At 40.4% G+C, this 576,716-nt stretch overlaps 1 protein-coding gene across 1 annotated transcript; it reads right to left on the minus strand.

The window, feature by feature from the left end:
• Positions 1-7,977: 7,977 nt before the first annotated feature.
• On the minus strand, positions 7,978-290,789 carry GRIA3 (glutamate ionotropic receptor AMPA type subunit 3). Its single transcript, XM_060087942.1, has 15 exons — positions 290,501-290,789; positions 289,165-289,323; positions 214,081-214,320; positions 149,791-149,978; positions 117,146-117,199; positions 96,920-97,081; positions 92,049-92,216; positions 87,145-87,249; positions 85,979-86,086; positions 84,602-84,808; positions 70,639-71,015; positions 60,520-60,718; positions 25,614-25,861; positions 24,938-25,052; positions 7,978-8,225 (listed from the first exon to the last, which is right to left on the minus strand). The coding sequence occupies exons 1-15, from the start codon at positions 290,589-290,591 to the stop codon at positions 7,980-7,982; spliced, it is 2,667 nt and encodes an 888-aa protein (XP_059943925.1). The 5' UTR covers positions 290,592-290,789; the 3' UTR covers positions 7,978-7,979.
• Between the last annotated feature and the right edge of the window lie 285,927 nt (positions 290,790-576,716).

Here is a 576,716-nt window from a genome sequence, read left to right on the forward strand (position 1 = left end):
TCAGGATTTCCTTCTCTACTCTAGATCAGTGGCCCTGGGTAGAATAAAGATTTTCCAGTGGGACATTAGGTTATCATCAGTAATGAAGGCAGCAGCACAAAACAGAGCCAATTAACTAGGAGGACTAGGACACATACTTGTAATGACATGGGAAAGCAATTGGAAGTGTTTTTGAAGATCATCAATCCTGAGTTTGGGCACTTCCTCAGGAGGCAATGGGAGGATGGGAGATCAGGGTCAGGGTCAAGGCAAATGTCTGAGGAGAGGGTCCCAAGGGGTGGAGGAGATGATCACTGGTGGTGATCCTGCAGTTGGGGTGGGGAGAGGCATAATCCTTTGTGAAGACCACCTGTAACATGACTGTACACCATTGGTAAGGCTTCTGGTGGAAAGTAAATTGGTGACTAATAACTTCTTGGCACCTGCATCCAAGTAAAGTTTAAACAGTCAAAGCCCAGAAACAGAATTCTTTCTTTACAATTTTATTTACAAAATGTATTAAAACTTTGTACAATACCTCATGGCAATGAGGCTCCGTAATTTATGCCCACACATGCAATTTACGCTTTTACGGCCATTAGTTTGCTTGGCAATGTTTCTGTTCACTGAAGTACAGCTTTAACAACAAAAAGAAAATAATTGGAAAAAAAAATCTTCAAGTGACTACCGCCAAACTCCCGTAGCTTGAAGTTAGTAGCAGAAATTTGAAGCAATCAATGTTTCTTTAACATGCAAGTTTTTAAAAAATAACAAACCAATTTACCCGCCTCTTCATTCCCAGTGAAGTTTCCTCTCTGAAAAATTGATTTGAGTCAACTAACATCCACTTCTCTTTAAACAGTGCCTATGAGAAGTTTGTGTGTAGGTTGGTTAGCTTCCCGCGCTGGGACATCATAGCATTCAGAAGTTGAAAAATCACAGTTTCGTGAAAACAAAACAAAAACACAACAGCTTTCCTTTTTTGTTCAATACCATTTAAAATTTGACAGGTGAGTCGTTTGCTTATGACACAATTTTTGGAATGAAAGTTTATATTACACTTTTCCAGAAACTTTTCGTTGGAAATGAGACTTGTACCTTTCTTTTCTGAAGACGAGCAAATGTGCAGCAAGTCAACTAAAGCATCTAAGGGTCACACTTGGGAAATGAATTTGAGCTCCCAGTTTTTACTGTCTGGAAACTTCCCAATGCACGTCACTGATGAGAGCAAACTACTGAACTACAGAAAGCATACGTCGTTATATCGGAGGTAATTAGTGAGCGGAGACTATTTCCTCTGACTGTTCTGATGATGCCAATGGCAGGTATGCAGTTAGTTACTTGATAGCCCGTGGAGCAGTGGAGCGATCTTCGGAGTCAGTAGAGAGGCTGCTCCAAGCATGGACCTGGGAATGACGCTGAGGCCCTCGGTTTAGCAGTAGGTTTGGGAATGCATTTTAGTCTTTGCAAACTAGAGAAGGACACATGCAGTCTGACGGAGAGCCATGGGCAATCACAGGCAACAGCTGGTAAGACAGACCTAGCAAGAGTAAAAGTCAGATGAGAACTGTGGTCTGAACCCACTGGCCCGCCTTGCAATGCGGTCCTGTCCCCGTGGTGTACGCTTGAAAGGCATACTTAGCAGAGAAAGCACAGCTAAACACAGTGTTGTTTCTGAGAAAGAGATTCCAAACACATTTGGGAGTGTCGGCAGCATTTCCCTCACCTCAATGCTAAATACTCAGCTGTCTTGACTTAAAATGCACACTGAAGCAAGAAAAACAGATCTGTGAGCTGAAATTCCAGGCTTCTCAGAAAGCCCCGGGATCCGTTTTTAGGAAAGCACCGAGAGGTATGCTTAATAGTGCCCGTCCCTTGCTACACACAAGTCAATTTCGAAAGCTATGTGAATCCCTTCACCGAGTGGGAAGTTAGCAAAGCATTTTCACAAAACCATTTCAAAACACAGAAGTCACTGTTCAGTCCCTTTTCCAAAGTGTTTCAATTTTCTTAAGTGTTGCATTTACATTCTAAAGGTATATACATTTCAGCAAAGTTGAAAGGAAATAGGGTGCACAGAACATCACCACCAACAGGAAATACCAAAAACATCTGGTCAGCAGATCCTAGAAGAAATGCCAGTCTGTCCTCCCAGACAGGGAGTCAGATTTTTTTTTTAAATCAGGAGGAATTAATTATTTTAGCTAAGATGGGCCTATTTGCTGAATTAGAATTTTAAATTTGTGTGTGTGTGTTAAAGAACATGGTGTTTGTATACTGTGCAGTGGTATCAAAGGATGGCTTTTGTTGAATTGACTTTTTTTAAAATAAGATTAGTTTTCGCATACTGGAATCTTGCATGTCCATTTTTTTGTTGATTTTATTTTAATTTTTCAAGCAAAGCAAAAAGATTTCAATGATGATTTGCATTGTCGCGAGTCTCAGAGTATTCCATAAGGCACTGAAGGAAAAAAAAATCAGTTTTTCCTATTGAAAGGTCATTGCACCATCAGCAATATTCGTGTCATGCCCGACACCAAGGAGAGTGAAATCTGGCTCAGGATCCTTGAAGCAGCCACGTTTTCGGTGATTCCTCTTGTCACTTGCCTCCAGTGGGAAGGGATCTACAAAGGCAAGGGGGAAATTTAAATTTGAATGGGCTTTCTATTGGGAATCGAAGTTTACTATGGCTCAGTCTATCCTGGACAAAAACCACGGCTGTTTTCTCACACTGGCATCTCTGAGGCTGCACCCTGCTTGACTGGCTTTAGCCAACAGGTCTGTTTAAATTCTTTCACTTGAAGCAAATGCTTTGCAATAGGTTAAATTAGGTTCATTTTTTTTTTTTTTACTATGCATTGTACCAAGGAATACATGGACATTGCATGAAATCTAACTCAAAAAGCGTTAATCACTTAGGGTGTAGGTATACTAGAAAGCCTTCATGGCATTTCAATATAGATACTCAGGACAGTGACACTGTAGAATGTATTCTGATTGCAGAACCTGTGACAGAGGACTGTTTACCTAGGACAGAGTGGAAGCAGTGTTCTACAGCTTGCTCATTTGAAATCCATTTGACTGCTCATTGCCAGAAAGGTCACAGCTTGTTTCTCTTCATATCTACAACCTTAGTTATTAAAGTCAGAAAATAGCACATGGACTATAAAGAGACAGCACATTCCAGGAAGAGGCCAGAACAGTGATACCCACGAAGGGGACTGGCTTCCATGGGGGTGTTTGCCCTGATATTATGGGCCTGATTGAGATCTTGATGCTGCCCTCCTTTTGGAGGCATTTGCCCCCAACTCTGAAAACTTAAGGCCACTTTCATGCCTCCTTTTCAAGCTCACATCCATCCTCTCCATCCTTTCCCTCTACACTAATGGGACCCTTCTTTTTCTCATGAGCTAACACTGAATTTTATCCCAAAGGAATGACATGATCATTATCTACCACTGGCCCTGGAATAAAAGTATCTGTAAGAAGAATGTCAGAGATGCATCTGAAGGCCAAAAGCCCCAAAGAAGCAGAATAAGACTAACATGGAAGTGGGTAAACCTCTTCCTTGGAATCCCTACAGTCCAGAGTCATACTATCTCAGAAGTTTGGGGAAAGCTTATGTCTGTGACAGAAAGATCAACCCTTTTCTCTCTCTATTGGCCATGGGACGTCATTTCTCACCTGTGTAACTTTGGGAAAGCCGCCTAATCTCTCAATGCCTCTGTTTCCTGTTTTTAAATGGGGGTAGATGAAATATTACCACTGAAGGAAAGGTCCTTTGGGGACAAAGAACATCACCACCACAGTTATCTAGAATACATTTTCCACTTAACATAAGATGAACTCTTTAAAGCAGGAACACTTCCCCAGCAAGAATGTCTATGGCTGCAGAAGGAAAATTGATTCTTTTGAAATGGGCAGCATGAACAAAGTTAATATTTTCTAGGAAGACTAAACAGAACTGTATTAGGGGAAAAATGGAAATCTTTTTCCTTAACCTCAGGCATTTTGAGGTCTTGAAAATAAGAAGGATTTCAAAAATATTGAAGAAACCGAAGAAGCCAGAAGTAGTTCTGAATAGCAATGAGGAAATGGGAAAGAATTTCTTAAAACAATGAGCAGAGTCAGCCCTAGGGCGCAGTGAATCTGGAACGCTTGATGGTTGGTCACCTGCCCAGGCATCCTGGGGGCCCCACTTCCAGTGGGTGGTCAGTAACCCAAACAGGCGGCAGGTCATCAAGAGGCCATCTGCTCCCCAGTGGGTGCTGGATCTGAGGCATGTGTTCCCACAATGAGTCCAATAACCCGGACTCTACTCTCAGCCATGGCAAATGAGAGATGACCCCCTTCTCTTTCAAGGATGTCTTTTTGTTAACCAGATTCCACCTAGATCATATTTTTGCAGCTGATATGCACTTGAGTCATTCTTCCTGAAGAATTACTGGTACCATAAACTGCTAAGGCTGGCTCTGATAATAGCAATAAAAGTAAAATCTCAGGGTGCTTCTCCATCTCTGCACCCCTCAATAGACCCTGACAGATCTAGGCCAACTAAGAGAACTGGAAGCCTAATGACTAGGTAACAAGTCAGAAGTCCCTAGGAGATATTCCAGAACTTCTTGGGAAATAAAAGATGAGTGAACAAAGACCAACATTCCCCTAACATTACATCACCACACTGGCTGAGGACAGCAGAGAGGTTTCTATTTCCTGCTCAGCCTGCTTTGTGCCTCGACTGACACATGTCAGGTTTTTTCTGGCATCCTCTGAGGCTTTTCCTCCTTGTCTTTCCCTCCATGGCCTACATATTTACACATATATCCAGCCCTCCTAAGGGCACCATTGATAATCTCTTGGCATCATTTATTAAACAGACATTTGCTCTTTAGGTGTCCCTGCTCAGAAAGGAGAAGTGAAGCCATGTAGAGCAGAGTATATCCCACATTCTCTCAGATCAATCGTACTACACCATGGATTCGTATATTTTTCAGGCCCAGAACAACATCCATGGTACAAATCCTTATCTCAACCCTTCTAGGATCACCATATGGAGGAATCAACTTGGTCATGAATTCACGAGGCCATTTTTTTTTTCTTTTCCACTATGGGAAAACTCAGCACCCTCAAGCCACTCTGTCCACATTTCTCTCTTCATAAGAAAGAATCCAGCATGGCTCCAAACTACCTATTTTAGGTATTTCCTGAAATCAAATTGAAAACTAAATTGGACAGTTCTTTTTGAAATATATCAACATTTTTAGTTTTAGTTTTTTTTTAATAAGCAGTTTCTACTTTTACAGGGGAAAAAAATGGTCTTCTTATCCTAAAACTGTCTTCATATGTAACACTGGCCATCACTAAGATGACATTGAACTTTGCAATGGCTTGTTTGCAGAGGCTTTCCCCAGGTTTTCATCCTAGGGATGACTGCCAAGCTGCTAGCTAACTGGGCTGTAACCACGTTGGCATCGATGTCTATTTGAGTGTGATTTTTGCCTCAGTTAGCCCGAATTTTGCTTCACAAAATGGATCAGCCAAGATGATGAAAGGAAAGCTAGATTACCAGAAGTTGTGGCAAGTTAATTTCTTATGCTCTTCCCCCAGGTTTAATGTTCTGGGCCTCCACTTCAGGACTGTAGCATTCTGCCCAAATTGCTGATCCCAGTTTGGTCTCCCTCTCTCCCTCTCACCCCTCCTCTATATCTGTCTGTCTTTTTGTCACTCTCCTTCCCTTTCTCCCTCCCCCCTTCCTTCAGTTCCTTAAGTTACATCCTATGAGACAACTTTCTCTAGAATCTTACTACTCCCTGGACCAGCAGCATCAACACGACCTGTGAGCTTGTGAGAACTGTAGAACCTCAGGCCCCATCCCAGAGCAGCTGCCTCAGGACCTGCGTTTTTATAAGATCCCCAGGTGATTCACATGCATATTGCCAGTTGGGAAGCACTGCTCTGGGCCTTTAATGAGAGACTGAGGCTATAGGAGTTGGAGAGCAGGGACATAGATTCTCAGATGGAATGGCTGATAATAAAGAGGGTCTGGAGGGTCTGTGTGACCCTAAGCCCTGTTACAGAAAGCTTCCTTTTGGGGAACGTAGGAGCGATTGCATATACACCCTCATGTCAAGTGCATAAGAAGGAGGGCAAATGGAGGCTTGGTGAAGTCTCTCAAGACATTTTTTTGTAAAGAAGTGAGACATAGACTTAGGATCTGCTCTCCATTTGACAGGATCCCACTGGCGTTTCAAGGTTTCTGGAGAACACCGGGCCATGCGTAGAGAGCAGTGGCATAGTTTAGTGAAGAATACAGCTATAGGAGGAAGAAGAGCTGGGTTCTAGTCCCAGAACTGCCACTGTCTAGCTGTGTTGCCTTAAGCAAGTCATTTGATGTGGCTGGCACTTAGTTACCTGAAAGGTGAAATATTTTCTGCCCCATTACCTCAACTGAGGCAATAGATGTAAGACACTGGGAAACTGATATGCAGATTTCAGGTGTATTATTTCTTTGGATGCCAATATCTCAGAATTTGGGATAAGTAAGCTAGGATGAAACCACCCATGTACTCTCTTATGAGAAAGCAAATAACATGCCCCCAATTGTAATGGGCCTATATAACCTACTCAAGAGTAAAATATTTTAAGCACACTGGAACATGAAATGCTTGCATGCAAACAATGCTAATTGCAGATGAATCCATGTATTGTCCATTCAACAATGCAATGGGAACACTTTGTTAGTGGGTTAGTCGGTGGCAAAAGGCTGCAGCCTGCAGCAGGAAAGAACAACCAGCAACTTCATCAAACAAGATAATGCCTTCCATGGTGAGGACAAATGATTTATGTGGATGAAATATTATTTAAAAATTGGCTGAATTTAGATCCACACCATGAAATATAAGGAGGTCAAAACACAAATGCATTTGCAGAAATTCAAACACATGGACATTGACTCAAGAGGTCAAAAATCTACCTAAAATAAGGTCTATGAAGTTTCTAATTGTTCTGTTCCACTTGGGATAGGTGTGTTACTGATGACAGATGCACTTGAAGGTAACAAAACTATTTTCTCTTAAACACTTCCAGAATGGAGATGTTATCCTAACTCAAGCTTGCCTTTGAACATGTCTGAGTTACTGGTGAGTTTTGGCTATAGCTGCCAGAATCAAGGTGGCATCAGTCAGGTTCATTTAAGTATGAATTGGGGAACAGCCAGCAGCAGGGAACCTAGACTGTCCTTTAGGAGACACTTACCTCAGTGAACATCAGTTCCAAGAAAGGGACAACAAAGGAACTCAAAGATTAAAGAAATTGTCTCAGGCTTATACTTAAGAGATCTACCACACCCCTATAGAAGCACTACCTTTCTCAAGGTAGCAGCTCCCCATTTCCATTCCTCATTTTAACATCAGTTCCAGAGAGCTGCTTTCTCTAGAGCTTCACTGTCCAATATGGTAGTCACCAGCCACATGTGACCATTGAACACTTGATATGTGACTAGTGTGAATTGAGATGTGCCATAAGTATAAAAGACACCCCTGATTTCTAAGACTTCATATGAAGAAAATAATGTAAAACACCTCATTCACTTTTTACATTGATAACAAGTTGAAATGATAATACTTCGAATATACTGGGATAAGTGAAATATATCGTTACATTAATTTTGCTTGTGTTACTTTAGAAAATGGCTAGAAGAGCACTTAAAATTACACATGTGGTTCACATGTGGCTTTCAAATATTCCCACTGAACAGTGCTGCTCTAGAGAATTTTTTTTTTCCTTTTGGGTCGCAGACCACGATTTAATTACAACTATGCTATTAGGAAAGCACCACTGTCTGACAAGAAAGCACAACCATTATTTTCAAAGAATGAAATGGTTGCAAAGAATAGACAATTCTTGAAACAATAAACCAAACTGAAAGACAACAAGAAAAGAAAAAGAGATTGACATACAGTAACATAAGCTGATTAGTTTACTAGACCTTAACCGTACCCCTAGATCTTAACACTCTCTGTTCCATACACGTTGTAGCCTTCTCTGTATGTAGCATAATTTTGAGTGTTGGTGGCAGGAGCAGGCTTAAAGTTTTGGGTGTTCTTTGTGAGTTTCATGCGTTTGGACTCTGCCCGTGATTTGTAACAGAATTCTATCAAAGCCACCATCATGGCCAGCCCCAGACCTCCGACAAGTATATAGAAAACGCCTGCCACATTGCTCAGGCTCAGAGCGCTGGTCTTGTCCTAAGAGAAATGAACAAGGCGATTAGTTCTTGGGGAAAACAAAGACAATGGGACATTATAATGCATTGCAACAGTATACGATAGTTCTAAGTTGTAAAATAGCTAAACATTGATGTAAATGCTATGACTGAACTCTGGCAACTGGCTGATGTTTCACAGTGGCCAGCAAGATGGTAGATTGTGCTTCTGTTGACAGTTGTGATCCTCCCCTAAATGTTCTTTTAGTTTGACTCCTTAAATCTATTAGTACCTCAAGATGGTGTCAACAACTAAATAAACAGCACTCGGCCATGGGAGCAAAAGTGGAAACACAAGCACAATTTATTCCTCTGCCAGCTTCGATAAACACCATTTGCCAGAGTTGAGCTGTGACATCATCTCTGTCAATGTAACACTCTTTTCATTTGGGAACTTGAAGCACTCTTTCCCCTCTCTGCCCCGCAACACCTCTTTCTCCCTTGTTCTTGTCAACAACTGGTCTTTAAGATGACAGGTGAGAATGTTAGAGGTTCCTGATATTCATATCTGGGGAGTTATTTCACAAGGGTTTGTTTTAAAAGGATTAACTCTCCCCTTTCACCCAGCGGCTGAGAAATTGCTCCTTTGGGGACTGGTTGCTAAGGCCTCATCCTCAGCACAGCAAGCCTTTGTGCTGCAGGAACAAGGGCACAGCACAAAGAATTGGCTCTGTTCCCTCTTCCTGAGAGTTTAAGGACCCGCTGGGTCCTGAATTGGCTCCATACAAATCAGAAAACTTTTCCAGGAGGCTGATGATTTAAAAAAAAATCCAGCTCATTTTTAGCTTTTACTCCAGGGAATGTAGAGAATAATTAGGAAAAAAAACAAAACAAAACACCCCTATACTCATCTGCTCTCTATTTTAAATGGGGGGAAAATTGAGGAAGCCAGTCAGTGACTTTCAGGTCAAACTGCAAATCTGACCAAGCTATCTGCCTGTATGAAAAAGCAGAAACTGAACTGCTGAACAATGGAAAGAAAAAAGTTGGTGCCTTGAGCCCTACCTTGAGGTAGGATACAGCAAGGGCCAGGAGCCTTTCTTTGAAAAAAATAAAATAAAGTAGCATTTTGTAGTCTTTTTAGAGGGAATGTAACCATTTTGCTGCTGAATACAACGGAATGGAATACCCAAATTGTCAAGCCCGTGAATTATCTTATTCAAATGATTGCACAGTGACCAGATGACGGCCATGGCTGACATTCAACACTCTGCGGCTCAGCCAGTCCTGGTATCATGTAAAGAATTAAATGTAAAGACAATATGGCCATGTCCTGATTCTGTTTTCATAGGAGCCAGTCCTGCACTTGTTTACCTTAATAAAAAGGCCAATTGGAATCAAGTCGCATCGTCGGGAAGGGGGGTAGGGACATGCCTCATGTCTACAACAACCTTGCAAGTAGTCACTCTTCTAGGATGAGTGACAGTTAGCTAGACAAGTGGTAAGAATTTCTATAACTTAGGAAACAATGGATCATCTCCTTAAGGAGGCAGGTGAAGCTATCTGCAAGGATGTTCCACAGTCCATTAGGAAAAGGACCAATTTCTGGTAACCTGCCCTCTCCCATTAGATTTTTATATGTATGTGGTTTTCGATGGGGGAAGAAGTGTCCTTTACATCAGCCATGTAAGCTGTAGCAACAAAGTTTCAAGTTCCATGTATTTAAGTTTCAAAGAATTCCCTGCTGTGGGATGTAGAAAACCAGTAGCAAAATGGTTCACTGCACAAGGAAAATGAGTGACATTTCATGAAATGAATTAACTGATACCACAATATTAGTTCAAAAAAAGGAAAGGCAAAAATTGAAACAAAAAGAACTTTCTTAGGGGAGCAAAGGGGGCAGGAAGGAGGCGGGGAAGAGTGTTTCATGCTTATCAATGTGATGTTATCCTGAGAAGGTATACCCTTAAGGAGCATGCGACTGAATTTTAAAAGTATTACGTACAGAGATTCAAATGACACCTTTGGAAGAGAGAAGTGTGACAGACTTAATGAGATTCGAGATCCAAATAGATGCTGAACTCAATACGACAGCAGCTGAGAGGAGGCTGGCTAATCATTCTGCTTACAGAGACCAGTCTTTGTTATTGATTTCTTTGACTGTTTTCAGGTGGGATTGACATAATATATTCATAACCAAAGGCATTTACAACTACAAAGTCTCTGACACTGTAAGAGGTTAAGAAAAAGTACTGTCACAACTGGGTCATTTTTTTGTTTTTTGGGTTGTCGTTGTTGTTCTGTTTTCTCTTTGAACTCTCGAAATGTGAAATACAGTAAAACCCCCTTATAACACAGCTCGTGATTTTACTGCTTTGGGAACATGGTGGGTCAGATTGAGTTCCCTAATCGTAAGGATAGCTCGCCGGAGTCGATGACTGATGTCACATGGCAGGCCTCTGAGACTGGTGTTTGCCTCATTCCCTCAGCGCTGGTGTTATAAAGGGGTCCCACTGTGTCAGGGAGTGTCTGTTGGGAAGGAAAGCCGTTTTAGGGTAGAAAATAAACAGTGGTTCAAAATGTGATTGCTAATCAGTACAAAAAGACCTTCAGCGACTGACCTTACTCCCGGAGTCCTTCGCTCCGCATTCCCCCTTATCGTACCACCATTTGTTTTTCAGCTTGTCTAAGATGCCTTGTTCACTGAGTTTCAATACTGCAAGGTTTACAGGCGTTCTTCACGTGGGAAATAACATAAATAACATTATATTATGTTATTTTATGTTATTCAAGCTTCAAACTACTTTAAAACTATAGAAAGCGATAAAGCAGGGGGCCCTGGCCACAGAGTAATTTTAGACACTGCAGGCAACCTGAGCATTACCTTATAAAAATTAACACTACAGCAACGCTATATTTACCAGGGCCTGCCCATATCGCTTTGAGTAATCGGCACACACTGTTAAATAATGAGGATAGAAAAAAGGCACTCCTCAGATAGGCTGTGTGGGGTGAGGAGGGTCTTCCCTCAAGTGACAATTGTCGGCGGCAGCTTGCAGTAGCTTTGTGACGGAGGTGTGTTAGGTTTGATCTAACTGGGTGTCTTGTTGTACTTCCAGACAGAAAGCACGTTTTATGGAGGAGTGGGGAAGGGAACGGGACCAGAAGGGGAGGCGTTTCCACATGTGGAGACAAAAGGATGAATCCGAACAGAATAGAAGATAGATTCTACGTGAGTAACATGCCTTCTGATGAGTTGTCCTTTATTATACATATCTGTTGCGCAGCTGAAAATGATCTCAGAAAGAACTCTACTACATACATGTCTGCACAAACTGAATTCTTATGCACATACTTGTCTTAGTATTAAAGGTATAACGTGGACCTCTGAGTTTTGGATAAGAGTACTTTCAGCAATGGGAGAACTGGTCTATGGATTGTTTTTGAGTTACTGATCAGCTGTCTCTCTGATATGGTCATATGTCTGTGAGTGACTCAGATCACCAAAAGGTGAACTAGATTGTTTAAAAATGGATTATTAATATGGCATGACCTAAAATGGCAAGCTGACTGCCCCTATGGGTAGCGCTGTGGAGGAAGTTTAGATACGCTGTTCTAGTGAGATGAGACTTCCTCAACTAAGAGGCTAATAAGTCCCCAGGAGGCCAGCCCACTGCTCCCTCATCCTCCACCTCTTAAAGTGTGAGGACTTCATTCAGAGCCACTGGGCAAATGCAGGATACCCTACTGGTTCTAGGATAACGATTTTCTCTCTTAGAAATTTCTTCAGCTGTAAAATGGGAATAATGACCTTTACTCTGTCTTCTTTCTAGAGCTAATGAATCTTAAATAAAGTATCTCTAATAACTTTAGATTAAAAATGCATTATTTACAGAGGGTGGCATATTTCTATTATGAGGCAATAAACTACTGTGTGTTCAGATTCACATGAACAATATTGCCAATACTAGTGCATGTTTTTCTGAATGCCACCAATTTACCAGGAGGAAAACAGATATATTTATGTAACTATGAACATTCCATAGAATTTCTGAGCTTATTTTGGGTAACTTGGACCCACTAACATATCCAGTCATTGACAAGACTTCTATTGTCACAGAGATCTGGCCTCTATCAGACCAAGTCCCCAAAGCCTATTTCTTTTCTTCTCCCCTTTGCTGTTGAGAGCAGAAGGACCATCTCATCTTGAGAATTCTGAGAAACATATCATCATTTAAAAATAATAGGCAATTTCAGAGTACTTGGGATTTGAAAAACTGTAAACCTTTAGTGTCACAGAGGTGACACTTCCTTGGTTAGTGCAGAGCTTGGCAGCCAGGATGTCTGCATTTTGTTTCTCACCAGGGAACTGAGGTCCTTTTATACTTTAAACAAGTCCTTCAATCAGTGCTCAGAAGCTGAGGCTTCTCAAATGCTAGCCAGACTTGCTTGGAATGCAAAGCAACAAAAGATACTCAGATAAAAATTTGAGCCTCTTTAGGATATTACTGGCAGTGAAAGTTAAGTCTTAGACTTTTGAAGGACAGACAGGCCATCTATGGCCCTGAGATCAGTGTTGGAACTGCCTTCTCCCCTAATCCCCACTATCTGGCCTCCTTCTCTCTCCTTTCCCCCTATTATTTTTTACTTTATCACCACCACCTTTCTTCCAGTGCCGTGCCTTAAGCTAGGCACTGGGACCCAGGCTCAGGATTAGGACAGTTGGCTTAAGTTGCAGGGGAGATGCTTTCCAATGGCATATGGGTGACTGATTCCATCAGGACCTCAGGAAAAATTACAAAGCATTTTTTCTTCCTTTCTGTGCTTCCTCTTTTCTTATTGTAAAGGGCCCAGTGTCTTCACACTGCCCTCTAAGCCCTTACCAGGCCCTGACCTCCCTCAAGCTACTATACTCTTCAGATTACTTCATTCAATTTCTTTAGTACAGCTGCTCTTACTAGAGCCCAGGAACAGAGCAGTCTGATTAAAGGCACTCACACTAAGGTCCAAATAGAGACCTCTCCCTAGAGATCCTGGGTTTTAAAAAATTTGTCAACCCTTAAGTGAACTAGATTGATAAAAGTGTGACATGTTAGTTTAGAACAATGGTTCTCAAAGTGTGGTCTAAGGACCCCTGGAGGATCCCTGAAAACTTTTCATCATAGGGTCTGTGAGGTCAAAACTCTTTTTGTAATAACACTAAGGCATTCTTTGTCTTTCTTACTCTTATTCCCTCATGATGTACAGTGGAGTTTCCTGGAGGCTACATGACCTGTAATATCACAACACATTGAATGAAGAAGCAGAAATGAGAATCCTATTCTCTTATATTAAGCCAGATATTAAAGCTATTTGCAAAACTAGGACAATGCCGCTCCTCACTAATTTTTTTTAAAAGTTATTTTTCATAAAAAGTATGTTATTTGTGTTAATATACATTGGGTTTATTATTTTTAAGTGAGTTAATACATTATTTTAAAATTCTTCAGTTTTAATTTCTGATATGTTAAGTGTTAATAGACTTAATACATATGAACAAAATCTTTTGGGGGTACCCTATAACTTTTAAGTGTGTAAAGGGGTCCTGGGATAAAAAGGGTTGAGAAGCACTGGTTTTAGAGGAGGGTAGACTTCTCCCCTGCTGGGGCCTAGTCTGGGCTGCCACCCTCCACTCTTGCCAAAACCCAGGCTGAGCATTTAAGCATCCAGGTCAGCAATTTAGCATCCTACTTTTCTGACAAATGGCCTACCCCTGCCTTAGGCCATCAGGTGCCCCCCACAGAACGGTTGGTAGCTGCTCTCTGCTCCCATGGCCTCCACAGTTACAGTAGAGGTTACCTTAGAGCAATGGTTCTCAATCGGGGGTCATTTTGTCCTCCAGGGGACATTGGACAATGTCTAGAGTCATTTTTCACTGTCACAACTGGGAGGGCAGGGAATGCTACAGGCATCTAGTGGGTAGAGGCCAGGGATGCTGTTAAACACCCACTAGGCACAGGGAGGCCCTCCACAACAAAGCCCCAGATGTCAACAGTGCTGAGGCTGAGAAACCCTGCCTTAGAGCGTCCAGACCTCATCTGTTGCCCCAGGGCTTTAGAGAAATCTGACAAATGACATACCCTTAGAAGTTTAGTCTTTGATTGGAAAAAAAAAATCACAGGGCTTAAGGAACCTGGCAGGGAACCAATGTGCGTTTGGGAACTTCTAAATAAAAATGAAGGAGAAAAACAAACATTTTAAGATGTAGCACAGCCAAGGAGCATAAAAGCTGTAATCAGAAATCACAGATAATGCCACTTAACAAGGTTAGGATAGCTGCCAAGAAAAGAAAATACTTTAAAGGCCAAATCTCCTAGAATTGTATGTTGCTGCGGGGTAGAATAAATTCCCAAGATGGCAGAGAAAAACTGCTTTTACCCACATAATTTTCTCTCTTACTGTACCTTACTGGGTGTATTGCCAAACTCAATTCAAATCAACCAAATGTATTGACACCCTCCTCCCAACACACACACACACACACACACACACACACACACACACACACAATTTGGTATTTTAACGGAAGTGGAATTAGGTGGACATCCGGTCATTTTAAATGTCACTTTCCTCATGATGCCATTTTTCTCTTCACCCAGTATTTTCTCTCCCTCCTCCTTCCTTTTCTACCTTGTCTTATTATTTGGGCCCAGGTCTTATGTCTCCCTCTAGGCTGTGTTTCTCAAGGGGAGGGACCATGACTTATTTGTATTCCCCACTCAGAATAGTTCTCTCAATAAATACTTGATTAGAAAACTCTCTTTTAGCTTTTGTTTTTCAGCCTAGTACTTCACACATAATAAAATTATTATTATTATTGGTCAAGTTTAATAATCACTTTAAGAAGGTAGATTTATGGTCTCTATAAGTAAAGAAATCGAGGCACAGATAGGTTAAGTAATCGGCTCAGAACTGCACAGCAAATTGTGGGGCAGGCCAGAAGGCAAATTAACATGCATCCAACTCTGTACTGTACATTCTCCAATGGAACACACAAAAAAGGGGTAGCAGTCCTCATTGTTTTCATTCTTAGGGCTTGGATGCTCATAATGAATTTTTTCTTTAGGGATCACCATACTCCAACTAACTATCAGCCTTGCAAGGGCATATCTAGCAGCTGGGGCCTTTCACTGTGATGCAGCAATACGTCTCCAGGGGAATGTTTCAGAGCAATTACTGTAGGCCCTTAACTGGTACCTGAGAGAATTATAAGTCAGAAATATTTACTGTACTCACTTCAGTAGAGAAAAGAAAGAATTAAACAAAGTAGGTCAGATTCCTATCATGGAAATTAGGCAGGCATTCTCCCCTCTGAAGGGCTTGCTATGGACGTTTTGCTGAGTAGAGCCCTCATAAGACAAAAACACAGGTTGACAAGCTTAGGGAGAGAACAGGAGGGCTTTGTGATGTAATTTCAGGGGGTCTGGGAACATCCCCCTGTCCACAAATATTTTCCTCACTGGTACCTGAATTTCCATCACGAGAATTTCACACCTTTAAGTTTGAGCCACATTCCTTGTTAAAACACAAAGCTTCCTGAGAAATGGGAAAGGAAGCAAAGAGTAACTATTTCTAAACTTCAACTCTTTGTTCCATTTCATTTAAAAAATGTTCGGGGGGAAAGGGTGTAAACTTCTCCTATGTAAAGGGTGTAAATTGCACCCATGTCATAAAAATGTATATGGATTGTTGATCAGATGGAGAGGATGAGAGCGAATGTGAACTAGATAGTCAGTTAGCAGTATGTGAAAGTAGCACAGACCTGTGGCAGGATGACTATTCCTGAGTGCTGGCAACAGTCACGGAGTAGCATCTATTTTTTTTTTAATTGGGATAGTAATGTAATTCATAATGCCTTGAAAATGAGTTCTATTTTTGAAGAAAACATAACTGGCTGCTACAAATTTCTGCTTATCATCTCTGCCATCCACACCTGGCAACAACTCAGCGACAAAGCACTGTGCTCATTAATCCAGGGCATCCAGCCCCGGGTGGCTGTTGTCTAGGTTCCCAGCTCATTCCTGGGAGCTATGAACCAGCCATTGCAAAGTTCAGTGTCATCTTAGTGATGGCCAGTGCTACATATGAAGACAGTTTTGGGTTAAGAAGACCATTTATTTTTTTCCCCTGTGAAAGTAGAAACTGCTTATTAAAAAAAAAACCTAAAACTAAAAATGTTGATATGTTTCAAAAGAACGGTCCAATTTAGTTTTCAATTTGATTTCAGGAAATACCTAAAATAGGGAGTTTGGAGCCACGTTGGATTCTTTCTTATGAAGAGAGAAATGTGGACAGAGTGGCTTGAGGGTGCTGAGTTTTCCCATAGTGGAAAAGAAAAAAAAATGGCCTTGTGAATTAATGACCAAGTTGATTCCTCCATATGGTGATCCTAGAAGGGTTGAGATAAGGATTTGTACCATGGATATTGTTCTGGGCCTGAAAAATATAGGATATGGTGTATGTGTATGGTGTAGTATGGTGTAGTATGGTGTAAATATGGTGTAGTATGATTGATCTGAGAGAATGTGGGATATACTCTGCTCTACATGGCTTCACTTCTCCTTTCTGAGCACGGACACCTAAAGAGCAAATGTCTGTTTAATAAATGATGCCAAGAGATCATCACTGGTGCCCTTAGGAGGGATGGATATATGTGTAAATATGTAGGTCATGGAGGGAAAGACAAGGAGATCACAGAGAAGTAAAAGAAATATGCGAGCAAGGATGGTGTATTTGCATAATTAGAAACTTGCTCTAAGAACACAATATCTGAATGATGATAACAGAAACTTATCACAAGCTAAGCTGGAAGCCCATCCCTCATGCTATGCTTCATCCGAAGCTCACTCTAAGTTACTGCTTTGTTTCTTGGTACCTAGTGATTTTTTTTGAACAGCTTCTAAAAATTATCTTCGGCCCAGTGGAGGGAGAAAAGCCATCTTTCACTGGCTTTTCTACTGAAGATATTTCAGGTTTTCATGGTGACAAGTCACCTTTCCGAATTGCTCACTTGCTTCCCTAGCTTTTTCAGGCAGGAAGGCAGTTACAGACATCTCTGCCCAGGCAGGGCTTGATTTATTAAGTTGAAGCCAATTGATAACCAAGCAAGAGGAGATTCTTTGTTGGATAAAAGGATTTATTCTACAGTCCTTTATATTCTTTTCCATAGGTTACCTTGGGATATGTGTAGTAAAGGGATTTACCTCTCTACAGTAGCTGTTGGAGGCTGTGGAAGTTCAAAATATGCCCTAGACTACATTAGTATCTGGACCCCTTTAAAGAAGCTGTATCGATTTCTTTTCACAGGGGTTTCTGGATGCAGCAATTCTAGGAGAATGAAGGTTTAAGTTATTTTAATCTTTCTATCCTTGGATCAGCCTGAACTTTCTCCACAACCTGGGAGCAGGCACATATGACTGCTGGCAATACTGGACTCTGGCCGCCCAAGTGACCCTCATTCCACAGGGGCAGCTACAATGATTTGCAGAGTTGTGCAGTGCTTAGCTGCTAGACACTTCCTCTGAGACAGTATTTATATCATGTAGTTCACAAATGTAGCTCAAACCTACTTAACTCCTTGCTAAAGAGATCATAATTTAATATAAGTGCAAAGAGCAAATTCAGTAATGCATGCATATAACATTAGGAGTTGAAAGCTGTGAGTTATTTTACTGAGGGCCCAACAATGGTAATGATTGAAACCTATTGATGAGCATCTGTGCTAGAGAAGCAGCCCTCAAAGTCACTTGGAGATATGTGGATAAAACCAGGGCATTTCCAAATGATAACCTCTCAAATTCAAAGCGATAGATCCCTTGATTACACAAGTTGTGAGTTTCACTGATGGATTTCTGCCAAACTGGGCCTTTGTCCAATCTCTCCCTCTAGAACAGGAAACCTAAACCATTATGGGTTGTGGACTGTCTCACATAACCTGATTTGTCTGGGAAGACTTCTTACTCAATTTGTCCCTGACAGGGAGAAGGGGCTCAGGGAAGATGCTAAACCTCTGGAGAAGCCAGTTTTGTTTAAGATGTGGCCACAGATAATTTCCCATGTACATAATTCATATGATTTACTTGAAAACTCTGTTTGGAGATCCATTAAAAATTCAGACTATCACACTTCGTTGGGTTTTATCACATACAAGTGTATTTTCTTTAGTTCATCCCAATGGTACTGAGAAAGAGAGGCATAGATTGAGAAGGACAGAAACCGATCTTTACCAGAAACTCACATGACAAATGTTTCTGAAGACATCTAGTTCATTCTCCTGATTCTAGGCAAAATATTCATTGAGAGTTTAATCTGATGGGTGCCAGCATCCTGTCTTTCCCCCCAATAACCCTCCGTTGACCATGACCCATAGAAAAATAATCAGTCTTAGCTTACACTCCAATAGATTGCAACAAATGGGGGTCTGTATATCAGATCTGAAAGCTGACTTCTGGTTGCTGCTCCAGGGTACATGCCACCCTCTTCCAGCTCGCATGCTAGCATCCACTTCTCTGCATTTCCAGCAGTGATGCTAGGCAAGACACACTAGCAGAGTCAGTCTCTCCGTCTCTCTCTCTTTTTTTTAATGTAACATATGCTATTGTCTTAGGTCTATATTTTGAGAAATATTTGCTTCAAAGCCAGATGAAAGTAAGTTTTATGGTGAATCTAGCACTTGGACCACACTTTTGCCACCTTTGACAAATGGAGATTTGCCTCATGTGCCAAGGGCCAGATGCTATACCGCTCTCTAGGAAGTCAAAAGAGAATGGATTTCAGTTGTTCTCCCTAAAAGAAATCTGCCCCCACCCTGTTCCACCAACCTCAATTCCCACCCTCATCGAATGTATTTCAATCATTTCAAATCTTTTGTGTTTCTTTTCCATGGCTGTCCTACCTTTCAGAGAGTGTAGTTCTATAATCTTCTTTCCAAATGAAAGGAAACCAAATGATTTGGCCTTAGAGGGGCAGAAAGGGCATAGACATGTACCATTTAACTGTGCACTGCAGTGGTGTCTTTCTTCTTGGCAATTGTTCAACAGCATTCTTACCTTCAGGCTTTTCAGTCCTGCTGCTCTTTCTGTAGCTCTGGTGTTGGACATTTGCTCATTATTTGTCAATAAGAAACACATTCAAGTTATCAGGATAATACCAAAGGCAAATAATCACATCCTAATCATAGAAACCATGTTAAGGCCACGCAGTCAATTTCAAAAAAAAAAATTCACTAGAATGGATTAATTTTTAAAAATGTTTTCTTTCTGGATTACAATTTTTTTCCGGTGGTAGAATTTATTCTTTAACACCATCTGGTAAAATCAATGGTTTTGGTAGTCCCTGGACTGGTTCAGTTCTTAAGGCAAAAAGGTCCCTTGTTTGAAGCAGCCACTTGAAAGAAAGTGAGGGTTTGCTCTTGGGAAGAAAACCTGAGGAAGTTCAAGGAGCAAATTTAGTCACTATCAGGAAAGATAACTGTCAGTTTCTTCATACTTCCAGGAGGCGGCACCAGCATAGAGACATGCAAACCAACGAAGAGCGTAATATACTCACCCTACTCCTTGATCCCAAACCAGTCTCGGTGATTCACAGGAACTTCTTCTAAGACCCAGGGAGTGCCATCAATCTGTAATGATTCTTGACTACACACATAACAGTGTCAATAGAGAGTCACTGGGATCCATCTTAACCCTGGGTATCCAAAATGTCTACCTTTAGGGATGGCTCCTGCCAATAAAAGGTCCATCTTGTTGCAGGTAAAAGACAGATGCAGATTCACATCAATTACCCAAGGCCCAAGAATGTCAAAGAATTCTGGGTGTGGAAGAGAAGTGGTTAAGAGATGGTGGCATAGGAGAGGAGAATTGTAGACATACATGGAAGAAGAAGAAATACACACAAAACTGAGGATCTCATTTATATATATAGGAAACACAGTACCACATCATTCATCTCTGTACCACCAAACAGAAGCCGAGGACATTTGGAAATGTGCTGTCCTAAAGTATAAATTTTTTTCTATCTCTTAATAGGACACTTGCTAAGCAAATGTATGGGATTAAAAAAAAAGATTGTTAGTTATAGGGAGGAGGAACATGTTTGAATTTCTTAAGAGAACAACTCTTTTTAGGTACTTTAAAAGCACCCATGTGAAAGGAAGCACAACTAATTTTAATTGCAAGCCATTTTTGAAATTTACTAAAACAAGTTCCCTAAGTTCTTTCCTAGCATCACATTGGTTAGTTTATTCTAGTTCCTATATATTTGTGAAGATAATAAAACTGCATTTCTCTATCAATACTCTATAAATCATAATGGTCATCCAACCATTTACTTAATTAATGGAAGTTTAAGTTCATATCCTATCCTTATCCCTTACTTGCCTATATGCCTTACAAGTTAAGGCGCCTCTCATTGCAGTCAAGTCGTTCAGAATGGTCTCCTTTAAACATTCTGTTCCAATGTCCCCCAAAGCACGCAAAGTGTGCTGATTTTCTGCTTGGAAAATATGCACACTGGAAGTCGATTTAAATCCCGGGATAGAACTAAAACCAGGACAGTTCTAGGGTGAGGTGGGGTAGAGTTTATAATGCCTTATCACCCATCACAAATAGATTGTTTCATTGACCAGCCCCCTTCAGGTAAGGTAAGGTTAGGTTACATGGGGAAGCTAAGCTGGTGCCCTTTATCCAAGATTAAGGGAATGAAGCGGGGTGGGTGGAGGGATCAGAAGAATTTGAAAGTTTGAGGGGACAAGCAGCTGGGGAGGGAGGCTGATGTGGTAATTCAGCAGCTGAATCTCTATTCTGTGATTTACAGCGACAGACTTTCACTGGCTGTGTCACAAACCCCTGGTGATTGGGGTTTATAGCTCTTTATTGGCTCTTAATTACTGCATTTGCACACACAGTGTAATAAAGCACTAACACAAAAGGGTGGTTTGCAGGTTAAAAATTCCCAAACCACAGCTCTAATTTCCATGATCCTTGCCTGTGCATTTATAGTCCATCATGGAAGGATCAAGTCTGATTTGTTTAGGCCCAATTAACCCAGGTTTAGGAAATTGGTGAAACCAAGCAGTGTTTTAGTTCTAACCTGTAGGTCTGCTGCAGGGGCTACCTTGGTGACTGACCTTGTCTTTATTCATTGTATCAGAAAAATAAAAAACTCTATTTCATTAGCTTAAGCGAGTGCACATTTAAAACAGCCTGATCATTGCTTGTTTCTTCCATAGAATAGTAACATTTTGAGAAAAGGCTTAGAATGTGTAATGTCTCATGTCAGGGGGGAAAAGTCAACAATTTAACATAATTGCCCGTTTATCATTATTTAAGGGTTGCAGGGGAGAAAGAGGTGGGGGGGGAGAGGGGGAGAGAGAGGGGGTGAGGAGAAGGGGGAGAGAGAGGGGGTGGGGAGGGGGGAGAGAGAGAGAGATAAGTAATACATGCTTTTCTCCGTCTCCTGGTCTCAGAGATAATAGGTGTAGAAGCGTTTTTGAAAAAGTAAAAGCACTCATAAATGTCAGGCTTTGTGATTATTGTCATTTTTAGTCATCAGTACTGAGGGCTGGAATGGCTTAAATATGCTATTTGCCTTGTAACCAAGGTAGTTGAGAATAAACCTGATTTTTATGGAAATCTATCACATGCAATCAGATTCACATTGCTCATTGGATGGGTAGATGTGATAAATTGCTGTCTACAATATTATCACCAGAGGTGACCCTGAAAGTCAGCAGAGATTTGTGACAGCATTAGCTGTGTGACCTTCTCAAAGTCACCACCATCTCTGGGTCTCACTTTCTCTATGAAATGATGGTCTATTTGTCAATTGTCATGTTAACTGGGGATGGAATACAATAAAGAAATGTAATTCTCAAGCCATTTTACTAATACAGTTAAAACTCACTGATTTGGACTAACAGAGGGGAAGGATTATCTGAAGAAGAAAGTCCTGAGTTACAAAATAGGTTCGAAGAATGACAGTTTCATTACTTTAAGTCTGTTTTGTAATTCAAACTCACTATAAAACATTGCCTTAGTGGAGGTCCTCGTGAGAACTGCTTTAGCAGATAAATTTGTAATGAATATGATTATATCTAAAATAATGCTTCCGACATTTGAAAAAGGTTTGTTCTCTTAAGGAAAAATTCAACAGGCAGTCTAGTCTAAACTCTTCATTTGTTTAACAAACCTCTCGACCTCTCTTAGACTGTAGACTGGTGCCTGTCCAGTTTATCTCAAATTATAAATTAGAGGGCTCCAAAGTAATGAGGTTCCACTGCCTTTTCTACCTTCTTCTCCATTGATTTGTTTTTGGCATCACCACTAAATAGTGGTAACACAGATTCAAGTTCATCTCTTGCCCCTTCTCTTGCTCACTCTCAGAAAACTGCAGGTAGCAAGAAGGAAGGAGATAAAGGCAAGCTCCTTGGTAATCCAGAAATGGAATAAACAATTGTTGGATATGCAGCACTGATCATACTATTATCCATAGTTGAGAAAGGGCTCGACTTACTTCAAAAGGTTGTCTGGAGGAATGACCAAAAAAAAGTGATTTGAAAGATGCCTGGCAAGTAGCACTATGGCCAAAGACATTGGAAATATCTAGGATCTACTGAAATATTTTTCTATTTGCATATCAAAAATCAGATAATCTGGAAATCGTGGGGCTGGCAACAAAGTTACTTGATAATTTTGCAGCAGTATTAGCTGAGGAAATATCTGGGTGAAAAGTAAAAATTCAGCCAGATGTGTGCAGATTTTTTTGTTTGTTTATGTAACATCAAACATCTGGTTATTTGAAAACTTCTGGGCAGTTGGCATCCTGTGGATGTTTTAGAATCATCTTGATACAGTCCATGGCTCCTTTTTAACCATGCTGGGTATGAATGATGAATTTGTGACAGACATGTATCCAATCCAGCTCAGTTTTTCACTCTGCAACTCACTTGAATGATATAATTAGGTTCTCCGTGGCCTGATAATAAAATGAGAAAAAAGACCAGGAAGAAGGTTCTAAATACTCTAGGCATCAGGTGAGCCACTACAAAACTCAAATGAGCCAAGTCAATGGCATCAGTTCACACTGGTGGGAGAGGAAGTTACTGCTTTTTGACACATAGTAAAACCTTGATTAATTGGAATCCATTAAGGGATGGATGGAATTTTCAATAAGAATACTCATTTTGTCTCATTCTTGGCTAATCACACTTTTTTTTTCTCAAAATGCTTGTATCCACTTTCTTGCCTCAGGCAAGCGGCCTCTAATGTTTGAGGGTCAATCCAGATGGAGAGCAGATAGAGCTGAGTGTGACCCAACCATAGGTCATCTCTTGGCAAGTGACTGAAAAAAAATCAATTCCTTGCAGTCTTCTTTTTTGGTACTACTGCTGCTTTCTCATCAATGTGGAGTACTGAGGGGGGGCAATTCAGTTAGTTGGGGTACTGGTTAGGTGAGCTCTGGTTAATCAAGGTTTTACAATAAAAGACCTCGCCAATGCTTGGTAAGATTATGTCCTGAAGAAAGTCATTTTTAAATTTATTTCTTGGAAAGTGCTCTGTGTTTCCAAACCCATATTATACTGCAGACTGGCAAACTAACTTTTCCGTCAGAGTCCTGAGGAGTGGAGAGAGAAAGAGAGGAGCAGAGGTGTAACCATTGTCTCTGAAGGAGAAAAGTTTTGGCTTGCCTGTCTGTTGGTCTCTGATTGGGAAACACTATTCTTCACCTTAAGACGCCCATGGTATCTTGGTCGTACAAGAGCCGATCTTACATGCTTCAATATAATTCTCATGCCCTTTGGGCCATGGAGGATTCTGTTTTCAGGTCCTCTCCTGTACTTACCCGACGTGTCTTTCCATCATTTGGTATTGTGGCTTCTGAGCTTGCCCCTATTTCTTGTTGCTTGGTTGAAGGCTATTCATCCTTTCTAGCCCCAAAGAGCATTAAGGAGCCAAAGGAATGCCAAGTAAGATGGTTTTTCTCACAACGGTAGCCTGGATAACCATTAGACCTACCTGAACTAAGAACACAGCTAAGGAGAAGCCACATCAGGGATTCACACACATAGAGTATCAGTTAGGTGACGCGCTTGTTTAAATATACAAAATATCTTTGTAAAGTCTCTATATGTGGTGACTTATTGAAGAAAGACCCCATTTAACTTGAAACTGAGCTTGCTCTTTGGCTTTCAAGTTGAGTGGGGCCAGCTTAAATAGGCCATCACATATAGAGAGCAACATCTCACCACTCAAACACATGATGGAAGAAGCCAACCAGCCACTGTAAGCAACCATCATACCATCATGCCTTAGGGGAAAAAAGGCTGTAACCTGACTTTTCAGTAGATGGATTTGATTTCTCACACCACTCATCTGAGGCAGGTGGGGACAGTCTTAAGGAAAGCCTCGGGCTCTTGAAAGCCTAGGGCGTTGAAACCTACACCACAGCCTTCATAAGGCAAGCGGTCTGGTGTGTGAGGGGAGGGAAGGGGTGTGGATGGGGAGCCTCTGTCTGGGAGTTTAAGAAGGGACCCAAGTTAGATCAAAACTGCGGGCAGTGCCCTGGAGCCTTTCTAGGTCCCAAAGCTGCCAGGCAGGGGAATAACCTGGTCATTCCACTTTATGTGTGAGTCTTGTGCTCTCTCCTCAATAATAAGATAACAGTCTTGCCGATTACTCGTCACTAAGGGTACCCGGTTGTGGTGACATTGAGGCTGACCTTGGAGTCACCGCCCCCGCTGCCGCACTCTCCTTTGTCGTACCACCATTTGTTTTTCAATTTGTCCAAGAGGCCTTGCTCATTCAGTTTTAATACTGCCAGGTTAACAGCATTTCTTGAAACGATAAAACATAACTTGTAAGAAAATGCACAAATGCTTAGGAAATCGTTAACGTATAAAAAGGAGCACAAGAGGACAAATTGGCTAAATTTCACAGAACGTGGAGCTATAAAAATGTCTGTACAGCAAATACAGGGTTAAATATTGGAAGGTGGCATGGAGGATAACATTTGCTCAAAACTGAAGTGTGCGGGATGGGGAGATTGTCTTTGATAAAGAAAGTAACAAGAACACCACATCCATGCAATTAACATTCGTCACATATGGCACCATAGCTTGGCTTTTACCATTTAAATTGAAAAAGCCGTTGAACTGTAAAATTAAAACAGCAACAAACAGTCAGAGAGGACAACACAGAGAGAGAACATTAAAAAAAATGGATGCATTAAATAGATGAAACCATAATTTACCGTCTTATTTAACTCCATGGAATATTGTAGATTTTAAACTTTTAAAAGTTACCTCAAAATCCACAAGAAAGAAAATGACAACAAAATGCATCAGGGTAGGTGGAATACTATAACAACACGGATATTGTTATATTATTCCACCCACCTTAATGCTGAGCCTTTAGGGGTTGCCACACCATAGCCTTTGGAATCCAGATTTCCACCAACTTTCATTGTATCACACGGTTTTCTCTGCTCAATGTACTCATTCATGGTTGACTCCAGCAGGAAGGCGAACTTTCCCTTGGACTTCCGCACTCGGGCCACTCCGTCTGCTGTTGTTTTGGTAAACACAGATGGCTCTGCTGATTTCATGTAAGACCACATTTTCTCATAGACAGCAATCTTGGATCTCTGCAACAGAGATGAGAATTCTTAGAGCTACCTTCAGATATTAAAACTGGAAGAGGCCTCAGTGCAGTGGTTTTCAAATAGTTTTGATTGCCATCCACAGTAAGAAAAGCACGTTACACTGCAACCCAGTAAGTACATTCATACATGTGTAAACATGGTTCCAAAATAGGTTTCTCAAAACCACACTCATCTTTGCTATGTGTGGTACTCTCTGATAGCTTCTATTCTATTTGAATTCACTTAGAAAAATGCCAGTCAGGACCCACTAACTTGATTTTATGGCTCCAATAATGGGTCGCAACACTTTGAAAAACACTTTCTTAGTTCAATATTTCTCTCAATTCAGAAATCACTCCTACACTATCCTGCTATGTGATTACCCTATACTGCCTGCAAGAAAAACAAAACAAAACAAAAACGGCTATTGGAAGGGAGTGTACAACCATTTTAGTTAGCCTACTCCAGTATGGGGCATTAATTATTGTAAGAAAGTACTTCCTTATTCTGACCTGAAATTTGTTTCTCTATGACTCCTACCCTTTACTACTATCCACTAGAGCTATGCAAAGTAATTCTGTTCCTTCTTCTACATGGTGGTCCTTCAGATATTGCAAGGTTGTTGTTATGCCCCCTCTTCATCTCTTCATCAGGTTAAACTCCACTGATGTCTAATACTATTCCCGGAAGCCTCATAGAACCCCATGGGTCTTTTCCCCATGGGGTTCTAGCTAGCAGTGTCTCTCTTAAATTGGAGTGTCTAGAAATAAGCATGGCATCTCTGTTATACGAGAAGGACAGAATGAAAAAAACTGCTTCCTGTCATTGGAGCATTATTTTCTATCACTACTGCTTGAGCTTTCGTTAACATATTTAGTCTTTCAACCATCCTTTCAACAAATACCTATTGAGCACCTGCTATATACAAACCACTCTGCTCAGTGGTGTGAAGAATATGAGAGTCCTTCCCTCAATTCAGATTGAGGTCAAACCCTCCAAACTGTTAGCTTTTTGTACCATGCCGAGTCTCCCTCATCGTTAGCTTTTTGAATTTAATTCCATTAAATTTCAATTCAATTCAGGTGGTCCTTAGAACGTGTACTAAATACTTACAGGTCTATGTTAGGCATTTTGGAGAATATAAAGGAAGCATGGTCTCAGTGACCCCATGACTTACAATTGAGTTGGGAGCTAGATCCTTAGGAATGAAAACCCTAGAGAAAAATTAAAAAGAATCTTTGACCAGAAGTGAGATAGCCTGGTAGAAACTATAAACACATGCCATGTTTTCAAGCATCCTTTTATTGCGTTTTCTGGCCTCTACCTCAGCTTTTTGGATTGTTTATTTAGCTGCTCTTCTCTGGACTTTGGCCAGCTGCATTGTGTCTTTCTTGAGGCTTGCTTGGACCTGCTCAAAAAATTCCAGAATTATTTGCACTCCCAGAACTATCACCATGGAAATTAAGCATTGTGTTTATGGCAAGCAGATCCTTACTGAGTCACTGAAATTATTCACTGAGATGAAATATGCTTGATTTTGCATAAAGAACAGGACAAAAAGCCAATATGGCTGAAGCCGAATGAACAAAAGGGAGAAAGGTAGGCAAAGAGCTGAGAAGAATAATCAAAGGTCAGATCTTGTAGGGCCCTACAAGATAGGTCATGGTAAAAAGTTTGGATTTGTTTTACATGTGATAGGAAACCATTGGAGGATTTGAGGAGGAGTGTGAGAAGATCAGATTTAAAAATTTAAAGCATTACTCTAGCTGCTGTATGGAGACTAGACTATGAGGTGGGCCAGAGTGGAAGCAAGGAGATTGGTTAGGAGGCTATCCTAATGAACCAGGGAAGAGATGGTTGTGACTTGGACTAGGCCGGGAGCAATGGAGGTAGAGGGAAGAGGTTGGATTCAGGATATGGTTTGGGGAGATAGCAAACAAGCCTTGCTGATGGACATCTTCACCTGTTGGACCTAGAGACACTTTCAGATTGAACATTTCCAAACCAAACTTACTGTCTTCCTTGTACAGCCTGGTTCTCCTTCTAAATTCATCAGCAAACTACCTAACATCCAAGCCAGAAAGTTTGGTTTTTCTTCTTTCTTCAGCCTCTCATTATGCCATGTTTATTCTAACATAGAAATGCCTGTAGGGTCTATCCTTTTGTTTTCTTTTCGTTCTCATTACCGTTGTCCTGGGGCAGGCTCTCCTCAGATTTTGGTCTAGACTGCATTGCCTCCTAACTGGTCTCCCAGCCTCACCTCTCTCTTCAAGTTATCCTCCAGTGATCCTTCCAAATGTAAATCTCATCAAGTTACTTCATTCTTTAAAATTCTCCGATAGTTCCCTAATAGCTACAGGCCAAAATCCAAACTCTTACGTATGATGATATTCAAGAGTCTTTATGATCTTGACTACTCTCCTAGGAGCCAGTCACAATGGACTACTCACTGTTCACTGAAATATACCACACATTTGCATGTCTTCTACCTCTGGTTATGCTTTTGCTTCTGCCTGAATTATCCCTATTCACCCTACAAGATCCAGAGTGAATATCATGTCTTCTGTGAAATCTTTCTTGACTCACCTCTGTCCCCACAGAAGTGCTTCCTCAGCTATTCCCCCAAAGTACTTTGTTCGTACGTTTGCTATAGAGCTTTTACTAAATAGCATTAAGGTGAGTTGGCTATGGGTCTGTCTTCTCCATGTTTCTGGGTGATTTTGAGGACAAGTTCATGCCTGATTCATTTTGGTAGCCCTCTTGGAATCCAGCATAATGCCTGATGCATGGTAGGTACTCAAGATATATTTAATAACTGACCTTAGGCCTGATCAGGGTGACAACAAGATTCTTGGTCAAAGATATCAGAAGGTTGGTGAAAATGGCTACCAGCACTAATTTTATAGCACTGTAGAATTCTAGAGCTGAAGTTACTCTAAAGATCATTGGATCTTTCTTTTTTGTAAATAGGTTCATTAGAAAACAAACTTATGGTTACCAACAGGGAAAGCGGGGGAGTGATAAATTGGGAGATTGGGATTGACATATACACACTACTGTATATAAAATAGATAGCTAATAGGAACCTGCTGTGTAGCACAGGGAACTCTACTCAATACTCTGTAATGGCCTATATGAGAAAATAATCTTTAAAAAAAGAATGTATGTATGTATATGTATAATTTTTTAACATCTTTATTGGAGTATAATTGCTTTACAATTATATGTATAATTGGATCATCTGGCTCTACACCTGAAACTAACACAACATTGTAAATCAACTATATTCCAATAAAAGTTAATTAAAAAAAAGATCATTGGATCTTTCTCAGCTAAACCACTCAGGATATATGTTTTATAATCCGTGGTTTGTTTGGTTTTTTGCCACTAAGCCTGCCTTTGATGTCCACCCTAATAACTTTCCTCCTAGTAATCAAGACCTCCTAAGATTGAAATGAAATCTCATCCATTGGCATTTATGCTCATTTCACATCACATTATCCTCATCTGACACATGAAACAATTTCTAAGCATCATAATGAAATATTCTCAATGACTTTATTTTATTTCAGTAGGAATTTCCTAGACAATTGCTCAAAGAATTTTTCAAAGTAGTAAATAATTCGGATGCACAGAAAGATATAAAAAATTATGTTAAGAACACCTGTGTACCTGTCACGAAACTTAAGAAATAAAATATTATGAAGTTAGTTGAAGTGTGCCTATGTATCCTCCCTAATTGCATACCCCTCCTCTGGGCCAAAAGTAATCTCTATACTGAATTTGGTCTTTATCATTCCCTTGCATCTCTTTATACTTTTTCTCCTTTGTAATGGCTGCAGAGCATTTTAATCTATGAATATATCATACCTTATTTACCCAATCTCCTACTGAAGGACTCTTAGGCCAGTTCCAATTTTTTGCTATCATAGACAACACTGTGGTGGGTATGTACCTTTGTTCACTTACAAAGAGGCATGTTGTGTTCTTCATCTTGGCCCAATCAAATCTGAGTGAAAGGGAAAGGGGGTTAGAACAATTTGTCTCTTACACAATTTGCAAATAGGCCATTGCTTCCAAAGATAAATTTATAAGGCAAGGGCATAGGGGCCCATGAATTTTGATCTGAGTGTAGTATAATTTGGACTCATTTACTTCATCATTTACTTGAGCGCTTTGATTGCTGATACAGGTTAAAAGGTTTATTCCTTTAGGTAATGATGCATTTCTAGGAGAATAAATGGCAATACTTGAAGTGGGTACTTTAAATGTGTGTGGTGTACATGCAACAGATATTAATGAGTGCAGTAAATGAAAAGTTAGTTAGTGGCAGAAATGATTGGGTCCTGGTTGATGACTGATTTCTGAAGGACGTTAGAAAGGGGAAAAAGAAATGGCTCATTAGTGAGAAAAATTAAGCTGAAATGTTTATCTTCCTAACTAGTATTTAAGTGACAGTATAACATTGAGAAAAAAAGAAAAAAATATCGCTAGCATATATATTTTTTGCAGTCTGTCTTATTTTGGCTGAAATATTGAAGGCAATAAAAGGTATTGGATTTTAGCTCAATCATCTGGAAGAAATTTTAAAAATTATGGGCAGGATGTGTAACAGCAAATTCATTTTTCTCTAACCCACCGTGATTCATTTATTTCATCCCACAGAGCACCATTTTGTACCTAAGAAGGAGTAAACAATGGTTATATAGAGAGGCCATAAGAAATTCTCTTAGAACTGCAAGATAATTAGCAAATGAAATCCAGAAAGAGAAATGCATGAATGGGGGAGGAACAGATTAACCCAAAACAGTAGATAAAGTAGCACACTAGCATTCATGGATTCCACAGTCACTGTTCTGACTATTTGTGATAGACCATGAAGGTCAATGATACGGAGAAGTTTGCTTTTTTGTTGAGGTGAGAATTTGAATCTTGGGCTCTGTGAGGCTGGTGTGTGGAAGCAAGTGATTAGTGAGGGCGCTCAGCCCACCACTCAGCCCTTGGCTTTCTTTGCAATGGTGTTGGTTGCTCCTTGTCACTGTGCATAAAAGTGTTCCTCTGTAGACCCAGGTCAGTACAAGGTAACTGTATGGTGCAGTGGTTGAGAGTATGGAGTCACACTGCTTGTGTTATAATCCCACTTGCCTAGTGTATAAATTACCTGGCCCCTATGTGTCTCAATTTCCTCATGTATAAAATGGGATGATTTTTTTAAAAAGTGTCCACTTCAAAGGTTTATTGAGAGAAATTACATGAGTTAACACAAGCATCTCACTTAGAACAGTGCCTGACACACAGGAAGTGCTGAAAAACAATACATATTTTTTATAGTACAGAAAGCGTAATTTGTTTTAGTGGCAGAATTTAATAGCACTATAAATTACTTCAGTACCATATTTACAGAAACATTACTTCATTTTATAGAGGAAATTATATGTGCAAGTATTATTCACGTATCTGGATCTTCAGACATATTCCTGGTGAATGTCCATGGTCTGCCATCAGCAAAGATCATTGTCATGTAATCTGGATTTAAAAATTTTTGTTGGTGGAGGAAAAATGAGTAGAATGGCAAATTTCCTTTTTTTTAACATCTTTATTGGAGTGTAATTGCTTTACAATGGTGTGTTAGTTTCTGCTGTATAACAAAGTGAATCAGCTATATGTATACATATATCCCGATATCCCCTCCGTCGTGCGTCTCCCTCCCACCCTCCCTATCCCACCCCTCTAGGTGGTCACAAAGCACCGAGCTGATCTCCCTGTGCTATGTGGCTGCTTCCCATTAGCTAGCTAGCAAATTTCCTTTTAAATTTATGTTTTGTGGTTTAGTTGAGGTTCATACATTAAAATCCTCATTAGTGGGCTTCCCTGGTGGTGCAGTGGTTGAGAGTCCGCCTGCCGATGCAGGGGACACGGGTTTGTGCCCCGATCCGGGAAGATCCCACATGCCGCAGAGCGGCTGGGCCCGTGAGCCATGGCCACTGAGCCTGCGCGTCCGGAGCCTGTGCTCCGCAACGGGAGAGGCCACAACAGTGAGAGGCCCGCGTACCGCAAAAAAAAAAAAAAAAAAAAATCCTCATTAGCCAGAACACCGCTACTGGGAGACCTGGTGAATGAAATTTTCTGCTTCCCTCAGAGTTAAATTAGAATATTCACTTGGTCAATAGAACATCCAGTTGGAGTCAGTAGAGTAACAGACTTTTAGGGAGAGAAGGGACCTTAAAAACCATCTGGTTCAGCCTTTCACGCAGTGTTGCAATGGCTTCTCTGGTCAGATGCCTCTAGCGGTCAGGCACTCCCTAGATCACAAGAGGCTCAGGAAGTAGCTTACTCCATGGTGGGACAGTTCAAGTTGATAGAAAGTTCTTTTTGTTGGGCTGACATCTCTCATGAGAGCCTCTCTCCCCTCCAATCCTACTTCTGCCTTTTGCTTGAATTGGGCAATCTCTCGGCTTCCCTTTCTCCACTGTATGTAGCACTGATTTTACTGCCTTGTAATGGTCATCCCCAGTGGACTCTGAGCTTCTTCAGAGTAAGGACTACATCTTTTTTTTGTCTCTGTATTCCCATTGTCGAGCATAATGCCTGGCATGCAGGAAACTCTCACTACGTATCTGTGGAATGAATGAATGTTAAAATTGTAGTTCCACCCACTGGTCCTAATTCTGCCCTCTGAAGTGATACTGAATAACTATGCTCTCTTTTCCACATGATGTACAGCCTGAAGACTATCACCACCATGTCACCTTTTAATTGTCTCTTATATAAGCTAAATATTTTAACGGGCTTCACTTGTTACTTGTATGACGTGAATTCCAGTCATCCCCTTCCCCTTCTGGTTACCATCTCCCAGCTATATATATATATATTTTTAATTTTTCAAAGTCCCTCCTAAAATGTGACCCCCAGAATTGACCACAATATGCTTGATATAGTGGCACTAGCACAAATGACAGTGAGACCATTTCTTCCCACGATCTGAACATGAGCACAATTTTTCACTTTGACAGGATGCAACAGGCATATTTAGATATGTTCATAGTTGAGAATTAACTGCATTCACAAAACAGACCAATAAATTGAAAGCATAATTGTCCACAGAGGCATAATCTGCTAATTCACTTTATGGTATCAATTTACTGTCAGCTTGCAGGCAAAGTATTACACAATTTGTGAAGATAGTATTGGTGCTTGTGACATCTGTATGCCTCAAAGTGTAAAATGTGTTCTGAGTGAATAATTTGGGAGGGCAGAATGAAAGGAAGGTAAGGGGAAGATGGTTTTAGTTACTTCGTACTCCATTGTTCCTCAAAGGGGAATGGTCTAGCTTTATGTATTTATTAATTTTTCTTGGCCACTGTTGCCATCATGCCTATATTGTCCATTTGCATCACTGTATGTATAAGACTAGACTTGTACAGACATGTCAAAAAGAGGCTAGATTTAGCTTTGGATTCTCAGCCTCTGTCTCCCCTGATTTCACTGTCTTTCTTCCTTATCCATCCTGTACCCCTTTTTTGGTATCGGTAGTCTTGGTCCTCATGGAGGTGTTCACTGATGTTATAAGGGCTTCTGTTACCCTTGAGCAAGGGATAATTTTTGTTTGAATACGGGATTCATGTCCCGAAAAGGAGAGTGAGTTTCCTGGTATCATATAAGGTGCCTTCTAGAGGCTGGAGAAGACCAGCCCTATGAACAGGACACTAAGAAAGGGGAAAATGGTGAGCGTTTCCAACAAAAATGCCTTCCCCTCACTCATTTTTGCCTTCTCTAACTTTATTGTGGACTGTTTATTGCTTAACAATTTGGTCAATTTCTCCTCTAGATCATACCTTTAATTAAGAGAACATCATTAAAAACTATAATCTGCTTTCTCTTCTGAATTACTTAGCCCCCTCTGAAATTTCTGCTTTTAATAAAGGTTCAGGTGGCATTACTAGGTGGTACAAATGAAAAAAAAGGCAGCTTTGGGTCTCTGTCTTCAGATTCTAGTTTGTATTGTGCATACCGGTGATGTCAAGAGGGGCCACAGAGGGCTTTTAACCTACCTGCTCTTTTCCACCAATCCACCCCAAAGTCACCAAACAAACAAGTCTGGAAAAACTGTGTGCTTGCTATGCAAACAGTTTCCAGATAGATCCCAACCAGAATGCCACCCTGAAGGGCCTCCTATATAGAAATTCAGAGATTGTCACTGGCTCAATAACTTGCCCCAGGTCACACAGTTAATGAGGAACAAAGCTGAGACCCCATCCAAGTCTGCTGAATTCAAGGCTACAGACACACTTTTTCCACTACAAGCCCAGCCTCTTCAGCTCTAACACTGACCATATCCTTTCTGGTGAAAGAGAGCAACTCACCTTCAAAAACGTTTATTTCTTCAAGTTTTGTTTTGTTTAAAGTCGGGGCAAATTGTAAATTAACTGCAATCTCTTCCCACTGAGGCACTGGAATAAGTGAACATTCTTGTCACACACTGTAACACTGCTACAGGCCCCTGGTGTCCACACTTCACCACATGAAGGGATCAGAGCAATTTGGGGCAGAAGAGGAAGAGCACATCTGGCTTGCCAAATGCATCTGACACACGTTTTAAAGAAATCAGTAGCGCTGATGAGGTGCATTTGGGAAAAGGAATCATTGAATTTTACACATTTTTTTCCCTGAAGCAAAGGAAATGGTTTCCATGTTGACTTGGAGCAAGGCACACAGGAAATGATTTCATTTCTAAAGCATGACTGAAGCCCCAATTTCATTGTCCTTATTTCCTTCACTTCAGTTCACACCTTTCTAAACATTCAGACTGCTTGTCAGTTTCCTTTTGCCTCGGACAATCAGTGGCTGCGCTGTGACTGTTTTAGTGAAAGTATGGGGAGGAAGGGAATGGAATACTGGTTTCTGTTCTTTGTTTTTCTCTTGGTGTGCTATGATTCTGGCTGAGTTATTTTGGGGGCTGGGCTTTTAGATAACTTCAGTGCAGGCGAGGTCACCTTTTGCCTAGACATTTGAGTTTTGCTCGCAAACGTCAAGTACACATCCCAAGTGCCTTTGCCTGACGTTTTCACGCTGTGCTCTGAAGTCCAGGGACAGGTTTCCTTCTACCTCAAGGAACACTATTTCAGATGTCTCCTTTCCAAAGGTGCAGGTGAAAACCCAGATCAGTTTCCGGTCACCTTCCTAGTGTCCCTCCCTGGCATACAAAGTCAGATTATTATTCTGATTTGTCTTCTGCTTCTCTGGTCAGGTCAGGCTAAGAATAGTCCAATGGGTTGAAAGTAGCATCAGTGGCTCTATGACTTTGAAACCCAGAGTCAACAAACTCTTGGGGAAAGTGGTTCTAAGGTCCTATTGCTCTATTCTGAGGGAATAGAGGAAGGGACGCAGTATCCTCTACCCCTGTGGCTCTCAATCAGCAATGATTTTGCCTCCCAGGAGGCATTTGGCAATATCTGGAGACATTTTTTTTTTATTGTCACGACTTGAGAAGAGGAGGCATTACTGGAATCTAGCGGATAGATGCTACTGATGCTGTTAAACATCCTGCAATGCACAAGACGCCCCTACAACCAACGATGATCAACGATCAGCCAACGATGCTCCAAATATCAGTAGTGCTACCCAGTTGAGAAACCCTGCTTTATGGGTTTTGATAAAGCCACCATTAAGTGGGCAAAACAATAATAGTTAACATTTAATTGAGCTCATACTTTGTTCTAGGCTCTGTTTTAGGGGGTTTTACATGTGTTAATTCATGTAATAATCATGACAACTCCATGAAATAGATATTATTATCCCATTTTCAAAATGCAGAAACAGAGAAATTAAGTAACTTGCCCAAGGCCATACAGCTAGTAGGTGAAGGAGCTGGGAACTCACTCACACAGACTCCAGAGTCTGTGCTCGCAAACAGTACACTGTTCCCAGGTGGGTTAGGTAGTGGTTGTAAATCGTATGCTAGAGCTGGACCATATCCACATAAATTCTGTTTGAAATGGTGCCTATACTTTAGCATAACTTCAAGGGTCATGATATTTCTATTAATACCTCCCTGAAATGTGAGATTGGAGACCAGGATGTCTTGCTCTTAACCCACATGAAAGCCCCACTTTTTAAAAGAAGTCAACAAATTATTTTTTTCTCTTTATTTTGAGAATGAAAATCTATAAAAATGTACTACTAGGGCTGTTATCAGGCAAGACTGAATTAACTTTTACTGTTTCTGATACACTTCATTTGTCATTTCCCCACCTAGGCAGTACCTAGTTCCCCATTTACCTTACCAGGTACAAGATGCCCTCCCGCTACCCTCCCCTGCTCATAGAAAAGGATTGGAAACATTTGCACTGAGGAATAAATGATGGAAAACAATCAAAATTGTGATCCCCTTGCAGGAGAACTTGCATTTCAGCAAAAAGCAAAACATAGCTAAAGGAATGATAGCCTAAGTGGTGGACATATCAATGGTTAAGGGAGAGGTGTGTGCATGTGTGTTGAAAAGCTGACTTTGCTAACTACATACCCTCACCTTTAGATTGCAGAATCTGTGGCTACAGAGAATGTGTGCCTGCTACACCCTTTCACTACTAATTAGAGCAAAGTCTCAAACTCCATGACTCCCAAGCAGTGGATTGGCTCTAGGGCTTCCATCACTATCAAACACTGCAGGGCCATTTCCCTCAGCTTGGCTGGAGTTCTATCTGTCAATGAAATTTCATCTTCAGCAATCCGGAGCCTATTATCCTTGACCAATTGGACTTCACTTTCCAACTGTGTTTTTATTTTCTATCAGTAAGATATTAAAAAGAGAAGTTCAATACTCTTATTATTCTTGAATCAATTAATTGTAATGCAGAGGGCAAACCTGACAATGCAGAGCCTAGAAAATGAGAGGAACAAATTCTCTTCTATTAAGAAGAAAAATCTATCCTGGAATTACAATCTTTTGAGTTTCTGCAGTGGCTGTTTCTTCCAGGTCCTTAGAACAAGAATTATTTTCATACTAAGGGAAAAAAAGCAACAGAAAAGGGCTTCCCTGATGGTGCGGTGGTTGGGAGTCCACCTGCCAATGCAGGGGACACGGGTTTGAGCCCTGGTCTGGGAGGATCCCACATGCTGCGGAGCAACTAAGCCCGTGCACCACAACTCCTGAGCCTGTGCTCTAGCGCCCGCGAGCCACAACTACTGAGCCCACGTGCCACAACGACTGAAGCCCATGCACCTAGAGCCTGTGCTCTGCAACAAGAGAAGCCACCCCAATGAGAAGCCCGCTCACCGCAATGAAGAGTAGCCCACACTCACCGCTAGAGAAAGCCTGCATGCAACAAAGACCCAACACAGCCAAAAATAAATAAATTAAATAAATAATTTTTTTAAAAAAAAAAGCAACAGATAAAAAGAAGCAATTTTGCTCAGGGATATCAAGAAGAGCCCAAATTTTCCACTTAGTATTTTTTTGGAAGAGTTAGTTTCCCAAAAGGTAAGCTGGAACTAATCTGAAGAGTTCTCTTAAAGCCAGCTCATCTGTTCTCTATCTGTAGGTAATACATACCTGGGAAGCTACTGATCACTGCTCTTGTGATTCTGATTTAATTGCATGATGTGGGGCCTACATTGAAAAAAAACTTCCTAGGTGATTCTAACATTCAACTTGGGTTTAGAACAATCAACAAAGTTTCTACAACAGCAACAACTAACTGCCAGTTATTTGCAATGAATACTGACAGTGAGAAGGCTACCATTTATTAAGCACTTACATGTACAGGAACAGTGCTTCACACTTTACATACATTATTGAGAATCCTTAAAATGACCTTGTAAAACAAATATTATCCCCATTTTATTGATGAGGTAACTGATGCTTATAGAAGTTAATTTGCTGGTTCCAGATGATACAGCTGGTAAAATTTCTAGCCCTGACCGCTTTAAACTCCAGGCTCATTTATCCAACTGTCTACCTGACATCCCCACTTGGATATCTCATAGGCATCTCCAACTTAGCGTGGCCAAAATGCAGCTCTTGATTCTTCCCCACCCCTGCTTGCTACTCCTCCAGGGTTCTCCATCAGAGAAAATGGCGCTACTCTCCAATTATTCCAGTTGTGCAGGGCAAAATCTTTGCAGTCATCCTTGACTTTTCTCTTTGGTCACACATTCCACAGCCTGTCAGTGCAATCTTCAAAATACATTCAAAATCCAACCTCTTCTTACCACCTTCATCTTAGTCCAAGCCAGTCACTTTTCACTTGAAGTCGTGCACTCATTTCTTAAGTGGTCTCCCTGCTCCTCAACTTTCACCCTCACCTAGCAGTCTGCAGCATCCTTTTGCACATAAATCGGATCATGTCATTCCTCTGCTCAAAGCCCTCAGAATGACTTCCTATCAAACACAGAATAAAATCCAAAGTCCTTACCAGGGTTTAGAAACCCATCACAACGGGCTCTGGGTTGTCTTTGCTGCTGTCATCTCTTTCCACTGTTTCCCTCTCTCACTTCACTCCTGCCACATGGGCCTTTAGCGTCAAACCTACCAAGCACATTCCCATGTCAGGACCTTTGCTCATGCTGTAACATCTTGAATGCATTTCTTCCCACCCCTACTCCACCTCATATTTGTGTAGCTGGCTCCCCTCACTTCATTCAGGTGTCTGGTCAAATGTCACTTCAGCAAAGAGGTCTTCCTCCATCAGCTGAGATGAAGTAGCACTCCCAACAATTTGTCTTCTTACCTACTTTTTTTTTTCATTTTACTTAACACCAGCTGAAACATGTTATTTACATATTTATTGTTTTTGGTCTCATCCACTGCAGTGAGTGCAAGGACTTTGTTTCGTTTGAGCACTTTGAGCGAGGGCTGTCACATAGAATCTACTCAATAAATATTAACTGGATGAATAAATTATCTGAAAAGATTAACTGGAGTAGCTGAGATTTAAACCCAGATCATTTGACACCAAAGTTTATATTCTTAATTACATTGTCATCATTGGTCTCCCTCCCACCCCGTTTCACACCTCAGAGAAGTGAAGTGGCAATTCCAAGGTTGCAAAGATGCGAAGTGGCAGAATTAGTACTCAAATCTAGGTATGTTGGCTTCCAAAGCCTATGCTTTTTCTACTACTCCATACTGCCTTCCAGTGGAGAAATTGCTAGGACGACATGAACCAATATGCCCGTGAATTGATTGAGGTTTACTTCTTTGACCTGTCATTTTGACATGATTTTATATAGCCTTAATCTTCTTTGGCTCAACTTTGAAGCCTGTGCAATATGCTATGAGGTAAAAGGCAACTATATAGTACTCCACTAGCCTGTCACAAGGCCCTAAATCCTACCACTAGAGATCATGCCTTATTTGACTTAGACAAATTACTTAAATTTCTCTAAGACTCTAATAATTATCTCTGAAATGGGGATAGAATATTAAATGAGATGATTTATCTGAAGCACTTATCACAGTTCCTGGCATGTAGTAAATCCTCAATAAATTAGATTATGCTATCATGGCGAATGGAAGGGTCACACAACCCATTACCACCACATTTATATGACTTGGTTTGTTAGAGAATTTGTGCCAAAGGACTACTGGAGGGAAGGAGAATCAAGATAGTTCTTGGGGAGGGAAGGCAAGATGAGGTGTTACCCTGATAAGTCAGGGGGCAGATGAGGGCATGGGCACATGTAGATGGGCAGAAGGATGGTGCCAGGTTATGTGATGTCAGTGGGACTGAGGCACAGACTAGAATCAAAGCTAATTCACTAGGTATTTAGCAGAAAATGCCTTTTAAGGCCAAATGGGGCTACTAAAATGCTCAATTTCAATATAATCACATTTCACCCTCCCCTGTGGCTCTCAATTTTTGAACAGTTGAGTTTAAGATTTAAGTCTTTTCCTTCTTGATATGCAAGGAGTCTTCCGGTAAGTATTATTTCTAAAGGCGCTATGCTGAATAAAAAACGTGGCTGGCTGGGGTTTTGTCTGGCAAACACACTGACTGTGAAAGCTGCAGGAAAATTTATTTTCTGGCATTTGCGTGTCCTGGCACAAGCTCCGTGGTATAGAAACTCAAGTATTAGAACCTTCTGGTAAGTTTGGCATGTGGAGGTGACTTCACAAAATGATTAGGTTTCACTAACCTTCACCACTGGGGACCAAGGCAATGGTTCCCATATGCAAAATGGCAGATAAAACTACTAATTTACTGTTACCTAATTTAGAGAAGTAGTCAGATAGCCACTTAATTTGATACGTACACTCAAACACAAATCAATATACTTTACACCTGTATTTTTCATGCTCAGGCCTTGATCCCAACCTGTCTTTATTCTACTTTGGTCAGCATGAGGGCTGTGGAGAAGCCACCCAGGCACCACTTGTTCTGCAAGAGGCTTGCTTGTCTATAGTGAAATTTCAGTGACTTGTTTTCTTTAGGTGCACAGAGCAGTGGTTAAGAACATAGGTTCTGAAGTTATAAAGACCTGGCTTTGGTTCTTATTACCTGTGCGACTTTGGGCAAATAATTTAACCTCATTGAGTCTTAGTTTCCTCATCTGGAAAATGAGGATGGTAATAGGACCCACCTCATAGTGTTCTTGCAATGATGAAATGAGAGATTGCTTATAATGAATTGAGCATAGCTCTTGATAACATAGTAAGCACTGAGTTACTTAGTTAAGAAAGTTAAGTTAGAAACTTAGTAAAGTTTCTCCTGCATTCAATAGTTGTATCAGGCACTGTGGAAGACTGCTGTAGGGGATGAAGATATTGGAAGGCATGGTCCTTATGCTCAAGAAGCAAAGGGAACTAACAGTCAGAAACCCTGTCCAATAGCACGTTCTGAAATATTCTAAGTTTCATCCAATATGGTAGCTTCTAGCCACACATGTCTGTTAAACACTTGGAATATGGCTAGTGTCACCAAGCAACAGAATTCTAAATTTAATTTTAATTACTTTAAATAGTCACATGTGGGTGGTAGGCACCATATTGTATAGTGCAGGTCTACAGCTTAAGTAAAGGAGAAGGCAGAAAGGTACCAAAAGGCAGCACAGGGGCACCAAGAACTATTTTGCCTGCTTCACAATATTTTTTCTTATTTTCCCTGATGATTGAAGTGATGGGTGCATGAAATGGAAGTCCTGCCTGCACCAGTTGGAGGGGTTGGCTATAGCCTAGGTCAAGGGGCAGGGGAGGAGGGGGAATAACTCCTGCCTTATTCAGGGCTAATCTGTAACTCTGGGATAGCTTACCCAGCCTGTGTTTATGGAAGACCTCTCTAGAAAAAAGGTAAGCTGTATTATTTGCGTGGGCAAAAATCCCTTGGGTGTATGTAGGAACTGTTTCCTTTAAATTTATCCTATTTGTGCAAAATTGAAAATAAATGAACTCCTGGGTCTAGGTACACCATGAAAGAATATTCTTTTTATTGCTGTCTGAGAACCATACTTTTCTTTAAAAGAGAAGATCATTATCCAAGGAAATATTTGTGCAAAAAAAATAGAGTATGCTCCCTAAATTTCCACCCAGCCTGATTTTTCTCTTTCTGGCTCTGTGAGTTGCTACATTAAGTTGTTTGGACTCCGACTCTCTGATTCCCCTTTCCAAGGGAAGAATTACAACAGCAGTGGGCAGGCAAGTGACAACATTCACAATTTCCCCTGGTTTTTGAAAAATAGTACTTCCCTGTGGCAACTCTGATAGATAGGTAGAAAGATGGAATATAATCAAAATTGAAAGAGCTAGAATCTCCAGAGATGCTTTCCTCTAAAAATTCCAAATAACTTTGTCAAATACTCACTCCAAATGCCTCTGCCTAGCATTTTCAAACTGTGTTATAGTAACATTAAGGTCACAGATATAAATTTGCCTTTTCTGAGTCACCAAAGGAAGGATGGGACCAGCATTCGGTACAGAGTTAAGACTGGGGGAATTAGGTTGAAAGTTACAGTCATTCAGCTTGGTTACTGTCATACAGTGACCAGGGGCTTGAACCAAGGTATGCCAAAAGCCCTACACTGAAACCAGTGCTGCCAAACTGCTTATTTGTAAATCAAACTCCATTAGAAATTTTTAAAAAAAGGAAACAGAATCATGAGCTGCAGCAAAGTTGTTGTTTTTTAAAAAATCATCTGTAAAACTAGGTTGTTTTATTTTTAGGCCTGTGTATTTACTGCAACTATTGAACAGAAACAAAACCAAAATAAGAAAACTCTCTAAAGTAAACTTAATCTGACAATTATTTCAATTGACTTGAATTTCTTTTTTTTTTTTTTTTTTTTTTTTTTTTTTTGCGTTATGCGGGCCTCTCACTGTTGTGGCCTCTCCCGTTGCGGAGCACAGGCTCCGGACGCGCAGGCTCAGCGGCCATGGCTCACGGGCCCAGCCGCTCTGTGGCATGTGGGATCCTCCCGGACCGGGGCACGAACCCGTGTCCCCTGCATTGGCAGGTGAGCTCTCAACCACTGCGCCACCAGGGAAGCCCTTTTGACTTGAATTTCTGATAGTCTTCTTTCTCACTTGAATTTCTGATAGACTTGAACTTCTATTCAGTAAAGGTCAATAGTCAAATTGCAGAAGGAAGCCATGTTGAATCCTAAAGGACTTAGAAGAGTAAAGGGAAATGGAAAGCCTAGTTTGCATTTCCAAATTTCATATATTTTCTAGAACCCATGAAATCTGTGGCCTGTGGGATAATTTATTAGCAATTGTTAGTTTGAAATTCATTTCTCTTAAGTTCCCGGGACCTTATTACCAAAGAAATACAGTAACTTAAAAACAGGCTTCTATATCTCAAGCAAGACTGTTATTATTTGTTGCTATTTCAGAGAAGTCAATAGGCCAATAATACTTTTAAAAAATTATGTATTTCCTTAAAAATGAAAACACTAATTCAAAAAGATACACGCACCCCAAATCTTCATAGCAGCACTATTTACAATAGCCATGACCTGGAAGCAACCCAACTGTCCATCAACAGATGAATGGATAAAGAAGATGTAGTATATATTATATATACAATGGAGTACTACTCAGCCATAAAAAAGAATGGAGTAATGCCATATGCAGCAACACAAGTGAACCTAGAGATTGTCATACTAAATGAAGTAAGTCAGAACGAGAAAGACAAATACCATATGCTATCACTTATATGTGGAATCTAAAAACTAATACAAATGAATGTATATATAAAACAGAAACACACTCACAGATATAGAGAACAAACTAGTGTTTACCAGTGGGGAGAGGGAAGGGGGGATGGGCAAGATGGGGGCATGGAATTAAGAGGAATAAACTACTATGTATAAAGTAGATAAGCAACAAGGATATATTGTACGGCACAGGGAAACATAGCCACTATCTTGTAATAACTTTTAATGGAATATAATCTGTAAAAATACTGAATCACTATGTTGTACACCTGGGACTAACATAATATTCTAAATCAACTATACTTCAATTTATAAAAGAAGAAAAAATATTTTCAGTTAGAAGGAAGTTATGTATATTCCTTTAAGACTCTCCAGCTTGCCTTCTATTCCAACTCTGATCAGCCAATGGCAGACCTTTGTCAGCTGGACTGCTTACTACCCAGTACCTCCCGGACCTCCATCCTCACCAGGGTGCTACAAACAGCAGTTAACGCAACAAATTAAGAATGCTTATGAAGATCCATGTGTTTTTTCAGAGCTCTTAAGGATAATCTGTGGCTAAGAGTTATCTGGTTTTCTGCTTCATAATTAAATGGCTTGTTTCTATTAACCCAAGATTTTAAAAGTCATTTGCAAATTTTAATTTCCATCAGAAGGACTTTTCTGTCACAGTCCTACATGTAAAGACAAGGCAATATTTAATTAAGAACCCTCCTAGACAGTCATCTCTTTTTAAGGCCTGCTTTCTTTACCTTCTGCCTTGAAATTGCTTGTCGGTGTGGTAGACAAAGTAGATTTCCTCCCCCTTCTCCACCTAATGGCAATCTGCATTTCTACTGATTTCTATCCAGGTCATTCATTATTCACTCACTGAAAAGTATGTTATTAATGAGAAACAGGTAGGAGTCATGCTGTCCTCCCCAGGTTTAAATGAATCTTTAAGATGGTACAATCAAGTGGATATGCAAAATAGGCCATTAATGCAACATTAAGATTACAAATTTAAACACAAAATCAGGGACTGCAGAACTTTTAAAGTTTCTCATCATTTCTGTGCTGGCAACCTGGGACATGCTGAATATATAGTACAGTGTTAGGAAGACACGGACTCACATTATTGAAAAATGACTGATGTTTGTAAGGGAGACTCCAAGATTAGCTACCAGACTTCTGGAATGCTATAACCATACCTACGTAGATTGCCTCAACCTCAATAAGTAAGTTTTCCAATGCCTTTGAACTTTCCTTCCCCTGGTTTGTGCCGCTTTGCCTACGTTAAGAGCATGCCTTCCATCATGTAGCAGATAAATTCCTAGAAAAAGCTGTGCCATGAATAGATTCATTTTTGAAAATCAACTTTTATTTCTCTATCGATGCATGGGCTGTTTTATGTTTATTTCTGAAAGCCTTCCTCTTAGGTTTCTCTGACAAGCAGTTAATGATCTGTAAACACCAAAAGGCACTAGGGGGATCTCTGTTTTCCAGGAAAGAATATGTTTCTGATGTGAGGAATTACTATTTATTGCTTTTATCAGTTGTGAATTTTCTGGTATATGGATTACTTAAGGTAGGGTCTAGCTGTGTTTTGTATCCAGAGGTTTTGGAATAAAAGGGAAGCCTTAAAGATAACAAATGGTTTTAACTAGTCCTTGTTAATCTCTGGACTGGCAGAAAGGCAAGCCAAGTAATTGCCTGGGAAGGCAAAAAAAGCCAGTCCAAAGTGGTTCAAGGTGGGAGGTCCTGATATAATACATAATATGCTGCATCCCATCAGTGCCACTGGAAGAGGTATCCATGGTAACAGCAAGGGTCCTAGCGGAACAGAGTGGAAAAAGATCAGACACTAGCCTTACCAAAGCTGATCTGGTCTTCATAAAAGAGAGAAATTACTCTTCAGCAAGTGGGGGAGGCTAGGGTTCTCTTTTCTGTAGCAATCGGGATCCACATTTCTGTTTGGGAGATGATGGCACCCCAGAGGAGGTTAGAAAGAAGGAATGGTTCCTCTTAAGTATTTGTTAGCATTGCAAATATCTGTGCTGGGAAAACTCTACCTACCTTGTTAACAGTTCCCCACACCAGCTTAACCCTGTATGAGTCTTATCAATGCCCACAGCTTGCACTTGATCAACTACCTCTATAACCGATGCTGTGGATGAAGGCTGGGCAATCTGGCCTCGGGGCTGGAAAGCATTTCTCTCCTGCTTGGGAATTGGAACATTCCCACTACCACCCTGGTACATCACACTTCTGTTTATCTAATACCCATAGCATGTAAAAATAAATGGCAATGGCATTGTAGAATTAACAAAAGGAGGGAGGGAGGAAAGATCACAGCCATCTTACTTCTTTCTTTAAGGACTAAGGAGCCAGCGTTTCAGTCTGGTTATAAATGTTTACTATACCACTCTTTTCTAGAAAGATAAGCTCTCACTAACCCTCCTTGGTAGATATACTAAAAGGATGGGTCCAGCTCAAATTCCCCTCACGAATCACCTCCACTTACTCTCAGGAGGCGGCACCCTGCCATCCGGGTACTTGGGGCTGGCCACTCAACGAGTTTCCTACGTGGGGAAGGTTGAACCCCCGGTCTCCCTAATGCCTCCGTAAGAAATGAATGCAATTACATTGGTTGCCCAATGCCCAGTCCCAGCAGGTAAAATAGGGAAAGGGAACAGGGTAAGGAATAGGGAGTGGTACATGAGAAAAGTTCTTCTAGCTGAAGGGCGGGATTTTCCTGACCCATGGTTTGTCTTTTCCCTCTGTACCAATTTTAGAATACATTCCTCTTCCTGATAGCATTTATGTCCTCCTCATTTTGAGCCGTTCCTGGTGGCCGGGTTCATGTCTACCCAGCTAAGTTGGGACCTTTGAGCCATGAGGCTCCCTGAAGCCTCTGAAGAGCAGTAACACAGTACAGCTGCCTCATAATAAAAGGCATGGAAAAGGACCAAGAGGGAGGGAAGCGAGGGGTAATGTTATAGTAGGAGAGAGCTTTGGCTAATGTCCAAGAGCTCAAAGCTCTTGTTGTAATTTCTCATTCTGCCCCTTCTCATTTTAAAAGGACATTTCTCTTGCCCATAGCTTCCAACTATATGTATATGTATATAAATATATATGTATATACACACTTGAAATATAGTTGATTTACAGTGTTATGTTAGTTTCAGGTGTACAGCACAGTGATTCAGTTACATATATATATGTATATAATATTCTTTACATATATAATAGTCTTTTTCAGATTCTTTTCCCTTATAGGTTATTACAAAATACTGAGTATAGTTCCCTGTGCTATACAGTAGGACCTTGTTGGTTATATATTTTAAATATGGTAGTGTGTATATGTTAATCCCAAACTCCTAATTTATCCCTCCCCCCCTTTCCCTTTTGGTAACCATATGTTTTTCTATGTCTTTGGGTCTCTTTCTGTTTTGTAAATAAGTTCTTTTGTATTATTTCTTTAGATTCCACATATAAGTGATATAATATTTGTCTTTCTCTGTCTGGCTGACTTCACTTAGTATGGTATCTCTAGGTCCATCTATGTTGTTGCAAATGGCATTATTTCATTCTTTTTTATTGGCTAAGTAGTATTGCATTGTATGTCTGTACCACATCTTCCTTATTCATTCATCTGTAGATGGACATGTAGGTTGTTTCCATGTCTTGGCTATTGTAAATACCAGCCATATTTTAATACTTGAACTTCCCCATGTGAAGCCCACCTCTTCTGTATGTCTACCTAACTGTCCTCTAGACTGGGGAATTTTGAAGCTTGGGATTCCTGGAAGCCTCTGTAAAAACACTGAAAGCGCAGTCCTGGCCACCTGAGACCCTGCAGGTCAAATGGGGGAAAGTTAGAAGAAGGTCTATTAGGACAGCTTCTGTCACGTTGGCAGATTTCAAGCTCCTGAGCAATCTCTGCCTTCCGTCCTATTGTTTTCTTTCTCCTTATGAAAATTTTTGTGCCCCTTTCCAGGTTCTATTGCCTTTGTTCTTCCATGCTGACTAGCACCTAGGGATGTTCACCTAAATTCTTCCAGGTAGGGACATTTGAGGCAAGAGGTTCTCTGAAGCCTCTGTAAAAGCATTAATGCAGCAGCCCTGACCACCCAAGACCCAGCAAGTAAAAGAAGGAAAGAGAAAGGGAGGCAAGGGCAGTTAAAGGAAATTAGGAGAGAGCTTCTCTCTAAAGGGTAGGAGTTTCCAGCTCCTAGTCTAGTACTTCTGTCCCATTTTTCTCCTAAGAAATTCTTCTTAACAACAACCTAGGACATCCTGATTGGAAATCTCCACTGATAACCAACACTTGGACCTGGCCGCCTCCAGTCCTATAGGATGGGAAGTTTGAATCGTGCGGCTTGCTGAAGGGTCCCTAAAGACATTAACCCAACAGTCCTGGTCACCCAGGCCCCATCCTGTAGATGAGCAATGGAAAAGGAATGGTGTCATATGGATCATAGGGAAAAAAAACTAGGTCAAAATTGTAAACACTTCAAGGCTTCTGGGTATTATCCCCCTGCAGTCTCATTTCACTCTCACTTTTAATTTTCTTCTTTTTTTTTCATGGAAAGGCATTTTATTTTAAACATAGCAGTGTGTACCGCTTTTAGTTTTCTTGGACTTTTATTGACCCTAGTCTCCAGCCCGATACCATTACTTGAGCTTCCCTGCACTTGGGGCACCCTCAGTTCTCAGTGCCAGCTCAACCTCAGATTCCAGCCCCCGAAACAGTCATCTCCCATTGGTCCCTGTTGATCAGAGGAAGGTTTTTGCTTTCTCTCCCACCCCAACAGGAACACTCAGAGGAGGAGGCTACAACACAGCCATCAGCTGTGACCATCCTCAAGATACTTCTGCTCAGACTTCCCTCTGTCCCACAGGCCCAGCCTCTAGCCTCTTCCCTGCATCTTTCACATAGGATTAATTGAAAAAAAAAAGCAAATCCAAATCGTCAAAGCAGAAATCCTCTGATACATTGTATTGTCAAACGTTCTTCAAAGAGTGGTTCTTAGTCATTTGTGTTGCAATCACTTGGGGGTGCTCGTTTAAAAATGCATGTTAATGGAACCTATGGAATAAGCATCTTGGAGGGGGAGGTGTGAGAACCAATAATCTGTGTTTTAAAATAGCTCCCCAAATGATTTTCTCTGCAACCAGTGGTGGAAGACACTGGTCTAGTGTAATCATTCATCAGATTATTGAGTCCCCTACTGAACATCTCTGACAAGTGGCCATTTGCCTATTCCTGGCCTATAGCCCTTCAAAGATGAACAGCTCACTATCTATGGAGACAGCCCAATCTATTTTTGTATTCCTTTATTAGAATGTTCTTTTTACAATGAGCTAAAATCTCTATCCCTGTAATAGCCACTCTTTGATTTTGGTTCTATCCCTTAGGGCCCCACAGAAGAAGTACAATTCATCTTCAAAGTTTCTACCCTTCAAATATTTGAAGATAATCCTAATATATTCTACTCCTGCATATTTTCTTCAGGCTAAATAGTCTCAATTCTTGTGATGGGGGAAACAATCTTGTAAAAAATTGCAGACCAGTCCCCATAGGTCAGCTCTTTGGGCAATTCCAGATAGAAATGTTTTAAGACAAGACCAGTAGAGAACTATGAGAAGCCATGTTTTTCCTCTTGATGTCAACTCGAAAAATCTGGAGGTGTCCCTTACCTTTAACAACTTTCTATGGATCCATTTTGCATGAATTTATCCAAGCCTCCTTGAATTTATTTATATTTCTCCTCAATCATTGACCATGCTATTCTCAACCTTCTTGTTTGTACAATTGGCTGAAACCCCAGGCCAAGAAAATAAAGCAAAAGTGTTCTTCAGGATCTGACCAGTTTACTCCCTGGTACTTTCATATATAATAAACTTTAATTATTTGCTAATCACAATTACCCAAGTTGTGGGGCGTGTGCATGTGTGCACCTGCACGTGTGTGTGTGTGTGTGTGTGTGTGTGTGTGTGTGTGTGACTGGAGGAAAGGGACAAGATACAAATATTTTGAAATTAAACTTCAAAATTTTGTGTAAAGGGGCTTTAATATGATTATGTTCATGATTACTCTATTAATACTACCACATCAGGAAAGGGGCTGTTTATTTTAGATGAAATAATGTCTAATATCATGGGGTTGTTTTTAAAGATGAAAGGTTCTTACAGTTCAATTTGATATTATTTGCCAAAGCATAGATGGATTTTGCTTTTCAACACTGGTTCCTCAAACTCATTTAAAAGAAGTAAAGTATTCTTCAGAGAAAGCAAGGTGTTCTTTGGTATTCTTTTTAATGAACTCCATCTTCATGTGTGAGATGTGAATTATGAAACTAGAAATAAGACACTGCTCAGAGCACCCTGGCCTTAAGCGGTGATTTCCAATTTACCCTTGGCAGTCTGTTGATTTCTACTATGATACTATTGTTTCAAGGCAATAATTTTTTCTTGGAAACTGTTTTTTTTCCATCCTAAACTCCCACCCCACCCCAAACACATATACATACACTATTTTGTGCAAAGAAATCTTAGTGTGAACACTAGAGAGAACTAACAGTTCTTCAGTAAATAGTGGCCACAGTTTAACATGATATAAAGTCATGGTCTGTCTTGTTGTTTTGGCCACAAGTACATTCTTACATATCCTTTGAACTATTTTTGAATTCTATTTTCCCTCCAGATATTTTTTTTTTTTTTTTTTTTTTTTGCGGTACGTGGGCCTCCCACTGCTGTGGCCTCTCCCGCTGCGGAGCACAGGCTCCAGACATGCAGGCCCAGCGGCCATGGCCCATGGGCCCAGCCGCTTCGCGGCATGCGGGATCCTCCCGGACTGGGGCACGAACCCGCATCCCCTGCATTGGCAGGTGGACTCTCAACCACTGCGCCACCAGGGAAGCCCCCTCCAGATATTTTTAAGATACTCCCTTTTCCAGAAACCTTTCCTGGCTAAGTCACCTGACTCCTTTATTATCTGCATACTGAACTCAGGGGTTTGGATGGCATCTCCTATTCATTCCCAGAGTGTCTAGGACAGAGTTCTTTACCCAGTGAGTTGGGAAAATGAATGTTACTATATGATACCAGAAATCATCTGTAATCCAGACCACAGACTCATGGAAATCAAACTGAGAGTGAAATAAATCAGGCTGTGATCACATAAGAATTTTGATAAAAGTAGGAAGTAAGAATCAGTTCTGGGATGCAGGTTCCTCTAAGCATAGCACCTAATTACTCTCAGGAACATCTTCATTTAGGGCACCAGAGAGTGTACAGATAGGAGATCAGTTTTGGGGATAACACACAAACAAATACCTACAATCCGAACTGGAAAGAAATGCCATAGATCATCTCTATCCAAATCCCTCCCTTCAGACAGGTAACATTCTAAACCATTTACAACAGGAGGGGCGATGGGTTTCATTCTACCATCCATCACCTGCATTCTGGTGCAGTCTTGCTGGGGCATCAGAATTGTAGCCCAAGCACGGAAAGAGGAAGCATGCTCCTCCAAGATTTTGCTACAAGCTGAAATCACTAGCTAAAATATCCAGGGCCCTCTGTACATGTGTGTGGTGTGCGGTATAGACAGGAATTTAGGTCTTTTTCAACACATACATACACAGCATACCTCCCTCTCGACTTCAGTCATGTATCAAGATAAAACTTTGTGATATTAACTAAAGTTCTGTCCCCAATACCAGGTACCCAGTGATCTTCTTCCTATTGGGATGGGGGCATCAATGGCCTAAGAGAAGATTAGGAAGAAAATATCAATGGAACAGAAAATGCCCTCACCTTTTCTTTCAAAACAGACTTTCAAAAACTTACAGAAGAAAATAATAGAGCTGGCATATGATCCAGCAATTCCATTCCTAGGTATACACCAAAAAGAATTAAAAGCAGGGATTTGAACAGATGTTTGTACATCAGTGTTCATTGCAGCATTATTTACAATAGCCAAAAGGTGTAAACAACCCAAGTGTCCGTTAAAAGATGAATGGATGAGCAGCTGCATAGCACAGGGAGATCAGCTCAGTGCTTTATGACCACCTAGAGGGGTGGGATAGGGAGTGTGGGAGGGAGGCTCAAGAGGGAGGGAACATGGAGATATATGTATACGTATAGCTGATTCACTTTGTTATACAGCAGAAACTAACACAACATAGTAAAGCAATTATACTCCAATAAAGATGTTAAAAAAAAGATGAATGGATAAGCAAAATGTGGTATAGATAGAGAAATTCAGCCATAAAAATGAATGAAGTTCTGACACATGCTATAACATGGATGAACCCTGAAGACATTGTGCTAAGTGAAGACATTGTGCCAGATACAAAAAGACAAATATTGTATGATTCCATACAGACTCATAGAAATGGAAAGTAGAATAGTGGTTACTAGGGGCCGAGGGAGTGGAGGAATGGCAAATTGTAGGGGAATGGGAAGTTATTGACTAAAGGTTACAGAGTTTCTGTTTGAGGTGATGGAAATGTTTTGGAAATAGACAGTGGGGTTGGTTGCACAACATTGTAAATGTAATCAGTGCCACTGAATTGCATACTTAAAAATGGTTAAAATGGCAAATTTTATGTTATATATATTTTATTATAATTTTTAAACATTAATAATGTAATATACCAAAACTCATTGAACGGTACATTTTAAATGGGTGAATTGAATCTTAATTAAACTGTTTTAAAAAGTCATAGCAGATACAACACTACCTTGAAAGCCAAGTTTTAAATTAATAAGAACCAAGCTTTCTGATAAAAAAAGAAAGGTTTTTGAGTTTCCAAATTCTAATTCCCTTTAGAGGGAAATATGAAGTTTATGCCATACTCAATAAATTGGAAAGCAGATGGATAAAGAGCCAGACTAACTACCCTAGGAGGCCAGATAAGAGCTGAGGCAGAGAGGAGTACAAGAGAAGTCAGACTGGGCTATACAGCTCTGAGAAAGGTCTCTGTGCCCTGCCCCCCATCTCCCACCCCCCACCCCAGCTCTCCAGAAGGGGGAGGGAGGATGGGACTCCCAGGGCAGAAGTAACGAGGCCTTACTTCCCAGGGTGTAGCATAGGGATGATAAATTGAAGAGAGCAGCCCATGTCTAGCTTGGTGCTGGCGTCGTAGAATAGCAATGGTTACGTGAGATCTATGAGATCTCTAGGAGGAAGGCGCTGTCCTAGACTGGTGGAAGGAGAGAAGGAGACTATTCCAATAGCCCTATAACAGTGCAAGGGGGGAGAGAGACAGAGAGAGAGAGAGAGAGATGGCGAGCTGAAATAAGTGCAGGGTTAGTTGGTCTGCAGAGGTCTTGTGGCCTGGATGAGGGGATGATGCAGCAAATGTCAGTGTGGAGGGGAAAGACTACTTGACATCCAAACTGGGTGGTACAGCTCAATGGATGCCTGGAAATGATCCTGATGATCTGGGGTTAGATGGCTGCCCCTGATGCCATGATACATTTTCACATGGCTAACTCTTATCATGTAAAGTCCCTGGAACTTGGATATTATCCCAGGAAAGAGGGAGTGAAAAACCCTGAAATGACTAGGAAATCACTAAATTTGCCTGAATTTATCTGGGTGTATCTTTTCTGCCATGTGGCAAAAATGAGGTACCAGTAACAGGAATATAAAGAAAGTTATGTTTTTGCGAAATGGAGTTAGCCATCTGTGAAAATATACCTCTACCATAAAACCATCTTCTAAGAAGAGTGCAATAAGACACAGTAAAGGCATGAATCATTAGGGGCTTCTGGACTTCTAAAATTTTTTGATGATTAACCTTAAGACTTCTTATTTTCTTACTTGGAAAAATTCCCTAACCAGCCCTAGTGTACCTTTTCAGCCCTTGTTATTACAGTTTCCTTTGTTACTATAGTTTGCAGTTCACAGTTACTACAAGTATCCTTGAATCATTTAACAAATGTAGGACTTACAGATTTCATTAGTGGCCACTGAAAAGGAAGGCCAAAAATCTGAGTCCTTCCACTTTGCTCACAAATGTTATCTAATTCATCAGCAAATTCTGTGACTCTCTCCAAAATATATCCTAAACTTGACCACTTTACGCAATCTCCATCACTATAACCCTAGCATGTAATTCCAATCTTTAGTCACCCAGGTTGTCTTCCTGTCCCTTAAACATGCCAGGGTTGTTCCTGCCCCAGGACCTTTGCACTTCTTATTCCTTCTGTTTAGAATACTCTTCCACCATATTTTCACATGGCTAACTCGTTATTCAGGTCTTTAATTAAATATTACCTCCTTAAAGAGACTTTCCCTGAACCCCTCCTTCCCAAGCTCCCAGTTAAAACAGTCCTAAGTCATTCTCTATCATAATACATAGAGCACTTATTGGTGCCTGAAATTATTTTATGCATCTATTTGTTTACATGCTTACTGTTTCTCTCCTTCAAACAGAATGTGAGTTCCTTGAAGGTAGGGATTCGGTCATGTTTCCCCTACTGTATCCCAGTTGCCTAAATTGGTACTGTAGACACTGAATATTTCTTTATTCACTGGTTAAAAATGTAGAAGATTTTGAAGACTGGAATGAACCTGACCACAGGCATCTGCTACTGCCTTTTTGAAAAAAAAATTCACATCAAGATTTTGTTTTTGTGAGTTTCCTTCTCCTTTCAAAAGCAGAGTGCAAGCATTCTAGTGAATTGAATGCTGTTGTGAATTGAGTTTCAGTAAGTTGAAATTTTAGTTGATCCTTATGGTCAACAATTTAGGCTTCTCATAGTGATGAAAAGGAATTGTAAATAATCAACCTGCTCAGGCTTGCCAGGTGAACTCAAGGAAAGTCTAATTGAACAGATGAGTCCCTGTCCTCTAATTGCAAGGCTATTAGGTGATTTGACTTTGTCAGACAAAAAAAGAAAGTGAGGTCCTGAGATGAGTTCCTCTAGGGAAGAGAGTTTCAGAGTTCTCACAAAAATCTGGGAGTTCTGTGTGATGTTAATTATTCTGGTGTGGTCTGAGAAAGTTGGCAGCATCAAAAATAACAAAGACTTAACCCCCTTAGGCTTTCTGAGCTGTGAAATGCTCTCATAAGCAAGTAGGTTACCTGGGAAGACTAACGGAGACAGACTAATGAAATCCATATGGTTGGTTACTTTGGGCAGATGGTCTGCATGCCACCTTGGAAGCACCTGAAGTTTCTAGGTGGTCTTTAAGGGCAGCTTTAAATTGTGCATGGTGAAGTTGTCGAATCTGCAGACCACAAAGGAATGGCTAAAGATGGACTAAGAGATGAAGTCAGTAGTCATATATATATATATTTATTTATTTTTTGCAGTACACGGGCCTCTCACTGTTGTGGCCTCTCCCGTTGTGGAGCACAGGCTCCGGACGCGCAGGCTCAGCGGCCATGGCTCACGGGCCCAGCCGCTCCGCAGCATGTGGGATCTTCCCGGGCCAGGGCACGAACTTGTGTCCTCTGCATTGGCAGGCAGACTCTCAACCACTGCACCACCAGGGAAGCCCTAGTAGTCATATTTTATAATAGGGGTAGGAATGGGATCAGGAGGATGGGGGAAGGATATAAATGAGCTTTCTCTCTCCTCCCAAAGCCAGAAAAAATCCTCACCTCTCTTCCGTTGAGCAAGCAGAGATTATTTTCTTTTATTTTTGAGAAATAGCCCTCCCTTATGTCTTCACAGAGCCTTATTTGGACAGTCTCCATGCTTCAATGGCTCTATTGCTGGGCCCTTTTCTTAAAAGTCTCCTGGGATTTGTAGAACCCTTCATAGCGTTAAAGAGATTTTTCTGATAGTCTAACTAAACCCGTAAGGAAGGTAGAGCAGGGACTATTTCCCTTGATAGATGAGGAAACTGAGACCAAATGACCCTTACCCAAAGAAAAACAAGAAAGGCATCAGTGGATGTGGATTGCTGCATTTGTGGCATTCACTCTAGTTTTATGGACGCCTTCCTTTTCTTTGCCTTCTTATCTTGGGTCCTTTTGAGATTGTCAGGGCCTGGAAAAATGTCATTTAACAATGTGTATAGGTTTCCTTTTCTAATTGATCCATCAAGGGGAATAAAAACAAAGATCAACCAGGAGATGATACAGATGACTTAACATGCGCTGTCCTAGAGGCTTGATTCATGCATAGGACCCCATGTTTCTATGAACACTCACACCAGAAAGGCACTGAAATGAAATGGGAAGAGGACCCAATCTGGACTCAGAATTCTAGCTTGTCCCCACTGAGCTGAGCGACTTTCGACTTTCGGCAAGTCACAAGGTCATCTTGCCTCAGGTGTTTCCTCTCTGAAGGAGGTGTAATAATACCTGTTCTGGTTGCGTGGCAGGATTGTTGTGTGAATAGAGTATGGTAATGTATGTGAATATGTGTTGAAAATCTAGCCCACTAGACTGTGAGCTCCTAGGGGGTAGAGGCCATTTCTGTTTTATTCATCACTTAGCTGACCTTCCTGCTGGGGTTACAGAGGATCATTAACCCTACTCTTGTTCACCGAGAAGCATACCCAGAGACTGGCACATGCTGGGAAGTCGCTTCATAGAAATAAACACCGTCAGCTACCCCGGAGGGATGATCATCTAGTTCTCTGAGATGCCTATATTTTAAGTCAATCTGTTCCCCCAGATAACCTCCAAATATGGCGAAAAAACCTATCTAAGTATTTTCATATGATTTGGCAAAAGGCAGAAATTTAATTTCGTTTATGGAGATGGCTCTGCAGCGCTTAGCCTGGAGTTTGGCATATAGTAGGCGCCTAAAAAAAAGTTATTGAAAGAGTGATGAATAAGTAATAGAACCTAGGGCATTGTTATTAGCCTGTCTTTGTTGCCACATTTCCTCCATTCTCTCGGAGACAGATATTAGGTGTGTTGTGTGTATAGTTGTCAGGTCAACCTCTACTCCCTTGGTGAGTGTCCTTTCCACCCAGCTTGAGACTTGCCTGCAAGGAAGACCCAGGAAACCACAGATCCCTGACAGCTGAGGGATGGGAAAGGCTGACAGCTGTCTGAATGTACCATGTGGCCAGGCCTCAGCATCCTCACATTGTACCTGCTGCTCTACCTCCAGTCTTAACCTGGAGGTCTATGAGCCTTGCTGTGTTATATATTATATGACATAGGAAAATAAGTTTTGGGGGGGGATAAGGTGGCATCAAAAGGGCTATGTAAATAATTAAAAAACAATTTCTTTTTTAAAATTGTTAAGTAATACATACAATAAATGTCTCTGACCTACCATTCCTTGGTATCAACTCATCTCCTGTTGCTGCTGTTATGTGTTCCCTAGTGTGTAGTTGACTGTGTCCGCAAGCATTCGGTCACATCCTGTATGTCTTCAAACTAATTAAATGTGGTTGCAGTTGTCCGGGTACAGTGTCAAGCTCTCAAATTCTTCATGGTACTTGCTGAGAAAATTTTAAACAAAAGAATGTTTACATTTTGATGTGTTTCCTAAGGTGAGGAGATGGGTAGGGGTAAGGGAGGTCTGTTGTAGTAAAGCTTAAAGATTAATGGTTAGTTTTCTTAATCATGTCCAAATGTCACCATACCTAGCATAGGGGAATTTGTGGAGAGATTGTTCTTCTTTCCCCATAAAGTTCAAAAGCCCTATAATAAATAACCAATAAATGTTGAAATGTGGACTCTGATTGTAAATGTGTGTGTGTGTGTGTGTGTGTGTGTGAGAGAGAGAGAGAGAGAGAGAGAGAGAGATTCAGAATGTATAAGGAGAATCTACATACTCTTGGAGGGACTACTTCCCAAAAAAATAAATTTTTTTGAAATACAGGGCTCTTCTTTTTGATGCCTGCTTTTCAAAAACATTTAAAAGTTAAAGTGAGTGATGACAATGTAACAGTGTTGAGATAAAACATTCTTCATGAGTAATTCAACTGCGCTTCATGCGGCTTAGAATGTCTGCAACTCAGAAGACAGGGCAGTTCCCTTGGTGGTCTCCAGATAAAGTTCAGTTTTTCTGTCCTGCCTGGGGTGCTGGAGTAAGGCACGTCTCTCCCCATTCCATTCCATTTATATTTATTTTCTTAAAAGGGTTTAAATTAGCATTAACATTTCAGTTTAAAAAGCAACATCCTTTTATACCCTGACCTATCTTCAGTGGGGATATGGCCAAGTATCTGGAAAAGAATTCACTTCATTATAAAGCAGAAACTTAACACACCATTGTAAAGCAATTATACTCCAATAAAAACATTAAAAAAAGAGTCAAGCATCGTAGTGGTCTTCTAATATTTCTAGGGGTCTGAAGGCAGAGAGAATTTTGGAATTGCTTTTTCTCCCAGATCAACTTTTTAACCTGAATCTGCATCAGGTTAAAATTTCCAAACCTAGTGGAGAATGATCATTTCGGTGTAGCTTTCCAAATCATAGTGGCATTTCTCTGAGCAATGACAGTGAAGCTGTCGACTTGTTTTTTAGCATGGGTGCCTCCACCTTTGGTTGGGACATTTAGTTTTGGAGCTACTGTCTAAGGAAATCAGTTTTCAAGTCAAGAGGGTTGATGGTAATATTTCAGATGTCTCTTCCAGCTGCATGCATTTTGTTTGGTCCCTCCCTGCCTTTCCTGATGGAACAGGTCCCTCTGTGCCAGTGACTTTATGTGATTGTAAGGTAGCAGCCGAGGATAGTTCAGAAAATGAGAGAAAAGAATCATTTAAAGATGTCATCATTTTAATGGCAGCCTTACCCAGGACAAGTAAAAAACGTCTGCAGGGCAATTAGAAAGGAATTTTCTTTTACTTATTTTTCTCTAGAGGGCTGGCCCTGGGGCTGTTTTATGGTGTTACTGCTTGGTCCCTGTGGTTTTAAAATGGAGTGAGAATGGGAAGAAATGAGCTCATGTTATGTTTGTAAATGTTGCATGTGATCTTGTTTTATCCTCTAAAGTTCGGAAGGCATGCCATCAGGGGTCCTTGATTTTTTTTTTTTTTTTGGCATGTGGAGGAGTTACTGCTCTTAAAATAGCCTTGAGATCTTGGAGGACTGAGAGGAAAGTGACATGCTGTGGCAGTTAAGTCCCTGAATAGGAGATGATGTGTTCTTGCTGGCTGCCTTCTCTGATTTATGGGGTTCAAGGAGGGGTAAAGTAGAGGATTTTGAGAGGACAGATGGCTTGGAAACCAATTGGTTGGGCCTTTCTGTGTTATATGAATACCAAGCATTCCCTTTGTTGGGTTTACAGAACATTTTTCAGTACAAGCAGGCTAGGAGCTGCTTGTCCTATACTGCTCAGTTCCACTCTTAGATCATCAACTTTTTTGTGCTGTCCTAAAGAACTTCTCCACAGTCCTTACTGCTGTCACTAGCAACCAATTGAGGAAAAAGAAAACTGGCGTGCGGGAATTAGAAAATGATTTGCACTTCTTTATACCTAGAAATATCTGGCTCCTTTTCTAATCAGATTTTCAGAACAGTTCCATTTCCATACGAATTACTCATTGGCTGTAAAGGTCACTAGGAATTGCTGAGCATGGGAAACCACAAACCAATTAGAATGTGGCAATAGCTTTGCTCAGAATTGAATGTTGATTCAAATTGGCTCTGGTAATAAGATGCTCTTTAATGAAACCATCATTGAATGGATTAATAGATGCTTTCTTAGTTTTTGAGAATGATACAATATGTGTCGGGGATGTGGTCTGGGCATGGGGACCATGACTACTTGGTCACAATTTCAAGCCTTTGTGTTAGTAAATCTTCCCAGAGAGCCTCCTTTGCCTGCAATATGGATGAATGGCCTTTGAAAGCTTAATGGGAATTGATGCCACCTATCGATGACCATTTAAAGCACACCTTCCTAATTTCTTATCATCGCTGAAGGAAATATGCTTTCCAGTGGAACAAGTATCCCTAATTGGAGGGTCCAAGTCTGGTGTCTTGATAGCTTAAGTAGTCAATTACTTCTTCTAGCAACTTGATGCCTATTGGGTTGGTGAACATAAGCTCTGCTGAAGGTTGATACTAAACCAGATTTCCGTGGAGCTGATTATGTGCTGAATACTCAGCAGATGGAAATCCCTGGCTTGCTGCCCTGAAATGTGTGAGTGATTTCATGAGGGCGGGGGATTATTCCCAGATAAGCTTCTGGAACTGCCAACGTAGTGAGGGTCAAGGTCAGGTTAGTTCCAGAGGATCTTCATATCATTTTGATGCTTCTAGTACTAGGCCCCTGTCCCTGGTTGGAGATTATGAACTGCTCGATAAATAGTGGTAGAGGTGAGATAGGGATATCCTGAGCCAATGAGATTTCTGGAAAGGGTCTCAGAATTAACCCTTTCTCCTTCAGGGAATGAAAACAGTTTTTAGTGAATTGCTATAATTTCAAGAAACACACTCCTCCTGCTTTCCCATGAAACAACTGGACAAATCCCATGATGATACATGTAGAAATATATTTCTTACTGATTTCTTAAAGCAAGCTGGTTTAGAACCAACATTTGTTTACTGTGGATCTTTGAGGAAAAGTCAGTAATTATACCTGCCATCCGATAATTTGATTATTGGTTGGAGAGAATGACTAAACTTTTCTTCTCTACCTACTACACAAGTGGCTTCTGGATCACTGCTACAACCAGTTACATGGTTTACAGTAGCAGGCAGTGGTATGGATAGAATGGGTCCATTTTCTCACTGAAACCACCATATTTTCCTGGTTGGGGCAACTGAAAAATCATGTGAGTTCTTAAACACTCCATTGGTAGCCTTTCTTATAGACCAGTTGCTACAGAACAAAAATATTGGTATTTTATATAAAAGTGGTTTTGTTCATCATATTATCCTTCTATAATATTCTCCTTTGATCTCCTTTCTTCTTTCTCCTTGACAGTACTTACACTCTACTAACTTTTGCTAGTGAACAACTTGCTGTTTCCTCACCAAGATTTGGCCTTTGTGCGGGTAGTGAGGGGGAAATAAATCTACTCAAGAAGTTAAAACAATTATCAGCTTCCCAGAAAATTGAATTATCAGCATGTACATGGATACTTGAAACAACTGTAATACATTTCAATAGAAAACCAATGTCTAAAATAGAATATGTAATTTTATAGTTCATCACTCCTCAGATTCTCAGAGTCAATTACCTAACTTCTGTGAACTGCTGAGACATAAAATCACTGCTTTTGTAAAAGCTAAAAAGGAGAATAGATATTACTTAGTTCAATCCCCTCATTATTCAAGTAAGGGAACCAAGGCCGACAGAAGTTAAATGACTTGCCCAAGGACAAACGATCACTTTGTGGTAGGCTTGGGATTCAAACCTGTGAGTTCAAACTCAGTGCTCTTGACATGCCCCCTGTGATGTCGCACACGAGTCTTAGTTCTAAAGGACAATGAATTAGGTCACCAAGCAAGTAGCTCTGTATTTAAGATGCTCTGCTTTGATAACATTCCCACCGTTTCCCGATCCTCCCTTAAAACACTGTGAATCTGCCTTTGTGAGCAGATGATAAAATAAAATCCATCAGGCCCAATTAACTGTAAAGCACTTACTCTGAAAAATTCTTTTGTTGAGCCGGAGTCCAGGGTCCCATATGCAATTTCAGTCTGCTTAGCTAAGTCTTCAGCACTCTCTATGGGAGAAACCATCCTCTCCACAGTCAGGAAAGCAGCGAGATTGGCCGTATAGGAAGAAATTATGATCAGGGTGAAGAACCACCAAACCCCTCCAACAATGCGCCCGGAGAGTGATCTACAAAACAAAGACCAATCCAGACCCAGAGGGGCCGGATTTCAGTTTAAGAAATGCTTATCTTTACTCTTGGAAAGAGGAATGGTTTCAGTGTAGCTGATGAAAGAGGGAAGTAAATGATGTCAGGGAATTAACACATCAAACAAAAGTGACACGTTGACAGTATCACCACATGTCATGATGGCATGTGATGATGGTACATGCATAATGCTCTTCAGGCCTATATGGGTTTCAAAGCAGTATTATTTATTTAATCATGGGAAAAAATACCTTCTTTTTGCCAGTTCCTGCTTAGGTGTAATAATTGTACTTACCTGATTCTCCTCCTGTGAGCTTTTCTGGGCACACCTGTGGAAGACTGCTCTATTTCCTTTAAGGCAAGTGGTTCCCAGCCTTGCCTGTACCTTAGAATCGCCTGGGATCTTTAAAAAAACTCATGCTCAGACCCAGCCAAGACCAAAGAAATCAGAACCTGAGAGGTGGGACCCAGACGTATGTATTTTTAAAATCTCTCCAGGCAATTACAATGTGCAGTCAAGGTTGAATAACACTGATGTAACGTGATGTCATGGGAGAAACACAGAGTCGAAAACCTTTACATATTTGAAGAGAAATGATTAGGTGCTAGCTAGTAAACAAGCACTATGCGCTATGAGTTTAACAAATTTAATATAGACATTGCCATTCTGTGGAGCTGATTACCCATAAGGCAAGGGGCCATAAGATAATATTTATTATTGTCTTCATATAAATGGCTAGTGGGGCTCAGGAGTTTAGATCCAGAGATTGAAACTCTTCCCTTTTACAAATTGAGATGTAGCACATAGGACAGGCCTCAAGTGAAGTAGGAAACTACCTGATTAATAGGATTTGAGAAGCACTAAAAGGTTTGTCTGTACCCTCCCCCACCAAAATAATCAAAACAAAGAAAACCATCCTCACTGGCCTGCCCTAGAAATTCTTACTATTGGAATTATCCTCTGAGCTTTCTTCAGGAGGCTTGGTTAAAATGTAACATTTTACTTCAACAGCATCTATTATCATATTATCCTGGATTAGTCTATGCAATTAGTGGAGAATGGGACAGAAGATGGGTAAGTTTTAATCAGGGAAAATTTTGTTCTTAAATGTAACTGTGCATGGGCATTACTTGGGGTGTTTGTTAAAATACTGCTTCAGAATATGAGTGCTCAAAAATCTGGACTTCTCAAGCATCACTGGTGATTGCAGTTGTCTGCGGCCCAAACTGAGAAATATTGTTCTTCTTCTACATCAGTGATTCTCAACTCTGCCTGCACATCAGTATCATTGGGGGAGCTCAAGACAAGACAAAACAAAACACAATGACCAAAAAACTGCCTAGGCTCCACCCCAGGCCAATTAAATCAGAATCTCTGAGGGTTGGGCCTAGGCAGCAGCATTTTTATAAAACTCCGGGGCAGCCAAGATTGGGAGTCATGGTCCTACATCATGCATGCTACTCAGGGAGAGGGTCTGTGCGCAGTTAGGGGGCAGTGTGAGGGCACTGAATGCTCAATGGGTAAGGGCTTGTAGTGAGGAAACTTCATGTCCTTCACAATGCTGCTGAAGGCTGGCTCTGTTTGCAGAAATGAAATCTGGTCACTAGGTTTTATAAAACATTGCCACATTATCCCGAGGATAGTTCTGCTCTGTGGTGGAGCTCCATCCTGGTTAGGCTGTGTTCTCTCATGCCCAGAAAAGCTCACAGGAAAAGAACCCACTCTGTCATAGAGTCAAGAATAGGCATAGGAGCCTGGCACATCTCAGGCTCTGTGGGAAGAGGGCAGCTCTGGGCTGAAAGCTGGCAAGTCAAGCTCTTCTCTGTCTGTACTCGCATTTTACCACTCTGAAGCAAATTTAAATTCCTGTGTCCCAAGATAACCTTTTTTTTAGCCTCTGGAAAATTCAGTTGTTTTAGATTTTACACCCTGATCAAATAATTTTGGCAGGTGTTTTGATAAATAGTATTCTTTATTGATTAACTGTAACAAAACTATTTGGTTTTTTAAAGCCTGTAATTCCTATTGGTCCCTGGATGCTTCACATAACCCTTATTTATTTATTTCTGAACATAATCACTTTTAGCTTTTGGGATGTGCAGATCTGCTTTGCAACAGATTTTCTAACTGATAGTTATACTCTCTCAGGATTTCACCTGGGAACATTTCCCTTTTAATCAGAAGATGTAAAAACATCTGGAGTCAGAAAGAATGTCACATCTGAATGCTAAAAGTGTACAGAATATTTCAAATATGAATTTGAAACTTTCATAGTCTTTCTTCATTGTTAACATATACATTTTATTTATTCTGGGTTGATCTGACTCTGGAAATAATTTTACTGTATAAAAGATGAATGCTCAAAGTAGCATTCATAGTAATAGGGTAATAAAAATGATAATAATAGCTAACATTTAAGGAGCACTTACTATGTGCCAGACTCTGTTATAATTGTTTACGTGTGTCAACTCCTTTAATCCTCCATCCCTTTACAGATAAGAAAATGGAGCATTCTACAGGTAAAGAAATTGAGGCACAGAGAGGAGAAATAGGAAATAAATCATCTAGACTTATGCAATCGGAAAGACATGCCCACATTTCTGTAGTATAAAATACTCATATTTTGTATAAGAAAACCCAAAATGGTGTGTAAATTATAGAAGGAGCAATTTTCCTACAAACACTGAGAAATATAGCTGCAGGAAAACCAAACATGTTTGGATAATTATTGTTTATTATCTGTTGTTCATTTGGAATGGAACTGTGAATGTCATCCTTATTTGGGATGATGGGGTTTTACTGAGACCAAGGGGAAAACTGATTTTGGAGTATTTCCAGAATCATGGTTTGGTATGGAAAAGGGTGTATTCTGCTGCTGTGAATACTAATGGTAGTTTATGTATTATCTGCTTGAAATGTGGAGAACAACACAGTAATTTATGGAAATTACATTTGTGCCATTCTATTGCAGCTAATGGACTGTGGCTGTGTCTGTGTGATCTAAAATCAAGCCTGCACATCATAATCTGGTTATTTTGGCCACCTTAATGGCTGACTCAGATAATCATGTGGTTGATCTGTATGACTCAGCTCAAATTGGCTGTTGACATGACTGAAAATAAACCTAAAAGCAAAATGGTCTTTTTTGTGGCCTCTTGTCTACATGGCTGTTGATTTTGGCAATTATGTGGTTAATACTGTGATAGACCTATGATCGTGGAGAATTTTGGTGAATATCCACATAGAAATGGTAAAATAGTATCCACGAGCATCAGCATAGATGGAAAAAGGAGCTTCCTTGGAATCAGCGTTGAATGCACAAGCTTGCATTCAGCATTCTCCCTTCAAGACAGTAGTAGCTTTTGTGCCAGTTCAAGTAAGAATTTAACCTCTGTAAAATCTAAAAAAGCCAGACTTGGGCTTCCCTGGTGGCTCAGTGGTTGAGAGTCCGCCTGCCGATGCAGGGGACACGGGTTCGTGCCCCGGTCTGGGAAAATCCCACATGCCGCAGAGCGGCTGGGCCCATGAGCCATGGCCGCTGAGCCTGCGCGTCCGGAGCCTGTGCTCCGCAACGGGAGAGGCCACAGCAGTGAGGGGCCCGTGTACCGCAAAAAAAAAAAAAAAAGCCAGACTTATAGAAAAACAGAAGAGAATATAGGTTTTCAGGGGATGGGAGGTGAGCAAAATAGGGGATGTTGGTCAAAGTGTACAAACTTCTAGTTATTAAGTGAGTAAGTTTTGGGGATCTGATGTTTTTTAAAGGAACGGATTTTTAAAAAATATAAATAAAATTTTCTGTTCATCCAAAAAAAAAAAAAAAAAGAGAGACAGTGGTAGCTTTGACAAGAGTCTTGGTGGAATTTCTACCACTTTCTTCCCTTGTATGTCATGGGTGCCTAAATCCTTTCACTGAGAAAATGTGCAGTGGAACTCACAGGGAAGAAGCTCTATAAGAATTTTCACATTTCCCTTTTCTCATTAGTGAAACTATAGCCTTTTAAATCCACATTTCACATGGAGGCTATATAAAAAGTGACTGATGGGTCAGCCCCATCACATTTTTAAAAGGATCTATTAAAACAAGACAAGACTTTATAGTTGAGTTAGAAAGACCTGTCATTTCCCAGTATCTTTTCTTCCATTAATGCAGCTTCAAAATGTTTAACATTCATTTCAAGTAGTTTTGTTGCACAAGACAGATTTTGAAGTTAGCATAATGAAATGACCATAAAATGCTGCCATTTAGTATTTATAAAAAATGCATTAAAGGAACATATCATACCTTTTGAAGAAATGTAAGAGGAGGCATGAAGTTAATGAAAGTAAATTAGCAACAAGAGAAAAACAGACATAACATTGCAAAACAATACACAATGCTCATGTTATCTGTGATCATACGAAACTAGAGTTTCCAAGTTAATAATAAAATGTATTTTATGGCCTATGAAATGATAATAAAAGTGAGCTATGTGCTGTAACCTTCATCCTGTAAGTAAATTTTGAAATCGGCACTTTACTAGCTTCACAAGATGAAGACCTGGAACTGCAAACTGCCTCTCTCCTTTGCACAAACTCTTTATCATTCCTTTTCTCCCTCTTCTTTCTTCCACAGTAGGCATCATTTCTACACTGCATTCAATGCTGTGTCTATGACAGATTTTTTTAAAATGTGCAGGGTCAATCTTTGGTTCTTATAGTCTTCTCTGATGGGAATAACTAACCATTTCCCAAAGACTGAAAACTACAGCTTTCAGCCAGAAAAGTCATGAAATAGTTGTAATAAAAATCCTGCTACTACAATTAATTTATTACCACACCACTACTGCTTTGAAGTGAATTTGCAGTTGCAGTAGGATGAAGACACTGGTCATACATCAGTAAAGGAAAGGCTATTGTTGCTTTAAACGGAGCCCCAAACTCTCCTATTGTCTTTGATCCCATTCATTTTTTATCCTTCGTATATTTTATTATTCTGCACATACTTTCCATTTAAAAAAGGAGGATCTATGTGTCAGCTAACCTGGACAGATCCCCTGCCTGCTTCTCCAAAGTGATTGCTATCTGGAAAACTTAACAGGAGACTAATGCCCATGGAATAATCTATACACAGTAACCAGGTTCAGGTTAGTGTGTTCTTTCCATTTTCTCTGCTGCAATTCCCTGGAACCTTGTCTCTTCAACTTGGCTAGCCCTCAGATGTCCCTGCAGCTTTAGAGAAAGTCAGCAGGGGGAGCATTTGTCTGGAAGGACTTGGACTCTGGCCTGCTTAGCAGTTCTGTCAACGTTTTACAAACGAAATAAATTTCAGATTAAAAAAAAATTCCAACCACCTGTCAATATCAGCAAGACATTGTGGAATAATACAATCAAAATGTTTGCAAGTGGTGTAATCCTTAAGGAAAGCACTTTATGGGTTCAGGAAGGAATGTTGTTGGTTATTTCTCATCAGAAATCGGCTATTTGGCACTGACAAAAATTTTAACTATATTCCTAAGGAGTATTAGGAACTAAAATGCAAGTGCAATGTGAACGATTAGTATTTGTGAAGCCACGATGGTTAGCAGCAGCCAGTTTAAAAATGATAATAGGTAACGTGTATTGAGAACTTACTATATGTCAGGCACTGTGCTTTACATTTTAGAGATGAGGAACTGAGCCTTAGCAAGATTTAGTACCTCGCCCCACGTTACACAACAGCTAAGCGGATTGTGAATCTAGTGAGATGAACTTCAGGACCCGCATACCTAATCACTATGTTCCCTCCATCTGGCTACACCCACTGGCTATCTCCCCATCCCCCAATCAGGGGGAAGAGGGTTGAATGCAATCTCCTCATACTTTCTTCTCCTGACTCCCCGCAACAAATTAGTTCGTGTATGAATATAACCTCAGCTTATTACATTGATTACTCAGTCTCCACCTGAATTGGTCACCCTGAACAATTGGGGTAGTTGAAAATATCAAACCTAATATTGACATAGACTCTTTAGGCTTCTAGGTTACTGTTCATAGCTTTATTTGATGACAATGGAATCATGCTCAGTTTTCCTCATGATGTCTTGTTGCTGATTTCCCAGTCTTTAACTTTGAGTGAACACATGTTCAGCAGCATTCTTAAATGCTCACTGCCTATTTTCTTAAACAGCCAGGGCAAAGGTACTGTTTCATCAGAGGTTGGGAGACTGGAAAACATCTCTTGGGCATGAGCATGAGGAAAAGAATGGAACAAACAGTGCACCTTTAGGTTGGTAGTGGGTGGCTGTGTGTGGTAGTGGAAATAATTGTACTGTTGGCTCTTAGAGCCTCCATGCCCTCGGGTTCCATGACATTATCTCTCCAGGTACTATTCCTTTCTCTATGATATGAGAAAAGCAGTATGAAGTGAAAAGAGCACAGGTTCTGGAATTGGAGTTGGGTATGAATACTGGCTTTGTCATTAGCTGTGTGACTGGGCAAATTACTTCACCTGAGCATCACCTTCACCTAGAAAATAAGTACGATGCCCACCTTGTGATAGTGTTTTGAGGATTAGAATTCATATGATAATACAGGTAAAGTGCCCAGATGCAGTGGGAACTCAGAGAAAATTGTTGTTCCTGGGCCCTCAGTAAATGGATGCAGCTGTATTAATTTATCTCTGACATCTCCTCCTGCTATGATATTTGATAATGCTACTTTAAAGTGTGGTCTCTTATAATGCCTTGAATTGCTCCAATTTTGAGAAAAGTCAGAGTGTACAATGCACGCTCACATTCTGGGCTTTCTGGAGAGTTTGCATTCCAAGGGTGGCCATTGAAAAGAAATGGGGCTGTGTGCCCCATTGCTGGGTTGAGTTGTGACTAGCATTTAGAAAAAAAAAAAGAAACAGAATAGATAATATCAGAGTGCACGGCACACTGTAAGGGTAATTTCTGGTGAAACTTTTGTTACGTACATATATGTGTACTGAGCTGTGATGGAAAATTTATCTCTGACCGAGGGTTGTGCTCAAAACATTTGAAAGCCATCACTCTCTAGGACAGTGTCTAGTGCAGAATAATAAAATCTGTACCTTGAAAAAAGCACTTGATATATTTCAGCACCACAGAAGAGCCACAGCTTAAATTCTGCTACAAAAATTGAAAATAAAGAATCTTTTCAGCTTGTCATTTTCAGGCCATCATTTTTAAATTATTACTTAATGAGGTAATATGCATAGATACTTCTAAAAACAAATGGCCTTTTAAGAGTTCTGTTTGAGTATGCACAGTAGTATGTAGCACTCCAGTGGGGATATCACAAATTTAGTTTTGAAAATGCATTTACAGAAACCAATAAAATCTCCAGCCTTAATAAGTCTTTAGCATTGTCTCAACACAGATTACCAGCCATGTTAAAATCATTCAATTATAGGATCATTCAGAAACCCTCATCTCTTGAAGTGAACATTTAAAAAAATCAGAAAAGAAAGAAACTAGCACAATTAACTCCTAGATGATATCACAAAACGACACACATTGCAAGCACAAAAGGAATAGGGAGTGAAATAATTTGGAGAATCTGACCAAGCAGATTGAGGGTGGCAAAAAAGAATGACAGATAAATGAGGCTTACCCCACACGTGTTATGGGGTAAAAGCTGCTGAAGATGGTTACCAGGGATTTATACTGCAAAACTTCATTTTAAATGTTTTGTGCTCCAAGTGGATAACCTCAAATGAAGTATGCTATAAAAACATGGTAGGTGACCTTCTGAGTCCTTCTAGTCTAAATGAAAATCCCTATATATTTGTATAATTGACTCTGGTCAGTATTTGGATTAATGTTCAATTTTACCAAAGCTACAACTTTTTATTTCATTTTTTTCTGATTATAAAGATGTTACATTTGCTTACAGTATTTTATAATTATGAATTTGCCACCATTTTTGTTTAGGTGAGCCGACACTTTAAGTGGGTAAGGTCTAGGATATTCACATTCAATATCTTCAATAGCTTCACTGAGGTAAAATATGCATACCATACAATTCACCAATGCAAGTGTACAATTAATGATTTTAGTAAATTTAGAGTTGTGTAACCATTGCCACAACCCAGGTTTGGAAAATTTCCAACACTCTGAAAAGTTGCCTTGTGCCCTTTTGTGGTTAATCCTGATAGGAATGGGACTAGGGTGAGGCAAGTGAGGCATTTGCCCCCACACAAAATTTAAGGGGGTGCCAAAATCTCATTAATCAAAATAAAGAGAATTTTAGTATAATTTTAAAAAAAAATCAAAATTAATTCAAAACAATCCATGATTAACAAAATAGCAAATTTTAAAATAAAGACTGGATCTGACCCCTGTACTTGCTCTACTCAGCTTCACTTGCCTCACCCTAATCCTGATCCTGATCAGCCCCTCTCTGCTCCCTCCAAGGCCCCAGAGACCAACAACGTGCTTTCTGTCTCTATTGATTTGCCTATTCTGGACAAATGGAATAATACAATATGGGATAGTCAATAAATGGAATTCAAGTAATGGAATCATATGGTAAGTGGCCTTTTGCATCTGGCTTCTTTCATTTAGCATCATGTTTTCAAAGTTAATTTAGTGGCGTGTATCAGTTGTCCTTTTTTTAGTTGCTCAATAGTTTTCTGTTCCAAATGTGGTACGGATATGCCACATTTTGTTTATCCATTCATCTGTTGATGGACATTTGGGTTGTTTCCACTTTTGGCTATAATAAATAAAGCTCCTATGAACATTTGTGTATAAGTCTTTGTGTGGATATATGTTTTCTTTTCTTGTAGGTAAGTAAGAGTGGAATTACTGTGTCATATTTTAAGTGTATGTCTAATTATAAGAGACTGCCAAACCATTTTCCAATTTGGGTGTAGTATTTTGCATTCATGCTACTAATGGATGAGAGCTATAGTCATTCCACATCCTTGTCACCACTTGGCATTATCTGTCTTTTTGATTATAGCCATTCTAGAGGATGTGTAGAGCTGTCTCACTATGATTTTAATGTGCATTTCCCTAATGACTAATGATGTTGAGCATCTTTTCATGTGATTATTAACCATTTGTCTACCTTCTTTGGGGAAATATCTATTCAAATCTTTCATCCATTTTTAGAATTGGGTTGTTTATCTTCTTTTTATTAAGTTGCAAGAGATCTTTATATATTCTGCAGACAAGTCCTTTATCACATGTATGATTTCCTAATATTTTCTCCCACTGTGGCTTGTCTTTTCATTTTCTTAATGATGTCTTTTGAAATGCAAAATTTTTGAATTTTGGTTAAGTCCAGTTTATCAATTTTTACAGTGGATTGTGCTTTTTGCGTTCTGGAAACTCTTTGTCCAATCCAAGGTCACACAGACTTCCTCCCATATTTTCTTCTAGAAGTTTTATTGTTTTAGTGATAAAACTTGGGCAAGGTACTACAGTGAAATAGTTCTAGGCAGTCAGAGAGCAAAATGAAAAATGGAGGGGAAAGGGGAAGGTAGGAGGGTTTTAAAGAAAAGTTCTGTCTTTTAAATATTTTCTAGATCCAGTCTCTGGACAAATGAGAGAATGTTCTAGCTCAGTTAATGAGGAAACCATGCCTGTTTGTTCTGATCAAGATTTAGTGTTAGCTTTATCTGAATAATATCAATATTAGCTGCAATGTTGCCTTTATCCAGAGTTCAAATGTTTGCTATAATGTGTATAAATTGATGATACCATAGAAATGCATGAAAGACATTCAAAGCAACACCAATAACACACTCACTTCATGGATGCAAGCAAACAAAAATGGCTTGATGATAATTTGTCACTGGATGGAATGTTAAATGAAAGAAATCTGGACTTGAGATGGGTGAATATCAGATGTGCATGAATGGATCATGGCCATAACATGCAAGTAGGCATTGGGTATGACATGGAAACAAACCTTGGAGAAATATCACATCCTTGCTGCATAAAGGCACCCAAGGAAAACCAAAGACTGTTAAATATTCCAAATTCATTTGGAGGATCGGGAGGGCTTTGCGGGTCACGAGGTTCTTCATTGTTGTCTTCCAAGTGCCATTCGTAAGGGCTGAATCTGCTGACTAGGAAAAGAACTACACTGACTCCAATGTAAGCGAAGACGATGCACATCCAGATTTCATAAGCCAAGGGATCCAGAAATGAGAATACTCCTGGTTTTGATTTCTGAGGCTTCTTTATCATGATGGAGATGCCCAGGCTCATAAACGGCTTTGAGAAATCTATGACTTCTTCACGGACCAGCGTTATAGTGAGTGGAGCAACAGCTATATCAGCCCTCTGGAAAAAAAACATTTTTTGACTTTTAGAGACAGTATTTCCATTAGTCATTTGCCACTTAATATACCTCTTTGGTAGAAATATAAAGTCTTAAGTCACTATAACCAACTGATTTGTCAATGCTTTGGTTAGATAAGTAGTAGCATTCAGTGGGTCCTAAAATACTCTAACTTGATGGTAAGTTAAGGAAAAGACACTTCGTCCTCTGAGGCTTGGCTTAGGGCAACTGCTTCAATTATTTTTCCTAAAATTGTTTTGCTACCTTGCAACTCAACTTCTACTCTCCTGTGACATACCACTGTTTAATTCTTATATTCTTATTTTAATTTTCATTCACTTATGTCATATCTCCCTTACCTGACCGGAAATTCTTGTGGGAAAAGCATAATAGTCTATACTTTTGATATGTGCCTCCCTCCTCACCATGAGGTGCAGCACAGGACTACAGTACTCAGTTTAACACTTGAGTGTTTGCCATTATTCTTGACTTATTTCTTTGAGAGTATGTCTATAAAAACATAAGTTCTTTGAAGGCAGGGGTTCAGTTTCCTATTTTTGTATCTATCACTGCAAAAGATCCTAAACTAAAGAAACTGTAGATGCCTAAACAATAAGCTCTTGACTATTGAATACGAAATATGCAAACATGAAAGAATTCTGCATGGGCAATAAGGGCAAAGCAGTTATTACAATACATATTAATTTATATAGTAAGCCATCATTTCTAGTGATAAATATCAGTGTAGCACACATGTATTGGATCAATAAAATAAATGTGTCAGTAGTGCACTGCATTAGTTCAGGCAAAGGCAGACAATGTTTTTATAGTAGTCCCATGGAAATAGGCACTAGGAACTTCTACCCTTATTTCTTTTGTCTTCCACAATAGTTCCCTTATGTCAGTAGTAGGTTTTAGTCTGAAGCCAGACCTTAAAATGCATACTTAGAAAAATGCTCATGAGGAAAGGCTTTGGATGGTATATCAGGTATACAGTGAAAACACCAATTTTGATGATCATTTTTTCTTTGTTAAATAGTTATGCCTCAATATCCCTATCAGTAGGGGAAGAATGATGAAATCTGAGACAGGGTTTTTTTTTTAATGTTCTAGTACTTTGATTTACACATGGTGACTCAAACTGGTTAAGAAACACCCCTTAGTTAATTGAAGGGGAAATGCAGTAATAAACAGCCAGCTAACATTGATTCACTGCTTACTCTGTGTGAGGTGTTGTGCTAAGTCCCTTATATATATTTAATTCTCACAGCAACCTTGAGGTTGGTCCATGATCATTCTCATGTTAGAGAAGGAGGAAGTGAGGTACTGAGAGGCTGGGATTAGAACCCTGGTCTTCAGATTCCAGAACTCACTCTCTTAACCACCATAATATACTAACTCCAGAGATACTTGCACGTGTCTACTATATATTACTTTATGTACAATAATCAACCTCAGCAATGCCTCTCGGGTTCATTCCAGTGTATATCTGAGTGCCTATTCTGTGCCAAGCACTATTCTTGGTACTAGGGGTGAAGCAGTGAGCAAGACAAACAAAACAGACAAAAATCTGCTGCAGAATGTATACATTTATTGAAGCCAACAGCCTGCTGACCAAATCTACCTTGAAGGCTGACTACCATCTCAAACTCACCATTTCTAAAATTAAATCCATCATCTATCACCGTGAGGTTGATTCTTCTTTAAGTCTGTGAATGATGCTTATTCCAAACGTTTCCCAGTCCCTAATCCTTACCTACCCTCTCTGCAGATGATCTTGCCTCTTCCTTTACTGAGAAGATGGAAGCCATCTGGTATGAGCTCTATCACCTCAGTGCCTTTCTTCTCTTCCTCAGTATATTGCTGTATCTTTATCCCTGCTGTCATTCCCATCGCTTAGAAAATGAACTCTTTCTAAGATTTAATCTACGTATTCCTTGCATCTCATACTCTTCTGTCTCCTTAAAATTCAGCTGTTTATTCTCTTTTACTATTTTCTCCTTCTCAATCTATTCCAGTGGTTCTCAGTGTGTGATTCCCCAGACTTAGCAGCAACAGAGTCACCTGGGAACTTGTTAGAAATGCCAATTCTCAGGCCCCACCCCATGTTTATTAAATAAGAAACTTGGGGGGGGGGTGGGCCCAGGTGGCCCTCCAGGTGATTCTAATTCTTGCTGTAATTTGAAACCACTGAGAGATCTTATTCACTTAATAATTACCACATACTCAGGTAATTCCGTTTACTGACAAAGAAAAATGAAACAAAAAAGCACTTCTTCCTCCTTTTTTTGGATCCTACTACCCTCTTAACCATAGAGCATCACTACCTATCACCACCAATCTTCTTGAAAAATTCGTCTTTACTATCTCTTGATTTTAACACAATGTTTCCCTTATACACCTGTGCTCTAACTTCCATTCCCCTCCAATTTAGTGAAATTGCTTCTTGAACTATATGCTTGGTTACCAAATTCAAAGACCTTTCCACAGACCACTCATATGATACCACTGGCCCTTAGCACTATATATACCCTCTTTCCTTAGCTCTCTGATCCTGAAGACTATGGGTTCTTCTCCTACCTTTCTGAATGTTCATTTTCTGTCTTTGCTTCCTAGTTCTCTCAGTCAAGATGTACGTTTGTACCTCCACAGTCTATTCACGGGCCCTGGTTTGGTAGGTAATTTATGAAGGTTTGTGGAATAAGCAAGTCTCTTTAAGGTTCTGTTCTTCCTTTCTCCCCTCAGTATTATTACCTATGGCTTCAACTCTTCCCTCATTGTGCTAACTCCTGAATCACCAGTTCCACATTTCTAACTGGAGGGGAGACAAACACAGATTTTATCTATTTTACTCTTTTGCCTGGGGCCAGACCAGGTCATAGAAACAAAAGCAACTGAGGAGAATGGAATTGGCCCAAAAGCTAGTGGGGTTTTTTGGCACAGAGAGTCTGAATCAGCTAGAAAGAACCTTGTCATGCCAAGAGAATTCACAGATAAAGCCACCTTCTATCCCTGCCAACATATTTCTACCTCCTGCTTAGAACGTGCAAATGCCCTGCTAGCAGCATTTCCCATTTGATCTCATTTGATTTAATTACTTCATTTAACTAGTTTTTTTTTTATCTTTAAAGTCAAAATACTAGATAGTTCTAAAAGAAATTGCCACTTCTTTGTTTTGGAAGGAAGAACTAAGGGACACTTGTGTGAGAAAATCACTTCAGATTGAGTTTAGGGGAATTAGGTTCTTTTTCAAGCACATCAAGAAAGGATTTTGAGAATCTTGACACCCTTTAAGAGAAAAAAACCTAACTCAGTGACTGAAACACTCACCAGATGATAAGCACAGCTAAATGCTAACAAGATGTGGCTAGATAGACAAAGTGGGGCTTCTTGTCTGGTTCCCAGGAACATGCAGCAAAAGAACAGATTCCCAAAGAAAGGCATTTTTATTTTTATTTTTTAAAATTTTATTTATTTATTTTTTGCCTGCCTGAGCATTTTTTTTTTTTACTGAGGTATAACTACTGAAGCCTGCGCACCTAGAGCCCATGCTCTGCAAGAAAAGGCACCGCAATGAGAAGCCTGCGCACTGCAATGAAGAGTAGCCTCCGTACGCAGCAACGAAGATGCAGCCAAAAAGAAAGCCATTTTTAGTTTGAAGTACTTTTGAAGTCACACAAGACAAAAGGAAGAAGCTGCTCCCCTCAGGCACTTGCTCTTCAGACAGTCTTTTCTACCTTTACTGAACTGTTTCTTTCTAAGGAGCTTTTTCAGAGATGGCAGTTTGTTTTTCTGGAGGGTGCTTCTTCAGTGAAGAACAGTGTTAAATCTGTGCTCAATTAAGCCTCATTGATGTGGACCTGCCTCCAACATGAGAATTACCACACTGAACCTGAAAAAAGACCTATACAGACAGAAATAGACAAAGGGATAGCAAAGAGCAGGTAGAAGGCTCAACTGGTAGAGGAGAAGGGAGCAACCCCTCCCATCTCTTGCATGCTTTGTGAGACCAATGCAGCAGAACGGTCATATCAGCTCATAGCCAGCCTTGGAGAAACCCTTGCCCTCTGCCACCACTATCCCTTCCTCCATATGAAAAGGCTCTTGTCATGGTCTCTTATTTCAGAGCTCAAGGCCTGCTTGGTATAATGTCTGTGACGCAATCAACATACTTATTAGAGGAAATGGGGAGTAGCAGGTAACTAACTAGTGTCAGAAAAGACCCATTTAGCTCTCCTGGGACAGCTGTAGCATGCAGATGAGCGGAAAGGTCATTTTCAGGTCAAGTTAAAGATTTCAGAGGCCAACACTGACGAAAAAGTGAAAAAGGCAACACCCCAAATGGCATTCTTTTCCTGGTCTCGGCTCCTTATGAAAGCCAGCTGTGTCTGGGAGAGAGTGTTAAGAATTCTCCATAGGGCTAGGGAGCAGCTGAAATTCGGACGCAGTAGTGAAGTATCTCACTTGTGGCATCCTGAGTCAGTCCAGTGGCCTTTTGTCCTCAAGCCTCTGCCTGTGCTAGTGACAGCAGTCAGCAGGCCATTTTCAGAAACCTTGGTGGGGAAGTAGGTGGTGTGACGGTGCTCTGGGTGATGGACAAAACCCAGCAAATGGAAAGAGCTCAGGGTGAGTTTGCTAGCGCTTTTGCTTGCATCTTGACTACTTAAAGGATTTTCATCAAGCAGCTTAAGAGTGGCTGTGTGGGCTCAGTAAACACACAGAATTAGGCTTGATTTTTCCACTCACCAGTGGCAAACCCGGAGTAACTGCACTATTGCAGGGGATTTAGCTTGAGGGGATATATAATCCTTTTCATAGGTGGGTTGCCAAAGTTGTAAATTTCATAAAACTTAAAACCCAACAAACTCATATGTATAGGGACAATGCGCTTAAGAGTCTGACAGGTTGAAGACAGAAATTACGCTTATTTTATTTTTTTAACATCGTTACTGGGGTATAATTGCTCTACAATGGTGTGTTAGTTTCTTCTGTATAGCAAAGTGAATCAGCTATACGTCTACATATATCCCCATATCCCTTCCCTCTTGCGTCTCCCTCCCACCCTCCCTATCCCACCCCTCTAGGTGGTCACAAAGCACCGAGCTGATCTCCCTGTGCTCTGCGGCTGCTTCCCACTAGCTATCGATTTTACGTTTGGTAGTGTATATTTGTCCATGCCACTCTCTCACTTCCTCCCAGCTTACCCTTCCCCCTCCCCGTGGCCTCAAGTCCATTCTCTACCTCTGTGTCTTTATTCCTGTCCTGCCCCTAGGTTCTTCAGAACCATTTTTTCCCCCCGCCTATAGCATTTGTTGTAAAGCTGGTTTGGTGGTGCTGAATTCTCTTAGCTTTGCTTGTCTGTAAAGGTTTTAATTTCTCTGTCGAATCTGAACGAGATCCTTGCCGGGTAATCTTGGTTGTACGTTTTTCCCTTTCATCACTTTAAATATGTCCTGCCACTCCCCTCTGGCTTGCAGAGTTTCTGCTGAAAGATCAGCTGTTAACCTTATGGGGATTCCCTTGTGTGTTATTTTTCCCTTGCTGCTTTTAATATGTTTTCTTTTTATTTAATTTTTGATAGTTTCATTAATATGTGTCTTGGCGTGTTTCTCCTTGGATTTACCCTGTATGGGACTCTCTGTGCTTCCTGGACTTGATTAACTATTTCCTTTCCCATATTAGGGAAGTTTTCAACTATAATCTCTTCAAATATTTTCTCAGTCCCTTTCTTTTTCTTTTCTTCTTCTGGGACCCCTATAATTCAAATGTTGGTTGAGTTTAATGTTGTCCCAGAGGTCTCTGAGACCATCCTCAATTCTTTTCATTCTTTATTCTTTGTTCTGCTCTGCAGTAGTTATTTCCACTATTTTATCTTCCAGGTCACTTATCCGCTCTTCTGCCTCAGTTATTCTCCTATTGATCCCTTCTAGAGAATGTTTAATTTCATTTAGTGTGTTGTTCATCATTGTTTATTTGCTCTCTAGTTCTTCTAGGTCCTTGTTAAACGTTTCTTGTATTTTCTCCATTTTATTTCCAAGGTTTTGAATCATCTTTAATATCATTACTCTGAATTCTTTTTTAGGTAGACTGCCTATTTCCTCTACATTTGTTAGGTCTGGTGGGTTTTTATCTTGCTCCTTCATCTGCTGTGTGTTTCTCTGTCTTCTCATTTTGCTTAACTTACTGTGTTTGGAGTCTCCTTTTCACAGGCTGCAGGTTCGTTGTTCCCGTTGTTTTCGGTGTCTGTTCCCAGTGGCTAAAGTTGGTTCAGGGGGTTGTGTAGGCTTCCTGGTGGAGGGGACTAGTGCCTGTGTTCTGGTGGATGAGGCTGGATCTTGTCTTTCTGGTGGGCAGGACCACGTCTGGTGATGTGTTTTGGGGTGTCTGTGGCCTTAGTATGATTTTAGGCAGCCTCTCTTCTAATGGGTGGGGTTGTGTTCCTGTCTTGCTAGTTGTTCGGCATAGGGTGTCCAGCACTGCAGCTTGCTGGTCATTGAGGGAGCTGGGTCTTAGTGTTGAGATGGAGATCTCTGGGAGATTTTTGCCATTTGATATTACATGGAACTCGGAGGTCTCTGGTGGACCAGTGTCCTGAACTCAGCTCTCCCACCTCAGAGGCTCAGGCCTGATTCCCGGCTGGAGCACCAAGACCCTGTCAGCCACACAGCTCAGAAGAAATGGTAGAAAAAAAAGAAAGAAAGAAAAATAAAATAAAATAAAATAAAGTTATTAAAATAAAGAGTTAAAAAATATTAAAATAAAAAAATTTAAATGTAATTATAAAAGAAAGAAGAGAACAACCAAACCAATAAACAAATACACCAATGATAACAAGTGCTAAAAACTGAACTATGATAAACATATAAATCAGAAACTATTCAGTCGCATACTGCAAATCCCAAGACTACAGTTGCTCCCAAAGTCCACCTCCTCAATTTGGGATGATTCGTTGTCTATTCAGGTATTCCACAGATGCAGGGTACATCAAGTTGATTGTGGAGATTTAATCTGCTGCTCCTGAGGCTGCTGGGAGAGATTTCCCTTTCTCTTCTTTGTTCGCACAGCTCCCGGGGTTCAGCTTTGGATTTGGCCCCGCCTCTGCGTGTAGGTCGCCAGAGGGCGTCTGTTCTTTGCTCAGACAGGACGGGGTTAAAGGAGCAGCTGCTTCGGGGGCTCTGGCTCATTCAGGCCGGGGGGAGGGAGGGGTACGGAGTGCGGGGCGAGCCTGCGTGGCAGAGGCCGGCGTGACGTTGCACCAGCCTGAGGAGTGCTGTGCGTTCTCCCGGGGAAGTTGTCCCTGGATCACGGGACCCTGGCAGTGGCGGGCTGCACAGGCTCCCGGGAGGGAGGTGTGGAGAGTGACCTGTGCTTGCACACAGGCTTCTTGGTGGCGCAGCAGCAGCCTTAGCATTTCATGCTCGTCTGTGGTGTCCACGCTGATAGCTGCGGCTTGCGCCCGTCTCTGGAGCTCGTTTAGGCGGTGTTCTGAATCTCCTCTCCTCCGGCACCGTGAAACAATGGTCTCTTGACTCTTAGGCAGGTTCAGACTTTTTTCCCGGACTCCCTCCCGGCTAGCCGTGGCGCAATAGCGCCCTTCAGGCCATGCTCACACAGCCGACCCCAGTCCTCTCCCTGGGATCTGACCTCTGATGCCCGAGCCTCAGCCATGACGCTTAGTTTAAATGTCATTTAAAACTTTTTTTTGAGCTGAAAGGCGTATGTTATAGCTGAATCATCTGATGATCTGATGCAAAACGTAACCCACCTGGAGACTGTGCGTGAGCAGGAGCTTGTCAGCTACAATTTTAAAGCACTTGTTGAAAGCAAGGGGGAGGATGAGAGAGAGTGGGTAGGCAATGCATTGGCGTGTAGTGCATAAGATATTATATGTCATCTGAGAGAAGAGGCAGACGTGACCTGACCCCTCATCCCTGTATCAACCATAAGGTTCTAGTAGCCTTTGGCAGACATGTTGTTTGGAAAGTTTAAATGTGTTGGAGAAAGGAGTGGGACAAAATCAAGCTAGACAATAGGAACATAATTGCTACCTGTTGGGGGCCTGGACTTAAACTGCTTTATTGGCTGTACTCTATGGGATATTTAACGTCTGCAGTTGTTTGGATCTGGAGAAAGGGATGAGGTCTATTTAAATCTCTGCAACAACAAGCAGTGTCACAACAGGATCTCCTCGTTTCTTTATACAGAACAGATGTCGCAGTCTGGATCTCTTGGTTAGGGCTCCCTGTCCTTGGGGAGCTGAGAGAGTTAAAGACAAAGTGAAGATAAAGGAGTGTCCCTGGAGCTGGGTAAAGGCCTTGTGAGACTAAATTTGGTTGGAAATATTTCCCCACCGTGTCTGCTCAGAATGGCAGACTTCCATGCATCATTAATGCTCCTTCCTGGAATTCATATGCCTCATTTGAAAGAGAGGGGTGCTTTTATCAAACCATCAGCCCTCCTGCCAAAGCCCAGTGTAATCACCTGAAGAACAGAAGAGAATATTTGGCATCTGTTATTTCACCCTTGCTTCTCTGCCTTTTAGCTGGAAGGACAGATCGACTTTCTGTCTTTCTTAATGGGAAATGAATCTATCTTAGGATAGTGACAACTTAAGAGACAATTTCTTCTAGGTAGAGAAATGTCAGTGTGAATAGCATCTGTAAAATTGCCATTTGTCCCAGGAGTGTGAAGGAGTCTGAGGATGCCCAGGGGATGTGACCTGGAATCAATTGTCCTCCAGCCTCATCTCTACCCCCAAGCTCTCTGCTCTCTTGTAAGCCAGAGGTACCAATCTGGGTAGTATTTTGTCTGTCCTTTCTTATCCTTAGTTCTAAGTACTAGGAACATAAGGAACATGGCAGCTGCCCACTGGGAGGTGTCCTTTTGTCAATTAGGACCTCAATTTCCTTCCAGCCCTTGTCCTGACTCTCTTTTTCTGTTAGATCATATCTCCTCTCAAAGGGCAGAAACCCTCAGCTGCCTACCTGGGTTTTCAGATATTTCAAGTGATAACTAGAGATGTGTATTACATTATCCTGGAGGCCACAGATAAACAGGATGGGTATCTCAGATGGAAAAGCTCATAATCCAACTAGATTGTAAGCCCCTTGAAGACAGGTAGGATTATCTTCCCATAATTGGACACGCTTAGTAAACTGAACCAATGACTCGGTGGACAGAGTACTGGACCAGGAATCATGAAACCTGAGTTATAGTCTAAGCTCTGCCAAGCTGTGTGATTTTGTGACTTTGTCACAATACCTGCCACTATTCCTGTCATCCCTGTCCTATAGCAGGACTTGGTTTCCTGGTTTACCCAATGGGCAGTTCTAATGTTCAGTCCTGGCCAGTCTCCACATTTATGTGTAAAATGAATGAAAAGGTAGGCTAAAGAATATCTAAGAGCCCTGCTAGCAACAAAATGTTTTTAAATGTCCTCTTAAAACACATGCTATTTGGGAACCGTAAAAACTTGTGGTTGAGGACAACTGCCATGTGGCGATGTTACAGACATTAAGCTCAAAATCGAAACTTCTAAAAGCAGGTGGACAGTTTCAAGTCCATAATGTTCTGAAGCGCTTATATAACGGGGGCACATTGTGTCCTACTGACATTTGTTTCAAAAATAGCCTTCTTAGCGATACAAGGTGGCCCAAACATCAACCTTGATTTGATTTTCTTTAGAGGAAAAAAAAACCATTTAGGACTCATCTGAAAAGAGGCTGATTGGCTTCTTTCTTCTTTACCAAGTTTAATTTATTTTGACTCTTTCTTGAGACTTTATGGCAGATACTGAAATCTCCTTTGCAAAGCTTTTTTCATCTCTGCCTTTCTTCATTTTTTTCCTACTCTGATCTGTTGTACATACTAAAAGTGTAAGAGAAAATGCCCTAAAGATAAAGCTGTGTCTATCTGTGTAGTTTTCGTGTTATTGCAAGAAATACTTCCATGTTCTCCATCCTTTTGCTTATTAAGCACTTAGGGAAGTCACTGGGTGGGGAGGGGTTTGCCCTTCTTTTTCTTAAGCAACTTGCAAACCATAGGAGACCAGGCCTGCCAGAAATGAATGCCTGTTTTCACTTTTCTCCATTTCTATCAATGACAGAGAAGTTGCAAACTTCCCAATGCTGAAAGATGAAAACTTCTAAATGAAGAGGAAGACTCACTTAGCTTAGATCATCCTCCCTTACAGACAGCTCTCACTCTAAGCATGAGAAGAACGTCCATTTTCCATAGCCACACATCTTAGAGGAAAGTGGAACTTGGCAGTCCACTCAGATAGGTTGGTTTGTTCTCGGTTCCCGGGAATCACCTTGTGTTACAATCTCAGAAAGCACCAGACACTTGTTCTAGGTCAGGGGAGGGAGGAGGACATTTCTGTAAGAGCCTTCCCTGGCTATTGCTTTTATCTTTAGTAGAAAGAACTGGGTGAAAAAGATGGATAGGCTCCTCCAGGAGAATTTTTACCTCTTCAGTAGTAGAGAGTTGGTTTCTAAATTACTAAACAAATATGGGACTTGCTAATTCTCAAGCTCCCTCACTCACACATACACAAACTGGAAAGAGGAAGAGAATGTGCAGATTAAGTGGGTGCAGTACAGAGGACATGCCAGAGGAGAAACCAAAATCCACTGAGAAAGCTGGTCTTTGTCTGAACAATGTCAAGAAATTTGCCTTGCTCTTCAGCACTGTGTTTAATGTCCTGTGCAGTGACAGGAGGGCACTGAGCTATTTACACAGCGTGACAGGCTTTCTCTTGAGACAGTAAAGCGCTCTGGCAATTGAGACATAATGGGCTGGTAGAGCCCATGCCAGTTACTCTGCCCTAGTGGAAACAGCCCCTAAATTCCTTGTCAGGTTTATGTGGCCAAATACTGTTCCCCACAGAGTGGCTAAGGCACCAAGGGCCTTTGCAATATGTTTCAACTATCTTTTAGGATGGGATGGGTCTGCAACACTTGGCTGTTAGGCAGTATAGGGCAAAGGTTAAAGAACACACACTTCATAGTCAGAGACCTGGGTTCAAATCACTGTGTCAGTACAAGCTGTTTGACCTTGATATGAGACTTCACCTCTCTAGGCTTCAATTTTTCTCATCTGTAGAATGACATTAATAGCGTTTTGAGAATTAAGTTACATAATGCTTGTAAAGCACTTGGCACAATGCCTGGCGACCAGTTAAATATGCAACAAATGGTAGCTAATAATAATAAAAATATTATAGGATTACCTCTCACCATGAACTCAACTTAATGGATATTGGCTGGGCATTATTATGTTCCAGGCGTTCATTCATTAAAGCAAAAAGTGAGTATCTCTTATGTACCAGGTAATGTGCTAAGAGCAGGGGAGAGCTGTGAGCGAGACAGGACCTCTTAGAGCCTGAGTGTTGGGCAGATTAGGGACAGGAAACAGAAGAAGACTTGATCACCAACTTGTAAAGTAAGAGGTTACAGCTGTGTCAAGATGGTTCCGAGCTTCTCAGAAAGCATGATGGATGCTCTGTCCCTCCTTCAGTCCCTCTCTCTGGCCTTAGAAGTTCTTCTTTCTCATAACTGGGTTCACTTGCATCTTATCTGCAATTCAGCCCTGCCCCAGTTCCCAGGACCAGCCTTGACCCGAGACAGGGTCCAGCCCCACAGCTGGGGGCTAAGGTTCAAATCGCCTTGCAGCTTGTGTGACTGGAAGATGGTGCCTTGGTTTTGATACTTGAGGTCCAGTCTCATTTTAAGCCTTAATTCCCTTTCTGTGCCCTTATTTTTAGAAATGAGCTTCTGCCTTTGTGCGTGTTCCTTAGGACCTGTTCCAAAAACTTATTTAGTGACCCCAGTACTATCTTACGATTGGAGAGCTATACCTTATTCTTGTTAATTCCTGTCTCAAGCGCTAGAGACCTCATCCTAAACCTCAGTCCAATAGCTAACTTGTGGACATTTGCTTCTTGCCAGACTCTTCTCAATATATCCACCCCCTAAATTCCTCTCCTTCCCCTAACCTGTTGTTTAGACAGGGACTGGTGGTTGCAAGTAACCTTTGTCTGTTAGAACTAAACCTCTGCCACTGCCACCTGCACTTGGGTTAGTTTTCTTGGGACTGGTTCACCCAATGGGTGGTTCTTATGTCCAGTTTTGTTTATTTCCATATGCCTCATTGGGTGGCCCAAGATCTGACCTTCCCAATCAGAGGCCCAAACCTTTTACAGCTAAACCCCTGAGGAGCTCTGAAGATACTACTGTACCCCTTTTTAAAAGCCCTAACTATTAGTATAATTCTTTTGTACTTTGCCCATGGGCAAGCCCTTGGCAGAGCCATTCTGTTCATTCATTAATTCATTCAAGATATATTTATTGGACTCCATTATGTGTCAGGCCATGGCATATTGAAATGAATCAGATATGGCTTCTGTTTTCAAGGAGTTCATAGACTAGTTGGGACAGCTAAACTTGAAAACAGATCGTTATAATAGAGGTTCAAAAGTACTATGAGAGGGCTTCCCTGGTGGCGCAGTGGTTGAGAGCCCGCCTGCCGATGCAGGGGACACGGGTTCGTGCCCCGGTCTGGGAAGATTCCACATGCCGCAGAGCGGCTGGGCCCGTGAGCCATGGCCGCTGAGCCTGCGCGTCTGGAGCCTGTGCTCCACAAAGGGAGAGGCCACAGCACTGAGAGGCCTGCGTACCACACACACACACACACACACACACACACACACACACAAGTACTATGAGAAAGCAAAAAAAATACTATAAGGAAGCAAAAAGCAGGGGCAGCTAACCAGATTGCAGGTGGGTGCATAAGATTAGGGAAGGCTTCCTGAAAGAGGTGACACCTCTGAGTTCTGAAGGACCGGTAGGTGGTGTTAGCCAGCTGAAGAGAGGTGAAGGTCCTTCCAGGCCTGCCTTCAGGGAACAATGTATACTTTGCTATAGCTGGAACATTGAGTGTGAAGGAGGAAGAGGACCAGATGAAACTAGAGAGGTAGGTGGGGGCCAGGTGACAAAGTGCCTTCTTTGCCATGCTAAGGAATTTGAATTTTATCCTGATTTCTAAAGTGAGAAACTACAATAATGTGGATTTGATTTGCCAGGGTAAGAGCAGAGGCAGGGAAACCAAGTAAAGACTGTCAAATGGTAAGAACCCTAACTAAGATGATGATGGTGGGAATGAAGTGTGTATCTGGATTTGAGAGACAGAAAAGTGGAATTGATAGGATATGGTGACTGACTGGATATGAGGGGATCGATGAGGAAAGATGACCTGGTTGCTTAGGCAACCAGGTGGGTGGTGATTCTGCTGCCTGAGACAGGGAACACAGAAGGAACAGATTTTCAATAGAGGGCAGGCTGTACTTAATGTTGCTAGATAAAGTTCTCCAATTCTACTTTCCTTTTAGTAAAATAATCCTGTTGCCCAAAGGATGCTATTGACAAGCTACCTTTTCAGAATTCAACCATAGAATAAAACGTTTTTTTGTACAGATCATATGAAAACTATACAATTGGATAAATACTGCACTTGAAAATTAAATTCCTCTATCTTTATTAGTTGGAAGGCATAGAAATAAATGAAAACAGAGTTGAAAAAAACTTACCCCATAGACAAGTTCCCCAACCATGCCGTTCCATATTTTAGTCTCTGGATCCCTTGCACCGTATTTCCCATCACCGACAATGGACAATTTGTATTTGATCCTTACATGTTTGGCTATTTCATAGGCTAAGTCTACACAGTAGCCTTCATATCGCTCATTTCCTTCCAGTTGCTCATGATTCTTCTTATACATTACATATGGTGATTCCTTTGGGATCAGAAGCAAGATCAAAGGATTACTCCTATACATTTTTCTAAGAGATAATAAATGTAGTAATGAAGTTTTGTTCCCCTGTGGCTATTGAGGTTTGGTGTGTTAAGAGAGCCTTTAAAAATGTTTGCTTAATAAGCAGAAGAGCCTCAATCGACTATTCATGGGGGCACATATTCCTTGGAGTCCTTAATTGATGATTTAAGGAAATAGAGAAGAATTTAAGTTCTTTCTGAGAGCTTGAAAGAACCAGTTTCCACCTGTAAAGTCTTTGATTTAGTCAGATTGGGCAGAGGTATTTCTCTTAGTTACACAAAGGTGAACTGCCTTTGATTTCTTGGGATTTACTATGTAAGATCCACAGCCAGCCCTGGCAAGCCCTAGGGAAGCACTGTGATCTTTGTGAGGTCAGGGTCTGTGGCTTATTCATTTTTATATCCTCAGGGCCTACTACAGTACCTAGGACAAAGTGAGTATTTGATAGGCATGTCTAAATGAAAGATAAACTTCAGCTGAATCTCCATTTAATTAATCACAATTTCAGACCTACTCATTTTCAGGCATACTCATTTTTAACCCGGGTTTGCACTTCATTCAGTAATGAAACATACCAGGTTTTAGAAAAGCATTTGAAAATAAGTGAAAATACTATTTCACATCCCAATAGTGCTTTTAGTTTTTCAGAAAAGCTTTACATGGTGAATATTGCCTTGAAACGTCTTATGACATGGATAGGAGATTATTATTATGACCATTCCATAAGTTAAAAAGTAACACAACTTGAGGCTCAGAGAAGTTGTGATTTGCACCGTTAAACTCAGGTTAGTGGTAGACCTAATATTAGACCCCTGACCTACTCTTTCCTCCATATAACGCTATCTCCCGGACAATGAAGAATTACATTTCCAGTCCAGATGAAGCATCAGTCCATGAGGGTAACAAAGAGGATAACAACATCTAAAACTATTGCGAATTCCTATTCTTTTTCTTTACTTAAATGACATTCTGTTCCTCATCATGGCAAGACGTTTCAAAAGGTTCCTAAGCTGACCTGTTGGAAGTTTCCACTGTTTGAACTTGAGGTCTTTCCTACTGGCTGAATAATGCTTTTCAGAAGACAGAAGTCTTGCTGTACAGAAAGCCCACCTACCTTCCATCCATACTTACCAGAATGGTGGTTACTACTATGGTCCGGTTCTCTGCAGATGCACTGTCATTGCTGATTTGCTGATCCGAGAAAGGCACAAACCTTTCATACTCATTCCAGTAGCCAGCCTAGAAAGAGCAGACATTTGACCTGGTTGCCTATTTTTCAGTCAAAAAGTGCTGCACGAAATTCAAGTGCTGTAGTAGAATGAAACTTTTTTGTAGTTGCTTGAGCAACAGAAGTGCTGTTCCTTCATCCTGGGGGTTCCCATCCCCACCTTGCTTTTACTGATATTTGGTAAAAATAAGTTAGCCCACTGTAGAATGATCAGCCTTTTTGATTCTTTAAACTCAGATAGCAGAAAAATTCTTTCCTTAAAACTGTAGGAAAGCTGGGTGGGCAATCAGTTGAGTATCCTGTAGAAATGGTACAAGATATTTTATGTTCTAAGGTTTTATTAAGTAACTACTAAATTCCCACTTCCTGACTAACTCACTATTAGTATGATAGACGCAAAGTGGTCATTATGAAATTTAGCTGTAGGGAAAGGTACTTTGTCCAGAGTCATTTTGGTGGGTGAGTTGGCAAAATGGAGAGATTACCTACTTTCCAATTATTTTGCTAAAATCATGTGTATCCTGGCAGCTTCTGTTTAAATAACATGCTATAAAATTTGTAATTCCTTCCCTGTATTGTAGGAAGCTGTTAATTAATCTTGAGTCTACCACTTTTTTTTTTTTTTTTTTTTTTTTTTTGCGGTACGCGGGCCCCTCACTGTTGTGGCCTCTCCCGTTGCGGAGCGCAGGCTCCGGACACGCAGGCTCAGCGGCCATGGCTCACGGGCACAGCCGCTCCGCGGCATGTGGGATCTTCCCGGACCGGGGCATGAACCCGCATCCCCTGCATCGGCAGGTGGACTCTCAACCACTGTGCCACCAGGGAAGCCCTTGAGTCTACCACTTTTAAAGGACCAGCCTCAGAGGGAAATAAATTTTAAAATGTGTAGATGGAATACTTTGATTACAAAACAGCTCTGCATCGTATCTACACTATTCACCAAATGGAAAGGCAAACATGATGTGTGGGAATTTGCTTTGGGTGTGTTTCCTAACACCTATTTCCTTGCATCTGAGGGCTGTTACTTTCTGAGAGATTTTTTATTTGGATATCTGTTTGGGTTACTTACTTTACGAGAGCCAGTGGCTTTCATTTCATACACATCGATGGTATAATTTGTCCTACGTCCGTAAGTGTCAAATTGGATGTTTCCAGTCATTCCTTGTACTTGTACCTGGTAGAAAGGGAAAAATGTAAAATTTAAAAATAGCACCACATTATTGCCTTTTTGGTTTTTGCGATGAGGTCCGCTGACAGATCTTGGAATCTTGGAGACTGTTTATCTTGAACCATTGAGCTATAGCCACCAGATCAGTCTATACAGATCTTCATTTCCTCTGCAGTGTTTTCTAAGTATGCCTTTTAGTTAATGAAGCTTTGAGTGGGTGTGACAGGCAGTTTCTTATATGATACAGTGAGGGCCCTACCACTACTTTTTCAAGGACCTGAAATTTCTTTTTTTTAAAAATACTTAACTTTCTCTTTATTTACCAGTTTTCAGAATAAAAATCTTTCATAGAATTGTCTAAAGGTAACCCATGTTTTTAGTATTATTATCAACTCATAGATTTAAATGTATTTTGTGTATTTCAATCCCTTTTTTTTGAAACTGATTTTTTAAATTAATTTTTATTGCAGTATGGTTGCTATAGAATGTTGTTAGTCTCTACTGCACAACAAAATGAATCAGCCATACACATACAGATATCCCCTCCCTTTTGGATTTCCCTCCCATTTAGGACACCACAGTGCATTAAGTAGAGTTCCCTGTGCTATACAGTATGTTCTCATTAGTTGTCTATTTTATACATAGTATCAATAATGTATATGTGTCAATCCCAGTCTCCCAGTTTCTCCCACCCCACTCCTTTCTCCCTTGGTATCCATACATTTGTTCTCTACATCTGTGTCTCTATTTCTGCTTTGCAAATAAGATCACCTATACCATTTTTCTAGATTCCAAGGAACCTGAAATTTCTACCATTCATCTTTTCTGAAGGGAGTAGCCTGAAGAGTATTCTTAACTAAGATAATGCATTCTTCTGAACTGTGAGTTCCACTGTTCCCAACATCCAAACATAAACCAGCTTCAGTAACGTGGGCTCTGGGGCTCCTGGATTCATACTGTAACTTTATCACTTACTAACTGTATGACCTTGGGGATGTTCCTTAGTGCTTTTGTACCTCAGTGTCTTAATTTGTAAAATGGGAAATCCTAGTAGTACCTATCCCATGGAGTAGTTAGGAGGATTAAATGAGTTATACATATGTAGTGTTTAGATCAGTGTCTGGCATGTAGTGAGCATTGCAATACATGCTAGCTCTATTAATAATTATTATTATTAATCAAAATGAATTTAGTTCTGTTTCTTGAGGGGTTTACACATTTATCAGCTACCATAGTAACAGGGATGAGTTTTTCCTCTTTTTTTTTTAATCTTCCCGGACTGGGGCACGAATCCATGTCCCCTGCATCGGCAGGTGGACTCTCAACCACTGCGCCACCAGGGAAGCCCGAGTTTTTCCTCTTATTTAACCTATGCCCGGTTCCAGACAGGTAGTGGAGAGCTAGGCCATGGAGGGATAATCCATAGACTGATGAAATTTGTTAAGTCTAGGGAATCAGGAGTATTGAATACTATATAAAACAGATAGAGGTACTAAAATAGGCCAGACACCTAGTTGGGAGGCCAAATGCAGATGCATGTATGCCACAATTTTTACTGGGTCTGGGCCCCGTATTATGAATTAATAAGAGGCCATCTCTACTGGGTGGAGAGATTTCCTTACCTATTTTACAGTTCAAGGACACTGGATGAAAGCCCCTCTATAAATATGTCATTATTGTTACCCACTTGAATTACTTATCTGGTGAGTATGGGTCAAGGAATTTGCTTCAAAGAAAAAGAATCTGTCATTCTCCCAAGATGAAAGAATGGAATACTTTTTCATCTCTTATAGAAAAGTGACAAGCTGTTTGTTAAGCAAGTGAGAAGCGGTAATGGGCTTGTGCTGCAGAAGAGAAAATTGATGGCAAATAGTAGGGAGCATCTTTTTAAAGGGAACGGGGCTTGTTTGCCACCAGTAGGAGACCATGGAATATCTGTTGAAGGAGAAATGCTCCAATGTGACTCCCTGAAGACAAGTTGATTGTCCTACTAAATGAACAAACCTAAGCACTACTGTCAGCTTAGGCTTGCAGAGAAGGTGATGTCATGCTTCTGGCTAAAGAAAAGGTCCTTTGTTGAGATAGAAATTGCTTATCCAGTAGGATGGGTCTGATGCATACTGTGATGCATGAAGGGTTCTTTACACTCTATTTTGAGCACTGAATTCTAGGAGAGGAGATAGGCAGGGTAGAGACACTGGCAGAGGAAATTATTAAGGAAATCCTTCGTTACTGAAAATAGCAAAGTCTTCATTCTCATTAAGAATTGTATATTTCTAAAGATTCAGCCTATCTGAGCATGATCTGCAAACTGGACAATAGCCTAAGCTGATTAGAACTTTTGGTGAGCAGAAGTCGAATTGGACTACCACTCAGAGAGAAGTCTATTTTTAAGGATGTGAATGTCAGTGACAGTTTCCCACCATCCCATCTGGGATCCCTTCTTTAATCCTCTCCACCCTGCACCTCAGTCTATATTAGGTGCTTCTCCTCTGGGTTCCCATAGCATTCCGTGTGGAGCTTCACCATAACATTTTAATCATCTATGTATTTCCAGCTCCCCTGCTAGATTGGGAGCACCTCAAGATGAAAGACATTCTTTTTCTGTGTTCTCAGCAACTAATCCAGAGCCTGGGATAGAGCAGGTGTTCAATAAATGTTTACTGAGCAAGTTGACAAGTTTCGATGACTTAGAATTGTGACATATTTCAGTAGACCAGGTTGAGGCTAATCTTTGCACCATCGATAGATTGTAAGGATGATGATTACCCAATCTGCAAGTCGCTTTAAGGTTTTTAAAAGCATTTGTTTACATATTAACAATTTAAATATGAGCTCCCCTCATCTTATTTCATGTTTGCATTTTAACTTGGAGCCTGATACATAGTCGTTGGTGCTCAATAAATATTTGTTTAATGAATGGTGTGATTATTTATTCATTAAAACAGGCCCCTTAGGAGACTTTCAGGCAATGATTTTGTTTGCCAGATTTCTTTGAAGGAAGAGAATGATTGACTGAGCAGCAACTATGTGCTAGTCACAATGAGGGATGCTTTTACATCATGCATCCTCACTTTTAGTTAACTTAAATAAAATGGGATTTCTTTTAATATGGTAAAAACCTTTAGTACTTCAGACCACCCTCTCTTGCAGTCCTCTGAAAAGTGGAGTTTCACTGATCATTTGTCACAAGGCAACATGGACTTTTGGAAGAGGCTGATACTTTCCAGCCTCTCCGAAGCCTTAGAAAGAGGCTGGCCTATGGAAAGAGGGAAAGCATCCTTTCTGTTGAGTGTTTTATCGTGAGGGCCTGGGGAGGAAGGTTACTTACCTGGCTTACAGCTTGAGCTTTATCAGTGAGTTAGACATGTGGAAACTTTGTGCAATAATATGATCAATCTAATGTTTTTCTTGCCAAATTCATTTCTTGTCCTTCAGTCTGGTAGCCAGTTTTGTATTTGGGGAAGAGAGTCATTTGTGTCATGAATGGGAAGTCAATCGAAGATGCTGGCACTTGCCCCTTGAGGTTTTGTTGAAAACTCCTTTTGGTTCACTCTGAGGGAGTTTTATATTTCACTCATCATTATGTTTCACCTGACAATACAAATCTTGTAACAGCTATGAAGGTTGAATTTAATTAACTGTTCTTCAAAAATTGTGCAGTGCTACCTCAATAAAACTACACTTAGGGCATTTGTTAGGGAACTGACATAATGACATAAAAATCTGCATGATGGGAGAATGAGTCATATCTCTTTCTTGGAGAGAGACACAGTGGCTACTAACCCCTTTCTATTGAATGCTTCCAACTTGGCAAATTTAAGGCAGCAGTAAGAGAGCCAGCTACACAAAATGATGTACATTATGAGGCCATTACAGATTCCTAGTTGCTGGGTTGTGCACAGAATTATCTTATCATTGCCTATCTCTTTGTTGATTTGGATGTTCTAAACGTCAGGATAATTAAAGAAGTAGAAATAAGAGAGTCTTTTACTCTCGAAGGCTTATTTTAATGCATGCAGGCGTATGTAGCTTAAAGCAAAATATTCAGGAAAGAGCTCTTGCTTAAAAAGCTACACTGAATGGGTGATGCTGCTCCTAGTGTAAATAATGGAATCTGTTCAAAGGATACTGCTCAAAGCCTTAAATGCTCTCCCACCCAGTAAATACTAAAAACAAGTGACCTATTTGACTCTCTGCCCATTGATTCCTTGTTCTTTCCTTCAGGCTTTTTCTCTAGGGCATTGGGGAAAAAACTCTTAAGTAGGCCTAGAATGGACTGTGTTCCTGCATTTCACCATGTAGAATAGTATAAAGGTTCTTTTTGACAAATAGAAATACTATCACACTGGCTCAGTTCCACAGTCCATCCAGGCTAATAATTTGTCTGTTGAGCCAGAGGATGCTGGTAATGTCTACCCTGAAGTTAGGAGTTTCCTACAGAATATCCCAGTCCCCCTAAGCAACATCATTTTCTGGAAAGTCTGAATTTTTTGAAGCCATTTACATGTTCAATCCATAACTTTCAAGGGTAGTGAGTTTGATTTACTATCCCCACTTTAATACAGAGCTAAATATTCATTTGCCCTAAATTTACCATTTCTCAAGCTTCAAGGAAGAATCTTCTAGTTTTAGATTTCTAGATTTTGATGAATAAATATCGATGCTTATCTTGCTGTACACTTTGAACATTCTACAGACTCTGATCCTATTCCCTTTAGGTTGTCTTTTCTTAAGATTGAGGTCTTACTCTTTTTGTGTCTTTATAAGGTGCCCCCAACCCAATAACCCACTGTGGTCATTACCATTTTCAGAGCTCTCTCGATATCAATTCCTTGACTCCAGGGCACAGCAGGGTTTGCTAAGCAGTCTCCAGCACTGCCTCTCCGGGACACATCCACTCGCTGCCTCCTCAGATAGCGGAAAGCTTCTGCTATGACCAGTATTGCATCGTGCGTCAATGCAGATGTGTACTGAAATGGACGTATGGAAAACAAAATATCATGACAAATGATGCCCCCAAAACTTGCCTCGTTTCTTATAATTTTCATTCATCTCCAACTCTTGTTCTATGAAGTCACCCTCTTAATTACTTGAATCAAGAGATCTCTCTGGGCAAGCCTGACTTTGATCCATTCTAGAATGATGCATCTTACCTCATGTGTGCACATGTTAAGATTATTAAGATCAAATGGCTCAAGGGAATCTCTCTTTCTTACAATACTGTGTTTCGTATTGAGTGAGTGACTGCTAAAAGGCCAGCTCCTTTATAGAGATTAAAATATGTGGGAAGTTAAAGGATGGCATATGTAGATTGGAGAGGAAACGGCATATCCTAAAGCAAGACTGGGTTATTGCTGTTTGTAATAGAAAATTCAGATCTGGTGTTTACTTAGGGGAAAATGGAAATAACTAAGTTAGACAGCTTGAAATTAATTTGGAGGGAAACATTAATCATTTCTGTCTGGACCACGTTTCTGGTGAACTAGGACCTCTGGCCAGCAATAAATCAATTTTTGTTTCCTTGGGAGAGCAAAATCCAAAGCTGGTTTTTGACTGTAGAAAATTACAATTGTTATTGAGTTTTAAATCTGATAACATGGACAATTCATAGGCAATACTTCATGATGCTACCTTTTTCAGGCAAGAACACTTACTTTCTATTTCTTGGATATACTGTACTGATACACTGTACTAAGGATGAGGCCAGTCATTTAATACAAGGGATTTGATTATCTGCAATTTGACATGGTGGATGCCTTTTCATTAATGAATCAACAAAGTGTGATTAAAATTAGCTGGCCTCTGTTTTGCAGGGGTGACAAATACTGGTAGAATATAGAATTCTGTTGATTTCTAAAAAATGAAGCAAAATGCCCTGGGGGGAATTTTCTGTCTATATAGTATGTCCCAATACAATTGTGAGTGAATGCATTGTCATCTTTACAACTATCAATTTACTTTTCTGACTTTTTTCATGTTACTTTTCTTTCAGGGCCAAGTCATCAAGTATGACTGTAACAGGGGACATATGTTCTTTCATGAAAAAAAAAAATCTGTGTCTGCCCGTGCTAGCACTACATAAAGCCAACATGGTGGTGATTCATTTTTCTAGCTGACTGCATAAATTGTCAGCAATCTTAATGTAGTCCTTTCCAAGCCATGCCAAAATAGCTATTTAATTTTCTACTTTTTCAGCTTCTACGGACCAATGTGTGACCATCTATAAACAAAAAGACCCCAGAGGAAATGTTCATAAAATACAGAATAAATTAAGCATCAAGATTTTAATCTCTAGACAATTTTATTTCCTAATCAAAAATATTGTACATAATTTTTTAACATGGGCTTTTTGTCTGTTTGATATAGAGACAGGTTCCATAATGACTAGTACAAGTCAAAGTAATCCGAAAGTTGTAACCACCTATTTAAGTATTTCATTTTCTTAAGGTATTTGAAGGGTTTTGCTTATAAGTTTGAACAATTCTTCTCAGTAAGTTCTAAGAACTTTACATTACACATATCATGAGTTATCAGTGAATAATCCAGAGCTGAGATTGTCTTCCTTCTCTTCTGTACACCTCTACAACTTCTGAACAGGCATAAATGACTCTGTAGCACCCTTTTCATACTTTTACTCTTGTCCATTTTTTGTGCCTATCATAGTGCCTGACATTTTGTAGGTAACCCATAACATATTGAATAAATGAGTTTTTTTCCTCTACCTATTGCCTGCTAAATCTAAGGATGGCAAAACAGTGGATAGGCAGTTGTATGAAAATATAAATTAATATAAGCTCACCTAAATGTAGTGGGCAGATTTAGTCCATAAAAAAAAAAGAGTTGAGGGCCTCCCTGGTGGCGCAGTGGTTGAGAGTCCGCCTGCCGATGCAGGGGATGCGGGTTCGTGCCCCGGTCTGGGAGGATCCCATATGCCGCGGAGCGGCTGGCCCCGTGAGCCATGGCCGCTGGGCCTGCGCATCCGGAGCCTGTGCTCCGCAACGGGAGAGGCCACAACAGTGAGAGGCCCGCATACCGCAAAAAGAAAAAAAAAAAAAAAAAAGAGTTGAATCATCAAAGAAATGCAAATCAAAACCACAGTGAGGGACTTCCCAGGTGGCACAGTGGTTAAGAATCCACCTGCCAATGCAGGGGACACGGGTTCGAGCCCTGGTCTGGGAAGATCCCACATGCCGCGGAGCAGCTAAGCCTGTGTGCCACAACCACTGAGCCTGCGCTCTAGAGCCTGCGAGCCACAACTACTGAGCCTGGGAGCCGCAGCTACTGAAGCCCACACACCTAGAGCCCTTGCTCTGCAACAAGAGAAGCCACTGCAATGAGAAGCCTGTGCACTGCAATGAAGAGTAGCCCTTGCTCGCCGCAACTAGAGAAAGCCCGCGTGCAGCAACAAAGACCCAACACAGCCAAAAATAAATAAATAAGATGAATAAATTTAAAAAACCCAAAAAAACCCCACAATGAGATAGTACCTCACACCTGTCAAAATGGCTATTATCAAAAAGACAAGAAACAACAAGTGTTGATGAAGATGTGGAGAAAAGGGAACCCTCGTGCACTGTTGATAGGAATGTAAATTGGCGCAGTCACTGTGGAAAACAATAGGCAGGTTCCTGAAAAAATTAGAAATAGAACTACCATATGATCCAGCAGTTCCACTCCTGGGTATCTATCTGAAGGAAATAAAATCACTGTCTCAAAGAGATCTGCACCCCCACGTTCACTGCAGCATTATTTACAATAGCGAACACATGGAACAAACCTGTGTTCATCAAATCATCAAATGATGAATGGATAAAGAAAGTGATATACACCCACATATATATACATATATAAAGTCATGTCAATTATATTTCAATAAAAATATATATACACACAGACACACATACAATGGAATATTATTCAGCCATAAAAAGAAATCCTGCCATTTGTGACACACAGATGGACCTTGAGGGCATTATGCTAAGTGAAATAAGTCAGACAGAGAAAGACAAATACTGTATGATCTCGCTTATACATGGAATCCAAAAAAAAAAAGAACTCATAGAAACAGAAAACAGAATGGTGGCTGTCAGAGGTCAAGGCTGGGGAATAGGGAAAATGAATGAAGGTGGTCAAAAGGTATAATCTTCCAGTTATAAGTTCTGGGAATGTAATGTATATCATCGTGATTATAGTTAACAATCCTGCACTGTAGTTTTTGAAAGCTGCGAAGAGAGTAGTTCTTAAAAGTTCTCATCATAAGAAAAAATTTGTAGCTGTGGTGGTGATAGATGTTAACTGAACTTATTGTGGTGATCATTTTGCAATACATACATACATCAAATCAGCATGTAGTATACTTAGGAGTAATACAATGTCATATGTCAATCATATCTCAATCAAAAAAATCATCATCATCTTAAAAAAAAGATTTGACTACAAAGGATTCCTCATAGGAATTGTGACCATATTTACTGAAACATATGAGGACACCTGGAAAAATCTGGCATGTGTAATGTAATCACTACAACTACAGAGGACCACTTAGCTAGTGAGTGGCTTAAATTAATACAAAAAGATGTAAAAAAGATGTTTAACTTATGACTTTTCTAGAACATACCAATTGCATAAAGTAAGGTCCCACTTGTGTTGATGTGACCCATTCAGGGTGGACCTGCATAGGTGATTCAGAATGTGTCTCTTTTCTGTCTATGTCCCATTGTTCCTCCTTCTTCTATTCTTGCCAGGCAGGAAGGATATGAGGATGGGTATCTTGAAACCATGAGAAAGGAAATGTCCCCTCCCCTTTCCTTTTTTAGGGAGGGGCCTTGAGCCTTGACTCTGCTTTGATCCCTCATCTTGATCACAAGGATCCCACAGCCATGGTACATACATACTTTCACATACATATCAGGAAGGAAGAATTTAAAGTCTGTTTCATACTTGAATCAATGCACTGAGGGAATGGGTTACTTAAAAAAATACATTGGAAGGATCCTTTGTGTAACATGAATAACTTTCCCCCCATTTATCTGTTTTAATTCCTGATTTTTAAATAATAGGATTTCTAGCCATAGGGAAACGCATGAAAATGTGCACTTCAAGCATGACTTTCTGCTTTCAGTGTTCTTATCTTGATTTCATGAAAATGAGCAACTTAGGTAATCTAATTATTTAAAGATACTTGTGCAGGCAGGAAAACATTTCCATTCAATATATGTATAGGCAACGTGCACTCTGTATTAGAGCCTAATTCACTTGGGTGTACTGAGATTCATGAAACTTATTAACACAAAGCAATCACATAAATAATGTAAAATCTAATTTTCTGTTTCAAACTATCAATTTTCCTTACCTATTCCCACTGCCCCCACTCTTTGCCTGATTCAGGTTCTTGTAATATTGTAAATTATGAGCATATTAAAAATGAAATTCATTAAAAAATTAAGTTAACCTTCCCAAACGCTGAGTTTTAAAAGACCTCCTTCTCAATAGCTTCTTTATTTGGGAATTTAGTTTTCAAGTGCAGCAGCACTATCTGCAGTTGTGTTTTAGCATCCTTGAAACACTTCTGAGGGACGACCACTTGACCACTGGATGGCCGTAAATATATAAAGGCCATACTGAGATGCTCTGAAAAGCTGGCCTACGGTTTCTACATGTCGTGGAACATTACCTTTAGAGGTGCATTCTTGGCTTCAGGGAATTCCCTTTCATCCAGCCTCACCCAGCGCTGTATGAACTGCTGAACCATAGGGTTTTCGTTGTTGACAATCTGGAATCCTGTAATGTTGGCTCCCCCATGCATGACTCTTTCTAGCAAAATATCAGTAAAACCCTAGAAAGAGATTGAAAGAGAATAATGATTGTGGGAGGTTATGCATTCGTACTCATCGTATCTGTTGGTTAGAGTGCTAAGGAGGAAATGAAAGTTCCTTCCCCAGGATCCTTCTTTACCAATCAAGGAAAACCTGGACAGATTGTTATATGTCAATTATATCTCAATAAAAACCAAAACCACAACAAACAAACAACCGTGATATGGACTAATTCTTAGGGCACTCTGGCTCTGAAACTACAGGCACGATGGAGAAAATATACATCCTTCCATTTTAGTGCCTGTGTCTTTAGTGCAGCTGCTGCAACGACAAACATAGGTGTCAACTTCAGATGTCTTTATTTCTTTCATTTACGTGTATTTTTAGTTTTTCTTCATTGAGTACAAATACAATGAATCATATAACTGGAAAATGTTGAAAAAGTTGACCCTAGCTAGAGGTATCAAAAACTCTTCTTCAGCTTAACATGCCGAATGCAGCAGATTGCTTCAGACTCTAATAATGAGTACTTTCAACATTTGTAATTTACAGAAATGCCAAAAAGCGAAACTGACAGCTTGGTTGTATATGATGGTACAAACCCCGGGGTATGTCTCACATGTGTCCATGAATGTGTTTTGACATCTACTTCATAGCATCCACCATTTTCTTCTTCTTTTGTCTCTTGCCAATTGCTGCTGATGCGCTTGGGTCTTCAATGGGCTGGAGCCAATATTTATATTCATAAAGAAATGGGAAGAATTCTTCCTCTTTCCTTTAGATTCTCCTCCCCAACATTTACATGTAAAAATTTTCAAATATACAGAAAAGTTGAAAGAATTGTACAGTGAAAAACCAAATAGTCACTTCAGATTTTACAATTAATATTTTTCTATCCATTCATCAATCCATTTCATTTTTTGGATACCTTTCAAAGTAAGTTGCAGATATTAGTATACTTCATACCAAAAGACTTCAGCATGCAGGCCATTAACTGGAGTTCAGTGTTTGCAGTTTCCATCCATCCTTCCTTCCTTTCTTTCCTTCTATCTTTTGGTAAAATTTACATCCAATAAAATGCACAAATCTTAAATGTACCACTCGATGAGTTGATAAATGCATAACTGTATTACTCAAATCCCTACTATTTCTCTAAAGTTTTCTTTTTTTACATTCTAAGTTTTCATTGAAGTATAATAATCATATAGAAAAGGGTATGCATCTTTTTTTTCTTTTTTTGGAATGATAAGGTTTTTCTTTCTTTTTTTCTTTTTGGCTGTGTTGGGTCTTCGTTGCTGCACATGGGCTTTCTCTAGTTGCAGCGAGCAGGGGCTACTCTTCGTTGCGGTGCACAGGCTTCTCATTGCGGTGGCTTCTCTTGTTGCAGAGCATGGGCTCTATGCTTGCAGGCTCAGTAGTTGTGGCTTGCAGGCTCTAGAGCGCAGGCTCAGTAGTTGTAGCGCACGGGCTTAGTTGCTCTGCGGCATGTGGGATCTTCCCGGACCAGGGCTCGAACCCGTGTCCCCAGCACTGACAGGTGGATTCTTAACCACTGCACCACCAGGGAAGTCCCAGTGCACACATCTTTAAATATAGCCTGATGAATTTTCACAACCTGAACACATGAATGTAACCAATATCCTGTACACCTCTCTCTGTAGTCACCATCCCTACAACTGCTTCTTTTAATTCTGCATTTCTTTAACATGGTCAACAAGGCAGTCGTAGAAAATATTTTAGTGAAGCAGCATTTTCAGTTATTACTCTCAGCCCCATTCCTCTTCCTTTCATAAGTAGGATATGCGCCAATGGAGACTGGATAAAGGGCCAGATAGTTTGCATCACTGAGAACCATTCCTCCTTTCCAATGACCCCAAAGTACTTTTTTTTTTTTTTTTTTTTTTTTTTTGCTGTACGCGGGCCTCTCACTGTTGTGGTCTCTCCCGTTGCAGAGCACAGGCTCCGGACGCTCAGGCTCAGTGGCCATGGCTCACTGGCCCAGCCGCTCCGCTGCATGTGGGATCTTCCTGGACCGGGGCACGAACCCGTGACCCCTGCATCGGCAGGTGGACTCTCAACCACTGCGCCACCAGGGAAGCCCCAAAGTACTTTTTAAAATTAAGATTAACTTGTTAGGATGAGTTTTCTCCTAAAGGCCTCCTTCCTGAAAGAAACTAAGACTCAGTGTTTTCTCCCATTCGCTCCCCTCTGCACTACAATCAGCAGAGAGGCTTGCCTGTGTGTAAAGCCTAGCAGAAGCTCCAGATGGGGCTTAAGCCTAACTGTTATCCAACTCCCAACTCTCACCCCCTAAACAAATATACAAATAAAGAGCTGAGGGCAAAACTTTCACAAATGGCTTTAAGTCGTTTTCTGTGCCAAACCATACTTGCCAGTTAACAAGTATTACACAAGACCATTGAGCAACTACCCATCTGTCTGCTGGTGGGGGTGAAGAGTGGGCTCTCTGGGGCTCTGCTGTGTCCTAAAAGCCTGGCCTGGCAGGTGGAGCCCCCTTCCTTGAAAGAAAGGGGTTGAGAACGCTTCTGCCACCATGTTGGTCCCCAGAGTCAATGGCCACAGTCTGCACTAGGAAGTAGTATTTCTTGTGTCTTTTATACTTTGATAAGCATCACACCCCTGTTTACCTCATACCTTAGCATGTTAAAATGGCAACACAGGATTAACAAAAAGGAAGGCAAGAGAAAGGATCCCAGAAATCTCACGTCTGCCTTAAGGCATAAGAGCCAGCACTTCAGTCTGGTTACTCACCATACCACTCCTTTCCAGAAACATTTTACCTCGCTACCTTTTTCTTACAAGAGATACTAGAGGGGTCCAACTCAAATTTACCTCACCAGTCACCTCTGCTTATGTGCAGGAGGCTTCACTCTGCCACACAGGCCCCATGTATTCCCATTTGGCTGTCTTCCTCTCCAGTAGCATACCATAGCACTGAAGGCCTAGGAATTTCTCAGTCAACCCATGTTTTATGACAGCCATATCTGGGATTAAGTTCTGGCACCCCTCAGACTGGAACCAGCCTGGCTGTCCTCGTGAGATTAAATGCGTCCACAGCAGCACAAATCAAGCCAGGGGAAGGTCACCTCAAATGGCTTTTCTGTCTAGCAAGACCTCCGCGACACTAGCTCCTATCAACTGCCCTGAAGATTTACCCGTCCACATGTGCAGAATGCCTAACACAGCCCCATGGACAAAATCGAGAGAGCATAAGTGTGGGAGAAAAAGAAAGGAGATACTGTAATAGGCTTTTTTTGTTTTCCTTTCATTCTTACATATTTATTTTCATGACAAAGGTTTCACAGTGCTTACAATAACTGTAACAACAATAATTGTAAAATGGGAATAATGTTGATGAGGAACCCCTTCTATTTTAGTAAGAAGTCTGATGAAATGTAGTTTTTCCAATAAAATTGTACTTTTAATATTTATTTATTTATTTATTTATTTAACATCTTTATTGGAGTATAATTGCTTTACAATGGTGTGTTAGTTTCTGCTTTATAATAAAGTGAATCAGCTATACATATACATACATCCCCATATCTCCTCCTTCTTGTGTCTCCCTCCCACCCTCCCTATTCCACCCCTCTAGGTGGTCACAAAGCACCGAGCTGATCTCCCTGTGCTATGCAGCTGCTTCCCACTAGCTATCTATTTGACATTTGGTAGTGTATATATGTCCATGCCACTCTCTCACTTCGTCCCAGCTTACCCTTCCCCCTCCCCACGTCCTCAAGTCCATTCTCTACCTCTGTGTCTTTATTCCTGTCCTGCCCCTAGGTTCTTTAGAACCTTTTTTTTTAGATTCCATATATATGTGTTAGCATATGGTATTTGTTCTTCTCTTTCTGACTTCACTCTATATGACAGACTCTAGGTCCATCCACCTCACTACAAATAACTCAATTTTGTTTCTTTTTATGGCTGAGTAATATTCCATTGTATATATGTGCCACATCTTCTTTATCCATTCATCTGTCAATGCACACTTAGGTTGCTTCCATGTCCTGGCTACTGTAAATAGAGCTGCAATGAACATTATGGTACATGACTCTTTTTGAATTATGGTTTTCTCAGGGTATATGCCCAGTAGTGGGATTGCTGGGTCATAGGGTAGTTCTATTTGTAGTTTTTTAAGGAACCTCCATACTGTTCTCCATAGTGGCTGTATCAATTTACATTCCCACCAACAGTGCAAGAGGGTTCCCTTTTCTCCACACCCTCTCCAGCATTTATTGTTTCTAGATTTTTTGATGATGGCCATTCTGAGCAGTGTGAGATGATATCTCATTGTAGTTTTGACTTGCATTTCTCTAATGATTAATGATGTTGAGCATTCTTTCATGTGTTTGTTGGCAGTCTGTATATCTTCTTTGGAGAAATGTCTATTTAGGTCTTCTGCCCATTTTTGGATTGGGTTGTTTGTTTTTTTGTTATTGAGCTGCATGAGCTGCTTGTAAATTTTGGAGATTAATCCTTTGTCAGTTGCTTCATTGGCAAATATTTTCTCCCATTCTGAGGGTTGTCTTTTCATCTTGTTTATGGTTTCCTTTGCTCTGCAAAAGCTTTTAAGTTTCATTAGGTGCCATTTGTTTATTTTTATTTCCATTTCTCTAGGAGGTGGGTCAAAAAGGATCTTGCTGTGATTTATGTTGTAGAGTGTTCTGCCTGTGTTTTGTAATAGGCTTTTATGGAGATGAAAGGAGAGATCTTGTTGCTAAAGGGCAAGAGTTACCTGGCTCTTGGTCCTGTTTCTCCCTCTGGCCTATTTGTGTACGTTTTGCTTGTTTGTAATCTCTAATCAGATTCTATGGCTTTAATGTTGCCCTGGTGCCCAGCATTTAGATGCAGCAAGTCACAGTTCTCAAGGTTGAGATAAGCAAGGCTGGATTTTCCCTAATCCCTCTGAAAAAACACTAATGTGACAGAGCTAACCAACAATTATCAAGGACATGGAAGGGAAAAGGAGAAAAGAGGTGAATGGTAGAGAAGGGGATATAAGGCAAACTGTCTGACTGAAAGGCAGGAGTTGGTTGACTCTTGATTGTCCTTCTATTTCTGATACCTTTTCTTCAAAAATAATTATCTTTTTGTATCAAATATTGCTAAATTCCATGGTTCAAGTGGCACTGACAGTCTACAAGATTGTAAAATTTAAAGCTTGATTCTTTCTACAGCCTCTTCAGAGACACTAATGTGGCAGAGCTGACATCCAACAGGTAGGAGGGGAAAGGAGGAAAGAGAGAGAGAGAAGGACGATGACAATTCAGAGAAACATTCTGCCTACGGGCAGGTTTGGTTGGATTCTAGTCTTCCTCCTCCTATCCCACCATTTTAAGGCATTACACCATCCCATAATAATCTTTGATGGATTTTTATCGTTATGACATCTATAACCCTAAAAGCAGGCCAAAGACCCCCCAAAACTTATGTAAAGACACTAACACAACACAGGAGATGACACAACATCCAGAAAGCAAAATGGAGTAAATGACAGAACACGAGGTAAGTGGTAGGAAGATGGAAGTTAAGAGAGAAGTATGGGCTACTCCTCCTCCTATCCCATTATTATTATTATTTTTAAAACAAATGGTACTAAATTTATTAAAAACAAATTTTTTTTGGCCATCCCATGCAGCATTCTGGGTTCCTAGTTCCCTGACCAGGGATTGAACCCGGGCCCTTGGCAGTGGAAGCCTGGCGTCCTAACCACTGCACCACCAGGGAATTCCCAGTACTAAATTTATTTTTTCTTCTTTTTTTTGTGGTATGTGGGCCTCTCACTGTTGTGGCCTCTCCCGTTGTGGAGCACAGGCTCTGGACACGCAGGCTCAATGGCCATGGCTCACGGGCCCAGCTGCTCTGCGGCACGTGGGATCCTCCCGGACCAGGGCACGAACCCATGTCCCCTGCATCGGCAGGCAGACTCTCAACCACTGCGCCACCAGGGAAGAAGCCCCCTAAATTTATTTTTTTAAATCAAAATGGAGAGACTTCCCTGGTGGTCCAGTGGATAAGACTTTGTGCTTCCACTGCAGGGTCTCAGGTTCAATTCCTGGTCAGGGAACTAGGATTCCACATGCTGCACTGCGTGACCAAAAGATATTAAAAAAAAATCAAAATGGAGATTTAACATACCTTTCTCAGTTATTGGCAAAGCAAATAGAAAACAAAGGCACAGAAATGGGAAGACTATAGTAATACATTTTGATTTAACAGATTATCCCATAATTTTAAAGTATTTCATCCATTTATAGCCTCTGGTTAGATCTCCTCCTTAGGCTGGTGAACCATAGTCTTCAAGGTGGTAAAATTGAGGCTGAGTCTCTTAAAACCTCTCAAAAGACATTGACACAAAAGAGATGATCACCAAACATATGGATGGTATAAGGGGAGAATAAAAGGGGAGAGGTCAGTGGTAGAAAGATGGAGGTTAGGAGAGGAGATGGTTAAGAAGGGAGATTTTGCTGGTTCCTGGTCCACCTCCTATATCTATCCCATTGTTTTTTATTTCCAGAAGAAGTTGCTAGAGTCTATGATCATGTACAACCATAATTGGGAAAGTTGTAAACTGGGGCCTAAGTCTACCCATAGCTTCATTGAAATAACCAACACAACAAAGCTGACCAGCAAACACACAACAGGTAGGCAGGAAAAAAGGAAGGGGAGTGAGATGGATTCTGGCCCAAAAGTAAGAGGTGCCAGGGTACTGGTTCTCCTTCTCTGATATCTAAATTTAAGACACTGCACTTTTCTAGAATATGTTGCTAGATTTTAGTTGTGCTGGTCACACCCCCTCATGTATCCCTGAAACCCATGTAAAGACACTGAAGCAGAACAAGAAAACAAACCATGCAGAGTGTATAGAAAAGGAAACAAAATGATGGTGGCAGGGAGTATTCTGGTAGGATGATGGAAGTTAGGAGAAATGTCTTGATTCAGGGGAGAAGTTGGCTGGCTCCTGGTTCACTTTCTCTACCTGTGTGATTATTTTAAGACTTCCCAGTTGTCCAGACCTCTTGCCAGAATTCACGGCTTGAGTTGGCTACATAGAGACCCTGAGATGGGAAGATGTCTGTCTAGAAACTCTGAGCAGGAACTAATGCAACAGAAATGACCTTCAACCATCTGGATGATAAAGGGGAAAACAGAAGATGAAAGACAGTTACAGAAATTTGAAGTTGGGATACAAGTTCTAGCTACGGAGCAGGGGTTGGCTGGCCCTTGATCCATGGTCACCTCTTATCTCATTATTTTAAGGCATTGCATTTGTTCACAACTCTTGCTAGTCTTCTCTTTATGACTTGGTCACAGAAGGGCCTCAAGTTGAGAACACTGGCACTGAGTCTCTCCAAAATCTCTGTAAGACACTAGCACAACCAGAATGAATGCTAAACATGTGGGTGATAAAGGGGAAAATAAAGGGAGGAAGGTCGGTGAACAGAAGTAGTGCAGTGACCAGACAGTAATACATGTGAATACAGATGGATTTTTTTATTATTATCACAAAATCCTTGTCTTTAGAAAATGTGTAAGTTTGACTACCAATCTAAATATGTGATAAGTAAGTTTACAAGTTTTTACTTTTTAACTCATTCCCTTGGCTCAGAACAAAGGTAATATTTAAAGTTCTTTAAGTCTTTTTAGTTTGTTCTCATTTTTGTTTCAGGGTTTAAGTGCCTGACACAAGCACTTCTTCCAATAGTAACTGCTTAAAAAAGGACAGAAAACCCATATCCTTTTATTTAATACATGCATTTAAACATGTCTGACTTCAAAGGAAATTTCTGTATCATGAATTCTGTTTCCTCACTGAGCTTCATCTACTATTAAAAATTATATACTTTAAAATAATATAGTTTGACTGAAGACAAAATGCATTCTAGTAGATTTCTTTGATATTTTTGTGGGAAAGGATGGCTCATTTTGTTTCAGCAGGTTGCTGTTTTATAGCAACTGCTCTATTGCTTCACTGAATCATAGCAGTTCATTTGTTGCTTAAAAATCAGTTTCTTCTTCTGGCATCTCCCATCTAACCAAAGATATTAGAATTTCTTCATTTTCTTTTTCTTTGCCTTTTTCCATTTAAAATTTTGAGTGTGTGTGTATGTGGGGGGGCAGTAGATAGTCATGATTCTCACATAGCTGGGCTCTGAGAATCAACTTTTTTAAACATAAATGTTACTCTGTTACGATAAATAACATTTATGATACATAAAATACCTCAGCCAACGAATTTGTTACATTTTAAGGCTTAGAGTCTATAAAACAAATTAATTTCTTGTTTTCTTTTGGAATTTTCAACTCGAATTCACTTTGAATGAGACACCAATGAGTTTCCAATTAGAACCTCTCTTATACTCTAGAACCCCCTTTTCTAACTGTCTACCAACTAAATTGACTTCCTTATTCCATGTGTGTCTTAAAAAGAATGTGCCCCAAAGCAAAGTTGTTATATTCCCTTAAAATCTCTTCCTCTTCCCGTATCCCTTCTTTCAATTAATGGCACTTTTAAGCCTATTGGGTCACTGGGTATGGGGCCCAAACACCTGTCTTATTTTTTTTTAATAAATTCTACAGGTGACTTTGAAGCACCTGGCTGGTTTGGGGACCACCAGCCTAGTTTATCGGCCTGGCTTCCTAGGTGGTGCTCCAACTTCCAGTTCTTTACCTTTCCCATTTATTTTCTGCATAATAAATTTATCTTCCTAAAATATCTGTTAGAGCATAATACTCCTTTCCTCAAATCACTGCAATGATTCCCTACTTTCTACAGACATACTGTCAGCTGAATATCTTGACTTGACCTTCAAGGATTTCCATTATCTGTTATCTTTTGTTCTCTTGGCCTTTATCCACACCTTTTCCTTCAAGAGACCTCATGCTCTAGCCACATCGCTCCCTTTTAAACCTTGGTACCTTTGTTCTGTTTCCTTTGTCTAGAAAGGGCCCTCACTTCATCACTTATAGCTCTGGGTGTCTACTGAAATTTCATTCTTCAAGAGCCATTTCAATTAGTAAAATAATGACTAAGAAACGTCTATATTAAATTTGTCTCTATATTCTCTACCAGATAGTAATAAGGCCAATTGTGTCCCCCTTTTGCCAATTATTACATAGGCTCTTGCACATTGTTGACTGCTTATGGGCTCTTGTCCTCCTTCATTGTCGCATGCCTTCCCATGCTTTCCATGTAATACATTTATGTGTAAACTCCACAATATTATTGCTAAGTGACTCCGAGGTTCCAAATCCCCTGCTGTACTGAGTGGAATTTCTGTTGAGCCCACTTTATTATTTCATAGGGATTTTAATAACTAGAAGTCATGATCAGATACGCAATGATTTTTGTGTGTTTAGATTAGATATCAAATTCTAGTGCTCCTTGCATTTCACCAATTTGGTTTGCTTGAAATTGTGTTTTGTTTTTTGCTCACTGCCATGATGGTCTCCTTTCCTTTGGTTGGTCCAGTAAACTGTATGCAGAGGGAGAGATTAAAGGAGATGAGAGAAGGCAGAGAAAGGTTGGAGGCAATCCTAGTGCTCACAGATAGGGTGAGTTGAAACTCTACTTCCTCACTTTCTATGTTCTAAGTATCTGTACACTTGACTATTTGCCTCTGTGCAACAATGGCAACATTTGTTGGAAATATGAATATAATCTCCAGAAGTTATTCCTTTGAGAAGGAAACTACTCATTTAGATTTGTAAGCTCTGCCATATTTCATCAATTGCATTGCTTCTCAGTCACATCACATCTGTTTGAGCCAGTGACTGTTGCCCACATCTGAACCCAACAGTATAAAACCAACCATGACCTCTGTGCCTAATGCAAGGCCTTGTAAGCTACCTTTGATTAATTCTCCAAGGCTATCTTTTACACAGGCACTAGTTACACAACTGGCATCCAAAGAGAGATTGTCCTTGATTTGAGAATAGCCAGATAACTCAGTCTTCCAAAGATCCAGATGACTTTGGTATCATCCTGTCTCCCTTGATTCATACATATAGTATGGCAATTCAGTTTCCTTCTGGTAAGATAATTGAGATTTGGAAATAGATATATTCAAGGCTTACTTTTAGAGCACTTATTTTTAAGATATTATGTGGCAATTTCCTTCATATAATATTATTGTTAGGGTACATTTTGTACAGAGAGGAAAACAAAGACAAGATAAGTTGGGTGACTTTCATTGAGTTGATGGTAGACTATGGGTGAGAAATGAGAAAGGTGGCTTGCCTATATGGAAGATAAAAGCAGTAGAATGAGGGGTGGAAGGCTGCCAAGGAGGAGTATCTGTCTCAATTTGGATGAAGGCTGGCTCTGCCTTTAGTGCCATCTGAATTGTTCATCTGGGTGATGCTTTGATGGGGAAATGCACGGTAATTGTGGTGACTCAAGTTATCAGATTGCTAACGAGAGACACAAGTCTTTTTCCAGAAGCAGATCCATCCTCCTGGGAGGATGTAATGCATAGAGTTAAAGATTACACCATATAAATTAGCACTCGATTACAGGTTGCTTGTATTGTTCACTCACTGTTTTATTCTCTAATCCAATTAACAAACATACTTTGAAACCTTCTAAGTGCTATCTGTTGGTACAATGGCGAGCCATATCCAGCTTGGTCCCTAACCTCACAACACTTTAGTCCAGTGGGAGTTATCTGTATGAATATACAAATAATTACAAGTTGACATAAATGCTATTAGTGGGAAAAATAGGCACTGATCTCTTTTTTATTAACAGTTATATTGAGGTATAATTTAAATATCATAAGATCCATCCATTTGACACTGATTTTTTTTTAAAGCAAAAATCAGGTCATGTCTCTCCCCTGCTTGAAATTCTCCAGTGGCTTTCTGATGCTGTTGAAAAGAGCTAAAACTTAACCAGGCAGTAGGCCTTAGATAATCCAGATCTTGTTGCTCACTCTGCTGTAGCGAAAATTGCCTTCTAACAGTTCAGAGAGGTATCAGACTCTTTTCTGCCTCAGGACCTTGGCACATGTTGTTCCCTATGCATTACATGAACTTTCCCTGATTCTTCATATAATTGGACCTTTCTCACCATTCAGATCATTGTTTCAAAGTCACCTTCTCTGAAAGCCCTTCTCTGGCCATACTATGCAGAGTTTTGACTCCCCACCCTCTGCCTTCTCTTCATTCCCAGCACAGGTCCCAGTACCTGTTCTACCTCCATGCCAGTGATTCTAAGTTGTGCCAGTTTGGTCTGTTCAATATGTTTATACAGTTCTGCCTTCCTTGTAGTAGAGTGAACAAGGTATTGGGCATATACGTGGTATATAGAAAAACGAACTTGTTATAAAAATCTTTAGAGTAATATTAACTGAATTATATGTGGACTGGTGCTGGTCTGCTGTTTGTTACCAGTCAGAGATGATATAAGGAGAGAAACTGAATATAAGCCTTTAGTTTATAAGCAAGTTGACAGAGTAATATGGCTGTTGAATCTAATACTAAAAAAACTTGGGCTTGTATTTTATATGTCTTGTTTTGTTTATTTCATGTTTTTTAGTAATTTATTGTTGTTGTGCTTTTATTGTGTGAATATTTGGGGGAAAATCTGGCCCTTCTTCACAGATAATTTGAGAAGCACTGTTTTAGCAGATATGATGTGGGAGGGGCCCGGGGGAGAAAACAGAATTTTTTCAATGCATCTTGATAGAACATTGAGTAGGAAGTGATCTTTCCTTGTTAATTTCAGGTGGGGGGTGTGTGTGGGGGAGGCAGGGATGGTTGACTATAATGGAGGCATTTTTGGAGAAGGAGAATGAGAGTCTCAAAGTTGGCTACTTTAAGCTGACAATTGCCTGTGCCTTTCTAAATGCACGGCAGGATGTTGGACCCCTGCCCAGTCCCCACTCCTCATTCCCTTGATACTGTGCTGTATCCTATCTTCATTTGGAGAAGAAAGTGAATCCTGAGCCACCAGAGAAGCTGTGTACTCAGGGTAGGTGACCGGGCTCCTGGCATTGGGGACCAGGGGGGATTTTTCCCTTCAAGCTCACCTCCTTTGCCTGTAAGGCTGGGCTCCAGCCCAGTGAGCTCTGTGTTTACATGCCATCTGCTGAGGTGTCAGTGATCACAACACATGACTTTGAGCATTTGAATTTTTTATTTAGCACATTAAAAATGGAAGTACAAAGGAAGGGAAAGAGTAGAGAACAGAACAAGAAGACCTGGGAGGGGAAGGGAGCAGAAGGGAACAGTTGTTATTGACAAGCAAAACAGCATGACTCAATCTCATTCAAACTTGTTTTCTCTTTATTTTTTATTTATTTATTTTTTGGGGGGGGCAAAACGGGATAAAGGGGACATTGTTTTCACATCCTACAATTTCTATACCCTATTCTCTCAAGGAAGAGGGTCAGATGTTTATCTGTTTGCTTTGTTTTTTTAATAAAAAAAATAGCTGTAGAACCTGAGCTATGGGCCTTCAAATCACTATTAAGCAGAGGTCATTTTTTTCAATTGAAACATCAATACATTTGGCACATAACGTGGTGTAAGTTTAAGGTGCACAATATGGTGATTTGATACATTTATATATTGCAATATGATTGCCATTGGAGCTCTGGCTAACACTTCTGTCCCATCACATAATGATTCAACGTATGAATCTGGGTGGAACACAGTTTCATCCAAAACAGTCTCTCTCCAAGAGATGATGAAACTAAGACTGAGAGAGGGCATACCCCTTGCCCAAGTTCACAGTGAAGACATAAAAGAACAAGGATTTGAAGCCACATGTGTTTGTCCTCAAAACCTACACTCTTAGCCAGCACACCACACTGCCTCAGGTGTTGGGACAGAGAGGGAAGGACTGGCACACACTGCCTGCTGCCCTGGTCTTGTGGAAAAGTGGGGTGCTGTCCTACCTAGTAGCTTGTGCAGGGAGGATTCTCTCTCTGTATGTTCTTAATGATGCCGATGTTAAGCGTGGATTACTGTTCACCTGTGGACACGTGTCAAGAAGAGAAGGCAGCAGGGCCATTTCAGGGCAAGCCTGGCCAAGCTGGGCACAGAGCCCAAGCTTTCCAGTGTTTATTAATCCACCAGGCGCTTATCAGCAAGTCTCTTGGTTTATCAGAAGGGTGGAACGTTTGTCTAAGTTAATATTTCTATCCAATCTTTCTAGACCCAAAGTTTCTGTGGGGACATCCCCAGCTACTGGGGTTCCCCCTGCAGCCGTCTGTCCAGGCCCGCCCCTTTGGGTGCTACTTACCCAACCCCCTCTACTTTGTTCGTTCACCTGGGTTGTATTGGAGACACTTCCTAAGGAGGGGCTCTGGACTCACACTGTGCTCTTGTGAAAAGAGCAAATGAGTGAATGAATAAAGGAATGAATGATTTTAGAAATCAGACAAACATGTCTCCCTTCAGCTTTTGAAGGACTCCGGAAAGTAATTCAAAGAGACCACAGGACATGAGCTCTGATTTCCTAAGCTAATGATTTCCAACGTGATGCTTAGTACAGAAGAGCAGTAAGGAGAGTGGACACCGTCTTCGATCCGCCTGGGTTTGAATTGCATCCCCACTGCTGCCACCACCATGTGACCTCAGCAAGTCACTTAACATCTCTGTGAGTCAGTTTCCTCTTCCTTTGGCTCTCCTGAAATGCCTCTGACATGGGCTTTAGCACAGGAGTAGTAGGTGCCCAATAATGCCATGACAATAATGTCAATAATCACAACCATAGTGACAGCTGTGTGGCAGGCACTGTGTACCATGCGTTCCACATGCATTCTCTGAAACCTCCAGCAGCCTTGCAGGATAGTCATTTAATCCCTGTTTCCCAGAAGAAAGGATGGAAGCTCAGAGGGGAAAGAATGTCTTGCCTAAGGCTACATCATCAGAAGGTAGAGTTGGAATTCTCATCAGAATTGTCTGAAAGATCATACAGTTTTACTGCTTTAGGCTAACTTCTCATTTAAAATCATTTAAATTAGAGATGAAGATAATAATTGTATTCATCTCTCTCCCAGCATCCAGTATGTGCAGGACACGGTAGAGGCTTTCCATTGCAATTATTCAATGCTTACAAGGACCCTCTGAAGGAGTAAAGATTATTGTTCACACTTTACAGAGTGTTGTTTTCTCTTTAAACAGAGTGGGCCCCTCTCTGTTTCAGGTACATCCCTAGATCTGGGAAGCTGCAGAGTTCACTTCTCCAAGCTCCGGTTACTCCTGGATGCTTCTTTGGAGTTCTATTTTTTGACTAATGCTTTTGTTTTAGTAAAATTTTAGAAAAATTAGATATAATCTAGTACTCCCCATCGTTATTTTCTGGCATGCTAATCATATGAATGGGGCAGATGTCGAGGGAAAGAGAGAAGAGGGAGCAAGAGAAAGAAGGGGGATGAGAGAGCAGGGGAGAGGAATATGTGTGTGTGTGTGTGTGTGTGTGTGTGTGTGTGTGTGTGTGTGAGGGAGAGAGAGAGAGAGAGGATGAATATGAATGTAGCAGGGGAGAAGGCAGTGATGGAGATGTAACTGGTGCCTGCTAAGATACATTTCATATTGGCCCATTGGACGCGTTTGAAACCCAGATTCACAAAGCTGTCCTTGTTTTTTTAAGCCTTTTTCTCTCTGATTACTTCACCCTCATAAATTTATAGTTTATACGTCATTCATATACATTTATGTCTTTGCAAATGTTCTTATGTGACCTTTGTGGGGCTGGCCTTCTGTCTCACTGAGATGCTTGAGTGGGTAAAATGAGAAGAGCGAGATGCTCTTGGTAAAGTGTCTGACCAACCTGGACTGGAAGCCTAGCTTGGCAATGGATTAGCTGTGAGACTTCAGACAAGTCATGTATTTTTTCTGAGCCTCTTTTCATTGGAGACATTAAAGGAAAAGCCTAAAGAAAACAGCTAGCACAGCAGGGAGGAGTCTCAGATAGTCAGCTCTCTGCCCCCTTTGTCTCCTGGCACAATGGCTAACTTGATCACCGGTCCTACGCCCTCTCCTGCCGGCAGCTGACATTACCTAACTTCCACTTGTAGGGTCCACAACTGTCCCCAACCCTGGGACCAGTCTCAGCCTAGGCAAGGAAACCGTCGGGTCTTCTAAGGCAGAGGTTAACTGGCGCAGCACTGAATGAGTCCTACTGTGGCTTACAGTTTCCCCTGGGCGCCTCAAATGCTTGGAGATTTTTGGTTTATTTGGGGGTCTGGGTACTGAACATCTGTTGTTGGATCATCTCAACCCGGATCCAGTTTGTTCTGTGTCAACTATTAAATGGCTTTGATTGATCTTTTAGAGCTGCAGCTCTGTTTAGAATGTAGCTAAGGGCACTCAACACCTTGCTTGGCTTTTGCCCCCCTGGACTGATTTGAAGTCTGCTCTCTGACAATATCCCAAGGCTAACAGGGCTCTGGTTGTGCTCCCCCACTTATGTCCTCCATATTCACCCAGTTGCTTTGCCTACACTCTCACTCCTGGCCTTCCCTGGTCCAAACTGACCCTCCACGAGGGAAGAAATGTAGAGCTGGAAGTCACCTTGGAGTGTTTTTCAAATTTTAGCCTCTAATATACCACCTTTACAGTTTTTTTTGCCGCATGGGTGGATCATCTGAACTAGTCTTTACCTCATATATTTTCTTTACATCGACTAAATTTTTAAATCTAAATATCTAATTTAGCTTCATAGAATTGATGGGAGAGTTATCTTTTTTGAATACACATTTAATATAAATTCAAAACTAATCAGTCTAAGAAGTTTTGCCATATACTACCTAAAATCATCTTATGTACAAATAGCACACTTTGGGAAACCCTGATCTGGTCTGTCTCTTCATTTTACAGATTAAGAAACAGGTTCAGAGAGGTTTGGTTTGTCACAGGCTAGTTAGATCAATTCTTGGGATTCGAACCTATCTCCTAGCTCCTGGTCTAGTGCTTTTTTTCTTCATTATGTCTAGGGTTAGTCTAGGGTTCTGCACACTATTATTATTATTATTTTGCGGTACGTGGGCCTCTCACTGTTGTGGCCTCTCACGTTGCGGAGCACAGGCTCCGGACGTGCAGGCTCAGTGGCCATGGCTCACAGGCCCAGCCACTCCGCGGCATGTGGGATCTTCCCAGACCAGGGCACGAACCCGTGTCCCCTGCATCGGCAGGAGGACTCTCAACCACTGCGCCACCAGGGAAGCCCAATGCGCACTATTATTGACATATATGAAACAATTAAATCACAGTACACAACATGCCTGGAAATGCAGTGGAAAGGATCCTGATCCAGGACCTTACCATGAAAGAAAGAGAGGTTGCTTGACTGACAAATTGTATACCTGCTGGTTACCTCTGCTACTAAAGTAGAGACACATTACCACCTTAGGGAGAGTTCTGGAAGAGGAAATAACAATCAATTGTGGAACAACCCCTAAAAAGAAATGACACCACCGACTGATACAGAATTTGTAAGAGACTTACTTACTCTTTCATTATTGGCATGTCCACTTCTGGCCTGACCAGATCACATCTCTGGCCTGTGCTCCCGATGAAATCTTTTGTTTCTTCCAGGGATTTCAACAAGTTAGAACTTTCTGCAGCTTGTCGTCCATTCTGAAATGTACACCTTGACCTATGAAAGGTCTTTGTTGAAGCATTTACAGAATATCCAGGTCTTGTCACTTTAGCATTGCTACCAGGGAAGGTCCATGTAAAAGCACATAGAAGTCATTGCCAGATGGATGGGACTTAGTAGCAAAGGGGACACTTGGGGCTCTGGTGCAGGTGGTTCCAGAAAGCTTAGGTAGGCAGTGTGAGTGTTTTTGATTTTGCATCTGTTGAAGAAGACAGTGGTTCTGTGCTGTTGTTACACCAAGATTCAGATGAGAACTTCTTCCCTTGTGTATGTGTCCTCAGCTTTCATCCAGCTGGCTCATCTTGAAAGGAAACTTCTTCTTAGCCCCACTTACCCATTTTTGATCATCTAAATGACTTCTAAATAGTTTTGGTTTGCTGTGTGTATATATGTATATGGGTCTTTGGGGTATTTTTAGCTGCTTAAAAAAATCTGGTAACCACAGAAGGAATAATGTGGCTCATTATTTTACCAGAGGTTAGTAATGGTTCCTATCTGTATTGCCCATATGCAATTTGATACAGAGACTTTGATATAGGGACTTATGGAGACACATGGCTGTGTTCCAATGGAAAGAAGGTCACTAGAGGAAGAGAAGGGGTGGCAGCTCAAAGCACGGTAAATGAATTCATGTTTTCATTATCCAGACTGACATGACACTATATATTACATTCTTTCTGAAGGAACAGACTTTGCTTATTCTTGTAGTAGGCATCTTTCCAAGGTTTCATAATTCTGAGTTCTGTGTTAGGCATCCAGTTTACCATTCTTTTCCCCAACCTTGTCCTAGTGATTTTCTCTTGCAGTTCTGTCACTCTACATGCTTTCACTTCTGTCAGGTCTGGGTCTCAAAATTGAAACCAGAGTTCAGAAGGATTGTCAGTAGGATTAGAGAGGCCCAGTTAGAAATCCAGAATGGGAAAGGTCTTTACACATCATCTGGTCACCTTATGCCAACTGAGACAGCCATTGATGTGCACGGCTCAGGCTTAGATCTTTTAACATTGAACCTGCCTCCAGGACGTGAGTTAGCCGACAGTCTCCAGCTTCAGGTGCCTTCAGGATTTACCCCAGCTCTCAAGTGGGAGGTGGGTGCTTCCCAGGCAGCTGCCAGCCAATGGCTGAGCAAGGTCGGGGTACAGTGGCTCACCATTTTGGGGCAGGGTGGGGCTCCTCCAGATGGAGTTGTTGCACTGTAGCTCCCAGGTGTGCTATCCCATGGTCTGAAGATCTTTTTTTTTTTAACTTTTAATTTTATATCGGAGCGTAGTTGATTAACAACGTTGTGTTAGTTTCAGGTGTACAGCAAAGTGATTCAGTTATATACATACATGTATCTATTCTTTTTCAGATTCTTTTCCCATTTAGGTTGTTACATAAATATTGAGCAGAGTTCCCTGTGCTATACAGTAGGTCCTTGTTGGTTATCCATTTTAAATATAGCAGTGTGTACATGTCAATCCCAAACTCCCTAACTATCCCTCAAACTTCCTTCCTTTTCCCCTCCTTCGCTGATATCAGACCTGTATTGTGGTCTGAAGGGCTCCCTTTCTACTTGTGTCCCTCTCCCTTTTATTTTTCACAGGCATTACTCCCAATAAATGTCTTGCACTTCTATTTATATCTCAGCATCTGCTTCTAAAGGATCCAACCAATACATCAAGAACTCCCCACTCCCATCTGAGTTTTACAGTATGGAAACTGAGGTCCTCAAAGGTGAGGTGACTTATCCAGCATCCCATAGCTAGTGAGTAGCAAAGTCAGTAGGACAATCCAAAGTCTCTGACCCCTAGTTCAGTGCTCTTTCCCAAACTTCAGTCATGCATGTACCACAACAACTGCATATACCCCAAACAGATTTTGCTGTATCTGTTTATAGCAACATGCTATTGTTTACTTGACACATTTGACATAATGATTTCATTTGTTGTTAAATCTCTAGCCCTGTATGAAGTAATAGCATCCACAAAATTTGGGTTTTGATGTGCTAGTTTTTCTAATACATAGTAAATAAATACATTTACCATTGTAATAAAAAAAAGTTCGTGTGTGCACTACCTAAAGTTGTCTCATGTACCATAAGTGCTGAGTGAACCCTAGGCAGAGGAGAAGAGGAAGGGAGAGGGAAGAAGGAAGGAAGAGAGGAAGGAGGGAAGGAGAGCAAAAATACTTATGGGTGAGAAAGAAATGGTAAAAATCCATCAATAACTGCCTCAGATACCTTGCTATAACCTCCATGTTTCCTGCCAAAGCCTGGTCTAACCCCCAGTGAGTCAACAAACATCCTTAGCCTATCAGTTGTCTAAAAACAAATTGGATGTACTCAGATGTAAATTATGAATCAAGATTTCTTCTCCTAAAAGAGCTGATTCATTTATCCCTACAATGGACTGAAGCGCTCCACTTTGAGCAATTTATTGGAGAAGATGCACACATTGCAAAGCAGTAGCTCTAATCTTCATCTTATAAAGTGTTTGAGTGCACACACTTCTTAAGGAAGTTTAAGTAACATTTCCTTTCTCATTTAAAAATATTCATTATTAAAACAAGATTTTTTTCTTTGATTTAAGAAATCTAAGAATATAATTATGATAATCTTTCACCTTTGTTGCTATTCTTTTGGTTTAAGAGCTCTATAATGATTATGATTCTCTTGTGCTAATGAAATAAAATTGGGGCTAGGACTCATGTTATGTAATAATTTAATAGATTCTTAGTATCATAGTGATAATTTACCATTCCTCTTTCATTACAGGGAGATAGTATTATTCAGAACCTCTGCCAAACATATATTACGGATTTAGAAGCCACTTTGTTAATTCCTAAACCAATTGTCCTTTTAGAGAAAGAAGACCTATAAACCAACCTTAGTAAAAAGTAATTTCTAGAATGTCACAAATTTTAAAGGCATGGGGAGTTTGAAGGTAAAGATTCAAGTTGTGTTTTGGTATATGTAGAAAGGTGGCTATACACTTTGACAGGATTACTTAATATTCTATGTTCAAACCTACTGCTCACATCTGGTTTGAAAAGATTTGGTAGTGGCCTGTTTCTAGAAAGACAAATCCAATACTAATGTGCACATAGCCTTGGATTAATTGGGGAAAGAGTCAGTTTCTTGTGTCCCCTGTCCCTTGTTTTACATTTTAAACTTGATTAAAATGGTTGACATTTCAACTCCAAATTAAATCTATGAATAATCAGTGAAGAATCATATCAAATTATTAGTTTTTCAATGAGAAGAGGATATAAGCTTCACAGCTAAAACAGACACAGCATAATTGAAAACAAGGCTATTGCATTCAGGTTTTAGTATTTACTGACTCATTTCTCCAAGTGTCTAGAGAACATATTAGGTTCTTCTTGTATTTCTTTTTGGGATAATTACAGGCGACACAAACTAAATAGAATATAATGCCCTGGAAACTTAAACTCTGCTTGTTCTTACCAGGTTAGCAAGCATGTAGTGGTAACCTCTTGAATGCTTTCCCAGGATCACAACCTGCAGAAATAAAAAATAAGAAATATTGCTTATTCAAGGACATTTTCAATTGCACAGTCATTGGGATGGCTAGAGCAAATTACTTTTAAATAATCAACAAAGTGTTAGGTCGTTTATATATAGTAAATCATAGTTAGTTGGGCCAGATTTCTTTTTGTTGCATTTTACTTTCAGGCATAGGATACAGGAAGAATTGCTAATATGAAAGTTAAAAATGTCAACAGCAAGGGAAAAAAGCTCTTTAAACTTCCAGGTCAGTGGCATCATTATCACTTAAAATAGATGGCAAAAGTGATGAAACTGATGATCCTTCACCCATGAACTGGATTTCTGTACTTAGCTGTTGAGCTGGAAAATGGGCTGAACTTTGCATACAAATTAGAAAATAGAATGTATGGTACATTTTTCTTTCTTTATCTGGAATGCTTAGGGAATAGAACACTCAAGGAATGGGGTTAATGTGATTTTCAGGTTAATCGAGGTTGCTTTTGCTTATTGAAAACTTTTCTAGCAGAAGCAGTTGAGAAAAAAAAACTTTTCTAAAATGCTTGCCTTTCTTTTCTTACCTTAATATGAAAGACTTGTGAACATCTGTACATCTTTTGGTGCTGAATGTGCCTTAAGGTATTGAGGGAAGGGATTTTTCCCCTAAGGGATATTTGGCCATGCCTGGAGAAATCTTGATTGTCACATCTAGGAGGGGTGACTGGCATCTAGTGAGTAGAGGCCAGAGATGCTGCTAAATATCCTATAATGCACGGGGCAGTCCCCACAACAAAGAATTATCAGCCAAAAGTGTCAATAGTGCCGAGATTGAGAAACCCTGCCTTAGGGTCATCACTCTTATCATAATTTTCATGAGTAGCACTGTATTAATGCTAAGCTTTACAGTTTACAAAGCGCATTTTTATTATCTCAAAATATGTAAGTGGATTGAATATTTTCCAACTAAATGTATTGGTTGGCAGTTGAAAGGTTTTCACAAAATACCTGACATAAGCTTATTTCCTTATAGTTAAGTACAGCAAAAATTCTGGTTAATTGAAGATTTTATAAAATGTCATTGTTTTGAGTACTGACTGTATGCAGGAGTGGGAGTGAGGAGGGGGATATGATAGAGGTTAAAGACACAACCAGAGGCACAACCGCCTGAAGCTAATATCACTTTAAGAGCCCTCTTTAAGAAAAATAATACAAAATTATGAATACAGTATTTGGAATAAGGCCTCAGAAAGAACCTGTGCAAGTAAGGGGTCATTAAACTTCATCATATATTCCTCTATGGACACAGCTGTCAAGGGTCTAAAAACAGTTTGAGAAAACAATGTACACATATCAAACCAGAACTATATATAAAAGGTCATAATGATAATATTAAAAACAGTTGCCTTTAATTGAGTTCCTAGTATATGCCAGGCACTGCGCTAGGTGCTGTATTTAATCCCTAGAACAATTAAACAGATTCAGTATCATAAGTTTTATTTTACAGATGAGGAATCTCAACCAAAGAGAATTTAAGTAATTTAGCCAAGGCCACACAGCTAAGAAATGCTAAAGCTGGAATTAGAACCTAGGTCTGTGTACCTCTAGAACCCACTCTCTTGGCAGTACATTACATGGTTTCTTAATATGTGCTAAATGTCAAATAACAAGAATTACTGTAGGTTCTTGGAGAAGAGGAAGAAGAGATGTCTAAGGCCTGCTGGGATGGATAGGGAAGGCTCCCTGGAGGAGATGAGGTTTAAGCTGGCCCAGAGGTGTGGAACCACATATTTAAATATCATGCTTATTTCAATTCATTTTAAGTACTGAGAGAGAGCACTATTTTTGATTAATTTAAAATGTGAGCCACATATCTGACTGATTATTTACGGAGGAAATGAAAGGTTAATGAATGTCTTGAGGAGGTGATTTCTCACACCACTGTGACACAAAATGAGCTGTTAGGTATCTGCTGGGATGTATTCTTCAGTGTCCGCTTGTGAGAAACATCCTTCCTGGTGACGTTTGTTAACTTTGATGGCAAGTTGGGACGATACATTTGTTGAATTTTTAATTCCCTGAGAACCTTCAACATAATAAAATCAGAGGGTTTTGAGTTCTGTTAGAAAAATGAGCAAGATTTCTAAGGACATCTGGCAGAGCTTGGAGAGAAATAAAGAAGCAAGCCCAAAGGAAACAGAGTAAGTCTGTCTCACCAGAGGCAGCGTTTAGTGTTCTTCTGAGCATAAGAAAGGCAACAGAGAGCCACAGAAAACATAAGTGTTAGACGACCCCCGAAAGAGAACCCAGGAGCCCAGGCTTGTCACGTACTCAGTTCGATTGTGGGCAAATCACTCAACTTTCTCCAGCCTCCATTTCCTTACCTGTAATCTGGGACCATGAGCCTGGCCTTTCCTATCTCAGCACTGTTGTCAGAATCAAACTGAATAATATCTACAAAAGTGTTTGGGATGTGCCTTATGTAATTATGTGGGGTTAAATAACTGTGGAGAGAGGTCATTCACTAAGATAGTGTTTTTCAGGTTCAGAAAAACTTGAAGCTATTAGAATATCTGCTTTAATCCATGCCCAGATGGTCTGTGCAAAACAAACTCACTTATTTGAAGGTAGTTCTCTCACAGCACTACCCTTTCAAAATTTAGTTTAAACTGGAAGAGGTGGGAAAGTTATCTAAAGATAGGAACCTTTAGGTGTCACAAAGCTGTTGCGTTAAAAGCCGTAATTATTTCCTCATCCTTACTTTCAGTGCCTTCTTAACTCTTACTTAACATACAGTTCTTACCAATTTTGGTTTTCTAGTTCACAGTAAGTGAAAAGCTACAAATTAGAAGGGGTGTGTATGGAGGGGGGTGGTGGTATTAGAAAGAGGTGCATTAGCAGCAGAGGAAGTGACAAACTGACTTAAAGGGGAAGGATGAGTCCCCCCAAAAAGCAGACAACATTGTACTATGGCACAGTATAATCATGGATGTTCATCCTGAGTGCCTGACTCATCAGGGTATGGCTTATTGCATTCAGTAATTTCTGCTGAAAAACCTAGGGAAATTATAATACATCTGAGGGAAGGTTTCCATCAGAAATGCTCAAATTCCCGATACTTAAGAGAGTACATTTCAATGATCTTGAAATGTTACTCACGTAGGGCAGCAATGATCCTACTGATGTGAGGTAAGTGAGGCCTCACTGCCAAAAGTGTCATGTTTTGCTCCTGATCTTTCCTTTCTTTGAATTTTTGGTGCAGGGCTTATGGGAGTAGGGGTGGGATGGGAGGCTTGTGCGTAATATGGTGCACAAAGGAACTAGTCAATGGGAGCAGTTCTTGTTCAGTTAGTCTTAAATCTTTTTTCTTTCCATCTGTTACAGATGAACAAGGCATAAATTGTGCCCTCAGTTCTTTAATGACTTTGGTAACCAAGAGAATATTCAACTTTGCTTTTACAGTAATTATAATCGCTCTTTCTGAACTAGTTTCAGAACTTCAAGTATAAAAGCCGTTTTACCGTCTACTGTGAAATTTAAGGAGGAAATATCAAGTTCCCGGATCCATGTTGTGTGTTCACTGTGCCTTTGTAAGATTTGTTGGAGAAGATGGATAGCTTGATACAATGGTAGATATGATAAATGCAATGAGAGAATATGTGTGAAATGTAGATAAAATTCATTGTTTTAAGGAGATTTATTTTTATGCCCACAAATAGGACCTGAAAGAAATAATGCCACAATCCTCATTCACTGAAACTTAAGCAGTAGTTTCATTCACTGAACCATGCAGGTGGCAGAGCATTAAATTATTTGTTGAAGAAGTCAGTGAATCCTAGTCTACCCATTTGGGGGAGACCTCCCTTTATTGACTCCCCCATCCACTTCTCTGTGAAACTGGGGGCTGGGTATCACTGAGAATTAAAACTGCTGGTGGGAATGTGAGTTGGTACAGCCACTATGGAGAACAGTATGGAGGTTCCTTAAAAAACTACAAATAGAACTACGATACGACCCAGCAATCCCACTACTGGGCATATACCCTGAGAAAACCATAATTCAAAAAGAGTCATGTACCACAGTGTTCATTGCAGCTCTATTTACAATAGCCAGGACATGGAAGCAACCTAAGTGTCCATCATCGGATGAATGGATAAAGTAGATGTGGCACATATATACAAGGGAATATTAGCCATAAAAAGAAACCAAATTGAGTTATTTGTAATGAGGTGGATGGACCTAGAGTCTGTCATACAGAGTGAAGTAAGTCAGAAAGAGAAAGGCAAATACCATATGCTAACACATATATATGGAATATAAGAAAAAAAATGTCATGAAGTACCTAAGGGTAAGATGGGAATAAAGATGCAGACCTACTAGAGAATGGACTTGAGGATATGGGGACGGGGAAGGGTAATCTGTGACAAAGTGAGAGAGTGGCATGGACATATATACACTACCAAACGTAAAATAGATAGCTAGTGGGAAATAGCCACATAGCACAGGGAGATCAGCTCAGTGCTTTGTGACCACCTAGAGGGGTGGGATAGGGAGGGTGGGAGGGAGACGCAAGAGGGAGGAGATATGGGGACATATGTATATGTATAACTGATTCACTTTGTTATAAAGCAGAAACTAACACACCATTGTAAAGCAGTTATACTCCAGTAAAGATGTAAAAAAATAATAATAATTCAGAAGATGTTCAGCTGGTTTTCTAGAGGCCCTTTCTCTTCCAATTTAATGCTTAATCTAGACATTTTCATAATTTTAGAAATCTGAAGTTAAATTGCTCCATAAGACTACTCGAGAGAGGCCCACAGACCCTTTGGGAGCAAAAGCATCTGTTTTTCTATGCTCATATTTAAAAAAAATATGTGTGTGGAAAAGTGTCTATGTTTTTTCCCTTGGATCCATCTGGTATGCAGATTAGGTTATTTGCAGACCTAAGTATCTCCATGTTTGGATTTTCTACATCGGTGCCAAAAAAGGATCTATGTATAAAGATTGATCTTGCTTTGAGTACAGAACATTCCTTGCCATTCACCTTAATCTGTTTCTCTTTGATTTAGGTACCCTGAGAACATGTGGAGGGCTGGGGGGGGGGCAGAAATGAGGGAGGTTTCTGGTTTTAATTCACCAGATTTACCTGTTATATAGGTATTTTCTCTTTAAGAAAAAGCTATTAGACCACATTTTTTGGTGTGTGTTCAAAGAGAAGACATTTCTTCAGCGCCCCCTTCCCTTTTCTACTTCCTCAGTTACAAAAAGATACTGCTGTCCTATGGCAACCTATCTGATTTCAGCTGTGTTGGGGGTTAAATGGTGGTAAGCTACAGAAATCAGCCTCAGAATATGCCAGACTTCCCCAAAGAAGTCTTCCATCAGATATGATAAAAGCCGTTCATTTTCTTGAATGAAAAACCCGAGCTACTAAATTGCTTTAGTCTTAGTAAACATATATCAGAAGTCCATTCCTTTAGAATTATTTTTCTGATCATCTCAATCTTCACACACACGCTTTCTAACCGAATGACAGTGCTTCATATTGCAGTCATCTGACTTGAATAAATGTGCTGGATTAGTGAGGCCGAGAAGAGCCAGTCACCCAAAGTCAGCCCAATAGTGGGGGTGGTACAGATGGAAAACAAAAGGCTGGAGCTTTTCATAAAGAAGGAAAATGGGAGTATAACCGAGAAATCTCATCACTGTGTATACTCTCTTCAGGGGAAGCTTATGCAGAGAGAAGGCAACTGAATAGAAAATAAAATCTATTTTATCAAATGTAAAATCATCAAATAAAATGCTACGATGTGAAGATTAGAGGACAAGGATTTCACCAAAGAAACATGTCTTTGGGAAGTCTCACTTCCCAGACTTCAATATTGCATTCACTAAGGCAAATGGAATATGCTGAAGATGTAAACAGTGGGAGAGGCAAAGAGAATATACAAATAAGAGGCAGTAAATGGCCACAAGTAAGTTAAAGGAGCAACAGATTATTCCTGCTCGTAGAAATAAGGGACCATTTCAATGCATGTTAATCTTGGTGGGAACACCTCATTGTATTAGCCCTTAAACATCATTTCTCGAATTTCATTTCCTTACAAACTTCCTTAACAATTTGTGATCTATCCACATACCACAATACTATTATTTTCTTAATATTTATCTTTATAGCTACTCATTTACTTAAAGTTAGCAGTGTCCAAAGCAATAATATCCATGAAACTACATACAAGAAAATAAATACAACTGTGTGAAAATAGAATCTATTCATCCAGATGTCACTGAAAATCCTCTGGTGTACCATCAGGAGTGGTGGGTAATATTGCCTGAACGCAGTCGTGTCTTTAGGGAAGAGAATAAAGATCATGTCTTCCTGTCCAGATAAAATACGGTTAATTTGCCTTATGGTTCAAATCTTAAGAGTATCCCTGTCTACTTTCAAAGGTTCACGAGTCTTGTAAGGGAGCAAAATGATGGGCAGTTTGGGAGGTAGCAGATAATGCCTGGGACTGCGTACAAATGACAGATGTGGAAACTTACAAAGCCTTTCCTAAGGCAATTTCCATGTACTGCCCCACCTAGGAAGCCCAGCAGCTTTGATCAGCTGGAGTCCTTGGTCATAGGGCCAATAATAAATACTTAAAACATCTGGAACTTTCCATCAGCTAACTTCCTGTAATGTGATGCATTTCCAAACACTGTGTCTTTTCTTGGAGTATCTCATCTAGAAGATCTTTCACAGCACCCTATTTTTATTTGGAAATAACTCTAGATGTTTTTTCTGGGAGGCGAGGTAGGGGTGATTTTAACTAGTATTCAACCTAGAATAATACAGCAAAAAGAACATTAGTTTCTCTTCAACATAGCCATATGTATGACTTTTGTAGTCTCTGCATTTTGCGTTGGCTATCCCCCCAAATCAGCAATAATTTATTTTAAACAATACATTTTAAATAACAGTGTTCTTTATGCATACTTTTATGAAATTTACTGTCACCTATTTTATGTTCACACTTATAGCAACTTTTGTTTTAATATTTACAACTTTATTCTAAATATTAAGTTGTATCTTTTTTCTTCTCTCTGTAGATCTTACAAAATTGTTTGGGCCCAAAGCACTATAATCCTGAATTTCAAGATCTACTTGAAGGACTGTATGGGTGGTAAGTAGAAGGCTTGGCAGTGCCACTAGACTCATTATTTGTATTTAAAAAAAAAGAAAAAGGAAAGGCAACATCTGGCATAAGGCTGAATAGTCACTCCAACATGTGTCTTTTCCAGCCACAACCACTAGGGGATGGGTGGGATAACGCGGGACTTCTTCATTGGCCCAAGAGTCACACTTTCCCATCTTTAGATATTTATCAGGATCAACAACTCTAGTATCTCACCTGAAATGACACCTTATAGAATTGAAACTTGTAAGAGTCTAAAACTCTTTATAGATGTGATCTGAATCACCCTTAAAGCTTAGAACAAATAGGTATTTATTAAAGGTGATGTACTAGAAAGAGCCGTGAACATTGAAGTCAGATGGTTCTGGATTCAAATCCTGCCATTTACTTACTAGCTCCGTTGCTGTGTGCAAAACTGAACCATGGACGGTTGGGTAGAGTTTTAGCGACCCAGGTTCAGCCCAGGATGTTGAGGCCTTCAAGTCAGGAGGGGAGAGGAAGAAACATGGTGTGGGGATGTGTCGAATGAGATGTTCTCCTTAGAACTCCCTGATTTTGCCTCTGTGAATGTACTTTCTGTCTGTGCGATGCTTCCAACATTTGACACCCTAATCTGTGAAATTTTCTGTTGGCTGAAGGAAGCAAGTGAATGTGTTTTTATTTTCAAGTAAAAGTAAATATCTCTCAGAAACCCAGTGTGTTTCTCAGGCCTTTGGTTTTCAGGATAGTTGCTTACTTGGCAGGTTTCTCTCTCTTCTGGGAGCCATGTCATTTAAGTTTATCTCAATTTGAAAATGGACGACAAATGATAGAGGCTTAGTTTCTGGGAGGTAAAACACAGAATTCTCCTAATTCACAAATGTTTGGTTTGGTCTTTCACTCTGGCTATTTGAACTTCCATTCTCTTCTTCATCTGATAGCTCATCCACCTTTGTGATCACACTGACATGATAAACCACTGGTAGCTTGAAGTCAGCCATGGTGGAAGTATATACACCACAGAAATCAGCCAACACTACAAATCAGGGCTTTCTCCCCTCACCTTGAGAGCCAGTTTACCTGCATACCACTGGATTCAGAAGGAATATAGACTGAAGTCCCTAGTGGATGGAAGTGTTGTTTTTCTTAACCACATTCCATTCATTTCTTCTTTCAGTGAACATTTGTTGAATGCCTGCTCTGTACCAATCCTGGGGCCAGACACAGGGGAGACAGAGGTCACCAAAACCTGGTCCCTAGCCTGGAGGATCTCACCATTAGGGTAGGAAAGACTGCCAAGTTAACAGACAACTATAACCCAGCAGGAGAAGTGTGAGAACAGAAATATGTACAGCAGACTGAGGAGAGAATGATTAACTCATAACCTGTTAGAGATAGAAAGTACTTTGTCTCCAACTAAAGACCTAAAGAATTTTTTTCCTGTGGTTTTTATAAGTGGGAGCCTGACAAACAGGTGACTTAAAGAGAATGCTATTTTGAAAACAAAGAGAGATGTATTTCAGAGGGCTATTTCTCTTGATTTCAGGAGAGCCTTGTTGTTCCACAGTGCTTACACACTAGAGGGAAGATTTTTATTTGGACCAACTATAGGCATTTGTTGTGATGGTAAGCCAGGGCTGGCTCTATAAGAAATTGTGACTGAAATGATTCACTGGAAAAACTAAGTTAGAAGGGATATAAATGGTTATACAGTAAATAAAAGGCGATCTGCTAAGGCCAATGCATCCCAGCTTTGCCGATTACAAGCTACGTAAACTTAGGCAAGTTACTTAAACTCTCAGTGTCAGTTTTCCATCTGTAAAACAGGGAACATAGTAGTTGAGAGGCAGCGAAGTAAGGTGGTCAAGAGTATAGGCTAGACTACCTGGGTTTGGGTCCCTACTTTGCCCTTTTATAGCTGTGTGACTTTGGACAGTTAACTTAAACTCTCTCTTTCAATGTCCTCATTTGTAAAATAGGTCTATCATTAGCACCTACTTTACAGACTTGCAGTGAGGAATAAATGAAATAATGTATCTAAAGCTCTTAACACAGTGCCTGATGCTTATCCTACCTATATTAGTTAGGTTTTCCCTGCCTTATTCCTATTGCAGTGCTCCCTCCCTCTATCCTCCCCTGCGGCAATCACATCTATCCTTCAAGGCCCAGCTTATATGCAGCCTCTTCGATGAAGCCTTCCCTGATTTTATGTCTTCACTTCTAAAATGTAGAGAAGTAGTTTCCTGCCGCTATGGGGTGAGGGATTTGGAGAGGTATCAGAGCTTGCTGCAGAGGGGTATTGAGGCCACTGGTTAGGATAGCACTGGGTTGGAGGTACAGGAAAGGAGCTGAGGTTTGCACTTGGAGTTCAGGGGGATAAGCTGAACTGGGGGTTAACCAACAACAAAGTAACTCACATTGCTACCCTCCACCGCCCCTTCCTCTCCTGCCTGCATCATTGATCAAAACCATGAATTCAAACCACACAGGAACTGTGGCTCTGAAGAAGATGTGTGTGGGGAGGTAGGGGATTGTTCTGCCCAGAGACAAAGGAGCACAGGCCATAACCTAACTTTTCACGTGTAGTCATCACAGTGTTTCTACCACAGGAGAGAACAGGGGCTGGGGCTGGGTGGTGAGAGGCGTGAGAGCAGAAGTTTGGCAGGGTCAGGAGGATGGATCTCTCCTCTGCATTATACACCATTGCTCAGGAGTCTCGGGCCGCCCCACTCTGACAGTAACAACTGGACTTGGCTCATCTACGCTTCATTTCAGGAGCAAGGAGGCATAGCTATTCCAGGCTTTCTCACTTGAATCCACAGAGGCCTTGGCTGTAGAGAGAACACTGAGGAACACGATTCAAATTCCTTGGTAGCTCAACCTCGGGAATGTCTTAGGACAGTATTTCTCAAAGTGGATCAGCTGGAGAATCTGTGAAGATGCAAGCACCTGGGTACCCCTCTCTAGAGATTCTGATTCACAAAGTCTGGGTTAGGGCCACGGAGTCTGCATTTTAACACTCAGGTGATTCTGATGCACACTGAACTCAAAGAACTGCCTTTCCATATGATAATAAATGCACTTTGAAAAGCTAACAGCAAGACTGTCAATGATGGATTCTCATGAAAGGGGGTAGGAAGGGAGATATTGAGCTTATGGGGGTGCTCCCTTGGGGACCTCCCATGGGAAGCCATGGGCAGGGAGGGGGCAGCCTGAGAACACCCACCCAGACTCCTGGGAAAGGTGCCAAAGGAGGAATTTCTTGGTAAACCCTGAGACAGAGATTTGAGGGCCAGTGGTTTAATTGGGAGTTGATTCCAGGATGCGCTGGTAGGGGAATGAGGACATGGGACAGCAAAGGGAAAGAAGCCAGCGCAGGTGCATGAATGAGCAGGGTGGCTCTGAGCACCTCTGGGAGTGGTGTGCCGCACACCCACCTGAAAGGCCAGGAAGCTGAAGTCTGAGTCTTTCAATTCCTGTTCACCACTGGCTGGTAGCTTCTGTCAGGAGGATTAATTCCTCCCCAACACTTCTGACTTGTCTGACTCTCAGGCTGAGAGAAAGTCTTCAAGTGGAGAATCGCATGTGCTTACAATAGGATGCCATTGGCACGCATGAAAAAGGCTAGTGCCAAACATGGGTAGGGCACCAACAGCATCTGCTATAACTGCAGTGACTTTATGTCACATATATTGTACTTTATCATTTACATATTGCTTTGATATGCGTCACTGCAATTGATAAAAAAAAATGAGGTAGGTAGTAAAACATGATGGTGGTGGGAGTGGCCTCTAGAGTCAGACCGACCTAGAACCGACCTAGTTCTTCCTCTTTGTAGCTGAGTGACCTTGGACAAGTCATTTTCCCTCGCTGATGCTCACTTTCCACATCTATAAAGTAGGGATCATAATGGCAGCTATTTCTTGAGGTTATTTTAAGGCCTAAATGCAGAATTCCCAGCAGAATGCCCATGATATTAGGGGATTCAACCAATATTCCTTCCCTTTCTTCCACCCCTCTCTCTCTTTACTCATCTTTTTCCCCACAGCACACAGCCCCAGTGTATGGCACCAAGGTGGTGCTTAATAAATGTTTCTAACACGGAAGGCTTCAGTACACCCTGAAGAAAAGTCCACATTGCTTATGAGGCAGTAGACTGAAGGTGCCATTTAAAATAATATAAAATCTAGAAAAATGTACTGTGGGGATGGGCATTGAACAAACTCAGATGCAAGGAAGGCTTCCGCCCTGGAGAGGAAGATGTCTTTTAGACTAGATTTTGAATGATGCAGGGGAACTGTTTTTGGCAGAGAGAAGGGAAGGAGGATCCCAGGTGGGAAGATGCCCTGGACAAAGGCCTGGTGGTGGGACAGAAGACAAACATAAGCTAACATTTATTGAGCACTTACTGTGTACAAGGCACTGTGTAAAGTGATTTTTGTACATGCTTTATTTCATCGAATCCTTACACAACCCTGCAAGTTAGGCACTACAATTAATTTCATCTTTCATGTTAGGAAATTGAAGCACAGAGAAGTTGGGTAACTTGCCTGAGGCCTTACAGGCAGAACGTGATGGAGCCTGGAGTCAAAATCATATGTCTGCCTCCAAGCCCAGTCGCTAAGTGTTAGCGGCTATAATGATAATTACGAATCATAAGAACTATCATTGTTTCTGTGGAATGATCAGCTCCCACCATGGATTCAATAAAGACTGAGTACCTACTTTTGTTATGTATTATTACCTAAGTACGGAGCAGTTATAGCCTCAATCTTTGGAAATTCTCCTTTATTGTGGAGCATCCTGGGAAATTCCCCTTCGGTTTCCCCTAAGTATTTCTCAAAGCCTTGGGCTTGGTTCATATGATTATGACTCCCATTTTCGATTCCCTATCAGCATACGACATGAGTTGTCATTGTTTAGTCACAAGCTGCACTTGTGATAAATGTTGGATAATCAGAACAAAAGCACAGGAAAAATAATTAGAGGGAACCAAAGGGAAGAGGCTCACAGCCTTGAACAAGAGACTGTGTGAAGGTTTCTAAGACTCAGTCCCTGAAGCTCTGACAATGCATTTTGATCCTTGTCTTAATGCAAATGAATGACTCCATCAAATCATAGGCAGTTTGTCACAGTGCAGGTTATTTAGCTAGTTAATTAAAAGTCTGAGTGAGCTGGTGCCTCCCTGCACTGGGCTCTGAAGATAACCAAACTGTGTTCTGACCAGGCAAGTTAATTTAAAATAAGTGACCTCAATTGGGTAATGGCTGCAAGTTCAAATTCAAGAATCGCTATAATTAGTCCCAGACGGATCTTAATTGTTCTTTCAGGAAACAGAGTGAGGAAGGGGGAAAGAGAAATGCCCAAGCACCAAGTAAATGTTATTTGCCATATCTTTCAAAAGCAGGGGAGCTGACTGGGTTAGGGCATAGTTACTATGGTATAGCAAGACTTCCATTGCTGCTTTCCAAATGCGTCCTTCTAGACGTAAAATGGGTGTAACTGTTTTGGGAACAAGAACTAGAATTCAGCTCTCTTAACGATGTGATCTCAGGCAAGTTATTTAACCTTCATATGTGTCTGTTTCTCATCTATGTAATGGAGAAAACACTATTAACCCTACCAACCTCAGAGGATGGAAGGAGATACTTTGCAAAACTGCTTTGAAAAAAAAATATAAAGCTCTACAAGGCTGTATTTATTCTTTTTTTTCTTTCTTTCTTTTTTTTGCGGTACACGGGCCTCTCACTGTTGTGGCCTCTCCCGTTGCGGAGCACAGGCTCCGGACGTGCAGGCCCAGAGGCCATGGCTCACGGGCCCAGCCGCTCCGCGGCATGTGGGATCTTCCCGGGCCGGGACACGAACCCGTGTCCCCTGCATCTGCAGGTGGACTCTCAACCACTGTGCCACCAGGGAAGCCCTGTATTGCTTTAATCCAGGAAAGTTTCATAGTCAGAGACTTTTGATTTTAGAGTATAATACTACTCTAGGTGTGTTTCTCTTTTTATTTTTTCCTTCTACTCTGCCATAAACCCAGTACCTTCTGAACCGCACCCCTTGAGAGGTGAAAGGATCACAGCGGGCAGTACGTTCAGCACCGTATCTGTGTGGTGGTACGTGATGTTCTAATTTCTTAGGAGGTGTGCCCACAGAGCTGAAAATGATTTCAGCTTTGTGTGCTTTTGGAAAAAGTCAGAGGGCACACACATTTAGCATTTCTTTTTTATTACAAAATCGGATCCTTCTCCATTCATGTTAATATACATCTTTGACTTGAAATTACATGCTGGCACAGCACTGTGGTACCACGAGGTTAGTGTAAGTCACGGTGAGAGCAGGATGGCTTTATCTTCTCTTATTTTTTTATGTGAATGCTTGGTTTCCCTTCACTGTTCTGATACATCTGATACATACACATATCTTCCCAAGCTCTGGAAGCCAAAGGTAATAAGAATTTGTACAATGATAAAGATAAATAAGTGACAAAATCATAACCCAATACAAAGCCTTGGAAGACCAAGAACTTGACCATTTGGGGATGCACAAATGACTGCTTTTGAAGCTGCTTTTCTTTCTGGATTCCACGTTTTAAAGGGAATTGTATTGTGATGCCCGCTTGAGTCCCCCTTAATGGAATGTAAGCATCTAAGACAGAGATTTACAACCTATACCTACTGACAGTAATCGCAACTGTTTATCAATTTAAGCCTAACCAAAACTCGTTAAAGGAGCTTGCTTTGGAATCAGAATCTGTGTTCTGCCTAGTTAGATGAGCCAAGCAAATAATGGAGTCATGTCTCCCAGAATTGCATTGCTATCAAAGGGCTGTGCCTTTTGCTGAAAAGAGCTTGAGGTCATAATGAACAAATAAACAAACAAAAAACCCTGGTTCCACATTACCTACCCTTCATCGCTGGGGAACACCCATCCATGGTAGGGAGCTGCAGAGGGCACAGCTTTGCAAGGCTTTTGCAAAGGTTTAAGCCATAGGCTGAGCAGTCGTTTCTACAAGTCTCCCTCGGGAGTTTGTGTGGTGCACCATGAGTAAAAGCTGCAATATGCAGTGCACACAGGACTGGGAATTATTCTCCAAGTGATAAATGTCCGGACTTTTCTCCCCCTGGAAAATGTCAAGAAGCTATTTATTTAATTCTACAAATATTTATTGAGCACTTACTAGGTTCCAAACTGTTTTAGGTGCTGGGGATATGGCAGTGAACAAAACACAAAGCACCCTGCCCTCATGAAGCCTATATTCTAGTTTGGTTCTCTGGTGATCACTCCCTCCTGTGAATTCCTGTATTGTTTCTACCTCTCATCCTTCCCTCAGACTACTAAGTATTTACCCAAACTAGGCATGTGTCCGGCCATCCCAGTAAGTCCTTGAGGGCGGGGCCCCAGTTTAAACTCATTAGTATGTACATCATTCAGCACGGTGCCCTGTAGGCAGGTGTTCAGTCAATGTTTGTGGATGATGAGAAAGAAGAAGACTCCAAATACAAGGAAAAAGGATGAGAATTTATATTAACTTCAAATGTTATCTTTCTGGTTTAGTATGTTTTCTTACCAGACTCATAAGCTAAACACTAATTCCAGGCAGTTGGGTGGGAAGTGGGATGGGGGTGAGAAGGCAGGTGCCCTTTTCAGGGGAACCCATATGTAGATATCTATTTGGTCCCTGTATTGGCATAGTCTTGGGTGGTGTGGCACAAGGAAGATGGACATTGGAATCAGATCTGGGTTTAAATCTGTGTTTTTTCACTCACTACTTGTATGGCCACTATGTATTAGTCCCTCTCTCAGCACCTCAGTTTCTTCATTGTAAAATGATGGGATAGTTTAATCCCTAAGCAGAACCTACTCGTATCAGATATCAAGTTACTGTATTTCCTAGTGGAAAAAATTCTGTTTCTCGAGGATCAAAAGTCATGATGAAAGGTAGAGTCGTGTTCTGGTCAATATAGCCTATCTTCTTATTGGTATCAAGTTTCAATGATTCTGCTTTATGACGTCTGAGTTATTCTCAGTTTCCTAATTGGCACTGCTTATTAGCATTCACTCTGACAAGTGAGCTTGTCATACCTACGCAAATATAAATTTCCACCAAACCAGGTGAACTATTGGCCCTTGAAGACTCAGTTCAACAAATCATCAGGAGAAAGCCTCCCTGATCTCCGAGTCAGGCATGTTTCTTGTGCATTCCCATTAGGATCTCTGTTCCTCTCTGTCATTGCACTTAGACCTGATCATCTGTTTACTTGCCTGCTTCCCTACTAACCCACGAGCTCCTTGAGGGCTGCAACAATGTCTTATTTGTTTTTCACTTTTTCTTTAAACTTATTACTAGCTCTTACCCAGGAAAACAGACACAGACAGCATGGATAGGAATGTCTTACTTTCAAGGACAGCTTAAAACAGTCTCTTTACATTTCAGCAGTTCTACTGGAAAGGATTGTGCATAAGAGCCTTCTGTTTCCTTTTTTCATGCAGTTGAGAAGATAAAACTATTCACTTGTTTCTGCCACTTCAAATATTATTCTTATTTATGTAGATTCTATGAAGAGGACATTTGAGTAACGGGTCCTTTCCAGTTTCCACAAAGAATCGAGTCTGTACTAGTCCCCTTTATGCAAAAAAGTCTTTGTTAGATGTGTTGGGTTCTGCTGCAATGAGATTGCAAATGAAACCGTCCCCATCTTCCTCTGGGGTATGGTAAAGGGAAATTCATCTCCATCTGACAACTTTTCAGCTAAGCTCTCTGAGCAAAGCCAGTAATATGGAACTCATGAAAACTGTTTGAAGACTGAGCAGCTTTCTCTACATGTGGAGAAACCGTACCATTTTCTCTTGGCTCCTAAATCCTCCAGTACCTGGACCATTACTAACATTGCTCTTTCTCTTTAAAAATACAGTTTGATGGTGAGATTATCATGCATGCATTCTTGACATGAGTTAAGAAAGTGAAGAGAATGAGTTGTAGGTCACTGAGTGGTAGGGACCATAAAAGGAAGTGGCTAGGATTTCACATGTATTGTTTTTTGGGGTGTTGAGGTCACTGCCTGTAATTCAGCAAGCAAGATGTTGTGGTGGAGGCTGCAGTGTACCGAGTCACTGGGGAAGAATACTACTGGGAAGTTGTCTCGGGCAAAATGTGCCCTCCTACTTGGTTTCAACATTTCATAATTGGTGCTTTAGCTTCAACAGGTTGGGTGTGAGAAACAGCCCCTAACTCTTCTGGGGAGGAACATGAACAACATTACCCCTCCCTAATGAAAGCAAATGCCTGAGGATTCAGGGATGGGTCTTCTGCTACCTGTTACCAAGGGAGCTAATGTAGAAGAGTTAATGGCTCTGTTGGGAGATGCACTTTCCCGCCACTCCTTGCAACTCTCTCTGAGCAGCTGGTGGTGGTTGCCATGGACACCAAGTAGCAAATGGGCCAGGGTCAGAGTTTGAAGGATTGTCCCTGTGCTTGAGTGGGTGAGACTGAAATTAAGTTAATGTATGTACAAATAAGATGTGTTTCTTTCCTTTGTGCCTTTGAGATAATGGCAACAAAGCAGTCTGTCAAGCAACAATTGATTTTATATTGGCCAGGGAAGAGGAAGGAGAAGCAATTTATTGAATAGGAGGTTCTCAAGTTAAGCACAAGCAGTAGTTTGAAATAGGTCAAGAGAAGTGAAAAGGGCTCTCAGAGCTGCTGAAGAGATAGTAATGATGGAAAGGCACTTAAGAATCGCCATTAAGAAGCTTTCTATAGTACCTTCTTAGACTGCCTAGTCCATTGCTTCAGGGTCCCTGGATCCTCATTTCTTAATCTAAGACCGAGTATTACTGAGATTTCACTCCATTCGGTTCTGCCCTCTTATTTACCTCTGCAAGTATGTGTGTGTGTGTGTGTGTGTGTGTGTGTGTGTGTGTGTTTTAGATAACATTGTTTCAAATCAGTTCACCCAGTTTTCCCTTTTCTATGTCCCCATTCTTAAGATGGGTGGGCACACTTTCTGCCAATGCTGAGCTCTGAAAGAGACTGCACCCTTCCTGCCCCTGTCCTCAATAATGATCCAGTTATAACTAGAGCCAAAATTTCCACTGTTGAGGGGCTTCCCTGGTGGCGCAGTGGTTGGGAGTCAGCCTGCTGATGCAGGGGACACGGGTTCATGCCCCGGTCTGGGAAGATCCCGCATGCCGCAGAGCGGCTGGGCCCGTGAGCCATGGCTACTGAGCCTGCGCGTCCGGAGCCTGTGCTCCGCAACTGGAGAAGCCGCAACAGTGGGAGGCCCGTGTACTGCAAAAAAAAAAAAAAATTCCACTGTTGGGACAATGAAAAGCATGGAAACAATTTAAGTTAAAGCACAGAAGTTTGAATACAGTACCCTTGTTTATGACCAGTTAACCCCACTATGGTAGGACAGTCCTGTTTGGCCCACAAAACCATAATCAAAGCACTTGCCACCCTCTTGGTAGCACTCACAAATCCAAACCTTTAGAAGATCATAGAAAAGTAACAGCACACCGTCAAAGACAATATGAAGACTCCAAATATCTGGGGAGCATGTCCTAACCACCAAACTCTTCTCTTACTCCACCACGTCAGTCTCCCTCTCTTGAGACCTGCCTCAGATGATAGAAGGAGCTTAAGTGCTCTTTGAGTTTTCAGACTCAGTGACCACACGTTCCTTTCTTTGTTCATTTTCTCCTCCTTAAGAAATGAGGTGCAGTGACTCTAATTATAATGCTTGATATTTGTGGACTTGCCAGGGATTCTCTCCAGGGAATCTTCAAATACCTTAGAGAAATTGTCTGATTCATCTTAATGTCATTCTGGTAAGGCAGGGAAGGCTTTTTCTGTTTTATGGCTAGGATGACGAAAGGTGACTTGGCGGTTGCAAGGTCACCCAGGGATCTTGAGATAGAACTCAGCCGCCTTTCTGGTCTTTGGCCTATAGTGCTAGATGACTTCAGAAGATATTTGTCAATTACTATTCTTTTTCAGAGTAGGGTGTTGGCTGTATGTGTACATCTGGAAGGCTGCTTGGTAGTTATATATATTTTTCAAAAGGTTGGAGAGAGAATAGTGGTGTCTGACTACTAATCCCTTCCACTTTAGCTCTACCTCTAGTGACATGACATTAATTGCCACCAGTCTCCCCAAGCCCTGACCCTGGCCCATTGAATTGTGCCCCTCACTTGTCAATTTGTTATAACCTTTGGGCAGAGACAAGTTTGACCCTGTCAAATCTGGACAGAAAGAAAGCTGCCCCAACAAGGGTGGGATTGATTTGACTAAAAGATCCAGGTGAGTGGTTGGTAACAATGGCATCAAACTGATCAAGGGCTCTTTCCCACCCTCAGTCTCATCAAAGTTCAGACCTTGGCATGGATCAGTCAATGGCCTTTGCCCTTCAGTGTTAGTGCAGTAAAGAACTTGAGTCTGCACATTTTGTTTTATTTTTTGTTACCGCACTTATTTTGCATCGGCTTGGTGTCTCTCTGTAAGGGAGTCTAGAGGTCTAAATTATTTAAAATATAAGGGTCCTGTGGCACAGTAGCTTTTGTGTTTCTGTTGTAAACTGTGGTTCTCGCAGCCCTTATGAAACTGTTTGTTACAGCATCTGTTAGAATCTAGGACAAGAGTCCTGTAATCAGGCAGCTGTGTGATGAACCTTCTAATTGCTATATTTTTGTTGCTCTTAATCTGGGAAAGTTTCCTAATAAAGCTGGATGATGATTCTAAAAAATTCATTAATGTTTACAAGCCAGTAACTCTAACCCACAGGACCTTGTCAACCTCTCGGTGCCTGCAAAGGCTTAACTGGGACACTCACAGTGTCAGCCATACAGAGGAACAGGTGTCAGGGTGTTTTCCTCCCATGCCAATTGAAAACATATTCATTGCCTGTGGAGGGATAAAATAGTTATCTATGGTTAATGTTTCCTTTCTTTCTATTTTTTTAAAGAATGGATCTGAGGTCTCACTTGATCTAAGTGATGGGATTAACTCAAAACAAAGGAGGGTATTTATATATTTTTTTCCATTTGAATTGGTTCATATTTTTATAATTTTAGAATAAGGTACCAGCCTTGGTCTTAAAATATTGGTGTTAATGGGTGGGAGAGAAGGTCTTTTGATTTAATAAATCTTTGCTGCAATCTACTATACTTTTCTGTGTGCACAGGGCATCCGAGCAAGATTCTCAGTCAGCAAAGAAACATTCAGTGATGGTCACTAGCCTGGAAATCTGAGGAAGCAGGAAAGTTGATTCACACATTTTTAGATACTTATCATACTCTGCCTTCCAGAATTATTACGTTGCCTTATCACCCCTACTACTGTAGCATGGAAGACCTGTCCTTTCCCCCTCCCACCATATCTAGCACTGGGTATGGTAAAATGGGTCAGGACTCAATCAGTAGTTCGTGAATTGAATTTCTTACCTTGTTTTTCACAGTGCTGGGAATCATAGCTTGTTGGAATGGGAAGGGACCATCATATTCAACACATTCATTTTTGCAGTTTAGGAAATGGAGGCACAGAGCGATAGGGTGACTTTTTGAAGTCATACAGCTTGGGGCTAGCACCTAGGTCTCCTGCCTCAAGACTTCCGTACTCTGCTTTATAAAACTCCAGGATGTTTTCAGTCATCCCAAGGACTCTTGTGAGGTTCCCTAATGAACATTTATTTGAATTTGCATTTATTTTTTAAATTAAAACCTCCAAACCACATAGGAAATAAGCAAATAATGAGGTATCACAATTTTTAAAAATGGGAGAAGGGGAGGGAACTGTTGGTTGAACAGGAGCATTTCCTTTTTGAGACCAAAGTGTCTAGCATCTGAAATAAACAAGAGTCTTGCTGTTTCAAAGTAACCATCTTGAATGATTTTTTTCTCTTTATTTTCCCAGAGGGGATTTGCTTCTAAATATTCAGGAAGCCAGTCTAGTGTGAAGTATGACCAGAGAATCAGACCGTCCTTTTTAATAAGCCAGAGATTAAAATCTCTAAATATAGAATACTGACGTCTGCTACTAACTCTTAGGATAAATATCTTTGCATTTTAGGGAACAAGTTTATTTAAGGCTGCCAGTGAGTGTTAAAATCACCTAACATGTTGAAGGTTTTTACTGCAAGTACAGGGTCCTACTCACTTAGGGTCTGGAGAATGGTAGGCTGGACTTCAGAGAAACCACATCTGCAGTGAGCATCTTTAAGAAATCCAACCATAGGCTTTGCTTTTTTTGGGACACTGTTCTGCAATTGTGGGGTGCATTTTTGCTTCAAAATGTTTATTAGGGTAGTCTGAGATATGTTAAGTAATAGGATTAAATCACCACGTCATTAGGGTGAGAAATAGAGACCACTGGACACCGTGATTGGTGAGGTAAGAAAAAGGGTCCCTGAAAGGGATGAATGAGGCAACAAATTTATAGAGAGAAACCTGTAATGGCTGGAGGTGCGGAAGGAAATGGTACATCTAGTAACATACAGTAAGAGATGAAGGAAGGCCAGTGGGTATGATTGGCTATGTATTCAACTATGTCTGGAAGCATGCCCATTAGGAGACTGGGGAGCAGGGAAAGCAAAGAGGAATGGGATCTCTTTTTTTATATATGGGCCTTAACATGTGCCTGGGAGAAGAAGATGGAGAGGCATAGGTCTTAGAAAGCCTTTGACCTCACATTTTATGATTTTATGATTAGTTTACTCATATACAAAAATAAGCTGCAGGCTTTTCTAATTCCTTTTATTCTACAGCATATATGTACCTAGACTTTATTATATTATTTTACATTTGGTGAGGTGTTGTTCTCTAACTTGATTCACCTTGCTAGGGGCTATTACAAATTTTAAGAAGGAAAGAAAGAACGAGATATTTTGTTTCTCCTAATAGCGCCCAGTATAGTAATCTGAATATAAGCCCTTGTGTGATGTTAATCTCAGAACAGTTGACTGGCCCTTGTCTGGGAAATTTTCCTTGTAAATTATAATACCTGTTCTAGAGATCTGATACCTTTGCCTTCCTTCTTTTTCGTGAGTTGCCTCTTTCATGATTATTCAGTGATTTCTTAGGTAGCTAGGCAATTTTATCCACTCCAAGAGGTCCTATTCTGTATGGCATCTTGTTTCTCTATCATGTGGGTATGGCCTCAGATTGCCCTTTGAAATCCAGGTAAGTAACACCCGTCAAATCCCTTACCTATGTTTGTCTTTTGAAGATTCTGAAAGACATCTCCTTCAGTCCACCTGTAGGCACAGGCTGGTAAATAAATGGCATCCTGCCTTGGTTCAGGGGGTCTCCAGTGTAGCTGTACTGTCTCCTATCTAGTATGCAGCCCACCATATAATGTGAATATCATGGAGGACATAGACCTAAGTGTGAGTTATAGAACCACTACTACGTGGTGGTGGAAAAGTGTTTAAGTCTCAGCTTCTAACCATGCCTCTGAAAGCAGGTCTCTAGAAGAACTTTGGAATGCTAAGTATAGAGAATCTTTCTTAGACAACCTCTAGTGTTGAAAAGGATCTGAGCAGACATATGGTGGGTTGTGGCACTGGGCACAGAAAGGAGGAGGAGAAATGTGAGTAACTTCTCTGTCGCTGCCCCTTCAGACCTCTAATTTATCCTAACCATGTCCCCTAACCATGTCCATCTTCTTTTTTTGACTTTGGATAGGGTGAAAGGGAATATCTATGGAATAAAGCAAAAAATGCAAGAGCATCAGGAAGATTCTCTGGAGTAGCTTGTACCCACCCCCGAGAGAGAGAAGTAGGGTAAAAATCTCCCGGTTCACTCTCTATCCCGGTTCTACCAGATACTTGATTAACTTTCCCTAGCATTTAAGCTAGTCAGAGATTCCATTACTGCGCAGAAGCACCCTCCTCAACCCTGCCTCACCAGGCAAATATCACGATAGGTGATTGGAAGAGCTACATTCACACTGAATGAGACTATTCAGAAAAACCTACTCTCCAGGAACAAATGGGACATTTTGACGGGGGCATTTATGTTTTTAGGCCATGAGAGAGACAGGAGCAGGCTCACCCCTAACATTTTTGGGGCCCACAGCAAGAGTACAAATGGAGGACTGCATACCATATGCCTAAATGTTACAAAGTCCAAAAGCAAGATATGCCTTGGCCTGGTCTGTGTATCCACCTGTCAGCCTAACTAAAGAGATAAACTGAGTTAAGCTCAAACTACCAGAAATTGAGTTTCTTTGGAAATAGTAGAGAAACTGCAGTTCAGGAAGTACAAACTGTAGCAAGCTACAGAGGACTCCTTTGAGGGTTTGGGGTGGGCTGCATTTATGGGCAAGGGGCACAAAGAGGGGACACAAGAGGGGAACTTGTCCAACCAGAGCACAGGCAGTAAGTTCACTGGCTTGAGGATGGTAGGAGATCCTTGTCGGATGTTCTCTGTCGGGAGATAAGGCTTGGAGGTCTGTAATTTAGGCACTTACGGGAAATCAGTCTCTCAGTTCTTGAGGTTCATTTTCTTGAGGACACACACATGAGATTCTCTATCTCATACACCCTGTTGGGGCAGGGTAGGGCAGGGTGGGGTGGAAGCTGGGCCCACGGCTCAGAACTCCTGGGTGGACACTGGTTCTACCTGAAACCAGGATGGGGTGGACCTGTCAAGTTCTCCAAGAAGCCAAGGACAGTAAGTTCCCCAATCCCAACGTCTCACTTTTCTGACTTGGAGTTGCCGAGCAATTCTACATGTCTGCCAAAACTGTATCATTCAAGTAGTATACAGGGAGGGAGTGCAGTTATCTGGAAAAACTTGTCTGCCAAAACTGTATCATTCAAGTAGTATACAGGGAGGGAGTGCAGTTATCTGGAAAAACTTATCTGCCAAACCCCTTCACTTAGCGTGATTTGGGGAGGCCAATTTTAAACAAAATTAGCCATTTTTTCTCTGGTTTCCTATGACATGAGTTGTCATTTTCTCCTTCACTGCCCCTGCCCTTGACCCCATGTGCCTTTTTGCTCTGATCTGGGAGCCCAGTTTGGCTTATGTGTCCTTTTCCTTTCTCCCCATGATGTTCAGCCAGCTACTAACCTTTCAAAAACTCTGAAGACCAAAAAGAAAAAAATGTCTTTGCGTTCCAGTGTTTATGATATCAGGGGTCCTCTAAAGCATGGAACTCAAGGCAGCTGTCCTTATCACCTGGGTTTAAGGGTGATACTGGGTGCTCAAGTCTGGTGGCCCAGAAAAGCTGAGCACCCACCCCAAATATTTATCCTATGGGCATTTATGCTTTTCCAGAACCGGTCTTATTTTATGCTTGCTTTTCCAGGAGTTAATGGAGGGAAGGGGAGTTGTACCTTCTGGACTTTGCCAGTTACGTTCAAGTTATTCCCTAGTAAGGGAAGGAGGAAATGCGCAACCCCTAGGGCAGTTTTTGGTAAAATAATGAAGATTGTGGTTCTTTATCTGAGAATGAATGCCCGCAGATGGAAATTCTAGTTGTACTTACATATCACTCTGAGAAAGCACCCCTCACAATTTACTCCTACTCTTGTGGAGCCCATTGCATAGTGAGATTGTTTTGGAGCCACAAGTAAATGAACCTGGGTATGTTTAAGGGGCACATTTTCAATTCCGTGTGTTAATGGAATATGGATCCTTGTCAAGTGGAGAAAACATCTGTGAAATTCTTGTTGTTTAACAATGCTTGTTGTAAACAAAGCTGCTGCTCCAGGCTTCATCAGGATGCTTATCTCTTATAACCTGTGGTTGAATCTATTCCGATTGAAAACCTCTGTCAGATGCAGGGCTGATTAGTGTAGTGATTAACAGCATTTGGAGCCAGATTCCCTGGGTTCAAACTCTAGCTCCACCAATTATTAGCCGTTTGACCTCTAAGTCTCAATTCCTCCATCTGTTAAATGGAGATAATATTCCCATCTGCCATTTAGGGCTAATATGAGGATTAACTCACATGAGATACAGAAATGGGCACATATTCGCCCACATTGATTAAAATAGTATCTGGAACATTGTAAGCACTTAATATATACTTGTTATTAAAAATGCCCAGTTGTCATATGTAGCTCAAGGCTGTAGTGTCTTTAATTATTTTAAGTGATGCTGAAAAATCTAGTTAATTCTCAGATAGTCCTTGGGCTTATCAATCAATGTGTCTTACGCAATATTACACTGGAGAAAAACCAGGTTGTCTAGCATGCTAAACATATTAGTGAGAACTCAGCATAGCTCAAGTCTTAGACTCTGTTCTCATGATAAGACCTTAGACTGAGCTGATATCTTGGAAGATCCATGAGGACACTGTTCTTGAACAACAGTCCCTAAATAACTCATCTTCATAAGCACAAACACCTACCACTCATGAGCAAATAGCTATGGTTACCAGTTATTAAGTGCCTACTGGGTGCCAAGCACCGTGCTAGGTGCTCTCCCCATGTTACCTTGTTTGATCCTCCCAATTCATGAGGATCCCATGAAGGGAAGGTAGTGGAATAGTCTTTTAAGATGAGAAAATTGAGCCTCAAAAAAATTGTCACTTTCCTCAATGTCATGCAACAGGGAGGTGAGGGAGCTAGGATTTGAAGTCACGTCTGTTTGATTCCCAAGTTTGTGTTTATTCAACCATACCACACAGTGTTCCAAGAAGAGAAGATGATACCCTCAAACCCTCAAACAAGGATCATTGAGAGTAAGGGCTGAGACAGAGTGGGAGCAAACAGGGGAGAGGAACTGGACAGTACCAGTATGTGCTGAGTGGAGGGTGAAGCAAGGAGAGGACATAAGCCTCTAACGTTTTTATTTCACTTGACTGAGGTCTAGCCATTGGCAACAGTGCTGTAAGTGACCAAAAGTGCTAGACGTATTTTGGAGTGAGCAGTATGTCCTTTGTGTTATAGCCTCATACTTTACAAGGACCCCTAATACTGTTCATCTTGTTTAAACTGTTATCTTTAGAAACTTGACTTACTAACGTGGATGTTTCATTTCTTAAAATGACTGTTTTTGAAGTGACAGTCAAGGTCAAATGAAAGGAACCTAAGAGATTGACCTGCTTCAGGATTCTGTCCTTAAGAAGCACTACTTTCCATGAGGAGGTGATTTTAGCTTGAAATATTTATAGGGGAAATCAGACTTTCTATATTTTTTCTGCACAGCACATTGAAACATATTGGTTTGGACTCCATTAAGTTTGCATATGCTATAATTCAAGCAGGGGCTATGCTGAGATTTACCTTTGAATTATCTATGGAAAAAATAAAAACATGGTAAAGACCGAAGGGGGGGACTTCCCTGGTGGTCCAGCGGTTAAGACACTGTGCTTCCACTGCAGGTGTGGGGGTGAGGGTGGGGTTCACGGGTTCAATCCCTGGCCCTGGCGGGGAAACTAAGATCCCACATGCTGCATGGTGAGGCCAAAAAAAAAACAGGGAAAAGATATCCAATGAATAGGCAATTAGGAAATATTGTTATCTATTTGATAAAATAAGTCTTCTATAAGGATATTTATTTAACAACACAGAGGATTAATTTGGAATACTTGTATATTCCTGAAAACAGTCTTAAAACTATTCTAGATCTGACTATTCTAATTCAGAATGGCCTCACATTCATATAGCCCTAGCTGGTGGAATTTTTTTTTCACATCTTTATTGGAGTATAATTGCTTTACAGTGTTGTGTTAGTTTCTGCTGTATAACAAAGTGAATCGGCTATATGTATACATTTATCCCCATATCTCCTCCCTCTTGCATCTCCCTACCCCCTCCCTATGCCACCCCTCTAGGTGGTCGCAAACCACCGAGTTGATCTCCCTGTGCTATGCGGCTGCTTCCCACTAGCTATCTATTTTACATTCGGTAGAGTATATATGTCCATGCCACTCTCTCATTTCGTCCCTAGCTGGTGAGATTTTACTTTCCTCCAGTTTCCTCTCTCCTGTAATGAGTACTTTCTGATGCTGACTCTCTCCCTAGTCTAGTTAAGCTCATTTGCTCTGGTACTGTCCTTAGGCCTGCAGAATGGTTGGTCAGTGCTCTCTTTATGATAACTCTTTATACTTGAGGATAGTGATTAAACTGCCTCTTGGCTCTCTTTCGCCAGGCTAAACAACCCCAGCTCATTTAGCCTTTCCTCATAGGCCCTATTTTCTAATGCTTTTATCATTTTTTACTGAGCTTCTCAGGATCTTGTCCAATCGCTTTTCAATTGTCCTAAGATGTAACCTGGTGAACGGGCCTAATCTAGGGTTTGGTATTGGCTAAATATTTAATAAATGACTTAAAATTAAGGAAAATGGTTTAGTACAGGCGTAAGAGCACTGGACTAGGAGTCAGAAGACTTGAGTTTCGTCTTTGCTCTGCCACTTACTAGGATTGGGCAGAGAGCCACATTTGGACAAATCATGTAAATGTCTCTAAGCATCAATTTATCATATGTAAATTTAGGATAAACACATCTGCCCTGCCTGCCTCCCATAGTGAGGCTCAAATGAAATAATCTATGTGAAAACCCTTTGTTTAGCATCAAAGCACGATGTAAACACTATGTGTCAGGAACTTTTCTGAATGCTTTGCATATATTAACTCATTGAGGTACAGTTATCATTTCCATTTTACAACCAGGAAATGGAGGCTCAGAGAGTTAAGTAACTGGCTCTAGGTCACACAGCTAGTAAGTGACAGAATCCATGCAGATAAATATTAAACATCCAACAGAGACATTCATTTTATGGGGCCAGACCTTCAAAAGCAGTCCACAGGTGGACACACCACTGGGATGGAGGATCTTTTCAGTCATGGGTAGATAACTCTATAAGAGGCAACTTTTTCAAAAGTGAATGTTTAGGTTGGTCACTGAAGTAGGGCAGCTGTCCACCAGTGGGGAGGGCCTCATGAGTACAACACAGTAATAGGAATGCTGTATCAGGTCAGGTCAATGGTTCATTCTTCCCAGGACACCCAAATCATCCTATGGAAAGGGCTCTTAATTCTTGGATTCAAGATCTGCAGTTTCTAAATATTCTCTATGAGTTCTGACAACCCTTCATGGTTTCAAATGTCTCTAGCTCTGCCCTTTTGTGTGTTAATTCTTACAGCTATAAGTTTGGAATACTTTCCTCATAGATTAACTGTTAAGGAGAAATATTAAAGACAGAATAGCACCTAATTGAATCTTTTTTTTTTCCTGCTGTGGTCTGAAGAGTTGAAAGAGATTTTAAAAAAAGCTTTGGAAAGAAACATTGGAATAATTTGATTTACCCCATAAGTGTTTGAACATTCATAGGGAAAATTAGAACTTAAATCATGAAATGGGGAGGTTATGCTATATAGTAATATATTGAAAACTGCTTATATTTGAAAAATTGTACCATATTGAGGTATTTGCATTAACACCATTAGATATAGAATACAATATGAATTTACTTTATGCCAAAATCTCATCTATAGGGAATAGGGTTGTAGTGGTGTAATAGGTTCTTCTACCTCAAATAGTGGCATGAAGTATCATTTTATGGGAGACTATAGAATTTTCCTTCCATGAAAATAAACTCAAAGTTGAAAATACCTTTGGAGGATGGGAGCATTTCTGGGGAGGACTTGATACTATTTGAGTTGTAAATGTTATCTTTCTAACTAGAATCTGTATAGTGAATCATGATGTTTGTCAAGAATGGTTGGGAACCAATAAGAAAAAGTGGGCATCTCTGTACCTTAGTAGTCAATTTATTTAAAAAAAGTTTACTCTAAAGAAATATTATGTTGAATTTGTTGCTTTTAATAATTCATTTAGTGAGAAATCTATTTTTATATAAAGAAATAAATTTTGGCAAATTCATGATATCAGAACAAGCTTGAGCACAGAGCTACCATCTTAAACCTTTGAGAAAATGTGTACTTTAATAATCACATCATGTGGCGGTAGGCACCATTTTGCCTCTTGATGGAAGCACAGCAAAATCACAGTAGAACTTACTGAAATGTGCTTGTTCAATAATCATCCATCTATCCATTCATCCACCCATCCATCTTTCCATCCAACACGGTGTGCCAGGTACTCTACTGAACACTGAATATACAATACTGAACAAGACAAACATGATTCCTACCTCACAGTACTTAATGGCCTAGTAGAAATTCCTTAAATGGTGAAGAAAGTAATCATGACTAGATAGTTTTATGACAATTTTTTGAAAGAGGGGAAAGAATAAGTGAAAGTAACTCTCTAGCCTTACTTGAATGTTGTTAAAAGTTTTCTTTGAACAATGTTCCCTGAAAAATTGTATAGAAAGTATTATGAGAGATGCTGTGAATGTGCATACGGAAGAAAGGAAGATAGTGAGACATTAAAAGAGAGGACAGGGAGTTAGCTTCAAGATGGCGGAAGAGTAAGACGTGGAGATCACCTTCCTCCCCACAGATACACCAGAAATACATCTACACGTGGAACAACTCCTATAGAACACCTACTGAACGCTGGCAGAAGACCTCAGACCTCCCAAAAGGCAAGAAACTCCCCATGTACCTGGGTAGGGCAAAAGAAAAAAGAATAAACAGAGACAAAAGAATAGGGACGGGACCTGCACCAGTGGGAGGGAGCTGTGAAGGAGGAACGGTTTCCACATACTAGGAAGCTCCTTCACGGGTGGAGACTGTGGGTGGCGGAGGGGGTAAGATTCAGGGTGGCGGAAGGGGTAAGATTCGGGGCTGTGGAGGAAAGCACAGCAACAGGGGTGCGGAGGGCAGAATGGAGAGATTTCCACACAGAGGATCAGTGCTGACCAGCACTCACCAGGCCAAGAGGCTTGTCTGCTCACCCGCCGGGGCGGGCGGGCCTGGGAGCTGAGGCTTGGGCTTCCTTAGGATTGCAGGGAGAGGACTGGGGTTGGCGGCGTGAACACAGCCTGCAGGGGGTTAGTGCACCACGGTTAGCCAGGAGGGAGTCGGGGGAAAAGTCTGGACCAGCTGAAGAGGCAAGAGACTTCTTCTTCCCACTTTGTTTCCTGGTGTGCGATGGGAGGGGATTAAGAGAGCTGCTTAAAGCTTAAAGCAATCTTAAGAAAGAAAAACAGAGCTGGAGGAATCAGGCTCCCTGACTTCACTGAATACTACAAAGCTACAGTAATCAAGACAGTATGGTACTGGCACAAAAACAGAAATAGAGATCAATGGAACAGGATAGAAAGCCCAGAGATAAACCCATGCACATATGGTCACCTTATCTTTGATAAAGGAGGCAGGAATATACAGTGGACAAAAGACAGCCTCTTCAATAAGTGGTGCTGGGAAAACTGGACAGCTACATGTAAAAGAATGAAATTAGACACTCCCTAACATGGTACACAAACTCAAAATTGATTAAAGACCTAAATGTAAGGCCAGACACTATAAAACTCTTAGAAGAAAACATAGGCAGAACACCCTATGATATAAATCACAGTCAGATCCTTTTTGACTCACCTTCTATAGAAATGGAAATAAAAGCAAAAATGAACAAATAGGACCTAATGAAAATTAAAAGCTTTTGCACAGCAAAGGAAACCATAAACAAGATGAAAAGACAACCCTCAGAATGGCAGAAAATATTTTCAAGCAAAACAACTGACAAAGGATTAATCTCCAAAATATACAAGCAGCTCTAAAAAAACAAACAACCCAATCCAAAAATGGGCAGAAGACCTCAATAGACATTTCTCCAAAGAAGATATACAGGTTGCCAACAAACACATGAAAGGACGCTCAACATCACTAATCATTAGAGAAATGCAAATCAAAACTACAATGAGGTATCATCTCACACGAGTCAGAATGGCCATCATCAAAATATCTACAAACAATAAATGCTGGAGAGGGTGTGGAGAGAAGGGAACTCTCTTGCACTGTTGGTGGGAGTGTAAACTGATACAGCCACTATGGAGAACAGCCTGGAGGTTCCTTAGAAAACTAAAAATAGAACTACCGTATGACCCAGCAATCCCATTACTGGGCATATACCCTGAGGAAACCATAATTCAAAACGAGTCTTATACCAAAATATTCATTGCAGCTCTATTTACAATAGCCAGGACATGGAAGCAACCTAAGTGTTCATCAACAGATGAATGGATAAAGAAGATGTGGGACATATATACAATGGAATATTATTCGGCCATAAAAAGAAAAGAAATTGAGTTATTTGTAGTGAGGTGGATGGACCTAGAGTCTGTCATACAGAGTGAAGTAAGTCAGAAAGAGAAAAACAAATACCGTATGCCAACACATATATATGGAATCAAAAAAAAAAAGGTCATGAAGAACATAGGGGCAAGATGGGAATAAAGACACAGACCTACTAGAGAATAGACTTGAGGATATGGGGAGGGGGAAGGGTAAGCTGGGACAAAGCAAGAGAGTGGAAAGGACATATATATACTATCAAACGTAAAATAGTTAGCTAGTGGGAAGCAGCTGCATAGCACAGGGAGATCAGCTAGGTGGTTTGTGACCACCTAGAGGGGTGGGATAGGGAGGGTTGGAGGGAGGGACACAGAAGAGGGAAGAGATATGGGAACATATGTATATGTATAACTGATTCACTTTGTTATAAAGCAGAAACTAACACACCATTGTAAAGCAATTATACTCCAATAAAAATGTTTTTTTTTTTTTAAAAAAGGACGGAGTTTTCGAATAATGTTAGTTTAGTTTTCCTGAAAATGTTTAGTAATAATAATTTTTTTCTATAGCATTTTATGCTTTTTAAAGCAATTATACCAATCATGTGAGGAAGAGCAAATTTTATTGCCCATTATGTAGATGACACAACTGAGGCATAGATATTTTAAGTGCCCAAGATCCCACAGCTATATCGAATTCACAGCTCTACCCACTGCTTTTTCTACTACGTTATGCTGAAAAATCCCAGACTCCAGTAAAAGGGTCCTCTAAAACCCCAAAGACTTATCAGAATGTACACTATTCAAGAAGCCTAAGTCACTAGCACCAAAGAAGGAAAACAAAGTATGACATGGAGGATGTTCCTCTGCTTTAGGCTATTAAGTAGGTCACCCACTAAGAGGCTATTTTGGTATGAAATTTTAGAGGGCATGTAGTACATACACCAACATCACTGACCTAATTCTTCACTTTCAAGATCTAAGAAAATCAAAGGCAGGTTTTTTTTTTCTTTTGGAAGGGAGGGGGTGTATCATTTGGGGAGCTTAAGAGAATGTTAGTTGGGAAATTTGATTTAGCCAGGCTAGTGCTCTAGATTTTTTGTGAGGTTGGTTCACTAGAGATGGGGACAGCTTTGTATCTCTGTGATGCAGAGTCAGTGCTTCCTTCCTTCCTTCCTTCCTTCCTTCTTTCTTTCCTTCCTTCCTTCTTTCCTCCCTCCCTCCCTCCCCCTTCCTTCCTTCCTTCCTTGTTCTTCTTCTCTCCCATCCCCTCCCTTCCCTTTTCTTACTGCTGGATTTTTTTTTTTTTGCATTCTCTTCTTATGGGAGCATATCTGACAAATTGTTAATATTTAATTTGCTATAAAACAGCTCTCCCAAGCAATGGCTGCTCACTATAATTTCAATCTCTGAAGCTGTTTTGGCCCCTAGGTACACTGGGATCGAATTAGAATGGAAATGTTTCCCTTACAGTTTTGTTTATGGCAGCATAGGCACTTTGTTATGAACTGGCGAACTGAGACTTCTAAGGAAAATAATAAACTTTCACCACATTTCTATTTGACTCTTTACTCCAAACAGAATATCCATCTGGCTTAGGGTAAAACAACTCTTCTAATATGTTTCAGTCTTAAATGTAAATATCCAAGATTAATAATGAATATATTTTGTTCCATTGAATTGTATTTTTCCCCAGTCTGATGCTTTTTCACTTTTTTCACATTTTGAAAACCATAAATTTTTTTTCTCATATGCCATCTTACTTTATAAAAATGATCTGCAATTATATATATACATATTCTCATTCATTCTCTCTTGCTCTCTGTTTCAAACCAGAGGGGTATTCTTCAATAATATCCACAAATTCAAACCTAGTGAATACTGCTCTGATACTTTGCAACTAGGCCCCTGAAACAAAACCCCTACCCTTCTGCCCTGCCTAATCCCTTGTCTGTTCCTTGCTGGGAGGAAGGTGTTGAAAGGAAGGAGATTACTTTGAAATAGTCAGCTATCTATGAAACAGAGGTGTGAAAGCGTGTGTTTATCTGATAAGTAGCATTAAATTGCAGAGACTACCAGATTAATCATGGTATGCAATTTTCAACAGCTTAGATTTTCTTTTATTTCTCTCTCTCCTTTTCTGCAGCCATTGGGGAGGAAAAGAGGATTAGAGAGACCATCAAAACTGTTGGCAAGTTTAGTCTGTTGGCTACTTAATATTTATTAGCAGATATGGGAACTGCCTCAGGTTGATGATTTAACAGGTTGGCTGGGCGTGGAATAAATCTTAAACGTACCTGTTCCAAAATTGTGTTAATCCTTTCAACTTCGCAGTCAATCAAGTATCGCTTTTCCTGCCTCCTGTCCATTTCTTCAATGATGCGCCTGAATTCTTGGACGTCCTTTATGTTTCCCACAGACCTTGCTGTCACTTGCCAGTTGTTTTGCACTGCTGCTTCCATAATCGCTTGGAGGATGGAAAATCCTGAACGAAGGGAAAACAGCTACATTGATTATTTTTTCTTTTAAAAATGTTTCCATAGTTACTAAATGTTCTACTGAGTTTTTATGCGCAGTCTATTGGGTCCCCTTGGACCTTATCCACTGTGGACAGCAGGCTTACTCATAACCTCAGCCTTAACCTTCCAGACAGTTGGCATCTCTATCCTGATTGAAAGGAAAGACGATTCATCAACTTGTGGGCACCGGGCTAGGTGTTTATCAAGCCTGTACTTAAGCAATCACAACTGAATTATAGTACCTAATTGTTTTTATTGACGGGCATTATCAAAATATTTATGGAATGAATGCCAGTAGCTTCTTTCTTATTTCTGGCCACAATCTGTCCTATTGCGGTTGAAGCTCATTTCTTTCATCTTCCACAACAACAATCTTCAGAATTAGAAATAGCTTTAGTAGAGATAGAACCTGATTATAATATGACTTAACCTTACATGGATATGACTCTCCAACAAGGTAAATTATGTCTCCCAAGCAACATAACTCTCAGAAAACCTGACAAAAACAGTCTATAACAAAGGTATCATACTGTTTCTTTGTTCACAGTATTATGAAAAAGTTCAATCATATTAAGTCTTCCTAAGTTCTTCCCCTTTCTCAATTCATTTGATTAGAGATTCTTGGTTCCTTTTTAGTTAATTTATATCAGACAGCTATTAATTACTAACACTCTGGATCTGTGCTGCATAGGAAAGAGAAAAGATCTGATGCTTGAGTTTTGGGTAACCTTTTTGGAGTCAGGGTTTGAGAAGTTGGAAAGAACAGTATATCTGTATGAACCACAGAAGAGCACAAGGATTTTGTATGTACTGGTCTTTTAGGGTATTCATGTCTCTAATATTATATCATGTCTGTATTTTTGCTTCTGGTATGAATTCATAATCCAAGTATAATTTCATCAGGTATAGACATCATTTTATTGGGATAAAAGCAGCTCCTTTTGCCCCATTAAATTTAAATTGTTTTCCATTTGTATTTAGGTAATGACTAATGGGAGTGGGTAATGTGGATGCTTTCCAAGACCAAAATGATCTGTGGCCTAATAATTTGCCTACTGGAGGAGTAGAGAATGGAGGATGATTGTGCTGCCCTCTGAACACTTTCCAGGTTCTATGCCACCTCAGGCTCACCCTGTACTTTAAGCAGGTTATGGTTGGGAATCTTCTTCACTGCACCATAGAAAATGGTATTGACATTTGGAGAACACGCTTTGGGGAGATGGCAGCAGTGACTCAGCCAGTCATTATGACTCCTCTGTGTCCTGGGTGTATGCAGGAAGAAGATCACAAATGAGACCCAAGCACTTGGTAATTTCCAAATGAGCAATTTCAGCATAGGAGCTCAAAATTACAGCCCACAGTAAATTACCATTGCTTTAAATGTTAATTCTTACTCTTTTTAAACCAACCACACATATTTATTTCTCAGATTTACATTTTTGTGTGGGTTTTCAAGGTGCTCTCTGCTTCAGTGGGAGTTGAGGGCACATGGTGTGCCAAAGCATGAGATTAAGAAATAAACATAGGAAGGAAAAATTAAAGTATTTGAAAATCTTTCTTCAGAAATGTGCAATGAGGCCTCATTATTTTGAATCCCAGTAAATAAGAATTTATGAAAATTCAGCAAGGACTAGGTTGAATTTTACTTCTGTTTATGAAGAAGGCATTGGCTGAATAATACTGGTAATGAAATCACACAGGGCATCTTTGCTATATTTAAACTAAACTTTAAAAAATACCCTTTAGGAGGACCTTCAAGATGGCGGAGGAGTAAGACTTGGAGATCACCTTCCTCCTCACACATTCATCAAAAATACATCTACACGTGGAACAACTCCTACAGAAAATCTACAGAATGCTGGCAAAAGACCTCAGACTTCCCAAAAGCCATGTGGCTGACAGGGTCTTGATGCTCTGGCCAGGTGTCAGGCCTGAGCGTCTGAGTTGGGAGAGCTGATTTCAGGATATAGGAACACCACAGGCATCGTGGCCCCATGTAATATCAATTGGTGAGAGCCCTCCCAGAGATCTCTGTCTCAACACTAAGACCCAGATCCACTCAACGACCAGCAAGCTCCAGTGCTGGGCACCCTATGCCAAACAAGTAGCAAGACAGGAAAACAACCCCACCTTTTAGCAGAGAGGCTGCTTTAAATCATAATAAGTTCACAGACACCCCAAAACACACCACAGGAAACAGTCCTGCATACCAGAAAGACAAGATCCAGCCTCATCCGCCAGAACACAGGCACCAGTCCCCTCTGCCAGGAAACCTATACAACCCACTAAACCAACCTTAGCCACTGGGGACAGACACCAAAAACAACGGGAACTAAGAACCTGCAGCCTGCAAAAAGGAAACCCCAAACACAGTAAGTTAAGCAAAATGAGAAGACAGAGAAATACACAGCAGATAAAGGAGCAAGGTAAAAACCCACCAGACCAAACAAATGAAGAGGAAATAGGCAGTCTACTTGTAAAAGAATTCAGAGTAACGATAGTAAAAATGATCCAAAATCTTGGAAATAGGATGGAGAAAATGCAAGAAATGTTTAACAAGGACCTAGAAGAACTAAAGTGCAAACAAACAATGATGAACAACACAATACATGAAATTAAAAATATTCTAGAAGGAATCAATAGAAGAATAACAGAGGCAGAAGAATGGATAAGTGGCCTGGAATGTAAGATAGTGGAAATAACTGCTGCAGAGCAGAATAAAGAAAAAAAAAATGAAAAGAATTGAGGACAGTCTCAGAGACCTCTGGAACAACATTAAACGCACAAACATTCAAATTAAAGGGGTCCCAGAAGAAGAAGAGAAAAAGAAAGGGTCTGAGAAAATATTTGAAGAGATTATAGTTGAAAACTTCCCTAATGTGGGAAAGGAAATAGTCAATCAAGTCCAGGAAGCACAGAGAGTCCCATACAGGATAAATTGAAGGAGAAACATGCCAAGACACATATTAATCAAACTATCAAAAATTAAATACAAAGAAAAATATTAAAAGCAGCAAGGGAAAAACAACAAATAACACACAAGGGAATCCCCATAAGGTTAACAGCTGATCTTTCAGCAGAAACTTTGCAAGCCAGAAGGGAGTGGCAGGACATATTTAAAGTGATGAAAGGGAAAAACCTACAACCAAGATTACTCTACTCAGCAAGGATCTCATTCAGATTCAATGGAGAAATTAAAAACTTTACAGACAAGCAAAAGCTGAGAGAATTCAGCAACACCAAACCAGCTTTACAACAAATGCTAAAGGGACTTCTCTGGGCAGGAAACACAAGAGAAGGAAAAGACCTACGATAAGAAACCCAAAACAATTAAGAAAACGGTCATAGGAACATACGTATCGATAATTACCTTAAATGTAAATGGATTAAATGTAAATGGATTAAATGCTCCAATCAAAAGACAGAGACCGGCTGAATGGATACAAAAACAAGACCCATATACATCCTATATACAAGAGAACCACTTTCAGACCTAGGGACACATACAGACTGAAAGTGAGGGGGATGGAAAAAGATATTCCATGCAAATGGACATCAAAAGGAAACTGGAGTAGCAATTCTCATATCAGACAAAATAGACTTTAAAATAAAGACTATTACAAGAGACAAAGAAGGACATACATAATGATCAAGGGATCAATCCAAGAAGAAGATATAACAACTGTACATATTTATGCACCCAATATAGGAGCACCTCAATACATAAGGCAAATGCTAACAGCCATAAGAGGGGAAATTGACAGTAACAGAATAATAGTAGGACATCTTAACACCACACTTTCACCAATAGACAGATCAACCAAAATGAAAATAAATAAGGAAACACGAGCTTTAAATGATACATTAAAAAATGATGGCCTTAATTGATATTTATAGGAAATTCCATCCAAAAACAACAGAACACACTTTCTTCTCATGTGCTCATGGAATATTCTCCAGGATAGATCATATCTTGGGTCACAAATGAAGCCTTGGTAAATTTAAGAAAATTGAAATCATATCAAGTATCTTTTCCGACCACAACGCTATGAGACTAGATACCAATTACAGGAAAAAAAACTGTAAAAAAATACAAACACATGGAGGCTAAACAATACACTACTAAATAACCAAGAGATCACTGAAGAAATCAAAGAGAAAATGAAAAAATACCTCAAAACAAATGACAATGAAAACATGACAGCCCAAAACCTATGGGACAGAGCAAAAGCAGTTCTAAGACGGAAGTTTATAGCAACACAATCCTACCTCAAGAAACAAGAAACATCTCAAATAAACAACTAACCTTACACCTAAAGCAATTCGAGATAGAAGAACGAAAAAACCCCAAAAGTGAGCAGAAGGGAAGAAATCATAAAGATCAGATCAGAAATAAATGAAAAAGAAATGAAGGAAACGATAGTAAAGATCAATAAAACTAAAAGCTGGTTCTTTGAGAAGATAAACAAAACTGAGAAACCATTAGCCAGACTCTTCAAGAAAAAAAGGGAGAAGACTCAAATCGAAAGAATTAGACATGAAAAAGGAGAAGTAACAACTGACAGTGCAGAAATACAAAGGATCATGAGAGATTACTACAAGCAACTATATGCCAATAAAATGGACAACCTGGAAGAAATGGACAAATTCTTAGAAAAGCACAACCTTCTAAGACTGAACCAGGAAGAAATAGAAACTATAAACAGACCAATCACAAGCACTGAAATTGAGACTGTGATTAAACATCTTCCAACAAACAAAAGCCCAGGACCAGATGGCTTCACAGGCGAATTCTACCAAACATTTAGAGAAGAGCTAACCCCTATCCTTCTCAAACTCTTCCAAAATATAGTAGAGGGAAGAACACTCCCAAACTCATTCTATGAGGCCACCATCACCCTGATACCAAAACCAGACAAAGATGTCACAAAGAAAGAAAACTACAGGCCAAGATCTCTGATGAACATTGATGCAAAAATCCTCAACAAAATACTAGCAAAGAGAATCCAACAGCACATTAAAAGGATCATAAAACATGATCAAGTGAGGTTTCTCCCAGGAATTCAAGGATTCTTCAATATATGCAAATCAATCAATGTGATAAACCAAATTAACAAACCGAAGGGTAGAAACCATATAATTATCTCAATAGATGCAGAAAAACCTTTTGACAAACTTCAACACCCATTTATGATAAAAACCCTCCAGAATGTAAGCATAGAGGGAAATTACCTCAACATAATAATGGCCATATATGATAAACCCACAGCCGACATCGTTCTCAATGGTGAAAAACTGAAATCATTTCCTCTAAGATCAGGAAGAAGACAAGGTTGCTCATTCTCACCACTATTATTCAACATAGTTTTGGAAGTTTTAGCCATGGCAATCAGAGAAGACAAAGAAATAAAAGGAATCCAAATCGGAAAAGAAGTAAAGCTTTCACTGTTTGCAGAAGACATGATACTATACATAGAGAATCCTAAAGATGCTACCAGAAAACTACTAGAGCTAATCAATGAATTTGGTAAAGTAGCAGGATACAAAATTAATGCACAAAAATCTCTTTCATTCCTGTACACTAATGATGAAAAATCTGAAAGTGAAATTAAGAAAACACTCCCATTTACCATTGCAACAAAAAGAATAAGATATCTAGGAGTAAACCTACCTAAGGAGACAAAAGACCTGCATGCAGAAAACAGTAAGACACTGATGAAAGAAATTAAAGATGACACAAACAGATGGAGAGATATACCATGTTCTTGGATTGGAAGAATCAACATTGTGAAAATGACTATACTCCCCAAAGCAATCTACAGATTCAGTTCAATCCCTATCAAACTACCAATGGCATTTTTTACAGAACTAGAACAAAAAATTTCACCATTTGCATGGAAATACAAAAGACCCCGAATTGCCAAAGCAATCCTGAGAAAGAAAAAAGGAGCTGGAGGAATCAGGCTCCCTGACTTCAGACTATACTACAAAGCTACAGTAATCAAGACAGTATGGTACTGGCACCAAAACAGAAATATAGAGCAATGGAACAAGATCGAAAGTCCAGAGATAAACCCACACACATATGGTCACCTTATCTTTGATAAAGGAGGCAAGATTACACAATGGAGAAAAGACAGTCTCTTCAATAAGTGGTGCTGGGAAAACTGGACAGCTACATGTAAAAGAATGAAATTAGAACCCTCCCTAATACCATACACAAAAATAAACTCAGAATGGATTAAAGACCTAAATGTAAGGCCAGACACTATAAAACTCTTAGAGGGGGCTTCCCTGGTGGCGCAGTGGTTGAGAGTCCGCCTGCCGATGCAGGGGACACGGGTTCGTGCCCCGATCCCGGAAGATCCCACATGCCGCGGAGCGGCTGGGCCCGCGAGCCATGGCCGCGGAGCCTGTGTGTCCGGAGCCTGTGCTCCGCAACAGGAGAGGCCACAGCAGTGAGAGGCCCGCGTACAGCAAAAAAAAAAAAAAAAAAAAAAGATAAAAAAAAAAAAAAAAACTCTTAGAGGAAAACATAGGCAGAACACACTATGATATAAGTCACAGCCAGATCCTTTTTGACCCACCTCCTAGAGAAATGGAAATAAAACCAAAAATGAACACATGGGACCTAATGAAACTTAAAAGCTTTTGCACAGCAAAGGAAACCATAAACAAGATGAAAAGACAACCCTCAGAATGGGAGAAAATATTTCCATACAAAACAACTGACAAAGGATTAATCTCCAAAATATACAAGCAGCTCATGGAGCTCAAAATCAAAAAAACAAACAACCCAATCCAAAAATGGGCAGAAGACCTCAATAGACATTTCTCCAAAGAAGATATACAGGTTGCCAACAAACACATGAAAGGGTGCTCAATGTCACTAATCATTAGAGAAGTGCAAATCAAAACTACAATGAGGTGTCACCTCACATCAGTCAGAATGGCCAACTTCAAAATATCTACAAACAATAAATGCTGGAGAGGTGTGGAGAGAAGGGAACCCTTTTGCACTGTTGGTGGGAATGTAAATTGATACAGCCACTATGGAGAACTGTAAGGAGTTTCCTTAGAAAACTAAAAATAGAGCTGCCATGTGACCCAGCAATCCCACTACTGGGCATATACCCTGAGAAAACCATAGTTCAAAAAGAGTCATGTACCACAATGTTCATTTAAGCTCTATTTACAGTAGCCAGGACATGGAAGCAACCTAAGTGTCCATCAACAGATGAATGGATAAAGAAGATGTGGCACATATATACAATGGAATATTACTCAGCCATAAAAAGAAACGAAATTGAGTTATTTGTAGTGAGGTGGATGGACCTAGAGACTGTCATACAGAGTGAAGTAAGTCAGAAAGAGAAAATCAAATACTGTATGCTAACACATATATATGGAATCAAGAAAAAAATAAAAACGTTCTGAAGAACCTAGGGACAGGACAGGAATAAAGACTCAGACATAGAGAATGGACTTGAGGACACGGGGAGGGGTAAGTGTAAGCTGTGACAGAGTGAGAGAGTGGCGTGGACATATATACACTACCAAACGTAAAATAGATAGCTAGTGGGAAGCAACCGCGTAGCACAGGGAGATCAGCTCAGGGCTTTGTGACCACCTAGAGGGGTGGGATAGGGAGGATGGGAAGGAGATGCAAGAGGGAGGAGATATGGGGATATATGTATACGTATAGCTGATTCACTTTGTTATACAGCAGCAACTAACACAACAATGTAAAGCAATTTTACTCCAATAAAGTTGTTAAATAAAAAAAACTTCCTTTAGCAAAATGCAAGTTTTTGTCTGTTGAGTCAAAACCTACGTTCTTGTAATCTCTGCTTGTTAGTCCTAGTCTACCATTTTGGAACCAAAGAGACAAATTTAACCCCTTTTCCATGTGACAGTCCTTCACATTTTTAAAAACAGCATATGCCTATCTCCCATTATCTTTCTTTTCTTCAGGCTAAAAATGTCCCAGTCCTTCAACAATCAGTTCATGACATGATAATAGGTTCCCTCACTGTTGTCTCTCTCCTATGGACATCTGTCAATATTTTATTGATCCTGATAATTCACATGTGATTTAACCAATGTTGATTATTGCTTGCTTTGGATATGGGCTGTTATTTTAGCAGCCTAGGATTGCTAATACTTCTAAATAGCCACATTATATTGTTAATTAATTTCAAGCTTGGATTCAACTAAAGCATGTTAATTCTCTTCATAAAACCTTTGCTCTATAACAACTCACCATCCATGTATCAAGACTCATTCCATTCCAACCTGCTTTTATCTCCCTTGTTTTTAAAATCCTTCACCCCAGCCCCGTCTCCATTTCTCCCCTATTTTCACATTTGCTCAAATCTGGAAGACGGTCTTGCCCACTTATGCACTGCTCTCATTGTTACCTACTCAAGGCAATTGCACCTGTCTGTCCCTTTTTCTGGCATCTCCTACTACCTATAGACCTTTGTGGATGCCTCTTCTTCCATGAAGCTTCCATTACTGACTAGTCATAAATTCTCCAGAGATGAGTAAGGTCAAGGTAAATCAGTTACAAGCAGTGGAGAAACCAGTTTGAAGAACTGTACAACAGACATTTAAAAATTCAAAATAGAACTGGATAAATAAATTATAGCATATATACATGGAATACTATGCTACTGTTAAAAAGATAGCTCAATCTCTATATAACAAAAGAAAACATTTCTTCAATATACTGTTACATAGAAAAAAGCTGCAAAATAGCATTTATAGTGTAGTTCCATTTTTGTGAAAAAAATACACACTTGTATGTGTATAGAAAAAAATTTGAAGGAATTGGCAGTAGTTACCTTGGAGGTGTAGAATTACCAAGAACTTCTACTTGCACTGTCATTTATTTATGTAATGTTTGATTTTTTTTCATTTTTTACAAGAAGCAGGTATTATTTTCTGTAAGTACAAAAGCAGTAAAGATTAAAAAATACAACTCATGCTGTCCTCAGCGTGTAAGCTCCTGGAAGACATGGATGACAAATGAGTGTTGCCTCTTTATGCTTCCTGCTGCCACAAATGCGAGGCCTCTTAATAAACCCTGATTTTATAGATCTTTTTATACTTTTGTTCTTTGAACCATGTAGATGTATTACCTATTCAAAAATTAAATAGAAAAAGCATACTGATTTCTTAATGAGCTTGGGTCTGGGGCCTTCTGGGCTATGAGCCTTGCTCACATTTCTGAGCAAGTCAGAACTGTAGCTTAACACTGCAGTATCTTCTTACCATGAAGAGTTTCTCTGTGTCTGCTAGGGCACGTGGCTGTGTACTCAAGAACCCTGGGGAGAAATGGTCACCTCAGTTCAGTACATGTCAGTGAGCAATCCACAAAGAAAAGTGCTTTCATTTGTTTTCATACCTAATTTATTATAGTTTGACTGTTTCCTGCTAACAGCTGACCAAAGAGAGTAATATGAGTTGAGGGAGGAAAAAATAGAAAAAAGAAAAGTTTGACTCTGGAGGCAGAGCAGAAGCAGGCATTGGTGCCTGTACAAGGTGAGGTGTGTAACAAAGCCTTGGCTTTGTAAAAAATAAGCCTGCTGCTTTAGCAGCTTCAGAATTGTCCTTTGCTCTCTGTGAGCTTTAATGCGCCCAGCTTTGCAATACTGAAAGCTACTTTTATTTGAGCAGCAAATTCTCTCAGCCTGACTCCAAACCACTGCTGCTGTCCAACTTCTGTTTCTTTTTCAGTTTAAAGAATGGGAGTTACCACATAGGTAGCTGGGTGAACACTAGATTGTCATCTGCATTCAACCAAGATAACAGAGGAACATGACAATAGAGGAGTGGCAAGGTGATTATGGATGAAGAGTTGGGCCACAGCTATGACCAATCCAATCATGCTGGACTGGTTGTTGGGCTACTCTTGCTAAACAAGGAGGCCATATTGGTAAAGGCTACTGTCGGGATGCTGTGTTGTACCACCCAGATTCCCCTTCAGCACCAAAGGACTTATTCCTTCAGCTTCTGGGAAAGTTGTTGGCTGAGGAGAGCTGCCTAGCTTAGAGTAATACTCCCTTCCCAGGGAAGCCTGCATCCAGTGACTGGTTGTTACGGGGAATCAAGGCATAACCTCTTCACTCCAAATGGGGTAACTCTAATGGGCCATCCCAACTTCAGGGCTCCCTGAAGGGTTGGCTGAGGTCTTGTTAGGACTGCACCATCTTCTCCTTCTGCCCAAATTTGCTTCCTTCTTTTCCTCCCACAAGTGTTTTATTTTTTTAATTTTGATTTTATTGGAGTATAGTTTACTTACAATGTTGTGTTAGTTAAAGGTGTATGGCAAAGTGACTCAGTTATACATATTCATGTATTCATTCTTTTTCAGATTCTTTCCCCATATAGGTTATTACAGAATATTGAGTAGAGTTCCCTGTGTTGCACAGTAGGTCCTTGTTGGTTCCCACAGGTGTTTTTAATGAGAGTACTCCCCAGTAAAATTTGCATGCAAATTTCCATCTCAGAATCTACTCCTAAGGAATTCAATCTGTGACTGTTAGGTTGACCTCATGACAGGAATGACAGCGGATACCAAAAAAACCCAAAATCTCAAATCTACAATTGTCAACATCATTTTCACAGGGGGAGCAAAGGCCAGGATTTTGTTCAGTGTACAAACAAAATGAAAAGCTGCTCTATGCTGACGAAATTTAGTATTTGATCTGAAAACACAGAAGAATAAGAAATAGGATATTGACATATGGATGTTGGTAATGAAGACACCCAAGGAAATATAGCTGAGGATAATTTTCTCCTTTCTGCTTTATGTCTTCCAGCAAGGGCTAGCAACAGCTGTTGTTCCTCATGAACCTGTACCAGGTCTCTCTGAGCCACACCATCTGTACTTCTGACAGGGTCTCTAGCAGTCCCCACATGATGGGGGTCTCTGATATTGACAAATGGGCTCCACACGAGTGCTGGCATTTATAGCATTCTGTACCACTAGAATTCTTGGAATCTTCCATAAAGCCCCCAAAGGGATTGGTGACCCTCTAGAAATGTTCTAGAGAGGAAAATTGACCTTTCCCAGAGGGTAATTCAATATTTGTCCCATTGGCCTGTGATAGAAACTGCCTTTTCAGTATTTGCAGGTTGAAAAAGAGAGGCTCAAAATGACCCATATAAATTCTTGTGGTTTGCATTTTTTAGTCATAGAATCACAGCATTATGGGCTAGATGGACTCTTACAGATGACTCAGAGAAGTCATACAGAATTTTTAAAGCTCTGGAACTCCTTTTTCAAACGAAATTTTCATGGAAGCACAACGTGTGAGACAGATAAAAATGGAGCTACTTTGGTTTGGGGGGGGTGGTTAGAGAGAAGAAGTGACTTTCCCAAGATCACACAGCTAGTGTAGAGTCAGAAGCAAGACTAGAACCTAAGTCTAAGCAGGGCCAGGACTAGAATAAAGCAAGAGAAGCAGCTAGGGTACAAAGATTTTTTTTTTTAGTTTGTCTTTTTTTCTCAACTGTATTGAGCTATAATTGACACATAGAAATTATATATATTTAAGGTGTACAACTTGATGTTTTGATATACGTCTACAATGTGAAATGATCACCACAGTCAAGCTAATGAATATATCCATCATCTGACATAGTTACCATTTTAGTCCTTTTTGTGTATGGTGAGATCACTTAATAGTTACCCTCTTAGCAAATGTCAAGTGTACAATACAGTATTGCTTACTGTAGTCACCAAAAAGTATTGTTAACTGTAGTTGATGTACACCATGCTGTACCTTAGATCTCCAGAACTTTTTCATCTTGCAAAACTGAAACTTTGTACCCTTCGACCAACATATCCTTACTACCCCCACCCCCCAAGAAGGCACTTTCTCAGGGTTGTGCAAATGTATCCTCACTTGCCTCACCATAGTCCTGGCCCTAGAAGCAAGTCTCTTCACTTCCAATTTAGTTCTCTTTCAAGTATGTGATGCTGCTAAGCCTACTTTATAGGTCTCATTTCAGGATGCCCTTGGCAATGTTATGAAGTGGACAGAGCCCTTTTATCTTCTTGATGCCACACAAGATCCTGATGTTCCCTGTCTACCCAATACCCCAATTGGACCTATCACCACCACTTCTGGCTTTTTCTTTCCTCCTTCCCCACATCAAAACTTCCTTGTCCTATGTCCCATTCTCTCAGCATTCTGTCCTCTTCTAGGTGCCAGCATAAGAATGGCTAGTGGCTTATTGTGTTACCCCTCCAGCTAACACAGTTGCCTTTTAGTGGTGGCCTTAACACAAGTGAGTTTGGAAGGAAAGGGAAAGAGGATGTAGAGCATCGTTTTGGGGTCTGCCCATCTCCTGGCGTCATTCAGATAATGAATGTCAAAGTTGGTGATGTGCTTTATGATCTTTAGGCTATGGCATTAACAAATGAACAGCTGATACCTTGTGGGTATTTCAGGCGGCAGTGCTATAAAAGATCCTCCAAGGGTCAGTGTCAATCCTGCCTATCTTGCTCAACTGAATCCAGCTGAAGAAAGCATTACTCTATTTTTCTGTATCTTCACTTACCTCTGTGCTTCTCAACTCCGGTTGTACATTATAATCACCTTGGGAGCTTTAAAATATTGATGTCCAAGCTTCACCCTGGACCAATTAAATCAGTATCACTGAAAGTGATTTCCGGCTTTGTTTTGCTTTGTTTTGAACTCCTTGGGTGATTCCCATGTACAGTAAGAGTTGAGAACCACTGACCTATTGTAATGGCTACCCAATACAAATGAGGTTTATGGAAGCAGGTCTCTTTTCTTAGGTGTCCTTCATGACTGGTAGTAAAGTTCTGAGTAAGAAAAGCATGATCCAAGAAGGGCTATATACCATCCAGAAATAAGCAGACAAAGGCACAGAGTCTAGGGGGAAGGCTCAGGCCAGGGTTACAAATTGCTTTTTACTGTGGTAGATGAGGAACCTGGGAACATTGTGTGGGAAGCAGACTCTAATGGACTCAAAGCACTTTGCAAATTTCTTCTTCTGAGGTAGCATCTGTGTTTTTCTAAGTACAAAATCCACATGTGCTCATTTTGGACATTTGAGAAGACACAAAAATGAAAAAAAAAAGTATGGGTGACTCTTGCTCAGGGATAACCACTGTTAACATTTGATGTATTTCTTTCCATTCTATTTAAAATAAATATACTGCACAGTTTTTATTTTAGTAAAATGGATTGAACAATTTGTGTCCTATTTTAAAAAGATTTAACATTATGTCTTGGACATTTTCTTATGTTATTAAATGTTTTTGAATGTGATTTTAATGGCTACACAATATTCCATCCATTAGACATACTGTAATTTTTTTATAACACGCACATAATATGCAGGAAAGTTCCAAGTGTACTTAACTACATAATTACAGCTTTCAGAATCCTTTGTTGAAGACTGTTATAGGTAATTGTGTTTATTTTATTTTTTGTTTTTTTTGAATTTTTATTTTATTTTTATACAGCAGGTTCTTATTAGTTACCTATTTTATATATGTTAGTGTATATGTGTCAATCACAATCTCCCAATTCATCCCACTACCACCATCCTCTCCCTGGTAGACATACTGTAATTTATTTAACCATTCCCCAACATGAACATTTCAACTGCTTCTAATCTCTACCTATTGAATGATGCTGTGATGACAACACACATACAGCATCTCTAATTACTTCCATAGGGTAAATGTCTAGAGATAGGAATGTCAGGTCAAACATTTGTGAACATTTTCAAGGCTTTTGATATATATTGACAGTTTGTCCTCCAGAAAGGTTGTACCACTTTATGTTCCCATCAGCAGAATATGAGAGTACTTGTCTCTCTGCCCCCTGCCTAGCATTGAATAATATATTTGCCTATTTGATAGGGGAATATAAAAAGATTCTTTTTTGTTAGCATTTCCTTTATTATTTGTAAAGTTCGTGACTTTTTGCATTTCTGTGTCCATATTTATGCTTTATTTTGAGAATTTCCTGTTTATTTCCTTCATTCAGATATCTATTGTGATGTTAGAATAGATGTGTCTTATTGATTTATAAGAGTCTTTATATATTCATGATATTGTCTGTAATATATGTCACATATATTTTAATTCAGTTTATTTGACATTTAATGTTGTTTGTGGTATACTGTAATTAACAGAAGTTTGACATTTTATGAAATTAATATTCTTATTCATCAAAAAATTATGTGAGATGAAAGGAGGCAAATGCAAATGCCTCTCCTGATCTTATTCTAGTGCTCACCTGGGCTTTGAACCCAAACCTTATGCAAACCACTCTCTCCATTTCTTTCAACTGCTTTGGTCTCCATGGAATTTCAGACAAATTTCTCTTGTATATTGTGGCAAGATAAGTGATTGGCAGAAGCTACATATGGAATCTGAAGGTGACTGCTGAGATACAGTGGAGAGCAGAAAAAGAGGCAGAGGAAAGAGAGAGATAATGAGCCCAATTCAGTTATTTCGTGTTATATTTTGCCATATCTAAGAAACCTAATATTTAAAAAACCTAAACTCAAATGCAATACTTCAGGATACGATTATTCATATTACAAAATGTACTTTTCTTTAAAAAGAATTCACAGAAAGATTCCCATAGCACGTTAGAATCCACATTTTGTTTGTTTTATTTTTGTTTTAACTTGTTTTAAACATATTTGTTTTCCACAAAAATCAGTATAGTGATTGTCTAAATTTGAGATGCTAGCGCAGAAGCTCTTCTGTGTGTGAGGATTTTGAGATGGAAGATCAAGAAACCCTCTGTGTTTGCATGTGGATGTCAGTCTGTGGATTTTATGGAACAGGATAAAAAACAAATATTCATCCACACCCAGCCCAGTTTACCCATGGCAAACTAAGATTTCCCTGAGGTCTTCATTCCTCATAATTGTGTTTGTTTAAGTTCCACTTTAATTAAGAGCTGACCCTCTGCAAATCTTCTCTTCCTTGCAGCCGCATTATTAGGATGGGACCTTAGCTAATTTGTAGAGTCAGTGAACAGAAAGTGCCCCCAGTGTCCCAGTTCTGTGTCCTTTTCCTTTCCCCCAATACAAATCCTCCATTATTCCCAATCCAACCTTTTACTCATACTAGACGGTCCATGACTGATTAAAGCTTCCATTGTGATCCCCTCCATGAAGAATTTGTGCTTTAAATTAGGATCAAAGCCTTAAAGCAAAAGGGCAACTGTAGGGCTTCCCTGGTGGCGCAGTGGTTGAGAGTCTGCCTGCCAATGCAGGGGACACAGGTTCGTGCCCCGGTCCGGGACGATCCCACATGCCGTGGGGCAGCTGGGCCCATGAGCCATGGCCGCTGAGCCTGCGCGTCCGGAGTCTGTGCTCCGCAACGGGAGAGACCACAACAGTGAGAGGCCCGTGTACCGCAAAAAAAAAAAAAAAAAAAAAGGGCAACTGTAATGGAAGAAATTGTAGACCACAGTAGGTAGGCGAGTATTGTTTGGCACCTTGAGGTAGTCCTGATTCCAAATATCCCACAGAGGAGGCAACTTCCAACTACTTGTCAAGTTTAAAGTTGGCCCTGAAGCTAGCTGTGCATGTAATCCTGCCTTTTCCATTTTTCTTTTTCATCCAGTTCTTCATTAGGAACTTTGTCTCCCTGCTGGTGAATTATGTGGCCCCATTCTCCACACCATAAGCTGAGAAAGTATACCCAAATAGTTATGTCAGTTTCGTTGAGTGAAAGTAAGCTTGCTTTGTATTGTCAGCTGAAAGGAAATTTAAAAGACCATCTGGAGTAGATTTGCTTAAGGTCTGGGAAAAGCAGAATAGGCAAGCCTTCTGATCCTCAACCACACAGCGTCTGATATAAAAAAGTAAAGAATAAAAACAACTGAGAGCAACTGGAGTTTGGATGAAAGGGGCTACTGCAGTGCTTGGGCACAGTTTCTTCGTGTTTCTGTTTGGTATGTAGATAATTGTCCTGGAATAGACTACCTGCAATGCAAACTCACAGAGGGTACGAGTCATCTCAAAGTTGCTCTGTGGACTGCTGCACACTTAATAGATGTCATGGGATGATTGATCATGACCATTAATGGGGTTTCTTATATAACATTTCCTCACTTGGCTTTTAATCCCCTTGAAATCAGTAATTTTCAGCACAGATCACATGACCAAATCTGCCAGCCAAGCAAGTAGTGAGCAGTCTGGGTGTCAGCAGGCACTTTACGGGCACCTGGAAGAGACAGCTGACTGCAGATCTCAACCAAAGAATGCACTTTCCAGCCCTGGTTGTGTGGTGGGGGGGAGAAGGCTTTATGCATGATTAAAAGGGGGCCCCACTTACAGGTTGGGGGAAGAAGTGCTACCAGTCAGCCACATTTTACCTTCTTCCCAGGTCTGATTTATTCCGAATAGAACCTAGTGGCCATGATTATGAAGATGGTTCTTCACCCTGCTACTCCTCCTTCAGCAGGGGAGAACTGCGAGTCGGTTCCCAGAAGTGGGTGTATTTTGCATTGCGTTTTCACATCCTGGGCTTCCCTTTGTACACAGTATTTACATTGTGGCCTGTGTGTATAGAGTAGTAAAGTGAATTGACCCAGCTGGGACTTGAGTTCAGAAAATATGTGCTTGCTTTCCATTAAGCAAAAGGCTTCATAGGAAAATAACTTATCTGGAAACGTTCTTCAGTATTCTCAATTTTGAGAAAGCAAGGCCAAACTAAACCTCTTAACATTTCTGAGCTTCGGGGAGGGGGAGGTATGGATGATGACTAACAGAAATAAAGAAAGGCGGTGGAAAGTGGGGGTGAGTTTATGTCAAAGATTAAAGGGGTCTGGATCTGACTGCAACGGACTGTGGCTTATTCTGCCTGCTGGAGCGCTGAGGCTTCTTGATCCTGATACTATTGGAAGGCTGTCAAAGGTAATATTAAGGGCAAGCTTTTGCCTGGAGGATACAGAGGGGTGAAATATACAGTCCTGAGGACAATGGAGAACACACTTTTCCCTTGAGGAAAAAAGTTTCCTTTGACTTAATACTGTAGTCTAAAAACTGTTTGGGAAACATCCAAAGTGGGATGTGCAAAACTTACAAGGTAGGTAAGAATTTTCATATGCCTTCCCCCATACTAAAAAAAGGAAGCACACATCTAAAGACATCACCAAGATCAACTCATTTTGATTAGTTGTTTTCTTTCAATTGAGTTTTTCCAGTGGGGATATGAGAGTGGATTCAGAAGTATGGAGGAGGCTTACAGGCTAATGTTTCACGTTGTTCAGGCCTTGGGCTCCGGGAAGAGTGACTGAATCTTGCCTAAGCTGCAAAGAAGTTAGGTTGTCTCAGGTGTCCAGAATTCTCCTAAGTCTCTTAGAATTCTCAAACACAAGAGCCAGAATTTAGTGATGGTCCCAATCTCTGCACTGTAGAAGTGAGAAACTGAAGTCCAGAGAGAGAAAATGGTTTACCCAGTGGTAGATCTCAACTTGAATATAACCACAATGCTTTTCGTGTTTTAACTTTCAATATTAATGTAAAATGATGTTTCAGTTGTGTTTTCTGGATAAAGATTCATTTTGGTATTGAGTAAAAGTAAAAATCCAACAGGAAAATCATTATGAATATCCCTTGTAGATGTGCCTACAAGACTTCTGTGACTTCCTTAAGGGCTCTGCTCATTCCTTCAATACTTTTGCATAGGGGAGCCCAAGATTCCACAAGTAAGTTTGTGTATTAGAGCACATCTTCCTCCTCAAATCTAGCTGGGACTCCCATTTGCTACCAGGGCCCACTCTAATCTATACAGGCTTCAAACGCATGGCCTAGCTCATCCTCGTCAGGGCACAGCCTTCTCCAGCATCTTCAGTCTCCAGTGATTAACTCTGGCTGCCCTTGACACCTAGAAAAGCCTCCCTCCCATACCATAAACCTCTCCTCATTCATTAAGACTCGGCTCAAGTATACACGCTACTATATATAAAATAGATAACTAATAAGAACCTACTGTACAGCACAGGGAGCTCTACTCAATACCCTGTAATGACCTATATGGGAAAAGAATCTAAAAAAGAGTGGATATATGTATGTGTATAACTGATTGACTTTGCTGTACAGCAGAAACTAACACAACATTGTAAATCAACTATACTCCAATAAAAATTAATTTTAAAAATACAGCAATAAAGAGCATTGTTGCAAAGGAAAAAAAAAAAAAGAAGACTCAGCTCACAACATATCTCACCAAACAGATCTCCTGATTGAGATGGAGGGAAATGAAGGTCCCAAGCTCTCACAACCCTCCTCTATTAGCCTGAGAAACTTAGGCAACAGGGGGTGACCATTGTCTCTCAGCGGTTATGGTGTGACACCTTTAAATCATTGTTGGAATAATAGAGTTTTTTGGTACTGTTATGTATAAATTTTTCATTCTCATTACTCAGATTTTATGTTAAACCCCCTTTCCTTACACTGTCAAGTTTGGGACAGAAGTATAAAGTAACATTGATTGAATGCCTACTTTGGGCTGGGCACTGTGCTAAGCATTTATACACATTATTACATTTAATCCTCCCAACAACCCTAAGCATAGGTAGTTATGCCCAATTAACAGATGAGGAAATTGAGTCTCAGAGAGGTACAGGTTTATGAATAAAAGCACATAACTAGTAAATTTCGGAGCTGGGATCTACACCCAGGTTTGGCTTCCAAGCTCATATTCTTCTTTTTCCTCATCAGTGGCTGAAATTACTCTGATATATGTAGTTGCCCAGGAAAGATGAAATCATACATTTTTTCTAAATATTTCTCCATGACAGGGAGGACTCTAGAACACATATAACTACCTGAAGGCACCCCAGGATTTTTCAGGCCCACTAGGATGCATGCCGTGCAATCAACCATAAGTGAATGCTTAACAGAAACACAGAGTTCTCTGGATAACGGCGTATCTCTCATCAGTTAATCACCACCTTGGGAGCGGAGCTGGAGTTACTAGACTGGGTGGGTTTTATCATTGCTTGTGTCCTTATTTCTCACTCTGTCTCAGATGCCCTCTGCCTCCAAAGCAGCTGTTTTTTCCTGACTTCCCTATTTCTGTCAAATTTCCCAGTTATCAAATCTGAGCATTATCTTTGACTCTTCCATTTCCTAGGCAAACATGAAGTCAAATTAGTTCATCCTTTCTGTGTCTTCCCCTTTCTTTACATTCCCATTACTACCAGTTATTTTGAAGTTATTATTGGTATTTTCTTGGACTACTGCAACAGTCCTTCCCCTTATATCCAAGCTGCTCACTAAGACCAGCTTTAACCTTCTCACTCTTGATTATGTAATAGCCATGCTCGTTCTCAAAAATCTTCAAAAGTTCTTCTTTGCTCATAGGATAAAGTTCAGAGGAGGTATTATAAATGTTTCAACTTGCTTGCAATCTAGGATTTATCTTCTAAGAAAGTCTTGAGAGGCTTATTGGATGAGCATGTGGTTGTTTCTTTCCCATTCTGGGACTCAGTTTCTTCAATGTTCTATTTTGAGGAATTCCTTAGGATTGTATAAATAGGTACTGTCAGTTTGGAAGGTGGATCAAGAACATTCTATTCTGATAATAGACAAATGGAGGCTAGGACTGATAGAAGAGGAAAGATAACCTGAAAGAGGGACAGATAGAGAAAACTTCTTTCTAAACATTTCTGCTCACTTACCGTTATGGTTCCTAATTAGTGTTTCACTTGGAAGTTGATCCTTTGGCTACAGCTATGAGCATAAAGCAAAGAGATGTAAACAAAGTCAGCTCCACTATTGGGCCCAGCCTCCTTTGCCACCGATGGTACAGATTACTAAGAGCATTGGCTGGCCAAGATGGAGGAAAAAGTCTGGACCTGTGGACTAGAGGAAAGCTAATTGGCCCAAGAAGACATCAAAGTCATGGCCTTGTGGCTTCATTTAGCCACAAGATCTACCCAACTGAGTTAACTAGTTGCAAAGGACAAACAAGCATATGATTGAATTTAGGAGTGCTTCAGCAAACTAGAATCTGGGAGGTTTACAGAGGGAGAGTCCTGAATCACTTAGAGTTACGATGCCTACCCTAGTCATGAACTCTTGGGGAACTGCACCAGCTAAAAATTTATTTGAATAAAATAAATCTAATTAGGAGCCATGTAGCTAGTCATTAAATGATTGGGTTAGTGGAGGGACTAGTCAACCATGCCCAGAAAGCTTCTGTGTTCATTTAGGCAAAGTGCTCAGTGACAGAACGTATCAAAATGGCTAAGTGAGTTCCTCTTGGCTGGGAATTTGATCCCACTGGCTAGTGTGCTAGGTCTTACATATCATTTGGAAGGAAAAGTGGAGTTTTAGAGTCCTGTGCAGATGAAAGTATTTATTAAACTCTCCAGAAGAGGTAAGTGACCAGCTTAGGAGGGCACTGGCAGTGGACAAGAGGGAAACACTTAATGATAAACATTTCTTTAGCTTGGAGACTCCACCAGAGCCAGCAATGGGCCAGTCCAGCAAGACTCGTGCCCATGCAGCCACCAGGGAGTGTAGGTGTGGGACCGTTCTGGATCCTCAAGTAGGCCTACTTTTAAAACCATCTTAAATTTGCCAGTGTGTTTTAAAATACTGTTTGACAACCCCCTTGGGCTATAAAACATGTTTATATTTTGGATCAAACCGCATGATCATAATGCTCTGGAATCTTCTTAGGGGAACCTTCCCATCTGCAGTGTTTAGCTCTGCAAATATCAATGTAACAGAGCACCCCCTAAACCGAATACAAATATTCTTTAAGGTTTATTTTGAACAAAGAACACAATCAGCAGCAATACTGAAGGGGAAAGGGTTTAGGAATTACTTTGGGAGAGGGAGAAACAAGGCGGTGAATTTCTCCAGCAAATTTTTGTTTTAACAACCCCAGGAGTTATACACCTTGTGCCTCAGAGGAGAAATGGACATGCTCTGTCCAGCATGGCATTGATGCACTAACGACATCTGGTGCCTCCTCAAGGGGTACATTGCTCTCCACTGAGGCTAAATAGTACAAAAGGCATATTTCCTATAACCTTAAAGCTATGGCAACTGCCCAGAACTTAGCTGGCCCCACTTGGATAGAAGATTGTTTTCTTCAGTGTGAAATAAATGGATTGTGCCTTTGATGATGGACCTGTTTCTGTTGTCTTAACCACTGATGCAGATCACAGCATGAGTGATGTGGCAGTAGCAGCCATCCAGAGCCACTGTGAAAGTGGATGCTATGAATGGAGTGGCTGGACCCAAAATAAGTTTGGCCTGCACAATTGGCTGCAGGAAACAGGGCAGGTGCCCGGGAAGGCTTATTCAGGTAACCCGGCTCCCAAGAAAAACAGTCTATGCCAAGGTCCACATTTGCCACACCCTCTGCACAGCTCTGGTTACACTAAAGGATGTTTTTAGCCTCAATATAAAAGGATGCTATCGTTAACTGCTAAGAAGAGAGGTCACAATCTCTTTCTCCAAACAGCACAGTTGGGTGTAGCTCATTCAGAAGATGGTATATGTTCTTGCTACTTAAAGTGTGGCCCCCGGATGAGCATATTGATGATAGAAGATCCTAAAGATGCTGTACTGACACCTTTGCTGCTTAAAGTATGGTCCATGGATAGCAACACTGGTCATCACCAAGACTGCTTGTTAAAAATGCAGACTCTCAGGTCCCACATCAGATTTAAATGAATCAGAATCTGCATTTTAACAAGGTTCCCAGGTGATTTGTAATCACATCACAATTAAGAAGCACTTGTCTGGTCCTTATTATGTATCTGCTGAGAACCACACTTTAGATGGTTAGCACAGATGGGTGATTCAGGAGGGAGAGCCCAGGCTTCAGTAGAGGTAATGGATGGGAAGTGAAGAGTGTAGGGCTAGGAGGGGACAAGGGAATGAACTGACAAAGGTTGGAGATTGACTCTGTTACTCAACCTAGGCCCAGGACAAGCCTCTTGACAACATGTTGAGAAATTTATGTTGATGGTTCTGTGACATACTGAGTAGCAAGTCAGGGTTCTTATCTACTGGGCAGAACCAGGGAAAATCCTAGCATTACTGGGCTGGAAGGAACTCTTTAGTACTCAGTCCAAATGGGCAGCCTAATCTCATCTGTGACTCTGTTGTCTTCCCTTTCCCATCAGCCTTGGTGGCTCACAAGGGCTGTAGCCTAAGAGTTCTTGGAAGGGAGGTTATAGAGCATAGTGGTTTCCCATACAGGTACGAAGGGCTGCATGTAGGGCAGACCTCGGACTGAATCCTGCAGTAAGGAGGAACAAAAGATCCAGAGGACGGTACCCAGCCCTGTTTGCCTGGGCAGCATGGAGGCTGTAGATACCTGATGGGAAACTCAAACGTGCTCAGAGGTGGGGAATGGGGAGTTAAAGCCACCAGCGGAAGTGCTGCAGTATTGTTACCCCTCAGTTGTGTCTCTGTCCTATGTGAAATGCCATGATTCCGTTCCAGTTTTCGAAATACTCCCAAAGTTTTGCCTCCAGTGGTTGTGGTCAAACAGCAAATTCCATAAATCCCATATCAAATCCTACTAACTTGAGCCATTCAGTTTTTGTTTTCCTTGAACCAACCATAAAACCATGATGATACAAAGAGAAATGCTAGATCCTATTAGCATCCCCCACCCTTAGCCCAACCCCAATTTAGTCAGCAAGAGCTATGGAGCTATGCAAAATTTGATAGCTGATGGGATGTTTGATTAAAATCGATTTTAATCAATTGATTAAAATCGATTTTAATCAATTGATTAAAATTCTGAAGGTGGTCCTCAAGGCATCCCAAGTTTGTTTCAAGAGTGAAGATGCTGTGAGGTCTTTGTCCTGACTTTGCCTTGATGGTGGCTGCTGGGAGATGAAAGGCTTGTAAACTGTTTCCTGTCCCTAGAGCCTAACAGTCCCCTGTGCCATTTTAATTTGATCTTTTTGGATTGGAACAGAATGAACAAGCAGGGGAGGTTAATTATCTTAATTAGAAAAGAAGTAAAGTCATGGCCCTTCTAGGTCAGACACTTGGACAAATCTCCCCTGGCTCCAAGCTTGGGGCATTAGCTCGTCGCTTGAATGCCAGAGGATACACAAAGCATCCTCCCCAGTCTTCTGCCAGAGTCCCCAGAGCAAGACAGGAAATCTTTTCAGGAGATCGTGTGTGATAAGCCTGTGCCCGTGGGCCTGAGAGAGGGTTATCTGAAGGTGGTAGATATGTGGGCACAGCTGGATGGGTACATGTATGTTGGTTCAACCCCAGGTTTCCCTTCTCTGTAGGGCCAAGCAAGCTCAATGTAGCTTGCTTGAAATGTGGTCATTTAAAAAGATATGCATCTTTCCCCAAGCCTCTTGATATCCTATGTTTAGCTGGCTCAGGATGTTGGTATCTTTCTGGAAGGTAAACTGCCCTGGTACTCTGGTGGTCCTTCTTAGGTCAATATATTGCTGTTGGATTTACTGATTCCCCGATGCAACACCTTCCTTTTCCTCCACTCTCCAAAAACCTTCTATTCTCGAAATAGATCAGTCCTGCTCCCAATATAGAACTTGCTTTAGATGATGTATGTGAAAGTTCCTACCAGTGTCTGGCACATAGTAGGTCTCAGTTTACTCCCTTTCTTCCTACAGAGAAAAGTGTCTGGGACACAGCCACAATAGTCACTTGTTCTGCTCTCTGAGCCTTGTATTTGATGTATGATATCTGGTCAATTTGTGGTCTGGAGACAAAGGGAAGCATAAAGCCTTAGATAAAGCCAGAGAGTAGTGACTGTATAATATTAAAGATCAAACTGGCCAATTAGCCTGACATGCCTAACAGATATGTCTAGCATTTGCCTTTGAAATATTCACATACCCAAGGGATGAATAAAAAAAGAACTTAAACTCCATCTTTCAAAATAGGCCTCAGATTGTTGAATGATCAATCTGTGGATCTATTACAATTTGCCTTATTCATACAGAATATTCCAAGAACATCAATGACTCCTAACAAAATGATAGCATAAGTGGAGGTCCCAATAGACCGTTTAGTCTACCCAACCCTGCTTCCCCTGGCCTCCCAACTCCAGCCATCCTGTCTACCTGCTCTTTAAATTTACTCTTCTCGATCCAAGGGTGTGAATCCAAGGTGTGAATAGTACCAAATAATGAATACACTTCAATTGACTTGTATTTAATTTTAGAATCCTTTTTATACTTTGTAATTGAATATGTGTCTGCATGATAATGGGAATTAATTTAAATAGAAAGGCCTGGTGCTAGAGGAAATGGGAACCATCCCAGTTTCTTATAGTACCTATCACTTGTGCGTTTTGTACTCGCAACTATTTCCATGCTCCTCTCTCAGACTTTACAAGATACTCACCCACGTAGCATTGCCCTCCCTCAAATCTTCCCTAGGGCAGAGGGGGTGGCTGTCAGGTTTAAAAGATAAATGGACAGTAAATAGAGGACGTTTGAGACTTTGGGGAAAACAGTAATTAAAAATGGATGCTATGGGACATCCCTGGTGGTGCAGTGGTTAAGAATCCACCTGCCAATGCAGGGGACACAGGTTCGACCCCTGGTCTGGGAAGATTCCCACATGCCGTGGAGTAACTAAGTCCATGTGCCACAACTACTGAAGCCTGCGCTCTAGAGCCCGTGAGCCACAACTACTGAGCCTGCGAGCCACAACTACTGAAGCCCGTGCACCTAGAACCCGTGCTCTGCAACAAGAGAAGCCACCGCAATGAGAAGCCCGCGCACCACAATGAAGAGTAGCTCCCTCTCACCACAACTAGAGAAAGCCCGCACACAGCCATAAATAAATAAATAAATAAATAAATAAATAAATAAATAAATAAATAAATAAATAAATAAATATTTTTAAAAATGGATGCTGATGGTCACACTCAAAAGCAGTATTGGTATTGTGGATAACCACTCCCTATAACTGGATGAGGATGATGCAGGAGACAAGTCCTCTGAAGTCTCGGTGTTTATTGTTGGTATGAGAAGTATCTCGGATCTGTGTAGAAAATCTATATGTGGGGGTATAGAACTTATACAGATAATACAGTACTTGCACAGTCATTTTTCTGATGTCTTGGTCTTGTTTATTTTTTGCTCTGTTTTGTTAGTTTCTAAGTCTTGGCATCACACTCTTCAGTAACTGGAACAAGTCACCCTCCAATAGTCAGAATTGGCAGCAGAGTTTTACTTTGTGTTTGGGTGGGCGTGAGTTCAAAATTAGGTCATCGGGTATAAACTTCATTTGAAAGAAACTTTTTCTTAGCCTCCTAGAAGCTTAAGTTCCAAGTTTGATGACTGTGGCACAGGCAAGCCTCCGAGAGCAAGTTTTTCTTGTGGGAGGAAGTATCCAGATGCTAGATTTATTTTGTGGGGGGGAGTTATGTCCTCAGAAATATTTAATATTCTAGAACTTTGAAGTTTCTCTTTTTTGTCATTGAAGCTTTATACTATCACCATTTAGGGAAGAGAGGACCAGAAATGCATTCCAAACCTGCTGAGAGTTGGCAGAGAAAATCTTAAGAAGTTAAAAGGCATTTTTTTAAGACTGCCACCAAATCCCAAGATTGCCTGTAGCATTATTGACAATAAGTAAAATCTTCTCTTTATTTTATCTGATTTATTCCAAGACTCTCTTCTTGCCTTTCAATTAATAATACAAACTTAATTTCAAATTAGCTCCAGGCCAGTATACCCTCTTGGAAACAGTTGCCAAACTTTATTTAATTCTTATTTAATATTTCTATGCTTGTCAGATGGATTTCTGTTCTTACATGGGAGTTGGCCTCATCAGCCATCAAAGGGACTCTGGTAGACTTCCACAGATGGGATCAGCAAAATCTCTGCCCTTAGTCAACTTAGGCTAATAGTCCTCCCTGGCCTTTGGTACTTCAAAGTCACTGAATGAGAGTGGGACCCTCGGAGGAACTATTTTCCTCTGAGGTAGGCCCTGCTAGAATTACACATAATGCCAAAAATATAGAGGCCATGCAAAAGATCATAGAGATGACATAATCATGGAGCATCAGAATGGAAAGGGGTCTTAGATATCATCTAATCTAAGCTTTTTATTTTACAGATGCACACACTAAGGGCCAGAGGGGAGTGTGGCATGCTCAGAGAATTGTAAAGGGAGGGGTAGGGGAGAAGTGCTTTCCACTAACGTGTATGGAATTTTCTGGGTACCTGAGCACTTGACAGAAAGTCCTTGTTGCTGTTATTGAAATGCTATTGAAATGTCTTGAATGCATGTAAGCCCACTCTTCTTCCTTAATAAATATAACCAAGTGAATATTGCAGAATCTTTCTTGGTGCCCAAGGATCTTGCAATATCTCAGGGTCATCATTCTGAACATAGATATTCATTGCCCAGGACTGGGGAAGTCGAACGTAGACGCAGTTGGCCAAATGTGTGCTGACCCTGGAGCAGCCCAAAGAAATAGTCACTTTTACTAAATCTCTGATATCACCTGCTCTTTTTTTTTTAAATCTTTGACAAAGAGAAGCACTTGATAAGCATTAGCTCTTGTTACCAGTTTTCCTCACTGCCTCAAATATTGATTGGTAACCTGTGAATAGTTCCACTTCCAAAAAGCCTTCCCTAAATAATCCAACCCACATGATCTTCCCTATGACTGCATTATTGCAATATAAAGCTCATAATTGAGGACTAGATTGTATATTGTCCTGAGTAAAAGCCATGTCTTTTCCTTCTTCTATATTCTCAATAGAGCCTAATAAACCCAGAGGGGCTCAAGAAGTGTTTGTGCACCAGAATATTCAGTGTGACTATTGGTGTGTGGTGACAGGACCAACAACTGTTCCCATAGTGCAGTGCTGCTCAAGCTTTCATGTACACGTGAATCACATCAGAATCTTGTGAATGTGGATTCTGATTCCATAGGTCTGTAGTGGAGTCTACATTTCTGACAAGCTCCCAGATGATGCTGAGGCTTCTGGTCTATGAACCACACTTTAAAGTAGCAAGGCTATAGGGTATGGCATCTTTAGGGTCTTCTCCATAACTGCTTTGTTTTGGTAGAGACATGCTTGAATCCATCTAATAAACTAAGGCATATAAAGACTTACATATCACAATATAAGGTGAAATCAAGCATTTTATTCTCATGGAATAAACAATAATAGGGAAATTTGAGGCTGGTCATGAGCGGCCATTCATTTAACAAGCCCTCATTAAAAACCCTACTACATGCAAAGTTTTGTGCAAATAGTTACCATAGACCATATAAAGATGAGTTTAAGGCATAGGCTATGTATTGCCATGTGGATTGTCACCTTTGGTAAAGGCTTCTTCTTCTGCTTTCTGCTCCAGTGAACTAAGTAGACTTTGTTTGTCCAAACTGAAATTTGGAAGGGAAGTAGTATAATTATTTATTTGTGTGCAAGAATTAGTAATGCCAATTAAGACTATTTAAATTTCCTGATTGTATTTAACACTGTATTTTCCACTGTTTATTATTGGAGTAATTGTTTGTGTCAAAGTAATTTCTGAGGGAACATAGTGTAATTTTATCTCAAGTCCCAGTTAGATGATCTGGATGTTTCAGCCTCTTGCCTAGTAGCAGGAGACACGGGCTTTTAAATGGTATGTAGAGGTGGGTTAGGAGATGGGGAGGGTGCTAGTAACAGGATTGGGGAGATGAACCAGTTTGATTCATGAGCACAGGGTAAGAAAACAACATCCTAGATATTTATGTACATACTTTTCTGAAAGTAAATTAACCAGGGGCAGCACGGTCTATAGATAGCATAGTTCAGTAGTAAGAACATTGGACCAGAAGTCAGGAGACCTACAATGTAGTCTGTCCTCTATATTGATGTAGTGTGGGACCTTGGGTAAGTTGTCCTACCTCTCCAAGCCAGAAAAGTAGAGTTAATCATACCAGTCTTAGTGGTCACATCTGTTGCCAGGCAGAAGTGGCATAAAAAGTCAAGGTAGCATTAGCAATTATTGTACATACATTTAAATCAAAATTTCTTCTTCAAACTTCCTACGTATATGATGGAAAATCAAAGCCCATTCTCCCTTTATTCCAAGGTGTGAGTGGGAGAAATACTGTTTCACTTACAGAATACCTTTTATGCTAGAGAAGGAAAGGGTCTCTACCCACATATCATTTATCTTAGTGACACATTCCAACACTTTTAAGGATGGAGATAGAAAAGAGGTTTAGGAGATTAGACCCTCTCTCAAGTTTCTACCAGATATGTCCTTGATCAGAAAAAACAAAAGGTAATATGAGCCTTATGTGTGCCTGTGTGTGATTTGCCTCATGTCTAAAAATTGGAATGTGCCAAAAACCCAATCAGCACTAACAAATGTTTGTGATCAATCTACTCCTTAGCCAACTTGGGTTTTACTGGAATAATTATTCATTTCCTTTCCTTTTAAAAATAATTAATTAATTAATTTTTGGCTGTGTTGGGTCTTCGTTGCTGTGTGCGGGCTTTCTCTAGTTGCAGTGAGCGGGGGCTACTCTTTGTTGCAGTGTGCAGGCTTCTCATTGTAGTGGCTTGTCTTTGTTGTGGAGCACAGGCTCTAGGTGTGCGGGCTTCAGTAGTTGTGGCACATGGGCTCAGTAGTGTGCCTTGTGGGCTCTAGAGCGCAGGCTCAGTAGTCGTGGTGCATGGACTTAGTTACTCCACGGCATGTGGGATCTTCCCCGACCAGGGCTCGAATCCATGTCCCCTGCGTTGGCAGGTGTATTCTTAACCACTGCGCCACCAGGGAAGCCCTCGTTTCCTTTCTTAAAGATCCTAATTCTGACTCAGTGGGCGTCTGGCTCCAGCTTAAATCATAATGTACTTTGGAATTGTGCTCCTCTTGTGGGGTGCCTATAACTCAGAACCCTTCCTGGGTATGCTATTTAAATATCCAACGCAGCATCCTGCGTTATAAAGTATCCCTCCATGCCATTTGTTGTGATAGGTGCTGTGAGGCACGACTCTGATTCTGGGGACTCAAGTGTATAATAAATCCGACTACACTCTGCTGGCAGTGCACATAATTATAAAATATGCAGAATGCTTGTTATTAACTAGTCTCATGGAGAAGATCTACCGTGTCATAAAGGATATATTTTGGAATAGAGCTACAAACAGTGATTGATTTTTTAAAATTCACGTCTCTCCTATCCTTTTAATCATTCAACCTCTAAGAACGAGCAAACATTTATAGACATGTAATGAATGGGAAGCAAGGCCCATTCGCAAAGGCTGAAAAAATTATTGTTTGCCTCTTAAGTGAAGATTAAGTTCCAGTTTTGTTTTTAATATGAAATTATTAACATAACATTTCTATGGTGTCTATGCAGAAAGAGACCAAAATATAAATCAGCTGGAAGTTAGCAAGGGAGCCTCCTACTAGTTATAAAAACAATGGAAGCCATTCATAATCTTTAACTGTTTGAATCCCAATTGGATAGGCTATCATTCTTTGGCCAATATTTATTCCCAGGAGACAGGCTTTCATGTACATTAAAAATAAAACAAGAAAATCACCAAAAACATAAACACAATTCCTTCTGCAGTGAAGCTACGGCAATTAATTGTATGTGAGATCCTTGTAGAAGAGGGAATGCTCATAGGGATTGACCGAAAGCCCTAAGGATGATGCCAGACTCCATTGTAGTGAGAGGCTGCAGGCATATAAGAACAGAGATAGGCTTTTCTCAGTGGATGCTGGCTCATGAACCTTGCCATGGTGCTTCCCAGAGTGTGATGCTACTGGTCTCCTGTTCCAGGAAATATTCCAGGCCATAGCTACAGAGATACATGCCTTCATCATGGCTTCTTCCCTCTCCCAAAGGGAGTCTCTTTGGGCACAGGAAACGCTAGAGCTAACTTCTGTTAGTGCTAAGGGACTCCTCACTGGAGACTCAAGGCTGCAAGGCATCAGAAATAACAGTTTCCCAAGATTAAGGAGCCTCCAAACACATGCTCACCTGTGTAGCAGGTGATTTCTTGGAAATAAGAAAGGGTGTCTATAACTTTATCAGGTTACTCATTAAAAGGACACTTGCAATTCAGCTGCCCTCAGTTTCTGCTATTCACTCTTGATTGGTGACATTCTCTTCTTCTATCTATTTGTCCACCAAAGATTGGTATAGTTGTTACGAGCAGAGTCTGGAGTCAGTTTATCTCCCAGCTCTGCTACCTGTTAGCTGCATGACTCTGGGTCAGTTACTTAACTTCTCTGTGCTCCAGCTTCTTCATTTTCAAAACAGGGATAATAATAACAGTACTTAATGTACTGGGTTGTCAGGATTAAATAAAACAATGTCTATAAAGCGCTTAAGCCAGTGTCTTCTCCATGTTAAAAATAGCCAATAGATGTTGGTTTAAAAAATTAATAAAGACTCTTTGGATACAAGGGACAGAAACCTGCCTTAAAACGACTTTTAAAAAAGGGGGCATTATTGGCTTAAGTAACTGAAACGTCTAGAGATCAAATGACATCAGGACTCAGTCTCTTTCTTCGTTGCTTGTCTTTTGCTTTACAGATATCAAATTTGGACTTCAACTCTCTGTGCCTCCATCTCAGTCTGTAAAATGGGGTGATAATAATAATAAATCTACTTCATAAGATCACTGAGAATTAAATGAGTTAATGCATGTGAGGTGCTTCCAACAGCACTTGGTACATAGCAGGCCTTACATAGGTGTTAACTATTATTAGTGTTCCTGTTGTTAGTATTATTTTAATATCCAACGTCCTTTCTTTCTGTCTTCCCTTTACCTCTTGACAGCCCTTCTCCCCTCAACTGCTTCTTTTATTCTCCTCCCTATGTCCCTTCCCTACCTGTTCTATTTATCCTACTCCCCAAGTTATTATCACCCTCTCCGCCCACAAATTTCCAATGCCTCTATCCATAGAGATGCTGTGTTGAGTGGGATTTCATACCAGGTATGGGCAAGCAAAAGCACAGGGGATGCACTGGGTGGCACAGAGTAGGAATGAATGCTTTTATTTATTCCACTGAGGTTCTGCCCTTCCATCAGCCATATCCTCCCCCTCAAACTTCTTCATGCAATCTATTAGATACTTAATGTAAGTAAAGTAAGACACTGCGCTGGCTGCTTTGCTACACTCTGCTTCACTTAAGAAATGGCCTAAAGACCCCAGTATGGATATACTTCCCTGATTTAACAGAAAATTTGCAAGAACAAGTGTCATGACTGTCTACTCATTCCAGGGCCCAGCCACTCTCCTGCTCCCCTCTCAGCACCCTCTCTCCCCAGCAATCCCATGGCCACCCGCTCTTCGTGCCTGTCCTAGACTTCCTCCTAACACCTCACTGAGTTCTGCCTGGGCCCTAACTTACAAACCATCTCTTTCCTATTCCTCAAAAAAAAGTGCCCATTTTATGTGCCTTAACTTTGGAGCCCTGATCTCATCTGGGTGACAATGGGCCAATCAGATAAACTAATCCCAGGTAGCATGTTATCCTTACCTGAAAATGGAATGCACCTGTCACCAGAAGGCCCTTAAGAAGCAACATTAATGGGACTTTCACCTCGATAGACCATGGAAAATGAAATCTGTGGGCAAGAAGTTCCTTTTCAAATCACATCTTGTAAGTAGTTTTGCCAACCTGCAGGAAGGTTGATTTTGTAGAGTTTATGCAATGTGATACTACTGGGCTCTCCCAGACTTCCCCAAAGTCCTTTTCCATTCTGCCTTTACTAAAAACAAATGCTACTGAGCTTGGGTTTCAAACTGCAGGGATTAGCTGGTTGGCTCCATCCTCATCAAAGCAGCAAAGATCCTTTCTTTCCTGAGAGCCATTTATTCATCTTTCCTGGGGGAGAGAATCCCCAGGAACAGACCCTTAGTTGAAATCATTCTAGAGCTCTTAATCACCTTGCCTTTGCTTTTTTTGAGGGGCAGAGGTCTTCAAAGCTCATTTTCAGGTTACAAGAAGTCTTTTGTACTGACCAGTCAACAAGTAGGATGAAATTGGAGGCTGTGTGGGTAAACGTAGGGAGGCGAGCTGGCACCTAAGGCGCCTGTTCCGTTGTACTGCTGTCCATAGCTGGAACCTATTCTGCAGCCCATCTTCAAAAGCAATTTGCAGTATATCCAGGCACAAATCCAATTAAAGAGCAGAAAGAGATTTGCATGCATAAAATAACTCCAATGCACAGCTTTATAAAATGACCCTGATAGCTAAAATTCAAAGGTCTTTCTTTGTGAAGGTCCATTTTTAGAGCGGGTTAGCTGATGTTTGAGTCTCTGCCCCAAAGTATCTGAAAGATTCGATGAAATGACATTCTCAAAGCTCAGTGCAGCTTGGTGGCTAGGAACAAAATAAAACTTGACACATAGCTAGATGTTCATTTTAGTAATTCACCCCTGTGAAGAAGCTTCATTCTTTGAATTCTGGATAGCCTGAGGCAAAAGCCAGAGGTTAAAGCACATGGCACAGTGTCTGGCACCTCATAGGTGCCCAGTGAGTATTGGTTGAACTGAATGAGAGTAGCCAAAGCTCTCCTTTGGTCTTTGGCAGGCACTGTTTGTTGTCTACCCAAGATCAATTTCCCTCTTCTTTGCTAGCATAATCCTGGTTTTGTTTAAGGTGGCAATGTGCCCAGCTAAAGACTCCCATTCCCAGTCTCCCTTGCAACTGGTGTTGGGTAGGTGGGGCACGTAACATAGTTCTAGCCAAGAACATTTAAATGGAAGTCTATTGGGGGTTTCTGGCAAAGATTTTGTTTTCCTGATAAAAGGTAATAGATATGGTGGTCCTGCTCTTCCCTCATCTTCCTGCCTCTTTGGAGCTCTGATGTCACAGCCATCTTGTGACCATGAGGTAACAATCATGAAGGTTAAAGCCAATGTGCTAAGGATGGTGAAGCAGAAGAGAAAGCTTAGGTCTCTGATGGCATTCCTGAGCTATAGAACTGATGCCTGCAACTACCTACTCGGAGGCCTCTGTTATATATTTTTAAAATCCTTATTTGTTTAAACTGCTGATAGTGTTTTGTTCCTTGCAGCCTAATATGATCCTAATAGATATATTTGGGTTGGTCAAAAAGTTCGTTCAGGTTTTTCCATAGGATGTTAAGGAAAAACCTGAATGAGCTTTTTGGCCAAGCCCAACATATCTCCCTACTACTACTTGGCTTCCAGGACCTTAAAGTTAGTTCCTGGCTATGCAGTATGCCTCACTAGGGCATTTCACCCAGGTCAGCCTGCTATCCCAGGGTGCCCAGCTTCAGGCCTTTCCTGACCTCTATCCACTACCACCAGTAAAACTAAAACATGTTCTGTGTCCTATTTCCTCAGGGCCTTGAGAAGTGATAGAATCAAATAAATGCCTATGTGTTAAAGCTTTAACTTAGACTTCTCCAATGTGTTAGCCTCAAAGGGTGGCTCCTTCTCTTCCAACAATTGGGTTTTGATAGTTGTTGCAGGGACATCAAAGGACACATTTTGGGCCAGAGAAAGACTTTGGGTGTCCATGGAGCCCATGTTGGAAATGGTCACATTCAAAAGATCTGGCTCCATATGGAACAATTGTGGGGATGACTTTATTCCTTTCACAGATTTTATTTAGTTGTCAAGAACATTTGCATGATTCTGAAAAGTAATGCAAAAAAGAGCACTGGATATGATTCTCTATAGAATTGTAAAGTTACTATGCTGTATAAATTGAGAACATGATTATGATGTCTAATGCAAATACATTTTCCCAAACATTCACTCTCTTTTACACACACACACACACACACACACACACACACACACACACACACACACACACACACACACACACACCCCTTGAGGGGAGGGAGCAAGGGAAACAGAATTTAGAAACTTGTTAAAGCTGAGCATTGATGAATTGCATGTGGCGGGACGCCCTCCCATACAAAGGACTCAGTTGTTTGGTTCTATGTCTCTGTGTCCTAGCAACCTATGCCCCCAGTGGTGTTATCTGACCTTCATTAGTTAATCCACTGTGTGTGGATCTGTATTGAGAAAACCATAATGAAAAAAACACAAATTATACAGTGACTAGCCCAGGAGACACAAAAGATATACTTGCTCTAACTCGACAATGAACCAAAAGCAAAAACACTGGCAGACTTATAGCTGCCAAAGGAAATGAAAGGATTGCATTTCACCCCCAAACTTCCAAGTCTTCGCTGTTCTAGAATGATAGAAAGAGGAACATGCCAAGTAATGAACTGACGATATTTTAGTGTGATAGAAGGAGAGTTCCAACCCTTGTGTCTGACTGTCTTTCTAATCAACGTTGCTCTCAGTTATTTTCCTCCCCACTTTCCTCCCTCTCTCTCTCTCTCTCTCTCTCTCTCTCTCGCTCGCTCGCTCTCTTTTTCTCTCGTATCTTATTGCATCATTTCAATATAAGCTCTGGCATTTCTCAGAACATTAAAAAGACTAAAGTCACTATGGAATATAAATGGCTTTGAAACATCTCCAGAATGTGTCATAAAGAAGCAGGAGGGAGAAAAATTTAAAGCGAGAGAGGTATAAACATAAAATAAAAGCATCTTTAAAAAATAAAAGAATCTTTTCCTCACTCAGTGGAATTTGTCAGGGACTTAGTTGTGTGTGCTTTAGCTACCTGAGAAATGTCCCAGGCAAATGGATTCATATGGGTTTGGGGGGCGGGTTCTGTGGAAAGGTGAAGGAGGGAGGGGCTGGTGTCTCTCCCCATCTCACGTGGTTTCTTATGGGACATGTAGGTCCAGGAAAGGCGTAGTGGTGGTCAGTTCAGAGAAATGAGACTTCCTTAGGGTCTTTGTACAAGCCTAATATTGGGTAAATCCTTTTTCTAGGGCTTCTCCAACTTTCGTGTGCATCAGAAATGCCAATGACCTGGGGCACATAAGGCCCCACGTCCTCAGGTCTTACCTTGGTCTGCAGTGGGTCCTATAATTTCCATTCTTAATAAATACCCCTGGCAATTCTGCCACTGTTGATTTGGGGATCAGACTTTGAGAAGCACTGCCTTATCCAGTGGGGAGACAGATGATTCTCTCTGCCACCTCCTTCTGGACTCCAAAGCAGAGGGCTTTTGTATTTCTTGATAAAACAGGCCGTGAAGGAAGCAAATGCTTCCATCTGAAATGGTGCCAGCCAATGCATTTGCAGTAAGAAAATGGGATTGTTTTTCAGGGGTCAGGGAGATTTCTTTCTGTGACTGAAGTGTGTGGACGCGTGGCCCTGTGTTGGTAGGTGAAGTAACAGATGAAGAGGGCACCAGGGAGGCAATAATACACCACAGATAATTTTGTTTTCTTGTGTTCTATTTTTCTTTCACAGATATATTCTGAAATATCTCTTTTAAACCCTACGACAACCATAAGATTTAAAAGGATGCCTAGGCTAATGGTTCCCAAAGTGTGATCCTTGGACTAGAAGCATCAGCATCACCTGGGAACTTGTTAAAAATGCAGATTCTTGGGAATTCCCTGGCTGTCCGGTGGTTAGGACTTCACGCTTTCACTGTTGAGGGCCCAGGTTCGACTCCTGGTCGGGAGACTAAGATCCCATAAGCCACGTGGTGCGGCAAAAAAAGTGCAGATTCTTGGTCTCTACTTCTAAACCTATTTAAGCAGAAACTCTAGGGCTAGGGACCAGTAACTGGTGTTTTAACAAGCTGTTCAGATGATTCTGATGCTTGTTAGAGTTTGAGAACCGTTGACTTAGCAACAAACTACCTTGTAAACTCTCCAAGGCCAGTAGAAGTCCTGTGCATGTTATGTGTCCCCATTCCCGATCCACCTCCAACAAGGGATATGGTGCTGATCATAGAGTATGATCATGAAATTGTTGCTCTAAGCAACTGCCATTCTCTAGGGTCTTACTTCCTTCATTGTCAGTAATAAAATTAAAATTATATTAGTTGATCTTGAATAATAATCTTATGAGGTTGATAGGGCAGACAATTTTACAAATTGATCAATCAATCAATTGATATATCCTCTTCATTTCGAGTCTCATCCCTGGAAATTCTGATTCAGTATGTTTGGGATGGAGCTGGGAAAGCTGTATTTGTAACAAGCTCCCAGGGCATTCTGAGGAAAAGTGAGCTTTGGTGAGCACCATAGGGGAAAGGTATGTGCAGCTGGGGTTGGGGTACCATGAAGACCTAGCTGAATCTCAGGACCTACTCTGTAAAATGGGACCATGATACCTGCTCTACCAACTTCATAAGATTGCTATAAAGATCAATGGAGATGATTTATTTTTATTACTTAAAGGACATACAAAGAATCTCAGATCATACATTCTCCTTTCTTTTCAAATATTAGCATTTTTTTTTACCACTCAGAAGTCAAGCACTGTATCTTTGGAGACATCAAAGCCTTTCCAAAGAAAATGTATCCCCACCGACAGTGATACTACAGACAAGTAAAGTGTCCTCCACAGAAGGATGCAAATAGTATTTAGTATGCCAAGATCATATTATGCAAAATAAATAGCTCTCAACTGGGATGCTTAAGGACACTATTATCATGGCAACTGTTATTATCTTAGCTATGACTTTCACCTAAGCTATTCTGAGTGCTGCAAAAGTTGAGCACACGTTCAGATATTTCTCCAACTGTGGTGAGATTAGCTGAGCCCTATGTGGCCTGATTGGGAGGAAGTCAATACAAATATAGTGAAAGTATAATTAAAATAGATATCACAGTGTGATGAGCTGACAGGAGCACTTGAACGAGACTTCAGATGCTTGATATACTAATCTTAGCTTTGGACAAGCCCCAGAGCCTCTCTAAGCCTCAGTTTATAAAATGAGGAATCTGCTTCCTAAGAGTGTAATGGGGATCAAATGTGATCCAGGCGTGAAAGTCTATGGAAAAGGTGAAAGTATTGTTACATTAATTTTGTTTAACCAGAACCTTCAATTAACAGAATTTTCCTCTTCCTATGCCCTTGATTTAAAAGAGGCAATAGATAATAAACCTTTGAAATTGGAGATTTCATCAAAGCTATGTTCTGACCTCAGTCTGTGTTGTCACTGTATCTATCTTCATTTCTCCTCCTGGACATTGAGAACAGATGTACAAAATGATAACCCCAAAGCCCTGCAAGAGCCTCAAATACCAAAAAAAGATTCAATAATATCTTTAAGGCAGGGACATGAAAGCAGACATTTCAGAAAATTTGCCGAAAGTAGACCAAACTAAATGGATTGTTTCAACATACTTTTAATTTCAGCCAAACAGTTTATCAGAAGATTCTGTTCATTAGAACAGTCCATTCCCTGAGAATTTTGATTAACTAATCCTCATCAGCCTTATTTTTAATAAAAATATAAGTGTATTTAATTTGGCTTTCTGCCATAGAAATGGTTTGATAGCCAAACCCCGAAGCACCACAAAAAAAGATTAAATGTTTTTGCACAGTTTAGGGGCAACAGTTGAACAAGAAATAAGGTGAGAATATAGTGGAAAGAAGAAACATCCGCAGGATCTGTTTCGGTTTTCGTGTCCAAAACCTTGGGGTGTCTTTTCGAGACTGACTCAGGAGTATGGCTATGACTGATGATTCAGGCAGTGGTGATTGGTTTGCCCTGGGAGCCCTTTTGGGAGCTATGACATTTGTTTGTGAAGTGAGAGCTACTGATCCCCATTTGATTCTTTTCCTCTGGTTGTAAGATGGAATTACAAACACCCACAGTCCTGCAAATTGTGCCTTATGCAGTTGGGAATGGGGTTCCTTTATTCATCAAATATTCTACTTTAACAGAATGCTTCCCTAGTCATCCTTCAGAAATTTCTGATTTTTAGAGTGTGAATATAAGGCAAAATATCATTAATAATATTGCATCAGGTTGAGTGTAATTTGATCTTTCTTTGGTAATTTAAGTAAGTGTAAGTACTTCAAGGCCTTGAAGGATTCCTGAGCCATGAGGTGGAAGGTCAGGTCTCCATGTGTTGTTGATGTGAAGAAGGGCTGGCTAACACAGAGGTCTTTGGGGGATTACAGTGCTGGGAAATCAGCTTTTGCTGTGCTATTCTACTGGGGCACAACAGGATGCTCTCTGAATTAGTTAGAATATTCCCCTCCATTTCTCTTTCCCTCTGCCAGCTTCTTGCAGCTGTCTTCACCTTGTATACCTCTTACTTCCATCTGCCTGCTGTTTTGAAACTTCCATTTCCTTGAAATTAAGCCATTTTGTGTGACAGGAGAAACCTTGGAACCAACATCCAAAGTCTAAATCCATTGGTGCTGTTCAATGACTTATTTTGAGGACAGTCAAAATGCATGGTGGGGGACTTCCCTGGTAGTGCAGAGGTGAAGAATCTGCCTGCCAATGCAGGGGACATGAGTTTGATCCCTGGTCCTGGAAGATCCCACATGCCGCGGAGTGACTAAGCCCATGAGCCACAACTACTGAGCCTGCGCTCTAGAGCCCACGAGCCACAGCTGCAAAGCCCGTGCCCCATAACTACTGAAGCACACGTGCCACAACTACTGAAGCCCAGGCGCCTAGAGCCTCTGCTCCGCAATAAGAGAACCCACCAAAATGAAAAGCCCGCACACCGCAATGAAGCGTAGCCCCTGCTCACCACAACTAGAGAAAGCCCGCGTGCAGCAATGAAGACCCAGCACAGCCAAAAAAAAAAAAAAAAAAAAAAAAAACATGGTGGTATAGTCCCAGGCTGGAGATTCTGGGTGCATCTGTCACTTGGTGGAGACAGACTCTGCCAAGAAGCCAACACCGACCCTGCACTCTCATCAATGAAGCTGCTTGGAAATCTGGGCTCACTATGATGGATGCAACACTGGCTACTGGTGAAGCCTGCAGCCTGCTGTGAGGACCTAGGTAAGGATTTTGCCCAAATTGACTTCTGACCTTTCTTACTATGGGTCAAGGATTGAAGTTCAAAGCTGGAAGGGACCTCAAAGATCATGTAGTTCAATGACTTTCAACCCTGGCTACTCCTTAAAATCACACGAAGGATTTTAAAGCCTAGGTCCTACCCTAGACCATTATCTCACTTTCCTCATTATCATAATTGATTGTCACACAAATCTGGAGAGTAAGTATTATTGGCTCTGTTTTACAGAGAGGCAAACAGAAGCTCAATGATGTTAAGTGGCCGTGCCACTTAACATGTGAGATCTTTCTCTTTTTTGTAAGCATTGGAACCCTTCCTGTAAGTGCTGGGGAGCACCCAGTCAACAGGGTGACACACTTTTCTGACCTCTCTGGTTATTTAATCAGACTTCCTGAAAGAGACGCGTTTGAGTCAGGTCTAAACATTCACTGGCTCTATCTATTCTTAGGGAGGAAGTCCATTGTGCCCTGCAGGCTGGGGCCTGACTTCCTTCGTGTGGCATAGAAGGCTCCTGCCCCTTCCTCCAGTCTCAGTTTGTACTCCTCATTTACTGCCTTTCTGCTGAAAAGTTGGTAGAGATCAGATTGCGGAACATGTGAAACACCAGGGAGAGGTGTTCAAATTTTAGTCTCTAGAGCAGTGCTGTCCAATAGAACTTTCTGTGATGATGGAAATGTTCTCTATTTGTGCTGGCCAATATGGCAGCCACTTTCTGCATGTGGCTTTTGAGCACCTGAAATGTGGTTAATGGGACTGAGGAACTGTGTTTTAAATTTTATTTCATTTTAATTAATTTAAAGTTATGTTTAAACAGCCACATGTGTCTAGTATCTTCCATAGTGGACAGCAAATATCTAGAGGTGGTAGGCAAGGACATAATAATGACATAGTTTAAGAAACACACTCTGGCAGCAGTGGGTCAGATGTTCCAAGGGGGATCTTGAAAAGACTAAGAGCATGGACACTAAAGTTAGACTCCCTGGATTCAAATTCCATTTGTGTCACTTACTAGCTGTGTAACCTTGGGATCTTCAGTTAAGCTCTGAACTGCAGGATTCTCACCTGTAAAATGGGACCAATAATAGCGCCTACATGATAGAGTTATTGTGAGGATAAAATAAAATTCATGCATTGTTTTAGTAGAGTGCCTGGCACACAGTAGGTGCACCTGAGTAGAATTTTAGAATTTTCATTGGCTCATGGCTGAGTGAAGGAGGAAAGGGGGAGGGGTCCTGTGTTGTTCTTCATTGTACGGGACCCAGCTGCATTTCTGTCAATTAAAAATATAATATTCAGAAAATCCTCATCCAGATATGGGAGTTTATGGAGAGGATGGAAAAGTGATCCCAAGGGAAAAGGAGTAGGTGGTGGGAGAGGAAACAGACTGACTGTTTTCCAAAATAACTTCAAAAGCACGGAACCAGCAGGTTCTGGAAGTAAAAGAAAATGTACTGAAGAGCAAGAACATAGAGGAGAAGTCACTGCCTAGATCAATGTCATGAAGCTTTTCCTCTATATTTTCTGCAAGGAGTTTTACAGTTTCAGATCTTACATATACATCTTTAATCCACTTTGAGTTGATTTTCATGTATGGTGTAAGATAAAGGTCAAATTTTATTCTTTTGCATGTGGATATCCAGTTTTCCCAACACCATTTGTTGAAGAAACTATGGATGGAGAAACTTTCTCCATTGTGTATTCTTGGCACCCTTGTTGAAGATCAGTTGACCATATATGATGCTTGGGTTTATTTCTGGGCTCTTTATTCTGTTCCATTGGTCTATACGTCTGTTTTTATGCCAGATACCATATTGGTTTTAATTACTACAGTTTTATAATTTATATATATATATATATATATATATATATATATATTTTGCGTTATGTGGGCCTCTCACTGTTGTGGCCTCTCCCGTTGCGGAGCACAGGCTCCGGATGCACAGGCCCAGCGGCCATGGCTCACGGGCCCAGCCGCTCCACGGCATGTGGGATCCTCCCAGACCGGGGCACGAACCCGCGTCCCCCGCATCGGCAGGTGGACTCTCAACCACTGCACCACCAGGGAAGCCCTATAATTAATATATTTTAAAATCAGGAAGTATGATTCCTGATTTCAAAATATATTCAGCTTTGTTGATTCAGCTTTGTTCTTCTTTCTCAAGATTGCTTTGGCTATTTGGAGTCTTTTGTAGTTCCGTATGAATTTTAGAATTTTTAAATATTTCTGTAAAAAATAGGGATTGATATGGATTGCACTGAATCTGTAAATCCTAGGCAATGATTTCTTGGATATGACATGAAAAGCACAAACAACAAAAGTAGAAATAGACAAGTGGGACTATATCAAACTAAAAAAAACCAATTCTGTACAGCAAAGGAAACAGCAGAGTGAAAAGACAACCTACAGAATGAGAGAAAATATTTGCAAACCATTTTTCTGATAGGAGGTTAATCTCCAAAATATATAAGGAACTCCTACAGCTCAATAGCAAAAAGCCAATACCTGATTATAAAATGGACAAAGGACTTGAATAGATATACAAATGCCCGACAGGTATATGAAAAGGTGCTCAGTATCACTAACCCTCAGGGAAATGCAAATCCATACCAGAGTGAGATTGTCACTTCACACCTTTTGGATGGCTATTATCAAAGCAAAAACAAAAACAAAAAACAAAAGACAACAAGTGCTGGTAAGGGTGTACAGAAATTGGAACCCTTGTACACTGTTGGTGGGACTTTAAATGGTGCGGGTGTTATGGAAAACAGTATGGAGGTTCCTCAAAAAATAAAAAATAGAACTACCATATGGTATGGCAATCCTACTCGTGGGTGTCTATCCAAAAGAATTGAAAGCAGGATTGTGCAGAGATATCCCATGTTCACTGCAGCATTATTTACAACAGCCAAGATATAGCTAATGTCCATTGACAGATGAATGAGTAAACGAAATATGGTATGCATTTACAACAGAATATTATTCGACCGTAAAAGAGAAGGAAATTCTACCATATGTGACACCATGGGTGAACATGGAGGACATTACACTAAATGAAATAAGCCAGTCTCAGAAGGACAAATAGTGCATGATCCCACTTATAATGAGGTAGCCAAAAGGGTCAAAATCATAGAAACAGAGCAGAATGGTAGTTGCCATGGGCTGGAGAGAGGGGAGTTGTTGTTTAAGAGTATAAAATTTCAGTTATACAAAACAAATAAGTTCTAGAGATCTGCTATACAACACTGTGCCTATAGTTAGCAACATGGTATTGTGCACTTAAAGTATTTTAAGAGGGTAGATGTTAAGTGTTTCTACCTCAATAAAAACAAAGTAAAACAAAACTAAAAGCATCAGAAAAAAAAAGAATATGAAGGAGAAAAACTCAACATCTTTAGAATCTCCAGAAAAGCATCCTTGGACAGTAAATGGAACATAGGATTGGGAGTCAAGATGCAGCCACTGACCTGCTGTGTGACATTAGGTAAATCACTTCCCCTCTCTGGGCCTTTGTTGTCTCATCTGTAAAATGATGGCTTAGACTAGCTTTCTTTGTTTAAAACACTCAGTAATGTGTGTTTGGGGAAATGTATGCTTTAAAGGTTTGCTATTCTTATCATCATCATCATTATTATTCCTACTCAAAGGCTTAATTTCTGTAGTTTGCATTCCTTAGCCTCCTTTACTGTCTTGGAAATGAGTCGGCCCACTGTTCCTGCTCTCATTTGGTCATTTCCTCAATTCGAACGTCTTAGTAGGTGCCTTAGCTACCGGACTTCACCAACTAGCTAGTACCACCCCCTCCCTTGGGTCCAACTCAGCTTCCATGGTGTCAGTCCACAAAGCTGCTTGGCACTAGCAAACATTTTAACTCTGGAGTTGTGCAAATTGTTAATTAGGCTTGTAAACATTCTCCACTTCACTTCGCTAATTTTTTTTTTTTTTTTGGCGGTACGTGGACCTCTCACTGTTGTGGCCTCTCCCATTGCGGAGCACAGGCTCCGGACGCGCAGGCTCAGCGTCCATGGCTCACGGGCCCAGCCGCTCCGCGGCATGTGGGATCTTCCCGAACCGGGGCACGAACCCGTGTCCCCTGCATCGGCAGGCGGACTCTCAACCACTGCGCCACCAGGGAAGCCCTGCTAATATTTTTTGGTCATGGAACTCTTCCCACAGATACTGCTGGGGTCTGCGCCTGGTGCTTAATTACATTTGGGCATCCCTGCTGTCTGTGCAGTGGCCCGGCCACGCCCCTCCAGCCCGCCTTGCTCTTTGCTTGTAATATGCCTTCTGGGGCCCGGATCACTCTCAGAGAACACAAGGCCATAACTTGTTCCTTTTTCATTTATCAAAGAGCAGCATAGAATAGAGCAGAATAGCATAGCAGATGGGTGCAGGGGGAGGAGTTGCTGATGAGAGGCAAATAGGACTAGTTATATTTTCTAAAAAGGCCTAGTAACATTACTTTTATGTCACGTACAAATAACTAAGACCAGTCTCATAATGGGCTGGATGATATGTTTCTCTCTCTCACAGCTGCCTTCTCTCTTTCTCCCTTGCCACCTCCAGCCCTTCCCGTACAGTGTTACATGCTGTGGGCTCAATCACAACCAAGTGTCACAAGCAAGCAGATGCCCAACAGGCACTTTTTGATGGTACTTCTCACGGGGCCCGGTCTTGTAATTAAGCCAGGGTTGCCAGATTTAGCAAATGAAAAATCAGGAAGCCCAGTAAATTTGAATTTCAAATAAACAATGAATAATTGTTAGAGTAAGTAGGTCCCATGCAATATTTGGGACACACTTATTCTAAAAAAATTTTTATTTATCTGAAAATCAAATTTAACTGGACATCCTGTATTTTACCTGATAACCCTAAATTAGGTAGACTAGATGGTCACTTAGGCAGCACAGGTTAGAGACCTAAGAAGTCCATTTGCTCAGTGACATCGCACTCACTGGCCTGACTCATTGCTTTAAATCCTTGTATACACAGTGTCTTCGAGTTAAGGCATTAGAAGCTTCTGTCAAAATGTATATTTGACCCAGGAGATGTTGTACATTGAGCCAGTAACCAGTATTAGTGCCCTAGCCCAGATCAGTTCTACAGGTGAATTCACTGATCATCCAATGAAGCATCCATAAAATGAGACACAAACAGGTGAATTTAATTTGGGAGAGAGGACGATGAGCTAGGCTAGAGCCAGGGTGGTGCCCAAGAATGGCCGCAGAATGGAGAACCCAAAGTTAACCTTATACTATATGATAGTCACCTGTACGATAGGATTGAAGAGGTGATGGGTACAGCCACAGGCAGCCCCAAATACTTCCCCCACCTACAGGCACAATGCCTGGTAGCTCACCATTAGCCTTACCCTTGGGTTACCAATACTTTCTCTCCAGGCATCCTCCCAGGGGAGAGGCAGCCTTGCCTAATGAAAAGATCCCCGATTGAAGAGTCAGACCTGATTTTGAGTCTTAGCTCTGCCACTACTAGCTGTGTGACTTAGGTTGGACAAGCACGGTGTCCTCTCTTTTATTTCTTCATCTCTAAGACTTTAAAAAGTGATTCTTGCCTTTGAAGTCTCGTAGGATTGTTGGAGGAGCCGATGAAACACTGTGGGCATACATGCTTTGAAAAGAAGCACTGACAAAATGCTTTAGCAGTATTGAAATGCATATCCTCCTGGAAGGGGTGGCACAGTCCTGGTTATCTGGTGTATCACCAAACTGTCCTCCCTGAGGGGGAGAGATGGACCATAGGAAGGACAGGGATGGCAGGGGTGTTGGCTGCTGTGGGCTAGTGTCGTGAAGAGGAAGGGCCCAGGCAAAGGAAGCTGTGACTGCCTCCCCTGCCCCCAAATAAACTGCCGGCTCTAGCATTTTGCCAACAAACGATCCTATGGCATGAGCTCAGAGCAGGAAGGCAGGCCTGGAGGGAGGAGGTACGGAAGACTGCCTTGAAATACTGCGGGCGGCATTCACCAGCTCTCAAGGAAGAGCTCCAAGTTAGGGGGGCAGGTGGCCAGCGGAGGTTTTGAATCTACCAGAGGAAATTATCCTCCCTCTGTGTGCCCAGGATAAGATCTCAGAGCCAGGGAATGTTTGTAAATGGACTCTCTCATTTAAATAAATCCCACTTAAATATTTATCAGATCATGAATATGCATGTTTCTCCCTCTCAGCGCTGGAAAGAGAACCGGCATGTAATTTTTAGATGGCACATAAATAATGTAAGGGGGGAAAAAGGGATCTTTGTTCTGTGTTGACTGTGTATTTACAGCATCACAAGAGGTCTTGAAATAATGAACTGATTTTTCGCTTTCCCAGTCTAACTGTGCACATGGAGCTTCACCTTTCCTGTCTTTAGGGTGATTTGCATTCATCTGTATCCTCAGGGGAGAATTTTGGAGGCAAGAAAATGAGATGGTCAAGTTTCAATGATCAGTGAGTGAGTTAGCCGTAGCAACCCATACCCCATGCCCCTCTTCACTGGCTATCCCCACCTCGGATTGCGATGGGAGAGGGCAGTGAGCAGAGCTGGTCGTGCAGCCCCCAATTCAGATGCTCAAAGGGGAAGGTCTACAAGACACTTCCTAAAAAAGCAAATGTCACCGGGCCATGCAACCATTGTCCTCCCTAGCCACAAGAACTTGGACCTGGCTCCAGGCACCTAGCAGAGTTCAAGGGAAAGGGGAACAGGGCAGTTTTGATGAGGATGTGGGATAGACTGAAACATGAGCAAAACAAAACCTAAGCTCCCATGGCAGGAGGAGAGCTACAGACTGACTGTTCCTACTTCACCCTTCTATTTGGTGAGAAGCAGCTGTGACTGGAGCTCAGGGTGTGAGCAGGTGAGAGAAGATGTACTCCTACCCCTGAGTCTTCTCTGCTGGATTCCATGTCCCTAACTGTCCTTCCACAGCTGCACAGTCATGGCTTTGTGGATTAAGCAAGATTTGTCTGCTTTCTATACTTTTCTCCTCTATCAGTCTGAGGAATTGAGAGAGAACTGGCTTATCTTTTTATCCTAAAGCATCTTTAAAGATAGCATCCTTTCCTTGTTAGTAATCGAGCTGAAAGTTCCTGTCTGTGTGGAGTAGTAGAAAGAACACTTTACTGGGAGTTAGGAAACAGGGTGTCTAGGACTAGCTCCACCACTTACTAGGAGTGTGATGTTGAGCAAATCACTTAACCTTGCCTCTACTTCCTCATCTGTAAAATGAGGATCATGACAGTACCTCCTCTGTAAAATTGTTGTGAAGATTAAAGGAGATGATGCATTAAAAGGCTCAGCGCAGAGCCTGGCATTTAGCGGGTGCTCAGTCAAGGGAGGGTATTAGTCTGAGGAACTGATTACTCAATAGTCTGCAAACTTCCCCCAAAGCCTGAGCCCTTCATAGTCAGTAAGGAGATAATCCCTTGACCTAAAATTGTGTGATAGTCTGGTGGAGTGGAAAGATTGTTGGACTCAGTGTTAGGAAACTCAGGCTTTAGTCCTGCTTTCACTACTCATTAGCTATGTGACCCTGGACAAGTCACTTTCCCCTTTTCCTTTGTAAGCCACCAATGATACACATACACTGCCCTCCTCACTGGTTATGAATGATGATAAAAGACAGGGGAAAAGTGTTTGGAAGTATAAAGTGGTAGGTTTTCTTTTGAACAACATTAATTAGAATAATTGACTGCCCTTCCATTTTAGAGGCTTCGAGTTAAGCAATAATTTTGAGATCTCAATGACATATTAAGTAAGATCATGAAGGCAAATAGTTGATGGAAATACTTCTCTACTTTCAAGTTGGAACACTCAGAGAGTAGTAGAAAGGATGAGGGCTAGAAGCAGAAGTCAGATCCCAGAGCTCTAAATAGCTTAGCAGCAGCTATAAGGAATTATGGGGTCAGTGAGAAGGTTGCTTTTGCCTATTTTTGTCTTCTTTCCATCTCTTCTTCTAAGATGCCTTATTAAACTGAAGGGGAAGAAGTGCCTTTAGGTACAGTGATAAGACATCCAGGATTTTCTGGAGCAGTCCAAATTTCATGTATTCTTCCTTCTTTTCTAAAAAGGTGATTCCTGAAGTTAGTAACTAAATGTGGTTTCATGTTGATGCTTTTCTAAAATTTTAATCATTATCATAAGTAATAATAGCTACCATGTATTGAGTACATTTCTTTCTTTTTTTTTCAAGAGAGTAATTAAAATGGTTTACTTTCAAAAATATTGGCTTAACACAGAAAGAAGTGGTATAGGAGGAAAAAATACATGAGACAAGCAGAAAACAAATAGCAAAATGACAGATGTAAATCCAACAATATCAATAATTATATTAAGTATGAATGCACTAAAGACTTCAATTAAACATACAAATGATCAGTCTAGCTAAGAAAAAGCAAGATTTAATGATATTTGCTGTACACCTGAAACTGCCAACATTGTAAATCAACTATACTTCAACAAAAAAAGATTTAATGATATGTACTGAGTACATTTCTGTTTATCAGACATTGTGCTAAGCACTTCTACCATATCTCATTTAGTTTTCATAACAGGCTAGTTACGTAGATACTATAGCCATTTCCATTTTACAGATACTCAGATTTTGGCCCAAGGTCACACAGCAGATTGATATCAGAGTTGGGATTGAAATCTTCAGGTCTGTCTTGGAATAAACCAGAAAGAAAACACATCACCAGACCACATGCCCTGTTTCTATGTTCAGAAGACAGGCCACTGTACCAGAGAATCTTGAACATCTGCTTGGTGGACATAGCCCCTAAGATAAAGTGATGAGGAAGCTGGAGTTTGGGGGATGCTGACTTTGGACTTCTGAAGACTGTCAGTGAGGGTACTTGTTATATCTTATCTGTTCATCTGTAAGAGCACAAAAGGATTCTTCCCATGATTTCCCACAAAAATACCAGCAATCTCCCCATGCCCTCCAATTGTTGTCCTCTGCTTTCTTTTCATAGCCCTCCTAGTGGGTGATCCACTCAAATGATGGTCCACCCAGTCCTATGGCAATGGCTGCAGGGGATGGGCCTGCAGGTGGAAGGGAACTTGCAACTAGAGACACGGTCCTTCGTCCCCTTTTCCAATATTTGCCAACTTAAGCCAAACAAATGTAAGATGATAAACTGAGCTTTGCTTCACAATTCTAGGATTCAGTATGTATACTATGAATCCAAGGGAGCCTAAAATGTGTCAGAAAAGACATATGCTCTGCTTTCTGTCAGCTTATTAAAAAATGAAAATATAGATGTATTTTTGGTGGAGCCACTGGCTTCAAGATTTTCCAAAGAGCTTGTCTGTTCAGCTTAAGTTGGCTTTAGGCATTTGTATTTGCTTGTGAACGAAGAGAATGCCATTTTCTGTTTTATTATTCTCCAGAACATGTGCCCAGTAAAACCACAAAAATGCACTGCTCTAGCTTTTCCAATCATTTCCTTCTCTTCAGCCATGGGTCTAGCCTTAGCAATATATGGGACAGACAGAGGGCTGGCTATGAAGTTAGGATTGTAGGAAACTAATGACCATCCCCCATCACCAGTACTGCAATTCCAAAAGCAAGGCTTCCTTCTTTTGGCCCGAGGCTTTCTGTACTTGACTAAAACACAGAGATGTCTTGAGTGAGGTTGTGCATCAGCCATTTCTACCTCTGTATAATGTAAATATGTTTCCCGGCTCCTTTCCTGGGAACAGATTCTGATTCTGATAGAGGAGGACCAAAATTAGCACATTGGAGAAGTGAGCGGGTTGGCCCCAAGGCACAGACAAGACATGACAGAGCAGCTAAGTATCTTCATTCTATGTCTCAGTGGTCACTCCTGTCCTGTGACCCCCATAAGCGCATAATAATAATGGCTAACACTTACAGAATGCTAAGTAGGTGCCAGGAACTGTTCTAGGTGCCTTTCATGGATGTAGTCTACACAACAATCTTATGAGTTAAGTACAATAATTATCTCACTTTAAGGGTGAAGAAACAGGCAGGGAACCCAGAACCCATTCTTGCTAGCCATGGTATGGCCCAGGGAGTGTACCATAGGAGTCACTGGTCTGATTAGCATTTGTGGACTATTCCCATTTAATGCAGTGACTTGCTAATCAATAGAAGGAATAGACAGAACTGGCTGGATCGTCTGGGCAGGTGAATACCCAAGGAATGTAGAAAGGTACATAAACGCTTTCGGTTCTGTTGGGTAAAGCCTTAAAGAAAGCACTGTGACTCTGTGGGCACAGTAGGATGAGCCTGTCTTCTTACATCTTAACCACTTATCTGCAGAGCAGTTCTTCTAGCCGTAGGCAATTGCTCAGTCATATTCAGCATTTGATTTTAGCTTACGTCATTATGCGATTCCTCTTTATTCCTGTGAGATAGGATGCAAAGTATATTACTACCATTATGTTAATAAAAGAACTGAGACAGAGTAGAAAAAACTTAATACGATAAATCTGTGGCTAGCCTTTAGGGTTTTGGAATCCCACATTTTAAGTAGAATTACAGATTAGAAAACTCACCAACTCAAGAAAATATGGGGCCAATCCATTTTTCTGGAAGCTGAAACCTCAGACTTAAGAACTTTAAAGACCTTTCCAGCTTGACATATCTAAGATTCTTTTTTTATGCTACTATCCAGCACTGTTCTAGGTGGATAAAAGTGGTGGGATAAAAGCATCACTTAGGTAAGCCTTAGTCCCTGCTCTTGAAAGTTACCACCGTATTGATGAAACATAACACATTTATATATGGGAAAAAGTCAAAAGATGGAAGACAGTGGGTAGTTTTGATAAATAATATTGCACTGCTTCCTGCCACACTGTACCAAATAGAAACCAGTTATTCTTTCTTCAGTATTTTCAGAAGGAATACACCTCCACCAAGAGCTTCCCAAGAGAGAAAGAGACCTGACTAATCTTTAGAAACCTTTTCTCAGCCTCTCAGGGGTATAAAATGCTTCTGTGTAATAATTCTATAGTTTGCTTGTTGGATCTTGGAAATTTCATAGCTGATGCAATTCTTTTTAATTTCAAGCAACAAAAATTTTAAGCAATGTAAAGCCTCACGTCAAATCTCTTTTGCAAAAATGACCAGGTTTACGAGGTTTATTGTTGATTATCTTTGTTCCTGATTTGTGTCTGTCAGTCATTATGGTTTCAGGAACAGGGCTGGTCATGGTAAGATCAGCAGAGTTTGTTTTGGGGGCCTTGACACCACCCTTTTTCTCCCTGAATTCAGGGTCCCGCTCTTCTGTGTCCTCCCACGCCCAATTCTATTTCTCCACACAACGATTTTGTACCATATTCCTGCTAGTTCCTCCTGTCTTTCGGGAATTTGTAATTGAGGGAACATCTTTAAAGATCCCTTTCCCTAAAAAAAGAAAAAAATGGCATGAAGAACCTAGGGGTAAGACGGGAATAAAGATGCAGACCTACTAGAGAATGGACTTGAGGATATGGGGAGGGGGAAGGGTAAGCTGTGACAAAGTGAGAGAGTGGCATGGACATATATACTCTACCAAATTTAAAATAGATAGCTAGTGGGAAGCAGCCACATAGCACAGGGAGATCAGCTGGGTGCTTTGTGACCACCTAGAGGGGTGGGATAGGGAGGGTGGGAGGGAGATGCAAGAGGGAGGGGATATGGGGATATATGTATATGTATAACTGATTTACTGTTATAAAGCAGAAACTAACACACCAGTGTAAAGCAATTATACTCCAATAAAGATGTTAAAAAAAAGAAAGATCCCTTTCCCTGGGGGTACCTCCTTTTATGCCCATGCCCAAACCTAAGTAGGATAGAAGGAAGAAGGAAAAATCTGTTTATGGAAAGCCTATGAAAATGCCCTTTGGATTATAGGTGAGTGGCTCGCTTCGTCTGGTACAGATAACTGAGAACTGACTGCACCTGCTCTCGCCTCACTTTTCATCCTTGTCACATTGCTTACACAAACAATTTGAAATAAGTTGCCTTATTTACTTTTTCACTGGGAGCTGTGGAAATTAATATCATGCTGCTCTAGTCTTTAGAGAATGCAGGTGGATCTCTAAATACCATTGGTTGGTATGAAATAGTGCAATATCTACACCCTAGCATTTGAGAGTCCTCAAATGTTAATGACTCTGTATCGGCTGAGATTCAGGGAGCATCTAGTTCACTGCAGATTTGTTCTTTAGCTAGAAACCCATAACTAAGGTTCCCAGCACTAAAATGTTTGTTCTGCTTCCAAGTTGGTTGGATCAGGAAGGTGATATTTTTGGTAAGGAGGCTGGGTCACAGAAGAACTCAAAATCAAGGTTAGCGCAGTACATAGGAGGTAGTTGAACATCTAATATAGGATCTGAGGACATAATCTACCCAAATCTATCTCCTTCAGTTCATCAAGGTCCCTGAAATCTCCCATTTTGTTTTTAGTTAAGGTCTGACATTCACTCATTCACTTATTCAGTTTAAAAATGATAATAATCCAGGTACTGTATTATACTCAGAGTGCTGGCAGAGATGAGTAAGATGACAATCTTGTCTTTAAGAATTTCACAGCCTTGTGAGGAAGAGAAAGACATAAACACATAAAAATACTATAGTATAATCAGTGCTATACTAGAGGCACATACAGAATACTATAAGGACACAGGGCAGGCAGTGGTGGACACCTAGATCTAGGGAAGAGAATATCTGAACAGTTTTGAAGGATATGTCATTTACCAGATAGAGCGGGAGCATGTTTGTGTGTGTGTTGGGGGGTGGGGTGGGAGAGTGGAGTGAGGGGGCTGAGTGCTGGAAAGTTGGAACAGTATGTGCAAAGGCATGGAGGCAACCCCTCCCCCAAAAAACCCAACAAAGGCATAGTACATGTTGCTTATTGAAAGTGGCATACTTCCATATGGCTAGAGCATAGAGAACTAGTGGGTAAGGGCTGGGAGGACATGAGGCTAGGAAAATGGGTCAGAGTTTAATTGGATCGTGAGAGCCCTTCTGTGCCATGCTAAGAAACTAGGACATGGTCTTAGGAGTAACAGGGCACTGCTGAGAGCTTTTAGGCAGGGGAGTGCTGTGATGGGGAGATTGCTCTCTGGCAGTGGTGGAGGGCATAAAATCAGGGATATCAGTTAGGAGGATGGAGCAGGTGATGGTAGACTGAAGTTGAGTCAGTAGTAGTGGGAATGTAGAAGAGGATCTTTGATGATGAGACGTGAGGGATGATGAAGGAAGATTCAAGGATAAGGTTTCTGCTTCAGGCAGCTGGGCAGTGCCGTTCATTGAGCCTGGGAACATAGGTGGAGCAGAGGGTTTTCTGGGAAGATGAAAGTTCAGAGTCCGTCAGGTTGAGTTTGAGGTACTGGCAGAGCATCAAGGAAAAGGTTTTAGGGAAAAAACTAGACATATGGATCTAGACTTGGGGAGAGCCTCTGGAAGGCCCATGTAAAACTGTAACTGTCCTGCCTAGTGAAGCATTTTGAATCTTTAGAGAAACTGGATATATTCAACAAACAAAACTGCATTATCTATTATGCTAGAAATTCATATCATTTTTGGTAGGAAACAATGCACGCATTTTACAGAAGCCTTGAGATTGTCATTTTAAGAAAGTGAAGGGTATTGGCTTAAAGACGTTGAATGGAGGGGAGGCACTGTTGAGAATCCCAGCAAACCTTGTTAGAAGTGAGTCATGGCAGTCCCTAACTTGGAGACCTGCCAGGAAGGGTTTTAAGATCTACTGGGATATCCTAATCTACCAATGAAGCATTGTCTCCTTTTCTCCTCTACCTAGCAGGGTCCTAGAAAGGTTAAGGGCTGAGCACTAAGGGATGAGCAAGAAAAAACAAGAGTGTGCTAATTTCCAAAGCCAATGTGGGTGATTATTTGTGTCTCCATAACCCTCCCTAAGAGTGGCCATTTGAAAAAGAGTTCTGGCTTCATTATACATGGAAGTGCTATAATAGCTCACAAAATTTTAGAACCTAAAAGAATCACTCTAGATTCTACTTACTTATTAACCTGTCTCTATTCCCTTTCTAAACTGTGAGATTAAGAGCAGGCACTCTGTTTCATTCACTTCTATAATCCCAGTAAAGTCTCTGACCCAGAATCCCTGCACTCAGGAGTTGTTAGTTGAAGAACGATTGAGTCCACGCCCTCATTTTACAGATGTGGGATCTGAGGACCAGCAAGGCTATATGACTTGTCCAGGATCACATGGATACTTGGTAGAAGAGCTGGGCATGGAACTGAGGATATGGTTTGATGATGCTTTTCCTCAACATCCTTAACTGAGCCAATCACGTCTCACAACTGGGTGTTCTTGATGTGTGCTTGGAGGCTCTGATCATATGAGAAGAGACAGAATGCTTCTGGAGAGCGTTCTGTTTCTCAGCATTCCTCCCCACTTCTTAGATACATAACAGACTCTTGAAATTACCTTTAAAAACTCTGGACATAGATGCCCGTACTCTGTGTGCCCATGTGCCTATGGGAAGGCAAATGTGGCCCATTAAGTCTACTTTGCAAAGTGTGTCAACGTCAGTTTAGAGAAATCTCCGAACATCTCTTTCCCTTAATAACTCATTATGGGTCTGTCATCCATGAATTCATCTAAGCCTTTATTTAGGGGGAGAGGGAAGCTATTTATATTTTCAGTCTAATCCACCACTTGGTGTAATGAGTTCCATATGTTTCCTCCATTTTCTACCTGCTGTGAGAAGTAAGGCTTCCTTTATCTGTCCTAAACTCACCTCTATGGGCTATATGCTGGTAAGACACACACACACACACACACACACACACACACACATGTGATTTAGGAGGGAAAATGACCCCGCTATTAATTGTTATCTCTGTTTACAAACATATTAAAAATTCAAATGAAAGGAGGCTGAAATAATGCAATTCAAAGTGAACACAGTGGCAGCTAATTACCCCAAGGAGAAGGATGTAAATCCTTGACAAAACGGAGGCCCGTTGATTCAGGAATCGGGGAAATAAATGAGAAGCCTGCTATGGAATCGGTGCCTGGCCAAGCACTGCCTGCCTGCGGTGAAGTTGAAGCACCCTCTAAAAGTTCAGTGTGGCCCAGGAACACAACCTGTCAGCCTCCTCGCCTGACATGATCTTAATTAGCCTCTGTTCTACTGCTGAGAGAGCCCGCTGAGGCAGTTAGCACAGAGAATTAATCAGATCGTTTGTGGAGTCGACAAAGCAGGACAGCAGTTGACACTGGCAACTTATTGATTGGAAAGGATTCAGGGAGACTGGGAGTGCTGTAGTCTTTATTTGTGCCCCTCTTTCCCCCCCTGAATGAGGGTGTTCCACAGAGACTGTGGAGGGAGGAGGGGGGAAGGAGTGAGCTGGGCTCCACCTTAACCGCTGCCCCCCACCGCCCACCCCACCCCACCCCGCCCCACCCCGGCCAATCATATTCTGTCTTCCTAGCTTCTGTAAACTTTACTGCTAAGGCATCCCATGTAGCGGTGCTGATGCCAAACAATGTGTCTGCAAGAGAGAGGGAGAGGGCACTGTTGATTTTGTTGCAAATTGCACTTTTGCTACAGGATTAGTTGGGAAAATGGAATTTTGCCAGTATTTCCCTCCCTCATTTTGTTTACTGCCTATTTTCAACAGCTCTGTAATTGCTTTCCATTTGGTAAAAGGAACATTGTTCCCTTTTAGGTTTTTCTTATAATTGTGTTTCTTGCCCTAAACTCTGACGTTTGGGAACGTTAATGGGAATGCCACATTGTTTTGGTTCTAGATAACCACTTGGCCTTAGCCATCAAAGCAAGGTCACTGCTATGGAAGGCAGTTGGGTGGTGGGCTCAGAAAAATGTTTAACTTCTTCCATGGAGCCTTCCCTGATGGGTCCAGCTTGCTTATTGTGAACTCTTTCTTATTTGGACTCTCACAGTACTTCAAATCTGCACATAAATCTTATCCCGTCTCTCTGACCATAATGTAAGTTCTTCAAGGCTAAAGACTCCACCTTCTACTTAACATAACTCTTAACACCAACCTAGGCACAGTAAGAGACACTCAATAAATGCTACATTGGCTCATTACAACCCCTTGAGGAATTTTTGCAACCATTTGTCCTTTGACCGTGCTGCCACCTTGGCACTGTTGATATTTTGGTCTGGATAATTCTTTGGGGGTGGGGTGCTATCCTGTGCACTGTAGGATATTTAGCAGCATTCCTGTCCTCTATCCACTACGAAAAATGTCTCTAGACATTGCCAAATGTCCCCTGCAGGGGGAAAATCACCCTCCCTCCGTATGGAGGACCACTGTTAAAATAATAAGAGGTAAAATTTATTGAGCACGTTACCGTGTTCAGCTTGGTGCGAAAGACGTTACATGCATTCTTTTGTTTCACTTCCACAGCAAACCTGCCCTGGCTTTAATTGTTGTCTCAGGGGCCTCCAGGAGACGAACCTCAAAGTCACAGTTGTAGATCTACATCACAGTCTGTCTCTTCCCCAGGGAACATTTAGAAGAGCCTTCTCAAAGACCGAGCTCAGGCTCCATGGTGAATTTATGGGGCACATCAGCTACTGCTTGATGGTGTAACAATCACCCATTCATTGAAAACTAGATATTCAGCTTAGTGAGTGAGGGTTAATTCCTCAAGGAGCTTGATGAAAAGCAACGGAAGGTCAGGGCAAAAGCAACCCTGCCAGCTGTCACCTCCTTTTTTCAGAGATGTGAATACCATTACAAACAGCTACTGCATGGTAGGGGGGCTAGAGATCTATTTCTTTCACTCATACAGTGGCATTTTAAGCTCACGAAGCAGAATTACTAGCTAGCCCACTGAAGTGTCATTCCTAGCCTAAATCCTGACCAGCTGCCTTGCAAACAATGCAATCAGTCACAAGGGGGACAGGGCAAAAGAAGGCGGATAAACCAATGCAAATTTGTCCTTCTGTGGAGGAGGGGACTACTCAAAGCAACATCTCTGAATATGAAGGACAACCCAAGAGAAAAAATTTGACATTTTAGCTTAGTGTGTCTCTGGAGAGGGATGTATCTCTGGCTGTAAAGTCAATTCAAGCTCAAATTCACTGCCACCAAGGAGTTAACGATACATTAAAATTAGTCATGTCATTTGATGGAGAAATATTCTACTTATGGAAAATACCTTTATAGGACAGCTGCCTTTCCGAGTCTGAGCTAGAAATACTACAGTAAACAGGATCTAATCACAGCAAAGCCTTTTTTCAGCTTTGCATGACAGCTGTAAAATATGACAGTATTTATTAATAGTCGCTTCAGTCTAATCTGCAGCACTAGAGAGATACAATGGAATATGTTAAGGTGAGAGAACAATTTCCACAGTAACTAATATTCAGCTTTTGAAAGGGTAGTTTAATGTCTAGTGATTTTTTTCCCCAACTGATGGTCCAACCCCAGGAACAAGCTACTAAGCTAATAACCTTTGTGGAGAGGAAGTGTTTAAATGATAATTTATTGCAAGAGCTGACAACAAGTTTCTCGGCAGTTTCTCTTGTTATGCCCCAAAGCAGTCAAGGATGTGCAAATCGAAGTATTAAAAATATGACAGCTTTAGTATTTTCATTTTCAATGAAATTCTCATTATAGACAGATGCACAGTCTTTTATTCATAATCCGGTCCAAATAGTCATTCATTATTATTATAGTGCAGGCTCTCGAGATGCTCTCGTAGTTGAAGCATCATCGCAATAGATTAGACAGGCCGCAGAAATACCAAATGTCTCAGGTACTGTCAACCCTGATTATTGCTGCTCAAACAGGGGAATTGAGTATCTGTCTCTCACCAGAGAATGTACTCTCTGGGTCTTCCTAATTCATTCAGATGTAAAAAGTAGCTTGAATTTCAATAAAAATTCTTTTGGCTTCGTTTTTCCCAAAAGGCAACTAGACATGACTAGAATAGTAGCCATCTGTTACCTTCGCAATCCTTTAATCAGTTTTTAAAGTGGAGGAGAAAAAAAATCCGTGATAATCTGTCTTTTTTTTTTTTTTTTTTTGCGGTACGCAGGCCCCTCACCGCCGTGGCCTCTCCCGCCGCGGAGCACAGGCTCCGGACGCGCAGGCTCAGCAGCCATGGCTCACGGGCCCAGCTGCTCCGCGGCACGTTGGATCTTCCCAGACCGGGGCACGAACCCGCGCCCCCCGCATCGGCAGGCGGACTCCCAACCGCTGCGCCACCAGGGAAGCCCGCCTTTTTTTTTTTTTAACCATTGCCTGCTACTTTCTTTAAACTTCCTGCCAAGTAGCCATGGTAGAACCTATCATCAGTCTCTCCTTGCTTTCTTCTTCTCCAACCAAAAACAGTCCCGTAGTGATGACGACCTGCAGGTTTAGACTTTTCTGGGCGCTGGAAGCGGCTTTGCCCCAGAGAGGAATCTACGAGTTCAGATTCACATCAGAGTCAGGTCCACAACACAGCATTCCACGAGTGCGCACTATGGGCAAACCCACCTGTCTGGCTGCATTTACTCCTTTTGCTCCCCATCTACCCCTTAACCTCGATTTTTTTTACTTGCTGCCTATCTGGATCCCTGGGACTCTGGGACCAAAGGCTCTTGTGTTCTTTTGTGGACACCAGGCTTTCAGAAAGAAATGGACAACTGGAGTGCATCCACAGGAAGGCAAGTAGGACAGGGAGGGTCTAGGTAACAAGTCCTTTGAAGAATGGCTGAAGGGAAGACTAAGGGAAGAGCTAATTGCAGTTTCAATGTTAAAAGTGTGGGAGGCAATATGGCAGCCCAGTGAACAGCACACACAGACTGTGGAGTGTGGCAGGCCTTGGTTGAACTCCTGGCTTTCATTGCTTTGGCACACTAAGCTCTGTGGTCCCTAGGAGCCATCATTGAATCTTTTTGTGCCTTGGTTTCCTTCTGTTGTAAAGATACGGGGATGCCATGAGGATTAAATGTGGTAATTCATAAACTCAGGGTCTAGTACATAATAAATGCTTACAAAATGGCAGCTGCTCTTATCAAACTAAGATAATAAAATGACAATAATACGGGTTTGTTGGTTGGTACCACTGATTGGTACTGGGATGTGTGCCTGTCCATGCATGTGTGCATGCGTGCCTGTGTCTGTGTGTGTGTAGAAAGGGAGAGAGAGGGTGAAGCGTGGAGGAAGGGAGAGAGACAGGCAGAGAGAGAGAGAGATGCAGAGAGCGAATCTGTGCCTTATTTGGGAAAGTAGAACTGGATGGAAGGGATGAAGCCAGGTTATGTAAGTAGGTGGTAAACGACAGCATGCAGGAAGGTGCGAGGGACTGAAGCTCTGCTTGCCTCTCAGTAGAGTTTAAATCCAGCCAATCTGAAAACATTCCCGGTCCTCTGAGGAAAGGCCCTTTCTCCTTGTCTCGGAGAATCTCTTTCCCTCTTAAGCCCTCCAGGATATTTTAACACTTTCCCACCTTCCTGGCTCTCTGGCAACACTTTAATCATTTCACGAGGTGCCTGCTCTAATGAATGCAAGTTTCATTGGTGGATGGGGCAACAGTTGGGTTAAAAATTAATTTTTCCAGGCCCCTGAGATAAATCGCTGCTTCAGCAACAGGACTGTCAACTCCTCAAAGGCAGGACCCAAATTCTGCTTGAACACTGCCAGTGGCCTAGCACAAGCCAGCACTAGGAAACGCCCAATAATTGCTTGTTGACTGACCCACTACTTGTTGTCACTGCCCACGTTCCTGACACAATCTTCTAGAGCAAACAGAAAGGTCTGTTAGAAGGCAGGTGACTTCCTGAGAATTACCTGGGAACTGAGTAGGAGTTTCAGGTTGAGAATAGGAAACAGCAGGAGTTTATTGAACACTGAGAAGAAGGTAGGGACTAGTTGCCTCAAAGGGCACTTAGAGCTATTATCTCATTATCTAAGCTGAGAGCCACAGGCTGGGCCAGGTTCTTTCATCTCTGTGGGCTGTGCCCATTGAAGCCAAGGAGAGTTGTCTGGTGCACGAGAGTCTGGCTGCAGTTCTCAAGCATGCTGCTGTTCTGGGGGAAGTGTTAGCACCACAGAGAGCTAGGTCACTTGCACCCAAAAGATAGGTCTAATAGCAAAGTGGAAGAGTTTTTATGGAGGTGTAGAGGCAGGTTAGGACAGAGATGTCAAGCCAGGGAGGGCAGGCATAGACAAGTAAAAAAAGGGGGTCGTGGGCTTCCCTGGTGGCGCAGTGGTTGAGAGTCCGCCTGCCGATGCAGGGGACACGGGTTCGTGCCCCGGTCCGGGAAGATCCCACATGCCGTGGAGCGGCTGGGCCTGTGAGCCGTGGCCGCTGAGCCTGCGCGTGCGGAGCCTGTGCTCCGCAATGGGAGAGGCCACAACAGTGAGAGGCCCGCATACCGCAAAAAAAAGGGGGGGGTCGATAAAGAGAAGAGGGTACAAAGCGGGCAGATATCACACTTAGTAAACCTCATGACTTTTCCAAGAGCTGACTTTTGATGTACATAGCACCAAGAGCATCAATTTCAGCTTTGTATTAACAAACCAGGGTGGTGATTTTAGTAACTAAGCAAAGTGATGACCTGCAAACACAAAATCAGACCTTACTTAGCAGACAGAAATCAAAGCGTAACTAACAAAGCCTTGAAATCCACTCCATGTTTCATAATTTCAGAGATAAAATTACCCTGATTGTGCTGTAAATCTTTTAAATGACCTCAAATGTTTAACCCATTTCTCAACTCCTCACTCATCCCTGCCCTTATGCAGTGGAGTCACATCATTTGTATATTTAGCTTATTTGAATGTAATTATAGGTACTCCCTTCTGTCTCTCTCCGTCTTTCATTTCTCTCTTATGTAATCTAAAAAATTCTAAAATTACACTTTGCAGTTGTAATTTCTCCCCATAATGTTTATTCCTGAAGCAAGAGATGATCATCGTAGAAAAAGAGAAAATGCAGAACAGATACATTATTGAATATTTTAAAGAACCGTACCTCATAGTTTGAGTTATAAATTGGGTTTTCTCTTTCCTTCCTTCCTCCCTTCCGCCCACTTTCTTTCTTTCTTTCTTCCTTCCTTCCTTCCTTCCTTCCTCCCTCCTTTTTCCCTTTCCCTTCCTTTCCTTTCCTTTCCTTTGTTTCTTTCCTTCCTTCCTTCTTCCCTCCCTCCCTCCCTCCTTCCTTCCTTCCCTCCCTCTTTCCTTCCTTCCTTCCTTCCCTCTAATCCTCCCTCCCTCCCTTCTTGGTTTTTCTGTCTCTTTCTTTCAGTCCAACATTTAAAAAAAAAGACGTGGGCTTATTCTGGATGAATCACTAATGGAATTGGGAAAACACTAAGTATGGACTCAGGCCTGTGCTAGAAACCAGAGGAGGCACAAAGTCTAAACCTAGGGGCTAAGCAATTGTTGACTATCATAATGGAGAGAAGCGCCTGGGAAGGTAAATAGCAGACCCAGTGAGATAACAACAGAAAGCAGGTAAGTACCAAGTGAATGATATGGACAAAAGGGTTCTGTGGGCATTCAGAGGTGGGCAAGGTCTCTGCTCCTTAAGACTGCTTCACTCCTGCCCTCAGTCACTGCAGTAAATAGCGTCGCCACTTTACCCAGTCTCTCAAGCCAAAAGCTTAGTAGTCACCCACGAATCCTTTCTTTCCCTCATGTGCCACAGTCAGTCTGTCACCAAGTTCTGTTGATTCTGTGTCCAAAATACACTTCATCTCTGTCTACTTTTCTCCATCTCCAGTGTAGTCTAAGCTGCCATCATTTCTCATCTGGATGACCACAATGGCCTTTTAATTCATTTCCTTTCCTTCACTCTTACACCACACTCCATTCTCTACAGAAACTTAAATGAGATCATGTGACTCCCCTGCTCAGAATCCTCCAATGACTTCACACTGCAGTAAGAATAAAATTCATATTCCTTATCTTGGCTCCTGTCTGTACTCCATGGCTATGATCTGGCTTCTGTTTACCTTTATAGTCTCATCTTAAGCCACTCTCAACCTCCTCACTACCCTTTAGCCACACTTGTCTTCTTTCATTTCCTCAAACATACCAAGCTCTTCCCTGCCACAGGGCCTTTGCACTTGCTATTTCCACTGCTTGAAAACTCTTTCTCTCTATCCTTCACATGGCTGTCTCCTTCTACTTCTTTAGTTCTCAGCTTAAATGCCCCTTCTCAATGAGGCTGTCACTGAGAATCCTTTTAAAATTAGGTCCTATCCATTAGTATCTGTCTCTTCATTTCTTTCATAGCACCTTACCTAAATATGTAATTATTTTATTTGTTGGCTTACTTATTTTTTTTCTATCTCCCTATTAGAATGTAAGCTTTATAACAGCAGGAGACATGTCTATCTTGTTCATCATTTTAACCCTGCCACCTATTGAATGAATGAATGAATGAATCATTGTGCACTGGCATGGTCAGGGAAAGCTACCTTGGAGAGGTAGAGTTCGAAGTGGGTTTTGAAAAATGGAAGGATAGGCAGGAAGGATTTTCATAATCAAGATGGAAAGAATTCCAGGTAGTAGAAGTGCAGTTGCTGAGGCAAGTATGGTTCTGGCACATTTGGGCAACAGTGGAAAATGGGAGCTGCCTGCAGTGGAAAGTTCTCATTAGTAACATAATGTTAAGACAACAGGTTCATTGGTTGGTTGATGCATAATTATGTCAAGTCTTAAGAAATAGATTGCTGGGCCTCCCTGGTGGCACAGTGGTTGAGAGTCCGCCTGCCGATGCAGGGAACACTGGTTCGTGCCCCGGTCTGGGAGGATCCCACATGCCGCGGAGCGACTGGGCCCGTGAGCCATGGCCACTGAGCCTGTGCATCCAGAGCCTGTGCTCCGCAATGGGAGGGGCCACAACAGTCAGAGGCCCGCGTACCGCAAAAAAAAAAAAAAAAAAAAAATAGACTGCTTTTATTTTTCAATGTGGGCAATAGAAGCCATTGAAACTTTTGGAACAGGGTCATAATATGCAGTGTTTTAAGAAGGCTTTCCAAGGAGGAAATTAGTATAAGACTTTATGGAAAGTACTCCTTAAGCAGAGCAGATTAACCCCACCAGATAAATGGCTATAGAGGAAAAAATATGAACACACACAAGTCAGAAAGGTTTCTTTTGGCTCTAAGACCATAGAATTGAACGAACTATTTAGTGAGATGATTTGAGAAACAAATGCAGATTAAGAAACAGACAGAGATGGACTTTTGCTTCCTTTCCTCTAATAGAGAGCTAATGGGCAAAGGAGGGTCATGGGAGATGAGGAGAGAATACATTAACTTGTGTCTCCTGCTTTTCAATAAATGAGAGGCTACAGCATTAGCAGAACTGATATTTAGTTTTTAAAAAGTTTCAGGAGAGAAGCTGTCTAATTTACAAACTTCAGTTCTGAAAATTAGATTTTTATGCACCAGACTACACTGTATATAGTACATGGAAATAGGCTAATTCATCCTCAGTGTTTGAAAGAAATGAAATGCATTAAAATTTAGCAAACTGTGAATTAGAACATTCAAACTATTTTGGTACTCTAGTCGGGCAAAGATCTGTAGGAACACACAGCACTCCTTCCTGATTCTGCCCTTTGTTCATGTTCTTTTCCTCTTCCCCAAAGTCCATTTCCTTCTTCTCTTCCAATCCACAGCTTATACATCCTTTAAGGCCTGGCTCCTCTAGCCAGCCTTCAAAACTCTATTTCTTGGAGTGCTACCTTTTCACAATTCTCATAGCAATCAGAATCTGTAGTGTAGCACTCAATTTGATACTGAGTTTGATACTTTGATACTTTGCTCTGAAAGTTGTTCATGAATTGTTTCATGAATGTCCTTTTCTGTCTACCCCCACTGGAACAGTATTATATAAGCATGTATCACAAGATTTGAATAAACCATTGAGGATTGATAACAGCTTGTAGATTGGATGACAATTAACTGATAAGATGTAAGTTAGGATTAGTAATAAGATACAAAGTGTCCTATGTCTAGTATAATATTAAAAAAATCATATAATATTACATTAAGAAGGGACATAGCTTTGGCGAGGAGATCAAGGCCAAGAGAGATTGAATGAGTTGGTCAAGGTCAGAGTGCTAGTTAGTGGCAGAGCATGGACTAGAACTCTGCTCTCCTGCTTCAGGTTCATGAAATTTGATAATATTCTGGAGGTAAGTACCATAAGCAAATACAGGCCTTAGTGTTTCCTGACAGGGTTTGATAATGAATCAAAATGAGAGTGAAGTGAAGAGTACTCTGGATTCCTAAAAACAAAATGGCCCTTCAAGTTAAGTTACCTATAAGAATGTCATTTCCAGGGACCCCTCAGGCAGATAGGCCTTCCATTTGCTCCTTCTTTCTCTGAGTCAGAAAGTCCTGAGTCAGAGAGAGCCATTCCCTGTGTATAACCTGGATTATAAGCAAACAAGTGATAAAGTAACGTTATCTTTTGGAATCTCATGGTGATAGGATCCCTTGGTTTTACTGAGGAAGCCCTCAAAGATAACTGGGTTTTAGAGGAGTCTGCATTATGATGTGTATACCTAACTGTATACTATTTAAGATCAGACCCCTAATTTCTGAGACTGTTTCAATATAATTGTCCTCAGTAGATTCAATATAATATGTCTTACTATTAGAAAAACTATCCACCCCCAAAACCTGGTTTAGCCAGTCTCCATTCATTATTTCCATCAGATAATTGTTGAAGCCCCATAATCTGAACACCTAATGTGATCTGGAAACCAGAGACATTGCCACCAGTCCCAGCTCTGTGGTTAAACTACTGTGTGGAAAAGCACTTTTCCTCTTTGGGCTTCAGTTTTCTCATCTATGAAATGAGGATAATTATAGTCTCTGGCAGGGTTAATTCTCCAAAACCTTTCCAGCTTAGGCCTCTCTCTGTTTTAGACTAAGCTGCCTGTAATTTGTGTATGTAAACCAGATAAATTATTTTGGGGAGGGGGAAGGGTTCTTTTTCAACAACAGTGGTTCAACCAGGAGGATAATCCGAAACCCCTTTTCAAAGTTGGGGGTGGGAGGACATGTATCATTTGAAAAACTAGATTCTAAAATTGCTATTGTTTTGATTCTTTTTTGACCTCACTCTTAAATTCATTTTGAATATTAATTACAATTTTAAAAGAATATGAGATTTATTGGAAGAGAAGGGGACAAACATGAGTTGAGGAAGGTTGAACACCACTGTTACATGAATATTCAAAGAGGAGAGCAGATGCCTCTTCTTACCTCTTTCTGTGTCGTAAAGGTACACAAACTTCTCCCACTTGTAGTGACCCAAAAGACTCAGAATAGCGCCCTTCAAGGCTGGGCGCATCTGGATGACAAACTGCACATCTGCATCAGTGGGGAAGCTGGGTGTGACAAAGGATGTGTGCAGAGCTCCACAGAAGGAGGTCAGAGTGTTCATTGACATCTGGTCATAGAATCCAAAGATGGCATACACCCCTCTCGAGAACTGGGAGCAGACTGCAATGAGAAAAAGAGAAAGAAATTTCAATAGCCCCATGGTCCCTTGCTGCCGCTTGTAGGGTTGGAGATGCAATGTATAGTTAGGCTCTAAAGGACAAAAAGAAAACCAATGATCTCTGAAATCTCTAGAAGCCCTTGAAAGTCCAGTTGCCCAGCAGGAAAAGAATAAGAAAGGGAAGAATTTATCTGAGACATCTGCATATTCTCTATGTCTACCATGAGCAGGAAACTAAGAAAAACGTGGGACGGAAAGAGGTGAAAGTTGTCTAACTCTCCTTCAGCAACCCTTCCAGCCCACCCCCCAAATCACCCAAGTGCTCCTGTACTTCCACCATAGCTGCCCAGGGGCTTCTTAGTATACCCAGGCCCTATCAAGGTAGAACTGCCTTATGTCTCACCCCTTCAGTGCTTTTTCTACGAGGTGACAATAGTGACTGATGATTTAGTTAGATGAACTGCTAATGTGTCTTCTAGGAAATGTTACTCCTCTTAGGTTACATGACGCTTTAACTATAGTTATGTCATGAATACCACCCTTTATGTAGGCTATTAATGAAGAGAATTTCAGATTCTGGGAAGGCCATTGGGAAGACTGACTTTTCAGTGCCCACGGGGTAGGTGGGCCTATTCTGCCCATCTGTAATTTGCAAAGTTCTATCTTGATCCTTTTGCACTGATCTTCTCCATCTGTTAGCCCTCACATAGAATGTTCATGTCCCCTTCATGATTGTGGTCAGTCTTCCTTCATCTCAGAGTGGGCCACACCACTACCTCTTCCCTCTTCTGGCCCAGATGAGCTTAAAAAATGTGAACCAGGGGCTTCCCTGGTGGCACAGTGGTTGAGAGTCCGCCTGCCAATGCAGGGGACGCGGGTTCGTGCCCCGGTCCGGGAGGATCCCGCATGCCGCGGAGCGACTGGGCCCGTGAGCCATGGCCACTGAGCCTGTGCGTCCAGAGCCTGTGCTCCGCAACAGGAGAGGCCACAACAGTGAGAGGCCCGCGTACGGCAAAAAAAAAAAAAAAAGTGAACCAATCTCAATATTAGCTTAAGTAGAACAAAATTAGCAAAGCAAATCAGCTACAACAACACCATGTGGTGCATTCTCAAACCAAGTGGAAATGATCTTTAGATTATTTTCACTACTGCTCCCTTCCATTCATGCAAAGCAGGCAGAACAAGCAGCTGATAATTTGGTGTGATTTAAGGGGTCCCATATGGTCACCCTCATCTGCTAGGAAGCCAGCGTTAGGCTTACTTTTTCAGGTTTAGGGTTTTGAAAAAAAGCCTATCTTGGGAGGGGGATTAAATAGAATCTTTTTAAGCCATTAGCATGTCTGATTAGATGCCAGGACAGGTGGGAAAGTGGGTGGGTCAGTTTTGATGGGAACGGGTGGGTCAGAGAAGAGAATGTAAAGGGTCTGCTCCCTTTTATCAGCCAAACTCACTACTCATTGGCTTGAGGTGGCATTTCAAAGCCGATTCTCAATCACTCAAGCACCTCCTTAGGGGAAGACAGTTGCTTCCAACTTGAGGAATTCTAAGTGACCTCCAAACACATGCACAAAAAAGCCTTTATATTAAAAGGAAAAAGCAATTAGAGAATGAATCTGGGGCATTTCATGACATGGGGCCAAAAGAAGTATTCAAAAACAAAAAGGAAGGGGCTAGATGCCACTTTGCATTGGTCATCACTAAAGGAGACACTGAATCCCATTCCCAAATTAATCCTGTAAATGTAGAATTTTACAGTACTAGGTTAAATCTTGGCCAGTGCACATAATGTTCTGTATAAAATTGACAATAATAAGGATAATAGCTATTGAGTGCTTAGTAGGTACACACCCTGTACTAAGTACTATGCAAATATCACCTCTTTTAATATTCCCAACAACCTCATGAGGTATTGCTATCATTTCTATTTAATAGATAAGAATTCTGAGACAAAGAAAAAAAGTTCTATCTCTTGAGTGGAGGAGCCAGGATTTGAACCTGGCTGTCTGTCCAATTCCCAAACTCACACTCCCTGGGACCGAAAACCAACAGTGACATTGGAGAGTACTTATTGGCTCGAATGAGGCAGGGTTTCCAGATTTGGCAAATAAAAATATATTGAATATATATTTACATAAATAGAAAATATATAAATAGAATGTCCAATTAAATTTGAATTTCAGATAAATAACAAAGTATTATTTAGTATAAGTATGCCTCAAATTCATACATATACTAAAAAATTATTTGTTGTTTATTTGAAGTTAAAATTTAACTGAAGATCCTGAATTTTATCTGGCAACCCTAGACAGAACCCAATCTCATTAATGGTCATGGGGTTGGAAGACTGGGACAAGCAATCATGGCCTTTCGCCCAAAACGATTCAGGAGGTAGCCAGTAATTCTTAGATCTATACAAACTAGCATGCAAGGCCCAAGATAAAGATGAGGATCAACGAATCCTATATAAAAATAGCCTGTGGGGAAATGCAACATATTTTTCAACAAGGAAATTCCAACCTGACTAAATTCTGGACAATAATTGAGGGAGAAGTAAACTCAGAGAGAGGCAAACCTATAGCTATGATCCACTTAGAGTTTCAAAAAGCCCTTGATGTATTGGAAAGAAACAGAAAATTAAAGTATATTATAGATTCTGGTTAACTTTAAAAAAAACTCGCATTGCTCTTTTAATCATTGTTTTTGAACTTCAGGGGTGCAGAATTCATCATTACTAGTTTATATATGGACATTTCTTATTTATTTATTTATTGAAAATACAGTGAACACCCATAGAACCATCACCCAACCCAAGAACTATAACATTACTAATAATTTAGTTTTACTTATGTCTTCTTTTTTTAAAATATTCTCCCCAAATTTATTTTTAGATTCAACGCAATTCCAATCAAAATCAAGCAGGCTTTAGAAGAAAATACAGGAGGATATCTTCATGATCTCGGGTTATTCTTAAACAGGATACAAAAATTATTAACCATAAGAAAAACTGATAAGTGACTCTAAAGTTGATATGAAAAGGCATGTGGTATCAGTGCAAGGATAGACAGACAGACAAATAGAATACGATAAACAATCCAGCAAGAAATTCACACTTATATGGTCACCTGATTTATGTTACCTATGTCTTCTTCCTCTGTTCTGTCTCCTTGTTTTGATCTCTCTCTCCCTCTGAGGTAACTACTACCCTGAATTTTTTATTTATCATTACCTTGGTTTTTTAAAAAAATATACAAACACACACACCTAAACAACTTAATGCTATTTTTGCTTGTTTTAAAACTTTATAAGAAGGGAGTCATGTTGTATATGTGAAACCCAGACTCCAGGCAGGAGCACCCAGTGAACTCTTTAAGCCTATGTATGATGACACACAGAATGAGACTAAGGAAGAACTTATAAAAATGCGTGAGTGAGCAGGTGTGAGGGAGCCCAATGAAAATTTAAAAATTCCAAACTGAGCTTACAGCTTCGGTCACAGCTCAGGCAGGGGACTTAGGAGGATTATAGATCAGCAACACCCCTCAGGGAACACTCGGCTCCTGTGGTCTAACAGGCAGACACACAGCGGTGGACGTCAACAAAAAGAGTGTTAGGAGAAAATCAGTAAGTGTTCTATTCCTTTCGAATAAAACAGAGGTGTGGCTGTCCTGCAAGTACTGTTGTGCATAGTTACACTTTCTCCGTCTCAACATAGGCAAGTAACATAAGTAGAAGGCCCAATGGGGAAGATAACTGCCACATGAAGACAGGGATAATAGCATCTGAGGGAAGCTGGGGCAAAAGGGACCTGTGAATGGCCTCTCACAGCAGATCCCTGGGCCTCTTCCTGGCTGCAGAAAGTAGGGCTGAATGGAACACTGACCTGACCCAAAGGACAGTGTCTATGTTTTTAAGTTCTTAGAATGTTTGAGCTAGAAGGAATTTAAATACTATTTCATTCAGTGGATTTTCAAGCATAGTTTTTAGTGTAGAATCCTTTCTCCCAATGAAATTTTATGTGGAAAAGTCCAATATATAAGAGATAAAGTGGAGCTCTTATGATTCAACACAAAGTTCCACTGACGCCTCCCTAACCTAAAGAAACTGACACAAGGAGAGGAAGTGTCTTACACAAGGTCACACAATGAATTATGAACCGGTCTCCCAGAAATGCTTTATCAGCATCTCTACACCATCCCTACTCCAGAGCTACCTAGGGCAGCATGGGTCGGGATTTGCCTGGCCTGAAAGTGACTTACCCTCAATGCCTAGCTCTCAGCATAGACGGATCCACCAGGAGTTTCCCATGACTCATCTGCCATCTGCTGCTCTCAATTCCCTCCAGCCTCAAATCAGGAGACTGGGATGGACATATATACACTCATATGTATAAAAGGGATGGACATGTGTACACTCATATGTATAAAATGGATAACTAATAAGAACCTGCTGTATAAAGAAATAAATAAAATAAAATTCAAAAGCAAAAAAAATATCAATGAGAACAGGTGGCAGATTGTTGGGTGATCTTTTGGGACTCGTGATTCTTTGGGGTGATGTGTGTTATCTTTATCTGAATCCTTAATGAACCACGCCCATTTCTTTATCTCAGGAGACTAGCCCCTGGTAAAATGATGATGGAAGAAATAGTTGTCTTGGCAATCCTATTAAGCCGTGAAGTGTAAAGGAAGGGGCAGGCGGACTTCTGAGACAGGTGGACTTTTCTTCTACTCATGGCTCTGCCAGTCTTAAGCTGAACAACTTAACCTCTCTGAGCCTCAGTATAAAATAGAGATTACGAAAGCAGGTTCTAGAGTTAGACCGTGTAGGTTGAAATCCTGAATCCATCACTTATTAGGCAAGTTACTTAATATCTCTGTGTCTCTGACTCAGTTTCTTCATCTGTAAAATTAGGATAATAGTGCCTGTCTCAGCATTGGTCATGAAAGTTAAAATGAGTTCATTCATGGGAAGCATTTATCTATAACAGTGCCTGGGGCTTCTGTGGTGGCACAGTGGTTGAGAGTCCGCCTGCCGATGCAGGGGACACGGGTTTGTGCCCCAGTCCGGGAGGATCCCACATGCTGTGGAGCGGCTGGGCCCGTGCGCTATGGCCACTGAGCCTGCACATCCGGAGCCTGTGCTCTGCAACGGGAGAGGCCACAACAGTGAGAGGCCCGTGTACAGCAAAAAAAAAAAAAAAAAAAAAAAAAAATGTTATAACAGTGCCTGGCACTTCATGCTAGCTGTTTATTCATGCAACAAATAGTTATTGAGCATCTACCATGTGCTGACACTGTTATAGGTAGTGGGAGAAACAGGAGAGAAAAAGGATCCTGTCCTCCAGGAACCTATGTACTAGGGAGGGCAAAAGACAATAATAAATGAGATAAGTAAAATGTAAAGTATATCTTAGTTATAAATGTGGCTTTTGGTTATTGTCATGGAGTGAGGAGTAAATGAAACGGTACATGGAAAATACATGGCGCCTAACATATAACTTGGCAACTAAATAGTTCTTTCTTTGTTTCTTTCCTCTTGCCAACTCTTTTTACTTTGCCCTCTGTTGACCCCATCAGTTTACCCTCCCCATGGCAACCATTGCCCTTGACTTCACACTGAGTACCCAGGTAGCACAGCTTTTCTTCTCTTTCACCTTCCCTAGACATTTCTTCAGTGCTCTTTCTTATTCTCACTCCTGGGTCACTTCTGGGTAGTAATGGGTTAAGAAAGAACCCCTGCTAATTTGACTTTTTCCTAGGACTCTACCCTCCCTATATAATGCCTTTGTGCTGGTAAAATGCTGTCTCCACTCGGGGCCTCTGTGCCTTCCCAGCATGAAATATCACGGTTGTCTGCTTCCTAAGAGTGCCTGTCTCCATCTCTTCTTACTAGCAAAACACAAAATTCTTCTAGTTGAAGATGTCATTTCTGACCACATTCTGGATTCCTGGGGATTCTAGTGTACCTCCCCGGCTATGTCGCTTTCAGTGGTGAGTGACAAGCAAGCCTGGAGCCAGCTGTCACACTTTTATTTATAGTCCCCAACTCTGTAGGCTCAGGACAGGTATTGTTAATGTACAGTGTGGCAGCTAATTATATCACCCATATTCCAAAAGGCATCATTACAAAAATGTCAAACAACTTGATTACCCTAAAGATCAGAATAACAATATTCCATATCATTTACAGAACACTTTTCATAGCCTTTTGAATTGGGGGAAAAAAGGAAACTGAAGTCTCTTGCTGACATAATGATCACATTTGAAACAAGAAGAAAAACATAGCTATGGAGGAACCAATAGAGATATATCACAGGAAGGTTCTCCAGGTAATAGCATAGTACAGTGAATTCCAGGGGTTCAGGGAAGCTTAGAGATGGAAGATCATGCAGTCCAATGTTTTCTAAAGCTGTGATGTTGGTCCAAGGTGAAGTTTCCAGTCTGGTGAAGTATCCGTGTGTGTGTGTGTGTGTGTGTGTGTGTGTGTGTGTGTGTGTGTGTGTGTGTGTGTTAGGGTAAGGTTGACAACTGTTCTTTTTTAGGAAAAATAGTCCTTTTCTCTGTATCATTTCTACTGTCTGGGTGTTGTATGTAGAGTCCTTTCTCTTCTGAAATGATGATGATGTTGATGATGCAACTCATATATATATATATATATATATATATATATATGACTTCACATATATATATTATATGTATATATATCATGTTTATATATGTTCCCTTTGTGGTAGGCCAAATAATGGCCTCCCAAAAGATGTCCATGTCTTAATCTCCCAAATCTGTGAATTAGGTTACATGGTAAAGGGGAACTAAGATCGCAGGTAGAGTTAAGGTTGCTAATCAGTTGACTTTAGAATAGTGAGATTTGGACTTCCCTGGTGGCGCAGTGGTTAAGAATCCGCCTGCCAATGCAAGGGACAGGAGTTCGAGTCCTGGTCTGGGAAGGTCCCACATGCCGCGGAGAAATGAAGCCCGTGCACCACAACTACTGAGCCTGTGCTCTAGAGCCCACGAGCCACAACTACTGAGCCTGCGTGCCACAACTACTGAAGCCCGTGTGCCTAGAGCCCGTGCTCCACAACAAGAGAAGCCACCGCAATGAGAAGCCCGCGCACTGCAAAGAAGAGTAGCCCCCGCTCTCTGCAACTAGAGAAAGCCCACGTGCAGCAACAAAGACCCAACACAGCCATAAATAAATAAATAAATAAATAAATAAAAATAGTGAGATTATCCTGGATTATCTGGGTGGTCCAATGTAATCACAAGTGTCCTTAAGTGTGGAAGGCAGAAGTTAAAAAAAAAGAGTCAGTATCAGAGTGATGTGATATGAGAAAGACTTGACCAGCCATTGCTATGAATGAAGGTGGAGTGGGCTATGAGTTAAGAAAAGTAGGTGGTCTCTAGACGTTGGGAAAGGCAAGAAAGTGAATTCTCCCTGCGAGCCTCCAGACAGGAATGCAGCCCTGCCAACGCCTTGATTTGAGCCCAGTGAGATGGCTACCAGACTTTTGACCTACAGAACTGGAAGATAATAAACTTGTGCTATTTTAAGCCACTAAATTTGTAGTAATTTGTTACCGTAGTAGATAGAAAACTAAGGTACTTAACATAGCAAAAGTTAAAAGTTGCTAAATCTCTAGATCGATCTATACTTCACTCACTTTTTTTTCCCTGCTTAAAACATTTACTGATCCAAGAAGTCCAAAGGTTTGGAAACTAAAGATCTAATCTAATTTCCCATTCAGTACAGGGACCACCTCCTGTGAGGTCATATTACCTCTCTTTGAATATTTCCAGCGATATGGGAGCTCATTACTCAAAGGCAGCGCTTCCTTTGCAGGGCAGCTCTGATGACAAGGGAGCTCTTCCTTAAATCCAACCTAAGTTTACCTGTTGGGCCTCTTGAAAGCCAGATGATACATCGAATCCCAATTCCACATGCCCTCCACTTACTTTTACAGAAGCTCAAAAAATACAATTGACATACGCAGGAGATACATAATGGCTATTAGCTATTCAAGTGTGTGCCTTTATTCTCACTATGCTGCCTTCTTCCTGTCAGGCTAAAAATCTGCTAAAAGATTCCATCTCCCCCTGAATCCCTGCCACCTCCATAAGCTATCATTCTAACTCCTTCTTTACCATGATCGCTGATGATGGGATGATGAGGACCTTGCAGCAGTCTGCATCTGCACCCTAGTTTCTGCCCCCGTCACTTTACTGAACCTGCTCTCTCAAGTTGGATGATGACCTGCTCCCTGCCAAGTCCAGCTCTATTCACAGCCATCATTCGACTTGACTGCTGAGCAGCGTTTGACATTGTTGGCCACATCCTCCCCCTTGAAACTCCCCTTTCCTGTTTCAAGAGCACTAAACTCTGCTGGCTCTGCCTTCCTTACTGTTTAAAATGTGTCCAAAGATTTTTGTCTTTGTCCTCTTTTCTTCTTACTCTAAATGTTTTTTTAATTCAACAAATATTTATGGAGTTCCTGGTATGTGTCAGGCAGGGGGTCTCATCTCACTACCTCCACGTGGATGAATTCCAAATAGGTGCCTCTAGCTTCAGACACATTGCTGAGCTCCAGATCCACATTTCTGGCCGCTAGTAAAACAGCCTCACCTAGAGGCCTTAATGGCGTCACACAGTCAGCGCATTATTTCTCCATTCCCACCCTCCACCTGCAGATCTGCTTGTCACCCTTCTTCCAGTCACCCAAGCTAGAGTCTTAAGGGTTATCTTTGTCTCATTCCCCTATACCGTTCTCTTGTGGTGCTTCATCAATTCTACCTCTACAGAACGGTGGGAGGGTGGGTATCTATTTCCTGTTCATCTTCAGGTCAGGTTCTAGGCCCTCCCTCTCAGACTGTGACAGTAGGTCACCTGCTTCTGGTCTTTTCCCCAATCTGTCATTGGCACTGCTATCAGATTACTCGCTCTCCTTTCTGTTCCAACTGTATGATCAAAATATACCCATCCCAGCTCCCATTTCTGCAAGAATCTGCTCTGTGTATGAGTTGTTTATGGACTAATAAATGAATCTTTGCAAATGAGTCAGTTCGGGGTTTCTCAGCCTCGGGGCTATTGGCATTTGGGGCTGGATAATTCTTTGTTGTGAGGGACTGTCCTGTGCATTGTAGGATGTTTAGCAGCATCCCTAGCCTCTATGCATTAGATACCAGTAGTACCACCACCACCCGCCAGTTGTGACAACCCCAAATGCCTGAAAACAGTGGCAAATATCCTCCGGGGGCATCGTCACTCCCTGTTCCCATCTCCCTCCTCCACCCGGTTTGATAACCACAGGTTTGGCTTACGACTTCCTCTCCACAGAGAACAAGGCCTTATCCTAGTGAAAAAGCATACATATCTAGGTAATCCCAAAGGAGTTATTTTAGTGATGAAGAGTTAGGAAGAGTGGACTCTTCAAAGCCCACCATATAGGCAGGTACTTCCCTGGTCTTGCTCTTAAATTGGCTATTTGTGTTTAACCTGGGGATGTAGGAGAGGAAAAATCAGATAAAGGATGGAGGTGGTGGGTGGGTGTGGGGTAGAAGCCAGTTCATACCTCCCCTGGGTTCATACAGATCAGCCTCCCCATCTGCTTGAACATCCTTTGGTCTTGGATTCTAGGGGGTGCTTATAGGTTCCAGAGTCAGAACAAGGTGTCAGCCCCATCTCCAGCTGATTCCATGGTTTAATTACCATCTTTGGGTTAATTCCCTTGAACATTTTGTTCTGCTCACAGGAGTATACTGCCTTCCGACAGTCTAACTAGTTATTTTTGCAATTATGTGGCATGTATCTAAACGCTGGCAAAGAAAACACTCATTATTAACATTTGATCCAAGTTGAATACAGCGTCTTGCAAATGCAGGCATTACCATATGAACACACATGTTTTGGAAAATTCGTTTTTGCAACTCTAAGTGCAAACTACCCTTCCATAGCAATGTCAGAAATGGCAGGAGAAGTGCTGAGATGGGTTGGGGTAAGGAGGGGCTTTTTTTTTTTTTTTTTTGCGGTACGCGGGCCTCTCACTGCTGTGGCCTCTCCCGTTGCGGAGCACAGGCTCCAGACGCGCAGGCTCAGCGGCCATGGCTCACGGGCGCAGCCGCTCCGCGGCATGTGGGATCTTCCCGGATTTGGGCACGAACCCATGTGCCCTGCATTGGCAGGCGGACTCTCAACCACTGCACCACCAGGGAAGCCCAGGAGGGGCTTTTTAGGCCCTTTTATATCAAGACATATGGTTAAGGACTGGAGCTCAGGAGTTTAAAATTTTTGCTTATTCATTCCTCAGTTTATTCATTCATCAAATAAAATTTTGAGTTCCTGTTGTGTGACACACACTGCCTAAGTGCTGGGATACAGCAGTGAGCAAAAGAGATACGATCTCTGTCCTCACGGTGCTTACAGTCTAGTATTGGCAGCAAATAGTAATAAAAGAATCACACCAGTGGGTGATTGCCATATTCTAAGTACTAAGAAGGGGAGGTATTAGGGTGTTATGAGGCGATGTGACAAGGTGAATTTAGTTTAGATTAGGTCAGGGGAGAGTTATCTGACCAGGTGACATTTGAGCTGATGCCTGAGAGTAGAGGGGCATCCCATGCAGAGAGAATAGCACTTGCTAAGGCCCAGGTGGAGGACAGCATTTGATGTACTTGAGACACTGAAAGAAGACTAGCCTGGCTGGAGTGTGGACAGTAAGGAAGAGGGTACAAGATGAGTCTGGTAGGAGGCAGGGACCCAATCCTGAAGGACCGTGTAGGATGCTGGTAAGGAATTTAGATTTTATTCTAAGGACCATGGGAGGAAATCATGGAAGGATTTTGATCATGTATATTCCATGAGCTGATTTATATTTTTAAAAGATTTATCTGGCTGGTGTATGGACAGTAGATTTAAGGGGGCATCAGTGAAAGCAGGGACAATATTTGGGATACTTTCCTGCAGTCTAGGTGACAGGCAATAGTAGTTTGGATTTGAGTTGTGGCAGTGGATGTGGAAAAGAATTGGAGTTTATTTTTTTATTTATTTATTTTTTTTATTTTATTTATTTATTTTTTTTTTTCTTTTTGCGGTATGCGGGCCTCTCACTGTTGTGGCCTCTCCCGTTGCGGAGCACAGGCTCCGGATGCGCAGGCCCAGCGGCCATGGCTCACGGGCCCAGCCGCTCCGCGGCATATGGGATCCTCCCAGACCGGGGCACGAACCCGTATCCCCTGCATCGGCAGGCGGACTCTCAACCACTGCGCCACCAGGGAGGCCCTGGAGTTTATTTTTGAGGTCAAATTGCTACCGACCTTGGGCTAGTTACTTAAACTCCTCAAACCTCATTTCCATATTTATAACCGTTAGGTTGATAGTACCTACCCCATAGCATTGTTGTGTGGATTAAATAAATATGTCCAAAGTGTGTGACTCTCATAGAAGTCTGTGCTCAATTGATAAATGTTATCTGCTCTTAATATTATTTTAAAAATTATGTCTCAGTGCTTTTTCACTGCAATGGGTTTTTATATGATTCAGGCCCTGATTTGCTGTGTGGTCTTGGGCCAGTTACCTCACTGGGCTTCAGGTCTGTCATTTGTAAGCCAGCAGAACTAACACCTGTCCTGCCCACTTCACAGGGACGCACTGAGAATAAATGGAAATAATAGCTGAAACTCTCCTTTGAAAATTTACAAGAGCTGCTATCTAAGTGTCAATGAGAAAGTGCTATTGGTTCCTGACTCTCAGTACTCATCATCTTCATAAACAAATAACTCCACAGAATCATCATTCTTCCTTCCCAGCCTCCATCTCTGCTATTCACCCACGTATCTCCATCAATCATCTAAAATTGTCAGGGGCCTGTCTTGACCTGCAACTCATTTTACACAGAATTTTAGCACAACTCTTAATTGAAAAACTAATTGATCCAGTGATCCAGTCACAGTAAATGAAACAGTTTCTAAAGCCGGGCAGGAAAGTGATGAACTCTTATGATGCCTTTGAATCAGCCCTAAGATTTTTCATTGACAGATAAGAGCTGCAAGTTTGATATTGTGTTTTACAGAACTTGAGAGCCATTTTCTTTCATATTGCAGCCCATGCTGGGATGAAGGGAGGGTGAGCTGGGCCCCTAAACAAAAATTATTCTTAAAAGCTAATTAATGGTTATCTGTTATTTTATGTATGCTTGAAATATTTCATAATTCAAACCAAAACACTATAAACATAATAAAATGCTTAGGTTCATTATCAGTCAGGAAGACATGCTTTTATTTCCCATTCTGTTTGAATTCCTCAGCATCACATTCTTTTTTTTGTGTGTGTGGTACGTGGGCATCTCACTGTTGTGGCCTCTCCCGTTGCGGAGCACAGGCTCCGGACGCGCAGGCTCAGCGGCCATGGCTCACGGGCCCAGCCGCTCCGCGGCAGGTGGGATCCTCCCGGACCGGGCCATGAACCTGTGTCCCCTGCATCGGCAGGCGGACTCTCAACCACTGCACCACCAAGGAAGCCCTCAGCATCACATTCTTAATGTTGAGTGTAATGGCCTAGGTCACCCCCACCTAAGCAATGCAAAAATCCTCTCTATAGTTTGATTGACAGGTGGGCATTCCATCTCCTTCTGAACACGTCTGATGATGGTGCACTCACCATTTTCCAAAGTAGTGCATTCTACTTTTAGACAGCTCTAATTATTAGAAATTTCTTTATTATATTGAGCACATATCTGCCTCTGTAACTTTCACCACTTATAGTTCCTCCTTTTTGCCTGAGGCTTACCGACATATCTACTCTGTCATCTAATAGCAGGCCTTCAAATATCTGAAGATATATATCCCAACTGTCTGTGCCTCCTGTTGTTCAGGCTAATCACTCTTAGCACTTCAGATGTATGTCATAGATCCCAGGCCTTCACCACTCTGGCCATCTTCCTCTTGACACGTTTCAGTTTGTTAAATGTCACTCTCAAGAGTCTGGTGTCTGGGACTGAGCACCACACTGCGAGTGAGGTTGAACCCATCCAGAAGACAGTGAAGTGATACTTTCTCACTGCCCATTTGGGACTAGACATCATGTATTTATCAGTTCTGCCTCGGATGGCATTGATTTTTTTTTTAACCAGTCCACTGTAGAATTCTGTGGAACCTACTCTTATATTGTAGTCTTGAATTTATACCCCAGGTATCTTGTTAAGGGACTTCTGCCAAGCCAGGCTTCCCCTAACTTTGGATATGTGCTGTTAATTTTTTTGCACTTTTTTCCCATTTAAAATGTCCTTATGGTTTTGACTCACTCTTTTTTTTTAATCTCTATCCTTTTTTTTAACGTCTTTATTGGAGTGTCATTGCTTTACAATGGTGTGTTAGTTTCTGCTGTATAACAAAGTGAATCAGCTATACTTATACATATATCCCCATATCTCCTCCCTCTTGCGTCTCCCTCCCACCCTCCCTATCCCACCCCTCTAGGTGGTCACAAAGCACCAAGCCACTCTTTTAAATCTTGATTTGGTTAACAAGTTTATTAGCTATCACTTCCAGTTATGTGTCATCTACAAATTTGATCAGCCTGCTTTGGGTAGCATTATCCAAATTATTGACAAAAGTGCTGAAGAAGACAGGGTCAAGGACAGAATCAAATGCCATGCTACTTCATTCTTCACCCCTACGCTTTCCAGGATGATGACAAAAATAAGTAATAAGTACACTGGGCAGAATTCTTCAGTCTGCTCCAAGTGTATTTTTAATATACTTACAGTGTAGGTGATACAAATAACCCTTAAAACTGACCTTTGTTCTTCAGACACCTTCACAGATCTGAGTTTCAGGGAAAAAAATAACTGGAATGATTTTCTTTTCTCTTGGTCTCATCATCTCTGACCATATATCTTTACTATTTATTATTGTGTTTTATGGGGTGGGAGTAACAAAAGAAGAGGACGCTGAGAGGAGACAGAGAAATACCTTCTGGTAAAGAATGAAGCACCAGAATAATTGGGAAACTACTCCTTTTTACCCTCCAAATCAAGCTGTGTGTCATTACCTAAGGTCAAAAAGCTGATTCATTGCCTTTTGTTGTCAGAAAGCAAATGGCTTACCCATTTTACGAGTAGAAAATTGATGTCTGATTAGTTTCTGGGGTCTGTGGTCCTTAGCATCCCTGCCTGCTAGTTGACTTTAAACAAACTGTAAACAGCCTTGTAAAATTTCCCAAATGCAATCCTGATGGGAAGCAACTCTTGAAAAGCCATCTTCACAACACCCAGAATTGGTAGTTATACAAAACAGTTCATCTTATTGCTGCATTAAAAATCTATACAGCCGGGCTTCCCTGGTGGCACAGTGGTTGGGAGTCCACCTGCCGATGCAGGGGACACGGGTTCGTGCCCCGGTCCGGGAGGATCCCACGTGCCACGGAGCGGCTGGGCCCATGAGCCATGGCCGCTGAGCCTGCGCGTCCGGAGCCTGTGCTCCGCAACGGGGGAGGCCACAACAGTGAGAGGCCCGCATACTGCAAAAAAAAAAAAAAAAATCTATACAGCGTTAGTTCCCTCAAATATGTTCACAGCCTGAAGAGCAAAGAACCCATTTTTCCTCTAGGAAAAAAGGGCAAGTTTAAATTAAGGCACTTTTTCTAATTTGAATTCAACTGGTTGGATTTTTGACAGTAATTCTCCACTCTTGGTTTGGGAGGATATTCTGGATCTGTGTGGAACATTGTGCCAAAGAAGTCCAGACAGAGGTGTCTGTCCTTTCAAGCATATGGCTGACATGCAGGCAACTCTTAGTGGCCCTTGCAGGACATTACAGGATCTAGCTACTCTCTATTTTAAGGGCACTTTGATTGGGAACTACAGGTACTGTAGCTAGAATCTGAGAACAAAACCCTCTGATACCCGCACCCATAAGTCCCCCCGATCTCCTTTGTCCTTAAAAAAGAACATCTCTTTGAAGAGAGGAATTTCAGGTCTCGAGGCTAATTTAGAAAAAGACCCAGCATTTTAACCAGGGCTTCACTTGCTCAAAATGTGTTTCCTATGTCTAGTGATTGTCTTCAACCTGAGTTGTCTGATCTGGTAGCCACTAGCCACAGGTGGCTCTTTGAATTAAAATTATTTGAAATTAAGTAAAATGAAAGATTCTGTTTCTCAGTTACACTCTCCACATTTCAAGTGCTCCACAGCTACATGTACTGGCCAGTGAGTGCAACATGGCACGTTTCCATGATCATAGACAGTGCTGGTCTAGTAGGTCCTATTAAAGTTGCCTGCTGTGCCTACCCAACTAAATGTTTTAGATTCTAATATAACCTGCATTTATTCAGTACTTACTCTGTTCTAGGCATCATACTAGCAACTTTCATACTTATTTTGGTGGGGTGGGGTGGGGGGCACTGTCTAACAGTTCATGGAAACTGCCAATGTGTAGGCAGAGCAGGTAGTTGCCTTGTAGTGTGGCTTGAGGGTCCTTGGAAAGTCTTCCTGCCTTCAGTTGTCTTCTCCATTGCCTGCTGCCAGGTTTGAAACACACCCACCTCTCTGGGCTAGGATGGTGAAATTCCCTGTTAAATGACAAATGTGGCCTGGAAGGGGAATGTATATGGAGTGGTTTATCAGATTAGTTCTAACCGAGAACCAGGCACTGAGGCAACACGACACAGGTCAGGCAAATTGTGAGGGCTGGCAGTAGGAGTCAGGAAAGATCTGAGTCTTTCAGTTATCTCCCAAGAGACTGCCTCTCCATGTGGGACCACTACAGGATGGGGGCCTTTTGCCATCTGAAGGTGGTGCTGGATGCTACTAGGGCAGAGACAAAGGGGAGGGGTAAATTTGCTAGCAACAAACCTTGTCAGCACTGCTATTTGCCAAAGGTGGGTTCTGATCTTCACCGTCTTTTGATTAGACATTAATGTTCAAAGAGCCTCTAACTTATGTGTATCAATTCAGCAGGTATTTTGTCATTATATTGAACAGCACCAAGTACTGTGCCAGATGCCAGAGTTGTGAAGTTCTACTCTCAAGTTCCCTTTCATATGATCTCCTTCCCGGGCATTCAGAGCTGGCCCAGTGACAGCTTTCTTTCCCACTTTTGTCTTCTCCCTGTGTATTACCTTCACCACTCTTATCCCAGTCCCCGTTTTTTTCAACCTCACTTCTGACTTGTTCCAGGCCAGAATCTAGGACTGAAAAGGGAGAAAGGAAAGGTAAAGGAAAACTAATCTTCCTTTCCTTTCCCTACAGCAGTGTTTTGCAAATTGCAGGGCACAAACCACTAGTGGGTTATGAAATCAATGTAGTGGGTTACGAAATCAATGTAGTGAGTCATGACCTAGCCTTTAAAAAAATAAATGAAATAAAATAGAAAAATGCCAAAGTGTATCCAGGTAGTCAGGGTAAATATTGTTTCATCAGACTTTTGTTTTGGTTATCAAATATATGCATATATGTTGTGAGTCATTAAATCAAATGTATTTCTTTAACTGCTTACACCATTGTAGCTCTGTGCCCTGTCCCAAGTCTAGAACTGGTTTGATCTACATTTATGTCCTATTTATCGCCTCCTACAGAAGTCCCATCTTATTCCCTCTTCTGTTTTCCCAATCCATCCCTCCTCCCTAGACCCTAGGAGCCTCCATCTGAACTCGCCTCCTCCCCATTCAGCTGGAGTCCCATTGAATTGCCATCTGGGGATGGAGCTGGTGGAATCTCTGTTGCCAGTATCTCAGATGGGAGTGATTAGGGAACATGTGTCACTGAAATTTGGAGCTGGGGCTGTGAGAAGCATGAGCACACCTGAGGGTTAGCAATGTTGGCCAGTCCTTCGGTTCCAGCCTGGAGCTTATGTGCTTTACCGGGCAGCTGTCGTACCCAGGCCACGTGTACGTCGGCCATATTACATGACTTCTTTTGGAACTCAATCCATGTGTCAGCTGAGAAGAGAAACTACTGGTGCAGAGTGTCATTCAAATGGAATCTACTCTAACCTTTTGCAGTAACACAGAACAGCTGAGTCCTCTTCACAGACCCTGCAGTTGCCCCTTCAGTGGTTTGGAAGTAAGACTGTGTCTCCCGAAGTGTCTAACTTGCTCCACGGGGAAGAATATGACTAAAAATAGCTAGAAATAGCTAGAATTAAGTAAACACATGTAACTTGTAGAATGCAGTTTCAGCTGTAGACAGAGTACGTAGCCCCCTCTGGCACTTTGCTGCTCAGTCATGTGTTAAATTTGTGAGTTTTATGTGCTTCCAGTGCGTACATCTGACCATGTCACAGTGGTCCATTTGCTCCAAGAGGAAGAGGAATCAGGCCTCTGTAATTCTCTTTGTGCAATGCCATGCAAAATTAAAGGCTTCATATTTTTGGATGACAATGGCATTGCCCGAGAGAAGCTACATATTTAGTCATAAAAACACTCCAGTAAGTCCTCAGGTGTTGACCAGGGACATGTGAGTGAGGTAACTGAGCCCACTCTGTCTGATTTTAGGTATTGGGACCCAGTAGCTGGGCCCTTGGCTCTCTATTGCCTGTCAGAGATAGTCCAAAACCTTCAGCCTGGAATTCACATTAGAAAAACATGGTACACAGAGCTGTACATAGTAGGTGCTCAGTAAATAGTGCGTATTTGTTTTCTACCCTGTGGTCCTCCATCATTAGGGCTTATGATCTACCCAAAATTGTCTCCCACAATTCTCCAGCAGGAACTTTCTACCCCAGCCTGGTTAGTCTTTCTATTCCTGACATCCTTCTTTTTCATTCCTGCTGCTGAGCATTTTATTTGCTCATGCTGCGTCCCCATCCTGGGATGCCATTTCCCAAATCTCTACCATCCCAATTCTTGCCCACCTTTCAAAACCTGCTGAAGCTCCCTCTTCCATGGAGCTTGCAGTGCCCATTTCATCCCCCAAGAGACCTAGTCCTTCTCTGAGTGGCAGCAACACTTGGGTTGAAGCCCCCATTTTGGCACTTGATCATAGCGTGCCTCAACCAAGCTGTGGCCCGTTTGCCATATATATGTGAATATGAGTTTCTACCAATGGCTGAGAAGGTTTTAGAGAGCCAGGAAACATATAACACACGTTCGCTAGTTTTGCATCAGGATCGGGATATGTGGTTTATACTGTAAGCATTTAATGAGCTGATGACATAAATTGGTAAGAATTTATGAATAATTGCTGAAAAGCAGTATTTTCCAGTTCTGTTTCCTAAGTTGCTGCTGACTGAATCTGTGACCTTCACTTTACCTTTTTCTGAGCTCTCACTCCCCTCCAGCATACTGGCAAGGACAGTATTTATATACCCTAAAGAGATGTTTTGTGGATTAGCTATAATGAGTATACAACATGTAAAAATATGAAGATCTGTAGGAACCCTATTATTATAGGAATAATAATAATTACAGCTGCACTTGTTTAAATGCTCCGGAAATCATATAGAAGATGCCTTCTCTGGGGGGGCAAAGCCGCCAACTGTACCAGCAATTAGTTGATTATGAATATTTAATTTTATTTTATTGCTTGTGATTTTTGTTTCTGTGCACAATTGGGGCCTAGTTGCCTCTTTTGCCTTTTAAATGGAACCTCTGATGAAGTTGGTTAAAGATCAATCTTTATGGGACCTAGGCTCCCCAAACCAATGCTACAGACCCAGTGAGTGACTCTAGGACTATGTTTTGCTATCCTTCACCCCGGAAGCTCCCACTGTGGCCAACATTCCTTCCCATGTTGGTTTTCATCTGTCCTTAAGAAGGAGTCTCAGCTCCAGAGTGGTATGGGGGGTACTAAACATTGGCGTTGGCCAGGCAGCAGTGGCATATGAGGGCATACCAAGTGCAGAGTCTTTTGACAGGTACCTGGGAGAAACATGGAGGGAACAAAACATGTATTCCCTTAGCAGTGAAAGGGTTTTTGCTTTGTAAGAGGCTTAGAAAAATGAGGAGAGGCCCTTAGAAAAACTGAAGAATCTTACTCTCTAGAAAGCAGATGCACTTGATTTATTCAGGAAGGCTTTCATGTATTCTTTTTTTTTCACATCTTTATTGGAGTATAATTGCCTTACAATGGTGTGTTTTTTAGTTTCTGCTGTATAACAAAGTGAATCAGCTATACATATACATATATCCCCATATCCCCTCCCTCTTGCGTCTCCCTCCCACCCTCCCTATCCCACCCCTCTAGGTGGTCACAAAGCACCGAGCTGATCTCCCTGTGCTATGTGGCTGCTTCCCACTAGCTAGCTATTTTACATTTGGTAGTGTATATATGTCCATGCCACTCTCTCACTTTGTCCCAGCTTACCCTTCCCCCTCCCCATGTCCTCAAGTCCATTCTCTACGTCTGTGTCTTTATTCCTGTCCTGCCCCTAGGTTCTACAATGGAATATTACTCAGCCATAAAAAGAAATGAAATTGAGTTATTTGTACTGAGGTGGATGGACCTAGAGTCTGTCATATAGAGTGAAATAAGTCAGATAGAGAAAAATAGATAATGTATGCTAACATATATATATGGAATCTAAAGGAAAAAAATGGTCCTTCCATGTATTCTTGGTTGGAGGCAGAGAGGTACCTCTAGATGGTTCTGCCTTCACTAAGAACCTCCAGTTGTAAGACATTTTAAAGGACGTATTCTTCTTCTGGGCATATACCCTGAGAAAACCATAATTCAAAAAGAGTCATGTACCAAAATGTTCATTGCAGCTCTATTTACAATAGCCAGGACATGGAAGCAATCTAAGTGTTCATCAACAGATGAATGGATAAAGAAGATGTGGCACATATATACAATGGAATATTACTCAGCCATAAAAAGAAACGAAATTGAGTTATTTGTACTGAGGTGGATGGCCCTAGAGTCTGTCATACAGAGTGAAGTAAGTCAGAAAGAGAAAAACAAATACCTTATGCTAACACATATATATGAAATCTAAAAAAAAAAAGGTCATGAAGAACCTAGGGGCAAGATGGGAATAAAGACACAGACCTACTAGAGAATGGACTTGAGGATATGGGGAGGGGGAAGGGTAAGCTGGGACAAAGTGAGAGAGTGGCATGGACATATATACACTACCAAACGTAAAATAGATAGCTAGTGGGAAGCAGCCGCCTAGCACAGGGAGATCAGCTGGGTGCTTTGTGACCACCTAGAGGGGTGGGATAGGGAGGGTGGGAGGGAGGGAGTCGCAAGAGGGAAGAAATATGGGGATATATGTATATGTATAGCTGATTCACTTTGTTATAAAGCAGAAACTAACACATCATTGTAAAGCAATTATACTGCAATAAAGATGTTTTAAAAAAAAAAGACACAGAAAATTGCCAGACACTCAGAGGCTCTCTGGTCCCATTCTGGTGACTCCCCTTAAGGTTTAATATTGTTCTAGTATCTAACAAAAAAATCACTTTACCTGTATTTTGTATTTTATATAAATGTTATGACACAGTAAAAAAAAAAAAAAAAAGGACGTATTCTTTGGGACTCATTCTGTGCGCCTATCTTTTTCCTTATTTATCTGACCACCTGAATCGTTCTACACAGTGCAGTTCTCTAAAGTGTTCTGAGATTTCTCAGTCAAAATTCTCTTGTGCATAATTAATAATTTCTCTGAATAGAGCATACAAATATATTTGATGCAAAAAAATAATTAAATGATAACACAATTTCCCTTCTCTTTCATCTATCCAGCTAATACAGAAAAGTATTATCAATGTGCTGTCACTCATGAACACATATTTATGTGTCTGTCTGGCCATCAAAATTAGAAATCAGGAGGAAGATGGTTTTTGGGGTTTTTTTAATTTACCGTGCTTCATGTTCATCAGTTAGCAGACACTGCCTTTCTTTTCTAAAGGCTGAGTTGCTATATGCTTATGTATGATGAGGTTTTTGTTGTGCTTTTTCTCTGAAGATCTCCACATGAGCAGCTTTGGAAGGATGACAGGGAATATACTTTAAAAGACATTTTGAGTACCATGAAACATTCCTTTTCAGGAGTACTGCTTTTGCTTTTAAAGTTTTGTGAATTCCTCTTTGGTGGAGAGTCACCTACTTTCTGGCCCTGCCATGCCCCATCCCTTCCTTCTCCTCCTCTGGGGCAACCCCAAAGCCAAGCTGCCTCTGCTTTTGAGGAACTGTGGAGCCAGCTGGTCACCCTCAGCTTTCAGGAGCAGAAGTGACTGCTCTGGGATCTGCTACACCATGAGGAGGCATTACTTGGAACTGCATTATTTTCCTAGGCTGTTTTTCTACGCTGTTCAGAATTTTAGATTTGTCTGCTTTTGCTTTTTCCTCCTTTTCTCTTTTTATCGCTTCAAATTTCTGATTATGTATTCAGCACACACCACAGGGTGCCGATTTAATTTTATTGGTCCATTTAAAGGGCAAATAACCCTTTGTTTTTATAAGGAGAAGATAAAGGACCAATTATCCTGGGCCTCAATGCCTATCTGCTATTTGAGCTTACAATCCAGTTAGGCGTCTTTAGAAGAGATTTTGCCATTTGCACCCTCTTGTCTTATTTCCTGGTATATTGTTGCTGTGACATAACACATTTGCCAGTGAATACCTTACCCCTTAATGAACAGAGGTATTATTTTATTAGCTGCCATCGCCTTATGTATGTGCTAAGCTCCCATGAGGAGGAGGCCAAGCATTGAGGGGAATACTCCACTCCCCTGAACTGAAGGGTCTCCTGATCTCAATATGTTGCCACAATGTATGAAATGATCAGATACATTTTGTAATTGGATTGTCACCGAATCCGTTGCAGATAGCCGGGATGGCACTGCTTGCCGCCTGCTTGGAATGTATTATAATTTCCTCTAAGAAGCTCACCCTGAACTGGCCCATCCCAAAGATAGTTATTGCCTCTACATATCACTTTGCCACTCCAGCTATAATACTACCATCAGTATTCCAGAGTCAGAAACATTTGTGGACTGGATTCCAGGAGAGGAAATATAAATCCTTTCAGTGTAGAAGCATTGGGGAGTAGTAGCATGAGGACCAGGAAGGTATTTGTCGTGGGGGTGACTCTGTTGCTGTTTGTGGAATTGATGGACTCAGAGACAGAGAAGGAAATGGCTGGAAACTCCCTGCCCTGCTGAGGCCAAAGTCACAGGCCAGTTTCTAAGGGGACCAGTTAGACTTCTACCACCGGGCAGACCCTTGGCCCCCGGGTGATAGCACCTATGAGGGTGATTGCTCATAAGAAGGAGAGCCTGGGAAAACAGTATTATTTTCATTTACGAGGATAGCACTATTTTTCTAGGACCCCATGGTGTTACTCATGAAAATGAAAGGAAGCAAGAAGAAAATGAGTGGAATATTTCAGGCTGTAAAACAGGGGCTGTTATTTCCCTAATTTTAGTGTAGTCTTTCCTTTCAGAAAGGGAAAAGATGAAAAAAGGTAAGTATGTAGGAATTATTCATAGGAGTGCTTCTAGCTCCTATCAAAAAGCTAACAGCTTTATATAGCTAATACTTCTCCTCTAATACTTACTATTCATGGCTTCAACCCCTGATCATCAGATTCCCTGGCAGAAGACATCCTGCTCATTCTTTCATTTCTAGATCTTAAGCATTAAAAAGACTTAGGTAGGGATAAAGACAGAAATAGTAGGAATGGCTCTTCAGAAGGGGCAAGAAATCATTGAATTCTGCATATTTGGTAAACGCAGGTAGATTCCTTAGTCATCGAAGAAGGTCCAGCAAATTCTCAAGGCACCATACCTATTTTGCAGGACTTCGGCAAGAGAAGGGAAGGCATTAGGGGTGGGACAGCTGGAGATCTGGGGTACCAGTGTGTTAGTCATGAAGGATTGAGAGCTAGAAAAGATCTGGGAGAGAAGCAAGACACTGAGGCTCCGAGTAGGCACGCAATTTACCAAGTGATTCCCCATTTCACAGATAAAGAAATTGAGGCTCAGAGAAGTAACATAATATGACCAACATCACACAGTAGAAAATGTCAAAGCTAGGATGTGAACATGGAACTATCTGAAATGCCATCACAGTGACTAAGCAGAGCCTATGACATTTGGAAGACTATTCATGAGGGCTGTCCCTAAGCTTAAGTGTTATGGCAGGAAGAGTTACAAAACTTGGGAAGCCTGGGAATGGCAGTGAAGACAAGCAGTTAGGAGCATGCTGTGGTTTCCAGATAAGAGATTATAAGGACTTAAGTGGACTCTAAAGGATAGAGTCCTTGGAGGCAGCTCATCCAGTGGGTGAGTAGAATCTAGAAGACTGCTTTGTTTGGACTCCAACCCCACCAAATATTTACTGAGCACTTGCTGTGTGCCCATCACTGCTCTCGATGCTGGGGATATGGCAGTGAGCAAGGCAGACACAAATCCCCGCCCCAGTGGAACTGATATTCTTGTTGGGGGACATTTATTATCTGTGTGACCTTGGCCAAATTGTTCAGCTTCTCAGAGGCTCAGCTTGCTCACCTGCAAAATGGCAAGAATGGAGCCCAGGTCAAAGGGCTGCTGTGAGGATTAAATGATATCATGCTTATAAAACATATAGTGCCTGAAACAGTAGCTTTTATTATTGTGCTGTGTGTGACTGATCATAGTTTAATATTAAGACTTCATCGTAACCTGAGGTGAAATTGTTGGCAGGGGGTGCGTGGGGAGGTGGATTGTAGACACAGTTAAGGTGACAGGGCAGAAACGGGGACCTCTGAGAGCACCACAGTTGTCCTTCCACATCTGGGCTGTAGGACTCTAAACCCCTTGAGGGGTGAGCACCTACTACATGTTTTAGTCGCCTACCCTTATGGACAGGGCACTTCCAGTGAGAGCTGGAAGGGGTTAAGGTCTGGTTTCTGCCTGCTGACATACTGCTGTGTATATCTTTTCCTACGTACATATGTGAAAATGCCACCATTCCTTATTTCTGCTTCAAACTGTGGACTTGTTTTCAGTGAGCATCACTTAAAACCTACTCTTTGAATATAGGCTTGTTTTCTTTTCAGGTGTCATGCAAAAAAGATGAGGATGTGACCTTTTCAGAAAATTGAAACACTGATTATCTGCCTTGGTGCATGGCACTGGTAAGTAAAAATAACTGTTTCCTCAGAGTAGTGATTTAATAATTATTTAATAGGTCCAGATGGCTACAGTGCCTGTCTCTCCACTACTCCCATACTTCTGAAGAAATAAAATATAGTGGAGATCCTGCTGGGTTTTTTTTTTAAAGGGCAGGATGTCTAGACTTTGAGAGGGGCAGCATGGGGGAGCTGGGGGAGCTTTAGGCCAACTATACTTTTCCATATGCTATCTGGAACGTTCTCTTCCCTCACATTTCCACCCCCAACCACATGGATAATTTTGACCTCACTAGTGGACTTACTCTCATCTTCTGTTTCTTAGCCTAAACCATGATTTCCTCAGGGAGACTTCTCTTACTTCCTCAACAAGGCTAGATCACTCTCAGCACATCCTGTACTTCTCCTTCACAGCATGGATCGTACTTATAAATAATGATGAGTCATTTGTTCGATGTCTGTCTCCCCAAGCTTTATAAGGATGGGTATAGAGGCCACTTGTGTAGCCCCCACCCCCTCAAACTTAGCATAATGGCTGGGACATAGTAGGTGTTCAAGAAACTTCGTTGACTGACTAGCCGACTAGATGAAGGAATAAGTAGCATTCAAGAGCTCTCGATTCTGGGCCCAGCCCTGCCATTTTCTGAATGTGCAGCCTTAGGTATGTCACCACTTTGAGCCTTAGTCTCCTCACCTGAAAAGTGAGGATTCATCGATTTCTAAGGTTCTTTCTAGCTTGAATAGTTTGTCATCCCATTGAAGTCAGGATTTTGATTCCTACCAGTGGGGGAAATATTCCAGTTAAACTACCCAGGGTTTGCTGCCTCTTATTTCCAGGGATCTCCAGTATGCTAATGACTTGAATTGGCATGGTAAAAGCAGGTTTAATTAGTGGATTCCTCTTCAAAGGCCTTGTAGTGGAGACAACATTGGTTTGTTTGGGAAAAGACTAGCAATTTGCCCACTGCAGACTTCACTTCACTGCTCAACTGCTCTTTGTTTAGTTTTACTTCTAAGATTAGGTGCTTTCACATGGAGATCTTCATCTTTGTGTTTGAAACAAAAGGAAGTACTTAAACTAGGGAGGGAAGTCTCTGATGGTAAATGGTTATAAGCAAACAGCTGTGTTCTTTCTTCTGTCAATCAAATAAGCAGCTCTAAGTTTTGTTAGGGGCCCCAGCTGGACTATAGAATTAAGAGCTTCAAGATGTGTCATAGCCATCCCTGTATCCACAACAGCCAGCACAGTGCCAGGTTCAGAGTAGGTGTTCAAAATGATTACAGAATTAGATAAGGTGACAGCTGGGAGGCCCTACACATAGGTTGAGTAGGCAATTCCCCATATTTTTGTTATTTTAATAATTTGTACCCAGTCGACTTTCCAGAATGATCTGAAGCAGAGCTGCCTACATGGTAGAGTTTGTGGACTAAAAAAATGGTCCTAGGGTCTTCCCTGGTGGTGCAGTGGTTGAGAGTCCACCTGCCGATGCAGGAGACACGGGTTCGTGCCCCGGTCTGGGAAGATCCCATATGCCGCAGAGTGGCTGGGCCCGTGAGTCATGGCCACTGAGCCTGCGCGTCCGGAGCCTGTGCTCCACAACGGGAGAGGCCACAACAGTGAGAGGCCCGCGTACCGCAAAAAAAAAAAAAAAAAAGGTCCTATATGCCCTTGAATTGCTCCCTTACCAGCTTACATAGGTGCCAGAAATTTCTACCAAGTTGCTTTAGGTTGGCATGGAGGGTTCATTAAAATGAAAGTATTATTACATCTGGATCAGCTGGAATAAGTGAGGTACTAGTGATCACTAATACCTTGGAACGAGTTAGTTTTTTTGTATTAGCTAATGCCAGGGTCCTGGGGGCATAGGTCAAGGATGGGTTAGTTTTGATTAGGACATTAGGGGTGAATTAAGAAAACTGTAGAGCATGGAGTACTCTTCAGGAGGTTAGGAGCATAACAATAAGCGTCCCTGGGGCTTCCCTGGTGGTGCAGTGGTTGAGAGTTCGCCTGCTGATGCAGGGGACACGGGTTCGTGCCCTGGTCCGGGAAGATCCCACATGCCGCGGAGTGGCTGGGCCCGTGAGTCATGGCCGCTGAGCCTGCGCTCCGCAACGGGAGAGGCCACAACAGTGAGAGGCCGCGTACTGCAAAAAATAAATAAATAAATAAAAATAAGCGTCCCTCAAGTAGCTAACGTTCAGCTTGAGGGCACTGGACTCCCCCAGTTGGGAGTGGCACCAAAAGTCCAGTGGGTGCTGAAAACCATCTGAAGCTACACCACAGTGGTGAGAGAGACCTTGCATTTGGTCTTGAGAGAGCTTGAGCACCTCAGGTAAAAATGCTGACAAGTTGTCCTTGAGTATAGGAACTGGGAATTCTTTAGTTTTTCCCTAAACCCCACCGACTTCATGCATTTAGCAAAGTCTCCTACATTTTAGTATCCCCACTTCCCTCTCAGTATTTGATGACTGATTTAGACCCCCTGGGCAGCTTCAGTCCTTAAGGCACACATTTTTGCTTATAATAATAGTAATAATGAATACCATTTGATGAGTACTCACTGTGTGCCAGACACCATGCTAGACTCCTACATATGTTATCTCAACTGTCAGGTCCATTTAAGTACAAAATGTATGATCTTTCTGTTAAGCTGTAATGACTCATCTCACTAATCCCATGGCCCTCTCTTCCACCTTCAGTAGAGCATCACAGACTGGGGACCTCTGTGATCAACCAATCAGCAATTATGGAAATTACTGTGTGCCACATACTGTGCTAAGTGCTACGGAGGAAACGGAGGAGAAAGTTTAGTCCCAGACAAACACCTCACTCTGAAAGCTGGCCTCTGCCCTTTACTCCCAGTTTCCTTTCTCTAGTTTTTGGACAGAGATGTGGATCCCTGAGAAAAGCCAGGAGATGGATGCCAAGGGAATGTGCATATTTCATTTCCTGACACAATATGCAATCTGGCAGGGTTAGGGAATAGGCTATTCAGATTAATTCAAAATTGTGTTTAATAGAGAGTCGTTATAGGTACAAAAGTGCAGAAAAGTAAATGCAATGACATTCATGGCATGCTGGCAGTTGAAGGAACAGATTATGATTTTCTCTAATAATTCAGAAGGTACCTCAGAATCTTTTACAGTTTCAGGGTCATCATTATGAATGTATTATAAAGAGTGAGAGGGAGAGTGGTATGGTGCAAAGTGCATCCATTTGGGTAATCAGAGGACCTGAGTTGTAGTCCTAGCAATGCAACTTTGGGTATGCCCCTGGGCCTCAGTTTTTCCATCTGCAAAGAGGAGAGGTCGGTCTTGAATCTCTAAGGAATCTTTCAGCTTTCAGATTTTTCCACTGCTAATTTTCACTACACAGCATGGAGATGGGCAAGGTCCTAGTGGGTTGACTGCCTGAACATAGAGTTTCCAACATTTTGCCCTCAGTGAGACATTCCTCCTTTTTTTTGTTGTTTTTTACAACTTTATCGGAGTATAATTGCTTCACAATGGTGTGTTAGTTTCTGCTTTATAACAAGTGAATCAGTTATACATATACATGTGTTCCCATATCCCTTCCCTCTTGCATCTCCCTCCCTCCCACCCTCCCTATCCCACCCCTTCAGGCGGTCACAAAGCACCGATCTGATCTCCCTGTGTTATGCAGCTGCTTCCCACTAGCTATCTATTTTACGATTGGTAGTGTATATATGTCCATGCCACTCTCTCGCTTTGTCACAGCTTACCCTTCCCCCTCCCTATATCCTCAGTTCCATTCTCAAGTAGGTCTGTGTCTTTATTCCTGTTTTATCCCTAGGTTCTTCATGACATTTTTTCCTTAAATTCCATATATATGTGTTAGCATACGGTATTTGTCTTTCTCTTTCTGACTTACTTCACTCTGTATGACAGACTCTAGGTCTATCCACCTCATTACAAATAGCTCAATTTTGTTTCTTTTTATTTTGAATTAAGCAAGTATGTTGCCTGTGGTGATCAGGCTTCAATAAAGTGTGTGCCTCATTTCATAACGTGTTATGTAATCAAACCAACTGCTTTGCTGACCTCTGTGTTGAACTGTCCTCCTTCTCTGGCAACCCTAACTCCCCTCCATCAGCAACATCCTGATTTCCCCAGGATGGTCTCTGGCCAGTCAAAGGAGCCTCCCTCCCTCCCCAGCCTTGCTAGAACAATTGTGTGATTTGTGCCCTTGGACTGGATATATTTCACATGTGCTTGCCTAAGTGCTGAGGGGTGGGAGTGAAAGTGAATGATGTTGGACATGGTGAGGCATTGTCATAAAACTTCTGATTCAGACATCTGCTTTTTGAATGGATCCTTAATACCAGAAGGCATCACTGAGGCCAGGCAGTAAACTCAATGGTGTTATTAACTCTCTCCATAAAAATATTCATTTTAGGCTCACCTGCCAAGTGCTTCTACTCTAAAAAATTGCCCGTACTAGCTCCTAACCAAATTCTCAGTCGCCAAAGTCATTGGGCCCATTAGCTAGCCTTGGGCTCAATCCCAGCACAGTGGTGTTTCAAGCCACTGCTTAGAAATGCTCCCTTGGCCCTTTGAGGCCCCCCCAGACACCCTAGAACTCAGTCAATGTACAATAATACAATTTACTATAATGTCCTTTCTCTTTTCAAGTAACCCAGCTGTCTGTGATCTCCAAGTCCCAGCTCACTATATTTGATGGAGGATATGTTTAAAATGAACAGCTGAAATGGCCCCATAAAATGTCTCCTCTATATCCTTTTTATCCCCTCATTGACAAGCACAGGGCTGCTCCATGGGGTTGACTGCTGAAAGGCCGACAATGTTAGGGCAAGAAGCCCATGCTATTATTGTAATTTCTATTTTTGTTTGTTGTGCTTTGTTATTGTTATTAGAGCAAATTTTTCCTAAGAGGTGCCAGAGGGACAGCAGGAGAAGCCAAAAGCCTCCAGTCTCCAAAATGGAAGCAAAGGCTTAACAGGGAAAGTACAAAAGCCTTGAATGTGACTCCTTCTGTAGACCCTACATCTTTACCTATTAGTCATTGGCCAGTTGGCTTCAGTCACTTCATTGGAACCTAGAATGTCTCTCCAACTTATGTTCTCATTGGCTGAAAGGGATGATGACAGAGCAAGGAAGGCATCATAGAAGCAACTACACATCCCAATACTTGAACCATTCAACTCAACTTAAGAGAATCATGCAAAAGGCAGAAATATTCTGCCTCTCAAATTAGTTTACCTGATGTAGCAGAGAAAAAATTTTACCATGCTACACACAGAAAAAAGTGACAAAAAGTGAGGCAATTGTGTTCCACTTTGTGACTTATACACAACTGATTTCCAATTCTAGGCCTTGTTTCTCTTGTTCCCTCAGAATATCTGTGTCTGGCAGATCGTAGGTGCTCAGTAAGTAATTGTTGACTGACTTAACACTTGCAGGCCATCCTTCTTGTTGGCAGGTGCTCTGAGATTCATTTATCAGCTAGGTGACATTTCTTTTGGGTGCTGTCTTCCCATCTCTCCATTCATTAATCCATTCATTTATTTCTTCATTCAATGTTTACTTCATTGAGTATATCCACTATCAGTTATTGTAATAAGTGCTGGGGAGACAAAGGTGAACAAGGCATGCTCCCTGCCTCAGGTAGGTACAATCTACATGACAAGGACCACAGCAGATAGGAAGGAAGTACTAGTATGAACTGTCATATAACTCATGATCTAGTTAAGGAGGTAAGCCTTAAACTTACATTAAATGATTCAAGAACAACATAAGAAATGAAACCCAGCATTAAAACATGTAGCCTAGGTAATTAAATGGGGAAAAGGGTTCAGAAGAGGGGGAAGCTGGGTGGGTTTCAGGAGGTGTGGAAGACTTACCGAAGGAAGATCAATTTCAGAAACAAAGGTAAGAAGGTCCTAAACCTAGGCTTTCATTATTTCCAACATCAGGTTTTCATGAACAAAATGTAATCTAAAACAAATATGTGTGTGTGTTGGGGGGAGGAACAGGCAGTTACAAGTTTCAGATACATATCATTTAACATAACCCAAAGCATCAGCTCTTTTCTGTTTTAATAGATAATCAAGGATTAACTGCATACAAGAATGCCTATTTGTATATTTTATTATTATTTTTGGATTGGAATGGAATTTAAAATTTTTTCTCTGCCTTTTAATTTTTTTTTTTTTTTTTTTTGCGGTACACGGGCCTCTCACTGTTGTGGCCTCTCCCGTTGCAGAGCATAGGCTCCGGATGTGCAGGCTCAGCAGCCATGGCTCACGGGCCCAGCCGCTCCGTGGCACGCGGGATCCTCCCGGACCGGGGCACGAACCCGTGTCCCCTGCATCGGCAGGTGGACTCTCAACCACTGCGCCACCAGGGAAGCCCTTAATATTTTTTTTAATATCATGAAGATTGAAGGCATTATCATTAGGGAATCCCCTTCTTGTCTCATCCCATCTCTCTTTCAGAGTCCGGATTGAAATAAAAAGTGCTAGTCGTAGTCTTTGTCCACGTTAGTAATAGGCATGGTCAGTCATCAGAGACACGAAATATCAGCTCATTAGCTGATCCCCAACACCTTGTCTTGGAATGGATGGTTTGTGTACACAGAGATAATGGGGGGTTTTTTTGGTAGATTTGGGACATTATTTTCTGAAGTTCTTAAAATCTCCTTAGTGTACCTGGGATGCTTGGGAGGCAAGCTTTCAAAAAAATTCAGGAAAATGGAAGAGAATGGAAAAATATATATATATACATATTTTGTGTATATATATATATATATATATATATATACAAAAATAATTCTAGTTGTATGTGGATAGTGGAGTTTTGGATGAACCCTTACCCTCATTTTCTAAAGTCCCTGTACTGTTCTTATATTGTCTTTAAAATAATAATAATAATGGCATCATTCAAATGTCACTCATTTACAATAGACTTGACACAAGTGTTTTCCTCTGGGCCTTTTCTAGGACTAAGTAAAGGGAAAAACTATATATAGTGTTTGTCTTTCCCCCAAACAATAGGGCTTCTATTGAAAGCATGCCAGAATTCGGAATTTTTAAAGGATATTCTTTATCAAGGGATATTAAACAGATTATTCTGGGTTGAAAATGAAAGGTAATCTTTTAGGATTTCATGACTAAAACGGAGGTCAAGAGATTAAGATGGATTATAAGTGAAAGGGGGCAAGAATCAGAAATGCCATTAATTTGAATTTTTACTGGTAGAGGAGTTTGGGATGAATTAAACCTCTAAGGTCCCAACTTCAAGACATGTTGCTGAACCTGACTCAGGGAATGGTATTTTCAAGCATGCTGGGCTCAATTACCATTACATCTTAAAAGTTATTGCTTGCTGTATTAAATAATTATCACATTAATTGAACCGTCTTATTTGTCAAATATTAAAGTAGAAAAAGAAGTCTTTGGATTTATCTGGGAAAAGATATTTGAAAGGCACACTTCAAAACTTGTATTTGTTGGGAATAAAGATGTAATAGGTTCTGGGACTTCCTTGGTGGTGCAGTGGTTAAGAATCTGCCTGCCAATGCAGAGGACACAGGTTTCAGCCCTGGTCCGGGGAGATCTCACATGCCATGGAGCAACTAAGCCCATGCACCACAACTACTGAGCCTGCACTCTAGGGCCCACAAGCCACAACTACTGAGCCGGCACACCACAACTACAGAAGCCTTCATGCCTAGAGCCCATGCTCCGCAACAAGAGAATTCACCGCAATGAGAAGCCCGCGCACCACAACAAAGAAGACCCAACGCAGCCAAAAATAAATAAATGAATAAAAAAAAGATGTAACAGGTTCTGGTTCAAAAGATAAAATGCATACACAGAGCTTTTTGTTTCTCCAATTGCTACTGTACTGATCTAACTACAGAGAAAGAAATTCATTATATAATTCAATTTTTGTGCCTCTGATAGGAATCCCAAGATCCAACAAAGGAAGGAACTATCCATTTAGCAAGTGTTCTTGTGTCTTCCATGATGTGATGAATTTATTCAGTAACCATTTATTGAGTACTTGCTTTTCTGCAAGACCATGTGCCAGGCATAGCAAAAAATAGTAATAGCTAATATTCACTGAGGTTTATTATATGTAAGTGCTTTATATGCATCATCTCATTTATTCTTCCTGAAACACTATTGTTACCTCAGTTTTGCAGATGAGAACACTGAAGCTTAGAGACATTAGTTAGCTTGTCCAAGATTATACAGTAAGTAGCAGAGCTGATACTCAAATCCAGGTCTGTATGATTTCAGAGTCTGAGGTATCAAACATGAAGGCTGAGGTAGAATCCCAGCCCTTGAAGAACCCTCACACACCTAATTGTAAAATAATGTGCATGAGTGCTAGAGTTATGGTCTGTAGAAAGTTCAGAGCTCAGAGAAGACCACAATTAATTCTGCCTGGAGATTTTACATAGGTGACATTACAGTTGGACAAAGTGATATTTTAAAAATATGAGTTGGAAATGGGAAGGAGATTCCTTCAGCTAGAGGAAGTACTATGGACCAAGACATAGATGTGAGTTAGCAAAGCATATTTAAGTAGCAGTAGAGCATAGGATAGCTGGGATTGACATGTTGGAGAGTGGTGGGAATGCCAGGGCAAAACTAGAAAGGTAAAACAGAGCACGATCATTGGATACCTTGAATATGATGGGATATTAGATTTATTCTACAAGTAGAGGGAAGCCTAAAAGTTTTTAAACAGAGTGACAATATCAGATATGTCTGTTTTCAAGAAAAAAGTCTGGAGACAATGAGGAGGATAGATTAGAGGTAAGAAGGAGATTGGAGAAGAGGAAACCAATTAGAAAATTATTGTATTATTAAAACAATACAAGAGAAAGAGCAGACTGGGAATGGGGATGAGCATCGACTGGACTTCCTGGTGACGATGCCCAAAAGAGAGTTAGTTGGCTATATGGGTTTGGAGTTTGGAAGAATGATTTGTACAAGAGATAAAGGTTTGAGAGTCATATAAGTCATATGATAGGAACAGTTATAAAATGAAAAGAGAAAAGGGCCAGGAAAATTGTCCATCATTTAAGGAGTGGAAACAGGAAGAATAGCCCAAGAAGACAAGTAAAAATAAAAGAGAAATAGGAGGAGAATCTGGAGAGAGATTGTGTCACAAAGGTTAAAGAAGGAAAGAATGGTCAACAGTGTCAAATAACATAGAGGTCTCAATCCGAATGAAGCTTGAGAGCTGCCCACAGGATTTGGCTAATAGGAGATCACTGATAACTGAATGAGACTAGCTTTAGCAGAGTGATGAATATAGGAAACAAACTTGACGAATGAATGGAAGCTGAAGAAGCAGACACAAGGTAAATAGATGACTACTCTTCCCAGGCATTTGGCAATGAAGGGAAAATGATCTCATGTACTTTTGGCAATCTGACCAAGGGTCTACAACAAAGCACCTCTGCACTTTCCCACCCTTAAAGGGCACCTAAGCTGTATGTCACTAAAAGGCCTTGCCAGATTCCGTATTTTAGGATCTTAGTAGTTGGGAAATATTTTATTCAGATTCCTGCCCTATGTTTCCTTCCACCCTTATCCTGACACATTTCCAGCCTCCGTCTACACACAGAGCAGGCAAACATTTCTAGTGGAGTGCTTCTAGAATAAAGCTATCTTGTGACCTTGAGGGACCCTCTGTTCCCTGTATAGCATTCACCCTGTTCATCTGAGAGAAAGCCTTCCTTTAGAAGCCCTATGCTCTGAAAAGGCATTGTTGATAGAATGCTAGTGGTTAAAAATGCTCATGTCTTTTTGAAAATAACCCAGAATATTTTAGTTTGACATTTCTGAATCCTTGGCATGTCTGCTCTTTGGCAAGCCCAGAGCTCAGAAATGTTTTGACAGGTTAAGAAAACGCTAGGATTTCACTATATTGGTCTTTCCGGCTGATGAGGCATGGTTCTTGCTGTAGCATTCAAAGGCCATTATGTGGTTTGTATGTTAAATCGATACCTTATAAAACTCCTGCGTAACTGTTGGCTTATTATTTAAAGCAAAGGAAGAACAAATCAATTCCATAAGTGTCAAGGACATTCTTGACAAAGGGCCGAATGGAATGGGTAGGCTCAGTGCCATGAAAAAGTCCAGTGAAATGGAAAGTTGTGCATTGTGCTTTTGGATTCCTTCCAGATGGGCAAGCGTGCTCCAGGCTGCTCATATTTGCTTGTTGGGGCTTTCCCAGCCTGGAAGCAGGGCAGGCGGACTAGTGCTTTAGGGATACATCCTGGGACCAGGGGAGCTCCTTTGATGGCAAAATAACCCTTGTAACATTAAAAAGCAGATCTCAATAGCAGTGCTGAGGAGTCTCAAGAGTACATGCAAAGTTTTAAGTCAATAGGTAAATGGGGTGAAGCAAGACGGTAGGCTGTTGAGCAATTCAGTGGATAGATCTTGTGGTGTGTGGTGTTAGAGAGGAAAGTGGAGAATAGGCAGGGCAGCCCTGATATCAAGAGAGACCCAGCTGTAGTCAGCATATTGATGTTTAGAGGAAGAAGAGACTATGGGTCATCTAGCGCAGTAGGTCTCAACCCTGGAAACATATCAGACTCAGTGGAGGGCTTTTTAAAAATACTGATACTTAGGCCTCACCCCACACCAATTAAATCAGACACCCTGGGGAGAGGATCCAGACTCAGTAATTCTAAAGCTCCCCAGGTAATTCTAGTGTGAAGTCATGGATAAGAACGACTGATCTAGCCCAACATTGTTCATTTATAACTGGGCAGTCTGAGGCTTAAAGAGGGGGGATGGTTTCTTCTAGTTCCTCTGGATAGTGGTGATATATTTAAGACTAGAACAAGTGTTTTTGGTTAGCGATCAAGGAAGAGGAGAGTTTCTAAGTAAGAGCTACTTATTTATTTATTTATTTTTGGCTGCATTGGGTCTTCGTTTCTGCATGCAGGTTTTCTCTAGTTGTGGCGAGCGGAGCTGCTCTTCCTTGCAGTGCGCGGGCTTCTCACTGCGGTGGCTTCTCTTGTTGTGGAGCACGGGCTCTAGGCGCACGGGCTTCAGCAGTCGTGGCACATTGGCTCAGTAGTTGTGGCTCGTGGGCTCTAGAGCACAGGCTCAGTAGTTGTGGCGCACGGGCTTAGCTGCTCCGTGGCATGTGGGATCTTCCTGGAACAGGGATGGAACCCGTGTCTCCTGCATTGGCAGGCGGATTCTTAACCACTGTGCCAGCAGGGAAGTCCCCTATTTTTAGTTTTTTAAGGAAACTCCGTACTGTTCTCCATAGTGGCTGTATCAATTTACATTCCCACCAACAGTGTATGAGGATTCACTTTTCTCAACACCCTTACCATCATTTATTATTTGTAGACTTTTAATTTTATTTTATAATAAATTTATTTATTTTTGGCTGCTTTGGGTCTTTTTTAAAATAAATTTATTTATTTAATTTATTTTTGGTTGCTTTGGGTCTTTTTAAAAATAAATTTATTTGGGTCTTTTTTAAAATAAATTTATTTATTTAATTTATTTTTGGTTGCTTTGGGTCTTTTTAAAAATAAATTTATTTATTTAATTTATTTTTGGCTGCATTGGGTCTTCGTTGCTGCGCACGGGCTTTCTCTATCTGCGGTGAGCGGGGTCTGCTCTTACTTGCGGTGCACGGGCTTCTCATTGCAGTGGCTTCTCTTGTTGTGGAGCACAGGCTCTAGGCGCGCGGGCTTCAGTAGTTGTGGCACACAGGCTCAGGAGTTGTGGCTCGTGGGCTCTAGAGCTCAGGCTCAGTAGTTGTGGTGCATGGTCTTAGTTGCTCCACGGCATGTGGGATCTTCCCGGACCAGGGATCGAACCCGTGTCCCCTGCACTGGCAGGCAGATTCTTAACCACTGGGCCACCAGGGAAGTCCAAGAGCTAATCATTAGTTTCATCTTTTTTGTGTGTATAATCTCTGATAAAATTTCCCAAGGATTCTAAAATAAAATTAAGACATTTAGGACATACTCTTAGCATTGCACATGGTGAGAGTACGGTTTATATTCACCCATCAAGTATGTAGAGTGTCTGCTATGTATCACATCCTGTGCTGGATGCTATGGGGTCTATTTGGATAGAATGCTTCAGATAGGATCTTGGCCTTCAAGCATCTCTGTACTTGAGAGGCTGAGCAAAGAAGAGGGAAACAAGATATAGCCATGGGTGAGTTTGATCCCGTGGGAGAGTCATTGGCTTTGTTAATGGAGAACAACACTGTTTCTTGGTCACACATTCTGTTCCCATTGAACAGGGCAAGAGTGATGTTTAGTACTTGTAGGAATGCTTGCAGAAGTTCGTCATGTATGACCAGTGGGGTGGTCATAGTGAGGTGCGCTTAGGTTAGAAAGGACCAGGAATAGTGTCTCACTGTCACCCAAGAGTTTGGCACCATTTCTGAGAGAGGGTGTGTGGTTTGGGGAAGGGGTGCCTTTTCTTGGAAAAGACATGGGTATGGGAAGGTCATATATACTTTGGTCTGGATCCCAATTTCCCCGATTACTAGCTGCATGCCTGGGAAAACAACTTTCTGAGCCCCATTTTCTTTGTCTAAAATGAGGATAAAAATGTTGACAGTCTCCATCTTTCTGCTCCCTACTCTCGGGCACTCATCCCTCCTTTGTTTGCTGTAAGGAACAAGGTTTAGCTATAGCAGTAGCCTGTCACTGGTCAGGGAAGAAACTACAAGTCTGCAGTGTCCTGGACATTCTCACACATGTGTGCTTTCATTTTCATATTTATATAGATCAACTCTCCTTTCTTTGTCTCTTGCCCCTCTTTATCTCTACCTGGGTTTCCATGGTACCTCCCTCAAGGGAGGGAAGTCTGTATGCTCCCCTGGGAGGCCACGCAGTGGTGCTTCTGTAAACCCAGTATAAATTTGTACAATACTTCTACTTCCACATTCTATGTTATTTTAACATGGGTAGTTGTTTGGACTTATTGGCTACCTTTTGAGCACCTATGCATTCCTCCAGGGTGATAATCCTTACTCTAAATGTGTTCCCAGTTTCTGCAAACCATATTGTACTTCTGTGTTATAAATTATGGAAAGTATCCCATGTTTACTTTCAATTTTATCTTAGAGATGCAAGTTGATACTAAACTGACCTGTTGTATCATTGTCATTTGTACTTTGGATTCTATTTTTGTGTATGTGTGAAAGCTTGTTTTTAAGATCAAAGCTACTTGTTTCTAAAAGAGAATTAGAATTTGAACCTACTGATATATTTTATTGTCATTTTTATCCCTCATCATTTTACACGCAACAACTAATATCTACTTCATAGGACTATTGTCAGAATAAATGAAACTAATGGATGTGAAATTGTTGGGCATATAGTAGGTGTTTGATTAATGCTGGTTTCCACATACCCCTTGAGCATTTCTGAAGACAGTCATATTTCCTGACATGTTTGGCGGATATTGGAAAGTTCAAATGTTTTTCTTATCTATAATGTTTTCTTCCTATGCCAACCCATGAGGCAGGTAGTAGCATCATCCCTATTTTACAAATGAGGAAAACACAATGAGAGAATGCGCCTCCTTCCAAGGGAGTTAGCAGAGTCCACACTAGAACTCAGACCGTACAAATTCAGACATGGGGCTCTTTCTGCTTCCCTTTTTCACAAGTCAGCTCCCTGCAGGGGTAATGACGTACAGCACTAATCTCATTAGTTAGTGCCCAAGAATCAGAATTAATCGGGAGCTGATCATTTATATTAGTGTAAGTTTAACAGTAGCCAAGGTGCATTGGGAGAAACAGTGAGCTTTTATCTCAGGCAGAATGAATGAGATCCTCCTTGAGTTACAAATAAAGACAGCAAGCAGAAGCCCCCTGTATGTTCACCTATATCACAGGGCTACCGCAAGGCTGGGTCTCCAGGCCAGCTGATTAAAGAGAGACCTAGCCCTATCATCTTTCTTCCTCACCTACGTGCATTAACATCTTTCCAAGGCAATTCCTCAAGCTATCTATAAATAAAGGTTATGAAACCTTTGGCCAGGACTTTCTCACAGGTTGAGGCAGCTCAAGTTAACCCTGTTGTGGGTTGTTCGTTCTCCCTTTCTTTTCAGTCCCCACTCCATAGCTGACTCATCATATGACCTTGAACGGAGGCTTTTATTCTAAACTCAGCACTTGAAGCGTGTGAGGCTAAGAATACAGACCCGCTCCCAGGGCGCTCAGGTGGACTAGATGATTTCTGCTTTTCAAATGTAAAGGATTTTCTAGTGAGTCCCATGGGGCTGAGGATCCCCTGAGGTGATATGACAGGGGGCTGGCCCATCATGCCCACAGTCTGTGTCTGCTGTCCCCAGCTGAGTCTAGGCTGCCTGCCAAGTGCTATTTTGGAAATGGCTCAAATTGTCCATCTTTTGAAGGTCGTGGACGTTCTGCTCTATGGGAATGCATGTGGCAGAGTAGACGGAGACAAACCTCAGTGTCACCACTAGAGCTTTAAGCAAAGTGATTGTGGTCTACCTTCAGGGTCAACCCCAGTACATGGTCCACAGTAGCTTCAATATTGTGGATGCTATTCACATGGTAAGGCACAGGAAACAGCCAATCAGAATAGGTTCCAGCTATAGTCCTGCCTGGAGCAAGGATCTGAAGACCCTTTGCTATGCCAGGTATTACCTAGTAGTTGTTGGATCTTGTGGAAGTCTGGGGATCTCAGAGTAGGGTCTGAGCAGTCAAGGCAAGGGGTAGTGGCTATTTACCAACTGGTATGGGGGTATTTACTATTTTAACAACAGGTGTGCCTTGCTGGTCAATCTGGCCAAAGATCAGTCTTGTGCTTTTTTTACTGAATGAATGGATCAGTTCATTTGGAATTCTTTACATTACAGATTGATTTAATGAGGTGTGCCTGTCGGCATTGCCCTTCCTATAGACACCTCTCTTCAGTAGCACAGTTGTTGGATAAAGTGAGATCGACTTCTAGAGCCTTAAAAGAAGGTGAGCAATGGGGATTAGTAAGGAAAACAAGTTTTCAGATGACCCAGGAAGAAATGCAAAACCAATCTGGCATCCTTGCTTTGCCTCAGGAAGACTCAGTTTTTTTTAAAAAGGCAGAAATCCAAAAGACAAAGCAAAAATCATGGGTAAAATACACAGCCTAATAGGGACAGACACCTGCCTGTGAATTGATTCTTGGCATCATTAATAGGTTATTTGTGAATTAAGCTGATTAATTCCATCCCCTAAACCAGCCAAGGCATCTCCTCTGTCCTATGTTTAAGGCAAAGTAGGAAGTCATTTCCATAATGTGGTGGGAAGTGTGGCAAATGGTGTCCCCATCCTCAAGTACCCTCTCCACCATCAGAAATTCATTCCTTGTCAACCAGCCCACTGTAATTAGAAGGGGCAAGCATGCAACTCATTGTCAGCTATGACCACTTTAACACATGATAGTTCATTAGCCCCCAGATGTCTCTTTTGAAAGTGGGCAACTTGGTTCTCATAGGAGGGACTTGGGATAGGACCTCGGGATGGGAGGCAGGAGGGAGAGAAAGTACTGGAGACTGTGGAGGCATCATGAGAAGCCTGGACTGGGTATAGTCATGGGGAGCCCTAAGCTGCCAGGGAGAAGTGGTTTCCAGTGGTAGGGGAAAAGTGACCTATGGAAAAGGAAGAAGGAAACCAAACACAAGCTTGGTCCATTTGCTAGGATGGCTCAGGTAAGTCCACGTGTAATAAGCAATCTGAGATCACAACATTCTTTGTCCAGAGAAGTCTCATTATTCGACAGTAATGCTCATTTGGAATCAGCATCACCTGGTGCTTTGCTAGATACTCTGGAACTCCGAATTCTTCACTAGATGCTTTTATTCTGAAAACTCAGCTGTGACTCAGCACAGTATGCTAGGAAGTCAGACCCACCTATCACAAGTCAAATGGCGTTCTCAATAGTCTATGGCCTCTGATAAGCTGCGTAACCTAAATGACAGGTGTTTATTTCATGCTCAGTCGTCTTAGAAAAGGCCTCTACTGCCAATCATCACCTGCTTCCTTCCAGCAAAGCCCTTGCCCCTCACTTCCAGCGCTGGTACACAAGTGGATGCCATAGGCAGACCTGCCAGGTTCCACACTCTCTTATTTAGACCTTTGGAGAAATGTAAGGTTTCAAAAACTTCTAAGTGGCATTTTTTATCATACTGTGGGTTGCTTTAAATTGTTTTCTTCCTCACGGTTTGATAATAGGGCCAGTTCTAACTCCTTTATTTGCTTTTTTCTCCCAAGCAATGATATCACAAATTAGTAGTTTGCAATCTGTGGGAGATAGTTCAGATGAAGTTCTTGTATCTTGGGGCTCACATAAGGAGGTATCCTGGTGTTCTGGGCCCTAATTTGGTTTAGGTTTTTGACCAGGTAGCTATCTGTTGGGCTGGCTGGCTTATACTTAAATAAGGAGGTAGGTGACGATTCCTTCACATGGAATTGAATGTGGGACCCTCCAGGGTCTCTCTGCCTGAGCCCCCCCCCCACTTCATTGGAAATCCTTTCACTGCATATATTCTTTGGAGTGGAGGTTTCCTGTTGCTAAGAGACAGCTGTTTAACTGCCAGTGTCTGACTCTGGTGGGGACCACATGAACTCATGAATAGTCATTTGTGCATTGGTCTAGATCAGTTATGAAGTGACAAATCAGAAGTGCTGAGGGAACAAGACACTGCTTTGACAAACAGTGGGATATTGGGGAAGGTCTGAGGAAGGTGGGCCTGTTTGGAGAGGGGGAGACCTGAGGGTGGTAGGAAATGCCTGGTCAGCTGGCATCAGCATGGGTGCTTTAGAGAGGGAGAGGATATTGAAAGTGGGATAGGGACATGTCAGGGATAAAGCTGGCCTGCTTCCTTCTTTTCCTGATGCTGAGGACAGGTAGTTTTGTCTTTCTGTTGCTTCTTTCCTCCACCCTTTCCTTCATTATCAGGGTGTTCCAGGTTCTTACAGAGCTTTGTCTTTGGCTGCCTTACGAGAAGCCTGGCTCTGGGGACTGTCTGGGCTTTCTCAATTCTCCTGACTCATCCTGCAGACTCACTGTCCTCTCTAGCGACCTTCTGAACGCCCTGAGCTCCCGGCCTTGACTTTGCTGGCTCAGGGAGGTCTCTGATGTGGGGCAGTTTGCAGCTGACCTATGCTGCAGTTTTGTTGGCTTTGCAAGATCTGAACACTATTCGTTCTGCTGGGGGTGAAAAAGGCATTGCAGAAACATCCATGGTCCCTGTCAGCACCTTTTGCCCTTTAGCAGCATCAGACAGTCACTGCTGAAAGGCTGTTTGAGGAGCTAGATGTTAGGAATGGAGTGCAGCTGTCCAGTGGATTGCAGGCTGAACAGCTGAGACCAGACCAGCTGCGACTTAAACCTCACTTATGCTTTCCTTTGAGATGGTTTACACAGTTTAGTCTAAGTATTTATTCAGATATGGTTCTTCAGTGTAGTCTCTTTCTACACACATTTCTGGAAGAAAATCAAGGGGGAAAATGTTTGCTTAATATAATCCCTTCTCCCATCACTTCTTTTTCCTATTTAGAAACAACACCTGTGCCACTCATAGAGCCTTCTTTAATTACAGTATGCCGGCTCCTCCGTGGTGGGGGAAGGCCTTGGCACAGGGTTAAGTGGAAGGTGCGAGAGACTGCCGGTCCATTCTGCCCTTCCTCCTCGAGTCCTGCCTCTCCATCACTGCCCCCCTCCTCCCATCTCTGAGAGGTGTCAACCTTGTCAGTCCTGAAAGCCCTGCCAGATATCCGAAGAGATGCATGTGGAGAGGGGCCCTGCAGCAGCTGCCTGTCGTTTGTCCCACTGACCAAAGAAGCTTAAGGCCCAGATAGGAGCATTGACAGGAAAGGAGATATTCCGTACAAGCATCGCTGGGAATGTCACCCCTGTCTCTCAGAGACAAAGCACAAAGAATTGCTAAAAGGAGGAAGCCATGTTAGGAAAACCATATTCCAATTAGGCTGACCAGTGATTGTCATGCAATTCTGGTGAAATCAATGTTTTAAAAAATAATAATGGCAGGAATCTCTAACTCTCTTGACGGCTCGCAGAGGTAGGGCTGGCTGGGGACCCGAGGCTGACTTATTCTGGTCTCATCTAGGCTTTTCTATCTTAGAGAAAGATGAACAGGAATCTGGAAGAGAACGATGTGAGTGAATGTGGTTATTTACCTGTTTGCTCGGTGCTCACTTTTCGATTATTTTCATGTGCTCTGGAGGTTTGCCTTCATCAGTGTTTTTCCTCCTAGAGGGCAGGGGTCACCTCTGCATTACTGGCTTTGTCCTATATGTAGTACAGCAGCAGGCACAAAGCACAAAGCAGCCTGTGACTGTGTTTTGTGCTGGCTGTTGGAACCGAGCCCTGGAACTGCAGCCTTGGGTTAGGTCAGCGCTCAGCTTTTCTGGGTAGATAAAGATGACATTGGGTGTCCTTGGACTCTCTGATTTAACTCAGCCATAATGCGTTTTGCATTGGTTTGGCTTGCCTCTGTGACCAGCTGCACTCCTCTCTCTAGACCCCAGTAAAAGAGTTCCCATTTTATGCCACAGTAGCCACAGGAGGTATTTGCACCACTATGCCATGAGCCACTTGAGGGCAGGACTTGTCTTTTCATCTCTGGGTACCCCAGTGCACGCTGACCCCTAGTTAACTGAACTGAGTGGGTACTTCAGTACCTTGCCCTTGACCTTGTCTCACTGGCATAGGGGCTCATTAAAGAAAACTTCCCTCGGAAGAAAGTAGCTACTCCAAAACCAACGGCCAAATTTCCTGTCCCCACTACACTAATTAAGCTGACATCTGAGGAGGAGGGGAGAGAGTAATGGAGAAAGGGACTAACGTTTTTTAAGCTTCCAGTCTGTAACAGAAACTTTATATATACGGCCTGGTTTAGTTCTCACACCAGTTCTCTAAGGTAGGGATAATCACTCTCATTTTACAGATGACGAAACTGAGAGTCAGGGAGGTAAAGTGACTTTCCTCAAACCTGACAGCTTAGCACGTGGTGGAGCAGATCTGCCTACCTATATTCTCTTATTATACCCCAAAGTGGCAGTAGAATTTGTGGGAACATTTAATCGGGCTTGTTCTGTGCATGGTTTCCAGACCCCAGTTACTTAAGGACAAGGATCTCCCCCTGTAAAAATAGCCCAGTTTTTTGGACTGGTCAGTTGGTGAACTATCAAGTGTCAAAGTGTAGTCACCTCAGAGTTTCCATATTTAGAATTTAATTTTCAGTCAAGTTTTCAATGTAGCTATAAAGACGTCCCTCAACTGTCACCTTTGGAGCAACCACTGATTCTTCTGGTATAGTCTAGAGCATTATACCTCAGAGTTACCTAGAATGCAGATTTCTTATGACCCACCCCCTGCCCCAACAGAGATGGGTTCTGTAGGTCTGAGGTAGGGCCTGTGACTTTGCATTTTGACACCAGTGACAACACTTTGAGGAACACTGGTGCATAGCAGCCCATCCTCAAAGTGTACATCGGGAGATTTTCCTCATAAAAGGGGCATATGGCCAAATAGGTTTTGGTAACTCTGAGTTAAGGAAAAGAAATTGATCTTTTCCCTAAAGGCCTTCTTGGACGACTTAATAGGTTCATATGCACTGTGAATGTTCAAGAGGAGTTTACACTAGGCAAAATTATCTCGTGACGGAAGCTTTTTGTTTTTTCTTTTCCATGATGGCTTATCACAGGATATTGAATGTAGTTCCCCGTTCTATATTGTAGGACCTTGTTGTTTATCCATTCTATGTATTAATAGAATAGTTTGTACGTGCTAATTCCAAACTTGCAGTCCCTCCTTCCCCCACCCGCCCTCCCCCTTGGCAACCGCAAGTCCGTTCTCTGTCTGGGAGTCCGTTTCTGTTTCGTAGATAAGTCCATTTGTGTCATGACAGAACCTTTTAATCCAGTACTATTTCATGTCTGTAACAGCACCCGGTACAGAGTATGCACTCGAGTAATTGTTGTTTAGTATTACAGAGGCTTCTCTTCTTTTTTTTTTTTTTTTTTGCGGTACGCGGGCCTCTCACTGTTGTGGCCTCCCCCGTTGTGGAGCACAGGCTCCGGACGCGCAGGCTCAGCGGCCATGGCTCACGGGCCCAGCCGCTCCGCGGCATATGGGATCCTCCCGGACCGGGGCACGAACCCGTATCCCCTGCATCGGCAGGCGGACTCTCAACCACTTGCGCCACCAGGGAGGCCCCGAGGCTTCTCTTCTTGCTTTTTAGACCAGATCTCCATTGTGAGAAGAAAAATATAGTTCAATTTCATTATTTGGGGCTAAACTGAAGTTAAGATCAGTCTTAATTAGGGTAAAGTCTGAGTTACAGAGTATTCTTAGGTGAACATTGAACTTTACACGGGGACCTTCAAAGGCTAAAGGAGGGCTGCTTAAGATATTCTGCATGGATATGCTCTCCATAGGATATCCTATGCTCTCCATAGGATATGGAGATCCTATGTCCTGTTGTAATGAATAGGTGGAAGTGTACTAACCTTAACCCTCTGTTTGCCAATAAGTGCTTCTAAAGTACCTTAAAATCTTACGTTAAGTAGCTGGTTAATATTAATTTAACTCAAAGGAACCTTTCCCTCCTTGTAGAGGGTGAAAATAAATTCAGCTCATCTGTGTCTGAGCATCCTAAATTTGGAACTAGTAAGGCCTGAGACAGAAGAGTTTTGTCACTTTGCCCAGTGATTCTCAAACTTTACTGAATATACAAGTGGTTGGGGCATTTGTTAACATGCACATTCAGGTCCTGCTCTCAGGGGTTGTACTTGGGTATCTGCATTTTTAACAATCTCTCCAAGAGATTCTTTAGAGAGATGCTGGTGGAGTTTTTCTCTTTGGAGAGGATGTTAAAGCTCTCAGGACACTGAGAGTAGAGGGACTGGCTTCTTGTTACTAAGGGGTAGATCTAATGGCATGAAAGAGTAAATTCACCATCTCAGAGGAAGCTGTCCTGTTGCATATGGATAAGTTTAGATAGTTTTACTTTTAGTGCCTATTTTTTTTCTTTATTTGGCCTGAAGTAATTCTGGAGAATGGCTTCAACCTGTTCCCATTCATTGCTCTGAAAGCTGAAAGCGATGGGAATGCTGTAAGCCTGTGTTCCATATAGGATAAAAAGCACTGTGTAAAGGAGAAATGGAATTACTGTTGGCATTGACTTTGGGATTGGCTTTCATGACTAAGGCTTTAGTTCCAAGGAAATAGACTATGAATGCATTACTAAACTAAAGTTATTTTTTCTCTTTTGCTGGTTTGATTTTTACTTCATAGTGGAAACAGCATGGCCTTCAGGATTGAACCTAACTAAATTAACATCCCAGCTCTGCCCTTGCTAGTAGCATGACCTTGGGAAAATTTCATAACTTCTTTGAGACTTCTCCTCCCTTTATCTGTAACATGTTTTTTTTAAAAAATATCCGTCTCATAAGGTTGATAAGAGTACTAAATAGGCAACTTATGTAAGCACTTGGCCCAGTTCCTGGCACATGGTAGATGCTCACTAAATATTAATGCTCCTTCACAGGAAACAACTCATGCAGTTCTAAATGTGTTTCTGCACCCAGGTCATTTGTCTGAGCAAAAGATCCTGTAGATGTCCCCACTTCTCTAGGCTTCAGTTTTCTTATTTGTAAGTTGGAGCTAACAAAAGTACCTATGCCGTAGGTTTGTTGTATGGATTTAAATAACATAATATATGTAAAAGCATTTAGCGAATGCCTGGCACAGAATAAGAGGTCAATGTTAGTGCCTGTCATTAGTAGTAGTATTATTACTCCATCATTCTTTCCTTGACGCTGCAAAAATTTCCCAAACTAATAGAACAAATGGTGTTGTTGCTTTGGATGGAAGAAGGTGGGGATGATTTCTTATTTTTATAAAATGTTATAAGTAATTATGAACTTGTGCCAGAAACCTAAATATAACTTTTGGCACATAACAGAAAACTCTTTGTCACTGGCACCATACCAGCTGGAGCTCTTGAGAGCTAAATTGGCATTCTGTCAAACTTACTTAAGCTTGAAGTTGTGACAATGCAACACAGTACAAATGACCTCTAAGGGTAATATCTTAAAGGCTCCGAAGAGGAAGATGTTGCTAGAGAAGTAAAAATTCTGAGTTTCAAAATGAGATACCACATTTTTCCTTTTAAGAGCCGAACATTGGGATTTCTCATTTGAAAATAAAGGAAAGACAGGGTGGTTTGCAATCTCAAGGCAGGATTTTTTTTTGCATTTTATATAACAATTCTGGCAATGTTTACTTACTTTTAAAATAATCTAGGTTGTTTCTTTCCCCAGAGACCTTAGGATCAGTTGTTTTACTTAGAACAGACTTTCATGGTCCTGTCATTCCAAAGATGGTACCTTTTCCTTAATGACCTGAATTCCTTCCAGGGAAGTCCTGAACCATCAATGAAAGATAACTTTTTTGTGCTGTATATTTGTAGTCATGAGTAAATTTTTTATTTTCTTCTACCTCAAAAATTGGTAAACCTTACATGGTGTATGTAGTAGTTCTCTAGTAACTTGAATACTCAAGTCTATATTTTTTGCTTGTCATTTGCTTTTTAAATTTTATTTATTTTTTAATTTTTATTGGAGTATAGTTGATTTACACTATTGTGTTAGTTTCAGGTGTACAGCAAAGTGATTCAGTTAGTTATACATATACATAGATTATTTTTCAGATTCTTATATCTTATAATAACCTATAACTGAATACCCAAGTCTATTAATTTGAATGTTTTGGTCCCTGATAATGCTTGTACAAAACCATATGATACCATAAAAATCAGCCCATTAAGCAGATTTTTGAGAAGCACTAAGGTGGTCTGTGGTGTATGTGTGTGAGAGAGAGAAGAGGGAGGGATTGGGAAGAGAAGAGGAAGAGAGCGAAGGAAGAGTGGCAGCCAGCGTCGTCATAGTGTGCGTAAATTGACAGTTTTTGAATTTTGGACAGAGATTTGGGGGCCTGTTAACTCAGCCACTGATTCTTACGACTTTGGGCATGTCACTGAATTTCTCCTGTGATAGTATATCATGCCTTGCTGACATGCTGACATGTTTATGTTCCATGGATCAAGAGAAGTGTGCAAGGTCTTTCAAATTCACATATTCTTTGGTGATAAACAAACAAACCAAGACCTCAGGTGCTTTTTAAAATGTGGCTCGCACGGGGAGCGACTTGAGGAGCCTTATCCCCACCCTTGACTGGCTTCCTTAGCTGGGACAGGCATTTTGTACTTTGTACACTCAAAGTTTGCTTTTTTTTTTTTCACCTCTCATTACCAATGCATATTTACTGTGTTTCCTTTGGATTCAGCCATTGCATTACTGCCTTTTAATTGGGACAAGGGAAACTTCTTATTCAGAGGATTTGTGGAGATTGCTTTTAAGGCATGGATTGTCAATCTTTTGCCCTGGGATCTCAGGCAACTCTCTTGAAGGTGTCACGTATAGCACCTAAAGTGTGTGTGAAGGAAAAAATATCAGTATAAATTATACTGTAATATTATATCCCCTTGAATATCTTCAAGTGATGTTACATGGAGACTCACAGGGTTCGTTACACCCCTACAGTCTACACATAAATTCAGTATTAAACTGTCATACATTATTTGTAGTTCTTTGTTGATGACATTGGTGAATTCTGGCTCTTATGGTTGGTCATAATGCCCTCACTTGGCTTAAAGAATTGTTTCATTTTCTAAATATCCAAATTAAATGGAACAAGGTGAATGACTTCTGACATGCATACATTTCTGAAAGACTAATAGTAAGCATAAACAACAGGATATTGTTCTAGGATGTACCTTGTATCTATTTTCAAGAAAGGTATAGTGTAGTATCCAGGTACTTCGAACATACATATCCTTAGATAAAGATGGAAAGCAAACACAGATTAAATATGTATAAGTCAGCAAAGGCCCAGCTTTACGAAGTTTTGTACATCATATCAATGAATGGAACACTAAAGTAGACAGGAGTAGCCACAGAATGTTAGATTTGGAAGGGACTTTAGATATTATCCTGTTTAAACCCCTGTGTAAAGGTGTAATCAAGGACAGACACATCAAAGGCCATTTTACTGATGAAGAAATTCAAGCCCAGAAGGGAGAAGTGACTTCCCTAATGCCACAAAGGGAATAGGTAGAAAATCAGAGGAGGATCCAGAGACTTCAGTGTCAGCAGAAGCTAAAGAAAGAGGGAACTTCAGTGCATCATCGCAAAGAGATTGAGGTTGAACAACGGAAAAACTGCCCTTGGATTTGGCAAGAAGGAGATCACTGGTGAACTCAAAAGGGAAATGTTGGTAGATTAGTGAGAATAGAAGCAGACTGTGGGATAGAAATGGAGGCAGATCATGGGTTAGAAAATGCAGGCAATTCAGATTAGAAGCGAGGAAGCAAAAGGAGGAATATGGTAAAACAAAAACAAAAACAAAGCAGCTTGAAGGAGTGATTCTGTATAGAGAGCTCTGGCCTCTCTATAAAAGGAAGAAAGGGATCCCTGAGCCCCAAACTCATCATGTTTCTATGATAGAAAAGAATAAACTGCGATCAACCCCTCTAAACCAGCACTACCTCCCAAATGAACAAACACAGTAAAACCCAACCCCAAACCTGACAGCATTCAAGCTAATCATGTGGAAGGAAGGGTACAGGCCAGAAGTCAGGCAATGGAGACTTCAAGACTATCCAGCAGTATGACCAGAGGCCAACCCCCAACCTTCCTGCAATTATCTTTGATAAGTATATTGATTCGGTACCTGCCCCTACACCTAAAACTCATACTGAAACCATAACATTTCATTTGTTGACTTTTTCCTTTTATGGTAAAGTTGAAATTTACGTTGGGGACACTTTTCAAGAAATCCACTCCATAGTGGCTGTATCAATTTACATTCCCACCAACAGTGCAAGCGTGTTCCCCTTTCTCCACACCCTCTCCAGCATTTATTGTTTCTAGATTTTTTGATGATGGCCACTATGGACAACAGTATAGAGGTTCCTTAAAAAACTACAAATAGGGCCTCCCTGGTGGCGCAGTGGTTGAGAGTCCGCCTGCCGATGCAGGGGATACGGGTTCGTGCCCCGGTCTGGGAGGATCCCATATGCCGCGGAGCGGCTGGGCCCGTGAGCCATGGCCGCTGGGCCTGCGCATCCGGAGCCTGTGCTCCGCAACGGGAGAGGCCACAACAGTGAGAGGCCCGCATACCACAAAAAAAAAAAAAAAAAAAAAAAAAAAAAAAAAAAAAAAAAAACTACAAATAGAACTACCATATGACCCAGCAATCCCACTACTGGGCATATACCCTGAGAAAAACATAATTCAAAAAGAGTCATGTACTAAAATGTTCATTGCAGCTCTATTTACAATAGCCAGGACATGGAAGCAACCTAAGTGTCCATCGACAGATGAATGGATAAAGAAGATGCGGCACATATATACAATGGAATATTACTCAGCCATAAAAAGAAATGAAATTGAGTTATTTGTAGTGAGATGAATGGACCTAGAGTCTGTCATACAGAGTGAAGTAAGTCAGAAAGAGAAAGACAAATACCGTATGCTAACACATATATATGGAATCTAAAAAAAAATGGTCATGAAGAACCTAGGGGCATGACAGGAATAAAGACCCAGACATAGAGAATGGACTTGAGGACATGGGGAGGGGGAAGGGTAAGCTGGGACAAAGTGAGAGAGAGGCATGGACATATATACACTACCAAACGTAGGGTGGATAGCTAGTGGGAAGCAGCCGCATGGCACAGGGAGATCAGCTAGGTGGTTTATGACCACCTAGAGGGGTGGGATAGGGAGGGTGGGAGGGAGGGAGACGCAAGAGGGAAGAGATATGGGAACATATGTAAATGTATAACTGATTCAGTTTGTTGTAAAACAGAAACTAACACACCATTGTAAAGCAATTATACTCCAATAAAGATGTTAAAAAAAGAAATCCACTGAGTATGGTTACTCCTGGGTGCAGCTAATTCATAAGGAAACCACTTTGAATTTCTACTAACTGGGCTGAGTTGGAAAGCTTGAAAAGTATGGCTCCTCTCAAATTATGAGCACGGAACTGGTCTCTTTGTGGTTGTAAATCTTGACCAAGGTCTAAGTTGGCATTTCAGTTGCTTAACAATGGATATTCTGGCTGATGCTTGAATCAGATATTCAGTCAGCTCCATGGATGGTTAAGACAGTATTACTGGTGGCTGCAGACCAGACCATCAACAACATTCATACCTGTGAGTGCTGCAGAGGCGTAATCAAGGACACACACATCATAGGCCATCAATCTATGACAACACTGTGGATTTAGGGCTGAAAGCATATTTAAATCAAGTATGCTGCAATTATGCCTTTGCATGATTATCTCAATTCTCAACAACAGCTATATGTAGTAGGCATTATTATCCCCATATTACAGTTTGGAAAACTAAGACTCAGGGAGGTTAAGGGACTTGTACATGGTAATACAGCAGTTAAGTGGCAGAGTTGAGATGTAAACCCAAGTCAGACTCCGAGTTGCTACACATTCCATTAGGCTGCCACTTTAGGTTCTCCACCCTTCCCTTCATTCCTGTTTTATATAACTTTTCCCTATCACTGAAGTCTGTTTCACTCTCTTCAAGAATTCTATATCTTTGGGCTCTCTTTCCTATTGAAATCTGCTTTCGTGATAGAATCTATGTGAGTCACATGCACCATGCTATGAATTTAGACAGCATCACCTCTTCCAAAGGGATTGGTATCTTTTATGTATTTTCAGTGTAGAATAAAAGTCTAGGCCCTCTGTTAAAAGGGCTTTTGGCATCAGTGAGCAGAAGGAAGAGCTATTTGGGGGTGAGGGTCAGGGGGCCCATGCCAGCACCTGTGATATCCAGTCAGGTAAGCAGCATCTCTTCTGCTTATGTATAAAGCTGGCATTGGTTCCATGCTTAGACTGGTTGTGTTTGGACAAAGAGGAGCCTAGCCCTGAAGGGAGATGGCAAAAGATGACCTTTAAGGTCCTTTCCATCCTTAGAGATTCAACGAGCCTACGATTTGATGACTCAGAGGGGGTGAGCAATTACCCAGCGATATCAACTGAAAGAGATGAGGCCAAAAAAGGGAATCTACTTTTTGACTCCAGTGGCCTGGGTTGGATGCTCAGAAACACCCCCAAAATAGCTCAGATCTCTGCTTCATTTGGTCAAATCATCCTCTGAGTATCCTTCTGTCTCGAGGGAGAATCATCATTCATTAAAAGGGAGGGGAGCTAAAATCGGACAATATTTAATGTTGGAAAAGCCCCCATAGCCTATTCACTCTAACCCTTTAATTTTATAAAGGGTCTAAGAGCTGGAGAGGTGATGGTTGGTTAGAGATAGAGCTGGAGCTGGAACCCAGGACTCCTGGCTCCCAGTCCAGAGTTTTGTTTAATATACCCTGCTGTTTAGTAATATCCTTTTCCAAACTCATATTTTCATTTAGTCCCTGGTAAGGCCAGGAAAATACAACTACAAAACTGAGGTTTAGCAAGGGAAACAACTGCCTCTCTACTCAGTCCCTTCCCACTAGGGGCTTTTTTCTTTTGAACAACTTGATACCCCAGTAAATCCGTAGGCCCAGAATGCATATATTTAAATAGAACCAACTCTTATTGTTTGTGTTTCCAGCTGAAATGGCTTTTGAGCAACAGGAGAAAGGCCGGACTGTAGTGCGGTGGCTCTCCCTGTAGGTAGCGGGAGGGGCTGAGCCAGAAGCCAGGTGACCCAAGGGTGAATCTCCGCAGAGTCCCTCCCTGGTCAACTGGTGCAGATGGGGGCTTTGTGGGCCGTACCCTCTTTTGGCCTTTTCTTGTCAGGACTGTTGGGTGGATGAGTGCACAGCACTGAGATGATTGACCTAATGATTAGCACCCCACCTCCCTCCTGAAAACCAGGCTTTTCTCCTGCTTGCCTGCTGCCTTTGCTTGACTTGCCTGAATCACCTTAGTCTTAATGGCAGCGACACATGCAAATAGCACGTGCATTTAGCAAGGAGAAAGCCCCACTGGAGTAAAAACCTAATTCTAATTTGCACAGCAGTTGGAGCAAAGAAAACCTCCTACGGATCTGAGAGAAAACAATACTTCCAAGGAGACTGGAATTTGCGGCTCCTCCAGCACAGTATAGCACCATACTGTGGTTGTAAGCAAAGGCTCTGGGGCCAGGCTGACTGTTTATCTCTGGCTGTCATTTACTAGTGGTGTAGGCTTAGGCAAGTTACTTAACTTCTCTATGCCTAAGCTTCCTCAGCTGTGAAATAGACGGAAATCATAGCGTTGTTTTGATGATTGAAAGAGTAAATAAATATAAATCACTTACAAGGATGCCTGGTTTGGAGGAGGCACTGTGTTAGCTCTTATTACTCCCAATCCCCTTCCTAGCAGTATCTACAAAGGACTCATAGGACGAACAAATGAAGGTGTGGTCTTCTGCAGTCCTTTGAAACTGCTGTTCTTTTGGTTTCTAGAATTTGGGGCAAATTAAAATATTGAGGCGATCTCCCCTCAACCACGTGCATCGACATCATTGTGATCCCTTCTTCTCTAAACTGAAGTTGAAATTTGTGTTGCATAGATAATCCTGCAGACGCACACATTTTCCCCAAAGAGGGCAGTGGTCCTTCCTGTTGCTGCAGCAGAAATGAATACTGTGCTGAGCAAGGAGAACGTGAAGGGCCCTTGTAAATAAAGTAGTAAATTAGCAATGATTTTGCCAGCAGTTTTAAACCAAATGGATTCAAAGAGATTTCAATAACCACATGCCTAACTTAGAGCTGTACTCGAAGCATTTAGTAAACGTGTCATTCTGGTCTTGAAAACAGTATCTAATCAAAGTATGTTTATAATTAGACATCACATATAATATCTCTCAAAATTATGTTCTGCCAGGTGAGATGCCGTTCCCTGGAACACCGAAATGGACTATTCGTTAGGCCTTTGTTATTATTAAATAGAACAGGTTGGGGTACCAAGAGAGATTCCGATAAATGAAAGTGCTTAATTTTAATTAAAGAGAGAAAGAAAAAGCCAACATGGGTAGCCTGTATGGAGAACCCTGTGCCAGTAAAATCTGCCTCAAAAGGTATGACTCTATATTAATTTAAATCAGACAGACATTGGCACTGTGTTCTTTTATTTTTCATTAACATTTTGATTTAGAACAACAGATTGCTGCAGTGAGGGGACAAGAACGGCAGCCAGTGAGCCATCTGCCGAGCATCTCGCTGACGACTCCACTAGCGAAAGAAGCCAGTGACTCTGGAATGTATGCAGGAGGGACACACACCATTAGCTAAGTGACAGGATGAAAGATGGGAAACTTTGCCGGGTCAGAGGAGACAGAAGTGGAAAAGGCAAAGCAGAGCCCATTCTGATTGGAACTTGAAAAGATCCAAGTAATTGCAGCAGGCCAATAGGATGGCAATCTGTGGTGGGTTTCCTCATAGGGATTTTTTTTTCTTTGAAATTACAGGTGGGACAAGGAAAGGAAAGTGACAGGCTAAACCGCACAGTAATTTGCCATGCATCTCACATGGGATACATTTTCCAGATCAGTGAAGATTTGCCCTTTAGACACACCAACTCTTGAGCCAATTGAGATGAAGATCTTTCTAAAATGGAAAACCCTCTTCCCTGACTTTTTAAACACAGTAGAGCAGGGGCACACCAAGGTGAGGGTGGCGGGAGTGGTCTGCCCGATGTGCAAACAACAAGAGGGTGCACTGTGTGTAGAGAATTTAAGGAGAGTAATAAATTGTCTGAAAGGACCTTTTATTATCACTATGAACAGGCAGTTCTAAACAGTATTAGTGAAAAAAATTCTCCTCCCAGCTGGGATGTACCTCTCCCATCATCCTTTCCCCATGGTACGCCAGTGCAGTAGAATCAACACAATTCCATTTTCCATTGATAATTCTGGGTCTTTATTGGGAGCTCCAGCTCCGATGCTGGCTGTGTTGTCCGTGAGGCCGTTTGGCCTCTCAGGCCCACTGGTCCCTGCACTAAATAGCCCCAGGCTGCTGTACCTTTATGATGGGTGATTCTGCATCCTGTTCCCTCACTGTCAACTGTCACATTTCAGTATGCCTGCTTCTAGGAGCACCCCATTTCTAATATGTTATCTTCAGTAACCTAAGAAGTATTGAACGTGTCAGCCTCACAGTGAGAGAGGAGATAGAAGGCTATGAAAATAGAAGATTAAAAGCACAGTAATCTGTATCCTCTGCATAATAAGGCGTGGAGGTGTGGGATGCATTATAGAAAGTTTTTCTTTAAAAATGGTTAAAATAAAAATAGCACTTGCACTGCTGAAAGACGTGTGCTTCAATTATCTGGAAAAATAGCTTAGATGGAACCTTTACAATGCTAGTTAAATGGAGACATCATGGTGAATGGGAAGAGCATAAGATTAGGAGACAGATTTGGGTCCTGACCCAGCCACTTACTGGTAACAATGCTTTAAGTTTTCTGAGCCTCAGTTTCTTTAACTGTGAAAGGGGTATAGTCATAATAGCTACCTTGCCTACCTTACTGTGAAGTGGATTTTCCACCAGCCATCATCCTGGTAAAGTGCCACCTGTCAGTACAGGCCACCGTGTCTCTCACCCTCCCGCATGCCTGGTAAACCTGGAGGGATGATCTCTGTCTCTTTACTTCCTTACTCGGTCCATTAAGCTCTTAAGACATAGATATGTTCATACATGTATCCCAATTAATTACTTGGGTCTTTCCCCCGCCAAAGATTGAGGGCTTCTCATTCAGAAGAGCCTAAGAAGAGCAACTACCTTTAGGTAACCTGTGTAAGATGAGCTATGGGGTTTCCAGGTCAAAGTTGACACTATTGACCATGGTCAGGTGGAACTGTATGAAGAGAATCGGATTCTCCATACCATCTGCTCCCACCTCCCTGTCATCCCCCAAATGCACAGCCACACGACAGAAGACAGGGCTTGAGGAATAAAGGAATGGTACTTTATTAACCTTCCTTGTAATTTCATCATCTTTTTTTTAACATTTTTATTGGAGTATAATTGCTTTACAGTGGTGTGTTAGTTTCTGCTTTATAACAAAGTGAATCAGCTATACGTATTTCATCGTCTTTGATGCCACCCCATCTCAACTTCATCTTGTTATTTTATCTCAAAAGGGCAGCTCCTCCTGTCTCTACAGTGAGTTTGGTCTCCACCTGCCATCTTCCAGCTGCCCACACCCAGGCTGAGCGTCTCCCTTTGTCCTCTCTCCGTGGGGCTCGCTCAGTGAGAACCCAAAAAGGGAGGAGATGGTGGCAACCTTAGCGGCCTTGTTCTCACCTCACAGTTTAACTTGACACCCTGAACAGGAAAGGTAACACATAGCTCAGCACTATGAGTGAATGAGCCACATCAAGGAGTGACCTTTTGGATCCTCCCTCTCTGTCAGCCTCCCTGCAGGATCCCCATAGGCCCGGCTGGCTCTGCAGGGAGTTGAAAGTACCATCCATCCTAGTAGTGTGATTTGGAGGGTAACCCAAATGCCACCAGAAATAGCTTTCTTGTTGCCCTGTGAAGTTTCTGGAATGCCCCTGTTTATTTGCAAATATGCTGTTAGAGGGCCCCAAACATGGGGGCTCTGAAAAGCCGAATCATTTGCCACTGCTTAAACGTTATGGCCTTGATTATTAGCTCAACATTGATGGATTGACTGGTTTTGATTTCTACCTCAACATCTATTTAGTGGAGAGTAGAGAAGTATGCCCACTGGTGGCAGCATTTACTACGTGCTGGGCCTTGTGCTGAGCACTTGATGTGAATTCTCTCCTTCAATCCTGACAGGCACTCTGGAAGGGAGGCAGTATTGTAACTGTCAGCCCACAGGTGAAACAGAAGCACAGAGTGTTTAGGTACCTTGCTGAAGGTCACATAGCCGGAAGTGGCAGAACCAGAATTCTAACTCAGGTCAGCTCTAGCTGTAAAGCTCATGCAATGTTGCCTTTAACACTTGGAACCCGAACTTGCCTACTGCACTGAACCAAACCAAAGCCCCATACAGAACCAGTTCTACCTTCTTAGAAGGCAGCTGGAAGCTTGAGGAGTGGGAGAGGCCAGGAGATATAAATCCCATTGCACCGCTCTCTGCTGTGGATGCCAGTCTTGAGTGAGACATCTCGGTGGAGTCTGGGGCATGTCCAGAGCATCCTGAAGGCCCTGAGCTCCTGAGCAAAGGAGGGCAAGGCAAGGTGCTGAGCCGCTCCAAAACCCTCCAAGGGAACATTGTGATATCATCTGAATTAAATGCATTTGAAGCTGGAAGAGACCTTTGGGGGTCACCTCGTCTAATGCCCTTACTTTACAAATGGGAAAAGGTGAGGCCCAGAGAGAGGCAATCACATAGCTAGTTAGTAGTGACAGGGCAAGGGCAAGGTTTTTTCTTCCATAACATATTGCCTCCTTATGTGTGTGGAAGAATTTAACTCTGAACAAACCAGAGATTTTAGCAACTCAGTTTGAGCCAACCAACCCTAAATATCACTTTTTTTTTTTCTGTAGCTTAATTGGAAAACACAATCACAATTCTGAGGCCATATCTTCAGGACTCATTCACTAAGGCTGGCAGAGGATCTGGTTGTCCTGACTGATTTTGAGCTCAGAGATTAAAGATGTACCCAAACAGCGGGAATGTACTGAACCTTCTCTGACTGTATTTGTATTTTCAGCTGCCACCGACTCTGGGCTAAGGGGTTCCATATGTTTACTTCCCATTGTGTAAAGTAGGCCTGCCTTTGACTTGTCTGAAATGTGTTCCTTTCCAGTTTTCAAGGGGAGCCCCTTGTTCTAGCATAAGAGGGCTTGAGAAGCAAGGTCATTTTACCTTTCTGTCCATCTTACTGATTTCAGACTATGGCCACTTACTCCAGACACAGGAGGCCCGATTTTGGCTGGCCTTCACCTGGTGAACATTTTATGCGCAGCAGCCAGCGATCGCTGCCGCAGGATAGAGAGCTTTTAACAGCTTTATTCTCCCTTCCCCCAGTGCTTCCTGGCCAAGGCAGGGAGCCCCTCTGTGCAGGAGCTGTTTGGAGGACAAGCTGAGGGTCAGCTGCCTCTGGCAGTAGGGTCTCCTTCAGCTGACGGGAGGATGGATTGCACTTGAGGATTGGGGTAGGAGTAAACCTTGACGGACTCTGTCCGGGCCACAGTGGCAGCTGGGGAAGGCAGCCAAAATTCTGCAGCTAAGAATAGTGAGACCTCATTTGGGTTTATCATATTAACACATTTCACACTACATTTCTTAACGGGCTGCCTTGTTGGATGGCATTTTTAGTCACCTTTGGAGCCTGCTATTGAAAAACTCCTTTCTTGTTTCTTTTTAAAATAACCTTCTGTGGTGTTGAACTTGAAAAGGTTGTCAGATGGAAGTGTTTATGTGCTCTCATCTCAGCTAAAATAGCGTAAAGATGAAAGTATCCAACACATATATTTACCGAGTACCTGGAGGGATATAATTCAGGGGATGCAGCGATATCTCAGCTGCCATCAGCGCTGAAGCTCCTGCTTGATGTGGGCTGTATGCCTGCCAGCATCAAACAAATAGTCCTCTGGCCATAATCAATTTACTTCATTCAAACAATTGGCAATTGTATTTTCAAGCAACTGGCAATTTCATCTGCCTTACCAAGTTTTTCAAAATCACACAACTGAGGACTGACTGCAAAGATAAATATTAACAGTCAAAGAAAGGCCATCTGCTGTTCCGGTCATTCTGGGGACAACAGAAGTCCCTTGGGAACCTGGCCAACTCTGAGGGCACTCACCCACCTGACTGAGATGCCCCCTCCCATCACCTTCTTGCCCCCTTTCTCTCCCTCACCTGGAATAAGGTTGGCATTTAAAAATATAGTAGAGCTATGCTATTCAGGGTTTGTCCTTGCAATAAACCCCCAATTAATCAGTTGCTACCTACATGACTTCCACAAATAACCAGATTTTTTCCTTATCCATTTTTAGATAAAGGTCAATAAAGAAAGAGCTGCAGTGACTGCTTTAGGACTCTGCACAGGAAATCAGGAGACCTGAGTCCTAGTCCCATTTCTGGGACTAGCTCTGTGACCTCAAGCTCTCTCGTCTCTGAATCATTTTTCTTATAACATTAAGATGTTGGGCTAGATGATCTATAAGGTTCCTTCTCTCTCCAATAGTCACGATTTCTCATACGAGGGGTTCAATTTTAGAAACATCTTTCCAGGCTCCGTATATTCAGCCTGGTCTCCTGTACCTTCTGCATCGCTAATCCTACCTACAACAACCATACATCACATCTTACTTTACATATCTAACAATCATACTTGACTTCATAGTTTTCAAAGCACCTTCACATTCATTCTCTCATTTGGTCCTCATAAAATCCCTGTAAGGTACACAGCTCAGGTATTATTATTCCCATTTTGTAGATGAAGAAACTGAGACCTAGACAAGTAAAAGAACTCATGCAGGGTCATTGGGCCAGAAAACAGCAGAGAGGGAACAAGAAGCCAGGTATTCTGACTACAAGTCTGGTGCTTTATTCCTTTGACAAGGAATGTAATATATATAATATTATATAATATTAATAATGGCAACTAATATTTGTTGAGTGCTCACTATATACCAAGCACTTTCCACATATTTTATCATTTAATTTTTACCACAACCTCATGAGGTGGGCACTACCATTCCCCCCATTTGTCAGACAGAAAAACTGAGGCTTGGAGGGGTTAAGCTCCTCACCCTTGGCTATACAACTAGAAAGTGATGGATCCAAGATTTGAGCCTAGAGAGTCTGACTTCTGAGCATAACCACTATTGCTATACTGCTTGTCTTGAGTTATATAACATGTACCTTAAAGAGGTTGGAATGTCAAGTTCTCACTTTGGTCACCCAATCTGATGGAAGAATAATGGTCATTCCAGAAATGTCAAGGCAACAAATCAGTAAGCAAGTATTTATTAAATATTTACTGTATGTTCAGACATGTGCTAGGATGCAGATATGACAGGAAGTTGGGGCATAATTATAAACCTCAGTGAACTGGAATCCACCTAAATGCATAAAATTGGGTGATGGTTATATAAATCATTGCATATATATATATATGTATATAATAAAATGATGCTGTGATACAATAATTTATAGACATTTAAAAAATCAAATTTTCAAAGCACATTTAAGAGGTCCAGAAAAATGTTCCCTATTATAATATAAAGTAAAAAGGCAGGATACAAATCTGTACATATGGTAAAACCCAATTTGGGGTGACTGTTTTACTCTACTTGGACAATTTTTCTTATTTTTTTGAATTTTGTTTTTACAATGAGCATGAATTAATTTTACATTTTAACTTCTATAATCATAAAAAATGTTCTACATTTAAAAAATCTAGTTGAGGTACTATGACTTATATACATGAAACAATTAGAGAAGAAAAAGATATGAGTAAATGGTAACATAATAAAATTTGTAGTGTTGCTTTAGTACAACACCTGCTGTTACAAAATATGGTGGCAAAGACCCTGCTCTGGGAATCTGGCAGTCTAGATTCTCATCTTGCTTCTACCACTAGGGAGATGCATCACCTTTGGCAAACCTCTTCTCCTTTCTTGGCCTCACTTTCCTCATCCACAAAATGAGGTAGTTGGACTAGAACTACTTGATCTATCTCCAATAGTCTGTGATCTATAACAGGATTTCAAGAGTTTGTTTTGCTCATCCTGACTATAAATCAGAGGATGGGAAAATGACAGGTTAATGTTGGAGGCAGTAAGTGGAAGATACCATTAACTGTGGTCCCTGAAACTCATGCTTTACTGCGTTTCCAATTCACTTGCTGCGAATTTATTCTTCCTCTCTGCCACCTATTTTAAAAAGACAGGACTGACATTATTTTCATATATAACATCATTATGTAGCAGTGAAAGTTAAAAGAAGAAGGATTATGTTGGGAAGACATCTTAGAGAAGTGCCAAGAGTTAGATGGCCTGCATCATAATCTCAGCTGAGCCATTTACTGGCTGTGTGACCTTGGGCAAGTCGTTTAGCCTCTGTGTTCCTTAGTTTCCTCACCTGAGAGAAAAAAAGTCAGTGATCCCATGAGGCAACCTAGCAGTGGGCTTAGATAGGAAATGAGAAGAGAAGGTGATACAGGTGGAGCAAGGGCACCCTGGGATATGAAGGAAAAGAAAATGCTTTTGGTCATCACCCAGGTTTGGGCCCGCTGGAGACAGCATGCTGGTAGATCAGGCCAGCATACAGAGGAGAGGGCAAGAAAAAGACTGCCTTGCCTAGTGGTCCTCAGCAGGATCCTTACTAGTGAGTCTGTGCTTATGGAACAGAGCATTTAACCTCTGCTCTGGAGAGAATAGAGACTGAAATGCTGGAAAATCACATTAGCAAAATTTCTCTTTTAACCTTTTGCATATCTCCTTCCTATGCTATTTTTGGTCTGACTTAGGCAAGCAATATCAAAAGAAGAAAATCCATCCACTCAAATTGATATGCTCTAAACTACCATCCGTATATCATCCTTAATTAAAAGAACTAAGAAAAATCATGGCTGGGAGAGCTCAACTGGCCTCACATGTTTCCTTGTCTAAGTGAAGATTCCAGGACCCACTGTTCCACTCTCCCACTTTCAAACACAGTAAAATAGACTTTACATTTGAAAAAAAGGTTGTTCTTTCCTTCCAGCCACCAAGTGCCAAGGTTATCATATCCATGTTGCTTTATCCCAAGCCTATCTTGTTCAGATAAAAAAATTGAAGAGATCATGTCTTTCTAGACAATTTCACTCAATGACGGCAAGATTAAACATAGTGGTGTGTATTCTCTGGCTTTTTTGGGCATCAAGTCAATTGTTTCTTTCTGCTTTACTTTGCCCCAAAGCGAATCCTTTATGCCTGAGGCAGCACTGTGAGTACTCAAAGATAACCCCATCTGGCCTGGTTCCAGCTACAGATTCAGAGGGTAAAAATTAGTTTGCAGGGCTTTAGGGATGGCCATAGATGGGAAGAATCTATTGTTCAGTTTGGCTTTGATGAATTCTATTCCTTTCTTCCACTTACCAACCACCTCAGTACTCTGTGTTAATAATAGCTACCGTTGATTGAACACTTACTATACGCCAGGCATCATGGTAAATATTTTACATGCATAATCTCACTTAATCTTCACAACAACTTTATAAGGTAGTTACTATTATAATCACCTTCATTTCACAAATGAGGAAACTGAGGCTTAGAGAGGTTAAGTAATTTGCCCAAGGTCACATAGCTAGTAAGGGACAGAGCCAAGATTCAAATGCAGGCAGTCCAGTTTAGAGCCATTCCTTGCCCTCTGATTGCTCCCAAACTAAGTAGGAGAAACAGCCTTCTACTAGGCAAGGGTCAAACAGCAACACCTTGCTCCAGAGAATTAGGTGCCAAGCCCAAGGGCCAGGAGTGAGTGTATAAAGAGCTGGGCGGCTCCGGTTCTCTTTACCCAGGAGAGAGCTCAACTTTCCTCATTGTTCTCAACTTCTCCTTATATTCTACAGATCTACAGGCAGTAGAGGGAAGAACTGAGGACAGTAAGAGTTAGGACTGACAGAAACCAGGAGATCAAAGGACACTCTTAGTAACTCTTGCACAAAGTGGATCGAACTCTTGTAAGAGGCTGTGATATTTAGTCAAAGGGTGGACTAGACTCAGGGATGTGCCAGAAGTGGATTTCCATTGAGTTGTCATCATCTGAATGGCAAGATACTAAAGTGATTGTCAAACGCTAAGTGTCACCAGGAAATGGGAAGGCCCAGGGGAAGATGTATGCCATGTGTATGTGCCAGGGCAGTGCTGGCTCTAGAGGAGAATGGGCAGTGTGAAGTGCCTCAACCCTCAGCTCCCTGGGGGCTCTTGACTCCAGGACCCATGGAGAAATCTCACTAATGCCCAAGGAAATGAAGGCGCTTCCTCTGGGGAGGCCCTGAGCAGTTCCTTGTGTCCCTCCGTGGGCACCTCCATTTCTAAGAGAAGCTCCAGGGTCTTGCTGCAGAGCCAGTCCACTGGGTGCTTGGCCCAAGTGTTTTCTCCTGAATCAACTGTCAGAGGACATGTGGATGCCACCTGAGCCTTTCAGAAGTCAGGGGGACTACTTGTGTAGTGTTGGGATACTGGATTGTCACAAAAGAACAGAAAGGATGATTTATTGTGTGATTGGCAGCAGATGGAACTAGAGATGAAGAGTTTATTTGGGAAAGAAGACTCTGTCTTCCCTTGAACCTGTAGTCCTTCAATTATACAGAAAAATTCATCTCAGAGTTTTTGGTCACAGAATATCTGAGTAGCTGTCACTCACAAGAGGCAAACTGGGTGGGCAAGTTTGGATGCATGGGTGAGAGGTGTAGGGGGTCACGGCGGTGGCCTGCTGATATGAAGGTGTGCCATGATGCCTTTCTTGGCAGAAGAAAATAATCTTGGGTTTGGGGCAGAGCTGAGAACTGTCAAAAGCCTCAGAGGGCAGCTACTCAGGAAGGAAATCTGGCCTGTAGAGTGACAAGAGATTTTACTTTTCAAATGAAACTACGTTTCCGTTTTTAGGACAGAAAGCTCAAAGGATTTTAAACTAATGATTATGTTGATAATAATAATATTCCAATATGTGCCAGGCATTACTCTAAGTACTTTATGTGGATTTGCGAACTATCTCATTTAAAACTCTCAATAACCCTATGAGGTGAGGATTATTATTATCCCCACTTTATAATTGGGAAATCAGGCACAATCAAGCTAAGTAACTTGCCCCAAGGTTCCACATCTAGTAAGTGGAAGAGCTAGGATGCAAGCAAGAATAAGCCACAACTGGGTGGAGGTACTGTCCATTGGTTTCAAGGATTCAATAGTTTCAGCACAGTCTTATAAAGGCAGAGAATAGATGAATATGATGAGAAGGTTCTAGATGTAGTAGAAGAACCTGAGGGGCTTCATTTTGGATGGTCTTTCCTCAGTAAGCAATGAAGTGAGACTGTTACTAGAAACGGAGGTGGTAGGATTTGGACAAGAGTGAATGATGGGATGTAAAAAATGGCAGCCTCCTCAGAGATCATCCAGATGAATCTCCTCATTTTAGAAATGATAAAAACTAGAACCAGAGAACGGAGTGGCTTGTCCAAGGTCATCCAGGCAGTGTGTGGCATAGTTGAGACTGGAACCCAGATCTCCTTATTCTTGCTCCATTGCTCATTCCACTCTACCCCATACCCCCCTGCAATTTTAACTGCTTCCCAAGGCCCTAAGAAACATGGTATCTCAAATGTTATATTTTCTGTAAATGATTTTACAAGAATTCAACATAATTTGTGTGGTATATATGTGGGTTATTTGGTCTGAATCAACACCCTTGGGGTGGTCTCAGTTACCCTTATTGGGAAATACAAAGTGCAGGAGTGGTTATCTGGCATTTAATAATTCTAATCAAGAAGTGGTTCTACAAGCACTTAACATATCTTTATCTTCAATGGACACCAGAGACTTTGTTAATTAACATTAAATTTCTCATTGGTGAAATCAGTAGTGTTTAACATATGTGGGTTGGCTAGACATATGGTAGAGGTGTTCCCAAACTAGCAAAAAGAAGATATAAGGGTCTAACAAGCTCTGTAGTGTTATCCCTTGGAATGGTACCCTAGGCTTCATTTGTAAATAGTCCTGTGGGCAGCCACTAATGAGGATTCTTGGTTAGCTGCATCCTGCCACTAGGGTATTGTTTTGTCTGCCTCAAGTGAACCTTTGTGCAAGGTGTTGTTGGCGCACCTAAAAGGAAAGGGAGGGCTTCCCTGGTGGCGCAGTGGTTGAGAATCTGCCTGCTAATGCAGGGGACACAGGTTCGAGCTCTGGTCTGGGAGGATCCCACATGCCGCGGAGCAACTACGCCCGTGAGCCACAGCTACTGAGCCTGCGCGTCTGGAGCCTGTGCTCCGCAGCAAGAGAGGCCGCGATAGTGAGAGGCCCGCGCACAGTGATGAAGAGTGGCCCCTGCTTGCCACAACTAGAGAAAGCCCTCACACAGAAACGAAGACCCAATACAGCAAAAATAAATAAATTAATTAATAAACTCCTACCTCCAACATCTAAAAAAAAAAAAAAAAGGAAAGGGAGCTGGACTTGACTGAGCCTACAGGACAGGCTGTCCAATTATTTTTATGCCTGCTTGCCATTATTTTAATGAGAAAAAGAATTCTGTATGAGGTTTACTTTTACACCTGGTAGTGAGGTTATGGGGAGAAGACCTATAGCCCTCACTCTAACAATGACTGGCTATTGGTATCCAATGAAATATACCTAATGATTGTGAATGACCAGTTGGCTTAGGTCAGTTTACAACTCCAAGCAACTAACTATACATCTCTATTTTGGACCCCTGTCTAAAGTTGGTGAGCCTCTGTCCCGGGGTGTATAGGGGGCTCCTACCCTGGGTGAATGTTGACAGAGCCTTACTTGACCCAGCGGCCTCCCAGTTGTAGGCCTGGGATTTGCATGTACCAGAATCTAAGCCGTTTCCCCCATAGCACTGTCCAGAAGTACCTCTTTTGGCCTGCCGAGCACTTGCTAATGACTCTGTGCCAGCGTTCTGACCTTGCTGCAGGCCTCAGCATTGCCTGGGAGAAGATTAGAGTTGAGCTGGCACTCAACCGTGAAAGGCCACTGGATATACAGTGTATGCATGTAAGGCCAAAAGGACAAAGGAGGGAAAGTTCTGCCATATTGAGGTACCTTGATGGAACACGAAGAAGAAAAGGTCAAAATAGGATTTTTACTAAGCAGAGATTTTTCTCTTTGTTTCTTTCAGTTAATAGAGCTTCCCTCAGCCAGTAACTTAGCTGCCAGAGGGAGGTGGACAGTGTGGTGAAGAGGTCCGAAACTTGCACCTTCCACCTCCTACCACCCCAAGTCCTGTTGCGGATGTTTTGTTTGTCCCACAGTGGTTTACAACATTGCATTTGAATGTATTCAGGCAGCGACCTGGAGTCTCCAGATTGCCACAGGCCCCACCACTCCATACCTGCCCAATTTCCACATTTATGTGATCCACCTAGCCTCTGTCATCATCTGTGATTTCAGCCCCAGTTGAAATTGAGTCCAGACTCTAGAGACAGGAAGATCTCAGGTAGAACCCTGACTCCACTAATTAGCTAGCTGTGTGACCTTGAGCTAGTTGCTTATATATGTTTTGAACCACGTCTGATTCCTCTTTTATAAAATGGGGATGAGAGTACCTCCTTTCTAGCAATGTTGTGATTATTCCATGAGATAAGGCATGTACCATGCTTAGTGCAGTGTCTTCCATGTGGCATAGGTTCAGTGAATGGTAGTTATTATTTCAGCCCTACTGTAAATTTGTTGATAGCAAGGATGGCACAATGAATGCCATATAAACCGATTGCATTGCATCTATTTTTAACAAATGGGTTGGCATTTGACATGACATCTAGTTTGTAGCATGGCTAAGGACCAATCATTAGCTAACAAGCAAAGAAGGGAAGAAGCATTGTCAGAATGAAAATCCTTTCCTTGTCTCTACTTACCATCTCAAAGAACATTTTTGCTTTGTTTACCTCAGAGACTGTGACTTGAGGTTAATCTCTTAGTTCTTGCAAGTCTTGAATTTCCAATCTGAGAGCCAAACTCACTAATGCTTGCATGGGCTGCTAAGCACCCTCACTTACTTACAGAAGTAACGTGTGTGAAAGTGCCTGGTACAATGCCTGGTGCTTAGTGGGTGCTCAACAAATAATCAGTATGAATCCATCTATCTCTGTTTGCACTGCCAGGGCTAATTAAACTAGTGATTCCCAAATCGTGTGTGCATTAGAATGACCCACAGAGCTTGTCAAAAAGGCCTATCCTTATATTTTCTGATTTAATATATCTGGAGTGTAACCTAGGAATTCAGATGTTTAACAAGCATCTCTGGTGATTCTGCTGCAAGTGGTCTAATTCAAGAAAAACTGTTTTAAAATAACCAAATAGCCTTGGAAATAGCAATAAGGTATAAGAATATTTGAGAATCTATTACAGGTTCTGGCTGAATGTGGATGTTAGTGGCCTTTCTACCTTAAATTTACAAAGGTGTTCATCCATACAGAAACCCATACCCACATCCACGCAGTGATTCCTCTGTGGGCTGGGTCCTGCATCTCTTCCTGTCTCATCCATTACTGGTAGCCAGATCCCTTTCTGGGTAGCAGCAAGGATGAGGGCCCTGACTGCAATGAGTAATTGGCAAGGTAGATCGGTCAATCACAGATAACTGAAAGGGGACTATTTTTTATGGCAACATTTTTTAAAAGGTTAAAAAGAATCCTCACCACCCCCCATCACAAACTGATTATACTTCTGAAAATATTCCACAGTAATTATGGGGAATCCAGAGACTGAGATCATCTGTTGCAACAAAGAACCATGCACGGAAGAGGCAGCAAGCCCACTACCATCGGAAAGTTGTGACTTGGACGGTTAAAAGCAACTAAAATCTTAGCAAATAAACTACCAGATTTTATCTATGGAGAAGATCAAATGTTGCAAACCAGGTGAAGTGTGTTTGAGGGACTCTTCCTCATCTTCAAGAGTCTCCCACTGCCCCCTGAATGCCTACAATCCATCTGGCGCCCCACTCTCTTGGGTTGGTCTATTGTTCTGGGTCACTTACCCGTCTTGCAGAACCTCCTCTGAGGATCCTGCAAGGTAACAGGTGGTAATCTCATCAAAGAATTCTGGTCGGAATAGTAATGGCTGATAAGGATTGAACTCATCCCCTTCCAGAGATAGCATGCTCGCATTTTAGCACAGGTCTTAGGTGCCGTAACACAAACAAATGAATTTGTGGAGTTTCAGACTAATGGCAGGCTGTTGGGGGGCAATATCTGGGGTAATAGGGTGCCATTTGGCAGTCCTCAAATGACACTGGGTAAGCTTTCAATGGCTACCCTGGAGCAGTCCTCAGCTCAAATATGTTAGAAAGTGGCACCACTTCCCCTCCCTTCCCTCTAGCTCTCAATGAGTGCCTGGCACTGGCCTGGAAAATGGAGTCAATTTTTCAGGTTCTTAGGGAACCAGACAGAATTCGAGTTGTGTTGTGCATGTTTCTAACCCTGTTGAAGGGAAGTCAGACAGCTGAGGAGCAGATGCAACATGCCCCCTTCTGGCATGCCTTGACCCAGAGAAGCAAAGTGGAAAGGCAGTTGGAACTGCATGCCAACTGTAGCTCTCTTGGGCAGGTTGTTTCTAAAAGGGGCACTTTGGGGTGTGGCAAGAAGCCAAGATACTGTCAGCCTGGCTTATGAGCTACCTCCTCTCTCAGCCTGCCTTCCAGTCTCCATTCCAATTCCCTACAAAAAGCAGCTCTAAGTAGATGCTCTCATCAGACACCTACAGACATGGCTGAAACGAACACAGGTTGGTTAGGAGTATGACAAGGACATCGTTGAGTCAGAATGAGCCAGATGTGTCTCTTATAGAGCTTTCTTTGAAAGGCATGTGGGTAAGAGCTTGTCTGGAAGAGACTTTTTCTTTGGTAATCAGTCTCCCTGAAAAGAGTGGTTTGAGTACCAGCAGTATTGGCATCACCTGGGAGCTTGCTAGAAATGCAAATTTTTGGACGCTGAAGTCCTATTGAATCAGAATCTTCATTTTAACAAGATCCTCAGGCCACTGGTGTGCACATGAAAGAAGTGCTGTTCTAGGCTGAATTGTGCCCCCGTAGGGTTTAGGGGTCATGACCAGCTGTGTTTCCTTTCCTCGCCCTTATCCTTAACCCCATGCCCCCTTCCAAATAAGGACAAATGATGGTCATGTTGAGGACAAGTGCTAAAGAAGCCAGTGGTAGTTAGGGACTGAGGAGAAGGGAAGTCCAGACAGAGGGCTGTAAACACTTACTTCTCTGACCAGTGCTCAAACAGAAATCCAGAAGACAGTACAGTAAGCCCCCTACATACCAACAAGTTCCATTCCGAGAGCACATTCACAAGTCCAATTTGTTTGTAAGTCCAACAAAGTTAGCCTAGGTACTCAACTAACATAATCGCCTATATAGTACTGTACTATAGAATAGAATACGTTTAGCATACGTTTAGAATAGGTTTAGAATACGTTCGCATCTTTGAAAGTTCGCCACTTGAAGGTTCGTATGTAGGGGACTTAACTGTATTCTGCCTCTTGCCACTGGGAGGGAAGCCAGAGTGTACACTTGAGAAAAGGAGAGGGAGGGATGGAGGGAGTGGGGAGGAGACACTGCTCGGCTAGGCTTCCAAGTCCCTCCAGAGGTAGATACTGCCTCATAATCACTGCATTCTATGTGCCATCCCAGGGAAAGAAAGCTTTCAGTCTGACGCCCAGGTTCGTCACCACCTTTCTCCCCTCTTACGACTTCCTTTCCATGCCAGTGCATCCCCTGCCAATGCCCACATAGGCACCTTCAGACTCTACAGCAGCCTCTTTTTTGGTTTGTTTTTTGGTAGTACATACAAAAAGTTTACACTTTTTAAAGAACCACTTTATTGAGGCATGATTAACATACAAAAAGCTGTATATATTTACTTCTTTAATAAAATGAATCCCTATGACCTTTGGTTGCCTCCCAAATTACCACAAAGACTTTTAAGTTCAACATGGTGAAGCTGTACCTCCCCTATGCCTTGGGTGTACTTACACCAAACCTACCGCATGCAGGGACCTTTTGACTTTGACCTATAGAGGTGTTCCCTGACCAGGAGCAGCTGATCTCTGGTTTGGGTAGAGTGAACAGCTACTCTGCACCTCATGTCCAGAAACACCCGCATTTGAGTATCTTTCCTTGCAATTGAGGCATTACGGTTCCCATAGTCCCTGGTTTTAAAGCGAACACTCCCCAGTCAGGTATATTAACCCCTTATCAGCCACTTTCAGCAAGATTCTTATATTAGATAAAAAACCATCACCCTCAGAGGAGAGTAAAGGTCCTGAAGAGGATGGACTAAGGACAGAGAGATTCTGATAGGGAAGGAGCACTAGGTCTGGAAAAGTCCAGAGCAGGAAACAGTGCCTAGGTCAGTTTATTGTGGGTGGGATACCAGAATCACAGGCCAGTTGGACACCAGCAAAAGGGCCTGGGCTGGGCAGGCAGAGCAGGAGGGGAAAATGATGGTGAGGCGAGAAGAGGACAAATTCTGTCCATGTTAACGTTTTGCCAAGTACCGACCCCTTCCGGGGACCGCTGCCCTGGCTCAAGGCTCACCCCACGCACAGGCTGAGGCTATTTGTCACTCTCTGACTGGAGCCCAGACATTTCCCCAGCAGGGAGGGACTTGCTTCTGTGTCTGCACAACTCCCACACTCCTGCTGAAAAGTGCCCGGAGCCCCCCACCTGGGGTTTGAATTGCACCCTCCTGTGGACATGTCATCTAATTAGACCCAAAGTATCAAAGCCAAAGGAACAAAGTCAAAACTTGATTTTTTTTTAATGGGCCGGGTAAAGTATGCAGATAATTTCCCTGACCTTCGAGAAGGTGAAGAGTTTTCTGAAAGGTCCTTCAAGTATATTTCCTGTCTCAATCTAAGAAGTTAAAAGTTAAATCATATGAATTAGCATGTTTATCCTCCTCCCCTGAAGGTATGAATTCTACCTTCTAAAATTCTGGCCCTCTCTTAAAATCCATGCTGTCTTTTCATCCTTTAGCCAGCTGTATAAAAATGACAAATCTGTCAGCCACAAAGGAAGACTAATAACAATGCCTCAGAAGCTTCGTTTATTTTTCAATCTGTTAAAATGAAACCAGCCAATCACCTCTGACTACCCATAATAATGAAATTTAAAAATATACCAGGAGCCAAAAACATATAATAGAAACCTCAACCAGCGCCCACTATCCTCATTCAGTCTTGGCAAGTAGGGAGGGAAATGCAGAATTAAGAAAACCACCTCGGATAGAGGCAGAAGTGGGGGATGTGAGAAACTAGTCACATTTTAAGGAAAAATGTTAAAATTGCTGAGAGGAAGAAAAACTGTGGCTCATTTTGCAGTAGGCATAGATGGAGAACCAAGTAGTTTTCTTTGTTCCTTCCCCTCAGACGCTTCCTGCTGCCCCCCACCCACCCCTTAGTAGATCACCAGGAAGCCACCTTCTAGGGGAGGTGATACACTTTGCTGGAAGCTCACCTTTACAGCCTGCTGATTGCCATCTATTTTTATGGCCCGAATGAACAGCATCACCTTCCTCCCTCCTCTCCACGTAAAAAATAGATTAAAAAAAACCATAATAAACCTTGTGAGAAGGTGACTTAAATCTTTGGCGACCTCTTCGTGCTTCAGTAGTCTAAGCCAGCTGGCCAGAGGGGCTGAGAAGTGAGCTAAGCCAGTGAGCTTATGGAAGACTGGCCAGGAGAGAGAGGGAGAGCGGCAAAGGCACAAAGATGGGGGAGTTGGCGGTGGAAGCTGGGGCTATTGACATTGGTTAGTGTGTGAAGATCTGTTTGAAGACAGGAGCCGTGATACTGTGGGTCTTCACCTTGCTTCCAAAGATCGCATGAAAAGAACAAACAAAACCCGCCAAAGAGCAGAGAATAGGATCAGGGGAGACATTTCTTTCCCAAATTGACTTAAACAGTTAAATGGATCCTGGCAGTTAGAATAATTAGATAATTTAAATTGTGACTCTGTGAGCAAGAGAGGGAAACCTGTCTCAGCTAGGTACACTTACTTGGTAGCGAAACACGCTCAGTTATAAAAGGAGCGTGTTCTCAGTTAGCAGGTATATTTCAAGTAGCTTGAAAAAAATGAATGGAATAAAAATTTGCAGCTGATGAGTTACATTTAGCCAGCAAAAGGGATTTTGCCTGGGGCTCCATTAGAGCCTGCACTCCTAAGTCCCACTCTCAGTCCCACCGTCACTATTACGCCTCCATCAACAGATTTTTACTTAAGCCAATGCGTTAAGAGCACAATTCCGTGATGAATAACCTTTAAGGTTACATTTGCCTTTTCCTTGCTTCTTGCAAACAGCGCGTAATCCACAAGCACATTTGTTGGCTGTAAAGGTGTACAACAGCAATTTTTGCAATGACAGTGCAGAGAGGGAATATGAGATCTGTGTGCTAATGAGCTGACACTGCAGAGGCTGGGGTGATGTAGTGTGGAGTGCACTACAAGTGCACAGCAGAAAGACACAGGAGGGGACTTCAAGGGAATCGGAGGCATTTCCTGAGGAACCAGGGGAGCAAAGCCACACCAATGGGACTCAGCAGTCCCTTGGTGTTGCCACATTCCCCAAAGCCCTACGATGATCAAACCTGGTTTTTAAAGAACAGACGTGTATACAACTTAAAACATGTGTAACACCTCTTTTCATAAATACGGATTATGGGTGTATGGGTGCCTCTGTGTGTGTGTGTGTGAGTGTGTATGAATGCATGTATCATGAAATCATACTATTCACACCATGCTTCTTTCTGGGGCTACCTAGCCAAATTGAAAAGTAAAGCAGCAAACTCAGTTAATCACTATGAAATAAGAACATGTGCTCCAAATCAGCTGAGTCTCTCCGATAAACTTCAATTCACCTCTGAGCTGAGATCCCAAATGAACCACCTTTCAAAGCCAGAGATGCTTTTATTGGCCTCTTAAGATGCGGATTGAAGCCGGAGTCTGCCTTAAGCAAACCTCTTGGGGGTTGTGCAGAAAAGAATTGGTTGCTGGTGAAGAAGAGTCTTTAAATAACTGATGCCTGGGATTCATTGCAAGGAAACTCTCTGAATACATTGGGGGAGGGGATGCAGAGGGAGAGCAGAGAGCAGGGACACATACAGAAGGCATTACCGTTTGTTTATTTTTGGCATATTTGTTTACCTGCATACCTGTGTCCTCAAAAGTGTGTGCCTGCCGCAAGACTGAGGGTGCAGGAAAGATCATGGAAAGAGACCAATTCTAGTGTTAGGGGAAGCTGAAACTAGGAGTTTTGTATGGGAAGAGGGGAAAGTTTCTTTAATTTTTGCCATTCTATTCCATATTGAAGCAGACAGGAGAGGTGGGCAAGCAGGTTTGGACTCACCTGGGGTTTTCTCAAATTCTCCCTAGGTCTCCAGGGAGGGGCAGGCCAGAGGATCCAGGGTTTTTTTTCTCTGTGCAATAGTGCAATCAATTGTAAGAATGGAACCAGGGGTCACCTGCCAGGCTCCAGCGCTGAACTAGTATTGTGTGCCGACATCTGTGATATGTGATCTTCCCTTCCATGAGAAAAAGAACTCTCAAGGCCAGGGAAAGAAATGAGATACACCTGCAGGGCTTCCCTGGCCCCGTGAAATGATTGTTTTCTGCATTCAGAGACTATCAGACGGTGGTTGGACTAGTCATCTTTCTCATACTAAGATTGTAGGCAGCAGCTGCCAGGAGACAGCTTTCAGATCTGGCCCCCATTCAATGATTGTGACATTCAGAGAGGACTGTTTCGGGGACTGGAGAAGATGACAGCTTTCCTTCTCTGTCTCCTGAGCTGTAAAGTCTGAGTGTGCAACAGGCAGCTGGGTACACATCACTGGTTTCTGGAAATCTCTCCCGTGTGAGCCAGTGTGTGCATATGTGTGTATTTGGCATAACTTAGGGCAAGGTCGCCTTTTTGTTTTGTCTTTCCTGTTGCCCAGTAAGCCACACCCCCTATGCCACACTTTCAAGCCCCCAGCCATAACCCAGCCTTATAAGCTTGTAAGATGAAATGTTGTGGACTTACGGCGGTGGCGGGCGGGGGCGATGATCAATTTCTTTTCCTTTCATGGTTGTCCCTTTATTGCCCTGAGAGGTAGGGCATTCAGGCAACTCAACACCAATACAGATGACTTAGTGCCTGTTCTCAAACCTGAGCTTTTCACGTGGCAAGGATCATTTCCTGATTGCTCCTTGAGTAGCGTTCTGATGGCCCTGGGCTGGCTAGTGTCAATCTGATTTGACCATAAACAGCAAGACCAAAAACCTTGGAAATTAATCATTCCTGAGAAGTCAATTAGCACTCTTATCTCAGTCAACATCAGTGGAAAGACACTAAAGTGAGTTGAAATAAACATTATTCATTATTAATAATAATAAATCTGGGTAGTTTCATGTATTTGGTTTTAAATCTGTTCTAATTGATATTTAGGAAGCTGCCTCTGGAATTCAGCCTCTTGACAAGATCTCAGGGCTGCAGGATTAAGAGTCAGATGTGTGTTGTAAGTGTGCTGAAGAGACAGGCTGGGATTACCAAAATCAGATGCAAAGTATAGACAGACATTTTTGTAACTTTCACACCTAGTTGGAGTTAATAAGCTCCTATTTTTGTCAATGTCGAAAGCCAAAGAATGTCAAATACCTCAGAACATGTTCATATAAGGATCTGTACCTTCAGCTAAAATTTTCTTAAAACTGATAACTGTCACAATTTCTTGCACAGTAATTCACCTCCATCCCCTTGACCCAAGTCTTCAAATCCAAGGAAGCTGTGCCCTTGGAGACCCTTTCAACAGTTTTTGGAAATCACATATCCTTTGAGGCAGAAGAATTTGAAGAAAGTCATATACAAAGTTTCACCCAACCAAATACAAACATCATTTCTCCCCTGAAAGAAAATCAAAAATCAAAAATTCCCAACTACACCAGCCATAAAAGCAAAACATATTTATGCCATCCGCACCCTCATTGTTGTGAAAACATTTCATGAAATAAGCTCAGATGAAGAATTATCAGTCTTTCTCATAAAACATTCAAGAAAAACCTGTGTCCAACAGGCTGTTAGTCATCTAGGTTCCCGTGGCTTTACTTCTCAAAATGAAATGTCCCCTTTCCACAGGAACAATCACAGGGCACAACTAGCTGTTTCAGAAACTGCTTTGGGGGCTGATGAAATTCTTCCCTTTTGGTATTCGGTTTTCCTGCTGCAAGCCTCCGCCTTCCACCTTTTGCTCTAAGTTAAGAACTGTGTTGTCCTTAACAATGGCAGGTGGGGGGGACTTGAACAACACTAGGGGAGACAGAACAGAAGTAGCTTTCCAAAGAGTCACCTGAGCACTTTCTCCCTTCCCCTCAGTTTGCCAGGCGTTCATCACTAGTAATCAGCTTGTAGTCTTATCAGTTCCTATCAGAGCTCTCTCGAAAGCTGAGAAAGGTGATATTCTAGGACAGAAAGAGGCCAGGGAACCGAGCCTGATCTGTCCCTCAAGGTCACTTGTTTGCAGAATTTCTCATATTTGGCTCCTATATATTAAGCGATTGTCAAATGCAGCTCATTCCTACAGCCAGGTGCTAGCTTTAACAGTCAAGTAATGCACATCCTGAATTGACTCAATCAAGAGGCTTCTTTCTTTAATCTCATCTGAAGAAATTTCCCTGAACAACCATGCTATTTTTTCTCTTTTTTTTCCCAGCCAAAGGAAAAAAAAAGGGAGAGGGTTGCGGGGGAGGGAGCGCCAGTTTAGCAGGGAGGAAAATGAAACTTTTGCATGAAACATTATTCACAACAGAGTTTTGTGTACTTGCCTTAAGTCCCTCCCTCAGCAGGATCCTCTGGAGTTGATTTATGTCACATGAAACCTGGATTGACTAGAGCCCCTAAAATGTCTACTAAGGCAATCGCCACCCCAGCACTTACGCAGACCCCAAGTCCCACAAGCAAAATACAAATGAGGTTCCCAGGTCCCAAAAGGAGGAAAAGCAGATCTACTTACAAGCATTAGTCACAGAAAAACTATTGGAAGAATCCAAGTGATCTACGTGGTAATTCAAATGGAAGGGCTTCTCGGTGGTGTTCTGGTTGGTGTTGTATAACTGCACAGCAAAGCGGAAGGCGCTGTGCTCCTGCACCGTGTTTCTCATGAAAAGTCCACCTACAAGCAAAGGGAACCAAGATTTGGCTTGTGTCCCCCCCAGGAGCGGTTAGAAATTGGGGAGCTACAGATAGGCGATAACCTCTCAGTGGTACCCGGGTGCCTGATCATGATTGATTTTCAACCTGTGTGTCTTTGAAGACTCTTGTGCACTCAAATTTTGGCCAAGAGAAACCTAGTTTTCCTCTAAAGAGTCAGAGGAGAGGCTGGAGAGAAGGGGGAAAGGGGAAAGAGGGAAAAGGAGGCTGCTTTGGGGTAGTATGATGGAACCAAGAGTGGGACTTGGTTCTTTCTCAGGCGGTAGCTTCCTCTCCCCTCTTCCTCCGCTACCTCCCATCTCCACAAGCTGGTTCATCTTTTCCTGGCGCAAAGGGAAAGGTTGGGAAGAAAAACAATTTCATTCCCCCTGCTGCCCCATCCTGTTCCCCACAGTCCCCCGCTCCCCCATGACAGTACAGGGGCTTGGTTCTGTAATGGCAATAATTCTAACTTCTTGACTAGTAAATCCAGGGAGAAGCCGAGAGAACTCCCTCCCAGCGCCCGGGAGCCGGGCTCCAGACAGACACAGCGACAATTCATGAATTCGTAGTCTGCGTGACTTCGCCGCTTGCTGGCTCGGCTCCTAGTCTCACCCCCGCCTCCTACCCCATCCGCCACTGACCTCGGTTGCTGCCCGGGTCTGGGGGAATCCAGGGTGGGCTTCCACCTCCCCCAGCGCTAGCCGGTCTCCCGGCACCCGGAGACGCGGGACAGGGCGCCCCGGACCGGGTTACGCGCCCTGGCGCAGCCAGACAGGCGGCATCACCCTGGGACAACTTCCAGCGGCGGCACGCACGCCATGGCAAAGTCCAGAGCAGCGAGCCGAAAAGCCGTGACTCTTCGCCCGGCTGCAGCCTCCCAGCCTCTGGCATGCCTCCCCTGCTCCGCTCAGCTCGGAAAACGCGGCAGCCCACCCCGCCAAGCCTCAGGAGATCACCTCTCTGGTTCCCGATGCTCCCCAGACCAGCCAGCTCTCTGAGGCTCAGATCCCTGAGATTCTTGCCCGATCCCCGTCCCCCGTCCCCCGTCCCTTCCCAGGCCATGCAGGACAGGGACCCGCGGCCGCAGAAGTCACGCCAGGGCAGTGGTCTCGGGTGCAAGAGAGCCCGGCCCGACCGGCGGGCTGGCTCGCGCTTACCTATGCTGATGGTGTTGGGGAATCCTCCGTGAGAATGACCCAAAAGCCCCAGGACTAAAAAGAAGACCGCCCGGAGCACGCTTTGCCCCATTTTCTTCTGCCTGGCCGTGCTACGCCTAGAACGAAGCTGACAAGAGCATAGGCGCAACTCGGGAGTCTTCAAAATAATAATAGAAAAAGAAAAAGAATTCGCCGGCTCTTTCACCCCCTCCCCTCAACTTGCTCTGCTCACTCTTCCTTTCCACCCCACACTAGTCCTCCTCCTCCACCACCTCCTCTCTCTCTCTCTCTCTCTCTCTCTCTCTCTCTCTCTCTCGCTTCCAGGCTCTCTCACACCCCCTCCCCGCCCCCCACCTCACTTCTGTCTTCACACCAATCTGGAAGGCGGGTTCATTGGCTGCAAGCTCGGTTCGCCAAAGCGATCTCCCTCCCTATCTCTAAGACAGAGAGAGACAGAGAGAGAGAGAGAGAATCAAAACCCCAAACCCAAAACAAAACAAAAAAGACAAAACACAGAAAAACAAACAAATCCCCCAAAGAAACAAAAGAGAGAGAGAAAGAAAAAAGGAAAGAAATTAAAAGAAAATCTGAGACTTTTCTCCCCCAGAAGATGGTGGGTCTAAAGAGGGGGAAAAAAGAAGGAAAGAGCGAAAAGGCTCAGCGGCGGTGAATCGGGCTCTTCCGATTGGGCCGGTAGGGGGATATTGATCAAAGTTGATCTGACGTGGAATTAAAGCCGCACACCGCTTAGCTCCACTGCAAACTGCAGCCGCGGACTGCAAAGCCTCAGCGCTGGCGTTTGTCAACACGGGAGATGGAATCTATAGAAATACACTAGTCCTCACGTGGGCCAGCCTTTCAAGCTACAGCCAGCTTTTTAAAGAGAAGAAGAAAGAAAAGCTGCATTGTCTGTGCGTTTGTGCGTCTGGCTTAAAGAAGGAGGGTCTCGGGGGTGGGGGTGGGCAGTGAGTGGTTACTCTGGAGTCTTTGTAGAGACTCAGAGAAGCAGTTCCCATCACAATGCGCCCGGAGATGCTGCGCATGCCCGGGCCATGCCGCTCAGTTTTTACAGCGGAGATCCGAGAGCGAGTAAAGGAGCCCTCACCCCCGCAGCTCTGGGAGGCGAGACCTCCCCGGACCCAAGCGCAGAGCCGGGCTTATGGGGGAAGGGGGAGAGGGCGGTGTCGGGCAGCGAGGGGCTGACAGCTTTGGAGGGCGTAGAGAAGTACGTGCGTGGAGGGGTTAACTAAAAGGTTAATGAAAAGGACAGTCAGTCCCAACAACGAAGGAGGAGAGAGGTGTGGGAATGAGTTGGGTTACTGGAGGGGATTGAAAGTTAAGGTTAGAGGAAACTGTTCCTGGCTGCCTTGCTCCCTTGGTCTTGCCTTTGGACATAGCAGCCTAGGCCCCTGACTGATGACCGCAGAGGCCATTAATTCCCCTCACTTCTCTTTCTTGTCTAAGGGGAGGAAAGAACCTTGGAAGTAGGCAGTGCAGCCTGGATCTCTGTTGGGGGTGATACCCTCCACAAAATCCCATAGATGAACCTCTTGGACTGTAGACACCTCTCCCTAGCTAGCCCCTTTCTCCAGCGGTGAGAAAAAAGAAGACTCTTTATCTCCCAAGTCTTTCACACCTACCCCAGCTACTCTGGAAGAGACGGATTTTGTCCCTCCCCACACCAGCTGTTATTTTTTTTTCATATCTTCTCCTCCTGGTCCACGTGGAAAATGGATCTTCCTGCCAGCCTACAGCAAAATGGCACACATGGGGCAGGGGATATCAAAGCAGGGGCCCAGGGCCCCAACTGGCACACTGATTACCCCAGAACTTTGGATTTGACGTGACATATGTTGGAGCCTGGAACAGATAGTTTCCAAACCCTTGGGCAACCAGAAAAATGATACTAGGCTCTTCCCAAATTTCTATCCATCCTGATAGTGTAAAATCTCTTCCTACCCCACCACCCATGGAAATCTTTTGTCTCCATTTGGATGGCAAAGAGTGAGCGAGAAACCTGGGAGTCACAGAAGCCTAAATTTGCAAGTGCTTGGAGTATTAGGATGGAAAGGGTAGCAGAGAGTAGGCTGGCTACCCCTTGACAAATGTGGAGTGTGAGATAGCGTGGTTCAGGAACATAGGCTTAGGAGACAGGTCCAGGTTCGAATCTATATTCCATCATATACAGGTGTTGTGTGACCTTGAGCGACTTTCTTAATCTGAACCCCTATTCAGATTTTCACCTGCAAAATGGGAATACTAATGTTTCTTTCCTGATAGAATGGTTGCGGATTAAATAAGATAGTGGATGTAAATGCATCTAGGAAAAATTAATAAATGTTCATTTCCAAACTCTCTTCCCTCTTTCTCACCTTTTGAAAGTGCCCTTTTCTCCCCCAAAGTGCCTCATGCTGTCAGCCTCCCCTTTCTCCACCATCCGCCAAACCTCAGACTCTGCTACCCAATCTTTGCCAGTGTTCCACATCAGTCTTCCCACCATAGATCCTCAAGGGCCCTAGGAGACAGGAGAGAATCTGGTAGCTAAATCTTTACTAAGGCTCTAACGGCAGGCAGTGGCAATCTAATATTAAAAATGACACATTTAGAGAACCTCTACTCTGTGCCAGGCACTATGTGTTCCTCCTTTTAGATAACATAGTTGCCTTTTAATAGGAGCCTTCAATGCCTTGACCCAAAGGAATAACTCTAGTGAGGAATTTCAGTTTGATTTCAGGTGGATGGACAACATATTTTGGACGGAGGTGGTCAGTTTTCAGCACGCCTCACTTCACTCCTGAAGACATCCAGGTCCCCATCCATGCTTGGCTAATACTGAGCAGCAGTGGATGAAGAGATTTGTGGCCATCTTCAGTCATTTGGCTTGAAGAGTAACGGGGTGGGTCGGTAACGAAAGATGAGAGGAAGAAAGGCATCTCAGTGTTTCTGCACTTGAAATTCTCCATTGAATTCATCTCTGTAAAGGGCACCCATCCCTTCCATTTTCAGCCTCCCCTCTCCGCTACCTTTTTCCTCTCTTTCATCTGCTGCCACTCTTTCAACTTTTCACTGTCAGCGGCAGCTGTTGGCAGAATTGGACTAGTCCCTTCTGAGCCAGCAGGGACACAGTGGTGGACTAGGCATATTGCTGTTGGTGGAAAAGCCTGCTTAATACAAGCAAATACTTTTGCAATCGATCCCTCATCCAAGAAAGCAGTGAGATGCTATTTGAACTTCATCTCTGGTTTTCCAATGAGGAGCTAGAGACTGTACTAGCAGCATCGTAGCCACCAGCAGTTGCCAACAAAGCCCCAAATCTAGCTCTTCCTCTGTGGTTAAGTGGTACCCCTGCTCCAGTCAGGAGTACCTGCTAGTCTTAGGACCCGAGGTTTGCACTTTTAAATGAGCTCAATGATACAGTTTAAGCAGCAAGAAAATAATTTGTCGCAATTCTTATTGAGAAGTTCTGTATTCTTTCATGAGATGGTTGGTCAGGTGCAGTCACAAGAGGGGACACAGGAGAGGCATAGGGAAATGAAGCTTATTATACTCACACGTCCTAGAGAAACAGTCAAGTATACCACAAAGGGGGACCACATGGCAGGGCACCAAGGGAAGGGGCTCAACCAAGCAAGTGGGAAGATGAGAGAGAGACAGAGAGACCCAGGGGCAAGTGCCTTTATTGGGGGTCAGGATAGAGTATACAAGCAAAAGGCATGAGGGAATTTCATTGGTATATTTGATTGAGATTAGGTGACAGTCAAGGGGGAGCAAGAATGGGATCTCGTGGCAGGGGCCAGCCTTACCACACTGATGCCCCTGGTCACCTGGCAGGGTGCTCACAGCCTGTTTTTGGGGATGTTGAGGCAGCAAAAAATAATAATAGTAATAATAAGTTTTAAAATTTACAACACAAAATTGAAAATAGTACTTCCCTCTTGAGGTTTCTCTTTTAGGCTTGGGATGGGACACTTGGGTAAGCAAAAAGAAACATTAGCCAGTGGAATTTGGAGACGGGGTCTATATCATACATTAAGCTCCATACTTATTAACTTGATACTTTGCAAATAAGAAAAATAATGACGAAACTCATTCTGATTCATTGGAAGGAAACTGCTCTACCCTTTAAAGTTAATGAAACCAAGATACTTTATCCTTTGCCTAATGGAATGATGATAACTTTATCACCGTTTGACTTGAAACTTTGATTTCTTCAACAAACGTTTGACCACCTGCTATGTGACAGGGTCTGCTAGGCACCAGGGATTTAAGGAAGTAAGACAGTTTTTGCTTCCAGTGAATTTCAAGTTCAAAGAGGAGCGGATGTATTCACTGGGAATGACAATCTAACATGGTAGGTGCTGTGAAAACAGTAAGCACCAGCTACCATGGCGGTATAGAGGAAGGTGTTTAAATGTCTGAAACAAAGTACTTCCCTTATCCCAGATTCAGTCCCATGCCACTAAAAAGAGAAGACAGAGCAACATGATTTCTAAGGACTCTTCCTGCTCTCATGTTCTATGGTCCTATGATTCCATGAGGCAAGATTATCTCAGGATCAGAAAAATTGTCCAAACTTTACCCTGCACTCTAATCAAGGGACTAATCTAGGTACTGCTGATTCTTTATAGTTGTCTTTTGCCCTTCCATTCCTGGATTCTTTGGGAAGAATAGAGTCCAGCTGCATGTGGAGACTCAGGTTGGGTGTGCCATCTAAGAAAGATTGGGTCCTCCATGTTACTTCTCTGTCATCCAGACTTCTCCATTATACCACCTCCTCCAGAAACTTCTGTAGAAATCCTCTATGTAGGTGTCAACCTAGGTGCTGCTGAATAAATCCACAGCCCTGAGGATCTGAAATTCCAGGCACGGGCCTGGTTGGAACTGCTTTTGGTGGGAGTATATATGTGAGTCAGAGGAGGAGCCTTTTGAACTCAGGTTTAATATGCCCAGAAATGGATCCATAGCAACTTCCAGGAGACAGTCACCCCAAGTGAGCAGTGGTCATGGAAGCAATTGTTTATCTCAAATGGTTTTCAGATTGGCTTGTTTTTTAATAGATGGTAAGGGTGTTTAGAACTCATTATTTTTTTGACCTGAAGACATCTCCAGGAGCTGTCTTGGGGCACTGTTACTTGGAGGTGATCTTTCACTTTTAGTATCCCTCTTCCAACCTTTTCTCTCTGGACTAAACACTTTCATACTGCCTCCTTCAGTCACGCTCAGCACTAGTGAGCATGCCCTTGACCCCTTTAGTTCCTATATCAGTCAGGATGTTTCATGCTTCAGATAAGACAGAACCCACAAAAACTGGCACAAACAATAAGGGAAATGCATTGGCTCACGTAACTGGAAGGGACAGAGGTAGGGCTGGCTTGAGGTTTGATTGGACTCAATAGTTCAAAATTTTTATCAGAAACCTAATTTCTTCTCCTCTCTCCTTTCTGCTTCCCACATGATGGCAAAACGTCTGTAGTCTTTCTTGTCTTCACGTCTGCATCACATCGTTTTATATCATCGGTTCAAAATGAATCACATGACCATTCCTGATCTAATCCTTTGGCCTAGCAATGTCATGCTTAGGCCACATGAAGCAATCACCATGGCATGGTGGATTATGCCCCATCCATAGAGCTGAGAGTAGGGTCAGTCCTCCCCACCCCTCACCAAGCCACATGACTGACACACAGTGGGAGGAGGGAAAGATGGAGGTTGGGAAACAACCACAATAACCACGAAAATCCCTATCTTCCCAAGTGCCAGTTCCCAGAGAATTGTGAGTCGTAGTAATTTTACTCTTGAAATGTCTACAGGCCCCTGATGACTTGCTGAAATGGTCTTGTCTTTGGTCCATTAGACATAGACTGCTCAATGGTGAGATCTTTCTGTTATTTTAGCGATTCAGTCCCCTAAATTCAGTTCATAATGCTTCTGCTTGCTAGTCAATTCTTCTCTTAAGAGAACCATGTTATATTGAGTGTCCAGGGTGAGAAACTATTATAGAAATAATTGCTTTTCCTAGGGGTAGAGGCAAATAGGCTTCCAGATCTTCTCAGATAGGGACCTAGTGACTCGTCCCCATGTCCTTCTCAGGTTAAGCAGAGGTCTAGTGTGTTACTCCATAGACTACGAAACTGAGGAATCAGAGAGGTTAGTGAACAGCTCAAGGTCACACAGCCAACTGGTGGGGAATTGATTTTCTTATCTCTCTAGGGCTTTATCCACCAGACCAGAGTCTCCTTAATGCTGTGAGAGAATTGAATCATAACAAATATTTTCTGCTAGGATGGGTACATCTTAGCAAGTAATTATCCCCTGGTGGGCTCTGAATGGGCTTGAAAACTGCAGATGGAAATCACATGGCTTCAGGACTCCAGCTTCTCACAAAGTGACATTCTTATAAGCTGCAATGTTTCTCTGATGGGAAGTGTTAATTTATTGTGAATTGTTCCAGGTTACCTCCCACAGATGATATTGTTGACATTTTTATTAATGTCCACTTTTTTTTTTTTTTTTTACCCCTCCGGGAAAGGTAGAAACTGCCACTGTGAAATAGCAGAGGCAAGTCAGGTAGAAATTACCCCCACCCTAAAACTGGCTCTGCATCCCAGTCCTAGTTGGGAAGGGGCTGCATATTCAAGCAGATCTGAGAATTTAATTGAGGAATTCTGGGTGTCAATTGGTTGAGGAGTTAGGCTTTTATACTCAACTGGAAAAGTTTCCATTTTTTGGAGTACTTATGAAAATTAGAAACTGACTCCAGATTCTGAAACTCACATGACTGTATGTCAGGAACCGAGTCAGCATTATGCCATATCATATGAAGGCAGATAGGCTTGTTTTCTCATTTTTAAGGTGTGTGTCTGTGTCGGGGTGGTGATGATGAGGTTTGGATGGGTAAAGCACATGTGTTGGATTGAATGAGTGCTCCAATTAGTACCTCCTTCCCACATCCCTATCTTTCTCATGGCCCCATTGTGGTTAATTTATTTCTCTGCCCCTTGACTTTGGACTTGGCCACGTGACTTGTTTTGGCTAATGGCACGTGGGTAGGAGTGACAGTATACCTTTTCCAGCTTATGTCTTAAGAAACCTCATGCAGTTCTGCTTGCCATCATCACTGCTGTCAGTGCCATGAGAAGAACAGGTACCAGCTAGTTTGCTGGTCCAGGAAGGATGAAAGACATGTGGAGCAGAACTGCCCCAGGTGACTTCATAGACCTGAAATGAGAAACAGTACCATCTCAGCTACTACAATCTGTAGCAGAGCTGCCCAGCTGAGCTCAGACTAGATCAGCTGAGCTACAGCCAACCTGCAGATGGGTGAGAAATGATAAATGATTATTGTTTTAAGCCATTAAGATTTTGGGGCTAACTAATACAGCAGGCATCTGGCAGTGGTGTGTTTCTATGAGTGATCTAAGGCTAGGGCGATCATGAATCCTGGTGTGCCCAGGACAATTCAGTTTATGCCCATTGTGCTGGCAGAAGTTCCCCTTTCACTCTCAAAAGTATCCCAGTTTGGGTGATAAATTCTATGGTCCATCTAGCTGAGGCAGTGTGTGGCTTATGGGCTTACTCTAAGGGCCAGATGAAAGACTTGCTATCTGCTTGTTTGCCACTTCCGCTTCTTCTTCTTTTTTTTTTTTTTTTTTGGCCACACTGCACGGTGGCTTGTGGGATTTTAGTTCCCCGACCAGGGATCGAAACCGGGCCCCTGGCCATGGAAGCACAGAGTCTTAACCACTGGACCGCCGGGGAATTCTCTACTTCTGCTTCTTAATTTCTGGTTCCTAATCTGTCAACTGGGGCTTTCACTGTAGCCATCTTGAAGAATCAGGCCTTTTTTTTTTTTTTTTTTTTTTTTTTTTTTTCGGTATGCAGGCCTCTCACTGTTGTGGCCTCTCCCATTGTGGAGCACAGGTTCTGGACACGCAGGCTCAGCGGCCATGGCTCATGGGCCTAGCCGCTCCACGGCATGTGGGATCTTCCTGGACCGGGGCACGAACCTGTGTCCCCTGCATCGGCAGGCGGACTCTCAACCACTGAGCCACCAGGGAAGCCCCGAAGAATCAGGCCTTTTTAACACTCCTTTAGTCGTAGGAAATTCTGGGTTTCCTGCTTTAAAAATGAATTCAGAGTATTTAGAGGAATGAAAAGATAACTGGAAACAGTTGAATTTTAGGATACTTGATGGTAGCTAATTCTTAAAGAGGAATTTCTGGGTTTCCTAAAATTTAATCTGTTTCAATCTGTGTGCTGTGAGCATATTCTGTTAAATCTTTATGACATCACTTCCATGAACATCATAATATTTTGAGGGAAAAGAAAAGCATAAGAACCGTTCCACATTTTTTCTGAGTGATGACCCAACACAACCAAAATTAGTGCTTTTCTCTTTTGAAAATAAGGTATCTCCAAGTTTAAGAAAATCCAGTATGTGGAAATACAAATTTGGAGACAGTTTTATAGTTTACTAAAGGATTCACCACAAGTCTCCTTTAAACAGTGAAACACTGTCCTTGTTCAGTGGTTATCAGTTGGATGTGGTTTTGCCCTCCAGGGGACAAGTGGCAATGCCTGGAGACTTTTTTGATTGTCACACCTGCGGCAGGGTGGTGTGGGGGGGTGGGGGTGGGGTGGTGGTTGCTATAGCGCTTAGTGGGTAGAGGCCAGGGATGCTTCTAAACCTCCTGTAATGCACAGGACAGCCCTTGACAACAAAAGATTATCCAGTTGCAAAGGTCAACAGTGCCACTGTTGAGAAACCAGACTCCTATGTACTCAGGATAGGAGTTTTTAAAAAACCAAAAGGTTTACACATATAATAATGATAATTTTCACATTCTAACTTGTTAATAATGGGAACTGTGCAATTACTTGCCATGTACCATCCCTTGTTTGACAGATGCTTCTCAGGGTCTCTTTCCTTTAAAGTTTGTATGAAATATTTCTAATTTTGGTTTGCATTAAATATGGGAATAATAATAGTACTTACCTCAAAGAGTTGCTCTAAGAATTCAATGAGACAATACAGTGAAACCATTTAGCAGAGTACCTGGCACGTGGTAAGAAATATATGTTAGTTATCATCATCATTGTTGTCATCCTCGTGATCATTATCTTCATTATTGTCACCATCATCATCATCACCATCAGGGTAAAATACCAAATTTATCTGCATATACCAGAAATTTGAGTAAAGGCAATTCAGAATTGGGGGAGCAGTCACTGCTCTCCCTTTATTAGCAAAGTGTAACAATGTTCTAAACTCTTAACCAGAACCTTAAAGGGGAGGGGATGTTTGTTTGGTTTTGCTTTGTTTTATTGGAATTTAAAGGAATTGCCTTACAAGGACTTTCCCAGTGTGGTGCCTCTGGATATAGAATGATCTTCCCCTAGGGAACTCAATTTGAGTTTAGATAGCAGGGTAGCTAAGATTGCAAGACCACTCTTTGACTGGCCTCCTGCCAAGATACAGTGATTTTAAGTGATTTTTCACTTCGCTTGTAACATGGAACTTCTCTTGGGACTGAGGCTACACACTGAGGGAGGCCAGGAGAAGGAGCTGAGGAAATGTTTGTGCCCTCCCTGGAGGAAGCCCTTCATTTCCTTTGGATCTGTAGGGCCTTTAGTGAATGAGCTTTCTCCCTGAGGCCCAGGGAACTGAGGAGGAAGGCTCTCTATACTGCCCATTCTCCTCTAGAGCAGGCACTGCCCTCCAGGGAAGGCTCCATAAGTGTGACCTGTGCAGGCGCACAGGGAACCTTGCTAGAAGGGCCCTGTGCTTGGTGTAATGCTCTGCTGTCTCTGTCTTGAAGTTCCTAATAATGTGTGAACAAGGGCCCAGCATTTGAATTTTGCAATGGACCCCTCAAGTTATATAGCCACTCCTCTCTGCCCTGTAGAGTTTCTAAACACTGCGTGGGCTTCGTTCTTCATCTCCCTCCTTCCTGCTGCTCGCTTAGCAGAGTCCATGTCACTCCCCACCCTTGAGTCAAAGCAAGAGATGGTAGCTCAATGGAAGCTAGCTTTCTGCCTAACCCTGAGCCCTGAGGACCACAACAAAGCTATTTTCGTAACTGCTGCTTCCTCTCCTTTAACATTTTCTCTAAACTTAAAAAAACTAGAGCGATGATAATAATAACAATAATATTCCTTGAAGCACTGATGACTAGTAACAAGCACTATAGGTACCTTGCAGTGAACTGAGGCAAATGGGGCAGCATAGGAAGTCAGAAAGCCTTGGATTCTGTGTCAGATTTGAGGAAGTGACAGACATTCTGTGCTGCCTCAGTTTCTTCACCAGTGAGCTATTGCTACAGAATGCCTAAAAATGTAAAAGCAGTTAGAAATACACTCAGAAAGTTCACATTTCCTTACTTCTATAATTTGAGCTAATCAATTTTACCTACCTGAATGCTACCATATTGAGTGGACACCTCCCTCTCTCTCTCTCTCTCTCTCTCTCTCTCTCTCTCTCTCTCTCTGCTTCTCTCTCTCTCTCTCTCTCTCTCTCTGCTTCTCTCTCTCTCCCTCTCTTTATTATCTTATATAGAGAGGTAGATAAGATATATCCCCAATTCACAGATCAAAACACTGAGGCTCAGAAAGTGTAGTTTGGGCAGAGCTGCAACTAGAATTTAGGTTTTTAAATACCTGGTCCAACATCCACGCTAATCCACAATAATTTTCAAATTATCATTGAAAATTCCCCTTTTATTTAGGATGTTTCCTTTATTGTGTATTTTGTGAACACAAAGTTTGTTTTTAAATGTTTTTCATAATGCTTAGTACCCAGAAGCTTCTCAGTAAAGGTATGCTGAATGAATTAATAAATGAGGGCTTTCATGACCTTACTCAAGATCTGAGCCTTCTTAAGAAGTTTAATGAAAACATCCTAAGCTCTTTAATCATGAAGTTTGCCAAAAGATTTTTTTAATGGTATCTTTCTAATATGATTTTGTTTTTATTTATTTATTTTCCTTATTGTTATTACTATTTTTGGCTGTGTTGGGTCTTAGTTGTGCCACATGGGATCTTTGTTGAGGCATGCGGGATCTTTTTGTTACGGCGTGCGGTCTACCCGGGCTTCTCTCTAGTTGTGGCGTGCGGGTGTTCTCTCCCTAGTTGTGGTGTGCGGGCTCCAGGGTGCGTGGACCCTGTAGTTGTGGCGTGAGGGCTTAGTTACCCTGCGGCATGTGGTATATTAGTTCCCCGACCAGGAATCGAACCCACATCCCCTGCGTTGGAAGGCAGATTCTTCACCATTGGACCACCAGGGAAGTCCTGCCACAAGAGTTCTGAGAAACAAAACTTTGTGGTTGGAGAAGTATACTGTATCTTCATTTTAGGTAAATCATACCTATAATTATCAGCCTGCCCTTCCCATATGGTTATAAACTGTGGCATCATTACCACCACCTTGTGGATGTTTCCAATAATTGCAGACAAATTATCCAAGCAGAAAGCGAGAGTTGTCTTGACTACTGAACCTTACACTTCTTGAGTATATTACTTGACTTTTGTTATAGTTAGATTTATGGATAATAAATTAAAACAATAAATTTCTATATCTTTTATTGTAGAATACTTCAAATTCTTTTTGGATTTAGAGCAGTGTGATTAATAAGTACCTGAGTGAATGGAATGCTTACATTTCCAAACTGATCGATTTTTTAAAATTATAAACATTTTATTGTCCTTCTAACCAGAGTGAAGCTTGAGGAACCAACTTCCTTCATATTGGGTTACACTGAAACTCTATATTTTAACTCTAACTAGATATTTTACTAATTTCATTTGTTTAGGATTGTGAGCTCTATGAGCACAGGGGTTTTTTTTGTTGTTGTTGTTCTGTTTTGTTTATTGCTGTAATCCCAGTACCCAGAACGATGACTGGAATGTAATTGATGATAAATAATATTTGTCAAATGAATGAATGAATGCATGAATTAACCAAAAGCAAGATCCAATGGTGCTCTGTTTAATGTTATGGCTTATGAGTCAGAAGGAATACAAGGGAGAAGTCTGTCTGATTTCAGGGATAGATTTTTTAAAGAGGGGACCAAATGCCCTTTTGTCTGGGTGGTTAGATTTGACAAACTCTCAGAGAGCAGTGGCCATATGTTACGCTTAGGACAAGCCTTCTTGAGGTGCAGGGCACAGTGGAGAAGAATGGAGGGTGGATCTGCTGGGAGAAAAGGAGAGTAATCTCTCTCCTTGCCTCCTCATGGTCAAAACTTACCCATCCTTTCATCTTCTTTTCAGAATTCTGTTAGATAAGTGGTTGGTATATTCGACAAAGTACTTGGCGGAAAGCAGTCCTTGCGTTACCATTAAGGAGTGGATGACAGTTGAGAAGAATTGAAGGTCTGAGTCAGTATAACATTTCCTGTTTCTTGAGAACGTGAAAATTGACTATGCCTGTAGCTGTCCACAGCATGATAAGAGGCTGGGTGGCAAATGCCGACAAAGTGGAAATGGACATCAGCAATTTACTGCTATACCTTATAATACGGGCAAATCTTGCTTTATGCAATGGGCATGCATCTAAAAATTTTTGTGGAAAATGAATTCAGATAAATTGAATCCTATTTTAAATCCAGGACATGTGCTTGCCGCTTAAAGGAACCCTGAAGCAAATCATTTTTTTCAAGTGAAAAAACTAGCTATTTTGTTATTTTTGTGGTTTCCTACATGTACTAAAACAACCACAGTCCCATATAATTTATTTTTAAAATTTTTTATTACTTTCTATATTTTTATTTTTATTTTTTGGCTGCATTGGGTCTTCATTGTTGTGCACGGGCTTTCTCTAGTTGCAGCAAGCTGGGGCTACTCTTCCCTGTGGTGCGCGGGCTTCTCATTGCAGTGGTTTTTCTTATTGTGGAGCACGGGCTCTAGTTGTGCAGGCTTCAGTAGTTGTGGCGCGCAGGCTTAACTGCTCTGCAGCATGTGGGATCTTCCTGGACCAAGGATCGAACCTGTGTCCCCTGTATTGGCAGGCGGATTCTCAACCACTGCGACACCAGGGAAGTCCCACATAATCCCATATAAATTAGAGGGCAGACTCCTTCGGATAAAAATATGTGGTTAGGGACTGTTTACTTTTTAGACCTTTTCTTTTGCCAAAGCTTAAATTGGGAAATACCTGGCTTTCTCAAAATGCTAATATTCCTATCTGGTATCTTTCATAGTATACTTCTGGAGGAGGGTCAGAAATCTGCCAGGTTATCTGGGACCAAGTCAAAGTATTTAATGAAACATATATAGTACTGTTCTCTGCTGCCTCAAATGACCACCATTTACTTCTTCACTGAAACCTTGGTTATAAACCATAAGCTATACATTTCATGTCAATGGGAAAGAAATTACAATCTGAGGTAGTATTCTTTAAGTACTTACTATGTGCCAGTTTAGCTCATGTAATCTTCATAGCACCCTGTGAAGTAGGTACTATCATTATTTCAATTTTACAGCTGAGGAAACAGACAGAGGGATTAAATGGCTTGCCTAGGGTCACCTAGCTCTAAGTCATAGAAGTGAAATTGAATCCAGAAAGCCTCTATGCCACCCTGCCTCCACATCACACTCTGTATTTGTGTGTGTGTGTTCTAACATCCCCACTAGTTTGTGTGTTTTCACAGGGCAGGGAACAGATAGCTGCCTCTATGCCATACGAACTCAGTCACCACTCAACCTGCATTGTAGACCGACTGGGGCAAACAGAGACTTGGGAAAGAGTTTTGTTTTGTTTTTATAAATTTCCCTCTCCCACTTAGCTAAAGCAGATTTATTTTTTTCAGGGGACAGAGAGAGTACTGTTTATGTGTCCTAGAAAATAGTTATTTACTGAATGGTGATCAATCACCTGCCCTGGAAGGGTTAACTTTGTAGTCTGAGGGGGTGAGACAATGTGTCTAGTGGTTTACTAATCTTCTTCCATCAGAACCATGGGGAGTGGTTAAACAAAAGGACAGAGGACTCTCCTTGAGTTCAGAATCCTCCATCCACAACTAGTATTAGGGTGATTTGACTTCCTTGGGTCTCACTGTCCTCATCAGGACCATGGGGATGATAATAGCAACCCATACCCCACAAAGCTATTGTAAGGATTGACTGAGATAATTAAAGTGCATAGAATGATGCCTGGAACGTAATCAATGCTCAGTAATATTAGCTATTATTTTATTAGCTCCGGGCCCCTCAGCATATTTTAGCACAGTTCCCTGTGAGCCTCTTTTGGTTCTTTTTGGGGGCTCTGAGAGAGCCCATTTTGCTAAGTTGGAGAAAGAAGGGAAGGCTTGTGCACTTGCAGAATGTGTCAGCATTAGAGTTTTTTTCGCCCTGGCAAGAAATGGCTTCCTGCTTTGAAAACAAAGGGGATAAAAAGGTATTTTTTAAGTGAAGAAACACCTTTTTAAAAATACTCAGAAGACTTATTAGACAGAAAACAGCTTTTACAGAGCAACATTGTGGTGAATGAGGGGAAAACATTGTCAAGTGTGTGAATCAGATTGCTTTTAATGGAGAAGCAGAGTTGAGCGTGGCACAGGTGGCTGGGATGGCGGTGGGGGAGATGTGGAGGGTGAGGAGGTGCAAAAGGTTTGCCAGTGAGCCACACAGGTTGGATTGTGCCGGTCCAGAAACCACTTGCCAAATGAAAGCTGCAGTCGCTCTCACCCACTGCCGCTGTGCGGTAATGAATGCATTTTTGATTAGCTTTGCTGATTACCTGCTCTCTATGCACACAGCGGAAGATAGAATAGCCAAGTCTGGGGCTCTTGGTGAAGACTTTAGAGGCAAGGGGGGCAGCAGGAGGGCTTTGATTATCTTTTTTATTTTTTTCTCCTCACCTGCTCCTCAGTACACACTGAGATAACGCTGACTTTTCCTGGGAGCAGCCAAGAGGCCAGAACCTTGGGGTTTCTTTCCATACATCGGTGCTGTTGCAGAGTAATAAAACTAGTGCCAGAGGGGCAAGGAGCGACACAGAAGCCCCCATCCGCTCTCCTCTGATTTCTCTGTAGTGCTTAACTCATCGCCTCAACCACAGGAGACAAATGTCTTTGCATATATTGAAAAAGAAATTATGTCTTCGATTTCCTAGATACATTTCAAGTATTTACCAAGAGATGAGAGTTAGGTGGGAAAATAGGTTTTAGGCTCAGAAGGCAAAGTCTCTAAAGATTTAGTGCAATTTGAATGGGAACACGAACTTTGGGAAGGAAAAACACAAGTTATCAATTTTGGAACAATTTCCTCTCTGGTGCTGTAAGATGAGAACTGAGATCCAATGTTTATAATCAAATGATTCTTTTCTTCTACATCAGATGGAGCAGATTTTTTCATATTGTACTTTCTCTGTGCATGGTATTAATATTTTTTTGGTTGTTGTAATTGCTGTTCTGGACTTGGCATTGCATTAAGTACTGATCTGTTTCTAACAAGTGGAGGGCTAAGCGAATGGCCAGACTCATCTATGAATGTCAGCCCGGCTCAGGGCTGAGTGATCCTGTCTAGAGCAAGTATTATTTCCTTTATGTGTGGAAGCCTTGAAAACTGTTTGGATACAGAGATCAGGTCCAGAATTATGCTTAGGCAGTGAGGGGGTGCTTCCTCTGAGTGTGATTTGAGGGGCTTCTAGTGCTTCCATAACCGGAAGTGGGCTCCGGCTACTCGCCACTCAAAAGCCAATAAAGAGGCAAGGTTGGCGGAAAGGAAAGTTTGCTTTATTTTGGATGCTGGCAACCAGCGGGTGGGTGGGGAGGGTGGATGCTTGTCCAAAGGCCAATTCCTCGCCCCACCGCCATCAAACCAGTGGGCAGGAGCTTTTATAGATGGGGGGGCTACATGCAGGAAGCACAGTCAGCTCTGATAGTCATCTTGAAATTGGTCATCGGTGGTCTGACTAGCATCACCTTGATTTTTTAAAATTAATTAATTATTTTTTATTTTTCGGCTGTATTGGGTCTTTGTTGTTGCACGTGGGCTTTCTCTAGTTGCAGCAAGCGAGCGAGGCTACTCTTTGTTGTGGTGTGTGGACTTCTCATTGCAGTGGCTTGTCTTATTGCAGAGCACAGGCTCTAGGCACCTGGGCTTCAGTATTTGTGGCACATGGGCTCAGTAGTTGTGGCTCATGGGCTCTAGAGCGCAGGCTCAGTAGTTGTGGCGCACGAGCTCTAGAGCGCAGGCTCAGTAGTTGTGACGCACGGGCTTAGCTGCTCCACAGCATGTGGGATCTTCCCAGACCAGGGATCAAACCTGTGTCCCCTGCATTGGCAGGTGGATTCTTAACCACTGCACCACCAGGGAAGTCCCTTGATTGTTTTAGGTACAGTTTATCTTCAGTTCCAGGGTCGTTTTGTTCCCATATCCTTGAGGCCAATTCTCGGAATTGTGGAAGCTTATGTCATGGCTACAGTCTGATCATCATGTAGTTAACTTCTTCCACCTGGTAGGGGTTTCAGTATCTACAAGACAACTCACAGGATATGGCTCAGAATATTACCTATAGCCCTTGAGAAGGAACTAAAGGTCCTTGACTATGCTTAATGACTAAACTATTATTATTGGGTCTCCTTTGACTGTTTTCCTTTGCTTTTGCATTTTCTCACTTCTCTGATTAAACTTATTCTGTGGCTAAAGTTTTTCCACAGACAAAAGGCAGGGGGAGGACATGGGCGGCAAGGACCATAGGGTCCTGCTCCATTTCACTTCCACTTCACCCCTTTGTATCCTCCCCACTGGCCTTGTGCTTTCTGAAATTCCCATCTTCACCCTCTCCTTTGGGAAGCCCTCTGTTAAAATGGCAGTGCTGCCTGTGTTTGGTACATACTTCCCAACAATTCTACATCATGGCACACAGACAGCTCCTTGGAACCGGAGTCAACAAGTTTGGGGACTCTGGCCATTCCCGGCCTTGAGATCTGAAGGCAATTAGTAACTCAGCACACCTGTCATCTATCACATCCTACCATCACCAGTCTTGCAGAAGGGCAACCGTATCAGTTATTGTCCAACCTGGGACACTTTTGAGAGTGGAAGGGGGCACTAGTAATAATTAAACCAGGACATCAGGCAACCTGTATAATCTAGGAAATTTGGTCATGATAGTCAATCACGCCTTAACCCAGGCTAGTTTTCCAGACTAGCCCTACTGATATCAGACCTCTGAAATGTGTATTTTTCTTGTTTGTTTCTTCCATTAGTCCTTTTCCTTATCTGCCTTTCTGTTTATACAGCTGCTGCCACCTACTATCATTATGTTTTTCTGCAGCCTCCATTTTACAGATGAAGAGACAGATAAGAGACTAAATGATGTTTTTCCCCTTAGGTTTCTATCAGAAGTGAGCAATCAGGTAGCACCACGGTCATTTGGGACCTTGGGGCAAATCGTGCTAGTCGAGTCTTTACTAGCTTTCTCTTTTGGTGTTTTCCTCGTCTCCTTCAACATCTCTCTTTCTCTGGCTTCCCAGTCCCTATGTTTCCTCCCATGTCCAGAATTTTCTTTCTTTTCTTACATCCACTAAAGCTTAACTCTTCTCTACAGTATTCCATTCCCTCAGGACTTTGCTCTCTGTTCAAAAATGAATGCTGAAAAATTAACATATCAGCCTCTCTAGGTAGTATATTTATATTTAAATAGGGGACTTCTGGAGACATAACTGTATTAGTCCAATGGAGCAATGATAATGGTACAAATTCAGAAACGTTAGCAAACTGGGGTTCTTTTTGGTTAGAAGATACAGTCTCTCAGTATGACCTGACGCATACCACATAAGGCCTGCCTTGGTCAGGGCTTTCAAAGTTGGATAAGCTATAATGCCTCTAGATAAGACTTCTGCCATCATCCAGATGACATGCTCTATGGGATTGTGCTATCATCTTAGAGTTACTTGAATTTGTGAAAAGGCAATAAAAATGCTTTTCATATGAGTCAAAGTTGATAAAAGAGTAAAGAAATAAAATAATCCAGGTTATGTGCCTGATCTGTTCCAGGCAGGAACATGTGGTAGAGGTTTGGAGATGATTATCTTTTGTCTTTTGTTTTCTTGGGCTGATGAGACATAGATTGAGTGGAAGATGGGCAAGAGCTCTTAGAGCTAAATTTCCCAGCCCTCTATTTTAGTATCTTCCCCATCTGCATCCCTTTGAAACTAAAGTTTAAAACATCACTCATCAGGATTCTTTGGGAAATCATTTTCAAGACAATTATAATTTATTTCTTAGTGTTTGTATATACCTTTTATCCTACCAAACACCATCTAAACCAATTAGTTGGTTCTCCCCCTGGATGTGACATTTGGTTATTCATTGAACAAATATTTCTTGAGATCCTACTATGTGCCAGGTACTATGGTAGACACTGGTGACCACGATAGACATAGACTCTTCTCTCATGGAAGTTAAACAAAGAAAAAAGCCAAAAAGTAACAAATATAGTAACAACCCATTTTGATTTGTTCAAAAAAAAGGATATGAATAGGATGCTGCAGTAGAGAATAGAAGATGAGGACCAAATTTAACAGCTAGTAATGGAAAACCAAACTGAAATTAGGTCAGATAATATGGGTTTTGTTATCTCACTGAATAAGAACTCTGGAGGTAGAGGGATCCAGAGTCATTTCAGATACACAGTTGCAAGCATCACACGTAGACACACAATGAGTAGTTAAAGGGGATTGGTGTTTTGTTTTTCTGTCTCTCTCTTTCTCTCTCTTTTTTTTTTTTATCAGCAAGGACCTTTCCAAAGCAGAATTTCCTTTATGTCACATTGGTCAGATCTGGATCATGCAGTCATTTCTCAACCAGTCCCTGAAAAAAGGGCAATATATGATCATGATTATCTAAGAACAATTATGATCCACCATTTGAGACTGGGAAGGGGCCAACCTTCCCTGACCACATGATAGCCATATCCTTGAACAAAATAACCATTGTGTTAGCAAAGAAGAAGGTAGATGGAGGTTTTTGCTGTGGGGACACTCAAGTATTTTCTGCCTCGGATATGGTGGTCAGGAAAGGCCCACTTGATGGGCTGACATGTTAACTGAGACATGAAGGTTGAGATAGATTCAATCAAATGAAGTGGGGGAGATAGGGCTTTTCAGGCAGAGGGAAGAAAGAGCCTGTGCAAAGTACCTGAGATTGAAAGAATTTGACATCTTTGAGGACCTGAAAGAGGACAAGTGTGACTGAAATACAACAAGTGAGGGGAGACTTCCATGAAATAAAGTTTGGGAGCAAGAAAGGGGCTGGAATAATTACAACTTTGTAAGGCATGGTATAGATTTAAGATTTGTTCTAAGTGTAGTAGGGAGCCACTGAAGGGTTTTAAATTGTTGTTGGACATGGTCTACATTTTAGTGTCCTCTTGCTACTATATAGAGAATGAATTGAAGGTTGAGCAGGAGTAGAATTTGGAGGCCAATTAGGAAATTTTTGCAATGGTCCAGGCAACAAATACTGGGAGCTTGGAATAGGGAGGTAGCAATGTAGGTAGAGAGAAGAGGGTAGGTAAATTTTATAGGTAGAACTCACATAGCTAATGGCTTAGATGTAGGGAGGAAGGGAACAGGAGGGGCAGCGAAGACATTTCCTAGGCTTCTGCCTTGAGAGACTGGGTAGATGGTGATCTCCTCCTCCTCCTCCACCTTCATCATCACCACCTCCTCCTCCACCTTCTCTTCCTCCTCTTCCTTGTCTTCTTTTTTAGTTGAGATGAGAAAGTCTAGGTGAGGAGCAGGCTTTTGCAGAAGTGGGAGTGTTGATCCAAGAGTTCTGCTTAGACATGTTAAGTTTGAGATGTTTGTGAAATATCCAAGTGGAATGGTCAAGTAGGTAATTGCATAGGAGACTCTAGACCAGAGGAGAGGTCTGAGCCAGAGATACATGTTTGGAGGTCATTTGTATATAAATGACATTCAGAGCTAGAGGCTTAGATGAGCTCACTGAGGGAAAAGGGGTAGAGAGAGAAGAGAAGAGAGTTTAGTACCACATCCTAAAAAACATGAACATTGAAACATTGGGGAGATGAAGAGGAGTCTTCAAAAGGAAATTGTGAAGTAGAAGCCATTGAGATAAGAGGAAAATCAAAAGAGACTACAGTCATTCCAGGTCCCTCATGGATACCAAAATCTGAGGGTGCTCAAGTTGCTTACATAAAATGGCATAGTATTTGCATATACCCTATGCACATCCTCCCTTATACTTTAAATCATCTCTAGATTACTTATTATACCTGATACAATGTAAATGTTATGTAAGTAGTTGCCAGTGTGCAGCATATTACAGTTTTGCTTTTTGGAACTTTCTGGAATTTTTTCGAATATTTTTGATCTGCGGTTGCTTGAATCTGTAGATACTGAGGGCTGACGGTACATGATTTCCCTAGGGCTACACAGGGAACCTCTCTCTTAAGGGATCAAGAGAATTGTATAGAAGTCTTTGGAGGGACAAGGTAGATAGGAAAATGAAGAAATAATTTTACACATATTAAGAAATATTTTTTCCTTATCATGAAAATTATGCATATAGTCGGCCCTCCATATCTGCGGGTTCTGCATCTGCAGACTCAACCAAACTTGAATCTAAAATATTCCAAAAAAATTTCAAAAAGTTCCAAAAAGCAAAACTTGAATTTGCTGCATGCCAGCAACTATTTACAGAGCATTTACATTTTTTACAACTATTTACGTAGCATTGACATTATATTAGGTGTTTGAACTAATCTAAAGATGATTTAAAGTATACAGGAGGACCTGCATAAGTTATATGCAATACTATGGCTTTTATATGAGGGACTTATATAAAATGAGCATTCGTGGATTTTGGTATCCATGGTGGGGAGGGGGGCGTCCTGGAACCAGTCCCCTGCAGATACCAGGGGACAGACTATATTCATTGTTGAAAATTTGGAAGAGAGATAAAAATATGAAAATGAAAATCCCCCGTTTGTTATTATTTTCATGTATAACTGTCTAGTCTTCCTCCTTGCCTCCTTTCCCCCTCTTTCTCCACCCCCTCCATACACACACACACACACACACACACACACACACACACACACACACACTACGAGCAACAATGGGCTAGGCTATGTTGTGATAATAAGCAACCCCAAATCTCAGTGGCTTTATACAATAAAAGCTTTTTATATCCAATACATGTGGGCAGGGATCGTCTGCACATCATAGTTATTCAGAGACAAGGCTGATAGAAGACGCTTTCAACATGTGCTTCCATGATTTTCAAGGCAGAAAAAGGGGCATGTGGCAAATTGATCGCTGGCTCTCAAATGTTCCACTCACATTTCACTTGTCCAGTTGTGTCACATGCCATGCCTCAAATCAAAGGGATTGGGAACCACAGTCACACTATGTGCCTTAAAGGAGAGCATGAAAATATTTATGAATAGCCTTAATGATTTATATATACATATATATATATATATATATATATATATATATATATATCACATCACTCTACATACTTTAAAAAAATTTATTTGTTTATTTAGCTGCACCGGGTCTTAATTGCAGCATGTGGGCTCTTAGTTGTGCATGCGGGATCTAGTTCCCTGACCAGGGATCAAAACCAGGCCCCCTGCATTGGGAGCACAGAGTCTCAACCACTGGACCACCAAGGAAGTCCTCTACATACTGTTTTGCAACCAGCTTTTTAGCTCAATATATTTTAAAAATAGCATATGTAAACATCTTTCCACGCTATTGTCTTCTCATATAATGTGCTCTTTAATAGCTGCATATATAGATATATAACAATTTAATCAATCCCTTATTGGCTATTTAAGCTGTTTCCAATATTTCACTATGGTAAATTATGCTGCAGTGAAGCCCAATTAATGCCATGTGGCTTGTGGGATCTTAGTTCCCCGACCAAGGATTGAACCCGGGTCTTTGGCAGTGAAAGCTTGGTGTCCTAACCACTGGACCACCAGGGAATTCCCACAATTAACGTGTATCTTTGTTCTCATTCATGATTCTTTCTACAGGATAAATTCCTAGATATAGTGTTTCAGAGTCAAAAGATATGTAAAATGTTAAGTCTTTGGGTATTTATTGTTAAATTTTCCTCCAGAAAAGTTTTATCAATTTATGTTCCTATAAGCAATGTGCAAGAGTGTACATTTCCCTGGCTCTCACCAATTCTGGCTATTATCCATTTTTTTTAACATTTGCTAATTTTCTCAGTCAAAAAATCACCTTGATTTTATTTATGATTTTCATGGATTAATGGTGAGATTGAGCATTTTCATATGCTTTTTGGCCATTCTTATTTTGTGAGTTGCCTATTTGTGTCTTCTGCACTTGTTTTTGGGGTGACACACCAATGTCAACACTTCCCTCCTGCACAGCCCCTACTCATAGACATACTTCTTTTCCCTCTTTCCTTCTGAGCTTAAAATGCTTAATAGTAGCTAAGGCAACAAAACATGCTAGATGGTTGGACTCCATAACAGTAGCAGTAATCATCCTGAAACCTTCAACAATAGCTTATATTAACTGTGGGTAGTCTAAACAAAATTGTATTGTACATTCTGAGTGTCTATCAGGGATACAGAGACATTTTTCATGAGTGATTTTCTAGGCGTATGGAGTCTCTATTTTGAGGGCAGGGCTGTTACATTCTATGTGAATGGCACCACCTGGAGTTGTGCAATGTGCTTGCCTGAAGGTCTGAGGACATGGGTTCTGTTCCTAACTACTAGTTCTGATTCTAAGATTGTCATTTTCTACTTCCTTTCCCCTCCTTCACATCAATTCTAGCCATCAAGCAAATAATATTTTTCACCATAAAGGACATTATATGTTACTATGGGTAAATGACTGCTTCTTCTTCTTCTTCTTCTTTAAATTTCCTTCTGGGTTTATTTATTTACTTTCACTTCACAAAAGCAAATGACTGCTTATTCTTAAGAAAAAAATAGTAGCACAATAATTGATTCAAGTAAAGACTGACACAAAATCTCAATATGTAAAGTGGGTGAATGTAAAGATGCTCTGATTGGAGCAGTTGTGTGGTTTTTACTTGGCCTTCTCATCATGCTCCCTGCACAATTCAAGATTTCCATGGAATACAGTTTGAAAACTATTGGTCTAATGGAATGGGCACTGGCCCTGGAATGAGGAGTGGAACTAACTGGATGTAGAATCTTAGATATGTTGCTTAACATCTATGAGCCTTACTTTCTGAATCTATAATATGGGGAAAATATAAAACTGATAGTTGCATATTGAGTACCTTGTATAAAATCACCCTACTGGATATTAGGGAGGATTCAAATATAAAAGATATTCCTTGTCCTTAAAAGGTTTATAATTCACTTAATACCCACTCTACTGACCTTCTAAGATGCCAATGAGATCCAGTAAAATAGCAGGTGCAAAAAAGAATGACAATGTAAAAATGTTTGGAAGAAGGGAAAAATCATAGAAATGAAAAATAATATTATACACATTGAACTATCATTAATATTTCAGTGAGTGCATCAGAAGGTCAGAGATTCCTTAAAGTTTGAACGAGACTGTTTTACAGAGCTTGATCCAGTCAATTGAGAGGTGTTAGCTTCCATCTTGTCTCCTGCTCACTTCCCCAGAGCTTACCAGTATTTCAAAGAGTTATGAGAAGTGTTGCCCATTTGGAAACTACTATCAAGTCCTGAGACCTGGCATGAAACCCACCCACTGGGAGAGGGTAGTTGCTGAGGAAACTTTCCAGGATTCAGAGGCCGGGTTTTGCTTAGAGGTACAACTATCTCAATAGGATTCAAGCAACAGTCAACACCAGGGTATATGTTATGTCAGTGTAATAGAAAGGTAGGGCTCAACACATGGTGGTAGGTCTTGAAACCAAATCCAGCCTCTGTATCCCAACAGCGAATTAAATTTCGGAGACAGAGTTTTGGGTGCAGTAGGAAAGAATAGCTTTATTGCTTTGCCAGGCAAAGGGGCCACAGCAGGCTAATGTCCTCAAAACTGTGTGTTCCGACCTGGAGGGGGTAGTGGGGAGTTTTATAGTAATGGTTCAAAGAGGGCGTGATCAGCTCATGGACATTCTTCTGATGGGTTGGTGGTGAGGTAAGTACGGGTCAGCATCATCAACCTTCTTGTTCCAGCTGGTCTGGGGTCTCATGCTTGTGGGCAGCATACAGTTAACTTCTCCCACCTGGTGGGAGTTTCAGTATCTGCAAAACAGCTCAAAGATATTGTTATGTATATCCCTTGAGGGGGAACCAGAACCCTGCCCCAAAGCTGTACTATTGTTTCTTGACTGCTCCTCCCTTGTCTCCACATCCCCTCCCTTCCCTCCACATCCCCTCCCTTCCCTAATTAGCATCTGTTTGAACTTGCCCATCAGAACTCAGGGAAGGTCATGGAGGCTGAATGAAGCCTATGTCCTGTAATCAAGAAGTGGGGGACACAGAAAGGTTTTTGTGCCCAGGAACCCCACAGGGTCCTGCTCGGTATTAGTCTCCGAGCTCAGCAAGCAGGCAGGTGAATTTGGGAGATATGTCTCTTGGTAGCAGGATCCTAACCAATGGGTGAAGATCCAGGGGAGGGAACTGAGCCTAGCAGGAGTATTGGGGCCCTATTCAGGAGAACCTGGAAGAATTAAGAAGTAGGAATCAGATCAGAAGCCCAGCTAGTTGGAAGAGACCTTTGGGTTCTTAGGGTCTTTCAGGCTATAAATTTACACAGGCTGAATAGAGTGCAAGAAGAATTTTTTTTCTACCGTGATACTTCTGAGGTGGTAGCCAAAGTGGAGAGAGAATACAGGGGGCATGGTTGCTAGAGGAACTCCCTAGAAAGAAACTCTTTCAATCCCCCCTCCCCCCAAGGATATCTCTTTGGGAAGAATTTAAAGTGCGTTTTATTGTTACATTTCCTCTGCTCAGTGACACCAGATACAATGTATTAGGGGAAGGGGATTTATGACTCAAAATGTTTCCCAGATAATAAAGCTGTTGTTACTTTTAATAATAAAAGGCAATCAAATTCTTTAGACTGTGATTATGATAATGCTACATTGTTTTCTGTCTGATCAAGAGTGATTAAGGCAAAAGCTTTCCAAATTGACAACCCTTTTTGCTTTCACAATGCAGGGCAGAGGATGAATTAAGGTGGGCTAGAATTGAGTTGGAGAAACTAGTCAGGTTAGAGAATATTGTAGCAATCCAAGTGAGATGCTGGTAATTTGCCAGAGAGTAATGGCCATGGATCAATGAAAATAGATAGCCTGGAGATATATTTTGGTTATAAGATCAACAGAACTTGGTGATGGGTTATATATGTGTGTAGTGTGGGAAAGGTGTATGGTGGGAAAATGACATGAGAGAGAGGGAGGTGCCACAGATAAATCCTGGGCTTCTGACTCACATATCTGGATGCATGATGGTGCCATTAACTAGCAAAGGGGACACTGAAAGCAATTAGGTTTGGGGATAGAAAACTCTTAGTTCAGTTTTGGACATACTGAATTTGCAGTGCTTTTGAGTCCTTAAAAGGGAATGATGAGTGGGAAGTCTGAAGTTCAACATAGAGGTCTATGCTAGAGACAAATTAGGTGAGTCATTTATGAGTCACACTATACACATTATTCTGTAATTTGTTTTTCAGCTTTAATATGTCCTGTACATCTTCAATTCAATATATATAGATTAATCTCATTCAATAGCCATAGAATATTCTATAGTATGTACAAATGTACTATGATTTATTCAACCATTTTCTTATCAAATGGACATTTAGATTGGCTCCAGAATTTTTTAAAGTATTGTAAATGCTGCAATAAACAAACTTACACATATATCTTGATTTACTAGGGCTTTATGTCTGGTGGTTAAATTCTCAGAAGTGGGGTTGCTGGATGAAAAGCTACGTACATCTTAATTTTATTAAATATTTCCAGGTTGGCAGTATTGAAAGGTGGTTGAGAGCTTGAGTTCCAGAATAAAAGTGTCAGGTTTCAAATCTTGACTCCACCACTTACTAACTTTATAACCATGGACAAGTTAGTTAATCTCCTCTGCCTTCCTCAGTTTCCTCTTCTGTAATTAGGAAGTACCTATCTCATATGGCTGTTGTGAGGATTAAATGACATAGTAGGTTTATATAAACAGCTTAGAAATTTTGAGATACACAATGAACTCAATAAATGTTATTTGCTATTATTATTTTAAAAACCTGTAATTTATTTATAGTTCCACCCACAGTGTTGGAGAATACCTATTTCCCTCACAAACTCAATAGCACAGTATATTATCAATTTAAAAAATGTTGCTATGACTTCAAGTTCTGATCGTGACAGAGTAGCTGGTATCAGGCTACTCTCCTGCCATGAATGACTATAAAAACTTGAAAATAATATACAAAACAACTATTTACAGGTATTTGACAGCAATCAAAGGAGGACTACAATCCTTGAGAGAGAGAGAGAGGAAGTATGTGATTCAAGCCCAACATTTACCTAGGTGTTCTCCCTGGGCATGTTTCCCAGGGTGGCAGAACCCAAGCAGAGAGTGGTCGTCTCACTGGGCAGAAGAGGCCAGAATTATATCTAGTTTGGACCTACTAAAGTGGTTGGAATTTGTGAGCAGGTTGCCAGAGAGATGGAGACATGGAGAGGAAACCCCAGAAGGCTGCATGTTGTCATAATAATTCCTAGCATGTGCCAGGCAGTGGGTTTTCGCTTTAATTTAATTCTCACAATAAACCTATGAACAAGGTTTATTAGAAGTAGGTTTATTATTATCCCTATTTTACTGACGTATATATATTATTATCCCTTTTTATTGACAAAGGAAAAATGGAGGTACAGAGAAGTTAAGTAATTTACCCCAAGTCACATAGCTCACAGTGGTGAGCTTGGATTTGAATCCAGGCAGCTCCTATACCATACTGCCTTTCTGAAGAGCAGGTACTGGCCTAAGTGCCGTACATATATTAACTCATAAAGGAACTATCATTATCACTCCCCTTTGAAGGTAACTTCCATCTAGAAATTGCTGGAGCTGAGATTCAAACCCAGGTAGTTAGGTTCTAATGTTTTTGCTCTTAAACACCACATCACCTCTATTCTTTTATTCTTTGGAGTTTTTGTCTGGAATGCTTGTAGAATTTAATACCTTTTAATTATCATTTGTTGACATTATTATATGGATTTTCTTTTTAATTTTTTAATACAAATTATGTTGTTAGATTTCCTAAAGTCTTTCATAAACTGCTGGAGTTTTTGGTGTCTTATTTAGAATTTTTACTTTTGCATGGTAAATGATTTTTATTTTTTATATGTTTATAATGTTTTATATTTAAGTTATAAAACTTTGTAAAATAAATTGGGAAGTTTTGCATCTTTTATACACATCCCATTTTTTTAATGTCCTTTTTTTCCTTTTTTTATTGTGGTAAAATACACATACAATTTATCATTTTAACCATTTTTTAAAAACTTTTTATTGGGGTAGAGTTGATTTACAATGTTGTGTTAGTTTCAGGTGTATAGCAAAGTGAATCAGTTATACATACACATATTGCTACTCTTTTTTAGATTCTTTTCCCATGTAGGCCATTACAGAGTACTGAGTAGAGTTCCCTGTGCTATACAGTAGGTCCTTATTAGTTATCTATTTTATATATAGTAGTGTGTATATGTCAATCCCACTCTTCCAATTTATCCCTCCCCCCCTTACCCCCTGGTAACCATAAGTTTGTTTTCTTTTTTTTTTTTTGAAGTTGTAAAGATCTCTTTTATTTGTGACATGGGCTCCATTTTTTGGTCTCTTGCAACACCTTCAGGGACTCCCATTTTTCATTTCGTTTTCACATGAAATGATGGCAGGTAGCACAAGGTCTTTGTTCGGAGTCCTTATATAAGTTTGTTTTCTATATCTACAGGTTTATTGTGAGAATTGTTTTCTATATCTATTTATGTTTTGTAGATAAGTTCATTTGTACCCATTTTTTAGATTCCACATGTAAGCGATATCACATGATATTTGTCCTTCCGTGTCTGACTTACTTCACTCAGTATGACAATCTCTAGGTCCATCCATGTTGTTTCAAATGACATTATTTTGTTCTTTTTTTAAGGCTGAGTAATATTCCATTGTATATATGTGCCACATCTTCTTTATCCATTCCTCTGTCTATGGACATTTAGGTTGCTTCCATGTCCTGGCTATTGTAAATAGTGCTGCAGTGAACATTAGGATGCATGTATCTTTTCGAATTATGGTTTTCTCTGGATATATGCCCAGGAGAGGGATTGCTGGATCATATGGTAGCTCTATTTTTAGTTTTCTAAGGAACCTCCATACTGTTCTCCATAGTGGCTGTACCAGTTTACATTCCCACCAACAGTGTGGGAGGGTTCCCTTTTCTCCACACCCTCTCCAGCATTTATTGTTTGTAAGTTTTTTTTAAATAAATAAATTTATTTATTTATTTATTTATTTATTTATGGCTGCATTGGGTCTTCGTTGCTGCATGCAGGCTTTCTCTAGTTGTGGTGAGCGGGGGCTACACTTCATTGCGGTGTGTGGGCTTCTCATTATGGTGGCTTCTCTTGTTTGCGGAGCACGGGCTCTAGGCACGGACTTCAGTCATTGTGGCACATGGGCTCAGTATTTATGGCTCACAGGCTCTAGAGCACAGGCTTAGTAGTTGTGGCACATGGGCTTAGTTGCTCTGCAGCATGTGGGGTCTTCCCAGACCAGGACTCGAACCCATGTCCCCTGCACTGGCAGGCAGATTCTCAACCACTGTGCCACCAGGGAAGTCCCTATAGGTTTTTTGATGATGGTCATTCTGACTGGTGTGAGGTGATGCCTCATTGTAGTTTCGATCTGCATTTCTCTAATAATTAGTGCATCTTTTCATGTGCTTTTTAGCCATCTGTGTGTCTTCTTGGGAGAAATGTTTATTTAAATCTTCTGCCCATTTCTTCATTGGGTTGTTTGTTTTTTTGATATTGAGCTACGTGAGCTGTTTGTATATTTTGGAGATTAATCCCTTGTCAGTTGCTTCATTTGCAAATATTTTCTCCCATTCTGAGGGTTGTCTTTTCATTTTGTTTATGGTTTCCTTTGCTGTGAAAAAGCTTTTAAGTTTCATTAGATCCCATTTGTTTATTTTTGTTTTTATTTTCATTACTCTAGGAGGTGGAGCTAAAAAGATCTTGTGGCAATTTACGTCAAAGAGTGTTCTGCCTATGTTTTCCTTTAAGAGTTTTATAGTATCTGGCCTTACATTTAGGTCTTTAATCCATTTCGAGTTTATTTTTGTGTATGGTGTTAGGGAGTGTTCTTTTTTTAAAATTAATTAATTAATTTATTTATTTATTTTTGGCTGCATTGGGTCTTTGTTGCTATGCGCGGGCTTTCTCTAGTTGCAGTGAGCGGGGGCTACTCTTCGTTGTGGTACATGGGCTTCTCATTGAGGTGGCTTCTCTTGTTTCAGAGCACAGGCTCTAGGTGCGTGGGCTTCAGTAGTTGTGGCATGCGGGCTCAGGAGTTGTGGCTCACGGGCTTTAGAGCACAGGCTCAGTAGTTGTGGTGCACGGGCTTAGTTGCTCCATGGCATGTGGGATCTTCCCAGACCAGGGCTCGAACCCAAGTCCCCTGCATTGGCAGGCAGATTCTTAACCACTGCGCCACCAGGGAAGTCCCAAGGAGTGTTCTAATTTCATTCTTTTACATGTAGCTGTCCAGTTTTCCCAGCAGCACTTATTGAAGAAACTATATTTTCTCCATTATATAGTCTTGCCTCCTTTGTCATAGATTAGGTGACCATAGGTGTGTGGATTTATCTCTGGAGTTTCTATCCTGTTCCATTGATCTATGTTTCTGTTTTTGTGCCAGTACCATACTGTCTTGATTACTGTAGCTTTGTAGTATAGTCTGAAGTCAGGGAGCCTGATTCCTCCAGTTCCATCTTTCTTTCTCATGATTGCTTTGGCTATTCATGGTCTTTTGTGTTTCCATACAAATTGTAAAATGATTTGTTCTAATTCTGTGAAAAATACATCCATACCATTGTGCAACCATGACCACCATCCTTCTCCAGAACTCTTCATCTTGCAAAACTGAAAATCTGTTTTCGTTTAACAATAACTCTCCATTCATCTCCCCTAGCCCCTGGCCACTACTATTCCACTGTCTGGGTGTATGTATTTGACTACTCTATGTACCTCATAAAAATGGACTTATACAGTATTTGTCTTTATGACTGGCTTACTTCACTTAGCATAATGTCCTCAACGTTAATCTGTGTTGCAGCATGTGTCAGAATTTCCTTCCTTTTTAAGCCTAAATAATGTTCCACTGCATATTTATACTTCATTTTCTTTATCCACTTGTCTGTTGTTGGATACTTGGGTTGTTTCTACTTTTTGGCTATTGTTAATAATGTTGCTGTGAACATGGTTTAGAAATATCTCTTCAAAACCCTGCCTTCAATTCCTTTTGGGAATTTGCTGGATCATATGGTAATTCTATTTTTAATTTTTTGAGGGACAACCATACTTCTGTCCACAATGTACCATTTTCTGTTCCCATCAGTAGTGCACAAGGTTTCCAATCTCTCCACATCCTCACCAACACTTGATATTTTCTGTTTTTTTTTTAATTCTTATAGCAGCCATATCTTTTCATGTGCTTATTGACTGACCATTCTTATATCTTCTTGGGAGAAATCTACTCAAGTACTTTTCAAATACTTTGCTCATGTTTGAATAGGGCTGGGGGTTTTGTTTGTTTGTTTGTTTGTTTTACTGTTGAGTTTTAGGAGTTCTCTATATATTCTGAATATTAATTCCTTATTAGACACATGATTTACAAATATTTTCTCCCATTCTGTAGGTTGTCTTTTTACTCCACTGATACTTTCCTTTGATGCACAAAAATGTTTAATTTTTATGAAATCTAATTTGTCTATTTTTGCTTTTGTTGCCTGTGTTTTTGGTATCATATCCAAGAAATCGCTGCCAAATCCAATGTCATGAAGCTTTTTCCCTATGTTTTCTCCTAAGAATTTTGTTTTAGCTCTTACATTTAGGTCATTGATCCATTTTGAAGTAATTTTTATATGCGGTGTTGAGTCCAATTTCATCCATCTTGCACAGAGATATCCAGTTTTCCTAGCACTGTTTGTTGAAACAACTGTCCTTTCCCCATTGAATGGTCTTGGAATCCTTGCCAAAAAATTATTTGACCATATATGTAAAGGTTTATTTCTAGATGCTCTATTCTGTTTCATTGGTTTATACGTCTGTGTTTATTCCAATACCATATTGTTTTAATTACCGTAGATTTGTAGTTAGTTTTGAAATCAGGAAATGTGAATCTTCCAGCTTTGTCCAGGTACCTTGAGATTCCATGTAAATTTTAGGGTGGATTTTTCTATTTCTGCAAAAAATATAGTTGGGATTTTGATAGGGATTGCATTGAATCTGTAGATCACTTTGGGTAGTATTGAAATCTTCACAATATTAATTATTCCAATACATGAGCATGGGATATCTTTCCATTTATTTATGTCTTCTTTAATTTCTTCCAGCAATGTTTTGTAGTTTTCATTATACAAGTCTTTCACCTCCTTGGTTAAGTTAATTTCTAAGTATTATTTGATGCTATTGTTAATGGAATTGTTTTTTTAAATTTCCTTTTCAGAGTGTTCACTGGTAGTGTATAGTTATGCAACTGATTTTTGTGTGTTGACTTTGAATCTGGCAACTTTGCTAAATTCATTTAGTATTGAATAGTTCTAATAATTTCTTTGTGTGTGGGTGTGTGTGTGTGTATAATCTGTAGGATTTTCTACATGTATGATCACATCATTTGCAAACATATAATTTTACTTTTTCCTTTCTAATTTGGATGCCTTTTATTTCTTTTTCTAATAAGAAATAATAGTCTAATTAGACTAATAGCCTAATAATTTCTGATAGCTTAATTGCTCTGTCTAGAACTTCCAGTACTATGTTGAATAGAAGTGGTGAATGTGTGCATTCTTGCCTTATTCCTGATCTTAGAAGAAAAACTTTCAGTCTTTCACAATTGAGTATGATGTTTTCTGTGAGTTTTTCATATATGGCTTTTATTATGTTGAGGTAGTTTCCTTTCATTCCTAGTTTGCCCATAGCTTTTAATATAAAGTAAAAAGTACTTTTGTGTGGAGATAAATTTTGGATAAGTCATGATTTCTGTTTTAATTTCTTCTTTAAAATCCAAACATTTATCACTTTCCAGATGACCAAGATATTGTTATATTTTTGTTATTGATTTCTAATTTTTTGTACTATTGTTAGGTAATATGGCTTTTTAAAACTTTATGAATATATTAAAGCTCCTTTGTGTCAAGGACCTCATTGATTTTTATAAATTTTCCATAGCCATAAGAGGAAAGTGTATATTCTTTCTTTGAAGGGGACAGAAAATTTTGATTGAATGACTCCCACCCTCCATTTTTTCCTTTTTGCTTTGTCATATTCTGAAAGACATCTATTAATATTCTTCACTATATGTAGTTATACTGCTTTCTCTTTCTAATTCTGGGAGCTTTTGCTATTATATTGTTCAGTGAATAAATATTTGTGACAGCTATATCTTCTTAGTATCTTTTACCATTATACCAGCTTTCAGTCCTTGCTCAAATGTTACCTTTCTAGATAGACTTCTAAAAGGCACTGCTCACCACGTTTATTTTTATTTATTTTTTTTTTTGCGGTACGCGGGCCTCTCACTGTTGTGGCTTCTCCCGTTATGGAGCACACGCTCCGGACGCGCAGGCTCAGAGGCCATGGCTCACGGGCCCAGCCGCTCCGCGGCATGTGGGATCTTCCCGGACCGGGGCACGAACCCGTGTCCCCTGCATCGGCAGGCGGACTCTCAACCACTGCACCACCAGGGAAGCCCCTCACCACTCTTTTGTATACATTTCATCTTCCCTTAATTTGAGTTCTTTGATCTGCTATAATTTTCATTTGGAAATATTCTTTCTTTGAGTAATTTACTTATAAAGAGTACATGAGTGGTATGCTTTCTGAACCCACTCATGTTCCCAAATATTTTTTTTACTCTCACATATGAATATTACTTTAAATCCTTTTTCTGTATATACTTCTTTCAGTGTTGAAGAAGAGAAATTTCATGCTAGTCTAATTCTCCATTATAAACAACCTGTTTTATCTATCTGGATATCTATAAGATTTTCCTTTTTTTGTAGCTTGGCTCTTTCAGTAGGCTTTCTAGGTGTGCTTCTTTTTCATTAGTGGTTCTTGAAATTTGGGATCACTTTTAATCTGAAAAGTAAAATTTTTCTGGTTTAGGGAAGTTTTCTTATATTGTCTCTTTGATTATTGATTTCCATCTATTTTTTCTCTTCCTGTACAACTATTGTTAAGTTATTAGTTTTCTGGACCTGCTCTCAGTATATCTTATCTTTTTATTGATAAATCCCATTTCAATGTATTTTTCTCTATGTTTAAAAATATTTTTATTTGATCTTCCAGTTTTCAGCATTGGCCATTCTATTTGCCATTTTCACTACTGAATTTTTAAATTGTGAAAAAATGTTTTTGGTTCCCCCTTAAAGCATCTCTTTATGTTTCTTGGGGTTCTCACTGTTATCATTTTAAGTTTTCCTCTTTCCCTTACAATTCGTTCTGCCCCAATAACAGTCATACATTCTGGTTGTTCAGCTTAGTTGTTCCCTCAAGTTACTGAGTCTCCTTAGCTGGATTGTGAATTTTCTATGTGTGCTTATTGGGTGGGTTCATTCAGTACACATGTCGTTCAGGTTGTTAGGGGTCTCTCTGGCAATAATGAACTGGAAGGTATTCAAAGATAGAGTAAGGATTTTTATTCCAGTATTCCCTTAGCAAGTCAAAGAAAAAGTGGAACCTCTATGGTGTGTGTGTGTGTGCATGTATATGTGGCCTTTCTGTTCTCAGTCTTCCTTAGCTGCAAGTAGAAAAGTGCGTGAGGGAATTCCCTGGTGGTCCAGTGGTTAGGACTCTGCGCTTTCACTGCCAAGGGCCTGGGTTCAATCCCTGGTCAAGAAAATAAGATCCCAAAAGCCATGAGGCACAGCCAGAAAACCCCCACAAAAAACCAAAAAAACAAAAAACAGTTCATGAAATGGGAACAGTGGAGCTATTGGCCTCCAGAGATGCCTGGAGTCAGCCTGCATAATGAATTATCTTCATTGGACTACTATGGAAAGTGGAAGAACTGGTCAATAACATTCACTGCCTCCTCAACCCCTCCTTTATTATTCTGAAAAATGATGTCATGCACTTGTTATGTTTTCTGGAGACCTGGCTTCTCTAATCCAATTTAAATTCTCTCTAGGTTTTTTCACCATCAAACCACACTTATTTAAGTTGGTAGCCCTCAAACATGACTAGGTATTAGAATCACCTTGGGGCATTAAGAAAAATCCTGTCTGCCTCTCTCCTCTCTCCCAGGACAATTGGGTCAGAAGTTTTGGTGGTAGAACCTAGGCACTTGGGCTACCATATTCCAAATTGTTTACTGCATAGTTTCTTCTGCTAGACATCTTGTTTATTACTCTACCCTCAGGTAAGAGGTCACTAAGGGTTTGCTAAATAAATCAATTAATGCAATGTAATTTTTAAAAATTATAATAATTACTCATTTGAATATGTAGTATTTGCACATTATATAAAACCCTAAAGCCCCAAAATATATACAGCAAGTCTCCCTCCGGGCCCTGTTTCTTAGTCATCCAGTTCCTCTCCCTAGTGGAAACCACTGTTGCTACTTTCTTGTATATTCTTGCAGAGACATTCTATGCATATTTGAGCATATAGTACCAAGCAGTCTCCCGTTAATGGACCTTTAGATGGTTTCAATCTGTTGCTATTACAAACAGTGTTGCAATGAATAAATACTTTCCCTACTTAAATCTCTTCGTGTGTGTGTATCGGTATGATTCCTAGAAATGAAGTTATTAGATCAAAAAATATGAAATGTTCTTCTATTCCTGGTATTAGCCTCACTTAATTATGATAGTTTATTCTTCTATAGGATTCTATCTAATGGTATTTAATTTAGGGTTTTTGCATAACTTTTACATAGCCATTCATAAATGAGACCCATGTGTCTTTTACTCCAATTTCCTGTGTTTTTAAAATTTATTATTAGATAAAATTTTGGTAAGGATTGATAAAGTATTAACGTGTTACCTTCGCATAAGTAACATATTTGTGTAAAAACCAAAGCTTTCTGGAAAATGGTGTTCTAATTCAGTAATATACCTAATACTTTTTGCTTTGCATTTGAATCATTGTAGAACTTTAAAAAAATACAGGCCTTGCTTGAGAACAAGGGTCAGCAAACTGTGGCCTGTGGGCCAGATCCAAGTTGCCACCTGTTTTTGTAAATAAAAGTTTATTAGAAAATGGACACACTCTTTCATTTATATATAGTTAGTGGTTGCTTTCACACTACAAAGCAGAATTGGGAAGTTGTGACAGAGTCCATATTTGGCCAGGAAATCCTAACACATTTACTATCTGGACCTTTACAGAACAAGTGTGCTGACCCTTGCTCTACCCCTGTGGAATCAAAGTCTGGTACTGAGGGCTTGGTGTATATATGATGAAGAAAAATCCATCAAAGCTGGTCTTTATTTGCACCAGAGTTTGAGAACCAATATTTTAACACAAAGTTAAGTAACTAGATGATTTTCATTTTTTTCCTATGCCAGAATTTCCTTCCTATCTCCTTGTCTACCTTGTCCTGCCCTTGAACCTCCAACCCTTTGGTTGAGGCTCTATGAATTTCTACCAGCTCTCCCTGCCATTATGTTCTTATTACCAGCCCTTAAACCAATGAGTAAATGTTTATAGAATAAATGACTTTCCCATCCTATTTTGACTACTCCTATAGCCTGTATTTTCTTGCACATATGCTTACAGGTATACAGGCACTAATCTCAGTCTATAAACTCATGTGTACAAGAAACTATCTTTTCTAATAAATTTAAATTCAAAATCTTTATTCCAACAGAGTTTGGAAGCTTAATTGTAGTTAGTTTGGGGACTTCACCCTTCTTTCCTTTGACTTGTGTCTAAGTTATTGAGGGGTAGGTGGGGAACTCAAATAGTGCCAAGATATTGGGAGGTGATCTATTATATCTTCAATATCATCTGCGCATGTATGTAGCTGCCAAGATGCCCATGGCCCCATCTGAGTCTACATCAATGGTCCATAGACATCACCAGAAGAGATGATCCTTGCTCTTATCTTCATGGCTCCATTAGGTTGACCTTTTTTTGCTACTTCCATGTCACTCCTGTGCTCACAGAAATCACTTAGCTCTTCTTGCACCATGATGAGGTGTAATAAAGCTCTTTGAGGCCGTCTAGGTCCCCTTGTGCCTAGATACACTTAAGAGCCATTTGTCCCTGTGTATCTTATACACAGAGGCTATATCTGAAAGTGGGACCTGAATTCCCTATCTCTTGGAAACAAAAAAAATCTTTGTGGCTTTTTATTTCGGTCCCACTCTCTTGGAACACTTGACATCTATATTCTCGTTGCTTCCTCTCCACCTTTTCTTAGTTCTCTCATCGTAGGAAATATTTTCCTGGTCTGGTGGGGGATGGTTGAGGTAATTTTTGCTTTCTCACAATAATTATTTGTCTATGTTGTGGGCCCTTTGCTAGATTTTTGAAACTCAAATGCCAAGATGAGATGTCTTTTGATCCCCACTGCTTCATGCTGTTTCTGCTGTCTGCCAAAGCAAATGAGCACAGAACTGTTTAGCTGCTTGGTGAGGGGAGGGGCAAAAAGAAAAAGGAACTCTCAAGAAGAAATGGTTGATATCTTAAAAATATCCTGCCCCAAAGATACATCACTATCACTTAATGACCATGAATTAGCATACAAGTGCCTTGTCATTGTTTTCTCCTTTATAGTATGTTCCTTTGACTCTCACAGTTAAGTCCCTGAAGAACCTAAAGAGGGGACTTCCCTGGTGGTGCAGTGGATAAGACTCCACACTCCCAATGCAGGGGGCCTGGGCTTGATCCCTGGTCAGGCATGCCACAACTAAGGAGCCTGCCTGCTGAAACTAAGACCCAGTGCAACCAAATAAATAAAATAAATAAATATTTAAAGAAAAGAACCTAAAGAACTCTCTTTCAACTTATCAAGAGCTATTTATTAAACACCTATTCTAGGCTTAGCCATGCTCCCTTGAAGTGACTCAGGCAGTGAATAAATGTGAAATCCCATTTATTTGCTTCTGTGGCTTTCTTAGATACTTATTTTTCTTGGAATGGTCAATGATCATAAAAGGTTGAGTCTCTTGTGGGTGGAAATGTAAATCTGGGTAAGCAGTAGAAGACAAATCAACTGTCCAAAAATAAATAGAAAAGTTAAAAAAATTCACAGCTATTCCTTCAGGTTCCTAGGTTAAGTATCCCATAGAGACAGTAGGTGAAGTTTAGATCTTACTTTAAAATCTAATGTGCTGTATTTCATATTGTATTAGTCTATTTTGTTTATATGCAAAATGTGGTGAGTTAAGGACTGGATAGAAAAGTCTCGCCTCCAGAATTCATGTTTGTTTTTCCTTCTTCCTGAGGCCAGAGCTTTTTGCATTGGTTTGATGTACTGTAGTTACTTGGGGTTTAATCTTGTATAATAATTAACTTCAATTGATCCACTGCACTGTGTTAGCAAAGTGCCTGAGCCTATTAAATCCGACTAGGAATCCTCCATTGCTTTCCTAATTTCCAGCATCATTATGCTGCCGGGAAAGCTGATTAATGTAAAGGCATCCCGAACTGGGGCTTTTGCCTGGTGAAATTTGGAAGAAGATGCACACTATTCCATTTTACAATATTGCATCTAATAAATACCAGCATAAGGGATCACCATTCTTAGGGGAGCCTTGGATCTATGAGTATGGTTTCTATTCTTCTTTACAACAGAACTCTTCTGTTAAAGAGGGAAGCCAGAATCATCAGAGCTTCTTAATGGGGGCACATATGGTTGATTTAAAAACAAGTAGAAAAATGGAGCACTACCGAAAGTGTGCCATGCTTAATAGACTCCTGGAAAAGAAAACAAAAGGCTGCCAATGAGAAAGAGAGGACAAGAGGAAGAAACTACAAAAAAAAAATAGGTTGAGATAAATGAAAATGAAGCTGTTAAACTGAATATTCACAGCAGACATTTTCAGCCTTTGAGGAAATTTTAAATAAAACATCCAAATTGATCTCTTGAAAAGCTCTGGGTAGGGAGTTTCTAGTGAATAATCCATTTGGAAAACTTTACTGAGACTCTACTGTATGTCAAGGTAGACAAAGAAGATTAAGACTTGATCCTTGTCTTTGAGTATCTTACACTTTCTTTTAAATAGTCTGTCTTGATTGCCTTGGTGAAGTGAAATCCCATTTCATTTTTCCTCATGTTCTTGGAAATTTTTTAGTTCCAGTCTACTTTCCTGCCTTAGCAAGTAGAATCTAGTGAACATCTTTACTTTTACAGATTCACAGGCTCATCATCTCAAGAATCAGTGATCACTCTGCAAGAATGGATGGAACAGATGTTGGGCATGAGGCTGAGTATCTACCAAGACCAAGACACTCCCTGGAAGGTAATTAAAAATGAAATGAGCTAGCACAGGGTGATCAGCTAGGTGCTTTGTGTCCACCTAGAGGGGTGGGATAGGGAGGGTGGGAGGGAGACGCAAGAGGGAGGAGATATGGGGATGTATGTATATGTATAGCTGATTCACTTTGTTATATGGCAGAAACTAACACACCATTGTAAAGCAATTATACTCCAATAAAGATGTTAAAAAAATGAAATGAGCCTATTTTTTGGTTTGTTTTGCCTCATTATCTTAAAAGTTGTATGCAAAAAAGAATTCTGCTTAATTAAGGGTTTTGGTTAGTTTGATTTCAAATAGATTTTTTTCACTGTAAATGATTACATCACTCTCAATTTTATCATCAGAAGGAGATACAGTGAGATTATCTTGATGATTTAAAGTTATTAAGAATATCAGAGGTAGTAAAAGTACTGAAACTTAGACTCCTTAGGAATACATCATTTTCTAACCAATGGATTGCAATCCCATTGATGTTTTCTTTGTTTTTTATCATGGTGCAATCGGAATCCAAAGGAACTAGAGGCCACTGAGATCTGCAGTTGTAGGGGAAAGTTCTATGGACAAGGTGGGATTTGAGTTAGGCATTAAGGGGAGGTAGATATTCTACTGTGGAGAAAAAGAGGAAGGGTATTTCCAGTTGAGGGAATAGCATGAGCAAAACTGTTGAGGTGGTAGTAAGCATGACAGATAAGGAGGATAATAATGAAACACATTTCCTCATATGGGCAAATAAATTTTGGCTGAGAGTAGGGTGAAAATGAAAGTATTTGATAAAAATTTGAATACTGAGCTTGAAGAGTCTTTCTGGATTTGAACCAATTAGGATGTAAACCCAGGTATTACAAAATTGAACAGAAAGACTGATTAAGAACTAAAGTATTATGGAGAAATCTATAGCAATCATTAGTTGGATATTGTAAAAATTAACAGTGTTTTTAGGCTTTTGTCCCATTGTCTGTTGCCACATATAGACTAAACTGATACTTTCAGAACAATTAATTGAATGAGGTTGATGATAGCCAGGGATGCCAGACAATGCTACATCATAGACAAGCTAGAAAAATTCTTTTAAAGTTTTAGGAGAACTTGAAAGCTGCCAAAAATAATTTGGGAAAATGTCCTCATAATGCAATTTATACAAATGATTTTATGGTAAAGAAACAGTATTAGGTAATCAGTGAGTGGAATAGGATTTGGAGTTAAAGTTTGGGTTCTGGCTTTACCACTAATTGGCTCTCTGTGACATTAGGTGAGTCATTTAAGTTCTCTGAGTTTTAGTTTCCTTATCTCTAAAATGAGGATAATGGTACTTATTATCATGTTGTAAGAAATAAATGAAAACAATGTGTCTTATGAACTTTAAAGAGCTACTCAAGAATAAATAATGCTGATGATGAATTACCACCAAGTAATTATAGGGAATTATAACCTGAATAATGAAACCATCTAAAATATGTCATAATTATATAGGTTTGGACATGAAGCATATGAGGAGGGTCTCAGTAGAAGACTGTCAGAAGGTAGATAGCAGTAAAGTATGACTTGGAAGTAGGACTGGGCCTAGTGGGCACTGAACCTACTGGATCTGGCCCCAGAAAGTGGTGGCCAGTAGCCTAAGTAGAATATTCCAGGAGAGGTGATGAAATCCTGTTTAGTCTCAGTAGCTACCCATACCAAAAGGCATGATAGGAGAAGTGGAAATTGGAACCCTCATGCATTTCTTGTGGAAATGTAAAATTGTGCAGCCACTTTGGAAAACAGTTTGATAGTTCCTCAAAATATTAAACAAAGAGTTACCATATGACCCAGCAGTTCTACTCTTAGGTATAGATCCAAGAAAAATGAAAACATATGTCCACTCAAAAACTTATACTCAACTATATACAGCAGCATTATTTATAATAGCCCCAAAGTCATTTAATTTCCCTGAGCCAAAGTGGAACCAACCCAAATGTTCATCAAATGATAAATGAAGGAATAAAATATGGTATATCTATTCAATGGACTATTACTTGGCAATAAAACGGAATGAAGTTATGGTACATATGCTATAACACATATGAACCTTAAAAACATTATGCTAAATGAAAGAAGACAGACACAGAACACTGCATATTGCTTGATTCCATTTATATAAAATGTCCAGAATACGCAAGTCAATACAAACAGGAAATGGATTAGTGGTTGCCAGGGGCTGAGGGTAGAGGTAAGTGGAGAGTGAATGCCAAGGGGAAGAGATTTTCTTTTTGGGGTCATGAAAATGTTCTGGAATTAGGTGATGGTGATGGTTGCACAAGTTTTTGAATACACTATAAACCACTGATTTGTACACTTTAAAAGGGTGAATATTATGGCACATGAATTATACCTCAATTTAAAAAATAAACAATAGTAAAAGATTAATATAGAGCTTAACCAAAACCAAGTATTACCAAAATAGAGTGAACTTGCAATATACAAGAATAAATGTAAAATTTCTCCTCCCAAATTAATTTTTATAATTTTATTTTGTACATTTGGTAGTCAAGTAAAATGTTTGACGTTGCAGTGTCAGAATAATAATTTCTTGGTACTGTCTGATGCTAGATTACTTCTGGGGTCATTCTACTGCACATTGGTGATCCTAAATAGATAATCATTTAAAACTGAGGTTTATGGAAGAGCAAGATAGTTATAGGGTAACACATTTTTGTCTAATACTTTCTTTATTCTTATTCTATATTCCTTATACTGTCTGGATCAAAATGATTTATCATGGAGGTTTTGCATGTGATTTTGGAGTTTCTTTCCTCATGAAATTTTGAGATGGCAAAATTGACATTCTGTTTTTAATTCTTTCTCATAAGATATGCATAATGCCTAAATTATTATTTTTTTCTTGGAATAAATGAAATTAAATAGCTGTAAATCAAATAGAGGTTTTAAATATTTTATTTAGCTAGCATACCAAATAATTTTGTAAAGATTAAAATTATAATAAAATATAATATCCATTATTCAGTTTTTATAATGACATAATTATTATATCATTATTTGCCTTTATAATTATAAATATTTATAAACATTTTGTGGCTCAAAAATATATTCTTCCTAAATTTATCTGACTAAGGTACTCTTTTTTTTTTTTTTTTTTTTTGCGGTATGCGGGCCTCTCACTGTTGTGGCTTCTCCCGTTGCAGAGCACAGGCTCCGGATGCGCAGGCTCAGCAGCCATGGCTCACAGGCCCAGCCGCTCCGCAGCATATGGGATCTTCCTGGACCGGGGCACGAACCCATGTCCCCTGCATCAGCAGGTGGACTCTCAACCACTGCGCTACCAGGGAAGCCCTGACTAAGGTACTCTTTTAATATTTGTATTAATTGTCCTGTTTCCCAGTTGATTTAACCATTTGGAAGTCTTTAATATATTGCTTTTGTATGTAAGAAGAATAGTTTCCACAATCTTCACTAATTATTATAACATTTTATTATTGCAACAATACACATATATTTACATTTCAACTGGTTCATGAGAATTTCAATATATAAAGCACAAAGATTTTTACTCCAGGTTTCATCAAGAATGCTCACCTGTTTTGCAAGTGAATATTCAGATATTGAAAATAAATCCAAATGGTGTGCTTTGTTTCTATTGCTGATATGGGTGTGCCAATTAGAGGTGATGATAACTTCATGGACTCATGGTTAATGATCTTACACAAGTTCAAGGATGCTAAATATAATGTTGAAGTATGTAGTTGGCTGTTTGGCCTTGTGAAGGCTGGGGTTGAAGCTTTAGCAAATATAATTTGCCTGAATACTGAGACTGGGGCTGGACTTTGCTGCAATTCTAATACCTAGGTTCTTGAGTCTCATCCCAGCTATACTAAATGCTAGGTTTTAGGTGGTAGGCTAAATACCTCATACCTCTGCCCTTTGTATGGTAGGAGCTCCCCATTTGTTTATAGGACTGGTTCTCAGTAGAGGTGGGGTAGGTATACTCCTTGCTTCCATTTCTTCTTTTTCCTTTAGACATCCCAGGTTCTTTACATGTCATGCCATCCTAATCTACTAACTGCCACCCTCCTTGTTATCCTCCAAACCAGTCACTTCTTTTAATTCAATAAACATTGTAATACTTAACCCACTTTCTTCCTCTCCGTCCCTAACACTAATAACATTTTTGGTGACTTCAACATTCGCATAGAAGACTCATCCAATACTCTGGCTCTTCAGTTCCTTGACCTTCTCATCACCAGTGATCTTTTTCTTATCCTGCCTGATCAACCCTACCTCAGGGTCAACTCCTTGAACTGCCCTTACCAAAAACTGAACCATTTCCAAAATCTTGTTTTTAATTATCGAGTCATTTCCTTGCACACCTATTCAACTCTTGCCGGTCTCTCACTCAGCTGTCCTTTGCTTGCAAAACACAAACCCTGTTAATATCCTGTTCTCTGCCTATTCCAGGCCTGCACACAAGCAGCCAGACACTACTGGGAAATATACACATTCTGTGCATGGCAGAGAAATGGCCCCTCAAAGATAGCCATGCCCTAATCCCAGTAACCTGTGAATGTTACATGGCAAAAGGGCTTTGCAGATGTAATTATGGTTACAGATCCTGGGTGGGGAAATTAACCTGGATTATACAGGTGGGCCCAATCTAATTCCATGAGTGCTTAAAAGTAGATAACCCTTCGCAGCTGTGGTTAGAGAGAGACGCAACCATGGAAGAAGGGGAGAGAGATGCAACGTAAGTGGGGGTCCTGCCATTGCTTGATTTGAAGATGGAGGAAGAGGACCGTGAACCAAGGAGTGTGGTTGGCCCAAGGAACGCTGGAAAAGGTAAGGAAATGGATTATTTCCTAGAGCCTCCAGAAAGGAAGGCAGCCTGCTCATATCTTAACTTTAGCCCAGAGAGACCCACGCTAGACTTCTGACTTACAGAGTTGTGACATAAACTTGTGTTGTTTTCAACCATTAAGTTCATGGTAATTTGTTACAGCATCAGTAGAAAACTAATCCACATGCTAACGGGTTTCATTTTAAATTCATGTCCTCAAATTTCAAACTTAACAACTGCCTGGGCATTCTATTGTACTATCTTCACACATTTGACTTTCTGCTCTTTGAAACAGTCATTTCATTCATTTTCTTCTGCTGAAACTTCTGAAACACTCCCCCCCCCATCAAAAATACATTGTTATATGGGAGTTCCCTCACCTTTCTACTATTAAATCTATCTAACTTGTATATTCTTTGTTTCTATCAAAGGCAATCCCTCCACTTTTGCTCTGTATCTGATCTGCTCTTGACTTCTCAAGGACTTTCACCTGATATTGTCTTCTCTCTGTTCTGTATCCTCAATTCTCCTTTTATCGTGGAATATTCCCTCTGTCTATATAAACATGTTCCTGTATTTCCTGTGATTTCACATCTCTCCCTCTCGATACCACCTCATTTTTTCTGATCCCCTTCATTTACAAAACTTTTTTAAAAAGATTTTTTCGTAGTTGTTGTCTCTATTTCCTCATAACCCATCCTCTCTCTTCAACCTACCACAATCGAGCTTCTGACTTTAATATTGTAATGACTTTTCTGTTTCCAAATCCAGTGGCCATTTTTTAATCCTCATTTTAATAGACCTCTCATAAACATCTGGCACGATTGACCACTACCTTATTCTTGAAAACATTTCTTTTTTTGGTTTCTAGGACACCATATTCCCTTCATAACTAGTGGCTGCTTTGCTAACTCCTTTCCTCTGCCCTATTTCTAAATGTAGAAATGCCCCCAGGACCCAGTCCTGGCCCACCTTTTTTTCTCTATACTGTCTAAGTAATTTTATCTAGTCTTATGATTTTCAGTACTGTCTATGTGCCAGTGACCCCCAAATCTGTATCTCCAATGATCCCCAAATTTGCATCTCCAACCCTGACTTCTCTAAATTCAAGATTTGTAACTGTTAACTTTGAAATCTCCATCTTAATATCTAATAGGCATCTCAAACTTCACATATTCAAAATAGTTACTTATCAAGAAAGGGGTGGACTTGCTATGAGCCATCCATAATTTCCCACCCATTGAAATATATTTTCAAGACTCTTGTCCTGGTTAAGAGTTCTAGTCTGTGACTGAAGAGCCAATTTCATAAAGAATCCTTGATTTTTCTTAGTCTCATTAATATTGTGGGTTAAAGCTCTTTTGATTGCTAATTCAAGTAAAGGGAGGGTGATTTGAGGGATAAAGGAAGGTGTCACTCAAATCCAAATAAAGAAAATGAAATGCAGCCAGGCTTCACTGGAGCTGGTAACTAAACTAAAATACCATCCACAAAGGAGGATTCTTTCGCAGGCATGGATTTTCTCTCATTATTTCTCTGCCTATCTCTGTGAATCTGCTCTATTTTCTCCTCTCTTTGGCATCTTCTGCTTACTCATCTTACTAATGACTTTGGTTGGTCTCACCAACCATATCTTTCTAATGGCCAGAGGTGGAATTCCTATCAAAAAATAATGTAGTGATATACCTGTAGATATTTTTTTTACCTGTAATATTTAATAACTAGCTCTTTGGGTGGGGGAGAGGGAAAATGTCCTGGTTTGTCACATTTGCCAATTTATGAGGTTTGAATATTCCCACCATGGCTGATTTCAAGTTACCAATATGACATGAATGAGCTTGCAAAATTCCTGAAAATTTAACATTGGCCTTTTACAAATGGATATGGATTGACCCTAGTACATTACTACTTAAAGAGCTTAAGCTCCATGGCTCCTCACTTGCATGAGTCCCTTCCAAGGCCTTGTGCCTAGTTTTAAATTTCATGTTCTTTTTCTTCAAGTTTTTCTGCCCTGCCCCAATGGTATAAGCTCTATGCTGCACAAAACCTAGATTGTTAATGACCTTTAAGCTCGGTTCCTATAGCTAACTTGCAATTTCCCACCATGACATTGTTTTGAAAAAGACCAAGAAAAGAAATTATTGGCTTACCTCACCTCTTTTTAGGGCTGATCTCTTTATGCCAGGCCATGCCATAGGTCAGTTATAAGTCTGTGGCTGAACTGCTCTGGTTTAGGTGTCCATCTCTAAACAACTGTAGCTAGGAAGGTGAAATCATGTGTTTCACTGTCAACTTAACAAGAGTTGTTGGGGGGCCAGTTTCCCTTAGAAGAATCTGTCAGCGGAACATGTTTTACCTAGAAATGTCAAACTTCCTGAGTGTCCTAGTCACCAACGCAAATAAGACCTCTAGCACAATAAAGTACAGTCTGTCTTTTTTATAATAGTTGAAAGCCAGAATGATCAGCCTGCCTTCTAAGTAAAAAACCATGAGGAGAATCTTCTAATCTAGAGACTAGTCACTTAATTACTTTCTGATCTAGACTACTCCAAGAGTTATTGAAATAAATAAGCAGACAATGATACAAGATTTACAGTGTTGATCAAAATTAACAAATGACCACATGGGAATTCCGAGTGGTGATGGTAGACATGTGAGCTTCTATATAAACTGAGTCTCATTGTATTTGTATTACCCAACTCATGGGTTGGGTCAGCAGAAATGAAGACAGATGGTAAGTGATTAACCTTGAGGATTCTTTTATGCCATTACCACTATGATGAGCTCCTCTCTGTAAGGGAGCCCTTTTCACCAGAACATTTCTACTTCCAACTGTCAATAATTTATAATATGCAAATTCCTGAGTTGCCCCAAATCCTCTGAAAAAAGATTCTTGTGGAGTGGGCAGGGGGATGCTCAGGAACTTGTCTTTTTAGCACAGCCCTGGAAGCTATATTTTATTAAACAGTTCTGTTGCACACTGAAGTTTGAGAACACTGTGCCAGACTGTCTGGTACTGTTCACCACTGCATCTCCAGCACCTAGAATAAGTCTTGACATTGAGGAAACACTTACTGAAGATGGTTGAAAGACTGAATAAATATGTCCCTTGGGGTCTGAGAATTTTGTCACTTGTACATCTTCTTTAGAAATTACAGGGAAGAGGACATGGAGAGATGTACTACATGCTTTTTGATTACTGGAAACACTAGTCTGTTTTAGATGGTATCTAGGACATATGTATAGAAAACATAATCATTTTTATTTACTTCCTTCATCCAGGTAATCATTTAAATCTCTGCCTTATTCAGCCCACTTAGCTCTGTATGCTGCCTTGCTCAAGGGATTAGCTCTAATTGCTCTCACCATAAGGGTGATACTTCTCAACTTGTCCTTGTCATCAGGGGTGATAGTCAAAATATTTAACAGCTAATACAGCACAGGCACCAACCAATCAGTATAGATTCTGGCCGTGAACCACTGGTAGGGCCATACCAGTGCATAATGGCTGAAAATCAGCCTTGACCATTAGCCTTGTGTAGAAGACTGTGCTCCTAGGCATTGGGCTTTATGGGTGATCTATATTAGGGTGAGGCTTCCTCGGTTGGGTCATAGCTCAGATTATCCTGTGAGGCCAGAATAATGGCCTCTTAAAGATATCCATACCTATTCCCTGAAACCTGTAAATGTTACCTAAGATGGCAAAAGGGATTTTGCAGATGTGATTAAGAATCTTGAATTGAGGAGACTATCCTGAATTATGTGGGTAGACCCAACATAATCAAAAGGATTCTAATAAGACAAAGAGGGAGGTATAGAGTCTGCGTCAAAAAAAGATGTGATGATGGAAGGAGAGGAGAGAAGAGGAGAGAGTTGAAGGTGATGTGCTGCTGGAAGATGGAGGAAGGGGCTATGAGCCAAGGACCAAAATTGGTTCTCTAGAATCTGGAAAAGCCAAGCAAGCAGATTCTCTCCTGGAGCAGCCCTGTTGACACATTGATTTCAGAACGTCTGACCTCCAGAATTATAAGATGATAAATTTGTGTTGTTTTAAGCCAGGAAATTTGTAGTGATTTAATACAGCAGCAATAGAAAACTAATACACCCTGTAGGTATGATTTTCATAGTCCAATTCAAGTTTCTAAAGATGTGATTCTCCTCCCCCAATACTGTTTGAAGCTCACATTCTGTTCAGTCTCAGAAAAGTTTTTTCTTTGGCCGCACTGTGTGGCATGTGGGATCTTAGTTCCCCGACCAGGGCTCGAACCCGGACCCCCCTGCAGTGGAAGCTTGGAGTCCTAACCACTCGACTGCTAGGGAAGTACCAGTCTCAGAAATCTTAACGTTGACAATCAAGGTGCTTTTGGTCAAATTTGTGATTAAGTATTTTTTTTCAAGTAAAAAATCAGTACAAATCAAGGTTTTCCTCTTCTCCCTTCTTATTCTATGGGGTAGTATCTAAGTACCAAAGTGGAAGGCAGGGTATTTTGTCTGCGTTCCTTCTCTGCTTTCTTTTGACGTCTGAGGAGGGAAATTTAGCTCCTATTACATTTGGGCTGTTGGTCTTTATCCATGCTGCAGTGTTGCCTAATGTCCACAGTTCTACCAGACCTACACATTGCCTGATTGACATGGAATTCATTATCATTGTTTCCTTGTTAAAATTATGAGGCCCTACACATCTCTCAGCCATTTGTAGCCTTCTTGAAGGCACAGATAACTTTGGCATATCTTCGCATCACCCTCTGGGGTCTTAGGAGAGTTGGAAGACTTTCTGGTCCTCTCTATCTAGATGTGTCTGGCCACCATTTTTGCAAGGCTTGCTGCCTTCTTGAGCTTCCACAGGTCTCTGCTCTCAATATTCCCCAAATATTTCTGGGGTTTTCATCACCCCTCTTCCCAGAAATTAGTCTCAATTCTCTTCCCTTCCTCAGCCAATCTAAGTTAATTTCATTTTGGATGTGGAAAATAGGCTCTTCTTTTATCATAAATTCTTCCCAACACTCTTGTTTGTAAGATAATCTTTGTGTTCTAAGTCTCTGCACTAAGTCTTTAAACTTTTGAAACTCAAAACCTTTTTCTCTCTCAAAAATCTTGGGTTTTGTAATCCAAAGCTTTATCTATTCAGACAGTGGCTCTGCCAAGGGTTTCAGAGGTCTAATTCCAAAATAAACTCCAAAAATGTGACTGTTTGTTTTATGCATTGGGCCCTTGCCCGAGGTAATAAGTCTCAGCCTCAAGGTCTGATTTTAATGGGAAATGTTGAGGGGTAATGAGGGGTAAAAAAGAGTGAAAACCCATCTGTTAATACTTCAAGGTATTATGCCTCTACATTTTTCTCCATAGTAAATCATTGCATTTGGACTCCTCTACATAGGTATTTCCCTCACTGCTTCCCCGCCACACACACCAAGTTATACAAGGACATTGTAAGACTAACTGAAGCTCTGTGGAGGCTCTGCCTTTTGTTGTGGCAGAATTCAGAGGGGAACTGAGTCTCCGACCAGAATCTGTGCATCCAGAATAAATAGGTCCCATTTGTAAAGATTCAGAATTCATACGGGTAGTTATTAGGATGAGGTCCAAAAATGAAGGTGGTAAATTTTTAGCCCCTGAGCTAAAAAAAGCAGCTGGTTTAAGTATAATTGAGAAAAAGTTAGGAAGACTACAAGATCAATCTGAACAGGGTTTCTCCTGCCTTTTAATACTCTCCTCATGCCCATCGCATGCATAACACACGTGCACATACAAAACAAGACATTTCAAGCAGGGAATGATAAGAGCAGAGGGTTTTGGAGAGGTAGGAAGAGGATGAGATATGTATTTGGAGGTCCTTGTATTCTTCCCCCAATCCTGTTGGGTCAGATCTGAAGAATGGTGAAACATGATGGAAATTCCACTTAAAGTTTGAGGAAACCAAAGATGAAGGATTTAAGCTTTACATCCTGGGTGATCTGGGAAGTGATCTGTGAAGCCTGGTTGAGCAATCTACTTCCTTTCAATCCAATGCAGCAGTCTTATAGTAGAGCTGTACTGTGAGGCAGGCTAGGCAAGAAAAGGTCAAAGGTAAGTCTCCACTACTCTCACCACCTGCCAACCCTCAACCCCTAAGTTTTCTGAATCCTCCAGGGACACAGGAGACCATATGAAAAGGTCCTGTGGTTCCCTGAATTGAATGGGGAAGTTATCTGAGGGAAAGTGAACCAATGTGTTTCTAAGATACTTTTATCCAGGATGAGAGGATTCTGTGTATGATATGAACACTCTCTGCCATGGGTTGGGATATGTAATACCTCTCACTGGCTTATCAGCACAGGAGAGCTAAGTGGGAGCTAAATATCCATTTAAAAAGCAATTTCCATTTGTGGTGGGTTGATGCAGTAATGACTTCTAACTTATCCATGGTTTTCTGTTTCTATACTCTTTGACTTGGCCAATGAGGCAACATAAGATGTGACGTCAAGTAGACACTTGAAGGAGTGCTTACACATTGGGGTTTGCCTTCTCTTACTTCTGTTGGAACTCCTGATCACTCTGTGATCAGGTTGTTGGATTATGAAAGACATGTGGTCCAGTTACCCTCTCATCCCATCTGCCAGCCAGCTAATCTCCAGACTTGTGAATGAGGTCCTTGACTGCCAGCTGACTGTAGATGCGTGAATGAGTCCAGCCCAAATTGCTTACCCACAAGAGTTGTGAGCTAAATAAATGGTTGTTATTTTAAGCTAGTAAGTTTTTTTTAACATCTTTATTGGAGTATAATTGCTTTACAATGGTGTGTTAGTTTCTGCTGTATAACAAAGTGAATCAGCTATACATATACATACACATATATCCCTGTATCTCCTCCCTCTTGAGTCTCCCTCCCACCCTCCCTATCCCACCCCTCTAGGTGGTCACAAAGCACCGAGCTGATCTCCCTGTGCTATGCAGCTGTTAAGCTAGTAAGTTTTGAGGTAGCTTGTTAAATAGCAAACGTCAACTGATACAGAATTCAGGGGGAATATTATGCAGCATGTGTACCCAGGAACAGATGGGATGAGTTATATCTGGAGCAGTAAGGAAGCAAGTCCAACACAGTGGCCTTCCCTTTAGCTGCCTCCTCACTCCCAAACATACCGAGAGCTGATCATTCATCCTGGGGAAGGAATGAAACAGAGGGAAAAATTGTGATTATGACTGAGGATACAACTTGAACTGACTGAGAAATTACTGAACTTACCTGGACATAAATCTTCTGCATTAGGCAGAATGGTGACTCAGAGAAGGATACTTGTTTTTAAATCACGTGTGGGCCTGTGACCAGGGAAATCCATGCTTGCTCTATCTAGTATTTCTGTATTAATGCCCTAGATTGAACCTGATGTATCTGAATGATTAAGCCTAGAGCCATGCATTATACTCATGTACAAGTACAAAGACTTGAGTAAAAATCAGTTTTGACTTACTTTCCAAGGTGCAGGAAAGGGGTTGCCTTGCAGTGAGTTGGAGAAACATGACAAAATATGGACACCTGTAATTGGTTCTCATTATTCTTTTAGTTTTGCTATAATGAAGGGCAAAATAGAAAGGAAAAATATAACATTTTCTATAGGTGAAATCTATTAATATTAATATTTTAACACCTTACATTAGGTGAATACTTAGCACTGTACATTGCTTCATTTAGTCCTTGCAATAACCTAGATGGTAAGAGATATTTTTCCCATTTCATAGGTGAAGAAACTGAGGCGCAGATTAAATTACTTAAGTTCATGCAGTGAATAAAATGGCTGAAATCCAGAACTGCCCGACTCCAAAGAATCTGATTTCATTTTGGCAAAACATTGTTTCTTAAATGCACGGTAGCATTTTGAAATTTATAGCTCTCAATGATTTTCCGTGCGAGAGAAACAAGTATTGTGAAGGACTGGAAAGAAAAATTAAGTGCTGGAGGGCCAGTTACAATTTCATTGGGGACTCGGGACATTGGACAGAACAAAGTTGAGAGAGGGGCCACTTTGTTGCTTTTGGATGGATGATCTTCCTCAAGGGGCTTCCCATAGACTAAAGATGATGGCAGTGATTCCTATTGAACTTGGCTTGGGGAAGGAAAAGCCAAGATTTGCTCTTTAAAGTAATAGTGCTTTGCAATGAATTATCCTGGTAATAGCTTTCTTGTAAAGAAAATAAAGAAGATATATAATCAGAGAAAGCACAACTGGTCTTCAGGCTTCCCTCAATATCCAGGTACGTACTGATTCCGAGCATTTTGGAATTGATACGTTTGATAAAATGTGTCCTGTTTGTGATTTTCTGCATAGGATCACTAATTTTAAAAATGTGATATTTGCAGGCAAAGAGGATTCTCATCTGAAATAACTTGCTGTGTATCATAGTCATTACAGCTCTCAATCACCACTCCCAGGTTCCAGCAGAAGCCTGAGAAGGTAGAAGTCTCTTTGCTTTCTATCCATTCTATCTTAGGGTATCGTCAGCATGGCAACAGGATTTGGCAGAGCTGTTTGACTCGGTGCTCTTCTGATATTCTTGCCGTCTGTATTTTGCCTTGAAGCAATGACCATTTTGGCCATTAGGTCATTGGAGCCCCAAGTGCACCAACTGCTGCACAAAACCTGAATCCATCCTTGAATGCCAATCAAAATGCAGTCACCCAATGGACGGGCTACACTTGACCTCCAGTTTTTTTCTACCAAAGTAAAATGTGTTTGTTAGGAAATGTCTTTCCTAGAGGCAGGAAACAAAATGATTAGGTTGAATGTATGGTATGAAAGCAATCTTTAGACTAAAAAGAGATCATGTATGTGGAAGTACCTAGATAGGGGGCACTTACCAAACATTTATTGCCTTCCCTTTTCACTCTCATTTTCAAATGAATGAATATGAAGTGGGAAAAAATAAGGGTACATTTTTCTATGACAAATGGAGCTATTTTGAAGAGTGTCAGTTAACAAACTCGTTTTTAAACGTTTTTCCAACGGAATCTCATAATTTTGTGAAATGTGTGCACTTTGATTAGGCTAGAGGTTGTCAACAGTCATAGAAGCAACTTTCAATATCTTTTTTCAAGTACGTTCGATTTTCTTGTTTAATACTAACAAAATGCATGATTCTGTATGAGATACTGCATCCTTTTAGAATATAATTTCTGAAATCTTAGAAATTTCATTTTCATTCCAAACAACCAAGTTGTTAGTTCCTTGTTGCTAAGGAAACCACTGTGTATAAATCATCAGTAAATACAGTAGATGGTAGTTAGACTCTTATTCAGTGGTAGCAAGTGCCTCTTTCCTTGAGATTAGAAAATTACTACCTTTTGATGGGAAAGAAAAAGTCATGTGGGTTTAGGCTATTTCTTTAGAGAAACACACCTGCAGGACTCTCATTTTTTTCTTTCTATTTTAGTCATGGATGAATAGGCCGGGGACCTAGGGCTAGGTTTTACAGAGAACTGGTAGACAAGCGACACTTTCTCTTGCCCTGCAGATGTCCCATTCCTAATACTGAGAAGCAGAGGTTCTTTGCCAGTGTCTCTCAAATTGATCCTTTCTTTTCCACCTCTATCACTCTGATCCACCCCTAATCATCTTGAACTGAGACTTTACAGTAACCTCCAAATGGGCCACTCTAGTCCAGACTCTTCTTCCTATATTTCTTCCTTCACACTATGTGTCAGATTAATTTCTGAGCCAGACTGCTTGCTCGTGTTCAAATCCCAGCTCTGCCACTTACAAATTGTGTGACCTTTGGGCAAATTACTTAACCTTTCTGTCTCAATTTCTTCCTCTGTAAAATGGAGATAGTAATAATATCTATCTCAAGGTTGTTGGGATGAATAAATAAGTTAATTCATGTAAAGCACTTATTACAATGTCTGACACATAATAAGCACTCAATAAAAGTTAGCTCTTACTAGTTTCCCTAGAACATCACTTTCCTTTCCAGTATTTTCTCTTCCCAGTTCAAATACTTCAGTGATTCTCTATCATACTGCTTGCACTGATATTTAGAGCCTTCTCTGAATCTCAGTATATAGTAATATATAATGCAATAAATGGCAATATATGCTTAATTTTTTTTTATTATTATTATTTTTTTTTGCGGTACGCAGGCCTCTCACTGCCGCGGCCTCTCCCATTGAGGAGCACAGGCTCCGGATGCGCAGGCCCAGCGGCCATGGCTCACGGGCCCAGCCGCTCCGCGGCATGTGGAATCTTCCCAGACTGGGGCACGAACTCGTGTCCCCTGCATTGGCAGGCGGACTCTCAATCACTGCACCACTAGGGAAGCCCTATATAGTTAATTCTTACATTTCCAAGTGCACCTAAGTAGCCCTGGGAGGTGACAGTGTGTAGTGGCAAGAATGCTGTAGTGGTGGTAATTCATACCTGAGGCTGAATTTCAGCTCAATCGCCGTATAATCTTAAGCTATTTGGTCTTCAGTTTCTGCTCCTATAAAATTCAAATAAAAAGTGCTAATCTCATGGGAGTTCTTTTGAGAATTAAACAAGAAAACCTTTACAGAAGCACCTAGCATAGTACCTCCTATAGCAGGTGCTTAACAAACATTGTTTTCTTCCCCCATTCCCTCACCTCCTCTTCAGTCATGCTGATTGTTATGGGCTGAACTGTGTCCCCTCCCCCATATTTATATGGTGAAGCCCTAATCTCCAGTACCTCAGAATATGACTATATTTGGAGATAGTGCCCTTAAAGAGGGAATTAAGTTAAAATGAGGCTGTTAGGGTGGGTACTAATCCAATCTGACTGTTCTTATAAGAAGAAGAAATTTGGACACATGGAGAAAAACCAGGGATGTGCACACACACAGAAAAGACCAAGTGAGGACACAGAGAGAAGGCAGCTATCTGTAAGCCAAGGAGAGGAGTTCAGAAGAAACTAAACTCGCTGACACCTTGATCTTGGTCTTCCAGCCTACAGAACTGTGGGAATATAACTATCTGTTGTTTAAGCCATCCAGTCTGTGGTATTTTGTTATGGCAGCCCTAGCAAACCAACACTCATCTACACATTATTTCTCCATCATCTGTAAATTGCAACCTTATCTCCAGCTCAGTTAGCAGACTATGAAAGATGGGACCAGATATACTACCCACTGTGAGAAGTCATTCACATGGCTCCTTTTGAGAACTTCCCCATGGATCACCACCATGCTTTAGGCCAAAATATCCTATCATCCCAGCCATAACTGATTGGGCCTTACCCAAACTCAGTCATCCAGACAGGTCAGTGATCTACTGGTGGCTCAGCATAAGAGCTCTCCTAAAAGTGGTGCTTGAAACTCAGTAGTGACAGTCCAGCCCATTTAGATTCTCTGTGTTGTGTCACATGTACGAAAAACACAGTGTATCAGTAGATGGTAGAGTGGGCAAGAAACTAGAGACACACAAGATGTTAGAATAATCAGAAGCTACAAATAAGCATGGACATAGTTGACAGAGAGACTATCAAGTCATTTCAGGAGAGTAGGAACATGGAAAAATGCAAGTAGAGAGGAAAACAGAGACAAGGTGAAAGTAGTTGAAGATGTAAAGTCTGATTAGAGTTGAAAGTAATAGATGCCTACTTGTCTGGTTACTTAGATTTTTTAGACTTGGTATTCAATTACTAAGACTGCACATCCTAAAAGATATTTCAGGTTCACACAAGGCTGTGGGGCTGCTGAGACCATTTTCTATATTTCCTACTTCCCCATGTAGTCTTACACTGTACAGTTACTTCTCTTCTCTCTGAAGTAATCCGATTGAGCCTTTGTTCCTTGAACTTAAAGAGACTAACTGTTAAACTTGGAAAATCATCACCTCTCCTCTTTGCTGTTCTAAGTCCTGCCCTTCCCTTGTGACCTAACTCAAGTCCTACTGTTCCAACAAAGCCCACTTCAGCTGCTTCAGGATTGGACAATTCCTATAGCACTTATTGGCTTAACTGTGTATTTGGCCCTTAGTAGTTCATTTCAAATATTTATTTCTGCATTAAAGAACCCATGGAAGGGCTTCCCTGGTGGTGCAGTGGTTGAGAGTCCGCCTGCCGATGCAGGGGACGCGGGTTCGTGCCCCGGTCCGGGAGGATCCCACATGCCGTGGAGCGGCTGGGCCCGTGAGCCATGGCTGCTGAGCCTGCGCGTCCGGAGACTGTGCTCCACAGCGGGAGAGACCACAACAGTGAGAGGCCCGCGTACAGCAAGAAAAGAAAAAAAAAGAACCTATGGAAGCATCCCTCGCTTATGGACTCCTGAATCATTGGATATATATGAATGTTCTAAAGCTCTGTAGATCCATAAATATGGAATTTACAGTTATGTTAATGAACAGTAGTCTCCATATTATTCAAATTAGTGGGGTAAGATTGTGTCAGCTCAACCTTACATCCGGTCTTCCTTGTTATCAAGAGAGGTCCTGATAGAGCTTTATTTGGTACTTAACCTTCTAGTGTCTTAACAACTGTGGCACTCAGAAGAGGCCTGATGTCACATGAATTGTATCAAGGCACCAGATTTATCGGCAAAGTCATTCTCTAAAGACCAAAAGGTCAACATTATGCCCTGGGTTGATTCTGTTGCATATCTTTAACAAGCAGTCATCAGAAATCTAGTCCATTTCCCCCATGCTGTCCATTGGAATGGACCTCCCCTGGGGTGGCATGAGGGCACACTGACAACTGTGAGTGCCTGGCTGTCTAGAGTAATAAAGGTGATGGCCACAGCTAGCCCCTCAGCTACTGTCAAAAAATTACAATTTGCTCTTCTGTGAATTAAACCCTGGAGGATTCAATTAGCTGTCCTAGTAATGACCTAATGAGCAAAGGTGTTTCTAAGTTAATGTCTGACCCTTTCTATTCCCTGCCCTTTAGATGTATTAGTGTCCAAAGGTTCAGATGAATTTGCTTGAAAATGTCTGGAGTAGCTATTCTGAGAGGGTGAAGGCCTTGATGCAACATTTGAAGCAAGTAGGAGATGTGCTATTACCACATTGAGGAAGACAGCCCAGATGTTTCCTGAGCACTAAAATAAGAATGGATTTGTCTTGGAATGACTTTACTCTAAGCTCAGGACCCTTCCTCTACTGTCCCTTGTTGCTGCAGCTCCTTAGATGTTGGTTAGCTTCACTAAATGCCTTTGGGAAAGTGTTCCACAAACCAGGAAATGTTGAATTGCCACCTACTCTGGATAAACTGAAGGCATCAAAAGCCAGCAGAATCTCTGGAGTAGGAGATGGAGCCATGTTGCAGTCCAGTTAATAGCCTCCCAGGACATATTTTGTGCCAACATATTGGGCTTTTGTTTCCTTTATCATGATCATTGGTTAATTGCGCAGGTGGAATCTAAACAGAAGACCATCGAGAGCTAGAACAAGTAAGTTTTTTTGGGAAAAAGAGGAGATGAGGAAGAGAGGGATAGAGACCAGATACTGAATACCTTCTCTGTACCAGGTAGTCTATTTGATGCTTTGTCTCCTATAACACAAAACCCTGTGGGGTAAGTACTACCCAACTGGTCAGGATGAGGAAACTGAAGCACAGAAGGGTAAAAGGATTTGTGCAAGGTTGCACAGCTTATAAAAGTGGCAGAGCTCCAATCGGAAACCATATTTGTTTAACTCCAGAGCTGACATTTTAAACTACAAAGGCATTATGTCTTAATATATTTTCATGTTACTATTAGGCCTTAAATGCTCACTAACCCATTTGATTGATTTATCAGATTTGCTAGCATTCATCTTGCGTGGACCTGAGTTAATGGTACACAGGGCAAAGGAGTTTTAAAGGGTGGTTAAAAGAAGCAAAGCGTAGTCCAAAGCAAGGATCTGAACCTCATCTATCTAACTGGTATACTGGGAAGTTAGGACTATTTCAATAAGGGACTTCTGCAGGGGTAACAGGAATAACCTTAACAAACAGATCACCATCTACTGGAAGATTTTGAAACATTACCTGGTAGGTCTCCAAGTTACTTGACACTGTCATTCCCTACTCTTCCATCAAAACTTGCTCTGACAAGATCAGTTAGTTATATCTTAGTGTTTTGTGCTGACAAGTTTCAAACATGGCAAGGATACTAAGTAGTTGTAACACTTAGATTCATTATATTGTATGTATTGTATTTATTATTTTATTTTATTTTACTGTCTTCACAGAGGCAATTCTGATGCATGGCAGGGCTAACTGGTTGGGAATTGAATAATCCATGTGGACAATGACTATATTTACTAGAGTCAACTTTTGGCTAACCCTAAGGACAAATCTTTGTAAGTTTACTGACATTGTCTACCTAGTCTGCTGATTTAAGCCTTTTGTTGACAGAAAGAAGATCATTATTTATTCTAGCTCAGCAGGAATACAAACAGTTCTCCCCTCTCCCCTTACCCACAGCTCCTTTTGCCTGCAGGCTGACTTCCTTATTACATATTAGGTTTATAAAATAAAGCTTATGTCAACTGGCCATAGAACCTTAGCATTATTAGAAACTTTAGAAATCATTGGCTAACACCATCATTTATGCACAGATTGAAAACTGAAACCAAAAAGAATGATGAGACGTGCACAAAGTTATTCAGTAAGTTAGTTAATTCTAAAATTAAAAATCCCCCAGTCTCTAATCCAATGCTGATATTCTATGAATGTCTACATTTTCTTCCTTTTTTAAAATTCGCAAGTCATGGTAGAAACTATTTCTCCCACCTTTATTATTATTAATGATATTATTATTTATAAAATATCTTCAGCTTTTAAAACCAAATGTCTTCAATTAGTTTTGATCTTTGTTTCCTTAGTGTAACTTCCCTGACTTTGGGAATTTATCCCTCAGCTGGAGAGCTGGAGGCTAGAAGGAGAGGCATGGAGAGGAAGAACAAATAGTTTTAAAAGGTTCTCTGCTACTGCAAATTGCATTTCCTTCACGGATAGTTTCTGCAGTCCCCATTCCTGTATGTCTTGCTTAAATGTCAATGGCACCTCAAAATCTCACAGTTTTCGAGTCCCTTAGGACGGAATTTCCTAAGTGGCAGCATAGGCAATTGAGTCACAAATTCCCTTTCATGATCAACATCTCAAATTACAAATAATGCATGAGGCTTAAATATTCCCTCTGTCTCAATCTTTGCATTTTTATTTTCTGGAAAGGCTAGCAAAGGTTTTCCAGAATTCCTTTGATGAAATATTCATGCCTGGTCTATTAGGCTGAAGGACACATTTATAAGACAGAGGCCTCTCTAACATAAACAGGAGGCTTTGGGCCCAGCTGGTGTTTGACACTGGGGATATTTATCTTCAGTTAGCCTTTTGTTGAGGGACTTTCTTCCATCACAAAAGCCCCCTTGTAGTATTCACCAGTAGAATTCATTAACTCCTTTGGATCTGGACCATTGCTATTACAAACTGATATCTTAAGAGAAATCAATTTATTGGGCCATATCAGACATCAAAATCAGGCAAGAATATAGCTTATTTGGTAAAATAGGACACAGGTCTGGTCTGAAAATGAAAAATCTGTAATGACCATATGGGAAGAAATAGTTTTATTCCTTTCAAAGGGAATGCTAAAAATTAGCACACATGAAAATATAAGCAAAAATTTTCTGCTTCACCTAGTTTTATCTTAGAAACAAAGGGCTCTTAATATGCAAACAGTATTTAGTTCTGGGTGGACCCAGGCATTTTTTTAAATTGAATTGAGTCTTTGGAACTAAGAAGAGAAATGCACATCTATTGAGTGCTGCTTTGTACTGGGCACTATGTCCGGCACTTGACGTATACTCTCAAATTATCTCAACAACAGAGGGAGGTCGGTACTGTTGTTCGTACTTTATAGAAAGGGAAATGAGTGCGCCAGTTCTGGACGTGTTTGCCCTCAGGTCCATTCCTTGCCTTTCACTTTCCCTGCCAACCCCTGCAGACTATATTTCTCAGGCTCCTGTGACAACTAGCTTCTGGATGTGTTCAGCCAAAGGGAGATGAAAATAAGGGGTTGAAGAGCAGGAGGAAAGAAGAAGCCAGGATTTTTATCACCCTTCTCTACTCTCCAGCCTGGAGGAGCACCTTTAGAAGTGGTTGCCTTTCCACTGTGGCTCCAGCTCCTATCAGATAGGCCCACTGTGGTTCTAGCTTCTTCTGGGGGACACTGAGGTCCCTGGACTCTGGAAACACCGGCTCGTCTCCTTGCCTCTCCAGACCTAAGAGTGGTCCTGGCCTCCTGCTGTTGCTAATCTCTGGGTTGCCTCCTTTTCATCTATTTGGCTTCTCAGCTCCTCAATCAACTGTGTAATGCATTTCTTATCTTAAATACCCTCTATTTCAAAGACTATATCTAAAATGGTTTTTTTTTAATTTAATTTAATTTTATTTTATTTTATTTTACTTTATAACAAATTTAATCAGTTATACATATACATATGTTCCCATATCCCCTCCCTTTTGCGTCTCCCTCCCACCCTCCCTTTCCCACCCCTCCAGGCGGTCACAAAGCACCGAGCTGATCTCCCTGTGCTATGCGGCTGCTTCCCACTAGCTATCTACCTTACGTTTGGTAGTGTATATATGTCCATGCCGCTCTTTCACTTTGTCACAGCTTACCCTTCCCCCTCCCCATATCCTCAAGTCCATTCTCAAGTAGGTCTGTGTCTTTATTCCTGTCTTACCCCTATGTTCTTCATGACATTTTTTTTTCTTAAATTCCATATATATGTGTCAGCATACAGTATTTGTCTTTCTCTTTCTGACTTACTTCACTCTGTATGACAGGCTCTAGGTCCATCCACCTCATTACAAATAGCTCAATTTCGTTTCTTTTTATGGCTGAGTAATATTCCATTGTATATATGTGCCACATCTTCTTTACCCATTCATCCGATGATGGACACTTAGGTTGTTTCCATCTCTGGGCTATTGTAAATAGGGCTGCTATGAACATTTTGGTACATGTCTCTTTTTGAATTATGGTGTTCTCAGGGTATATGCCTAGTAGTGGGATTGCTGGGTCATATGGTAGTTCTATTTGTAGTTTTTTAAGGAACCTCCATACCATTCTCCATAGTGGCTGTACCAATTCACATTCCCACCAGCAGTGCAAGAGTGTTCCCTTTTTTCCACACCCTCTCCAGCATTTATTGTTTCTAGATTTTTTGATGATGGCCATTCTGACTGGTGTGAGATGATATCTCATTGTAGTTTTGATTTGCATTTCTCTAATGAGTAAAGATGTTGAGCATGCTTTCATGTGTTTGTTGGCAGTCTATATACCTTCTGTGGAGAAATGTCTATTTAGGTCTTCTGCCCATTTTTGGATTGGGTTGTTTGTTTTTTTGTTATTGAGCTGCATGAGCTGCTTATAAATTTTGGAGATTAATCCTTTGTCAGTTGCTTCATTTGCAAATATTTTCTCCCATTCTGAGGGTTGTCTTTTGGTCTTGTTTATGGTTTCCTTTGCTGTGCAAAAGCTTTGAAGTTTCATTAGGTCCCATGTGTTTATTTTTGTCTTTATTTCCATTTCTCTAGGAGGTGGGTCAAAAAGGATCTTGCTGTGATTTATGTCATAGAGTGTTCTGCCTATGTTTTCCTCTAAGAGTTTGATAGTGTCTGGCCTTACACTTAGGTCTTTAATCCATTTTGATCTTATTTTTGTGTATGGTGTTAGGGAGTGATCTAATCTCCTACTTTTACATGTCCCTATCCAGTTTTCCCAGCACCACTTATTGAAGAGACTGTCCTTTCTCCGCTGTACATTCCTGCCTCCTTTACCAAAGATAAGGTGACCATATGTCCGTGGGTTTATCTCTGGGCTTTCTATCCTGTTCCATTGATCTATCTTTCTGTTTTTGTGCCAGTACCATACTGTCTTAATTACTGTAGCTTTGTAGTATAGTCTGAAGTCAGGGAGCCTGATTCCTCCAGCTCCATTTTTCGTTCTCAAGATTGCTTTGGCTATTCAGGGTCTTTTGTGTTTCCATACAAATTGTGAAATTTTTTGTTCTAGTTCTGTGAAAAATGCCAGTGGTAGTTTGATAGGGATTGCATTGAATCTGTAGATTGCTTTGGGTAGTAGAGTCATTTTCACAATGTTGATTCTTCCAATCCAAGAACATGGTACAGCTCTCCATCTATTTGTATCATCTTTAATTTCTTTCATCAGTGTCTTATAATTTTCTGCATACAGGTCTTTTGTCTCCTTAGGTAGGTTTATTCCTAGATATTTTATTCTTTTTGTTGCAATGGTAAATGGGGGTGTTTCCTTGATTTCACTTTCAGATTTTTCATCATTAGTATATAGGAATGCCAGAGATTTCTGTGCATTAATTTTGTATCCTGCAACTTTACCAAATTCATTGATTAGCTCTAGTAGTTTTCTGGTAGCATCTTTAGGATTCTCTATGTATAGTATCATGTCATCTGCAAACAGTGACAGCTTTACTTCTTCTTTTCCAATTTGGATTCCTTTTATTTCCTTTTCTTCTCTGATTGCTGTGGCTAAAACTTCCAAAACTAGGTTGAATAAGAGTGGTGAGAGTGGGCAACCTTGTCTTGTTCCTGATCTTAGTGGAAATGGTTTCAGTTTTTCACCATTGAGGACGATGCTGGCTGTGGGTTTGTCATATATGGCCTTTATTATGTTGAGGAAAGTTCCCTCTATGCCTACTTTCTGCAGGGTTTTTATCATAAATGGGTGTTGAATTTTGTCGAAAGCTTTCTCTGCATCTATTGAGATGATCATATGGTTTTTCTCCTTCAATTTGTTAATATGGTGTATCACGTTGATTGATTTGCGTATACTGAAGAATCCTTGCATTCCTGGAATAAACCCCACTTGATCATGGTGTATGATCCTTTTAATGTGCTGTTGGATTCTGTTTGCTAGTATTTTGTTGAGGATTTTTGCATCTGTGTTCATCAGTGATATTGGCCTGTAGTTTTCTTTCTTTGTGACATCCTTGTCTGGTTTTGGTATCAAGGTGATGGTGACCTCGTAGAATGAGTTTGGGAGTGTTCCTCCCTCTGCTATATTTTGGAAGAGTTTGAGAAGAATAGGTGTTAGCTCTTCTCTAAATGCTTGATAGAATTCGCCTGTGAAGCCATCTGGTCCTGGGCTTTTGTTTGTTGGAAGATTTTTTATCACAGTTTCAATTTCAGTGCTTGTGATTGGTCTGTTCATATTTTCTATTTCTTCCTGATTCAGTCTTGGCAGGTTATGCATTTCTAAGAATTTGTTCATTTCTTCCAGGTTGTCCATTTTATTGGCATAGAGTTGCTTGTAGTAATCTCTCATGATCTTTTGTATTTCTGCAGTGTCAGTTGTTACTTCTCCTTTTTCATTTCTAATTCTATTGATTTGAGTCTTCTCCCTTTTTTTCTTGATGAGTCTGGCTAATGGTTTATCAATTTTGTTTTTGATTTCCTGGTTGGGCCCTGACTGATATACTGAGGCTTTACCCCACATCATGTGACTAGGAGGTGATTAAGACTCAAAAGTGTATACTCTTTCCTCTTTGTTTGCAAATATCACAGATTTATGATCTCTCTGTCTGTGTCTCTCTTCTCTGTCTCTCTAAGACTTTAAAAGTCTTTGGAGGAAGAAATAGTTTTAAAATATTTACTCAATGAAATCATATTTCCACTTCCTCAATTGTCTCCATCCGTACTTTACTAGAATCCAAATTGGCAAGAGTTTGTTCTACTATCTTCTAGCTAGCCATTGATTTTACACATTGAGGTTTTCAAAAGGCCTTCATTATATAGTTCACCCTTTGCTAGCCCAATGGAAACATTTTCTTTAGGTTTCTTAATTCATCAATGTCATCCCACTCTACCCTTAGTCAGAACACTATTCCCTTTCTATTTTTCCAATTTCCTTTTCTCTAGTTATTTCAAATCCAGTGCAGCACATTTTTTTTGAGGCCTGGACCTCTGCAAAGAGAAAAGCGCCCAAGGTCATGCTGTCAGTCTAGATCTGAACTTCCTTCAAGTCAGTGAGAGAGATGGGAATGGAGGAGAGAAGGGTGGATACAGGGAGGGAGAGAAGAAGGGGAGAGGGTGGGGGAGAGGGAGAGAGAGAAAGGAGAAGGAGGAAGAAGCGAGAAAAGGCAGTGAAGAGTAAAAGGTGGAAGTCATAAGGAAGGAGGGAGAGAATAATAGATTTAATGGATTAAGCCAAATGTTTTGTTGAGTTTTTCAGATCATGTTTAAGAATGTGGGGACTTGTAATGATGGAACATGAAGGTAATGATTGTCATTTTTCCTTCATTACCAAAAGTTGTCATTTTTTCCCTTATGGAACTGAGACAATTTTCTAAACAAAGACACCACCTTGTGTAAATGATAGATCTTGCTTTAAAAGAACTTGCCATTATTAAAGAACAAATCAGCAGAAAGCCAACTAGGCCTTCATTCTGGGAACGTCGTTGAGATTGGCTTGATTTGTTCAAATTCTTTTTGTCTAAGTTTATGGAAATTTAGTACCACCTCCCTCACTCCCTGTCCGTAGTTAGGACATATTTTATTTGGGGGCTGATATTTGGGGTGGGGACAGTGAGGTGCGGAAGTTTTATAAGGTACCTGACTCAGCTGGATACCGCTAGTCTTAGGTTGGAGGCTGTCATTCTCTGTGACTAACACTTGACGTGGCAGAAGCTTGGTTTAAAATATAGCACAAACCCTTTTTCAGTTGCTTTGGAGATTTATTACTGACTTTTCCTATAAACAGGCAGCAGGTGAATTGACTGAAATAGCATTTTTAGTGGTAGCTTAGTAGAGGGAGCCCTCAAACCTAAGGAGGGGGCTTTGGGAAATCTGTCAACACCTCTTTCCTCTACTGGCTGGCACCTGGACCAGACCCAGAAAGGGTGGGAAGTCAATGACCTTTTTCTTGAATGCCCTCTCCACTTTCAGTGACTCTTTCTTCCTCTCTATCTTCTTTATCCACCTTTCCCAAAACACACACATCCTCTCTCTCTCTCTCTCTCTCTCTCTCTCTCTCTCTCTCTCTCTCTCTCTCTCTCTCTCTCCTTGTCCAGAATCCCGGGGACCTCAGGGCACTCTTCCCAGGAAGTAAACAAGACTCTCTTTCCTCATCATGATGTTTAGGTGCTGGACCTTTTCCCTCGGGGATGTCTAGTTTGAGATCTAAAATTGTATTTTAGAAATGTCTATGAGTGTCTTAATGCTGTCCCTTTCTTAGGCATTTGGCGTTTGATAGGGGTCTTCAGTTCATAAAGGCAAATGAGTGGGGAAGCTGGTGATTTGGAGGTCCTGCAGTGAGTTTTTTTTTGTCTCTTGTTTTTTCTTTCCAAATTCTTCTTAAATCAAGTCTGCCTTAGGGCTTTGGGGATGGTACAAAAGTCTCTCACCAGTCCAATGTCTGACATTGCCAGAAGAGTTGAAATCTGTACCCAAACTGAAGCCAGTGTTAGAAAAATCTCATCACTTTTATCAGCAAAAGCGCTTGCTTTGCTCTTTTGTTTGGTGAAGCTTTGGAATGTCGGTAATCTAACGTTAAAATGTGGGAGGGATTCTCAGTTAGTTAAGTTAGTGGCTATCGCTATTTAAACTGCATCTTAGAAACTCAAATCTGTGTCAGTCAATCTCATTGTCTGACATGTCCCCGTTGGTGACATTCTTTTGGGCTAAAGCAGAAGAATTTACTAGGTAATATATTCGCTGTTTACTGATCACTAAAGCATTGCCATTGCAAAGTGTGTTGGGGGCAAGGGGATTGGACTCATGAGGCAGTTTCAACCCCATTGAATGCCCCAGCCCAGGACACAGTGGGGCTGGTGGGCACTGGAAACCTGAGAGAAGGAGTGCTGGAAGGAGAAGGCTGATTCAAGATGAAATGGAGTGGCGAGCACTGACCTTGTCTGGGGAAAAAGCCACAGAGGGAACCGATATACGTATTTGAGTCATTCTGTATTCCACCACAGGAGTCTATTTGATTTCCTAACCATTGAACAATCCTTAACTTGTTCTCCCTTATTCAGGCTAAGGTGTTTTTTTTTTCTTCTTATGTAGGGTGAAGAATTCAGAGAGACAGCTGCTTTGACCATTTCTGTTTCTTGAATTTGACTGTCTTTCTCCTTCAAATTGTTTGAAATTACCTATTTCCCCATAATGTGTGTCATTCCAAATTCCTCTTTTCTAGGCAAATCATGCATTTGTCCTGAAGCTTTTGGGGTTATTTTCCTGCAAGCTAACATAGCCTGGTTGATTTCTATGGAGGGAATGGTAACTGGAAGAAAGGAATATTCTGGATATATTAGCTTTGCTACTATTCAACGTGGATCAAATTCTGAAAGTTATTCGGACTGGCCTGCCAACCCACAGGGAATCCTAGTCTCTCTTCTTAATCCTCATTACTGTACCCGCCTCTGGAAGGAAGACAGTTAATTTTCTCATTCAGAGAGAAGGGGCTGAAGAAGCCATTCAGAAAGTAAGTGCCAAAGAGCTATAAATATTGATATGATAGCTTAATTTCTCAGAGTAACTTGGTTTTCAGTTTCAGTCCATACTCTGGCAAGTATATTTATAAACATTAATTTTAGATGTAGGTGTAAGGCAATGAGCAACAATTTTCCAGAGCTACTCTTCCCTAGTCCCTTCTACCTGCAGTATGCCTGTAATACAGTTGTCTACCTGTCAGAAGTGTTTCTTTGTAGGTTGGGTCTAGGGTGAGGAGAGTTAACTCCTACCCATAAAGCAGCCTAATAAATTTTGTGCCTATTTCAATCTATGTTTACCCAGATCCCATCCTTCTTCAGCAACGTTGGAGGGAACTGAGGCAGCTTAATAGTTTCAGAAGTTGGCACTGTGATTAAATTCCTGTTCTGTACTAGCAAGGACATAGGACTTTGAGGTAAAAGACCTGGGTTTAACTTCTAGCTCTGTTGCTTATTAACCATGTGATGTTTAGGTGAGCTATTCAACCTTTCTCCACCTACTCATTTTTCAAATAGGATTAATAACACTTGTCTTGTACAAGTTCTGGGGAGATTAAATGAGCTAACATTAAAAGCTTAATACAGTGCCTGAAACACAGTAGGGCCTCAACAAATGTTTGCCAGATTAATTCCTTTCTGGAACACAAACAATGAAAGTCACCCAATCTTATGATGCTAAGAGACCCCAGTCCCTTGGGATATGTTCCCAATTTATGCAAATTCAGCCTCAACACAACTGGACTGTCATTTACTTCACTTAGCTGTACCTCATATTCCTGCAGATCTCCTTTGAGTCATTTATCTCCCTTAACTTCTTTCTACATTACAGACTCTTTGGCTTTGTGGAATAGCTGTGTGCATATATACTGTTTATTGGCCACTCGAAAAGCAAGGTAACTAATTTGCTAGCAAGAACTTGGTACCATACTGATGTTTTGTAAGACAGTTTTCTATACTTTCCTCTAGCTTAGGCTAAATAATATACTATTAGCCTTCCAGATGTGAGGAATAAGGAAATTAAGTGCTAGAGTCCAAGCCCCTTTTGATTGGGCACCTTAGAATAGGAAGCAAGTATTCCTGCCCTCTGTTCTTTTGCTCTATTGTTTGTTGTGTGTCCTCTGTGCTTACCCACTAGCAAGTGTGTCTCCTCTGCCATCATTTTTTAGGGTGAGAAGCATAGGAAATTCCATTCCATTCCAGGTGTTCTAAGGATTTTCTCTTCACTTTCTTCTGAGTTCTGGATCTATACTTTGGAGCTGGGTGACCTTGACTAACTGCTTGAATTTTAAGCCTCTGTTTTCCCATCTGCAAGACCTGCCTAATATTAAGTACCTGGAAGGACTATTGTGAGGATTGTTAAAAAGTAATTTAAAAACTTAGTGCACTAGAGGGGCTTCCCTGGTGGCACAGTTGTTAAGAATCCACCTGCCAATGCAGGGGACACAGGTTTGAGCCCTGGTCTGGGAAGATCCCACATGCCATGGAGCAACTAAGCCTGTGCACCACAACTACTGAGCCTGCACTCTAGAGCCCACATGCCACAACAAGAGAAGCTACCACAATGAGAAGCCCACGCACCGCAACGAAGAGTAGCCCCCGCTCGCTGCAACTAGAGAAAGCCCACGCACAGCAACAAAGACCCAATGCAGCCAAAAATAAAATAAAATAAATAAATTTTAAAAACTTAATGCACTAGAAAACACTGTACAAACATGATACTAGGAGAGAATTGAAGAAAAACTTGGAGGTGAGTTGTGATAGGCAAGTTTCAAGACTGGTGAGGGTGGATAGATCTTAGAGCCCCTGTGTTCCTCTTCTGGGCATCTTCCCATCTTCTCTTCTCCTCTTCTCTCTTATCTCTTCTCCTCTCTCTTCTCTCTTCTCTTCTCTCTTTCTCTTCTCTTCTCTCCTCCCTTCTTCATTTTCCTTTCTCTTTCTCTTTCTCTCTCTTTCTATTTCTGTTTATCTCTCTTCTCTCTCTTTTTTCTCACACCTGAGAGTTGTCAGTGTTGGGGAATATGGGCAGGGTTGGATAGAGGTGAATGAGAACTGAACCATGCTCACTCAACTCTCACTGCCATCCTGTGTCTCTGGCAAGCTTGCCATCCCAGCCCCAAACTGATCCTTTAGTCCTCCAATTTGTCCATGTCATAATCCCCAGAACTGTGAATACTATATTATAGGGGCTTTGCAAATTTGATTCAGTTAAGGGTCTCAAGATGGGAAGATTATCCTGGATTATTTGGGTGGGCCCAATGTAAACACCAAGATTTTATAAGAGAGATGCAGGAGGAGTCAGAGGTAGACAGAAGGCAATATGAAGATAGAAGTAGAGACTTGAAGATGCTGTGCTGCTAGCTTTGAAGTTGGAAGATGGGACCACAAGCCAAGGCATGTAAGGAATGCAGCTCTAGAAGCTGGAAAAGGCAAGGAAACAGATTCTTCCTAGAATCTCTGGAGGGAGGATAGCTCTGCTGCCACCTTGGTTTCAGCCTAGTGATACCCATTTCTGACTTTTGCCTTCCAGAATTGTAAATTAATAAATTTGTGTTGTTTTAAGCCACTAAGTTGTGGTATTTTGTTATAGCAATTGGAAAGTAATGCACTAGGAGTAGTGATCAAACAGTATTTAGAGATTCTAGGGTTGACTATTTAAAATGCTCTCCACATCTTTAACTCCACCTGGCTTGATAAATACTGCCCAGGACCAGATGCACCTGGAGTGATCAACCATCCCAGTTTACACTGAAAGTCCTACCTTCCACAAAATCCCTCAATGCCATGCAAACAGGGACAGTTGGTCACCCTACATTTTCCCAGTTTTCCAGACTTTTATAAGTCTTCGTTATGGTGCTGTGTCTCTAAGACCTCTTCTGTTGTGTATGTTCTTAATTTGTTACCCACTTTTTAGCTCCGGTGCAAGCACTAACTCAGCTTGACATAGGTGGCTTCTCTTAATACTTCCAACACTGGTCCTGGCCTTATCCTGAATCATTTATCTTTGCTTCATGTTCTGAACGGATGTTACAACTATTTCTCTGACCATATCTCCTCCAATTCCCATGCTCCCTGGTTTCGGTCTTTCTGTTGCCCAGTGTTGCTCTGGGTTTGAAAGACCTTGTTTTGCTATGGAACATCTATGAATTTGTCTGCAAAGTTGTGTCACTCTTGCTTGGACGTTGTTTTTTTTTTTTTAGTTAAAAAATGTTTTTTTATTGGAGTAGAGTTGATTTACAGTGTTGTGTTAGTTTCAGGTGTACAGCAAAGTGAATCAGCTATACATATACATATAACCACTCTTTTTTAGATTCTTTTCCCATATAGGCTCTTACAGACTATTGAGTAGAGTTCCCTGTGCTATACATTAGGTCCTTATTAGTTATCTCTTTTATATATAGTAGTGTGTATATGTCAGTCCCAGTCTCCCAATTTATCCCTCCCCACCCCGGTAGCCATAAGTTTATTTTCTACATCTGTAATTCTATTTCTGTTTTGTAGATAAGTTCATTCATATCCTTTTTTTAGATTCCACATATATTGCTTGGACTTTGAGGCAATGGATGTAATCTTGAATCATTGCCCTTCAAATGTCACATCCTGAGCCTGGCAGTGTGGGGCATGTTGAACCCTCATGAACAGTGCCTCAGTTCAACATTACTCCTCATCCTGAAAGGTTCCCGCTTTATGGGGATCTAATATACAAATAGACAAACATAATCAGGGGGAAAATTATTCACATAACACAAGAAATTCTCAACTTTACAGAAGGTTTAACTTCATGGTTTACTTAAATAGCAAGTCCCCATAGTAGATTTAAAATGATTTGATTTTTTAAAGAGAAATTTTTCAAGGACATTTATAGTGATAAATTCTAGAAGCTTGCATTAACTCTGTACATGTTATGACTAAATGAATGTATGATATTTGAATTCTCTTTATTGAGTTGATGATGCATTTCTGAACTTAAAAGGCGCTGTGTTCCAAGGAAATAAGGCATTTTGTAGAGACCTCACCTGTTCTTACACCCCTCTGAGAGGTAGGTTGTCATCATCCCAGTCATCAACATGGACCTGATGCTAATTGGTAATCTTTGCATCCCTCTTTTCTTCTCTGTTTCTTCCTCCCCCACTGCTTTCATCAGCAGGAGGGGGACAGTTCATTTTGACACTAGGATGCATCCCTGACAGAGGCTTTCAGCAGTTCCAGACCAATATTCTCTTACTCATCCTCAGTTCTCTTTATTGCCAGGCTAGCCCTGACCTTTCCCTTCCATTCTGATAATTGGCCAGCTGTCTTATTCTGATAGCCAGTCCTTACTTTGTATCTTGGTTCTGATGAATGTCTTGTTTCCTGTGCTGGAGACCTTATTTTGGTAGCCTGCCCAACATTCTCATCCCCCTAGGGCTGACCCTGATCTTGATTTTGTCAGCACTACTGTCCCTCCCACCACATTGTGAAGACTCCCTGAATTCCAGCCTGGTTGTCTGGGTCCTGCTAGCTGCTAACATGTCAATAGAAAGCCAGCTTCAAGGAATATCTAATTATCAGCTTGTCTTAGGTTTTCTGTTGCTGCTTTCCATTTTAAAAATCTGAGGGAGAACTGTCTCACTCACCTCAATTTTCTAAGTAAAGTTTAATAGGTGAGAAATTGAATAAATGAATGAATAAGTGAATTAATAAATGAAATACCAATCAGGAGACAGCTATCACTTTGGTATTGGGCCCACTTTGGTATTGGTATTGATACCAACTGATTATCCGGACTACTGCCCATTACCTATTGCCCATCTTTTATATAGCCTGCTCTGCCTGCCATATTGGATTTCCCCCTATAACCAGTACCTGGGTATATCCCCTGAAGTCTCTGCCCAACCATAACATGAAGATTCATTATCAGATCTTGGTTTTACCCATCCCTTGTCCTTAAGCTGTTTATGTTCTACTGGGGCATTCAAGACAAATGTAAATCAACACAGAGAGATGTGATTAAATGGTGAGGAATTTCTGGATTCATTTGAGAAGACTGGACATTAGTCCCCAAAGGATTCATTCATTAATTCATAAATATTTTTGAAGCATGTGTGAATTTGTCAGGGTCCCATAGAAAGGAGAGAATATACATATATTAGGATAATTTCAGGAGGGTTTATTTACAAAGGGACTAACTAAAAAGATATGGACATTGTATATGGAACTATAAGGGTTAGTTCGCAATGTGGGTTTAATAGTTGAAGAGCTACTGCAAGCTGATGGGGAGAAGTGTATATTGCAACCTGAATGAGAGAGTGGAATAGAGGAAGCCATGCTGAGAGAAACAATGACCTTCTGTTGAGGGACGCAACCAGGTCAAGATGACCCTGCAGGGAGGGAGCCGGGGGCATAAATGTCGTCCCCTTACTCCTTGTACTCTTCCAATTTCCTACTGAAGTTCTTCTTTAGCTGAGCCTCAACTGAAAGCCAGAGGGCAAGGAGGCCCTCCTATGGCAGAGATCAGGGTGGAGAAGTATAGAGAGTGGCTCTGGAGGGGTAAGAAGAAAATATCTAATACAACTTGATCAGTTGGATAACTTTGAGCTGAGTGCTGAGAGGCTTTTGGGAGGCATTGAGTCTTCATTGGAATGTTAAATCAATTATGTGACAGGAAAGAAGATACATTAATATTGTTTTGTAGAGAGTTTTAATTAACTTAAAATAATACACATACATGAATAAGATAATTCAAGACCACAGCCTCTCTAACACATTTTTAAGCCCAGTACCCTTTTTATTAGTTTAAGGTTCTCCTGATGTGCAGATTCCTTCTCTGAATCTCCTCTGAGGCCCTAATGTGCGTGAAACTTTTGACTTAGTCCCTTTGCGTGACTTTCTGTAGCTGCTAGAGACAATTATCCCAACCCTCAATGGTTCCTACATTGACCTTCCCCTCTAAAAGCTGGCGATTGGTTCATACCAGTCTTTCTGGTGTTGCATGGCATCTGGGAAGTGACTCTGGCCTGTATGGACATTTAATAATAATATGCTCATTAGTTTCCTTAGGAGATATGGTTCATTCATTCTTTTTTTTCTGCTTACTATGTGTTAAGATATAGGGAGGCAGTTATCAATGAAAATCAATAGCAATAGGAGAATGGAGCCCTTTGGAATGGAATGACTGGGGTTTAGTTAGAAGGTTCTATGATTGCCCTGAGGTCTACAGAAGGAATGAGACTGCTACAAAGCCTGTATGCAGAGGAAACCAACAACAAAAAGTAGCCAGCATCAGGGCCTGGTAAAATAAAATACTGGACTAATAGATAATGTATTGGATGTTGGATGTTGGCTGACTCTACAACGGGAAGTTGTGACAACTGTGCAAACCAGAGAGCACCCATCCATCTAAGAGCATTCACAAACACAATTTAGAAAAATACCGTGCAAGACAAACACGTCTGAGGGCAGCATCTGGTCTTCATTTTATCAGGTCTACGTTTTATGACGGTTGAATTCTGCCTAACTGATAACTGTGAGGGTGATTAGTGGCCAAGTTTAGGAATTGGGGAAATGTGGTAAGATGGCTATACTGTGGATAGCTGAAAGGTGGGGAGGGGTCATTAATATTCATTTGAAGAAAGACTCAGGAAAATATTCTCAGAGAAGACATCTGGCATGTTATCAGGGGATTCTGGTGCTACCCTGGGGCCAGTCTATAGTTGCTTGCTTACTGCTGGTCTTCTGGGAAGTTTATTGATGAATAAATATATCCTTCTCTCACCGACTCTCACATGGGAGAGATTTGGGGTTCACTGGGCCTAACCAAGCTGGAGATAGCTTAAGCTATTTTCATGACTATTATTTTTAAAATCCATATAAATTCTTAGAGAATATAATTTGTGAGTTAGGTATTAGTATTACTTTAAAATTTAGTGCAATATTTATTCTTCTAAGCTGCCTTTATGTTAGTAAATCATTATAAGATTAGCATTAATCTGACAGTAATATATTGAGCCATCCAATTCTCTATTAATTCTGTTAGGCCAAATTTTCCACCTCATTCTTTAATGTGCTCTCTTTGATGACCAAATGTATAGCTACCCGCCCACCCTTACTCCCACAATACAGCTGTGGGGTGTAATCTATTCTGAAAACCCTTGGAATTGTTTTGGAGTAATAGCAGTTTAAGGAATATGAATATAGAAGAAACCAGGATAGGATTGTCAGAACTTAGAACTGGGGCTGACCAGGAGAGACTTAGATGCTGAGTAAAGGCAAATACTGGGGTCTGGCAGATACCATAAATCAATGCAGAAATGGAATCAAGTCCAGAAAGGCCAACTTAAGCCATGGGGTAGTAGGCAAGGTCCACAGTCTAGGGGGCGTGTATATGAATGGTTGGATGTGTCAATCCTGAGACAGATGGCACTCTGCTATCTCAAAGCATTTGTGAAATCATATTGCTATTCTGCTGGTGATTGTGTAGTCAAAGATCTATAGATCAAAGGCAGAGGTACTGAGATCATTAGGTATTTTTCACACCTGGTTTCCTACCATATGTCTTAGATGATACCATGTACAACCCAGAATAAAAACCTGGCTCTCAAATAACCTATCTTTCTTATAAGACAGTTATTCCGAAATGGAACTGGGATAGCTATAAATGCAGATGTAAATTGGCTAATGTTGATGTCTTCCCAGAAATGAAGGAAGTTTACCAAATTTAGGCAGTGACATTGAGTGAGCTTCTTATAAGCATTCCAGAACATAATTCTTGGAAATTATCCAGTTGTCATGGCATCTTGCCATTGGTTCTGAAGGAATGTCTGGCATGAAAGTTCCTGTATATTTTAATAGTTTTCCAAGGGAATGGAAATAAACTTACATGTTCTCAGGTTTTATTTTTCCACTGAATTCAACTGTTTTAATTCTTTTTACTTAGTTCAATCACACAGATTTGATTTTCTTATTTACTTTGTACAAGTATGGAAGGAAGAATAGAATCCTAATGTTTATTTAGCGTTTAAAAGTGCTAGTCACGGGGGCTTCCCTGGTGGCTCAGTGGTTGAGAGTCCGCCTGCTGATGCAGGGGACACAGGTTCGTGCCCTGGTCCGGGAAGATCCCACATGCTGCAGAGTGTCTAGGCCCATGAGCCATGGCCGCTGAGCCTGCGCATCCGGAGCCTGTGCTCTGCAACTGGAGAGGCCGCAAGAGTGAGAGGCCCGCGTACCGCAAAAAAAAAAGTGCTAGGCATTGTACTGTTTACCTACATCATTGCCTCAGCAACCTAGGTGGGTATGAATTGTTATCTTCACTTTAGAAATAAGGCAACTGAGGCTCAGAGAGGTTAAGTAACTTGTCTAAAGTCACACAGCTAGTAAATGGCAGAGCCAATATTAGAATGCAAGTGTGTCTGTCTCAAAGGTCCACATTCTTTTGTCATGAGATGCATCCTTGAGCAAATTTGGTTATATGCAGACAATTTAAATCCCACGTAATGACAATAGAAGTGCAACTCATATTTTAAGAGAGTATTATACATGCAATAGACACATGATAAATGTTTGTTGCATTAGTGAAAAGCTGAATACTTGAAAAGACAGTGGTTTAACTGTAATGCTCACATTTGACTTCTTTTGTGTAGAACTATGAATAAAATAAAACCTTTCTGAATTTTAGTGCGAGATTTCACCTCCTGGATTTTAATTATTGTATTTTTCATTACCCGATGGTGCTTCTGCATTTTAATAATCATCAGCTTTCAGTAACTAATACCAGTCTGTATCAGGAATAAGCTTTTCTTTATGAATGAATTAATGAATGTATCGGCCATCTTTTCCCCAAAGGAGATGCTAATGACATTTCCTGAAATCCAATGAGGCTAGTCCGTCTTCAACACGTGAAATTTAAATCTGCGATTTTAATCTGGAGATTGTGCATTTAATTTCACTCTGCGGGGAACCCCAGTGTTGCTTTATTGTTATTTTCTTAGTTGTTTCTTTTGAATCTCAAGATTCAAGTAATGCTTTGGAAAATATGAGAAGCTAAATGCCACATTTACAATTGTTTTTGAAAGGTTTAACCTTTATTAAAGTAACTGGGTAAATACAATTCAAAAGGGTTTACTTCTCTTGTAAATTAAATAGTATGTTTGTAGACTGAAAGGTCAATTTTCCAGCAGAGTCTGTCTGATTTTCAAAAACTATCACTTTTTGTCTATGATAAATCAAGAAAGCTAATTTGTTTTACACGTATGATACATAAGCCATAATATTGTTTATCTGATTTCAAGCTCAGTTACTTGTGGCATGAGAGCACTTTTTATGATGAAGTATAAATGTTGGCTTCTGAAGACAAATGTGAAAGAACTTTGGACTGAAGTATTTGGCTTCCTACACTCAAAGAACTGAATTCATCTTCTGAGATTTGTAACCCAATCATGTTCTACATGTCACTTTGGGTCTATTGAGTCATTTCATACCTTGGTACAGAAAATGTTATTTTTCCTCTTTTCATTAGAGAGAAAAATCACCTTTTCCTTTTCATTATCCAAAAACTTCACTAAAAATTATAACCCACTTTAAAAATTAACACACATATGCAGGCATACAGAGCACGAGTCCTCCTTCTGGCTTTGGTTGCAGATATTTGTTTTGGCTCTGGAGTCAGTGTTAAAATCCTGTTACTTAAAGAAGAAATGCATGAAGGAAGTCATGGTTTGAGACTGCTGTCTTTGAGAAGAGCCTGCCCAGAGAAGATTTAATTAAGAGGTGGAGTCTCAGGCCTGATTGATTCCTTGGGTTTTAAGGGTTTTTGTTGGTTTTTCACAAATGAACAGGTAGCCATCTATAAAATGATGGAACTACATGAATAATAATGGCAGAAACTAAATGTTAAGTAAATGCCAAATACAAAGAATAGTAAACACTTATTCTATCAAGGGTATTTGAACAATTGTTTCTCTTAATATGCTTTATTTTTTGTCAGTATAGGAGTTCAGCTTAGTTATGGGATCGGCTTTGTGCTCTGGACTGGGAGTTCAGAGAAAATACAAATAAGGCACCAGCTGTCCCTTCTTTTTCCTTTCTTCTTAGTTCAGTTCTCGTGGCCACAGAAGCTTTTTCTTTTTCTCCCTCCCTTCCCTCCCTTCTTCCCTCTTTTCTTCCTTCCTTCCACCTCCATTTCCCTCTCTCTCCTTTCTTTCTCTTTCTTTTTCTTCTTTCTTTCTTTCTTTCTTTCTTTTCTTTCATCAGCAAAATGTGTGAAATTTTCTGTTCTAGAATCTTAGGTTGGGAGACTGTTGGTATATTTTTTTCTAGTTTTTCACACTCACATGCTTACCTTGAGCACAGATAAGTATGTGGCAAGTTCTTATCCAAGCCCTACGGCTAACTAAAAGTCAGAGGTGTGACAAATCATTTTACCTCTCTGAACTTGTATTAGATTAGCTTCTTATTTTTTTTTTTTACCATTCTTACCTTCCCTTTTTGGTCCAAGATATTTGGCTTAGGCTCCTTGTAATTTAGCCGAATAATATGTTCGTAGCAACAGCAATGGATTTAATTTAATTCAATCAAATATTGCTTAATTTTACAAAAGCACTCTGCTTGGCCCTGTGGGCAGTACAATGAGTAAGAGCCAATCCTTTCCTTTGGGTTCTTACAGTATTGGCGGGGGGAAGATAATTATACAAGTAATTATAATAAAATAGGATATGAGAAATGCCACAACAGAAGAATGAACAAAACGCTATAGTGATTTGAAGGAGGGGAGAGAGCACATGTAACTGGAAACATCTGAAAAGGTTTCCCAGAGGTTGTGGCACTTGAGATGAGCTTTGGAGAATAGGTACAATTTAATAAGCAGAAATGCACAGAAGTTCTTCTAAGCAGAAGGACTGAGAACAAACACCTGTGATGGAAACACACAGGGGCTGTTTGTCTGCAATGTAGGGTTCCTGTAGGGAGTGGTGGGAGATAAGACTGGAAAGAGAATTTGGAATCATATGAGGAGAGATTTGCATGTCATGCTGAGTCATTTGTATTTAACTCTGTAGGCAGTGTTGAGATGACACTAAAGATTTTAAAAACATTTGTTTATTTATTTACTTATCTCACAGGGAGTGACATGATTTTGCAGGTAAAATAATCTAGCAGTTTGTGTAGACTGGACTGAAAGGGGAAAGCCAATATGAAATAACTAATAAAACCCTTTCCCTCTGATTATAGCAGCAATGCAAGCTCATTATAGAAACTTCAGAGCATAAAGAGCAGCACAAAATTAAAAAAGTCACCGGCAATTTCAATCACTTAGTCTTACCCATTATTTACGTTTTTTTAAATAAATTTTATTTGTTTATTTATTTTTGGCTGTGTTGGGTCTTCGTTGCTGCACACGGGCTTTCTCTGGTTGCAGAGAGCGGGGGCTGCTTTTCGTTATGGTGCACAGTCTTATTGCGGTGGCTTCTCTTGCTGTGGAGCACAAGCTCTAGGTGTGTGGGCTTCAGTAGTTGTGGCACATGGGCTCAGCAGTTGTGGTTCGTGGGCTCTAGAGCACAGGTTCAGTAGTTGTGGCGCACAGGCTTAGTTGCTCTGTGGCATGTGGACTCTTCCTGGACCAGGGCTTGAAACTGTGTCCCCTGCACTGGCAGGTGAATTCTTAACCACTGCGCCACCAGGGAAGTCCCCCATTATTTACATTTTAGTGTATCTATTGCACTCAGTTTTTCATGGTACTGTCTATCATCTGCTTGTTCTGCTTCTTCATATGTCAGGAACAATTATCAAGGCCATTCAAATGAATTGAAAACTATGCTTTAAAAAGGTAAATTGTGTTACTCTTAAGAACAAACAGTAAGTTTACAATGTCATCAAGTAGAAGTCCTGCTAAGTCTACTTTAATAAAAATAATTACTTGTAATTAGAATGCCAATTATTTGATTATAGTTAGTGCTGCTATGGTATATAATTGTTTTTTTAAAGAAAGCTTCCAATAATTTTATTCTTTTTTCCCCTCAAATTTTATTTTAAAAACTTGCGAATGTTCAGAAACTTGGACATAGGATGAAGAACATCTGTACAGTCTTCATTGAGATCCAACCACACTGTTTTTCTTCTTTCTCTCTCTTTTTGCTAAACAATTTTAAAGTCATATACATTATGATATTTCATTCTTTTTTATTTCTATATGCATCACCTAAAGAAATGGACATTTTACGATATAACCACAATACTGTTATCACACCTAAGAAATTTGACAATAATTCCATAATGCCATCTAATATACGAAGTCAAGTTCCCCCATTTTTTACAAAAATGTCTCATATGATTTTTCTCCAATTTAAAATTCAACCAAGGTTCATGCACTGCATTTGGTTATATCTCTTTAGATTCTTTTTTAAAAAATTTTTATTGGAGTATGGTTGCTTTACAATGTTGTGTCAGCCTCCACTGTACAACAAAATGAATCAGCCATACACATACAGATATCCCTTCCCTTTTGGACTTCCCTCCCATTTAGGTTACCACAGTGCATTATGTAGAGTTCCCTGAGCTACACGGTATGTTCCCATCAGGTGTCTATTTTATACATAGTATCAATAATGTATATGTGTCATTCCCAGTCTCCCAATTCCTCCCTATAATTTTTATAAGTCAATTCAACATGCTACTCTGTCCTATTTCTTTCCATAGTTAGCTCACTAATATTTTGAAAATATTAGTATAATATCAATATATAACTTTATTTCTGTCCTAGCTTTTCAAGAATTCTAAGTTAGTGTATTCCAAATTAATGATGATTTTTCAGTATTAGCAAGTTTATTTAGGAAGAGGTTTTTATCACTCTTTGTGTTTTTTTCCTAATTGTCACTGGATTGATATTTCTTGTTGGTTTCCCTCTATTGTTAATGCTTCAGTTATCTGGAGGGACTATTCTGCTATTCCAACTGAATTTTAAAACCTTGGATACAATGGCACAATTTTTTTTTTAATCCTGTCTTTTCTTTTTTTTTTTTTACATCTTTAATGGAGTATAATTGCTTTACAATGGTGTGTTAGTTTCTGCTTTATAACAAAGCGAATCAGCTATACATATACATCTGTTCCCATATCTCTTCCCTCTTGCATCTCCCTCCCTCCCACCCTCCCTATCCCACCCCTCTAGGTGGGCACAAAGCACCGAGCACAATAAAAAATGCACTTATTTGCCAAAAAAATGTATCTGTTAAGGGTCCCAGAGCCTTCAGTATTATGGATATCCTGTTTCTTTTTTTCAGTGAGATTTGTTTTCTAATGTTTTATTATTTGATCAAAGGGTTACAAAAAGTCACTTCACCATCCCTCTTTTGGTCCTTAATCTCTTAAATTCATTTTTAGTGCCCTCCCCCTTACACGTCATGACAATGTCTCAGTTGTATAAATTAGTGTCTTATCTGTCATGGACTTTCAAATAATGTGATATTTCAGTGCTGCTTTCTCAGTTTAGCCTGTCAGCAGCCTTCCCCAGACCCCCATCTGCTTTATAGCCCTGTATTTCATAACCAGGATGTGGCTCCACCAGGCTCTTGTGGATGATACTATAAACTGTGTTGTAATGGCTCATAGGATTAGATAGAGGCTATTATACATTTAGCCTGGATTGCTAATATCTAAAATTAGGCATGGATTTTGTAAACTGTAACGAAATGGAAAGAAATGACTTTCAGATGTATTGCAGGTCTGTGCTATGCAATCACAATCCTAATGTATTAGGGAACCTTGTCATTCTCCCTCCTCATGATTAAATGCTGTACCCTTCCTTAACTAGACTATTGAGCTGTGTGTGTAATCTTGGTGTCCCTTAAGTATTACTAATGCCATAAAGCTGGGATGCTCTAATTACCAACATTTCTCCCTTCTTGAATTGTTTACCCTTTCTGGGTTGTCTCTGTGGCTTCAGTACATTAGTGGCTAACCCAATCTCAGGCCTATGGCCTTTCCCCGCTCTTATAGTGTGTTTTTGTTTAAAGAGGTGGTAAGAATGCATTTAGAACATTTCCCTTAAGTGACAGGGTTGAGAAAATTGAGTCATTTCTGTTCAAAAGGTCTCTGAAAGAGTCTTTAAATTGTTATACAGGATAACCCTTTATACAGGATTGAAAGAAAGTACAAAACTTGTCCGAACATAGAAATGTATAAACATAGAAAGCATATAAATTAATGATTGATTACTGTCTCATAAGAGGAATTTTCATTTTGCAAAGGGACTTACCACAAGGTTCTTAAAATGGGGAGCACTTCTTAGGGCATGTAAGTTTTTATTGACAGAGTATTGCCTATTTAGCCACCACTGTGGACATAAGCTAAGAGAAAGTTAGTGTACGAATTGCTGCCTGTGGAAGATCTACCTGCATGAGTCATCTTGTTTCTGAAATTGGAGTATAAGCCAATAGGAAAAATAGCAAGTCATTACATTTCTATTTCTTGAGCGCTTACTATGTTCCAGGCACTTTACACATGTTATCTCATCTAAATATCACATCAACTCTCTGAATTGTAAACTATCTTTACAGATAAACAGACCAAAGCTTGCTCAGTGTTGTACAGTAAGTAAGCGGTGAAACTGATTCAAATTCATTTCTGTCTTCAAGGATTATAGTTTTTATACATTATAAGCTAATGACATTGATTTAGAAAATGTCCATGTATGTGCATTTTTTCTAGACTCAGGAAAAAATACTGTACAGTAAAGGACACATGCATGGATAAATCTGGTTTGAAATCCTTGAACATCATCCAGCAGATAGTCTAAGTTCTTTCCCTTGCTGTTCATTCAGTATGGACTCCAAGAACTTCCTTTAATAGGAAGGTACATCTGCTTTGACAGAGATCTTAAAAAAAAAAAAAAGACATTCCAAATGCAAACAGGGAAGGTTTCTGAATTTGTCTCTGACTGGGACAATCTAGGTTGGAGTTCCCTTCCGTTAGGGTGACTGATTGTATCATGTATAACTTCAGGTTTTGAGGTTTCTGGTTTTTTTTTTTTGCCTCTTCCAGTTTTATTGAGATTTTGACATATAGCACTGTGTAAGTTTAAGGTATACAGCATAATGATTTGATTTAAGTATATCATGATGTGATTATCACGATAAGTTTAGTGAACATTTATCATCTCATATGGGTACAAAATTTAAAAAAATAGAAAAACAATTTTTTCCTTGTGATGACAACTCTTAGGATTTACTGTCTTAACAACTTTCATATATAACACACAGCAGTGCTAATTATATTTATCATGTTGTACATCACACCCCTAGTACTTATCTCGTAACCGTACGTTTGTACCTTTTGACCACCTTCATCCGATTCCTACTCCTTTCATCCCCACCTCTGGTAACCGCAAATCTGACCTCCTTTTCTATGAGTCTGGTTTTCTTGTTTGTTTTTAAAATATAATTGACCTACAGCACTATGTTAGTTCCTGTTATACAACATAGTGATTTGATATTTCTATACATTTCAAACTGATCACCATGATAAGTCTAGTTACAATATGTCACCATACAAAGGTATTGCATAGTTATTGACTATATTCCCCATACTGTACATTTCATAACTTTTACTCATCTATTTTATTTTATTTTTTTATTGGGGTATTGTTGTTTTATTTTGCAACTGGAAGTTTGTATCTCTTAATATCCCTCACCTATTTCTTTCCGGTTTTGAGATTTTTTGACAAGTCCGATTAAGGTGCATTTATTAAGACAGTGTGGTATGGTAAAAGGAACATGGACATTGGTGTTAAGCAAGACTAGGTTTTAATTCCTTTACCAGTCATTGGCTGTAAAACATTGGTGAAATCACCTAACCTCTCTGGGCCTCAGTTTCCTCAACTGTTCACCATTTTCTATTAAAAAAAACAATGTCAAATTTCCATAGGTGGAATCACTTCCCCTCTGCTTTCACTTCTAGTCATAGAGCTTCAGCCAATCCTACCCCTAGTCACATGGATGGGTTCTTGGATGGATATATAATCAGATTAATGAGAGTCGAGTCCCTGCCTCAAGCTCTGCCTGAAGTTAGCAAGATTCACCCTTGAGGTTTTCATTGATATGAATCATAAGTCCCCCTTCCCCTTTTAAAAATGTCTCTCTTTTAAAAAAAAAAACAAAACGGTTTGAGTTAGCTTTTCTGTCCATTGAAGTCAAGATAGTCCTAATTGTTATACAGCCTGTTGAGGCTGTGACTGTGAAGATTAAGTGAAATATTGTTTGAAAAAATGCTTAGTACAGAACCTAACACTGAAGAGTCTATGAAAGTTATCCTTTCTCTTCCTTCAGTAGTATCCCTGGACCCAAGAGGAGCCTACTGTTTAATTCCAGTGATATCATTTGTGTCTGTGTGACTTAGCAGACCTCTGCACAGGGAGAGATGAGGGTCATTCAGCAGTTTTCAGCACCTGAGCTCTACCACTTTCTCTCCCTAATCTTTGTACATGGGCTATAGACCATTTCAATGAATTCTCATGCCCAAGTGCTGAAGAGGACCTTTATTTCTCTTTATACAGAAGCTGTATAAACAGAGGTCCACTTCAAGTCCTGGACATTGATGATATGATTGATGGCTTATATGTACTAGGATCAGCTAAGTGTAGCTTAGCTCCTGATCACTGCTAGTAAGCTTCTGTAGTCAGACTTGGGTAATTCTATTCTTTATTCATTTTTAATTTTCAATGCTTTTATATAAAATATTATTATTTTTGGACCATAAGTTAATTGGACTGGTATGATGAGTGGAAGCAGATCATGTCTCTTCTTTACTTAAACCCCTTTAGTTTCCCACTACTTTCAGAATAAAATTCAAGCATCTTACTATTACATATCAAGCCCTTCCTAAACTGACTTCTGTCGACTTCTCAAGCTTTATATCTTGCTATTTTCCAGTACAAACCACATGCTTCAGCCAGGCCAAACCACTGGCAATTCCTTGAACGTCTCTGGCTTTCACACAAGCTATTTCTCCTGCCTGGAATGACTTTTTCTCAACCTCTTCATCCTGCTAACTCCCATGTACCATTTAAAACAACTAAAGCTACAGTGTCTCTGTGCAAAGTTTTAAAATTAATTAATTAATTTTTGGGCTGTGTTGGGTTTTCATTGCTGGGCACGGGCTTTCTATAGTTGCAGCGAGTCTGGGCTACTCTTCGTTGTGGTGGGTGTGCAGGCTTCTTTTTGCAGTGGCTTCTCTTGTCATGGAGCACGGGCTCTAGGTGCGTGGGCTTCAGTAGTTGTGGTGCACAGGCTTAGTTGCTCCGTGGCATCTGGGATCTTCCTGGACCAGGGCTCGAACCCGTGTCCCTGCGTTGGCAGGTGGATTTTTAACCACTGCGCCACTAGGGAAGTCCTCTGTGCAAGTCTTAATGGCACACTTTCTCCCCATCTGATTTAGATGCACCCTGCACTTACCCCTATCAGCCTGTAGTACCATCATGTCTGAGTTATTTCTCTGTCCCCTTCTGTAGAACATGAACTCCTTTGAGGGCAGGGACCACATCTTATTCATTTGTGTTCCTAGCACCTAGTATAGTACCCAGAACAGAGTAGGTATTCAAAATATGTTTAATGCTGCAGCATCATTCAAGTTGTAGTAAATAGCAGAATTCTGATGATTGTGCTATAAGTCCTCATGGATAGAAGTGTTGTTTTGTGTTAATATAAAAGTGAGGGGCTTCCTTGGTGGTGCAGTGGTTGGGAGTCCGCCTGCTGATGCAGGGGACACGGGTTCGTGCCCCAGTCCGGGAAGATCCCACATGCCGTGGAGCGGCTGGGCCCGTGAGCCATGGCTGCTGAGTCTGCACGTCCGGAGCCTGTGTTCCGCAATGGGAGAGGCCACAACAGTGAGAGGCCCGCGTACTGCAAAAAAAAAAAAAAAAAAAAAAAAAAAAAAGTGAGTGACTATTATATAGTAAGAAAAATAGGATATCTTAGATGATCTTGAAAAAAATCTGAGTTGAGATCTTGCTTTGTTTAAAGAAGATACGGTAATTTCAAGACAGAATGGTATCCGTACAGGAATAGTCAGATTGATCAAAGAGAATAATAAAAAGCCAAGAAAGAAAATTATGTAAGAATTTAGTATTTCTTAAAGCTTGCATTAAGAATGCTTATTCAGCAAATGATACTGGGACAATTCACTAACCACTTAGGAAAAAAAGTTTCATGATACACACCAAGGAGTTGCAGGTGGATTAAAGATCTAAGTGTAAACATTGAATAGTAACATTTTAAAGACAGTATAGATTGAAGTTAAGAATGCCTGAATTCAAACTCTGACTCCATCAGATACTAGCTCTGTGACCTTGGCCAAGTCACCTAATCTCTTCATGCCTTAGGTTCCTCATCTATAAAATGGGGATAATAAAAGTCCTCACTTGGTAGGGTTCTTATGAGGATTAAGTGAGTTAATGCATGTAAAGCAATTAGAAGAGTCTCTGGCACATAGTAAACACTATACAAATGTTGTATATTGTTATTGCTAGAAAAAAACACAGGCAAATAATTATAGCATCTTGCGGTGAGGAAAGCCTGCCAAGGGATAATAAACAGCAAAGGCACACTTGAAAAAGGATAGATAATATCAATTTATTTGATTACATAAAAAATAACTTTCCCTCAGTACCTGCTTCATCTTCACTCATTCTCAGGGCTTAATTTATACATTCTTCACTCAGAGGGACCTTCCTCAATATTCCAGTTTAAATCATGTGTCCTCCCCCATTTTTCTTTCTCATAGAACCCTATTTTTTTCCTGCAAAATATTCAGCACAATAAATCATTATATATGTGTGTTTGTTGATATGTTTAATGCTCCCCTAGACACCTCCTTCTAGAAAAATCTAAGTTCCATGAGATAAGGAACCATATTTGTTTTTTCATCATTTTTTTTGTTAAGCTAATATCAGTCATAGTGTCTGGTACATAATAAACACTTTGTACGTTTTGCCGAATTATTGAATTTAATTTAGTAAAATCCTGATTCATGAGTATGCTCAAGGTTGTGTGCCAGAAGGGTCTGATTGATCATGCATTTTTCCTAGAGAGCTTTTCTTTTTCTTTTTTAATTAATTTTTGTTGGAGTAGAGTTGATTTACAATGTTGTGTTAGTTTCTGCTGTACAGCAAAGTCAATCAGTTATACACATACATATATCCACTCTTTTTTAGATTCTTTTCCCATATAGGTCATTACAGACTATTGAGTAGAGTTCCCTGTGCTATGCAGTAGGTCCTTATTAGTGATCTATTTTATATATAGTCATGTGTATATGTCAATCCCAATCTCCCAATTTATCCCTCCCCTCCGTTTCCCCCTTGGTAACCATGAGTTTGTTTTCTACATCTGTGACTCTATTTCTGTTTTGTAAATAAGTTCATTTGTACCATTTTTTTCAGATTCCACATATAAACAATATTATATGATATTTGTCTTTGTCTGACTTGAGGCAGTATAGTGTAGTGGTAGAGAGTGTAGACAGTAGAGCCAGGTATCTTGAGTTCAAAGCTGGGTTTTGCCCTTTAATAGCTGTATAGCCTTTAGGCATATTACTTCACTCACCCTCAGTTTCCTCATCTATTGATATAAATTGGGGCTAATATTAATGACTTATATCCAGGTCTAGGGATGAACACGGAGGAAGAGAAGGAAAACTGTGTAAGGGGTAGACCTTAATGCCACTTCAACTCAGAAAATATGCTAGAGCTTATTTTCTTTTTAAACTAAGTCCTGGATTTCTGTTTGTTTTATTCTGAGTGGTATTGCATTAAAGATTAAATGACCAAATGAATGAATGTACGGTTTGGATCTAATAAAACATCTCATTGATCCTCTTTTTAAAAAAAATGGCTAATTTTACCTCTTTATTTTTTCAGATAAACATTATAGTCATTCTGTCACAAGTTCCAAACAGAATTTTATTGAAAATTTTGATTTGGAATTTTTCAAATTCCAAAAATTTGACTGGAATTTTCTTCAGCTTATAGGCTTAATTTGAGAATGAATTGACATCTATATACTGTTGAGTCTTTCCATTCAGGAACATGGTATGGATCTCCATTTAATAAAATCTTCTTTTAAGTCACTTAATAATTTTTTAAAGTTTTTTAAAACATTCATTCTGCAAGTTTTACAAAATTTAATGCTATTGTTAATCATATAGTTTTAATAGTGTCTAACTCATCATTTTGTATTTGTATATAAGGAAGATGCAGATTTTTAAGTAATCATACTGAGCCATCTTACTTTATTATTAGTTCTAATAAAATTTTGGTTGATTTTCCGGGTAAGCAGTAATATCTATAATAAATAAAATTTTTTTTCTTATTTTCTAATACTTCTCTCTCTCTCATTGCAATATCTAGAATTTCTGGAAAGAATATTAAATGATAGTAGTAATATTGTTCATATTGCCTTCATCCTTATTGTTATCATAATACTTCTAGAGTTTTATGGTCAAGTATATTATTTTTTATCATGTTAAGATAATATATGCATAGTCCTTATTTACTAGGAGTTGCTTTTATTTAGGAATGGATGTTGAATTTCTATCAAATTTTTTTCTTCTTTGACCTATTGATAGGATAAAATACATTTATCACACATCAGTAAAATGGCACATTATCAATATGAAGTATATAGATTTAAATCGTTGATGAATTCTTGGGAAAAGGGAAACTTGGTAATAATTACAACTCTTTTTTTTTTTTTTTTTTTTTTTTTTTTTTTTTTTTTTGCGGTACGCGAGCCTCTCACTGTTGTGGCCTCTCCCATTGCGGAGCACAGGCTCTGGACGCGCAGGCTCAGCGGCCATGGCTCACGGGCCCAGCCGCTCCGTGGCATGTGGGATCTTCTTGGACCAAGGCACGAACCCGCGTCCCCTGCATCGGCAGGCGGACTCTCAACCACTGTGCCACCAGGGAAGCCCTACAACTCTTTTGTAACATTCTTTTAAATACAATTAGTACTTAGTAGTTTTGCATTTATAATGATAAATGAGTTTGGTCTGTCAGTTTTCTTTTCTTGTGCTTTCATTTGACAGTCATTTGTTGAGTGTCTGTTTTATTTCAGACACTGCTAGGCGTGGGGTGCTGTTTGTTTTTTTTTTTACTTTTCAAGCCACAGACCTCTAATATGTGTTAAGGGAATGTGAAAATACCACATAGTGTTGGGATTATTATAAGTTTATAAAGTGAGTTAGAACATTTTATATCCTTTTCAATGATTTGTAACAATTTACAGAACATAGGAATTATCTACACTTTGGATGTATGACATAACATACCTGTAAAATCACCAAGTGTTTTTCTTTTAAGTAAATGTTTAACCTTTTACCTACTTTTTTCTTTTTTCTTTTTTTTTTTTGCTGTAATTAATTTTAGGGGTTATTCTTACATAAAAATTTGCTAGGTCACATTTTACTTGAAAATAAGCTATATGTGAGGTTTATTATGATAATGCAGATCCTGCCATATGGAAGGGAACATTAGGAGTGGGGAAGAACACTCCCCTTCCCAATAATATTGTTCCCTTTTCCTTCTTTCTTTTTAAGTTTTGTTCACATTTTCTGTATTTCCTACGACAAGGTTTTAAAATAAAGAAAACTAAAAGACTATTTAAAAATTTAAATAATGACTCAAAATAATATTGACGAAATCAGATATTTTATTCATTCAACCAGATGATAAACTTTGAGAGTACTGGCTAGCAAGATAACTCTAAATACAGCAGCAATTAGATTCATCTGAGAGAAAAAAAATGAATACAGAAAAAGATTCTGTGAAGATTATGCCATGCATTCTGATTTGATAAATGGAAAGCCTGAACATTTGACATTTATTATGACTTTTCAAGGGAGAAAAGGGCCAAATAACATGTCTTTGAGGAAAATAGTAACTCAGGAGAAAACATGTCATTTTCAGCTTGAGCTAGAAAGACTGTCATGGCAAAACCTGCTTTTCTAAGTCCTCGAAAGTCCTTGTTGTTTAGCCAACAAGACTAAACAAAGTGTGAGGACTCAGTTGGTGTGTTTTGTTACCAATAGTCATCCTATAGAGTGAAGCATTCAGCTTGGATAATGACATATTGATCATGGAGCAAAGGAAGAGGATCAGAGGACTTGGAGAATTGTAATGTACTTTACATGTATTTTCTCACATAATCTATACACTCACACAGCCTTATGAATCAAGTACTATTATGGTTGTTTCTTTAAAATGAGAAAATAAAATTTCAAAAGGTCAAGTAACTTGCTCAAGATCAGACAGTTAGAAATTGGCAGAGTCAGGTCTTGAACCTAGGTTGTCTGACTTCAGATTTTAAGCACATTAACCTCCAGGTTTCCCTTGTTATGAAGAGGGCTCAGGGTAATGTGAATGGACATTGCTAATGTGACCCCATCTATCTGGCATATTTTCTCTCCATATTTTTGCAGCCTCAAATTAATGTATGGAGGGTATTTCCTCCCTTCTCTAACAGGGTAGATCTTTCCAGTAACTTCTTCCTTCCTCCGCATTGGCAACTGCCACACTGGCAGAATATAGCCAGCTGTAAAGTTCTACCAGCAGAAGCCAAAAGAGGATTTAGCTGGCAGAGCAGTTGTTAGGGAGTATCAGGGGAGACAAATAAACAGTTTTCAAAAATGCCACCAAGGTTCTGTCCTCTGAGCAGCTGTTTAGAGCATTCACTGCTGGCCATAGCCCTCTGGAGAACCCTGCTCCAAAAAAAGGGGACCTTACCCAGGGTGTAATTAGTGCTTCATACAGTCATTGCAAAATCCACACCAGCTATTGATATTGATGAAGTTGTGACTTGCTTTATAAATATGAACAGAATATGAAAAATTACTAGACATATGGCTAGAATCCACAGTTTGATAGAGGGTGATTAAGCTGAACAATCAGCACATTTGGCCCCATTAAAACAGAGTTAGTATAGGAAACAGGAAATAACTTTGAGAAAGTTACAATCTAGTTTCTTAATGACATTCGAGAGGTTATTGCATCAATAAAATAAGAGCAAGCTGCCATGGCAAAGAGGAGTTGCAGAATAAAACTTACCTTCTCTGGTCTTCCACCTACCCTCTGCTAAACTTGATCTTAGTACCTTATTTGTATTCTTCCTAGCACTTACTAAATTTTGCAATCTTTTTTATTTTTCTGTTTACTTTCCCTCTACCTCCATCCCTGTATTCTATTGAAATACATTTCTTTTTTAAAAAAATTATTTAAAAAATTTTTTTGACTGTGCCGCATGGCTTGTGGGATCTTAGTCCCCTGACCAGGGATCGAACCGGGCCCCTGGCAGTGAAAGTGCCTAGTCCTAACCACTGGACCTCCAGAGGATTCCCTGAAATACATTTCTATGAGAACAGTGATAATATCGGTTTTATTCATGATAACTTTTTTATCCTCATCCCAATTTTATATTGTATAGTGCTTGATATGAAGTAGAAATCAGTAAATACTTGCTGGATGAATTAGAATTAAAAAAACCCATTCCTAATATAAAATAAACACAATGACTCAGCAAAGGCAGCAAATAGAAGAAAAGACACTGCTGAAACCCAAAGTACTGAAGTATAGTACCCACCTAACAACTCTCCCCATAAAATTAGGATGGGGATAAAACAGAAGAGAAAAAGTAGTCTTGGAAATTATGCGTTTTAAGCAACTCATCAGTTTGTGAGGAGATAGTAGATAATGTTTGTGTTGCTATTGATAAAGAGATGTAGGTTAAAATGAGTGTTTTGAGATAAAAAGGGAAACTCAGAAGACACGAAACAAAAGTTTATATGGATTTATATTGTTGGCTACATGAAAATGAAAACTTCTATATGACTAAAATTATACAGCAAACAAAAGTAAAAATAGAACAATTGAAACCTGGGAAAACATAATTGTAACATATAAGACAGACAAAGGGCTAATTTCCAAAAAGTATTTATGAATCAGTAAGAAAATGATGAACAACCAAATACAAAAATGCATAGAAGATATAAATAGGCAGTTTACAAAAGAAAAGAAATAAAAACCACCCATAAATATATAATTCTCAACATTATACATAACCAAAGAAATAAACAAAATCAAAACAATGAGATTTCCTTTTCATTTATCAGATCAGCAAAAACTAAAATATTAGCTAAAACCTAATGTTGGTAAAGATGTTGGAAAATGAACAATTTTTGCATTGTCAATTAGAGTGTAAATTTATGCAAACTTTCTGGAAAATTACAATATCTATAACAAACTACTTATGGGTTTTGATTCAACAGATTGATTTTTAGCAAAATTTTAAGAAATGTTCTCATAAATGTTAGCCTAGATATTCACTGTAGCAGTTGTGTGCATGTGTGTGTGCTTGTGCATGTGTGTCAGCACATGATAACAAAAAAGTAAAAACAGCCAAAGTGTCCACTATCAGAGAACTGTGATTGATTGATATAGTAAAATACTATGTACTGTTGAAAGAATTAGGTAGCTCTGGAAGTGAACATATAGAAGAGTTCTGAAATATATTACTAATTTAAAAATGCAAGCAAGGTTTAGTATTACCTCATAAAGTATATGTAAATAAATACACATGTGGGCATATAGGTTTTTGTTGAAGGAATCACAAGAAATTGTAGTTAACCAGGTACAAGACTGAATGAGAGAGGCTTTCAATACTCATTTTATGCCACTTAAAACTATATGATTTTCAAAACTTAGCATGTATTACTTTTGTTTTAAAAATATTCATATGAGTTACTGGGTCTTCCCTGGTGGTCCAGTGGTTAAGACTCCACACTTCCAATGCAGGAGGCATGGGTCAGATCCCTGGTCTGGGAACTAAGATCCCACATGCCACATGGTGCGCCGCCAAAAAAAAAAAAATTCATATGAGTTATTAAGGTGGGGGAGATTCGGAGATTCTTTTTATTGTTGTTTTGTTTTCTTTTTATTTCTCTGCATTTAAAAAATGTTACATAAAAAATAAGAGAATTTATTAGTAAAGTGGACCTATAGTAAAGCATTTCTAAATAACTAGAGAGGTATAGAAGCACAAAGTACACTTGATCAATTCACCAAAGTCAGGAATACATAAAAAATATGCAATTATATTAGGAAATTTTAACATCTCACTTGAAACTTGTAGTTTCAAGTAAATAAAAAATAGCTGTACTTTAGCCATAGATAATTTACAATTTAATATATAATAGGTCACAAAGAATAAATGGAGGGACACCTTCATATTCCTTGGGAGGAATTAGATGGAAAGACTCAATATTTGCAAAATGTCAATTATCCTCATATAATTCCAAATGAATTTCAAATAAAACACTTCAAAGATTTTGGGGAAATTTGACAAATTTGTATCCTAGTTTATCTTGAAAAATGAAAGAGATAGTATACTCAAGACAATTGGGGAAAAAACCCTACTTGTGGGGGTGGGGAATTGTCCTACCAAAAAAGTAACTGAAGTGTGAAACTGGCATAAGAACAACCAGGTATATCAATGCAATTGAATAGAAGGTCCAGAAACTAGTAAATATCTATCTATCTAATAACATACAGATCTAGTATATATTCATGCATTTTGAAAGACTGGATTATTTTGTAAAGGATTTGGGGACAATTAGATGGCAATGTATTAAAAAATTATATATCTATTGACAGTTCACAAAAAAATACTCCAGAAGGATTAAATATTTAAATAATGGTATTAGAAAAAAATGTAAGTGAATCTATACATAATCTTGAAGGTTGATAAAGATTTTCTATGCATGAAATCAAGGCTGGGGGAAAAATGAAAAATGATTTGAATCATTATTGAAACACACACAAACATACACACACACTCCTCCCTACATACATCTTTTTTGTATCAAAGGCCAGCATAATAATGCTGAAAGGGAAACAAATTAGGAAAACTATTCATAATATTTATGACAGGTAAAAGGTAATATTCTTAATATATTAAAAAGTTATTGCAACTCGTGTCAGGCAGAACACTTTCAGTTACAAGAGATAGAAATAAACTCAAATAAAAAAAAAAGAAGGAAAAAGGAGCAAAAGAAAGAAACAAGAAATTCAGGCCAGTAATCATAGGAAAAGATCCTCAGTCTCACCAATAAAAGACAATACAGTGGTTTTTTTTTATTATTAGTTTCTGCTTTATAACAAAGTGAATCAGTCATACATATACATCTGTTCCCACATCCCTTCCCTCATGCATCTCCCTCCCTCCCACCCTCCCCATCCCACCCCTCCAGGCGGTCACAAAGCACCAAGCTGATCTCCCTGTGCTATGCGGCTGCTTCCCACTATCTATCTACCTTACGTTTGGTAGTGTATATATGTCCATGCCTCTCTTTCGCATTGTCACAGCTTACCCTTCCCCCTCCCCATATCCTCAAGTCCATTCTCAAGTAGGTCTGTGTCTTTATTCCCGTTTTATCCCTGGGTTCTTCATGACATTTTTTAAAAATTCCATATATATGTGTTAGCATACGGTATTTGTCTTTCTCTTTCTGACTTACTTCACTCTGTATGACAGACTCTAGGTCTATCCACCTCATTACAAATAGCTCAGTTTTGTTTCTTTTTATGGCTGAGTAATATTCCATTGTATATATGTGCCACATCTTCTTTATCCATTCATCCGATGATGGACACTTAGGTTGGTTCCAGCTCCGGGCTATTGTGAATAGAGCTGCAATGAACATTTTGGTACATGTCTCTTTTTGAATTATGGTTTTCTCAGGGTATATGCCTAGTAGTGGGATTGCTGGGTCATATGGTAGTTCTATTTGTAGTTTTTTAAGGAACCTCCATACTGTTCTCCATAGTGGCTGTACCAATTCACATTCCCACCAGCAGTGCAAGAGGGTTCCCCTTTCTCCACACCCTCTCCAGCATTTATTGTTTCTAGATTTCTTGATGATGGCCATTCTGACTGGTGTGAGATGATATCTCATTGTAGTTTTGATTTGCATTTCTCTAATGATTAATGACGTTGAGCATTCTTTCATGTGTTTGTTGGCAGTCTGTATATCTTCTTTGGAGAAATGCCTATTTAAGTCTCCTGCCCATTTTTGGATAGGGTTGTTTGTTTTTTTGCTATTGAGCTGCATGAGCTGTTTAGAAATTTTGGAGATTAATCCTTTGTCAGTTGCTTCATTTGCAAATATTTTCTCACATTCTGAGGGTTGTCTTTTGGTCTTGTTTATGGTTTCCTTTGCTGTGCAAAAGCTTTGAAGTTTCATTAGGTCCCATTTGTTTATCTTTGTTTTTATTTCCATTTCTCTAGGAGGTGGGTCCAAAAAGATCTTGCTGTGATTTATGTCATAGAGTGTTCTACCTATGTTTTCCTCTAAGAGTTTGATAGTGTCTGGCCTTACATTTAGGTCTTTAATCCATTTTGAGCTTATTTTTGTGTATGATGTTAGGGAATGATCTAATCTCAAACTTTTACATGTCCCTGTCCAGTTTTCCCAGCACCACTTATTGAAGAGGCTGTCCTTTCTCCACTGTACATTCCTGCCTCCTTTATCAAAGATAAGTTGGCCATATGTGCGTGGGTTTATCTCTGGGCTTTCTATCCTGATCCACTGATCTATCTTTCTGTTTTTATGCCAGTACCACACTGTCTTAATTACTGTAGCTTTGTAGTATAGTCTGAAGTCAGGGAGCCTGATTCCTCCAGCTCCTTTTTTCGTTCTCAAGATTGCTTTGGCTATTCGGGGTCTTTTGTTTTTCCAAACAAATTTTGAAATTTTTTGTTCTAGTTCTGTGAAAAATGCCAGTGGTAGTTTGATAGGGATTGCATTGAATCTGTAGATTGCTTTGGGTAGTAGAGTCATTTTTACAATATTGATTCTTCCGATCCAGGAGCATGGTATATCTCTCCATCTATTTGTATCATCTTTAATTTCTTTCATCAGTGTCTTATAATTTTCTGCATACAGGTCTTTTGTCTCCTTAGGTAGGTTTATTCCTAGATATTTTATTCTTTTTGTTGCAATGGTAAATGGGAGTGTTTCCTTGATTTCATTTTCAGATTTTTTATCATTAGTGTACAGGAATGCCAGAGATTTCTGTACATTAATTTTATATCCTGCTACTTTACCAAATTCATTGATTAGCTCTAGTAGTTTTTCGGTAGCATCTTTAGGATTCTCTATGTATAGTATCATGTCATCTGCAAACAGTGACAGCTTTACTTCTTCTTTTCCAATTTGGATTCCTTTTATTTCCTTTTCTTCTCTGATTGCTGTGGCTAAAACTTCCAAAACTAGGTTGAATAAGAGTGGTGAGAGTGGGCAGCCTTGTCTTGTTCCTGATCTTAATGGAAATGGTTTCAGTTTTTCACCATTGAGGACGATGCTCTCTGTGGGTTTGTCATATATGACCTTTATTATGTTGAGGAAAGTTCCCTCTATGCCTACTTTCTGCAGGGTTTTTATCATAAATGGGTGTTGAATTTTGTCGAAAGCTTTCTCTGCATCTATTGAGATGATCATATGGTTTTTCTCCTTCAACTTGTTAATATGGTGTATCACATTGATTGATTTGCATATATTGAAGAATCCTTGCATTCCTGGAATAAACCCCACTTGATCATGGTGTATGATCCTTTTAATGTGCTGTTGGATTCTGTTTGCTAGTATTTTGTTGAGGATTTTTGCATCTATGTTCATCAGTGATATTGGCCTGTAGTTTTCTTTCTTTGTGACATCCTTGCCTGGTTCTGGTATCAAGGTGATGGTGGCCTCGTAGAATGAGTTTGGGAGTGTTCCTTCCTCTGATATTGTTTGGAAGAGTTTGAGAAGGATGGGTGTTAGCTCTTCTCTAAATGTTTGATAGAATTCGCCTGTGGAGCCATCTGGTCCTGGGCTTTTGTTTGATGGAAGATTTTTAATCACAGTTTCAATTTCAGTGCTTGTGATTGGTCTGTTCATATTTTCTATTTCTTCCTGAGTCAGTCTTGGCAGGTTGTGCATTTCTAAGAATTTGTCCATTTCTTCCAGGTTGTCCATTTTATTGGCATAGAGTTGCTTATAGTAATCTCTCATGATCTTTTGTATTTCTGCAGTGTCAGTTGTTACTTCTCCTTTTCCATTTCTAATTCTATTGATTTGAGTCTTCTCCCTTCTTTTCTTGATGAGTCTGGCTAATGGTTTATCAATTTTGTTTATCTTCTCAAAGAACCAGCTTTTAGTTTGGTTGATCTTTGCTATCGTTTCCTTCATTTCTTTTTCATTTATTTCTGATCTGATCTTTATGATTTCTTTCCTTCTGCTAAATTTGGGGGTTTTTTGTTCTTCTTTCTCTAATTGCTTTAGGTGCAGGGTCAGGTTGTTTATTCGAGATGTTTCCTGTTTCTTAAGTTGGGATTGTATTGCTATAAACTTCCCCCTTAGTACTGCTTTTGCTGCATCCCATAGGTTTTGGGTCGTCGTGTCTCCATTGTCATTTGTTTCTAGGTATTTTTAAATTTCCTCTTTGATTTCTTCAGTGATCACTTCGTTATTGAGTAGTGTATTGTTTAGCCTCCATGTGTTTGTATTTTTTACAGATCTTTTCCTGTAATTGATGTCTAGTCTCATAGCATTGTGGTCGGAAAAGATACTTGATACAATTTCAATTTTCTTAAATTTACCAAGGCTTGATTTGTGACCCAAGATATGATCTATCCTGGAGAATGTTCCATGAGCACTTGAGAAAAATGTGTATTCTGTTGTTTTTGGATGGAATGTCCTATAAATATCAACTAAGTCCATCTTGTTTAATGTATCATTTAAAGCTTGTGTTTCCTTATTTATTTTCATTTTGGATGATCTGTCCATTGGTGAAAGTCGGGTGTTAAAGTCCCCTACTATGATTGTGCTACTGTCGATTTCCCCTTTTAATACAGTGGTTTAAAAGGATTAGGGTAATTTACAGATGCTAGTGCAGATGTATGTCCATGTTGTTAAGAGAAAAAAAAATTGATGAAGGTATCAATAGTATGTTTCCATTTCTGTGAAGCAACAAATATACAAATAAATATATTTATTATACATACAGAAGTCTAGAAAGATATACTATTAACCTGCCTTGTCCAAAATGGTAGCCACAAGCCACATTGGCCATTGAGCAACTTGTGGGCTAGTCAGAATTGAGATGTGCTGTAAGTGTAAAGTATATTCTAGATTTTGAAGATTCAATACAAAAAGGTATGTAAAATATTTCATTAATAATTGTATGTTGATTACATGTTGAAATGGTAATATTTTGGACATATGGGATTAAGTATCAATAAAATATTATTAAATTTACTTTCCTCTTTTTAAAATTGTTTTTGTTTTGTTTTTACATTTCAATGTGGCTACTAGAAAATTGTAAAATTATAATTTAAAATTATATATTATGATGAAGCAGTTGTAAGATGTTTCCTCTAATGACCTATGACAGGAAATCTACATATTTTCTTAAAAAGGAGAGGCAAATTAATTATTTCTCAGTTTTAAGTATTGAACACTGGGGTGGGAGAGGGAGAGGGAGAGGGAGCATACCCTCTTGTGACTCCTTTCTTTGTTTCATGAACCTTATGTGAGTGTATGCCTTGCTGGTGTGGAAGGGGGAACTGAGTAATGGAGAGCTTAGCAGGAGAAAAGCAAATGCAGCATCTAGTTTACATCCCTTCTCAACATCTGTCCTCATAGACAAGAGTTCTCAGGAGTGGGTGAGACTCCTGTGCTCCAAAAGGTAGGGAAATATGACAGAACAACTACTGATTAGAGGGTTGGCTGGGAGGGTTGGCATCTGAAGGCAGAAATAGTTTTTACTGTTAACCTAAGAATTTTGTAAGGGTCCAGCCTGCTCAAAATGAAGAAGGCAGTAGATTTGTCTCTAGAACACTTAACTTCCTATTTATGTACCTTTTCTGCAGCCTTGTACCCTGTTCTTCATCCTCCTAAATCCTAGGTATCTCATATTCTCCTGACCTCATTTTATTGCCTTGATACTAGAGCACAATTGCTGATAAATTCATTCTCTAAGTTGAAAATGACTGATTACATAATTATCCCCTCCAAAAACAAAAAAGACCATAAGACAGAGGTATAAATCCACAGTAGTAGAATTTTAGGTAGCACTGATTGTATGGAGTGAGTTTCTTGAGGAAGGGACCCAACCTGGTACTCCACTCTACTTAAAAAAGCTCCAAATCCTACTCCTTGTGTAGCCATCTAATCACAGACCTGAGCCTGTTCTTGTTTTCTTAAATATGTGTTTGTTATGATAATTAGGAAAAGTGTGAAAGTGTAAAAATTAGGTACTTATTAGCCTTGATGTGTCAGCCTCCCAGGGGGCCTAGCAAAGGAAGATCTCTGGAAAAGCAACCTCTTTCCTTAGGGGTAAAGGGGTTAGCAGATCAAAGAAACAAACAAACCTGTGAAAGTGATGCAGAGGACCAAAGGAGTTCTGTTAGGGAGTTAGAAGAAAATTGCACGCAGTCTTTTGCCACTGTTTTGAATGGTAGTCAAGATTTATCAGAGATGTTTAATCTTAGCACAAAAGAGAAGAAGAGTAGTTTAAAAATAAACCAGAAATTTAGAAAAAAAAAAGCTGGTGAATCTAGTTTAATCTCAGGCATAAAGGCACAAATTTTCCAAGTTGGATAGAAGGAAAGGGCTGAGAGTACTGGAGGAGAAGCTTGAACATTACCATCTATGAATTTTTAGGTCTGACTGCTTGTCATCATTTCCAAAGGGCTCATATTGGGCTAGACGGTGGGGTGGGTAGGTAGTTCATACAAATGAAATAGAAAACCTATTTCATACCCACTATTAGGGTTTTAATTTATGTAGGAAAATCCTTTTCTCTTTCCCCTCTCCTCACTCCAAACACCTATAGAAAAAGTTACAAAATGAATTGTAGCAGAGTAAGATCAGTTCAGAAAGGCTTTCTCCTGAGAGGAAGTATCCTTTGTGAGTGATATTGACATGCAGCATGGCAGTGATTTCCAAAGGAAATGCGCGTCAGAATCATTTGGAGTGCTTTAAAAAAAAATACGAATTCTTGGGTTCCACTTAAGAGGTTATGATTCAGTGGTCTGGAGTAGAGTCTGGGAACATGGATGTTTAACAAACTTCCCAATTAATTTGGAAACACAGCCAAGTTAGGGGAACACTGATTTGAGGAAGATGAGAAAGTACGTGATAGAAGGGTGACTCCCTCAAGGAAATAAGAAAACTGAGGGCAGAGAAACATGGAGAGAAGAACCACTTATTCACTTGGCAAACGTTTGCTGAATGCTTACTGGCTAGAGCCAAGAATGGTACAGATTTGGCCCCATCCTTAAAAGAAGATACCAGTCTATACCAGTGGTTCTAGGCCCTCATTGTGGGTCAAGTCACCGGGGGGACATTTCACATGCAAGATGTCAGTCCCTTCCTCCAGCATTTTTATTTCAATTAGTGACAGGGGGCCCAGTCACCAGTGGTTTTCAAAGTTGTCCAGGTGACTTTAAAGTGCAACCAGGGTTGAGGCAGTTAGACAAGTAGATATGCTATTATAATTCAGGGTCTCTAAGAGGCTGAGCATCTAACAGGTTTTGAGGTACCTTGTATATTTTTTAAAAAATGAAGAAATGCCAAAACAGGATTTAACATGTTGATTCAAATTTAACAAATGAATCCTTTTTACATACACAAAGAATACAATGTAATATAATTAAGCTATTCATAAGATAATTACACAGAATTTCTAAATGTATTATTTCACAGTATGCCACAGGCAGTGTAGTCTGGTAATTAGATACTATTTAAAGTTGCATGAAGAATTTCGTTTTCTCCAATCCTGCAGTATATGTCTGTGACTACACATTATCTCAAACGAGGTCCCGCTGGGTGGAGTGAACACGGAAGGACAGTTGACCCCGCTTTTGAGGGGCAAGAAAGCCTTCTGAGAGTTAGTGCTGACTCTCTGTGCATGTTTGCTTATTACATGGCTATGGAATTGTTGTATTGTCAAATTGTAACGGGAAAACTTTTACAAGATGACTCTGCCATGTGAGGGAGGAAGCAACTGCATGGGTCATCAGAGATGCCCCTTTGGTGATGCTGATGGGAGTCAGGAAGGTAGATCCATTTGGGCTCAGGGATGCCAGTCTCTGCAGCCTTCCTGTCAGCTTGGAGTTAGATCATGGCCCTCAGGCTGGAACTCACAGGATTGTGTGTGGGTGAGGCAGGTTTGGAAAAGGTTTAGTTTGAGGGTATTTGCTGTTTTTTTGGATTTGGTTTTAATTCTTAACTGAGGTGACACACTCCTCCTGGGGACCAGGATTGGTTCCTAAACATTACCCACTAGAGATTTTCTTCCAGAACTTCTCCTCTGCTCACTAGAAAATGGTTTGCTTATTTCTGGGGGCAAATCCTTAAAGAAGGCAAAAGAGTTGGTTTGCCTGGAGCACAGAGTCCATTTTGGGAAATATGATAAGACATGGGCTGAAGAAAGTTGAAGCCCTTGGAGTATCCTGAGTTTATTGTCGAAGTTTGCTTTTGAGATGACTGGTAACATGGTAATCCTATGCAAGCCCAACAGACTGGAATGCCTGAAGATTCGTAGGCTTTGCCTAAAGCCAGCTGTATTTACCCCTACCCTGAATTTTCAACCCACAAACAGGCAAAGCCTAGATTGGTTTATGCTGCCCTACGTCCTTGGACCCAGCACGTTTGGCATGAGTGCTGAGCACACACAACTCTGTGAAATCACAGCCCTTCTTTCCTCCTATGGTCCTCCACTGGATTTTTCTCTCAGTTTTCTATTTAGTACTATAGTTCCTTGCTGGGACTGGAGGCTTGCCCTGATTTTCAGCCTTCTTTCATGGGCCCCTGACTCTCTCCCTGGTTCTTGACACCCTTTCCCTTGAACTTAGTTTTCTCATCTGTAAAACAGAGTTATGTAAAATAGGGATAATGAGAACAGATTTTATATAGGCTTCTTGGAAACACAGCCAAGTTAGGGGAACACTGATTTGAGGAAGATGAGAAAGTACGTGATAGAAGGGTGACTCCCTCAAGGAAATAAGAAAACTGAGGGCAGAGAAACATGGAGAGAAGAACCACTTATTCACTTGGCAAACGTTTGCTGAATGCTTACTGGCTAGAGCCAAGAATGGTACAGATTTGGCCCCATCCTTAAAAGAAGATACCAGTCTATACCAGTGGTTCTAGGCCCTCATTGTGGGTCAAGTCACCGGGGGGACATTTCACATGCAAGATGTCAGTCCCTTCTTATGGTGATTAAAATAAATGTGAAGTGCTGGCATGGAGTAGATGTAGAACAATGGTAGGTGCTTTCATTGTTATTATAATTGTTATTAATACTACTTAAATTTGTGCTTTTACCTCCCAGTCACTTAGTGGGGTCTTGGCTCCTAATACACTGATCATCCAGTCCTCTAAGATGTCACTTTTGGTGCCTATTCGTTCCCCACCCATGGGGCCCAGGAGATGGATATTGGATCACATAAACCCTGAACTGGTCAGGCCCCTTTGGATACTATTTATTAGACCTCTTGTGTTAGTTTCCTATTGCTGCTATACCAAATGCCACCAACTTCATGACTTTAAGCAGCACACATTTATTATCTAACAGTTCTGGAGGTCATAAGTTTGAAATGGGTCTCTCTGGGCTAAAATCAAAGTGTGAGCAAGGCTGTATTCCTTTTGGAGGCTCTAGAGGAGCACCAATTCCCTTGCCTTTTCCAGTATCCAGAGGTTGCCTGCATTTTTTGGCTCATGAGCACCTTCCATCTTCAAAACCAGCCATCACATTACTGCTACCTCTGCTGGCATCATCACATCTCCTATGACTCTGACTCTCCTGCCTCCCTCTTTCACTTATGAGGACCCTTGTGATTACACTGGGTCCATCCAGCTAATTCAGGATAATTTCCTCATTTCAAGTGCCTATTAACATGTGAAGTAACATATTCACAGTTATATACTGGGTATTAGGACTTAGAAATCTTTGGGCGCCATTATTCTGCCTATCATACTGCCTCAATCAAAATTCACATCCCAGTGACTGAACCAAATGGATATGGAAAGCCAGATCTATGTAAAGGTGTTTTGCAATCTTGGCCTTCTGGAGAAATCTTTACTACAACCATTTGTAGCTCGAAGCCATAGGGATCATCTGCTTCACCTGGCCTGGTTCTGTATTCACATGATACTCATATTCTCCTCCAGGCCTTTGCTCACACCTTGAATTCACTGTGTGTTCCTCTCTGCCAATTCAGATTCTATCCATCCCCCATGCTTTAGCTCCAGGCCTGGCTTCTACAAGGAGTCTTCCCTTTATACTCTTCTTTACAGTAACCATCAACCCTGTACATCTTCTTACCTGACATTTTACTTCTTCTGGCTCTCTGCTGCCTACTTTTGGGGGGTACATGGAAGACAGACTGGCATTCCCCAGAAAGTGGGCATTTCAACCGTCATTTCAAAGTAAGGAAGAGAAAGAGTAGGAGACTATTTTGCCTATAAGTCCCTAAGCATCTTTAACAGCAGAGAAGCTGCCAAATCTAGTCCATTGCTTCAAATCTGATAATCCTCTGAGGCTGAGCATTTGCTCTTGGTTACTATAACTACGGGTTTGTAGGCGGACATTAGAACACAAAAAGATGTGAGTCTTTTGGCTAGTTTAATGAAATCTGGAAATGAAATCTCCCTGAAAGCCAGACCTTAGGACTAATCATGTCAACTGTTTATAATAATTATGCCAGTCTATACCCAGGGTGGGCATCAAAACAACTGAAATTTGTTAGAAAGTGTCTGTCAAAACAGTTGCTTGACTAAACTAACAAGTAAGTTCAGAGTTCCGTCAAGGAGTCTAGAAGTGTCACCTTCTAAATTAATGACTGCCTGATAAATGTCTGTCTGATAAATAATTATCAAGTTATATGATAGTATATCTTTAAAAAAATATTGAATTTGTTGTTGATTCATCTGCCAGAAATCTCCTGGAGATGTGTCAAGTATCTGTAAGTATTTCTGAACAGGCCGTAGGCAAATTGAATCAAGCCAGACCCAAGGGCAAACATCTATGAGCAGTGGTGGAAACAGCAAACATCTGGATTAAAATGGAAAAAAAAATAATGAAGCATCCAAATCTTCTCGGTACCACCGTGTACAAGTATCTAAATGATTGCTTGGCTTTTCTACTATTCTTCTGGATTTCCCTTGGCTCAGAGATACAGTTTAGGTATCAAAATAGCTGGTGGGCTACATGTGCCAGGTCATCTTCTGGTTCTCTGGATTACTTCTAAATGTCTGGCTTTTGGGGCTCAAATAAGGCAAAGTAAAACCCATTCCAGCAAGGATGAAAATATAACAATGGTAGTTAAATTAATGTATGCAAGAGACTGATTAAAAATATGCTGAGGCATATGCTTCATTGATTCTATTTCTAATTTTTTGTACACCAGTTTCAGCAGTAAACAAATTTTTACAGAGAGCTTAACGTATCAGTGTTAAAAAAAATTCTCTTCTTGGCCAGTTGCCATTTGAGTGGCACTCAGTGTGCATCATAGGTAATATTTTCATTTGAGAATATTAATATTTTATAAAAGCATCCCAACCAATGTGCCACCAGGGAAGCCCCCCCATGCACTTTTAAGTTGATCTTTGGAATGAATTGAAATATTTTGTGTATTGCCTTAGCTTAGTCAGGGCACATCTGTGACATCAAATGGTTTCTCATTTGATGTTAGAGAGCATTGAATCTTTAACAGGAGACTAAAACTGCTAAACAGTATTACTTCTGGTTTGTCTCAGTCACATTGTAGCAATATATCAAATGAGAGGCAACTGAGCTCAGTTTGGCCAAAGATTGAAACCCTATTACCAGAACCAAGTGAGTGTTGTAATATTTGAGTATAAAATAATCAGGTCTTGCAGGAGTGTTGGCTTCTCTTATAAAGATGGGTGCCACAGCCTTCTATGTAGGTGTGACAACAGCACCCGACTGATCAGTAATATTTGAGAAAGCAAATTTGTGTGTTGGGTTATGTGGTGGAGAGCAGTTATCATGGACTGGGGTTCATTTATTGCCTGAATGTTCATGAAAGAATTTTTCTAGTTGGATCCATCTCTTTGCTGACCACTGATACCACTGATAAAGCAGGAAATGAAAGTTCTGAATTGCTCTTGGGGCATTGGAGAAAAGAGCAAATGCACAGAATTTTTGCTTGGATTTCTTTTGCTAACTGTAGAGTAACTGGAAGTTCGATTTTCTCGGTTTGGTCCAGCCTGAGGGCCATGTAAAGGTGGTTTGATTTGTCCCAGTGATATTTGTTTTCACCTGTTAATCTGATAAATTAATTTAAAAATCCACTAATTCATTCAAGAGATGTTTATTGGGCACCTAATATGTGCTAGCCACTCTTCTAGGCAATGCAGCTACAGTAGTGAACAGGATATATTGTGACCTAGTTGATGTCAGGACTCTATGTAGCAGAAGAGACATACAAACGGATGGTATTTATAGTAGTGTGGTAACTACTGTAATGGGGGAAGTATAAAGTGCTCTGGGAAATAAGAGGGACACAGAATACAGAATCTAAGGTTCAGGGAAGACTTCCTGGAGGAGATTAATTTTAAGAGGAAACTTGAAAGTAAAAATTAGCCAAGAAGTTGGTAGAGTAGGGAATAGTTAGGCAGATGAAAGGCAGGAAGGGGAGAAAGGCAGAAAGTATCAATAGTTCAATATAACTGGGGCATAGAGTGCAATGAGGGAGTGGTAACATACATGGTAGAAGAGATAAACTGGGGAAGATCATAAAACACCTTGTAAATTATGTTCAAAAGTTTGAACTTTACCCTAAGGGAAATGGGAAACCATTGAAGAGTTTTTAGCATTTGGTTTGGAACCTGATGGTTTTGGAGAGTTATAGTGGAGTGTGGGGCAATTTTGTGCTTCCAAAGAAGATATTGCATTTACCATTTACTCCCATGTTCCTTGCCTATCCCATATCTCATTGTCTTTCTTGCGATCAAAGGAATGTCTGGTTGCAAAGACTATCACAATTATGATGCCCAGAGGAACAATTTTTGTTCTAAGCATCATTGGTATACTAGTGTTAGTATCCTAATTGCCTCATATAGGTCCAATCTTCTCTCACTCTATTTCTCAGCAGTGGTTTCTCTGCAACTGCTGGTCTGTTGCTGTGCTCTGAAATTGTTCCATTTCATATCCATTCTTTTGATGATGTTATATAATTCATCTTGAAATGCCATCCCTTTTCCTCTTTGCCAGTTCAAATCTTACCCATCCTTCAGGGCACAGCTCCAGTCTCACCTTCTCTGGGAAGCCTTTCCTGATCACTGCTGCCTCATTGATCCTTTTATTCTCTAATTTCCTGAAGCATTTTCATTCTCCCTCCTGTCCCCCATCAAAAAATTATCTAGCACTTTGGGACTTCCCTGGTGGCACAGTGGTTAAGAATCTGCCTGCCAATGCAGGGGACATGGGTTCGATCCCTGGGCCAGGAAGATCCCACAGGCTGTGGAGCAACTAAGCCCGTGTGCCACAACTACTGAGACTGTGCTCTAGAGCCCGCGAGCCACAACTACTGAAGCCCACGTGCCTAGAGCCTGTGCTCCACAACAAGAGAAGCCACCGCAATGAGGAGCCTGCGCACTGCAACAAAGAGTAGCCCCCGCTCGCCGCAACTAGAGAAAGCCCACACACAGCAACGAAGACCCAATGCAGCCAAAAATTAATTAATTAATTAATTTAAAAATGAGCATTTCTTTATGTACCCTTTTGTGTTGTCTCTCCTTTAGTGGTTCCCAAATGTGCTGATGATCAGAATTACTGGAAGAGGTGATTAAAAATACAGACTTCTGATCAACACCACGAGAGATTTTGATTCAGTAAGTTGGTAGTGGGCATAGGGATATGAATTTTTATAAGAGCCCAAAATAATTCTGGCAGTTAACTGCTCTACATGTTTCATGTAGACTAGTCTTTCCTCTGGATCTAGATGGAAGTTCCTTGAGAGCAGGGCTCATCTTCAAACTCCTTTGTACTTCCTGCCCCTCTGCCAATCTTTCCAGGAGCTGACAGTAAATACTGGGTTGGCCAAAAAGTTTGTTGGGTTTTCCGTAAGATGTTAATTATGGAAAAAACCTGAAAGAACTTTTTGGCCAACCCAATACTTGTTGACCTGATTCCCTCATCTCATTATTTATTCTGTTATTTCTTGATATTCAGTTATAATTTACTCTCTCATCTCTAGATGTAAGAATATAATGTACATAAATATAAATATTCCGGGGGCTTCCCTGGTGGCGCGGTGGTTGAGAATCTGCCTGCTAATGCAGGGGACACGGGTTCGAGCCCTGGGCTGGGAGGATCCCACATGCCGCGGAGCGACTAGGCCCGTGAGCCACAACTACTGAGCCTGCGCGTCTAGAGCCTGTGCTCCCCAACAGGAGAGGCCATGATAGTGAGAGGCCCGCGCACTGCGATGAAGAGTGGCCCCCGCTTGCCACAACTAGAGAAAGCCCTCGCACAGAAACGAAGACCCAACACAGCAAAAATAAATAAATAAATAAATTTTAAAAAAATATATAAATATTCCAGCAATTTGCATAAGTGTGTGTGTGTGTTGTTTGGAGTTGGGGTGACCAAAATTCAATCTCAAAGAGTTCTCAAGCCTTCTTGCCAAAATATATGAGACCATACCTCCCTCACCAGTTTCCCTTTCATTTTGCATAATTTCCAGTAATATTGCAATCATCATTATCCACCTATCCAAAGAATGCTGTGAAATGCCCTTTATATTGGGAGTTTCTTTTTAATGTATTGGATTGGCCAAAAAGTTCGTTCGGGTTTTTCCATAACATCTTACAGAAAAACCTGAAGAAACTTTTTGGTCAACCCAATAATTTAGGAAAAGAAACAGGTAGTCTTTGAAGGTAGTTATGTTGTTATAACCCAGGAGGGTTTTCCAAGTGTAAGTTGTCACAAATAAGAATCTCCAAGATTGAAATATAAAACCTGCTGCTTCGTTGCTGAAGATGGTAGGTGTGTGTAACATCAAATGCATCTATCTGAATACTCCTGGAACATCAGACTAAGCCTTTTGAAGATATATCCTTTTTGTGACCAATATTTGTGCATGGAAATTATGCTTTAGGCTTTTATGAATACTAGGACCTCAGAGTTAAAAGATTTTTAGAGGTTTCTCTCACATCTATGTATGTATGTATGCATGCATGTGAGTATCGATGTATCAATTATATGTATTGCAGAAGGAGAACGTATCTGTGAAGAAGCAACAAAACCCCAGTTTTAAAAATGAATTAAAACACATACACACAAAACCACAGAATACACAAAATGGTAAGACTTGGGTTTTGAAATAGAGACTCAATCATTCTAACTGGCTAACTCACTGTATTCTAGCTCAGATGTTTGGCTGGTTACAGTGATGACCTTGGTTTTTCATGAGGTTCTGGATTTTCTCACTCTCCTCTGAAGATTTTTTGATAAGTGGCTTGAAGGTGATGGTGTAAGGGCAGGTGCATGTGGGGATATGTGCACATGCACATGTGCCTGTATGTTAGAATGTATTTGAAGAGAGTGGCTGCATAGCCATCCGTGCTAGCAGATGTTTGATGGGCTGGATAAAGGAAATTTCTTGCATCAAATGATGAGTCGTAGCAGAGTTACAGGTATGCAAAATTTTGAACAAAGAGTGGAAACTTTGGCACAATCTATCTCTGATATATGTACCACAGATAGCAGTAGCTTAGACCACGCTATTTTTCTCCCCTACATTATTTTTCTTATTTTCTATTGCACAAATAATATATGAATGCATACTTATAGCAAGTCATCAAAGACTACAGAAATATACAGTAAATGATGAAAGCCCACTTTCAACCCCTCTCCAAATCCCACTCCCCTCTATAAAATAAACATTTTAAACTAGTGTTTATATTTCCCATTTTTTTTGTGAGTTTCCAAATACAGGGAAAGGAAGAGGTCAATCCTTTCCAATTCAACATGCCGTGATGTTTGCTTTTGGAATCTGTACCTAGGCTTCTGGAATGAGAAATCCTTTTCCTTTTGTGAGGTTTGTGTGTGTGTGTGTGTCTTTGTGTGTACTCACCTGTGTGTACTTGTGCATTTTGGGTGAATGTGTGCCTAATAATTTTTTTTTAAAAGATGCTTTTACATGGGTTTTCCAAACATGTGTTAATTGATGAAGTTAAGTTTTTATGGGGTGGGGGCAGGAATAGGAAGGTTGTTTCTATTTGAGTTGTAGTCACTATACACAATCATCTTATAGTCTAGTGGGTTTTGTGGCAAGTTCCTGTTGTATTTTGACTTCCCTGGGGATGAAACTTTTTTTTTTTTTCTTTTTGCGGTATGCGGGCCTCTCACTGTTGTGGCCTCTCCCGTTGCGGAGCACAGGCTCCGGATGCGCAGGCCCAGCGGCCATGGCTCACGGGCCCAGCCGCTCCGTGGCATATGGGATCCTCCCAGACCGGGGCACGAACCCGTATCCCCTGCATCGGCAGGCGGACTCTCAACCACTGTGCCACCAGGGAGGCCCGGGATGAAACTTTTAAACAAGATTCCAGAAATCCCAGGGCTACCCTTTGCTCTTCAGGGTCTGTTCAGTGGTTACAGGGTGATCTTTTGAGAGAGAGGCAGTCATCACAACTACAGGTTCATTATAATTTTCTTTTTACCATCCTTGGGCTGAATACCGATTTAGAGTTTTTCCTTTAACAATAGTAGTATATATTTCAAAGCCCCCCTGAAGACTCTTTTGCGACTATCAATGCAATATGGTGAAATGAAAGTCTCATTGGTTTGGCAAGTGTGTTGGTGACTCAATTCATCATGAAATCCATTCTACTTGCAAGAATGTATTTGCCTAAGTAGGGAAGTTTCTAAGTAGTTAGTAGTTAAAAATGGTTGTGTCACTGCTGCCTCTTTTGAAATTAAAATAATTTAAAATGCCAATTGAGTCATGGCAAAGAGCTTTGTGTCTGCCAAATCATCATAAATAACTCTATAAATGGGAGATGGATTAAGAAGCTCAGAAAAAGATCTAAAAAAAGGAAACTAATGAAAATCATGGTTTGTGTTGCAAGAACAAGGAAGCCTGGGGTGGGGAATAATGGCAGTTTGCTTGCATCTAAGTAGATTCTCATATTGAAAAAGTTTGTCCTTGGCATGGGCTAACATGATTAGTGTACAAGACTAAATTTATGGCTAAGGACTTCTTTTGCAGCTGGGCCAGTCAGCCAAACCATTTGTTTTTCTTGTTTTGTCCATTGTCTATTCCTACTATAGACACACCATCTGGCAAACGTAAGTTATCAGTCACTTACATGGAGGTCCAGGCAAGAGATTCTGTGTACTCAGTTCAAATCCATGTCCACACACAAATATCATAAATTCCACCATCGTTCCGAATCTTTACTCTTTGCCAGGCGTTTTGCTGGATCCTTGAGAGTATGAAATGCATATGAAATGGGTTCTAGTTCCAAGGATGTGTGTAAGTATGTGTCTGTATGTGCATGTGTATGCACGTGGCTGAACTCATAGGTAGGCTCACTAGTGATTGTGACATAAACAGTGTTAGAATATGTTGGAATCTCTATAGAGGTTGGTAAAAAAGGCCAAGAGAATGACTACACCTGGTGATGCTGGGATGGCTTTGCAAGGCTAGGTCTTAAATGATGAGTAGAGAAGGGGGGAAAGTTGGGGAAAAAGTAGGTGTGAAGGTGAACAGGGCTGAAAGTACCTGGCATGTCTGAGGGGTGGAAGGTATTCAGGGTGTTGGGAGTGAAGTATTTTCGGCAAGGTCTAGGTGAATGGCAGGAGATGAGGCTGTAAAAGTAGGAAGGAACAAGATTGTGAAGGACCTTATATGTTGTAAGAAGGACTACATCCTGAAGTATGTTGGGAGCCACAGAAGATTTTTTTTAAGTTAGAGGAGTTATGGTGCATCATTAGTGGCTTTTGCTGATATAACAGTAATATACATTTCAAAATAAAGCTTTTGTTTCAGCCAATAAACACTTTAAGTGGGGTCAACATTGCCCACAACTTGTCTTCCATTTACTGCTTATTAAACAGAAGGGTTAATTTCAGTTGTTGCTTCTGACATAGATGTTTGCTGTAAGCCTGTTAGAACTTCCAAGAATTTGGGCTTCATTTCCATGATTACTGCAATAGGAAAAGGCTGCTCACAAAGGTTTTCCTAGAACCCTTGGACCTTTGGGAAACTAGGATTTTTCACAGTGGTTGCTTTGAATCCTCTCTTTTCTCTCTCCATGAGAATAAAAGCAGATAATAATAATAAAAATAAAGATTCCAATGTTTTTTCCATCTTTGTACCTCTTCTCTTTTGCATTTTTTAATCTTGGCAAAAGAAGATTTTATATATGATAAAAGGACTTGATTAATACTAATAAAACTTCTTTCAAAATCTTGTGACTAACCACAGAGATTTCACTTATTGTCTCCCTGATCAAAGTTATTGACATAGTCTGTGAACTAAAGGAAAGGACTGTGTTTGCATATTGGCTTGAAATAGTTGTCAATAGATCATTTATAAAAAACATGCAACCTGGCTAGTACTCTGAGGCTGTGGGTAACTGATCTTAAATCAGCAGGATGCCTACCAAGCAGAAAAGGCAAGAATCTACAACACTTCATGATGCTGTAGTTTCAGATATTAGAGCTAAAGCCATCAGCAAATCTGGAATTCTTTTGCGAGAGAACCCTAGGCTTGATGGAAAATATTATGTTACAGCCAGACTAATTTCATGGTGGCTTATGATACCCATTAGAACTTAGGTTTGGAAAGGGTCATGACCCAAATCAATTACTTGAGATTGTCTCATTAATGGTAATCATGTGAAATTTCCCAGGATTTAGATGCCTTAGAAGGTTCACATCATGACACTTCAATCACTCACAGCAGTGGAGGGTGTTTAGAAGCCCTATAGCAGTCTCTATTAAATGATACATTAGTAAGAGCTGATGGTGAGAGTTTTCCATGTGAAGAGCTTTTAGTGAGTCTATGTGAGTGTTCAAAGCCTCGGACGTGTCTTAGCAGCTGATTCAAGATTAGCTCAGGTGGGTGTGGAGCTACAGATGCTCAGGGCTCTGAGAGCCAAGATTTTTCTGAATCAAAGCTGGAAATCAGCACAATGTCTCCCCACTCTTTACATGTTCTGCAAAGAGAAGAAATGTGCAGATCTATTCTGGTCACTCAGTCTCATTGAATATTTATGGAAGTTCTGAAGTGAGTGAAATATTCCCAGATATCTCTTGAAGCTGAAACAGGCAGTTTGGAAATAGATAACCAGCAGTACTGGGTTTGTCTGTGTAGGGCAGCATACGTTTTAAAAAATCACACAGGAATTGTCAAATGTGCTATGTCTTGGTGATTTACCGTAAAATTAGTGAATTCTTCTGAAATCCAACAGATTAGGAGGAAAGAAAAGCAAAGCAAAATTAAAAAGAAAAGAGATATTTTAAAACAACTGTTGTCAGTGTTTAATGATGGAAATACTTGATTTAGTGGACCAAGAAGATAGAAGTTTCTGTTTTAGTCCAACTTGTCATTTTGTACCATGCCATATATTTGGTTGTCCCTAAATTATTTCCACTAAATTTAGGACTCTTTTAATAAAGGATCTCTTGATTGCAAAGAAAAGAAATCCACTCAAGAAAGTTCAAGTCAGGAGGATTTGTTATAAGAAAACTAGAGCCAGTGTCACAAACCTAGGAAGCAGTGCACACTCACAACTCTTGGAAAGTGGAGTTGGGAAGGTGCTAAGCCAAGCCATTCTCTTTTTCTCAGGGACTGTGGAAGATTAATTGCATTATGACTCTAATTAATGGTCATCCTATATCCTCATCCAGTGCCCTGTAACTTTGAAGCCCACTCCCACTCTGACTCTGGGCCTCAACCATTTGACTTACTTTGGCCAATGGGATATTGTTATACCTGATGTAAGCAGAGACTTGAAAAGTTTGCATACAATTCCTATCTTACTCCTCTGGCTTTGCCAAGAGAATGTTCCCAGGATAGCCTGTGGGACAATGATATACATGGAGCAGAGCCAAGTCAGCTCAGTTGTCTCAGCTGAAGCTCTAAGTATGTGAGAAAGTCCAGTTAATATTACCAAAGCTACCTAACCAATGCACAGTTGGCCACAGATGTATGAGTGATAACATGGAGCCTAGGGCAGATCAAAAGAATTGCCTATGGGCTTCCCTGGTGGCGCAGTGGTTGAGAGTCTGCCTGCCGATGCAGGGGACCCAGGTTTGTGCCCCTGTCTGGGAAGATCCCACATGCTGCGGAGCAGCTGGGCCTGTGAGCCATGGCCACTGAGCCTGCATGTCCGGAGCCTGTGCTCCACAACGGGAGAGGCCACAAAAGTGAGAGGCCTGCGTAACGCAAAAAAAAAAAAAAAAGAATTGCCTAGGCAACACAGAGACTCAAGAGCAAAAATAGATGTTTATTGTTGTATGCTACTAATATTTTTCTGGCTATTTATTATACAACAATATTGTGGCAAATAGATAATGGAAACAAGGGCTAAATTGTCTCTTTCATTTCTGCTTCTCCCTTCCCCCTCCCTCCCTGCCACCCAGTCCCCAGCTTGTATACTTCCCATTATCACTGCCAGACCTTTGTCTGCCTAACTTACAAGTCCAGTGCACATCACCAATTACTACCTTTGTGTCTCTCTGTTCAAATTCTTGCCATAGGGAAAACTCTGATTAGTCTATGGAAAGCCATTGAGTTGGTTTGTTTGGGGCCAGGAGTCCACCCAGTCCAGTCAGCCATGGTTGAGGTGGTGGTAACGGTGAAAGGAGAACAATGTCACATGGTCTGGGAGGGATTCAGAGGTGTTGGTTCTTCTCAGAATGGGACTGTGGCCAGAAAACCACTGTAATTCATATCTCTAATTGAAGGGCAAGCCTAAAAAGTAGCAAGATACACAGCAAATTTGCCTTGTGGATCAGTACACCATCTTGAAATAAAATGCTAACTAATAAATTCTTTCAAATGTGCCAATAATAATACTCATAGCGGGCCTCCCTGGTGGCGCAAGTGGTTGAGAGTCCGCCTGCCGATGCAGGGGATACGGGTTCGTGCCCCGGTCTGGGAGGATCCCATATGCCGCGGAGCGGCTGGGCCCGTGAGCCATGGCCGCTGAGCCTGCGCGTCCGGAGCCTGCGCGTCCGGAGCCTGTGCTCCGCAACGGGGGAGGCCACAACAGTGAGAGGCCCGCATACCGCAAAAAAAATAATAATAATAATAATACTCATAGCTTACATTAATGAGTCCACAGTGATGAACACTGTGATAAATATTTTATCTTATTTAATCTTCATTACAATGTTATGAGTGTGAGACTGTTATTATCATTCCTATTTTATAGGTGGGAACTGTGGCTTAGGGAGGTTAAGTTGCCCTCTGTCACACAACTAGAGAAAGGTAGATTTAGAAGTAGAATCTAGATTAAGCTGAATCCAGAGCCCATGAACTTTATCCTTCTGCCTTTACCATTTACATAATGATTGGGAGAGTAAAACTGTGTAAATTGATACCTAATGTGAAGCTTACCAGGTGCCTAGTTGGGCAAGCGGAGGTCAATTAACCTATGTATGACTGAGAAGGTGATTAGGAGATAGTGCTGCTGCGTATAAGATTCTTTCTTGATTGCTTCTTTCCTTAGAGATCTACTCAACCCTCATGGGGGATTTATGACAGCTTCCATTTTCTGTGCTCAGACTTTGCTATTCAGTAGGAAGGTAGACTTTCACTTAATTTCCCTGTTTTCAGTCTTATGCCTCACCTCCATCTTCCATGATGTCTGGTGTTACCATATTCAAAGTCTCTCAGGTTCAATATCTTTAAACAGTAAACCTCTGGTCTCCTTTTGGAGGAAGTGTGGTGAATTGCCTGCTCAAGGTAGAGGTTTGGGACATAAAGGTCTCAGTAGAGAGACTTTGAATCAATCTCACTGTTTGCTGTGCTGTGCAATATCCTTGTCTTCTCTGGTACCTGGGGCCTCCAAGACATGTCATTTCCTTTGTTCTGCAGGGTAAACTGATTTTTCTCTAAGAAATATCATCTCCCTATGTAGGTTCTTAGATTGTAACATCCTCTACTCTGCTAAATTAATTACCTCATCTTCATCTCCTTTAAATCTTCAAAAACTATATTAAGATCTCTAGTCCACTGTTTCTTTTATTTGTTGTCCTTGTGAATGTATCTGTTTTGAAAGTCTGTTTACTATAATTATAGTTCAGTTTTTAGAGGAGAAGAGACCAATATGTGATTAATCAACTATGTTTCAGAAATTATTTCCCCCCTACCATGAGCTTTTAAATAGAAACCTTTTCATTTGGGTTGTTCCAAGCTTTATCTGAAAATTTTAGCAGCAATATTAGTTAATATTAAAGTCTAGCATCACTTCCTTATGAAGCTTCCAAACTAATAAACCAAATACTTAATAAATTCTGGTCCTAAGTGCAGTGATAAGATTTTTTCCACTGCATAAATTTTAATTTGATAATACTCTAATTTTAATAGTACTCTCACTTCCAAATTTTCCTCATCTAGGGCTAATATTGTTTGTGAAATAGTTGTTCATCTCATTTTCTTCCGAGTCAGAGGAATACCCCTGGATCTTCACCTTAGGAAAAAGTAAAGGACAGTGCTGGGTTAAGGAGTTGACATTTAAACACCAGATCTTCTGATGTATTGCTAACTTCTATCACCAATATCATCTCTAGTTCATGTTTTGAGATTCATCTAGGTTACTTTGGCCTTATGTGCTTTTGTAGTTTGTATATTGCTATGAGTTGATAACATTTTGAAAGAGTAATTAGTATTGGTTTCCCAGAAATCTATAAGAATGTTTCTTCTAACAATAGCACACTCAAATAACTGGCATTGGAAATGTTTAGTTCTGCCTAGGAACAAAGCTCTCAAGAATGACTGCCATGGTTTTTAAGGGTTGGTATATGCACTCCAGTCTATAGAGGTCTTTTTGGCAAGAATCAACCTACTCCTATTGTTGCTTAAGAACAAGATAGTCCTGAGCAAAGCCTCGTGTTTGTAGCCCCCATGCCAATTATGAAAAAACTAATTAAATATCCATAGAAGTTGTAGGTATGTAGGCATTTAAAATATTATTGTATTATTATAGCTATTTATAGAAAACTCTCAAAAATATACACATATATAGAGAGAGACCTCCTCCAAATCTCCATAAATTAACAGGTGGAATTCTTGCCAAATTCCCTGAAATTTTTAGGGGGTCAGATCATATGACATTAAATTAGTGCTTTGATAAAAAATTGAACAAGTGGTTCACTTGGCCAGATAAATTTCCCCATAAAAGTTGTATCTCATTGAGGGGAATTTTCTAGATCAAAACCACCTTATTGACTTTTAGTAAATTACTTCATCCATTCAACAGATATGTCTTAAAATCCTACCCTATCCTAGACACTTGGTTAGGTCATTATAAGCTCAAAGAACTTATAGCTTAGTGTGGGTGTATTAGATATGCACTTATATAGATACAAAACAATGCAGTATAGGATAGATGCCAGATGAGCAATATCAATGATGTGTCAGGGAAGAGAGCCTGACTACTTCAGGAAGGGGTAATCAGGTAAGATATTCTATTTGAGCTAGACCCTAGAGTTTAGTTAGCAAAGGGGAAAAGCACCTAAGAAGAGAGAATGCCATAATCAAAGTCATAGAAACAAGGAGGCACAAGGCATTTGGGTAAACAGTAATTAGGAATTTTTGATTGGAGTTTATGGTTCATATTGGGGATTAATGAAAATAAGATTAAAAAGGTAATCCAGGCTATCCTATAGGGAACTTAAAAGCCAAGTAAAGTAGTTTGTCCTTGGTAGAGAGATATATAAAGTTTGAATGGAGTTATAGTAAGATTAAACAAGTAGAAATTTGCTGGATGATCAAGGGAGAAGATTCTAGAGGCAGGCAGTTTCACTAGGAGTCTGAAGCAATCTGGCCATGAGAGGATTGGGGTCTAAACTACAGACATGACATTGAGAATGCCAAGGAAGAAAATGCAAAAAGAAAAATTATACATAAATAGCCAATTTATAGGGTGAGGCAACTGACTGGATATTGGGAGAGAAAAGTCATGAACAATCCACAATCACTGGGGTTTTAAGTCTAGGTGACAAATGGTACTCTCAACAGAAATAAGAAATCATTAGGTTGGTGGAAGATAAAATGAGTTTAATTTGTTTAGTTTGAGGTTTCTGCAGAATCCAGGTAGAGCTGTCCAGTAGATTATGAAGATATAAAATTTTAAAGCTTGGGGAAATGGTTGGACTTAGAAATAAAGATGATACTAATCTTCATAAAAGTGTTAACTAAGACAAGGGAATGGGAAAACTCTTCAAGAAAAGAGTATACAGAAAGAGATGGACCAAACCTTGAGAAAGGGAAACAGCCAAGGAGACAGAGAAGGAATAGTAATCCAGGTAAGAGTAGAACCAAGAGAATGAACAAGACAGTGAAGGAGCAAGTGGTTGGTTGAGAGTGCCAAATGCAGAAGAGAAGCAAGTTTTCTAGTTGTTCTGGGATGGAGGATTGATCTGCTACAAAATAGTCCATAATAGCTAGAAGTGGAAGTCTTTTTTGTTTGACTATTGCAAAGTACTTCCTCCTAGGAGTGTGCAGTTTGTACTTAAAAATAAGTTCGTTATGACTGTAAAATAATACATGCTTTTTCTAAAAATTTGAAAAAAAATCTAACAGTATAAATGATTTAAATAAAAATTTCCTATAATGCTAACATCAGCATATGTGCACTTGCCAGCATTCTTCATGAATCAGCCACGAGAACACAATTTTCTCAAGTATCTGCTTTTATCACTAAAATTGTTTGATTAGTTCTTCATGTTTATTTTTGTAGACACTATTTTCATGACAGAATAATATTCCTTTTAGAGCTGTATCAAAATGTATTACCTCATTCATAGACATCCAAATGTTCCTCTTATGAAATAATACTTGCTATCAATTTTTTTTTGCATTTTTGTTTATATCTTTACTGATAAGTTTACTAGGTTAAAGTTAGGAGCATAGGGGGGACCTTCAAGATGGCGGAAGAGTAAGACGTGGAGATCACCTTCCTCCCCACAAATACATAAGAAATACATCTACACGTGGAACAACCCCTACAGAACACCTACTGAACGCTGACAGAAGACCTCAAACCTCCCAAAAGACAAGAAACTCCCCACATACCTGGGTAGGGCAAAAGAAAAAAGAATAAACAGAGACAAAAGAATAGGGATGGGACCTGCACCAGTGGGAGGGAGCCGTGAAGGAGGAAAGGTTTCCACTCACTAGGAAGCCCCTTCGCGGGCGGAGACTGTGGGTGGCGGGGGGGGGGGGAAGCTTCGGAGCCACGGAGGACAGCGCAGCCACAGGGGTGCTGAGGGCAAAGCGGAGAGATTACCGCACAGAGCATTGGTGCCGACCAGCACTCACCAGCCCGAGAGGCTTGTCTGCTCACCTGCCTGGGGCGGCTGGAGGCTGGGAGCTGAGGCTCCTGCTTCTTCAGAGGTCAGACCCCATGGAGAGGACAGGGGTTGGCTGCGTGAACACAGCCTGAAGGGGGCTAGTGCACCACAGCTAGCCAGAGGGAGTCCAGGAAAACGTCTGGAACTGCATAAGAGGCAACAGACCACTGTTTTGGGGTGCGCGAGGAGAGGGGATTCAGAGCACCACCTAAACGTCCATTCTGTGGCCTTCATCAAAAAATCTACAAACAATAGGGGCTTCCCTGGTGGTGCAGTGGTTGAGAACCTGCCTGCTGATGCAGGGGACACGGGTTCAAGCCCTGGTCTGGGAGGATCCCGCATGCCGCAGAGCGGCTGGGCCCGTGAGCCACAACTACTGAGCCTGCGCATCTGGAGCCTGTGCTCCGTGACAAGAAAGGCCGCGATAGAGGCCTGCGCACCGCGATGAAGAGTGGCCCCTGCTTGCCACAACTAGAGAAAGCCCTCACACAGAAACGAAGACCCAACACAGCAAAAAAATAAATTAATAAACTCCTACCCCCAACATCAAAAAAAATGACCTTCTTTAAAAAAAAAATCTACAAACAATAAATGCTGGAGAGGGTGTGGAGAAAAGGGAACCCTCTTGCACTGCTGGTGGGAATGTAAATTGATACAGCCAATATGGAGAACAGTATGGAGGTTCCTTAAAAAACTAAAAATAGAACTACCATACGACCCAGCTATACCACTACTGGGCATATACCCTGAGAAAACCATAATTCAAAAAGAATCATGTACCACAATGTTCACTGCAGCTCTATTTACAATAGCCAGGACATGGAAGCAACCTAAGTGTCCATTGACAGATGAATGGATAAAGAAGATGTGGCACATATATACAATGGAATATTACTCAGCCATAAAAAGAAACGGAATTGAGTTATTTGTACTGAGATGGTTGGGCCTAGAGTCTGTCATACAGAGTGAAGTAAGTCAGAAAGGGAAAAATAAATACCATATGCTAACACATATATATGGAATCCAATAAAAAAAATGGTTCTGAAGAACCTAGAGGCAGGACAGGAATAAAGACGCAGATGTAGAGAATGGACTTGTGGACACGGGGAGGGGGAAGGGTAAACTGAGATGAAGTGAGAGAGTACTTGGGCTTATATATACTACCATATGTAAAATAGCTAGCTAGTGGGAAGCAACCACATAGCACAGGGAGATCAGCTCAGCTCGGTGCTTTGTGACCACCTAGAGGGGTGGGATAGGGAGGGTGGGAGGGAGATGCAAGAAGGAGGAGATATGGGGATATATGTGTATGTATAGCTGATTCACTTTGTTATAAAGCAGAAACTAACACACCATTGTAAAGTTGTTATACTCCAATAAAGATGTTAAAAAAATCATATGAGGCAAGAATAACATCTCAGTAAAGAAAAAAATTTTGATTAAAAAAAACACAAAAAACTTTAGGAGCATCATTTTGAAGTCTTTTGATACATTTACCAAATGACTTTCCCTAAAAGTTATTGCAGTTTGCTTTTTCCTTTGTAGATAGGATATTCCATAGTTAATGAGCAAAGTGACTCCTGCATTAACTGAAGGTTGTCTTTATCTCTCCATCTCCCTGGGCTACCATTTTCTCACAAAACATTTGAATGAGAATAATTAAGAAATATTACCAATCAGTGCACGTGGCAGTAGTGTGTAACTTAATGTAGAATGATTTAGGTGGTCCTGCACCACTCATGTTTTTCAATCATAAATTGTAGACAACTAACCTAATAAAAATCCCATACATATTCCTATCAAATGCTAAGGTCATTAACTAGTTTGCACCTGAAAATGTCTGTAATGCCTTTCAATGTGGATGATAAAAGATATTTAAATTCACTTAACAAGGGCCAGTAAAATTGGCCCAGTCATATCTATCTTTTATACATTTTTTTTTTGCTCATCTCTAGGTTTTCCAATCTCCAGGATCAGCTTCTCATGCTTGACTCATATAAAACTTTGATAATACATTATATGATTAAAATATTAATTTTAACATTAAAAAGAATGCCATCTTTTGTATAGAAAGAGGAAGTAATAAATATCCATATACCTTTTAAAATATACAAAAACACTCTGGAAGGATACACAAGTACTTACTAAGAGTAGTTATCTGGAATATGGGTGAAATGGTTTCTGGGTGGATGATGGATGGAGTGGGAGGGACTTTTGAGCCATGTCAATATCTTACTTATTCAAACAACTAAATTAAAAAAACAAGATCATGACTTTATGACTTTCAAAAAAGCAAAGAAACGTTAAAAGAATGCCTATTGCAGTATCGTTTTTATGAACAAAAAATTGGGAAAATCTAAATATTCATTAAGTAGAGGAGGAATAATAAAATTATAATGTAGTCAAAGAATTAATAGGATTTGGTAACCACTTGAATGGAAGATACGACTACCAGATTTCTAGCTTGGGTGCGTGCTGTTGCCATTAGCTAAGAAAGGGAGTAGAGGAGGTGTGGTTGTGATTTCAGTTTTTTTTCAGTTCAGTGGACATGTGTAGGAGGTGTTTGTGGAACATCTAAGTAGATATGTCCAGTAGGCATTTGAATATATGAGCCTGGGACTCAGAAGAGGTTTCAAGATTGAATTTATAGATGTGTGAACCATCAGCATAAAAGTGATAGTTATAGCCACACACATAGGGTGATATTGAGGGAGAGAAGAGGGATTGAAGACATGTTTTATTACTGAAGATATTACTTCCATGGAGCAAGGAAAATAATCAATATTATTTGGTAAAATCGTACATGATTTATAAGGTCACTATCATTTTTAATGTTCTTACTTATTTCTATTTTATTTCTTAGGTGTTTTGTGCATTTTCATTATTCTGGGTTTAATATAAAGATGGTGATTTGTGATTAGTTGGTGCTGGATGAGGGTAATACTATACTTTCTTGGGGTCAGAGATCAAGATTTTAAAAGATTTAGCGCTAGTAAATGCTAACTGTAAAACCATAGTGTCTTTGGGTGATTGGGCCAGTTATTCTGAAGGCAGGCTTCGTTCAAGGCAAAGGAAAAGACATGGGGAAAAAAGGGAACAGACATTTTATTGTGCACCATCAATGTGTCAGAAACCATGTTAGGTGTTTTATATATATTACCCTATTTAATTGTAACACTAGATCTATAATGCTAGTATTTTATCCACAGCTTACAGATGACATAACAGACTCAAAGAGGTTAACTGACTTACCCGAAGTCACTTTTGAAGAAATGTGTAACAAATCTAGTGTTTTCTCTGCCCAGGTGTACATAAGAGTCAACTGTGGAACTTAAAAAAAATACACACTCCAGGGCTCCCTAGGAGATTTTGATTTAGTAGCTTCTTGATGTGGCCCTGGGCAATGCAATTTTACAGTGCTCCATGGGTGATTCTGTTGTGCAGTTGGGGTGGTGGTGAAGAACTCTGGATTCAGACAGACTCCGGTATGAATCTTGGCTCCAGTTACTGGCATTGGTATCTTGTGCTCATTAATCTCTCTAAACCTCAGTATGTGTTCATCAGTTAAATGAAGATTATAGTAGACCTACCTGTGTCAATGTTGTAGAGATTCAAAACACGTGTGCTGAATACTCTCTCATTTCCCCTCCAAATTCCTGCTCTTCCTTGCTCTCTGTCCTGAGAGGCTGGCTTGTAGTGCCTTCATCAGGGGGCTCCCTTGCTTTCTGGCTTCTGGTTGGTTCAGGCAGCCAAGAGGTCAGCGGTCAGGAGGAGCATATGTGTATTTATTCCCTCAATTTCCTCTGTGATTTGTCATGAGTTGGCAGTGGCTGTGTTCTTCTACCTAAAGTCACAGCTCCTGTCAGATGGTCCTCTCCTAGAGCTACAGATACAACCCTAATGCCCTCTCCTCCATGTCTCTTCAGCAAAGGTGGTAAAGGATTTGTGGCTATTGTTATCTCAGAAGCACTTCATCATCCTTTAACCTTGATCACCCTTTTGCAAATAGTCTCTTCGTTAAACTCTTAATTATCTCATTTGAGTGTGCCATCTGTTTCCTACTTGGACCCTGACAGGTACTACATACAAAGTGCTTAGCACAGTTCCCAGCACATATTACACTCTAAATAAATGTTTATCATTGGAGAAAAAGTCATATGTAATACATTCTTCAAATGTATGTATGCATTTTGTTATTTCATTTGGAGTTGATGCTTCATTTAGTCCTTAATTTCAGTAAAATTTTGTTTAAACAGAATTCAGGTAACAAAGGCCCTCAGTTAAGCAGATATTCATTCTCTTTTTTTTTCCTGCTACATTTTACTTTACAGAAAAGGAGATAAATGATTGGAAGATAAACTTAAACTTAGGATTTTGTAAAAAGAGGTGCAACTTGTAGAATATTCTAGAATGAGTGTACATTCAACCAGTGTGAAATATTCCTGGGATTGCATCCTGGCTCTACCTCTACTAAATCACTTAATTTCTCCTAATTCGTACAGTTGCTGTGAGAATCCAATGAGACAAAGTATGTAAAGTGCCTACCACAACCCCTGAAACAAGATACAAATGATCCCTTTCTTTTACTCTCTTAGGCTTTATACTAGGCTTTGGCAGATTGATGGCCCTGAGTCCCTACAAGGTAAGCAGTCATCATTCACATGTTCCAAGCGGTTTCTAGACTGGATTTCTTCAGGCAGGAAGGTGGGCAGCATGTTTTAAAAAGGTTTTCAACAATATGCAGATCCCAAAGTAGGTTTTGGTTATTAGTTTCTGAAAAACCTAAAAATTCCAATAAGAGGATTCCCAAGTTTTTTTCAGAATTTTTTCTAAAACAGCTTTGTTTTGTTATTACTACTTAAGCTAATTGATAAACTCCAAGCTCATATATGTATATATATTTTTGCTTAGAATAGCAAAAATTTCAGATATGCCAGCCCTGTGTTCTTCATTGTACTAAACTCTTCCATTAAACAACAAGAATTAGGAGGTTGCTGAGGTCTGATGAAATGGAGATAGGGTCATAACCAGCAAATAACATCACATATTTTGAATTTTTGTTTACATTCCACCTACCAGTTACAGGACAGTAATTAAAGGCTATTTTAAAGAGAGAGAGCTCTGTCTCTCTTTAGGGAATACATGTTAAAATATGAAAACTCTATTTTATGCCATTGTTTTATGTAAAGGATAGAAAGAAAATGGTATCGTAAAGTAACATGTGATTTATTCTCCAAATAGGATTCTTTCTTTGTACTATATAAAATGAAGCTTGAAGACACTGACCAATGGGCAATGATTTTAATTATTTATTTATTTTTCATATTCTTTTCCATTATAGTTTATTATAAGATATTGATTACTGTTCCCTATGCTATACAGTAGGACCTTGTTATCTCTTTTATATATGTTAGTTTGTATCTGCTAATCCCAAACTCCTAATTTATCCCTCCCCTCCCCCTTTCCCCTTTGGTAACCATAAGTTTGTTTTCTATGTCTGTGAGTTTGTTTCTGTTTTGTAAATAAGTTCATTTGTATTATATTTTAGATTTCACATATAAGTGATGTCATATGATATTTGTCTTTCTATTTCTGACTTAATTTACTTAGTATGATAAGCTCTAGGTCCATCCATGTTGCTGCAAATGGCACCATTTCATTCTTTTTTATTGCTGAATAATATTCCAGTGTGTGTGTGTGTATGTGTGTGTGTGTATACCACATCTTTATCCATTCATCTGTTGATGAACATTTAGTCTGCTTCCATACCTTGCCAATTGTAAATAGTGCTGCTATGAACATTGGGGTGCGTGTATCTTTTCGAATTATGGTTTTCTCTGGATATATGCCCAGGAGTGGGATTGCTGGATAATATGGTAATTTTATTTTTAGTTTTTTAAGGATCCTCCATACTGTTCTCCATAGTAGCTGCACCAATTTGCATTTCCACCAACAGTGTAGGAGACTTTCCTATTTTCCACACCCTCTCCAGAGTTTATTATTTGTAGATTTTTTTATGATGACCCTTCTGACCCATGTGAGGTGATACCTCATTGTAATTTTGATTTACATTTATCTAATAGTTAGCGATGTTGAGCATCTTTTCATATGTCTATTGGCCATCTGTATGTCTTCTTTGGAGAAATGTCTATTTAGGTCTTCTGCACATTTTTTGATTACGTTGTTTGTTTTTTTGTTATTGAGTTGTATGAGCTGTTTGTATATTTTGGAAATTAAGCCCTTGTCCATTGCATTGTTTGTGAATATTTTCTCCCAGTCCATAGGTTGTCTTTTCATTTTGTTTATGGTTTCCTTTGCTGTGCAAAAGCTTATAAGTTTGATTAGGTCCCATTTGTTTATTTTGCTTTTATTTCTATTGCCTTGGGAGACTGAACCAAGAAAACATTGCTACGATTCATGTCAGAGAATGTTTTGCCTATGTTCTCTTCTAGGAGTTTTATGGTATCATGTCTTATACTTAAGTCTTTAAGCTGTTTTGAATTTATTTTTGTGTATGGTGTGAGGGTGCATTCTAACTTCATTGATTTACATGCGGCTGTCCACCTTTCTCAACACCACTTGCTGAAGAGACTGTCTTTTCTCCATTGTATATTCTTGCCTCCTTTGTTGAAGATTAACTGACCATAGGTGTGTGGGTTTATTTCTGGGTTCTCTATTCTGTTCCATTGATCTATATGTCTGTTTTTGTGCCAATACCATGCTGTTGTGATTACCGTAGCTTTGTAGTATTGTCTGAAGTCTGGGAGGGTTATGCCTCCAGCTTTGTTCTTTTTCCTCAGAGTTGCTTTGGCAATTCTGGGTCTTTTATGGTTCCACATAAATTTTAGGATTATTTGTTCTAGTTCTGTGAAAAATGTCATGGATAATTTGATAGGGATCACATTAAATCTGTAGACTGCTTTGGGTAGTATGGCCATTTTAACAGTATTAATTCTTCTAATACAAGAGCATGGGATATCTACTTTTTTTTTCTTTTTATAGAAGCCTCATTACATTATGTTGTATAACTATAGGACATCAACCTTTCTTGATGACTCCAGTCTAAAGAATAGGTCAAATTGTTAGGATGTGTAAATGAGCAAAGCTGACAGTTATAGGCAGTCAGTATTTCTTCCTCTCTAAAATTTTGTACCAGAGTAATTGTTAGTCCTGTAAAATCCGTTTTATGTTTTTACATACAAACCACATGAATTAAGGAGAGTTATTTACTTTACAAGTTAAAAGGATTATTCATTTTACAAAGTGTTTCAACAACAAAAAAATTCCTCTAAGTCCCTATCTTTCCAAATGCATTTAGGTGTTTGTTAAGGGATTCACTGCTGGAAGTCAAGCTAAAAACCAATGTGTTGGGAGCCACTAACATTTGAAAGTCCTTCAGAAGAGATTGTGCAGACCAATGAGAAATAGGATTGAATTGACAAAAGTCCCATTCATTTATGCATTTTTGGTAACACAAGTCTATACATAGACCCTGTCTTCTCTCTTGAGAACAGGATTGGAGTCCAAGGCTCTCCCTTCCTCTTCTCTAAACCTGGGTCAGGTTGGTGATTCTGGAGGATCAATCTCTTCATGGCTTATATTCCTGTTTACCTGAATATTCTATCTCCCTTTTAGGCAATTCATATGGCACAATTCCATATTAAGGATTCCACTATGTTCTGCAACAAAGAAACCTCTTTAACCTTGCTGAGCTTAGCAGTTTCCAAACTTATTTTAGCACATGATCTCTTTTTTTTTCATTATAATAGCTTATTCATCAATGGTAGTTCTGCAAATAGTTGTGATTTTGGTGTGCTTGTGAGAGGATGTGAGTGTAGGGTCTTTTTACTCTGCCATCTTGCACAGTTCCCCCCTCACTGTAATACCTTTAAACACCTAAAAGGATTTAAAAGTGGTCCAAAGAGCTCCTGGTATGCTCCCTTCCAACAATGCCACTGAAGTTTGTAAAGGAGGCCTTTATGAATTCTATAAAATTTATTTTAAAAAGCCCCTGAGTTTCCCTGGTGGCGCAGTGGTTGAGAGTCCGCCTGCCGATGCAGGGGACGTGGGTTCGTGCCCCGGTCCGGGAAGATCCCACATGCCGCGGAGCGGCTGGGCCCGTGAGCCATGGCTGCTGAGCCTGCGCATCCGGAGCCTGTGCTCCACAACGGGAGAGGCCACAACAGTGAGAGGCCCGCGTACCGCAAAAAAAAAAAAAAAAAAAAAGCCCCTGAGGACTTCTGTATTTAAACTAGTCTTTCAAAGCTCTAAAGACTCTTGATAAGACCACTTCCTCCTTCCAGAACTGGATTTAAGGGGGGCTCCAGTTTCCTTGTGCTGCATGAAAGCCCACCCCTCTCAAGGTGGCAACATTACCCACTGCAGGACTAAGGGGGGTATGTATTGTTTCTTGTGCTTAATGTAATAGCCTCCCTCAACACTGTTAGCCTCAATACTAGAAATTCCACAGGAGACCACCCCCTAGAAAAAAGCTATAATTAGATCAAATTACTTACCTTTCCATAAGAGACTTGCTATAGACTGAATATCTGTATCCCCCACCAAAATCGTATGTTAAAACCTAATCCCCAATGTGATAGTATGTGGAGGTGGAGCCTTTTGGAGGTGATTAGATCATAAGGTTGAAGCCCTCATGAAAGGAACGAGTGTCCTTATAAAAAAGAGCCACAGAGCTCCCTTGCCCTTTCTGCCATGTGAGGACACAGCAAGAAGATGGCTATCTGTGAACTGGGAAACAGGTCCTCCACATCTGCCAGTGCCTTGATCTTAGACTTCCCAGCCTGCAGAACTGTGAGAAATTAATGTTTTTTAAACTACTCAGTCCGTGATATTCTGTCATAGCAACTCAGAAGGACTAAAACAAGACCCAATCCCAGGACTAATCACTTCATACCTTGTGAATTTGTTTACCTCAGTCGCTCCCAGATAGCCAAAGCCCAGGTAGTATACCACATTTCAGATTCCCTTAATCTGACCCAATATCCCACTCCTCCCTGATCCCCTCAACCATCTTTTTTTTTTTTTTTTTTTTTTGCGGTACGCGGGCCTCCCACTGTTAAGGCCTCTCCCATTGCGGAGCACAGGCTCAGTGGCCATGGCTCACGGGCCCAGCCGCTCCGCAGCATGTGGGATCCTCCCGGACCGGGGCACGAACCTGCGTCCCGTGCATTGGCAGGCGGACTCTCAACCACTGCACCACCAGGGAAGCCCCCCTCAACCATCTTAATGCATTACTTGCATATCATGGTCTGCTAGGAGCAACATCCCGAATGTTTACAACTGTGTCTATGAACGCTCTTTTCATTTTTGTCCTAAAGGAAGCCTGGCTTTCCTTGAAGATATTACTTGCCTTGAGCCCCTTGCAAGTAGCTGACTTTCTTTTTTTCTCATATACCCCACCCCACATTCCTCAGGTTTCTCCTCCCTCCTTTTTCAAAAACCTAATTTCTGTTGAACCTCCAGCCATCAGATCAACTATTAACAACCCTTCCAAGATGGGCTCTAATGAGCGTCCTCCTGCCCTGTGTCATTTGAGCCAGTAGAAGGAGACTGAGGTCAGTTCAGAAACAAAGGAAAGATTTATTCTCCGATGAAAGAATGGACCAGGCGCGAGTTTGCAATCAAGAGCACGTTCCCCTCCCCCAGGCTATGGGCGGGGCTGCTTTGTAGGGTTCTCCGTGGGGTGGGGGAGGGGCGGGGTGGAGTCGTTGTGGGGCGGAGGCAGCTGTGCTGCATTTGGCTCCGGATCACAGTGTGGGCGTAGCGTCTCTGCACGTGGTCCGCCGCAGCCGTCTTGAACTGAGGTGTCGGTGCGGCCGTTCCACACTAGGGACTCTGCTGTGAAGTGCCTGGTGCGAGGTCTCCCGACGTGGCACCCTGTGGGCAAGTGAAACAAGACTAAGCACAAAGGAAGAGAAAAGAAAAAAGGTCAGATTTTATTTTATTACCCAGATTCTACTGTTATTCCCCAGGAACTGTTAGTGGGCGTTGCTGGTGACAAATCCCTCCTCTGCCTTTTATCCCGCTCCTCATTCTTGAGGGGCACCAAGGGGCGCCAATCCTCTTCCGTAACTGCTTCTTGCTGATTTTGGGCATCGTCATAACCCCTGTTAGGGGAGCAGGACTTCTCCCAGCTGCCTTGAGGTATGTTTGGTTGCCGCCAGGCCTCAGCCCTAATTGTTCATATCCTTGAGCAACCACCATTTATCTAACCTTTTAGAGACAAAGTACACCAGACAATCTAAGGTACGTGGCCCAAATATTAGCAAGAGAATAATGGTCACATGTCAAGTTTTCCTGAAAACGACGGTATCTCAGTCTTCTGTATGTTAACATATATATATATATATATATATATATATATATATATATGGAATCTAAAAAAAAAAAAAAGGTCTGAAGAACCCAGGGGCAGGACAGGAATAAAGACACAGACGTAGAGAATGGACTTGAGGATACGGGGAAGGGGGGAGGGTAAGCTGGGACAAAGTGAGAGAGTGGCATGGACATATATACACTACCAAACGTAAAATAGATAGCTAGTGGGAAGCAGCCACATAGCACAGGGAGATCAGCTCGGTGCTTTGTGACCACCTAGAAGGGTGGGATAGGGAGGGTGGGAGGGAGGGAGACGCAAGAGGGAGGAGATATGGGGACATATGTATATGTATAACTGATTCACTTTGTTATAAAGCAGAAACTAACACACCATTGTGAAGCAATTATACTCCAATAAAGATGTTAAAAAATACAGGGTGGCAAGGATGCTATCCTCGCTCACAGTTCCTTTCTGCAATACTTCAAACTTTAGTGCCTTAGCTGGTTACAGAAATAAATCTTTAATATTATTATTGCATTCATATTATTTCTTGTAGAGGTACCTGAAGCTTACCCTTTGCCCTATGATGCAACATTTATTGGAACTCTCAAACCTATACCTATGTTTCTTTCTTTGAAATGAACCAAAAATTCAGCAGTATCAAATGTTGACAGCATGGAGCTCAAATCTATCTTCTGTTTTGAACTGTTGTCCTATCTTGTTTACAGAGTAATTTGTGACTTGTTACCTGTCAGCCCCAGGCTTGTAGATTAATTGAGTCATAAATTAATGGAAGAGTTACTAAGTCTAGGCTAATGGTAAAGGGTATATATATATATATATATATATATATATATATATATATATACACATATATATATATATACATATATATACACACACACACATGTCTCAAATATTTTTAGTAGATTATTTGTTTCAAATGAAATTTTCTGTGAAACAATATTAAAAATAGATAAAAATGGAGCTGTGCTTGTTAAAGCTCTTGTTGGTGGGGGTCCCAGAGCCATGTACCCTGAGTCTCCCCCTTATTCTGTAGTGGTCTTGGAGTAACTCTGTAGAACCCCCAAGACTTCTAGTAGTTTGAAAATCACAAGAGTATAGGATTAGTACAAGGCACACAACACTCCAGATGAGGCTCAGAAACTTATGGTTTAAGAATGGAGCTGGGGGAGAGAATAGTGGGAATACTCTGGAATGGAAACATTTAAGTATTTAGGGAAAGCATGGACATGACAAGGAGTCAGATTCATACAGGCAATTAAATCATAGCTTCCCACAGAGAGGGAAGGTTAAGGTAATTGGAACCTTCCAGACCAGGCAAACAGAGAGGACAGACATGCTGGAAAGGAGAAAAAGGCAAGTCATTGGAAGGTTAGAAACCAGGAGATTCCCCAAGAGCTAGGAACAGATAGAACAGGTAAGGAGAGGGGAGGGAGGGAGGGAGACAGACCGAGAGAGCGAGAGAGATGCCCATCTCGGGTTGAGAACTTACGTAAATAAATAAGGGGTAGACTACATGAAAGAAATATCCTGCTGGGAAAGTTAAATGACTGAAGGTATAAGAAAAAAAGCTGACCTATTAGTTATGAAATTAGAATGCACGATGGTGCCTATTAAAATGTCAAGTTCTACAAGGATCTGGGGAAAATTTGCCTTTAGAGGAAAACTTTTCTGTGAGGGACCAGACAGGATAGGGTTAAATAAATAAAATATGCTGAGAAGAGTCTAATGTGGAGAGGAACCATCTGGCAAAATCTCCACTATGCCCACACTGCCTTCTTGCTCAGTGCCCTTCCCTAGGGGCCTTGGAACAGCTGTGTTGAGATAGTAGACCCAGAGTTTTCACATTCATATCAAAAGTGAAACCCAAAATGTCTGCACTGCTGCTGATTAGAGAGAGCATTTGAGTGGTTCAATATTGAAAGAATTTGTGGCACATTGGACTCCTTTGCTTTGAAACACCCAACTTGTTATGAGTTTGTTTCCCAATGCTACTTGGCTCAGCTTTTATTTTCAAATCTTTTTGCTTTACTGCTGTATTGTTTCTACTGGTGATAAATACAGAATTTCAAGGAAATGCTTGAAATGCTTTTAGACATTCTCTTGAGCCAGTATTTCAGTGCTGCATAGAGTGTTGAAAAGAGAAAAGGCTTTAGGGTCAGTGAGGCTTGTGTGCAAATCTGTCACTTAAATGGGCAAACTGCTTAACCTCTCCAACCCATTTCATCATCTGTAAAATAGGAGTACTCATAGTTATCTCACATGGTTGCTGTGAACAGTAGATGATGCACAGAAGGTAAAGCACTCAGTATGGTACCTGACACATAGATTTTACCCTATAAATATTTGTTGTTATTGTTGTTATTATTCACTTCTCCTAGTGGAAACATAAGCTTCCTAACTTGATGCACAGTTTGCGTGTGTGTGTGTCTATGTGTGTGAAAGATACATGCATGTCTTTGGTTAGTGATAGTCATCTGATTATTGTGACAGAATTTAATTTGTCCCTGAGTGATCTAAAATGCAATACTATACATGTATCACCATCACCTAGAATTGTTCTTAGAACATGTTTTTCTCATGGTTTGTACTTTCCAAACTTCTAGAGACCTTGGGGATTATATTGATTTACTAGAAGGCCATTATGGGTAGGGGAAGGCAAGTGGGAGGCTCGGGGCATGGTTCAGGGACCCTCACTCCTACCTCTGTTTCAGTCAGAGAACTCCATTTTTTTTTTTTTTTTTACCAAGAAAGCATAGAATCCAAGGGAAGAAAGTATTTCAAGGAGTAGGGAGTGATCAACCATTTCAAATCTTAGGAGCATTCAAGTAGACTCCAAGGAAAACGTGGAGCTTTAAAAGTTTATTGGCCTTTGCACAGAAGGTAGGAGTCCTAAGCAGTGGTGATTTTATAGCTATGATTCAGAGTGTTGGGGCAGCAGCCCAAGGGTCTGACCAATGGGATGTCATGAAACCATCTATCAGGAGCCATAGATAGAATCAAAAAATCAGAGATGGAGGAATAGCCATCCTAGCTCCCGGGACCCTATTCTCCATGAGGATCAAGGCATTTTACTTTATCTCATTTACCCATAGAAGGAAATTAAACCCTATGGAGTTTCTACAAGGTGTTAATTAAAGAAAAAGTCGAGTATAATGTTGTGCCAGAGCAACTGGAGGATTAGGCACAGTGGTATAAAATCAGTGGCTGGTAAATTAGATGGATCAGTGATCAAGCAAGTTCTTGGACAGCAGCTAAATCATGCTACTGCAAGCCAGGGCTGGAAAGTAGCTAGGGCCGAGGAGGTTATCAAAGGCAGTGATCAAGAAGTGAAATTATCAAAGTGAGACAAAAGGGACCAAATTCTTGGACAAAGGGGAAAGTCAACCAAAGAGCTGCCCAGTGGAGAGTAGGGGTAGAGATCAAAGAACTAGGTTGGATTTCACCATCCCTGAGAACCTCTGTAATTCTGACATCTTATCATTCTGTCTAGTGAACACACTATGAAGCATTGCATTTGAAAATTTTTTCTTAGATGTGACCATGCCTTCAGGGATCATGTAGTTTATGGGAAAGAAAAGGACAGGCTCTAAGCAACAAATTAGGAGATTTATAGAGTTTGCCTTCCAGGCATCCAATGCTCCTTTCCCCAAACCTGCTGTCAAATGGGAAGAACCTTACACATTTTGCCATAATGTCTGCTATGTTACTCCAGGAGGATCTGATCTGACAGTTTAACTTTCAAATGACAAAATTTCTAGACTCAGTGATAGGTCAGTGACCTTTTTCTTTTTTTTTTTTTGCGGTACGAGGGCCTCTCACTGTTGTGGCCTCTCCCGTTGCGGAGCACAGGCTCCGGATGCGCAGGCTTAGCGGCCATGGCTCACGGGCCTAGCCGCTCTGCGGCATGTGGGATCTTCCTGGACCAGGGCACGAACCCGTGTCCCCTGCATCGGCAGGCGGACTCTCAACCACTGCGCCACCAGGGAAGCCCCAGTGACCATTTTTGAATACTTTAATTACACACACCATGTTTGCTGGTGTTTCTCAAAGGGTGGCCTACTGACCAAGAGTATTGAACTCACTTGAAGGGCCATATTTAAAACGCGGATTAACAGACACGCTACCAAATTAGCTGATTCAGACTATTTGAGGGCAAGACCTGGGAATCTGCATTTTAACATACCTACCAGGTAATATTTATCCACAAGTTTGAAAACTACTGACGTGAAGTCATCCACTCAGCTTCTTCATTGAGGCTAGTCTTGAGACGAGATGTGATAAACAAGAGCAGCTTAAATAGATTCCTTCCCTAGAGTGGATAGTATACATGTGTGACATATTAAATATAGTTTATTTATTTAACCCACAGTGAGTGTAGGTTTACTGCTATTGGATGACACCCTTGTTTCTGGATGCTTTTAAACAATTTTCACATATTTCTGAATCCCATTTTTACTTTTGTTTAAATATGTTCTGAGTGCAGAACATATTTAAATGTGGTGGGATTTTTTAAAGAACTGTTTTTAGTGGATCTAAGATTCATTAACCATAGCTCCTGTGAGCACAGACAGAATACCAGTTTCACCTTATTTTCATATACCATGCAATGAGGGATAAACTGAGGGAAATGCACTCCAAATTTCTTTTCTTCCATAATTATGTTATCTGAAGTTTGGGGAGATATCTGGAAGAAAGCACTAAACTTAGGGGAGAAGGCATTTAAATCATATCCAAGTACTAAATAATGAAAACATTGACCTCTTGGTGGCTAGGATTGACCTAGTGGTGGGGGAGAACAAAAACTGCCATTCTCATGAAGGTGATTTAGGGATAGAAGTGTGACCTTTCTTCATTCTGCGAAAGTTACATTATTAAAGACTCGGTAAATTATGACACTGCTGAAGTGAAATATTATTATTATGTTCCATAGGGTTTTTTCTGTAAAGAAAATTCTTGATCCTTTAATTTGCTTCTTCATGAAGTCTAACAGACAGGCTAACAAAAAAGTACAGACATTATGAAATGCTAAGCCTAGGTAGAGATAATAAAATGTTTCTAGAGGGCCTCCCTGGTGGCGCAGTGGTTGAGAGTCCGCCTGCCGATGCAGGGGATACGGGTTCGTGCCCCGGTCTGGGAGGATCCCATATGCCGCGGAGCGGCTGGGCCCGTGAGCCATGGCCGCTGGGCCTGCGCATCCGGAGCCTGTGCTCCGCAACGGGGGAGGCCACAACAGCGAGAGGCCCGCATACCACACACACACACAAAAAAAAAAAGAATAGAAAAAAAAAATGTTTCTAGAGAAACAAACACTGCCCCCCACCTCCTCGCCAGCAAAGATCCATTTTACTTTGGTTCTGTCCTTAGAAAGGTGACTAAGCCTCCCAATCCCAAAAGCTGCTAGGGTGGGAGTTGGAGGGACTGTGAGAGGTTAGGCTACTGTGTTGAAAAGGTATGCTGGCAGATCACCCAGTCAACAGTTATTTACTGAATGCCTTTAGTATGCCCAATTTTGTGGTTAATGCTATATTAGGATCACCTCAGTTTATTCCTTTCTGCATTTTTTTTCTTGAAAAGAAAGAAATAATGCAGACATTAGCTTCGCCTATGAGTCACCTGAATCGTGTGTTCGATGGGTTCAACAATTCAGTCAAATTTGACTTTTGGCATTTATTAGAATTACCTCTGCTCCTTTCCAGTCACTGACTTCAGTTAGTTGAAATCAATCAGTCAGCATTCTGCATTTGGTCAGCCTGATTTGTACATGTAGACATAGGCTTTGGTATTCAAAAAAGTAACACTTAACAAAATATCCCAGGCTACCCAGCTTCAGTTGAATAGCTTGAGTCACTCTCAACAAGTCAAATTGGAAACAGGAAAACATCTTGCCTTGGCTCATTCAATTCAAGGATTGTACTCCAAGGCAATAGCAACCCTGATAAAATATGAGGCTAGATAAAACACGGTGCAAGAGGATCATTTTGAGGACTGATCAAGTGTCGGAAGGCACTCTTTATTGCCACTGAGATTTCAAGGCAGAACAGCAGCTAATAGCCTCTTTGGTGGTTATCTTGGGGTAGGTGTGACTTCAGGGTTGTAGATAAATAAAGATGATGACCATCTGTATACCCAGACACCATACAGTCCCTCCACTCTGCAAATTCCCATTATGCCCATCCAACAAGATTTTATTACAAGTCATAAGAGGGAAAGAGAGTGATTGTAGCTGATGCTCTGAGGCGGAAGGAAAGGAACACAGCTGCATTTAATTGTGCCCTGACTGTTGTGTTTGACTTCAGGTTTGCATTCAGTTAATCATAATTTGTTTCTCAAGCAAGTTTTAGGTCTCCCTTCATAACTGACTCTTCAATCTACCTTCTCAAATGGCCTTTCAGTGCTTAACAAGCTTACAACAGTGGTCTCCTGTGAGATAATAGCAATAAAGTTAAAAGGAGGGAATCATGAATCACAAGCTTTGTTCACAGGCCATGGTTTTTCCAGGTGTTAGCCTTAAGCTGCTAATTAATGGTCACCTCATCAATCAGCTAGGTAGATAGACACTTGCCTGCTTGCTCAGCCCAGAGGAGGACCTAGCCTAGTGCATCTGTAGTCCTCCGCCACTTTGGGTTAATATCAATCTAACTACCATGCCTGCCTCTTTATTTATTCTGATGGAATAAGTAGGAGAAATGATAAAATATGAATATAGGATGGTGAACATGCAGTACAGAAAAGAATAATAAGGCTGTCCGCTGTCAGGTTCAAGGTTATGGTTGATAGTTAAGATAGGAATGCTTGGAGAGCTTGGCAACTTGTGTGAATATGGCAGTGAGTCTGTGAAAACATAGACCATTGAAAACACATGGCCTATTATCTTGGAACACTTGGTCCTTAAGAATATAATCCTAAAAGGAAAAAAAAAAGGAGTGTGACATAATGTCTTCACTATATTTTCAACTCAGATCTTGCCACTACTGCTGGAAATCCCAGAGGGTTGTGGCCCAGTTAGCAGTGGCCTTCTTCTAGTGGGAATAACAAAGTGAGGAAGTAATTATTATGCTCTCATTGTAGACCTAGAACTGTGTTATACACAGTAGGGATCTGGGGAATACAATAATAATAAGAAAGGCAAGATTCTTGCTCACAATTAGCTTGCAGTGTAATGGGGGGTGCCTTTATATACATAGAGAACAATGCACAAATCATTGATTCTTAGAAACTTAAGGGACCTTAAAAAGCATTTAATTCAACCTATATTCTGATGCTTGAATACTCCTTAACTGTATCCGTCAAGAGGTTGCTTGATATCTGTTTGAATACTCAATAGTAATAGGGATGTAATTAATTCTGGAGGTCATCTACTTGGTATTAAGATAGCTGACTTTTAGAAGGTAGTTGCTTGTGTAGGGCTCAACTCTGCTTTCCTGGAGTAGCCACCAAGTTCTTTTCCTTAAGATCACTCATCACAACTATACTTCTTCTTCCACATGATATTGAAAATTAGCAGCTGTGCATCATGGAAACTTCTCTTATTGTTTTTCAAAAAACATAACTTGTTCCTTCAACAATTCTAAGACAATGAATAAGCAAACACAGAAATTTGTGACACAGTCATTAATATAGGAGTTCGGAGGAAGGAGAGTTGAATTGAGCTGGGTTGTCAAGAAAAATGAGGAGGTGGTACTTGAATTATTTGTTTACTTGTTTATCTTCTGTTTCTCCAACTAGAATTTAAGCTCCATGAGGACAAAAACTCTGTCTTATCTATCATTGTGTTTCCAGAACCTAAAATTGTACTTTGTAAGTAGTGGGAGTTCGATAAAAATGGCATGATTTAGAGAAAATTACCCAAGGAATGTTTCTTTGGCCTATCTTACCAGAAGATAAACCATAACTTTGAAACCACTGTGTGAAAAGATACTTACTGGGATAGGCTTCCTGCATATAGTGAGTAACTGATGTAAGTACAACAGCTGAAATAGCCAAAGTCCCCTGGAAAGTGGACACTGACTTATACAGTCTATAAACAAATGGCTGGAAAGTTTGCCAAGAGGTCTTATCTGCTGAGAGTCTCCAAGGGAGAATAACCAAAGCATTTATTATAGTTTCGGTATTAATTTCATTTTTTGTAGATTCCTACTGACTGGAAATTATAAAGGGAGAAGAGCAAAAGATAGGGAGATCAGAGTTTGTTGCTTTAGCCACCCTACCAAACTTTGCCCCCCACCAAGCTTCCCACTTTTTTTTTTTTTTTTTTTTTTTTGCGGTATGTGGGCCTCTCACTGTTGTGGCCTCTCCTGCTGCGGAGCACAGGCTCCGGACGCGCAGGCTCAATGGCCATGGCTCATGGGCCCAGCTGCTCCATGGCATGTGAGATCTTCCCGGACCGGGGCACAAACCCGTGTCCCCTGCATCGGCAGGTGGACTCTCAACCACTGCGCCACCAGGGAAGCCCCCCACTTCTTTTTAAAGGTAGTGTCATGTTGTTCAGCCAAAGATACCTGGAACACACCTGTAATTGAATAAGCTGGGTTTAATACTCCTTGCAAGTAGGGAGAACACAAACCATGGAGAACCACGGGGGTGTCTCAGTGAGAGAACATTAGAAAGGACTTATTATAGGATTTGGGCTTTGGTTAGGTGATTTGGGGGAGGGTCCAAGGAAGCAAGGATTCTCTCTGGTGGGTGCTGTCAGGAAGTGGGGACAGTTCTTTTAGTGGGTATCTCAATAAATCTTATCTACAGGGAAGACAGATTAGAGTGAGGCTGAAGCTGTAATTGATAAAGAAGCAGTGGTCACTTATATTAGCCAGGAGAGAAAGATATTAAGTATTTTGTGATTTGGGAAATACTCTTTTTTTGTTTTTAGATGAAAATTATGAAGTTTTTTCTCTTTACTGTGGTCACAGAGTGACCTTGTGTAATCTTGGCATTCTGTGAGATTGTTCATACCCAGCAGGAGAACAACATGGCCTAGCCATGAGCACCAGGCCAGGTCCTAGCAACACTTAAGCCTGCGTGTCAGACCTGTTCCTGGAAATCAGGGCTGTTTTTTCTTAGCAGCAAAAGCATGATGGAAACAGGAGGTGGCTTCTGTCAATATAATGGTGATGTTTCCTCTTCTCCAGATTAACCGTTCACCAGGCACTGACACTGTACTCAACTAAGGGAGGATCTTGCCCAGATGATTTTGCCAGTGTAAATTATTGATTAATTTTTGCTTTTCATGAGGTCAATAGATACCCACAGGTGCTACTACAGTATTTTGCCACAGTCTATCTGTGGTCTCCAAGATGATTTTGAAGTGCATTCTCAGAATTGCATTGCTCAATCTGGTCACTCTGTCCCTATTCACTGTCCCAATTTTTGCTCTTCTTCTCAATCATTTTTGAATGAAAAAGATACAAATACTTTCCATTCAGCATACTGGGGTCCCTCTCACTAAGCACAAACTAATTGCTGCACTTACCTACACAGCCTCTGCTGCTACAGTTATAAAGACTATCAGTGCTTGCTGAGAATTCATTGTATGTAATATATTAGGCTATGTTCTACTTTAGGTTCATTTAGGAACATCCTTCCCTTTGTTGCAGATAATTAATATCATTTGACCACCTGCAAAACATTCTAAACTGGCCAGTAAAAGGGAAGAAAGAACAATTAATTTTTACTTGTGGTAGGTCTTCTGGGTAAGATTTGCTGGATCTTGTACAGTGCTGGTGTTTGGACAATGATTAATTAAAGAGAACAGAAAATAGATCCGGTGGAACAACCTCCTCCTGCTTCCCTAATGTTCCATGGTTTTAGGAGGTTTGGACAATTTTACTGTGTGCCCCTCCCATCATGAATGAGTTTCCAAAGCTAGGACTCTGTATTAACCATGAGAGTCTTTTGGTTCTTAGGCACAAAGACTGAGATGTTTACATAAAGACCTCACAAACATAACTGAGCCTTAGGGAAATCTGTGACAGTGGAGAGAAGATGGATGAGGTGACAGGGTTGCTGGAAGTTGCAGACTGGGTCTAGGAAATAAGAGTTGATTTGCATGTGAGTGGCCAGATTGATTCCACTGGAGCCCCCAAATAGCAAACCGTTTCTCAGTCTTTACCTTTTACCAGACCATAGTAATGACCATAGGAAATGTTACTGACTGAATTGCTTGGTCATTTTTGATCTACCTAGTCATACAATCAAAACAGGTTCAGAAAAAATGATAAAATAGTACACATCTTTGATTCCTTCCCACTTGTCCTTTGGGTGCTATTTCCATGTTTTGTGTATCTCGTCCCTGTTGCTGAGTGCCCCCAGTTGCCCCTAAGATGCGTCAGAACCAACCACTCCCCCACACATGCACATTGTAGCTGTTCTCAGAACCTAGATATTCTGTCTTCAAATTTTCCTTTTCCATTTCCCATTTACAAAGGGACCTCTGTTTTTTGTTTTTTTTGCGTTACGCGGGCCTCTCACTGCTGTGGCCTCTCCCGTTGCGGAGCACAGGCTCCGGACGCGCAGGCTCAGCGGCCATGGCTCACGGGCCCAGCCGCTCTGTGGCATGTGGGATCTTCCTGGACTGGGGCACGAACCCGTGTCCCCTGCATCGGCAGGCAGACTCTCAACCACTGTGCCCACCAGGGAAGCCCCAGGGACCTCTTTTAAAACACTTGAAAACTTGTACAAACTAATTTATGTCAATACTGATAAGGAGTTATTGTGTTTGCCTTCCATGGATATTTGCATTTTAGTGCCTGTGACCCACTTTGCTTTATCCCAAAAGAATAAGTCTAATGGTGAAATTTCAGGAATTCTGTTAGGTTAGAGATGGGGAATATCTTTAGTTTGAGGGGCATCCTGATATTCCGTATAACAAAGCATTTAGACTGTCATAGACTCCAGCTATAAGTGAAGCCAACTCATCGGACTCCCTTAAAAGTCAGCCAGCAGAGAAACAATCAGGGAGAGTGATAGTTAATTTATGTGTCAACTTGATTGGGCCATGGAACAGCCAGACATTTGGCCAAACATTATTCTGGGTGTCTCTGTGAGGGTCTGGATGTGATTAACATTTGAATGGGTAGACTAAGTAAAGCAGATTGCCCTCCCTGATGGGGGTTAGCCTCATCTAATCAACTGAAGATCTGAATACTACACAAAGGCTGGGTAAGAGGAACTCCTCTAGGCTGACTACTTGAGCTGGGACATTGGTCTTTTCCAGCCTATGAACTCAGGTGAAACACTGGCCTTTCTTCAGTCTAGAGCCTGCCAGCTTTTAGACTGGAACTTTTGTCATTTGCTCTCCTGGTTCTCAAGCCTTTGGACTCAGACTGCAACTACACATTGGCTCTTCTGGATCCCCAGCTTATTGACCGTAGATCTTGGGATTTCTCAGCCTCCATAACTGCATGAGTGTGTGTGTGTGTGTGTGTGTGTGTGTGTGTGTATAAAATATAATTTTACAATATTTGTTCTGTTTCTCTTGAGAATCCTACTGGTTTATGGTTTCTGTTTGGTTCTGTTTCTCTTGAGAACCTTATCTAATACAGAGAGTTTACTCTTTTCTGAAAAATGGTTAAGATTGTGTGTAATTAGAAGAATTCAGTAAAAATATTTTTTTCAGGTTTTCCTACCTGCCATAGTTATTTCAACTTCAGATTGAATAGACTAATCAACTTAGGCAAATACTGATTTGGTCAAATTGCTGACTGGTTGTAGTGCAACAACCAAGTAGTTCAGGCAAGCTAGTCATTGTAATCAAACCACTATTCATCTTAGTTCTTTTTTAAAAAATGTAATCAATTATTTATTTATTTACTTATTTTTGGCTGCATTGGGTGTTTGTTGCTGTGTGCAGGTTTTCTGTAGTTGCCGCGAGCAGGGGCTACTCTTCATTGTGGTGCATAGGCTTCTCACTGCGGTGGCTTCTCCTTGCAGAGCACAGGCTGTAGGTGTGCGGGCTTCAGTAGTTGTGGCTTGCGGGCTCTAGAGCGCAGGCTCAGTATTTGTGGTGCTCCGGCTTAGTTGCTCTAGCAGCATGTGGGATCTTCCTGGACCAGGGCTCGAACCCATGTCCCTTGCATTGGCAGGCGGATTCGCAACCACTTCGCCACCAGGGAGGTCCCTTCATCTTAGTTCTTATTAACTAATTCAAACCTTCTTCAGCTGGTCAAGACAGTCGAAACCAGCCAGAGAAGTAGTTTGAATTAATGTATCCTAGGTAGGAGCTATTAAGCTAGTTAAGAGACATAACACAACTTCACCAGGGGGAACAAAAAGGCAGTCTTTGTCTGACATGACAGCACATCAAGCAAAGCAGTCACAGTGGTTTGTCAATCTACACCCAAGTTTTATTCAACCCTGGTTAAGTTTAATCCATCCTTCATTTTGATTCATTTTGAATTATTTGATCATTTTGTCTGAATTAACCAATCAATCTCATAGTTTCATAGAGAAACGCACTTAGAATGGGCTACATTTTTCAGCTCTACTTAACGAGGGACCATGGACATAGGTAGCACATGAATAAGGGGGCCTATGAACCTCTAAGATGGTCAAGGGAAACTGTTACATGATTGAACTAAATGGCTATTACAAAACTCTTTAGTAAGGAGTATTACTAACTATTACATGATGAACTAAATGAAAGAACCAGATCACACTAAACTTGTTAGTTTCTTGAAACTAACTTGATCTGTTTCCTTCATGCTGTCCATACTAGAAAAGGCCCTGCTGAATAGAATCAACTCAGGAAAATGGTATTACACAGTCAGGCTGTTTTGTTGGTCAACCCTCACTGCCAGTATAAAACCAAATATTCAAAGCAACGTATCAGAAAAAGTAATAAAAGAGAAAAATGGTTACAACTTCCTACCTGATCTCAAAAGATTTTATTCATAAGAAAAGAATCCCATATCCTGAAGAAACATTAATTCAATTCATGTTCTACTCCTCTGAGGATTACAGTATAAATTCTTTCCCCATTGCCTGGCTCCTGCCCTGAATAAATTTCAAAGATTTTTTTCTTCCTCAAAGAAAAGCAAATTAAGATTTTTGCTTCTCCCTCAAAAGCTAACCATGTCACAGCAGACCAGAATTGTGTCAGAATATAACTTGAATACTATAGGTAGGCTGCAAAAAACCAAAACAAAACAAAAACACCAACTTTTCCCCCCAAGGTTTTGGGGTTAGGTAAATAAAAGCTATTTGAAGCATAATATAATCAAGAAACAATTCAGAGGCAGAGTGTGCACATTAAGTCCTGCAGTTTTCTACTTTGAGAATTCCTATGGTTAATGCTTAAACTCAGGCTGATATCTCCCTACCATCCTGCATTCTGTCCATGGAAGGAAGAACAGTATACTACACTATAGTGCCTTATTTTTCAAACTGTGGGTCACATAATAAGTTGTGAAATTTAGTAGGAAAAGATTCACTTTTTTCCCCCTTTCCCTTTTCTTTCTCTCTTTCTTTCTTCTTTTTTTGAAACAGAATATAGTAGAAAATATTAGAGTGCATTGCCCACAGTAATGGTATTATTTTATGAAATTTTTATGTCAATTATGTGATCATTGTGTGTGTGTGTGTGTGTGTGTGTGTGTGTGTGTGTGTGTGTTTATACTGGGTCACATGTAAAATATATTTCTTACTGAGGCTTGTGGTCAAAAAAGTTTGAAAGGTACAGCTCTAATGGAAGAAACATGAATTTTACAGTCACACAAATCTGGATTCCAGAAGTGTACCCAGGGTTGGAGGCAGGAGGAAGACTGGTAGGAGTGATTCTCCCATGCAGGGAGAGAAATTATTTAGAATTAAATAATTCTAAATAATTAGAACTGCTAGCTCATATTAATAATAAAAAAGAACTACTAAAGTCAGTCTTATTATTCTTTTAAAATTCTTTCCTGATGATGTACTTCCTTATTGCCCATACCCAGGATACAGTGCCTAATACATGGTAGGTGCACAACAAATATTTTTGAGTAAATAAACCCAAGATTCCTTTGGGCTTTAAACCTGTCCAGTCGTGCCATAATTTGGGCTCATATTGACATTGTGGTCAACATAGACTTCCATTCTTTTTTTGTGTGTGTGTGTGAATCTCTGGAAAGTCTCCTCTCAGTTTGCCTTTGTTCACTTGATTTTTCTAATATCACAGTTGACCCTTGAACAATGAGGGAGTTAGGAGCACCAACCCTCTGAGCAGTCGAAAATCTGCATATAACTTATAGTTGGCCTTCCCATACATGGTTCCTCTATACCTGTGATTCTACCATATCCACAGTTCTCCATCCATGGATTCAGCCAATCATAGATCATGTAGTACTGTAGTATTTATTGAGAAAAATCCATATATAAGTAGACCCATGCAGTTTAAACCCATGTTGTTCAAGGGTCAACTGTACATCAGAATCTCCTTTAGTTTGGCTCTGTTGATTTGGGATACTTGTTGTATCCTATTGAATAATTTGAATCTTAATTCTGTTTTACCTTTCTTTCCCTGTTTAATGAACCGGGGGCAGAAAGTAAAACAAAATAAAAGTGAAGAATTATCAATTAAAAAATTCCAACTAGAGGAACAACAACAAGATGCCCTTCATACCTTTATCTGAACTTGACTCAAAACTATCAAACCAAATAAAATCAAATAATGTGCTGCAAAAATCATATGCATTATAAACCGAGTATTCAGACATTATGCATTTAGTTCATTCAGTTTGGATTGATAATTCTGTTGGTTGCCTATATGGTAGATTCTCAAGGATTTGAGATGGCACCTTTTGCCCTATCTGGTTGTCCCCCAAATGTGCACCTTCAGTTAAAAAGGACATGCCTGACTTAGCACAGAGTTAACTTTGCTGCTAATCAATCACCCCTAAGCACTATTGATTGGGACTGAAAGGGCAAAAACATGGTCTGTACATCACAGAGTGAATCAGGAGGTGGCTGACTTAGGAGACAATTGCTGAGAATACTGAAATTTAAGAGTAAACTGATTTCTAAATACTAAGATTCTGACGTCATATAATTCAGAACTCATACAGCATTCTCTTGTAGATAAGTTTACCTTCTAAGCTTGTCGATTTCTGTTCTCTTCAGTCTTTCAGTTTAAAATACCCTAAAGGCCATTGTTCATTCTCCTTTTTTCCTTCCCATCTGATCTGAGGAAAGAGTTCTCTCTTTCTTTGGAGTCAGTCAGAACTAGGTTCAAATTCTGCCTCTGCTTCTTACTTGCTCATTTTGCTCAACAGTAAAATGTCACGTATTTAGTACTCCAAAATGTTTCCTATCTATGTTTTTCATCTTCTCTCACATTATCTTTCAAACTTGTTCCTTTCTTTCCATTGCTACTGCTACCATTTATCACCTCATACTCAAAATACTGAAATAAGTTCCTAGATCAATGGGATTTTAACCTTTTTACTCTCTCAACATACTGGGGATATGACAGGCTCTTATCAGCTTATCAGTAAAGTGGTTCCCTGTTCATCATCATCTGGACATTTATTGAGGGGAAAGGAATTTATCAGATTCTAAAGGAGAAAGAGCAAATGAACAAACAAACAAGCCCCCAGAAATTCTAATTCACTCCTACAGGCAGTTGCCCACATCTCATATTGAGAATCATTGTCAACTTTCCTGACTAGAAGATCCCCCAAATTTTGGTCCTATCTACGTATAACAACAGCTATACATATAACATTAGCTAATAATAACTGATACTCATACAGAACTTTACAGTATTAAAACTCTTTCATATATATGGTCTCACTTAATTCCCCAATAACACACCATATGGTAGGTATTGTTATCCCCATTCCACTGATGAGAAAGTCGGCTCAGAAGAGTTATTTAAGCTGACCTAGATAGTATGTGGCAAAGTAGAATTCAAACCTAGGTAAGTCTGGCCACAGAATACATAGCCTGGGTCCTGGTAGCTGTTGGCACTCTCTGGTTCCCAATACTTGCCTCCATCTCTGGTCTTTGGCTTCTGGGCTCTCTAGTTTGATTAATACCTTTAGTTAACACATTTACTTCTCAGATTGCATTGGTTGATCTGGGGTCCTTATCTGGCATGGCTCTAGTTTCTGTTCAGGTCCCTGTATCATGCCACTGCTACATAAGGCCTATGTCAGACTGTTCCTTCAGACTAGGAGTGGCCTTGTTCCTCTCCTCTCCCATTACTTCAAGTCCTCAATCCTTCAAGGCCTTGCTAGGGTCTTAGTCTCCATGAAGGCTTCTCTGAACAATTCAACTCACTTTCACTCCCTTAAGCATTTGTTTGTACTGAATAAGTGAGCATTTTATCATAAATGTCTTCTCTAGTAATTGTTTCATGGGAGTTCATTGTTCACTAGAGTGTAGATTCTTTGTTGCTAAGCACTGTGTCTTATACATTATTGTACTCATAATGTCTGATACAATGGTAGAGACTCATACATACTTATGGATTGAGTGATTCCAAATGGGACAACATTGATGAAAATAAAATGAACCATGACCACCTCTTGAATACATGGTCTGAAATGCTTCTCAAACATGAGAACCTCCATGGGAATCTTAAGGATTTTAGAACCTGTCCAGATATTCTCTTTTGGGCTGCATTCATTGTATGCCATGTTGACAGACTGAGATGACGTCTTGCTGCTGGAGCAGAGCCCAAGGAGGCCTGACTTTATGATACAATAAATGTCATTTTCCAATTTTTCTATGACTTTTTTAGAAACTTGTATTGAGAACATCTTGGAGGCTTTCTAATCTCCAAGATATCTGGAAACCATTTGCACCCATTCTCCTCAATTCTGTGCTGCTGCTTACACTCTCAGTGCTTATCACAGTGGGAGACACATAGCAGGCACTTCATAAAATTTTGGTGAATTATTTTTAAATATTTACTTCTTTTGCTATGTGAGGCAGTATAGGAGAGTGGCTAAGAGCATACTCTAGAGTATGGGTTGAGTTCAAGTATCAGTTTTAGCACTTATTAATCCTATGACCTTAAGAAAGTCACTTTACCATTCTGTATCTCAGTTTCCTCACCTATAAAATGGGAATAGCAGTAGTAACTACACCCCAGGGTTTTTGTGTATATTAGCTACAATAAGTCTATATAATAAAATTCATATCCAGTGCCTGGAACATAGCAAGTTTTTCTTGATATTAGCATTTTCCTCTTCTCTGCAGCCAATATCTCTGTCTTATTTCACTGATTGTCCATTTCTTCTGCAAAATGGGACTAGTGTTTATATATGGTACCTTCTAATTGTGTCTCACATAGCCCGTCTCTCATTGAGATATTTCCTCAGTGTGCTGAATCCTTAATATCTGTAATTACTATAGAATTAACTGCTGAAATGCGCCCTCATATAGTAGTGTGAATGTGCAGCTGAAAGTTGGGCCATTTAAGAAAGCAGTACGGAAAAAGTAATAAAGTTGAATCAATTTGCATTATTCATGCATCATTCTTAATGTCTTTAAACAGTTCCATTTATTGGGTTTAGTAAACTCAGAGCAAGGTTGATACGTTGCCTGGATATTTTAGTGATTTTCCAACTTTAAGCTAACTGTTCTCTAAATCTTCCTCTGCAGCTGCTAGTTGAAGCCAGTCTAATATATTCATTGATGGGTATCAGACTAAATCATTTTCCTGACTGAAGAACCCAAGAAGAGTCTTATATTAAAAAAACAGGTTTTCCTTTTTTTTGAGTGATAGATACTATATATGTATTCACGCTGCACCTTCCCTCTCAATTTTGAAGAGTTAATATAATACTTTTCCCTTACTTCTTCACTCAATAGAAATCTGAGTCATTCTATATGCTGGAAGGCAAAAAAGTGTACTTTAGCCATTGTTTACACCTCCTCAGTTGCTCTGACAAACCCTATTGTGGCAATGCTGGTGACAGATGATACTATAGACTGTAACTTCTGGCTTCATGAAAAAAGAATAAAGGGATTTCACCCTATAATTATATTTTACCATTGAGTGTTAAAATTCCTGTTAGAATGGGATAGGGGATGAGACTAGATAATGCAAATAAACCTGGGACTGCATAGTGTAATTGTTAAGCTCATGTACTTTGGAGCCAATATGCGTGGAGAAACCCTGGCTCTGCCATTTCCTGTGTTGCCTTTGCAAGTTACTTAACCTCTTTGTGCCTCAGTTTCTACATCTGTAAATGAGTTAGTAAATGTAAAGCATTTGCAGGACCACGTGGCACATAGTGAGTGTTCAGTAGATAGGTCTGTTATCATTCATGGGTAACATATGAAGCTTTGTTGATGACAGAGAGTTGTATCTAGAGAACTTTCTATGGAGACTTCTGGCAAGCTCTTAGTTCGCAGCTGGTGCTGAATTAGAATTTACCTATAGGCAAAATCTGGTTGCACTCTACCTATGCAATTGGAGAATCCAATTTCTTAATAGAATGTGATGGTTAAGATGAGCCTGAAGAAGATTATTTCCCTCTGGCTATAATTGTCATATGTTGACTTTGGAAACACTCTGAAAATCTCACTGTAACTGTAAATATAAACGATAGCACAGCACAGTGGAAAGGGCATGGATTTGACTTCCATTTCTAGAAATATCATATACTAGATAATCCGGAAACTCTCACCCCACTCCTAGCTACAAAACACCAGAAATGCTGGCTAAAATTAACTTACTCATTTGCCAAATATTATTGAACACCTTTCCTATGTACCAGGTAGTGTTCTAAGTGCTGTGGAAGTGAACCAAACAGACACAAGTTCCTGACCTTGTGGAGTTTACATTTTGATGAATAGAACAAACATTGTTTTCAAGGCGTAGTTGAGTTTTCAAGACAGAAATATATTTCCAGGGGTTAAACACAAAGAGAAAACTATAAACTAGAGTGATACCCATGGGTTAGCACTGGTTTTGCTGAGTATGTTGGAAGTTTGGATATTGGTAACCAAGGTCTGTGTTTTAACACCCATGCATAGTGTCAGAGTTGAGACTGAGACCTCCATGTAAAACTAGGTCTATTAAAGTATTTTATGTGCAGTGAAAGCATGTACTAGGAAAACTCTTCTCCTTAGCAGAAGAAGATGTCAAGGGAGTTTGTCCGTCTCAGGCAAAGAAAAATGTTTTGGCAGAGAAAAATGTCTTTTCTGAGAATTTGTAATCATGGGCTTGCCCTTAGGTGGCCTTGGAATTTGAATTTAAACCCTTTGCATAGTCCAGAAATATAAGGCAAAAAACAATAATACAAGGTGCTGGCATTTGCTGCGAGGTGTTCCACGTGAGAAATTCTACCATCATATCCAAATTCCAGCCAGCAGGAATAAGGACAGGGAGATAAGGCTGTCAAATCCTCTGTGATGGCTAGAGCTGCCACAGACATTTTGAATCCTGAGGTAGAAGCCCAAAGTTGAGAATTACAGAACAACAAGGTAGATTTGTATCTGGGTTTTTGGTAATCATGGAGTTACCATACTGGCCCTTAATGTCCTACATTAATGTAAGAGAGAAATATGCTTCTATTTTGTTTACACTTTTTTGTTATTTGCAGCTAATTCTAATACTAATTAATACAAATAGTGTGAATAAAACAAAGGCATTTTCAAATAAACAGGAACTTAGAGGTTACTTTTAAGAGACTATCACTGCAAGAACTACTAAAGGATATACTTCAGGAAGAAGGAAATTGAACTGAGAAGGAAGGAATAAGATGAAAAGCAGATTTTTGAGCAAATAAGTTGGTATATATGTAAGTAAATCAAAAGCAGCATTGATGACATAAAACAATTATAATAGTCCTGAAAGAGTATGGATTTTAGAGTTGGAGACAAGGGATCAAATCCAAGCTTGACCATTTACTTTTTGTGGGACCAAAGACAAATTACTTGACCTCTTTGTGCCTCAGTTTCTTCATTTGTAAATTGGAAAAATTATAATAATATCTACATAACATAATTACTTAAATATTGGAAATAATTTATGTAAGACTCTTGACATGGTGCTCAATGCATGCACTTAAACTATGGAAAATTATAATATGAACAATCATAGAGACTCAACAAAATGTTTGCTACTAAGCACAATGATATTGGAGATGGCTGGTACTTTGCCTGGGTGATGCCATTTGACTGTCTCCCAAAATATCTCACAGGGTAGCATTTAGTAAACTGGGTCTTGTACTTTGGCCTGAGACCTAGCCATCAGCCTGTTTGCTTGAACATCTGGTGTTGTCAGCATATTGAGAATGGATCCATCACTCAGAGGCAGATACATACTAACTATTCTCACAAGAGTAATGCATAAAACTAGGATGTTAGTGTATTAATGAATGATGAACAACATGATTGTTACAGACCAAAATTCTTGTTTTGGCATGACCAGAAATTCTCTGCCTTCAGGACAATTTACATGGGAAGCCAAATCACGATCAGAGTACCAACATATTAAATCACTATGAGAAATTTTATAGGAACTGGAATCTATAAAGTCTTTATGACCCACATATGGATATGGGAAATCAAATAAAAACTGTGAGACCTTTAGCAAGTCACCTAAACATGAAGTGATGACCTTTGAATCAGGTCAAGGTGAGTTAGATGAAATGAATATTTAATGACATACAACTAAGATAGACTCACATATCTCAAGTAAAGGGAGATCTTGTCAATGGGAATAACGTACTTGATTTCAACTTTCTCTATTCATTATCATAACAGAGATGGAGAGTCTTGCTAATGCAATCAGAATGCAAAATCCTTTGGCTAAGGTATTTTATCCCCTGGACAGTGTTTGGATGGGCACTGTCATAGGTCAAATTTGTTCAATTATCATATTTCCTATTCTGTCTGTTCAATTCCCCTTCTTGTGGACAAATTATTCCTCTATATTAATAAAGTTAATCAGGTTAAGGTCTAATTCTACTGGCCTGTAAAAATTCAGTTTCTTAAAAATGATTTTGTCTATTATTCTAATTCATTAAGTGTCTTCTTATTAATTCTGAAGACAATCTTTATTTCCCTCATTTCCAAGTTCTTGTGTATGTATGTGAAGGGTGAAGTGTCTCATTGTAGGCTCCTATACGAAGTCTGTATTGCTGATCCACCACTGATTATTCAATTAAGATGCATTTTGGCTTAGCCTCATAAACTGTGGAAAATACAGGTGGCACATATGTTGTTCTTCCAGTAGTGGGGGATGGATTTGCACTGAGTCATCCACACATTTGTTGACAAATTTCTAGTGGCTCAGTTGCTAGGTATGCACGGTACTTCAGCAGCTCAGACTAGTGGGAAAACAGAAGAAGCTTGGGATGTGGCAGTGCCAAGGCCTAAGATGAATGACCCACCTGTAGAACTGCACTCTGGGAGGGGACCCAAGGTCCAAGGTGATCTGGTGCAGTGGAATTTGGCTCCATTTGTGCTCAGCAGAAATACCTAAGGGTGATCTCATTGGTGGAACTTGACAGTAGTATCCGAGTTAATGACACCTGGAGTCAGGAGACAGGGTTCTAGTTTGAAGCATCTTTCAGGTTTGAAGCATGTCTCCAGGCTGTAACTGAAAGTACAGAGACAAAATTCAGTCCCTAAGTAAAAAGAAGTTGGCAATTGTTCAACAGGGAATCAGGATCCCAGTTACATGGGGCTGAGGTTCACATGGTGTCTGCAAGGTACTATTTAGCACCTACCTGCCCACCCCCAGGAGCAGAGATAGACTAGATGACTTGAAGGTAACACTTTAAACTTATATGCCATGGTCTTCCTGAGAGTTTAGAGCATAGAGTGAAGGAAGGGGGTTGAATGTCCCTTTATTCAGCTACTTCTGATAAGATGAACTCCCTGATATAAATGGAGTTATGGGGAGAACATTGCTACTTTCTGAGAGTATTTTAAAGAAGTTTTTTTGATACTAAAATAATTTGTAATGGGATTCAAAAAGCATGGATGAGCTTCAGATGACAATGAGAAGAACAATGTTATATATAATCTGGTAACTTCTCTCATTAGAGATGTTTGGCTTCTGTGATGAGAAGAAATATAGGTTTGCGAGGCCTAAAAGGTTGTATATGTCTGCAGTTGGTTTAGGGAGCTGTTATCTCCATGGCTACAAGAGTATACAGCAGCAGAAGGCTAATAGTAAAAGGATAGTTTGAGATTTTTTGCTCTTCAAATATATTTTTTGAAATGAATCTAAATTGATCAAAAGCATTTTTGAACAAAATCCTTTTTCAGATATTGACTTTGATTGCTATTTCCCTTTATTTAAAAATCTTGAGTTCAACTATCAGTTCTGTTTTTAGGACTACTAAATCAATATTTCCAACCTCCCTCTACTTGTTTTAAATCCCCCAAATATCTCTACTCTTCACTGGACATCTCCACTTGGATATCATATGGTACCCTCAAACTTGACAGATATAAAAATGAGCTCACTATCTTCCTCCTTTTCCTTGCTGTATTTCCCATTTTTGTATATTATATCAATGATTCAGAGTCTCAGACCATCAGAGTTTAATAGTTTTCCTTGAGTCACATAGCTGACAAATGATAGAGCTAGAACCAGAATCCCTGTCTTCTGATTTCAAATCCTGAGTGTTGTAGTGGATTGGACCAGATGTCAGATGATCAAACCCCTGAGTCTGACAAGCAAGGCCCTTCACACTTCAGCCCTTAACCTACCTTTCCAGTATCACCTCTCACCACTTCCTGTCATGTTCTCTTTGTTTAACCTTTCAGTTTAACAATTTTTAAATGTAATTTTTCCCTTTCCATGCCTTTGTTCACACTGTTCACTTCCCATGGGATGTCTTCCCTCATGCCCACGTCCAATCTTGTTTGATCTTCATAGACCGGCACAAAAATAATCCTCTACCAACCCTTCTCTAATTCATCTTGGTTAGAAGTGCCCACTCCCTCCAATGAATAGCAACTTATCTATATGTCACTCGTGATGTTTATTACTTTTTACCTTGTATTGTTTACCTTGTATTGTTAATTCGTCATTTATGGAACACCCATTATGTGCCATTTTTATTTGAAATGTGGGGACACATCAGTGAACAAGTTGACCAATGCTACTGGCTTTATGGGATTCATTGTCTAGTCAGGGAAGAAAGACAAGTTAAAAAACAATGGCCATAGAGTCTAGAGTCATGGAGTCATAAAGAGCAGGTGCTGTTGGAGGCTAGAGAAGCATGTCTTACCAGGACTTGGAATGGTAGGGACAATCAGGAAAGACCTCTTGGAGGACATAATGCTGGAGCTTCTTTAGGGCAGAGTCCTTGCTTGATCATTGTTCTCCTGCAGAACCCTCCAGTCCTGTGCTATGTGCTGAGGAGGCTCTCTATGACATTGTTGTAGTTCCTTTTGGGGGCTACTCCCTTATTTTAATACAGTCAGTTACACTTCATTCTTTTCCTGATATTGGGAGTGCAGTTATAATTAAAACTTGACAGTGCATGTCTAATGATAGATTAAAAATCTGAATTAACGTCTTGCCTAAATAGGTTTTCTGCTTTCACGTGTGTCCTAGTCTTAAATGGCAATGCAGATGACCACACGCTCACTGCAAAAAATTCATGTAATAGATGTCTTGCAGAGCAGCCTATTCCCCTTCATAGCACTTATCATGGTTTGTGATTATGACTGTGTATAATTATCTCATAGATACACATCTCCCACACAAGATCACAAACTCCATGAAGGAGGTTACTATTTCTGTTTTGTTCAGATTTGTACCCTCAGGGTCTAGCAGAGTGCATGGCACTGAGTAGCCACTCAATAAATATATGTTGAATGAATGAGTGAATTGCCTAAATAGCCAAAATTTGATATAATTTCTTACCATTTACTTTGAAGGATTTGTTTTATTGCTCTGCATTGGAACAAAAAATGATGAGTGATGGGGAAATATATTATGGGTGCTCTTTTTTTTATAAGGGAGAAACATTGTTTTGCCATAAAAAGATAAAAGAGGTACAGATATACATGTGTATTTATAGTCTCCTAATAGGTCTCCCTGCTTCTGCTCCTGCCCCTCTAGAGTCTATTCTCAGCACAGCAGCCAGAGCGATCCTTTTAAAACTGTAAGCTAAATCACGTTGCTTACTTCTTAAAGGCCTTGATATACTCAGGGTGAAACCAACCTCCTTACCATGACCTATAGAACCCTCCATAAGCCTGCCCCTTCCTATCTTCCTTTTGCTCATTCTACTCCAGCCACATTGGCTTTGTTTCTGACCCTTTGACCTGCCACGTTATTTTCCTTCTGAGAACCTTAATACTTGCTCTTCCTTCTACCTAGAATGCTCTTTCCCTGGATATTTTGTATGATTTGCTCCCTCCTCAAAGAGCCCTTCTCTGGATGCCCTATCTAAAGTAAACCTCATCACCTCTGCCACTATATCCTGTTACCTAGTTACATTTTTAGTAGCAATTATCATTATCTGAAATAGTCTTATTTGTTTACTTTTGAAGGGTCAGTCTCCTCTACTGTAATATATGCTCCATAAGGGTAGAGATTTTTGTCTGTTTTGCTCATTGTTCTATTTTTAGCACTTAGAGTCTGTAATAGAGTACACACTCATTAGGTATATATTGAACTAATGGTTATTTTATTATTATCTACATCAAAAGACTGTAAGCTTTTAGCAGCAGGAACCACACCTACTTTCCTTTACCGTTTTATCCCCAGTGCCTTGAAAGGTGCTTAGGACATAGTAGATGATGCTCAGTAAGCATGTGTTGAATTGAACATAGTTATACCCATAAATAATAAAGATTAAATGAACTCCCAGTTTCTTTTTAACACTGCTGAGCCCTTTCTGAAATGCTAAGCTCTCCACAGAACCCCCAGAAATTTAAACAAATTTTGTTTACGAATCTTTAATCTCTAACTAATGTGCAAAATATGATTAATTCTTTCTTCCACCCCCACTTTGGTATCCTGTTCAATTTCTCCAACCTAAAACTACTTTACCTTTCCATGCCCATTGACACTCTCCTAATAAAGCCCCTCATTGTCTTTTGTTTGGACTTTACAGAAACCTAACATTTCTCCCTACTTTCTGTCTTTCTCATCTCCTAGCCATCCAACATACAGGATGACAGATTAAGCTTCTGAGAGTTCATATTTGATCACACCTTTTCTTCATTCAAAAGACTCTCCAACCCTATGTTAAATACCATCTCTACTTTTGCTGTCTTTCCTAAAGGAGACATAAGACAAATACTCAAATAAATGACCTTCATGGTAGGTAAACTAAGATGAGCTGAGTCTCACATCAAAATAAATCCCAAATATCTGTGGAATGCAAAGCTCCCTGAGGGCAGGGAATGTATCTATCTAGTTCTCCATTAACTTCCCAATTCCTAACAAAGTTTTTGGCATAGTAGATACTAAATAAAAATGTGATAAATATTGAATGACCTAGAGAAGAGGAAGATCATATTCCATCTCATATGCTTCGCAAAGACAAGAATTTCTTTTAAAATTTATGCTCATGTCCCTCATAGCCCTACATAGTAGACGCTCAAGAAGTGGTTGTTAAATTTAATGGAAAACATAGTATCCTATAAACAGTGTCATTACTTGAATACTGATTATCTTTGAACTCAGTTTGTACTGGACCAGTGTCATTAACAAGATGTAGTCCTGAGGCAAAATGATGTATTGCTATTTTACTGACAGATTCAGGGAGACTGGAGTTAAAAAAGGCCAAACTGTGGGCTTCCTGGAGTCAATTAAAATCTCCACATAAAGAAGATTGACTGGAAAATACTCAAAGGCCAAATAAAATTCTCAGGAAGATCATCAGTCCAATGAAATACTACTTTTTTACTGTTTATCACCAGTGAATCATTTCAATCAGTTGTTTGTGAAGGGAGTTGGAACAGCTTCGCCTTGTGGCTTCTGAACCCTGTAACTTGGTTCACTGTTGTGAAACAATGAAGTAACAAAAAGAGTCCCATTGTGGAGGAGGTAAAACCTTAACTTTTGTTGACATTGGTGTTATTTGATGCCCTTCTTCAGTTGTCTCTTTTTGTTTCCTGTACTGGTGCACAGGACTTTTGTACTTATTCTTCTGTGGTACTCCATGCTCGGCAGCAGACCCTTCATGATCAGGGCCTTTCCTCATATGCTCTTTCCAAATCCAAACTCACATAGTTCCAGGTCCTTAGAATTCAGTGTGGAAAAAAAGTAAGTCAAAGGTATTAAGTGGTTGTTTTTGGCTTCAAGTATGACATACTTGCATTTTAATGGGTTTCTAAAAGCAAAGATTTTACCCAACAGAAAACTGTAATCAGAGGGGTTTCAAGTGCTAAGGCAGGCTAGGAGAAGCCAGGACACTCCAGAGTGCCCCCTCTGACCCTGAGTGCCCTGAGGACCAAATGCAGTTATATTAGCCAAGACTCTCAGGGTAAGAATCGATATGTTCACTTGTTGTTGGGTTCTTTGGGGATATCTTTAAAGCACTTGGAACTCATCAAAGACAAGTACTATTACTTGGAGCTAGAGGAGGTAGCTTGAAAGCAATAAAGTAGAAATACCACTTTATCCACCAGGCGGTAAACATATGGAACCCATTACCTTAGGAAATGAGGCAGGCTGAAAATAGAAAAAGGGTCAAGAAGGGCTGAGGAAAAAAAATTGAATTCTAGATCCAAGGATAAGCTAAATATGTAGTGGGCCTAGTCCTCACTTTCTTAAAGGGATGCCATAGGTGACATATAGTTACTATTTGACTGGATGATAGAACCAAGAATGGCATTTCTTATATTTGCATCTTAATTCTTTTGGAAGCTTCATTCCTTTGTTTTGTCTCCCCTTTACAATCTACCCTCTTTTTTTTCCTCTTTACTTCTTCCCCTTACAAATCCAGAGGTGTTTCAAATATTATCTCTTTCCATCAGTCTCAGAATTCTGAGCACCTAGAGCTGCACTGTCCAATATGGTAGCCAGTAGATACACGTGGGCTGCTTAAATTTAAATTTTAATTAACGTAAATTAAATGGAACTAATATTTTAGTTCCTCAGTTGCACTAGAAAAATTTCAAATGCTGGATGGTCCCATGGGGCTAGTGGCTAAGCTATTACAGTTCAGATAAGGGATATTTCCATTATTACAGAAACTTCCATCAGATAATATTGAACTGCATTTCCAGTCTCCTCTCTCCGAAAGGCCTAGACATTAATAAATTTGACAACAGAAACATCTTATAATATATAACAGGCACTGCACTCAGCTCTTTACATATATAATCTCATTTAATACCTTCAACATTCTTATGAGCTAGATACAATTATCATCTTCATTTTACAGATGAGGAAGCCAAGTCTCAGAGAGGTTAAATAACTTGTCCAAAGAAACATAGCTAGTAACTGGCAGAGCTGGGTCTGGAAACCAAGCCTGATTTTAAAGACCATGCTTTTAACAACTTAACTAGGCTGTCTCTCATCACTTTCTCATTCTTCCTTCAAGTTCACCTTGTTACCATCCTTCGAATGACAAGGAGGAAATGACATTGCTTGTGCAAAGACCCTGGCATCCATCATGTTGTGAGCCCCACAGATTCAACTTGAACATTCCCTTTCTCTTACCTACTACTCAGCTGTCTCTTCTCACTCACTCCTCTACCTCTCCTTTCCTATCCTGAAAGATGCAGGACATTATGATGGACATTACTGATTTATTTCTTAAAGCAAACCACACAAACATTGCTCTAGGTCCAACTGCTTTTCCTTCAGAACCCTCTATGAGCAAAGGTTGGAGAGAAGACAGGTAAAATAGAAGTCCTCCTGATAACAGTTTCAGTGTTTGAGAAAAGAAAATGTGGTTATTTTGTAAGAATATGAGAACTCTAACCTCCTTCCTCCCAACTCTATGATCTACTCAGTATCCTGTCTAAAACTAGAGCAAAAATGTCTGTATTTGTCCACATCATCTGTCTGCCATTATTCATCTATATATCTCTATTCTCAGTACATCCTCAAACATTCCTAATACTGCAAAATGGCTATTTCATTCACAGATGTATCTCAAGTGTTTCCTGAACTGGTGTCCTATGGGATACTATTATGCAAGATGTTAAAATGTACTCTATAGGGATAAAAGTCTTTAGTAATCAAATGTGCTTGGGAACTACTGGATTAAAAATTCTAAGCAGATTTCTTTAAGGTGGGACTTCTCAAAGTCTTGATGTAAATTGAGTTAGGCCACTTTCCTGCTCAAAATCGTTTAATCCCTACCACAGTTCACAAGGCCCTACATGGGCTGGCTCTGCCTTCCTTTTCAGCATCATCTGGTAACCTCCTTGACCTTAACAGTCTGCTGCAGCCACATTGGCTTCTTTGCTGTTTCTTTCCTTCTTTCTTTTGTTTTTTTAAATATCTTTATTGGAGTATAATTGCTATACAATGTTGTATTGTTTCTGCTGTATAACAAAGTAAATCAGTTATATGTATACATATATCCCCATATCTCCTCCCTCTTGCGTCTCCCTCCCAACCTCTCTATCCCACCCCTCTAGGTCATCGAAAAGCACCGAACTGATCTCCATGTGCTATGCGGCTGCTTCCAACTAGCTATCTATTTTACATTTGGTAGTGTATATGTCCATGCTACTCTCTCACTTCGTCTCAGCTTCCCATCCCCCCCATGTCCTCAAGTCTGTTCTCTACATCTGCGTCTTTATTAACCCTGCCACTAGTTTCATTAGTACCATTTTTTTAGATTCTATATATATGCATTAGCACACGGTATTTGTTTTTCTCTTTCTGGCTTCACTTTGTATGACAGACTCTAGGTCCATCCACCTCACTAAAAATAACTCAATTTCGTTTCTTTTTATGACCAAGTAATGTTCCATTGTATATATGTGCCACATTATCCATTCATCTGTTGTTGGATGCTTAGGTTGCTTTCATGTCCTGGCTATTGTAAATAGAGCTGCAATGAACACTGTGGTACATGACTCTGAATTAAGGTTTTCTCAGGGTATATGCCAAGTAGTGGGATTGCTGGGTCATATGGTAGTTCTATTTTTAGTTTTGTAAGGAACCTCCATACTGTGCTCCATAGTGGCTGTAACGATTTACATTCCCACTAACAGTGCAAGAAGGTTCCCTTTTCTCCACACCCTCTCCAGAACTGATTGTAGATTTTTTGATGATGGCCATTCTGAGCAGTGGGGGGTGATACCTCACAGTGGTTTTGATTTGCATTTCTCTAATGATTAGTGATGTTGAGCATCCTTTCATGTGTTTGTTAGCAATCTGTATATCTTCTTTGGAGAAATGTCTGTTTGGGTCTTCTGCCCATTTTTGGATTGGGTTGTTTGTTTTTAGATATTGAGCTTCATGAGCTGCTTGTATATTTTGGAGATTAATCCTTTATCAGTTGCTTCGTTGGCAAATATTTTCTCCCATTCTGAGGGCTGTCTTTTCGTCTTGTTTATGGTTTCCTTTGCTGTGCAAAAGCTTTTAAGTTTCGTTAGGTCCCATTTGTTTATTTTTGTCTTTATTTCCATTTCTCTAGGAGGTGGGCCAAAAAGGATCTTGCTGTGATTTATGTCATAGAGTGTTCTGCCTATGTTTTCCTCTAAGAGTTTTATAGTGTCTGGCCTTACATTTAGGTCTTTAATCCATTTTGAGTTTATTTTTGTGTATGGTGTTAGGAAGTGTTCTAATTTCATTCTTTTACATGTAGCTGTTCAATTTTACCAGCATCAATTATTGAAGAGGCTGTCTTTTCTCCATTGTGTATTCTTGCCTCCTTTGTCAAAGATAAGGTGACCATATTTTCATGGGTTTATCTCTGGGTTTTCTATCCTGTTCCACTGACCTATATTTCTGTTTTTGTGCCAGTACCATACTGTCTTGATTACTGTAGCTTTGTAGTATAGTCTGAAGTCAGGGAGCCTGATTCCTCCAGCTCCGTTTATCTTTCTCAAGATTGCTTTGGCTATTTGGGGTCTTTTGTGTTTCCATACAAACTGAGAAATTTTTTTCTAATTCTGTGAAAAATGCCATTGGTAGTTTGATAGAGATTGCATTGAATCTGTAGATTGCTTTGGGTAGTACAGTCATTTTCACAATGTTGATTCTTCCAATCCAAGAACATGGTATATCTCTCCATCTGTTGGTATCATCTTTATTCTCTTTGTCAGTGTTCTATAGTTTTCTGCGTACAGGTCTTTTGTCTCCTTAGGAAGGTTTATTCCTAGGTATTTTATTCTTTTTGTTGCAGTGGTAAATGGGATTTTTTCCTTAAGTTCCCCTTCAGATTTTTCATTGTCAGTGTATAGGAATGCAAGAGATTTCTGTGCGTTACTTTTGCATCCTGCTACTTTACCAAGTTCATTGATTAGCTCTATTAGTTTTCTGGTGGCATTAGTTTTCTGGTAGGATTCTCTATGTATAGTATCATGTCATCTGCAAACAGTGACAGCTTTACTTCTTTTCTGATTTGGATTCCTTTTATTTCCTTTTCTTCTCTGATTGCTATGGCTAAAACCTCCAAAACAATGTTGAATAGCAGTGGTGAGAGCGGGCAACGTTGTCTTGTTACTGATCTTAGAGGAAATGGTTTCAATTTTTCACCATTGAGAACAATATTGGCTGTGGGTTTGTTGTATAGGACCTTTATTATGTTGAGGTAGGTTCCCTCTATGCCCAGTTTTTGGAGAGTTTCTATCATATATGGGTGTTGAATTTTGTTGAAAGCTTTCTCTGCATCTATTGAGATTATCGTATAGTTTTTATCTTTCAGTTTCTTAATATGGTGTATCACATTGCTTGATTTGTGTATATTGAATAATTCTTGCATTCTGGGGATAAACCCCACTTGATCATGGTGTATGATCCTTTTAATGTGTTGTTGGATTCTGTTTGCTAGTATTTTGTTGAGGATTTTTGCATCTATGTTCATCAGGGATATTGGCCTGTAGTTTTCTTTCTTTGTGACATCTTTGTCTGGTTTTGGTATCAGGGTGATGGTGGCCTCGTAGAATGAGTTTGGGAGTGTTCCTCCCTCTGCTATGTTTTGGAAGAGTTTAAGAAGGGTAGTTGTTAGCTCTTCTCTAAATGTTTGATAGAATTCACCTTGAAGCCATCTGGCCCTGGGTTTTTGTTTGTTGGAATATTTTTAATCACAGTTTCAATTTTATTAGTTGTGTTTGGTCTGTTCATATTTTTTCCTTCTGCCTGGTTCAGTCTTGGGAGGTTGTACTTTTCGAAGAATTTGTCCATTTCTTCCAGGTTGTCCATTTTATTGGCATATAGTTGCTTGTAGTAATCTCTTATGATCCTTTGTATTTCTGCAGTGTCAGTTGATACTTGTTTTTCATTTCTAATTCTGTTGATTTGAGTCTTCTCCCTTTTTTTTCTTGATGAGTCTGGCTAATGGTTTATCAATTTTATTTATCTTCTCAAAGAACCAGCTTTTAGTTGTATTAATCTTTGCTATTGTTTCCTTCAGTTCTTTGTCATTTATTTCTGATCTGATCTTTATGATTTCTTTCCTCCTGCTAACTTTGGGGGGTTTTTTGTTCTTCTTTCTCTAATTGCTTTAGGTGTAAGGATAGGTTGTTTATTTGAGATATTTCTTGTTTCTTGAGATAGGATTGTACTGCTATAAACTTCCCTCTTAGAACTGCTTTTGCTGCATCCTATAGGATTTGGGTCGTCGTGTTTTCATTGTCATTTGTTTCTATGTATATTTTGATTTCCTCTTTGATTTCTTCAGTGATTTCTTAGTTATTAAGTAGTGTATTGTTTAGCCTCCATGTGTTTATATTTTGTACAGATTTTTTACTGTAATTGATATCTAATCTCATAACATTGTTGTTGGAAAAGATACTTGATACGATTTCAATTTTCTTAAATTTACCAAGGCATGATTTGTGACCCAAATATGTTCTATCCTGGAGAATGTTCCATGAACACTTGAGAAGAAGGTATATTCTGTTGTTTTTGGATGGAATGTCCTATAAATATCAATTAAGTCCATCTTGTTTAATGTATCATTTAAAGCGTGTTTCCTTATTTATTTTCATTTTGAATGATCTGTCCATTGGTGAAATTGAGGTGTTAAAGTCCTGTACTGTGATTATGTTAGTGCTGATTTCTCCTTTTATGGATGTTAGCATTTGCCTTATGTACTGAGGTGCTCCTGTGTTGGGTGCATAAATATTTATAATTGTTATATCTTCTTTTTGGATATATCCCTTGATCGTTATGTAGTGTCCTTCTTTGTCTCTTGTAACAGTCTTTATTTTAAAGTCTATTTTGTCTGATAAGACAATTGCTACTCTAGCTTTTTTTTGATTTCCAGTTGCATGGAATATCTTTTTCCATCCCCTCACTTTCAGTCTGTATGTGTCTCTAGGTCTGAAGTGGTTCTCTTGTAGACAGCATATATATGGGTCTTGTTTTTGTATCCATTCAGCCAGTCTCTGTCTTTTGCTTGGAGCATTTATTCCATTTACATTTAGGGTAATTATTGATATGTATGTTCCTATTACCATTTTCTTAATTGTTTTGGGTTTGTTATTGTAGGTCTTTTCCTTCTCCACTATTTTATCTTCCAGGTCACTTATCCATTCTTCTGCCTTAGTTATTCTGCTATTGATTCCTTCTAGAGAATTTTAAATTTCATTTATTGTGTTGTTCATCATTGTTTGTTTGACCTTTAGTTCTCCTAGGTCCTTGTTAATCATTTCTGGTATTTACTCCATTCTATTCCCAATATTTTGGATCATCTTACTATTATCACTCTGAATTCTTTCTCAGGTAGACTGCCTATTTCCTCTTCATTTGTTTGGTCTGGTGGGTTTTACCTTGCTCCTTCATCAGCTGTGTGTTTCTCTGTCTTCTCATTTTGCTTAACTTACTGTTTTGGGGGCCTCCTTTTCACAGACTGCTGGTTCGGAGTTCCCGTTGTTTTTGGTGTCTGCCCCCAGTGGCTAAGGTTTGTTCAGTGGATTGTGTAGGCTTCCTGGTAGAGGGGACTAGTGCCTGTGTTCTGGTGGATGAGGCTTGATCTTGTCTTTCTGGTGGCAGGACCGTGTCTGGTGGTGTGTTTTAAGGTGTCTGTGACCCTATTATGATTTTAGGCAGCCTTTCTTCTAATGGGTGTGGTTGCGTTCCTCTCCTGCTAGTTGTTTGGCATAGGCTGTCCAGCACTGTTTTTTGCTGGTCGTTAAGTGCTGCTGGGTCTTAGCATTGAGATGGAGACCTCTGGGAGTGCTCTAGACATTTGATATTACATGGATCTGGGAGGTCTCTCATGGACCAGTGTCTTGAACTCGGCTCTCCCACCTCAGAGGCACAGGCCTGACACCCGGCCAGACATCAAGACCCTGTCAGCCACACGGCTCAGAAGAAAAGGGAGAAAAAAAGAAAGAAAGAAAGAATAAAATAAAATAATGTATTAAAAAATGAAATAAATATTAAGTTAGAAAAATTAAAAAGTAATTTAAAAAAAGAAAAGAAAAAAAATGGGCAGACAGAACCCTAGGACAAATGGTAAAAGCAAAGCTATACAGACAAAATCACACAAAGAAGTATACACATACACACTCTCAAAAAGAGAAAAAGGAAAAAATATATATATCTATATATTAAAAAAAGGAAGGAAGGAAGAGATCATCCAAATCAATAAACAAATATGCCAATGACCATAAACTCTAAATACTAAACTCAGATAAATATAAAACCAGAGACAAATTAGATGCAGAAAACAAACCGCTAGTCTTCAGTTGCTCCCAAAATCCATCGCCTCAATTTTGGGATAATTCATTGTCTATTCAGGTATTCCAGAGATGCAGGGTACATCACGTTGATTACGGAGATTTAATCCGCTGCTCCTGAGGCTGCTGGGAGAGATTTCCCTTTCTCTTCTTTGTTCGAACAGCTCCCCGTATTCAGCTTTGGATTTGGCCCTGCCTCTGCGTGTAGGTCGTCTGAGGGCATCTGTTCTTCACTCAGATAGGACGGGGTTAAAGGAGCAGCTGATTAGGGGGCTGTGGCTCACTCAGGCGGGGGGGGGGCGGTACTGATGCGGGTCGAGCCTGTGGCAGCAGAGGCTGGCATGACATTGCAACAGCCTGAGGCATGCTGTGTGTTCTCCCAGGGAAGTTGTCCCTGGATCACGGGACCCTCGCAGTGGCGGGCTGCACAGGCTCCTGGGAGGGGAGGTGTCGATAGTGACCTGTGCTTGCAAACAGGCTTCTTGGTGGCTGCAGCAGCGGCTTTAGCATCTCATGCCCATCTCTGGTGTCCGTGCTGATAGCCGAGACTCGCGCCCATCTCTGGAGCTCGCTTAGGCGGTGCTCTGAATCCCCTCTCCTGACGCACCGTGAAACAATGGTCTCGTGCCTCTTAGGCAGGTCCACACTTTTTCCCGGACTCCCTCCTGGCTTACTGTGGTGCACTAGCCCCCTTCAGAGGACCCCCCAGTCCTCTCCCTGGGATTTGACCTCCGAAGCCGAAGCCTCAGCTCCCAGCCCCCAGCCCCAACCCACCCTGGGGGGTGAGCAGAGAAGCCTCTCAGGCTCTTGAGTGCTGGTCGTCACCAATCCTCTGTGCAGGAATCTCTCCACTTTGCCCTCTGCATTCCTGTTGCTGCATTCTTCTCTGTGGCTCCAAAGCTTCCCCTCCACCTACCCCCCATTTCCACCAGTGAAGGGGCTTCCTAGTGTGTGGAAGCTTTTTCCTCCTTCACATCTCCCTCCCAGAGGGGCAGGTCCCATCCCTATTCTTTTGTCTCTGTTTTTTCTTTTTTCTTTTGCCCTACCCAGGTATGTGGGGAGTTTCTTGCCTTTTGAGAAGTCTGAGGTTTTCTGCCAGCATTCAGTAGGCATTCTGTAGGAGTTGTTCCACATGTAGATGTATTTCTGATGTATTTGTGGGGAGCAAGGTGATGTCCATGTCTTACTCCTCTGCCATCTTGAAGGTCTGAAAAACTAGTCTTTATTTTAAAGTCTATTTTGTCTGATACGAGTATTGGTACTCTAGCTTTCTTTTGATTTCCATTTGCATGGAATATCTTTTCCCATCCCCTTACTTTCAGTCTGTATGCATCCCTAGGTCTCAAGTGGGTCTCTTGTAGACAGCATATATACGGGTCTTGTTTTTGTATCCATTCTGCCAGTCTGTGTCTTTTGATTGGAGCATTTATTCCATTTACATTAGGGTAATTATCAATATGTATGTTCTTATTACCATTTTCTGAATTGTGTTGGGTTTGTTATTGTACGTCTTTTCCTTCTCTTGTGTTTCCTGCCTAGAGAAGTTCCTTTAGTATTTGTTGTAAAGCTAGTTTGGTGGTGCTGAATTCTCTTAACATTTTTTTTACACCTTTATTGGAGTATAATTGCTTTACAATGGTGTGTTAGTTTCTGCTTTATAACAAAGTGGATCAGTTATACATATACATATGTTCCCCTATCTCTTCCCTCTTGCGTCTCCCTCCCTCCCACCCTCCCTATCCCACCCCTCTAGGTGGTCACAGAGCACCGAGCTGATCTCCCTGTGCTATGCGGCTGCTTCCCACTAGCTATCTATTTTACGTTTGGTAGTGTATATATGTCCATGACACTCTCTCACTTTGTTACAGCTTACCCTTCCCCCTCCCCATATCCTCATGTCCATTCTCTAGTAGGTCTGTGTCTTTATTCCTGTCTTACCCCTAGGTTCTTCATGACTTTTTTTTCTTAAATTCCATATATATGTGTTAGCATACAGTAGATGTGGCACATATATACAACGGAATATTACTCAGCCATAAAAAGAAACGAAATTGAGGTATTTGTAATGAGGTGGATGGACCTAGAGTCTGTCATACAGAGTGAAGTAACTCAGAAAGAGAAAAATGAATTCTCTTAACTTTTGCTTGTCTGTAAAGTTTTTAATTTCTCTGTTGAATCTGAATGAGATCGTTGTTGGGTAGAGTAATCTTGGTTGTAGGTTTTTCCCTTTCATCACTTTAAATATATCCTGCCACTCCCTTCTGTCTTGCAGAGTTTCTGCTGAAAGATGAGCTGTTAACCTTATGGGGTTTCCTTGTATGTTTTTTGTTGCTCTTCCCTTTCAGCTTTTAATATTTTTTCTTTGAATTTGATTTTTGATAGTTTTATTAAGGTGTTTCTTGGCATGTTTCTCCTTGGATTTATCCTGTATGAGACTCTCTGTGCTTCCTGGACTTGATTGACTATTTCTTTTCCCATATTAAGGAAGTTTTCAAGTATAATCTCTTCAAATATTTTCTCTGTCTCTTTCTTTTTCTCTTCTTCTGGGACCCCTGTTATTCAAATGTTGGTGCATTTAATGTTGCCCCAGAGTTCTCCGATACTGTCCTCAATTCTTTTCATTCTTTTTTCTTTATTGTACTCTGCTGTAGTTATTACCACTGTTTTATCTTCCAGGTCACTTCTCCATTCTTCTGCCTCAGTTATTCTGCTGTTGATTCCTTCTAGAGTATTTTTGTTTCATTTATTGTGTTGTTCATCATTGTTTGTTTGCTCTTTAGTTCTTGTAGGTCCTTGTTAAATGTTTCTTTTATTTTCTCCATTGCATTTCTGAGATTTTGGATCATCTTTACTATCATTACTCTGAATTCTTTTTCAGGTAGACTGCCTATTTCCTCTTCATTTGTTTGGTCTGGTGAATTTTTACCTTTCTCCTTCATCTGCTTCATATTTCTCTGTTTCCCTTTTTTTTTTTTTTTTTTTTTTTGTTACGCGGGCCTCTCACTGCTGTGGCCTCTCCCCTTGCGGAGCACAGGCTCCGGACACACAGGCTCAACAGCCATGGCTCATGGGCCCAGCCGCTCCGTGGCACGTGGCATCCTCCCAGACCGGGGCACGAACCCGTGTCCCCTGCATCGGCAGGTGGACTCTCAACCACTGCGCCACCAGGGAAGCCCTGTTCCTCATTTTTTTAATGTACTGCATTTGGGGTCTCCTTTTCACAGGCTGCATGTTCGTAGTTCCCATTATTTTTGGTGTCTGCCCCCAGTGGGTGAGGTTGCTGCAGTGGCTGTGTAGGCTTCTTGGTGGAGGGGACTGGTGCCTGTGTTCTGGTGGGTGGGGCTGTATCTTGCTCTTCTGGTGGTCAGGGGTGCGTCCAGTGGTGTGTTTTGGGGTGCCTGTGAACTTAGTATGACTGTAGGCAGCCTCTCTACTAATGGGTGGGGTGTGTTCCTGTCTTGCTAGTTGTTTGGCATGGGGCGTCCAGCCCTGGAGCTTGCTGACCATTGGGTGGAGCTGGGTCTTAGTGTTGAGATGAAGATCTCTGGGAGAGCTCTCACCAATTGATATTATGTGGGCCCAGGAGGTTTCTGGTAGTCCAGTGTTCTGGACTCGGCCCTCCCACCTTGGAGACTCAGGTCCGACACCCAGCCGGAGCACCAAGAGTCTGCCAGCCACATGGCTGAGAAGAAAAGTAAGACAGAAAACAAAAAGAAAAGCAAAAAAGCAAAAAGAAGAAAATGAACAGACAGAACCCTAGGACAAACGGTAAAAGCAAACCTATACAGACAAAATCACACAAAGAAGCATACACATACATACTTACAAAAAGAGAAAAAGGAAAAAAGTATATATACATATAAAAAAAGAAAGAGAGCAACCACACCTATAAACAAATCTTCCAATGATAAAAAGCAGTAAATACGAAACTAAGATAAACGTAAAACGAGAAACAAATTAGATGCAGAAAGCAAACCCCAAGTCTACATTTGCTCCCAAAGTCCACCACCTCTATTTTGGAACCACTCGTTGTCTGTTGAGGTATTCTTCAGATGCATCATTTATCAAGTTGATTGTGGGTATTTAATCTACTGCTCCTCAGGCTGCTGGGAGAGATTTCCCTTTCTCTTCTTTGTTTTCACAGCTCCTGGGGTTCAGCTTTGGTTTTGACCCCACCTCTGCATGTAGGCTGCCCTCAGGAGTCTGTTCCCCGCCCAGACAGGAGGGGGTTAAAGCAGCAGTTGATTAGGGCTCTCCTGGTGACTCAGACCCGGGGGAGGCAGGGGGTTCTGTAGTCGTAATTGGATTGCGGGGCCAGCCTGAGGTGGCAGAGGCTGGCGTGACATTGCAATAGCCTGAGGTGTGCCGTGTGTTCTCCTGGGGAATTTGTCCCTGGATCTCGGGATCTTGGAAGTGATGTGCTGTGCAGGGCTCCTGGGGGGGTTGTGAATAATGAGTTGCACTCGCACACAGGATTCTTGGGGGCAGTGGTAGTAGCATTAGCGGTTCATGCCCATCTCTGGGCTCCAGGCTGATAGCCGCAGCTCGTGCCCGTCTCTGGAGCTCGCTTAGGTGGTGCTCTGCCTTCTGTGGGCACATGGGAAGGAATCCCCTCTCCTCACGCACCCTGAAACAAAGGTCTCTTGACTCTCCAGCAGGTCCAGACTTTTTCCCAGACTCCCTCCTGGCTAGCTGTGGCGCACTAGCCCCTTCAGGCTGTGTTCATACAGCCAACCCCAGTCCTCTCCCTGTGCTCTGACTGAAGCCCGAGCCTCAGCTCCCAGCCCCTGCCCGCCCTGGTGGGTGAGCAGACAAGCCTCTCGGGCTGGTGAGTGCTGGTCGGCACCGATCCTCTGTGCGGGAACCTCTCTGCTTTGCCCTCTGCACTCCTGTTGCTGTGTTCTCCTCCGCGGCTCCAAAGCTTCCCCCCTACCCACCCCCTATATCCGCCTGTGATGGGCCTTGCTAGTGTGTGGAAACTTTCCCTCCTTCACGGCTGCCTCCCACTGGTGCGGGTCCCATCCTTATTCTTTTGAGTCTGTTTTTCTTTTTGCCCTACCCAAGTACGTGGGGATTTTCTTGTCGTTTGAGAAGTGTGAGGTCTTCTGCCAGCATTCAGTGGGTGTTCTATAGGAGCAGTTCCACGTGTAGATGTATTTTTGATGTATCTGTGGGGAGGAAGGTGATCTCCACCTCTTACTCCTCTGCCATCTTGAAGGTCTCACCTTGCTGTTTCTTGAACACACTAAACTCTTTCTAGTCTCAGGGAATTTCCAGTATTCACCATTCTCTATTCCTAACTCTTCCCCTTGCTATTCAAATGGAACAGCCATAAACTTCAGATCAAATATCACCTCCTTGGAGAGCCCTTCCCTCATGGTTCTATCTAAGGTGGGTTCAACACATCTTCCTGCCATGTTCCATCTCATCCCTCTGTTTTATTAAATTCAAAGCATTTATTATTATATAAGATTATTTCATTTATTCATTGAGCTGTATATTTTCTGTCTCTCTGGTATGTTAGCTCCATTAGGGGAGGGACCATATCTGCCTTATTCACCATTCTATATCCAGATCCTGCAAGAGTACCTGAAACACAGTGGGTGCTAAATAAACATTTGCCTGATTGAAATTGTGAATAATGTTTGAAATTGTAAATATTTGAAAAATTAAAATTGATTGAAATTGTAAATAATATTCAATTATGTAGAAAATATGCTATAAAAATTTCCCAAAACTAGTTGGAGAATTCAATTTCCTCCTCCCAAACACACTTTAAAAAATTAACTCTGGGGGCTTCCCTGGTGGCACAGTGGTTGAGAGTCCGCCTGCCGATGCAGGGGACACGGGTTCGTGCCCCAGTCCGGGAAGATCCCACATGACGTGGAGCGGCTGGGCCTGTGAGCAATGCCGCTGAGCCTGTGCGTCCGGAGCCTGTGCTCTGCAACGGGAGAGGCCACAACAGTGAGAGGCCCGTGTACCACACACACACACACACACAAATTAACTCTGTTTTCATGTTCTATAGTACACAGGTTGAAAAATGATGATCTAAAATTTTTTGAGGATTTAGTTGTACAATTTTGGGGGTTAATAATTTCCCATAAAATTGATAAGAACTTGAACAGTTTTGGCCAAAATGCTGCCACAGTGCATATCCAAGAATAAATGCCAGCAATTTATTTCCTTCTTTCCCACTTTTCCACCCCCACCCAATTAAGTGCTCAAAGTTTCTCCACAGAAAGTTAGCAGAAACATAAAAAGAAAAACAATAAGAGACAGCAATAAATAGCTTTTTCTGGGGGCGATCTGGTAACAGACCCTATTAGGGACAAGGAAATAAAAACAGAAGGGTCATTCTACTTTCTTAAAATGTCAGTGAAATGAAACAGCATTGCAGAGCATCCCTACCTGCAGGCACGTAAGAGGAGACTGTAACTAACAGGAATAGGAAGCCAGCACACCAACAGTTTTAATTTCATCCTGTGAACAGAAGGTAGCTAGACAGATGCGTGGTCCAATGTGATAATTACCAGTGTCTGCTTAGAATATAAACTTTCTTGTATTCTGCTTCATTTTCTTTCTCAGTGAGTGGGTTTAAAGAGCCTTTTTTTCCAGATTTTAGTTAGGCTTTCTGCCTTTCTGCCAAGGACACTCATTAAATATTTAATGAAATTCTGGAAGTTGACTTTTAATTATGATATGCAAGCAGGCTGTGTAATCATAGGTCAGAGAAACACCATATTAATCAAATGAGAGGGATCTCTAACTGAATGCAATTACAAAAGTAATGGTAATCTGATTGTTTTAAAAGGGGGGGTTCAGATTCTAGAAATTTTATTCCAGTGCTGTTGACATCAATCCTTAGTGGAAATCTCTAGTGGATTCATAAAGAAATCAATTGCAAATGCTAAGAAAAGGCAGTAGTGATCATGAGGGCTCTCAGTATGGCTTCACTGAGGGTTACCTTATGCCTAGTTAATTCCATTTCATTTGTTCAGCAACAAGAAGAGGAATATCACAGTGATGGTATGTGGGCTTTAGCACTAGATTTCAGGTTTAAAATCATAGCTCTACCACTTATTAGCTGTGGGTTCTCAGGCATTTGACATTATCTCTTAGTTCCCCAGTTTTCTGATCTATAAAATCAAAATAGCAGTAGGACTTATTTCACAGGATTGTTGTGAGAGTAAGACGTGTTTATACATGTAAAATTTTTGGAACAGTATCTAAGGACGTTAGAGCACTATGTAGTAACTGATCAATAAGCATTAGCTACTATTATTTGAATGCCTGGAATGTGAGCTCTGTGGAAGTCGAGTTAGGGGATTCCATACATAGTTGAATAATTCTAATGCAAACATGCTAATGAATTTATGTGAATCAGAAAGGAAATTTCTAATCGTGTTCTGCTCATCATTTTTATCAACGAAATGACTGAATTTATTGACAGCATGCCTATTAACTCTGTAGATATTAAAGTTTTTATAGTCTAGAAGGATGGGGTGAAAATGATAATAGCTCATTTAATATGTATAAATTTCAAGTCCTAACTCTTGGGTTTACAATCATCTTTACAAATTCAGGGTGGGGAAGATGTGGTCCAACAGGAGTTTTAATGTGTAAATCCTGGAGGATTATTTGACGCTGTGCTCAATATGAATCAACACTGATCAGTCATGCTAATGGAGCCTCAGTCTAAATTGATAAATATGTATTATACACAATAAGAGAGGTACATTGGCTCAGTCAGTCGTTTGGTAACATTTAGTTCTGATGTTATATTTTAAGAAGCATTTTGACCACTGGACAACATTTTTTGAGGGTAGGAACTGTGTTTCAGTCATTGTTATGTCTCCAATACATAGCATAGTACTTAGAATGTAGTAGGTGTTCAAGAAATGTTTGAGGAATAAAAATAAATAATGAAATATAGTGCATCCATACAATATGACCAAGATGATGAAGAGGCCATAAAGCTGTGTGATATAAGGAATGGTTGAAAACACTGAAGCTATCATGCCTGGGGGTACATGGTAAGCTATCTTCAGATATTGTTATGTAGAATAGGTATTAGACTTATTCTGTGCAGTCTGAAGTTAGTTTTAGAACAGATGCCAAATAAATCTGATAACATTTACATGGCATTTTATAGTTTATTGAGCACTTTATCATATATTATCTCATATGATTTTTATTTTTTGCACCAACCATATGAGGTAATTACTGCAGGAATTTTACCCCAATATATAATAATAGAAAGTAGTAATAGCTAATACTTACTTTGTACTTACTATATGCCAACCTCTTTGCACATATAAACTCATTTACATTTCACCACATGAGTTGGTTATTTTTATTATCAGGTACACCTTACAGATGTCTAATCTGAGGCCTAGAGGGGTTAAGTAACATGTCCATCATCACATGTCTAGCAACTCGTTGAGCCAATTTTTGATTCCCCTCAATCTGGGCTCCAGTCCATACTCTTAACTGTTACACTGCACTGAATTTCACATTAGCACTTTCTACAGAAAAGGAAACTGAGCTGAAGATAGATCCAGTGATTTGCCTAGGATCACCCAGCTAAAAAGTGGCAGTCGGGATCTAAATTCTGACTTAAGATCTAGGGCTCTTTCCACTACCCAAAGATGATCCTCATGTTGAACGAAATTTAGACTTTTGTAGAGCCATTCAACAATGTGAGCATGTGTAGAGGCTGGAGACCTACCTGTGAGACAAAGCTGTGGAGGGGATGCCTACGTGCAGTGTAAAAGGCACGTCAGTGATCTTTAAGGTTTATTCCAACTCAAGATTTTATCAGTCTATGAGTACAATATTTCAGGAAGAGCAGAGGGAGTCAGCCAAGGAGGAGAACAAGATGATGAGGGAAGGTCACCACCACAAGAAAGTGATTCTCATAGTGTGGTACTCAGAATATCTGTGTCAGAATAATCTAAGGCATTTGTCCCTTTGCAGATTTCCAGGCTTCTCCTCAGATTTACTGAATCTATTTCTGGGATAGGACAAAAATACCAAGTGACTCTTGTTGAGACAGATTTTGAGAACCACTCATTTAGAGTTGACTAGGGCCAGATTAGCACGTCTTCAAAGTCATGGTAAGGATAAAAAACAAACAAATGTGTTTAAGGAAAGGAGTAATATGAAAAGATTTTCTAATTAGGAAGTTTGTTCTAGCTATAATGAGAAGGATGGGCAAGAGAAAAGTGAAAAAGGAGGTGGGAGGAACAGAGAGGTGTCTATTTTAGTAATCTAGGCAAGATATATTTCCAATTCCAGAATAGTAGTTATAGATGGGTTTTGATAGTCTCAGATTGGTAATATAGCCCCAGACTCTAAAATCCTTGGTTCCTGCCCTCTCAGTGATCCCTCATTCTCTTGCAGGGTTCTATATCAAGGAAGCTATGTGAAAAGAACAATAACCAGATGGGAATCTAACTACTACTTCATTGATAGCTGGCTAGTACTCAGTAATCCTTGCAAAAAAAAACTGAATGGGATGATGGAGTTTAAGCTGGGGGCTTAATGGAGTCTCTTACTCACCCCCACTCCCTAATCCTAATCTTAGGACCTGTGTACTTAGATATGCCTTCTTGGGACAGGTGGTAAGTGGAGAGTGAGTAGGGATGAGAGAGAGAGAAGCCAGATCTCAAGAAAGGCTCTGAATCCATTGACCCAACCAGCTACATGGAGTGGTACAGAAAGAAGACAAAAAGAATGCCAAGTTTGTTCCTTAGGCAGGAATGTAAGAAAGAGGAAGATATGGAAGAAGAGAGTGATTAAATCTGCACCAACAGTTTAGATCCTTCCTAGAAGTATAAGTGAAAGAGTGCCACGAATGGGTTCTGGAAAAATAACTATATCCACTGTTCAAATGTAACATGACCTATGTTTCAAGCTTTGACCAATAAGCATATTACATCCTCTTCCCTTTTGAAGGTGCTATTAAGGGCATAGACAGAGGGAAAAGTTTGGAGGGAAAGGTGGAATTTCCCTCTGCAATACTCAAAACAAGGAAGCTTTTGTTATATAGTGATAGTATATTCTCTAGCTCCTGGCCATGGTTCTAGCAGAAGGGATCAGGAAGAAAGCAGGGCAATAATTTGGAGGATGTGGATGGATGCTTTTGAGCCAGTATCTCACTGGAGAAAAAAAGAAGTCTGTCTATAGAGTTCCTCAGGAAGCATTTCAAATCTGTATGCTGGGGAACAAGAATAAGCTAGTAGCTATGCTGTATGACCTATTCAACCAGAGTTGTGCAATCCTTTTTCTAACCAAATTCAACTGCTGTGAAGAAATCAGGATGCAGGTCTGAGTCCCTCAGTGACATTACAAAAAATGTCCCTCTCTGGTCCCTTTCCTCTTTACCATTTGTTGATTAAAACATTTGTTCATGTTCCTTTTGTGAACTTGGCTGCAGTGGTTTGGAGCTGCATCCCAGTCCAAACCACAATCCAAATTCCACCCACAAGTTTTCTTTCTTGCGAGAATATTCTTCACAGGCACGAGCCTGGGAATCAGTGCAGCTTAATCAGCTTGTCATCCCTTAGTGCCACATATTCTTGTCTTTGACAAGCATTCATCCTGAGGGGCATCCTGTAAAGCTCATGATGCCATCTTCATTGAGCTCAAGCTTATAAGAAGAAAATAAGGGGCTATAGAAAACTTATTTTTAAATTGAATTTAAGTAGTTTTGCCACACTTTAAATGTCAGACGGAACTGTTCCACAAAATCTGCCAAGTCTATGCAGGCGGCTGTTTTCAATAGGACTGTTCATGCCCTATTGTACTAATCTTTTTTTAAGCACACACCTTGCTGGAAAAGGCCAAGAACACCCACACAGGAAGTGGGCACTGTTACTTTTTTCTTGCTCCAACTGGATGAATAGGCTCTTATTCCATTTGCGGGTGTTGTACTGTGAAGTGTCTCCCAATCATTTTCTTTCCTTGATGGACATTGAGCCTTCCTGGGACACAGCAGGCAACAGTCCCTGTACTCTCCCACATGGCCCTCTACTCCTCCAGCCATCTGCCCATCTATCTGCCTCCTCTTGATCACCCTCCCCTCTTCTCTCACATAGATTGGATCTTCAATTCAAGAATGATCAAGAATTACAGCAGTGGATGAGTGTGGGAATGGTCTGGTGTACTAGAACTCCATTTTTTTCCAATTATGAATGCTAAAAATATTCCTATTATGTACACTTTTTCACCTTAGCAAAGCACTGTCTGGTTACCAACAGTGAAGTGACCTTCAATAATTTGTAAAAAGTCCTTAGGATAGCATATGTCTTTTAGTAAGGCAATATGTTGGTTCGTTTAGAACTTTTCAGAATCCAGAGTCAAATGACCTAGATCCTGCCTCCTCCACTTACAAGCTATGTAATCCCCCCAAAGTTCCATAACTTCTGTGAGACTCAGTTTCCTCATCTGTAAAATGGAGCTAATAATAACTATTTCACAGTGCTTTTGCAAGAATGAAATGACATATCTGTCAAGTGCCTGTATATTGTTTTTAGTAACTATAAGTGTTCAATGAAATATTAGTTGCAAGCGACATTATTTATTATTTAATTTTATTATCTTTCAAGCCCTATGTCATCACCTGCCAGTCAGTGCTTACTGACTCTGCATCTATAATCTAAGATAAGCAACAAATATTTTGGGCATTCTACGTCTGTATAAAAGATTATCTGGGAGAATAGAGAGAGGGTTGACATAATCCTAACCCAAAATGAGCTTTCAGTGTACTTGGCTAGATAAGATATTTGCACCTATGATAAAACTAATAATATTAAAGTACCAGACATGCGATATAGATGCCATAAGATATTAGAGCTCATAGAAAGTGGATATCCCTGTGGACTTGGCTGGTGGTTGAGCTATGAGTTATGACTTTAAAAATGAAAAAGGATAATAATGATGATGATATATCCTATTTGTTGGAGCCCTAATATGGGCTAGGTGCCTTTCATGTATTATCTCATTTAACCCACATAATATTCCTACAAGGTAGGCAACATTATCATCCTCACTTTTCAGGTTAGGGAACTGAGGTTTAGAGAAACTAAGAAACTTTGCCTAAAGGCATATGACTCTTAAATGGCAAAGCCAGAATCTGAACCCTTGGCTTGTCACACTCCAGAACTCATTCTCCTTTCAATATACCAGACTTCCTCCTGTCATTAAAGAGAAGCAGTTTGAGACAATCAGGCAGGGGAGATGACGCAAGCAAAGGCACATAAGAACTGATGTTCAATGAACCAATGAAGGGGACATCTGGCTGGTATGGAGGATTTATGTGTAGGAAGAAACAGAGAAGACCTGGAAAGTTAAACTGGAGCCTGACTGTGAAGGGCCATGTAAGCCAGATGAAGGAGATCAGTCTCTGAATTCCAGACACCAAGGAAAGGAAATGGGAATCAGTTTGCATGGTGTTAAGACATCCCCTGTGAGTGGTTTCTGACTAAATTTTTAATCTGGGCTTTGGTTTTGTTTCTTACCTTTTCTTATAAAGGGAATGATATTAATAATGCCTTTTGTTTAAAGTTTTCAGGTAGATCTTGTTTATTTAGGGACCCTCTGGGAAAGTGTGTACATGTGGGAAGCAAGAGAGATTGAGACAGTTCAGTATGCCTTGACCTACCTAGGGTATTTTTGTAATGCACCAAGCGTCCTTATACCCAGTCTGGGAGTTGGTGGTCTATGTCTCTCACTCTGTGTTGGTGAGATGAAGAAAATATCACCATGGAAAAGATTTTGATTTCTTTTGATTAGCCAAGAACCACAAGATCTTCTCTAGCATAGTGTTTAAAAAATGGGGAAAATGCCACATACGTAACATAAGCAGTTCCTAACTTGCAAATGAGTTGACTTCCACGAATTCATTTATCAAGAAATTTTTCATACCTTGGAATACACTGCACTTTGGAAACAATGCCAAATAAAAATGGTGCTTGATTTTTCTCTACAGTGGAGATGATGGAATACTTATGATTCTTTTGGGTAATTTTATGTTCCATAGGAATTAGATAGCTGGCAGTAATTATACTTTCAAAGCTCTAAAAGGGGAACCAGTCAGAAGATGTCAGTCTGGAAAATTGGTAAAGTTGTACATATTTCCATGCAGTATACTATTGTCCATTTATTTTTTCAAAGAAAAGACTTTCAGAGAAACTCTTGGTTTTCTAAGGATATGTCCAAATATTTAGAGATATGTAGCTTAAAAGCAGCTTCATTATCACATTGGTGATGAGATGCCTTTTTACAGAATTTCTTTCTAGCTTATAAACATTCTATGAGGACTTGCCCTTTGCAAAAGTGGAGCAGGAGGGCACCTGTAGTATAACTTGAAGGGTACCACTAGTATTTCATTATATAATGATAATAATTCCACTATTCTGTCAGAGTGCCAGAAATTCTACCACTATTAACTTTGTGCTCTGGCATTTTTTTCAGTAACTAAAGTGGGAATCCTTCTGTATAGGGTTATTCATCAAGGTATTCCCAATGATCAACAACTCAGCATGAGTTAGTTTATCAGGTAGAGCGTGCTGAGGGCACTGGCCAGGAAACAGGTAAATTTGATGGTAGATACAGGGAATTGGAAATAATATTTTCAAGTTTGATATAAAGCCTAGACAGAACAGGCTTGGGTGAGGTTTTAACAAGGAGTCTCTGCCTAAAAGCATCAGTTTCCTGATAGAGGCAGATAATTTGCTCAAGGTGAAAGAGGATAATTTTTACAATATGGAATAGGTGGCAGCAAGATAGAGGATGGCTAGGAGGGACCAGAACTTGTAGTTTGGTTAGATAAAGTGGAATCAGCAAAAAGTTTCAGCTTGGAGCAACAAACTAAGGAATATCAGTTTGACTTTGCTGATAGGCAAGCTTAGTTAACCGAAGGCGGCAGTGTCAGACAGCTAAGCAGCTCAGAGGTCAATAATCTTAGGCTAGCTAAGACAGGAAGGAAGAGTTAAGGTGATCCATGTAGGCCCAGAGTCCAAATTGGAAATATTGGAAGCAATAAGTTAGAAACACTGAAGTAAGCGCTTATCTTAGGGGAGAACACACATCACTTTGCTCTTTTTGCCAGTGAGTATAACCTTGTTTCCACAAGTATTAATTGCATGTAATAAAAACTTAGAGACTTGTGGGTACCCCTGCTTCTATGTGAGGCAGGGAAAAAGTGTCATCAGCCTTGTCTATTCCAAATTCCACACATAACCTGCTGCTATCTGCCTATATTCATATCTTAGAGGAACTAACTTGGGTCTCAGGCAAAAAAATCCCCTTATGCCAGGCAAGATTCGTTAGGGAAGTTTCCCTGAAGCTGAGTCAAGAGGTGCCTTTTGAAGGATGAAACAGAAAAGTTGACAAGTTAAGGAAGGAACAGTCTAGTTTTATAGCACTTTCTAAAGGCATGTCTGGCAAAAACTAGAAGGGCATGAATGAAACTAATGAAGATCATAGAAGTGCAAGTAAAATCTTAATGTAGCTTGTGTTATTAGATTTGGTGTCTGATTTTCAGTACAAGGATTTCTTCTGAATTCAGTGGTGCAGGATACTCTAGTACCTGAGGGCAACAAGCCAGACTAATGATCTATTGGGAGAGCTGATGTGGAGCTTCCTGCCTTTGGATGATGTTAAAGACTGTGCTAGACAGCTTCTAAGATGGCCCCCAAAGATCCCCAACTCTTGGTATTCATGTCCTGTGTAATCCTCTCCCTCTCAGTATGAACTGAAATTATTGACTATCTTCTAACAAATAGAACACGCCAGAGGTAAAGGGATGTCTCTTCTTAGACTGGGTTATAAAAAGATGGTAACTTCTGTCTTGGGAGTGTCCTCTCTCTATCTCTCTGTTTACTCTCTCTGAGGGAAGCCAGCTGCCATGTTGCCCTGTGGGAGAGGCCCAGGATGGAACTGAGTTAGACATCCAGTGATGACTTGAGCCATCTGACCAATAGCTTGTGAGAAACTGAATCTTGCCAACAACAACATGAGAGAGCTCAGAAATAGATCCTCCCTCAGTTGAGCCCTCAGATGAGGTTGCAATCCTAGCTGACACTTTGATTGTGACCTCATAAAAGACCTTGAGCCAGAGGCACCTAGCTAAGCTATGTACAAATTACTGACCTACAGAAACTGTGAGATAATAAATATTTATTATTTTAAGCTCCTGAATTTTGGGGTAATTTTTTTTTTTGGTGGCGTTGATTCTTCGTTGCCATGTGTGGGCTTTCTCTATTTGAGAGCAGGGGGTACTCTTCGTTGCAGTGCATGGGCTTCTCATTGTGCTGGCTTCTCTTGTTGTGGAGCACAGGCTCTAGGCACGCGGGCTTCAGTAGTTGTGGCATGCGGATTCAGTAGTTGTGGCTCACGGGCTCTAGAGTGCAGCCTCAGTAGTTGTGGCGCATGGGTTTAGTTGCTCCATGGCATGTGGGATCTTCCCGGACCAGGGCTTGAATGCATGTCCCCTGCATTGACAGGCGGATTCTTAATCACTGCACCACCAGGGAAGTCCCTGGGGTAATTATTAAAACAGTAAAAGTTAACTAATAAAGAGACAACTTCCCATGTTTTTGCCTATTCTCTGGGTAGGTACACTAAAATTTATTATTTGATGTTCTGGTTATCCTCTGCTTTGTGATTAGGGAATTTGCCCTGATCAATTTTTAGAGGATATTAAACTGCACTAATCCTCTAGAGTTTCTGGAGCCTTTTGGGGCTCTCCCAGTCATCCCCAGGAGGTGTCCTGATAAGTAAGAAGGAAGTCTTGTTTGAGTACAGTAGGATAGTGTGGTATGTTCAAATTCTGGCTCTGCCATTTATTAGCAATGTAACCTTGGATGAGTTACTCTGTGTTGCTATGTCTCAGTTTCCTCATTTGTTAAATAGGAATAATAATAGTAACTACTTCATTGGGTTAATATAAGACTAATAAGTGGTTAAAAGAGTACCTGGCGGGCTTCCCTGGTGGCGCAGTGGTTGAGAGTCTGCCTGCCGATGCAGGGGACACGGGTTCATGCCCCGGTCCGGGAGGATCCCACATGCCGTGGAGCGGCTGGGCCCGTGAGCCATGGCCGCTGAGCCTGCACCTCGGGAGCCTGTGCTCCACAACAGGAGAGGCCACAACAGTGAGAGGCCCGTGTACTGCAAAAAAAAAAAAAAAAAAAAAAAAGTACCTGGCATAAAATAAGTGTCACATAAGTAGTGACTACATAAAATACCCTTGTCTATCTATTTTCACTCTCTCACACCCACGAACCCATTAGACTAGGAGCTGATTGAGAGCAAGATGATGTGTTATTCTTTCCTATAACCCCAATACCTAGCACAGGATCTGACACAGAGTAGGCGCTCACAAAATGAGACGTGATTTGAACTAATGATGGAATGGTATCTCTTACTACACAATACTAAAAGTACTGGAATGATGGTCAGAACACATCATTTGTCTTTTCTCTAACTCTGTTTTTGGGCCTATTTGGCTTTAAAATACCACTTAGTGAGCATAAGATCTTCCCAGTGAATTATACAGACATGGCTGTGTTGGTGCGTGAGCAGTTTGTTCCAGTTTGGAGCCCAGTCAGAACTCCCAGGGTGCCTGCTTAGGTGCTCAGCTCAGCTTGGGCCCCCAACAGCCAGGGCTGAAGGTTCTGTAATTGGTTGTATATAGCTCACATTTGGTGAGCCTGTACTCTGGCCTAATGTTTTCCTCATATTACCTTTCTAATTCTCAAAGCAATCCTGTAGCAATTATTTTCATTTTACAGATGAAGGAACTAAGTTTCAGAAAAGTTACCTGATGTTCTCAAGGTCAGAGATCAGAGATTTGAACCTAAGTGTTCTGACTTCGAAGCTTATTCCATGGAGTCAGAAGACTTGGCCTTTCTATTTGTTAATGCCTCTTTATAAGAGCCATTGACCTCATAAATCGTGCCTAACTAGGACAAGGTCCAGTAACGGTAGCTACTTAATCCAGAGTATAAATGACAGATCCAGTACCTTTAGGGACTGCTCTAGAAATTTAATTGATTCTGGAAGTGGGTCAGGAGCCAAGGACCCTAAGCAAGTAGAGACATGGCCCTATAAAAATAATTAACTGACTTAGTGGGTTAACAGTGGCTCCTTCGAATTTAAAGCTGGGCAGTCACTGGTTCTACTCACACTAGTTCAGAAGTCAGGCCAGAGCAATGATACTGAATCCCAACTCTGCCTTCCACTAGCTGTGTGACCGTGGACAAGTTACATAACATCTCTGATCTTCATATTTACCATCTATAAAATGATGGTAATATTAACTACCTTATACTGTTGTTGTCAGGATTACGTAAGGTAAACAATGCATACAAAATGCTCATCACAATGCTTGGCATTAAGGAATGACTTGGTAAGTGATAGCAATAATAATAACAAGTATATAATAATAATAAGCTATTAATATTCTAATATAATAAGTACACAGACCCTTGAAGTACTATGAGATTTCTCAGGATCAAGCAATGAGAAAAAATGGATTTAGACATTTTAGAGGAAGCAGGGGATGGGATATTTGGTTTGGAGTCAGTCTACTTGCATCTGATCCCTTATGCTTAGTAGCCATTGTGACCTTGAGCAACTTGCTTAACTGCTTTGAATCTCATTATTCATCTGTCACAATGGTCTGTCAGTCAGTGTTCTCCAGAGAAACAGAACCAGTAGGATATATATATATTTCAAGGAATCGGTTCACTTGACTGTGGGGGCTGGCACGTCGGAAATCTGTAGAACAGGCTGGAGATTCAGGCAGGAGATGATGCTGCAGTCTTGAGGCAGAATTTTTTCTTCTCTGGAAAAAGTCAGTTTTGCTTTTAAGGCCTTCCAACTGATTGGATGAGGCACTAACCTCCTTTATTTAAATGGATTGTTTATGTTGGCCACATCTACAAAATACCTTTCCAGTAACACCTAGATTAGTGTTTAACTGAAGAACTGGATACTGTAGTCTAGTCAGGTTGACACATAAAACTAACCATCACAAGTGAGTAATAAGAGAATCTGTCTCATAGTTTTGTTGAAAGGTTTCAGTGAAATAGTCCATGTAGAGAATTCTGCACAGTGCTTTGCTGCATAACAAGCATTCAGAACAGAATTACAATAGTACAGCTTCCTTACTCAGGGCTACTGAAGGGAAGGACACTCAGCTGTGCTGTGGGAGTGAGGGTGGCACCTTGAATTCCTGGAGGCCTATCTGAGGTCTCCTAGGTTGGTGTCTCTGGCTATGAGGGCAAGTTCGCTTCTAGTTTCCTGGCTAAAAAAGCACCACTGCAGCGTTTTCATCAGTCTCCGGACACAGAACAGGTACCAATCCTGAAGTGTCTAGAACTGGCCTGAGGCGGCACTGGCCTCAGCTAATCCAGCCTCAGCTAATGACACAGTTAACTGGCTGGGCTGGGAGAGAGCAGCAGAAGTGGATGGGTTCTATAAACCTAAGCAGCAGTAAGGTCGGCAAAGGCAGACTTGGGGATTCTGGTGTGCTAATCAGCAGAGGCAGCGACCGTTGACAGCCTTCCTGAAGCTATCTCCCTGGTCTGAGCCACTGTCCCCTCTCACCTGGACTAGAGCGATAATCTCCTTACTGGCCTCCTGGCTTCTCCCCATGCCCCGTTCAATCGATCATTCACAGAACAGCCAGAGTGGTGCTGTTAAAATATGTCACCTCCTATCACGTCTCTGCTCAGAACCCCATGACTTCCCATCTCACTTTTAGCAAAATCCAAAATCTTCACAATGGACTATGATTGGGTCTCTAGTTCCTTATCTCATCCCTTTGCTATTCCCCTCTTAGTTCACACCATTTCAGCCACAGCAGCCACCTTGCTGTTCCTCAAATACATTAAGCACACACACATATAAAGAGGGTCCAGTTATTGGAGCAAAAAATAAGACAGAACTTGATCATAAAGAACAAAACCAAAAAACCAGTTTTATGTCAGAGGAGGATCTGCAGCAAGGGATACTGATTATGAGTTTCTTAAATTCTCCTTGGCTAGGGTTCTGCTTGATTCCAGAGGTTGGAACAGCATTGAGGCTGAAGCATGGGACTAAATGATCCCTGCAGAGAGGATTGGAAGTCTTTGTGGACAAGGAGTTGGGCTAGTGGTTATGTTGGTTAATTCACATCTTACCCAGTTAGTCTGAGAATAGAGGCATCTTCCACAGGGTGTCCATTTCCTATTTCAGATTGTGCCCTTTAATCTGGGTCCTTAGAATGCAGAGAAGGTCTAGAGTATGAGAAGGTCTGTACCTGAGAAAAGTTTATTTTCAGGGTCATTCTATCCCTCTCCCACCCACCCAGGTCCCATTAGCCTTTTGGATGTGCATTAGAACTAGCGTACTCTTAAGTGCCAGAGTTTTTTTTGCTGACTTTTATAATTATGGCAATGGTGGCCCAAACAGTGAAAAAAATAGTCCATTCATTTTGGTAATACATATATGGTGAATTTGTGCTGACACTGTGGGTAGTCAGCAACTTTATGGCTTCCTGGAAAGGAATCCTCATTTGGTGATGGGAAATTCCTTTTTCAGATAAAGGACAGCATGCTATGAAGGTAGTTTGCATCACTACCCATCAAACCATGGCTCTCTAACCTAACCATGTCATTCAGTAGTGTGATATATTTGGGTGTGGGTCCTAACCTCTGGAAACACTATTATAAAAGGATACTTGTATGCTTTGGGTGGAAATGGGCTTCCCATGGCTTCTTCTGTTATTTATGGGCTTTCAGTAGAAGAGGTGAGGATGTTGTTGTGATGTTTTAGGAGGCTGGTTAGCTTTATAGTGTGAGAAACTTGAGCTATGCTTTTGGGACCAAAATAACACCCTCACTTCCTCCTGCCAACCCACACCAGAGGAAAAATGGAAGGAAGGAAGGAAGGGAGGGAGGGGGGAAGGAAGGGAAGGGAGGAGGGGAAGGAAGGGAAGGGAGGAAGGGAAGGGAGGAAGGAATTACTACCCCCAAACCAAACAGAAATTTGTGCCTGTGTTTTGGCCAGGAAGAGAGGATTGTTTCAGCAGAGGTGATAATCCCAGTACAAAGATAACTGGGAAACTGGTAGCAAAGATCTGGAGAGCAAAGAAATCATCCAGTTGAGACCAAGTAAAATAAGGACCAAAATAGGAAGGAGAGGGAGAGATATCCTTCCACAGAGCTTGAGTGAGCCTACTAACCACTGACCCTGTTAATTTGGTTATTCAACTTGAAGAGCCCCAGTAGGCATGGGGCTCTGTCTTTATCGCTACCACCGGGTGCTAAAGTTGAACAAACCTTGTCCCAGTTGAAAGACTCTTAGGATTTTATCACACTTTGGGGATTTTGGATTGGGATAATAACTTTTATACCATTTCCTTTGACATTCATGGAACTCAATTATGTTAAAAGTCAAGGGTTTCCTGACTGGCTGTCTCAGGCTATGAGCAGCATTGTTAACAGACTGTTTTCCCTGGCTCCCTTGACTTGTGACTGAGTAGCTTACTGGCCAAGATGGTGAGTCCAGTTCAAGGTAAGCTGGGATGAAAAGTTGGAAGTTCTTCGGGGCTGAATTTAATACCAACCAAGTAATTCTCGGAGTTCCTTTTCAGATTCCTTACATATAACTAGAACCCTGAGAAGTCCAGAACGCATACTACAAATGGCCCTACTTGGTTCAGTTAAAAATTAGAGTTGTAATTCTAAAAGCTTGTTCAGTTTAATTCCTTTATTTTATAGATGTGAAAGCTAAGGTTCAAAGAGAAAAAATGATTTATCTAAGATCACCTAACTAGATGTCTCCTGATTCCAAGTGCAGTGCTCAGTATAGTACATCTCAGAAAATGAAATTCTAAGGTCTATACTTGGAACTTACATTCGGAGACCATTGTATAGGGTAGAGGAACCTGTTCTCTTGGAGCTCTTCTGGCTGAGAGTGAAAGGATTGCTATAGCTCAACCACCATAATACTTTGCCTGGTGATTTGGCCTCCTCGGCATTTGCGTAACCAAATTTAGAGAGTCGTCTGCTCTGGAAACTTCTAGGTGCTTCCCTGTGAATGTTTCTGTTTATAGTTGGTGAATTATGAACTGGTATTTAAATTCTGGTACTGACCCCATGTTGTGTGGCAGAGTAAGGTGAAGAAATGGGATACTATAGAGTGGTTTACAATGGCTGAGGTAAGATTGAATTAAGAACTAGGAAGGTTAATTTGCTTGAACTGAAGCAAAGGAAAATACACTCCTTGTACTGATTATAGGAAAGATGGTAAACTTGGTCCTGTCCTCCAGGTAGGAAAATTGTGAACATAAAAGTAGGATCTAATAACCATTTGTTACTTAGGTCTCCTCTATCAACAGGGTACTGAGCTCCTCAGAAATATTCCAACCATATGTAGTTGCTCAATGTGGCTCTGTTGTCCTGACTGCAAACCTTTAGTTGGAATTTGGACTAGACCACTCTTTTCAAAAGTGCTTAATCTTTGGAATCACTGGGCAGAGGTGGGGTGTGGTGTCCTTATTTAATTAAATCTAGAATGGAAATGCTTTTTAGTGTACTGATTCTTAGGCCCTACCTCCAGGGATTCAGTAGGTGATCGGCATGGCCTGGAAATCTGTATATTAAACAGCTTTCCACGTGATTCTGATGATTATCTAGACCTGGGAAGTGTTGGAGCAAGCTGTTTCTCTTTTTGTCCAGCTCTGCCTGTAAAACGCTCCTCTGTGAAAAACCCATGGGATGACAGACATGCTCTGCTTAAGAAAACCAAGGCCTGCAGATGCATAAGGGAGGGATAATTGACATAGCCAGAAGAAGCCTTGGTTTAAGGGGAAGGACTCGCAGTGGCAGACCATTAAATGAGAGGCTTTCCTACTGTTTTTAATTCTTTATCTACAGAATTACATGTAACTAGTTGACAGATAAACTAGAGGAGGAGGCAGAGAGATTTGTAACTCATGTTAGAGGATCTAGGAGATGTGAACATAAAACATTCCTGAAGTGATATTAAACCCAAGGAGAAAACAGCATTTGCTTGATAAAAATTTGATTCTCTCATACTCATCCCCTGGATATTTTCGCAAGCATGTTAATTTGGCTAAGTGAGGTTTCACCTATGTTAAGCTGAACCCAGACACAAGTTGGAACATGTCTGGGAGGCAGAGCATCTGACTTTGTATTCAAAGTCAGATGTATGTATTTCCATAATTATCTACTCCGTTAACCATTTCTTTTTAGCCTTCATGTAACTTGTGACAAGATAGGCATTCAAGTGCTACTGAAATTCCCAATTACCAATTGTGTAGAGTTCTTCAGTAATAAATCACCGGGGAGAGCCTGCTTTTAATTTGAGATGTTGTGAACTGCTTTGAGAGAGTGCCACTGTAAGAAGTACTGTTACACCAAGCTGAGGCCCTTGAGGTAAAAGTCAGCAGGAGCCAGCATACCCTGTTCTCCACATGCTACTTTGAACTGCTTCAATTTGCCTGTTTACCATATTTTTTTTCCGTAGGTTTTCACAAACCCAGGTCCTGGGGCCTCAGGATTGGTAACCCCTGCTGGGGTACCCTACTCCTTTCTGCCTTCCTGGCCATGCCAGCTCCATAGTAACCCTCCCTTCTCAGTGAGAAGGCTAGTTCCTTCAGCCCCTTCCTTAGTAGCCATAGGAGAGAAAAACACCAGTCTCAAGTGTTAATCAAGATAGCAGTAGTGCTTAACATGATACCCAGGACTGCTTCCTTTACAAAATAAGAATTAGAGGTGATGGCTCTTTATGGTGGCACTTCAGATTCTATGGTAGTGGGCTGGGGAGATATCCTTTGGGATGAAGTTGCCTTTTAAAAATAACATTTAATAATAAACTTTAACTTTAGAATAGTTTTAGATATGCAAAAAAGTTACAAGAATATTACAGAGTGTCCCTGTACTCTGCACCATATTGTTAAATGGTATATTTAAAGGATTCAAAAGTAAATTAGTTATTTGTATAGTTGGATTATAGATACCATCTTTGCAACTGTTTTCTATTAGGTTCATATTTGCTCTATTTCTTTTTTTTTTTTTTTTTTTTTTTTTTTGTGGTACGTGGGCCTCTCACTGTTGTGGCCTCTCCCTTTGCGGAGCACAGGCTCCGGACGCGCAGGCTCAGCGGCCATGGCTCACGGGCCCAGCCGCTCCGCAGAATGTGGGATCCTCCCGGACCGGGGCACGAACCCGTGTCCCCTGCATTGGCAGGCGGACTCTCAACCACTGCGCCACCAGGGAAGCCCGCTCTATTTCTTTTTTACTCTCTTTTTCTGCCTTCTCTGGTTTTAATTGAATATTTTATGTGGTTTCATTTTATCTCCTTTCCTAGCATATCATTTATACTGTTTTAAAACATTTAATATTATATTAATTATTTATTAGTAATTATCAGCTGGGGCCACTGGCCCGAGGAGATCTTTTTCATATCCTCACTGTGAGAACCTGGTAAATTCCTGGAGTGAAAGCCCACAAAGTGTGAGGAGCCTTCCTAAGACTGCAGCCCCAATGAGTTTCTCACTTTCAAGGTAGTTTACACTTAGCCTTCAGAAATTTGTCAAAATAATCATTTAAGTGTCCCTGCAAGCTTATGAATTTCAGTGGGTTTTGTTCCAGGTAAGCAAATTTAAGGATTATGTCACTCTGGATGTGAATGTCTCTCTAGATTTTGGGGTGGTATATGCTCTGCGACTTCAGCTCTGCCATGGGTCAAAGAAAGGTTAATGATTTATTTGGTCCAGCTTTTTATTGTTTCAAGGACAAGAGTGACAATTTCCAATCTCTTTGCATGATCCGAAACCGGAACCCAAAGCTTGCCTTTTTATGCCTCAAATCGTAGCCTCAGCCTTCACCCTCACTCCACTACTTCTGCTAACTTTGAGTAGGGCTGATTCTGATGATCATATCTCTATGTGTAGAATCAATTTAGGCCCGTAATAAGATGAAAATGAAAGGCGCAGTGTCTGGTAGAACATTAATTGGCTCATTAACTGTAAGTACATCATTTTATTTTCATTAGCCAGGATCAGGTTAAGAATGGGTTGAGTCCTAGACTCAACCTTTTAGTGATGACTATATGCTTTTTTTTTTTACAATTATTATAAGTAAATAGCTAGCAAAAGGGGGAGGTAGTGAAACATATGTTTTCTCTAGGATGATTGCTGAAGCATATGTGAGTGGACATAACAGTGGTCATTGAACTTCACTGGTAAATGTGGGTTAGGGGCTGGCCTGGGGAAGGTAGATTTTCAGGACAACATGTTCCCCTTTATGCTATGGGGTTTCACCTTGTATGGGGTCATCAGTGCTTTTGAAAATCTGATAAAAGTTAAGGACCTTTTTTTCCAGAAAAATGTACATTCTTGTGTTATTTTGTACACCAGTCCATATTCTCTAGATAGAATCTTCCTTTAGATTTTGATTATTTGAAGAACTAATAATGGCTTATGTCATCTTTAACCCACTTAGATGCACTGTAGAACAACCTCTCATATTTCTCCTACTTCCAGTGACCAGGAAGCTTAGCCTTCCTGCTCAAAAAACTTCTGTCTAGGTCAGAGATTGGCAAAATTTGGCTGGCCAATTCTTTTTTTCTGGTAAATAAAGTTTTATTGGAATACTGCCACACTTGTTTTTTTATAGTGTCTATAGCTGCTTTTTTCCTTATGATTACAGAGTTGAGTAGGCATGGAAAAACCAAAATATTTAGTATCTGCTCCTTTATGGGAAAAGTTTGCTGACCCTGTTCTAGATGAAAAAATTCAGAAAAGTACAGCTGATAAAAGAGTTAATGTATAAAAGAGTTACCCTGCCCAAAGATGTTTACATTTTAACAGGGATGAAAATGCTTTTCAGTAGGATGGATTGAATCTTAAGGATGCAATTTTGTTTCCAATTTTATGTTTCTGTGAGAAAATGCCAAAAATCAGATCACTTACATGTGTGGTCAGCCATGCTAGTAAACAGAAAAGACTTTATCTCACCAATTCCTGTAATTCAAGAATTCCCAACCGACACCAAACAGGTTCACACAAAAATTTACAGTAAATTTTATCTTTTGGTATTAGCCTGGGCTGCCTTTCCTCCCCACACCCCCAAGCCAAGTGCTCTCAAAAAGCATCCCAGATTTCAGAAAAAGAGAAGCTCTAGCTGATGCTCTTCTCCTTAGGGTCTCAATATGGTGCCTTCCTAATACAAATACTAATCTTCTAGTGCTCTTTGGTTAGAAGACCAGAGTAAGTAGCTGTAAACAGCTTTTTCTGCAAACAGTACTGTTTAGTGGGCCAGCAGAGGAACAAACATAGAGTTCACACAATGGCATTTCTCTGCAGTTTAAAATTTACACAAGCTACTCACTAGTTTGAAAGGCCGAAGAAGCCAGTTGTGCTAATATCTACATGAAGGTCTATCAGGGAAGAGCCTCTGATAGAGAATGCTCTGAATGCAGGGTCCAGGTGGCCAGCCAATGGTGCTGAGCATTCAGGCTCATTTGTCCTATTTGTCCTCTTCAGGGTTTCAGGCCAGTCTCATTCAGGATTGGTTCTTACCTTGAGGGAGAGACATATAAAGACAAATTATGGTTGTTCTTTTGTTCTTTGTGCTACTTTTTTTCTAGGTTCTCCTATTTGTTCCCTTGTACCTTTACCTCACCCTACTTCAACCTTTGCTTATTTCCTGTGAACTCCCTGCGTACTGTTTGCCTGGCCATTTTCCCAAATATTTTTGTCCCTTTTGTATGGAGATAACATGTTGTGGTAGAAGGACTTTGGATTCAGAGAGAACTAAGCTCAGTTTTATGGCATACTAGCTGGTGTCACCAAGGCAGGTGAATCTCAGTTTCTTTATCTGTAACATGGGACTACAAGACTATGTATTTCAGAAGGTTATTAAGAGGATTACTTGAAGTAATTTGTATAAAACTCCTAGCATAGCACCTGATAAATTGTAGACACTCAGTAACACCAGTTCTCTTCCCTTTTGCCTCATTCTTCTCAGTGGAGACTATTTCTGTGACTTACCTCACCTCTGATTCCTCTTTGCCCAGGCCCTTGTGATTTATAGATGCCCTGCCTCCCTGGGTTCACAGTCTTGCTATCCTTTGTTTCTTGATCTGATGGAGCACACCAACTGACCTTTATTGGATGGCTCACCATAATTCCCATGGATTTGGAAAGCCTGTACCCAATAACACCCCCTCCAGTCATTTAGAAGTGTGGTAGAATGATTATGTGGTGATTTGCATGTAAATGGTGCTGTGTTTTATTTAGCCATGACAGAAAAGAATGTGTAAACAACAGCGTCTGCATGAATATGATGTTGCTTAATGACACAATTATTTAATTTGCTCCTTTGCCAAGACTCACCTCACCGATGGTTCTAGGAAGGCCTCAGGAATTACACTAAAATCATCGTATACTCATTCTTTTCTTGCCAACTCACTTAGTCTTTCAAGATTTGTTAGGGCATATATAAGCAAATAGAGCTACCTCATATTGATCCAGATTCTTCTTTTAAGTAAACCGTTGAAGAGCTCAACTATTCCAAATACCTTGTCCTGGAAATCAGAAACACCCATAATGTAGCCTTGTGTTACATGTCTTATGTGAATTCCTCTCCCTACAATTCTTGTCCCTCTCTCTACCCCCATGCCCCACGTATACCATTGACCTAGGCTCCAGTTTTCACTGCCCTTTATTACTTTGTTCTGTGTTAGATGGAATTGTTGATCATAATTCTTTACTACATTGTAGTGATGTCATACATTCACATCCTTGCAAGGACTTAGAACTTTGACCCTGAGAGGTCACCTGGGGATGATTATTTTACTGTTTCTCTTGATGGCCAAAGGAAAGTGGAAGGGCCCTTTGCTTTCCTCAGCACTCCACCAAAAATCTTTTTATTGCTCTGTCTTTCCTGAACTATCCATTTGTAATTAGTAAATCTTCTAACTTGAGACAGTAAAAGACTTAAAATGCATGCATGCTATATGGTGGGGAGAACACATAGACATAGTGCTCATTATCATCTGAAGTGACAGACGCTAATCAGCTGGACTTTGAATTCAGTAGGAATTTAACTAAGCATATTTTATGTGCCAGGCACTGAACTAGGTGTTTTCCAGTTGCTTTATTACTTCCTTGAATCCTTATAAGGACTCTGTAAGATAAATTTTATTATTTTTCCCATCTTACATATGAAGCAACTGAAGCCCAGAGAGGTTCAAGTTATGTGCTGAAAGTCACAGCTACTTAGTAGTACATTTATGACTGAATGCCAAGCTAAGGAAAGAAGCAAGTCCTTGAGAGGAGATTTAATGTGGAAATGGGAGAAACCCTGAAAATATACTTCCTATATTGCCACACAGTGTCAGGTCTTTCTTTTCCTTTCCTCCCTCAACTTCCGGATTTTATAAGAATTTATATCTTCTTTTCTTTCCCTATTGCTTAGCCCCAGGGTAGAGGGAATTCATATGGTGGTCATATTTTCCAAGCAGTTGTTGAGAAAGGGCCATTCTAGTACGCTGACCTGCCTCCCGTCTCTCTTCTACCTTTACTGTATATCTCTGTAGCTCTGTGAGTAGTGGAACAACTCCCATATGGGAAACCATTGAGAACTACATCAGTGTAGACTCATCAGGTTTGGCTACTTTTCTAGGAACCTGGGATGGTACTTGGCATTCTTCTGTATCAGATCTTTCCAAAGAAAAGTCACTCCCAAGGCTGAGTGTGATCGCCTAGGTTCCAAACTGCTCAGAGTAGAGCTCTGCAACAGTCCACCATTTCCTACCCTTTGTAGACTTTGAGCAGTGAGTAGAGACTATTTTAGTGCAAAATGTAGTCTGGGCCCTAGCCCTAAAATACCCATTTTGGGGTAACTTAAATTTTGAAAGTACTCTCAAGGTGAAATTTTTGAGGGCTTCATTGTCTTTCACAATTTAGGACCTATGGAATCAGGCCCAAGCCATAACATTTTTCCTTCCCCCAAGCTAGAGACCTGAACCAAACTGTGAACTTGGTAACTAAAATAAAACGTGGTATTCTCTTTAAGACTAAGTTTTACCTCAAAATTGTTTTATATTACAAATAATTTTTTAAAAGTGCTTTTCAGGATACACTTTATCAACCATTTTTTTAAAGTACCAGTTTGGTTCTACTCTCGTGTTCTCCCAACTGAATCTGGGTTGAACGTGGATTGTATGTGCCTCAAAGATCTGCTTCAGCAGAGTTAGATTCTCCTCCTCCTCATCAGTATCATCATCACCACCACCATTTAACAGAAGTGGAAAGGTAACTGATATTTATTGAAAATCTATGATGCATCAAGAGTTGTGTTAGATACTTTATATACATCATTTCTAATTCTGTATACATGATGTACATTATGTCTAACTCTCAAGATAAACTTGTGAAGTGGAAACTCTTATTCTCATCTAACAAATGAGGAAACTTAAGCTCATAAAAATTAAATATTTTGCCCAAGATCACCTAATTACTAAGTGACAGAGCTGGAGATTTTTAAAACACAGCTTTATGGAGGTACAGTTTGCATATTATAAAACATATGATGTACACATTTAAGCGTACAATTCAATAATTGTTAGTAAGTGTGCAGAATTGTGCACATATGACTACAATCCAACTTTAGAACATTTTCGTCACTCTAAAAAGATCCCTCAAACCCATCTGAAGTCATTCCCCATTCCCACCCACTACCAAGCAACCACTGATCTACTTTCTGTCTCTATAGAGAAAAGAAAATAATAAAGATTAGATCAGATGTAAATGAACTGGATAATAAAAAACAGTAGAAAGAATCAACAAGCCTCAAAGTTGGTTCTTTAAAAAGAAAAACAAAATTGAAAAAACTTTAGCTAGAATTACCAATAAATAATAGAGAGGTACTCACATTACTAATATCAGGAAAGAAAGTGGGGTCATTATAACTGATCTGGCAGAAATAAAAATGATTATAAGACAATACTAGGACCAATTGTATGCCAACAAATTAGATAACCTTGATGAAATGGAAAAATTTCTTATGACACACAAACTACCAAGACTGACACAAGAAGTAAAAATCTGAATAGCACTATAACAAGTAAAGAGATTGAGTTGGTAATCAAAAACCTCCCAACCATAACAACAACAACAAAACCCAGGACTGGATGGCTTTATTGCTGAATACCACCAAATGTTTAAAGAGTTAACATCAATCATTCACAGACTCTCCAAAAATATAGAAGAGGAAGGAACACTTCCTAGCTAATTCTATGAGGCGAGTATTATTCTTATACCAAATCCAGACAAAGATATTATGAGAAAAGAAAACTATAAACCAATATCTCTTCTGAATATGAATGTACAAATTCTCAACAAAATACTAGAAAACCAAATCTAGCAACAAATTAAAATGATTTTATACCAAATGGACTTTATATATATACCAAATGGATGATATACCAAATGATTATATACCAAATGACTTTATATATAGCAAATGGATTATATACCAAATGACCAAACTGACTTTATCCTAAGTCTCTATACTAAGAGTGCAAAGCTTGTTCAGCATATAAAGTTCAATCAGTGTAATGCACCATGTTGACAGAATGAAGGAAAAACACAACGTGATTCTCTCATTAGATGCAGAAAAATCATTTGACAAAATCCAATACCCTTTGATAATAAAAACACTCAATAAACTAGGAATAGAAGGGAACTTCCTCAAAATGATAAAAGGAATCTATGAAATACCCACAATTAACATTATACTTAGTGGTGAAAGACTGAAAGCCTTCCCCTTAATTTCTGCTCACACCACTTCTGTTCAACATTGTACTGGAAGTTCTAGCCAGGGTAGTTAGGCAAGAAAGAGAAATAAAAGGCACCTGAATCAGAAAAGGAGAAGTAAAACTATATCTGTTTGCAATTGATATGATCTTTTCTGTAGAAAATCCTGGGCTCCCCTGGGGGTGCAGTGGTTGAGAGTCTGCCTGCCGACGCAGGGGACACAGGTTCGTGCCCTGGTCCAAGAAGATCCCACATGCCGCGGAGCAGCTGGGTCCGTGAGCCATGGCCGCTGAGCCTGCGCATCCAGAGCCTGTGCTCCGCAACGGGAGAGGCCACAACAGTGAGAGGTCCACGTACCGCAAAAGAAAAAAAAAAAAGAAAATCCTAATGAAACTACAAAAAACTCTTAGAGTTAGTAAGTTCAACTTGGTTGCATCTAAAAGAATAAAATATCTAGGAATAACTTTAATGAAGGATGTGCAAGATTTAGATACTGAAAACTACAAAACATTGTTGAAAAAAATTAAATGGAAAGACATCCATGTTCATGGATAGGAAGATGGAAGCACTCTCCAAATTTATCTATGGATTCAGTGTAATCCCTATTAAATTTCCTACTGCCTTTTTTCGTGCATAAATTGACAAGCTTATCCTAAAATTCATATGAAATTACGAGGGACACAAAATTGTACAAACAATCAGAAAAAAAGAACAAAGAGGATTCACATTTCTCAATTTCAATAATTCAGTAATCAAAACTCTGTGGCCCTGGCATAAGGATAAATATAGAGGTTAATGGAATAGAATTGAGAATTCAGAAATAAACCCATACACTGATGGTCAGTTGATCTTTGACAAGAGCTCCAAACCATTCAAGAGAGAAAGAATATTCTTTCCAATGGATGATCCTTGGACAACTGGATATCCATATACAGAAGAATGAATTTAGAATCCTATATCATACCATGTAAAAATTAACTCAAACTGGATCAAAGATCTAAGTGTAAGAGCTAAATTTAAAAAGCCCTTGGAAAGAAATATAGGTATAAATCTCCATGACCTTTTATTAGTCAACATTTTCTTAAATATGGCACCAAAAGCACAAGCAACTAAAGAGAAACATAAATATGACTTCACCAAAACTGAAAAAAAACCACATTTGTACATCAAAGGACAGTATCAAGATAGTGAAAAGACAACTGAGAGAATGAAAATTATATATCTGATAAGGGCCTAGTATCTAGAATATATAAAGAACTCAACAAAAAGACAAATGATACAATTAAAAAATGGGGAAAACAGTTGAATAAATGAAGGTATACAAATTGCCAACAAGCCCATAAGAAGATGCTCAACATCATTAGTCATCAGGGTAATGTTAATTAAAACCACAATGAGATATGAATTCACACTAAGATGGCTAGAATTAAAAAAAAGGAAAATAATTTTTGGTGAGAATGTGGAGAGATTGGAACCCTCACACATGGCTGGTGGAAATGTAAAATAGTGAGGGCATTGTGGAAAAGTAAAATAGGGTACTGTGGAAAACAGTATAGCAGTTCCTCAAGATGTTAAACATAAAATTGCCATGTGGCCCAGTAATTCTGCTCCTAGGCATACACCTAGGTAATTGAAAACATATGTTCAAAGAAAAACCTGTACGTGAATGTTCATAGCAGAATTATTCATAATAACTCAAAGTATAAATGATCCAAATGTTTATACATCTAATGCATTTGATGGACAATTATTCAGCCATCAAAGAATGAAGTCCTAATACATGCTACAACATTAATGAACCTTTGAAAACATGCTGAGTAAAAGAAGCCAGACACAAAAGGTCACATATTATATGTGCTATGGTCTGAATGTTTGTGTCCCCCTAAAAACCATATGCTGTAATCCTAACCTCCAAAGATGATGCCATTAGGAGTTGGGGCCTTTGGGGATGCTTAAATCATGAGGGTGGAGCTCTTCTGAATAGAGCTAATGCTTTATAAGAGGCTCCAGAGGGATCCCTGTCCCTTCTACCATGTGAGGACACAGCCAGAGGTGCTGGCTATGAGCCAGGAAGAGGGATCTCATCAGAATACAACCATGCTTGCACCTTGATCTTGGACTTTCCAGTCCCAAGAACTGTGAGAAGTAAATGTTTGTTGTTTATAAGCCAGCCAGTCTGTGGTACTTTGTTATAGCAGCTCAAATGGACTAAGGCAGTATGATTCCATTTATACATAATAATCAGAATGGATAAATCCATAGAGACAAAGCAGGTTAGTGGTTACCAGAGTTTGAGGGAGTGGGGAATTAAAAGTGAGAGCTTAATGGGCACAAAGTTTCTTTATAGGGTGATGAAAATGGTCTAGAATTGGATATTGGTTATGATTGCACAGGATTTTGAATATACTAAAAACACTGAATTGTACACTTTAAAATGATGAATTTTAGGTTATGTGAATTTTATCTTAAAATTAAAAATCTTTAAAAAAAAAACCCTTTGGTTTTGGAAACTCCAACCCATTACCCTACAGACAAGTTCAGCCTGTAGCAGGGAGAGGTTCTGCTAACTATGATGGAGGCTACATGGAGGGAGTTTTTAGTTTACATTACAAGTGCTAGTGGGCCATAAGGAGAGTGAGATGCAGTAGCTCTTGGAATGCCGCATTGTGGCAATCTGTGATTAACTGGTTGTGAAGCCCTACAAGTTGCCCTGTAATCTCAGTCTGTTATAATTCTTACCTGACTGAATAGCTATCACAGTTCTAACCCACTGTCTTAGGGCTGCTATAACAAAGTACCATAGACCGGGTGGCTTATAAACAACAGCAATTTATTTCTCAGTTCTGGAGGCTGGAAGTCAGAGATCAGAGTGCCGGCATGGTCAAGTTTGGTAAGGACCCTCTTCTAGGTTGCAGACTTCTGACTTATTGGAGCAGAGAGCAGAGAGCAGAGAGCAGAGGGAGGAAACAAGCTTTACTGTGACTCTTAGAAGGACATTAATCCCATCCATGAGGACTTCACACCTTCATGAGTTCATCTAATCCTAATTACCTCGCAAAGGCCCCACCTCCTAATACCATCACATTGTGGGGTAGGGTTTCAATATGTAAATCTGGGGGGGGACACGTTAAGTCCTTAAGACCCACTTATGAATAACTCCACTGTAAGATAAATACTTACACCTGAATTATTTTGAGTTACGATATCTCTATGGACACTTAGATTTATTCAATCTAGTCACCAAATATTGGGTTGGCCAAAAAGTTCCTTTGGTTTTTAAGTAAAAATAAAAGACACATTTTTCATTTTCACCAAGAACTTTATTGAACAACGTATTCACCCTTTTGTTCCACTACCTGCTGCCATTTTTCAGGCAACTTCATAATTCCATCTTCCCAAAACTTTTTATCTTTTTGAGCAAAGAACTGTTCCAGGTGCCTTTTACAGTCTTCCAGGGAATTGAATTTTTTTCCATTAAGAGAATTTTGTAAAGACTGAAATAAATGGAAATCCGAAGGTGCAATGTCTGGTGATTATTGTGGATGAATCAGAACTTCCCAGGCAAGCTGTAACAGTTTTTGCCTGATCAAAGAAACATGTGGTCTTGCGTTACCCTGATGGAAGATTATGCCTTTACTGTTGACTAATTCCGGACGCTTTTTGTGAGTGCTGCTTTCAGTTGGTCTAATTGGGAGCAGTACTTGTTGGAGTTAATCGCTTGTTTTCCAGAAGGGGCTCATAATAGAGGACTCCCTTCCAATCCCACCATATACACAACATCACCTTCTTTGGATGAAGACTGACCTTTGGTGTGGCTGGTGGTGGTTCATTTCACTTGCCCCACAATCTCTTCCGTTCCACATTACTGTATAGTACCCACTTTTTACCGCCTGGCACAACTGTTTTAGAAACGGAATGTTTTTGTTATGTTTAACTAGAGAATCACATGCAGAAATATGGTCAAGAAGTTTTTTTTCACTTAATTTATGTGTATTCCAAACATTAAAGCGATGAACATAACCAAGGTGGTGCAAATGATTTTCAGTGCTTGATTTGGATACTTTGAGTATGTCAGCTATCTCCCGCGTGGTATCACATTGATTGTTCTCAATTAATGCCTCGATTTGATCGCTGACAACTTCAACTGGTCTACCTGATCGTGGAGCATCATCCAGCGAGAAATCTCCAGCACGATACTTCACAAATCACTTTTGACCTGTTTGATCAGTCACAGCACCTTCTCCATACACTGCACAAATCTTTTTGTGAGTTTCAGTTGCGTTTTTACCTTTCTTGAAATAATAAAGCATAATATGCCAAAAATGTTGCTTTTTTCTTCTCTCTTCAATATTAAAATGGCTACACAAAAAATTATCCAATTTTGCTAAGTTTTTAAAAAATGCACGCTGATATGACAGCTGTCACAATAAAATCTAACAAAATTGTTTCGAATGAAGTTAAAGACAACTAAACGCTACCCCAGCCATCTTATGGAAAAACCCGAACGAACCTTTTGGCCAACCCACTACTTACCAAGTATCTCATGCTATTTGTTGAGCATTAATTGTGTGTTTGATCACTGTACCTAAACATTATATACTTTATTTTAACTCAGTCCATTTAGCAAACCGATGAAATAGATTTTAATGTTCCCATTTAACAGATGGGGAGACTACAGTGGAGAGAGGTTAAATAACTTGCCTAAGGCCACCCAGTCGCTGTGTGGCAGATCTGGGATATTAACTTAGATCTGTATACACCCATATCCCCTGCTCTTTAACACTATAATATAATGGAAGTTAACTTGGGCTGGGGGAGTGGGGTGTGTGAGGATTGAAGAGAAAGAAGTCTAGCATAAATTCTGGCTGTTATTTCAGACCAACTGATTGAACTTCTCACATTTCAGACAATTGTTTAGGCTTAATGAAGACAGGGACTCAAATAACCTGTTTCTCCCTCTTTCACTGTTACAAAGATAAAGTCTTCATCCTTTATCATTTTCACAAATTCACCGTGCAGTCAGTTGGGCCTTTTGAAATCTTATAATATTGTTGGGATGGTGTTAGGCATTTACGGCATGTGTTCCAGTTTATTTGTTAGCATTGAAAACCTGTTGATCGTGCATTAAATTGAGGTGGATCTATAGCTTCTGACTTAAAAAAAAGGGACATACTGTAAATGTGGCTGTTGACAAAATGACAGGATTTTAAGCTTTTACAATGAAAAATGTCTACACATTCTGTGTAACATCCAATAATTAAATGTCTGGCAAGTGTCATTAAACAAAATTAACATACTTAATGAAACCATCCATTCTTATATTCTCTTTTCAAAATTCTAAAATATATCTAACTTACTATTTATTCTGTAATAAAGCATTGTATTTGCTGTTCTGCAAATAAATATGAATGCAGACAGATAAATTAGGATTAGATTATTTAACTGCCTATATATAGTGTTAATTGCATTTTTTTAACCATATAAACCTTAATCCATGTCACCTCTTTCAAGACCCATACCAGAACATGCCTTCTCTTATGTAACTTCCCTTACTAAACTGCCATGCTCAGAACATACTTTTCACACCTATTATGCCATTTATACAGTGGTATATTGCTTAAACTTATTGATACTGTTTCTAAATGATCTTTCTGGCTGTTTCAGGAATATCCATTTTCTCTCTCGCTAACTCACAAGCTCTGCATGTCACTGACATTTTTTTTTTTAGTAATCACATAATGTTTAAGGATGGTTCTCTACACATAGTGGGTGGTCAATAAATATTCCTAGAATTGCAGTGTGCATTTCCAAGTTGCTAAGCTCATTTTATGTTAAACTATTAAAGGCCATGGTGTCTGGAAATTTTGAGCATCAATCCAGTGGTGCCTGAGAAGTCTGGGAATTGTTTTTGTTACTGGGAAAGAAATAACAATTCTTTATTTTTCCCCAAGTGATTGGACAAGTACTTTAAGCACAGCCTTTCTAGCCTAAAAAGAGGCAAATCTCCTCTCCCCAGGAGAGGAACCTCTACCAGGATATTTCTCACATCTTTTTTGTGGAAGGCCTTAATTCTTCTTTGTAGCTGTTTTTGGACCTATGCAAAAAAGGATACATTTCAGGAGAGAAATCTCAAAAAGTAATACCGAGTTTATCTGGCATCTTTTATCCTGAGACTGCTCCAGGTTGAGTTAGGTCCTCATTATCTGTAGAAAGGGGAGAGGGGTTCCACTTCTGGCACAAGAATGAGGAGCTCCTTGGACCTGCTCCTCAGAGAAACTAGTGGAAATTATTTTTTTTTTTAATTTAAGGATTCTGGAAATTGTCCTAAGCGCATACTGAAAATGAAGAAACATGTTCTAAAATGTACTGTGGTGATGGTTGCACCACTCTGAATATACTGAAAACCACTGAATGGTACACCTTTAGAAAAGTGAATTGCATTGCATGTGAATTATATGTCAATAAAGTCTTAAAAATTAAGAAAGAAGGAAACCAAACTTCATATTCTGTCCCCCAGAGTGACCCAGAATGGTATTAGTGAAACAAAGGAGAAATGTAAAAGTTATCCATTGCCCTATAACAAATTTCCCCAAACCTAGCTGCTTAAAACAACAAAAAGATTTCTTAACTCTCACATTCTGTGGGGCAGGAATTCCGGGCACAGCTTGGCTGGGTGCTTCTCAATCCAGGCCTCTTATGAGGTTACAGCCAAGTCATTGGTCAGAGCAGTAGCAGTCATAGCAAGTCTTAGCTTGAACTGGAGAATTTGCTTCTAATCACACTCACATAGCTGTGGACTGGACTGAGAAGAACAGCTTCCATCTCATTCATGTGGTGGCTGACAGCCTTTGGTTCCTCATTACATGGATCTGAGTGTGCTCCAAACATGGCAACTGCTGCTGCTGCTGATGATGATGAGAGAGGGAGAGGGAGAGGGAGGGAGAGAGAGAGCAAGAGAGACCGAGAGAGACACGAGGGAGAGCTTACTAGAGCGTGTTCAAGATGGAAGCCATAGTCTTTTTGTAGCCTACTTTTGAAAGTAGAATCCCATGACCTCGGCGATATTCTACTGATTACAGAGAGCCAAACATTTCACCCACGCTCAAGGGCAGGGAATCACATAAGGGTATGAATACCAGGAGGTGGGGATTACTGGGGGCCATCTCAGAGGCTGCCTGCCACAGAGAGGATTTCCCAGGCTATAGATATTCTGTCTTCTCTTTTCTGACTATGTTTGTGGAGGATAATACGTTTGTAGAAAAAAAAAGAGTAAATATGTGACATGACTGGGATTGCACAGGAAACTATGGTAGCATTGAGGAGGTACTTTGATCTAGTGCTAGGAGGGACCTTCATATGTAGTCAAAGAATGTCTTAGAAGATGTGATATCTGATGTTTGTTTTGAGGTGAAGAGTTACTCTGGCTAGAAAATGTGGTACAAGAGGGAGAAAGGCATAGAGACACTATATCTTTAAGAACTGCAGACAGTTGTGTAAAATTGGAAAGGAGGGTGTGTGTGTGTGTGTGTGTGTGTGTGTGTGTGTATTCAGGAGGATAAATATGTGAAAGGCTGGATCCTGAAGGTCTGTGTATGGAGTTGGGATTTTTAAATTGAAGACACTTGGGAGTCATGTTCTAGAAAGGGAAGTCATTTGGTTCTTATGGGAGCAGAGCAGAGTCAAAATCTGTTGATCATGCATTAAATTAAAGTGAATCTATAACTTGTGACTTTGAAAAAGGAAGAAATATAGACAGGAATTTCTAATAGCTATTCTTTAAACATAGCCCATATAGTCCTACATTTGTACCACTGCTTACTCTTTCTACTGCCTTCCTTGCCTCCCCCCACCACCTCCCCCCGCCTCTTCCAAATATCCGGTTTTCAGAGACCAACTTAAGGAACACCTACCTCCAGAAGCACTTATGTCATTTTAGCCCATAAGATTACCTTCCCCTGAACTTCACAGCACTTGAACACTATACTTCTTCTTTTATCCTTTAAATAGATAACCTGATACATTTAGTTATTTCATGTACATTTATCCATTTTATGAATACCTACTGAGATATCTATTATGTGTATAGCATTATACAAAATGCTTCAGTTAAATCCAGATGTATATAATATGGAACGAGGTCCCTGGCCTCAAAGAAGTCACAGTCTGGGCATGAACTACCCACACTGGATTACCAGAAGTACATACTAAAATACCAGTTCTAGGGCCCACCCAAGACTCATTGAATAAAACTCTCCGAGAATAAGGTGACCAAATCTAGATTTTAATGCCTGCTGTGATTCTAAAGAACACTAAGTTGGGAACTAACGGTCTGGTGAATGAGGCAGGAATATACATAAATAATTCCAACACAAGGTAGAATGTGCTAAGTGTACACCACATGAAACCAGTGCAAAACCCTTTTGGGAGCTGAGATCACTTGTAGCTGGGCAGTTGAGAAATATTTCATGGAAAAAGTAGTATTTTAATTGTCATATCTGAGGGACAGTCACTGATATATTTTCTCTTATTTGTTCATTTTTTTTGATTCCCTTGTCTTTGACATATAAGTCTTGGCTTTATTTGAGGATGCTGCCCCTTTAACAGGAATAGCAAACACGGATTTTGTGTTTTCATGAGAAGCTTTTTCAAATTGGTCTTAAGATCTTGATTCTCCATTTGCTAGTCTCTTCTGCCACAGCTTTTTAAATCCAGACTTGAAAAACCCAAACTGCACTTAATTCTTCATCCACTTATATATGCAGTTCACATTCACATTGTGCTTGTGGGAGGATGAGAGCTATATAAATCCAAGGTATTATTATTATTATGTTCTCTCACTGCTGTTCCCTTTTGGCCCTTTATTCTAGGCTTTCAACTTGACTTAGTTTGAATTCTGCTTAATCTTATCTTCAGTTTAATTCTACTTTAATAAAGCTGTCTAAATAATAATAACAATGAAAAGTTTTATAAGAAGCAAGTCAGTTCTGTTTACTGCAGACCTCAGTAGACAAAGACCAATTTTCCCCAAGGAGGGTCCTGAAGACACTCAAATTCAACATCTCTATTTAGGTACATGTCTGCTGGGTGAATTTTTTGAAGTTCATAGGGTTGATTAGTGCTAGTAATCTGTTTTTCCTTTGCAGATATTCATACAGAGCTCTTTTACTGAAGCACAGAGGTACTGCTAACGAAGAGCAGTGCAATTCCTTTCAAGAGATTGTGTTGCCTTTGGCATCTCTTAGTAGGCATGTATCGCCATCTCCTGATACTAAATCCTATATCAATCAATGTCCATTCAGAAGAGGTACATAGAGTGATTCAGGGAATTAAAAGCTTTCATAACCATTGGAAAGACCATTGCTTTCATAACCATTGGTAAAGAATGTCAGGAGACAGCTTTCAGGAAACATGGATGTGTGGGCATACCAGGAAAGCCCCCACCGGTGCTATCAGCTGCTTGCTCACAATGGACATTACCTCAACTGCCTGCACTGTACTAGAAGCACAAGCCTGCTGTATTGAGAAAGGTGGACAGAGCAAGCTTATTTCTGTCTCTGCCTTTTCCGTTATCCTCTGTTGGCACAGATGTAGACACTTTTTTGGTTTTGTACCCTTAGGGTGGCATACATTTTAAAATATGTGGACACGTGCTCTAAAATGTAAAACATTTTTCACTTAGTAAATTATGAGCATATTCCTGTCACTACATATGATGCACTATGCTTTTAATGGCTGTATGGCAGTCTTTCATATGGATATACCATAATTTATTAACCACTATATTATTTACAACAACGGGGATAGTGCAAGAGCTCAGGCTGTAGAGGTACACTGTATTTGAATCCTGGATTTGATGCTCACTGGCTTTGTGATTTTGGCAAGTCACTTAACTTCTCTAACCCCCGTATTCGTCAATTGTAAAATGGAATTGAAAATATTAACACCCAGTTGGGTTGTCAAGGAAATGTGTCTGTCATATTAAAAACTCTCAATAAATGTTGAGTATTATTACTATTATAATATAACAAGAATATCTCATTATTTCATTTTTGTAAATTCTTGGTGATTGCACTGCTGGGTCAAAGGTATGTGATTTTTTTGCATTTTTTATTTTTTGTAGCGAGTGGGTGCGTACATATAACAAGTTTATTTTCAGAAATATTGGGCAATTTATTTTCCTACCAATAGTTGTGTAATTACCTATTTCATTAAACACTCACAATTATAGGATATTATAATTTCAACCATTGTGATAGGGCTTTTCAACTATCAAATTGGTCTTGTTTTAATTTGTATTTTGTTTTATGTGTTTCTACTTTATGAATTATTTTTTCATTTCCATTTCGCATGTGTTTCTTGGTGTACAGTACTCCTCACTAATTGGTCTTTGTCCATCTCAAGATTATATCTTTGCCTCTTGCTTCTTTTCCATTTGTTCCACCTCTTCTTTAGGTATGGCAGTTATCTCTATGTTTGCCATCCTTTATATAGAACAACTTTAATTTATTCTTCTTTTTACATTTCCACTTACCCTGCATTATAGAGAAACTCTGCTTATCATGGTACTTATACACATTACTGAGTGCCACTTACTGAACTACTGAAAAGTATGTGCTTTTTTTTTTTTTTTTTTTTTTGCAGTACACGGGCCTCTCACTGCTGTGGCCTCCCCCGCCACGGAGCACAGGCTCCAGACGCACAGGCTCAGCGGCCATGGCTCACGGGCCCAGCCGCTCCACGGCATGTGGGATCTTCCCTCACCGGGGCACGAACCCGTGTCCCCTGCATCGGCAGGCAGACTCTCAACCACTGAGCCACCAGGGGAGCCCAGTATGTGCATTTTTACTTGTATGCCTTCCTCACTGGGCTCTGCTCTGGGCATTGCAAGGGCCATCTTATCTTGTCTGCTGTTGTATCTCCCATACTCAGAACATAGCCATCATCTTTTAAAGCTTTTCAGTGGACCAAGCTAAAATATATCATGATTTTACTATCATATTTCAGTTCAAATTTATGAGTTTTACTTAACTGCTTTTAATTATATGCTTCATTTTATCCTATATGAAAAGCTTGGGTCCTTATTACACTAATATAATTGCTTCTTTGGTATTTATACTTTCAAAACAATATAAATATATTACTAATAAAGTGATTACTGAAACCAACTGATACTATTACTAACAAAGTGATTACTGAGAGCAATTTGAGAATCCTCTGCAGATTAAACAAAAATTTTATCCTTAGAGCACATCCCACTAGGGATGTACAAACTGCAGATCTTGCTTGACCTATGTTGGGGATTACATCCTGATAAGCCCATCATAAGTTGAAAACATCATAAGCTGAATATGCATTTAGCCTATTTTAACGTGCCCAGAACACTTCCATTAGGCTGTGGTTGGACAAAATCATTTAACACAAAGCCTATTTTATAATAAGTTATGGAAATATCTCATGTAATTTATTGAATACTGTGCTGAAAGTGAAAAACAGACTGGGTGTGTGTGTACAGACTTGCTGTAAGTGTATCAATTGTTTACCCTCATGATCACATGGCTGATTGGGAGCTGCAGCTCGCCCAACATCATGAGAGGGTATCATACTGCATATTGCTAGCCTGTGAAAAGATCCAAATTCAGAATTTGAAGTAGAGTTTCTACTGAATGCGTATTGCTTTGCACCACCAAAAAGTTGAAAAATTATAAGTCGAACCACTGTTAAGTCGGGGACTATCTGCACTGTGTTTTTTTTTTTTTTTTTTTTTCAGTACGCGGGCCTCTCACTGCCGTGGCCTCTCCCGCCATGGAGCATAGGCTCTGGACGCGCAGGCCCAGCGGCCATGGCTCATGGGCCCAGCCGCTCCGTGGCATGTGGGATCCTCCCAGACCGGGGCACGAACCTGCGTTCCTTGCATCAGCAGGTGGACTGCCAACCACTGCACCACCAGGGAAGCCCTGCACTGTGTTTTAAAGTCTCTTGAAATAATTATTTTTGTAGTTATGCCAACAATTTGATAAATAGTTAAGTTTGTTTCATTTGTTTTTTTAACAATTGCTTTTTAAATTTAATTTTGTTTTATAGTTATGTAGAACATTTACATTGTTCCAAAGTAAAAACAAAAACAAGGTGCATTAAAAGAAATCTAGCTTCTCTCCCCTTCTCTTTCTTGCTAGTCAGGAAAGTATCTCTATCTAGTTTTAGCTTTTTTTTTCTTTGCATAGATCTATGGAAATAACATAAAATGATGTTCAAGAGTAGATTCTTTATTAAATGCCAAAGCAAAATTTTATAGTATCATTAAAAAATCTGTTACAGGATTATTTGCTTCCTTATGTTCTTTGGCTGAACCAATTTCCTTTTAAAATCTAATTGTTTTGTCTTCTATTCAATCTGCAATGAGTCGAGTTTAAGTTTCCTTGAATTTTATTCTGTACAAAGCAGATACTATTTTAAATTAACTTCTGTTTCCTATAGCAAATCTTCTTCAAAAGTATGCTCCTCTTCCACCACTTGCTTCACTTTCTCCCCCTTCCTTTTTGTGCTGCAGCAGAATTTCATTGACCTTGTGTTGGTTTCAAGTTCACTTCATTCATTTTTGAATGAGGAGGATTTATCTCATCTCATCTTAGTATATGTCACTCAAACATGTGGGTAAATTCCTCTTGCATTCTCTCTTTAACTGTGTGCTATTTTAATGATCTTATCCTAACTTAACCTGAGTGGCTAACATTTATAAGTTTAAATTAGCACTGTGATACAATCGGCAGAAATCTATGATAAGGGAACTGAGAATACTGATAATGCCATTAGGCAGACTTGTTTGATCATTTCACTTGGGATTTGTGAAGGGGCATTTTAATGCCTTTGTTCAAGTCATGTTCTTACTTTAAAGGCACTCTGTAAACTTTTTGCTGGCAAATCTTTAGGTGAAGCTAACTAATCAATGTTTGAGTAATCACCTATGCTCTTTGAGATTGACTTTGACTCTTTTTCCATAATTACCATCAGAACACTTTTCTGAAGCATCCGATTGCTCATGATTCTATACTAGATGGTTGAAAATGAAATGACTGCTGCCATATATTTAAATGGTTAAATACTACATTTTATTGAATGAGTAAAACTGTTAAACACATTAGGCCTCAAAGTGGTAATACAGGACTCTGATTGACCAAGTTCTTGTATTTCTGATCTCTGACTAATAGTCATTTTCTCTGAAAAGCCCCTCCTGAACTTACCCCATTCAAATCAAATTATTCCCCTTGTTATATACTCTGTAGTACTCCTTAACAGCCGACAGAGTTGGTAGTTATCTGTATGATGATAATTTCTTTAATGTCTGTGTTGTTCACTAGACTTTAAATACCAACAGAATTAGAATTCTGTTTTGTCTATTTTATTCTCTATTCTAGGGCCCAGTGCCTAGAACAGTCCTGACACTCAGTATATACTATTTTAAAAAATAGATGAATACAAGATAAAAATATTAAATCTCATTCTACAGACAAATTAGAGAGAAGAGTAAAGGGACCTATGTGAGGTGGAAGGGTTGGATTTGAGCTAGAGAGGAAGGGAGGTTGTAATAGTGGGTAAACCACCAGATTAAGAGTCAGAAGCATTCTGGTCTTGACCCTGCTGCTTAGCAGCTATGCGACTTTATTAAAAACACCTTCCCTCTCTGATCCTACTTTATACATTTATACAATGAACAGGGAAAATTAAATAATATAAAATTTTCTTATAATTCTAGTCGTCCATGATTTTCTTATCTTCTGTTTCTTCATCTCTAAAGTAATAATAGTACCTATCTCATAGAATTATTGTGAATTTTAAATAAGATAATGTGTATTACTTGTTTTCCTTCTACCCCTTCTTCACCAAGCAGTTTTCAAAACTCCTTGGATCCTCTTTGCCTTACTTCAGCAGTTTTACCTTTGGCTAGCTCCAACACATCATCAGATTTCCCCAGAAACTTCTAGAACAGTGTCTGTCAGATATGCACTCATTTGCGGCATTCCCCATTCTTTAGTAAGCTCTAATAGTATGTAGGAGCATCACACAGTGAGAAACAAATGCCCTTACTAAATAGTTCCCTTCCATTAGTTTGAATATGAAATGGTATCCAGCATTTGTCTAATTCTGAATGGTGCTTTCTAATCTCTAAAGTGTTTTTTTTTTTCTTTCTTCATTTAGTATAGATGCACTTGTTTCCCTTCATGGTCCAGATGTATTTCACTGGCTACTAAGTTATTTTTACAAGTTAAATAAAAATGCACTTTTTTTTTCTCCCATGAAGGCAACAAATTTTCCTATTTTCGTGTTGTCAGATGCTAGGTATATTAGAGTATTTAGCTGATGAATGTCTGTCTTTTTTTGTTTTTTTAACATCTTTATTGGAGTAAAATTGCTGTATAATGCTGTGTTAGTTTCTGCTTTATAACTAACTGAATCAGATATACATATACATATATCCCCATATCTCCTCCCTCTTGCATCTCCCTCCCACTCTCCCTATCCCACCCCTCTAGGTGGGCACAAAGCACTGAGCTGAGCTCCCTGCGCAGTGGGGCTTCTTCCCACTACGTATCTATTGTACATTTGGTAGTGTATATATGTCCATGACACTCTCTCACTTCATCCCAGCTTACCCTTCCCCCTTCCCGTGTCCGCCTGTGTCTTTATTCCTGTCCTGCCCCTACGTTCATCAGAACCATTTTAATTTATTTTAGATACCATATATATGCATTAGCATACGGTATTTGTTCTATTCTTTCTGACATACTTCACTCTGTATGACAGTCTCTAGGTCCATCCACCTCACTACAAATAACTCAATTTCATTTCTTTATATGGCTGCATAATATTCTATTGTATATATGGACCACATCTTCTTTGTCCATTCATATATCAGTGGATGCTTAGGTTGCTTCTATGTCCTGCCTATTGTAAATAGAGCTGCAATGAACATTGTGGTACATGACTCCTTTCACATTATTTTCTTAGGTTTTCTTAGGGCATATCCCCATTCGTGGGATTGCTGGATCGTATGGTACTTCTATTTTTAGATTTTTCAGGAACCTCCATACTGTTCTCCATAGTGGCTGTACCAATTTACATTCCCACCAACAGTGCAGGAGAGTTCCCTTTTCTCCACACCCTCTCCAGCATTTACAGTTTATAGATTTTTTGATGATGGCCATTCTGACTGGTGTGAGGTGATACCTCATTGTGGTTTTGATTTGTATTTCGCTAATGATTAGTGATGTTGAGCATCCTTTCATGTGTTTGTTGGCAATCTGTATATCTTCTTTGGAGAAATGTCTATTTAGGTCTTCTGCCCATTTTTGGATTGGGTTGTTTGTTTTTTTGTTATTGAGCTGCATGAGCTGCTTATATATTTGGGAGATTAATCCTTTGTTGCTTTGTTTGCAAATATTTTCTCCCATTCTGAGGGTTGTCTTTTCATCTTGTTTATGGTTTCCTTTGCTGTGCAGAAGCTTTTCGGTTCGATTAGGTCCCATTTGTTTATTTATTTATTTCCATTTGTCTAGGAGGTGGGTCAAAAAAGATCTTGCTGTGATTTATGTCATAGAGTCTTCTGCCTATGGTTTCCTCTAAGAGTTTGATAGTTTCTGGCCTTACACTTAGGTCTTTAATCCATTTTGAGTTTATTTTTGTGTATGGTGTTAGGGAGTGTTCAAATTCATTCTTTTACATGTAGAGGTTCAGTTTTCCCAGCACCAATTATTGAAGAGGCTGTCATTTCTCCATTGTATATTCTTGCCTCCTTTATCAAAAGTAAGGTGACTATATGTGCATGGGTTTATCTCTGGGCTTTCTCTCCTATTCCATTGATCTATATTTCTGTTTTTGTTCCAGTACCATACTTTCTTGATTACTGTAGCTTTGTAGTATAGTCTGAAGGCCAGGAGCCTGATTCCTCCAGCTCCGTTTTACTTCCTCAAGATTGCTTGGGCTATTTGGGGTCTTTTGTGTTTCCATACAAATGGTGAAATTTTTTGTTCTAATTCTGTAAAAAAATGCCATTGGTAGTTTGATAGGGATTGCACTGAATTTGTAGATTGCTTTGGGTAATATAGTCATTTTCACAATGTTGATTCTTCCAATCCAAGAACATGGTGTATCTCTCCATCTGTTTGTATCATCTTTAATTTCTTTCCTCAGTGTCTTATAGTTTTCTGCATACAGGTCTTTTGTCTCCTTAGGTAGGTTTATTCCTAGGTATTTAATTCTTTATGTTGCAGTGGTAAATGGGAGTGTTTCCTGAATTTTACTTTCAGATTTTTCATCATTAGTGTATAGGAATGCAAGAGATATCTGTGCATTAATTTTGTATCTTGCTACTCTACCAAATTCATTGATGAGCTCTAGTAGTTTTCTGGTAGCATCTTTAGGATTCTCTAGGTACAGTGTCATGTCATCTGCAAACAGTGACAATTTTACTTCTTCTTTTCTGATTTGGATTCCTTTTTTTAATTCTTTTTATTTCTTTTTTTCTCCGATTGCTGTGGCTAGAACCTCCTAAACTATGTTGAATAATAGTGGTGAGAGTGGACAACCTTGTCTTGTTCCTGATCTTAGAGGAAATGGTTTCAGTTTTTCACCATTGGGAATGATGTTGGCTGTGGGTTTGTCATATATAGCCTTTATTATGTTGAAGTAGGTTTGCTCTGTGCCCACTTTCTGGAGAGTTTTTAATCATAAATGGGTGTTCAATTTTGTCAAAAGCTTTTTCTGCATCTATTGAGATGATCATTTGGTTTTTATCCTTCAGTTTGTTAATATGGTGTATCACATTGACTGATTTCCATATATTGAAGAATCCTTTCATTCCTGGGATAAACTCGACTTGATCATAGTGTATGATCCTTTTAATGTGCTGTTGGATTCTGTTTGCTAGTATTTTGTTGAGGATTTTTGCATCTATGTTCATCAGAGATACTGGTCTGCTGTTTTCTTTTTTTGTGACATGTTTGTGTGGTTTTGATATCAGTGTGATGTTGGCCTTATAGAATGAGTTTCGGACTGTTCTTCCCTCTGCTGTATTTTGGAAGAGTTTGAGAAGGGTAGGTGTTAGCTCTTCTCTAAATATTTGATAGGATTCACCTGTGAAGCCATCTGGTCCTGGGCTTTTGTTTGTTGGAAGATTTTTAATCACTGTTTCAATTTCAGTGCTTGTGATTGGTCTGTTTATATTTTCTTTTTCTTCCTGATTCAGTCTCAGAAGGTTGCACATTTCTAAGAATTTGTCCATTTCTTCCAGGTTGTCCATTTTATTGGCATAAATTTGCTTGTAGTAATCTCTCATGATCCTTTGTATTTCTGCAGTGTCAGTTGTTACTTCTCCTTTTGCATTTCTAATTCTGTTGATTTGAGTCTTCTCCCTCTTTTTCTTGATGAGGCTGGCTAATGGTTTATCAATTATGTTTCTCAAAGAACCAGCTTTTAGTTGTATTGATGTTTGCTATTGTTTCCTTCAGTTCTTTGTCATTTATTTCTGATCTGGTCTTTATGAATTCTTTCCTTCTGTGAACTTTGGGGGCTTTTTTTGTTCTTCTTTCTCTACTTGCTTTAGGTGTAGGGATAGGTTGTTTATTTGAGATATTTCTTGTCTCTTCAGTTAGGATTGTACTGCTATAAACTTCCCTCTTAGAACAGCTTTTGCCACATCCCATAGGTTTTGGGTTGTCATGTTTTCATTGTCATTTGTTTCTAGGTATTTTTTAATTTCCTATTTGAGTTCTTCAGTGATCTCTTGGTTATTTAGTAGTGTATTGTTTAGTCTCCATGTGTTTGTGTTTTTTACAATTTTTTCCTGTGATTGATATCTAGTCTCATAGCATTGTGGTCAGAAAAGATACCTGATACAATTTCAATATTCTTAAATTTACCAGTGCTTGATTTGTGACCCAAGATATGGTCTATCCTCGAGAATGTTCCATGAGCACTTGAGAAGAAAATATATTTTGTTGTTTTTTGGTTAAATGTCCTATAAATATCAATTAAGTCCATCTTGTTTAATGTATCATTTAAAGCTTTTGTTTCCTTATTAATTTTCATTTTGCCTGATCTGTCCATTGGTGAAAGTCGGGTGTTGAAGTCCCCTACTATGATTGTGTTACTGTCGATTTCCCCCTTTATGGCTGTTAGCATTTGCCTTATGTACTGAAGTGCTCCTATGTTGGGTGCATAAATCCTTACAATTGTTATATCTTCTTCTTAGGGTGAACCCTTGATCATTATGTCGTGTGCCTCTTTGTCTCCTGTAATAGTCTTTATTTTAAAGTCTATTTTGTCTGATATGAGAATTGCTACTCCAGCTTTCTTTTGATTTCCATTTCATGGAACATCTTTTCCCATCCCCTCACTTTCAGTCTGTATGTATCCCTAGCTCTGAAGTGAGTCTCTTCTAGATAGCATATGTACGGGTCTTGTTTTTTTATCCATTCAGCCAGTCTATGTCTTTTGGTTGGGGCATTTAATCCTTTTACACATAAGGTAGTTATCAATATGTATGTTCCTGTTACCATTTTCTTAATTGTTTTCATTTGTTTTTCTAGGTGTTTTCCTTCTCTTGTGTTTCCTACCTAGAGAAGTTCCTTTAGCATTTGTTGTGAAGCTGGTTTGGTGGTACTGAATTCACTTAGCTTTTGCTTGTCTGCAAAGATTTTAATTTCTCTCTAAAATCTGAATGAGATCCTTGCTGAGTAGAGTAATCTTGGTTGTAGATTTTCCCCTTTCAACACTTAAAATATGTCCTGCCACTCCCTTCTGGCTTGCAGAGTTTCTGCTGAAAAATCAGCTGTTAACCTTATGGGGATTCCCTTGTATGTTATTTGTTGCTTTTCCCTTGCTGCTTTTAATATTTTGTCTTTGTATTTAATATTTGATAGTTTGATTAATATGTGTCTTGGCCTGTTTTTCCCTGGATTTATCGTGTGTGGGACTCTGCGCTTCCTGGAGTTGATTGACTATTTCCCTTCCCATATCAGGGATGTTTTCAACTATAATCTCTTCAAATATTTTCTCAGTCCCTTTTCTTTTTCTCTTCTTCTTCTGCGTCCCCTATAATTTGAATGCTGGTGCGTTTTATGTTGTCCCAGAGGTCTCTGAGGCTCTCCTCAGTTGTTTTCATGCTTTTTTCTTTATTCTGCTGTGCAGTAGTTATTTCCACTATTTTATCTTCCAGGTCTCTTATCCGTTCTTTTGCCTCAGTTTTTCTGCTATTGATTCCTCCTAGAGAATTTTCAATTTCATTTATTGTGTTGTTCATCATTGTTTATTTGCTCTTTAGTTCTTCTAGGTCCTTGTCAAACATTTCTTGTATTTTCTCCATTCTATTTCCAAGATGTTGGATATCTTTACTATCATTACTCTGAATTCTTTTTTAGGTAGACTGCCTATTTCCTCTTCATTTGTTTGGTCTGGTGGGTTTTTACCTTGCTCCTTTATCCGCTGTGTATTTCTCTGTCTTCTCATTTTGCTTAGCTTAATGTGTTTGGGGTCTCCTTTTCGCAGACTACAGGTTCATAGTTCCCGTTGTTTTTGGTGTCTCCCCCCTGTGGGTAACGTTGGTTAATTGGGTTTTGTAGGCTTCCTGGTGGAGGGGACTGGTGCCTGTGTTATGGTGTTGTTTTTCTGGTGTGCAGGACCACATCCAGTGGTGTGTTTTGGGGTGTCTGTGACCTTATTATGATTTTAGGCAGCCTCTCTTCTAATGGGTGGCATTGTGTTCCTGTCTTACTAGTTGTTTGGCATAGGGTGTCCAGCACTGTAGCTTGCTGGTCTTTGAGTGGAGCTGGGTCTTAGCATTGAGATGGAGATCTATGTGAGTGTTTTCGCCATTTGATATTACGTGGAGCTGGGAGGTCTTTGGTGTTTCAGTGTCCTGAACTCGGCTGTCTTACCTCAGTGGCTCAAGCCTGACACCCGGCCGGAGCACCAAGACCCTTTCAGCCACACGGCTCAGAAGAAAATGGAGAAAAGAAATGAAAGAAAGAAGGAAAATAAATAAGTAAATGAAGTTATTAAAATAAAAATTATTAAAAATAAGAAAATCAAAAAGTAATGAAAAAAGAAAGAAGAGATCAACCACACCAAAAAACAAATCCACCAATGGTAACAAGTGCTAAAATCTATACAAAAAAACCTAAAAACAAAAACAGACAGACAGAACCCTGGGACAAATGGTAAAAGCAAAGTTATACAGAGAAAATCACATAAAGAAGCATACACATACACACTCACAAAAAGAGAAAAAGGAAAAAAATATATATATATGTATAAAAGGAGGAGAGCAACCAAATCAATAAGCGAATCTACCCATGATAATAAGCTCTAAATACTAAACTAAGATAAACATCAAACTAGAAACAAATTAGATGCAGAAAGCAAACCCCAAGTCTACAGTTGCTCCCATAGTCCACCGCCTCAATTTTGGGATGATTTGTTGTGTATTCAGATATTCCACAGATGCAGGGTACATAAAGTTGATTGTGGAGATTTAATCTGCTGCTCCTGAGGCTGCTGGGAGGAATTTCCCTTTCTCTTCTTTGTCCGCACAGCTCCTGGGGTTCAGCTTTGTATTTGGCCCCGCCTCTGCATGTAGGTCATTCTCTGGCGTCTGTTCTTTGCCCAGACAGGAGGTGGTTAAAGGAGCAGCTTTTTAGGGGGCTCTGGCTCACTCTGGCTGGAGGGAGGGAGGGGTATGGAATGCAGGGCAAGTCTGCGGTGGCAGAGGCCGGCCTGACGTTGCACCAGCCTGAGGCGGGCCGTGTGTTCTCCTGGGGGACGTTGTCCCTGGATCATGGGACCCTGGCAGTGACAGGCGGCACAGGCTCCTGGGAGGGGAGGTGTGGATACTGACCTGTGCTTGCACACAAGCTTCTTGGTGGCTGCAGCAGCAGCCTTAGCATTTCATGCCTGTCTCTGGGGTCCATGCTGTTAGCCACTGCTCGCGCCCGTCTCTGGAGCTCATTTAGTCAGTGCTCTGCCTTCTGTGGGAATCCCCTCTCCTCGTGCACTCCAAAACAATGGTCTCTTGCCTCTTAGGCAGTTCCAGAGTTTTTCCCAGACTCCCTCCCAGCTAGCTGTGGTGCACTAGCCCCCTTCAGGCTGTGTTCACGCAGCCAACCCCAGTCCTCTGCCTGGGATCTGACCTCTGATGCTGGAGCCTCAGCTCCCAGCCCCCACCTGCCCCAGTGGGTGAGCAGACAAGCCTCTCAGGCTGGTGACTGCTGGTCGGCACCAATCCTCTGTGTGGGAATCTCTCTGCTTTGCCCTCAGCACCCCTGTTGCTGCATGCATCCTCTGTGGCTCCGAAGCTTCTCCCCGCTACCCCCTGTCTCCACCAGTGAAGGGGCTTCCTAGTGTGTGGGAACTTTTCCTCCTTCACAGCTCCCTCCCACTGGTGCAGGTCCCGTCCCTATCCTTTTGTCTCTGTTTTTTCTTTTTTCTCTTGCCCTACCCAGGTACGTGGGGAATTTCTTGCCTTTTGGGAAGTCTGAGGTCTTCTTCCAGCGTTCAGTATGTGTTCTGTAGGAGTTGTTCCACATGTAGATGTATTTCTGGTGTATCTGTGGGGAGGAAGGTGACCTCCACATCTTACTCCTCCGCCATCTTGAAGTGGACCCCAAAAGTCTGTCTTCTGCAGGCAGGAGAACAAGAAATGCCAGAGGGATAGAGCATCTGTTCCCTTGGCTTTCTTGCTGAACTTCCGTATTAGAAAGAACATCGTCTAAGATGTTATCTTCACAGCTCTCTTTAGGTCTGGTAGAACAGCCCTGAGGGCGTTTCCCTGGGCTCAAAGCCACCAGATATGAGGAAAGCAGCTACAGTGTGGATAGACTACAAGGAGAACGGAGCCATCCTTACCTGAGCCCCACCATTGCAAGGTTTGAACCTAAAGATCATGTGTTCATTCATCGGGGTATAATAAACCCCTGTTTGGTGCCAAGAACTATACTAAGGCAATATGTTAGTGGAAATTCAAAAGAAGTAGAAGAAAAATGAGCACCTAATATGAGGAAACTCCCGACATCGCCAAGAAACTGTGATATTGGAATCAAGGGCTAGGTTGTGAGAGTTGTATAGCAAGCACCAGCAGAGGCCAAGAGGAAGGAAAATAAGTGCAAATTGGTGTTGGCAGGGACAGCTTCATTATGAATTCAGGTGGAGTGGGTATGGTTAGAAGGAACAAGCACATGGTATGCAAGGAAACAATTACTGCATATAGCTTTGTTAAAAGTAGCTGTTTTGTTTCAATATGATTTTAAACATTCTTAAGAAAAAATGGAATTCTGGCTCCTTTTAAGACAGGTAAAACTATAATAGATTGTTGAAAACTGCAAGGCCTCTGGTAGGAAGTGCAATGAACTCTTCGAAAGAAAATAAATCATTGGTTAAAAAAGGTGAGGCCCTGGGGAGGGGCTGGACTAAAGTGGATGAATTGACATTTTATACAATTGTGGTTTGTCTAGTAACCTTCTTTTTGGATTGGAATAACAACAAAAAAGAATCATTTAGAAAGAAATGTGGTATGTGACTCTCTTTTGGATCTTTGAAGATGCACTGAAGAGTGAATTGAAGGGTTAAGACTACTTGATGCCCTCTCACTAAGAGGAGCAGGAAATTAGCTTGCTAGCTCACATGTATCAAGCATTTATCATGTGCCAAGCATTGTGCTGGGTGCCTTGTATACAACATCTCATTTAAAGTTCTCAATAATCCTGAGGGGATAGCCTTCCTATCGGACTTCTGCTGTCAGATCCAAGGTACTGCCATTCAGCTGCAGATTTGCAGGCTCAGTATCTGGGGAGAATCATTCTTAGTGGGCTTGGCATTGCAAATCAGACCTACAGAAGTATAGCACATTTGCAGTGTATGTTCAGGCTGAGGGACATTGAGAGGGGAAGTCATAAAGGTAAAATGGCACACACTGAGGAGTGTGAAGTGTATGGGTTTCAGTTATATCTTTTCTCTTTTTCCCGGTGTTAAATAATCGACTGTGTATTTGGCTGGGGTCAGTAAGCACAGTTGGCATATTAGGACTCATCATAATTAGTTTATTTTTTTCAGGGAGGAGAAAGCTTTATTTCCCCATATTTGATTCTGTACGTTTGGGCAAAGGATTGGGAAGTAGAGGATGAGGCTATGAAGCTCTTGAAAGTCTAGCTGAAAGCATCTATAAATTGTTTTGCCAACATTCATTCTTTTATTCATTTATGCTCTCATTTAATAAATATTAGCCAAGCACCTATCATGTGCCAGGCATTATGTAAGTTGCTGTGTTTAGGATGAAGTTCAAGACACAGTTCCTGACTCAAAGGATCTCAGAGGTTAATAACCATACAGTGGGGTATGTACTTAAATGAGATAAGCGAAAGCAGGGCTAGGCGAAAGAAGAGGGGCTCAACTCAGTCTCAGGGTTTATGGGCATCTCAACCTTAAAAATAATAATCCTAATAATGAGAAAATATGAGCTCAATTTAATTTTCTGTCATACCCTACTTCCTTTCTCAGTGCTCCATCTCTCCAGGCAATATGATTGGAAAGTCTAAGATATTTCAAGAGCAAGGGCACTTGTCGGCACTTATGTGCCAGGGGGTCAGTTAGTAGCAGCAGAGGGAAGACCTTTAAGAAGGCTAAGTGCTGCATGTGCAAAGATAATGTTAAAAGAATTCTGCTCAGATATCTCATCTTCAGAGATCAATGCCCAAGAGTAGCCGAAAAGAATATTAAGTCCTAGAGGTAACTTCCTATGGATGACAGATGTGGCAGCAGATTGTATCCTGCTGGAAAAACAGGCATTGGCTAGTTGGTAGAGAGAATTTTTAAGATTTGGGGTATCGTTTTGGCATACTGCACAGGACATGCAGTTTGGGCCTCAAGTGCTTTCTCTGTATTGTACGTCTTGTGATAGTAATGGTAATATAAGTCCTAATTCAAATATTTTAGTTAAGGAAAGGAAGGAAATCAACATGTATCAGTTGCCGACTGTGAACTTGGCACTGTGCTGTTTTCACATGTGAACACAGTAATCCTGGGAGGTGGGAATCAATGGTCAGATTTTTACAGGTAAGAGCATGAGGCTCAGAGAGGTTAAGTATCCTACTCAGGGTCACACAGCTACTAGGTGACAGAGCCAAGATTCCAATTCAGCTCCAAATTCCAACTGGCAGCAATAAACTCATATTCGAAGACAAGCAAATGTGTTTGGAGGGTGGACACATTTACATGAAGAAAATGTTTGACTTCATTCTTCTGCCTTTCTTGGCTCTGAAGAAGTCGTGTTCTGTGTAACAGCTTGTGGGTGCTTAGGGTTAATCACTGTATTGCACAGCCATAAATTCCCTTTGCAGAGAGCTGTCTCAGTGGATTTGCCACTCTTGCCAGTCTCTTCTAGGCACTAGCTAATCAGGTCATGAACACAGTAGCCGAGACCAGAGCCAAACAGAAACTTGTCAAACTGTTTTGACTGTCTTAACATGACTGAAGCACATTCGCAGTGAAAACATTTAGAGACTGTTCGCAACTGTCGGAGCATCAGTTCAGTGTGGTTTCCAACCCTCCTACTCCCGTTCCCACACCTACACTTCCAGCGTGTTTTGGGGCTGCTGTAGAGAGGCCGTGTTACCGGAGTGGAAAAGGTTTTAAGGAAAAGGCTCTGCATAAAAGTGACTCACTGACAGCCAATTAGGAGGCTTCTGCTGGGAGTCTGCCCTGGACTGACAGCAGAGCTGCAAATCCAGAGTAACTTGGCCAGACTGAAACATTCCCCAAATGGCCCTCGAAATAAGCTTTTGGGGGAAAAAAGTCTAAACCGTGATATGTAGGAAGGTTGATTGGTTGGTTTTTGTTTTGTTTTAAGTAGAAAAGAAAGGGCAGTGAAAAGGGATTTCTTGATTTCTTGCCTCTGTCTCCATCATTCTCTTTCCAGACAGAATATTTATTTGCTCTTGTGTAGAGAGAGACTACTGCTCCATGATGCCTCCACATACATGCACAGACTTATTTCGAGCTTCTTCATACGGTGACAGATTAATGCCCACTTTAAACAGATGCTCATTTTATGGAATTAGTTACAGCCACAGTGACTTCTGATTAAGGTTGATTGTCTTCTCTATCTTATAAATCATAGTCTTATGACATTCGTCCTGGTCATCATGCTACACTAGGAGTAGAGCAAGATATTTGGGGGAAGCCAAGTGACTCTTTCAGAATAGAGAATCGTTCAGTTTTAATAATAGAAATACCACTGCTGGTAGTGGTGGTGGTGGTGGTGGTAGTGATGATGACAATGATGGTGATGCCCTTAACTCTAGCACCAATGTAATTCAGGCTGGCATTGCTTTTGAGAAGTTCCTTTAGAGAAGGAACTCCATAGCAATGTTTCTCCATTATTTCCTTATCATGGCATACAGAATGATATTATTTTTCACATGGAGTAAAAGGAAAGGACTTCTCACTGCCACAGATGAAGAAAAGTCCAGGGCTCTGGCTGCCCCAGGCCCCTCCTGGTCCGCTGAGTGTTGGAGATGGTCAGTATCTCAACACACCTGTAACCCCTGCACACAAGTTGAAAAAGCTCTTTGATCTAGACAACAGCTAGCAAAGGTCATTCTCCTGATTCTGACCCACATAGTAGTTTTCCTAGGCAGTCCAAATCTCCATGTATCTTAAAATCTCTTAGAGCTAATCTTTAATAAGTTGAAAATGTCTCAAATTTACTAAGTCTAGCTAAAGTGGCTTTGCCTTTTTCCCCATTAAGTTCTATGTTTATTGGCCTCTTGAAGGTCTTTGAGAACCTATGTAAATAATTTGCTATTCTAATTACATAGAAATCATGCCACAAGCTCCCCATTCTGTCAGAAGGGTGAACGGTCTAAGTTGTTCTCCCAGGAACAGCGTAGGTTTCCCCTGATCCAGCTATTCTCTCTCTCTCTCTCTCTCTAAGGGAGTCATAAGACACTGAGTGGGATTGGGAGTCCAGTCTGTTATAACAGAAAAATCAGCTAATCTTTGCTCATGTGTCTCCTCTGGCAAAAGCTTCTTTTTTCTTTTTCTCAATCCTGGAAATAGGTACTCTAAATTTAGGCCCCATCTCTTCCAAGAAACTTTCTCTAAGCTCTACTGTACTACGTATGCACTGTCATAGCGTTTATCACACCATGCAGTAGCCAGCTGTCACTAAGGCCCTCTACACTGGGAGCCCCAATGTGGCAGGGACTCTTCAGACTGTCTCAGGAGAAAAAGTTTGTTGAATAAAACCATGACTATATTAAGTAAGCCATAGGGAGATCAGAGTTCACAACTTTGGACTTTTTTATACCATATACCAACTCAAAATGAGAATGCAGTGAGTGCCCCTCGTATGTCAAGAGCTTTATGCATATTATGTCACATAACCCCCCGCCCCAAACAAGATGAGATGGGTGTACTAGCTCCATCTTACAGGATGCTTAGGACAAGGGGTATTAAGTGATTTGCCAAATGGAAGTGGCCAAACCAAGGTTTCACATCCAGCTCTGGTAGACTCTAAATGTGTTGTTTTTATCCACTGAACCTCAGTACTTTTTCTAAATTGTCCATTCCTAAATGATCTATTGGTATAAAGCAGACCCTTTTAACAGGTAAGGTATTGCCATACATTTTGTTTGGTATTTTGGGGCCAATCACATTTCTGGGGCTCTATGATTTTTAGAAGCGGCTTAGACTGTGGCCACTCTGTGACTATAGCATGATCAAGTGAGATCAGCTCATGCCAGTACTTCTGAAAAATGAGATACCATAAATGGTGTTACCCAGAGACTCAAAAAAGAAAAGACACATACAGCCAACTTCAAGCTAGAGCTCTAAACTATTATTACTATAAACTGTTATTATCGGAATATTTCCATTGCCATCTCTCCTTGGGAGACTGCTTTAAGCACAACGTTCAGGATGTGTTATTGAAACATGGGTAACAGTTTTGAAAAACTACCTGCTGTTATCACTGTTATTATGCTGGGAATTATTAATGCTTACCATAATGGTATCACTTTAAATTTGATGGGTGAATTAATGATGGTAAGCCCACGATGACAGGCTGCCCACTGTGCTTTATATACAGATATTGTTAATACATTTGTCTAAGGCTGTAGTGACATAGGCCCTTGGAATTCCAAGGTTATCTCAACTGATGGCTTCTCCAAATTGTCAAATTATGTAGCTGACTTATTTGCTGGTTATAGGCTGCTAATAGTGAGGCAGAGGTTTATGGGTTCACTCCCCTTCCCAGGCTGTTCACTGGGCTGGGTTCTGGAGCTCAGGTAGGTTTCTAAAGTCTGTTCACCCAGAGGGCACATGGGGCTCCATGGGTTTCCTTGATGAGGAGGATTGCAGAGATCATGGAGGTTCAGAGTACATAAGGCCCAGTTCCACTAAAACCTGTACACACACACACACACACACACACACACACACACACACACACACAACTCTTCTTGAGTTCATACCATACGTAAAGCTCTATGTTTGATTCTGTGGGCAAGTTATAGATAAAAACATGTAGTATCTTCCTTATCCTCAAATAGTTTACAATCCAGTCCATGAGAAGATCTAAATAATTATAAGTTGGACTATGGAAAGCTCCATAACAAAGGTAAAAAATAGGTACTATTGGATTATAAGGAAAAGAGAGAGAAATTTTCACTGAGGACTTTTAAGATGGCTATGTGGTTGAGGTGGGATTTTAGGGAAGCTTAAAGGATGAGAGTGGTTTTGAACCATGGATGTCTCTGAAGAAAGGGGACTTGTGCAGGACAGTCCAAGCAGAGAGAATAACTTAAACATATAAAATTCTGTGGTAAAGTTAGGTCAGCTTTGGGAAATGCCAAGGGGAATAATATTGTTAAGTTTAGAATGGGATTGAATTGGTAAAGGACTTTGAAGGCAAGATTGCTGAGTTAAGATGTTTGAAATGTTAAGTTTGTCACTGTTGAGTCCATGCATTCTCCGAGAACTAGGAGTGGCTTTATTAGGTTTATGAAACGGGGGCCAGCTGAAGGATGGAGTAGAATAGTCTGAGTATGGAATTAGTGAGGCTTATGTGATAATTACTCTTCTAGTTTGAACAAGAAATAATAAGGGCTACAAATGAAAGAGATTACTAGAGCTTCAAGCTCTGGTGGCTCAGGAGAGTGGTAAGACCATTAATTTAAAACAAGAAACATAGGAGGAACATAGGAAGTATTGGTTTGAGGAGGAGGAAAGGAGAGATTGTCAAGCTTGATGTCCAGCAAGAAATAGAGATTAAGGACTCAAGCTCAGTTGAGGTTAAGGTCAGAGTCATAAATTTGGGGCTCATCCACACAGAATGAGCTCTTGTAGCTACAGGAGTAGATGTGACTGCCCAGCAACAGTGGGCTCAGTGGGAAGTGGAGCATGCCAGGACTAGAACATTGGCAAGTACCTGTTGAAGGGGTTGGCAGAGAGGAGCTTCTAGTATAAGAGATATGTCTCTACGAAGCAGCAGCAACAGAATGCAATTTTACAGTGAACAAGAGGGGAGAAATTCAAGACAGGAGTGGTCAATAATGAAAAAAATGTAGCAGACACGGCAAGTAGGATGAAACTTGAGAAAACAACATTAGAATTGACATTTTGGAAGTAATAGGTGACCTTTTAAAGAGTAGTTTTAGTATAGTGGTAAGCCTATAACTGGAATCCCAGTGAAGTAAGAGAAAATGGGATAAAGGGGGATGCAATAGAATAAGATAGCCTGTTGCTAGGAATACACTCCCTATCTCTTTTAGTCCTCACAACAATCCCGGGAGATGTGTAGTAGGATTCCCATTTTTTTCAGAGGAAGAAAATGAATCCCACAGATAACATTTGTTGAACATCCCCTCTGTGCCAGGCACTGCACTAAGCATTTTAAATAGTTTATCACAATTGGCTCTCAGAACATCCCTTGAGATAGATACTATTAGTATCTCTTTTTTTTTTGGTCTTCTCCTAACCTTTTATTCTTTTTTTTTAAACATCTTTATTGGAGTACAGTGGCTTTACAATGGTGTGTCAGTTTCTGCTTTATAACAAAGTGAATCAGCTATACATATACATATGTTCCCATATCTCCTCCCTCTTGTGTCTCCCTCCCTCCCACCCTCCCTATCCCACCCGTCTAGGCGGTCACAAACCACCGAGCTGATCTCCCCGCGCTATGCGGCTGCTTCCCACTAGCTATCTATTTTACATTTGGTAGTGTATATATGTCCATGCCACTCTCTCACTTTGTCCCAGCTTACCCTTCCCCCTCCCCGTGTCCTCAAGTCCATTCTCTATGTCTGCGTCTTTACTCCTGTCCTGCCCCTAGGTTCTACAGAACCATTTTTACATATATATATATTCCATATATATGTGTTAGCATATGGTATTTGTTTTTCTCCTACTGACTTACTTCACTCTGTATGACAGACTCTAGGTCCATCCACCTCACTACAAATAACTCAATTTCGTTTCTTTTTATGGCTGAGTAATATTCCATTGTGTATATGTGCCACATCTTCTTTATACATTCATCCGATGATGGACACTTAGGATCCCGGGACCCTGGCCGTGGTGGGCTGTACAGGCTCCCCGGAGGGGAGGTGTGGATAGTGACCTGTGCTTGCACACAGGCTTCTTGGTGGCGGCATCAGCAGCCCCAGCGTCCCTCGCCCATCTCTGGGGTCCGCGCTTTTAGCTGCGGCTCGCACCCGTCTCTGGAGCTCCTTTAAGCATCGCTCTTAATCACCTCTCCTTGTGCACCAGGAAACAAACAGGCAAGAAAAAGTCTGTTGCCTCTTCGGCAGGTCCAGACTTTTTCCCGGACTCCCTCCCGGCTAGCCGTGGTGCACTAGCCCCCTTCAGGCTGTGTTCATGCAGCCAACCCCCGTCCTCTCCCTGCGCTCTGACCTCAGAAGCCCGAGCCTCAGCTCCCAGCCCCTGCCCACCCTGGTGGGTGAGCAGACAAGCCTCTCAGGCTGGTGAGTGCTGGTCGGCACAGATCCTCTGTGCGGGAATCTCTCTGCTTTGCCCTCTGCACCCCTGTGGCTGCGCTCTCCTCCACGGCTCCAAAGCTTCCCCTCTCCGCCACCCGCAGTCTCCGCCCACGAAGGGGCTTCCTAGTGTGTGGAAACCTTTCCTCCTTCACGGCTCCCTCCCACTGGTGCAGGTCCCGTCCCTATTTGTCATGTTTTTTTCTGTTTTCTTTTGCCCTACCCAGATACGTGGGGAGTTTCTTGCATCTTGGGAGGTCTGAGGTCTTCTGCCAGCGTTCAGTGGGTGTTTTGTAGGAGTTGTTCCACGTGTAGATATATTTCTGATGTATCTGTGGGGAGGAAGGTCATCTCCACGTCTTACTCTTCTGCCATCTTCCCCCTCTCCCCTAGTATCTCTTTATAGATGAAAAACTGAGATTTAGAGAGTTTTGGTATTTGTTTTTTAAAAAAAGTTTTTCTAGTGCCAGAGCCTAATCTAAGATAACACGATAGTTTGATTCAACTACAGGTATTCTTGTGAACTTAGCATGGTACTTTTTCAGAACAACCAAAATATATTAGGGCCAGGAGTTCAGATCCATGAGACAGGGTTAAGTTTTTCAAGGAATGCACAGTCTAGTCTCATTAGGATTTTGGTGCCTAGACATAGGAAAATACAGTAGCTCTTGAGTTATCAGCACTTTATCTTGGGACAAGAATCAAGAAAGACTTTTATACTTTTATAGTTTACCCAGGTGATAAAGAGTGCATACATCAGGTCTACACTGTTTGGGTACAAATCCCAGTTCCAATACTTCCTAGCTGAATGACCTTGGGTTGGATATTGAACCTCTCTATGTCTCAAATTTTTCAGCTGTTAAATAGGGGTAATAATAGCACCTAACTTATAGGATAATTGTGAGGGCTAAATGAATCAGCAAATATAAAATCACTTAGAACAGTGCCTGGCACAGAACAAGTGCTAATTAAGTTTTATGGATGTTTTGTGGGTCTATGGGGTCCTGCTTTCTAGCTTCTTAGAATGCTTCCATCAGACCACTTCTGGGTCCCTTCCTCTAAGAAAGGAGAATGAATTTTTCAGTCCTAATTTCATTTGTAATATTCATTAATTTATTGAACAAACACCCACTGAATACCTATTTTGTACCAGCCACTGTGTTAGGCACTGCAAATGTAAGAGTGAAATGACAAGTATGGTCCCTTCTCTTATGGATCTCACAGTTTTGATGGAAGAGACAAGCAGGTAACTAAACAATTACAATACAGTGAGGGTCAGTGTTATAGTAGGGGAAGCACAGGGCTCTGTGAAATCACACAAGATGGTCAGCCAACCTGGGCTTGGGTGGTGAGGGAAGATTTCCCTGAAGAGGTGACATCTAAACTGAGATCTGACCTCCAGGTTCTTCTCAGTGACAACAAGGTTGCTGCTAACTGCTATTCTTTGATCCTCTGGGATTGACTCCATAATGTAATTATTTCCTGTCACCCAGTTTTCCTTGTAGTTGCTGAGTCCAGAGAAGTCCTGTGCATTGAAAAGAGGGTTCGGACATTGCCTATGGCCTCACAGCAAGTTCCACCTTGGCCTTTACCCTTCATTAGAAGATGTTAGGGAAATTTTCTGTGGAAGGATCCTGAACTCAGAGATATATTCCTTAGCTCTCATGACACGAAACCAGACTGGGTAGTGAATCAAGACTTGTGTGCCACGACCTTGTCCTGAGGGAGGCACCATCTATAATGGGCAATGGAACCTCAGCTCAGTCACAGTGATTAAAGATTCCTTTGATGTTCTCTTGGCAAAAATCACATCAGCAAATTGCATCCTGTCTGTCTAGCCTGCATATAGTGGCTTGGAATGGGAAACTGTTTTCCTTGTCTGGTTCATGATATTTCAAATTCCTACCATCAACCACAAGAGGCCTTGGACTAGCGGGGTAAGATCAGGATTTGAATCTTAGGTTAGGCTCTTACTATCAGGCCTTGGGCAGGTCACTCATTTTCGCTGTGGTTCAGTTTCCTTGTTGCTAATTGCAAATAATAACACTCCTCATATCAGAGTACTGTTGTAGAATTAAAAGGAGGTAACATCTTTGTGCCTGGAACACATTGGTACTCAATAAATGACAGCTTATTTTCTACTCTCTTTTGGGTCATTGATGATGGCCATGTTACTGTACAAGTATGTTACATACTACAGTGAACATGTTGTCGTTTTCAGCCACAGACACATTAGCTCATGGTAGATGTTCAATTAATACTTGTTCTTTTCTTACTCATGTTGCTTTAATTGATCAGAGTTTCTGACAAAGAGAAGAGGGTTGGAACGTAAGGCAGAAGAGGTACCAGTCTTGGCAACTCTGAACCTTCCCTTCTATTTTAAGCCCCACTATATAATGTCTAGCAAATCTTAAGTGCTCAGTACATATTTGTTGAACAAATGAATGAATGACTGAATGAATAAATGAATGAGTCAGAGATCGACAGGCAAGCTGTGATGAGAATGGGAGCTGGGTAGAGCATGAAGTGGTGACTGGTAATGGTATGGCTGTACTCAGTGAGAGACATCAAATCACTGGGAGCTGCAAGTGCAGAAGGATCAGTAGAACTTACCAAAGATGTATGTCATGTGCTTCACCATTTTCTCCTGAGACTGGCTGAAATGGGAAGTGGAGCTTGAAATGATCCATTTGTGTCCCCAAGTGGACCCCAGCTACTCCAGCTGACTGACCTGGGACCACACTGTAAATTCTTTCTTCAGTATTATAAGAACTGAACTAAGAGGTAATATTGGGGCAGAGTCAAGATGGCGTACTACGAGGAGGCAGAATTCGCGTCTCCTCACAACTAGGGCACCTACCAGGCACTGGTGATGGACCGCGGATGAGTAAGGGGACAGCAGAAACCCCCAGCGACCATTGTTTCAATTATAGTTTTATTTTTCCGAATATATTTTTTATCTTTCTAATTTTATTTTGTTTTTTATTCTTTGATATTGTACTGCTCCTTTATTTCTTGCTTTCTTCCTTTTTTTTTTTTTTTTTTTTTTTTTACTATGCCACGAAGCTTGCAGGATCTTGGTTCCCAGACCGGAGGTTGGGACCAAGCTCCTGTGGTGGGAGCTCTGAGTCCAAACCGCTGGACTAACAGAGAACCTTAGACCCCAGGGAATATCAATCGGCGTGAGGGCTCCTGGAGGTCCTCATCTCAGCACGAAGACCCAGCTCTAACTAACTGCCTGCAAACTCCAGTGCTGGACGTCTCAGGGCAAACAACCAGTAAGACAGGAATAAAGCACCACTCATCAAAATATATATATATATATATATATATATATATATATATATGTTACAGATGAAGGAGCAAGGTAAAAACCTACAAGACCAAATAAATGAAGACGAAATTGGCAAGCTACCTGAAAAAGAATTAAGAGTAATGATAGTAAAGATGATCCAAAATCTCAAAAACAGAATGGAGAAAATACATGAAACATTTAAAAAGGATCTAGAAGAACTAAAGAGCAAACAAACAGTGATGAACAACACAATTACTGAAATTAAAAATACTTTAGAAGGAATCAGTAACAGAATAACTGAGGCAGAAGAACAGATAAGTGAGCTGGAAGATAAAATGGTGGAAATAACTGCTAGGGAGCAGAATAAAGAAAAGAGAATGAAAAGAATTGAGGACAGTGTCAGAGACCTCTGGGACAACATTAAACACACCACCAACATTCGAATTATAGGGGTCCCAGAAGAAGAGAGAAAGAAAGGGTCTGAGAAAATATTTGAAGAGATTATAGTCGAAAACTTCTCTAACATGCGAAAGGAAATAGTCAATCAAGTTCAGGAAGCACAGAGAGTACCATACAGGATAAACCCAAAGAGAAACATGCCGAGACCCATATTAATCAAACTAGCAAAAATTAAATACAAAGAAAAAATATTAAAAGCAGCAAGGGAAAAGTAACAAATAACATACAAGGGAATCCCCATAAGGTTAACAGCTGATTTTTCATCAGAAACTCTGCAAGCCAGAAGGGAGTGGCAGGACATATTTAAAGTGGTGAAAGGGAAAACCTACACCCAATATTACTCTACCCAGCAAGGATCTCATTCATATTCGATGGAGAATTTAAAACCTTCACAGGTAAGCAAAAGGTAAGAGAATTCAACACCAACAAACCAGCTCTACAACAAATGCTAAAGGAACTTCTCTAGGTAGGAAACACAAGAGAAGGAAAAGACCTACAAAAACAAAACCAGCACAATTAAGAAAATGGTAATAGGAGCATACATATCGATAATTACCTGAAATGTAAATGGATTATATGCTCCATCCAAAAGATATAGACTGGCTGAATGGATATAACAACAAGACCCGTATATATGCTGTCTACAAGAGACCCACTTCAGACCTAGGGATACATACAGACTGAAAGTGAGGGGATGGAAAAAGATATCCCATGCAAATGGAAATCAAAAGAAAGCTGTAGTAGCAATACTCATATCAGACAAAATAGACTTTAAAATAAAGACTATTACAAGAGACAAAGAAGGACACTACATAATGATCAAGGGATCAATCCAAGAAGAAGATACAACAATTGTAAATATTTATGCACCCACCATAGGAGCACCTCAATACATAAGGCAGATACTAACAGCCATTTAAAAAAGGGGAATTCGACAGGAGCACAATCATAGTAGGGGACTTTAACACCCCACTTTCACCAATGGACAGATCAGCCAAAATGAAAATAAATAAGGAAACACAAGCTTTAAATGACACATTAAACGAGATGGACTTAATTCATATTTAGAGGACATTCCACCCAAAAACAAAAGAATGTGCTTTCTTCTCAAGTGCTCATCTGACATTCTCCAAGGATAGACCATATCTTGGGTCACAAATTTACAAAGCCTTGGTAAATTTAAGAAAATTGAAATCATATCAAGTATCTTTTCTGATCACAATGCTATGAGACTAGATATCAGTCACAGGAAAAAAACTGAAAAAATTACAAACACACAGAGGCTAAACAATACACTACCAAATAACCAAGATATCATTGAGAAGAAATCAAATAGGAAAGTAAAAATTACCTAAAAACAAATGACAATGAAAACACGATGACCCAAAACCTTTGAGATGCAGCAAAAACAGTTCTAAGAGGGAAGATTATAGCAATACAATCCTACCTCAAGAAACAAGAAAAATCTCAAATAAACAACCTAACCTTACACCTGAAGCAATTAGAGAAAGAAGAACAAAACCCCCCAAAGTTAGCAGAAGGAAAGAAATCATAAAGATCAGATCAGAAATAAAAAGAACTGAAGAAAACAATAGCAAAGATAAATACAAGCAAAAGCTGGGTCTTTGAGAAGATAAAGGAGACTGATAAGCCATTAGCCAGACTCATCAAGAAAAAGAGATGACTCAAAACAACAGAATTAGAAATGAAAAAGGAGAAGTAACAACTGACACTGCAGAAATACAGAGAATCATGAGAAATTACTACAAGCAACTCTATGCCAAAAAAATTGACAACCTGAAGAAATGGACAAATTCTTAGAAAAGCACAACCTTCTGAGACTGAACCAGGAAGAAATAGAAAATATAAACAGACCAATCATAAGCCCTGAAGTTGAAACTGTGATTAAAAATCTTCCAACAAACAAAAGCCCAGGACCAGATGGCTTCATAGGCGAATTCTATCAAATATTTAGAAAAGAGCTAACACCCACCTTTCTCAAACTCTTCCAAAATATAGCAGAGGGATGAACACTCCCAAACTCATTCTATGAGGCCACCACCACCCTGATACCAAAACCACACAAAGACGTTACAAAAAAAGAAAACTACAGGCCAATATCTCTGATGAGCATAGATGTAAAAATCCTCAGCAAAATACTAGCAAACAGAATCCAACAGCACATTAAAAGGATCATACACCACAATCAACTCAAGTTTATCCCAGGAATGCAAGGATTCTTCAATATATGCAAATCAATCAATGTGATGCACCATATTAACAAATTGAAGGATAAAAAAACAAATGATCATCTCAGTAGATGCAGAAAAATCTTTTGACAAAATTCAAAACCCATTTATGATAAAAAACTCTCCAGAAAGCAGGCATAGAGGGAACCTACCTCAACATAATAAAGGCCATATATGACAAACCCAGAGCCAGCATCATTCTCAGTGGTGAAAAACTGAAGCCATTTCCTCTAAGATCAGGAACAAGACAAGGTTGCCCACTCTCACCACTGTAATTCAACATAGTTTTGGAAGTTTTCTACACTGCAGTCAGAGAAGAAAAAGAAATAAAAGGAATCCAAATTGGAAATGAAGAAGTAAAACTCACTGTTTGCAGATGACATGATACTATACCTAGAGTATCCTAAAGATGCTACCCGAAAACTACTAGAGCTCATCAATGAATTTGGTAGAGTAGCAGGATGCAAAATTAATGCACAGAAATCTCTTGCATTCCTATTCACTAATAATGAAAAATCTGAAAGATAAATTCAGGAAACACTCCCATTTACCACTGCAACAAAAAGAATAAAATACCTAGGAATAAGCCTACCTACGGAGACAAAAGACCTGTATGCAGAAAACTATCAGACACTGATGAAAGAAATTAAAGATGATACCAAGAGATGGAGAGATATACCATGTTCTTGGATTGGAAGAATCAGTATTGTGAAAATGACTCTACTACCCAAAGCAATCTGCAGATTCAGTGCAATCCCTTTTAAACTACCAATGCCATTTTTCACAGAACTAGAACAAAAAATTTCACAATTTGTATGGAAATGCAAAAGACCCTGAATAGCCAAAGCAATCTTGAGAAAGAAAAATGGAGCTGGAGGAATCAGGTTCTTGGACTTCAGACTATACTACAAAGCTACAGTAATCAAGAAAGTATGGTACTGGCACAAAAAGCAGATATATAGATCAATGTAACAGGGTAGAAAGCCCAGAGATAAACCCATGCACATGTAGTCACCTTGTCTTTGATAAAGGAGGCAAGAGTATACAATGGGGAAAAAACAGCCTCTTCAGTAATTGGTGCTGGGAAAACTGTACAGCTACATGTAAAAGAATGAAATTAGAACACTTCCTAACACCATACACAAAAATAAACTCAAAATGGATTAAAAACCTAAATGTAAGTCCAGAGAGTATAAAACTCTTAGAGGAAAACATAGGCAGAACACACTATGACATAAATCACAGCAAGATCCTTTTGGACCCACCTCCTAGAGAAATGGAAATAAAAACAAAAATAAACAAATGGCACCTAATGAAACTTAAAAGCTTTTGCACAGCAAAGGAAACCATAAACAAGATGAAAAGACAACCCTCAGAATGGCAGAAAATATTTGCAAGTGCAGCAGCTGACAAATGATTAATCTCCAAAATATACAAGCAGCTCATGCAGCTCAATATCAAAACTGCAAACAACCCAATCCAAAAATGGGCAGAAGACCTAAATAGACATTTCTCCCAAGAAGATATACAGATCGCCAACAACCACATGAAAAGATGCTCAACATCACTAATCATTAGAGAAATGCAAGTGAAAACTACAATGAGGTATCACCTCACACCAGTCAGAATGGCCATCATCAAAATATCTACAAACAGTAAATGCTGGAGAGAGTGTGTAGAAAAGGGAACCCTCTTGCACTGTTGGTGGGAATGTAAATTGACACAGCTACTCTGGAGAACAGTATGGAGGTTCCTTAAAAAACTGAAAATAGAACTACCATATGACCCAGAAATGCCACTACTAGGCATATACCCTGAGAAAACCATAATTTGAAAAGAGTCATGTACCACAATGTTCACTGCAGCACTGTTTACAATAGCCAGGACATGGAAGCAACCTAAGTGTCCATAGACAGATGAATGGATAAAGAAGATGTGGCACATGTATACAATGGAATATTATTCAGCCATAAAAAGAAATGAAATTTCGGGCTTCCCTGGTGGCACAGTGGTTGAGGGTCCGCCTGCCGATGCAGGGGACACGGGTTTGTGCCCCGGTCTGGGAAGATCCCATATGCCGCGGAGCGGCTGGGCCCGTGAACCGTGGCCACTGAGCCTGAGCGTCTGGAGCCTGTGCTCCATAACGCGAGAGGCCACAACAGTGTGAGGCCCACGTGCCACAAAAAAAAAAAAAAAAAAAAAGAAACGAAATTGAGTTATTTGTAGTGAGGTGGATGGACCTGGAGTCTGTCATACAGAATGAAGTAAGTCAGAAAGAGAAAAACAAATACCATATGCTAACACATATATATGGAATCTAAAAAAAAATGGTTGTGAAGAACTTAGGGGCAGGACAGGAATAAAGATGCAGACATAGAGAATGGACTTGAGGACACAGGGAGGGGGAGGTATAAGCTGGGATGAAGTGAGAGAGTGGCATGGACATATATACACTACCAAATGTAAAATAGATAGGTAGTGGGAAGCAGCTGCATAACACAGGGTGATCAGCTTGGTGCTTTGCGACCACCTAGAGAGGTGAGATAGAGAGGGTTGGAGGGAGACACAAGAGGGAGGGGATATGGGGATATATGTATACGTATAGCTGATTCACTTTGTTATATAGCAGAAACTAACACAACACTGTAAATCAATTATACGCCAATAAGGATGTTAAAAAATAAAAGAGGTAATATTGATGTAGCAAAGGAATAACTTTCTGAGAAAGAAAAAAGAACTTTTGAAAAATATGCAGTTGAAACCCTCTTACACTGCTGGTGGGCAGTGCTGGTCATGGTACAATAACTCTTGAAAACAATTTAGCATTGTTTGGTAAAGGTGCAGATGTGCATATAGCCTACAACCAAAATCTGTGCCTAAGGGTACACCCTACAGAAACTTCTGAACATGGGTGTTAGGAAACATGCTCACAGCAGCATGGTTTGTAATAACAAAAGGTAGAAACAGAATGTGCATCTATGGAGAAAAGTTTATAAAGTTGTGGTATATAAATACAACGGAGTACATACAGAAGTACAAATGGTTCAATTAGAGCTATGCACATCAACATGGATGAATCTCACAAACCACAATATTGAATGAATAAAAGAATAGAATTTATGGAAAAATACATTGTGATACCATAAAACACAAAACAATATTATATGTTGTTTATGGATATATTTGTGTAAAGAGTAGTATGAAACATGCATGGAAATAGCAAACACCAAATTTATGATACTGTTTACTTCTGGGGAGGGAGGGAGGGAATAGGAGCCAGAAGAGATGTGCTGCATGGATGGATTCATTTACATCTGTGATATTTTATTTCATAAACTGAGTGTTGGATAGGAGAGTGTTTGAATTATTTGCTATGTCTCTTGCAGTTCTTAAATTAAGGAAGCATAAAATTTTAAACTGTAGACCCAGGACGTTTGCTGGCAATCTGTGAGCTAGTGTTTCTGTGCATGACCTGTTTTCATTGTGGTCCGTGCTTTCAAAATACCAAGCAAAAGTGGGAGGTCCTACTGACTCTGGAATATTTTACAGTGCACACAACCAGGAGCTTTTGTGATGAGATCTGAAGCAGAAAAATAGCTTCATATTGAGCAAGATTATTTTGGACAGCAAGGACTCCAATTGTCCAGCCCATTTTTAAATCGACTGTGCATGGTTCTAAGTATATTTCTGTTGCATTTGATTTGTGGTCATATGGAAATTGACCTGTTTTCTTTTCTCACTGACAGTGAATATGAGAATAAATGAACAATTTGTGAAATTAAGTTTTCATCTAACTGGTTTCCATCAAGCAAGGCACCTCTTGTACCAAGATAAAATTGATTACTGAGAAAAGTGAAGCTTATTTGGGATATTTCAACACTGTCTTAGCACCCCCAGTTCTTCTGAGAATTAAGTGCACTATGGGACAGGACAGAGTCCCATTCCTGAGGATCTAGGGCTACATTGATCTGTATCTTAAGGCAGCTTTGTTAATGCTGAGATGATCTTAGTGCACTTGGCTTAGAGGACTCATTCTCTCGTATAACAATATAAAGGAGGCCCCTTTTTAATTCCATAAGAAATTCATATAAAGCATTTGCAACTATGTCTATGCTTAGCTTTTGGTCTGTTGATCACATTCATTGAACACCTAATGTTTGCAGCTGCCATTAGTAATTTATTATAATTAGTTCCACCAAAGCAGCTTTCCATCATTAGAAATAACATGAACATGGCCTAGATAAATATCTAAATTGCCTTCCAATTAAAATACACATTATGCATATTATGTCATTGGAGACTTTTCCCTTAGTTATTCATATAATAAATCATTACAAAAATTCCTGTAGCACTGAGGTGGAACCTGGTGATTAATTACCTATTGACAATGAAAGATGCAAATGAGAGGAAGTGATGGGGTCTTTTGCTCTTGGAAGATTTTTCTGGTCATTCTAGTTACTCTGGATTAGATTGGACATTTGGAATAGATTTTGAGCTCCATTAGAGAGGGCAGCTGCTAATCTGAAGGCTGGTCTTATATCACACTCATTTTATTTTCCTAACTTACACAGTGTTGTCAAATGTCTGACTTGATGAGCCCAATTAACATGGTCATTAGTTCTTCCATTCTCAAATAGAACCAAATCTATAGATGCTTTGACACTTTGGAGCATAGTTTTCGGTGGAATGAGAATAATTATTTTTCCTTAGTACTGATAACTTAGTGTGTGGGTTTGTGGGTGTGTGTATGGATAAGGGTTTTCATCAGTTTTACTCCTGATGTTATTGGCACAACCAAATTTATTTGCAAAGGAATCATTATGGAAGCCAGTAGATTAGTGACATATGGTCATTGAAATAACTTTCTAGAAGACTAGAAAGAACAAGAGAGGGCCTGAGAGTCTTGTGGAAAGTTTTCTTGTTGAACCCCAACCCTGCAGAATGTAAGCTCCTTGAGGTTATAGATTTGTTTTATTCACTACTGTATCTCCTGTTCCTAGTAGACTACACACAGAAGGTGCTCAATAAATATTTGCTAAATGAATGAAGGAATGAGGAATGCAGAAAAATGACCAAATGAACAGACTTAGCTGAATGGTTTTGTGTCCGGTAGATCCAGCATTCTCATTTACAAAATGTGTGGGATGTACCTAATTGCATATAGTTCTGGGATGAACACTTATAATCCTTATAAGTGGGACTACAAAACCAACTAGGACTTCAGAGGGCCAGTGAGGGAAGGAAATAATCCAGAGAGAACATGATCAGGGCTGTGGAACTAAACCAGTTTAGCAATAGCTTCTGAAGGAGTGAGCTAGCAGTTAATATCATAGTGTCCACAGTAGTGTAGCAAGTTCAGGCCTAACTAGCATATATTTCCAAGGGGGATGGTGATCTAATATGATTATATAGTATGTGGATGCTCACTAGCAGAAGTTTCAAAACAACAGGTAGCTCTGTATGGAGAAATGTGGTAGCACTGTGGTTCTATAACGTCCACTTGATTGAAAGCAAAGAATGAAAACCATGTCCCTATCAGTAAGGGGTAATCATGGAGTCAGAGATTCAGGCTCTAGAGCCACTAGAGAAGCTTAGTGCTGTCTGGAAACAGAGGCAGAATCCCAGTTACGTATATCAGCTAAACCTAGCAGAAGGTTGAGGCTCATAGAGTATGTGGTAATACTGGGGTGGTGTCAGGCTTAGGAAAGATGAAATAATTCAATTATCTCCACTGGCGGTAAGGCTCAGGGACCTGATGGACTCCAGTTTTCAAGTCCTTCAGCCTGTACATCAGGGAGGCATGGAGAAAGCAGAGGCTGAAAGGTCTTATAGGCAGAAAATCATTTAAAAATAGTCTCTGCCTCCTGAGGAAATGTTCCAACACCAGCATTCATTTCGTAAAGGGGAAAGGATAAATAACAAGAGCAGCAGCAATAGAAACACAACACAACAACAACAGTAATAGCAGCATCTGTTTCCACTTAATGAGTAATTACATGTTCCAGGCCTCTACTAGGCACTTTACATATATTATCTCATTTAACTTTTACAACTATTCTATGAGATAGATCCCAACATTGTCCTCATTTTAGCGGGTCAGAGAGATTAAGCAACATGCCCAAATTCACTTAGTAGGGAATGATGGAGCTGGGATTTGAACCCAGACAGTCTGATTCCTAAACCTATATTTGCTGTTAATATTCATACATATAATGTATTATCATATATATAAAGCTGAATAAATATTTTGAGAGAGTTATTAAATTTACATAAGAACAAAAGGAAGTGGATTTCAGGTGGTGCTTCAACAAACATGTATTGTGCACCTACTATGTATGAGGCATTGTGTAGTGTGCTGGGGATACAGCAATGAACAAGACATGCACAATTGCTGTCCTCACAGAGCTTACAGTCTAGCATGGGGCCCTGGGGGGTAGTTTGGGGTTACTCTTGACAAGCCAGAATTTAAAGAAGTCAACTTCCAAGTTGAATTATTCATCTTTTAGATGCTTTAGAAAACTCTCTGCAGAATGAATGAAACTGTTCTGTGGAAGGGCAAAGTAGCATAGTGTTCAATCGCATGGACCCTGGGGCTAGCTAGACTGAGTTCAAAGCATTGTCTGTTAGGGTCTTGACAAGAAATCAAAAGTTACTCTAGATCTTTCCACTAAAGGGAATTTAATATAAAGCATTGGTTAAATGAGTAATAGATTTGTTGAGAAATCAAACATAGGATTGTGAGTCCACCAAGAGATTAGTAGCTACAGGAAGCTGCTTCCACTTCTAGGGCTATATGGGCAATGGGAAGAGGTGGTGTTACCAGAACCTTGAAGCCAGGCTGTCTGGTTGAAGCTAAAACCCAGGCAGAGGCTGCCCAGGTAGACCTGGGGCTGTGGAGGGAGAGCTGTCTACGTGTATTTGGAGAAAGCACAGCTGCTTCCAGAGATACTACAGGAAGAAGGGGGAATAAGAGACAGAGACTGACTTTTCGCCAACTCCTTCCCTACAATTTTCTTTCTAACTATCAGTGTCCCCCATTGACCAAACCTATGCAGAAGCCAGAGGACAGGGGAACCTGGGGATGTTGTTGCCTGTGATGAACAGCATAGCAGGGGAAGGGAAGGAGAGAAGTGAATTTGAAGCAGTTAATGGCTACGAAAGCCATGCTCCATCATTTATTAACTGTGATTATGGGTAAATATCCCTGTTCCTCAGTTTCTCTACCTATAAAGTTGGGATTTCGAAATAGTGTCTCTCCATAGGGCATTTGTGAGAAGTAAATAAGTTGATAGATGTGAAGTGTTTGGAACAGTTTTTGGCAAAGAGTAAGCCCAGTAGAACTTACTATAATAAGATATAATATGATATAATAAGGTACCTATAAGACCTACTACTGTTAATTTTATCAAATACGATATTATACAACATTGTGTTTAATAAAGGCCTCAGTTATGGGAGCTCATAGTTCAACTGTCTCAGCTAACTATAAACGAATGAGTCTGACTGTTCCGATCCATGTCATCCCTCCGTAAAAGCCATTCTCATAAACCTAAGCAATGTTCAGGCTGCAGTTTAAGGAAGCTCATGAATCACTTGATAAGCCCAGCCCCTGCCAGCACACTCAGCAAGGAGCACTCAACATAACCTGCTATGTTGAGTTAGAATGGCTTCATCAGATGAAAATAAGAAACATAAGAAAACATTATTTTCAATTTACCCCACAAACAGCTGCCCTCTGGCCTTTTTGACAAATATATACATTAGTCCGTAATCCTCCTTGAAAATTGCCATCTTCAAAGTTCTGGAATCAGAAATGAAAGCTGGTGGTAAAAGGGAGAATGCAAATAACATGGATAGGAGCAAAAACAGTAATTCATAGAAATGAGAGAGAGTTCACATGGTTTATAGATATCTAAAAAAATTATAGCAGATCATTTAAGAGTAAAAAGGACATAAAATGTTCAATCAATGGAGGCAGCTATTAGATTAATGTGCCCTTCTGCATAAAAATGGAGAAACATATCAGGTGGCATATGAATGACAAGAAGAGGGAAAGAAAACTCCAGGCGACAGAGTACTGTTTAATGCTTTAATGCTGTGTGGGACCCAGTGCTTCTGTTGCTTTTTGGCACTGGCAGGGAGACAGATTGGCAACAATCTAGTAGGTATTTTATATCTCTAAGTTTCCTTGTGGTGAGCCCATTGGATTACTAAACTTGGAGAAAATTCCATCATCTTTGAAATAAACAATTGTTCATCAGGACCTGGCAGGTAGATTTCTGCGAATGCATTTTAAAATGTTTGCTCTTTGCTGTGAGTGAAGATAAATTCTGGCATTGGTGAAGATGTTGGATATTTTTGTTTGTCTTTGCAATTGGGTGGCATTGGTAAGAGCAGCACTTTGCTGACAACGTAAGCAGGAGTGCTGGGCCAGTCATCCTATCAAGTTAAGCCTTTGGCTCTACTTTGGCATTCCTGATTTGGATATTTCAGACTGAGACTTCTGAGGGCGTGAATTATGCAGGTAAAAGACCCAGGCTCTACATCACTTTGCCTGTTCAAAGTTGACTCTAATGTTTACTAGATTGTATTTTGCATATCACTCTTTCATAGACTAGACTGTGGGCATCATGAGAGTAGGGAGTGATCTGCCCTTTTTACTGTTATATCCCTAGTGTTCAGGTAGTGCCTGATAAATGCTAGGCTCTTGGGAATTATTTGTTGGATGAACGAATGAAAGTTTTTGGTTGACTAGTAGACATTTCTATAGTTGCTAGTGAGAAACAACTTGAAAAATCTTTCAGACAATTTTCAAGGATATTGTTGCCTCAAAAGGTAGGCAGATATTATATTCCTGGTGGGAGGCTGACTTTAGAGAATTCTCATTGTTTCTAGGCATGTTTGTTATATAACAATGTCAGAATAATACTGCTTTGGTCGATGTGACTATGCTGATGGCTACTTCCTCAGGTTTTCTTGAGTGGAACTCCTCACTTCAGCATTGTTAAGAGCCAAGTTGAATCAAGAGTTAGGCAATAGTATCTACCGCTTAGTGCTTTACCATATGTGATCTTTGAAATTGACAGTTAACAAATTGGGAGTTGTGGTTCATGCCTTTTGGAGGCCGATGAAATTCTATATTGGTTTAGTAGCTTTCCAAAGTGTATTGTATAGAGCATTAGTTACACAAGATACTTTATAAGAGTGAGAAAAAAGTTCCATGGTCAAATAACATTGTGCGAGGCTGTATAGTATTGGCCTACCTTGGAAATTCATGACATACATTAATTAGCATAGTAAAAGTTCTGAGAAGTTATATAGTAAAGTAACCTATTTATTTTTAACTCTGAGTTTCTCAAATTGAGTTAAGCACAGAAGCCTTTCCCCCCTTATTAACATTCCCACAAGATTATTATTCCATTGAACAGACATTAGGAAAATTTAGTAGAATAAAAAAAGGGAGACCAGCTTGGTGCTTTGTGACCGCCTGGAGGGGTGGGATAGGGAGGGTGGGAGGGAGGGAGATGCAAGAGGGAAGGGATATGGGAACAGATGTATATGTATAACTGATTCACTTTGTTATAAAGCAGAAACCAAAAAAAAAAAAAAAAGAGGACTGACGGACCTATCAAAAGAATTGAGTTCCTCCCTGGCTCTCCTACATAATAGCTATGTGACATGGGTGTGAATTCCCATTTTCAAAAGAGGTTTATACCACATGTCTTCAGGGCTAAGATGGAAGTTTTGTTTTCATACTTTAAAGTTTTTGAAATCAGAAAAAGTATTATGATCCATCTAACATGACATTTATTTTTTTCTGAGAAAAGTTATAATTAAATTGGTAGTTCATCTTATAATTTATGGCATCTTAGAGACAAGAAAATATGGCAAAACCTCCCTGCCAACTTATCAGGGTTATTGTAAAAAGCAAATGCATCAATCGATAAGAAAGCAGCACGTACAAATCCATAATAATGGATTATTATTTTGCCTGGTTTGTCTGGAATAAATGGGAGGGGCAAACTACGAGGATAACGATGTCTTAATATCATTTCCTCAGGTGAACAGAAACACACCAAATCTATGTATTATAAATGATTTATTTTCATTTTCATTTGGTTGCTTGACTTTATTTAAATGATAGCTCTGCTTTATGTACATAGTCACAGCCTAAATTACAAAACAAAAATAAAACAATTTTTAATGTTCAGTAACAATTTCTGGCAAAACAAATAAGTTGAAAATGTGTTATAACTTTATTTGCTGTTAAGAGGAGTTTGTAATGAAGTGGGTGCTTCTTGGACCCCAGCAGAGGAATTAATTTCTCAGCAAGCATTTACCGAACTTATGTACCCACTTCTGCATTAAGAGCTGTGAAAACTACAGTTAGTAGACACTAAGGGGATGTTTTTAGAATGACTTTTGGTTAGACTCTCTGATAGGTACTGACTATAATATGGATGAATGAAGGCAGATCACTACCCTGGAACAACTCATAGATTAATGAAGAATACAAATGGGGAACCAGATTAGTGTCCCATTATATCTATTTACAAAGCATGGTTGAGGGACCAAAGAAATGGTTACTGTGAGCTAACTCAGCTTTGTGGAGTTTGATGGGACTTGAAGCTTCACAAGATAAGGGAATATGGGCTGAGTATTGAAGGATCAGTAGGAGTTTGGCAGAAAGCATGGAAAATGGTTAAGGCATTAAATAATCACATGTGCAGAAGCACAGTTGGATGAAATTGCACGTGTGCCCCATGATCTCTGCAAAATGGGTTTATCTGGTATGAACATTTCATGGAGTCATAGCAAAAGATGAGCCTGGAAATGAGCCTGGTGACTGTGAAGGGCCATTGTATGCCATTGTATCATTTTTGGCCTGTACAGTGGAGGTGATGAGGAGTCATTAGAGGATTTTGAGTTGGTGACTAACAAGATCAGTTCTGTATTTTTTAAAAATTCCTCTGCTCACAGCCTGGAGCATGGATGAAAAGGCAGAAAGACTATTTAGGAGGCTGTTGTAATAATCTGGTCAAGAGATGATAGTGGGGCTGGAAAGATAAGGACACATTTGAGAGATGATTCTAAGGTAGAAGCTGTAGAATTTAGAAATTAAGCAGACATGGATGGGATAGAGGGAGAGGGAATAATCAAAGAGTAAAGTCTGTGCTTTTGAGCTTCAGAGATTGAGTAGATGTTGATGTCATAATTTATAGTAGCAAATTTAGAAGGAAGAATGCGCTTAGAGAAAAGATAATTACTTTAGTGTCAGAGTTATTTTCAACAGTCAATAGGACATATGGAAAAAAGATAATATTTCTGCCTGCCTAGAGCCTATTATTTGTTTAGTATGACAGAATTACACATATCCTTCAAGTGGCTTCTGTTGTAGAATAGTCATGAAGTCTCCGCTGAGCCTGAGGAGAGAATTCCATAGGCTTCAGAGAAGGCTTATTAAAGAGGTGACATTAAAGGTGGATCTGGAAGAATGAGTAAGAATTCATAAGGTTCATAACAGAGATTCATTTAGAAAAAGCCATTCTGGGGCTTCCCTCATGGCACAGTGGTTGAGAGTCCACCTGCCGATGCAGGGGACATGGGTTCATGCCCCGGTCCGGGAAGATCTCACATGCCGCGGAGTGGCTGGGCCTGTGAGCCATGGCCGCTGAGCCTGCGTGTCTGGAGCCTGTGCTCCGCAACGGGAGAGGCCACAACAGTGAGAGACCCGTGTACCGCAAAAAAAAAAAAAAAAAAAAGAGCCATTCTGTTCAGGGGAAACAGCATGAACAAAAGCAGAGAGCTGTGAGAGATCATAGAATGTCTGGGAATTGTAAGAACTTCAAAATAGCTGAAGTGTGTGCGGTGAAAATGGTGGGAGAAGAGATTTAAAATTAAGTTTTCACCAGTACCAAAGTCAAAGAGTTTACACTTTACTCTGTAGGAACCAATGGACGTTTAAAGCAAAAGAGTAGCATCCACAAATCTGTATATGTGTAATTGGCGATGAAGCATTGAGTTCAAAAGAGATCAGAAAGGAAGTCTATGATTCCTTTTGTGGTATCAGGTTAAGGCTATGCACCTTAATGACTTCTAATTAAGGTCTTCCATTAATCCTGTGTCCCAAGAGATTTGGCTCCATTGGGAATGTTCTTGCTCTTATTTGAGTTTGCCAGCCATTTTTCTTGTATACAGAAAACAGCTTCTGCCTCTGCAGTGTGACATCAAGCAGGCTTGAATTGATTCTGCTTAGCTCAGCATGCCACACATTGAGATTTCTCTTGGAAAAATTATCACTATGAGTCCCAGACTGTGTCTGATAGTGCTTTATATTTTATTAAAGAATATAGTTATAATAAACTCCAGTGAGTGCCTGGTAGATATCAAATATCTAGTTTAAAAGGCGGTTGGGAATCTATTCAACCCATCTGGCTATTTCAAGGTAGAAAAATTATGCTCCGTGTGTGTGTGTGTGTGTGTGTGTGTCTGTGTGTGTATACAGAGTAATAGGTTATTTCTTCCATGTAGAGTTATATTTTGAAGGCTATTTCCCTTAATGCAGTATTTCTTCAACTGTAATCCTTGTTCAAAATGTAGATTCATGATCCCCATCCCAAACCTACTGAATCAAAATGTGTAGGTTTAGAGCCCAATGGTATGCATCTTAAAAAGGTCTCCATGTATTTCTAATGCTATTTAAAGTTTGAGAACCACTAAAATATAGAATCTACAGACTCATAAGGTCATGCAGGAATATTTAATTTATAGATCTCCCAGACTCTACACTGCATGGAGTTACTATTAAACACAACAAAATAGGCTTCCTTCCAAATAACCCTTGGCATTCTGAGGCAGGAGAACCACACAGTGAATTAGAAAGAGGACTCTAGCTGCCAGGTGTTAGGGTGGTCACTAGGACAATGAGACAAACTAAAAGTAATGATCAAGCCTTTATTTACTTAATGTGATATTGCAGGCAAGAGGCAAAAAGTGGAGCCAACTCTCTAGTGTACCATTTTCCCCCATGGAATGGCACCGGGCAAGGGTTAGATGGATGCAGTGCAGATGAGGATAATAACTTTACTGCTGAGAAGCCCTGAACAAAAGTCTCCTTCCTCTTTATGACCTATGGGCTGGAGATACGGAGAGGGAGAAGGGCTAGGAGTGAAAAGGTAATGAGACAAAGCGAAGTGCTTCAGCCAAGACCCCTAATAAGCAGATCTCAGTGGAGATGCAAGAAATGCCTCAACTGAAGTTCCCTATGAGAAGGCCTCCAAATGGAGATGCTTGGGCTAGGAATGCAAATAATGTATATGAGCATGGTTGGCCCAAAGCGGGCAGCCTGAGTCTGTGACTGTAACTGTCTCTGGAAAGTTGCAATGCAGTGACTGTGCACCAAGTCTAGTGTGGGGAGAGCAGCTTCTCCCCATGAGGCCTGCCAAACAAAGCCTTGTGGTTGCCTGTGGCCAGGCCTGAAAAATCAATACAGGATTTTAGTTTGGAGTTGGACTCCTCAAGGATTTGACTGGGAACCAGGAGATCAGAATTCTATGCCCAGTTTTGCCAGCTATTCACTGGGTGAGGTCAGCTTTTCTTTTTGGGCCTCTGTTTCCTCATTTATCAAAATAAGGAGGCTCTACTTTAATATCCTCATGCTCAGCCTATAAGGGTCCTTTCATCTCTGATATTTGTAGTTTCACTGTGGAGAGAAGGTGATTGATGTCCAAGGGTGACAGTACCTGGATTACTCCTCCTGCCACAAGATCAGCTCTCATGTAAACTGGGGAAAATAGTTAATGACCACTAGGCAGCCTCTTAGTGCTCATCCTGAGAATAGTAGCATCTTCCTCATCTTAGAAAACTAGAGATGCTTTTGAACAGCTTTTTGCTTCCTGGGGATTCTCTTTAGAAAATACTAGGTAAAGGTCAAAGGCAGTAGCAGCTCTATTAAAGGTGACTCTTGGCAAGAGGCTTCTCACTCCCATCTGGCTTACTAGGCTCTATCATTTATGATCTGAAGGCACAAGGCCAATTTATTATGGTGGGAGGGGCTGGTAGAACATGACAAAAGCATCTATAGCTGGGGAATTATATTTAATAGGTCTTTTCAGCAGCAAGTTTCAGGTGGTTTTAGCAATATGAGGTGTGAGCATATAGATGATTAACTGCCCTGGAGCAGGTCTGTGTCTCATACTACCTTGGATCCCCAGCCCGGAGAACACAGTATGTGGGGAAATATGTCTTGTTTTAATTTGTATTGTGATTATCAATAGCCAATGATTAGAGAATACTTATTCCAGTTTAGGCACTTTAAATATATGCTCTTTTTCAATTTAATCCTCACAAGCCACCCTATGGAGGAAACACTATTATTATCCACATTTTACAAATGAGAAAACTGAATCTCACAGAGACTATGTGGCCTACTCAGGGTTATATGGCTAATATTTGACTGAGTCAGGATTTGAATTTAATGTGCCTGACTTCGGAAACTATATTCTTAGCCCCTATCCTATGCTACCTCTCTTTCTGTCAGGTTAATTCAACCAGGGCTGGCCACATCCTTGGGTGAAGTAGATCAATACCAAGGTGGTATGATTTGAGGATTGTTAAAAATATTCTGCCAATTCAACCTTTCTATGTTGGACTTTAAAGGTGGATTCATATATAGTTTGACAAAAATGTGTAATATTCCAGAGAAACAAATCGCCAAGGCCAATGCGCCTGTACATTTATTAATATACCCGTTTCCCATCAAAGATCTATGCTTATTGTATGGTGCACGCTCAATGAGACAATCTTAATAGGTCGAGAATGTAAAATTCAGAGAGGAATTTGAAATCCAACCACTGAAAGACCTTAATAACACCCAAGGGTACAACACTAGAAGAGTTGGCTACTTTTGTTTTAGAAAGATATTAATGGTCATTTGTCATATAAATGAATGTGATTGTCAGGATCAAGAATCTGTACTCCTGGGTGTTGAGTGTTGCTGGGGAGAACAGCCCTCTGTGGATATATGTATGCCACGGTACAGGAGGGGACTAGGTAAATTTTTACTTTCTCCAATCTGTGTCTCTTTGTTTGTGTCTATTCTCAGTCATAATAAAGGAAACTAGGGTAGCTTAAACAACTTTCTGCCTGAGGGCTAAGTCATGATATCTTTGGAATTTTATTGTTAAAATGTCAGTATCTTTTGAGAGAGATGTCAGGTGCCATCAGTTCCTTAGTTGTAGTTTATCCACTGATGTGAAGTCTGAGGAAGCTCCAGTTATATAATTTTATTCAAGGGTTAGATCTGAAAAGTGACCCTTTTGAATGTGTGTTCTGGAAGGTGGTGGGATGGCAGAAGTGCAGGCAAAGTTAATACTTGGGTTCTGGGCAACTGAAGGAGATGGCACTTCCACCTCCTGGGGGAGAGGCAGAGGCAGGCAAGAGGGTCAAACTGACTTTACCTCCCTTTAATTCACAGCCTGACTCTGAGCACTTCCATCTTGACAGGGACAAAGTTTCTGATCAGTCAATTGATGTTGTTTTTTTTAGTATCGATTATTTCCCTCCTGAGCTCATTAATTCTTGCATCCTAAACAGTGAGACAAGTGGCCATAATTGAATGCTCAGGAGCCTGAACAAAGTTGAAAGGAAGTTCACTAAATAAACCTAAAACCTTGTAGTGAAAAGAGAAGATGCTTTGGAATGTCTTTCTAACTTCAGAAACACACAGTAGCATTTTGCTCACACTGGGAATTAATTGGTTGATGAATTGATTTTACAAAAGATTCTATCCAGGTGTTCTTAAATAAGGACTCTGGCAATTCAGAAATATGAATGCTTCCAGAAAATTGAAAGGCACTGTGGTTCAGTGGAAAGAGCATGGGCTTTGGAAACAGCCTTGGGCAAGTTACTTAACTTCTCGGTGCCTCAGTTTCACTTTTTCATCTGTAAAATGAGGAGAACAGCACTTGCCCCGCTTCATAGAGTTATTGTGAGGCTTCAGTATGATAAAATATGTAAAGAGCCTAATATAGTTCCTGGCATATAGTAGATGCTTGAAAATGCTACTTCCATTCTCCCCCCTGGGTGGAAGATCTATGTTGGAGTAGAAAAGGGAGTCTAAACTATAGAAAGACAGAAGCCATAGCTCATGAAAATAAATCCTACTGAAGATAAAGCAGCACTGAAAGCATGATGCAATTCTGTAGACAAAGTTTATACAATCTCTACAAATGGTTTGTGTACAATGTCTCAGGGAGCAAACTTATAGCAGTGCCTAGAAGAAAGAGCCATCAAAAGATGATGGCAGCATGGGACACCCAATACAGTTGGCATTGGCACTCTTGTCACTATCAATATGGCAAGAAGTCCTTCAGCACACTCTTACTATATCAGAACTATCCCTGTTTACAAAGAAAGTGACTGCTTACTTGGGCAAGATTTTCAATGTGGGCTGTCAATAGCAATCAGGGAAAAATCCCCATTCAAATACCTGCATATCACTGTAGTTATTCAAACAGACAAAAATAAGCAGTCTTTAGTGTTGGAGGAGATGTGGGGGAAATGCACTTGTATACACTGCTGGTGGGAATGAAAATAGGTACAACCCTTTGGAAGATGATTTGGTAGTTTCTATAAAATTTTGAAATGGGCCTTTACATCAGCCCAGCAATTCTGCTTCTGTGTATATATCCTAGAGAAATACCCGCATGGGCATTGGGAGACATATTCAAAGGATGGTTATTGTAGATTTAGTTGTAATAGCCTGACTGCTCATCTGTCGGGAAAGGGTTACACATTATAGCACATTCATGTGATGAAATATTATGCAGCCCTTTAAAAATGAGATGTATTGGGCTTCCCTGGGGGCGCAGTGGTTGAGAGTCTGCCTGCCCATGCAGGGGACGCGGGTTCGTGCTCCAGTCCGGGAGGATCCCACATGCTGCGGAGCAGCTGGACCCGTGAGCCATGGCCGCTGAGCCTGCACGTCCGGAGCCTGTGCTCCACAACGGGAGAGGCCACAACAGTGAGAGGCCCACGTACCACAAAAAAAGAAAAAAACAAAAAACAAACAAACAAAAATGAGATATATTGGATGCAGGGATATGTAAGTATTCCTGATTCATTGTTGAGATTTAAAAGCAAATTTCAGTGCAGTGTTTATAGCATAATATCAAATTAATTTTGTAAAAATTTAGAGGTGGTATATACCTATATTTGTATAAAAAACATCTGGAAAGATAAGAGTTGCCCCTGGGGAATTGGGATGGGAGTGCTCTTGGTTTGGGGGGAGTCTTGAAACGTCACTTTCTCTGTTTACTTCTTAGATGTCTGCATTGTTTGAAATTCTTCAGAGGAACATGTTTCAATCTTTCAAATAAATCATAAGATAATAAAACAAATGTATGTGACAGATTGGCCCAGTCACTTCTAGCCCTTGCTTGGTTTGCATTTTCTCAGAATTTTCAAATAATAATAATAATGATAATGATAGTAGCTAACATTTGTTAAGTGCTTACTATGTGCCAGGCAATGATCTAAGTCCTTTACCTATATTAACACATAAAATCTTCACAAGATCCTTATGATGTTGTCTTAGTCTGTTTGGGCTGCTGTAATAAAAGTACAACATACTAGGTGGTTTATAAACAGTAGAAATTTATTCCTCACAGTTCTGGAGGCTGAGAAGTCCAAGAGCAAGGTGCCAGCAGATTCAGTGTCTAGTGAGGGCCTGCTTCCTGGTTCATAGATGGCTATCTCCTTGTTGTGTCCTCATATGGTGAAAGGGGTGAGGAGGCTCTTTAGGGTGTCTTTTATAAGGGCACTGATCCTATTCATGAGGACTCCACCCTCATGACCTAATCACCTCCCAAAGGCCCCACCTCCTAATACCATCACAGTGGGGGTTAGGATTTTAACGTACAAATTTTGGGGAAGGTGACACAAACATTTAGTCTTATAACAGAGGTAGAAATTATTATCATCCCCATCTTACAGATCAGGGAACTGGTTCAGGCAGATTAGAAAACTTGTTAAATCTCCTACATCTTGTGATTAATAGAGCTGGGATTTGAAGTCAGAGAAACTTGCTTTAGAGCCAGCCTGCTTAAGAACTACTGCATAGCATCACTCAGATGAAAGAGGTAAATGACATAATCTGTGCTCTCAAAGGGTTTAGAGACTGACTGGGGGAGATGCACACTCCCTACCTGTCTTTCTCTGTTTTCTTTTTTTTTTAATCTCTTATCTCTCACAGATACATACACACATACACATTCAGAAATACACATGAAAAAATATAATACAAATGAGTGCTACAGAGAATGAATGCTACAGGAGGTATCTAGGAGAAAGAGTGTTCATTGTAGGCTCAAGGACTCAGAGACCAATGCTTAGCGTCGGACCTATAGCTCACCTTCTTACCTGATTCTTCTGTGGCCAAGAATATATTTAGTGGGACAGTTGGTAGGGGTACTTTAACAACTTATGGCTAAAGAATAAAACAAAGCCTAGAAACCAATTCAGACCCTAGTGTATATGTTACTCCCCAGCGTTGGGCTTGGGCACTGCAGCAGCCATGAACCCAACTATGGTAACTAAAGTGGTTCTGTTGGCCTATGCTACAGGAGAGCCATTGTCGGTATTCTGTGCCTCAGCCTCATCTCTCTCTTTAATATGGAATAAGTCCAATCTAAAGTTACATGAAACCACAATTGGAAGGGCCTTTCTATGCTCTCTCTTCACTTTTTTTAATAGATGAGAAACTGAAACCCAGAAAACTTAGTTAACTTGATCAAGGTCACACTGCTATTTTCGTCGCCAAAATAATGCATATATGGTAGGATGTTACTTTCCTTTAAAGTAAAATACATCACCCAGCTAAAGGAGTCCCTCTGCCTGCCTTGTGATTTAGGTAAAGGATTTAGGGGCTTTAATAAAGGGTTTGCTTTCTTCCTCCCTCTCTCTCTAAACACACACGTACACTCACACGTACATGTACAACAATTTCACTTCCTGATGCTTTTGTTTGTGTTTTTCTCTACTGATTACCACTTACCCTCCACATAAAGTATTGGAGGAATTTGGTCAGCTTTTTTCCTCCCTGAATATGGGTGGAGAGGGAAAAATGTTTGATCTGCCCAGACATGACTTTTCAAAGGATATCATTCTCATGGCCAGAGGATGAATGATGGGACTCCTAATAGAATCTTGAGAACAGGCCCCAGTTTTCAGGGATGGCATTTCACGTGCTTGCTTGGAAGATGATGAGTTAGTACCTCGGTGACATGATCAATTATATGGGGCCAAGGTTAGGATTATATAACAGACCTGCCTGCGGGAGAAACCTTATAAAATGGAGGGGTGGAAAAAATGTGCTGTGCAACTGCATAATAATCTTGTGAAAAACAAAATGCCTTATTCATTTTAATAAAAACACTGGGAAAAAAAGATGAGTCTTCACTCTGTCTAATCAATTGCAAGGCTTCATAATAAAAGCGAAGCTGCTTTTTCCCCCCAAAGAAGCACAAAATCAGTCTTCAAAAGTAACATATTTTCTTGGCCCTTCTGCTCCCCCAGTTTATAAATGGGTATTTTTTTCCCAAGTTAGGTGGAGATGGGTAGGGAAGAGCGGGACTCACAGGCATCTATAGCTTTCTGAGCTATGTGTCATGGGGCTGTTTTCAAAGTCCTTCCCAGTTCAATAGTAACATTAATTAATTTGAGGGTTAATTTGGGGGTTGAGTCATGCACAGTAGAAGCACACAAAAGGGTGTGTCAGAGCAGAGCCTTAATTCAACTCTGCTCTAGATAAGATCTGACACTTGACAATATAGCTGGATCCATGCTTGTTTCTAGGCCCAACCAGGCTCATCATTCCTTAATTCTCTGCTGGGATATTTCATACCAGCCTGCACATAAAATCTGGTGCTTAGATTTCCTTTCCCATCCCCATCCAAACAATACTTTGTTTCTTCTTCTTCCTTCATGATGAAATGAACATCTGCTTTTAGCCTAGTTCCTCTGATTCTAAAGATCTTAAAAGGTAATTTCTCCCAGGAACCATTTCTTAGCACCTCCCTATAACTCCCTGCCTTTCAGTATAGACTTAGATACTTCTCTTCAGTGTTACCTTAATACACACACACACACACACACACACACATACATACATACATACATCTTGCTTTACCTACCATTGTCTACTTATGTGGCTTTTTTATCCCACTCATAGAATGCTCAAAGATAGAGATCAGGTATGCTTTGGATCTGTATCTGTATCAGGCAGCACTGTGGTTGGCACAGAGTATGGGCTCAGTCAGTGATTCTGGAATAAAAGTAAATTCTGTGGCTTACCTGATATCATGCGATGAGAGGGAGCAGTGATGAATTAATCTGATAAATATCCATATTAGAATGGATTTCAAGAACAAGCAGTTTTTGAAGAGCCTAAAAACAGGAAATATGGAGGCTGTGAGTTGCAGCAGCACTGCAAACAGAGACACAGAGCTTGAATTTGTGACCTAGACATGTTCGCCTTCAGTTTGTGTCCTTGGTGCTAACCACTGCCAGGGTTATTTCCTCAGGGAGATGTCTTCATTGAGTCATGTGTATAACCTATTTCCCCAAGTTGAATTGGATTTCATGGGTAGTTTACCTAGTCCAGGGACTCTCAGTAACATTCAGGGAATACTCTGTGCCCATAGTGAACACCAAGGTACACCTGTCTCAATTGATACAGCTGCTCATTTGCCAAGCAGGGAGGCAGGTGGTTCTAGGCCAGGACACACTGGCGTTGTTATGGAGAAATAAATAGTTTTGTTTCAGTAGACACTCCGCTAGTCAAGGTGATGTTAAAGAATGAGAACTTTTCTAAGGGGAAGAATGCTAGTGCAATGGAGAGGAAGGATAGGCGTGTGTGTGTGTGCACGTGCACGTGTGTGTGGGGGGGGAGAGAGAAACTACTTGATCCCTATAATTTAGACTCATGTCTAAAAATAAGAGCAAACATTTACAGTGTTTATGCCAAGCATTCTGCCTAGCACCTTACAATGAGCATCTTACTGAATTTTCATAACCTTTTGAGGTAGTACTATTATGGACCCTATTTTATGTATGAAAATAGTAAGGCTTGGGTAAGCGAAATAATTTGTCAAATGTCATAGAATTGATAAGTGGCAGAGCTGGGAATTTAAACTTCGTGTGTTTGATTCCAAAGCTCATGTTCTTCCCTCTAATTAAATGTACAATTTATGTGCAGTAACAGGTACAGATCTGAAGGATACAGCTGGATAGTATTTTACCTATGTGTATACTTACATGACCATCACCCAGGTCAAGATATAGAACATTTCCATCATCTCAGAAAGTTCTTTTATGCCCTTTTCAAGTCCACACCAGCCCCCGCACCAAAGGTAACCACTATTCTGACTTCTATCACCATAGATCTGTGATTCTTAAAGTGTGGACCCAGGACTAACAGCTTCAACATCACCTAGGAACTTGTTAGAAATGCAAAGTCTTAGACGCCTCCCCAGACCAGCTGAATCAGAAACCCCGATTTTAACAAGCTTTCCAGGTGATTTTGTTGCATGTTGAGAATTGCTCCATGGAGGAGGCTTTCGTGTTTTAGAAATTCATGTATATAAAAATAGAGTTATATAGTATGTATTCTTTTGTGTCTGGCATTTTTTGTCTTAGCAAAATATCTGTGAAATTTATTCATATTGTTGTGTGTATCAGTAATTCTTTCATTTTAAATTGATGATCGGTATTCCATTTTATGAATATACAATGTTCTCTCTTTGATAGGTTGTTAGTAGAGTTAAGGAAAGTTTATTATATTTGTCTAAGACAAATTTGTGGAATCACAAAAATTAAGGAGCAACTTAAGAGTAAAGCAGGTTGTTGTATCCTAAGATACAATTTCAGAAAAGCAATGCTGTTCTCCCAACCAAATCTCTTACTTGCTTCCTAATGTTGGGAACTTTTTTAATAGGAAGGTAAGACTTTTATTCCACAATAAACAGTAATACTCAGAAGGCACGCATATGCTCCAACAGTAAAAGAAAAAAGAAAAAAGACAGACTAAAAATCATACTGAAGTGCTAATGAAATGATCTATCCTTTCTTTCCAGTAGAGTTAAGGGCATGGATGACAACTATATAGCATGTATGCTATCACTTACTGATCTAAACCCATGACAGTCATTACTAATCAATTATGCTACTTTTAAATGTTGATTCCCAATGCAATCTCAGGATCCTTCTCAACAAATTATCCCAGACAGCAACTATCAATCCATCATGGCTGGCATGCCATCTCTGGCTGAATTCGAGTGTGTGTGTGTGTGTGTGTGTGTGTGTGTGTGTGTGAGAGTTTGTGTGTGTGTGTGTGTGTGAGAGAGAGAGAGAGAGAGAGAGAGAGAGAGAGAGAGAGAGAGACAGAGAGGTTATAATAGTGTTTAGAACTAAAGAGGGGAAGAAGACACCATGGAGGGGATGTATGGCTCAGGAAGGAGAACCAAAGTCATATTTTCTTTTCTGTGATGTGTTCTCATTAGCACATAAGAAAGCCTATTAGGTGGCCAGGATATAGTAAATTCTTAGCTAACAATTTTTGGGACATCAGCGTAACACCAAACAATTACAACAGCAGCTACTACTGCTACTTTTACTGAGAGCTATGTATTGGGCCTTGCGGTAAGTGATTTATGTGCATTGTCTCATTTAATTCTCAGAACCTTGCTAGACCATTATTATTGTCTCCATTTTAGATGTTAAATTGAGGCTTAGAGACACGCCCAAATTCCAGGAGATCTGACTCCATATCCCATGGTCTTTGGAAACCACTACTCCATATTGATGCTGAGATAATTAGATTTAAGGCTACTTAGAACCCCTTTTCTTCCCAACTCTTGTTAAAAATGTCTGTGTCCACTTTCCTGCCTTAATAAGAATATAGTAATCATCATTAAAGATCTCAGGGTTATCATCCTTACCATCAGGGGTTATGTAACTAGAGCTGTCAGTGGCACAGGTACAGGAGATTAGAAGATTAGGTATATGAGATACACCTCCACCCTGGTTTCTGCTCCCTCTCTTTAGTTCTAAACAGTTATGATTACACACATACATGTGTGTGCACACAGAAATTAGGGCATTCCTTAGAAATTAACTTTTAAACTACAGGTAAATGAATAAAATTATTCATTTATCAGGCATGTACCATTTGCTAGACTTTAAGTTCCATGAGGGCAAGGACCTTTCTTGTTCACTGCTATATTCCCATTATCATGCACCTGAAAAAGAAGGTGTTCAATAAATATTTGTTGAATGAATGTAGGGATGAATGAATAAGTGCATGCACAAATGCTAGGCATTGTACTGAGCTCTGGGATATGAGCATGACTTCTAATTTTGGTCACTTGCCTCAAAGGGAGAAATTAGTACAGTGATCTCATTAGTTAGATAAAAGTTATATGCTTCTGATTAATAGACTTCTAGAATTTCTGTACATAACATGTAAGGAAAATACAAAGTTTGGTCTTCTCAGGTTATATCTATTTTTTCCCAATAACTTAATGGTTAAGACTGTATTTCCAACAGACAGAAGCTTGCTTCTTTAAAAAATAAAGCTGAATATATTGGTACTGGCAGAGGAATGTAAGCATTGTATCCACAGTGATTTCTACATTGGATGCTACATTTTAAAAAATGCAAAATAATGAAAGAAGGAACAGAATTCCGCACTATCTTTTGCATAGTTAAAATGCATTATATAGTAAGGTAGTGTTTTTCAAAACTAAATCAGTGTTGGTTCAGTATTGAGCAAAATGCTTCAGTGATTTTTGTAAAATTGAAAGTAGCATATTCCTAATCTAGTGAAAGGGAACATTCAAAAATGTCTCATTCTTTTTTTCTGAAATTATGCACAGGACCTGGGACAATGGCAAGCAACTTACCCAAGCATATTTCCATGGCAGCTCAGATATCCTGTCTCTCTGTCTCACACCAAAGCTGTACAAATGGCACACTTGCAGAGTTGGAGAGGTGCTCATGTCACCTCGGCGTCAAGTGCAATTGGATTCTGTCGAGCAGGAGCCAGAACGCTTGCATTATCCATAAGAACAGTGCCAGCCAGTCATTCCGTTGGAACTGCCTCTTAGGCACAGATGGGCGAAGGAGGCCATTTTCCCTTAAAGGGTAAAAGGAATAATGACCATCTTTCTTGCCATCACTTTCAGCCCCAAAGTGAGGAAGGTCAAAAATATTAATACAAACTTCTCTTTTGGGCCCATATAGCCATTCTAGGACCATGTTCTAAGAAATGTTACCAGTGACAGGAATCAAGGGCTTGTATTCCAGAGTGATACTGTGTGATTTGGAAGAGGAATTCAGGTTTTTGGGTTTGGTTTTGGTTTTGCCATTTTATGGGCAGTGGCTGCTATAGTGCCAAGCTATGGAGATATTTAGTGATACAGCCCTCAGTATGATTTTTTTGGAGGATGATAACAATAGACTTAATTCTTTTCACCAAATCTAGATTTATTAGTTTCTTAATGCTGTAATAAAATACCACAAACTTAGAGGCTTAAACCAACACAAATGTCTTCTTTTACATTCTGGATGTAAGAATACTTCAAGTCAAGGTGTCTGTAGGGCTATGTTCTTTTTGCAGGTTCTAGGGGAGAATCCATTTCCTTCCCTTTTCCAGCTTCTAGAGGCCACCCACATTCCAGGGCTTATGTCACTCTTCTCCATCTTCAAAGCATACTTCTTTGACCTCTGCTTCCATCATTATATCTCTTTTTTCTGCCTTTGACCCTCTTGCTTCCCTCTTATAAGGACCCTTATAATTACATGGGGCCCACCCAAATAAGAGAGAAACAAAAAATATCTGACAAAATCTGACAGGTTAATCTCTCCATCTCAAGACCTTCAACTTAATTACATCTGAAAAATCCCTTTTTCCATGTAAGGTAACACATCCATAGATTCTAGGGATTAGGATACGGACATCTTTAGGAGACCATTATTCTGTCTACCCTACCAGTCTAGCTGTAGTGATAACAATGCTTTACTCCCTTGCTTAGGGTACTTAAGATCATGAGGCCAGTATTGCTTGTCTGATGATTATTAATGCCATACTGATGATTATAGATTATATAATATAACCTAATAACAATTGTATGAGGTAAACATTATTATAATCTCATTTTGAAGATGTAGTAGTGCTCATAGAAGTTAATAAACTTGCCCAAGTTCATATAGCTAAGAAGTGGTGAAGCCAGGACTCAAATTCAGGTATATCTTACTCTAAAGCCCATGAAATTTCTAGTTTCCCACTCTGCCTCTTTAGTTTTGCTAAGTTTACTTGCCTCATTTCCTGGCCACTGTATGTACCTAAACCTTGACCAGAAATGTCACAGCTGGGTGCCTTTGGCCACATGTAGCTAGATCTGGGCAAATTCATCACTACTACTGCAAGTGCAACTCAGTTTAACTCCAGAAACCTTTATTAAACATCATCGTATGCCCCCACCCTGTGCAAAGCCCATGGCTCACTGATGGTGATGACTCATCTGGGACATATTGATTTAGACTGCAGTCATATCATTTCATGGTTATCGTTCAGGATAAAAGGGAGCAGGTACCTCAAACAGTTCACTGAAAAGGTCATGCCTTGCCAGTGGGAAATTGCCAAGTTTCCCAAGTTCCTTTAACGTGGAAATCCATCTACCTCTAAGAGATAAGAGATAATTTTCTATATTTCTTTTAACCATTCAAAAGATAGTCCCTGAGATAAGCAGTGTCCCTGGGCCTATGGTGGTGGAAGGACGATCGTGGACTATAGAAGGCTGGTTAATCCAGAAGTAGCATGACTATATTTGAAATGTCCCTTCTTACATTTCCTTTAATAGTATGTGACTTCATCTTTTCAGGTACAGTGGAAGGTCAAACCCAAAGCTGATAGTCATGGTGATGTTAATCTGATGGTTTTGTTGGCCAATAAATACTTTATTCTTTTAGAGGCCCCGGACCCCGGTTCTTTTTTTTTTTTTTTTCCTTTTTGGCCATGCCACGCAGGTTGCAGGATCTTAGTTCCCTGACCAGGGTCAAACCCAGGCCCCCAGCAGTGGAAGCACAGAGTCCTAACTACTGGCCTGCCAGGGAATTTCCCCAACCCCAGTTCTTTAAGCATCCCATCTCAGTTTCCTTGAAACCCCTTCCCCCATTTCATACACCAAATCACCCAGGTGCTGTATCTATTCTCTAAACTCAAACTGATTGCTCCTGTGTCCCATTCCCCAATGGGGCTCTATTCCTTATAGATTTGATAATAACTGTGTACCAAGATATTAAATATATAGCTTTGCTATTCTTCCCAGATAATAACTTTCACTGTTGAGAGAGGGAGGGGGGAGGGGGAAGAGAGGGACAGGGTGGAGAGGGAGAAATAGAGGGGGAGAGAGAGGAGGAGGAAGTGGGAGAGAGAGGGGCGGGGAGAGAGAGAGAGCATGTTAGAGTTTCAAAGCTCTCATTCCTGGAACATTTTTTCCATTTCCTCCCAAATCTGATTTTCTTCTGGAATTCATGTCATATTCTCTTCATCTTCCAAGTACCAGGCAGCCTCAAGAACTATTTCTCTCCCCATTCATTAAAAGCTACTTGGTCCTATTGATTCTTTTGTTCAGTTTTACACTTTTTAAAACTTTAATATATGTCAGGCACTGTGCTAGGTTCTAGAGAAACAAAAAAAAAAATCTGACAAACCCCATAACCAGAAGGAGTTTTTAGGTTAAGAAGAAATAGACATGTTAACAGAATGTTTTGGTGTACTATAGTATGGACAAATGCACATAAAGTTCTGGGAAAACAGAATTCTTGAAGAGCTAACTCTTCCTTTTTGATGGATGGGTAGAAGTTAATTGGGCAAAATAATTGAGAGGTTTCATTTCCTCAATAATCTTTAGCTTGCCTACTGCCCCACCCTGGTCCAGACCTAGGTCAACTCAATCTCAGACTGTTTCATTAAAACAGTCTCCCAGCCAGTCTTCATGTTTCCTCTCTGGTGTCCTAACTGCCTTGCTGTCCACTGGCTCTTGTCCATCTTACACCTGCTAACAGATTAATCTTTATAAAATATTTATTTGCAAAAATCATTCTCTCTCTCCCTACCACCTCTCCCAGCTCTGAAATCTTCATTGACTTTCTCCTGTTTTCAGGATAAAACCTTGGGCTCTTCATCTGGCATTCAGTGCTCTCCACATTCCAGTCCTCATCTATGGGCCTGTCCCCATCACCTATAATTTCTGGCACATAACCTACTCCCTACTCAAATTAAATGTGTGTGTAATTTCTCAAGCTTCCAAACATGTTCTTACCTCTATATTTTGATCACATAGATCTTGTTCACAATGCCTTCCTCTAATACCAGGGCAGATCTAAGCCATAGTTTCCCTTCAAAAACTAGCTCAAGCCCCATACCCTCTATAGAACTTACCTGGTCTACCCCATCCATCTGTGATCACTGCTTTATCCAATAGACTTCTGTCATTTAGCATTTAGCATATACAATCTTCTACTGTACTTACTTTTCATGTACAATTCCAGTCTCTCTCTCTTGGTAGTAATCCCCTTAAGACAGAGACTATACCTTGCATCCCTTAGTATCTCCAGTGTTCAAATAGCTCAGAAGATTTTTATGATGATGGTAATGAGTCAGCTGTCTGGTACATATAGGTGATACATGTGGAAAAGAACTCTTGAAATTCCTCATTTCACACCATGTAGGGAGGGACACTCTAATTGCTTACATGAAGGGCCAAGGTAAAAGCTTTCTTGGGGATAAATTAAGCCAGAGGTACAAACCCACATGCTTGCAGGGGCGAGGGAGGGAACATAATCAGGCTGGACATAAGCCCATATTTATTTATTTATTTAACAAATAGTTACACAGTGCTTTCTGCGTGGGCATTATTTTAAGTGCTTTACAAGTATGAACTCATTTAATTCTAACTACAACCCTACTATTACTATTCCCATTTTAGAGATGAGACAACCAAGGCACAGAGAGGTTAAGTCATTTTTCCCAAGGTCACGTAACTAGTAAGTGACAGATCTTGAATTTCAACTCAAGTACTCTGATTCTCTGTGTTTCTATTCTTAACCGTTGCATGATGTTGATTTTCCAGAAAGGGACCAGTGTGATCAATGATGAGCTGGAGTGAGTATAATGAACCAAAAGACATTTAAATTTATTTTAAAGAAAATTGTGAGCCAGAATAAACACGCCTGTGGGCTAGGTCAACCAGAGTGTTAAAAGAGTTTGCAACTCCCGGATTGAGTCCAACAATGACAGGATAAAGTTTATTATTTGTAATGTCACATATATTCCAGGACAGCAAGAAGCATCCCTGATTATGTCCTCTTTACCTTGACATCAGCTCATATGCCTGTTATGGGGATTTGTCAAAGAAAAGGAAATATCAGCATTTGCTGTCATCACTGTATACGTTTAGGTTTGCAGATTCAACTTGCAAGAGATTTATGAACCTCTCAAAAGAACTAATGGCTCTTCTGCATTTGCTCCCGTAGCGTTTTGTTTATACCTTTACCAAGTTATTTATCAAATGTCACTCTTTCTCCTATTTGAAATGAAGAATTTTCCACTTTTTCTTAGCACAAAAGATTTTTTTCTCTCTCTCTCTCTCCAGACACTTACTTGTAGATTTTAACAGCTTCTAACAGTTTTAATGTGTGTTGATTTAAAATATATTTAGCAAGTCCTGATCAGTTTCTAACTTTTACAATTTCAAACAACAGGACACTGTCTTTTCTAGTGCCCCTAGATATAAAGTCAGACTCCTACCAGCCCAGGACTTTCAAAAGTAACATAAAGTAACCTACATCTTTGAAAATGTTGATAGCTTTATTTTAATGTTTATTTTGTTCATGTTTGAAAGAATAAATGCAGATATGCAGTGTATTTGGAAAATTCTAGAAAGTTTAAAGAAATAGCAAGTAGAAAATTTGACAGTCACAAACTCAAATGTACAAGAATACAGCGTTCTTGATTTCTCTACGACTGAAATTCACCTAGATTTTAACTTGCATTTCAACTTTCTGCAGTAAACTTAGTCCTACGATATAAGATATCTTAACTATTTCTGATTTTAAACTTAGTCCTTTATGAGTCTCCTCACTCAACTCTTCCTCCTTCCCTTCTTCTGAATTGTAATTTCCTTTGGGTGTGAGTGTCAGCCCTCTATTCTTATCGCCCTCCACTGAGTTGTATATAGCTTGTCTAGACTGGTCTTATGTATCAGCTTATCTGCATTCAGTGCTGATGTGCTTACTTGTGTAATTCCCTTGATATGGGGAAATGCACACTAATGGTTTGGAGGTAGGATGAGTGGGGAAATGGGAAGCCTGGCAGTAATCTCAGACTGACTGAACTCCCTTTACAGCTCATATAGGTAAGTTGAGTTGCTGAGACTCAGTCAAGTTCACAAGCTTCCGACTTTGGCTGTCCCATCTGCATCTTGTTACTCAGTTCCTTGTCCCTGTGCCATGAAGACACCCTGGCAGACATACCATTTCTCAATTTTTAGTCACTTTCCTTGCTCAATTAGACACATAGAAACTTTCATATTTCTTAAACATACCTTGGAAGCCAAGGGAGATTGAGGAGGAAATGGCAATATATTAAGTTCCTCTCTTCCTAAACATGCTACCATTTCTACTCTAAGACAGCCACTCTCTGGTCACCTGGGGCAGTTGCAAAGTGAGGTGCCTTTAGAATTTTCAGATCTATTTGAATTTTTTTTTTAATCTTCATCCAAACTTCTCTCCCAGTACAGAAAGTATTCTTCTCTCCTCTTTTTGCGGTTGGGAAACAGCTCCGACGTCATTACAAATTCTCTACTAAATGGTTCATGATATAAACCCTGGGTCCTCCAGTCTTCACTCTTGATGTGAAAGGGCAAGTTTTTAGAATTTTAGAATATTATTTTTTTCCTCTCAGGTGCCTCACTCTAGCAAATCAAAGTTTATTTGGCTTTTAGAGTCTCCTCCTAGCTATGGACTTTACAGTTTTATTTTGAAACTCAAATGTAAAAAAAAAAATTGGCTCATTATGCTGGGTCATTTTTTGTCTTTCCATCCCTGGGACAATAAGCTTCAGTACCAGTATCTAATTTTAATTGTGGAATATACTGTAGGACCAAAAGGAATTATCAAGAAGGAAAACAAACATTATTAATATTTTAAAACACTGTGCTCCATAAGGAAATAAAAATCACTTGTAATTCCAAATCCCAGGAAAACATTGATAATATTTTAGTGCCTTTCCTCTTGTTCTTTTTCTATGCATACACATATGCATAGAAAAATATGTAATATATATTTATGTGTATATGTGCTGTACGGTAGGCTCCTTATTTTGGGGCCCATGTGGTATCTTTAGACATTTTCTGCCAAGCTGGTGGTCAAGGATGAATTTTCTGGCTGAGTTATTGCCTTTTTGGCATATCTCCCCAAAGCCCCATAGACATTCCTTGTCTTCTTGTGGGGATGAGAGTAAACATTCCCTTCCTGATAGCAGTTATTATCTTGTGACCCACACAAGTGAACATGGAAATTTGGCAGAAGAATTCAAGCTATAATTTGCTCAAGGCCTCTGGTGATTAATCCAAACTAATCCAAACTATACTATGGTTAGTGGTAGACAGTACACATTATATTGGTTGATGAGACCTTGATTTTTTTCTCTCTTGTCCTGCCTACGTACTGAGGTTGTGTTGACCCCACTTTCAGGTTGTTCTGGGAGGGTTTTTTCGCTAGCCATGTGAAAGGGGATACCTTCTCTTTTCCTCTTCTCCTCAAGTCCATCTGTCCTTTTAACTTCGTTCCTTCCTCCTGAATCCCCACTTCTCCATTTCTTCTGGGTCTGTTATCCTTCTGTTAGGTATTTGCAAGTCCCAGGTCAACGTCAATCTCTCTATCTCTCTCCTTGTAAATTGTTTGACTCCAACATGGGTTGTCAGTTAAAGCTGTTCTGCCAGGTAGAGGGAGAGAGGTGAGCTCTGAGTCCTAAAACTGGAGGAGGGAATGGGGGTGGAAGAATGTCAGGGTGATCCTCCACTCTGGTTTGTAGTTTGCTACTTGATATTTTTATATTCTTGGGAAGAGCAAAATAAAAAATTAAAAAATCACATCTGACGCAGGGAAAATTTCTTTCCTTCCCAAATCCTTCATTGGGTCTACATGGGAGAGGAGTTGCTCCTTTGCCTACATAACTATGGTCTTTTTATAATAAAAACCATCTGTCCCTTTCTCAACTTGGGTTACATTGCAAACCCTTTTTCCATTAACTTGACACTGAATGGCATCATTGAGTTATCCTTTTTTTTTTTCTTATGATCATATAGTAAGCATTTTCTTATGGGATCATTTTTAAAAACATATTCTTAAAATATCAGCATATTACTCCATTATGTTTAGGCACCATAATGTGTTTAATTATTACTCTAATGTTTAATAGTAGGTTGTGTCTATATTTCAGTATTATAAAATTTATAAACTGCAATGTTAAGTTCTGTGCACATGTCTAAATATAACTGAGGATGGTGTCCTTAGAAGTAGAATTAGAAGCCAAAAGCTACAACGTAGTTTCTTTTTAAATGTTTTAAATTGAAAAGTAATTGTGATTTTAAATTATAAAACTAATAAAAACCAGGTACTTAAAAAGAAAGTGTATAAAATAGCAACTGTAAGTCATTTCTGTCATCTCATCCCTTAGAGATCATAATTTTTATCAGGTTAATGTCTTTTTTTAGTATGAACAATTAATGCTCTTTTTATTATTGTCTATCACTATCCCCAAAGATCAACCATTTTAAAATCTCACTAGCAGTTGATAAAAGGGCTAGTTTCACTGTATATTTATCAACCTTAAGTATTCTGTTTATTAATATTGTTCACATTTAATGAACATATTGATTTTGAGAGTGCTTTTTTACATTAATAATACTAAATATATATATATTTATCATATACACATACATATTACAAACATGTTCTCTACTTTGTAATTAAACTTTTGAAGTGTTTTATTATATAGAGTTTTTATATTTTTATGTAGTCAGATTTATCAATCTTTTCCTTTATGATTTATTTTTTCTTTTAAATTTAAAAGGCTTTCCCTTCTCCCATGAGCAGATAAATAGTCACATATATTTTCTCACCATCATGTAAAGTTTAAATTTTCTTATTACACTTTTTTAAAAATTAATTTTTATTGGAGTATAGTTACTTTACAATGTTGTGTTAGTTTCTGCTGTACAGTAAAGTGAATATACATATACATATACCCACTCTTTTTTAGATTTCCTTCCCATTTAGGTCACCACAGAGCATTGAGTAGATTTCCCTCTGCTGTACAGTAGGTTCTCATTTAAATTTTCTTAATATATTTTAAATTATGATGTATTTCAAACATAAGAAAATTATATAAATTTAATATAACAAGCACCAGTGAATCAACCACTCCTATTTAACAGATGCTAACATTTTGCCATATTTACTCAAGTTTTTTTTTGTAAAGAAAAATAGTTACAGCTATAGCTAAAGACCCTCCTTCATCCCTTTCCCACCCACCTCTGCTGAAATTTATGCATATAATTGACCTTCATGCTTTTGTATTTTCTACATTTATTTACAGCCACATGCACTATGAAATATTGTTTTGTGGGCTTTAAAATTTTACCTGAATAGAATCTTTTCCAACTGACTTTCATCATTCAACATTAGACTTCTAGGATTTACCCAGGTAGATGCCTATATTTCTAGTTTATACATTTTTACTACTTTATCACATACAATTGCATAAAATTGGAGTTCTTTTTGTAAATTGCCTGCTCATATCATTTGTGCATTTTTTATTGCATTGTTGGTCTTTTAAAAATTATGGATTTGTTCAGATTCTTTATATATTCTTGACCCAGATCCTTTGTGTGTTATGCATATAGCGAGTATCTGTTCCAAATCTAACTTGTCTTTTAAGTTTATGGCATTTTATGACATACACAGGTTTTTAATTTTAACGTACCATCTTTATCAACTATCGACTTTATGGCTTGTATTATTTTATATTTTGTTCAAAAAATAGTAACGTAATTTAGTGATGTGAAAATATTTTCCATGCTCTAAAATTTTTTTTAGTTTGTATTTTCAAATTTAGATACTTGATTTACATGGAATTATTTTTCTATATGATGTGGGTAGCGTCTTCATTGTCTTATTCCAAATAAATAGCAAACTGTCACAGCACCATTTTTTTTAAATAGTGCATTCTGCTCACGCTGAGCAGTAATGCAACCTCTGCCATATATCAAGTTGCCACATAAATATCAGTCTTTTCTAGGCTTTCTATTCTGTTCCACTGTTTCATTTGTCTATACCTGATTCAACAACCACTGTGTTAATTACTATAGCTTTATGATGACTCTTGATACCTGGTGGGATAAGTTCTCTCCCTCTTTTTTTTTAATCATTCTTTGACATTTTCTTGGTTTTCTTTTAGAGCTTTGTTGTTTTCAAAGGTATTTCAGGATCAGCTTGTCCATTTCTGTGAAATATCCTTTTGGAACTTAAGTTGGAATTCCATTGAATTTATTGATTAACATGGAAACAGTTGTAACCTTTAAAATATTTTCTCTCTATTAACAAGCATGGTACAACTCTCTATATAGGATTTCTTTAACAGCATTGTCATCTGTGAATACCATTTGAGGTTCTTCATGATCAATCTGAAGACTTTTATTTTCCTTGTCTTTTTGTACCAGATAAGAGCTCTAGTATATGCTTAATAGAAGCAGCATAGTGTCATTCTTATCATTTTTTCAACTTTAAAAGGAATACTATATTTTACATATTTTACCAGTAAGTAATATGTCTGCTGTTGGTTTGGGGTTTATAGATTTATCAGGTTAAGGAAGATCCCATATATTTGTAGTTTGCTAAAAGCTGTTTCACTCTTGAGAGGGCTTTGCATTTTCTAAAAAAATTCTGTGTCTACATTATATGATTTTCCCCTTTAATCTGTTAAAATGATGATTTATAGTAATAGATTTTCTCTTTAAAAGATCTTTTATTACTGGGTTAAGCCACACATTGTCATCAGGTACTTTTTAATGCATGTTTGATTTGGTTTGCTAATATTTTATTTAAATATTTTGCATCTATATTATAAATGAGATTGAGATTTTTTTCTAGTACTGTCCAAGTTAAGTTTATATTTGCCTCAAACAGTGACTTGGTGAGCTTTACTTATTATTTTATTCAGTAGTTCAGTGATTCCCAGATGCACATTTGGATTACTTGGGGAATTTCTGTTTTTTGGTTTTTGTACGTTTATAAAATAATGATACTCAGGATTTTTTTGCCCATACCAAATAAATCAGCATCTCTGGAGGTGGATCCAGGCATCAGTATTTTAAAATGCTCCCCAGGTGATTAAAATGTGAAGCCAAATTTGAGAACCAAAGCTCTAGAACAATTTGTATATGATATAATTTATCTGTTCTTTGAGGGTATCAGAAAGAAAATATTTGTTCTGTGAAATTTAGGTAGGAATTGTCTATGAAATTGTTTGGCCTGATGATTTTGTGTGTAGATTTAAATTTTTTTATTCAGTTTCTTTATTGGTTATATAGATATATTCAAGTTTTTCCCCTCTTATTTCTTAAGTCAGTTTGGTAATTATTTTTTCAGAAAATTCATTTTTTATGCTTTCAAATTTATTGGCATAAAGTTGGTCTTGGAATTTCCATCTGAATTTTTAGTCTCCAGTGTATATCGAACTGTATCCCTGCTTCTCATTCCTTATGTTTTTAACATGCCTTTTCTTTCTCTTTTGTTTTATGATTATATTTGCTATGTGGTTTCCATATTTTACTAGTCTTTCCAAAAGACGAGCCATTGGTTTGTTTCTTTATTTTCTAATTCATTAATTTCTCTCTGTATCATTAATTTAGTCTTTCTAATTTCCTTAGGTTTATTCTTCTTTTTCTAACTTCTTGAGATTTTAAATACTTAATCTTCTCTAATGCCTATGTATCTGGCTATAAATTTATTAGGTATGTCCTGCTGTAGCTGCATCCCCTGAGTTATTATTTTTTTTAACATCTTTATTGGAGTATAATTGCTTTACAATGGTGTGTTAGTTTCTGCTTTATAACAAAGTGAATCAGCTACACATACACATATATCCCCATATCTCCTCCCTCTTGCGTCTCCCTCCAACCCTCCCTATCCCACCCCTCTAGGTGGTCACAAAGCACCGAGCTGATCTCCCTGTGCTATGCGGCTGCTTCCCACTAGCTACCTATTTTACATTTGGTAGTGTATATATGTCCATGCCACACTCTCACTTCGTCCCAGCCTACCCTTCCCCCTCCTTGTGTCCTCAAGTCCATTCTCTATGTCTGCGTCTTTATTCCTGTCCTATCCCTAGGTTCTTCAGAACCATTTTCTTAAAAATTCCATATATATGTTATTCATAGTGCTGTGTTTTTCAATTTTAAATCTTTTCATTTTTCTATTATGATATTTTCTTTGAACCTTCATATGTTCAAATATTCAATATATTCAAATTATAGATGGGGTTGGCTTTTTTTTTGATGCTTTCTATTTGTATTGCATTGGGGTCATAGAACCTGTTCTGTGTGAGGCCTTTGGTTTTTTTGTTTGTATATTACCCATGTAAACTTGAAAAGACTTTATATTTTCTGATTGCTTTGTGTGGGGTATTACATGTCAGTTAGACCAATCGTTAATTGTGTAGTTCAATTTTTTTCTAGCCTTACTGTTTTTGTCTTCTTGATCTATAGTTACTGAGAGAAGTATAATAAAATCTCCCATTATAATTGTGGATTTGTCAATTTTTTCTTTATGTATATTTTTGTGTGTGTGGCTGCATTGGGTTTTCGTTGCTGTGCCCAGCTTTCTCTAGTTGTGGCGAGCGGGGGCTACTCTTTATTGTGGTGCACGGGCTTCTCATTGCGGTGGCTTCTCTTCTGTGGAGCATGGGCTCTAGGTGCATGGGCTTCAGTAGTTGTGGCTCGCAGGCTCAGTAGTTGTGGCTCGCAGGCTCTAGAGTGCAGGCTCAGTAGTTGTGGTGCACAGGCTTAGTTGCTCCGCGGCATGTGGGAGCTTCCCAGACCAGGGATCAAACCCGTGTCCCCTGCATTGGCAGGCGGATTCTTAACCACTGCACCACCAGGGAAGTCCCTCTTTATGTATTTTTGAATCTATGTTTTTAGGTCCATGAAATTTAGTGATTATTATATCTTCTAGTGAATTGCACATTTTCTTATTCCATAACTAATCCTCTTATCGCTAGTAATGCTGTTTACTTTAAAGTTAACTTTTCTTATATACACATAGCTGACCCAGCTTTGATTTTGTCATGTATTTTTATCCATACTTTGATGTTCAGCCATTTTATTGCCAAAGGTTTTAGGCAGGTCTCTTGTATATTGGATATAGCTGGCTTAAAAAATTATTTTATGAGTATCTGTCTTTCAACCTGATAGCTTAATCAATTTATATTTGTTGTGATTACTGATATACTTGAACTTATGTCTGCCATTTTATTTTATGCTTTCCATTTACTTTGTTTTTTTAATTTGCTCTTTTTCCCTTCATGAATTTTGCTGCATTTCTTAAATTTTCTTTATTCTCAGGGATTTTGGATGGTCAGCTTGTGAACCTATTGCCTACTTCCTTGCTCTGACACCTGTTCCTTTCTTCTTTGAGAGTGCAGCCATGCATTTAAAAAATTCTTCTTTTATTTTGTAATTGAAATTGGTGCATGATTTTGCTAGAAGTGGATGTCTGTAAATTAATATTTTGAGTCCATCTGTAATTATTCTTGGTGGGAGGTACAAACTAAGAAACTTTTTTTTCCCAAATTACCAACCAACTCACTATTGGTTGTTCCAGCATCATCACTGAAGAGTTCCTCCTTTCCTCATTGATTTGAAATGGCATTTTATCATGTACTTCATTCTTCTACAGATTAGTGTGTATTTCTGAGACATTTATAATGTCAAATAGGTATGTATGTCTATCCTTGTATTTATATCTTATTTTTCTAATGATTGTAGTGTTAAAATACATTTTAATGCCAGGTAATTTAACAGCCTTTTCATTATCCTTCCTTTGCAAAATGTTATTTACTATTTTTATGTTTATTTTTCCATATGAATTTTGAAATCTCTTTGCAAATTTCAAAGAAAAATATATTTCAAGTTTTGTTGTGGGGTAATTAATGTCTTTTTATGTCACCTTATCATTTGTGAATATATTCTTTCATGTACTTCAGTAAAGTCATACATGTTTGTTACATATATTTGGCATTCTTGTTCACTACTAAGCATTTTGGGTTCCTATTTTCTAGATTAAAAAATAAGTCAAAGTAAGACAGTCGCATAGCAAAACATATTAATAGTACAAAAATATGTATGATGAGAAGTGTATCTTCTTCACATGCCATTTCTCTAGTCCCCCAGTATGATTTTAGAACACATTTTTCTTCCTTACAAATAATGGGACATCTTACTAATAGTGGCTTAAATACACAGGGGCTTACTCATTCTATGCAGTAAGGACTTGAACAGTAGGTATTCTGGAACTAGTGTGACTCAGAGAAGCCATCAGGGACCAAGGCTTCTTTTATTTTTCTGCCCAACTGCCTATAGCATGTAGACATTCATCTTCATGCTTGTCAACTCATGATATTAAACCTCCAGTCTCAAGTTCATGTTCCAGGCAGGATCAAAGAGAAAAGGGCATGGCAGCCAACTAAGTCTGTCCCTTAAAAAAAAAAAAGAAAAACTTTCCTGGAAGCACTATCTAGCAACTTTTACTTATACCTAGTTGGCCAGAATTAGGTCCATATGTCTAGCCAAGACTGAAGGGAAGTCTGGGAAAGTGAATACTCTTAGCTGGATACATTGTTTCCCCAAATAAAAGTGGACTTTTGCTCGTAGAAAAGAAATGGAGGACAGATATTGATAGGCAGCTAGCAGTGCTTGCCACCTCCTGTCACCTGCCACTGTTAACAGTTTTTGGGTTTTGTTCATTAATTTTCCTCTATGTATATAAGCCCATATATTTGTGCTCTGTAGTTCCAATCATTGTTTAACTCAAATTGCTCATGACTACTCTATTTCCTGAGTTCTTACATGTTGAAAATGGTTCTGTTATCTTTATATTTAAAAGACAGCTTGCATGGGCATAACATTCTTGAGTCATATTCTCTTTCCCTGAGGATTCTCTCAATATTGTTCTACTGTATTTTAGCAGGAAGCTTGAGACCAGTCTCAGTTCTTATTTCCATTTATAAGTTATTATTTAGCATGGATGTCTATAGGATTCTTTCTTTGATTTTAAAGTTAGGTGATTTTTCATAACTAAATTATCAAGTGGGTTGGACTTTATGAATAATATAATAATCAATTTTATTTATCTTTCACCACCATCTTCAGGCATGCTTTGTTGGATATTTCTTTCTTCCCCTTGAGTGACATATTGGGTAGATATCATAGCTTTATGGTCACTTTCAGGCATTAATAAAACATCTTTTTATGTAGCAAAAAACTCAATCTGACCTAAATAAAAACTTTTATCTTACATTCAATTTAAAACCCAATTTCTACCCCCAGCTCAGACTCTGACCAGGCTTGGAAATTTGGATTGGAAAAGGGGTCACTTTAAACCTTTTGGATGGGGCAGAGAGAAGGGATGAAAGGTTTAAATCAATCATCACTTAATCTCCACACTCATTAAATGCCAGTAGCCCCTCACCCCCACCCAGTTATTGAGATACTCTAAAACACCCTCACACATTTACATGTGTCCTCTGACAGTGAGTATTTTCAACATTTGGCAATATCTGGAGACATTTTTATTATCCCAACTGGGGAGGCCAAGGATGCTAATAAACATCCTAGAGTGCACAGGAATTATGTGGTCCAAAATATCAGTAGTGCTGAGGTTGAGGAACCCTGCCCTAGGGAGTGGAGGATTGTACCACACCCAACTGGGAATCCCTGGAAGACTGATTGGCTAGCAATGAAGCCTGTGTGTTATAGGTCTTCTGTGTAATTATACTGCAGAGCTGACTGCCAATAACATTTTTCCCCCAACCCCACCTGTGTCTGTGCATTCCCTCATTTAGCCCTTATTCCTCTGCCATTCCACAGGCTTAAGAGAGCTCAGGGACACATCAGCTATCTTTAAGAGATTATTGGCTTGGACTGTAAGGATGTATATCCCTTTTTATAGAACCCTCCATGTTACCAAAGATCTATTTTGACTTGTGTTCTACTCTTGGTTTTCTCATTCAACCAGGTCACATTTTCTCTGCACTGGACAACCTTATTCATAGATTGTGACTTGAGGCTATGTTTGTATTTTACTTTTATTGAGAATGTAATTTTTTTCTATTTTTCATTCTCCTCATTATTTTCAGCTGGTTTCATAGGAGAACATCAGACAGTCACCTTTGCTTTGACATCTGTAACCTGAAGTTATTTATACCTAATTGTTAAAACTTTTTCTTTACTATTTGAAATGAATCTTTTCACAGTCTACTTTCTAAATGGCTATTTCTGGTAGAAAAAATGTTTACCTTATATGTTTAATTTGAAACTAGTTATATTATTAAACCATCTTAAGGGTTCTATTAATTTTTCAGTGGAATCTCACTATTTTTCTAGGTAGGCAGTGAGCAAATACTGAGAATTTTGTCACCTCTTTTCCAACTATTAAAATCCTTGTATATTTTATTGTGTCTTGAGTTGGCCGAAATTTTTAGAGGTGTATTAAACAATTGGGGCAATAAAGGACATCCTTTTCTTAACACTAAGAATTCCACTAATGTTTTATTATTATTTGTTCACTCACTCATTCCTTCATTAATTATGTTTAATTACCTACCATATAATAGCATTTTAATAGCTGCTCTGCATACAGTGATGAACAAAAATGTAGTCCCTGCCTTCATGGAGGGAACAGTCTTAAGGAGATACAATGTTAAACAAACCATTACACAAATTTATAGTAACAAATTCTGAGGTGATCTAATTTAAAGCAGATGTCAGGAAAATCTACTCTGAATAAGAAACATTTAAGCTGAGTCTTAAAGAATAAGTAGGAGTTAGTTAGAAAAAAAAGCATTCCAAACAGAAGGAATGGTATGCACCAAGGCCTTGAGATATGTTATTTGAAGAACTGAAAGAAAGGTAGTTAAGGCTGGTTCTTCCTGGATAGGAAAGAGGCCTGGCCAGAGATTTGGCTGGAGAGGTTATTAGTGGGTGGTGGTTCAGAGCCTTGTTAAGGCTTTTGCATTCTCTTTTTAGTTACTGAGAAACAGGTAGTACTATTTACAGTGATGGGGAACATTGGAAAAGAGGTATAGATTTCTTTTGGTGGGGTAGGAAAGTTGAGTCCAGTTCTAGACATGTTGAGTTCAAGACACCTTTGCAAAATAAAATGCCAAGTAACATGTAAATATTCTGTACACATTTGGAGCCCAGAAATAGGTTATAACAACAGAAAAAAAGAACCTGAGAAGGAAGAGCCACAAAGTTGGAAGGAAAACTGGGGAGTTTCAAATATAGAGGGTGGTCAGTTCAGTTAAATTTTGATGCCAAAATGTCAAGTAAGATGAGAACTGAAGAGCATCTACTAGATTTAGCAACATGGAAGTCAGTAGGGACTACTTAAGCAAGAGAGATTTCAGCGTAGTGATGAGGATTGAAGCCATGGAAAAGTGAATGGGAAGTGAGGAAGCAGAGTAAGTGTACAGATAGCTCTTTGGGGAAACTTGACTTTGTTGAGAATAGACAGAGATCAATAACAGAAAAAAATGGGATCAAGAAAGAATTTTATTATAGATGTGAGTAAATAAAGCATCTTTTTTTTTTTGTGGTACGTGGGCCTCTCCCGTTGCGGAGCACAGGCTCCAGACGCGCAGGCTCAGCGGCCATGGCTCACGGGCCCAGCCACTCCACGGCATGTGGGATCTTCCCGGATCGCGGCACGAACCCGTGTCCCCTGCATCGGCAGGCGGACTCTCAACCACTGCGCCACCAGGGAAGCCCAATAAAGCATCTTTGAACACTAATTATAAAGGTCCTGTAGAGAGGTGGCAAGAAATGGGAAGCAGAGTCCATGCAAAGGAGCTAGTCTTTGTTTGCCTGAGGGCTATTTTTCCATAATTAATCCAGTGCCTTAGACTGTCCAGCTGCACTACCATGTTCCATTATAATTAAAGGGGAAGAAGACAAACACAGATGCAAGACTGGGTAATGCCTGTTTCAAGGCTATTTTCTGTATGAGATATGAGGCATCATCCTCGTCTAAGAGAGAAAGATTAGCAGTGGGGGAATGTGCATTTGGTGAGTTAGAAAGAAAAAAATAAAAACTAGTCCTTGCAGAAAAGAGAGAGAAACTTATTAGAGAAACATAGTAAGACGTTTGCAGTGTTTAATGCCAAATTCGTTTATCATAAATTTATAAGCAATGCCCAATTTTCTCAGCCCTGGAATTTTCTCTATCTTTCAGTCGTAATCACAGATTGTGGGAGTGGTATGCTTCACCCAGTGTTGTATTTTACTGGTGGTGTAAGAGAAAAAGGGAAAGAAAAGAGCATTGACAGAATTTTCAAAAGGCTGATCATAATGCTGAACCATCAGCTATATCATGTGAATAGGGAGAAAGTGAAGTAGGAGGGGAGAGAGGGAGAGAGGGAGGGAGAGGGAGAGGGAGGGAGAGGGAGAGGGAGGGAGGGAGGGGGGAGAGAGAGAGAGAGAGAGAGAGGGGGAGAGAGAGAGAGGAAGAAAATGAAGGGGTAAGGACTTCCCTGGTGGCGCAGTGGTTAAGAATCTGCCTGCCAATGCAGGGGACACGGGTTTGATCCCTCGTCCGGGAAGTTCCCACATGCCACGGAGGAACTAAGCCTGTGCGCCACAACTACTGAGCCTGCGCTCTAGAGCCCATGCACCACAACTGCTGAAGCCCGTGAGCCGCAACTACTGAGCCCATGCACTGCAACTACTGATGCCCACGTGCCTAGAACCCATGCTCCACAACAAGAGAAGCCACGACAATGAGAAGTCTGTGCACCGCAACGAAGAGTAGCCCCCACTCGCCGCAAGAAGAGAAAGCCTGTGCACAGCAACTAAGATCCAATGCAGCCAAAAAAAGAAAAGAAAAAGAAAAAAGAAAATGAAGGGGTCAGTGGAGACCTTAATGAAATAAAAGACCTGTTTCAGCAAGCTTTGTGAATAAGTGAATTGGAAGAACAGGAAGTTGTGTTGGATAGTGGGATGTCTGAATTAGTGATTTCAAGGAAGAGGCAGATTCTTATGATGAGATAGGTCTAAAATGTGACTGGGAATGGTGGCTGAGATAGAATGGGGATATATTTCTTGTTCTCTAACACAGGGAAAGTAGGATCTCTCAAACTGTCCTTTTATGGTGGTGAAAGATGCCTGTGGCAGTTTGCATTGTGCCTACCAGTCATTTTACACTTGCTTTAAGTGGGTGGCAGCAAGTACTTGGTTCCTTGGTTCCTGGACCAGGTACCTTCTGCAGGGTACTTCAGATTACTCAGAAGCTTGCCCCAATTTATAATTTTCTATGAAAACCTTGACATGATGAGTCATCTGCCTGATTTCCTACTTTGGGTCCTTTGAAGTCTGTGTTCCAAATCTTTCTGTTCCTTCCTGTCTTCTTGATTTTTTCTTCCCTGAATTGGCCTGTTTTGCAAAAACTGAAAAACGGAGGCAAAAATTCTTGTTATTTTTTAAAATCTATCACGACATTAAAATTTCAGTATTAAAAATGGTTCCTGCAGAATTTCCAGGAGTTCATTTTCTTCCTTTGCTTAGCATAAACCAAACCCACTGCAGACTGGTGGGCGTTCTGGCAACAAAGTATAGGATTAGGCATTCAGAGACATTTCTCTGAGCCAGCAAAGCAAGTCACAGATCTTGAACTCTTATCTTGTTTCACAAGCAGACAGTGCCAATACCCTGGCCTACCATTTCATTAATTTTATTAATTTTCCCTTGAGGCTAAAACTTGTTTCCCCAATTGAGGCCATAATAAAGCTCTTGCCCACTTCTTCCTGAAAGTATCCTTAAAAAAAGATGGCAGGAAGACTCAGAGTGGATGATTCTGGATGCCTTAGCTTTGGTAAGCCCCAAGTCATGTCTCTAGCCCAATCTACTCTCTTCCCCTGTGATTCTGGCCACATACAGGGAAAACCGTGTCTCCTCTAGGGTCTTTCTGACACTTTAACTTTCACCTACTACATTTATGTATACAGTTGTCACCTTTATGCAGTCATTCCCATATCATCCTTAAATGGCTAGTTTAGTTGGTTTCATGTCAAACCAATTTCTCTATCTCACCTGGAATTTGCTCAAAGCCAGGGTCTATGTTGTCTATATTTTGTATCCCCTATGCAATACAAACTGCAGGCAAACTGAATAGGACCCTCATTATCTCACTTTCTTATAAATGTGCCCTCCGCTTTGAGAAGAAAGAATCAAATTATTAGAAAACTAATTCACATCAGAGATTTAGGCAAACTCAAAAATATAAAGCCCTCCATACTCTGTTTCAGGCTCAGTTCACAGGAAGCCCAATTTGACACCATGTTCCTTCCCCTTTGTGCCCTGAGCAATAGTAGTTGATGGAGAATGTAGTCAGGTTCTCACTTGGGAAACTATTAACTTTGGCTTCATACTGGCCCTTTGCTTAACCATTTGTGCTATCCAGTTACACTAGCCTCGGCCTTAAAAATAGAGAAGAAGCTTCTGGGTTTCATGATGCATAAGCTAGAAAATTCTGTAGCTGTACACAACAGCCCTATCCTTCTCCCTTGCCACTTTTTTGAAGACTGTTACAATGCACAGAGTAAATGATACCATCAATTCAAAGCTTGTCCACATAGAGGACAGGGACTGTTGGCCTCATCTATCTATTCCCTGCAGATCACCTAGATGGAGTTTCATAAATTCACTTTACTTCAACCAGTATTTATTGAGTACTTACTAGATGTCAGATACAGTTTTAAGGCTTTGGACACAAGAATGAATAATAAAAGCAAGATTCTTGCCCTCACTAAGCTCATAGACTAATAAGGGAGATAGGTAAGCAAGCAATTACAATGCAGTATGGTAAGTACTTCTTAGGGACAGAGAAGACAGGCATTTATCTAGTCAGGGAGAGGCGGTGGGTCACAGAACTCTTTCAGGAAGAAATTTTATAAAATCTATGAATCTGTCCCATCCTAATTAAGGCTTCACCAATAAAATGGTGTGACTTTAAGGAAGTCATGTAATCTCTCTGTGTGTCAGTTTTCTCACCTGTAAAACTAGGCTAATAATACCCTCTCTGAATGAATCAAGTGAAAAAAGCGATATAAAAGTGCTTTGGAAAGTTAATGCCAATTTGTTTTCTGTTATTACTAAAAGTAATTACCTGGACTGTTAGGAACATAATGAATGCATATCTCAGGCTCTGTAGTTAGATATTTATGAACTCAAGGCCTGGTTCTGCCAATATGTGACTTTGGGCAAGTTACTTAATCTCTCTAAGCCTCATTTTTATTATTTATAAAATTGGGACCTCATAGGATTTATGTGAAGATTAAATGAAATGTGTGTAAGTTGTCATATATTAATCATTCAATGACTGTTGGATAATACTGATGATGATGAGGCCTATGATGGTGATGATGATGATATAAAGTAAGAAGTGTAGTGCTTAGCACATAGAAGTTATTATAATTATAATTATTTATTTTATTTTATTTTATTTTATTTTTTATTTTTTTTTATTAAATCAGTTATACATATACATATGTTCCCATATCCCCTCCCTTTTGCGTCTCCCTCCCACCCTCCCTATCCCACCCCTCCAGGCGGTCACAAAGCACCGAGCTGATCTCCCTGTGCTATGCAGCTGCTTCCCACTAGCTATCTACATTATGTTTGGTAGTGTATATATGTCCATGCCGCTCTTTCACTTTGTCACAGCTTACCCTTCCCCCTCCCCATATGCTCAAGTCCATTCTTTAGTAGGTCTGTGTCTTTATTCCTGTCTTACCCCTAGGTTCTTCATGACATATTTTTTCTTAAATTCCATATATATGTGTCAGCATACAGTATTTGTCTTTCTCTTTCTGACTTACTTCACTCTGTATGACAGACTCTAGGTCCATCCACCTCATTACAAATAGCTCAATTTCATTTCTTTTTATGGCTGAGTAATATTCCATTGTATATATGTGCCACATCTTCTTTACCCATTCATCTGATGATGGACACTTAGGTTGTTTCCATCTCCGGGCTATTGTAAGTAGGGCTGCTATGAACATTTTGGTACATGTCTCTTTTTGAATTATGGTTTTCTCAGGGTATATGCCCAGTAGTGAGATTGCTGGGTCATATGGTAGTTCTATTTGTAGTTTTTTAAGGAACCTCCATACCATTCTCCATAGTGGCTGTACCAATTCACATTCCCACCAGCAGTGCAAGAGTGTTCCCTTTTCTTCACACCCTCTCCAGGATTTATGGTTTATAGATTTTTCGATGATGGCCATTCTGACTGGTGTGAGATGATATCTCATTGTAGTTTTGATTTGCATTTCTCTAATGAGTAAAGATGTTGAGCATCCTTTCATGTGTTTGTTGGCAGTCTGTATATCTTCTGTGGAGAAATGTCTATTTAGGTCTTCTGCCCATTTTTGGATTGGGTTGTTTGTTTTTTTGTTATTGAGCTGCCTGAGCTGCTTAAAAATTTTGGAGATTAATCCTTTGTCAGTTGCTTCATTTGCAAATATTTTCTCCCATTCTGAGGGTTGTCTTTTGGTCTTGTTTATGGTTTCCTTTGCTGTGCAAAAGCTTTGAAGTTTCATTAAGTCCCATGTGTTTATTTTTGTCTTTATTTCCATTTCTCTAGGAGGTGGGCGAAAAAGGATCTTGCTGTGATTTATGTCATAGAGTGTTCTGCCTATGTTTTCCTCTAAGAGTTTGATAGTTTCTGGCCTTACATTTAGGTCTTTAATCCATTTTGAGCTTATTTTTGTGTATGGTGTTAGGGAATGATCTAATCTCATACTTTTACATGTCCCTATCCAGTTTTCCCAGCACCACTTATTGAAGAGGCTGTCCTTTCTCCACTGTACATTCCTGCCTCCTTTATCAAAGATAAGGTGACCATATGTCCGTGGGTTTATCTCTGGGCTTTCTATCCTGTTCCATTGATCTATCTTTCTGTTTTTGTGCCAGTACCATATTTTCTTGATTACTGTAGCTTTGTAGTATAGTCTAAAGTCAGGGAGCCTGATTCCTCCAGCTCCGTTTTTCGTTCTCAAGATTGCTTTTGCTATTCGGGGTCTTTTGTATTTCCATACAAATTGCGAATTTTTTTGCTCTAGTTCTGTGAAAAATGCCAGTGGTAGTTTGATAGGGATTGCATTGAATCTGTAGATTGCTTTGGGTAGTTGAGTCATTTTCACAATGTTCCAATCCAAGAACATGGTACATCTCTCCATCTATTTGTATCATCTTTAATTTCTTTCATCAGTGTCTTATAATTTTCTGCATACAGGTCTTTTGTCTCCTTAGGTAGGTTTATTCCTAGATATTTTATTCTTTTTGTTGCAATGGTAAATGGGAGTGTTTCCTTGATTCCACTTTCAGATTTTTCATCATTAGTATATGGGAATGCCAGAGATTTCTGTGCATTAAATTTGTATTCTGCAACTTTACCAAATTCATTGATTAGCTCTAGTAGTTTTCTGGTAGCATCTTTAGGATTCTCTATGTATAGTATCATGTCATCTGCAAACAGTGACAGCTTTACTTCTCCTTTTCCGATTTGGATTCCTTTTATTTACTTTTCTTCTCTGATTGCTGTGGCTAAAACTTCCAAAACTAGGTTGAATAAGAGTGGTGAGAGTGGGCAACCTTGTCTTGTTCCTGATCTTAGTGGAAATGGTTTCAGTTTTTCACCATTGAGGACGATGTTGGCTGTGGGTTTGTCATATATGGCCTTTATTATGTTGAGGAAAGTTCCCTCTATGCCTACTTTCTGCAGGGTTTTTATCATAAATGGGTGTTGAATTTTGTCAAAAGCTTTCTCTGCATCTATTGAGATGATCATATGGTTTTTCACCTTCAATTTGTTAACATGGTGTATCACGTTGATTGATTTGCGTATATTGAAGAATCCTTGCATTCCTGGAATAAACCCCACTTGATCATGGTGTATGATCCTTTTAATGTGCTGTTGGATTCTGTTTGCTAGTATTTTGTTGAGGATTTTTGCATCTATGTTCATCAGTGATATTGGCCTGTAGTTTTCTTTCTTTGTGACATCCTTGTCTGGTTTTGGTATCAAGGTGATGGTGGCCTCGTAGAATGAGTTTGGGAGTGTTCCCCCCTCTGCTATATTTTGGAAGAGTTTGAGAAGGATAGGTGTTAGCTCTTCTCTAAATGCTTGATAGAATTCACCTGTGAAGCCATCTGGTCCTGGGCTTTTGTTTGTTGGAAGATTTTTTATCACAGTTTCAATTTCAGTGCTTGTGATTGGTCTGTTCATACTTTCTATTTCTCCCTGATTCAGTCTTGGCAGGTTGTGCATTTCTCAGAATTTGTCCATTTCTTCCAGGTTGTCCATTTTATTGGCATAGAGTTGCTTGTAGTAATCTCTCATGATCTTTTGTATTTCTGCAGTGTCAGTTGTTACTTCTCCTTTTTCATTTCTAATTCTATTGATTTGAGTCTTCTCCCTTTTTTTCTTGATGAGTCTGGCTAATGGTTTATCAATTTTGTTTATCTTCTCAAAGAACCAGCTTTTAGTTTTATTGATCTTTGCTATCGTTTCCTTCATTTCTTTTTCATTTATTTCTGATCTGATTTTTATGATTTCTTTCCTTCTGCTAACTTTGGGATGTTTTTCTTCTTCTTTCTCTAATTGCTTTAGGTGCAAGGTTAGGTTGTTTATTCGAGATGTTGCCTGTTTCTTTAGGTGGGATTGTATTGCTATAAACTTCCCTCTTAGAACTGCTTTTGCTGCATCCCATAGGTTTTGGGTCGTCGTGTCTCCATTGTCATTTGTTTCTAGGTATTTTTTAATTTCCTCTTTGATTTCTTCAGTTATCACTTCGTTATTAAGTAGTGTATTTTTTAGCCTCCATGTGTTTGTATTTTTTACAGCTCTTTTCCTGTAATTGATGTCTAGTCTCATAGCATTGTGGTCAGAAAAGATACTTGATACAATTTCAATTTTTTTAAATTTACCAAGGCTTGATTTGTGACCCAAGATATGATCTATCCTGGAGAATGTTCCATGAGCACTTGAGAAAAATGTGTATTCTTTTGTTTTTGGATGGAATGTCCTATAAATATCAATTAAGTTCATCTTGTTTAATGTATCATTTAAAGCTTGTGTTTCCTTATTTATTTTCATTTTGGATGATCTGTCCATTGGTGAAAGTGGGGTGTTAAAGTCCCCTACTATGATTGTGTTACTGTCGATTTCCCCTTTTATGGCTGTTAGTATTTGCCTTATGTATTGAGGTGCTCCTATGTTTGGTGCATAAGTATTTACAATTGTTATATCTTCTTCTTGGATCGATCCCTTGATCATTATGTAGTGTCCTTCTTTGTCTCTTCTAGTAGTCTTTATTTTAAAGTCTATTTTGTCTGATATGAGAATTGCTACTCCAGCTTTCTTTTGGTTTCCATTTGCATGGAATATCTTTTTCCATCCCCTTACTTTCAGTCTGTATGTGTCTCTAGGTCTGAAGTGGGTCTCTTGTAGACAGCATATATTTGGGTCTTGTTTTTTTTATCCATTCAGCCAATCTGTGTCTTTTGGTGGGAGCATTTAGTCCATTTACATTTAAGGTAATTATCGATATGTATGAGCACTAAAGTAGTTGGCTTGAGTTTAGGAACAATGTTACACCAAAACAAAATGCATACATTCTAAGTATAGAATCCCATTCAGCATGGTGAGATGCTCACAATGCGAGTCCAACAAGAACTCAGAGACCTGCTGAGGAAGGAGCTTATTCATGCTCCCAACTCATGATCACTCCAGGGTATAAATTTCTTGAGTAAAATGGTGGACAAAATATACAGTGTTTTAAAAATGTTATTTTCCTATTTCTGTTGAATGTATGTAACTTAATATATATAGGTTAAAGGTAAGTGTGTGTTTGTGCACATGTGTGTCTGTGATGTGCCTCCACTTTAGTTTACAGTAATTCCCCTCCTGACACACACACACACACACACACACACACAATCACACACACATTTCTTCTCACTTCTAATCCATTATTCATGCTGCTGCCAGGTTAGCCTTCCTAAAGCACAGTGTTATCATATCACTTTCCAGTACAAAAAATCATCAGTGATTCCTCATAACCTACTGAATTAAGTCAAAAGTCCTCAGTCTGTCATTCAAGGCCCTCTGGGATCTGGCTGCAAGTCTGCCTTTGTAGACTTATCAACTAATACTGCCCTTCATGGATCATATGCCCCATCCAACCTAAAGTATTTAATTTCATTTTGCCACCTTGATACCTCTGTTCATGCTATTTATTCCCTTGCCTGAAATATTTTACCACCATCCCATCTAGACCCGATGAAATACCATTTTTCCTTCAAGACCCAGTTTGAATAGAAATTTGGAAATTTTTCTGAGTTCTTCCTGTTGCCTCAATATATATAAATTGAATTGTGTTTTTCTTAAGAACTATGAGTATATCCTCTTCATATGACTCTGTATTACTGACTATGCCTAGAACTGTGCATCACACATAATAGACATACAGTGAATAAATAAGAAATTAAAGCATTATAATTAAACAAAAATAACTTCATGATTCCTCCTCCTCTCTCTTCCTGACCCCTGCCACTTATTCATTATACAGTTCTCTCAGTGTTATTTTAACAACCATGTTAGTAGTTCCTTTATGAGATGACTCAGATTTTTAGAATAAATGGAAACTCAAAACACAGCAATTATATGAAGCATGGGGGATGGGGGTGGGGTGGGAGAGAAACTAATTAAAGTTAATTTAATTACAGAATAAGAGAGAACATGACTTAAATGCCACCGTTAGGCCCAAATGTACTGAAACATTTTGAAGGAAATCTAAGCCTTGAACGGACATTTTTCCTTTACCTTGCCAGGTGGGAATGGTCATGCTCATGTAGGTACAGGACTATAATAAATGGGCCAGTTTACTCCTGAGAGTAAATGGGAGACAAAAGAAATGCATCCTGACATATTCATCTTCCAGTTTGGGACTCTGGGATGCTTTTGCATGCCATTTGCAAATGTGCGCTGATATTTCTTCACCCAAACTGCCCCAAGCACCAAAACTGCTGGGACAGGGTGTAATATCCAGCCACCTAGGAAGATTCCAGATGCTTTGATGGAAGTAAAATGCTCAATGAATGTCCTATCTCTGTCTCATTAGTAGAATTTGCTACATTGGTGTCAGTGCTGAGTAGACGTAGAAAAATCAAAAACAGGTCTGAGAGAGACAGGTAAACAAAACCTGGCCTATGAAGAACAAGTAAGTTCAGGGGATTTATCAGTCATATACCACAATAGGAAAAAGAAACCATACTGGTTGAGTTGGCAAAGTCCATGGGTAAATACACAGGTGTTATAAAGAGATGAATTCAAGACCAGGAGTTTGAAAGTTGGGCTTTTCTGGTGTGAGTACATCTCCAGAAAGTCTTGAAGGCATGGCTCTCAATCCTTGGAATTGTTTTTCCTCAACAGAGGGAAAAAGGAGAATAATGTGAAGGAAATCAGTGGGGTAATAACTATAGCATTTCTGTACATTGGAGTGTCTTTGAACAGCTTGAATCTTGGCTAATAGAGATGTGCTAGATGTTCTAATGTGGGAAGTGGCTTTAAAAAGGCATAGCTCAGCTGCATCGCACGGGGCGATCAGCTAGGTGCTTTGTGACCACCTAGAGGGGTGGGATAGGGAGGGTGGGAGGGGAGACATAAGAGGGAGGGGATATGGGGATATATGTATACATATAGCTGATTCACTTTGTTATACAGAAGAAACTAACACAGCCTTGTAAAGCAATTATACTCCAATAAAGATGTTAAAAAAATAAAATAAAATTCTAGATTTTACCTGCTGGAAAAAAAAGGCATAGCTATCATGATGTCAAAAAAAAACAGTTTTTTGATAGACAGACAAATGAACCAGTGTTGGAATGGTTTTCTTTATTACTGTATTGAAGTGCTGGCATTGGGTGCAAGTAATTAAGTAAAACAGCAGAGCAGTTTTTATGAGTCAATCTATAGCTTGACTGAGGCTGGTTATTGTAATTGTTAGAGTATTATGATAATTAGGTTCACAATATATATCCAGTCTCCACATAAACTTTACTTTTACTCTGGTCACAGATTTCAGCCCTACTCTTGACCAGCCTCTGGACAAATATATTGATGATCATAATGAAGAATAGTTAGACAGCATGAGATGTTTCACTATGGCACATTCTTACAACTTCAGAAACATCTTAAGATATGTGATTTATAGACGACAGAGCCTATATTAGTCAGGATAGGCTAAGTATGTTGAAGTAACAAGCAAGATTCCAAATATCAGTGGCTTAATGCAACAAAAGTTTATTTACTGTTTACACAGAGTCCACTGTGGGTCCTAGATGACGCCTAAAGGTAGCTGTCCCTCATATGACTTTGCAGTCCAAGGTGCTTTGGTCTTTTAGCCTTACCATCTCAAGGCCTTCTTCATGGTGCTGAGGCAGGGAAGGAGAGGTGCTGAAGGATTGCGCGTGAGTTTCTTATTGCCTCAGAACAGAAGTGATAGGTTATTACTGCTCATATTTTATTCTCACATGGCTGCATCCTATTGAATAAGAGTGGAGAAATGCAGTCTTCCCCTTCTCTGCTCAAAAAGGAAAGATAACTAGATATTGGTGAACAGTAGTGTAGTCAACACTTGCATTGTCCCATTTAACATCCCCAGAGCACGGCTGCAGTGGACAGTTCATCCCATCTCAAAGACTCCTTAGAGCCTCTCTACTTGTGCACCTCAGCACTATCTCCAAATTGTTAGAAGGCTGCTCAAGCCACACAAAGGTGCAGCCTGGGAGGGTGATGGGATTAAAGTGCTTGAGGCTAACCCACAACAAATGGAAGATAGGAGGTAAGTGGATAAATGTTCCAACCATCCAATATTTCAGCGGGAAAATTCTGAGGTGCTTTCTAAATGATTCCTCACAAGGTCTCCAGGGGGGTTGAACCCCGGTTGTAGACAAGGTAACCAACTCAGTAGCACACACTTTATTGGCTTCTCTCCCTTCTCTTTGACCCCACTTACTTGTCCTTTTTAGGATCACTTCGCGTATCAGCTATCTGTACCCATGTTCTTGTTTCAGGCTCCCTTATCAGGAGAACCCAAACTAAGACAACAAAAAATGTCTGTCACAGAGCCGACACTTCACAGAATGGATTGAGAGCCAGGAGACTTGTGTTTCATGACCTTGGGCGTGTCAATTCTTATGACAGCCTCAGGTTTCTTTTCATCTTTCAGATGAATTATTTAGACTGGCAAATCTGTAATACCATTTCCAAATCTGATGCCCATAATTCTGTGATTAAACTCTGGCTCTGTTAAGGGTTATTAAAATAATCATGGAGATCAGTGGTTCTTCATCATCAAAGAAGAGAAAAAAGGAAATTACTTGAAATACTAGCCAGAGGGTTTCCAATTAGATCCAAGAAAAATCTGCTTGAATATAGAATTCTTTATTGGTAATTTTTAAAAACATCTTTATTGGAGTATAATTGCTTTACAGTGTTATGTTAGGTTCTGCTTTATAACAAAGTGAATCAGCTATATGTATACATATATCCACATATGCCCTCCCTCTTGCATCTCCCTCCCACCCTCCCTATCCCACCCCTCTATGTGGTCACAGAGCACCGAGCTGATCTCCCTGTGCTAGGCGGCTGCTACTCACTAGCTATCTGTTTTACATTTGGTAGTGTATATATATGTCCATGCCACTCTTTCACTTGGTCCCAGCTTACCCTTCCCCTCCCCATGTCCTCAAGTCCATTTTCTATCTCTGTGTCTTTATTCCTGTCCTGCCCCTAGGTTCTTCAGAACCTTTTTTTTTTTTAGATTCCATTTATATGTGTTAACATACAGTATTTGTTTTTCTCTTTCTGACTTACTTCTCTCTGTATGACAGACTCTAGGTCCATCCACCTCACTACAAATAACTCGATTTCGTTTCTTTTTATGGCTGAGTAATATTCCATTGTGGGGTTTAGGCCCAGTGTGGTTGGATGGGGTCTCAGAGCGGGTCTCTGAGTGTAGAGGTGGGGCCCTGGCTGGCGGTGTAGGGGTGGAGCTTGGGCTCTGCAGGGCAGGAGGGAGGCTCCAAGGGCAGAGGAATAGGCCCAGGAGTCCAACAGGCTTCCCGGTGCCTAAGTGGGTAGGGAAAGAGCTGGTCCCCTTCCCTTCCATTCCTTTGTGCCCCTCCCCCACCATCTCCCCCATGGTCTCCCCCGTCGCCACTGCACCCCTAACCGTGGGTGGGTCCCGCTGGGTGTAGGAACTCCTCCCCTCCTCCAGCCACCTCTCAGGGGTGCTGGTCCTGGAGGTCTGACCTTTGCTTTTGCTCCCCCTTCTCTCCCTCCCACTCCCTCAGGACCCGTGCGGGCTGGAGGGGGCCTAGGTGGGCAGAGGATCAGGCCCGGGATCTCAGCAGGTTCCTGGGGGTCCAAGTGGGCAGGGTAAACCTGGCCATGCTCCCTTTTGATCCTCTGCCCTCCCAGTGGTCCACCAGTTTCCCCCTCTGGGCATGGGATCCCTTTCCCTACCCCAGCTGCCCCTCAGGGGCACCAGTCCCGTCCTGCCTCTGCTTCTCCTCCCCCCTTCACTTCCCCCATGCCCCGCGTCCTACCTGGTCTCTGGGGGTTACTCCCATCCACTTAGGTGTCCAAGGTCCCCCACCGGTGCCTGGTAGGTGCCCTTGTTGTGAGGAGACGCGAATTCTGCGTCCTCCTAGTTCTCCATCTTGACTCTGCCCCTTTATTGGTAATTTTTAAGATCAAGATTACTAAATATATCTGGAGTAGTTTCTAACTAGGTGACTCTTACATGATCTCCTACTTTTGATTCTATAAAGCTATTGTGGTTGTGGTGAAAATCATTCATTGGCAGATTTGATGATTTGGTTGCCCCATAATGGCCTCTATTCCCATTTTTTGAGGAAATCAAAGGGGGCAAATATCCATAAATAAACTTATATCAAGGACTTGGTTGAAATGGCAATTTTCCAGGGGATATTCACACTTAGCTACTACCCCTATAGTAATAAAATTAGCTAACATTCAGTAAACACTATATGCCAGATATTCAGCTAAACTTAATATGAATTATTTAATGTTTACAAGGATAAATGAAGTTAACACTGATATAAAGTATATTTTACTGGTGAGGAAACTGAAGCCGAGATGGGTTAAGTTTATCTTCCCAGGATCACATAGCTAGTGAGTGGCATAGCTAGGACTCAGACTCAAGTGTGTCTGATTTTATTGCTTGAATATATGGCTACACCATCTTGCCAATCTAGAGTAATGATTGATGCTCCCAGGATAAAATTTCAGGTCCTACACAAGCATCATCATCAAGAACAACAAACAAACAAAGAAAAAACAATCATTTTTTAAATTGCTACTTATTAAGGCAGGAATGTGCGCCTGTGAATTTAGAAAAATCTTTACCATACTTAGGAGAAATGAGGGCAATTTCTGTTCCCTATCCATAGCCTTCTGACTATTTGTAGGATCACTCTACTGATATGAATGTACTTCAAAATCCTAATGGCTCAGAGTTAGGGTTAACCTTGGAAAAATTTCCAAAACTTTCAAGAAAACATTCTTCAAGTTCATAAAATGATTTAGTCTTTCAATAAATATACATTTATGTTCAGATAAAGTTCTCAGCCCTAACCATTTGTTTCCATAAATACTGAAAAGTAAAAGGATTATTCTTTGCATATCTAAAAAAATCTAAAAATAAAAATGAACAAAGAAAACTAAGTTCGTTGAGTACATTTGCTTCCATGGTTTCATACCTTTCAACTGTAGAATGAGCTGATGTTCGTATCTTCTTTGTATCGTATATTCTGGAAAGAAGGAAACTTGCTGAACAGGTAGTCTGAGGAAAGAGTGGTTGGATGAAGTTAAAGAGAATCCTACCTTCTCTGGTCGCACAGAGATCTATATGCATAAAAAAACACCTTTTTATGAGTTCGTCCTGAAGGATGTGTGAATGTCTCATTTCTAAATCAGAAGCAGGCTGTTGTGTGTGCCTTTGTTTTGAAGATTGTTGAGAAGGCATTGAATTTTGAGTTTGTTTAGAGTTCACAAGAGACAAATGGTTAAGATGCTTGTGCAGATCCTTTGAATAGTGTAAATTTATGTGTATAAATGTTAGCCGGGGTTATACCCTCTGTTGGTAAGAGCAATTTTCCCTCTCTTTTGGCGTATTATGTGCGTAAGAAAGGTCCCAGATTTTGGTGGAATGAAAAATTCCCTTCAACTTTTAAAGAGCCTCTCCTTTATAGAAGTATTGAAGCAGAAGCACAGAAGAAAGAAAAAAAAAGCATGGCAAAGACAGGCACCTTTCATGGCCAGTAAAATTGGAACCTTTTATCTTTTTATGGTCAATTTACATTTAAATGGAGAGACCCTTTAGTGCTGATGGAGGTGATGGGGGAAATGGTGTCTGCATCATGAATAATAAAAATCAAGGGGAAATGTCAGTTTTTCAGCCTACTAGCACATTTTGTTGCTATGACAACAGAATGCAAAGTGTTCTCTTAAAGGGAAACATGACAATTTGTTAGGGATTAAAGCAAAACTCACTCAACATAATATATTTAAATATAATCTTAGATTCATAAATACCAAGGATATACTAAAAAAGACTTAGAATGCTCTGATTTTTGAGGAGATGTAATTATGAGAAGAGCCATGCTGAGGATAGTGAGGAGAAGCATTAAGATGAAACTTTTCTGTCTCTCCAATTCCTCTTAGAACCCACAGAACCACAACCATTAGTAGGCCCATCTGGTGTGGAGCCAGAAATTGGCACCAAATGGAGGTAGATCCTTTTAGTTCTCAGACATTTAAGCAGGCTGTGTTTTAGCATTCTCACTGCATACATAATTTTTTATCTGAGCCCATGTTAATTATTTTTTAAACCATTAAACCTGGCTTGGACTCAACTAAACCAAAAATTAAAATTTTCCATGTTGCAAAGTGGCACCTGCCTACCTATTAAAAGAGGTAACGCTGAGAGATGGTTATAGAGATTCCCCATTTAAAATTCTGTAAATGTAGGAAATAAGAATTTCCCAGTGGTGGAGAATATATTCTATTGATTTATATTAGCCCAGGTGAGGTTCAGATGTTTGATCTTATCAGTATCAGCTCAAAATTGTCCTTGGAGAGCTTTTGCTTTCATACCCAGATAAGATGGTTGTAGCCCATGGCAGATATCACTTAATTGATCATGGCACTCTTTTATGCCAAGCCTGGAAGCAGTTTTCACCATCCTTCTCAACACAGTGCTCTAGGCAACCAGCAGCCACTATCTATTTTTGGGAATTAGCACAAGAGATGAAATCAATTTGCTAACTCTGCTTGAGCCTATGAAATAACTATCACTCCTGTATCTCATTCTGGGTTTGGGTATGAAAAAAGTCAGCTCTAGTCTTTCTTCTTCCTGTAATTTTCCCTGATTATTCCTGTCCACACTCATTTCTTCTTCCTTGGAAAATCTTTTTACCTTTATAGTTAGTGTCAAATATTTCAGCCCTTAGTTATGCCGTGGATCTTAATTCTCTCCCCAAATACATATTTGAGAGGCTTTTCCAAGTGACAGTTATGACAGAGCTTTTATCAACACTGTAATTTATGCCTCCTTTTACATTGGCCATGGAATTAGAGTGTCAAGATTACTTGTCTGATTTTCTATCCATAGCTATAGAGGTTGCTAGCTATTAGAGAATGGAAAAAATAAGGGGCCAAGGGAGGCATTTTTTGTTTGTTTTGTTGATTTTTTTAATTTGGCTCAGTACCTATGGTCAAATTGAGAGGTAGTTAAAATTTTTCTTTGGTGTCCTACAACAACCCATTATCCCATTCCCATATGTGGGACCCCATTAATCTTATCACAGAAGAAAAGTATCTGATAAATTTTGATACGGGATTTCATATGTTACTCTTCTGGAAGTATTTTTATTTCTAAATGGATATCTAGAGAGGGTAATACTTAACCCCAAGACTATATCTCCAGTGGAAGAATTCCAGGCAGTATGATTCTTTTGGGAATATAAGCAAGAAGATATTTGGAGGCAGGATGGCTCAAATCATGACATTTGAATAACCATCTACTCTAACTATACATAAGGCTAATATTGGCAAGTGAATGGTGGCTACACTCATTCATTTTAGTCCACATTGGCGTAATGCCATCAGCACCCCCTGTGGCTTGGCCACCTGCATTTGGTTATTGAGTGCTGCTGTCATATGGTGAACCAATGGGAAAGTTGCTGTTAAATTGTCACTGGTCACATTAAAATAGCCATGGAAACAAATTCACTATCCCAGTCTGCAGCTAGCCATCACGTTAGTCTAGAAAAATAAAACTGTATGTTGGGTGATCAGACTTCACATGTGCTGCTTCCTTGGTATTTCTTCAAGTGCAGTCAATCCTAAGCAAAATTACAAAGTAGTTTGTAAGAGGGAGCTTTAGAGTCGCTGAAATCTTCCATTTTTAGAGGTATCTCCTTGGATCCCAGGGGCTCAAACACTTGCCCCTCTCTCTTAGCAAACCTGTTTCTCTTCCTTTACCCTGGTTGTTGATCAGTGAAACAACGCAGAAGGGTATTTATCAAGCCAGTGTTCTGTGGAACAAATTTGGTAAAGTGAGTTCCTGTGGAAAGATACACTTAGGAAACCTATGTTTCCACTGTGCATCTTGGACCTTTGCTGTGCATATTAACATATTAAAAGCTTTTTATTCAGTACTTCGTCATTACTCATGATAGCCAATGGTGGTAAAGACAGGTTTTCACAAATTGGCATAGGGTGGGCAGTTCAGTATACGTCAGTGGACTTGCTTAATAAACTATACTTAAATGTCAGTGGTATGATCTTTCAAGTTAGCAAGTTACCAAGCTTTTCATCAAGGAACTAAATTACTATTACTATTAATAGTAATTTACTGTGATGCTAAATTACTATTTATTCATAACTAAAATGATTCAATGCTAATAATAATCTTTTGTTCCCTGTCATTCATTATTTGGTAACTGTATTGGACTCTTACTGTATTTGTGTTTTAATGTGATTATATGTCACCATTTGAAAAACAATTTGTTATTCAGACTTGGTTAAAAATACCAAGAGACTGTCATAGATGCCAAATATTCTTTATTCGGGACAATGTAACATCACTGATGATATGTAATAAGGTTAAATTTATTTATTTATTTATTTATATTTGGCTGCATTGGGTCTTTGTTGCTGCGCACAGGCTTTCTCTAGTTGTGGTGAGCAGGGGATACTCTTCGTTGCTGTGCGCGGGCTTCTCATTGCGGTGACTTCTCTTGTTGCTGAGCATGGGCTCTAGGTGCACAGGCTTCAGTAGTTGTGGCTCGCGAGCTGTAGTGTGCAGGCTCAGTAGTTGTGGCGCATGGGCTTAGTTGCTCCGCAGCGTGTGGGATCTTCCCAGACCAGGGAGTGAACCCGTGTCTCCTGCATTGGCAGGCAGATTCTTAACCACTGTGCCACCAGGGAAGTCCCGGTTAAATTTTTTTTGATGATATATATTTTATTTACAAAATATTATGCACTGCTGGTATTACCATATGAAAAGAAATAAAGTCAATTGATAATTGCCTCATAAAAATGTAAATGAAAGCTTGGGAAAGTTTAACAGGGAAGAAATGTGTTTAACTCAGCATCTTGCCAAACTAATTTAACCCTTTTGTCAGATAACAATCCTTAAAAATAATCCCTCGGTAATAATGATCTGTGGACCACAATTTGGAGAATTTTGGCTCACATAGTGTTCACTTTAAGGTCTTTTTTTCCTTTTACCTGGTATATAGCATTTAAAGACAAGGATGCATTCATAATGGTAGATTTTTAGCACTCCTCCAGGGGTTGAAGTGATACTCTTCTCTTTTATCTTTTTTAAAATGTATTGTTTTTTAACCATCAAAACTTTCCCAATGACCATAAATCTTGCATAATATAATCCTACAGTGTGTGAGGAATAGCATGATATAATGAAACTTATACAGGCTTTGGAATTAGAGAGGCCTGCTTTTAAATAGCTAACTCACTACTTAGTTATTTCACCTTTGCATCTCAGTCAAACCACTGTCCAGTGCAGGGGCTGAAGTTAGTTCTTACCCAAGAAGTAGTATAGAACTGGAAAGAAGTGTGTTTTGTGTGCTGCAGTAGTTCAAATGTTGTAAATTGCATGTTGTAATTAAATAAATATCA

This window comes from Mesoplodon densirostris, chromosome X (genome assembly GCF_025265405.1).
Source record: "Mesoplodon densirostris isolate mMesDen1 chromosome X, mMesDen1 primary haplotype, whole genome shotgun sequence".
Lineage (NCBI taxonomy): Eukaryota > Metazoa > Chordata > Mammalia > Artiodactyla > Ziphiidae > Mesoplodon > Mesoplodon densirostris.

Excerpts from the sequence above, each read along its gene's own strand:
- GRIA3 (XM_060087942.1), bottom strand. The coding sequence starts at position 290,591 with ATGGGGCAAAGCGTGCTCCGGGCGGTCTTCTTTTTAGTCCTGGGGCTT. Across the intron at positions 97,082-117,145 it reads ACTACATGCTTGCTAACCTG|GGTTTTACTGATATTTTGCT; the intron begins GTAAGAACAAGC and ends ATCTCTTTCTAG. Across the intron at positions 25,862-60,519 it reads CAACAAAAGAATTTTTCAGA|AGATCCAAGATTGCTGTCTA; the intron begins GTAAGTGCTTTA and ends TCTCTGTTGCAG.